The sequence below is a fragment of the Nycticebus coucang genome, chromosome 6 (genome assembly GCF_027406575.1).
Source record: "Nycticebus coucang isolate mNycCou1 chromosome 6, mNycCou1.pri, whole genome shotgun sequence".
In the NCBI taxonomy this organism is placed as follows: Eukaryota; Metazoa; Chordata; class Mammalia; order Primates; family Lorisidae; genus Nycticebus; species Nycticebus coucang.
In genome coordinates this window covers 78,839,317-79,326,903 of record NC_069785.1, presented here as the reverse complement: position 1 = coordinate 79,326,903, position 487,587 = coordinate 78,839,317, and the positions used below count along the sequence as shown (strand labels likewise).

At 38.1% G+C, this 487,587-nt stretch overlaps 3 protein-coding genes, 1 non-coding gene and 1 pseudogene across 10 annotated transcripts; 3 read left to right on the top strand and 2 right to left on the bottom strand.

The window, feature by feature from the left end:
• Positions 1-1,291: 1,291 nt before the first annotated feature.
• Positions 1,292-385,974, bottom strand: PEAK1 (pseudopodium enriched atypical kinase 1). 6 transcript variants are annotated; one of them, XM_053593373.1, is made up of 8 exons: positions 385,810-385,974; positions 240,566-240,647; positions 221,420-221,487; positions 220,756-220,904; positions 85,963-89,232; positions 51,226-51,419; positions 36,055-36,800; positions 1,292-8,100 (listed from the first exon to the last, which is right to left on the bottom strand). In XM_053593373.1, the coding sequence occupies exons 5-8, from the start codon at positions 89,109-89,111 to the stop codon at positions 6,937-6,939; spliced, it is 5,253 nt and encodes a 1,750-aa protein (XP_053449348.1). In that variant the 5' UTR covers positions 89,112-89,232; positions 220,756-220,904; positions 221,420-221,487; positions 240,566-240,647; positions 385,810-385,974; the 3' UTR covers positions 1,292-6,936. The 6 variants fall into 6 exon arrangements, with proteins under 6 accessions (XP_053449348.1, XP_053449345.1, XP_053449346.1 ...); XM_053593370.1 differs by lacking the exon at positions 221,420-221,487; XM_053593371.1 differs by lacking the exons at positions 221,420-221,487; positions 385,810-385,974 and adding an exon at positions 385,329-385,481.
• On the bottom strand, positions 260,361-261,730 carry LOC128588727 (ubiquinone biosynthesis monooxygenase COQ6, mitochondrial-like; annotated as a pseudogene).
• Positions 359,163-359,675, top strand: LOC128587339 (60S ribosomal protein L23a-like). The gene has a single exon (XM_053593376.1). It carries the CDS (start codon positions 359,173-359,175, stop codon positions 359,641-359,643), a length of 471 nt encoding a protein of 156 aa, XP_053449351.1. The 5' UTR covers positions 359,163-359,172; the 3' UTR covers positions 359,644-359,675.
• On the top strand, positions 368,070-368,176 carry LOC128589385 (U6 spliceosomal RNA). Its single transcript, XR_008380977.1, has one exon. It is a non-coding gene; the product is annotated as a U6 spliceosomal RNA (small nuclear RNA).
• A 304-nt stretch (positions 385,975-386,278) lies between the features above and the next one.
• On the top strand, positions 386,279-469,812 carry HMG20A (high mobility group 20A). Of its 2 annotated transcripts, XM_053593368.1 has the most exons (11): positions 386,279-386,807; positions 422,461-422,526; positions 427,948-428,040; positions 447,597-447,744; positions 449,255-449,467; positions 452,323-452,455; positions 453,875-453,906; positions 461,142-461,217; positions 462,180-462,395; positions 463,345-463,487; positions 466,945-469,812. In XM_053593368.1, exons 3-10 carry the CDS (start codon positions 427,952-427,954, stop codon positions 463,479-463,481), a joined length of 1,044 nt encoding a protein of 347 aa, XP_053449343.1. In that variant the 5' UTR covers positions 386,279-386,807; positions 422,461-422,526; positions 427,948-427,951; the 3' UTR covers positions 463,482-463,487; positions 466,945-469,812. The 2 variants fall into 2 exon arrangements, with proteins under 2 accessions (XP_053449343.1, XP_053449344.1); XM_053593369.1 differs by lacking the exon at positions 422,461-422,526.
• Positions 469,813-487,587: the final 17,775 nt, after the last annotated feature.

The following is a 487,587-nucleotide window of genomic DNA, read 5'->3' as shown; positions in this document are numbered from 1 at the left end:
AGCATGGGCTCACTGAGGACCCGCTAATGGAATTCTCAGGAATGGGTCCCATGCTGGGTGAAGCAATAGAGGTGGGAACTGCAGGCTCTCCCCTTATACCAAAGGACAAAATGACCCCACTGAAAAACAAAAACTCTTCCACCTCCCCTGGAGTCTGGCCCTCCAAAACTGAACTAGTCCTACTATCCACTTGCCCATATCCTCTTAGGGTTCTGGAGTGGCCACTCATGCTAGTTGAACTTTAGATAGTAACTCAGCCCTAGCGCACCTCTCAGCCCTAACTGCTTACTTCTTTCTTTGGTTCCTTTCCTCCAGAAGTGCTCTGTTGACAACTAGCCTGTTCCCTAGGCTTTTCTGCAGCAAATGGAGAAAGCTGCAGCAGGCAGAGCTGTGTCCCTGAGGATCGTCTAGTTGGTTGTGGCTGACCCTTCCTCCTGGGCCCAGTCAATATACAGAGACCTTCTAGGTCCACACTAACATGGGAATTCCTCCTCAGCAACATAAAACTCGAGTCTGGCAACCACTTTTCTGGCATATGCCTTAAAAATGATGTTTGTAAATTTCAGGGTGTTTGCTAACAAAGAAGAGAAGAAACACTGCCTTAAAGACCGTGTCCACGGGAAGGGTTTGGAGCTGTAAAATCTGCTCTAAATTTAGAATCTACATTTGCTCTTTCATCCATTCCCCTATTGTAACATGGCAGCTATTGTTAGCACTGCTGACTCGTCCAGCTTAAGCTAGGGAGCCTCCTTTCTCCTTTGCTGAAGTGTCCACACATCAGCTTATCTGCTTTGTCAGGACCCTGTGTGTGACCACATGCCTAAGGAACACTGAAGGCATGTGAATTCTGCAGATTGTGCAGTACAAGGCCCTGTCCCTGCTCACATATGCACAGCTCTGTGATTTCCACTGAGAGGGTCAGCCAGAGCCAGCTAACTAAACTTCTCAAATATGCAGTACACGTTCAGGAAGCCTGAAGGGAACTGGACACCAGGGGGCGATCTCACACAGCAAACTTGCAGCCTTCCGAAGTATGGGGAAAGCTGACCGCCTCCACTCTCTTTTTGGGTCCTAGATTTCTCAGATAAGAGAGGAAATAAAGAGACAATATGGTTCATGTTAACAAGGGATGAGGACCCAGAGTGCAGAGGGCAGAGTGGCTGAAAGCCATCATTTCCTTTCTTACGGAAGGGCACCCAGCTGGGGGACAAGAATAACCAGGTCTGCAACCAAACCCTCCACAGCACGTCTGTGTGTAAAAGTCGCTGAAAGGACAAGCATTTGTCTGGTTTTTAGTATATATTAAAATGAATTTATTTACACAGTAAATGATGCCACAGAATACACAGCAAAGTACCACAGCAAACCATAGGGTGGTGCCACTGGTGACAGAAGGGATCTTTCATTGATAAGATTTATATATACTTTATAATATGTAAGTAGAGAAGTGATGCTACTGAAAAGCAAGAAAAACAAGATTTTCAAATACAGAGAGTGTGGGTACACCCAAGGAGGATTAAGGAGAGATTGGAATGACGACTGTTAACAATTCAAATCACTGAGTAGGATGACACCTTGCTTTTGCCTTGATCTCACTACAAAATAGAGGACCTCAACCTAGTGTATTCACCTACAACACTCTTTAAAAACTGGTAAGGAAAGGGAAAACTAAGTAGTGCTTGGAGTCAGTTTTGAAGCAGTGTAGTTTAACCTTTCAAAAATGCTACCCTAAGGCCATAGGGCTGGTTGAACATTTAAGCTGTGAGTGCAGACACACACATCCTATCCACATGCTAATAGGCAAAGTGGATTTTCTATACTATAATAATATTCATAGCAAAATATATGACTCTGTACTTCTGCTAGGTTAAAAAATTTCCAACCTCTTTTGATTCCCTGAAAACATTCTTGATTAAAAAAAAAATGGGATGGAGATGAGCTGCTGGGCTAAAGTCAGAGGCTCACTGGAGTGGAAACGTGTAATGGGACGTTCAGAATGCAGGCCCCTGCAGCCTATATGGGTGGGGAAAGCTTCCAGCAGTGGCTTATGCAAAAACCTATTATAATTTTAAACAGCTGTGTGGAGTGTTTTAACAGCTGTATAGCACCTTACATATTCTGGGCACTTCCAAATATTAAGTGATGATGATGCTGAAGAATGGTAAACAACTCTGTAGGAAGGTTTATAGAACAAGTGCAATTTGTTAAGAAATTTCCCAAGAATTCTTTAAACAAACCTATTAAAACTACCTTATCTCTTTTTAAAAATCCCCTGCTTTCATTATCATATGGATATGGTGTTCCCAAGCTGAGGTTTGAGCAACAGCCACAGTCATGTCAAGGGGAGACAGAAGAGTTTCTTCTCCTTAAATATTGGGAAGCTTTGTATCTGTCCAGGGCTTTCATCATCATTACCATCTTCTTTTTTTCTTCTAATATACAAAATGGACTTCTTAAGAAAAAAACAAACAGGTGCTTTTTGAGATGGGATTTATTAGCCAAATACCTTGAAATGGAATGTATGTGAATTTCCTTCCCATAGTATCTGTCATGACTCACCTTTGCCATCTTAGAAGCATAGGGATAAAAAGGCTTGATTTCTTTGGTATAATGTCCTAGGATCTTGCATTCAGGTCTTCTGGCTTCCTTTATGGCATCACTTTTGGTCCATAGAATCTTCCCTTTTGGTGCTGCTGTTAAGCCTGGACAGCTGGACTTCATCACAAACTTTAGCAAGAGCAGCATTTGGATTTGCCTCGGCACAGCACTTTGGGCCTTTGAGAATGTGAGCTTCATCAATGAGGTAAAACTAATACCCTGGTTTCATGGGTAGCCATCCTGTTCTCTCATTAGGCTGGCAGAATTTTTAATCTTTATGACTAGTGAGGGGAATGAAAAGCACGCCAGAGTAGGCCCAGGGAGTCAAGTTCCTTAATTTACACATCTAGTGTCACTTGAAATATAATGCAGAATCCTGAAGCTATCCCTATTTTTGGGACTAGTTTTTCAGACCACTGCTGGTAAAACCTAGAGAAAAATCCTAACTGCAAGTTACCAGTAAACTAAGTATCAGGTTACTTCTCAGCACAAAATTATTCATAACTCAAATTTGAGAAATTGGGTGCAATCTTCCTATGCCCTACTATTTAGTAGACCCCAAAGATCTTTCATGCAAATTTTATAATACTAGAAATTTTAAAATGTAATTTTAAGTAGTTATACTCCTAGAAATGTCAATATTTCTAGAGGTTTAAAACTCTTAAAGTTTTCCATGTTCACAAGTTTTATTCTGAGTTTGGAAGCAAAATTGGACCTCATTTTATTTGACAATGGGTGGCCACTTCAACTGTTAACATCTGAACATTTTACTTTTAGCCATTTACATGAGTAGGAGGGTGCTTGTGTCTCTCTCAGCCCCGCTAAGACCTCACCCAGTTCATCTAAGGGCAAATCTTGAAACTCTTTGCCATATTCCTGACTTCTAATTCTAACTTAGCCTAGGGGTTGGTGGATCTCATTCATGTTATGTGGCTGTTCCACAGGTTACAGTTGTTCTTTTTCTCACCCTATTGTTATTTTCATGAATTTGCTTCTGAGCATCACATTAGGGTACATATGCTAAAAGGGCTTTCCTCAGCCAGCAAGGGGGGCTTCCTGAAGTCCTAGTCCTCTTTGTAGAATCTCCACTGACTCTCTTCTTTCCAAGACTGGGTCACCATTCTGACAAGGCACTCTGCTACACATTCAGTTTTGCTCTTGGGTACTCTAGCCACAGTCTTGTTTCTTCAGTACTCAAAATGTCAAAGAGATTGCTCAGGTGGCTTAAGGAAAAGTTCCAGTAGGAGCTTAATTGTTCAGATTCTCAATATACATGCAAGAATCTATAATAAAAACTTCAATAGAAAAGAAAAAAATTCCAATCAATATTGAAGGCAATAAGTTGCTGTTACTCGAGAAAATTAAAGTGCTATACTAGTCACAATCAAAACTCATATATATATATACACACACACACACACAAAATGGGTGTATGTGGGTGTATGTATCCGTGTCTACAGAGGGTAGGAGTTCTTTCCAGTTGATGAATAAATTCAAAGTTCCTACTATAAATAAAATAAAAATGTAAAATATTTGTGGTAATGTTTGACTGAATTTCATTATTATGGAAAAATATTCTGAGGACCATTTGATATAGTCCTTCTTGCCTAGAAAAACATTTCTCTATTCTGCTCTAACCTTTAATACCCTCTTTCCTCCCCACCTCACATTCTTTGGCCATCACCCAGAGAAAAATTTAGCCACCTGTCTCTGGGAAGCTTGAGGACCTTCTCCGACTAGTTGGCATTCATCTTTTGCCCTTAACATCTTAGAATATAAAAACAGTACTAAACACATCCAATGTGAAGAGGTGCTTGGTTTACCAGTGCTATAAGACAGTGGTAGTGGAGGTGTCCATGCTTATCATAGAGTTAAATGGAGACTGGATCCAAGTCATAATAGAACAGAGTAAAGGGAAAGATACCTAGAGATGTAACAAAGAGAAAAACCAAGGGACATTTTGCATCGAATATGTACCCTCGTTAAATTTAGTCAACATTCAAATTTACATGGGCAAGGCACCACAAGAGTGGCCTTGAGAAGGTATGTCTCAATATGCAAACCATTAGTTTAAGGGAGGAATTTAAGTATCATGCTGGCTGACATGGTCAGTGGTCTGCGTGCTGCCACTTCAGTGCATAATCAGGCAAGGAATATGTGCACATTGGTTATGCTATGATGAAGCAAACACCAACTTGCCAGGTGAGGGGCAGCCATGCCACAGGACACCAAAAAGTAGACTGCTATCTGGCAGCAGCATGCCCACTTCATGGCCATTCCCAAGGGCAGAGCCCTGTACGCTGGTTAGAGGAGGCAAGACTCCTTGTGGGCCAACCTGCCCCTTTTCCTGGGAGTTCTATACTGCTCTAGGGAGATGAGGATATCTCCCATGCATAGCCTCCCATATCCCATTCTCTTAAAAAAAATAATAAGAACACAATAAAATACATTCTTCGCCTTTCTTGATCTTCTTTGATATAGGTGAATCACATGAAAGGCTGGTAAAAATGTTAAAAGTTAAAAAATTTCCAAGGCCACTAATGTGCTATCTAAGTAATACTGCACAATCAGTCTTGGCTTTCAGAAAACTCTGTGCTGGCAGATGAAGGGCCCCAGGGCTCCCTCACTGACTAGGTGCAGAGAACACATTGTCAACCCTGCCATAGGTTGTTCCCTCAGAGGCCCGGCCCCTACTTCAGCATGCATGTGCACGCACACATGGAGACACAAGTGTACACACATTCACACTGTTTGAGTGACTCTTGGGATTTCAAGATTGAAGTAAATAGAGACTCACAGTTTTGAATAAAATAAGCATGAGCACATATACACACAAATGCCAGTGGGAGGAACACTCATCTCTTAGCCCAAGTACGTGGCCAAGGGAAGAAGGGGAGGGTTTCTATAGATCTTGCTTCAGGTGAAGTTGTAACACAAACACTGTAATATACAGCTAAAAAAAAATACATACAAAAATTGCACATATATCCCTAGGAGAGGAGCACAGGCTCCACACACAGTGAACAGCTCTTAGTTACCCACCTTAAGCAAACAAAATTCCCATGAGCTGTCCTCGAGAGCCATTTTAGAAAGTCATAGGAGCAATGTGCCACTACTGGAGGCAGTTACTCCAGAAGAGGTCAACATTCTGAGGCGGTAAGCAGTCACATCAGCAGTCTCTTCCCCTCCCCTGCTTTATTGGCCATCCTAACAGTCCACTCTGCTGTGCTCTGTAAGGAGATCTTAGAGCTGAACTGACAGCTATTTCATCCAGGGCTGTTGTTTACACCATTTGGTAGACTAGTTAACACTGGCTACTAATAGGAGGGAGCTGGCCAATTACTGCTCAGGGTAAAACTATAATCTGGGCACTGCCAGCCCTGGCTGCCAATGACAGTTTTGACAATAATCAAAGAATGGTAATTTAAACTCTGTTCCCCGATGGTCCCTAGAGAATTGCACGTGTGAGAAAATCACCTCTTCATGTCCTGTCAGCTATTTATATGATCTGAACTGCACTCCACTCTGCTGAGGCATTGGTGACACCACCTTGGGTCAGCTCTGTAATGGGCCACAAGTGGCTGATAAATCCAAACTTCAATGGCAAGTGAGGACGGAGTAGAGGTAAAAGAGAATCAGGCAGTGGCAGCAGAAGGGAGATTATTAGGGCTGTCTTCCATGCCGTGCACACACTGACAGATAACAGAAATGAAGACAGGTCTATGAGCAAGGGATGGGATCTCTCCTTTTCTTTCTACTACCTGCTGGAACAAAGGATATAGGGCCCAGTAACCAAAACTGGGCTTATGCTAAGGATGGCAGTTCTGCCTGATAAGAGAGTCAGTTTATTGATACCTTAAAGGAAGAGTGTGTGAGAGCTTATTGGATGATGGCAGAAATTGGTTAAGTCTGTCTATTGCTAGTGAGAATAAATACTTGGTGCTGAAAAGACAGAGAATAAAGACTTGGTGCTGATAATCAGAATTGCAGAGGAACTAGACAAAGCTCACTGGCTTACTGAGTTCATACCAAAGGAGCTGTATCTTCAAAGATGTACATTCTCATTTTTCACCTGTATTTGTGGTACTATTAGGATGGAAGGTATTTAAGGAGATGGCAGCTGCACATTGGTGCAGTTTAATTTCTATAAAATTAAGACAGACTCAGCTTCTCACTTGATTTGGAGCTGTGAATAACCATTCTTAATGGACCTTGTTGTTCATGGTCAGGGACGGAAGGTTTGTCTTTCTTCTTTCCTTGAATCTGCACCTAGAAAGGGGAAGTGCATGGGTGACAAGAAGGTGGTGAACATGTAGTAAAAGCAGCATCCAGAATACATTAACGATGTTGCAGGATTTTCACAATACAACTGAGGGAGTCTGTGGTGGTAAAAGCCAAATACTGAGCACAAAGCCAGTCTTCAAGGCTCACCCCGCCCTCCCTGTCCAAGGACTTTTCAGCAAACTTGATCATCAGCAGTGTTCGCTTGATGTCTAACCAGTTTTGGAGCAGGCTGTTCCTTTGCACCAGGCTAGCGGAGGCTGCGAAAATCTGGAAAAGATCTTCCCGGGGGCCCCAAAGCAGACACTGGAGGATGCCTTTGGCGTCTGAAATGAGGATCCGCTCAGAAGGGTTAGGATTCAGGAGGCAACTGGCCAGCTGCTGCAGGCCCTGGGAGTAGGGGGAACGGAGTGGGATGCGTGGCAAGTCTGCTCGCGAGTATTCCTTTTCCTTCAGCTCTGGGTTCTCATCAAAAGGGTTGGGCAGATGCAGCATCTCATAGATGAGGATGCCTGTCTGGAACTCATCGCACTTTTTATATTGGGTAGCAGTTATGATTTCTGGGGCAAGGCGGGACTGGTCCCGGAGGATCTCAGGGTCCACCAGGTGGCTCTTTTGCTTGGCCTGAGAGAAGTTGCTCACTATAAGCCTTGTGGGACAAGATGAGGTGGAGCTGGGCTCTGCAGGCCCAAGACCTTGGGCAGTTCCCCCTAGCTGGTAGTGGACAAGTAACAGGTTCTCTAGGCGGAGATCGCAATGAGTAACATGATAGGGTTTGAGGTGTTCAAGGCCAGAGCACAGCTGTAAGAGCAGCAAACATACTTGCCTTTCATACACATCAGGGCTTTTCCCATGTTGGGTCAGAGAGTCTCGCACAAAATCAGCCACAGTGAGATAGGGAACCTCTCTGGTAATGACCACAACGTGGCTTCTCTGTTTCTTGCTCATGGCTCCCTGGCTCTCTTTCCGGGATGACTCTGCTTCAGAACAGGGCTCTGGGTTTTTCCCATCAGTTTCTCCTTTTGCTTCTTCTTCACTCTCTTCCATTTCATCCTCTTCTTTTTCAGGGGCATCAGGAGCTGCCCAGGGAAGCAGACGATTGGGGACTTCAGCAAGAAAATGACCACAGTCCTGCTGGATGTTAAAATGGACAGCTAGACTCTGACGGACAGCCAAGCTATGATAATACTGTTGAGATTCTTTAGCTTTGCTCTTACAGATCTGAAAGAAGAAAGCAAATAACCCAATTTAAAACTCACACTTTCATAACTAAGCATATGGAGTATCAAGAAGGAGTAACTAGAAGGTGATTGGTTAGGAATAAATGATCACACAGTAGGGGGCAGAGCAAGATGATGGATCACAAGGATTGTTCAGCTGAGCTCTCCTAGAATAACTGGGGAAAAACAGAGAACCCAGCCATGCCTGGCCCGAGGACCCTGCACACAGTCATAGACTGGAGAGTACAGCAAGGAGGTGGTGAACTGGATACACTGTATGATCTGGACTGGTAGAAATCTGATGAATTGGGCAGGTGATTGCCACTGGCTGGGATTGGCTGGCCCCTCATGGAGGTCAGGAAGGGAGGAAGCCTTTCTGAAGTTTTCAGTTGTTGGGGGAAGCTGCTTGTTGAATGGAAAGCTTGGAAGAGTGGGCGGACGTGAACAGTACATAGCAACCAGATTTGAATGCTGATTGGAGTGGATTTGCCATGGATTTGGTAGCTGGTGAAGCAGCCATAAGGGGAAGGTCTTGGTGGCCAGGGGGCTGCCATTGTGGGAAGGTCATGAGAAGGTCTTACCAGGGCACTAAAGCATGAGGTCTTAATTCCACATTCTGGGATCAGAATTCCACTCTTGGGACAGGCTGAGGGGCTTTAATCAGGGGGCATTGTGAGACTTGCCCCTGAAAGATTCTTGTGAGCTTTTAGATCCCAACCAGGCAGGGTCTGAATGCTAAGGAAACAATTGGGTGATCAATGAAGGCAACTAAGGAATAAGGACCATAGAGACTGGGGGCAGTGCTTTCTGTCTCCTAAAAAACCCCACAGTGCCACCTGGTGTCCTGGCGACATATTGGAACATATTGTCATCAAGAGCAAAGATCTCTATTTATTTGGCTTTGCTCAGGCTGAGGCCACTTCAAGACCTAAGCTCCAAGACAAGGTAATTTGAAGCAAAGTAGGCAGTGAGAGGCAAAAGGAGGACAAGGAGTTGAACAAGAAGAAAGAACACATAAGGAGGAACCAATACAAAAAATTTGGGCAACATGAAAAGCCAAAACAGAGGAACTCCCCCAAGGGACCATGAGGCAGCTACTGCAGAAGACTCCACCTATAAAGAATTAATGGACTTGAGAGAAAGGAAATTTGAAATATGGATGATAAAGACAATAAAAGGAGTGGATGAGAAAATGAAAAAATCAGATGAGAGATATGTAGAATATAGAAAGAATACGGTAGAGCTTAAGGAAATGAAGGAGACAATCAGGGAATGTAAAGATGCAGTAGAAAGTATCAAAAATAGATTAGACCATGGAGAAGAAAGAACCTCAGAGCTAGGGGATAACGTTTTTGAGTTAACCATGTAGGTAAGAGGTAGAAAAGAAGAGAGAGAAAGCAGAACAGGCACTTAGAGAACTACAAGACTCCATGAAGCATTCAAACATACAAATAATAGGGATTCCTCAAACATACAAATAATAGGGATTCCTGAGGGCAAGAAGATTGTCCCAAAGGAATGGAAGCTCTTTGGAGACTGTCATAAATGCAAACTTCCCGAATTTTACTAACGACCCTGAAACACTCCTTTCAGATGGATATCGTACCCCAGGTCATCTCAACTCAAACAGAGTCTCTCCAGAACATGTTGTAATGAATGTGTCCAAAGTCAAGATGAAAGAAAAAATTCTGCAAGCATCCAGGAGTTAAGTACCAACTGGTCTACAGAGGTAGAGCCATTAGTATGACAGCAGACTTTTCAACGGAAACCTTCCAAGCCAGAAGAGCATGGTCATCAAACTTCAACGTTCTTAAACAAAACAATTTTCAGCCCAGAATTCTGTATCCTCCTAAACCAAGATTCAAAATGGATGGAGAAATCAAATCTTTTGTGCATATACAAGCACTGAGGAAATTTGCCACAACAAGACCAGTTCTACAGGAAATAATTAGACCTATTCTCAACACTGACAATCACAATGGACTACCACCAAAGTAAACACCAAGAAGCTAAAGGTCAAAACTTATCTTCCACAATGGTGCAAAGGATAAAACTACACAACTGACTCTCACAAAATGAGATGAACAGAACTCCACCATGCTTACCAATTCTCTCAATAAATGTCAATGGACTGAATTCACCACTGAAGAGGCACAGGCTAGCTGACTGGCCATACATATGCCATCTCCAGGAGACATACCTAGCCTTGAAGGACAAATCAAAACTCAGGGTTAAGGGATGGAAAATAGTATTCTAAGCAAATGGAAATCAGAAGAAAGGAGGGGTTGCAATCTTATTTTCAGATACAAGTGGATTTAAAGCAACTAAAGTTAAGAAAGACAAAGCTGATCACCTTATACTGGTCAAAGGAATAATACAATAAGAATACATTTGAATTTTAAATATTTATGTATTCAACTTAAATGCTCCCAGATTTATGAAACAGATTTAGAAGGGGTCTGAGCAATATGATATCCTGTAACACGATAATAATCGGGGACATTAAGACCCCTCTGACAGAACTGGACAGATCCTCTCAACAGAAACTAAATAAAGATACAAAAGACTTAAATGTGACCTTGGAACAAATGGGATTAATAGACATACACAGAACACACCATCCCAAAGCTAAAGAACATACATTTTTCTCATTAGCCCACAGTATGTACTCCAAAATTGACCACATCTTAGGATACAAATCAAACCTCAGCAAAACTAAAAGAATAGAAATTATACCCATAGAATATGACTTATACCTGTCATCTATGACAAAGCCACAAATAATATTATGCTGAATGGAGTAAAACGGAAAGCTTTTCCACTTAGAAACAGAACCAGACAAGGTTGTCCTCCATCGCCACTGCTATTCAATATAGTGCTGGAAATTCTAGCCAATATGATCAAGGCAGGAGAAGGAAATAAAGGGCATCCAAATGGGGGCAGAGGAGGCTGAACTCTCACTATCTGCCAAAGATATGATCTTATACTTAGAGGACCCCGAAGACTCAACCACAATACTCCTGTTGGCTTGACACCTGTAGCTCAGCAGCTAGGGCATTGGCCACATACACCAGGGCTGGCGGGTTCGAACCCAGCCCAGGCCTGCCAAACAACAATAGTAACAACTACAACAACAACAGAAAAATAATCAGGCTTGTGGCAGGTGCCTGTAGTCTCAGCTACTTGGGAGGATGAGGGAAGAGAATCACTTAAGCCAAAGAGTTGGAGGTTTCTGTGAGCTATGATGCCATGGCACTCTACCAAGGGCAACGTAATGAGACTCTGTCTTAAAAAAAACACACACTGGGAGGAGAGAGCAAGATGGCAGCCGAGTAACAGCTTCCTTGCATCTGAGCACTGTGAGTCTCGGGAGATAGGACTCCAGGCATCTCTGGCTGGTGGGATCTGCCTATCATAACCCCTGTGAGGATACAGGGAGTCAGCGAGAGACTTCTGGACCCTAAGAGGAGTACTAAAACAGTGGAAAAACAAAAAGTGGTTGTGTATGTTCAATCGGTCTAAACCCACCCGCAACTGTAAGTTCAGTAGCAGCGAGATTGCAAACTGGAAAGGCCTTACCTGTGAACTGTTTTGGTGTCTTTGGACTTGGCACTCAGTTGAACTGCCTTGGGGAGAGCCTGAGCGGGAGTGCGGAGAACTTTGGCCATTGTCTAGGGCCCCAGTCTCAGCTGCTGAGCCAGACGGAGCTAATAGTGTTTGGCTCTGGGCCACAGGGAGCCACTGTGAGTGATCTTCCCCGGCAAGTTCCACCCTCAGGGTTGCAGAGCTAGAATCCGGGTGGGAGCTGGTAACCTAGTGACTGAGTAGCCTAAGGGTGGGGTCTGAGCCACCTTGCAGCCCTAACCCTCAGGGGCAGAGTGAGACCGGTTTTGGCACACTGGGTAAGTGGATAGTCACTTCAGCAGTGATTCCAGCGACAAGCACTTTCCTGGGAAAGCTTCTGCTCAGCAAGTTTACAAGTTCAAAGTGCCTTTTAAGTGGGCTGAAGAGAGATTTAGGGTGTCTACCTGCTGGGGTTTGAGAAATCAGCAGCCTCCAGTCGTATTAGAACTGTGATTAACATCTCATACCCCAGAAGACCACGTGTTGCCCAGACAATATTCAACAACATATACATACTGCTTTGTTTTTAGTTGTGTGTTTTCTTTTTTTTTTGGTTTGGTTGTTATTTTATTTTCATGTTATTGATGTTGTTTTGTTTTTTAATTTTAGCCTTTTCTGTACAGATCTTTTTTCTTTCTCAATTTTACTAGTTTAATTATAATTTCCCATTGCTGCCTTTTTCAATAACTAGAACTTCATTTTTGCTAGTGTTTCTACCGCTATTATTTGGTTTTTCACCCAATTTTATCCCGTAAAGTTTTCTGTTTGCTTGTTTTGGTTTGATTTATAGCATTTTTGTCCTTCCTCTCTACTTGGTGGAGGTGGGGTACTGTGTCTGATCAGGTTAGCAAAGAGCTGCTGACCTCAAGGGAACCACCCAACTGGGCACCCCCAGAAGGTGGTTTTTTTTTTTTTTTTTTAAGGTTGTGTCAAAGTACCCTACTGTACACCTATATTGCTCTGTCTCCCTCTTTCTGTGCCTCTCTTCTTTTTGTCAATATTCCTTTTACCCACCCCCTCTCCTTTCTCTATATATTTTTTTCTTTTCACTCGGTCCTCCTTTCTTTCATCCCTTTCTTCCTCTTCAACCTTCTCACCTTTCTGGTCCTGTACCAAAAGGACTCACTGAACCCTTAGTCCACAGGCACGAGAACTTAAAGAGCAAAACGAAGTGAAAGGAAAATTAGGGCAAGGAAACAGATAAAAGAAATCACTCATGAGGAAGAATCAGCAGAAAACTCCAGGCAACATGAAGAACCAGTCCAGAACAACCCCGCCAAGGGACCATGAGGTAGCTACTGCAGAGGATTCCACCTATACAGAAATGTTAGGAATGACAGAAAGGGAATTTACAACACACATGATGAAAACAATGAAAGAAATGATGGAAACAATGAAGGAAACTGCTAATAAAGTGGAAAATAACCAAAAGGAAATCCAAAAACAGAATCAAATAAGAGATGCACAATATGAAGAATATAAAAAGGATATAGCAGAGCTGAAGGAACTGAAACAGTCAATCAGGGAATTTAAAGATGCAATGGAAAGTATCAGCAACAGGTTAGACTATGCAGAAGAAAGAATTTCAGAGGTAGAAGACAAAGTTCTTGAGATAACTCACATAGTAAAAGAGGCAGAAAAGAAGGGAGAGAAATCAGAACGTTCACTGTCAGAATTATGGGACTTTATGAAGTGTTCCAACATACGAGTTATAGGAATTCCAGAAGGGGAAGAAGAATGCCCCAGAGGAATGGAAGCCACACTAGAGAATATTATAAAAGAAAAATTCCCAAATATCACCAAAGATTCTGACACACTCCTTTCAGAGGGGTTATCGGATCCCAGGTTGCCTCAACTCTAACCGAGCTTCTCCAAGACACATTGTGATGAACCTGTCCAAAGTCAAGACAAAAGAAACAATTCTGCAAGCTGCCAGGAGTAAGCGCCAGTAGACCTACAGGGGCAAATCCATCAGAGTGACCGCAGACGTCTCTAATGAAACTTTCCAAGAAAGAAGACAATGGTCATCTACCTTTAATCTACTTAAACAGAACAATTTCCAGCCTAGAATTCTGTACCCTGCTAAGCTAAGCTTAAAAATTGACGGAGATTTCAAGTCATTTACAGATATACAAACATTGAGGAAATTCGCCACAACAAGACCAGCTCTACAGGAAATACTTCAACCTGTTCTGCACGCTGACCATCACAATGGATCAGCAGCAAAGTAAGAACTCAGATATTAAAGGACAGAACCTAACCTCCACACTGATGCAAAAGACAAAACTAAGCAATGGACTCTCACAAAATAAGACGAATAGAATACTACCACACTTATCAATTATCTCAATAAATGTTAATGGCTTGAATTCCCCACTGAAGAGGCATAGATTGGCTGACTGGATTAAAAAACACAAGCCATCCACCTGCTGTCTGCAAGAAACACACCTGGCTTCAAAAGACAAATTAAAACTCCGAGTCAAGGGTTGTAAGACAATTTTTCAGGCAAATGGAATTCAGAAGAAAAGAGGAGTTGCAATCTTATTTTCAGATACATGTGGATTTAAAGCAACTAAAGTCAAAAAAGACAAAGATGGTCACTTTATATTGGTCAAGGGAAAAATACAACAAGAAGACGTTTCAATTCTAAATATTTATGCACCCAATTTAAATGCTCCCAGATTCTTGAAACAGACCTTACTCAGTCTGAGCAATATGATATCTGATAATACCATAATAACAGGGGACTTTAACACTCCTCTTACACAGCTGGACAGATCCTCTAAACAGAAATTAAACAAAGATATAAGAGATTTAAATGAGACCCTAGAACAACTGTGCTTGATAGACGCATACAGAACACTCCATCCCAAAGATAAAGAATATACATTCTTCTCATCACCCCATGGAACATTCTCCAAAATTGATCATATCCTGGGACACAAAACAAATATCAACAGAATCAAAAGAATTGAAATTTTACCTTGTATCTTCTCAGACCATAAGGCACTAAAGGTGGAACTCAACTCTAACGAAAACGCTCGACCCCACACAAAGGCATGGAAATTAAACAATCTTCTGTTGAATAACAGATGGGTGCAGGAAGAAATAAAACAGGAAATCATCAACTTCCTTGAGCATAACAATAACGAAGACACAAGCTACCAAAACCTATGGGATACTGCAAAAGCAGTTTTGAGAGGAAAATTCATCGCTTTAGATGCCTACATTCGAAAAACAGAAAGACAGCACATCAACAATCTCACAAGCCATCTTATGGAATTGGAAAAAGAAGAACAATCTAAGCCTAAACTCAGTAGAAGAAAAGAAATATCCAAAATCAAATCAGAGATCAATGAAATTGAAAACAAAAGAATCATTCAGAAAATTAATGAATCAAGGAGTTGGTTTTTTTGAAAAATAAATAAAATAGATAAACCATTGGCCAGAGTAACGAGAAATAGAAAAGTAAAAACTCTAGCAACCTCAATCAGAAATGATAAAGGGGAAATAACAACTGATCCCACAGAGATACAAGAGATCATCTCTGAATACTACTGGAAACTCTATGCCCGGAAATTTGACAATGTGAAGGAAATGGATCAATATTGGAATCACACCCTCTCCTTAGAGTAACCCAGGAAGAAATAGAGCTCCTGAACAGACCAATTTCAAGCACTGAGATCAAAGAAACAATAAAAAATCTTCCAACTAAAAAATGCCCTGGTCCAGATGGCTTCACTCCAGAATTCTATCAAACCTTCAAGGAAGAGCTTATTCCTGTACTGCAGAAATTATTCCAAAAAATTGAGGAAGAAGGAATCTTCCCCAACACGTTCTATGAAGCAAACATCACCCTGATACCAAAACTAGGAAAAGACCCAAACAAAAAGGAGAATTTCAGACCAATCTCACTCATGAATATAGATGTAAAAATTCTCAACAAAATCCTAGCCAATAGATTACAGCTTATCATCAAAAAAGTCATTCATCATGATCAAGTAGGCTTCATCCCAGGGATGCAAGGCTGTTTTAACATACGCAAGTCCATAAATGTTATCCACCATATTAACAGAGGCAAATATAAAGGTCATATGATCCTCTCAATAGATGCAGAGAAAGCATTTGATAAAATCCAGCATCCTTTTCTAATTAGAACACTGAAGAGTATAGGCATAGGTGGCACATTCTAAAACTGATTGAAGCTATCTATGACAAACCCACAGCCAATATTTTACTGAATCGAGTAAAACTGAAAGCTTTTCCTCTCAGAACTGGAACCAGACAAGGTTGTCCTCTGTCACCTTTACTATTCAACATAGTGCTGGAAGTTCTAGCCAATACAATTAGGCAAGACAAGGAAATAAAGGGAATCCAAATGGGAGCAGAGGAGCTCAAACTCTCCCTCTTTGTTGACGACATGATCTTATACTTAGAGAACCCCAAAGACTCAACCACAAGACTCCTACAAGTCATCAAAAAATACAGTAATGTTTCAGGATATAAAATCAATGTCCACAAGTCAGTAGCCTTTGTGTACACCAATAACAGTCAAGATGAGAAGCTAATTAAGGACACAACTCCCTTCACCATAGTTTCAAAGAAAATGAAATACCTAGGAATATACCTAACGAAGGAGGTGAAGGACCTCTATAAAGAAAACTATGAAATCCTCAGAAAGGAAATAGCAGAGGATATTAACAAATGGAAGAATATACCATGCTCATGGACGGGAAGAATCAACATTGTTAAAATGTCTATACTTCCCAAAACAATCTACCTATTCAATGCCATTCCTATCAAAATACCAACATCGTACTTTCAAGATTTGGAAAAAATGATTCTGCGTTTTGTATGGAACTGGAAAAAACCCCGTATAGCTAAGGCAGTTCTTAGTAATAAAAATAAAGCTGGGAGCATCAGCATACCAGATTTTAGTCTGTACTACAAAGCCACAGTGCTCAAGACAGCATGGTACTGGCAGAAAAACAGAGACATAGACACTTGGAATCGAACTGAAAACCAAGAAATGAAACTAACATCTTACAACCACCTAATCTTCGATAAACCAAACAAGAACATACCTTGGGGAAAAGACTCCCTATTCCATAAATGGTGTTGGGAGAACTGGATGTCTACATGTAAAAGACTGAAACTGGACCCACATCTTTCCCCACTCACAAAAATTGATTCAAGATGGATAAAGGACTTAAATTTAAGGCATGAAACAATAAAAATCCTCAAAGAAAGCACAGGAAAAACACTGCAAGATATTGGCCTGGGGAAAGACTTCATGAAGAAGACTGCCATGGCAACTGCAACAACAACAAAAATAAACAAATGGGACTTCATTAAACTGAAAAGCTTCTGTACAGCTAAGGAGACAATAACCAAAGCAAAGAGACAACCTACACAATGGGAAAGGATATTTGCATATTTTCAATCAGACAAAAGCTTGATAACTAGGATCTATAGAGAACTCAAATTAATCCACATAAAAAAAGCCAACAATCCCATATATCAATGGGCAAGAGACATGAATAGAACCTTCTCTAAAGATGACAGACGAATGGCTAACAAACACATGAAAAAATGTTCATCATTTCTTTATATTAGAGAAGTGCAAATGAAAACAACCCTGAAATATCATCTAACCCCGGTGAGAATGGCCCGCATCACAAAATCTCAAAACTGCAGATGCTGGCGTGGATGTGGAGAGAAGGGAACACTTTTCCACTGCTGGTGGAACTGCAAACTAGTACAACCTTTCTGGAAGGAAGTATGGAGAAACCTCAAAGCACTCAAGCTAGACCTCCCATTTGATCCTGCAATCCCATTACTGGGCATCTACCCAGAAGGAAAAAAATCCTTTTATCATAAGGGCACTTGTACTAGACTGTTTATTGCAGCTCAATTTATAATCGCCAAAATGTGGAAACAGCCTAAATGCCCACCAACCCAGGAATGGATTAACAAGCTGTGGTATATGTATACCGTGGAATACTATTTAGCTATTAAAAAAAATGGAGACTTTACATCCTTTGTATTAACCTGGATGGAAGTGGAACACATTATTCTTAGTAAAGCATCACAAGAATGGAGAAGCATGAATCCTATGTACTCAATTTTGATATGAGGATAATTAATGACAATTAAAGTTATGGGGGGGGAGAAAAGCTGAAAGAGGGATGGAGGGAGGCGGTTGGGGCCTTGGTGTGTTTCATACTTTATGGGGGCAAGACATGATTGCAAGAGGGACTTTACCTAACAATTGCAATCAGTGTAACCTGGCTTATTGTACCCTCAATGAATCCCCAACAATAAAAAAAAAAAAACACACAGCCATGTCTCAGGATATAAAATCAATGTCCACAAATCAGTAGCCTTTGTATATGCCAGTAACAGCCAAGATGAGAAGCTAATTAAGGATACACACAATTCCCTTCATAGTAGCTTCCAAAAAATAAAAAACGAAATACCTAGGCATATACATAACAAAAGAGGTTAAAGACCTCTACAACAAAAATTGTGAAACCCTAAGAAAATAGCAGAGGATACTAACAAATGGAAGAACATACCATGCTCATGGCTGGGAGAATCAACGTTGTGAAAATGTCTATACTACCCAAAGCAATCGATAGATTCAGTGCAATCACCATTAAAATACTATCATCATACATTCAATAATTGGAAAAAATAATTCTTCATTTTGTATGGAACCCAAAGAAACCCTGCATAGCGAAGGCAATTCTTAGTAATAAAAGCAAAGCTGGGGGTATCACCCTATCAGACTTTTTGCCATCCTACCAGGCCATAGTGATCAAAACAGCATGGTATTGGCACAAAAACAGAGACAATGACATTTGGAACCAAATAGAAAACCATGAGATGAAACTAGTATCTTACAGCCATATGATCTTTGATAAACCAAACAAGAACATACATTGGTGAAAAGAATTCCTATTCAATACGTGTTGTTGGGAGAACTGGGTAACCACATGTAAAAGACTGAAATTGGACTCGCACCTCACCACTTACAAAAATGGATTCAAAATGGATAAAGATTTAAACCTAAGGCTTGAAATGATAAAGATCCTCAAAGAAAGTGTGGGAAAAACATTTGAAGATATCAGCCTGGGGCAAGAGTTTATGAAGAAGACTTCTGTGGCAATTACAACAACAAAAATAAACAAATGGGACTAATTAAACTTAAAAGCGCCTGTACAGCTAAGGACGACAACCAAAGCAAAAAGACAACCTTCAGAATGGGAAAAGATATTTGCATATTATGAATCAGACAAAAGCTTGATAATGAGGATCTACAGAGAACTCAAAATAGTCAGCAAAAACAGACCCAACAATCCCATGTATCACCTGGCAAGAGGCATGAATAGAACATTCTTTAAAGAGGACAGATGAATGGCTAAAAAACATGAAAAAATACTCATTGTCCTTAATCATCAGAGAAACGCAAATCAAAACTACCCTGAGATATCACCTAACTCCAGTGAGAACCGCCCACATTACAAAATCTCAAAGCTGCAGATGCTGGCATAGAAGTGGAGAGAAGGGAACACTTTTACACTGCTGGTGGAACTGCAAACTAATACAACCTTTTTGGAAGGAAGTATGGAGAATTCTTAAAGAACTCAAATTAGACCTCCCATTTGATCCTGCAATCCCATTACTAGGCATCTACCCAGAAGAAAAAAATCCTTTTATCATAAGGACATTTGCATTAGACTGTTTATGCAGCTCAATTTACAATCACCAAAATGTGGAAATAGCCTAAATGTCCACCAACCCAGGAATGGATTAACAAGCTGTGGTATATGTACACTATGGAATACTATTTAGACACTAAAAAGGATGGAGACTTTACATCTTTTGTATTAACCTAGATGGAGGTGGAACACATTCTTCTTAGCAAAGCATCACAAGAATGGAGAAACAAGAATCCAATGTGCTCAATTTTAACATGAAGGCAGTAGATGAGCTAATACAAGGGCAGAGTGGAGGAGAGAGGGGGATGAGGGTCACAATGTATGGCACACCTCTTTGGGGTGAGACTCAATTATAAGAGGAACTTCCTATAACAAATGCAATCAGTGTAACCTAATTCTTTGAACACTCAATGAATTCCAAATAATAAAAATGAATTAAAAAAAATGATCGCACAGTGAAGTCTTCAGAAAGAGTGTTGGTAGATCCATGCTACCAGTAGTAATGTTAGTTATTATCTCTCATGGCCATCTCTTGTCACATGTGCTGAGCACTTTATGTGTACCATCTCCAGGGTTACCAGTTTGCAAGCCTCAGTCTGTTTAAGGCCAAAGCCTGCTCTTTCCACTATACTCTGCAACTCATCTAGAAAACACAAAACCACCAAAATAAGCTTTTACCTATTTTTATAGAGGTTTGCAATCAAGATAGACACAACAGGCTAATAAATGGCTCACACAGTGGACTAGGATATCTTATCTCATCACCTATCACCCTTTGGGTCAACTTCTCATTGTTCAAAAGAGTGACATACAATTGGCCTGGTTTTCTAACTTTAATGTCCTTGTGATGGGCAAAATTCTGGCACTCACAGTTTACTAGGGTGGTAGAGGACAAAGGGTTGAAAGAATCATTGGTCTGACCTAGTCAGAGCAAAACCAATATTTCTTTTTTTTTTTTGAGACAGCATCTCACTTATTAATCCTCGGTAGAGTGTCATGGTGTCACAGCTCACAGCAACCTCCAAATCCTTGGGCTTAGGCGATTCTCTTGCCTCAGCCTCCAGAGTAGCTGGGACTGGCTATTTTTTTGTTGCAGTTTGGCCAGGGCTGGGTTTGAACCCACCACCCTCAGTATATGGGGCCAGCGCCTTACCCACTGAACCACAGGTGCCACCCCAAACCCAATATTTCAATGGCAGAATTCAGGTTTTATGTTTTGTCTTAGTAGGTCTCATTTAATGAGGCCTTAATTAGCCTTATTGCCCAATGTTCAGGCAATAAGACCTTTTAAAAAGCACTTTATGGATCAAAGAAGAGTTTTTTGATCAAAACCATGAGCAAAGTGTTTTGTATATGTAATAACTCTTATATTTCTAGTCTTAAAGGGTTATAAAAGCAAAAAGTAAGCAAAATCCTCATGCTATGGAGAGACTGACAATGGAAGACTCTGTCTGGAGAGAATGACAATGGAAGACTCTGTCTCTACCACTAGTTCATAGATTTTAATAGCCTGGTCTGGAGTCCCTTCCATGGCCTGTTAGCTGAGGAACACATGCTTTACTCTTTCCATGTAGGAACAGACTGCTTTAATTTACAGATATCAAAGCCTCCTGACAACTAGCACTCTCTGTAGTATTTACACTGCCTGTTTATTACAGTAGTACAGAAAAGAAGCAAATTTTAGAAAAGTATTTTCTAGTTATTTTATTCAAAAAGAGAAATGTGGGTGGTGCCTGTGGCTCAGTGAGTAGGTTGCCGGCCCCATATACCGAGGGTGGCGGGTTCAAACCCAGCCCTGTTGAACTGCAACCAAAAAATAGCCGGGCATTGTGGCGGGTGCCTGTAGTCCCAGCTGCTCGGGAGGCTGAGGCAGGAGAATCGGCGGAAGCCCAAGAGCTAGAGGTTGCTGTGAGTCCTGTGACATCATGGCACTCTACTGAAGGCGGTAAAGTGAGACTCTGTCTCTACAAAAAAAAAAAAGAGAAATGTACATTTTCTTAGGAGAATGCAGATGGGTCTCCAGTTCTGAGTAACAGCATGTTCTGATTTCCATTCAAATAGATATTCAGGAAAAAAATAAAAAAAGCAAGGGAGTTTCAAGGGAGAACATATCTCTCTCCCTCATTTATTGTATTATTTATAATTAAAGAGACCTGAGCAGCGATCAATGCCATGTAAATCTCTCTCTGTCCATCTACCTATCTGTTTATATCTGAACAAATCCTTCAAGTCTTCTACCAACTACCTAATTAGTTCCAGAGTACAGCGTCAGAATGTTGGGATCCAAGATAGGAAAACCTAGGAGATAGAACTGTTTGGAAAACTCTAGTTTTCACCATGCTGAGTCAGGCTGAAAAAAACTTGCTACCTTATACTTTTAACAGTATTGCTACCTTATACTTTTAACAGTAGAGGCAGATAAGATAGTCTAATTGTGACTATGACTCTAATGGTGATGTTCTAAGTGTATCTAGACAAACACATATATGCATTTTTATAAGATCTCTAGAGCTTAGTGAGAAGATAAGAAACTGGATACTACAAGGAGAATTTATGTTTGGCTTCACAGACCAACTTGAGATAAAGGATCAAAGTGATTTACGAAGAAGAATTGATAAATTGTCCCACCCTTTTGGATGCTCTGAAGGAAGAAGGTCTGCCAGGCAGAGTGGGTGGCTCTTCCTTATCTCTTCATTTTATAAGACATGGATAGGCTGAAGAATAATGGATTACTTTAGTTTTAAGGGCAAAGGCAAAAGGGAGAAGACCGGAGTGCAGAAGAGGAGAAAGAGAGACAGGATTTTAATTGGTTCATAACTACGAAAACAGTTACAACCCGAACACAGACCTATGGAGATTTCTATATAGGATTCCACAGCACGGGTATCTCGTAAATCTTTATTATGGAGCCTGCAATGATGTTAGTTTAGGTAGAGGTGTTATATTATTCTACGCACCACATAGTAGCCATTTTTCAAATATTAATAACTTGACTTCTTTAGTTTTAAAAAAACTCAAAATGACCTGACTTCAGATGGTAAATTTCTAGTCTGAAAGTTATTTCAGGAAACAAGCCACCCTTTTCAGAAAAAAGGAACATGGTCTTCCTGCCAGTTTTTTCCTCGCCCTCCTTCTCCCCTTCCCTAGAATTTTCTCTGTGAGGGATCAAAGTAATTTTTTCTTGGCCTCTCATTTTCATTTCTTTCTTAAAAGGAATTCACATTCCTTCTTAAAAAAAATTTTTTTTTTTCAGAGACAGAGTCTTACTTTGTCACCCTTGGTAGAGTGCTGTAGCGTCACAGCTCACAGCAACCTCCAGCTTTTGGGCTTAGGCGATTCTCTTGCCTCAGCCTCCCGAGTAGCTGGGATTACAGGCGCCCGCCACAACGCCCAGCTATTTTTTGTTGCAGTTTGGCCGGGGCTGGGTTTGAACCCACCACACTCGGTATATGGGGCCGGCGCCCTACTCACTGAGCCACAGGCACCGCCAACATTCCTTCTTTATAAAAGGTAGCTGGCATGAACCAGAAGAATCTCAAGAAAGATTCACTACCCCAAACGAATGACTTCTGCAGGACTCCTCAAAACCTTAAGATAGGAGCAAGACTGGAGTGGAATGATCCCATATTATCATGTAAGATTCCTTTTCCTGATGGGAAAAAAGTCACCTGACATTTGTTTTGGCTATGTTTGGGGAAATGTACTTAAAATAATGCCAATTTTGGCAGATTTGTGCTGTCTGCATTTTTCTCAAAGGAAAAGAAAAATGTTACAAGAGTCTGAGCCACAGTGACACTAGAGGGAGCTGCAATATAGATATTCAGGAATCAAACAACCAGGTAGGTGAAGGTTGAGTCTTCTTGTAAAGTACACACGGGGTCTCCTTCTGCACAAATTTTTGGTTTTACGACGATGGCAATGCCAAATTCAGGTGAAGGGAACTCTTCACATGATGAGTACAAGAAGGAAAATAAGTCTCTTCTGGGCACAGCAACCCTCACTTACCCACCCACTCGCAGGGCAAGCCTGCTTGAGCTACTCTGCCAAAGGAGTCACAGGGACATTAAAAGGGACAGCCAGTCACCTGGTAGGTACATTCCAACATGAATAACATACTGTTGCAAAAACAGAGGCTTGAGGGGAAATTGGAGACTTGTCTAGGTTAATAAAGATAGGTGAAGACTAGAGGGTAGAAAAGAGAAGTACTGATTCATATCAACTGAACATTCAAACAAGTACCTGATGGTTCCTCAGCACTTTCCATCTGTGATACATAGCATCCTACGGCAATCTGACCAGATTCTCAAATACAGGAAGTGAGACCCCTTTAACCACTGGCAAATCATCCATAGGAAACGGAAAAAAACAAAAAATAAACAAACAAAAACAACCCAACAACTATGCCTTCCAGCCTCAGAACCAAATTACCTTGTTGGGAGACCTCCTCAGACCCAGGTCAAAGCACACAACACTTACACAAGCCTAAACTTCGCAGGGAAACAGAGTTCAACAATGGTTCCTCAAGCACACTGGAAAAGTTTAATTCCAAACATTCAGTTCAGGGGCTCATTTTCTGTGTTGCTCATGGCAACCGCTCTGCATACCTTTGAGGCAAATTTGCCATTATAAAGCATTTGTTTGTAATAACCCCGACTTAGCTAACTTCTAAAAAGCAGACTGTGGGGGGTCTTTAACTGTAAAGCCCCATTAATAGCAGCTGGGAGAAGACAGAGCAATATGTCTAGCGCTACTCACCCTTTCAGAGTACCCATAAGGCCTGGGACATGTGAAGAGGATGTACATCTTGCTGCCTTCCAACAATTCATATTCAATTTAAGACAACAAAGTAGACTGTAGTGGAAAGGCAAACGTTTGGCAAAATTAAATGGCATGACTATAGCTTGGTTGTTGAATGGTAGGGTATTACCCATTCTTTTTCACTTGACCCTTCTACCCAAAGATTCCTTCAAGTGCTGGTGTTTAAAGGGCCTGCTCACTGTCTGAATTTTATATTGATACATTCTTTTAGCAAGCTTGTTCATGCTTTCACATATCTTGCATATATTGCTGACTTCCACATGTAATTTACAGTCCACACTTGTCTCTGAGCTTTAGACTCATATATACAGCAGCCCATTTGATTCCTTAAACTCATAACCAAACCTGAACTCTTCTTCCCACTAAACATTCATTCTTAGTGAATGAATGTTCTCTGTCTCAACATCTAGATGAGAAACCTATTTCATTCTGGATTCCTCTTACATCTTGACTACCAATATCCAATCAATTACCAACCCCTATTGATTACGTTCCTAAATAACCTTCAAATTATCCTCTTTCCTGTATCTCTGTTGCTATCATCACCACATTGCTAGACTACCACAAAAGCTTTCCTAGTGGTTTTCCTGCCTCATCAAATGTGATTCCCTTCAAATATATCTTCCACATGGCCATAGAGCCATCTTTCAAAAATAAAAAAAAAAAAAAAACCCTCTGGGTTGGCACCTGTAGCTCAGTGGGTAGGGCACTGGCCATATACACCAAGGCTGGTGGGTTCGAACCCAGCCTGGGCCAGCTAAACAACAATGACAACTGCAAAAACAACAACAAAAAAAATAGCTGGGCATTCTGGTGTATGCCTGTAGTCCCAGCCACTTGGGAGGCTGAGGCAAGAGAATTGCTAAAGCCCAAGAGTTGGAAAGCTCCACGGCACCCTGCCGAGTGAGACTCTTGTCTCCAAACAAACAAACAAAACAAAACTCTGCTATATCTTGGCAATTTAAACTTCCTAGTGGCTCCCCCTTATCCTCACAGGATAAAGTGCTGGCCTCATCTTCCTTTCAAGTCTTACTTCTCATCTCTTTTCTACTTTCTCTTACCAGATTGAACTATCTGCAGCCAGCCTCACCCATTCCAGGTATTATGTTTGGAGTCCCTCTTCAACCCTCATCTGCCTGAGGGATCTTTCAAAGCCCTTCTCAGGTGTTACTTATGTCCAAAAGAGCATCTGCTAAAGAGCCCAAATCTTCTTTCTGTGTTACTTCCATATTTTATACATGCCTATTATTGCAGTTACCACATTTTTTGTCAACGTTAAGAGTATATACTAGTAATATCTTTAGGGCCTAACACAGAGCAAGGCACACAGTACATGTTCAATGTGTCTGTAAAAACTCTGACAAAAAAGGCTACATCTGATCCAGTGTGTCCATAGGGTTTATTTACTCAGGCCAGGCAGAATATACTAACAGCTTTTATTAAACAGAGGGAAGTTGGCAAGGTGATAGGGAGGGGGCAATGGCAGACAAATCTGAATAATAAATCCTCATGAATGACCTGACTATGCAGATGAGTAAAATCAGACCAATAAGGGCTGTCTGCTGAGTCCAGGCTGACCCAGAGCTCACTGATTTTGCACAGCGCAAAACTACCCACAATGACATGGCTCTTCATCACTCTATTCAATTTTCTCTCCTTTTCCCTAAAGAAAGCAATAATTACAAAACACAGGACTCTTCAAAATTATCCCTCATTAGCTTTTATTTTCCCATTTAAAGGCCCAGTGTGCCTTCAGCCTACTTCCAGTTTATCAGCAGGGAATCTCATTTCCATCTCACACTATGCATTTTACAGTGCCTCAGTGAACCTTAAGTGAGATGGATATCTTATGAAAGGAATTGTAGACGGACAAAAATGAGAAACATCAAAGATCACACACATTATACCATATGTACTGCTTTGTTACATTACACAAAAGCACAATTGCAAACGGGAGTGGTCCTGCAGAATGAAAACCTGCAGCTTCTAAATTGATACCCTGTACTTGGTACATCTCACTCTAAGAATTCCCTAAGAGTACAGGCTAGTCAATGATTGACCTCACTTCCTTGATCTGCCTAGGAATATTGCTTTACTTGCTGCTACAGAGTTAAGACCCACATACATTCAATGCTGTTACAACTATATTCAAAACAGACTGTTTAATATATAAAGTGCTATCTGGGCTCAAAGTACTCAGGACTCCTACTTTGTAGGCATCTGCTATGAGACCTGTCAGGTAGCTCAGGTAATTTACAGCTTGAATTGCTGCAAAAATGTTCATGTGCCCAAGAAACCCATTTTGGAGCCTAGAAGAGAAATTCAAGAAGGCGACTGTGTAAAATTTTGTCATTTTATTTGTGACTTAAAATCACCAAATCTTTTCATTCTCCTATTCAGCATTGTGCATCAGAAGCAAATCACTTGTGATCCTGAGCCAGTAATAGAGGCTGACAGAATGTTGCCCTGGATGTTCACACTATAGAAACTGAGGCACAGAGAAGTTCAATAACCAGTCAGGGCTCAGATTAAGAATTCATTTAATTTGAATTCCAACTTGTGAATCCCAGCTATAGCCTCTCACCTCATTAATTAAAGCCATAGCTCTCTTCCCACTAGGAAATCTATTTTGATTCCAGGTTTACATCAGGGCCCCAAACCTTTCTCTTTTAAACCAATTCCCAGTTGAGACTCTTAGGTACTTCTGTATGGATTGAGCCCTGAAACTAACTGTGGGGACATTAACCTAGGATGGCTATGAATATGTATAGCTGGATGCTGATCAATCCTTCCTGTAAGGTTTCAATGTTAGAATTATTTATGTGGAATTATGAAAGTGGAAGTGGTTTCTCCTCTAATTTTTTCCTTACCACTAAGCCAGCAATTAATTACCTGTGTATATAGTCTGAACTAGTTGTAAATTCATACTAATCACAGTGGTTCTTCTAATGCTTTTTCATTTAGTGTCTTGCTTTCTCAGCACCCACCCAAAGGAGATAAATGAACATTCTAGAGTCAAAATGTAATAAAAGATGCTGGTCCCCAAAGTTCAACTCTACTTTATTACAAGCATTTTTTTTTTTTTTTTTTTTTGTAGAGACAGAGTCTCACTGTACCGCCCTCGGGTAGAGAGCCGTGGCGTCACACGGCTCACAGCAACCTCTAACTCTTGGGCTTACGCGATTCTCTTGCCTCAGCCTCCCGAGCAGCTGGGACTACAGGCGCCCGCCACAACGCCCGGCTATTTTTTTTTTTTTTTTTTTTTTGTTGCAGTTTGGCCGGGGCTGGGTTTGAACCCGCCACCCTCGGCATATGGGGCCGGCGCCCTACTCACTGAGCCACAGGCGCCGCCCCTATTACAAGCATTTTTTTAAATTGAGATAGAATTTTGCTCTGTCACCCTGGCTGGAGTGCAGTGGCATTATCATAGTTCACTATAACCTCAAACTCCTGGGCTCAAGTGATCCTCCTGCCAAAGCCATTGGACTAGCCAGGACTACAGGTGTGAGCAATGATACTGGTGAAGTTTTCTATTTTTAGTAGAGACAGGGTCTTGTTCTTGCTCAGGCTAGTCTGGCTTCAAGCAATGCTCCTGCCTCAGCCTCCCAGAGTGCCAGGATTACAGGCATGACCCACTGTGCCTCTGTTACAAGCTTTTAACAAGGTTCTGGCACAGATAGTAGAAAGCAACAGCCTTGTAGTAGTAATAAGCAAGTGTGTATCTTCACTGAGTTTTGTGTGCTCTCCTCTTAAAAGCAAGGACTCGGACTACTTTAGAAGGAGAAGATGCCTACCATCCCAATTTTGGAACTGTTAGAAAAGTAGCTCAGAAATTTGTACTTTTTGCCTATGTAAAAATTTTAGCGTTTTTTGGCTCGGTGCCTGTGGCTCAAGTGGCTAAGGCACCAGCCACATATACCTAAGCTGGCGGGTTCAAATCTAGCCCGGGCCCACCAAACAACAATGATGGGTGCAACCAAAAAATAGCTGGGCGTTATGGCAGGCACCTGTAGTCCCAGCTACTTGGGAGGCGGAGGCAGGAGAATTGCTTGAGCCCAGGAGTTGGAGGTTGCTGTGAGCTATGATGCCTCGGCACTCTACCCAGGGCGACAGCTTGAGGCTCTGTCTCAAAAAACAAACAAACAAAAATTTAGTGTTTTCTTCAATGTTATTACATCCAAATATTTATATGTAGTCTCACATGGCAGCATTTATTATAAAATGATCTCGTGAGAGCAGTGAAAAAAAAAATGCCAGTCAGACTGAGCCATAATATTACCCACCTGTCCATCTTGCTGCTCCTAGTTAAACCTGAGGCACAGTAGGGCCAGCTGACTGATTTGGGCATGATATAGTAGGAAAGGTTTTATTTAGGAGTCAGGAGGCAGCCTGCCATGAAGCTGATGTTCCTATGAAAAAGTGATTATTGGCTAGGCATAGTGGCTCACGTCTATAATGCTAGCAGTATAGGAGGCTGAGGAAAGAGGATCCCTTGAGCTCAGGAGTTCAAGACTGGCCTGACCAAGAGCAAGACCCCATCTCCACTAAAAATAGAAAAATTAGCCAGGAGTTGTGGTGCATACCTGTAGTCCCAGCTACTTGGCAGGCTGAGGCAGGAGGATCACTTGAGGCCAGGAGTATGAGGTTACTGTGAGCTATGATAATGCCATGGTACTGAACTTGGGGTGACAGAATGAAACTCTGTCTCAAAAAATAAATAAATAAGTAAAAAGTGGTGGTTCCTGTCTAGCTCTGTTTCCTTCTATGTAGAATAGTGGAGGCCCTTCTAAAATTGACTTTAGTCTACTGTGAAGATTATGTGTTTGGTTAGTGGCTAAGCTTATTCTTTGAAAGGAAGAAAAAGTAAGGAAGACTTTATTTAGAGACCAGGAAAGTTAAGTTCATGTTTAAGTTTATATTAAGTTCTATTTAAAGAGCAGGGAAGTTAAGTTAAGGTCTGGAGGCCAACCAATATGCAGCCCACAGAGACAGACGGTCCAATCTGCTGGGTGATAAATTGCCAAATGGAGATAAGAGGATAAAAGAAGACATGGAGCTGGGTGAGGTGACTTACAACTATAATCCTAGCACCCTGCGAGGCCAAGGTGGGAGGACCACTTGAGCTCATGAGCTATGATGATGCCACGGCACTCTACCCAGGGTAAGAGAGTGAGACTCTGTCTCAAAAAAAAAAAAAGAAGCCTAATGATATAGGAACTATTTTGGGTGCTGCTATAAATGATCTTTCCAAGGTCTTACTGCCAGTGATTCTGATTCTGTAGGTATGGAATGGGGCTAAGAAAATGACATTTTGAGGATCCCTTAGGTGATTTTGAAATAGGTCACCAGTAAATCACAATGCAGAAATTCTTTGTTGCATAACATTGCCTCCCAGGAAAAGAGCAGTCCAGACAGAGGAACCAGTGTGTGCAGAAAGCCAGGTATCAGGAAACAAGAGCTATTTATAATCTATGCTAGCGGATGGGACAACAGCAATGAATTACTAAGGATACCTGCTTTCAAGAAGCTCTAATTCTTCAGTTTTTTCACTGAAAAGACATTATGACATCATTTTTTAAAACAAATCATAATCACCTGTAATTACAACACCACTCTAACATAAAAATTATTTGAATGTTACCATTTTGTAGGTCAATTTTTAAAAAGTAATGATCATATTATTTGGTATTCTGGTATTTTCATGCGACATTTTACAAAAATTGTTTCTCATAATTTTATAGTCTTCATAATTGCCATTTTAATGGCTACAAACATTCTAGTGGGTTGATGTGCCATAACCATTAAATTGTTTCCTTAAAATCAGGCACTTAGTTTGTTTCCAATTTTTGACAGTACTTACATTCTTAAGGCTGTTAGCATTTTGTAGCTTTCTATCATAACTTTACAGGGAACAAAGATGTTTACATCTTTGAAGTAATGAAAAAGAAATTATCTAAATGCACAATTTATCTAAATATGCTCAGGCTAATGACTAGTATTAAAGAACAATAGTGAATAATCTATAGAATGTTGAGCAGTAATTTTTGATCATTGTTAATAATAATAATGCATTATTTTACGAAGGTTTACATGTACTTTTTAGTTTATAAAAGTAGCTTTACTACATGAACACATGCATTATAACAATCTTATGAGGTAGGTAGGGCAGTTAGTATCCACTGATGTAAAAACCAAGAAGGTTGTGTGACTTGCTTAAAAATACACAGTGACAGATTCAGAAATTGCATCCAGGTTAGCTGACTCTAAAGCTCTTTATTTTGTACTGTGATATCTTTTAGTTAAGGAGCAACACAAATCATAAAGCTATTTGTGTTGGATCAAGTTCAGAAGAAATATGAGAGAGAAAAACACTCAAATCCAGGCAAAGTCCTGGCTTTATAACATACGGACCAAATTGTGTTCCTTTCCCACTTCAACTAGAGGTTGAAGCCCTAACCTCTAGTATTTCTGTATTTGGAGATGAAGCCAATAAGGAGGCGATTTAAGGTTAAATGAGCTCATAAGAGTGGGGCCTCGATATAACAGGATACGTGCCCTTATATGAAGAGATGTATATACATTCTCTCTCTCTCTCTGCACCATGTGAGGACACAGTGAGGAGGCAGCTACCTTTAAGACAGGAAGAGCCCTTCCCAGAAACCGAATCAGCCAGACCTTGATCTCAGGCTTCCCAGCCTCCAGAACCATGAGGACATAAACGTATGAATGTATATATACATATTTTCCTTTTTTTTTTTTAAAGACAGAGTCTCACTCTGTTGCCCAGGCTAGAGTGCCATGGCATCAGCCTAGTTTACAACAACCTTAAACTCCTTTGGTTCAAGTTCAAGCAATCCTCCTGCCTCAGCGTCCCAATAGCTGGGACTATAGGCGCCTGCCACAATGCCCAGCTATTTTATTTTTAGTTTATTTATTTATTTATTTTTTTGAGACAAAGTCTCATCGTGTCATCCAGGCTACAGTGCAGTGGCACCACAGCTCACAGCAACCTGTAACTCCTGGACTCAAGCGATCCTCATGCCTCAGCATCCTGAGTAGCTGGGACTACAGGCACCTGCCACCCATGCCAGGCTAATGCTTCTAGTTTTAGTGGAGATGGGGTCTCACTCTTGCTCAGACTGGTCATGTACTCTTAAGCCTAGGATATCCTCCTGTCTTTGCCTCCTAGAATGCTAGGATCATAGGTGTAAGCCACTGCACCCAGCCAACGTATACTGTTTAAGCTATTCAACCTACAGTATTTTGTTACAGCAGTTAAACAGACTAAGAATGAGATTTTGATATTGAGAAGTGGATGCCATTGTAAAAATACTTCACAATGTAGAACCCTCTTTGTAACTGGGTAGAGGCTGGATGAGTTTTGAGATGCAGGTTAGAAAAAGCCTAGATAACTATAATCAGAAAGTTCCTAGAAATATGCATGTCAAGGGCAATTCTGATGAAGTCTCTGAAGGGAATGAGCAACATGTTATTTGATATTGGACAAAAGGTAATCCTTGTCATAAAGTGATAAAGAACTTGGCTGGACTGTGTTCTATTGTTTTGTGGAAGACAGAACTTGAAATGATAAAATGGGATTTCCAGCTGAGAAAGTTTCTAAGCAAAGTGTTGAAGGAGTGGCTTGGTTTCTCCTGACTGCTTATAATGAAATGCAAAAGGAGAGAGATGAATTGAAGAAGCAATTGTTCAGTAAAGGGGAACCAGAACTTGGAGATTTGTAAAATTCTCAGTCTATTCTACCCATACTGTAAGAAGTGTGAAAGCTTTTTCTGAAGAGAACACCAAGGGTGTGGCTAAAGAATCATTTGATTAAGAGAAAATGGGCGGGGGATGGTGGATCACATATTCCTTGCACTCAATCAAGGCAGGAAGATTGCTTGAGACCAGGAGTTCCAGACCAGCTGGGGCAACAAAGTGACAAAACAAACCAACTAATCGAAAAAGGGAAAATGGTGTGACTCATGGATTTAATCAGCCATCTCAGCAGAAGCTAGGAATAGGGATGGGATTATACCCGCAAAGTCACTGTGAGTCTACACTAAATGGGACAAAGTGAGAAAGAATGAAGGGAGGCTGCTGAACTTCTTAGATCCAATAGGGCTAGACCACAGAGCTTTGGTTGCTAACATGTACTGATCTGCAAGGGAAGAACAACTCTGAAGGTGACACACAGACAGGGCTGTTGTTCCTACTGTAAGCCCAGAGAGCTAGGCTACTCCATCCTTGGTTTTAAATGGTGAAGCTGTCTTTCTAGATTTGGATGGTCAGGATGGCTACAATCAGTGCCTCAGTGGTGGGGCTATCTGCAGAACTATGATGGTGATGCTGCCCCCCAAGGAACCTGGAGAGCAGAGTATCCAACCCAAGAGGATTATTCTTGGGCCTTAAAATTTAATAAAATTTGACTTGCTAGGTTTTGAAATTGCTTGGGAGCTATCACACCTTCCTTCTTTCCTTCTGACTTCTCGATTTTGAAATGGAAATGTCTACCCTAAGCCTAGTCACAGTTACAAGCATATTTTGGAAGCACATAATTTGTTGGTTTTACACATTCATAGCTGGAGAGGAATTTCCCTCAGGACGAATCATACTTTGAATCTCATCCATATCTGACTTGGGTGATATTTAGATGAGACTCTGACCTCAGACTTTAGAGTTGATGCTGAAATGAGTGACACTTTTGGAGCTCTTGGGATTGTGTTTTGCATGTGATAAGGACATGAATTTGGAGGGGTGGGGGTGGCTAACAGCAGAATGCTTTGGACTAAATTATATCTATCTCCCACAAAATTCTTATGCTAAAGTCCTAACTCCAAATTCGAATGTATTTGAAGATAGGGGTTACAAAGAAACAATTATGGTTAAATGAAGTCATCAGGTAGGGCCCTGATGCAAGAGGATTGGTGTCTGTATAAGAAGATATACCACAGCATGCTCCCTTTTTCTCTCTCTCCCCACCTTACCAGAAACCAAATAAGCTACAACCATGATCTGGGACTTTTCAGCCTCCAGAAACATGAGAAAAGAAACAAGCATATGTTGTTTAAGCCATACAGTCTATGGTATTTTGTTATAGCAGCCTGAGCAAACTAAGATAACACACAAAGTAAATAGGACTGCAATAGATTTGGTATTTAAGGACTAGAAGTAGTATCCTTTGGCTTTTAAATCACTAAATTCTACCACCAATTTCCTTTTGCAACATTTTAAAGACCTTTTAGTCTCTTTAAGAGACAGTCTACCCTATTAAAATACTCAAAATTCAATTAACATGGGAAGGGATATTTTAAGAACACAAACAGAAAAAAATTTTTGTGCTCACCCCTGTGAAGGTAGGGTTCACAGAGCCTTGGCAGTTCAGTATGTGTTCCTCTAAGGTTGTACAATCAACTGGGTACTTTTAGAAACACAAGAAGGTCTTTAAAAAGACATTTATATTCAGTATTTAGTGTAAAACATCCTTTCCCAAACCTGCCAACAAGCCCCAGTATATAACCACTGGCCACCTGTTCTTTGGAGATTGCTTTTGCATCATTACAAGCAAAGAAATCAATAGTAGACCATTGATTTGGGGAAGAGACAAGACTGCATGGCAATAATACATAAAGTTAGTCGAGCACTACTTCTTAATTGTTCTGAAAGAACAGATAGTTCAATGGCCCTTTCTAAAATAGGCACTCATCCTGCATTGGTGATCTTGTAGCAATAAAGGCCCAAGATAGATAAGGCACCTAACTCCAATTGATGTAACAGCTCTCAAGTGGTATACAGAATCTCAAAATGCCTTGTTAGTCTCAATAGTAATGTATTAACTCAAATCCAGATGCCCACTCTGAAGTTTACCCTCAGCGTAATTTTAAAAGTGTGGGCTGGAGCACAGGGTCACTCTGCCAGGGCCACCGTACCGTCAAGTAGTATAGATGCTGTAACTGCAGAGAACAGCTAGTTGAAGGTCTGTTCCAAACATATATTCTGTCTTGACAGACAGGTAACGTCAATCTTTTACCTTAGCCATTAATTTACTAAGATACCATCTGGTCCTTCTAAGCCAAATTAACATGTAAAAGTCATTTAGATATATTAATTGGTTTTGAACCAATGAATAGAATCAGTAAAAAGGGACTTTGGGAACAGAGAATGTTAGTTCTTCAGAGCTTCGTATTTTTTAAAACTCTTTCACATGCATTATCTCACTTGATCCTCATCTCAATCCCATAAAGTAGATGGATTATCACTGTAAACATCTGAAAGTGGAGGAAATTGAGGCTCAAATGTTGTTGTTACTCTCTTAAAGTAACCTAGAGAAGAAGTAGTGGATAGTGAAAGAAATGAACACTTATCAGAGACATTTTGTTCTTTTTTACTCAAACAATAGCCTAATGTCTCACTCACTATTATTGACAAAGCTACTGAGTGGCAGAGCTAGGATTGGAACCTCAATCTTTTGGACTTAAAAGTCCATACTTAAGGGGGCTGGGAGTAGTGGCTCACACCTGTAATCCTAGCACACTGGGAGGCCAAGACAGGTGAAGTTGCTTGAGCTCAGGAATTCGAGACCAGCCAGCTCAAGGGTGAGACCCCATCTCCATGAAAAATAGAAAAATTAGCCAGGCATTATAAAATGTGTTTGTAGTCTCAGCCACTCAGAAGGCTGAAGCAGGAAGATCATTTGAACCCAGAAGATTGTTTGCTTGGGCAATAGAGTGAGATTGCCTCAAAAAGGAAAAAAAAAAATCTGTATCTTATTAATAACACTGATGAAACGTATGGCTTATTGTTATAGTAAATATAACTGGGCAAGAATTCTTTTTTTTTTTTTTTATTTTTTTTGTAGAGACAGAGTCTCACTTTATGGCCCTCGGTAGAGTGCCGTGGCCTCACACAGCTCATAGCAACCTCCAACTCCTGGGCTTAAGCGAGTCTCTTGCCTCAGCCTCCCGAGTAGCTGGGACTACAGGCGCCAGCTACAACGCCCGGCTATTTTTTGGTTGCAGTTCGGCCAGGGCCGGCTTTGAACCTGCCACCTTCGGCATATGGGGCTGGCGCCCTACCGACTGAGCCACAGGCGCCGCCCTGGGCAAGAATTCTTGATGTAGAGTTTTAGCTGTCTTGAAGTAGTGGGTTGTCTAGAATGAGCAATACACATGTAAGAAGTTAATAAGTGACATAATGGACAAAGTGCAACTATGAAGTCAGAGATATCTATTTTTAACACTACTGCTTGTGATTTGTGTGGTCCTAAACAAGTTAGTTTACCTCTCTGAGCCTTCATTTTCCTCATCTATCAAATGGAGAAAAAGATATTAACCTCATAAAATTGATGTGAAGATCAAATTATGTAACAAAGTTCCTGGCATATCAAAAAATATTAATTATCTCTAGAAATCTGAGGACGGATAGGTAGATTAAGAGCCTCTTACTTGGTAGAAGATAAAGATGTAAACACGGTTACAGGTAGCCCTTGGAAATAGCTGCTGTTCGAGGTTTACCTACTTAAGATGACTTCTTTGACTTCTAGAAGTCCAAACTCCCAAAGGATTTTTGTTTACCTATACCTCAGCATGCAGTATGCTGTTGTAACTGTCTCTTTACCTGTGTTTCCTCCTCTAAATAATAAATAAGCCTCTTGCTTATAATAGTAAGTAGGGGTAGGGTGGATGCTCAGTAACTTGCTGAGTGGAGGAAAGAAAGGAGGAAAGGAGAATGGATCCATCCTCTTAATATTAAAATGTGTTAAGATTAAAATGAGATTTACATTAATTTCTTACCTTGACTGCATAGTTATTAAGTGGATCTTTTGCATATGAAGCAGTATAGTAAACTGCATCACCTGCCTCACAACATGGTTTGTCGCTGGTTAGCCTGAAGTCTGACCAACTGTCCACTCCAAAACGGAGCTGGTCCTTCTGCCCTGCCATGAAGAGGTCTTCGCATTTAATGGCCAGTTTCTTCAAGGCATCTGTATGAAGGCTTCGGATTTTACCCACCACTTCCTCCCGATTCTCGAGTCCTCGATAAAGTGCTTGTCTTTGTGGCTTCTGAATGCCTCGGCCTTGCCTACAAGAGGGACCACGCCGGCTGGACAAGGATTCCATGCTGTTGGAAAATCTATCCTTAATACTGAGAGTGGTTAAGCTGGAGATGCTATTTGCTGCTGACGGGACATGTCTCTCTTTGTGCAAAGGTCTCTCCAAGGAGTCGTAAGACTCAATGTCCAGTCCCTTGAGTTCATAGCTGATGGAAGAGCCAGCACTGCTGGCATCCCAGTTGGGGTCGATATCATAGGTGGGATTAGCCATGACACATAGACTACTTTCCATGGATTTTTGGAGGTCTTTGGAGATTGGTTCTGTATTGGCTCTTATGATCATCTTCTTTGGCAGTGGGGGTGGTGTGGGTTGGGAAGCATTAGGTGGTTCTGGGTCTGTTTTTCCCCCAAAGGCAACTGTATCATCCAAAGCTCCCTTGGGCTGCCGTGGATGCTTGGGAGGTATCATGGCTGCTCTAGATTGCCCTGTATTATTTAAAAGGAAAACAAAAAGAGAATAAGTAAACTTTTCAATAGCATTTCATAATTGAAACTTGAATAGAAATGAGTGAAGAAATGAGTCATGAAAATATAAGAATTAGTCAATGCCTTAATTCAAAATGGAAAAAGAAAACAATCAAAGAACAAATACCTAAAAAATGAAGATATGAATCTAAGATTTGGTGAGACCAACAAAAATGCATAACGTCTCACTCAGCATTTCTTTGCCAGAGGAACAGGGCAGGGTTTGGGCAATGGGCTTTGTTTTCAAAAAGGAATCCAGACTTTCCAGTCCTGCCCCCAAGAGTACTGTATTCACAACACCAGAATACTAAGGAATGACAGACACTCGAATATATTTGCATTGTGACAGAGTAGAGATGATAACATTATAGATAAAGAAAATACTTGGAAGCATTATTAAAAACAGAATTGAAAATAGCAATGGGTCTATTAAAGGCTCAGAAGATACTATTCTGTTCTTAGCACTTGTCATTTAGATATATGTACATATATATGAATAAATGTATCACTTGTCATGTATATAGCATTTTCTAACACATGAATACAATTTCATAAGCCATGTTATTTTAATTCACTATGAACTCTGACATTGCTTAAACTAGTCATGTATAAGATTCCCATTACTGTGGCAAGAGAACAGTATATGTGAGCAATCAACTGCTGTTCCAAATACTCATTCACAAACTCTTACATGATTCAATTTTATCTTGGGGGGTATATACACTATGGTTTGAGAGATGGGAGGTTTGAATATCTTTTACAGGCCCTAGTTAGAGAACTACTCATCTATGCTTAGTTTTCAGCATTTATACTTAGAAGAAGTTTAAATGCATACGTGAGTGTTCAATTACATCTTCAGGGCTTATAATATAATAGGGAAGGGACAGAGTCTCATTTTGTCGCCCTCGGTGGAGTACCATAGTGTCACAGCTCACAGCAACCTCCAGCTTCTGGGATTAAGCGATTCTCTTGTCTCAGCCTCCTGAGTAGCTGGGACTACAGGTGCCCGCCACAATGCCCGGCTATTTTTTTTGGTTGTTGGAGTTTGGCCAGGGCCGGTTTTGAACCCGCCACCCTCAGTATATGGGGCTGGTGCCCTACTCACTGAGCCACAGGCACCACCTGGGGACATTACTTTTTAAAGACAGAGAACTATAACACGAAACTTGCATAAAAGTTACTAAAATTAGTCATTTTATTTTTAAGATGAGGCTTCTACTCTGTGATCTCAAAGTTAGAGCATAATGCTCTGTTACGGGTTGAATTATATCCCCCCAAAACGTATACAGAAGTCCTAACTCCTGTACCTGTGAATGTGACCTTATTTGGAAATAAAGTCTGTAAATGTGATCAAGTTAAGATGAAGGTATTAGGGTAGACCCTAATCCAATGACTGGTGTCTTTCTTTATTTTTTTTTGAGACAGAGTCTCAAGCTGTCACCCTGGGTGCAGTGCTGTGGCATCACAACTTACAGCAACCTAAAACTCTTGGGCTTAAGTGATTCTCTTGCATCAGCCTCCCAAGTAGCTGGGAACATAGGCGCCTGCCACAACACTTGGTTATTTTTTTGGTTACAGTTGTCATTGTTGTTTGGCAGGCCCGGGCTGGGTTTGAACCCACCAGCTGTGGATGGCACCCTAGCCTCTGAGCTACAGGTGCCAAGCCAACAGGTATCTTTGTAAGAAGGAAAAACACCACGTGAAGACAGAGACATACAGGGAGAATACCATGTGATGACACAGGCAGAGATTAGAATGATCTAGCTGTAGACCAAGGAATGCCAAGGATTGATGGCCATCACCAGATGCCAAGCAGCAAAAAGAAAGAATTCTATCCAATGTCTCAGAGCTGTCCCTATTAATACCTTTCAGATTCCTAGTCCCCATAGCAGTGAGAGAATATATTGTTGTTGTTTTAAGATACCTGTTTGGGAAACTAACGCATACTCCTACTGATGATCATACAGAGTAGAAGCTACTTGATGGTTGGGTGGATAATGAATAGAGTGTTAAAATCATGTGCTTGAAGCAATGCCAACAGTAAATAACGATATAAATTGTGATTGTAATAATAACATACAGTCATGAATCACATAACTATGGGATAAGTTCTGGGAAATGCATCGTCATGCAAACATCATAGAGTATACTTATATAAACCCTGATGGTACAGCCCACTACACACACAAACTCTATTGGCATATTCTATTGCTCCTATGCTACATTTTACAGTTAAATCCTACAGCATGCTGCTGTACCAAATAGTGTAGGTAGTCATAACACTATACTATTTGTATATCTAAACATAGAAAAGGTATAGTAAAAATACAGTATGAAAGATAAAATATGGTAAACCTGTGTAGGGCACCACTTAACCATGAATGGAGTTTGCAGGACTAAGAAGTACCTCTGGGTGTGTCAGTGAGTGGTCATGGTGAATGAATGTGAGGGCCCAGGACATTATTGTACACTACTGCAGTTTTTATAAACAACGGATACTTAGGCTACACTAAATTTATATAAAATTTTTTCTTTTCTCAACAGTAAATTAATCTCAGCTTACTATAACTTTTTGGCTCTTTTGCAATAACACTTAAAACACAAAAACATTGTACAGCTGTGGAAAAATATTTTCTTTCTTTATATCTTTATTCTATAATATTCTATAACCTTTTTTTCTACTTAAAAATTTTAATTTTACTTAAAAAATTTTTTTTCATTAAAAACTAAGATACAAACATACATATTAGTCTATGTCAGGACCATCAGTATCACTGTCTTCTAGCCTTCACAGCTTGTTCCACTGAAAGGTCTTCAGGAGCAGTAACACACATTGAGCCTTCATCTTTTATGGTAACAATGCCTTCTTCTAGAATACCTCCTGAAGGATCTGCCTGAGGCTGTTTTACAATTAACTCTTAAATAAGTATATGAAGTACACTCTAAAATAGCGATAAACCCAAAGCTGCAGATGCTGGCATGGATGTGGAGAGAGGGGAACACTTTTACACTGTTGGTGGAACTGCAAACTAATACAGTCTCGATGGTAAGAAGTATGGAGAATCCTCAAGAACTCAAATTAGACCTGTTTGATCCTACAATTCCATTACTAGGCATCTACCCAGAAGAAGAAAGTCATTTTATCATAAAGACATCTGCACTAGATTGTTTACTGCAGCTCAATTTATAATCGCCAAGATGTAGAAACAACCTAAATGCCCATTAATCCAGGAATGGATTAACAAACTTTGGTATATGTATATCATGGAATACTATTCAGCCATAAAAAGATGGAAACTTTACATCTTTTGTATTAACCTGGATGGAGTTGAAATACAGTCTTCTTAGTAAAGTATCACAAGAATGGAAAAGCAAATATCCAATGTACTCAATGCTCATATGAAGACAGTAGCTGATCTAATAACACGCCCACATTAGAGAAAAACTCAATTCAAGTTGGGGGGAGAGGAACAAGGGAAAGGAGAGGGGGAAAAAGGGAGGAGATTAGTGTGCTACCATTTAATGGGTACAATGTAAGGGTATATGGCATACTTCTTGAGGGCAGGACACAACTCTAAGAGGGACTCTACCTTACAAATCAAATACTGTAACCTAATTGTACTCTCAAATTAACCTGAAATTAAAAAAAAACAGTAAAAATAAAACAATAAAAAGTCTAGTATAATAAATACATTAAACCAGTAACACAGTCTATTTTTATTTCTATCAAATACTGTGTACTACACATAATTACATGTGCTACACTTTGATACAACTGGCAGTACAGTAGATTTGTTTACACCAGCATCACCACAAACAGCCAAGTGTTGCAACATCATAATGCCTACATCACTAGGCAACGAAATTTTTTAGCTTCATTATAATCCTATGGTACCACTGTCATATATTCAGTCTGTTGTTGACTAAAACATCGTTATATGGCACATGACTTTATTTTTCAGTTGATGACCCAGACCTGTCAGAGATGAAGTGCCGTGGAGATGGCTGGAAGCAATGAACTGCACCACCTCAGATCCTTGTCATCTTTGCCTGACTACTGTGATGGTCTTCTGTTATCACTGGCTCCAGTTTTGTTTCCTACACCACACTTGACACTAGAGATATATTTCCCCCCCCAAACACCAAAGCTGATTATGGCACTTCTCATTTAAATAGAATCCTGGCCTAAAAATCAAATCCAAATCTTCAAGCGGAACAAATAAGTCTTTCACATCCTGGCCCTGGTACACTTGTTATAGCATTTTTCAATGGCATCCTAAGTCACAGCAACCAAACTGCTTGTAGTTTCTACAGCACTCTTGGCTACTTCATGCTTCCTTTGTCCTTTAAGTCTTTGCTCATACTGATCTTTTTCCATGAATAGTTTCCCACTCCTCTCATCTTTAAACATTCTGTCTCTGGAAATCGTTCCTTATTACCCTCCCCCAAACTAACCTCTCTTTCCTTGAGATCTCAGAAATATTCCTGTGAACATTTCTAAAAACTTAACATTTGAGTTGTACCCCTCTCTCTGAATTCCCTACTGGTTTGCTCATTGAGGGCATGGCCTGTGTCTCATTTGTATACCCAGGGCCAGTAAAGACTCTGGCTGAGAGTTGAACAAAGTAAATAAAAATCTAGAAACATGAACCTATTCTTGCCTATTCCAATATGGGCCCTTGAAGAGAGGCTTTCTGGGCTGCTGTTTTCTACCCAGTTCTCCAAATTAGAACAAACAAGAAAAATTACGAACACAGGAGAAATAGAGAATTGTTAAAGTACTTTTTTTTCCTTTTATTATCTCAGAACTGGCAAGTGAGGTCTTACATTAGCAGCTCCTTACTGCTTATCAGAGGAGGTAAAAGATGGCTGATCATGCTATATATTACCAACTACAGAACAAAGTTCAAACTCCTCAGCAAGTTGATCAAGGCTCCCTATCTTATCTACCACTATTTCTCAGCAACACTCCACATGAATCATTCACTTCCTGTTCCTTTAATATGATTCATTAAAAAATTTTTTCCTTTTTACCTTAGTAAAGGTATTCTGTCCTTGGCCCATCTCAAATGGTCCTTCTCTACTGAAGTCTTCCCTACTCTTTTCTCCTCTACCTCAAGTTGTAAGCCATTACTTTTTCCACTGTGTTCCTTCTGTGTTCTCTCAGAACTTTCTGTTCTTTTTTTTTTTTTTTTTGTAGAGACAGAGTCTCACTTTATGGCCCTCGGTAGAGTGCCGTGGCATCACACAGCTCACAGCAACCTCCAACTCCTGGGCTGAGGCGATTCTCTTGCCTCAGCCTCCCGAGTAGCTGGGACTACAGGCGCCCGCCACAACGCCCAGCTATTTTTTGGTTTGCAGTTCATCCGGGGCCGGGTTTGAACCCGCCACCCTTGGTACATGGGACCGGCACCCTACCGACTGAGCCATAGGCGCCGCCCAGAACTTTCTGTTCTTAATAGAAGAACAGAACCTTCCTAATGCTGTGGCCCTTTAATACAGTTCTCAGGTTGAGAACCGCTGTATTAGAGCATTGTTAGCCTTTTATAATGTGTGTATGTTTATTACATTCCCCTCTGAAGCTGGTGTGTTGTGCAGCAAACAGCAGATGTACAGTGGCTGCCACACTGAGGGACAGAGAGTCAACAGAGTTGGTCATCATTCCAAAATGGAAATGGACATTCAGTGAAGGAAATAAAGATAAGTAACAAAGCTTCTCTTCCCAAATAGCAGGATAGGATCTCCTGGGAGTTAAGGAGATTTCCACATGAGAATCAGAAACTTATGCATTCCAAATGAAACCACAAACATTCCACAGCCCAAGCAAGTAGGTCAAGCCATTCTCCTAAGTTTGAAAGTGTTTTGTGTTTTTAAATTTTTTTCCTCCAAGAAAGACAAATTCTCCTAACTGAATTCCAATCATTTGGGTCAATTTTTTAAAAGCTTGGTATCTTAGCTGATTTTATTTTAAACTTTTAATCCTGAACATTCCTCTCAAGCCTCTGGGGCCAGACACCAAGCTCAGCTTTCAGCAGGCCTGATATAGCATCACATACTCTACATTTTTGTGGCATAGCAGCTCTCTTAACAAAGGGAAAAAGAAAGTATGTTTTAAATCTTGCCTTCCTATATGCTAAAAAAGTTCCTTTGGACAGATAATGTTTGGCTAAACCAAACTCAAAACTTAACTTTCTTTTCTCTATATATTTTTTTGCGGGGGGGAGGGGGAAAGGGGTAGAGTGTCACTGTTTTGCCCTGGGTTAGGTGATTCCCTTGCCTCAGCCTCCAGGCACCCACCACAAGGCCCTGCTAGTTTTTCTATTTTTAGTAGAGACAGGGTCTTGCTTTTGCTCAGGCTGGTCATAAACTCCTGAGCTCAAGTGATCAGCCTGCCAGAGTACTAGGATTACAGGCGTGAGACACTGTGCTGGTCCACTTTCCTCTCTTTTTGAGCTTCCCTGCTCTACCTCTTTACTTTGTCCCCACTTAAAAACGTTTCCGGATTGAAAGACAAGGAAGGCTCTGTATCAGGTTCTGAATATGCCTTGGTAATCATCATAATCTTAGGGTGCTAGGGATTAAAGGCACTCAAGAATAATCCACTTAGACAAAACTAGCATGCTAATGACTATAATTAACTCCTTATTCCAACAAGACATGAATGGCATCATTTTCTGGTTCATCTCTCTTCTGTCAACTCACAGGAAGCTACCAGAATGACCTTTTTAAAAATCCTAATTGTGCCTCTATTCAAAAAGTGGTTCTTCATTTCCTCCAGGTGAATGTTATACTCTTTGTGATCCTCTCCCAGACTCCTCTAGGCAGAAGCTTTCATTCAACCTTTAAATATCTGTATTTATCACACAGCCTCCTAAGACTCCAGCCCTAAGTCTCTCTCTCCCAAAGACCAGGAGTCCTTGAAGACCAGATTAGTATTCCTAGCATCTAGCCTGGTACTGGGGAGATAGTTGGTTTTCAATAAATGTTTGCTGAATTAAAGTATTAAAGCCCAAATAAATAGAACACATCTTCCTTATTTAAATTGTAATTTCAATCTTTGTCCCTAACCCCCTGTGCCCTCCCCCTTGACTCAAAACAAGCAATATAGATGAGAATGGAAAGGGAGAGGACAAAAGAAGAGATGATCATCTCCAAACTGGGAGACGTGCACTAGAGTTTATAGATAGGGATGCCACACACCACTACTGCACATCAGCTTTGTCAAGTGGCTTCGCAGTGGCTGAAGCTGGTACTTGCCGGCAAGCATCAGCGGTTTAGGAGGAAGGGTCTTAAGCTACCTTGCCATTATTATTGTGCTGGGGCCCATCATAGTCATATATAAGCAATAACTGGGAAACCACAGGGGATATCAACTTCATACCAAGCAATAAAACAAACCTAACCTCCAAAGACTTCTGGAGCCTAAAATAAATGGATACACAGACCATTTTAAAGTATGTCAGTGATAAAGCAGCTGAATCAATTTTAGTTAAGTCCTCATTAGTGGAAACCTCTCCAAAAATAAAGATAATTTATATGGGATAAGTTATCTATGTAAGTTGAATATTGTACTCTGTCAAGTAATTTTAGTACATGTAAACTATTTTTAAATGTAAATGTAGCTAACTTAGGGACACAGTTTATGATTTCTTTTAAAATAGAAATAACTACAATTTTAGGAAGTATAACAACTGTTCAAACAAATGTTCAAAACTGTTGTCAACCTCAGTTTTTAAAAAAACTTCCAGGGTGGTGCCTGTGGCTCAAAGGAGTAGTGTGCAGGCCCCATATATGCCAGAGGTGGCAGGTTCAAACCCGGCCCTGGCCAAAAACTGCAAAAAAAAAAAAAAAAAAATCCAGATAACCTAAAATTGTGCAACTCTTTAATCTCTGCTTCAAATCATTAACTTTGTAGTGTGTAGAATGATGTCTGCACAATAATTATTTGTTGAGTAAGTGAATAAACAATAATGTAAAGATTTTTTTAAAAGGTGGCATTTATAATGACATCATTCCATAATTACATCATCAGGCCAGCAATGCAATGAGATTCCTTTAAGTATATTCACTTCTTAAAATTTAACACTGACAATCAATATACTGCCAAAGGAAGTTCTGGAGACAGGAGACTTTTAAGTGTTTTCTTTCCCGGTGTGAGGTTGTAGCTTTAAGGAGATGCTCAAAGTAAATTAAAAATGTGACAGCATCTTATGGGGACATAAAAAAAGGGAACACAGGCATGGTTTATATAATTTCTTTCTTTTTTTTTTTTTTTGTAGAGACAGAATCTCACTGTACTGCCCTCGGGTAGAGTGCCGTGGCGTCACATGGCTCACAGCAACCTCTAACTCTTGGGCTTACGCGATTCTCTTGCCTCAGCCTCCCGAGCAGCTGGGACTACAGGCACGTGCCACAACGCCCGGCTATTTTTCTGTTGCAGTTTGTCTGGGGCTGGGTCCGAACCCGCCACCCTCGGCATATGGGGCCGGCACCCTACTCACTGAGCCACAGGCTCAACATTATTCTTACACAACACACATTAGGAAACCTGTGGATTAAGTCCCATATTAGAAAAAGAAAAGCCAGCTAGTTAATGGAGCACATAAACTGTGACTTGTGATTTTCCTCTATGAACTTTCCTGAGCAGAGCCAGATTTCAATAATCTGGTGATCTTCTAAAGAAAAACCCAAAAGTCATTTTTAGCTCATTAATTCAAACACATTCTTAACACCTACTGTGTGTTTTAGATAATGTGTTAGGTTGTTGGGACACAGAAAGAGGAGCAAGCCAAAAATCTGTTGGGTAAAAAGGAGACTTGATAGACCTTTCTAAAATGCAACGTACAGAGTACCTGGTTACAAAGTGAATGAAGGAGAGCTAAAGTCATCAGCTCATTTCTACCAGAGTAGAACTCATGATGAAGAGCCTAGCACTGAATCCCCGGGGAGGGTGGGGAATGTGGCATACTATGGAAGACCTACTCCATGGTGAAACCCTGGGATGTTTTCCAGGGGGCGCCTCCCCTCAGAGGGACCACAGCCTGTCCCCCCTCCTAGAGGCCACCAGAGCATCAGCAGAATACATGCCAACCTGAGTAATGCCAAGTGGCTGCAGTTTAAAGAGGACCATTTTTTTTTCTTTAGTTCTAAATGAGTAATTTGAAGTTGGGTCTTTTGCTGAATGCCAGCACCTCATCTCAAGACTATTTGTAACATAGCAACCACAGGTTTTTTTGGCAGCCAAAAAGAATAGTTTTTAACAAACTCTGTAGTAACTCTTTAATTGCTGGAAAGAGAGGGTTTTAACTGCAAGTGGGTTATTTACACTACAGTGTTAACTAACTCCCACCCAGAAAGCAGAGACATAGGGGATATAAGAAAAGAGAGAAGGTAAAAAGGCTAGTTAGCAGGGTGAGGCAGAGGGACAGAGTCGGTCTTTCACCAGGGGCTGAGAAATTCTCAGCGGCCACCCCCTTGGCTGAAAATTGGCTCTTGTGCCCCAGCCACAACCAGTGAGGGCCAGTTCCGGGTAGGGCCAGCCAATCCTGAACCTCCTAAGTTACCTCAGTCCCTGTGTCGACCAACCCCAACTCGGCCCTGGTTTATCTTGGGAAAGTTACTTCCGCGTTTTAAACCAAAATGCATCACACCAAAGAATATAAAACCTACTTTCTTTTCCACCTTGTGGTCATCCTCTGTGCAAAGCACTGCCGGAGGCACGGCCCGAGCATTTGCTTCAATAAAGTCACTCCTTTGTTTTTTGCATGTGTGTCTGGTGATCTCTCAGTGGCAGAATTTGGTCATAACATTGACATGCTCCTTTTATTATTAAGCTGATAATATAGTCAGATATGCCTCATTAAAAAAAAAATGAGTGATCTTTCTTCTAGACATTTTGAGATAGACATAAGACACACAGGGAAAATATTGAAGGTCTGATTAAAAAAAATTCTATCATTCTTTGGGAAATCATTGTGGATCAGTGGTCTCATACGGCCATCAACCAGAATAAAACTATCACTATTCTGGAGGTAACCTTATTAAGGACTTGCATAAAGAATAATGTGATTTTTGCACAACATATAAGATAACATAAATTCCCTAAGCAGTGTTGTCTTATAGAATTTTGTGTGAAAATGGTAATGTTCTATATCTGCACTGCCCTTTATAGAAGCTACACCAGCCCCATGTGACTATTGGGTACCTTAAGAAGACTGAGGAATTGGATTTTATTTTAATAAATTGATATTTAAATAGCCACATATGGTTAGTAGTTATCCTATGTGCACTGGATAGTGCAGCCCTAAGATCTAATAATTAACTCAATTATGAACAAAATAAAGTTTGCTTTATTTAAAGGACAAGAAAAATGACATATGGATTAACCCTAGAGAGTGACATGCTAAGGTAAAAAAAAAAAAAAAAAGGAAAGGCTTAAATCAGTAGCTTTTTGTAGGAATGGTTCTATCACAACAACTTTTGTTACATCAGACAGAGTACAGTAATGAAACTGCCTGGAGGGTAGAGGTCTAAAGGAGATTCAGAAGGAGGGTAATCAATGCCAATTCCAGTTAAGTTATTTTTTTAAATGTAGCTTTCAGAAATATGAAAGAAATGTAGGAATTACAAAACAAATCCAAACCACACCTTTTTGACTTGCTATAATTGGCAGATCTTGAGGAATTGGATCTGCACAGTCACATTACTTCTATTTGTCATCTCTCTGGTCCCTCTTAGCCACCTTGGGGTCCTGTAGGTCATTTTGTGTTTCACACCTAGGGGTCACTAGTTGTGCAGATAGCCCTCATTTCACCAGATATACATTTTGTTGTTTTGATTATTCAATGCCATTTCAAAAACATTTTTTTTTTTTTTTTTGTAGTTTTTGGCCAGAGCTGGGTTTGAACCCACCACCTCTGGTATATGGGGCTGGAGCCCTACTCCTTGAGCGACAGGTACTGCCCTAAAAAACATTTTTAATCCTTTTCACTTTTTTCTACATTTTCTAGTTAGCACATTGAGCATATTTGAAGGAGAAAGAAGAATATACTTTTAGGGAGAAATAAAAGCATTTCACAACTATTAAGCACTTCTATGTCCCAAGTACTACTTCTCCCACCAGCTCTATTTCCTCATTTTAGATGTAGAAATTGAAGTTCAGAGATGTTAAGTAGCCAGTTCACAATCTTGCAGGTGGGCAGTGACACAGCTATAAGAAGAGCTTAAATTTTTCTGAGCTCGCCACACCAATCTCTTTTCTTGCTAGATCATGCAGTTTCCTAGGCCCACTTTACAATGCAATTTTCAGAAATAATTCCACAGTAAAAATGTGGGTAACTCTGAACTTTCTTCCCTTAGTTTCTTCCATATCTGTCCATCTATCCTCTGCATTATTTAGAAGGAATGGAGGGAGGGAGGGATGGAAGGAAGGAAGGAGAGATAATGCAAGCAAACAGGTAGGCAGAAGGTTCTTATGGAATGGTTCTGGAATATTTAAAAGGATCTACAGCTATTGCATAAGAATTTTTCTTGCTTTTTACTTTGAAACACCATTTAAAAAAAGTTACTGAGGATTTAAATTATGAAAAATTACTCAAAGGGTAGTTTAAAACTGCGTGCAAATGATTTATTAAAAGTATTAATAAAGGGAAAGTTCCAAATGGCACCTAAAATACTTGTTCCATTAGCAACAACAACAAAACAAAAATTAGAATAAAACAAAAAAACCTCAGCTTAGAACTGACCAAGTCAACCCTATCTATTACATTTCAAAAAAAAGCAACTAACCATGTATCATACCCTATGGAGTCAAATGCATAGGTACTTAAACACTGAAGGAAAACTGGCCAACATTTTATGGGCATAACATACTTTTGAATGTAAAGGAAGTAGGTAAAAAGAAAGCTATTTTTCTGATAGGACATCTATAATGTAGTGTTTTTGTACACTAAGTAACCATAATGTTTTTAAAAGTCTTAAATTTTGTGTCTGAAAGTAGATGACTTAAAAAGGGGAGAGTAGGAGGCTTTCCGTAGTTTACAACAATTTAGTGATTAAGAGCATTCTAGTCTACTGGCTAAGACCGACCAGGTTCCAATATTGGTTCAACTCTTACTGATTCTGTGACTTTGGGTAAGGTAATTTGTCTCACTTTCCTCATCTGAAAAATGGGAATAATAATTCCTAAGGAATAAATGAACTAATATATGTAAAGCACTTAGGATATTCATGGAGGCAATGCTTTATTTTTCCTACCAATCTTCTAATAGAGAAGACAGATAAATTAATTCTAATTTTGGCCAGAGAATTTTTAAAGAAGAGATGTCATAAAATACTATACAATTAGTAAAAGTTATTATATATTTTCCTGAGGATGTAATGAAAGAAATTTTGGTATAGTAAAAACATCTGATTATAATTCCTGTTATATTATGCTGTCCAAAAGAATACAATAAGTAGACTAAAATTTTCATCTTCTAATGTGCTTCATAAAATATATGAATGGAAAAAGTCCAACAAGCTGTTTGAATATGAAATCTATTTCAACTGGAAAATGATATTCAAAATAGTTGCTTGGATAAAGTATAGCATGCTTCCTCTACTTGTGAATCATATAAGGCTTCTAGAACTTTAAACAGAAGTCTTTTTCCCTACAGAATTTATTTTCAACTGCATGTGGGTTGTTACTATTGAATTTTCTGAAAGGAGACATTAAAGTATTTCTCCTACAATGTTACCTCAACCTTTTGGCCTTTTTAAGGACTCTTTTAATCCCAAGTACACTAGCTGATCTTAGCATGATTTTTCTTTTTTTTTTTTTTTTTTGTGGTTTTTGGCCGGGGCTGGGTTTGAACCCGCCACCTCCGGCATAAGGGACCAGCGCCCTACCCCTTTGAGCCACAGGCACTGCCCAGCATGATTTTTCTTTACAATAACCTGATGGAAGAAAAAGACAAAGAAGAAAGGAGTTGAGAAATTAGATAGAAGAAAGCTTCAATGACATATGCCACTGGTTTCCAAACAGAGTCTAAGGAATGGTCAGTAGTTCACAAGAATCTTGCTTATGCTCTGCATGTAGTAGTCCATGTTATTCATCTCTTTCCTGATTCTGAGAAACTTTATCCTGCCCCAGGCTTTGCTTTGCGGAAGGAAGGAAACTGTGTGACACTCAAGGAAGGGAAACAGATCAGAAGTCATGAAGTATTCAAGGAAGAGGGAAGATGATCGGAGAATTGAAGAATCTTTGCACTGGCAGGAATTCAGCTCAACTCTATTTGCAGTGCAGCACTGTCCTTCACAGCATCTCTGAGAGAGCTTGTCAACCTCTGCCTAAATACTTCCAAAGATGAAATCTAGGATACATCATAGATTCTTCGCATTATCCAACCTTGTTTATTTTCCCTCTTAAATATCTATCAAATTTGTTTCTACAGTCCCCTCTCCCATTATTTTAGTTGAGGCCTCCCCTTCCCATCCCTTTATTGCAGCCCTGCAATAGTATTCCACCTACCAATTTCTTGCCACCAAATAGTCCATCCTCACATGTATTTTATTTAGCACAAAATGCATGATATTGGCTAACTTTCTACAGTTGGGCAACAGTAAACACTTAGGGTACCCACATCTACCAGGCTGTTTCACATCTCCACAGTTTTGCTCATATCATTGCCTCAGATTAGAATACTTTCTTCCCTCCGTCAACCAGATAAATCAGTTCAGAAATTATCTCCAGGGATGCATCTTTTGATGCACCCCCCGCCCCCGCAAGTAACATCAAGACTATTCCATGTATGTTTCCATCATTGCATTTACCATATTATACTGAAATCATTAAAAAGTTTACCTTTTTCTCCCAAAGTGAGTCCTTCAAGGCAGGAACCATGTCAGCACTCTTAACACACGGCAAGGGCTCGTGGTAGAAAGTACTTAATACATGCTGGATAAACATCAGAACTTTTTTCTTACATGAGTTAAAATTTGTAACTCCAGGTCAAGTGCAGTGACTCATGCCTATAATCTTAGCACTTTGGGAAGTTGATATGGGGGGATTGCTTTAGCCCAGGAGTTTGAGAGACCAGCCTGAGTAACATTCTCTATAAAATTTATAAAATTAGCTAGGTGCAGTGGTGCACACCTATAGTCCCAACTACTCGGGAGGCTGAGGCAGGAGGCTTGCTTGAGCCTAGGAGTTTGAGGTTGTAGTGAGTGATGATGATTGGCCCTTGCACTCCAGCTCCAGCAACAGAGCAAGATTCAGTGTTTTTTTTTAAAGGAAATGTTTAACTCCAACAGCTGAATAAAAACCATTTCTCCAGGAAAATAAAACATTTGGCTAGTACATAAAAAGGTGAAGTTTAAATGCTGTTTATTTGACATTTGCACTTACCTAGGTTGCTGTATGTTGCACTACAGGGATTCAGGTTCAGAGGATCTGAAATATCGTCTTCTTTTTCCTCTTCCCTTTCCAGTTCAGGCAGAGGCAATGCTGGTGTGATTGAAGGGCAGCCCCCACCATCTTGCTTCACAACAGATTTTGGATCCCGAGGAGAAAAATCCTCTGTCACTTCATGAGTCACGTGACTGAAACAAATCAGATCACTTGTCACCTAGGCATTCAAAGGTTCTGCTAAAATTTAGATTCATGGAAGGCATATACTTCCTATAAATATAAATATCTGGTTCTATAATCACAGTAATGGGTCATAGACCCAACATACTTGTCTAAACATAAAGCAGTACTTCATCCAGGCTGGTACTTCTATTTACCTTGACTCATACATATTGAAAATCCAATTTGGTAAAGGAGGTATGGTAGGCTTGAGAATAACAGGCAAGAAGTAAAACAATATTCTTAGGTGATGATGGTGGTGGTAGAGGGAACGGAATGCTTAAGTGATTAAAGGTAAATATACTCAATTATTTAGCACATTGACTATGATATAGTACAATACTCTACTACTATACTATCTACTTTACTATATAGTATTTACTTAGTATGTAGTATTTAGAAAATACTAGAGTGTTCACTGAAGTATTTAGTAAAGGATCAAAAATAAAGTTGAGATTAGACTAAACACGGAAGTTAAACAACTCTTTTAATAGGTAAACTGAGGCCTGGAAGGTCTTGTTGCCAGGAGAATAGAAGCATTGACCTTTGCCTATGTGCATGTAGCAAGGGAGGCAAATGGAAAAGGAAGTTCCACTTTCTAGTTAATTTCATCTATTAAAATCAGTCTGAAGCATCCTGCTGGCCACATATCAGTGTAGGATCAATCTTACTTGTTTATAACTACCTCTGCCCATCTTCTCCACTCCTCAACCTCTGAACTATGCCCATTCTGTTGCTATAAAGCACAAAGGGATGGAACGCTTATTAAATGCTGGTGGAGTAACCTAGTTAGAAAAATCTCAGTGGGCTGGTCAATGAAATAAATTCAAAATCTGGCATCTTTAAAGGTTTCTAGGTCTCCTGAAAAGTGTTCCTACACTATCACACAACTCATCAGCTCTTCTTCCTAGTTTCTTTATGAAAAAAAGAAGAAAAGGAAACATTTATATACTATTACATGTTACTTCTGATTTTCAATTGACAGTGAGTCATGATGATGTAAGTTTCTTTAAAAGAGGTACTTTGTTTGATCGTGTATCATCAGAACATACATTATCTGTGGATTTAAGAGAGCACATCTAAAGGAAAGTGCCTTCTTATCAATCCTTCATTACAGAAATTGTGCATGTGCCTGGATAGAAAAATAAGCCTGCTGGATACACAACTTCAAAAATATTCTTTCAAAGTTGTCAGAGCCAGAGAGAGGTCTCTCTGTAATGGGAATAAGCAATGAGCTAGAAGTTCCATTAGGGGCTCTGGTGTTTAGGGACAGTGGTGAGGTGGGGGAGGAATCACTCCTTTGGCAGTCAAGAAGGTAGTCTATGTGAGGGAGGCTTCATATAGGAAAGTATACTGTGCCTTCTCAACGGGCTGCTGTTGGTCATCAACCCCAAAGAGAAACTCCATACAAAGCTGGTTTCTCATAACATGCAGCATCATAAAATGAAGGTAACAAGAGGGCTCTACTTCCATGCACTAGCAAAGACAAAGCAAAGCGACACTTCTAAAACACACTCTCAGATATCACGTAGTGTTTGCTTTAGATTTGTGTATCACTGAGCAGTTATCAGCATGATTTAGGAAAATGTTCTTTTCTGGGAAAAAGTCAATTTAACCATTTCTAATTTCAAAGCAATAAATATAAAGTCATTTTAAAATATCAACCCCCAAAAGACCCAAGAGAGAAAAATCATAAAGCTCCAGACATTTCTTATTCTAAAGTCAGCTTTAGAGGTTTTCTAAAAAATTGTTTCTGGGCTACTTATCTCTGCAACCTCAACTCTTGCTTTTTTTCTTTTTCCTTTCAATCTCCTGGATATTACTATAATAAAATAAAACTCTCCTTCCTATTTGTCCAAAAGGGTGGCAAAGGAAGTCATGATTCCACCAACACGTGTCTGTTTTCCTCCCAGGCAATGGGCTATTTACAACAAAGCTCAGCTACTGTGGAAACCAGAGAAAGAGCTGCTGCTACTAACCTGTGAGTAATGGTAAGGGCCTGTTCCACACACATACATATAACACAGCTCTGCCCTCTGAAGGGCTTCATAAAACAAAACATGGAATGCTAAAAACCAAGAAATATTAAAGACTCACCCACCGGTACTCACTAACACAATTCCCCATTAAAGGATACTTTCACAGGGCCTCCTTGAGCTGTTAATTATGTCCTGAAACTCTGATAAACCACAGATTCCAATGAGTTCTGGAGAGCTACAAGTTGGGCAAACCATGAGAAGAGACTTGAATTATGTACTTTAATACCACCCACTGCATCTTGACCTTTACTTTAGGGGTTTGGTCTGGGAAATATGCCAGATTACCTTTGGGGAGCTAGGCAAAGTGAAAGCTAGTTTAATTAACTCCTTGAGGATCAAGGCAGCACAGCCTATATTCCAGATGAAGATCCATTTTCATAAGCACATTTTAAATAAGTACACTGATACATTAAATCAACAATTAAAATAATTGTCAAATGTAAAGAATTATGCAAATAGAGTTGGTAAAAGTAAAATCACATGTATTTGCAAATAATACTAAAATATTTAATCTGCATTTAATGTGATAGTAGCTTCTAAAAAGAGTAAGAATTTTTAAAATGCATCAATGATATGTCATGTTTTAATAATTGAGGGAAGAACAGCTCTTTGTATGATTAAAATGGTGAAAAAGAGATGAGAGAGAGAGAAAAAGAGAAGCTTTGAGAGTTCAAGCTTAGATATGGTAACATGCTATGACTAAAAAATAAAGAATTGAGAAAAGCATCAGAGAGGGTTGACTCACTCACTATGCATAAACAACACACACAAATCATTCAAGAAGAAAAAAGAAAGTCTTATGGTTAGTTTATCATTAGATGTATTAATTTAATAAGGGAATTTAATTTTTGACCATTGACTTGTTTCATATTTAGATATAAAATCAGAAAACCCTCCCAAATACTAAAATGACATTTTATAAATATGGGATTTATTTCCAAACACAGAGTTTCACCACCATTTCATTGGGAAATGTTTAATGTAACACAAAAAACACTAAGATGGGAATCAGAACCTAGATTGTTTCCCTATTACTTTGATCTTCTGAACACACTTGATGGCAGCAGCATCAGAAGGAAGTTAACGGAGAAAATGAAAATGTCTCCCGTTTCACCCATGAGACAGATGATAACAAATTCTTTAAAATGAAAATTACAAGAAATACGTGAAAACTTCTTATATACTGTATGTTATCACATCTTGAAATCACGAACAATGACCAGGGTATTTAGACTGTTTTTTCCAGTTTATTCAATGAATTTCATTTTCATTACTATAAAAACAGAACTATAAAGTGATAAAGTGATAAATGGCTTACTAAGAGGAAGTTATGCCTTTTATATTTCTGCTATTTTTAAGTTCACATCGAAACAATCCCTAGATTTGTAATATGATGTGGAAAGTCCATAACAACTATGGTATTGGTATCTGGGTCCCCTGATCTTCAGGTTGGGTCAAATCCTGAGTTAGCCTACTCTTTGTTCTGAACCCTCAGCATTCCTTCTGCTGTCATAAAAGAAGGACAACATATATTTGACTGCACTTTAAATTTTTCAACAAATTTTTCATTAATGACCAGTTTTGTTTTGTTTTTTTGTAGAGACAGAGTCTCACTTTACCGCCCTCGGTAGAGTGCCATGACGTCACAGGACTCACAGCAACCTCTAGCTCTTGGGCTTCCGTGATTCTCCTGCCTCAGCCTCCCGAGCAGCTGGGACTACAGGCACCCGCAACAACGCCCGGCTATTTTTTTTTGGTTGCAGTTCAGCCGTTCAGCCGGGCGGGGTTTGAACCCACCCCCCTCAGTATATGGGGCTGGCGCCCTACTGACTGAGCCACAGGCGCCGCCCAATGGCCAGTTTTTAATTGAGATTTGGTCAGGTTTATGGTCTGACCTGACTCTGTGGCTCAGTCAGTGAGGCCCGGCCCCATATACCGAGGGTGGCGGGTTCAAACCCGGCCCCGGCCAAACTGCAACCAAAAAATAGCCGGGCGTTGTGGCGGGCGCCTGTAGTCCCAGCTACTCGGAAGGCTGAGGCAAGAGAATTGCTTACGCCCAGGAGTTGGAGGTTGCTGTGAGCTGTGTGAGGCCATGGCCCTCTACCAAGGGCCATAAAGTGAGACTCTGTCTCTACAAAAAAAAAAACAAAACAAAAAAGCAACCATGCCATCATCTCCACAAAGACAATTCATTTTCTAAACATGTAGGTGTTTAAAGGAAATAGTAACATTGTTATAGATTTGTCTGTTATATAAATGAATCCCTTGGAAGATTATATCTATCTCATCAGTCTGCAATATTCATACATAATTCAAAGCTGCAGAAACAATCTCCTATGGGAAGCTCACTTGGCTTACCCAGGTGGTAGGATTAATCATTACACCATTAAATAAAATAATCTTTTAAAATTTTTCCTGGAAAATTTGTTCAAGACAGATTTTTATAAAAATTCTGTAAATGTGTGAAAGTACTTTTTAAAAAGGCAGATCAAATTCTATATTAAAACAGATTAAAGGCCCTTATATATGTATCCAAGTATTTCCACAATTTCAGTTTAACTCTACCTTCAAATTCAACCACCTTCATTCAGCTTCAAAAGGGACAGTAAATGAAATCAGACTTCTAGAGACCATCTGCCTCTTGAGGCAAATGATATTCTAATTTGCCAGCTCTCTTCAGCAGGTACATCTGTCTTTAGTTGCCCAAGACAGCCAATAAAAAAAAGTGTGATTTTACCCCTAAAAATCAGACCAAGTCACATTAGAAACAAAATTGTCCAGTTTTGTTACTGGTTTCCAGAGCTACGTATTTCTGAGGTTTGGGGATGATGGACCTTTGCAGAAATGCAATCTACAACAGCATATAAGAAGAGTTCAAAATTATTAAATCCCACACCTTTGTAAGCTATTGGAAGAAGAGAAAAAATGAAAAACTGTTTCTTTTTGTCTCTCTACCTCTAGGACCCCCTACCAATGTGACATTTCTTAATCCTATCTTAGTTTCCAGATCATCAACTTGATTTTGCTACACTTTCCAATTACTGACATTCTCAGGCAGAAAGTGTTATGTCCACTGATCACTATCTAATGTCTTCAATTTTCCACTAAGCCTTCTGTAGTCTTTAACTGAAAACGTCAAACTTCTTATCCTGAACTGAGATTAACCTTTAACTGAGATCTAATGAGTTTCTAATAGGTCTAATATAAGGGAGTTTTTATGGGCATGAATGAAGTGGCTAGGTCTTGGGATGGGGAAAACTGACACCCATGTGCAAGGTCTTGAATAGAATCTAATTTTCTGACACTGCACAGATCTACTTTTTGCATTTTTCAGCAGACATGAATGGCAAATTAAAAGTGTCTTCAAGACACCAGACTAAAAGACAGCAAAGCAGATAAAAACACAGGCCTATGTAAATCACTGTCACCTTCATAATACTAAGAAAAATTACAGTTTTAAAATCCGATGAAATACAAAGTCAGAATGCCATCTGTGCAAACTAATAGAAAAGATAAATTAATTTTGGAAAAGAGCAATAATATATGGTTGCCATTCTCAATAACAGAGATATAGGAGTAGCTCCTCAGCATCGTCATTTGGGTCTTGGTTCACGTCTAAAAAATGGAGTGAGATATTAATGTACATGTCCCGAAGAGACAAGGTATTAGAAGAAAACACCCATAGCCCTCTTTGAGGGGACTAACCCAGGGAAGATGTGGAACAGGCTTTCCAGGGTTCTGGAATTTTTTCTGCATGCCTAGAAGCACTGGAGAAACAAGTCAGTACATCTTTTTCCACTTTCCTCTTATCTCCCTCTGCCTTTGAGTCAGAGTAGGGAGATGCTGAGAAATGAATGTACGGTTTGCTCTCCAAAAAATGTAGGCTCACTGAGGAAATGGATGTAGGGCGGGAACGAGATCTTAAAGTGCTCAAAACATACTCCTACTCAACACTGCACAAGCTGTGCACTTTTCCATTTAATTCACAAAAACATTTCAGGAGGTAGATGCAATTATTCTCATTTTACAGATGAGAAAACTGAGATTGAAAGAAATTAAGTCAACTACTTAAAACTGCTTGGGCACTTAGGTGGTAGAGTTGGGATCGGAACCAATACTGTCTAACTTTAACATCTGGGTTCTTTCTACAGCACTAGAAACATCAGGAAAGCTCAGGATGAGACTCATCAATAAATGCTTGATTACGAAGATGAGGATATAAAAATGCTTTGAAAAGGAGATAGCTACATTCTACTTTAGAAAAATCCCAAACAAATCTACCAAATAAGTCATTATTTACATCACAAAAACTCCTTAAATGGGAGCTATTATAGAATGATTGTGTTTATAGATATCTGGCTTGCTAATACTAATCGTCACTGTCACTAACTCTACATTTACTGCGTGCTAACTAGTGTGCTTAAATATTTACCTTTTAACAATAATGCTCCAAGTAAGGTTTATTATTCCCATAGTAGCAAATAACAACAGTTTCCAAAACTTATATAGTGCTTATTATGTGCCTGTTCTAAGCTATGTTTCTCAAAAGAGACACTATCAATATTTTGGGTCAGATAATTCTTTGCTGTGAAGGGGTGTCCACACAGTTAGGAACCACCTCTTGCTTCCTCAGTTAATAACAACCAAAAATGTCTCCAGACATTGCCAATTGTGCCCTGGGGTGGGGTGGGGGATCTTGTCTCCCTTTCTATTTTTTTTTTTAATTTATTTATTTTTATTGTCTCCCTTTCTAATCCCTTAATTATATAAACTTATTTAAGTCTCACAACAACCTATTAGGCAGGATATTATCTGTGTTTTGCAAATGAAGAAAACTGGCTCAGAAAGGTTACTCACCTCAGATAACACAGCTAGTAACTAGTGGAGCTGAGATTTGAACCCTGCAGTTTAGCTTTGAGTCTGTCCTTTGTATCTGTTTAGCTACAATTATTTTACTCTCTCTTAAAGATGAGACAACTGGGTAAGCAGAACTCAAGTAGCCTGTGCTAGGTGACACAGCTAGTAAGTGGCAAAAGCAGGATACAAACCCAATTCCCAGGGAACTTCAAAGTCAATGTTTTAAAATATGCCAATGGCTACCAAACCAAACTTTAATATACCCAAGAATTTCCTGGGGAGCTTGTTAAAGCAGCAGCTTTTCAGCGCCTAGCTGCAAGGGTTGATATACTGCTTTGGGGTATGCCTAGGAGTCCTGCTTTTATTCACTCCTGGTGATTCTGATACAGTTGGTCCTAGAACTATACTTTGAGAAACTATTTTTCATTGCCTTTCTCTCCCAGAAAGAATAGGGCAATGAGTATAGGAGCAAGATGAGAAAAGTGAGTAGGAAAATTTTAAATAAAGGACCATCATTCCTTAGAAGTGACATAAGCAGAAAAGAGAAAATAAAATAATTTAGTCACAGATGAGAAATTCATAATAGTCTATTTAAAAAGGTGGAAGGGGGTAACACTTTGGGACCATTCTTAAGCTTCTGAGGTACATTTTTAGAATACAATTATATATATTCCCCAAATGGTAGAAAATGAGGATTTGGACAAGTATGACATTTATGATTTTTGTTAGAAACCTGGAATGGCGGGGCGGCGCCTGTGGCTCAGTGAGTAAGGCGCCGGCCCCATATGCCGAGGGTGGCGGGTTCAAACCCAGCCCCGGCCAAACTAACAAAAAAAAAAAAAAATAGCCCGGCGTTGTGGCAGACGCCTGTAGTCCCAGCTGCTCGGGAGGCTGAAGCAAGAGAATCGCATAAGCCCAAGAGTTAGAGGTTGCTGTGAGCCGTGTGACGCCACGGCACTCTACCCGAGGGCGGTACAGTGAGACTCTGTCTCTACCAAAAAAAAAAAAGAAACCTGGAATGGCTGAAGGCCACTCTGAAAGTATGAAACATCTGTGACACAGCTTAAGTCATGTCTTACCATATGTGGTAATATTTTAGTTATCTTATCAAAAGGCAGGCCCTGGGGGAAAGAATCCCTATTCAATAAATGGTGCTGGGAGAACTGGATATCTACATGTAAAAGAATGAAACTGGACCCACACCTTTCTCCACTCACAAAAATTGATTCAAGGTGGATAAAGGACTTAAATTTAAGGCATGAAACAGGAAAAATCTTCAAAGAAAGCATAGGAAAAACACTTGAAGATATGAAGTGTTTCTGGGGAAAGACTTTATGAAGAAGACTTCCATGGCAATTGCAACAACAAAAATAAACAAATGAAACTTAATTAGACTGAAAAGCTTCTGTACAGCTAAGGAGACAACAACCAAAGCAAACAGCCAACCTATACAATGGGAAAGGACATTTGCATATTTTGAATTGGACAAAAGCTTGATAACTAGGATCTATAGAGAACTCAAATTAATCAACATAAAAAGAACTAACAATCCCTTATATCAATGGGCAAGAGAGATGAAAAGAACATTCTCAAAAAGGTCAGATGGCTAACAAACATGAAACACTGCTCATCATCCCTATTAGAGAAACGCAAATCAAAACCACCCTGAGATATCATCTAACACCAGTGAGTCACGGTTTGTGATACAGGGGTCTTTTGGGGGCAGGACACAATCATAAGAGGGACTTTACCTAACAAATGTAATCAATGTACCCTGGTGCTTTGTACCCTCAATGAATCCCCAAAAATAAAAAAAGAAACATTCAAAAAGTAAATTTGATTAAAAAAAATTAATAGTATACAGAAAAACATGAGAAAAAAAAAAAAAGGCCATGGGGACTGAAGAAGCTGCTACAAGAGGAACCACAGTGCCTGCACTTTCTAACCACCTTTCCAGGGGACTCTTCCTGAAATGCCACTTTTGTTCTGCCTTTCCTTTGTTCCCCATCATCTGTAGATCCTTGTGGCCTTCCAGATTCTACCTGCAGGTCTATAAAGCCCCTTATGAGGAGGCTACCACATATGTTTCCATCCTTTTCCCAAACTTTCTGAGATACAGTACTTCAGATAAACCCATTTATTCCAAACTCAGCCAGTCTTCAAAGATTGGGGGTAGGGGGCTGATCAGCATGTCATAGCTATCATCACTTTGTTGCTTTTAGGTAAACCTTTCGTTTTGCTATTAATAAATCATCATTATAGAGGTACTATATGAAGATAAACTGCAGGTCTTGGAATTATACCTTTAAATATCACCTGATAACTTTAATCAATACTCTATTGCAGTTATGTTAAATAATCACTGACTGAAATTGTGGCCTAGAAGTCTGAAGGCAGGCCTAGAAATTAGAAAGTCAAATTTAATTTCAACTCTGCCACCAATGCTACTCTGCTATCTCTATCATTATTCATCTGTAAAATGGGTGTAGTGACATTTATAGGAGTATGCATTAATTAGGACATTCACATAAAGTGCTTTTAAGAGAGTGAGTAACTATGCCCGTGCTTTGTACTTTAAGGCTATTTGACAGGTCAGTGAATCAGAACACCTTACTGCAGCCCTTATTGGTTATAAGCATGCCTTTCTGTGCTCAGGCTGGCAGACACCAGAAGACTCAGCAATCATCACCAATAGTGCAACAAAAATCATTTATGGAGACTAATGGTCTTCTGAAGTCAGAGTCTGGGCTCTGCCATCTTCCTGTAGAGTGGCCCTGAGAAGTCAGTGAACCTCTGCGTCTTGATTTCCTACAACACAGGAAGAATGTAAAGTGCCAGACTTCAGAAATAGCTGAGATAATGGGAATGAGTGTATTGTTAAGAATTACATGATAAGCACTGGCATTTAACTCAGAACACCAAACAAAGCTAACACAAATGGGGAATTATCAGTTTGAATCTTCCCTTTGAAACTTTTTCATTATGAGACTCTAAGCAAGTCAATTTACTTCTCTGGAGTTATATCATCTCCCAAAAAGAAAAGAAACATAAAGCTGTCTGAAGACCACCCCCATCATGGTGCATATACACTTGACCATTCTGCATCATTCTGTGATTAGGATGAAGGAAGGTATTTATCAGTTTTCTCTAAAACACGATTATTTAAATATTCAACAGAAAGGACTTCATGAACTCATCGAAACTTTAGGAACAATATGTCAGCAAATGTAGATGTGATCTTTATAAATGCTGATAGTCCAGAAGTTTTTTTTACAGCAAAAATCTATGTGATCAGGAGAGCAAGCAGCTATTTTCAGCTTCTGTCTCCAATTATTTTTCTCTTTATGAGAAGTAGGAATTTGATCTTCAGAGGCTAGTTTGATCCAAAGAATAAAAAGAAGACTTTGGGAGGCGGAGCAAGATAGCAGCCAAGTAACAGCTTCCTTGCATCTGGGCACGTGAGTCTGGGGAGACAAGACTCCAGGCATCTCTGGCTGGTGGGATCTGCCTATCATCACCCCTGAGAGGATACAGGGAGTCAGCGAGAGACTTCTGGACCCCAAGAGGAGGACTAAAACAGTGGAAAACCGGCAAGTGGTCGCGTGTGTTCAATCCGTCTAAACCCGCCCGCAACTGTAAGTTCAGTAGCAGCGAGACTGCAAACCAGAAAGGCCTTACCTGTGAACTGTTTTGGTGTCTTTGGACTTGGCACTCAGCTGAACTGCCTTGGGGAGAGCCTGAGCGGGAGTGCGGAGAACTTTGGCCTTTGTCTAGGGCCCCAGTCTGAGCTGCTGACCAGACAGAGCTAATAGTGTTTGGCTCTGGGTCACAGGCAGCCATTGTGAGCGATCTGCCTTGGCAAGCTCCGCCCTCAGGGTCGCAGAGCTGGAATTGGGTGGGAGCTGGTAACCCAGCGACCAAGTAGCCTAAGGGTGGGGTCTGAGCTGCCTTGCAGCCCTAACCCTCGGGGGCAGAGGGAGACCAGTTTTGGCACACAGGGTAAGTGGATAGCCACTTCAGCAGTGATTCTAGCGACAAGCACTTCCCTGGGAAAGCTTCTGCTCAGCAAGTGAACAAGCTCAAAGTGCCTTTTAAGTGGGCTGAAGAGAGATTTAGGGTGTCTACCTGCTGGGGTTTGAGAAACTAGCAGCCTTCAGTCGTATCAGAACTGTGATTAACATCTCATACCCCAGAAGACCATGTGTTGCTCAGACAATATTCAATAACATATACATACTGCTTTGTTTTTGGTTGTGTTTTGTTTATTTTTTTTTGGGTTTGGTTGTATTTTGTTTATTTTGATGTTGTTGATTGTTGTTTTGTTTTTTAAGTTCAACCTTTCCCATACAGATCCTTTTTCTTTCTCAATTTTTCTAGTTTAATTATAATTTCCCATTGCTGCCTTTTTCAATAATTAGAACTTCATTTTTGTTAGTGTTTCTACCACTATTATTTGGTTTTTCCAGCCAATTTTATCCTGTAAAGTTTTCTGTTTGCTTGTTTTGGTTTGATTTATAGCATTTTTGTCTTTCCACTCTACTTGGTGGAGGTGGGGTACTGTGTCTGATCAGGTTAGCAAAGAGCTGCTGACCTCAAGGGAACCACCCAACTAGGCACCCCCAGAAGGTGGTTTTTTTTTAAGGTTGTATCAAAGTACCCTACTGTACACCTATATTGCTCTGTCTCCCTCTTTCTGTGGCTCTCTTCTTTTTGTCAATATTCCTTTTACCCACCCCCTCTCCTTTCTCTATTTTTCTTATCACTCGGTCCTCCTTTCTTTCATCCCTTTTTTGCTCTTCAACCTTCTCACCCTTCTGGTCCTGTAACCCTTAGTCCACAGGCATGAGAACTTAAAGCAAGAGGAAGTGAAAGGAAAATTAGGGCAAGGAAACAGATAAAAGAAATCACCCATGAGGAAGAATCAGCAGAAAACTCCAGGCAACATGAAGAACCAGTCCAGAACAACCCCACCAAGGGACCATGAGGTAACTACTGCAGAGGATTCCACCTATACAGAAATGTTAGGAATGACAGAAAGGGAATTTAGAATACACATGTTGAAAACAATGAAAGAAATGATGGAAACAATGAAGGAAACTGCTAATAAAGTGGAAAATAACCAAAAGGAAATCCAAAAACAGAATCAAATAAGAGATGAACGATATGAAGAATATAAAAAGGATATAGCAGAGCTGAAGGAAATGAAACAGTCAATCAGGGAACTTAAAGATGCAATGGAAAGTATCAGCAACAGGTTAGACCATGCAGAAGAAAGAATTTCAGAGGTAGAAGACAAAGTTTTTGAGATAACTCAGATAGTAAAAGAGGCAGAAAAGAAGAGAGAGAAAGCAGAACGTTCACTGTCAGAATTATGGGACTTTATGAAGCGTTCCAAGATACGAGTTATAGGAATTCCAGAAGGGGAAGAAGAATGCCCCAGAGGAATGGAAGCCATACTAGAGAATATTATAAAAGAAAATTTCCAAAATATCACCAAAGATTCTGACACACTGCTTTCAGAGGGCTATCGGACCCGAGGTCGCCTCAACTCTAACCGAGCTTCTCCAAGACACATTGTGATGAACCTGTCCAAAGTCAAGACAAAAGAAAAGATTCTGCAAGCTGACAGGAGTAAGCACCAGTTGACCTATAGGGGCAAATCCATCAGAGTGACCGCAGACTTCTCTAATGAAACTTTCCAAGAAAGAAGACAATGGTCATCTACCTTTAATCTACTTGAACAGAACAATTTCAAGCCCAGAATTCTGTACCCTGCTAAGCAAAGCTTCAAAATTGACGGAGAAATCAAATCATTTACGGATATACAAACATTGAGGAAATTGGCCACAACAAGACCAGCTCTACAGGAAATACTTCACCCTGTTCTGCACACTGACCACCACAATGGATCAGCAGCAAAGTAAGAACTCAGAAATCAAAGGACAGAACCTAACCTCCACACTGTTGCAAAAGATAAAACGAAGCAAAGGACTCTCACAAAATAAGACGAATAGAATACTACCACACTTATCAATTATCTCAATAAATGTTAATGGCTTGAATTCCCCACTGAAGAGACATAGATTGGTTGACTGGATTAAAAAACACAAGCCATCCATTTGCTGTCTGCAAGAAACACACCTGGCTTCAAAAGACAAATTAAAGCTCCGAGTCAAGGGTTGTAAGACAATTTTTCAGGCAAATGGAATTCAGAAGAAAAGAGGAGTTGCAATCTTATTTTCAGATACATGTGGATTTAAAGCAACTAAAGTCAAAAAAGACAAAGATGGTCACTTTATATTGGTCAAGGGAAAAATACAACAAGAAGACATTTCAATTCTAAATACCTATGCACCCAATTTAAATGCTCCCAGATTCTTGAAACAGACCTTACTCAGTCTGAGCAATATGATATCTGATAATACCATAATAACAGAGGACCTTAACACTCCTCTTACAGAGCTGGACAGATCCTCTAAACAGAAATTAAACAAGGATATAAGAGATTTAAATGAGACCCTACAACAACTGTGCTTGATAGACGCATATGGAACACTCCATCCCAAAGATAAAGTGTATACATTCTTCTCATCACCCCATGGAACATTCTCCAAAATTGATCATATCCTGGGACACAAAACAAATATCAACAGAATCAAAAGAATTGAAATTCTACCTTGTATCTTCTCAGACCATAAGGCACTAAAGGTGGAACTCAACTCTAATAAAAATGCTCGACCCCACCCAAAGGCATGGAAATTAAACAATCTTCTATTGAATAACAGATGGGTGCAGGAAGAAATAAAACAGGAAATCATTAACTTCCTTGAGCATAACAACAATGAAGACACAAGCTACCAAAACCTGTGGGATACTGCAAAAGCAGTTTTGAGAGGAAAATTCATCGCTTTAGATGCCTACATTCGAAAAACAGAAAGAGAGCACATCAACAATCTCACAAGAGATCTTATGGAATTGGAAAAAGAAGAACAATCTAAGCCTAAACTCAGTAGAAGAAAAGAAATATCCAAAATCAAATCAGAGATGAATGAAATTGAAAACAAAAGAATCATTCAGAAAATTAACGAAACAAGGAGTTGGTTTTTTGAAAAAATAAATAAAATAGATAAACCATTGGCCAGAATAACGAGGAATAGAAAAGTAAAATCTCTAGTAACCTCAATCAGAAATGATAAAGGGGAAATAACAACTGATCCCACAGAGATACAAGAGATCATCTCTGAATACTACCAGAAACTCTATGCCCAGAAATTTGACAATGTGAAAGAAATGGATCAATATTTGGAATCGCACCCTCTCCCTAGACTCAGCCAGGAAGAAATAGAGCTCCTGAACAGACCAATTTCAAGCACTGAGATCAAAGAAACAATAAAAAAGCTTCCAACCAAAAAATGCCCTGGTCCAGATGGCTTCACTCCAGAATTCTATCAAACCTTCAAGGAAGAGCTTATTCCTGTACTGCAGAAATTATTCCAAAAAATTGAGGAAGAAGGAATCTTCCCCAACACATTCTATGAAGCAAACATCACCCTGATACCAAAACCAGGAAAAGACCCAAACAAAAAGGAGAATTTCAGACCAATCTCACTCATGAACATAGATGCAAAAATTCTCAACAAAATCCTAGCCAATAGATTACAGCTTATCATCAAAAAAGTCATTCATCATGATCAAGTAGGCTTCATCCCAGGGATGCAAGGCTGTTTTAACATACGCAAGTGTATAAAAGTTATCCACCATATTAACAGAGGCAAAAATAAAGATCATATGATCCTCTCAATAGATGCAGAAAAAGCATTTGATAAAATCCAGCATCCTTTTCTAATTAGAACACTGAAGACTATAGGCATAGGTGGCACATTTCTAAAACTGATTGAAGCTATCTATGTTAAACCCACAGCCAATATTTTACTGAATCGAGTAAAACTGAAAGCTTTTCCTCTTAGAACTGGAACCAGACAAGGTTGTCCTCTGTCACCTTCACTATTCAACGTAGTGCTGGAAGTTCTAGCCAATACAATTAGGCAAGACAAGGAAATAAAAGGGAATCCAAATGGGAGCAGAGGAGGTCAAAGTCTCCCTCTTTGCTGACGACATGATCTCATACTTAGAGAACCCCAAAGACTCAACCACAAGACTCCTAGAAGTCATCAAAAAATACAATAATGTTTCAGGACATAAAATCAATGTCCACAAGTCAGTAGCCTTTGTGTACATCAGTAACAGTCAAGATGAGCAGCTAATTAAGGACACAACTCCCTTCACCATAGTCTCAAAGAAAATGAAATACCTAGGAATATACCTAACGAAGGAGGTGAAGGACCTCTATAAAGAAAACTACGAAATCCTCAGAAAGGAAATAGCAGAGGATATTAACAAATGGAAGAACATACCATGCTCATGGATGGGAAGAATCAACATTGTTAAAATGTCTATACTTCCCAAAGCAATCTACCTATTCAATGCCATTCCTATCAAAATATCAACATCGTACTTTCAAGATTTGGAAAAAATGATTCTGCGTTTTGTATGGAACCAGAAAAAACCCCGTATAGCTAAGGCAGTTCTCTGTAACAAAAATAAAGCTGGGGGCATCAGCATACCAGATTTTAGTCTGTACTACAAAGCCACAGTGCTCAAGACAGCATGGTACTGGCAGAAAAACAGAGACATAGACACTTGGAATCGAATTGAAAACCAAGAAATGAAACTAACATTTTACAACCACCTAATCTTTGATAAACCAAACAAGAACATACCTTGGGGGAAAGACTCCCTATTCCATAAATGGTGTTGGGAGAACTGGATGTCTACATGTAAAAGACTGAAACTGGACCCACACCTTTCCCCACTCACAAAAATTGATTCAAGATGGATAAAGGACTTAAACTTAAGGCATGAAACAATAAAAATCCTCCAAGAAAGCATAGGAAAAACACTGGAAGATATTGGCCTGGGGAAAGACTTCATGAAGAAGACTGCCATGGCAATTGCAACAACAACAAAAATAAACAAATGGGACTTCATTAAACTGAAAAGCTTCTGTACAGCTAAGGAGACAATAACCAAAGCAAAGAGACAACCTACACAATGGGAAAGGATATTTGCATATTTTCAATCAGACAAAAGCTTGATAACTAGGATCTATAGAGAACTCAAATTAATCCACATGAAAAAAGCCAACAATCCCTTATATCAATGGGCAAGAGACATGAATAGAACTTTCTCTAAAGATGACAGACGAATGGCTAACAAACACATGAAAAAGTGTTCATCATCTCTATATATTAGAGAAATGCAAATCAAAACAACCCTGAGATATCATCTAACCCCAGTGAGAATGGCCCACATCACAAAATCTCAAAACTGCAGATGCTGGCGTGGATGTGGAGAGAAGGGATCACTTTTACACTGCTGGTGGGACTGCAAACTAGTACAACCTTTCTGGAAGGAAGTATGGAGAAACCTCAAAGCACTCAAGCTAGACCTCCCATTTGATCCTGCAATCCCATTACTGGGCATCTACCCAGAAGGAAAGAAATCCTTTTATCATAAGGACACTTGTACTAGACTGTTTATTGCAGCTCAATTTACAATCGCCAAAATGTGGAAACAGCCTAAATGCCCACCAACCCAGGAATGGATTAACAAGCTGTGGTATATGTATACCGTGGAATACTATTCAGCTATTAAAAAAAATGGAGACTTTACATCCTTCGTATTAACCTGGATGGAAGTGGAACACATTATTCTTAGTAAAGCATCACAAGAATGGAGAAGCATGAATCCTATGTACTCAATTTTGATATGAGGACAATTAATGACAATTAAGGTTATGGGGGGGGAAGCAGAAAAAGAACGGAGGGAGTGGGTGGGGCCTTGGTGTGTGTCACACTTTACGGGGGCAAGACATGATTGCAAGAGGGACTTTACCTAACAATTGCAATCAGTGTAACCTGGCTTATTGTACCCTCAATGAATCCCCAACAATAAAAAAAAAAAAAAAAGAAGACTTTGATAGGATTCTCTTAGTAAATGCAGAGATAATCTAAGTTTAGATATAACTGAAACACAGGCATTAAAATAATTCAAGCCTCCAGATGAATTTTCCAGAGAAAGACATGACATTTTACCATAGTCTAAGAAGTGTTGAGATTTTAATTTTTCATACTATTTGTACATACATACATGTACATTAGGACATGCAGACTCTGGTTACTTTAGTGAGTGCCAAACCTTTCTAGTGTTTAGCTGGAATTAGGATAAAGGTCACTATAGATAAATCTGATATTAAACATAGTCCAGTGGTTAACAATTTTTTTCTGTAAAAGGGCAGAGAGTAAATATTTTATTTAGCATTTGTAGGCCCTATGGTTTCTACTGTTCAACCCTATTGTTGCAGCTCAAAAGCAGCTACAGACAACATGTAAAAGATGAGAGTGTCCATTTTCCAGTACTACTTTCCAATTTATAAAAACAGGTGACAGGTTGGATTTGAACCACAGACTATATAGTTTGCCAACTCTTGAACCTGGAATGTATTAGAGGGCTACCAGGACTGATTCCTGGGTTGTTGAGGAGTATAGTTTAGCTACCAGGTCTCTGAAAAGATCAAAAAGGACTTGGAGGGCAAAAGTTGATACAGATGAATAGCATTCCTAAGGGAACAAAGGTATGCCAAATCTAATCTGCTTGTCCAAACCAGAAGTTGGCTGGGGTTTGCACAAAATCCTAGTTGTACTAGACACAACTAGATTCCTGAGATGGTTCTGGGAGTCCTAAAGAAACTAGACTTACATGGCACTCTAGAATACATGTGGGGGGTCTTTGTTAATTGGGAGCATGATGTCCAGGGTTGTTAAGTAATAGAAATTTTCAGAGTCCATTCAAGCAGCAAATGATATTCTCAACTTTGCCTGGAGAATTATAGTTATTTTCTTTTTTTTTTTTTGTAGAGACAGAGTCTCACTGTACCGCCCTCGGGTAGAGTGCCGTGGCGTCACACGGCTCACAGCAACCTCTTAACTCTTGGGCTTACGCGATTCTCTTGCCTCAGCCTCCCGAGCAGCTGGGACTACAGGCGCCCGCCACAACGCCTGGCTATTTTTTGGTTGCAGTTTGGCCGGGGCTGGGTTTGAACCCACCACCCTCGGCATATGGGGCTGGCGCCCTACTCACTGAGCCACAGGCGCCGCCCTATAGTTATTTTCTTAATCACTAGATTAGATTTTTCTCATTAGAAAAAATAATCTTAAATAAATTTATTCTTTATTTTTTTGTAGAGACAGAGTCTCACTTTACCGCCTTAAGTAGAGTGCCATGATGTCACAGGACTCAAAGCAACCTCTAGCTCTTGGGCTTCAGCGATTCTTCTGCCTCAGCCTCCCAAGCAGCTGGGACTACAGGCGCCTGTTATTTTTATTTTTTTAAGAGATGAAGTTTTTCTATGTTGCCTAGTCTAGACTCAAACTCCTAGGCTCTAGCAATCCTCCTGCCTCAGCCTCTTGGGTAGCTATGACCTCCAGTCATAGTTCCAGTCGTAGCTACCTGCCTCAGCCTCTTGGGTAGCTACACACTGCTGCACACAGCTGTACTAAAATTTAAGGACTAGTATATGATTGGCAATAGAGCTTGTTAACTAATTACGAAAAAATTATTTATACAAGGGTGGGACTAAGTGCCTAAACTGGGCAATTTGTATTTGGTGGCATTCTTACATTCAGGGACATAATTTGGACATGGAACTTAAGTCTGACAATGAAACATGAAAACAAATATAATTTTTGTGAATAACAGGAGTTTACCACCACTGTTTATTGAAAAGACTCCTAAAAGGGTATATATATCAGGAAGAAGGAAACTGAACCCTGAAGGCAGGAGAAGAAAAAGTTATAAACATGGATATATCTAAAATAAAGAATGATATGATGGAGAGTGACCGGGCTTAGAGAGTTTCTTTAGATTGGGAGGTCAGTGAAGAATTTTCTGAGAAGATGACATTTAAATTGAGAGCTGAATGACAAGCAACCAGCCATGCAAAGATCTGATGGAAGCATTCTAGAGAGTAGCTGATAAAAAGGGCTTAAAGGAGGACTACGTTTGGCTTGTTTGAAGGACAGAAAGAAAGCTAATATGTTGAGTAGTTTATGAGCAAGGGAGTGAGGAGGAGATAGGTTAGACAGGTAGGCAGAGGTCAAATTGTGTAGGAACTCCCTTCACTGTAGTGAAACAATGGGATTTAGATTTTAAAGAGTATTTGACTATTCCCAAGAGACTCCATTACAAGAGGCAAGAGATTAGGCAGAGAAATCAGTAAGGAAAATACTTTGGTAAATAGATGAGAAGTGATGGTAGTTTGGACAAGGGTTGTATAGAAGTGGAGATGGAGAAAAGTAGATACATTTGTACTGTATTAATATTTTGGATGTTGAATAAACAGGGCTTGATATTTTCTAAGTAGGGGGTTAGGGGAAGAGAAGAATCGAGGATGACTCTAAGTTTTCTAGCTTCAGTCATGGCATGGATCGTGCGGCTGTTTACCAAAAAGGGAATACATATGATGGAATGAATTTGCAGAGAAAAATTAAAAGTTCTGTTTTGGATATGTTCATTTGAAATGTTTATTTGAAGTGGAGTTATCAAGTGGAAAGTTCATGTGAATCATGATGGAGAGGTCCAGGATGAAGACACTGGAGTCATCAGAATATTTATAGTATTTAAAATTTTGATACCATATGATGCTTAGCCAGGGATTAACCATTAAGGGCTTTAAAGAACACTTTTTGGTATACTTTTATGATGGGGGGGAGGAGGGAGACAGCTTATCTTTTGAAGATAATGAAATATTTGTCAATGAAATATCTGGAATTTGCCTCAAAACAATGGGGGAAGTGGAAAAGGTTATAGACCAAACAAGATCAGTAATAAATTGACAATTGTTAAAGTATGGTAAATGGTGGATTCTGATGTCTAATCTGCTTTTATATACATTCACATTTTTCTATAATAAAAACAAAAAACAAAATGAAAAGAAAAGGGACCGATTTTAAGATAGTTTCAATTAAAAAGTAATCCTGTAGTACTGATTAAAGGTCAACATTATAAACAAGGCACTCAGAAGGAAATGAAGCCAGAATAACTGGAGGTTCATGAACAAGATGGGAAGATTAAACCCAAGAGGGTACGATTAAAAGGTAGACAGATGCCACACATATAGGGCCTCCTTCTGTGTGGAAGTGTGAATAAATTTACATTTAAGAAAGAGCATGTGGTCTATTCTCAGAATATTAAGACTAATATCCCTTAATATTCTCAGATATTAAGCAGGGGCAAGATAGTAAGCAAGGATAATCTTAAATTTTTGTCCCCCGAGAATAATTTTGTATAGGTCAACTCCTATTGCTAAATATTATGCTAAGTTCTCTTCAAATATTATCTTGGTAGTCCTCGAAATATCTCTATAAGGTATTATTATTCCTATTGTATAGGTAGGAAAACTTTGGCTCAGAGAGATTAAGTCAAAAGTTACAACTCCTCAGTGGTAAAATCAGAATTCAAACCTTTGCCTCCAGTGCTGGCATTTTTCTCACTATGCAGTGTTATTCCCCATGTCACGGACACCAAAGAGTTATTACAGAGATGGTAGGTAGGTATCATTCTAAAATGACAGCTGAGAAATCCCAACTGGTCACAGACAAGACTATCAAATTAATTTCTCTCTCTTTTTATTTTTTTTTGAGACAGAATCTTCTGTTATCAGGGCTAGATTAGTGGCATCATTACATTGCACCTCAATCTCCTGGGCTCAAGCAATACTTCTGCCTCAATCTCCCAACTAGTTGGTCTACAGGTATGAGTCACCATGCTTGACTAATTTTCCTATTATTTTGTACAGATGGGGGGTGGTGTCTCACTCTTGCTAGAGGCTGGTCTTTAACTCCTGGCCTCAAGTGACCCTCCCGCCTTGGCCTCCCAGAGTTCTAGGATTACAAGTGTAAGCCATACATTATGCTTGGTTCCAAATTAATTTTTCTTTTTTTTTTTTTTTTTGTAGAGACAGAGTCTCAATTTATGGCCCTTGGTAGAGTGCCATGGCATCACACAGCTCACAGCAACCTCCAACTCCTGGGCTTAAGCGATTCTCTTGCCTCAGCCTCCCGAGTAGCTGGGACTACAGGCGTCCGCCACAATGCCCAGCTATTTTTTGGTTGCAGTTTAGCCGGGGCCGGGTTTGAACCCGCCACCATCGGTATATGGGGCCGGCGCCCTACCAAATTAATTTTTCTTAATCCAAACTAGCCAGATAGAAATGATGCCTACATACATATTCCTGAACTAAAATTTGACCCTCTGGTATCTCATCTTCTTTTAAATACTACTGCCAGAAAAGGTCTTATGAAAACAAATAAAAAAAATCAGCCAGGAGCGATGGCTCATATCTGTAATCCCAGCCTGAGCACGAGTGAGACCCCATCTTTACTAAAAATAGAAAAACTAGCTGGGTGTCATGGCAGGTGCAGTAGTCCCAGCTACTCAGGAGGCTTGAGGTAAGAGGATTCACTTAAATCCGAGTCTGAGGTGACAGAGTGAGATTCTGCCCCCCAAAACCAAAAATCATGTTATTTTCCTGTTTAAAAACAGTTTCTTCTACAAAATTTATAAGAAAAGGCCAAATATTTCAAAATATCGTTCAAGGCTCTACACAGTCTATTTCAGTGCTTCTGAAAATTTTGGTCAACAATTAGTTGTTCTTTAGAGGTGGCCTATGAAAGAGAGAAATTAGACATTGAGAACTACAAGGGCTCTTGTTTGTGTGGCTTTTATCTATTTCCATATATAATTACCAGTTCTTTTAGAAAAACCCCCACCTTTTTCTTGGCAACATTTATGGAACTAGAAGACATTATAGTAAGTGAAGTACAATGGGACTAGAAAGTTGAACACCATCATGTCCTCACTCCTATATGGAAGCTAAAAAAAGTTGATCTCAAAGAAGTAAAAAGTCAAACACAAGAAACTATAGAGGCAGGGGAGGATAGCAGGAAAGAGGTAGAGATTTATTAAAGAATATAAAATTACAGCTAGATAGGAGGAATACATTTTAGGGTGCTGTAGCACACTAGAATGACTACAGTTAACAATAATACATAGTTTCAAATAGCTAGAAGAAGGATATTGAATGTTCTCAATATAAAGAAAAGACAAATGTTTGAGATGGATATGCTAATTACACTTATCTGATCACTATATATATCACATTACTGTGTACCTGATATAAACATATATCTATCACTATGTACCCCATAATATGTACAATTATATGTGTCAATTAAAATTTTTTAATTTAAAAAACAAAAACCCTTTAAATATTAACCTAAATATTTTTTTCAAATCTCTGATATCTGTCTGAGAACATCTGAAGTCTTATATTTGCTTCTGTATTCAATCTGCTGTGATATGTTGCTTTGATTAAAGAATATGAAAATCTAGTCTTATCCAGATTTATAGGTAAAAAGGGGAGAGTATTTTAATGGCTTTTTAGATAACTGTGGATATTCTTCTGTGGCACTTTATCAGAAATTGCTAAGTGGTGGTTTCTTAAAGGTTAGTTGCACGTGGAATCTGAAACCATTACCAACAAATATTTTATATTGAGTTACATTAAAATCTGTTGGTCTAACTATAAATGGACCTCATTCATAATTCTGTCCCTGCATCAGGTTATTTGGAAATGACTGAGGTATGCAGATTCTCCAAATATTGACATATTTCATTATATAATATTTTTTTCATGTTAATTCCATCAACAATCTCATTAGAAAAGTGTTTAAGTGTTTAGGAAGCTGTCAAGGTCCTGGTGGCAAACACAAGTTTTAAAAAATTCTTATTTTTGCTCAAAAGCATGAACTTTATCACTGACAACAAATACAGTCAGTTGTTTTCCTTGAACTAATAGGTTTGCTACGTTCATTCTTAGGAAATTATCTGCCAAACACTCAAATTTGAAAAACCCTGACTGGTCTGTCAGTTGTTCTTTGGAGGTAGCCTATGAAAGAGAGGGCTAGCTCAAACTTTGCAACTCAAACTATTTCACAAGTGTTTTTCTTTGAGACAACCATCATACTTTGGCATGCAGCAGAAGTACTCTATGTGTACTTCTCATTTTATCACAGAGAATTAAAAAAAAACACACACAAGCACTCAAGGATTGAGATTTAATAAAAATTCCAAGGACATACTTAAGTGAATTGGATTTAAAAAAAAATTCCTACTATAATATGGTACCAGGGTTTTGATTTGTGCTAAGTTTCACCCACTACCAATTCTGTACCATCAGTGCAAAACACAGTAAAAAAAGACAAATCTCTTACTATTATTATGAAAACAGTGACCTTTGTATGATCACTATTTGACCTTACATGGTCCATACTTTAAGAGCCATTTGTCTATTTTTAAAAATTAAATTAAAAAAAATTTAAATGACAAGTAATTGTATTTATTTATGGGGTACAAGGTGATATTTTCACATATGTATATGTTGTAGAAAGAATAAAAAAAGCGAACATGTCCATCACCTCATCTACTTATTGAGAAATTTAAAATCTACTCTTTTAGCAATTTTGAAATATGTAATGTATTACTTTTAATTATAGTCACATGCTGTACATTAGATCACTAAAAGTTACTTCTCCTTTCTAATTGAAACTTTGTACCCTTTGACCAACATGTCCTCATTCTATGCCCACCCCATTCCTAGCCTCCAGTAACTAGCATTCTAGTCTCCCGCCCCACATGCAAAATTGCACGCACTGAACAATCATCCTTTCAGTCTAGCCACATGTCCTGTTTCTATTCTCCATCATTCTCATCTCTGTGACTCTGCATATATTGTTCTTTTTGCCTGTAATGTCTTTTCCAACCAGCTGGCAAAATCCTTTTTTTTTTTTTTTTTTTTTGTAGAGACAGAGTCTCACTTTATGGCCCTCGGTAGAGTGCTGTGGCCTCGCCCAGCTCACAGCAACCTCCAACTCCTGGGCTTAAGCGATTCTCTTAAGTAGCTGGGACTACAGGCGCCCGCCACAATGCCCGGCTATTTTTTGTTTGCGGTTTGGCCGGGGCCGGGTTTGAACCCGCCACCCTCGGGATATGGGGCTGGCGCCCTACGACTGAGCCACAGGCGCCGCCCCGGCAAAATCCTTTTTATCTTTTAAGATCTGGTTTTAACTTTTAAGAGGGAGAGGGATTGGTGTGCTCCCACTTAGTGGGCATAATGTAAGGGTATATGGCAATCTCTTGGGTGAGGGACCCAACTACAAGAGGGACTCTATCTAACAAATGCAAACATTGTAATCTAGTTGTTTGTACCCTCACATCAATCTGAGATAAAAAAAAAAAATAGTAAAATCTACTTTGGATTTCATTCTTGAGAAGTTTGTATTAAGCTGACTTATTTAATCACTCTTGTCTTTTGTGCTTCTGTATCATTCTGCATTGTTTTAAAATCTATCACACTGAGGGAAGAGGAGCTACTAACAATACCCAACAGTACCCTGTGCTAAGTTTTTTGTATGTTTTGTAATTTAATTTTCAAATTAATTCCATGTGATAGGTATCATTACAGCACTGAAAGCCAAAACTGAAGTCAAACCAAGGCCCTTTATTATTTCAGTATAATCTTTCCTCCTATTTGTTCTAGGGCCTATGGCACAGTTAAAATATTCAATTTGTATCTCCTGAATAGCCAAATAAATGAACTTAGTAACTATCTAATCCTATAATAAAAGGCTTTATAAAGTCCTTCACTTTTCAGAGCCTGAGGTCTGGGCTTCAGAATAGTATTTTTTCTATCTTCATTCTTTATATACAGCTTAGGTTTGAAATCTTCATTTGCTTATAGAAAAACTATTTTCATTTCTTTCAGCATGTGTTCCCAGCCGTGGGATGGTAATTTAATGATCACACTGCTATGAAGCCAGAAACACAAATGTTGACATTTGATAGTAATGTTTTTCCTCTTAAAGTTGTTCCAAGTAAATACCAATGGGATATCCAAGTAAATGAGGTAATTATTAAAAATGCAAATGGTATGTATGTGTATTCATGTTTTAAAGTTTAAAATGTAAACTTTTCAAATAGTTAAAACAATTATTGAATACCTCTTTTTCTACTAAGTCCTAATGTGCTTCAAAGAAAAACTTAATACTTCAATCACGGCTTTCTTAGACAACAGCATGGATTTTTGGTGAGACCAGTTGTGCTAAAGTGTAGCCTGAGGATCAGCAGCATCAGCCCCTCTGGGAACTTGTTGGAAGTGTGAATTATCAGGCCCTACCTCAAACTTCCTGAATCAGAAAGTCTGGGGTGGGGTCTAGCAATTTGTATTTTAACAGTCTCCTGATGATCATGAAATTGGTCAAATGTGAGAACCAACTGAGCAAATCAACTGTGTTGTTTGGATACATAGATCTCAGATATAAAAAAATTAATAACTTTTAAAAGATATGACTTGGCCTAGGAATAACCAAATGTGTGAAAATATAAGCAGTATAGTAAGGGGTGTGCCATGCCCAGGAATGGGCTTCCCTTAAGGGCTCCATAGTGGCATGCAACCAAAGGGAGAATTTCATTCCACAGAAAAGAGGCTGAATAATTTCTTGGTTCTACCTTCCAGCATGTGGATAAATACACCACAGCCATACTTAATTAGGAGTAAAGGCATTTATTGAACTATAAAAACTGTCTGCCATTCCCTCCTAGGTAACTCCAACCAAGTGCCATTTAAATTGCCTGTTTTCTAAATAAAACAGTAATCTGCAGTACATGCATTTTATTACTACTGGAGTACAACATTCTGTCACTGAGTACATTACCATGGAATATAACATTCAACTACCGATGACTAGCCTACTCTTTTTCTAAGAATACATTGCCACTCTTCTACTGCTTTATTACATGGATTTAAGGAAAACAGGGACTTGCTTACGTTTTGACAATTATTTGGAGGTACGTAAAAAGCTTATTTTAGTAAATAATACATATGTAAAACTTCCTAGCATTTTTTTCTAGGAAAAGGGATGGCAGTAAGTGTTCACTTTGTTTTTTATTATACTTTTCTGAAGGAAAACTGGTGAGAGAATTTGGCCCATCAGAATTGCCATGTTCTTGAGAGAGGTGGCCAGGCCAGGTAGAGAAGGTTTATTGTAAATCAGGAGGGAGAAGGACTCAGAATTGAATAAATAGAGTTCTCAGGTCATGCCCTTATTTAAAAATAAAAAAGACAGGAAGTATAAGGACATCATCCTATTTGTCACAAACTTTGACAAGTAAAGATCCTAGTTTTAGTGGTAGTTAATTAATTTTATTTATAATACAAATGAGAAAGAACTTAGCCTTCCTAAACATAAATGCTTACATGAATGATTACAAGTGAAATTATAGCAATTTTGTTTGATCTAGTATTCATTAACAATGCAACATTATAGGAAGAATTCAAATTTTAGAGTGATATTGATAAAGGTTTGAATTCTAGCTCTGAAAAATACTAGCTTGGTGGCTCAGGCCAATTGTTAACGTCTCTAATTTTCAGTTTCCTCATCTGAAGAATACAGCCAATGTATAAGGTTTTATAAGGATCTGAGATAAATATTTATCATATGCTTTACCCAGAGGAAGTGATCAGTAAATACTTACTAAGGTATTAAAGAAAACTAATGTCTAGAGAACTAATGTGGGTATATAATCTCCCTAGCTGAACTGAGGATTAGAATGCTGGATCTCAATCTCAACAACCAACTTCTCCTATTTCACTTACATGTTAAGTAACTATAAACTGTGTGCTCCTTGCTCATTTTTTTCAGAACACTTGGAAGGAGGACAGAAAAAGACAGCAATAAAAAACTGAATATTCCTTTAAATTAAGTAATACATATAGACATAAACATCTTAATAAAAGCCAAGAGGCAATGCTTGAAGAGTTTCATTTCATTTACAGAGAAGAAGTGTTATTGCATTTATAATGAGGGAAAGAGAGGGAGGAGTAAGATGGTGGCTGAGTAATAGCTTCCTTGCAACTGGGCATAGTGAATCTGGGGAGAGAAGACTCCAGGCATCTCTGGCTGGTGGGATCAGCCCAGAAACATCCCTTTGGTGACACAGGGAGTCAGAGTGAGACTTCTGGACCCCATGGGAGGACAAAAGCAGTGGAGACCTGATAAGTGTTTGTGTGTGTTCGTTCCATCTAATCTCACCAGCAGCTCTAAGTACAGTAGCAGTGAGACTACAGACTGTAAAGGCCTTACCTATAAGCTGTTTTGGTTTTTTTGGACTTGGCACTCAACCTTGGGAGAGTTGTTCTTGGCTCTCAACAACCTTGGGAGAGTTGTTCAGAGACCTGCGGAGGTCTCTGAGAGTTGTCTAGGGCCCCAAGACTGAGCCGCTGAGCTGGACGGAGCTAATAGTGTTCAGCTATGGGCCGCATGGAGCCATTGTGGGAGAACTGCCACAGCAAGCTCTGACTTCAGGGTCGCAGAGTTAAGGATCGGGTGGGAGTGAGTAATCTAGTGACTGAGCAGCCCAGCCTAATGGCAGGGACTGAAATGCCTTACAGCCTTAGCCCTGAGGGGCATAAAGTAAGACAGGTTTTGGCACACTGGGTAAGTGGATAGCTACTTCAGGAGTGATCCCAGCAACAAGTGCTTTCCTGGGAAAGCTTAGCCAAGGTTAGCAGTTTAAAGTGCCTTTTAAGCGGGCTGAGGAGATTTAGGCTGAGGAGAGATTTAGGCTCTCCACCCTGTAGGGTCTGAGAAATCAGCAGAGGCCTCCAGTCTCCATCTTGTACAGCTGTACCAGCATTGTGATTAACATCTCATACCCCAGAAGACCTCCTGTTGCCCAGACAATATCCAGCAAGATATATATACTGCTTTTTTTTTTTTTTTTTTGTGGCTAGGGCTGGGTTTCATCCCGCCATCTCTGACATATGGGGCTGGCATCCTGCTCCTTTGAGTCACAGGTGCCGCCCTTGGTTTTATTATTTATTTATTTTTTTAAAATTTAATTTCAACGTTTTTCCCTATAGATCTTTCTTTTCTTTTTTTTTCTTTTTATTTCTTCATTTTTCTAGTTTAAATATAATTTTCCATTATTGCCTTTTACAACAATTAGAATTTCATTTTTGCTAGTTTTTCTACCCCTATTATTCGGTTTCCCCCCAATTTTATCCCGTAAAGCTTTCTGTTTGCTTATTTTGGTTTGATTTATATGATATTTGCCTTTCCTCTCTACTTGGTGGAGGTGGGGTACTGTGTCCAAACAGGCTAGCAAAGGGAGCTGCTGACTTCATGGCAACCACCCAAGCCGGCACCCCCAGAGGCTGGGAGTTTTTAAGGTTAGGTCAAAGTACCCTACTCTATATCTATATTGCTGCTGTCTCCCTCTTTCTCTGCCTCTCTTCTTTTAGTCAATATTCCCTTTTACCCACCCTCTCTCCTTTCTCTTTTTTCTTTCCGTTTCTTTCCATTTTTTCCCCCTTCTCACTGGTCAATTTTATCATCCTGTATCAAAAGGACTCATCGAAACCCTAGTCCAGAGGCACAGCAATGTAAAGATCAAGAGGAAGTGAAAGGAAAATTAGGGCAAGGAAACAGATAAAAGAAATCACTCATGAGGAAGAATTAGCAGAAAACTCATGGCAACATGCAAAACCAGTCCAGAGCAAAGCCCCCCAAGGGACTGTGAGGTAGCTACTGCAGAGGATTCTACTATACAGAAATGTTAGAAATGTCAGAAAGGGAGTTTAGAATATAGATGATGAAAACAATGAAGAAAATGATGGGAAAAAATGAAGGAAAGAGCTGATAAAGTGGAAAATAACCAAAAGGAAATCCAAAAACAAAATCAAATAAGAGATGAATGATACGAACAACATAGAAAGGATATAGCAGAGCTGAAGGAACTGAAGCAGTCAATTAGGGAACTTAAAGAAGCAACAAAAAACACACAATGACAGATTAGACCATGCAGAAGAAAGGATCTCAGAGGTAGAGGACAAACCTCTTGATATAATTCTGATAGTTAAAGAGGCAGAAAAGAAGAGAGAGAAAGCAGAACGTTCACTGTCAGAATTATGGGACTCTATGAAGCGTTCAAACATATGAGTGATAGGTATCCCAGAAGGGGAAGAAGAATGCCCCAGGGGAATGGAAGCCATACTAGAGAATATTATAAATGAAAATTTCCCAAATATCACCAAAGATTCTGACATACTTCTTTCAAAGGGATATTGGACACCAGGTCACCTCAACTCTAACCGAATTTCTCCAAGACACATTGTGATGAACCTGTCCAAAGTCAAGACAAAATAAAAGATTCTTCAAGCTGCCAGTAGTAAGTGCCAGTTGACCTACAGGGGCAAATCCATCAGGGTGACCGCAAACTTCTCTAATGAAACTTTCCAAGCAAGAAGACAATGGACATCTACCTTTAATCTACTTAAACAGAACAATTTCCAGCCCAGAATTCTATATTCTGCTAAGCTAAGCTTTAAAATTGACCGAGAAATCAAATCATTTACTGATATACAAACACTGAGAAAATTCGCCACAAGACCACCTATAGGAAATACTTCAATCTGTTCTACACACTGACCATCACAATGGATCAACAGCAAAATAAGAACTCAGAAATTAAAGGACAGAACCTAACTTCCACACTGATGCAAAAGATAAAACTAAGCAATGGACTCTGACAAAATAAGATGAATAGAACACTATCACACTTATCAATTATCTCAATAAATGTTAATGGCTTGAATTCCCCACTGAAGAAGACATAGATTGGATAGGATTAAAAAACACAAGCCATGGGCAGCACCTGTGGCTCAGTGGGTGGTGTGCCAGCCCCATATACTGAGGGTGGTGGGTTCAAACCCGGCCCAGGCAAACTGCAACAAAAAAATAGCCCGGGGCAGTGCCTATGGCTCAAAGGAGTAGGGCGCCAGCCCCATATGCCGGAAGTGGCAGGTTCAAACCCAGCCCTGGCCAAAAACTGTAAAAAAGAAAAAACAGCTGGGCGTTGTGGTGGGCACCTGTAGTCCCAGCTACTTGGGAGGCTGAGGCAAGAGAATTGCCTGAGCCCAGGAGTTGGAGGTTGCTGTGAGCTGTGTGATGCCATGGCACTCTACTGAGGGTGCTACAAAAAACAACACAAAACAAAACAAAAAAAACACAAGCCATCCATTTGCTGTCTGCAGGAAACACACCTAGTTTCAAAAGTCAAATTAAAACTCCGAGTTAAGGGTTGGAAGTCAATTTTTCAGGCAAATGGAATTCAGAAGCAAAAAGGACTTGCAATCTTATTTTCAAATTCATGTGGATTTAAAGCAACTAAAGTCAAAAAAGTCAATGATGGTCACTTTACATTGGTCTAGGGAAAAATGCAACAAGAAGACGTTTCAATTCTAAATATTTATGCATCCAATTTAAATGCTCCCAGATTCTTGAAACACACCTTACTCAGTCTGAGGAATATGATATCCTATAGTACCATAATAACAGGGGACTTTAATACTCTTCTATAGTACCATAATAACAGGGGACTTTAATACTCCTCTTAAGAGCTGGACAGATCCTCTAAACAGAAATTAAACAAAGATATAAGGGACTTAAATGAGATCTTACAACAACTGTGCTTGATGGACACATATAGAACACTCTATCTCAAAGATAAAGAATATACATTCTTCCAATCACCCCATGGAACATTCTCCAAAATTGATCATATCCTAGGACACAAAACAAACCTCAACAGAATCAAAAGAATTGAAAATTTACCTTGTATTTCTCAGACCACAACCCATGAAAGGTGGAACTCAACTCCAACAGAAACTTTCAACCCCACACAAAGGCATGGAAATTAAACAATCTTCTGTTGCATGACAGTTGGGTGCAGGAAGAAATAAAAGAGCAAATCATTAACTTCCTTGAGCATAACAACAATAAAAACACAAGCTACCAATACTGCAAAAGCAGTTTTGAGAGGAAAATTTATTGCTTTAGATGCCTACATTCGAAAAACAGAAAGAGAGCGCATCAACAAACTCACACGTCATCTTATGGAATTGGAAAAAGAAGAACAATCTAAGCCTAAACTTAGCAGAAGAAAAGAAATATACACAATTAAATCAGAGATCAATGAAACTGAAAATAAAAGAATCATTCAGAAAATTAATAAAACAAAGAGTTAGTGTTTTGAAAAAAAAAAAATAAATCTTTGGCCACAATTACTAGAAATAGAAAAGTAAAATCTCTAGTAACCTCACTCAGAAATGATAAAGGGGAAATAACAGCTGATGCCACAGGGATACAAGAGATCATCCCTGAATACCATCAGAAACTCTATGCCCAGAAATTTGACAATGTGAAGGAAATGGATCAATATTTGGAATTACACCCTCTCCCTAGACTTAGCCAGGAAGAAATAGAACTCCTGAAGGGACTAATTTCAAGCACTGAGATTAAAGAAACAATAAAAACGCTTCCAACAAAAAAATGCCCTGGTCTGGATGTCTTTACACCAGAATTCTATCAAAACTTCAAGGAAGAGCTTATTCCCATACTGCAGAAATTATTCCAAAAAATTGAAGAGGAAGGAATCTTCCCCAACATGTTCTATGAAGCAAACATCACTCCGGTACTGAAACCAGAAAAAGATGCCTCTAAAAAGGAGAATTTCAGACCAATTTCACTGATGAATATAGATGCAAAAATTCTCAACAAAATCCTAGCCAACAAATTACAGCTTATCAAAAAAGTCATATACCATGATCAAGTAGGTTTCATCCCAGGGATGCAAGGCTGGTTTAACATACGCAAGTCCATAAACATTATCCACCATATTAACAGTGGCAAAAATAAAGATCACATGATCCTCTCAATAGATGCAGAAAAAGCATTTGATAAAATCCAGCATCCTTTTCTAATTAGAACACTGAAGAGTATAGGCATAGGTGGCACATTTCTGAAACTGATTGAAGCTATCTATGACAAACTCACAGCTAATATTTTACTGAATGGAGTAAAACTGAAAGCTTTTCCTCTTAGAACTGGAACCAGACAAGGTTGTCCTGTGTCACCATTATTATTCAATGTAGTGCTGGAAGTTCTAGCCAATACAATTAGGCAAGACAAGGAAATAAAGGGCATCCAAATGGGAGCAGAGGAGGTCCAACTCTCCCTCTTTGCTGACGATATTATCTTATACTTAGAGAACCCCAAAGACTCAACTGCAAGACTCCTGGAAGTCACCAAAAAATATAGTAATGTCTCAGGATATAAAATCAATGTCCACAAGTTAGTAGCTTTTGTATACACCAGTAACAGTCAAGATGAGAGGCTAATTAAGGACCCAACGCCCTTCACCATAGCTTCAAAGAAAATGCAATACCTAGGAATACACCTAACAAAGGAGGTGAAGGACCTTTACAAAGAAAATTGTGAAATCCTAAGAAAGGAAATAGCAGAGGATATCAACAAATGGAAGAACATACCATGCTCATGGCTGGGAAGAATCAACATTGTTAAGATCTATTACTTCCCAAAGTAATCTACCTATTCAATGCCATGCCTATTAAAATACCAACATTGTACTTTCAAGATTTGGAAAAAATAATTCTGCATTTTGTATGGAACCAGAAAAAACCCTGTATAGCTAAGGCAGTTCTTAGTAATAAAAACAAAGCTGGGGGTATCACCATACAGGAATTTAGGCTGTACTACAAAGCCATAGTGGTCAAGACAGTGTGGTACTGGCACAAAAATAGAGACATAGACATTTGGAATTGAATACAAAACCAGGAAATGAAACTAACATCTTACAACCACTTAATCGTTGATAAACCAAACAAGAACATACTTTGGGGGAAAAACTCCCTATTCAATGAATGGTGCTGGGAGAACTGGATATCCACATGTAAAAGACTGAAACTGGACCCACACCTTTCTCCACTCACAAAAATTGATTCAAGATGGATAAAGGAGTTAAATTTAAGGCAAGAAACAACAAAAGTTCTCAAAGATAGCATAGGAAAAACACTGGAAGATATTGGTCTGGGGAAAGACTTCATGAAGATGACTGCCATGGCAATTGCAAAAACAAAAATAAGCAAATGGGACTTAATTAAACTGAAAAGCTTCTGTACAGCTAAGGAGACAACAACCAAAGCAAAGAGACAACCTACACAATGGGAAAGGATATTTGCATATTTTGAATCAGACAAAAGCTTGATAACTAGGATCTATAGAGAGCTCAAATTAATCCACATGAAAAAAGCCAACAATCTCATATATCGATGGTCAAGAGAGATGAATAGAACCTTCTCTAAAGAAGACAGACAAATGGCTAACAAACATGAAAAAATGCTCCTCATCCCTAATTACTAGAGAAATGCAAATCAAAACCTCCCTGAGATACCATCTAACCCCAGTGAGAATGGTCCACATCACAAAATCTCAAAACTGCAGATGCTGGCGTGGATGTGGAGAGAAGGGAACACTTTTACACTGCTGGTGGGACTGCAAACTAATACAACCTTTTTGGAAGGAAGTATGGAGAACCCTCAAAGAATTCAGGGTAGACCTCATATTTGATCCTGCAATCCCATTACCGGGTATCTACCCAGAAGGAAAAAAATTCTTTTATCATAAGGACACTTGCACTAGACTATTTATTGCAGCTTAATTTACAATCGCCAAAATTCTGAAACAGCCTAAATGCCCACCAACCCAGGAATGGATTAACAAGCTGTGGTATATGTACACTATGGAATACTATTCAGCCATTTAAAAAAATGGAGACTTTATAGCCTTTGTATTAACATGGATGGAAGTGGAACACATTATTTTTAGTAAAGCATAACAAGAATGGAGAAGCATGAATCCTATGTACTCAATTTTGATTTGAGGACAATTAATGAAAATTAAGGTCACGGTGGGGGTGGGGGAAGGGGAGAGCAGAGAGAGAAAGAAGGAGGGAGGGGTAGGGAAAGGAAGAGCAGAGAGAGGGAAGGAGCCAGTGGGTGGGGTCTTGGTGTGTGCCACATCTTTTGGGAGCAAGACATGATTGTAAGAGGGTCTTTACCTAACAAATTCAATCAGTGTAACCTGATTTTTTGTAACCTCAATGAATCCCTAACAATAAATTTAAAAAAAAAGTAAAAAAATACAAATAAAACAAAAAACAAATGAGGGAAAGAACATTTATTCATTTGGTCCTGTTTCTTCCTCATGTTACCATAGCATTTCAGAACAACATATTATTTATTACTATTAACGTGTTACAGATTTGCTTTTCTAAGTGAAAGCCCCTCTACATTCACCAGAGGCTACTTTAGCCAAAGATCCAGGGGTATAAACCTTGTTTAGTGCAATATGATCACTTTAATACTATTCTAATCTTGGAATGCAGTTATAAAGATAGACGATAGCCACAGAGTGCTACTTACAAACAGAAATGGCTCTTATGTAATCCTTAAATATATAAAAAACTTAACACCTGAAAATATATTTTAAACAATTTCTATATTCTGACAGTCTATTTTACATACCTGAGAATATTTTTAGATATCTGTGATGGAGAAGAATGACTCCTTTTCTTCTTCTCTGAATCCTGCAGTAATGCACCCTCTGTTCTATCCTTCTCCATGACTGTTGCCTGGTCTGCTACAGCCTTGCTCTGATCCACATTGAGCTGGCTTTGGGCAGGGTCACACCTGTACATGAAGACAATGGCTGGTTTCTCACTGGACTCTCCTTTTGCCTCTGTGAACCAGTGATGCCGCTGAACTGGAGGAGGAGGCAGCATGTGGATGACTGTGCCATCTAGGCCCACCAGTTTCCCTTTCTCCCGCTCTTTCTCTTTGTCATCCTCTTCATCTGTTTTCCGACGGCGGAAGAAGCTTTTAAATGATATCCATCGCTTAGGTTTAGCATCAGCTGCACGCCTGCTACCTTCAGAATGCAAAACTGCTTCAGCTTCCGTTGATCTGGCAGGGCTGGTTGGCTTGGTCCAGTTGGTGAAATGCTTCTGCAAAAGGTTACTTGCATGGTAAGGGGAGGAGGTAGAGCGTGGTGGAGGAAAGGGAGGTGGTGTCTCACTTTGGAGGCTAGTCACCAATTTGGAGGGAGGGGATGTAACTGGCTTTGTGAATGGATCTTTCTGTACTTTGGGAGTGGGACTTTCGGTGGTCTGAGGTACTTCTGCCTCACCACTAGACTGAGATGTGAAGAGCGATTTGGGCCGGGCTGGTGTACTCTTCGGTGTAATTTTAGCAGCATCGGCATCTGGAGGAACAGCATAAAGCTCTTCCATGCTGCAAACTTTAGGGCCAGACAGAGGTGTTTCTGGAGGAGATGGTGGGGGCTGAATGGAAGCCACAATCTGAGAAAGCACTGTGCTTGCTTTCTCCCTGGTGCTGCTGCCGCCACCACTGCCCACCATCTGAGACTCCTGACTGCTATCTGTTTTAGCTATAGGCTCTTGAGTGGTTTTCTGCATCTTTGCTGGGGAGCTGTGGCTGGAACTATAGCTTCTCTGTGGGGAAGACTGACCTCTGTTGAGACAGTTGTTAAACTCTTGAACTTTCTGTGCCACTGAGCCCCTTTTACGCTCTGTGCTATTTGAAACCCCTTTAGGTTGGTGACATTCAATGGGTTTGCTAGGGGTGTTATCAGACACTTTGCTTTCAGTTTCTATTTCTTCGTAAGTATGGCTTATTATACTCGTGGTTTTTTCCTTCACCGAGAGTTCTCCACTTGTTCCCAGGAAACTTTTGTAGATGGCTAGATTGTCATATGCATTTGGATTGATAACAATGGGAACTTTAACAGCATTTTTGGAACTCCGAGCATAAGTCGGCTCATCGTGAATGATAATTGGAAAAGGTGGCATACCAGCATTGTTGTAACTATTAAATTTTATTTCAGACAAATTAGGTGACTTAACAGGAATGGTTTTGGAGGAAATATTTGTAGCTGTGGGTGAAGTAGGTGCTGATTTGTGACAGTTTTTTCTTGGAGGGACATTTGGTCCAGTTTTACCAGTAATTAATTCCACTTTAGGTATTTTTTGTCGTGGACTGGTGCTGGAAGTCCATACTTCCTGGTATCGGATTGCACTAGATTTTTGGAAATGGGCACTTATTTGTCCTGGTGTCAATGCAGGTGATGTCACTGGAGAGTTTGGAGTAGAAGATGAGCTTTTTGTTCTGAGGCTATTAACAGGGCCCTCAAGATGCTCACTGGCCATGGCTGCTGACACATCCACGACAGTATACGGTTTGCACAATGGCTGTTCCAGATTCACAACTCGGTAGGGTTTTGCTTGCTCTTCTACAGGGATGAGGTTTATGGTTACTGCTTGCCCAGCAATATCTGTAGACGTTTTACTTTCCTGCTTCTCAGTTTGTACAGCAATCTTGCCATCCTTTTCTTCTAACCGGAGAGCAAGGACTGCTTTGTGCGTCTCTGGAACTTTTACTGAGTTTTTGGATGCTTGTGATGAGTCCTTCTCCTGATTACTAGAGAGACTTTCATAATTGGGCTCAACCTCCTTCTTGTTCTTAGAATCTCCTGGGTTGCCAGGAGGCATCCCCCCATTGCAAATCTTCTGGGATAAACTACTGGCTGTCTCAGAACGTGACTCTTCTGTTAAAGAAGAGTCTGGTGATGTAGAGTCAGATGATACCATGCTCTGAATGCTTCCTTGTCCATAAGAGACCACAGAATTGTCCTCATAACCATTTAGGATTTCATCATAGCTGTCATCGTAGTCTACAGCACAGATTCTCTGCAGAGACTTATTTCTCAAGGGGACGGTATTCCATTTTTTGTCCACAAAGAATCGAACAGGAGACAAAGTGTTTGCCCTAAAGTTGGCAAAGCGAGGTTGTCCTCTCATGCGAATCTCCATGGCCAACAGCTCTTCATCACTCTCATCCCAGCTCTCATGCTCCTCCTCCATGTTACCGAAAAGTACATCCTCCTCACTCTCCTCCCCACTAGAAAATTCTGGGTAACAGAACCTGCCCCCTTCATTGCTGATCACTTCTGCGCTCCCACTGAGAATAACATGTTTGCCCTGAGTATCTTTTATCCCACCTATCATGCAACTTGGTGGAAGCTTTCTTTCCAGTGATCGTTTATAGCAATCATTTATTCTTCCTAAGAATATTTCCCTGGAGTTTGTTTCATTTTCTCTTATCTGAGGGCTGGTATCCAAGCCTGCTATCTCCTTTAACACTTCAGTTAGTCCATTATTGTTATTTGATACCTTCTTTGCACTATCATTATTGCCATAAGGCTTAGGAACATGGCTAAATCCTTCAATATCATCTTCATTATTATTATTGAGTGGTTTCTGATTCAAAGCAGTTCTGTTTCGGTTCCACCCTATGATGACAGGTTTGTTCTCACACTGTTCTTGGATGCTAAGCTCACCACATACACTTTGTCCATCTGCCACCATCATAGTGGGTTTCACAGCTATAGTGGGTTTTTTAGCCACAGGAGGCCGGAAATTTCCGGTGTTCCTGATGCGGTGATTGTTACTGTGATTGGCATTAGTTTTCACATTGCCATGGGTGATGGGTGCCTTCTCAGGATCTGGGGGAAGCTGGTGCAAGCTTTTAGGTTTAAAGCAATTCTTGCATTCACCAGGTTTCCAAACGTGTTCAGTAAAGGTGTTACACGCAGACATTTTTAAAAATAGAACTTCACAGACAATGCTTTTCTTTCAGTGCATGACAAAATTTCTATCCATTAGTTTTCACCTCCCCTATGTGTGAAAGCTCATAGTAACTCTTCCAAGTATGATCAATCTGTAGGGGGAAAAGAAAAGAAAAAAATCTGAATGAAAAAGGCACTATGAAGCTTACCATTATGAGTGACTTGAAAAAACTAGCTCTATTCCCAAACTTTTCTTTAAATTAAAAGATTGAGAGATAACCTAATTTGGATACTTCATAATTTCCCTTTAGCTAATCAGCATCTTGGAAAGTTAGCCCTTTAACCTTAATTTTATGTACTCTTATCAAACCATATATAATCCTCAGCTTGATTATCTCTAAGGCAATGATACTGTGACCTTCCCTTCCTGGAAATGCCTTTGATATTGCTCTATTTGTTATCAACCAATCTCTCCAATGCTTCTTAGGTCACTATAAGTTCCTCTTCTTCCACCTACCCTTGAAATTTTAGATATCTCATAGACTCCTTAAACCCAATGCATTCAAAATGAATCCTCTGACTAGCCCCCTTTTAACTCCAAGAAACGTATCTCCTCTAGCCAGCTCTCTTCCACGCCACAGGCCACCTTCTTATTTTTCCTTATCCTATATTTTAATGTCATCACCATCTACCTAGACGGCTAAGCTTCAATCTACAGATCATTCTTGACACCTCTCCCCCTACGTCTAACTCCAAATCTTACTGACTCCCTAAGTTAGTCTTGTCAATTTTATATCATTACATTTCATTGGAACCCATTTTTGCCATTACTAGATATTGCTAGTAGTTCAAATACTATCTCTTACTTAGATTACTTACTGCAATGGCTGAATAGTGATATCTATGCCTAAGGTCTCAACCCCATTCCAATCCATCCTCTATACCCTTGCTACTCAAAGTGTGTTTCTCAGATAAAGAGTACTAGATTCACCTGAGAACTTGTTAGAAACTGCACTTATCTTAGGTCCAACCCCAGACTTATTACATCAGAATTTGTATTTTAATGAGATTCTTAGGTGATTCCATTGTTCTATACCGCTACCAGATTTAACTTTTTTTTGAGACAGAGTCTTACTCTGTTACCCTCAGTAGAGTACGCGGCATCACAGCTCACAGCAACCTCCAACTCTTGGGCTTAAGCGATTCTCTTGCCTCAGCCCCCTGAGTAGCTGGGACTACAGGTGTCCGCCACAATGCCTGGCTATTTTTTGTTGCAGTTGCCACTGCTGTTTTAGCTGTCTGGGGCTGGACTCGAACCCGCCACCCTTGGTATACGGGGCCTACTCACTGAACCACAGGCGCTGCCCCAGATTTAACTTTTTAACATGTTAATATGATTTCTTATTAATGAGGTTAAAAACTATTCGTTCGCTCTATCTTACCTAATGTATTGGTTTTTAAATGTCAATGTGCAGCCTGGGGATTGCTAGCTAAGTAAGAGCCACCTGGGGAACCACTTTAGACCTGCCTAGTCAATCTTTGGGGGAAGAATCTAGGAATCTGAATTTTTAACAAGTTATCTGGAGGACGTGTAATAAGGTGTTAGAGCCTCTAAGGATGGAATCCAAGGCCCTTCACCTTTCATAATATGGTTCTTGCTTCCTTTCTAGTCTTGAGTCTTAAAAATCAACTAGTCTCATCATACTTTAAATCCTCTGGTACTCATTCCTCCTTGGTATTATCAAATCCTTTAGACATAACTCCATGAACAAGTGCTTTAATTTTTAATTATCTGTTTCCCCACTAGTTTTTGAGCTCCTTTAGAGCAAGAGGTATATCTTATGCATGTCTATATGTCTAGCACAAGGAGCTGAATAAACGTTAGTTCATCAAATATGTTGGTTGTAAGGTTTGTTAAAAACAATGGATCTTGTGGCACTCTCCCTTATCTTAGGCACATAGCTGCAGACCTTCCCACAGAACACCACTATAGTCCTATGTTTCTACTTTGTGTATTATAATAAAGTTGGCAATAGGCTTGTAAGAACTATTTTAATAGCTGGAAAGTTTAACTTTATTCATGTACAAGAACACTGACAGAATCCTTACTTTGGTCAGAAATCCAGACTTTTGGCCAACTTCTAGTATGTTTCTATGGAATGAAAATATTTTCTTTATCTAATATATACAAAGTGAAGTCCCTCATAAATAATACTTACATAGCACTCTGCCTTAGTGGAAGAAATACAGACTTTAAGGACCACAGAAGTTCACAGAGAGAGGCCATTGACCCAATAAGGTTAAAATATTCTTTGAAGGCTGGTGTGGTGGCTCACCCCTGTAATCCCAGCACTCTGGGCAGGTGAAGTGAGTGGATTGCTTAAGCTCAAGAGTTCAAGATCAGCTTGAGCAAGAGCAAGACCCCATGTCTACCAAAAATAGAAAAAATAGCCAGGCATTATGGCAGGTGCCTGTAGTCCTACCTGAGGCTAGAGGATTGCTTGAACTCAAGAGTTTGAGGTTGCTGTGAGCTATGAGGCTACAGCACTCTACAGAGGGCAACAAAGTGAGACTGTGTCTCAAAAAGAAAAAAAAGTTCTTTGAGTGAAAACATTTATTTATTCTTTCAGATATTCTAAAAGTTATATGCCTTAGTTGATAAAACCATTTCCTACTGGTCTTAGACTTGAACCTTACGAGGTAGAGGGGAAGAATAGCATAAAATTAAGCTGAAAAGGAGAGCAGAGGCCAGATCACCCAGGGCCTTTTAGTCTTTTAAAGATTATACAGTTTATCCTAAGAGCAGTGGGAAACCACTGAAGGGTTTTGAACATGGGAAACAACATAATCCAATTTGCATTTTAAAGAGACAGCTCTGACCAAAACACATGAAATACCTAGCTATATAAATCTAATCAAATATGTGTAAAATCTAAATTCTAGGAAAAACTACAAAACACTGATGGATGAGAAGAAGCAGAAGAGAGGAGAGAGATAAGCAAATTATAGCCTATAGGACCAATCTAGCTTATACTTGTTTTTGTATCTAAAGCTAAGGATGCTTTTTATGTTTTTAAATGAAAAAAAAAAAAAAAAACCCATCAAAAGCAGAATATTTTGTGACAAGTGAAAATTATATGAAATTCAAATTTCAGTGACCACAAATAATGCTCTATTGCAACACAGGTCATACTCATTTGTTTACATATTGCCTAAGGTGTCTTTTGTGCCATAACAAGAGACATAAGCAGCTATGACAGAGATGGTATGTGGCCACTGTTACTGCTCTACAGTGATTTTTGGCACTTTATAAAGTGCAGGGTTTCCATTGGTACATGTATCACCTATGTGAAAAGACATTTCTCAAAGATAAAATATGTACAATTTAATTACAGATATGAACTTGTAGATGAATACTTACAATTGATTTTACTGAGAGGAAACACTAACTTTGAACACGAATTAAGCAAAATGTTACTCTTTTCCCTAAGAAAGAATTCCATTCTTCTTATTAGTAGATGACCTGTGTAATACAAATATTGTATAATACTTAATTGTATTTTGAATTTTATAAAAAATTATAAAAATTTGTATTTTCTTTTATTATATAAATACCTAAATAATATCTTTTACTTTGTCTTTTGCCTAAAAAACATAAAATATTTCCTATTTGTTCCTTTACAGAAAAAGTTTGCTGACCTCCGACATAGATCAAAACAAAAGTGAGACTAGATTCCAGAAAAAGACCCACATAAGTATAGTCAGCTGTTTTGACAAAAGCGAAAAAGACAGTCTTTTCAACAAATGGTGTTGGAACAATTGTATATCCACAGGCAACAAATGAGACTTAATCTAGTCCTCACACTATACACAAAAGTTTATGCAAAACAGATCATAGATCTAAGTATAAAATATAAAGCCATAGAACTTTTAGACAAAACCACCGAAGAAAATTTTTGCAATCTTGGCTCAGTGCTTATAGCTCAAGTGGTTAGGCTCCAGCCATATATACCCGGAGCTGGTGGGTTAGAATCCAGCTCAGGCCTGCCAAACAATGACAACTACAACCAAAAAATAGCCGGTGTTGTGGTAGGTACCTGTAGTCCCAGCTACTTGGGACTGAGAATCGCTTGGCAAGAGAATCGCTTAAGCTCAAGAGTTGGAGGTTGCTGTGAGCTGTGACGCCACAGCACTTTACTGAGGGTGACAGCTTGAGATTCTGTCTTAAAAAAAAAAAAAAGAAAAGAAAATCTTCACAATCTTAAGTTAGGCAAAGAGTTCTGAGATACAATACCAAAAGCATGATTTATAAAAAAACAAAATAAATTTGGAGTTCATCAAAATTAAAAATATTTGCTTTGCCAAAGATACAATCAGAAAATGAAGATAAGCCACAGAAGAGAAATGTTTTGCAAAGTACATACATCAGAATCTCTATAGCTGACCACCACCCTACATTGACCACCTCTTTAAGGTGACCTAATTTTCACAGACCATACATGCACCACATGTATGTATCAGTACAGTAGCCTAGTTCCTTATGTTGCTCACATTCATATATTGACCAGATGACATAAAAAAAACCCTTCAGAACTCAAAAAAAAGAAAAAGAAAAAACAAGTAAAATTTTTGAGCAGACATTACAAAGATATACAGATTATATATAAATACATATGAAAGACTCTAAATACCATTAGTCACACAGAATTGCAAATTAATATTATAAGCTATCACTACATGCTTAAAATAAAATTAAAATACAAACAAAAACTGGTGTTAGTGAAGATTTTGAGCAACTGGAACTCTCATATATGACTGGTGGCAAGGCAATGGTTCATGCACTTTAGAATACACTTTGGTAGTTTCTTATAAAGTTAATCATAAACTTAACCTTGGAACCCAGCAATCCCACTCTTAGGTATTTACCCAAGATAAATGAAAACTTTTGTTTATAGTAAAACTGACATATGAAGATTTATAGTCAAAAACTAGAAACAATCAGTTGTGTGGTGGCTACCTAACTGCATGCATTTTTCAAAACTCACTGAGCTGTACACTAAAAAAGGTGAATTTTACTGTATGTAAATTAGACCCATAAACCTGACTTAAAAAACAGAAGACAGCTCTGGGTGCTGCGTAGACAATGGGGAGCACATGACAGGAGGCAAGGAGGCTGTTGCCTACAGGGCCGATTTGGGCAAAGACAGACCTGAGGAAGATCTGCATTAGGATGTGATGTCAGAGAAGGGAGAGAAAGATAGAAGCAAGAAGGACAGATTTTGGAGACAGTAAGAGGTACTGAGGTTTTGGGTTTATGTGTTCAAATGATTTGCTGGTCCTATTACTGACATGACAACATTGGAGGAAGTACAACTTTAGGAGAGAAAACTAGGAATCCACATTTTTTCAGCCTGCATATAAGAGAGTAGAAAGTTGATTTTAGGAGTCTGGAGCACAGATGAAGATTCTGTGCTTCTAATTTGTTTGGGATTACTAGTATAAGAATATCTAGGCCAAAAAGAAACAGACAGTGAGCTGAGGAGTGGCCTTGGTGGGTGAACCAGAGAGAAGAGGATAACTCCTCTCCTCAAAAAGTAACAGCCAAGGTGTAATGACATAAAAGCCAGATGAGGAAATGTCATGAAAGAGGGAAAAGACAACTATTTCAAACACTGCTGAGAGGTAATGGAAAATGAAGACTTAAATGTACTCATTGGACTTGGCAATGTAAACTCATCAGTGACCTTAGCACACACTATTAAATATTTTGGTGCAGCAGTGAGGGAGGAAACCAGACTGCAGCAAGTAAAAGAGTGAGGTGATAGAGCAACGGCAGATAATTCTTGGAGAAGTTTAGGTAATCAGTGGAAGAGAGAAAGAGCTCGGAGGATGTGGGTCCAGAAAGAATTTCGTTATTTTAAGACAGGAGAAACAGATAATGTTGAATGATAATATTAAGGAAAGACACAGGAGAGTGAGAGAGGCTGAAAATAAAGGAAAAAGAGTAGATAGTCTTTAGAATGTTAAAAACTAAGCAGGTTCCAGCCGGGTACAGTTAGCTCACTCCTGTAATCCTAACACTCTAGGAAGCCAAGGCAGGAGAATCACTTGAGGTCAGTAGTTTGAGACATGTCTAAACTAAGCAAGATCTTGTCTCTACTAAAAATAGAAAAATTAGCCAGGTGTGGTGGTGGGAGCCTATAGTCCCAACTACTCAGCAGGCTGAGGCAAGAGGATTACTTGAACCCAGGAGTTTGAGGTTTCTGTGAGCTAGGTTGAGGCCATGGCACTCTAGTCTGGGTGACAGAGTGAGAGTCTGTCTCAAAAACAAACAAACAAAATGAAAACTGAGCAGGTTCCTAGCTCAATTCTTCTGTTTTATGGACAAGGGAACTAAAGCTCAGAAGAGAAAGTGACTTTCTTAAGGCCACATAGTGCATGAAGGAGACCTGGAACCCAGACTCTAGGCTATAGCTAAAAATAATTTCCTTTTAGATTTTGTGTGTGTGTGTGTGTGTGTGTTAGACAGCTGTTTCTTTTGTTGTGTATGCTCACTGTGGAAATTGACAAAAGCATAAAGAAAATAGAAACCATGTGTAATCCTGTTAGAAGTAACTTCTATTAACAGTTTGGGGCAGGTCTTGTCATCACCAAGAAATTTCTTTAAAAAGCATTCCCCGTGTACTTAGCATTATGAAGCACTGAATATGAGAAAGAATAAGGCATCTTGGCCTAACATCTTGTTAACCAAGTTAAATGCACCCCTGATAAGAAAGGGTCTACATTTTAACTTTGTTAAGTAGCATAATGTATATATTTTTTTACTAGACTAGTAGAAAACTAGTAAAATCAATTCCCTACTTTGAGTAAGTTAATTGTTAAAAGGTATCTGTTGAGTAGATTAGCAGCTATCATGTTATCAACAGAATAGTCAGTGAAATCCACAAGGAATATAATTAGCTTATTTTATCAGTGCTGGGTGCAACAGAAACCCACCTTAGATTTAAAATTGGTTTGCAAGTTCTGTCAAGTTCTGTGTATGTCTGTATTTTTGATGCTGTAAAACCGAGATGAACCAAGCAAACACCTTTAGCAAGCACCAGATGGAGCTGCTGTCTAAGCCACAAAACCTTAAATATGAGGGCTTCATTTTAAACACTAATTATGTATGGAGACAAAAATGTATACTTTAAAGACAATTTAAAGTCATATGAAAAGTCCAAATTAGTTAACTGATAGCAGGCATATAGGGAGAGAAGCTTTGCCAGATACAGGCCTAGCGAAAGAACAATCCTTGGGTTTTAGTGCCTTTACGAAATGACTTCAATGGCAATCAATACTAACTGGCAGCTTTCCCCGCACAACACTGTCACTCCCTCAAAATGGGAAACTCTAGTCACCAAAGTTATGCTTGACAAATAAGAAATGTGTCTCCTGAGGCACTTAAACAAGGAAATACAACTGTGTATGCTGGTGTCTTCTATTTATTTGCCAAAACAGGTCTGATACAGAATACCCAGATACAATATTTGATAAGAAAAGCTCATTTGCCTCCACATTCCCTATAATCACAAAGCAAATCTTTCAGATGAAATGGTCTATGGGAGAGTTCAATGGCTAAATCTGCCCTTAGAAGCCAGCCAGGATTCCATGATCTAAAATCCTATTTCATATTTGACAGTTTTCAGGACCAAAGCCCTTCAGGCTACAGATGAAGCTATTCAAGAGTAGCCTGTTTCACTCCAAGTCATGACAGCTTTTTAAGAACCAATAACTGTTTTTTTGTTTTTCTCTCTTTCTGTTGCTACACAGGGACAATAATTAGTTTGCTTCTACTCCAACAGTATCAAGCAGATTTGATACAAAAAACAAAAACAATGTGTGGGTAGATGCCACACCCCCTGGGTGAGGGGTTCTTTTAAAACTGGAACTTTACCTTGGAAGTGAGAACATGTAATCTAAAAATTTATACCCTCATTTTAATTTGAAATAAAAACCAAACAAATCTACACAGGATTTCAATCTTTTTTTTTTTGAGACAGAGTCTCACTTTGTTGCCCTAGGTGGAGTGCCGTGGCATCACAGCTCACAGCAACCTCAAACTCTTGGGCTTAAGTGATTCTCTTAAGCGAGTCTCTTTTCTTAGACCACCAAGTAGCTGGAACTATAGGCGCCCACTACAATGCCTGGCTATTTTTTTGTTGCAGTTGTTTAGCTGACCCAGGCCGGGTTTGAACACGCCACCTTCGGTGTATGTGGCTGGCACCATAATCACTGTGCTACAAGTGCCGAGCCAGGATTTCAATCTTGAAATAAACTGGCTGGCAGAAAGAGCTTAAGCTCCTCAAGATGGACACAAGTTCCCTCAGTAAAGATGAGTGTATAGGTGGTATGTTAAACATCATATATAGAGCATTTCCTTAAGGCACCCAAGGAGAATCTGTTCATAATAAAGGAAGATGGGGAATGAACTGCTAAGGTTCTTACCCAATCCTGTGACCCCCAAAGGCCATTTTCTCATTCAATAAAATCTGTCACATTGCCATGGAGGCAGTCAAGAATTCTCACTGCTGTACTTGAGTTTTTAGGACATTCTCAGTGAGGAACTGTTGCCTGTATGTCACCTCACACATTAGTCCATCTCTAGGTTGTTAAGGTAAAATTTATGAGCCAATGTTCTCATTAGGGCTTTGTAATGTAAAGTGTGGGTCACTTATATAAGAAAAGGAAAATGTGACAAGTATCTCCACATCACTATTCCTGACCTTTCCTTCTTCCAGAATGAAAAATGCTGACCAATACCTTGACAGCTGCCAAAGCCTTCAATATATATGACTAAAAGGGTGGGGAGAGGAAGCGAAAGCAAAACTACAGGAAGAGGTTTTGCAGAAGATAAAATACAGCTTTAACTTAGCTGTGGAAATGGAAATTCTGAGAGTAACAGAAACCTTTTTAATTTGAGATCTCATACACACACACAAAATCACAGTCCTTGTTATCACAAGGACAGACAGGATCTTAAGACAGGAAGTTCTCTCATCTAAAGAAGAAACCAGAGGGAGGAGCAAGATGGCGGCTGAGTAACAGCTTCCCTGCAACTGGGCCTGGTGAGTCTGGGGAGATAAGATTCCAGGCATCTATGGCTGGTGGGATCTGCCTATAATCACCCCTTTGAGGATACAGGGAGTCAACAAGGGACTTCTGGACCCCAAGAGGAGGAAAAAAACAGTGGAAAACTGGCAAGTGGTTGCGTGTGTTCGATTGACCTAATCACGCCGGCAGACGTAAGTACAGGCAGCAGTGAAACTGTAAACCGGAAAGGCCTTACCTGTGAACTGTTTTGGTGTCTTCGGACTTGGCACTCAGTTGAACTGCCTAGGGGACAGCTTGAGCAGGAGTGCGGAGAAATTTGGGCACTGTCTAGGGCCCCAGACTGAGCCACTGAGCTGGACGGAGCTAACAGTGTTCAGCTGTGGGCCACAGGGAGCCATTGTGAGAGAACTGCCCCAGCAAGCTCTGCCTCAGGGTCGCAGAGCAAGGATCGGGCGGGAGCTAGTAACCTAGTAACTGAGCAGCCTAAAGGTGGGGACTGAGCTGCCTTACAGCCTTAACCCTCAGGGGCAGAGTGAGACCGGTTTTGGTACACTGGAGCCTTGGGCTGTTTCCCTGGGTAGAGTGCTGTGGCATCACAGCTCATAGCAACCTCAAACTCCTGGGCTTGGCGCCGCCTGGGCCTCGATAAGAGCTGTGCTGTGACCCCCGACCCACGATGCGTGCCCGCTGGGTCTCTGCGTGCCCTGACCAGGACCTGTGGGAGCTGCGCAACCCTGCGTCCTCCCTCCTGTATCCTCCCTGCCTCTACACCGGCCCACTTGTCTGGCCAGGGACTCTGGTAGCCGTGTGCCCTTCAGAGCCCTCCCTGCCTCTGCACAGAGCTCTTCTCCTGGCCAGAGACTGCTGGAGCCTTGGGCTCTCTGTGCCAAAGTCACTGGGCGTGAGGCACTCCCAGAACCGTGCGCACCACCTCCCACCCTGTTGCTGGATCTGGGTGTGTCACACTCCAGAGCTGCTTCCACAACCAGAACTCCCTGGCTGGGGCAGCCCCAGAGGAACTACACAGGGTCACTCCCTACAAAGATCCAGCAACAATAGAGTGATCCCACTGGGGTCTAATCTTGGAGAGACACCTCCCCAACTCTGAGGACAACCAGAGGCAACGGTGAAAAAAAATCATGAGGCGAAATCAACAGAAAAACTCTGGCAATATGAATAATCAGAGTAGATCAACTCCCCCAAGGATCAATGGGGCAGACACAGCACAAGATCCCATGCACAAACAAATAGATGAGATGTCAGAAATCGAATTCAGAATCTGGATAGCAAATAAGATCGAATTAGAATTCCAAGCAGTAACCCAAAACATATCTCAAGAATTCAACGAATTGAAAGACCAAATGACCAAAGATTTTGACACATTGAGACAAGAAGTTGCAGCCCTCAAAGATCTGAGAAACACAGTAGAATCCCTCAGTAACAGAATGGAGCAAACAGAAGGAAGGATTTCTGACACTGAAGATAAAGCTTTTGAATGCTCCCAAACTCTCAAAGAGGAAGAGAAATGGAGGGCAAAAACAGATCACTCTGTCATAGAGCTCTGGGATAATTAGAAGAAAACCAATACTCATCTTATAGGGATCCCCGAAAGCGACGACGTGGCTTCACAAGGCACAGAATCTCTTCTCCATGAGATTATGAAGGAGAACTTTCCAGAAATGCCAAGAGATTCCGAAATTCAGATAGCAGTTTCAGAACTCCAGCACAACTCAACCCAAATAAGACATTCCCCAGACACATCATAATCAATTTCAGTAAAGTTAATATGAAGGAGAAAATTCTGAAAGCAGCCAGATGAAAGAAAACTATCACTTACAAGGGCAAGAATATTAGAATAACTGCAGATCTTTCTGCTGAAACCTTTCAAGCTAGAAGAGGATGGTCATTGACTTTTAATCTCCTAAAACAAAATAACTTTCTTCTTCTTTTTTTTTTTTTTTGTGGTTTTTGGCCGGGGCTGGGTTTGAACCCACCACCTCTGGCATACGGGACCGGCGCCCTACTCCTTGAGCCACAGGCGCCGCCCAAAACAAAATAACTTTCAACCCAGGATCATGTAGCCAGCTAAAATGAGTTTCATTTATGACGGATAAATTAAATACTTCAATGACATTCACATGTTGAAGAAATTTGCCTTAACTAAACCAGCTCTCCAGGATATTCTCAGACCTATCCTCCATAAAGACCAGCATAATCCTCCACCACAAAAATAAACCGACCCAGAAAATTCTGATCAAATTCCAACTTCCACAGTCGCAAAAGAATTAAAAATGTCCACCGGACTCTCGAATTCTCAATATTCTCAATTAATGTGAATGGTTTAAATTGTCCTCTAAAGAGCACAGGTTGGCTGACTGGATACAAAAACTCAAGTCAGATATCTGCTGCATACAAGAATCGCATCTTACATAAAAAGACAAATTTAGACTCAAGGTGAAGGGATGGACATCTATAATCCAAGCGAATGGAAAGCAGAAAAAAGCAGGCGTTTCAATCCTATTCTCAGACGCAATAGGCTTTAAACCAACCGAAATAAGGAAGGATAAGGATGGACACTTCATATTTGTTAAAGGTAATACTCAATATGATGAGATTCCAATTATTAATATTTATGCACCCAACCAGAACACACCTCAATTTATAGAAGAAATGCTAACAGACATGAGCAACTTGATTTCCTCCAGTTCCATAGTAGTTGGAGATTTTAACAGCCCTTTAGCAGTGCTGGATAGATCCTCCAAAAAGAAGCTAAGCAAAGAAATCTTAGATTTAAACTTAACCATTCAACATCTGGACTTAACAGACATCTACAGAACATTTCATCCCAACAAAAGTGAATACACATTCTTCTCATCAGCCCACGGAACATACTCCAAAATCGACCACATCCTAGGCCACAAATCTAACCTCAGCAAATTTACAAAAATTGAAATTATTCCTTGCATCTTTTCAGACCATCAAGGAATAAAAGTCCATGAAGCAGAAAATTCTGAAAGCAGAACCTGCATACCCATACAAAAACATGGAAGCTAAACAACCTTATGCTGAAGGATAGATGGGTTATAGACAAGATTAATAAGGAAATCACCAAATTTTTGGAACAAAACAACAATCAAGACACGAATTACCAGAAACTCTGGGATACTGCAAAGGCAGTCCTAAGAGGGAAATTTATAGCACTGCAAGCCTTCCTCAACAAAACGGAAAGAGAGGACGCTAATAACTTAATGGGACATCTCAAGCAACTGGAGAAGGAAGAACAATCCAACCCCAAACCCAGCAGAAGAAAAGAAATAACCAAAATCAGAGCAGAATTAAATGAAATTGAAAACAAAAGAATTATACAACAGATCAATAAATCCAAAAGTTGGTTTTTTGAAAAGATCAATAAAACAGATAAACCTTTGGCCAACCTAGGCAGGAAAAGAAGAGTAAAATCTCTAATTTCATCAATCACAAATGGTAATGATGAAATAACAACACACTCCTCAGAAATTCAAAAAATCCTTAATGAATACTACAAGAAACTCTACTCAGAAATATGAAAACCTGAAAGAAATCCACCAATACCTGGAAGTACGCCCCCTACCAAGACTTAGCCAGAACGAAGTGAAAATGTTGAATAGGCCTATATCAAGTTCTGAAATAGCATCAACTATACCAAATCTCCCTAAAAAGAAAAGCCCAGGACCAGATGGCTTTATATCAGAATTCTACCAAACATTTAAAGAAGAACTAGTACCTATATTACTAAACCTCTTCCAAAATATACAAAAAGAAGGAATATTACCCAACACATTCTACGAAGCAAACATCACCTCGATCCACAAACCAGGAAAAGACACAACAAGAAAAGAAAATTATAGACCAATATCACTAATGAATATTGATGCAAAAATACTCAATAAGATCCTAACAAACAGAACCCAACAACACATCAAAAAAATTATACACCACGACCAAGTGGGATTTATCCCAGATTCTCAAGTCTGGTTCGATATACGTAAATCTACAAATGTAATTCAGCACATAAATAAACTAAAACATAAGGACCATATGATTCTTTCAATTGATGAAGAAAAAGCTTTTGATAATATCCAGCATCCCTCATGATCAGAACACTTAAGAAAATTGGTATAGAAGGAACATTTCTTAAACTAATAGAGGCCATCTACAGCAAACTCACAGCCAACATCGTATTGAATGGAGTTAAATTGAAATCATTTCCACTTAGATCAGGAACCAGGCAAGGTTGCCCATTGTCTCCATTGCTCTTTAACATTGTAATGGAAGTTTTAGCCATTGCAATTAGGGAAGAAAAGGAGATCAAGGGTATCCACATAGGGTCAGAAGAGATCAAACTTTCACTCTTCGCAGATGATATGATCGTATATCTAGAAAACACTAGGGATTCTACTACAAGACTTTTAGAAGTGATCAAGGAATACAGCAATGTCTCAGGCTACAAAATCAACAGCCATAAATCTGTAGCGTTTATATATACCAACAATAACCAAGCCGAAAAAACAGTCAAGGACTCTATTCCTTTCACAGTAGTGCCAAAGAAGATGAAATATTTGGGAGTATACCTAACAAAGGAAGTGAAAGATCTCTACAAAGAGAACTATGAAACTTTAAGAAAAGAAATAGCTGAAGATATTAACAGATGGAAAAACATACCATGCTCATGGCTGGGAAGAATCAACATTGTTAAAATGTCTATACTACCCAAAGCAATATATAATTTTAATGTGCAATTCCTATTAAAGCTCCATTGTCATATTTTAAAGATCTTGAAAAAACAATACTTCGTTTTCTATGGAATCAGAAAAAACCTCAAATAGCCAAAACATTACTCAGAAATAAAAACAAAGCAGGAGGAATCACGCTACGAGACCTGAGACTATAAATCAATAGTGATCAAAACAGCATGGTACTGGCACAAAAACAGAGAAGTAGATGTCTGGAACAGAATAGACAACCAAGAGATGAATCCAGCTACTTACTGTTATTTGATCTTTGACAAGCCAATTAAAAACATTCAGTGGAGAAAAGATTCCCTATTTAACAAATGGTGCTGGGTGAACTGGCTGGCAACCTGTAGAAATTGAAACTGGACCCACACCTTTCACCATTAACTAAGATAGACTCTCACCAGATAAGAGATTTAAACTTAAGACATGAAACTATAAAAAATACTTGAAGAAAGTGCAGGGAAAACTTTTGAAGGAATCGGCCTGGGTGAATATTGTATGAACAGGACTCCCCAGGCAATTGAAGCAGTATCAAAAATACACTACTGGGACCTAATCAAACTAAAAAGCTTCTGCATAGCCAAGAACATAGTAAGTAAAGCAAGCAGACAGCCCTCAGAATGGGAGGAAATATTTGCAGGTTATACCTCCGATAAAGGTTTAATAACCAGAATCCACAGAGAACTCAAACCTATTAGCAAGAAAAGAACAAGTGATCCCATCTCAGGGTGGGCAAGAGACTTGAAGAGAAACTTCTCTAAAGAAGACAGACGCACGATCTACAAACACATGAAAAAAAAGCTCATCATCCTTAATCATTAGAGAAATGCAAATCAAAACTACTTTGAGATATCACCTTACCCCAGTAACAGTAGCCTACATAACAAAATCCCAAAACCAGAGATGTTGGCATGGATGTGGAGAAAAGGGCACACTTCTACACTGCTCGTGGGAATGCACACTAATATGTTCCTTCTGGAAGGATGTTTGGAGAATACTTAGAAAACTAAAAATAGACCTGCCATTTGATCCTATAATTCCTGTACTAGGTTTATACCCAGAAGACCAAAAATCACACTATAACAAAGACATTTATACCAGAATGTTTATTGCAGCCCAATTCATAATTGCTAAGTCATGGAAGAAGCCCAAGTGCTCATCGACCCACGAATGGACTAGCAAATTGTGGTACATGTATACCATGGAATATTATGCAGCCTTAAAGAAAGATGGAGATTTTACCTCTTTCACGTTTACATGGATGGAGCTGGAGTCTCACTTTGTTACCTTTGGTAGAGTGCCATGGTGTCATAGCTTATAGCAACCTCAAACTCCTGGCCTCTAGCATTTCTTTTGCTTCCTAAAGGCACCCGCCATAATGCCTGGCTCTTTTTAGAGATGAGGTCTCACTCTGGCTCAGGCCGGTCTCTAACCTGTGAGCTCAGGCAATCCACCTGCCTCGGCCTCCCAAGTGCTGGGATTACAGGTGTGAAATGCCCGGCCATGAAAACACTTAATTCTAACAAAAACCCTAATAACAGTATGGTACATATACTATTATTTGCCTTACTTTACAGAAGAAATGGAGACTTGCCAAAGGTCACACAGCTAGTAAATGGCAGGACCAGAATGGATGAATGCATGCATGTATGGAAAAGTGGTGTAGCTCAGCCACGCATGGCTTGTGAAGGCAAAGGTGGTCTGCTCAGCCGAGCACTGCCCACTGTAGCAGAATTCCACTGTGAATGAACAAGTGTTGGAAGTAGGTACACCCAGGCCTTCCTTCCCTCAGCTCTGAGAGGGACAGGTCCATGAGCTCACTGAAGAAAAGAGCCAGAAATAAACCAAAGACATACATTTAGCAAGCGGGCTGCCCCAAAGCTTGTGATTTTTGTTCTTCAGAAGCAAGTAGTATTGTGAGGCAAATTAAGCACAATCTTCCATTCAGTTCAGCCTGAGTTAGGAGCTACCCTTGTTTGGAGGGTCTCTGAACTGGCTGGCTGTGAGTGAGTTCGTGAGATGCTGTTAGAAGTTGCCTTGCTGTGTTCCTCCTTTCCACTGTCCCCAACACTTCATAGCCAGCTGAAAAGTGGAGAAAACTGGCCTGTAGGCTCATTTAGGAAGTCACAGCTGACTGATATGTGAGAAGATAGGTCATCTCTGGTTTAAAAGAAAGGAGATAAGAAAGAGGGGAAATAAGGGTAGTGTAAGAATCAAAGGGAAGAAATAAGGGTGGGGGTGAGAAAATTGGGAAGGAAAGAGAAATACGAAAATAGTCAATTACTCTGAGAAAAATCCCACTCCAATGTTTCCACAGAAAAGAGTGATCAATACGTAGAGTAAATGTTTATAATTTAGACTTTGAAAGGGAAAAATACTTGCAAATTAATGAAAGCCTGAATTATGTAATACTTTGAAGAAACATAGATGTATTGCTTTCAAGGAAATACCATAGTAAACTAGTCTTTCTTGGTAGAGATAAGAGACATTTGGAGGCAGGTGGCTCTGAGAGGTCAAGGCAGGTGGATTGCCTGAGCTCACTGGTTTGAGCCTGAGCCAGAGAGAGACTTCGTCTCTAAAAATAGCCAGGTATTGTGGCCAGCGCCTATAGGTCCAGCCACTCAGGGGACTGAGGGAAGAGAATTGCTTGAGTCCATGAGTTTGAGGATGCTGTGAGCTGTGACGCCACAGCACTCTACCGAGGGTGACAAATTGAGACTCTGTCTCAATTAAAAAAGAAAAAAAAAGACTTTTGGAAAACTTGTTATATTAAATAAATGAGAATTATTTTTACAATGGCTGTAAATACATAACAGCTTAAAAATGCATCAAAAGTGTATTTCTCAAACTGGGATCCAAGATGTATTTTTAAGGGTCTATGAGTCTCCAAAAGAGCTTAATATTGAACTGAAAGCAAAGTTTACATCATTATATAATAACATTAACATATTAAAATAATATATGTATAAAATGAACTAATATAAACATATACTGGTTCATTGCAGTGACCACTTATTAACTAAGCACAGCAATGTGATTTCTAAGTCTACAAATAACTTTGTTTCTAATTTGAGCTGGCAATAAGCACACTATTTTTTAATTATAAGGAATAATTTAAGTAGGAGGAGGATCACTTAATATGTAAACGATATGGTCCCACCATGTGAAGACCAAAATGACATCACAATATAATCACTGTGTGGCATAAGAAGAGAGCCAATGGTAATGAAAGCTACAAAGGAAACTGTGTGGTGGCAGGCAGCTTCTTACTCACCTTCCAAACAGCAATTTAGTTTCAGCAAAACATCATCTATCGTATTAAATTGTTGTTAATTTGCATTTCATTAAGTTTGCAGAGTTTTTTTGTACTTAACTTTTAAATTTGTTTTGGTTTATAGCTAAGTGAGAAATACAAGCATAAAGAATTTATACCTAATTTTATGTTTGTTCATATTTAAGTAAAATTATAATTATGCATGTCAACACTGAGAGACTGAAGTTACTATTTTTTTTTTTTCAATTAGAACGGGTCTATAAATTACTAAAGTTTGTAAAGTTATGCTTAAAAACAGTATTCTCTGTGTCAGGTAAGCATGCCTCTTATGATCCTATTTACATTACTAATTTGCCAAGCATCTGTTAAAGGAACATTATAACTTATCTACCTTCACAGAGCTGCTGTGAAAATGAATTAAGATAAAATAAAGTGTCTAACTCAGAGGCTGATTCACAGTAAGCATTTAATAAATATTAGTTTTTTTCCTTATTTATTAAATCTCTATATCCAGTGGAGGACAACAAGGGAATGAGCCTCTAATCCAGTGGTTCTCAACCTTCCTAATGCCGTGGCCCTTTAATACAGTTCCTGTGGGTTGAGAACCGCTGCTCTCAATCCCACGGATGTAATCCCTCCGCGCGTACATCCGTATTCCACCTTGACATACCAACTGGGCACTTGGGAAGCTACTTCTGTGGAAACACTGTTAACTATACTGGTCAGTCTTCAATTATCATGGATAGTTTAACTGAAAGTTTTAGCTGCCTTGTAAGCCTATTTACCACTCACTGCTTCTACAGGGAAAATATACTTCAAATTCTAAACAAGTGAAAGTGACTTGCAAAGGAACATTAGCATTCCATTTTAGACTTGGATTTTTTTTTTTTTTTTTGTAGAGACAGAGTCTCACTTTATGGCCCTCGGGTAGAGTGCCGTGGCCTCACACAGCTCACAGCAACCTCCAACTCCTAGGCTTAGGCGATTCTCCTGCCTCAGCCTCCCGAGTAGCTGGGACTACAGGCGCCCACCACAACGCCCGGCTATTTTTTGGTTGCAGTTTGGCCAGGGCCGGGTTTGAACCCGCCACCCTCGGCATATGGGGCCGGCGCCTTACTGACTGAGCCACAGGCGCCGCCCTAGACTTGGATTTTGTACCAGTTGCAAGAGATGCTATTGGATTCATCAGGAAGGAGTTGCTGAGCAATAAGGTAATGTGATACTACTTTGACTTTAAAAATTGAGGTGGGATTGCTTGAGGCCATAAGTTTGAGACTAGCATGAACAAAAGCAAGACCTCCATCTGTACAAAAAATAGAAAAATTAGCCAGATGTGGTACAGCATATCTGTAGTCCCAGCTACTTGGGAGGCTGAGGGTAAGAGAATCACTTGAGCTTGTGAGTTTGAGACTGCAGTGAGCTATGATGGGGCCACTACACTCCAGTCTGGGTGACAAGAGACCCTGTCTCAAAAAAATTCAGGTGGAAATGGAAAGAGTACATAGACAGGAGGCATAGTGAGAAACAATGTGGTTGGTTCAGCTATGACAACAGTAGGCCAGATAAAGTCGTGAACTAATGCAGTGACAGTGGGAATTAATAGGTAAGGGCTAATTTGAGAGGCCAAATGGATAACATTTAACAACCAGTGAGACACTGGGAAAGAGTCACCAAGATGACCCTGTGGTCTCTACATCAAAACCCAGGACGTTGTTCCGAGAAGCATGCTGAAGTGTGGACAATCAAGCTAGTACCAACTATATTACTTCAACTGTAAAGGTCTGAATGGAAATAGTAAAAATATTCTAAAACCATGTACGTGATTAAAAAGTGTTCCTATTTAAAAATATCCATATATTTAAGCTGCTATAATATTTCCTTACATAAACCTCACTCTAACCCTTAAGTGCAAAATGTTTAGTGAGAAGAACATAAAAGATGAAAGACGTTGAAGGGCATGGGAGAGAAAACGCAAAAGGTATAGTGACAATTCTCTAGTTAGCTTTATTTTACTACAGAACAAAGGCAGAAAAAACTTGGGCTGTGAACTAATGTGATAGGGCTAGTGCTGGACCATGAAGGATAAAAGATAGTAACTATAGTAGTTACTATAGCCAGAGGATTCAAGCACTCCAGATGGGCATCAACACAAGCCAACACATATCCACAGGCTATTCTTAGGAAACAAAAGCAGCTTGGACTGTGGGGAGTTACTGGATATTAATATACCAGGAGATTGTCTTGGTGCCTGTAGCTTAGCACCTAGGGTGCCACTCAAATACACTGGAACTGGTGGGCTTGAACTCAGCCCGGGCCTGCCAAACAACAATGAAAACCACAACCAAAAAATAGCCAGGTGTTGTGGTGGGCATCTGTAGTCCCAGCTACTTGGGAGGTTGAGGCAAGAGAATCACTTGAGCCCAAGAGTTTGAAGTTGCTGTGAGCTGTGACGCCATTGCACTCTATGAAGGGTGACATAGTGAGATTCTGTCTCAAAAAAGAAAAAATTAATATACAAGGAGACCAACAACCTGATAGGAAAAACTAAATTACCCCCAACAAAAGTACGCTGGGTCTTCATGCTCTTCTTTAGCGAACATATCTGCCTATGGTCTGTATCATTGGACTGCTAAAGTGAGACAAGGCCTCTTAATGGAAAGCGAGAGGTAGGAGGCCAGCTATTCCTGAAGCAGTGCTGGGCCCTGGCCCTGGTGGTTGCCAGATTACTAGGTAACATTTCCACCTCTATCCTAAAAACCCATCTCTTAGGAGACCCCCTCCCTTAGTAGAACCAGAGGCACAAATGAGGAACACTCAAGGCCATTACTAATTTAATATATAAATTTACACAGGGGAGGCGGAGCAAGATGGCAGCCGAGTAACAGCTTCCTTGCATCTGGGCACCGTGAGTCTGGGGATATAGGACTCCAGGCATCTCTGGCTGGTGGGATCTGCCTATCATCACCCCTGAGAGGATACAGGGAGTCAGCGAAAGACTTCTGGACCCCAAGAGGAGGACTAAAACAGTGGAAAACCGGCAAGTGGTCGCGTGTGTTCAACCCGTCTAAACCCGCCCGCAACTGTAAGTTCAGTAGCAGTGAGACTGCAAACCAGAAAGGCCTTACCTGTGAACTGTTTTGGTGTCTTTGGACTTGGCACTCAGCTGAACTGCCTTGGGGAGAGCCTGAGCGGGAGTGCGGAGATCTTTGGCCTTTGTCTAGGGCCCCAGTCTGAGCCACTGAGCCAGACGGAGCTAATAGTGTTTGGCTCTGGGTCACAGGCAGCCATTGTGAGTGATCTGCCCCGGCAAGCTCCGCTCTCAGGGTCGCAGAGCTGGAATTGGGTGGGAGCTGGTAACCCAGCGGCCAAGTAGCCGAAGCGCGGGGTCTGAGCCGCCTTGCAGCCCTAACCCTTGGGGACAGAGGGAGACCAGTTTTGACACACAGGGTAAGTGGATAGCCACTTCAGCAGTGATTCCAGCGACAAGCACTTCCCTGAGAAAGCTTCTGCTCAGTAAGTGAACAAGTTCGAAGTGCCTTTTAAGTGGGCTGAAGAGAGATTTAGGGTGTCTACCTGCTGGGGTTTGAGAAACTAGCAGCCTCCAATCGTATCAGAACTGTGATTAACATCTCATACCCCAGAAGACCACGTGTTGCCCAGACAATATTCAATAACATATACATACTGCTTTGTTTTTGGTTGTGGTTTTTTTTTTTTTTTTTTTTTGGTTTGGTTGGGTTTTTTTTTGCTTATTTTGATGTTGTGGATTGTTGGTTTGTTTTTTAAGTTCAACCTTTTCCATACAGATCCTTTTTCTTTCTCAATTTTTCTAGTTTAATTATAATTTCCCATTGCTGCCTATTTCAATAGTTAGAACTTCATTTTTGTTAGTGTTTCTACCACTATTATTTGTTTTTTCCAGCCAATTTTATCCCGTAAAGTTTTCTGTTTGCTTGTTTTGGTTTGATTTATACCATTTTTGTCTTTCCTCTCTACTTGGTGGAGGTGGGGTACTGTGTCTGATCAGGTTAGCAAAGAGCTGCTGACCTCAAGGGAACCACCCAACTGGGCACCCCCAGAAGGTGGTTTTTTTTTTAAGGTTGTATCAAAGTACCCTACTGTACACCTATATTGCTCTGTCTCCCTCTTTCTGTGCCTCTCTTCTTTTTGTCAATATTCCTTTTACCCACCCCCTCTCCTTTCTCTATTTTTCTTTTTTTTTCCTTATCACTCGGTCCTCCTGTCTCTCATCCCTTTTTTGCTCTTAAACCTTCTCACCCTTCTGGTCCTGTAACCCTTAGTCCACAGGCACGAGAACTTAAAGAGCAAGAGGAAGTGAAAGGAAAATTAGGGCAAAGAAACAGATAAAAGAAATCACTCATGAGGAAGAATCAGCAGAAAACTCCACACAACATGAAGAACCAGTCCAGAACAACCCCGCCAAGGGACCATGAGGTAACTACTGCAGAGGATTCCACCTATACAGAAATGTTAGGAATGACAGAAAGGGAATTTAAAATACACATGTTGAAAACAATGAAAGAAACGATGGAAACAATGAAGGAAACTGCTAATAAAGTGGAAAATAACCAAAAGGAAATCCAAAAACAGAATCAAATCAGAGATGAACGATAAGAAGAATATAAAAAGGATATAGCAGAGCTGAAGGAAATGAAACAGTCAATCAGGGAACTTAAAGATGCAATGGAAAGTATCAGCAACAGGTTAGACCATGCAGAAGAAAGAATTTCAGAGGTAGAAAACAAAGTTTTTGAGATAACTCAGATAGTAAAAGAGGCAGAAAAGAAGAGAGAGAAAGCAGAACGTTCACTGTCAGAATTATGGGACTTTATGAAGCATTCCAACATATGAGTTATAGGAATTCCAGAAGGGGAAGAAGAATGCCCCAGAGGAATGGAAGCCATACTAGAGAATATTATAAAAGAAAATTTCCAAAATATCACCAAAGATTCTGACACACTGCTTTCAGAGGGATATCGGACCCCAGGTCGCCTCAACTCTAACCGAGCTTCTCCAAGACACATTGTGATGAACCTGTCCAAAGTCAAGACAAAAGAAAAGATTCTGCAAGCTGCCAGGAGTAAGCGCCAGTTGAACTACAGGGGCAAATCCATCAGAGTGACCGCAGACTTCTCTAATGAAACTTTCCAAGCAAGAAGACAATGGTCATCTACCTTTAATCCACTTAAACAGAACAATTTCCAGCCCAGAATTCTGTACCCTGCTAAGCTAAGCTTCAAAATTGATGGAGAAATCAAATCATTTACGGATATACAAACATTGAGGAAATTGGCCACAACAAGACCAGCTCTACAGGAAATACTTCAACCTGTTCTGCACACTGACCACCACAATGGATCAGCAGCAAAGTAAGAACTCAGAAATTAAAGGACAGAACCAAACTCCACACTGATGCAAAAGATAAAACTAAGCAATGGACTCTCAAAAAATAAGACGAATAGAATACTACCACACTTATCAATTATCTCAATAAATGTTAATGGCTTGAATTCCCCACTGAAGAGACATAGATTGGTTGACTGGATTAAAAAACACAAGCCATCCATTTGCTGTCTGAAAGAAACACACCTGGCTTCAAAAGAGAAATTAAAGCTCCGAGTCAAGGATTGGAAGACAATTTTTCAGGCAAATGGAATTCAGAAGAAAAGAGGAGTTGCAATCTTATTTTCAGACACATGTGGATTTAAAGCAACTAAAGTCAAAAAAGACAAAGATGGTCACTTTATATTGGTCAAGGGAAAAATACAACAAGAAGACATTTCAATTCTAAATATCTATGCACCCAATTTAAATGCTCCCAGATTCTTGAAACAGACCTTACTCAGTCTGAGCAATATGATATCTGATAATACCATAATAACAGGGGACCTTAACACTCCTCTTACAGAGCTGGACAAATCCTCTAAACAGAAATTAAACAAGGATATAACAGACTTAAATGAGACCCTACAACAACTGTGCTTGATAGACGCATATAGAACACTCCATCCCAAAGATAAAGAATATACATTCTTCTCATCACCCCATGGAACATTCTCCAAAATTGATCATATCCTGGGACACAAAACAAATATCAACAGAATCAAAAGAATTGAAATTCTACCTTGTATCTTCTCAGACCATAAGGCCCTAAAGGTGGAACTCAACTCTAACAAAAATGCTTGACCCCACCCAAAGGCATGGAAACTAAACAATCTTCTGTTGAGTAACAGATGGGTGAAGGAAGAAATAAAACAGGAAATCATTAACTTCCTTGAGCATAACAACAATGAAGACACAAGCTACCAAAACCTGTGGGATACTGCAAAAGCAGTTTTGAGAGGAAAATTCATCGCTTTACATGCCTACATTCGAAAAACAGAAAGACAGCACATCAACAATCTCACAAGAGATCTTATGGAATTGGAAAAAGAAGAACAATCTAAGCCTAAACTCAGTAGAAGAAAAGAAATATCCAAAATCAAATCAGAGATCAATAAAATTGAAAACAAAAGAATCATTCAGAAAATTAACGAAACAAGGAGTTGGTTTTTTGAAAAAATAAATAAAATAGATAAACCATTGGCCAGAATAACGAGGAATAGAAAAGTAAAATCTGTAGTAACCTCAATCAGAAATGATAAAGGGGAAATAACAACTGATCCCACAGAGATACAAGAGATCATCTCTGAATACTACCAGAAACTCTATGCCCAGAAATTTGACAATGTGAAAGAAATGGATCAATATTTGGAATCACACCCTCTCCCTAGACTCAGCCAGGAAGAAATAGAGCTCCTGAACAGACCAATTTCAAGCACTGAGATCAAAGAAACAATAAAAAAGCTTCCAACCAAAAAATGCCCTGGTCCAGATGGCTTCACTCCAGAATTCTATCAAACCTTCAAGGAAGAGCTTATTCCTGTACTGCAGAAATTATTCCAAAATTGAGGAAGAAGGAATCTTCCCCAACACATTCTATGAAGCAAACATCACCCTGATACCAAAACCAGGAAAAGACCCAACCAAAAGGGAGAATTTCAGACGAATCTCACTCATGAACATAGACGCAAAAATTCTCAACAAAATCCTAGCCAATAGATAACAGCTTATCATCGAAAAAGTCATTCATCATGATCAAGTAGGCTTCATCCCAGGGATGCAAGGCTGGTTTAACATACGCAAGTCTATAAACGTTATCCACCATATGAACAGAGGCAAAAATAAAGATCACATGATCCTCTCAATAGATGCAGAAAAAGCATTTGATAAAATCCAGCATCCTTTTCTAATTAGAACACTGAAGACTATAGGCATAGGTGGCACATTTCTAAAACTGACTGAAGCTATCTATGACAAACCCACAGCCAATATTTTATTGAATGGAGTAAAACTGAAAGCTTTTCCTCTTAGAACTGGAACCAGACATGGTTGTCCTCTGTCACCTTTACTATTCAACGTAGTGCTGGAAGTTCTAGCCAATACAATTAGGCAAGACAAGGAAATAAAGGGAATCCAAATGGGAGCAGAGGAGGTCAAACTCTCCCTCTTTGCTGACGACATGATCTTATATTTAGAGAACCCCAAAGACTCAACCACAAGACTCCTACAAGTCATCAAAAAATACAGTAATGTTTCAGGACATAAAATCAATGTCCACAAGTCAGTAGCCTTTGTGTACATCAGTAACAGTCAAGATGAGAAGCTAATTAAGGACACAACTCCCTTCACCATAGTCTCAAAGAAAATGAAATACCTAGGAATATACCTAACGAAGGAGGTGAAGGACCTCTATAAAGAAAACTATGAAATCCTCAGAAAGGAAATAGCAGAGGATATTAACAAATGGAAGAACATACCATGCTCATGGATGGGAAGAATCAACATTGTTAAAATGTCTATACTTCCCAAAGCAATCTACCTATTCAATGCCATTCCTATCAAAATACCAACATCGTACTTTCAAGATTTGGAAAAAATGATTCTGCGTTTTGTATGGAACCAGAAAAAAACCCCGTATAGCTAAGGCAGTTCTCTGTAACAAAAATAAAGCTGGGGGCATCAGCATACCAGATTTTAGTCTGTACTACAAAGCCATAGTGCTCAAGACAGCATGGTACTGGCACAAAAACAGAGACATAGATACTTGGAATCGAATTGAAAACCAGGAAATGAAACTAACATTTTACAACCACCTAATCTTTGATAAACCAAACAAGAACATACCTTGGGGGAAAGACTCCCTATTCCATAAATGGTGTTGGGAGAACTGGATGTCTACATGTAAAAGACTGAAACTGGACCCACACCTTTCCCCACTCACAAAAATTGATTCAAGATGGATAAAGGACTTAAACTTAAGGCATGAAACAATAAAAATCCTCCAAGAAAGCATAGGAAAAACACTGGAAGATATTGGCCTGGGGAAAGACTTCATGAAGAAGACTGCCATGGCAATTGCAACAACAACAAAAATAAACAAATGGGACTTCATTAAACTGAAAAGCTTCTGTACAGCTAAGGAGACAATAACCAAAGCAAAGAGACAACCTACACAATGGGAAAGGATATTTGCATATTTTCAATCAGACAAAAGCTTGATAACTAGGATCTATAGAGAACTCAAATTAATCCACATGAAAAAAGCCAACAATCCCTTATATCAATGGGCAAGAGACATGAATAGAACTTTCTCTAAAGATGACAGACGAATGGCTAACAAACACATGAAAAAGTGTTCATCATCTCTATATATTAGAGAAATGCAAATCAAAACAACCCTGAGATATCATCTAACCCCAGTGAGAATGGCCCACATCACAAAATCTCAAAACTGCAGATGTTGGCGTGGATGTGGAGAGAAGGGATCACTTTTACACTGCTGGTGGGACTGCAAACTAGTACAACCTTTCTGGAAGGAAGTATGGAGAAACCTCAAAGCACTCAAGCTAGACCTCCCATTTGATCCTGCAATCCCATTACTGGGCATCTACCCAGAAGGAAAGAAATCCTTTTATCATAAGGACACTTGTACTAGACTGTTTACTGCAGCTCAATTTACAATCGCCAAAATGTGGAAACAGCCTAAATGCCCACCAACCCAGGAATGGATTATTAACAAGCTGTGGTATATGTATACCATGGAATACTATTCAGCCATTAAAAAAAATAGAGACTTTACATCCTTCATATTAACCTGGATGGATGTGGAAGACATTATTCTTAGTAAAGCATCACAAGAATGGAGAAGCATGAATCCTATGTACTCAATTTTGATATGAGGACAATTAATGACAATTATGGTTATCGGGGGGGAAACAGAAAGAGGGAAGGAGGGAGGTGGGTGGGGCCTTGGTGTGTGTCACACTTTATGGGGGCAAGACATGATTGCAAGAGGGACTTTACCTAACAATTGCAATCAGTGTAACCTGGCTTATTGTACCCTCAATGAATCCCCAACAATAAAAAAAAAATAAAGAAAGAAAGAAAATAAATTTACATAAGTTTCTCAAATTTTGTAAGTTTCATGATCCTTATTTTCTTTTAAATGGAAAATAATTTAATTCTTTATATTATAAAAATAACCAGACAAGAATGATATGCAAACCTCAAAATATTACTATATACTCTTCTGAATCTTTTTTGTGTACACAGATCAAGTTGTACAGACATATGCAACATGCTATTGGTAACAAGAATACCTTACTTTCCCAAAAGTTATAATCTATTCAAAACATTATATAAATGCAAATTTGGGTTAAAACACTCCTTTGAGGCTTGACACCTGTAGCTTAGCGGCTAGGGTGCCAGCCACATACACTGGAGTTGGTGAGTTGGAATGCAGCCTGCCAAACAACGACAACTACAACCAAAAGAAATAGCCAGGTGTTGTGGTTGGCACCTATGGTCCCAGCTACTTGGGAGGCTGAGGCAAGAGAATCGCTTAAGCCCAAGAGTTTGAAGTTGCTGTGAGCTGTGATGCCATTGCACTCCACCCAGGACAACAGCTCGAGACTATGTCTCAACCAAGCAACCAAACAAACAAACCCCACTCCTTTGAATTATTAAAACGAATTTAATGAGACAAATGAAGTTTCAGTCAGAATCCTTTAATAACAAACAAAAATATTTCTCACATATAATAAACAACTCTTCTCTATAGAAATAATTATCTGGGAAGAGTACCTGTTCAGGGTACAGCTGAAACTAGAAAAAAGTAGTAAAGTACTTTTTAGGTAAGGTCCAAAGAACAAGATGTAATTGTGTCCTTTACCCAGGATTTGTGCCATATACCCCTATTATTGTACCATGCCCTCTCCCCAGTCTCCCCTACTTGAATTTAATGGTGCTTTTCTCTTGTGTGGGCCTGTAGTTGTTAATCTACCAAGTTTCAGATTAGAACTGAGCAAATGGGATATTTGTTTTTCCATTCTTGAGATACTTAGGAGAATGTTCTTCAAAACCATCCAGGTAAATACAAAAGATATAAAAGTCTCTATCTTTTTATGGCTGAACAGTATTCCAAGGTACACATATTGATCCTTTCAAGGGTTGATGGGCACTTGGGTTGTTTTCACATCTTTGCAATTGTGAACTGAGCTGTTCTAGACATTGGAGTGCAAATGTCCTTATGGTAAAATGATTTTTTTCTTCTGGGGAGATACCTAATAATGGGATTATGGGATCAAATGGGAAGTCTAATTTGTAGCTCTTTGAGAATCTCTATACTTCTTTCCAAAAAGTCTGTACTACTTGCAATCCCACGAAGAGTCCACAAGTGTACCTTTCTCCCCACACCTCTGCCAGCACCTGCAGCTTGGGACCTTGTGATACGGGTAGCTTGTGAAATAGGTTGTCTATTTGCTTTGTTGACTGTGTCCTTAGCTAGGGAGAGATTTTTAATTTGATTAGGTCCCATTTACTTATTTTTGTTGTTGCTGGGGTCTTCTTCATGAATTCTTTCCCAAGGCTGATATTGTTAAGAGTTTTTCCCACACTTTCCTCTAGGGTTTTTATCATTCATGTCTTAGATTTAAATCTTTCATCCAGCATGGGTTAAAATTTGTAAGTGGTGAAAGATGTGGTTCCAGTTTCATGTAGCTATTCTGTTCTCCTAGCATCATTTATTAAATAGGGATTCTTTTCCCCAGTGTATGATTTTGTCTGGTTTGTTGGAGAGTGGATGGTGATAAGAGGCTGATTTCATCTCTTAAGTTTTCGATTCTGTTCTACAGATCTATGTCTCTATTTTTATGCCAGTACCATGCTGTTTTGATCACCATAGCCTTGTAATATATAACCTGAAGTCTGGTAATATGATGCTTTCTGATTTGTTTTCATTTCATAGAATTGCATTGGCTATCTGGTTCCATAAGAATCGAAGAACTATTGTTTCCAGGTCTTCAAAGTATGACAGTGGTGTTCTAAAGGGAAATGCATTAAATCTGTAGATCACTTTGGGTAATATAAACATTTTAACGATATTGATTTTTCCCAGCCATGATGAGCATAGTATGCTCTTCTATTTGTTAACATCTTATGCTATTTCTTTTATTTCTTTTCTCAGGGTTTCATAGTCCTCTCTGCAGAGATCCTTTGTAAGGTATATTCCCAGATATTTCATTTTCTTTGAAGCTACTGAGAAGGGTATTGCATCTATGATTTGCAGCTTGACTTGTTGGCATACATGAAGGCTGCTGATTACTCTTTTTTAAAAATTCTCTAACCATCTCTTCTGTGATCTTGCCTATTCCCAAATATCTCAGGCTGGGCAAGGGACTTGAAGAGAAACTTGTCCGAAGAAGACAGGCGCATGGCCTACAGACATATGAAAAAATGCTCATCATCCTTAATCATCAGAGAAATGCAAATCGAAACTACTTTGAGATATCATCTAACTGCAGTACGATTAGCCCATATCACAAAATTCCAAGACCAGAGATGTTGGCGTGGATGTGGAGAAAAGGGAACACTTCTACACTGCTGGTGGGAATGCAAATTAATACATTCCTTTTGGAAAGATGTTTGGAGAACACCTGACATTCAATCCTATAATTCCTCTACAAGGTATATACCCAGAAGACCAAAAATCACATCATAACAAAGATATTTGTATCAGAATGTTTACTGCAGCCCAATTCATAATTGCTAAGTCATGGAAAAGCCCAAGTGCCCATCGATCCACAAATGGATTAATAAATTGTGGTATATGTACACCATGGAATATTATGCAGCCTTAAAGAAAGATGGAGACTTTACCTCTTTCATGTTTACATGGATGGAGCTGGAACATATTCTTCTTAGTAAAGTATCTCAAGAATGGAAGAAAAAGTATCCAATGTACTCAGCCCTACTATGAAACTAATGTATGGCTTTCATATGAAAGCTATAACCCAGCTATAACCTAAGAATATGGGGAAGAGGAGAGGGAGGGGAGGGGAGGGGGGAGGATGGGTGGAGGGAGGGTGATTGGTGCATCTTACAAGGGTACATGTGAAACTTAGTAAATGTAGAATATAAATGTCTTAACACAATAATAAGAAAATGCCAGGAAGACTATGTTAACCAGTGTGATGAAAATATGTCAAATGGTATATAAAACCAGTGTATGGTGCCCCATGATTGCATTAATGTACACAGCTATGATTTAATTAAAAAAAAAAAAAAAAAACTTCCCAGAGTCTATACTTCTTGCTCTCTTCTGAAGCTGCAGACTTGAGCTTTAAGTTACTTACTAGACCTTTCCAAATAGAACTACTTATATCTTTCCTCCAAAATATAGTATGCTCAACCTTTTTCTGGGTACCATAAGAGTGAATGGTATCACAACATTGGTAGGCATTCCGGCTAGGTCACTTTGATAACTCTGGGTCCTTATGCTATTCCATCAATTGCTAGGTTCTGTCCTCGCTTTTCAAACTCCACTAGCCACAACTTGAGTCCTAAATTTCATTGCTTTTTGTCTGAAATACAAGCATTTTGTTGTCTTCTAATTCTTCTAAAATATGGCTCTTTACTACTTCTTCATAAAACCATTAGTAGTTCTTAGTTGCTTATAAAATACATTTGAACTCCTTTGAATAAAGTATAATGCTCTTTATGATCTGCTACTGTCTTACTGGTTTTTTTTTAATTTTTTTTTTTTTATTGTTGCAGTTTGGCCAGTGTTGGGTTCAAACTCACCACCCTCAGTATATGGGGCCAGCACCCCACTCACTGAGCCATAGGCACCACCCCTGTTTGTTTTTTTTTTTTTAATTAAAGCATCCATTTCCTACACATCTACTAATAAACACCTGTTCAAAATTCTATAGATCTTTGGCCACTACAGTCAAGCACTGAATCCCCTATAAAGTCTCATCTCCTAGAATTAACTGCTTCCCTCTCCAAATTCCCATCACATGGCATATATAGTTATTTGTACATTCCCCTTCCCCTCTCCCTAGTCTTAGATTCTCAAATGCAGACGACATTTCTTATTTAGATTTGGCACTGTATGTATCTTGAACAGATGAATTAATGATGCTTTGCTATCTGGTTTCACATACCAAAATAACTTAGAATGAGACAGCAGCATTCAGACAGAAGTGGCAAGTGACAAGTGAACCTGACAGCAAAGAGGGAGGGAAAAAATGACAAAAACCAAACTTAAAAATTCAAAAAGCATTTACATATGGGAAAATAGTCTTATATCCCTTAAGGGCATCACCACATTTTAGAATAGCACTGTGATTGATGTTGACACCAAATTATAGTAAGAAATCAAGAAAATGTTAAATGATATTCAGTGTTCTGTATTTAAGAAGGGAAGAAAACAACCAAAGTGTGAAATGTATCTTGGAAAGATTTTCATATAACTGGTTTTATTTTTTAAAATTTAATTATAGCAAATTTTAAAAACAAATACAGATGGGAAAAAAGCATCCTAAATTTTAGTGTGCATTTAAAAAACAATTTAGGTCACATAAGCACCAAATGATTATTCTAAATAAAATATTTTAATGCTTAAAGAGCTCAAACCCACAGTTATCTAGAAATTGGGCCAATTCACTCTTTAAAAGGACATAGACAGCTAAAACTTTACGTGTTGTTACATAAAGTTTTTCACTCAACTCTCCTGTCTTGATGTGTGACTGGAAAATGATGGGGTGAGGAGGAGAGGAGGAAGTGGGGAAAGGTATCAAAAAGATAAAAGTCGAGAGTGGAAGAAAAAGAAAGGAACCCACAGTAAACAAAAGGTGGGAGGATAATTAAGACAAGTAAGAGGAAGAACAGAAAAACAAAAAGAGAGAAAGCCTACTAACGTGAGCAGACACATTAAGGAAAAAAAAGTTCTTTCATTTTCCTCTCTCTTGACTTCCTTTGTTCTAATTGACTTCAGGCTGATGTGTGTACCCTTAGATGCATGCTGAATTCCAATGAAATCCTCCTACATGTATACTTTATACCAACACAATCCTGTTAAAAGGATTTTAATTGGTGTGCACCATTCCCTGCAATTTCAACATTTTAAAAATGAATAGTCTCAGTAAGTACCAGATGGTGACATGTACTAATTAATCAAGACTATTCAATGAATGAGCATATTAAAATGAATGCACCTATTAGACATGTGTTGCCGATGTTCCATCCTGAGGACGCCTCCCCTTAAATGAGTGCCCACGGAAGGTGCAGATTTACTGTATAATACTCATAAATGTCTATTGCAATTACTTGCAGTAGCAACACCATCACTCCTGTGTCTCCTTTTGGATCACTCAATTTTTCATGCTAAGCAGCCTGTGAGCACTGCTATCCCTGTATTATCTTTTTAACCTTTGTAAGCAAGAGTCAGCTAAATATTGGGTCTATAATGTTTCTACTAAAGAGAAGATCTTATGAACTTATCAAGGTCATGTTTTAAAAGTACAATGAATGAGGAACAATCAAATGAGGCTCTTGATCTAACTTCCTTCCTCTCCAATTTGTCAGTCAGTGAAAGCCTGAGCTTTGCTAGGAGAAGGAATAAAACAGTACAAATGGAATCCTCCGTGACAAACTGCCACGCTCTTATTTTCCTCAAATATTATTAACATAGGAGAGAAAGGTATGAGCATGACTTATTGGTAGGTCTCAAAATACTATTAGGAGCTCTTTTTTGAAAGTGAAAGAAATCCTAGCAGTCACTAGTTTTTAAGCTCCTCATACTCATCACTCTTCTGTTAATACTGTATCTTGGATCACCACAATTTTAAGTGTGTTCCAATAGAAAATTTCCTAACTCTTTCTAGATTTACTGAGAAACACTGGTCTCTGATTTGTTGAAAGCAATCAGAACTCAGCATCTAATTAGGTAAGTAGACAGCAAGGCATAAACAAAACATGGACTCCTGTGAAAAAAGGGCTGTTTTGAGGCATGTACGTTATCTGGTACACAGTAAACACCAACAAATGTTAGTTCTCTCTCCCTGGTGATAACAAAGGGCAAAGAAAATTTTTGTTTGCTCCTTAAAAAGAACTGATGTGAAGAGAAGCCTAAATATGAGAATTTAGATATTATAGTAGAAAATTATATTTTAAAGATTAAAAACAATACCTTCTCATATGGCTAACAAGACAGAATTTTGAGAAATTTGTGCTTATTTATGATAATGTGACAATGGTTATTGCTTAAATCAAAGTATTGCCTAAAAGAATCCTTAGGGGAAGGTAAACCAACAACACAATTTGTAATTACAGACCAGAAAACCCTCCTTAATGGCAAAGGCTATTTTTATTTTATTTCTTTCCCTGGACTCTTGCCTAAAAACAAAAGGTAGAATTTATGCATTATTCAAACAGAATTTATTTAATTTGGACATAATTGAAAGTCCAAAATAGCATGAACATTCAAGAGGTTTCTATGTAGTGACTGAGTAATCTTTTGAAAATTTCTATTACTTTGGTGTAATAATGTCTGGTCAATTTCTATTATTTTCAAAATTTTGGTTCTACCTTAAATAAAAGAATATTTTGATACAGTGTTCAGCATACAAGTAGGTTTTGATAAGAGTTTTGTGTTTTAAGACAAGACAAAACACAAGAAGATATTAAAACCAACTGTAATTCATAGCCCAAACACTTAAAAGGTACCAAGATAGAAAAGTAAGAACCCTGACTGAAGGGAAAGCAGTGATTTATATCAACTGAAGTAATCCACGACTTAATCAGGTTACAAAAGACCCTTGAACAACACAGATTTGAACTGCACAGGTCCACTTATCCATGAACTGTCTTCAATAAAATTATTGGAAATTTGGGGAGAAATTTTCAATAATCTGAAAAAACTCACAAATTACATATCCTAGAAATGTAAAAAAAAAAAAAATTTAGAAAACATCAAGTATGTTACGAATGCATAAAATATGTAAACATTAATTTATTTTGTAATTTACTACCATAAAAATATATACAAATCTATTGTAAAAAGTTAAAATGCATAAAAACTTACACAAACACAGACTGTATGTGGTGCCCTTCCCAATTGAGAGAAATGTAAACATTAAGATAGTGTTAAATCGGGGGAGGAGGGAAGATGGCCGACCGGAGCCAGCTTTCCACAGAGGCTCTTGTCCAGAAAAAGAGATGAAGGACAGAAGGTTCTCAAGAAAGCTAATGGTTAGGAGCTAAGCTAAGAGAAAAGATTGAGGAGTGCACATCACACCTGCTAAGGTGAGCTACAACCCCAAGGAAACAAACTATAGGTACAAAACCCATCACCAAGGGTGGCACCTGTGACTCAAAGGAGTAGGGCACTGGCCCCATATACCGGAGGTGGTGGGTTCAGACCCAGCCCCAGCCAAAAAACAAAACAAAACAAAACAAAACAAAAATCATCACCAAGCAGAAGAAGAGTTCCCCCCAACCCCAAGAGCAGCTCACTGTGTGCTTTCTACAAATAAGTGAGTAGAGTTCAGATCTCCTCTTATTTCATCCCATGGGAGAGAGCTGCTAAAAACTAGAACTCCTTCTCCAGAGAGATCCCACATGTGAGCCTAGGCATTTGCCTGCCCAGCATAAAATTGAACAAATATTCTACCCACAATTCTGAACTCCCAGTCCATTACCTCCACCCCTAACCTGAGGTCTAGAAGCCTGTTCCCTTCGGAATCTAGAGTGTTTGGCAATTCCTTGAGGTAGGGGCATGGTGTGGGCTGCTGCAAGTCTGTGCTAAAGAGCAGCACGGTTATAAAGCAGGGCTTGCAGAGCAAGGGAATCAAGTGGGAGAGAGTGTAAAGGCCCATGGCAGAGCACGGCTGTGGCAGGGCTCACACCCCAGGTTGGATTTTGGAGAAACACTTCCCATTTCTCTTGGCAACTAGAGGGAGCCAGGCTCAGGGGCAGCTGCGAGTGCAGCAGAACTGGGATAGAAACACAGACTCCATGAGCAGGGGGTATGCCTGTGGTGGTAGCTGCCCAGGCAGGGCACAGCTGGGACTGAGATGCAGACTCCCTGAGATTGCACACAGCTGCAGCACCCACCTGCAGTGGGACAGAGGCTTAGCCTCTGTAAGCTCAAAATACGGCTCACTACAGAGCATAGCTAGGACAGAGATACAAACTCCTCTAGCTACGGCAGCACCCACCTGCAGCATGGCGGGGCTGGGACTGAGTCACAACAGCTATGAGCGGAAAATACGCCCAGTGGTGGTATCCGCCCTGGCAGGTCGGGGTTGAGATAGAGACACTGACTTGGTGAGCACAAAATATGCCCTATATAGCAGTGCCCACCCGTGGACAGCAGAGAACACACCCAGAGTCTGTTGTTGCTGCTGCACTCCCCAGAAGCCATTGAGCACTAGAGGGAGCCGGGCTTCAGACCAATGAGGTTGCCCTTGTGGCAGGAGGAGGCACTGAACCCCTTGTCTCAGGCAGGCCAATATCCCTTTCACCTACTGAAGGGAGCCAGGCCACAGCTTGGGTGTGGCGAGGCTGTGGCAGGGAAGGAGGCACCAATTCCTCTGGCCTGACTCTTTGCCTGGGTGTGCCTTCCTGACCCCTTGACCACCAGAGAGAGCCAAACTCCAGTATCTTGGGTTTCTAGGTCCGAGCTGCCTGTGGAACACTACCATCAGGTTGCTGGTTACAGATAGAGCTCTCGCAGTTGAGCAGTGATTTGTACTTCCGGGGATAATTGGTTTTGGAACTATCAACTTGGGCTGTCCACCTGGGAACTCTCCAAGGTTGAACCGAGGTTGTGTTGAACTAGGAGGGACTGACTCCTCCTGAAACAGTTACAGGGCTGGGGGGGGGGAACTCAGTTACCTGTATCTCCCCCAAGCTGATACTTTAGTCTAATTTTGTGACTCAGTAGGATCAGATAGAGGCTGGCTGACTACAAGTCAGAGCCAGATAGCCCTATCACAACAATTTGGTCCTCAGATTCTCTAGCTGTAGGTCTGAAAGGGACCTTTCTAAGACCGTAAGGAAAAAGCCATAATCACTAATCCCAGCTCTTTGGTAAAGGGCTAGTTAACCACAATTCTTGGAACCCCCAATTCAATCACACCTTACCAGTTTTTATATCAAAACTACGGAAAATAACCATGGGGCGGAACCAGAGGAAGAACTCTCGAAACTTGAATAATCAGGGTAAATCAGCACCCCCAAGGAATGACAAAAGGGATACGTCAGAAGATGTCATTAAAAAACAAATGGCTGGGTGGCACCTGTAGCTCAAAGGAGTAGGGCACCAGCCCCATATGTCAGAGGTGGTGGGTTCAAACCCAGCCCTGGCCAAAAACTGCAAAAAAAAAAAAGAAATGGCCAAAAAGTCAGAAATAGAATTCATAATATGGATGGCAAATAAGATGAATAAATTAGAGGAAAAGATGAATATTGAAATCCAAAAAGTTGTGCGAAAGTTGTCTCAAGAAATAAACAAATTCAAAGACAAATTCACCAAGGATATGGATATAATGAGAAAGGAGATAGCAGAGCTCAAAGAAATGAAAAAATTATTTGAGGAGCTCTGAAATACAGTAGAATCCCTCAGTAATAGAGTGCAGTAGGCAGAAGAAAGGATCTCTGAAATCGAAGACAAAGCTTTTTAACATGGCCAAATGCTCAAAGACGCAGACAAATGGACAGCAAAAACTGATATTTCCCTGAGAAAGTTGTGAGACCACTCCAAAAGATCAAACATTCATCTTATAGGAATTCCTGAAGGAGAAGAGGATGGTCCTAAAGGCACAGATGCTCTACTCCAAGAGATTATGGAGAATTTCCAGATATTGCAAGGGATACTGAAATTCATCAGTTTCAGAACCCCAGCATGACTCAATCCAAATAAAGCATCTCCTAGACACATTGTAATTAACTTTGCCAAAGTTAAGACAATGGAGAAAATTCTGCAAGTAAGAAAAGCATTATATACAAAGGGAGAAATATCAGAACGACTGCAGATTTCTCAACTGAAACCTTCCAAGCCAGAAGAGGTTGGTCATCAACCTTCAATCTCCTAGAACAAAACAATTTCCAGCCCAGGATCTTGTATCTAGCTAAACTAAGCTTCATTATGATGGAGAAATCAAATACTTTCCTGACATACACATGTTGAAGAAATGTGCCCTAACTAAACCAGCTCTCCAGGATATTCTCAGTCCCATCCTTCACAATGATCAGCAGAATGGTCCATGGCCAAAGTAAACTCACCTAGAAACTTTTGAACAAAACCTAACTTCCACAGTAGGGAAAGGACTAAAAATATACACTAGATATTTCAAAAACATGACACCCAAAACACTATCATGCTTATCAATCCTCTCAATTAATGTGAATGGCTTAAACTGTCCTCTAAATATATAGATTGGCTGACTGGATATATAAACTCAAACCAGATATCCATTGCATACAAGAGTCTCACCTTACCTTAAAGGATAAAAATAGAATCAAGGTGAAGGGATGGATATCTATAATTCAGGAACATGGAAATCAGAAAAAAGCAGGTGTTGCAATTTTATTCACAGATACAATAGGCTTTAAAACAATAAAAGTAAGGAAAGATAAGATGTTCATTTCATATTTGTCAAGGGAAACACTCAACATGAAGAGACTTCAATTATTAACATTTAAGCACCCAACCAGAATGCTCCTCAATTTAGAAAAGAAATCTTAACAGAAATGAATAATTTGATATCTTTCATCACTAAAATAGTCAGAGATTTTAACACCTCCTTGGCAGTTTTGGATAGATCCTCCAAGAACAAACTAAACAAAGAAATATTGGACTTAAACTTGACCCTACAACAAATGGACTTAACAGACATCTACAGAACATTTCATCCTAATAAAACTGAATACACATTCTTCTCATCAGCCCATGGATCATTCTCCAAAACTGATCATAGCTTAGGACACAAGTCTAACCTCAGAAAATTTAAAGGAATAGAAACTGTTTCTTGTATCTTCTCAGACCATCATAGTATAAAAGTTGAACTCAACAGCAACAGTGATCTTCATACTCAAACAAAGACATGGAAACTAAGTAACTTTATGCTGAATGATAGCTGGGTCAAGGACAAGATTAAAAAGGAAATCACCACATTTTTGGAACAAAATGATATTGAAGACACAAATTATCAAAATGTGTTGGTACTGCAAAGGCAGTCCTAAGAGGGAAATTTATAGCATTGGAAGCCTTCCTTAAGAAAGAATCAACAACTTAATGGGATATTTCAAGTAACTGGAAAAGGAAGACCATTCCAAACCCAATCCCAGCAGAAGAAAGGAAATAACCAAAATTAGGGCAGCATTAGATGAAATCAACAAAACAAAAAGTTGGTTTTTTGAAAAGATCAATAGAATTGATAAACCTTTGGCTAATCTAACCAGAAATAGAAAAGTAAAATCTCTAATATCATCAATCTGAAATGATAAAGGAGAAATAACAACAGACACCTCAGAAATAAGAAGAAATCCATATCACTGTCCTTCTTCAGTAGGAAGCAGTTTAGAGTAGTCAGCGCCCCTTTTCCCTAACAGCAGTTAGAGCTTTATTCAGAGAGGGAGGACTGCCATAGGATTCCACCACTCAGGGCTAGAGAGGGAGCCCCCCTTTCTCTAGGACCAGATGAGCTCAGAGGTCAGACCCCCCCATTTCCAGGCACAAGCAGACTGCCTTCTTCGGGACACACCCTCTGGGCTCTGATAAGATCATGAACAAAGCAGCCTGTGATTTTTTTGGGTGGTTCTGCCTTGGGTAGGAGCACACCCCTGAGTCCCTTCTCAGGGACAAAGACTGTAAAGGACCAACTGCCAGCCACATGTAATCCTCTAGACTTAAGACCCCTAGATAAAAGAGCCCACGTGGAGACTCTTGAGGGAGTTCTTCCCCAAGTTCTTTCCCCATTCCAGAAGCTCTGATGCTTTTTACATCTTCTATATTAATTTCTAACTTCTAATAAAAGTCCTATCATACCACTGGGGGGAGGGGGAAGAAATAAAATCCTCAATGATTACTACAAAATATTCTCAGAAATATGAAAATCTGGTGGAAATGGACCAATAATTAGAAGCATGCCACCTTCCTAGACTCAGTCAGAAAGAATTAGAAATGCTGAATAGACCTATATCAAGCCCTGAAATAGTATCAACAATATGAAATCTCCCAAAAAAGTCCAGGACCAGATGGTTTCACATCAGAATTCTACCAAACCTTCAAAGGGGAACTAGTATCTATATTACATAACTTTTTCCAAAACATAGAAAAAGAAGGAATACTCCCCAACACATTCTATGAATCAAATATCACCGTGATCCCCAAGCCAGGAAAAGATACAACAAAAAAAGAAAACTATACACCAATATCATTAATGAATATTGATGAAAAAATATTCAATAAGATCCTAGCAAACAGAATTCAACAACACATCAAAACAATTATACACCATGATCAAGTTGGTTTTACCTGAAGGTTACAAGGCTGGTTCAACATATGTAAATCCATAAATATAATACATCACATAAATAAAATAAAAAACAAAGACCACATGATTCTCTCAATTGATGCAGAAAAAGCTTTTAATAATATCTAGCACCCTTCATGATGAGAACTCTAAAGAAAATAGGCTTAGAAGGGTCATTTCTGAAACTGAGAGGCCATACACATTAAACCCACAACCAATATCATACTGAATGGAGTAAAATTGAGAACATTTCCACTCAGATCTGGAACTAGGCAAGGATGTCCATTGTCTCCACTGCTATTCAACATAGTAATGGAAGTTCTAGCCATTCAATCCAGCAAGAGAAGGGGATTAAAGGTATCCAAATAGGGTCAGAGGAGATCAAACTCTCACTTTTTGTGAATGATATGATCTTCTACCTAGAAAACCCCAGGGACTCAACTACAAAACTCTTACAAGTGATCAAGGAATATAGCAGCATCTCAGGATACAAGATCAATACTTACAAATCAGTAGCTTTTGTATATGCCAACAATAATCAAGCTGAAAATATAGTCAAGGACTCTATTCCTTTTATAGTAGTGCCAAAGAAGATGAAATATCTGGGAATTTATCTAACGAAGGATGTGAAAGATCTCTATAAAGAGAGTTATGAAACTCTGAGGAAAGAAATAGCTGAAGATGTTAACAAATGGAAGAACATACCATGCACATGGTTGGGAGAAATCAACATTGTTAAAATGTCTATACTATCCAAAGCAATCCCTATTAAGGCAACATTGTTAAAATGTCTATACTATCCAAACAGATTTAATGCAATCCCTATTAAGGCAACATCATCATACTTTAAAGAGCTTGAAAAAATAGTGCTTCGTTTTATATGGAATCACATTGGCTAGTCTTCCAGCACTATGTTAAATAGTAATGGTGACAAAGGACAACCTTGTCTGTTTCCAGTTCTAGGAGGAAAAGCTTTCAGTTTGACACCATTCAGTAAAATATTAGCTGTGAGTTTGTCATAGATAGGTTCGATCAGTTTCAAAAATGTACCACATATGCCTATACTCTTCAGTGTTCTAATTAGAAAAGGATGCTGGATTTTATCGAATGCTTTTTCTGCATCAGTTAAGAGGATCATATGGTCTTTGTTTTGCTTCTGTTAATTCGGTAGATAACATTTATGGACTTGCATGTGTTAAACAAGCCTTGCATCCCTGGGATGAAACCTACTCGATCATGGTGTATGACTTTTTAAATGATAAGCTGTAATCTATTGGATTTTGTTGAGAATTTTTGCATCTGTATCATTAGTGAAATTGGTCTGAAATTCTCCTTTTTAGTTGGGTCTTTTTCTGGTTTCGGTATCAGAGTGATGTTTGCTTCACAAAACGTCTTGGGGAAGATTCCTTCCTCCTCAAAAAATTGGCTTAGAAGGGTCATTTCTGAAACTGAGAAAAAATTGAGGAGGAAGGAATTTTAAGAGCTTATTACTACAGAAATTATTTCTGTAGTATGAGAATAAGCTCTTCCTTGAAGGTTTGATAAAATTCTGGTGTGAAGCCATTTGGACCAGGGCATTTCTTTGTTGGAAGATTTTTATTGTTTCTTTAATCTCAGGTGCTTGAAATTGGTCTTTTCAGGAGATCTATTTCTTCTTGGCTAAGTCTAGAGAGAGGGTGTGATTCCAAATATTGATCCATTTCCTTCACTTGGTCAAATTTCTGGGCATAGAGTTTCTGGTAGTATTCAGAGATTCTTGTATCGCAGTGGCATCACTTGTTATTTCCCCTCTATCACTTCTGAGTGAGGTTACTAGAGATTTTACTTTTTTATTTCTAGTTAGTCTGGCCAAAGGTTTACTTTATTTATTTTTTCAAAAAACTAACTCTTTGTTTCATTAATTTTCTGAATGATTCTTTTGTTTTCAATTTCGTTGATCTCCAATTTAATTGTGGATATTTCCTTTCTTCTACTGGGTTTAGGCATAGATTGTTCTTCTTTTTCCAATTCCATAAGATGACTTGTGAGTTTATTAATGCACTCTCTTTCTGTTTTTCAAAGGTAGGCATCTAAAGTGACAAATTTTCCTCTCAGAACTCCTTTTGAATTATCCCACCATACTCCAAAATTGAAACAGAACTTACTGAGTCTGAGCAATATGATATTCTATAATACCATAATAACAGGGGACTTTAACACTTCTTTTACAGAGTTGGACAAATCCTCTATAAAGAAATTAAACAAAGATATAAGGGACTTAAATGAGACCCTACAACAACTGTGTTTAATCCCACACAAAGGCATGGAAATTAAACAACCTTCTGTTGAATGACAGTTGGGTGCAGGAAGAAATAAAACAAGAAATCATTAACTTCTTTTAGCATACAACTGTGTTCTAGGGTCTCATTTAAGTCCCTTATATTTTTGTTTAATTTCTGTTTAAGAGGATCTGTCCAGCTCTTTAAGAGGAATGTTAAAGTCCCCTGTTGTTACAGTATTATATGATATCATATGCTCAAGGAAATTAATGATTTCCTGTTTTATTTCTTCCTACACCCAACTGTCATTCAACAGAAGGTTGTTTAATTTCCATACCTTCATGTAGAGTTAAACATTTTTGTTGGAGTTGAGTTCCACCTTTCGTGGCTTGTGGTCTGAGAAAATACAAGGTAAAATTTCAATTCTTTTGATTCTGTTGAGGTTTGTGTTGTGTCCTAGGATACGATCAATTTTGGAGAATGCTCCATGGGGCGATTAGAAGAATGTACATTCTTTATCTTTGGGATGGAGTGTTCTATATCTGTCTATCAAGCACAGTTGTTGCAGGGTCTCATTTAAGTCCCTTCTATCCTTGTTTAATTTCTGTTTAGAGGATCTGTCCAGCTATGTAACAGGAGTATTAAAAAGTCCTCTGTTATTATGGTATTATAGGATATTATATTGCTCAGATTGAGTAAGGACTGTTTCAAGAATCTGGAAGCATTTAAACTGGGTGCATAAATATTTAGAAGTGAAACATCTTCTTTCTGTATTTTTCCCTTGACCAATATGAAGTGACCATGTTTGTGTTTCCTGCAGATAGCAAATGGATAGCTTGTGTTTTTTAATCCAGTCATCCAATCTATGCCTCTTCAGTGGGGAATTCAAGCCATTAACATTTATTGAGATAATTGATAAGTATGGTAGTGTTCTGTTCATCTTATTTTGTGAGAGTCCATTGCTTAGTTTTATCTTTTGCATCAGTGTGGAAGTTAGGTTCTGTCCTTTAATTTCTGAGTTCTTACTTTGCTGTTGATCCATTGTGATGGTCAGTTTGTAGAACAGATTGAAGTATTTCCTGTAGAGCTGGTCTTGTGCGAATTTTCTCAATGTTTGTATATCAGTAAATGATTTCTTGGTCAACTTTAAAGCTTACCTTAGCAGAATATAGAATTCTGGGCTGGAAACTGTTCTGTTTAAGTAGATTACAGGTAGATGTCCATTGTCTTTGTGCTTGGAAACTTTTATTAGAGAAGTCTGCAGTCACCCTGATGGATTTGCCCCTGTGGGTCAACTGGCACTTACTCCTGGCAGCTTAAAGAATCTTTTCTTTTGTCTTGACTTTGGATAGGTTCATCACAATGTGTCTTGGAGAAGCTTGGTTAAAGTTGAGGCGACCTGGGGCCCAATATCCCTCTGAAAGGAGTATGTCAGAATCTTTGGTGATACTTGGGAATTTTTCATTTATAATATTCTCTAGTATGGCTTCCATGCCCTGGGGCATTCTTCTTCCCCTTCTGGGATACCTATCACTCATATGTTTGAACGCTTCATAAAGTTCCATAGTTCTGGTAGTGAATGTTCTGTTTTATCTCTCTTCTTTTCTGCCTCTTTAACTATCAGTTATCTCAACAGTTTTGTCCTCTACCTCTGAGATTCTTTCTTCTGCATGGTCTAATCTGTTATTGTTTTTTTTTTTTTTTTATTGCATCTTTAAGTTCCCCAATTGACTGCTTCAGTTCCTTCAGCTCTGCTATATCCTTTCTATATTCTTCATATCATTCATCTCTTATTTGATTCTGTTTTTGGATTTCCTTTTGGTTATTTTCCACTTTATCAGCAGTTTCCTTCATTGTTTTCATCATCTGTATTCTAAATTCCTTTTCTGTCATTTCTAAGATTTCTTTATAGGTGGAATCCTCTGCAGTAGCTATCTCACAGTCCCCTGGGGGGGGTTACTTTGGACTGGTTTTGCATGTTGCCAGGAGTTTTCTGCTGATTCTTCCTAATGAGTGATTTCTTTTATCTGTTTCCTTGCCCTAATTTTCCTTTCACTTCCTCTTGCTCTGGACTAGGGTTTCGATGAGTCCTTTTGGTACAGGACCAGAAGGACAAGAAGATTCCAGAGCAAAAAGTGAAAAAAGAAAGAAAAGAAAGGAAAAACAGTAAGGAGAGGGGTGAGTAAAAGGGAATATTGAGAAAAAGAAGAGAGGCACAGAATGAGGGAGACCAAGCAATATAGGTGTATAGTAGGGTACTTTGATCCAACCTTAAAAACTCCCCCAACCTCTGGGGGTGCCGGGTTGGGAGGTTCCCTTGAGGTCAGAAACTCTTTGCCAGCCTATGTGGACACAGTACCCCACCTCCACCAAGTAGAGAGGAAAGACAAAAATGCTATAAATCAAACCAAAACAAGCAAACAGAAAGCTTTATCGAATAAAATTGGAGGAAAAACCAAATAATAGGGGTAGAAACACTAGCAAAAATGAAATTCTAATTGTTGAAAAAGGCAACAATGGAAAATTATATTTAAACTAGAAAAATGAAGAAAGAAAAAATGGAAAAGAAATCTATAGGGAAAATGTTGAAATAAAAAAAAAACAAAACAAAAAACATAAACCAAAAACAAAGCAGTATATATATCTTGCTGAATATTGTCTAGGCAAAAGGTGACCTTTTGGGGTATGAGATATTAATCACAATTGTGATACGGCTGTAGGAGATGGAGATCTCTGCTGATTTCTCAAACCCCGCAGGGTGAAGAACCTAAATCTCGCCTCAGCTCGCTTTAAAGGCATTTTAAACTAACCTTGGCTAAGCTGAAGTTTTTTCATAAAAGCACTTGTCACTGAGATCACTCCTAAAGTGCTGAAGTAGCTATCCACTTACCCAGTGTGCCAAAACCGGTCTCACTCTACCCCCCTGAGGGCTACGTATGTAAGGCATCTCAGTCCCCGCCTTTAGGGTGCTGAGTCACTAGATTACTCGCTCCTGCTGGATCGTTGCTCTGTGATTCTGAGGGCAGAGCTTGCTGGGATAGTTCTCCCACAATGGCTCCGCATGGCCCACAGCCAAACAGTATTAGCTCCATCCAGCTCAGCGGCTCAGTCTGGGGACCTAAACAACACTTAAAGTCCTCTGCATTCTTGCCCAAGTTCTCCCAAGGTAGTTCAACTGACTGCCAAGTCCAAAAAAACCCAAACAGCTCACATGTAAGGCCTTTCCAGTTTGCAATCTCACTGCTGCTATATTTATAGCTGCTGGCGGGATTAGATGGAATGAACACACGCAAACACTTGCTAGTTCTCCACTGCTTTTGTCCTCCTCATGGTATCCAGAAGTCTCATGCTGACTCCCTGTGTCTCCAAAGGGATATTTCTGGGAAGATCCCACCAGCCAGAGATGCCTGGAGTCTTCTCTCTCCAGAGTCACTGTGCCCAGTTGCAGGGAAGCTGTTACTCGGCCGCCATCTTTTTCCAGATCAGCTTCTTTTTTTTTTAACATCTATAAAGCTACTAATCCCTGTGTCTTAAAGTGAAAACGTAAACACCCAGCTACCATTCTTCTGGTTGTACAACAAGAAGGCCTAGAAAAAAAGAACCCTTTTTTGGATTAGTTCCATCAATTCTTTGTCACTGAAGTCAGGAAGTACCTTGCCAGTAAGTGACTGCTTTTTAAAGTTCATCTGATATTGGATAATACCCTGGGCCACCCAGAACCCCATGAGTTCAATACCACAGGACTACTTGCCCCTAAACATGTCTCTAGTCTCTGGGATAGAGGGCTGGAAGGCTCATTATATGAAGTACTCCATGCAAAGAATTGTCAATATTGTGGCAGATATCGGCAATAGAGAGAATATCGTGAAAACCTGGAAGAATCATATCACTGAAAGATGCCATTATTGTTACAGAAAAAGCCATGTAATCCTCCAACTCCAAAATGATAAATTCCTGCTGGATAAAACCGTCCAGACATTGTACATTACTTCATAGGATTTACTACAATGTCCATAAAGGAAATCATGAAAGAGATCATAAATAGATAAAAGAAGGTAGAGGCTAAAGAATGTCAAAATATGGAACTTGGACAAAATCCAACAGATAACAGACACTACACTAGAGAAATTAACAGATGACTTGATGAAAATGGGTGTTTCTTGACCAAGTGCCAGACGATGAGGAAGAAGACATTGAAGCAGTGCCAGAAAACAAACTGATATTAGACAATCTGGAGAAAGGGTTCTGATTTTTTAAGATTGCTTTTGATTTCTTTTATGAGATGGACCCCTCCATACAGGCACTGATACAGCAAATGGTAAAAGAAGGATTGGTACTGTATGGAACATTTTTAGGGAAATAAAACAGCAAAAAAGTCAGACAGAAATTACAGTATACTTTCATACAGTAATTTATGTGTGCCTGCCTCTCCTGCCTCCCCTTGTACCTTCTCTACCTCTTCTGCCTCTGCCACCCGAGACAGTAGCACAGACATTAACATGAAGATTACAAAGAATAAAGACCTTTACATAGTGATCCACCTTCACTTACTTAATGGTAAATATATTTTCTCTTCCTTATGATTTTCTTAAAAACATTTTTTCTCTAGTTTACTTTATTGTAAGAATACAACAATACATATACAAAATATGTGTTAATTGACTTTATGTTATTGATAGAGCTTCTGGTCAACTGTAGGCTATTAGTACTTAAGTTTGGGGAGGTCAAAAGTTAAACATGACGTTTTGACTATGTTGCAGGGATCAGTGCCCTAATGACTGTGTTCAAGGGTTAACTATATACTTACTTTTTTTTTTTTGAGACAGAGTCCTACTCTATTGCCCCAGGCAAGAGTGCTATGGTATCAGCCTAGCTCACAGCCACCTCAAAATCTTGGGTTTAAGCAATGTTCCTGCCTCAGCCTCCCAAGTAGGTGGAGCTATAGGCATGTACAACATCACCCAGCTAATTTTTCTATTTTTAGTAGAGGTGGGTCTGACTGTTACTCAGGCTGGTCTCAAACACCTGAACTCACGCGATCCTCCTGTGTTGGCCTCCTAGAGTGCTAGGGTTATAGGTGTGAGCCACCAGGCACGGCCTAATTCTATATCCTAAAATTTGCTACTCAAAGTATGGTCTGTGGCCTCAGACCTACTGAATCAGAAATACCAGGTATTTTACAAGCAAATTAAAGTTTAAGAAGTCATCTATTTAAAAACCGTAAGTTTTATCTGTGAATATGGCACAGTAGCTTCACTTTTTACAACTTAAATAAAAGTTTAAATTGACTTAAAAAAGTCCCCTCACAGCCAGATGCAATGGTTCATGCCCCTAATCCTAGGCTTTTGGGAGGACAGGAGTTTGAGACCTGACTGAACCAAAGCAAGAGCCCATCACTATAAAATAAAAACCAGAAAAAATTAGCCAGGCATGGTGATACATACCTCCCAGCTACTTGTGAGGCTGAGGCAGGAATATTGCTCAAGATCAGGAGTTTGAGACTGCAGTGAGGCATGAAGATACCATTGCCCAGGAGACAGAACTGTCTCAAAGGAAAAAAAAAATGCGTGCTCATTTCATAACTACTGGTCAGAAGATTAGAGGGCAGTAGATACATAACTGAATGAAAGGCATAATCAATAGAATCTTCAGTGTTAAGAGTTAATTGTTTCATGTTTAAAAGGTCTTCCAGTATGGTTAAATGTGTTTTGTGTCATTCTGCTTAGTACAGAAATGGTTCAATTTCTTCTTTTTATACTTTTCTGTCTAACTGACTTACGATATGTGTAGAATCATACTTTACTGTTACTTACTGCTGAGGTAAAATATATTTTACAAATTCCATTACAAATACCATTAATTGTGAAGAGGTACAGGATTTGGAGTTAGACAGGTCTGAGTTCTCATAGTAACTCCCCTACTTTCTAACTCTATACGCTTGGGCCTTTGCTTCCTCATCTATAAATTGGAGAAGATGGTGCCTACCTTATAGGGTTGCTAAGAGAATTAGATTAGGTTACAAACACAATGTTTCCAGCCCAGTGACTGTACTGCTTTAACTATCTAGATACTAACAAATGTCAGCATTTTCCCTCAGGTTTACATGTCTTAAACTAAATGTGTCAAGTTCAGTATAAGCAATTCAAGATTACTGTTACTGATTTCAGGGAACAGATTTTTTTTTTTTTTTTTTTAAGAGACAAAGTCTCACTTTATTGCCCTGGGTAGAGTGCCGTGGCATCACAGCTTACAGCAACCTCTAACTCCTGGGTTTAGGCAATTCTCTTGCCTCAGCCTCCCAAGCAGCTGGGACTACAGGTGCCTGCCACAATGCCTGGCTATTTTTTGTTGCAGTTTGGCCACGACCAGGTTTGAACCCGCCACCCTCGACATATGGGGCTGGCACCCTACCCTCTGAGCCACAGGCGCCGCCCTGGGGAACAGAGTTTTAAAGAGAGGTCATACCACTATTCTTTCAAAGCTTAATACCCATATACTACTTATTAACCTCAGATTATTATAGAAATTGATAAGCCTTTGTGTCTTAATACCACAATTTCTCCATTTTCAGACTTCACCTTTTTTCAAAAAGAAATAATCATTTCATTCTCTCTTTGATAAAGCTCTTTCTAATGCTGAAAATACTGCATGGAATCTTGCATATTCCAAATCTTATCTTTTCATCTTTTTGGTGTATAATTTAGAAAAAGCTAATTCAGAGTCTGTTTTTATATTAATATATTCATGGCCACATTCCAAGGAATTTCAGTTACCTTGGATATAGCCTGCCACTTAGCTAGAGGCATAAATGACTAATTCAGAATTGTATCTTTAAGACAGAAGCAGAAGTAGAATCTCTAACACTGTGTTAGATGTCATACTTAGACCACACTGGTTTCCTTTGTGATCTGACTCATTCGCTTTTTGTGAAATTTCGTATCTATTTTAGACTATAATATTGTTTCAAATCAAGCTAAGTTTTAATATCAGTGCAGTCTTCTGGTTAAAGCTGCCTATAATTGAAGAGTGAGCGCTGTGACCTTTTTCATACAGTTTCACATTTAGCTATTTACATCTTCCATGTTTAAAAAGCACCATGTTTTCTGTTTTTCTGCCTGGATTGATAGGTTATTGATTGTATTCTTTACAATTTAGCATCAGGTTATTTTTCAGGCCCCTAAACAACATGGGGGTTTGGGGCATCAGTCCACCATGAAGGTGAAAATCCATATATAACTTTTGAGTCCCCTAAAACTTAACTACTAATAGCCTACTGTTGACTGTAAGCCTTACTAGTAACATTAACAACATGAACATATTTTGTATATGTATCATATACCACATTCTCCTAGCAAAGTAACAGAGAAAAGAAAATGTTATGAAGAAAATCATAAGAAAAAAAAGAAAATCATAAGGAAGAAAAAATACATTACTATTTAGTGTTCATTAAGTGAAAGTGGATCATCCTAAGGGTTTCATGTTCGTTGTCTTCTGGCTGAGAAGGCTGAGAAGAAGGCAGAGGAGGGATTGGTCCTGCTGTGTTGGGAGGGGCAGAGGTAGAAGAGGGAGAGAAGGGGAGGCAGGAAAGGCAGACATACTCAGCATAACTTTTATTGAAACAATCTCTTGTTCAGGTTTCAACTGTATACAATACATGGGATTGATGAAAATCTGGGAAACAGTCGCTGTAAAAATTAAGTAATCATTTAAACTGTTCCTCGGATGTGTTGCTAAAGCAGAATATAATGATAAAGTTTTATTCTCATACTAATAGCATAATCTATGGAATTAAAGTCAAGAGCATGACTCAGAAAAATGAATACAATTTTGACAAAGAAAAAAAGCTTCAAAAGACTTAGTATACAGTTACAGTAATCAAGACACCGTGGTATCAGCATGAGAGCAGACAAATAGATCAATGGGACAGAACAGAAAGCCCAGAAACAGACCCATACAAATTCAGTCAAATGATCTTTAATACAGGAGCAAAGGCAGTTCAGTGCAGAAAGGATAGTCTTTTTCGTTAATGTACTGGAAAAAAATATATACATAAACTATGTGTACGTGTGTGTGTACACCCGGAAATTATACCCTTCGCAAAAATTAACTTACAATGAGCCAAACACCTTAATGTAAAACACAAAACAATAAAATTCCTAAAAGATAACATAAGAAAAAAATCTAGATGACATTGGGTTTGGCAATTACTTTTTAGTTTGACACCAAAGGCATAATCCATGACAGAAAAAACTGGTAAGTTGAACTTCAAAACTTCTGCTGTGCAAAATACACGTGCAAGAATTAGAACACAAACTGCAAAGTGATAGAAAATGTTTGCAAAAGACATATCTGAAAAAAGACTGTAATCCAATATATTCGAAGAACTCTCGACAATAAGAAAACAAACAATTGGATTAAAAGATATGCACAAGAGCTGGGCATGGGTGGGGAAAGGGAGGGACGGGGAGGGGAGAGGATGGGCAGAGGGAAGGTAATTGGTGGGACTACACCTAAGGTGCCTCTTACAAGGGTACATGTGAAACTTACTAAATGTAGAATATAAATGTCTTAACACAATAACTAAGAAAATGCCAGGAAGGCTATGTTAACCAGTGTGATGAAAATATTTCAAAGTGTATATAAAACCAGCACATGGTACCCCATGATTGCATTAATGTACACAGCTATGTTTTAATAAAAAATAAAATAAAAAAATAAAACAAATATGTAAAAGAGCTGGGTATGGGTGGCTCACACCTGTAATCCTAGCACAGTGGAAGGCTGAGGTGGGAGAAGCCCTTGAGCTCAGGAGGTTGAGACCAGCAAGAGCAAGATCCTGTCTCTACTAAAATAGAAAAATTAGATGGGTGTTGTAGCAAGTGCTTATAGTCCCAGCTACTCAGAAGGCTGTGGCAGGAGGATTAATTGAGCCCAGGAGTTTGAGGTTGCTGTGAGTTATGCTGATGACATGGCACTCTAGCCTGGGGCAACAGAGAAAAAAAAATATGCAAAAGATATGAAGAAACAGATAAAGAAGATATACAGCTAGAAAATAAGAAGATGCTCCCTATCATGTCATTAGGAAATTAGAAATTAAAACAGTCACTACATACCTATTAGAATGGATAAAATCCAAAGTATCGACAAAACCAAATGCCGGCAAGGATGTGAAACAACAAAAATTCTGATTCATTGTTTCTGGGAATGCAAAACAGTATAGAAGACAGTTTGGCAGTTTCTTGAAAAGTTTGGAAGATAGTTTGGCAGTTTCTTGAAAAATTAAACATAATTCTTAATATAAAATCCAGTAATTGTGATACTTGGTGTTACCTCAAGGGAGCTGAAAACTTATGTCTAAACAAAACTAGCACAAATATTTACACTAGTTTTATTCATAATTGCCCAAACTTGAAGCAACCAAAGTGAATAGATAAACAAACTGTGGTATGCCCATAATACAATGGAGTGTCACCCAATGAAAAACATGGATTAATAAGGCAAGAAAAGACATAGAAGAACCTTAGATGCACATTATTAAGTGAAAGAAGCCAATCAATCTGAAAGGGCTACAATTTGGGGGGGAGTGTGTCCAAAGCTTTTTTTCTTTTCTGCCACACATTGGATATACAGATAGTAAATAAGAAGATGCTACCTATCATATGTCATTAGGGAATTACAAATTAAAACTGTTGGCAGTGCTAACAGTTGTCTTGGGCCTCATAGTAAATACACAAACACTAAGGAAAGCTCATTAGCAAAGAAAAGGTTCATGCATAGTGTTTTGTGATATGTGACACCAGAGAGAAGCAAAAAAGTCCTCACAAAATCATCATGCAGCCCACAGCCGTAGGTTGGATACCTTGGGATACACATTGTATAATTCTAACTACATTACATTAGTTAGAACAGAATTTGTAGACAATAAAAAGACCAGTGTTTGCCAGGGTTTAGGGGACAAGGGTGAATAAAGAAGAGGGAATAGATGGAGATAGAAAATTTTTAAGGCAGTGAAAGTATTTTGTATGATACTATGATGGTGGATACATTACACATCTGTCATAACTCATAGAATGTACAAAGAGTAAACCCTAATGTAAATTACTGATTGACTAAATGCTGAGATCAGAAATTAGAGAAGGAAGATGGTGGTTAACAAAAAGTACAGAAATTGTCTGATTTAATAAAGTTGAGTGGGATTTTGTAATGAGTCAGACTTGGGTTTAAATCCCAGATTACCACTTAAAAGCTGTATAGGATTGGACAAAGAGTAATATCTTTAATCCCCAATCTTGTCATTTATGACAATGATGATACCTCCTGCCCCTCAAGGTTGTTGTATGAATTAGAGATGTGACTTACATAATAGTATTAGAAGCACAGTAAATAGTGGCTATTGGAATAAAAGTAGTAGATTAAAGTTGATGGGCAGATGCACACAGCAGAGCTTGCTTGCTTCACATTGAATTTTCTCACCAACTCTGTTTAAAGTTGAGGGCACTGTTCTTAACTTTTTTTTTTTTGTAGAGGCAGAGTCTCACTTTATGGCCCTCGGTAGAGTGCCGTGGCCTCACACAGCTCACAGCAACCTCCAACTCCTGGGCCTAAGCGATTCTCTTGCCTCAGCCTCCCAAGTAGCTGGGACTACAGGCGGTTTTTAACCTTTTTATTTCACAGCACACTTGAACTTATAATAAATGTCCTCAGCACATTTAAATTATGTTGATTAAAAAAAAGAGTAAAAAAAAAAAGAATACACTAAGTGTGCTTTCAACATTTTTTGAAAATAACTTAATTAATGGTCTTTAACAAGATCCTCTCACGGCACACCATTGTGCTCAACTATTGAGTCTAAACATTAGTCAAGAGATTTTTCAAAAGTACCTGAAGTCAAGACACTGTATCTATTGTATCCTGGGTTTATTTCTTTATCCTTCAGGGGAAAAAATGTCTTTTATACTAGAAACTATCAAACAAGCTAACAGATGGCAAGGGCATTAAATCAAGTCTAATTTGGGTTGAATTAAAGTTTGATTATCTGGAGACATGAAAGCAATATTAGCTTCAAATGTCTAAAACTGATAAAAAAAAGGTATGGTAGCCTGATCCAGGACAAAGCTTTATGGGAATTACGATCCCTCCAGACTAACTAGTTACAAAACTCTAGCAAAAGTCACAGATTCTTCCTGTCTCAGAATTTTCATGTGTTAGATTCTGCAATTCCTCTACTAGGAGTATATCCAATAGACCAAAAAATCACTTTGCAAAAAAGATATCTGTGCCAGATTATTCATTGCAGCTCAATTCGTAATAGCCAAGTCATAGAAGAAGCCTAAGTGCCCATCGACCCATGAATGGATTAATAAATTATGGTATATGTATACCATGGAATACTATGCAGCCTTAAAAAATGATGGAGACTTCACCTCTTCTATGTTTACATGGAGGGACCTGGAACATATTCTCCTGAGTAAAGTATCTCAAGAATGGAGGAAAAAGTATCCAATGTACTCAGTACTTCTATGAAACCAACTTACATTTACTCATACTTTCTTATGAAAGATAGAACACAACTATAGCCCAGGATGAAGGAGAGAAATGGAGTGGGAAAGGAGGGGATGGGGGAGGTTTGATAGAGGGAGGGTAAATGATGGGACCACACCTATGGAGCATATTGCAAGGGTACAAGTCAAATCTGTCAAGTGTAGAACATAAATTTCTTAACACAATCATCAAATAAATGAGGCAAAAACTGTGTTGATTGGTTTGATGTAAGCACAGCAGATTGTATAAAAAAATCAACAAATTGTACCCCACATATGCATAAATGTATTCATGATCTATGTGTATATGGCTTAATAAAAAAATGTAAAAATAAAAACATTAAGTTTATGGCCATTTGTTATAAGACCAATAGGAAATTAATACCTGAATTCAGTATTAGCTTGGATACTTTCCCTCAGGCATTAACAATAGTAACTACCAGATCAAATAGGATAGTTAAGTGCTGTTATTTTTTTTCTTAGGTTATATTAAGGCAATTTAATGCAATTGTTTTTACAAAACCTACATTCCACTTGTAGTTTTCATAGACTCAACACATGAACATTAAAACATCTATCACTAAAGTTACTGGTAACATATCTATGCATAAGTCATCGGTTTGTTCTCTTAGATTATAAAAGTTGAAGTTTTTTAGATCTGAAAGTTCTGAAAGGGAAGAAGCAGTATGTTTTTTTTCCCTTACCAAAAATTTAATTTTGGTTTTAAACTCAAGTCATACCCAGTATAAAGTCAAGATTCTGCCCTGATTTTGATCTTAGATTATTTCTTTATCCTTTAGTAAAAAGTTTCATTTAAACCAGGCAGCTTGATGAGTAAAGACATAATTTAAAATAGAAAGACAGATTACTATAGTCTCACCTCTTTATTTTACAAATAAAGAGTAATTCAACAGGAAGATAAATGATTTCATTAGTTACCAATATTTAGCTAGTTCATGTCAGGGATGGATTATTTCCAGGGTTTTCTACTTCTAGATCTGTGCTACTTTGCTACAGCAGGGGTTAGCAAACTATAGGCCATGGGTAAAATCTGGTTTGTCACCTGCTTTTGGAAATAAAGTTTTATTAGAACAAAAGCACACCTATCCATCTACATATTGTCTACTGCTGTTTCATGGCATAAAGGCAGAGCTAAGCAGTTGCAACAGAGACTATGGCCTACAAAGCTTCAAGTATTTATGACTGACCCTTACACAGGAAGTTTGCTGTCTCTACTGTTACAGTATATTACTTCTCATGGCATACAGCGGTTTTCCTGTCGCGACCCACAGGAACTGTATTAAAGGGCCTCGACATTAGGAAGGTTGAGAACCACCAACAGAAGATTAATTTATCTTAAAAAAAAGTTTCAAAACAATAGTTTTTTTGTTCTTTTTTTTTTTTGTTGAGAGACAGTATCACTCTGTTGCCCGAAGCTAGAATGCTGTGCCTTCAGCTTAGCTCACAGCAATCTCAAACTCATGTGTTCAAGTGACCCACCTGCCTTAGCCTTCTAAGTAGCTGGGACTATAAGCACCTGCCACAATGCCTGGCTATTTTTTTCTATTTTTAATAGAGATGGGGGTCTCCTTCTTGCTCAGGCTGGTCTTGAATTCCTGAGCTCAAGCAATTCTCCTTCCTTACCCTTCCAGAGAGCTCCCATTAGAGTCATGAGCCACTGTGTACAGCCTCAAGACAACAGATTTTTATTTTATTTATTTTATTATTAAATCCTAGCTGTGTACATTAATGCGATCATGGGGCACCATACACTGGTTTTATAGACCGTTTGACACATTTTCATCACACTGGTTAACATAGCCTTCCTGGCATTTTCTTAGTAATTGTGTTAAGACATTTATATTTACGTTTACTAAGTTTCACATGTACCCATGTAAGATGCACCATAGGTGTGATCCCACCAACCACCCTCCCTCCGCCCATCCTCCCCCCTCCCTCCCCTCCCTCTCCCCCTTCACCATATTCTTAGGTTATAACTGGGTTATAGCTTTCATGTGAAAGCCATAAATTAGTTTCATAGTAGGGCTGAGTACACTGGATACTTTTTCTTCCATTCTTGAGATACTTTACTAAGAAGAATATGTTCCAGCTCCATCCATGTAAACATGAAAGAGGTAAAGTCTCCATCTTTCTTTAAGGCTGCATAATATTCCATGGTGTACATATACCACAATTTATTGATCCATTCGCGGATCGATGGGCACTGGGCTTTTTCCATGACTTAGCAATTATGAATTGGGCTGCAATAAAAATTCTGTTACAAATATCTTTGTTATAATGTGATTTTTGGTATTCTGGGTATATACCTAGTAGAGGAATTACAGGATTGAATGGCAGATCTATTTTTGGATCTCTAAGTGTTCTCCAAATATCTTTCCAAAAGGAATGTATTAATTTGCATTCCCACCAGCAGTGTAGAAGTGTTCCCTTTCCTCCACATCCACGCCAACATCTCTGGTGTTGGGATTTTGTGATATGGGCTAATCTTACTGGAGTTACATGATATCTCAAGGTAGTTTTGATTTGCATTTCTCTGATGATTAAGGATGATGAGCTATTTTTCATTTGTCTGTAGGCTGTGCGCCTGTCTTCTTCAGAGAAGTTTCTCTTTAAGTCCCTTGCCTAGCCTGTGATGGGATCACTTGTTCTTTTCTTGCTTATATGTTTGAGTTCTCTGTGGATTCTGGTTATTAAACCTTTGTCGGACACATAACCTGCAAATACCTTCTCCCATTCTGAGAGCTGTTTGCTTGTTTTACTTACTGTGTTCTTGGCAGTGCAGAAGCTTTTTAGTTTGATCAGATCCCAGTAGTGTATTTTTGAAGCTGCTTCAATTGCACAGGGAGTTCTCCTCATAAAATACTCACCCACACCAATTTCTTCAAGGGTTTTCCCTGCACTCTCTTCTAGTATTTTTATAGTTTCATGTCTTAAGTTTAAATCTTTAATCCAGTGAGAATCTATCTTAGTTAATGGTGAAAGGTGTGGGTCCAGTTTCAGTCTTCTACAGGTTGCCAGCCAGTTCACCCAGCACCATTTGTTAAATAGGAAATCTTTTCCCCACTGAATGTTTTTCATTGGCTTGTTAAAGATCAAATAACAGTAAGTAGCTGGATTCATCTCTTGGTTCTCTATTCTGTTCCAGACATCATCTACTTCTCTGTTTTTGTGCCAGTACCATGCTGTTTTGATCACTATCGATTTATAGTACAGTCTCAGGTCTGGTAGCGTGATTCCTCCTGCTTTGTTTTTATTTCTGAATAATGTCTTGGCTATTCGAGGTTTTTTCTGATTCCATATAAAATGAAGTATTATTTTTTCAAGATCTTTAAAGTATGACAGTGGAGCTTTAATAGGGATTGCATTAAAATTGTATATTGCTTTGGGTAGTATGGACATTTTAATAATGTTGATTCTTCCCAGCCATGAGCATGGTATGTTTTTCCATTTGTTAATATTTTCAGCTATTTCTTTTCTTAGAGTTTCATAGTTCTCTTTACAGAGATCTTTCACATCCTTTGTTAGATAAACTCCCAAATATTTCACCTTCTTTGGCACTATTGTGAATGGAATAGGGTCCTTAACTGTTTTTCAGCTTGACTATTGTTGGTATATATAAAGGCTACCGATTTATGAGTGTTGATTTTGTAACCTGAGATGCTGCTATATTCCTTGATCACTTCTAAGAGTTTTGTAGTAGAATCCCTAGTGTTCTCCAGATATACAATCATATCATCTGCGAGGAGCGAACGTTTGATCTCTTCTGACCCTATATGGATACCCTTGATAGCCATTTCTTCCCTAATTGCGATGGCTAAAACTTCCATTACAATGTTAAGGAGCAGTGGAAACAATGGGCAGCCTTGTCTGGTTCCTGATCTGAGTGGAAATGATTTCAATTTAACTCCATTCAATACGATATTGGCTGTGGGTTTGCTGTAGATGGCCTCTATCAGTTTAAGAAATGTCCGTTCTATACCAATTTTCTTAAGTGTTCTGATCATGAAGCGATGCTGGATATTATCAAAAGCTTTTTCTGCATCAATTGAGAGAATCATATGGTCTTTGTTTTTTAATTTGTTTATGTGCTGAATTATACTTATAGATTTATGTATATTGAACCAGCCTTGAGACCCTGGGATAAAACCAACTTGGTCATGGTGTATAATTTGTTTGATGTGTTGCTGGATTCTGTTTGTTAGGATCTTGTTGAATATTTTTGCATCTACATTCTTTAGTGATATTGGTCTATAATTTTCTTTTCTTGTTGGGTCTTTTCCTGGCTTGGGGATAAGGGTGATGTTTACTTCATAGATAGAACGTGTTGGGTAGTCTTCTTTCTTTTTCTACATTTTGGAACAGGTTGAGTAACATAGGCACTAGTTCCTCTTTAAAGGTTTGGTAGAATTCTGACGTGAAGCCATCTGGTCCCGGGCTTTTCTTTTTAGGGAGATTTTGTATGGTTGATGCTATTTCAGAACTTGATATGGGCCTGTTCAACATGTTCACTTGATTCTGTCTAAGTCTTGGAAGGTGACGTGCTTCCAAGTATTGGTCAATTTCCTTCAGATTTTCATATTTCTGAGAATAAAGTTTCTTGTAATATTCATTAAGGATTTTTTTGAATTTCTGAGGAGTCTGTTGTTATTTCGCCTTTGTCATTTCTGATTGATGAGATTAGAGATTTTACTCTTTTTTTCCTGGTTAGGTTAGCCAAAAGCTTATCTGTTTTATTGACATTTTCAAAAAACCAACTTTTTGATTTATTGATCTGTTGTATAATTCTTTTGTTTTCAATTTCATTTAATTCTGCTCTAATTTTGGTTATTTTTCTTCTATTGGGTTTGGGGTTGGAATGTTCTTCCTTTTCCAGTTGCTTGAGATGTCCCATTAAATTGTTAACTTCCTCTCTTTCTGTTCTCTTGAGGAAGGCTTGCAGTGCTATAAATTTCCCTCTTAGGACTGCCTTTGCAGTATCCCAGAAGTTCTGATAATTCGTGTCTTCATTGTCGTTTTGTTCCAAAAATTTGGCAATTTCCTTCTTAATCTCATCTCTGACCCAGCTATCATTCAGCATAAGGTTATTTAACTGCACTCTGCCTCTATCCAGCACGGGGAGGTGAGACCTGACAACCTCAGGCACTTGATGGAGGCTGGGGGGTGTTCATTTAGTTCCAGCCCTGACCCTGATTGATGTTACCGACAGAACAGAACAACTTTGCGGGAATTTGTTTCTGTCCCTGCTAAATTCCCTTGCAGAAGAGAAGCTATTTCGAGTTCCCAGAGCCTGCGCCTCAGGCCCTGTCTTTGCTCCTGTAGGTGCTTCGCAGCACAGTTAGCTGTCAGTTCTAGCCTCCTGCCTTCCTTTGTCTATAGGCTGACAATCCACTGAGGGCTGGGTGCGGTAAAGCGGTCCTCTGGGTTAGCAGTGCCCTGGGAATTTCCCAGCTCTGCGCATGCATAGTCCCCGCACTCCACCCAGGCCGGTACCACCTCAGGCAAACCCTTTACTCACGGGGCCTGCATTTCTGTCCCATATCTGTTCTGTGGTGGTTGCCACCTGAGAAGATGCCCGGCCTCCTCTGGTTGCCCAGGGAGACAGTAGGTGTGGCTTCAGAATATCTGGAAGTGAGCCCTATTGTTGCCAAAAACGGCTGCCACGTTGTGCCTTAGGGCACCACCACTCCATTGTGGCTCCCTCTCAGCCAACCGTTCACTCCTCACTCCCGTGCTGCAGAATCAGCACTGACCAGCTGCAGTCTAGGCCCTGTCCACATCCCTCGAGAAATCACCCAAGAATCTGGGCTCCTGGGGGACAGGTCTCCAGACCTCAGAGTGAGAGTGGAGGGGAGTGCTGGGAGCTCAGAATTGCAGGTAGAGAATATATACAGTTTTATGCCTGGTAGGAGAACGCTGTGGCACCCTAGTAGGGGAGGTAGGTCCAGTTTTTAGAGGGTCTCTCCTGTGGAGTGTAGTGGGAGGACCTTTGAACTCTGCTCGTTTGTTTGTGGGGTACTCCGAGCCGTTCTCCTGGGGGAGGGGACTCCCGTCCGCTTGGTGATGGATTTTCTACCTTTTGTTTGTATCCTTGGTGTCGCAGGTTGCCTCAGTGGGGTTGATGTGTGTTCTTCAACCTTCTCTCTTGGTGCAGCTCTAATCCACCAGGTTACTTGCTAAATTTCTGTCCTTTAACTCTCCTTCTGGACAGGAGCCTCTGGAGATGCCCACGACTGGCCGCTAGTTGCGTTCAGGTGGGAAACTCGCTCATCGACACCATCAACAACAGATTTTTAAAATAAACTTTCAGGCAGCGCCCATAGCTCAGTGGGTAGGGCGCCAGCCACATACACCAAGGCTGGTGGGTTTGAATCTAGCCCAAGCCAGCTAAAACAACAATGACAACTGCAACAACAAAAAAAATAGCCAGGTGTTGTGGCGGGCATCTGTAATCCGAGCTACTTAGGAGGCTGAGGCAAGAGAATGACTTAAGCCCAGGAGTTTGAGGTTGCTGTGAGCTGTGATGCTACAGCACTCTACCTAGGGCAACAACTTGAGACTCTGTCTCAAAAAAATAAATAAAATAAAATTTCAGCTAAGTTTTAAGAATGCTACACAAATAAAGGAGACCATGGCTTTATGTACTATATAATATTGAATGTGGATGAAATTCTGGGTAGTGTAGGGTCTATGGCTCCATTGAGACACCATGGAGGTGAGTTCAATTCTGAATAAATAATGTTGATTTAATAACAGCAAAATTACTAACCTTAGCATACAATTCCGAAGGCAAAATAAAATAATGACTATTTCTATAATAATTCAGTAGAAATTACTTAAACATGTTTGACTATAACTTATATTCAAATAATGGTATTAAAAACAATGCAAGGCTGAGACAGGAGGATCCCTTGAATTCAGGAGTTTGAGATGAGCCTGAGCAAGAGCGAGACTCCATTTCTATTAAAAATAGAAAAAATTAGCTAGGCATGGTGGTGCATGTGTATAGTCCCAGCTACTTGGGAGGCTGAGGCAGGAGGATTGCTTGAACCCAGGAGGTGGAGGTTGTAGTAAGTGACAATAACATCACTGCACTCTAGTGGGAGTGACAGAGTGAGATTTTGTCTCAAAAAAATCACCCAGACCAATCAACCAACAACAACAAAAAAATCGATTGTTTTCATTATTTTTGTAATTTTTTTCTTCTCTAGTATTATCAGGAAACATTTATTTATTAATATTTATTGAGTTCTTCATCCTAGCAGATTATATACCTTTTTATAAGGTTTGTACCTATGTATTCTTATTTTTTTTTTTCTTTTGTAGAGACAGAGTCTCACTTTATGGCCCTCGGTAGAGTGCCGTGGCCTCACACAGCTCACAGCAACCTCCAACTCCTGGGCTTAAGCAATTCTCTTGCCTCAGCCTCCCGAGTAGCTGGGACTACAGGCGCCCGCCACAACGCCCGGCTATTTTTTGGTTGCAGTTTGGCCGGGGCCGGGTTTGAACCTGCCACCCTCGGTATATGGGGCTGGCGCCTTACCAACTGAGCCACAGGCGCCGCCCAAGAAATAGTGTACCTATGTATTCTTATGATCAAGTGTGGGAAAGAATGAATAATTATTAAGTGTGAAGATGATCCAGGAACAGAAATGGACAATCACTCAATTTTCAAAATGAGCTTATGAAGAAGATTTCTCGTTCTCATTTTTACAGATAAAGAAACGGATTTGGGGTAAATGAGCATTTCCTCCATGCTTACACTATTAGAGCCATTATGTGGCTGAGCTGGGACTTCAGCCCAGGATTTTCAGTCTCCAACATTCTCTTTTCATTACTTTTCCTACTTTATAATATTTCCAGATTCAATAATCTTATTAGTGTATTTGGTAAAGGACTGTCGATCTTGGCTATTTGTTCAAGTCCTTTGGATTTAAAATTCCTTTTGAGAAAATAAAAAACTAGCTTTTCTTACAGACCTTTTCCATGGGGAAGTAGAATAGCCCTAATGTTGGGCAAAATGATATATCAGGTTCCTTAAATTTTTTTATAAATGTCAATTCTGTTATTTATAAAATTCTAACATCTATCTAAAGCATACAGACCTTCTCTGGACTCAACAATACAGACATTATCAGAGATTCCTAAGAGAATTTAATTAAAAAATATTCAATTCATTTTTTTTTCTGTAAGTTTGCTTGTTCCTATTCAACGGAGTCCGAACAAGGGACATCTTATTTATCTGCTCCCTTCACAAAACTCTACACTTGTTTGTAGATTATCTGTAAGCCATGAACTAGGACAATGTTATCTCAAGAGTCCTATGAAAAGTTCAATAACGAATTCAGATTTAATATTATGAACCTGGCTTTTTATAAAAAATGGTATGAGAAACATATAATCAGAGAACATTTCTAACTCTTTTTGCAAAACTCCAGCCCGAGTTATTTGAATTATTATATCCAATGCCCCTTATATAAAGATCAGTGTGGTACCTCCTAGGGTTCAGTCTTAGTAAAAATTAATTTTTCATTTATCAGTAATGAGAAACTTTTTAAAGGAACACACAAGCTTGGAATCTGAAAAATAAATTTTGTGTGTGCATAAAGAAAATTCTGAAAGATCACAATTACCCATGTAGAATGTATTTCTAAAACAGTGCATTTGAAGTCAGAAAAGACTGAAATCCAATTAAGTTGAACCCTTCATTAAGAGGAATGATGTTCTATCTAATGTTTCCAGAAAAGAAAATAAATAAGACATGCAAAAAAAAAAAAAAAAGAGGCCTAAGGGATAAGGGAACCAAGGAAAAGTAAAAAATAGTCCCTACCCTCAAAAGAAATCAGGCTAGTTGGGGAGCAGAAATATACAAATAAAATAATAAAACAGAAAAGGAGAAGTAGCACCCTAAGATTTACAGGTAAAGAGTTCTGAGAGTCAGAGAAATAAAACACAGCTCTCAGCCCAGAGAATAAAGAAAAGTTTTATAAATAGGTGTCATAAACCTGGGCTTTAATGATGGGCAGGGTTTATTTATTTTCCCTTTTATCTATTAAGGTATTATTTCCATACAATAAAAATTCATCAATGTTAAGCATGCGGTTTGAAAATTTTTGTCTGATTGCTATTTTAATTTTTGAATCTTCTGATCCATAAACACAGTATACTGCTCTATTTATTTATGTCTCCTTTAAATTCCCTTTGCAATGATTTGTATTTATTAGTATGTAAGTCTTTAATATGAACATTTTTTGTTATATTTATCCTAAATACTTTCTTCTGAATTCATTTTTTAATTGTGTTGCTGATATATACAGATAAATAAATTTTATATATTTACTGTGTGTGTATGTATACCTTACTAAGTTTAGTATTATATCTTTAAAAAAATTCCTCAGGATTTTCTACATACATGATATGTCATCTGCAAAGGCTTGTTTTATTCTTCCTTTCCAATGTTTATGCCTTTATATTTTGTCTTATTGTACTAGCCAAGACTTCCAGAACAAAGTTTAGTGAAAGTGGTGACAGTGAACATCCTTGCCTTATATTCCTGACCATAGATATAAAGCTTTGAGCCATTTCTCATCAATTATAATGTTATTGTAGGTTTTTTATGGGGTAGATAACTTCAACTAGGTTGAGAAAGTTTCCTTATGATACTGCTTTGATAAAATTTTTTTTATGATAGGATGCTAGATTTTGTCAATGTTTTATCTTCATTTATTGGAATAATTGTATTTTTTTTGTCTCCTATATTCTATTAAAATGGTGAATTATCAGATGATAGATGGTCAGATCTTAAACTCTGCATCCCTGGGATTACTGTATTTATTTATTTATTGTTGGGTTTAATTAGCTAACATATTGTTAAGAAATTACACATCTACTTTAATGAGAAATACTGGTCTGCAGATCTCTTTTCTTTATCTGGTTTTAAAATCAAGATTTTTTTTAAAGAGATGGAGTTTTGCTATATTGCCAAATATAGAGAAATATATTGCCATTTCTCTATTCTCACATTTGCTATTTACTTGTGAGATCCTAGGGCACTAAAGCCTTAAACTCTTAGGCTCAAGCTATCCTCCTAGATAGCTGGGACTACAAGTACATGCCACCCATGCCCAACCATATATTGCCTTGTTTTCATGGAAATTTTTGGAATAATTGTATTTTTTTAGTCTCCTATATTCTATTAAAATGGTGAATTATCAGATGATAGATGGTCAGATCTTAAACTCTGCATCCCTGGGATTACTGTATTTATTTATTTATTGTTGGGTTTAATTAGCTAACATATTGTTAAGAAATTACACATCTACTTTAATGAGAAATACTGGTCTGCAGATCTCTTTTCTTTATCTGGTTTTAAAATCAAGATTTTTTTTAAAGAGATGGAGTTTTGCTATATTGCCAAATATAGAAATATATTGCCATTTCTCTATTCTCACATTTGCTATTTACTTGTGAGATCCTAGGGCACTAAAGCCTTAAACTCTTAGGCTCAAGCTATCCTCCTAGATAGCTGGGACTACAAGTACATGCCACCCATGCCCAACCATATATTGCCTTGTTTTCATGGAAATTTTTCATAGGAATTACAATACATATTTCACAGTCCACTTGTAGTTAATATTGGACTATTTCATATAATATGTAGGCTTGAAATCTAATAGGCCCATATGCTGTATGTCACATCATAAACCCCACAAGACAATGTGGTAATTTTTACTTAAAATGGTCATACCATCTATCAAGGAATTAAAAAGCAAAGGGGTGTGTGTGCGTGCGTGTGTGTGTGTGTGTGTGTGTTCTTTACATCTGCCCTGATACTTAGCATTTCTGATGTTTTTCATTGTTTACTAAGATTTAAATTTCTAAAGAAAATTAATTCATCTTCAGCCTAAAGAACTTCCTTTAACATTTCTTTGCTGCAGGTACACTGGAGGCAAATTTTCTTGGTTTTCTTGTATCTGAAAATGTCTATTTTGCCATCATTCTTGAATAATACTTTCACTGGATTTATAATTCTATGTTAATTTTCTTTCATTTACTATCCTATTCTCTTCTGTCTTCAATAACTTCTGATGAGAAGTTAACCATTAATTAGATTGGTGTTCATTTGTACATAACATGTCATTTACGTACAAAAAGTTGCTACTTTTTAAAGATATTCCATTTTTCAGCTACCTTGACACTTCTGAATAAAAGTTACAATTTCCAAATCAATCAAATCTCAATGTATAGTACATTTTTGTTAATTCTCTTAAACAAAAGAACTTTACCAAGATCACCACCATCTTTCACCAAATTTCTCATGAATTGCAATGGACAGTCTTTTCACTGAAGAGCACTACTTTTACCCTTTTATGTACAAGTTAATGATGGCCATCTTTTCTTCCTCTCTCACCTCAACCTTTGAAAAACAAAAATCCATTGTATTTTGCTTTTGTTATACTTAAATTGTTAACATCTGTGATGTTACTTATTCTTTTAGTGGAGGCGGAACAGAATGTTGATATTTATGCTCTCCTCATTATAAGGAGAAAAAATACTTGCATGAGTCAAAAAAAAAAAAAATTTTTTTTTTTTTTTTTTTTTTTTTTTGAGACAGTCTTACTCTGTTGCTCTCAGTAGAATGCCACTGCATCATAGCTCACAGCAACCTCAAACTCTTGGGCTTAAATGATTCTCTTGCCTCAGCCTTTCCAGTAGCTGGGAGTACAGCAGTCCACCACGATGTCTGGCTATTTTTTCTTTTTTAGAGCCGGGGTCTTGTTCTTGCTCAGGCTGATCTCCTGAGCACCCCACCTGCCTTGGCCTTCCACAGTGTTAGGATTAACAGGCATGAGCCACCATGCCTGGCTCTACAAAAAGAAAATTATTAAACACTTGTAATAATATTCAACTAAAGTACTGCCTATCAATAAATGAATATCAGTAATAAAATTACGGTAGTATAAAATTACAGTATAACCACAGAATTTAGAGTCTTAGTTAATAAGTATAAAGTACTTTGAAGATAATACTTTTTGTTTATAAATCTCTTTATTTTATTTATTTATTATTTTTTTTTTGAAGTTTTTGGCTGGGCCGGGTTTGAACATGCCATCTCTGATATATGGGGCCAGCGCCCTACTCCTTGAGCCACAGGTGCTACCCTGAAAATAATACTTTTTAAGTGCTATATATCATTTTCAATGAAATTTTATTCTTTGTGGTAATGATAGCTTGAAACTTATTTTTGTTTTTGTCATATCTCAGTCAAAAGAGCTTTTAGTTATTTCCTACTTTCCATAGTCTTAACTCTGCTGTATAAGAGTATGGATGGGTCTATAGCATGGACGACCACAAACTTAAGTTTGTGCTAATGACAGCTTTAAATTCTACTCAGGAATAAGTTTGAGAAGTAAGCTTGATTTTAATTTCAACGCACACAGTGATATCCTGAGTAAAGAGCACCTACTATACTACAAACCTTATAACAGCAGTCTGTAATGATCCACTGCTCACCAAATGAACCAGGCTCACACATATAAAGACATAATTTTACACTGATTTGCTTTTATAATAGTCCTTACTATTAAATAAATGGGTACACTTTCTGCCTATTAACAGTAAAATTTCATTCTTTTGTGATAATTCAGATTATTGAAGAATTTCAGGGTTATCAATCGTTTGCTGAATCATCTCATTTCTATTCCTTCCTTTTTATTCCCTCTGCCACAAGCCTAGTGAAGAAATCATTACCTCCCACCTGCACTTCTGGAAAAGCATCTTTATTAATCTCCCTATCACTAGTCATTGTCCATCTTACAGTTTATTTTATATTGCGCATGTAGATTAATCTTCATTTAAAAATAAATATGATTATATTATTTTTCTGCCTAAAACATGTATTTCATTGGCCATACTCCTAGATCTGATGGGTATTCAACAATTTACATGATTTAATCCTAACTTCAAATTGAGGTTGTTGTGAGCTATATAAGACACCATGATACTCTATCCTGGGTGACAGAGTAAGATTCTGTCTCAAAAAAAAAATAAATAAATAAAAAATATATATATAGCGTTTTTCCCACTTCACTGCACCTCACTATTCACATGATGCTTATCTTTATACATTCCCTTGAATAGCCTTGTATACCCTGTACTTCTCTCCATATATTACCCCTACACTCTCATGGAGTCAGGGACTAAGTGTAGTCTGTACAGTGTAAAATAGGTGGCAATGAACCACACATGTAAAAACCTCTAATTGCCTTTCTAGTTTTATAAACCAGAACTGGGAAACTGGGAATTCTAGACTGTGGCCTCCAAGGGGAAGAGCCAGATAGGAGATAATCAGATTTTTGCCTACCTACATCTCTGACTAACTTTTGAACCATATACAAAGTTGGACAATGAAGTCTGCATACTCAGACTAGAAAAAGTGCTACGTCCCTCATTGCTAAATACCACTATGGTCATCAGATGGCCAAGGAGAATACTTCAAAGGATACAGTTAGACCAGTCCAGCTAAAAACAAAACATCTGCTACCTGACAAAAAAATCTGCAGTTAAAACCTAGCCCAGAAAACTATCTGCTAAAACAAACAAACATTCCCCCCACTATTTATTAGAGAAAAATAATAGAATTCATAATCCAAAAAATTCAGGATACAATCCAAATTTACTTGATTTACAAAGAATTAAGAAATGAAGGGAATCTTCCCCAATGCATTCTATAAAGCCAGTAACACCTAGTTATCAAAGCCACGAAAGGACTCAACAACAAAAGAAAACTACAGACAAATATCCCTTACAAATATAGATGCAAAAGTACTCTACAAAATACTAACAAACCAAATTCAACAGCACATCAAAAAAATAATCCATCCTGACAAAGTGGGTTTCATCCCAGGGATCCAAGGATTGCTCAACAAACATAAATCAAGAAATGTGATTCACCACATAAACAGAAGCAAAAACAGAGACCATGATGATCCTCTCAATAGATGCCAAAAATGTTCAATAAGAACTACGAAAAGGGAAAACATGCTCAGTTGAAAGATAACCATCTGATTCCAACTCTAAGGTGAAACAGGTGTTGGAATTAATAAACAAGAGTTTTTAAAATAAGTATTATAAACCATTGTCAATGAAGTAAAACAAAACATATCGTCAATGCACAGAAATATCAGTAGAGAAATGGTAAGTCCTAGCAGGGATATAGAAATAAAAAAAAAAGAGAAAGAACCAAATGGAAATTCTAGAATTGAAGAATTCTTTGTGAACTAAAAAATTCAGTGGATAAACTTAGCTGAGTGGCATTACAAAGTGATCTCAAAAAAAACAACACTAATTATCTATGATGCAAACACTAAGTAAAAGATTAGAGACAGGAGAAAATGCACAAACCCTCAAAGATCTGATAGATGGTGCTATGGTTTGATGTTTTTCACCTCTAAAATTCATGTTGAAACTTAATCTCCAATGTAACAGTATTGAGAGGTAAGGCCTTGAAGAGGTGTTTGGGTTATGAGGGCTGTGCCCTCTTGAATGTATTCATCTCTTCATGTACTGCTGGACGAATAGGTTAGGGTAATCAATGGAATGAGTTAATTACTATGGGAGTAGGTCTGTTATAAAAGCCAGTTTGGCAGGCTCTTGCCCTCTTGCCATATGATGCCCTCCGCCATGTTATGACACAGCACTAATAAAACCCTCATTAGAAACCAGTACCATGCACTTGAACTTTCCAGCCTCCATAACTGAAGAAATAAAGTTTCTTTTCTCTATAACTTACCCAATTTAAGCCAGGCTTGGTAGGCATGGTGGCTCATACCAAGCACTGTAGGAGGCCAAGGTGGGAGGATTGCTTGAGGCCAGGCATTTGAAATCAGCCTGAGGAAAAGCAAGACCCTGTCTCTACAAAAAGTATAAAAAACAGCTGGACATGTTGGCATGTGGCTGTAGTTGCAGCTATGTGTGAGGGGGAGGCAGGAGGACTGCTTGAGCACAGCAGTCCAAGGTTGCAGTGAGCTAATGATGATGCCACTGTACTCCAGCCAGGGCAAGAGTGAGACCCTGACACCAAGTAATAAATGAATGAAACAAATTACCCAGTTTGCGGTATTTTGTTATACCAACAGAATAGGAAAGATAATATTTAATGATCAACTGTATGTGTAATTGGAAAGAGGAAGAATGGAAGAGAAAAATATTTGAAAAAACTAATGGTTGAAAATTTTCCAAATTACCCAAATTACAAAATGCTAGACAAAACCAAGCCACAGAGACACATGGAGGCTCTTGCTGAACAATACTGGAGTCCAGGTATGAAAACCACAAGGAGAGCACATCTTGAGAGGAACAAGAGAAAACCATGCAGAGTAAGTAGGGAATACATCCTGTTAATTAAGATAGGACTGGACCTGATAGGTATATGAGAAATTTACCTGAGATACCTTAGTAAAAATAATTATGGTGTGGCTAATATACTACCTCACTATAGCTCATAGAAATTAAAATTAAAACAACAATGAAGAACCAGTTAATAATCTGTCAAAGTTGGGGAGGAGGGAAGGGGATGGGGGGTTATGATGTATGGCATACTTCTCAGGGGCAGGAAACAATTATAAGAGGGACTTTACCTAACAAATGGAAACAGTGTATCTAATTCTTTGTACCCTCAATGAACCCGAAATAATAAAAAATAAATAAAAATCTACCAAAGTGCTCTAAAATGGAAAGAGAAGTCCATGCTAAATGATGGGTAGGCTGTGGAATATTCTATACACTACTAAGGAGAGTACAAAAAAAAGTGCGAGTCTTCTCAAGAGTGATAAGAAACAGGGTGGCACCTGTGGCTCAACAGAGTAGGGCGCTGGCCCCATATGCCAGAGGTGGCGAGTTCAAACCCAGCCCCAGCCAAAAACTGCAAAAAGAAAAGAAAAAAAAAGAGCGATAAGAAACAAAACATCCTCCTCAAAATACAAAAACAAAAATAAAAGCAAATAAAGCCCATTGAAAATTCACATGCTGACCAGGGCAGAGACAAAATGGCTGACTGAAGCCAGCTTTCCACAGAGGCTCCCATCTAGAATGAGAGTTAAAGGACAGAAATTTAGGAAGTAACCTGGCGTATTAGAACTGCGCCAAGTGAGAAGGTTGAAGAATGCACATTAACCTTGCTGAGGCGAGTTGCGACCCCAAGGAACAAAAGGTACAAAATCCATCACTGAGTGGACAGGAGTCCCTTCCCCAATGAGAACAGCTAGGAGTACCCCATAAACAAATGAGCAGAGGGCGGCGCCTGTGGCTCAGTGAGTAGGGCGCCGGCCCCATATGCCAAGGGTGGCGGGTTCAAACCCAGCCCCGGCCAAACTGCAACAAAAAAATAGCCGGGTGTTGTGGCAGGGCCTGTAGTCCCAGCTGCTCAGGAGGCTGAGGCAAGAGAATCGCGTAAGCCCAAGAGTTAGAGGTTGCTGTGAGCCGTGTGACGCCACGGCACTCTACCCGAGGGTGGTACAGTGAGACTCTATCTCTACAAAAAACAAACAAACAAACAAACAAACAAAAAAACAAATGAGCAGAGTTCAAAAGTCCTCCCATTATATCCCATGGAAGAGACCCTCTAAAAACTGGACCTACTTCCCCTACTAGGGTACCATGGCACTCTCCTGCCAGGCATAAAACTGTATAAAACTGTATATATTCTCCAGCTGCAATTCTGAGGTCCCAGCACTCCCCTCCACTCTCACCTAAGGTCTGGAGGCCTATCCCCCAGGAGTCCAGATTCTTGGGTATTGTCTCGAGAGGTGCAGACAGGGCATGGACTGCTGCTGGCCAGTGCTGATTCTGTGGCACAGGAGTGAGGAGAGGATGGTCAGCAGAGAGGGAATCACAGCGGAGCGGCAGTGCCCCGAGGCACAAAACAGCAGCCGTTTTTGGCAACAATAGTGCTCACCATTGGATATTCCGGAGTCACACTACCCTGTCTCTCTGGGCAACGAGAGGAGGCAAGGCATCTTCTCCGGTGGCAACCACTGGCAAAAAAGATATGAGATGGAAACGCAGGCCCTGTGAATAAAGGGTCTGCCTGAGGCAGTACTGGCCTGGGTGGAGCGCGGTGACTAGAAAACGCACATGCAGAGACCGCAGATTCCCAGGGTGGGGTTGACCCAGAGGACGGCTTTACTGAGCCTAAGACATACCCAGCCCCCAGGGGATCATCAACCTGGACAAAAAGGGGCAGGAGTCTAGAACTGACAGCTAACTGTGCTACAAATACAAACTACCAGGCAGTAGCAACGACAGGGCCTAAGGTGCAGGTTCTGTGAATGCAAAACAGCTTCTCTTCTGCAGGGTAATTTAGCCGGGACAGAAACAAATCCCGCAAAGTTGTTCTGTTCTGTCAGTAACATCAATCAGGGGTGGGACTGGAACTGAGTAAACAGCCCCAGCCTCCATTAAGTGCCTGAGCTTGTCAGGCCTCACCTCCCCCTGCTGGACAGTGGCAGAGAGCAGTGGCCTGGCTGAGGAGACATAGATCTCCCTGTGATTCAGGCAGGTGCAACCCCCTAGAGTATATGCTCATTGGAGGCAACTGGGTCACAGCCCTGAAGGGTTATCAGTGACTGGGTGTGACAGAGATACAAGGTGGGGAAGGAGGCATCAACCCATCTATTCACTGGGTGGGTACTCCTGACCTCACAGAGCACCGGAGCAACTCATATCTGAGTTGAGTTGTCAGCAGACCCCTGAGATCTAGTTGCCAGAGACCTTTTAAACTCTCCCACCCAAGACAGGTGCTGACTGAGACAATTGATTTGGACCTCTTGAACTGGGCCAATTGCCCGAGGACTATCCAAGTGGTACCCTGGGTATGTGGTTGTAGGAAGGTTGGATTTTCCTTTTCCAATTGTTGCCTGTAGGGGACGGGGTGTCTTAATTGCTACTATCTCTCCACAGCAGAGACTTCAACTCAGAGTAACTGTTTTCACTAGGGTTGGACATAGACCAGCTGAAAACAAGACAGAGCCACTTAGGCCCACAACACCAAGCAGGTTCCCAGTTTCTCAGGCCATAGCACTGTACAGATCCTTGGCAAAGCTCCAGGGAAAAAGGTACAGACACCAGTCCCACCTTTTGGGCAAAGGGCTAGTTAATCACTACTCCTGGAGCCCCGAACCAAACTTTACTTTATCCACTCATCTAGTCAAACAGTGTAAAATAATAATGTGGCAAAATTAGCGGAAAAAGTCTGGTAACATGAATAACCAGAGTAGATCAACCCCCACAAGGAAAGATATGGCACACGTAACTGAAGATCCCATTCATAAACAGATGGCTGAGATGTCAGAAATCGACTTCAGAGTTTGGATTGCAAACAAGATTATGAGAATGGGGGAGAAGTGGGAATTGGAAATTCAAGGAGAAATTCACAAGTTGTCTCAAGAATTCAATGAATTTAAAGACAAGATCACCAAAGATTTTGACACATTGAAGCAAGAATTTGCAGCCCTCAAAGATCTGAAAAATACAGTAGAATCCCTCAGCAACAGAGTGGAGCAAGCAGAAGAAAGGATTTATGACATTGAAGAAAAAGCTTTTGAATGCTCCCAAACTCTCAAAGAGGAAGAGAAATGAACAGCAAAAACGGATCATTCTCTCAGAGAGCTCTGGGATAATTCGAAGAAGGCTAATATCCACCTCATTGCAATCCCTGACAGTGATGAAGTGGCTTCTCAAGGCACAGAGGCTCTACTTGAAATTATGAAAGAGAAGTTTCCAGACACGCCAAGAGATTCTGAAATTCAGATAGCAGACAGTTTCAGAACCCCAGCACAAGTCAACCCAAATAAGACATCAGGCACATCATAATTAACTTCACTAAAGTTAATATGAAGGAGAAAATTCTCAAAGCAGCCAGACGAAAGAAAACCAAAACCTACAAAGGGGAAGAATATTAGAATGACTGCAGATCTCTCTGCTGAAAACTTTCAAGCCAGAAGACGGTGGTCTTTGACTTTTAATCTCCTAAAACAAAATAACTTTCAAACCAGGATCCTGTATCCAGCAAAACTGAGTTTCATTTATGATGGAGAAATTAAATACTTTAATGACATTCACATGTTGAAGAAATTTGCTATAAACAAACCAGCTCTTCAGGATATTCTCAGACCTATCCTCCATAATGACCAGCACAATCCTCTACCACAAAAGTAAACTCACTCAGAAACTTTTGATCAAACTCCAACTTCCACAGTGTCAAAACGATTAAAAATGTCCACTGGACTTTCAAAAAACTCGATATCCAAAATTTTACCAGCCTTATCAATATTCTCCATTAATGTGAATGCCTTAAACTGTCCTCTAAAGAGGCACAGGTTAGCTGATTGGATACAAAACTCAGGCCAAATATCTCCTGGATACAAGAATCTCATCTTACCTTAAAAGATAAATATAGACTCAGGGTGAAAGGATGGTTGTCCATATTTCAGGCAAATGGAAATCAGAGAAAACCAGGTGTTGCAATTCTATTTGCAGATACAATAGGGTGTAAACCAACAAAAGTAAGGAAAGATAAGAATGGTCACTTCATATTTGTTAAGGGTAATAATCAATATGATGAGATTTCAATTATTAATATTTATGCACCCAACCAAAATGCGCCTCAATTTATAAGAGAATCTGACATGAGCAACTTGATTTCCTCCAGCTCCATAATAGTCAGAGATTTTAACACTACTTTGGCAGTGTGGGATAAATCCTCCAATAAGAAACTCAGGAAAGAAATTTTAGATTTAAACCTAACCATCCAACATTTGGATTTAGGAGACATCTACAGAACATTTCATCCCAACAAAACTGAATACACATATTTCTCATCAGCCCACGGAACATACTCCAAAATCGATCACATCTTCGGTCACAAGTCTAAACTCAGTAAATTTAAAGGAAAAGAAATTATTCTTTGCATCTTCTCGGACCACCATGGAATAAAAGTCGAACTCAGTAACAACAGGAATCTGCCTACTCATACAAAAACATGGAAGTTAAATAACCTTATGCTGAATGAAAGCTGGGTCATAGATGAGATTAAGAAGGAAACTGCCAAATATTTGGAACAAAACAACAATGAAGACACGAATTATCAGAACCTCTGGGATACCTCAAAGGCAGTCCTAAGAGGGAAATTTATAGCACTGCAAGCCTTCCTCAAGAGAACGGACAGAGAGAAAGTTAACAACTTAATGGGACATCTCAAGCAACTGGAAAAGGAAGAACATTCCAACCATAACCCAGTAGAAGAAAAGAAATAACCAAAACTAGAGCAGAATTAAATGAAATTGAAAACAAAAGGATTATACAACAGATAAATAAATCAAATAGTTGGTTTTTTGAAAAGGTGAATAAAAGAGATAAACCTTTGGCTAACCTAACCAGGAAAAAAAACAGTAAAATCTCTAATTTCATCAATCAGAAATGACAAAGACAAAATAACAAACTCCTCAGAAATTAAAAAAATCCTTAATAAATAATACAAGAAACTTTATTCTCAGAAATATGAAAATCTGAAGGAAATTGACCAATACTTGGAAGCACGTCACCTTCCAAGACTTAGACAGAATCAAGTGAACATGTTGAATAGGCCCATATCAAGTTCTGAAATAGCATCAACCATACAAAATCTCCCTAAAAAGAAAAGCCCGGGACCAGATGGCTTCACGTCAGAATTCTACCAAACCTTTAAAGAGGAACTAGTACCTATATTACTCAACTTATTCCAAAATATAGAAAAAGAAGGAATACTACCAAACACGTTGTATGAAGCAAATATCACCCTGATCTCTAAACCAGGAATAGACCCAACAAGAAAACTATAGACCAATACCACTAATGAATATAGATGTAAAAATATTCAACAAGATTCTAACAAACAGAATCCAGCAACACGTCAAACAAATTATACATCATGACCAAGTCGGTTTTATCCCAGGGTCTCAAGGCTGGTTCAATATACGTAAATCTAGAAATATAGTTCAGCACATAAACAAATTAAAAAACAAAGACCACATGATTCTCTCAATTGATGCAGAAAAAGCTTTTCATAATATCCAGCATGTCTTCATGATCAGAACACTTACGAAAATTGATATGGAAGGGACATTTCTTAAACCGATAGAGGCCATTTATAGCAAACCCACAGCCAATATCGTATTGAATGGAGTTAAATTGAAATCATTTCCACTCAGATGAGGAACCAGGCAAGGTTGCCCAAGGTCTCCACTGCTCTTTAACATTGTAATGAAAGTTTTAGCCATTGTTATTAGGGAAGAAAAGGCGATCAAGGGTATCCAAATAGGGTCAGAAGAGATCAAACTTTCACTCCTCGCAGATGATATGATTGTGTATCTGGAAAACACCAGGGATTCTACTACAAAACTCTTAGAAGTGACCAAGGAATACAGCAGCGTCTCAGGTTACAAAATCAACATTCATAAATCGGTAGCCTTTATATACACCAACAATAGTCAAGCTGAAAAAACAGTTAAGGTCTCTATTCCGTTCACAGTAGTGCCAAAGAAGATGAAATGTTTGGGAGTTTATCTAACAAAGGACGTGAAAGATCTCTATAAAGAGAACTATGCAACTCTAAGAAAAGAAATAGCTGAAAATGTTAACAAATGGAAAAACATACCATGCTCATGTCTGGGAAGAATCAACATTGTTAAAATGTCCATACTACCCAAAGCAATATACAATTTTAATGCAATCCCTATTAAAGCTCCACTGTCATACTTTAAAGATCTTCAAAAAATAATACTTCGTTTTATACGGAATCAGAAAAAAACTCAGATAGCCAAGACATTATTCAGAAATAAAAACAAAGCAGGAGGAATCACGCTACCAGACCTGAGACTGTACTATAAATCGACAGTGATCAAAACAGCATGGTGCTGGCACAAAAACAGAGAGGTAGATGTATGGAACAAAATAGAGAACCAAGAGATGAACCCAGCTACTTACCATTATTTGATCTTTGACAAGCCAATTAAAAACATTCAGTGGGGAAAAGAGTCCCTATTTAACAAATGGTTCTGGGTGAACTGGCTGGCAACGTGTAGAAGACTGCAACTGGACTCACACCTTTCACCATTAACTAAGATAGATTCTCACTGGATTAAAGATTTAAACTTAAGACATGAAACTATAAAAATACTAGAAGAAAGTGCAGGGAAAACTCTTGGAGAAATCGGTCTGGGCGAATATTTTATGAGGAGGACCCCCCCGGGCAATTGAAGCAGCTTCAAAAATACACTACTGGGACCTGATCAAACTAAAAGTCTCCTGCACAGCCAAGAACACAGTAAGTAAAGCAAACAGCCCTCCAAATGGGAGCAGATATTTGCAGGTTATGTGTCCGACAAAGGTTTAATAACCAGAATCCACAGAGAACTCAAACGTATTACCAAGAAAAGAACAAGTGATCCCATCTCAGGCTGGGCAAGGGACTTAAAGAGAAACTTCTCTGAAGAAGACAGGCGCATGGCCTACAGACATATGAAAAAATGTTCCTCATCCTTAATCATCAGAGAAATGCAAATCAAAACTACTTTGAGATATCATGTAACTCCAGTAAGATTAGCCCATATCACAAAATCCTAACACCAGAGATGTTGGCGTGGATGTGGAGAAAAGCGAACACTTCTACACTGCTGGTGGAAATGCAAATTAATACATTCCTTTTGGAAAGATGTTTGGAGAACACTTAGAGATCTAAAAATAGACCTGCTATTCAATCCTATAATTCCTCTACTGGGTGTATAACCAGAAGACAAAAAATCACATTATAAGAAAGATATTTGTACCAGAATGTTTATTGCAGCCCAATTCATAATTGCTAAGTCATGGAAAAAGCCCAAGTGTCCACTGATCCACGAATGGATTAATAAATTGTGGTGTATGTACACCATGGAATATTATGCAGCCTTAAAGAAAGATGGAGACTTTACCTCTTTCATGGATGGAGCTGGAACATATTCTTCTTAGTAAAGTATCTCAAGAATGGAAGAAAAAGTATCCAGTGTACTCAGCCCTACTATGAAACTAATTTATGGCTTTCATATGAAAGCTATAACCCAGTTATAAACTAAGAATATGGGGGAAGAAAGGGGGGAGGATGCGTGGAGGGAGGGTGATTGGTGGGATCACACATACGGTGCATCTTACAAGGGTACATGTGAAACTTACTAAATGCAGAATATAAATGTCTTAACACAATAACTAAGAAAATGCCAGGAAGGCCATGTTAACCAGTGTGATGAAAATATGTCCAATGGTATATAAAACCAGTGTATGGTGCCCCATGATTGCATTAATGTACATAGCTATGATTTAATAATTAAGAAAAAAAGAAAGACAAAATTCACATGCCGTTTGAACTTCCAAGTAATTTCTAGAAATTGTTTTTTCTTTCTTGGAGATAGAGTCTAGCTTTGTCACCCAGGATAGAGTGCCATGGCCTTAACTCACGGCAACCTCCGACTCCTGGGCTCAACCAATACTACTCCTTCTGCCTCCCAAATAGCTGGGACCACAGGCACTGCCATTAACATCTTGCTAATTTTTCTACTTTTGGTAGGGCTGAGGTATTACTCTTGCTCAGGCTGGTCTCAAACTCTTCACCTCAAGAGATCCTCCCACTTGAGGATTATAGATATGAGTGTTAGGATTATAGGAATGAGCCACTGCACTCAGACTCTTGGAATTTATCTCAAAGGAAGGTAATGATATACTCAATGATTATTCTATATGAATAAGTTTCTATAGATGTTTCTTACAGTATTATTTATGACAACAAAATGAGATAACCTAAATGTCTCATATCAGGATTGTTAACTTAAGACAATACAGCAATAGGAGAGAATACTATACAGTTATTGAAATGCAGATGATTATCTAATTGAAAAATATTTATACAATATTAGTAGGTTTAAAAATATTAAAAATTACATATAGAATAATCCTAGTTTTGCTAAAAACAATGCACATAAACATAAAAAAGACTAAAAGAGTAGTAAATAAAATGTTAAGGGAAAACATATACTTTCCAAATTTTCTACTAAAAGTATATATTGAATATTTATTGCTTTCACAGTCAGAAAAAAAATAACATTGAGTTACTAAAGAACAGTAGTATATGCCATTTACCCACATGCAGTGTACTCTACCTATTTTAGATCTGATGGTTACATAAACCTTTTGTTATACCATTGCAGTTCTGAATGAGTCCAGCAAAGATCATTCTCAATATCATGGGGTCAGTCACTTGGGAAGGATTATAACAAACTGTTATGAGTTTGGGGACCCAAATAACTGCCCTGATGCAAACTGATACTAAAGTAAGACTATATATGTCCTAGGCAAAATTTGTTCTCTAGAGGTGAGAGGGTAGTGCATTAACAAGGTTTTATATTAAATGTCTTCATCATTTGTGAGCAGCCAGATGGTTGGTAATATGTGTGGATATTTTGAAACATAGGCTGGCTGATTTCAATTAGCTTTGAAGTGAGACAAATAAGTGTGAGGATCTCTATTGCTAAGCCCAAGGGTATTGAGAAAATATTTTCTTACAGATGAATACCCCATCAGCCAGAGTTCCCATTTATATAATATAGCTAATAGGTTATCCTGGAACACATGTGCTGTTGGAAAGAATCTCTATTATGAAGCAACTAACTGGGCAAACATTTTACGCTTAGTATAAGAAAACGAGCTAATGTGAAAGTGAAAAGAATAAAGAAAACATTATAGCCTATATGCTTGTATTTTAGAATGCACTAAGAAGTTTTGTGAAAGATTTTGGCTGCAAATAAAAATTCATTCACTTGATTTGGAAGTCTTGATTTGGAAGATTTTGGTTATCCTGTATGATAACCTGCAGGAGTTTGGGGTCAAATCAAAGGCGCTGTCTAAAAAGATTAGTAACTGAACAAATGTTGGCTTTCCCAGGCCTACCAAGCAATGCCAATTTTATGTCATGTTCCTCAAGGTGCCAGCTGTGTTGTCCCTGATGATTGTCCTCTACACGATGGTTAGAAAAAGAATATCACAAAAATTCACTACTGGGGCACAGGGTGGCCTCAAAAATGCAGTTGAGTTAGAACAGAATAGAAATAATTTCCTTTTTCAAAATAAAGTTGAGAATCTACATTTTAATCTTTTCTGCATCACAGGGGTTCTAACAGACATTCAGAAAAGCGATCTGACTTTAAGACTTCCAAATCAAGTGAATGAATTTTTAAAAAACATGAAGGAAAGCAGAAACATCAAAAAGTAAAAATAAAAACATAATATTAACCCTTAATTTTCACAGAAAATAATTTCAAGCACAGAATAGGGAGACAGGTGATACATGTAACAAGGACAACAATTTAGACCAGTGTTTTTCAACCTTTTTTATTTCACAGCACCCTTGCACCTATGGTTTAACTCAGGCGTCCTCAAACTGCAGCCTCAAGATCATTTTTTCACATGAAGGTGTGAATTGTATTTGTTCCCGTTTTGTTTTTTACTTCAAAATAAGATATGTGCAGTGTGCATAGGAATTTGTTCATAGTTGTTTTTTTTTTAAACTATAGTCCGGCCCTCCAACGGTCTGAGGGACAGTGAATTGGCCCCCTGTTTAAAAAGTTTGAGGACACCTGGTTTAACTTCTGTGGCACATTAAGATTATGCTAATCCAAATAGAGTAATAAAAGAACATATTTACTGTGCTTTTAACTTCTTTCAAAAATAATTTAATTAATGATCTTTAAAAATGTTTGCAGCCCACCTAATGTGTGCCTCTTCTCATGCCACAGCAGTTAAAAGTCACTGATTTAGACTTTTGCTACTCAAAATGCAGTGCACTAACCAGCAGCACTGTTATGTTAGCTTGTAAGAACTGCAGTGTCTCCGGGCCTCTCTCCAACCTATGAATCAGTCCACATTTTAGTATGGATGTGAAAGTTTGAGAAGAAATAATTTTAATTATAATTAAGCCAGCAGTCACTATACATGCTGGACAAAACTAGTCTAAAGAGGTAAAAATTAGTATATAGCCAATAAAGGCTCCAATAACAACAGATATTTTTATGCTTTTCCATCATTTGATTAATACATTAATTGCCACGTTAAGAAAAAAAAACTTTTTTCCTTGAGGCCACAATGTTTTATTAGGTCAAGATAGGTCCGGAGATGTGTGAGTTATATATGCTTCACGAGGCCCCAGGCTCAAAACTAGCATAAGTTAAATACAACCCACATGGTAAAAATCCATCCCTTTGGTTATATTTTAAGGGAATTCTCTCAAACCAATTTTAGTCAGGATTGACTTTTTGTCAGGATTATTCTCTATCATTCATTATCATTAAAATTATCTGAATCAAAATTCTCAAAAATATCTTTCCATGACCAGCCTGGGCAACACAGTAAGTCTCTACAAAACTGGAAAAAAAAAAAATTATCTGGGCACAGCGGCACTCACCTGCCTGTAGTCCTTGGTTCAGGGCAGTGGTTAGATTATAGCTCAATGCAGCCTCAAATTCCTGGGGTCAAGCAATCCTGCCTCAGCCTCCTGAGTCACTAGAACTACAGGTATGTACCACAGCACCCAACTAATGTTTTTTATTTTTATAGAGATGCAGGTCTCACTAGTTGCCCAAGCTGGTCTCAAATTCTAGCCTCAAGTGATTCTCCTACTTCAGCCTCCCAAAGTACTCATATTACAGGTATGAGCCACCACTAGTCTTTTTTTCTATTTTAACTTTAAGAATCTAACCAAAGGAAAATAAATTCAGACCAACAGGCTGAGACACCATCTGGTTTCTAATTCTAGACTCTTCTAATTTATAATCTTGTAATCTTAACATTCCTTTTCTTCTGAGACAAAGTCTCGCTCTGTCACCCAGGCCAGGCTAGAGTACCATGCCCTCAGTCTAGTTCATAGCAACCTCAAATTCCTTGGTTCAGGCAATCCTCCTGCCTCAGCTTCTGAGTAGCTAAGACTATGGGCATCTGCCACAATGTCCAGCTAACTTTTCTATTTTTAGTGGAGACAGGATCTTACTCTCTTGCTCAGGCTGCTGTCAAATTCCTGAACTCAAGGAATTCTCACACCCAGCCTAAACTTAACATTCCTAGATCCACAAAACATACTGAGAAAACATTGGTTCACGCAAACAGTATAACAGTGCAGGAAAAGGATTAGTGACAGAATTCAATGTTCAAATTATAACAGAGTTTTTCTAATATTTACTAATACACTGTTCTTTTCTCTGCTGGTGCCTTCCTTCTGTGCTTTCTTTTCTCCAACATGACTGTTGACCTTGCTTAAAAGAGGACTGATTTGTTTCTGACTTATCAGATGGTTAAAATCTGCCTAATTTGAGTAAGCTCTACAAAACTGCTGTTTTAGAAAGGTCAATTTGTTCTAAACAAAGGCATTCAAATATTAAGTATATCCTATAAAGACACTTCCTACAGAGATAAGCCAATACTTCCTATCATGCTCTAGTGTACAAAGGGGTAAAGGAAGCTATCAGTGAATGCACACATTATCAGTTGGAGTTCCCAGAGTTTATAATTCCTAACAGCCTTCATGGGAGATTTCCTCTGAGCTGCTACACCAGCATTTTCTAGGATTTTGCTGAATTATGCCATTTGTAGGGACAAAGGTGTTTAAAAACATATCCAATCTATCATGAAATCTGGACAGTTTTTTTTTTTTTTTGCTGGTTTTGCCAATCTAACTTTCCACTTCCATAGCTGCACCTTTCACATCTAGATTGCTTTGGAGTTTCCCAGCTAGTATCTTTGCCTCTAGGCCCTCCTACTTCATCCATACACAGTCACTAAAACAATATTTCTCAATTCATCATGTAATTTGCCTGTTCAACAATTTTAACTAGCTCCCTATTTCTCAGCATATCAAACCTAAATTTCATAGCTTGGTTTTAAAAATCCTCCATACTTCAAATTAATGATAACCTGTACTTCACTATATGAAAAAATAGAAGTGCTTTGAAATAAGTTGTCCAAGGTCATACTCCTTAGTTAGAGGAGTTGGGATCTCAGCTCCAAGCAATCTGATTCCAGAGTTTCTGCTCTCAGGCATCACACTACTTTGTCCCTGCTAAGAGTCTGACAGACCACTTTTACCTTGAAATTGCATTGTATGTGTCTCCAGATACGTCCCCAACTACATTATTCTGAGACAGTCCATTTCTTTTGTATGTTCACATAGAACTTGTATATAACAGATGTTTAATAATATATTTCGTTGACTGATGCTATACCAGAATGAATTTTCAGATAAACCATAATGCTAAGATTCTAACTGGCTGTAGTCAAAGATCTCTGAAGTTACTGATGGTTAAAATTGTTTTCATCTATTTATATCTTCATTTGCTGCAGTTTCTTCTTATAAATAGTTGTGGCAATAAATATTCCCACAGGTGCTCTACTCTAGAAAAATGCAATGGTAGAGGGATGGAGGGAGGGGGATGGGGCCTTGGTGTGTGTCACACTTTATGGGGGCAAGACATGATTGCAAGAGGGACTTTACCTAACAATTGCAATCAGTGTAACCTGGCTTATTGTACCCTCAATGAATCCCCAACAATAAAAAAAAAAAAAAAAAAGAAAGAAAAAAAAAGAAAAATGCAATGGTGCAATCTGAGCAGAGGCTTATAAAAATATATGATGTGTGTGTATAATTTATATCCATATGGGAATCCTGGAAATAAAAGAAGTAGAAAGACTACATCAAGTATGATGTTATATAATCTCTAGCACTCACAGTGCTTAAATTTAAAATACTCGTTGTTAAAAATAAAATGAAATAAAATAAAATACTGTTTTCTATAGACTCTGATAAAACTAAGGAAGTAAATAAGAGGAGAGCCCCTTCACTAAGAAAACACTATGAATATACATTTCATGAGGAAATGCAGCCAGCCGTATAGCCTTGTTAAATGGTAGGGGAAATTCATGTAAATTAAATATTTATGCTTAGCATTATACTCAAAGTACTTATTCCATCTTTAACCAAGAAAAAAAGAGAAATCAATACTTTCTTTTTAATTCCACCAAGTTAGTGGCAACTGAAAATAAAAGAATATGTAGGTAATCTTATACAGACAGGAAAAACCATTACCATGAAACAGAACAGTAGCTCTCTTTCTTCTTTTGTGTTTTATTGCATTATATCACCAGTTAAATATTCTGAAGATATTTCAAGAAAGAAAAACTTATCCTTGATCTGAGATGTTGCAAAAGCAAATTTCAAACATTATCATTTAAGTCCATAGTGACTGATCATTTAAGCATATGATGATGTAGTCACTACTATAAAGAATTAGAATCTTATGTTTCTTCAGCAAAAAACCCTGTTCTATGGTTTTGCAACTAGTAAGTTTATGCCCCAAATTTGTGATATATCAATATATCTTTTCCTAAAATAAGACAAGGAATAACTTTGGAACTGTATCCAGAAATAATTAGCTACCCCCGAGGATTCTAGAAAAATCAAAAACCAAGATACCACCTAATTTCTCTGCCACCATATTCCAAATATAAACTTGGAAGAAACTTCAAAGCCCTCCCCCCCAAATCTGCCTAATGAAAAGATAGCTTGAGGAAATTCTGCATAAATATTCTTTTGGATGCAGAAAAGAGTTATTGTGACAAATACCTCACTCTTTATAAGTCAAGATGAATATTGCAGATAACTCCACGTTACTGGAACAATAGCTACCTCTTATTGTATGTCAAGCAGTTTTCATTTACTCTCTCCTTTAACCTCCCCCCCCCACCTTACAAAGTATTACCATCCCTATTTTATGGACATGGAAATGGAAGTTCAGAGAGATTATGTAATTTGGTCAGAGACCTAGGTCTGGAATTATATACAGTGTGGTACATCTGTACTTAGGAGTTAGAGCTATCAAACTCTACAGTCCATGTTTCTTTCTATTTTACTATACTGTAGTAATTCTCAACCTTTAGAGCCTGTCACAGTCATCTGAGATTGTTTTCAAAATACAGATGCAAGGCTTACATCTTTATAGATAATAAACCAGAATGTATAAGAGGGGCTCAAACATCTTTATTTTTAAGTCGCTCGGGTGCCTCTGATGTACAGTAAAAGAAGAGAACTTGTACTTACTACCTTTTTTGTTTTAGTTATGGACACTGTTGTCCAGGCTAGAGTGCCATAGCTTCAGCCTAGCTCACAGCAAACTCAAACTTCTGGGCTCAAGCACTCCTCCTGCCTCAGCCTCACAAGTAGACTATGGGTGCCTGCCAGAACACTTGGCTAATTTTTTTTTTTTCTTTTTTAATAGCAGAGAAAGTAGTATGGTTTTTGTTTAATGGAAAGCAGATAGATAAGCACAGGCTTTTTTCCAGGAGAAAGGAAAAGGGTCCCCCTCACAAGGGAGAGGAGACCATAATTTTTCGATTATACTTTTAGTAGAGATGAGGTCTTGCTCTTGCTCTTGCTCAGGCTGGTCTCAAACTCTAGAACTCAACTGATCCTCCCACCTCAGCCTCCTAGAATACTAGAATTACAGGAGTGAGCCCTTGGAAAACAAAAACATGACAATCTAGAAGTAATTTCTTTGTTATTTTGAAATACTTGTTTTTTAGCAATTATTAGACAAATACTTGTCTAATTAGCAAGTTAAAACAAATCACTCTAACCAGCTAATTTTAACAAATTAGCATCCGTTAAAACATCTCATTGTTTTCAATAGTATAATATCCCTAAACAGACAAGGAGATTTGAGTAGTATAAGCGATACAGAGGCACACTGACAATAGAAGGACCATCACATAGAGGTTGACCATTTTTTACCAGTAATATGAAAAATGGACAACATACAGACATGAGAAGTAGAAGTAAAAAAAAATTTCTCTAATATCTAATATGGGACATATTTTAGATTAGACAAAGAAGAATAAAACCACATAAATAAACAAAACAATTTATAAGAGCTCTGGGTTAATCTTCAGAATTCTCCAATTTGTAGAAATGAAATTTAAACACTTTAGGTATGTATTTACAACCATCTCCGAAATGTTTTATGCTATTTTGCTGCAGAGAATAAAACAACCCTATAATTTAATACTTTTTCTAGTAAATATATTTTTCTCTTGATTAAGAAAATAAACTAATAGTCTATATACATAAGCTAATAGTCTATGCACATAATTTTATCCATTTCATAAATGTTTATTGGGGACCTAAAACATACAACGCATTTCATGACTTCTAATCTTTTACTAGTTATAATACCACAATCCTCACGTTGTTGCATTTCCAAACTTGCACTCCCAGCAGAGCACACAAAAAATGTAGGGTGGCAGACATGAGTTGACAATAAGATCATGTTAGATAATTTGTTTTGTCCTGGAACTAGTGCAAAGCTTCATTTAAAAGTTTGACCTACAAGGGTTCTTACATTTTGCCTGGTCCAAACTGCTCATCATACAGATAAAGAAACTAAGGTCCAGAAAGGGAAAACAAATGGATTAAAATATTATCCATCTTTCCATAATTTGCCCTTTTCACAAACACCAACCCTGAAAGGATGGGTAGGTCTCAGGCAAGGCCCCATTATAACTTTTGTGGGCTCTCGATACTTTTGTCTTTTTGGCCCTTTCTCTGTAAAACTTTTTAAAATTTCTTTTTATCTTTTGTATAAAGACAAATGTTAAGATCATATATTAAAACCTTTTGCTTAACACTAAAAGGCATTTTTTTTCCCCTGATTTCAAAAAACATTAAGGTATTTTCATGAACCCCTTAAAGGTATTTCAAGCTCTAAACTGTAGAAATGGATACGATGGCCCTGGTTTCAGTTTTCATTTGACGGTATTAAGACTTTCCTGTAGCTGACTTGGTTTTGCCACAGGGACTCTACATGCAGCACCTCTATGACTCAGAATGTACTAGTCCTAAAAAGCTTAGCATTTTATTCTTAGACTACTATGGAGATTCTCATCCAGCAGTCAGTCAGAATTTACTCCATCATTCTGAACCAGGCAGTTCCTTAGAAAAGGATGCGAAAAGTGTGTGGAGTACTCATTAGTGATCAGTTGCCAAGCATCTGGTAAAGAAAAGATCTCCAGGGTCCCAAATAAGATACCTTTCTTAAGTCCTTTATACTACATTTAAAAGGAAAATTAGGCAGAACACTTAATTGAAATGTACTACCTTTGGCAATGTGGCTAGTTATCAGATATAGACAGTCTTACTCTAAGAATACATGTAAGGCTTTTCTGGACTAGATACAGATATGATTTTGTTTCTAGTACATTCACTGTACGAAAAGCCTATGTCATTCATAAAATGAAGAAAAGTGTAACTACTGAAAACAAAGGAAAAAAATAAAAGGATGTTAAATCTCCTCTGATATTTATCTACTTTAAGAAAACTGTCATTTCAAAGCAAAATTTACTATTCTTACAGTACCCATCTGACTAATTTTACTTTAGGGTCCCCATATGTGAGGTTCACCTAAGTCCTATTCTCTCTAGTAACTCGAAATTGATTATATCACTTATTTTCAGAGGTGTCTGACCCCTGACCATTTTTGTCGCATTCTTTTTCTTTAGCTGCTTCTGTTCTTTAATTCAACAAATACTATTTTGTGACTACTATATGTCAAGTAGTATTTCTATATGTATAGGGTATAGATGAAGATTAGTAAAACAAAATACTGTTCTCAAAGAGCTAATTTTAAGTGAGGGAGAGAATAATATAAAATATACCAATATTTAAAACAGAGTAAAACATTATAAACAGCATATAGGGTGCTTATTGGGTGAAGAAGATATCTGGAAAGACATCCTGGAGATGATAGCATTTGAGATGACTCTTTATTGAGGAAAGATTACTTAGAATTGGAAAGAAGGTGGAAAAGAAAAGGCATAAAAAAGATAGAGAAAGTATGACTATATTTACAAAACAGCCAAATGCATAATTTGGTTTATAGAATGGAATTATTAGTATGAAGAAGTGAAAGGAAAATTAAGGGCATACTATAAACATTTGAAAGAAAAAGTAAGACCTGAGACTTCATTTTGTATTTTGTTTGCATTCCTTATAGGCCTCACCCAGTGTTGCTCATACATAATATTTGGCAATTGATTTAAGCTGTCAGAAAAAGTGTCAATAAAGTATACAGTTAACTCAAGGCATCTGTCCAAAGGCATATAATTATAATAAATCTATAATGATATAAGTTACTTGAAAAAGTCTCCAATCAAATTCATTATAAAATAGCTATAGTTAATTGAAAATAGATTTGGGGGACATCACTCTAACTTTTATAAATTCAGTAGTTTGAAAATGTTTCATGATGTTTCTTCAGTGAAGCTCAGAAATAAAGTATGTGAGGAGTTACATATAAGTGAGTTTTAATTAAAAAAAAAGAAAAGAATCTCTAATGGTTTAATCTGCTCGGTCTATTTTTTTTTTTTTTTAAATCAGGTCTTTCAAGACAGGTACAAATTTAATAAAGGAAAACTGCAATGGTTTCCGGACTAAAACAGAAAACAGCTAAAATTGAAGAGAATGTTTTATTGAGAATAAGTTGCAATAATATAATTGGATATATTTCAACTATAATTAAAGACATTATCTTCAGTTTAATAAACTGCCTAAATTAAACTAAAAGATAAAAAATTTGAGAGTATAATTTTCTTTTCAGATATAGGCAAAATATTCAGAATTAAAAATATATAGATTCAATTTGCCAGAAATAAACAGATAGTTTTATTTATTCATTTAATGGCATGGAAAATTGTAATGCATGCAGGTAAAAAGCAATAGCTATTCACTTAATAATACACATATATTTTAAGGGGTGGGGGCGGAGGCAAAATGGCCGACTAGAGCCAGCTTTCCACAGAGGCTCCCATCCAGAAGGAGAGTTAAAGGACAGAAGTTTAGCAAGTAAGCTGATGGTTTTGGAGCTGAGCCAAGAGAGAAGGTTGAAGAATGCAGATCAACCCTGCTGAGGTGAGCTGCGACCTCAAGGAAACAAACTATAGGTACAAAACCCATCGCCAAATGGATGGGAGTCCCCTCCCCCATGAAAACAGCTTACAGTGTACTTTCTACAAACAAGTGAGCATGGTTCAGATCTCCTCCTATTTTATCCCATGGGAGACAAACCCTCTAAAAACCAGAACTCCTTCCCCAGAGAGAACCCACTAGTGTGCCATGGCACTCTCCTGCCAGGCATAAAACTGTATATATTCTCTACCTGCAATTCTGAACACCCAGCACTACCCTCCACTCTCACCCTGAGGTCTGGAGGCCTGTCCCCATGGGGTCCAGATTCTTGGGCATTTTCTCAAGAGGTATGGATAAGGCATGGGCTGTTGCAGGTCTGGGGATTCTGTGGCAAGGGTGTAAAGAGAGGACTGTGGACCAAGGGAGCCATATGGGAGATGCAGAAGTGGTGCCCTGTGGCACAGAGCAGCAGCGACAGCAGTGGGAACAATAGGGCTCACACTCCTGGGGATATTCTGGAGAGACACTCTCCACCTCTCTTGGCAACCAGTGAAAGTTAGGCTTCTACTCCGCTGGCAGCCACTGGAGGAACAGATCTGGGATGGAAACGCAGGCCCTGTGAGTAAGGGTATGCCTGAGGCAGTACCTGTCTGGGTGGGGCGCTAGGGATGAAGACTAGAATACGTGTGCAGAGAAGGCATACTCCCAGGGTGGGGCTAAGTCAGAAGTGCTGCTTTAGTGAGCCTAAGATGCACCCGGTCCCCAGGGGAACATTGCCGGGACAAAAGCAGCTGCGGCAACAGCACCAGCCCAGGGAGTGGCAGGAACTGAGAGCTGAATGTGAGCTCTAACCATGACCACCCCAACACAGAGTGCATCAGAGACAGAGATGCCAGCTTCGTGAGAACTAGTGCAAAAGCAGCGGCACAGGGTGGGGCTGAGTTGCAGTTTATGTGAACACAGAGCCTGGCCTGCAGGGGAATATAGCTGGGACAGAAATGCAAATTCTGTGAGAATATAACCAGCAGCAACATCAATCTGGGGCAGGGCTGGAACTGAGTGAACTACCCTAGCTTCCATTAAGCACCCGAAGTTTCCAGGCTTCAGCTCCCCCTGCCGGCTGATGGCAGAGCATGGCGATCTGGCCAAGGAGACATAGATCTCACTGTGACTTAGGCAGGTGCAAATCCCTGGAACATCTGTTCATTGGAAGGAAATGGCTCACAGCCCTATGGGGTTACCAGTGACTGGCTATGACAGAGGGGCAAGGAGGAGAAGGAGACATCAACCTTCCCGGACTAATTCATTTGCTAGGTGGGTCCTTCTGACTCCATGGAGCACCAGAGTGAGTCATAATGAAGCTGCCAGCAGACCCCTGCTATCTAGTTGCTAGAAACCTTCTGAACTCTCCCACGTGAGACTGGGTGCTGACTGGGAAAATTGATTTGGAACTCTTGACCTGGGCCAATCACCCGAGGACTATCCAAAGTGGTACCCTGGGTGTGTGGTTGTGGGAAGGTTTGATTTTCCTTTTCCAGTTGTTGCCCAAAGGGAGCAGGATGACTTAGTTGCTGATATTTCTCCAAAGCTGAGACGTCAACCCAGAGTTACTGATTTACTAGGATTGGACAGAGACTAGCTGAAAACAAGACAGAGCCATTTAGCCCCACCACACCAAGCAGGTCCCCAGTGTCTCAGGCTGTAGCAATGTACGGATCCTTTGCAAACCTCTAGAGGAAAAGGTACAGACACCAGTCCCAGCTCATGGGCAAAGGGCTTGTTAATCCCTACTCCAGGATCCCCCAACCCAACTTTACCTTATCTGCTCATCTAGCCAAATGCTGTAAAATAATCATGGGGTGGAATCAGCAGAAAAAATCCAGGAACATGAATACTCAGAATAGATCCACTCCCTCAAGGAACGACATGGCAGACACACCAGAAGATCCCATTCATAAACAAATGGCTGAGATGTCAGGAATCCAATTCAGAATTTGGATTGGAAATAAGTTTAATAGAATGGAGGTAAAGATGGAATTAGAAATTCAAGGAGCATTTCAAAAGTTGTCTCAAGAATTCAATGAATTCAAAGACAAAATCCCCAAAGATTTTGAGACATTAAGACACAAACTTGCAGCCCTCAAAGATCTGAGAAAAAAGTAGAATCCTTCATTAACAGAATGATGCAGGCAGAAAAAAGGATTTCTGACATTGAAGACAAAGCTTTTGAACACTCCCAAATGCAGAAAGAGGAAGAGAAGTGAAGAGCAAAAATGGATCATTCTCTCAGAGAGCTCTGGGATAATTCGAAAAAAACTAATATTCAACTAATAGGAATTTCTGAAGGGGACGAGGTTGCTTCAAAAGGCCCAGATGCTCTACTCCATGAGATAAACAAAGAGAACTTCCCAGACATGCCAAGAGCTTCTGAAATTCATATGGCAGACAGTTTCAGGATCCCAGCATGACTCAATCCAAATAAGGCATCTCCCAGACACACTGTAATTAACTCGGCCAAAAGTAAAATGAAGAAGAAAATTCTGTAAGCAGCCAGACGTAAGAAAACCATAACCTACAAGGGGAAGAATATTAGAATGACTGTAGATCTCTTTGCTGAAACCTTTCAAGCTAGAAGAAGGTGGTCATTGAGTTTTAATCTCCTTAAGCGAAATCACTTTCAACCCAGGATCCTATATCCAGCTAAACTCTGTTTCATTTATAATGGAGAAATTAAATACTTTAATGACATTCACATGTTGGAGAAATCTGCCATAACTAAAGCAGCTCTTCAGGATATTCTCAGACCTATCCTCCATAATGACCAGCACAATCCTCTACCACAAAAGTAAACTCACTCAGAAACTTTTGATCAAATTCCAACTTCCACAGTGGTGAAAGGATTAAAATGTCCACTGGATTTTCGAAAAACTAAATACCAAAAATTCTACCATGATTATCAATAGTCTCAATTAATATGAAAGGTTTAAATTGTCTTCTAAAGAAGCACAGGTTGGCTGACTGGATTCAAAAACTCAGGCCAGTTATCTGCTGCATACAAGAATCTCATCTTACCTTAAAAGATAAATATGGACTCAGGGTAAAGGGACTGTCATCTATATTTCAGGCAAATGAAAATCAGATAAAAGCAGGTGTTGCAATTTTATTCGCAGATACAATAGGCTTTAAACCAACAAAAGTAAGCAAAGATAAGATGGTCACTTCTTATTTGTCAAGGGTAACACTCAACATGATGAAATTTCAATTATTAACATTTATGCACCCAACCAGAATGCACCTCAATTTATAAGAGAGTCTCTAACAGGTATGAGCAACTTGATTTCCTCCAGCACCATAACAGTCAGAGATTTTAACACTGCTTTGGCAGTGTTAGACAGATCCTCCAATAAGAAACTCAGGAAAGAAATTTTAGACTTAAACTTAAGCATTCAACAAGTGGATTCAACAGACATCTGTACAACACTTCATCCTAACAAAACTGAATAAACATTCTTCTTATCAGCCCATGGAACATCCTCCAAAATTGATCACATCTTAGGTCACAAGTCTAACCTCAGCAAATTTAAAAGAACAGAAATTATTCCTTGCATCTTCTCAGACCATCATGGAATAAAAATTGAACTCAGTAACAACAGGAATCTGCATACTCATACACAAACATGGAAACTGAGTGGTGGCTGTGGCTCAAAGGAGTAGGGCATCAGCTCCATATGCCGGAGGTGGTGGGTTCAAGCCCAGCCCTGGCCAAAAACTGGAAAAAGAAAAAAAAAAAAACATGGAAATAAAATAACATTATGCTGGATGATACCTGGGTCATAGACAAGATTAAGAAGGAAATTATCAAATTTTTGGAACAAAAATGAAGACGTGAATAATCAGAACCTTTGGGATACCACAAAGGGAGTCCTAAGAGGGAAATTTATAGCACTGCAAGCCTTCCTCAAGAGGAAAGAAAGAGAAGAAGGTAACAACTTAATGGGACATCTCAAGAAACTGGAAAAGGAAGAACATTTCAATCCCAAACCCAGCAGAGGAAAATAAATTACCAAAATCAGAGAATTAAATGAAATTAAAAACAAAAGGATTATACAATAGATTAATAAATCAAAAAGTTGTTTCTTTGAAAAGGTCAATAAAATAGATAAACCTTTGCTAACTTAACCAGGAAAAAAAAGAGTAAAATCTCTAATTTCATCAATCAGAAATGGTAAAGACGAAATAACAGTAGACTCCTCAGAAATCCAAAAATCCTTAATAAATATTACAAAAAACTCTATTCTCAGAAATACTAAAATTTGGAGGAAATAGACCAATATGTGGAAGCACATCGCCTTCCAAGACTTACCCTTAATGAAGTGGTAATGTTGAACAGGCCTATCACAATTTATGAAATAGCATCAACTATACAAAATTTCCCTAAAAAGAAAAGCGTGGGACCAGACGGCTTCACCTCAGAATTCTACCAAACCTTTAAAGAGGAACTAGTACCTATATTACATAACCTTTTCCAAAATACAGAAACAGAAGGAATACTACCCAACACGTTGTATGGAGCAAACATCACCCTAATCCCCAAACCAGGAAAAGACCCAACAAGAAAAGAAAATTATAGACCAATATCACCAATGAATATAGATGCAAAAATATTCAACAAGATCCTAACAAACAGAATCCAGCAACACATCAAACAAATTATTCATCATGACCAAGTCGGTTTTATCCCAGGGTCTCAAGGCTGGTTCAATATACGTAAATCTGTAAGTATAATCCAGCACATAAACAAATTAAAAAACAAAGACCATATGATTCTCTCAATTGATGCAGAAAAAGCTTTTGATAATATCCAGCATCCCTTCATGATCAGAACATTTAAGAAAATTGGTATAGAAGGGACATTTCTTAAAACTGATAGAGGCCATCCACAGCCAATATCGTATTGAATGGAGTTAAATTGAAATCATTTCTACTCAGATCAGGAACCAGGCAAGGTTTCCCATTGTCTCCATTGCTCTTTAACATTGTAAAGGAAGTTTTAGCCATTGCAATTAGGCAAGAAATGGCGATCAAGGGTATCATATAGGGTCAGAGGAGATCAAACTTTCACTCTTTGCAGATGTTATGATTGTACATCTGGAAAACACCAGGGATTCTACTACAAAATTCGTGGAAGTGATCAAGGAACACAGCAGCGTCTCGGGTTACAAAATCAACACTCATAAATCTGTAGCCTTTATATATACCAATAATAGTCAAGCTGAAAGAACAGTCAAGGACTTTACTCCTTTCACAATAGTGCCAAATAAGATGAAATACTTGGAAGTTTACCTAACAAAGGACCTGAAAAATCTCTATAAAGAGAACTATGAAACTCTAAGGAAAGAAATAGCTGAAGATGTTAACAAATGGAAAAACATACCATGCTCACAGCTGGGAAGAATCAACATTGTTAAAATGTCCATATTACCCAAAGCAATATACAATTTTAATGCAATCCCTATTAAAGCTCTACTGTCAAACTTTAAAAATCTCGAAAAAATACTTCATTTTATATGGAATCAGAAAAAACCTCAAATAGCCAAGACATTACTCAGAAATAAAAACAAAGCAGGAGGAATCACGCTACCAGACCTCAGACTATACTGTAAATCGATAGTGATCAAAACAGCATGGTACTGGCACAAAAACAGAGAGGTAGATGTATGGAACAGAATAGAGAACTAAGAGATGAACCCAGCTACTTACCGTTATTTGATCTCCGATAAGCCAATTAAAAACATTCAGTGGGGAAAAGAGTCCCTATTTAACAAATGGTGCTGGGTGAACTGGCTGGTGACCTGTAGAAGACTGAAACTGAACCCATACCTTTTACCATAAACTAAAATAGACTCTCACTGGATTAAAGATTTAAACTTAAGACAAGACATGAAACTATAAAAATACTAGAAGAAAGTGCAGGGAAAACACTTGAAGAAGTTGGCCAGGGTGAATATTTTATGAGACAGAACCCCTGGGCAATTGAAGCAACACCAAAAATACATTACTGGGATCTGATCAAACTAAGAAGTTTCTGCACAGCCAAAACATAGTAAGTAAAGCAAGCAGACAGCCCTCAGAATAGGAGAAGATATTTGCAGGTTATGTCTCCGACAAAGGTTTAATAACCAGAATCCACAGAGAACTCAAACGCATTCGCAAGAAAAGAACAAGTGATCCCATGTCAGGGTGGGCAAGGGACTTGAAGAGAAACTTCTCTGAAGAAGACAGGTACATGGCCTACACACATGAAAAAATGCTCATCATCCTTAATCATCAGAGAAATGCAAATCAAAACCACTCTGAGATATCATCTATCCCCAGTAAGATTAGCCCACATCACAAAATCCCCAAACCAGAGATGTTGGCGTTGATGTGAAGAAAAGGGAACACTTCTGCACTGCTGGTGAGAATGCAAACTAATATGTTCCTTTTGGAAAGATGTTTGGAGATCACTTAGGGACCTAAAAATAGACCTGCCATTCATTCCTTCAATTTCTTTACTAGGTATATATCCACACGACCAAAAATCTCTTTATAACAAAGATATTTGCACCAGAATGTTTATTGCAGCCCAATTCATAATTGCTAAATCATAGAAGAAGCCCAAGTGCTCATCAACCCATGATTGGATTAATGAATTGTGGTATATGTACACCATGGAATATTATGCAGCCTTAAAAAAAGATGGAGACTTAACCTCTTTCATGTTTACACAATGGAGCTGGAACATATTCTTCTTAGCAAAGTATCTCAAGAATGGAAGAAAACATATCTAATGTACTCAGCTCTACTATGAAACCATATGAAAACTATAACCCAACTATAGCCCAAAAAGAAGAGGAAAGAGGAGAAGACGGGGAGGGGAGAGGAGGAGGGAAGATGGGTGGAGGGAGAGTAATTGTTGGGATCACACCTACAGTGCATTTTACAAGGGTACATGTTAAATTTACTAAGTGTAGAATATAAATGTCTTAACACAATAAAAAATAATACACATATATTTTAAAAGATAAATTTATGAAAGAACAATTGTTATACTCATTTCCTCTGACCAGTAATCTATTCACTACTAAAGTCTTCATTTTTTTTTTTTCTTTTGGAGACAAAGTCTTGCTCTTTTGCCCAGGCTAGAGTGCTATGGGCTCAGCTTAGCTCACAGCAATCCCAAACTCCTAGGTTGAAGATATTCTCTTTGCCTAAGCAATCTGAGTGCCAGTACACACAGCTAACTTTTCCTTTTTTTTTTTTGTTAAACAGAGTCCAACTATGTTGCCCTTAGTAGAGTGCAGTGGCGTCACAGCTCACAGCAACCTCCAACTCCTGGGCTTAGGCGAGTCTCTTGCCTCAGCCTCCTGAGTAGCTGGGACTACAGGTGCCCGCCACAATGCCCGGCTATTTGTTGTTGCAGTTTGGCCGGGTTCAAACCCCCCAACCTCAGTATATGGGGCCAGTGCTCTACCCATTGAGCCACAAATGCCACCCTAACTTTTCCATTTTTAGTAGAGACAGTGTCTCGCTCTGCCTAAGCTGGTCTTGAACTGTTAACGTCAAGTGATCCTCCCACTTCGGCCTCCAAGAATGAAGGATTACAGCCATGAACCACTGCACCCAGTCTCATTACTAAAGTCTCGATGATCATTATCCTCCTATACAGTCGTACAAATTCACTTTCTTACAAGTATTTTTGCCTGTGTTTAAGCAGATAATACTGAGATTTGAACAAAAACAGGTATTTGCTAACACTACCATTATGACCCAAAGCCATTATAAATGTTACTTTTAAAGTGGCCTAAAGGGCCCTGTGTGGTTGCTAATGCCTGTAATCCTAGTACTCTCAAAACAGAAAAATTAGCCAGGTTTGTGGTGGATGCCTGTAGTCCCACCTACTTGGGAGGGTGAAGCAGGGGGATTGATTGAACTCAGGAGTATGAGGTTTCTGTGATCTATGCTGAGGGCATGGCACTCTAGCCTGAGCAACAGAGTGAGACTCCACCTCAAAAAAAAAAAAGAAAGAAAAAAAGAGTGGCCTACAGACCAGTAGACTCATACTCACTTTGGATGCTTGTTTAAAATGCAGGTTCTTACTCTTGGGATGTTTGTTTAAAATGTAGGTTCTTACTCTAACAATTCCTGGATCTCACCAAGATATAAAATGATTGCCAATTGCCCTTATCATTTTAATCAGTATTCTCGTTTACCTCGTTATCCAGATTAATGTCCATCAACAATCATGTTTTCGATTTTGCAACCTTTTCTTGCCTCTCCTTCCCCGCCTACTAGAAAAATGCCATGCCAACCATCAGCCTACTCTAAGCCTGCATCTGAGCACGTGAACAGTGCCAAAGTAAAACCACACAACTGTGCCAACTGCGCTGACTTAAAATTTATTGCCACAAATCTCAAATGGGGACTTAATATTGTGAAACACAAAATTCAATCAGTTCTTTCTGTATAGTTACTTTGCCATTTTACGATAGCTATTACCAAATCTTCTTGTCTCTTCAAATCTCCAACATCCCTTCCCCAGGTTACTGAAAACCTTGCCTCATACTTCAATAGGAAAATAGATGAACTAGATGAATTTTATCTCATCTTCCCACAAATTCTATCAACCTCAGTGTCTACTCTCACATACTTTGCTCTTTCTACCCTTTACAACGAGGAAGTATTCATGTTCCTCTTTAAGGCTAACCCTTCTACTTGTGGACAGGATCTTATTCACTTTGTGACTTCTCTTGTGTTCTTGCAATATTTCTTTTATCTTCTGCACCATCAATTCTTCCATTCCAGATGATTCTTACTGTCATATAAATGTGCCATAAACCCATTCATCTTAACAAAAAAACTTTACCTTGTACTTATGTTTCCCTGTAAGTACCATTGCATTTGTCCATTACCTCCAAAGCCAAACTCCCTAAAAAAGGTATCCTTCAATTTCTCCCCATCCATTTTCTCTTCAAACCACTCAATTCAGGTTTTTGTTCCCAACAACTCACTGAAACTCCGCTAATTAAGGTCACTAAGGACTACATTTCCCGCAAGACGGATGACCAATTCTCTGTAGTCACCTGGTCAAACCTTGTATTAGCCGTTCATACTGTTGACCACTTCATCCTTCCTGGAATACTTCCTTCTCTAGCTTCTGGGTTACCCCACTTTTCTGGTTTTCTTCCTACCTCATTGGCCAGCTCCTTCTTTGCTTGTTTCTCTGGCTACTTCAATACTAGATCTCTTGATGTTAGAGTGACCAAGAATATATATCCATTAATCTTCTTTCTTCTCTCCCCCTAAATGATTTTATCCAGTCTCATGGTTTTGTAAATCACCTAATTTATAATATATGCTTATCATCCTCAATCCAGTTCTCATTTTTAAACTCTAGTCTCCTTTGTACACCTGCCTTCTTGATACCCCTACTTGGATTTCTAAGAGGCATCTCACACTTAACAAGGTCAAAACAAAACTATCAGTATCAAGTCTCTTCACTTGCAAAATTCTCTCATTTCAGTTGATGATACCATTATCCAACCACTTCCTCAAACAAAAAGTAAAAGTCATTTTTTAAATTCTTTTTTCTGAGTCTGAGACCTCTCTCTTCCAATACTATCTATTAGTTAAACCTTGCCACTCTATCTCCAAAGTATCTGGCAAATCTAACCAGGTTGAGCCGAGAGTCCCTTAAATGTTGGGTCAACTGCATTTCCATGCCTCTGTCCCTACCTTCCCTTTGACAACCTACATTGAGTTACTTAGTTCTCACTTTCTCATTTATACAACTACCTCAGTCATCTAACCTCAGTGTTTAAATCTCTCCCTTTCAAAGTCACTCCACATACCTAACAATCACTGCTCAGAAGTAATCAAGAAGAAGTGATTGGGAGTTGTGGCGGGCGCCTATAGTTCCAACTACTCGAGAGGCTGAGGCAAGAGAATTGCCTAAGCCCAAGAGGTGGAGGTTGCTGTGAGGTGTGACACCATGCACTCTACTGAAGGTGACAAAGTGAGACTCTACAAAACAAACGAACAAAAAACTTACGAAAAAAAAAGAAGAAAAAGAAACCTTTGGAGAAGCCTCAACATTCATGGAAGAAAATCTGACTCCTTCATTAGGGTATAAAGCATCTTCTGTGGTGGCACCTGTGGCTCAAAGAAGTAGGGTGCTGGCACCATATACTGGAGTTGATGGGTTCAAAACCAGCCCCGGCCAAAAAATAAAAAAAATCTTCTGTGAGGCCAGGTGCGGTGGCTTATGCCTGTAATCCTAGCACTCTGGGAGGCTGAGTGGGTGGATTGTCTGAGCTCATGAGTTCAAGAGTGACCTTGTGTCAAAAAATAGCTAGGTGCTATGGCAGGCACCTGTAGTCTCAGCGACCTAGGAGGCTGAGGCAAGTGAATCACTTAAGCCCAAGAGTTTGATGTTGCTGTGAGCTGTGACACCACAGCACTCTACTGAGGGCAGTAAAGTGAGACTGTCTCCAGAAAAAAAAAACTTCTGTGATTTTTAACTCAACTTAACCTTTTTAGTTTCCTCTTTCAGCATATTCTCTTCAATCACCCACTGATAATGGAAGTCTACTTAACCAGTGCCCAAGTATGACATGTATTAATGTGCCTCTAAGTTTTGGCTCTTGTTACTTTCCCTAAGACAATCATAGAGTACAAAGAACACCACAGTGGTAATGGGTTTCAACTCCACCATCTCACCTCCCTAATTTATAATCCTTATAGGTAAAAATAAATAAATAAATAAATAAATAAAAATAAAAGGCAAACTACTAGCCTCAGGATTAAATAAACATGTATTTGAGAGTACTTTGTAAATGCTAAAGGGTATATAAAACACTGCCAAATTCTTTTCTATAATGGCTCTACAATTTAAAAACTCCACAACAGAGTAACCACTTCTCCACCAACCTTGCTACCACTGAGCATACCAATTTAAAAAACTTCTCTGCCAATTTGGCAGATTGAAACAATTGTCCTTAAAAATAGCATTTCACCATTAGTGAAGTTGAGCCTCTTTCCCAATGTTTATTGGCTATTTTCTTTTCTATGAATTCCTTTTTCATATATTGTCCATTTTCCCATTTCCTCCTCTACTCTCCCCTTACTTTTCTTATTATGAATATAAATGGTTTACTTTCCCCTATGAAAATATTTTTTAAAGTTTGGCACTTATCTTTTGAACTTGTTTCAGATGTCTTGTCATTAAGTTCCTACTTTGATCTATCTAAACTTATCCTCTTTTACTTTTTTACCTTTTCAGCTTCATATCTCTTTTAAGGTGGCCATCCCTACCTCATGATCGTAATAGTTTTCTCCTAACATTTACTAAGTGTTTATTATATTTATTTATTTATTATTAAATCATTACACATAGATCATGTATACATTAATGCATTTATGGGGTACAATGTGCTGATTTTATATAGAATTAGGAACACTTACATCACACTGGTTAATATATACTTTATCTCATTTAATTACTGTGTTAAGACATTTACACTCTATACTTAATAGACCAGACGTGTACCCTTGCATTATGCACCACAGGTGTGATCCCATCATTCACCCTGCCTCAATCTGACCTCCCCCTCCCCTCCCATTTACCACTCCTCCCTCCTTTATCCTGAGTCGTGGTTATAATCTATTCTTCTTATGAAAGTGTGAGTGATTATAAATTGGTTTCATAATAATACTGGTACACTGGATATTTTTTTCTTCCATTCTTGAGATACTTTACTAAGTAGGATATGTTCCAGCTCCATCCATGTAAATGTAAAAGAGGTAAAGTCTCCATCTTTTTTAAGGCTGCATAATATTCCATGGTATACATATACCACAAGTCATTAATCCATTCATGGGTTGATGGGCACTTAGGCTTCTTCCATGACTTGGCTACCATGAATTGAGCTGCAATGAACAATCTGGTGCAAATATCTTTGTTATAAAGTGATTTTTGGTCTTTTGGATATACACCTAGTAGAGGAATTGCAGGATCAAACAGCAGGTCTACTTTTAGATGCCTGAGTATTCTCCATACTTCTTTCCAAAAGGGATGTACTAGCTTGCACTCCTACCAGCAGTGCAGAAGTGTTCCCTTTTCTCCATATCCACACCAACATCTGTAGTTTTGGGATTTTATTATGTGAGCCACACTTACTGGAGTTATATGATATCTCAAAGTGGTTTTGATTTGCATTTCTTGTTTCTTATATTTAGATTTTTATTATTGCATTATCTCCAGATGCATTTTTGTGAAAGGTGTTGAGATTTAATATATTTTTCTAAATGCACGCCATATTTGAATAATCCACTCTGTAAATATTAATATTAAATATCACATTTCTTGTACACTTAAATGTGAGATATACACAGGTCTGTCTCAGAATGTGTTTTTGGTTCTATTGACCTGGTTGTTTCTGTCTATGCCAAAACCACATCACTGCATTTTTAGAATACTTTTGGGGTACAATATTGAGATGACTGTATAGTGTTTTCCTTTAATAACTAAAAAGTAAATTACACAAACAGATTTTATAATACTAAACCACCCTTTCATTCATTTTTTTAGTCCTATTTTCATAAATTGGAAAGACTTATAGGTTTCTTCTTTTTATTTTTACTATGTTCTTCTTTGGTTTTGGTATTACTATTACCCTAGCATCATAAAACCAGTTGGGTAGGGTAATCTTTTTATACATTATGCAAATTTACATAATTTTTTTAAATTTCAGGTAATGTGAGGGTACAAACAACTAGGTTACAATGTTTGCACTTGTAAGGTAGAGTCCCTCTTATAGTTGTGAAGTTTAGATAAGTTTAAAAAATTTTTTTCCTAGAACTCACCTGCAAAACCTGGGCCATTGTAGAAATAGAATTTTAAAGTTCACCAGGCAAAGTGGCTCATGCCTGTAAACCTGGTACTTTTAGGAGCTGAGACAGATGGATTGTTTGAGCTTAGGAGTTCAAAACCAGCCTGAGCAAAACCCTGTGTTTCCTAAAAAAGAGAAAAACTAGCCGGGTGTGGTGGCAGGCACCTGCAGTCCCAGCTACTTGGGAGACTGGGGAGGCAAGATCATCACTTGAGCTTAAGAGTTTGGGGAAAAAAAAAAAAAAATTCTTTTCTGTTCCTTCTCATAATTGTAATTTAATTCAGAGATTTTACCTTTCCTTATTATTTGAATAATTATTTTTCCGAAAATTGCCCATTATGTTCAGACTTTCATTTATTATATAATTTTATAAATCTCTATATTTTAGCTATGTTTTTTAATTTCTAATATTAATGTATCTTTTCAGACTTGCTGAGATATATTAGATATATCTATTTTATTATCTTTTATGAATGAACATTGATATAGGGTTTCTGCTTTTATCCTTATATTTGGTTTTTTATTTTCTTTGCATTATTCTTTCATTCTTTTTAAAATCTTCAATGCAAGTATTCACTTTTTCTATTTAATAAAAACTTAATTTTTATAAAATGAAATTTGCTTCCATAAAAAATTTAAGTACACAAAAAAGTACAAATTAGCAAAAGACACCAGTAATTCCAATATCCAGAAAAAAATGTTAATACAATTTAAGAATCATTCCACACATTTCTCTAAGCATACATAGAGATGAACGGATGAACAGATGGAATTAAAGAGATACTGAGATTACAGAAAATAATTTTTTTTGAGACAGAGTCTCATTTGGTCGCCCTGGGTAGAGTGCTGTGGTTATCATTATAGCCTACATACAGCAACCTTGAACTCCAGGGCTCAAGCCATCCTCCTGCCTCAATTTTTCTATTTTTAGTGGAGATGGGACCTCACTCTTGCTCAGGCTGATCTCAAACTCCTGAGCTCAAACTATCTTCCTTCCTCAGCCTCTCAGAGTACTAGGATTATAGGTGTGAACCACTGTGCCTGACCAGAAAATAATTTTTTAGAAATGGAATTACACTATGAATACGATTATAAATATAAACATTTACTTTTATACGAGTTAACAACAGAAACAGAAGAAACAAGTAACACTAAAGATACCACTTTTGAATAAATTCTTTGCAGAAAATATTATAAATCTTAAAATATTTCTCTAAGACAAAATACAAAAGGTTATAAAAGTGACTAAAAATTACATTTCTCTAATATTCTAAGAAATGCTTTAAAAAGTATAAGCTTCCACTGAGTAAATTTTGACAACATCCCACAGAGTTTGCATATGTATAAAAACTCAAAAACTTGACATCACTCATTTCTAAAATGTTTGTTAATTCCCATTTTCACTTTATTTTATTCCTAGAATTTAGAAGTGTTTTGTTTTGTTTTTAGACAGAGTCTCGTTCTGGCACCCTAGCTACTAGAGAGCAGGGCATCATCATAGCTCACTGCAACCTCAAACTCCTGGGCTGAAGTAGTCCTCCTGCCTAAGCCTCCCAAGTAGCTGGGCCTATAGGCATGTGCCACCATGCCCTGCTAATTTTTCCATTAATACTTTTTGTAGACATGAGGTCTTGCTCTTGATCAGGCTAGTCTCAAACTCCTGACCTCAAGCAAGCTTCCTGCCTTGGCCTCCTAAAGTGCTAAGATTACAGGCAGAAGCCACCTTACCTGGCCTGTATTGATTTTTAAATCTTCCGCTTTACTTTCTGTGGTCTGTGAACATGGTTTGTTTAATTTCATTTCTTTTTAAATTTGTTTAGATTTTCTTGTGCATTAATATATGTTCAATTTTTGTGAATGTTTACTGTATATCTGAAATAAATCTTTATATATCTATTACGTCAAGCTTGTTAACTATTCAAATTTCTACAAATACTTATTTTGTTCCACTTTTTTTCTGTCAATTTTTGAAAGATGTGTGCTAAAATCTCCAACTATGATCTTGGCCTTTTCAGTTTAAAAACAAATTCTATTAGCCTTCTGTTCTTTATATCACAGCTATGAAGTATCTTTTCATCTAATAATTTTTTTTTTTTTTTGCTTTGGATTCTATTATGACATGTACTACTTTTTGTTATTCTTTTCTCCAACTTTCTAGATGAAAGTTTTTTTGTGAACTTTTAATTGGTGGGGGGGGAAATGAATCATAAAAAAAATTAGGGTGATTTTACATATTCCTTAATGCCATTCCACACAGTTGAGGCTAGGAGGTGGGTCCCTACTAGAAGCCCAGGTGTGTTAGAACCCCACATCATCAGCACTTTTCTCCAACTTTCTAGTCTATGTTTTATGTGTCTCTTATAAATAGCAAACATTTTTCAAATTATGATTTGAAATTTTACCTTATAGTTAAGTTTTGAATTTGGGAAGCATAAGTCCAACTTTTTCTTTTTTTATGATTGGTTATTCAGGGTCCCTTGAGATTCTGTATGAATTTTACAATCAGCTGGTCACTTTCTGCATAAAGGGCAACTGGAATAGGTGAGTGTGACTATGCTACATTATGTTTCTATTTCTCCCTCCTTCTTGTAGCTTCTACATTTTCTTTTTCTGCTATATGTTAGATTGACTGAGTTTCCTATGCTGCATTTTTCTTTCTCCCTAATGTTTTAAAGTAAAACTTTCTGTTTCTTTATGGCAGTAATTATGCTTACCATGGAAGTCTGAAAATTGTCAGTTTTATAATCAGGGCAGGTATAGAACTCTAGATACAACATTATTTTCCCTGAGAATTTTGAAGATACTATTTCATTGTCTTTTTGCATCCAGTATTCTTAATGAAAAGTATGTTAACAACATACTAGAATTATTTCTGGTATGACTATCCTCAGTGTCTTTCAACTTACCTTTTTCTTCCTAATTCTTTGTCTTCCCTTTTAAAATGTTAACATGAAAAAGCTCTAAACATTTTCTTTTTTAACGAATGCAATGTCATTTCTACATGTCTCTGAAGAAAGGAATATTTATTCTAAAGTCCTGTTTTGTTTTATTAGCTGTGATCCCTTGGATGTTAGTTCTTCCCTTTGTACAGTTTGGTGCTCTCCTTCATGATATTAGTTTTTCTTATTTTGTGATTCTGTGTTGTGGGCTTATCTCTGGATATTAGAGATATCCTGCTAATCTGTGACTGATGTATGTGATTACAGCAGCATGGTAGGGAGCAGGGACAAAATGTGCCACTGGATAGTTAAAATAGATAGTACTCTGGGGGCTCCTTATCCTTTCTAGATTTTAAAGCACTCGCACTGTCTGTTTTTGCATCAAGGAGGAATAAAGGTAGCAAGTGTCAGATTCACATGTCTGCTTGTCCAGCAGGCTAGACATAAAGCACTCCTACAGCAACTCATATCTTTTTCAATATTCTATTCCCATGCATATTCTAGAATACAATTTTTATTCTACATTCCAATGCCATTTTTCAGGGGCTCTTGATGATTTTTGGCCCATTTTGCTTTTTGTTTCCTATCATAGTTATTTTAATTGGTACTATATATTCTTGGATGTGGAGAGGAGGATTATTTTTAGGAAAGTGAAGTAGCAAAGGGAAGCTGCATGTTCTCAATGTACCATCTTGAACTTGAAGTTCCAAATAGATAAGTTCTGGCAGAGATAAATGGACAATATTGTACATACTATTAAAAGAAAATGTGTTCTTTTGCCATACTTTCCCTTCTATTGAGTAGGATCCCATAATAGTAAACAGTATTTATCCAGTGCTTTCTAACTAGATGCATATTACTGACCTGAGTAGCTACTCAAACATCATGATCTAACCCCAGAAATTCCATTTTTAATTGGACTAGCGTGGGAAACACAGGTGTAGCAGCAGAAAAGTTGCAAGTTTTGAAATCAGACAAATCTGGGTTCAAGTCATTGCTTACTAAGATCTGACTTAAGGCAAGAAACAACTTTCTGAGCCTTCGTTTCTTCATCTATAAATTGGATTTGCAAAATTGTGGAGAAGAAAAAAACTCGAGAATAATATAAGAAGAGAGAATAATAGTACACAAGACAAACAGCAAATGCTTTATAAATGTTCGCTTTTCTAAAGTCACTTTATAAGAGGACAAAAATTGTGACATCAAAAAAGAGATCAAGTAAAACAGGACATCCCTTCATATGTCAAAATCTTGCAAACAATGACCAAAATTTAATTCCAAAAGTCACAAGAGTAGAACACAAATGTCCTAATGCTATAATTGGATAAATGAGATGAAAGCTATGCCGATTAGTATGATGTAAGCACTCCAATTTGTACAAATAATCAACACACTGAAATGCGCATAAATATATTTATGATCTATGTACAAAAGACTTAATTAAAAAACAAGTCACAAGAGTTGACAATCAATACCAGATATTCCAAACTGAGCAGGACTAAGGTGTTTACCAAGTGTTTCTGTCACATTTTACTGTACTCCTGGGCTCTTTTAACATTCTTATGTTCCTGCATTTTCGAAGACCATTAGGCTATCATAGGATTTCAATTCTGAGCCATTCGTCAATTCTACATTTCCTATCATGAGAGTAAAAACAGTTAATGATGGCAACTTGATTATATGTCCCTGTTTGCAGTTGTTCAACTATTTTGTGAGAAACAGATGGACATTTTTAAGTTATGGGAAATAAGCAGAATAGCAAGAAAGCTGTGGATCCCAGGAATTAAAGAAACTTCAGCGTCTCCCCTGTAGGAAACAATCCAACCCTAATTGCCACAAGCTGGAGAAAGCTCCATTTTCAGGGATGCTTAAATCACCAACAAAACACATGATGCCCATTTGCTGAAAAGTAAATGCTCCTAACTTTATCATTGGTTATCATTCACAGGCATTTAGATGCCACTTGGCAAAACACAACTTGATAAATAAGATCAACTGAATTCTTTAAAGTTTTAATTCATTTCCAAATACAACTAAAATACTTCACATTTCAACACTAGATAAAAATTTTCTCTTATTTTTTTAAAAGCTTGTGTTCATAAATTATAAATCATATTCATTACTTAATAGGGCTTCACTTTTCAAAATTTATTACAAAAGCAAATCTACAGGTGAAATCATAGTAAAATTGATGGTAACAACATAATTTAGAGGCCTAAATTAAAGATTAAGAGAATCCACTTCCTGCTGAATCTTAATATACATATATGTACTTATATGGTAAATTATCTGGCATTAATTTTCAGTGTAAAGAACCCCTTCAAAACAAATTCTTAGGCCAATAAACATATTCAAAATTAAACTACAAAGCTATAATAATCAAAACAGTGTGGTACTAGAATAAAGACAGACATCTGAGATCAAATTGAACTCCACAAATAAATCTACACATCTATGGTAAACTAAGTTCAACAAAGATGCAAAACCATTCAATGGAAGAGAAAATAGTTTCTTAAACAAATAGTGGTGAAGAACCAAAGAGTCACAAAGAAGAGAATGAAGTTAGACTTTTTCCTCACATGATATATAAAAATCCACTCAAAATGGATCAAATCCCTAAATATAAGCACTAAAAGTATAAAATTTTTAGAAGAAAACATAGGAGAAATCTTCATGACTTGGATTTGGCAACAAATGCTTACATATGACGCTAAAATACAAGCAACAAAAGAAAAAAAAAGATATATGGAGTCCATCAAAATTAAAACTTTGATGGCCCAAAGGATACTATCAAGAAAGTGACAAGACAACTTAAAGAATGAAAGAAATATGTGCAAATCATATATCTGAAAACAAATTAATATACAGACTATATAAAGAACCCCCATGACTCAGTAACAAAAAGACAAGCAAAGAGGGAGATAATAAACCTAAAGGCAGAAACAACTAAAATAAAAAAGACAGAAATCAATAAAACCTAAAGCATTTTTTAAGAAGATTAATAGAATTGAAGATCCCTAGCAAGACTGGTAAGAAAAAAAGACACAAATTATCAATATCAGAAATAAAAGATAAGGTATCACTATAGATCCTGAAAACATTAAGAAAAATAAATAAAAGAGAAAAACTGGGAAAAACTCTACCTACTAAAATTTGGCAAGGTAGGTAAAAGATCAGTTCACTATAGATCACAAACTACCAGAACATGCACAAGATAGAATAGATAACATAGATAGCACTGCAGTTAAATAAGAGATAGATTTTGTAGTTAAAAACTTTCCAAGAGGGGCCATGCCTGTGGCTCAGTGGGTAGGGCGCCGGCCCCATATATCAAGAGTGGTGAGTTGGAACCCAGCCCCGGACAAACTGCAACAACAAAAATAGCCAGGCGTTGTGGTGGGTGCCTGTAGTCCCAGCTACTTAGGAGGCTGAGGCAAGAGAATCGCCTAAGCCCAGGAGTTGGAGTTTGCTCTGAGCTGTGACGCCACAGCACTCTACCAAGAGCAATAAAGTGAGACTCTGTCTCTATAAAAAAAAAAAAAACCTTCCAAGAGGTTCCAGTTTCTAATTCCAAAAGAGCTTGGAAGTTGCCACTCCTTCCCAACAACTGGTAATACCAAGAACTTTCCTTAGATGCATAATAGAAGTGAGGTCACAGGGCAAAATGCTATGCCAAAAATTCGGGCAGAAACATAGAATCACAGCTCTTTATACTGACCCCTCCAAAAATGAAAAACTTAGGGATACAGCTAACAAAATATGTATAACATCTATATGAGGAGAATCACAAAACTCTGATGAAAGAAATCAAAAAATATAATAGATGGAAGGATATTTCATATTCATGGATAGAAAGATACAATACTTTCAGATATGAATTCTTTCCAACTTGATCTAAAGATTTAAAGCAATCACAATTAAAATCTTAGTAAGCTATGTTGTGGATATTGACAAACTGTTTATATAGAAAGGTAAAAGATCCAAAATTGCCAATGAAACACAGGAGAGAGAATAACATAGAGGACTGCTATTATCAGACTTTAAGACTTACTATAAAGCTACAGAAATCAAGACATTGTAATACTGGCAAAAGAACAGACAAATGGAAACCAATTTATAGCTTTCATATAACCCAACTATAGCCCAAGAAGAAGAGGAAAGAGGAGAGGGAGGGGAGGGGGTAGGGTGGGTGGAAGGACGGTAATTGGTGGGACTACACCTACGGTGCATTTTATAAGGGTACATGTTAAATTTACTAAGTGTAGAATGTAAATGTCTTAACACAATAACCAAGAAAATGCAGTGAAGGCTATGTTAATCAGTTTGATGAAAATATTTCAAATGGTATATACAACCAGTATATTGTACCCCATGATTGCAATAATGTATACAGCTATGATTTAATACAAAAAAAGAAAAGGAATAGACAAATGGATTATAGAACAATACAGAAATCCCAGAAATAGATTCAGAAGTATAGTCAACTGATCTTTGAGAAAGAAGCAAAGGCAATACAATGGAGAAAATACAGTTTTCAACAAATGGTGCTGGAAGAACTATATATGGACATGGAAGAAAAATAAAAAAGAAACAGAATCTAGACATAGACCTCACACCTCTTACAAAAATTAACTCAAAATGAGTCCCAGACCTCAATGTAAAATGTACAACTATACGGCACTTAAAAGAGAACATAGGAGAAAATCTAGTTAACTATGAGTTTGGTGATGACTTACATATGACACCAAATGCATGATCCATGAAAGAACGAACTAAGGAGGACAAGCGCAGTGGTTCACGCCTATAATCCTAGCATTCTGGGAAGCTGAGGTGGAACCACTGCTTGAGCCCAGAAGTTCCAGACCAGCCTAAGCAAGAGTGAGACTCCGTCTCTACTAAAAATAGAAAAATTAGCCAGGCATTATGGTGGGTGCCTGAAATCACAGTTACTCAGGAGGCTGACACCGGAGGATCTCTTGAGCCCAGGAGTTTGAGGCTGCAGGAGCTGGGCTGAGGCTCTGGTACTCTAGCTTAGGGCAACAGAGTTTCTTCAAAAAAGAAAAAAAAGAGAGGGAGAAAAGAAAGAACTAAGTAGGACTTCATAAAAATTGAAAACTTCTACTTCACAAAACATAAGTGAAGAGAATGAGAACACAACCTACGTAATGGAAGAAAATATTTGCAAAAGATATATCTGAAAAAGGACTATTATCCAAATTATATAAAGAACTATTCTTTTTTTATTCTTTTTCTTAGAGACAGAGTCTAATTCTGTTGCCCTGGGTAGAGTGCCATGGCATCTTCATAGCTCACAGTCAATCTCTTTGGCTCAAGTGATCCTCTTGCCTCAGCCTCCCAAGTAGCTGGGACTATAGGCATCCCATCATGCCAGTTTAGTTTTTTTCTATTTTTAGTAGAGATGGAGTCTCTCTCATTCTTGCTCAGGCTAATGTCAAACTCCTGAGCTCAAGCAATCCACCCTCCTCAGTCTCCCAGAGTGCTGAGATTACAGGTATGAGCCACCATGCCTAGGGCTCTGGGCAGTCAGAAAACAACCTGACTAAAAAAATGAATCAAAGACCTGAACACGTACCTCACCAAAGACAATATATAAATGGCAAATAAACAAGGAAGAGATGTCCCACATCATATACCATCAGGAAAATGACAATTAAAACAATAAGCTAATACTGCACACATATTAGAATGGCCCAAATGAGAACACTGTGAACACCAAGTGCTAGTGAAGATGTGGAGCAAAGGGCAATACAAAAGGGAACAGTTTGGAAGACAGTTTGGCAGTTTCTTAAGAAATTAAACATACTCTTACCACATGGTTCAGAAATCATATCCACTGGTAGTTACCCAAAGGAGCTGAAAACTTACATCCACACAAAAACCTGAACATGGATATTTATAGCAGCTTTATCCATAATGGCTAAAAACTGGAAGCAAATAAGATGTAGCTGAAAGGATAAATAACTGTGGTACATCCAGACAATGAAATATTATTCAGCATGCAAAAGAAATGAGATTATCAAGTCATGAAAAGATGTAGAGGAAACTTAAATCCACAATACTAAGATTTAAAAAGGCCAATCTGAAAAAGTACATACTGTGTGATTTCAACTATATACTATTTTGGGAAAGATGAAACTATGGAGATAGTAAAAAGATCAGTAGTTGCCAGGAACCAGGGGTAGAGGAAAATGAATAGGAGGAATATAGAGGATGTTTAGGGCAGTGAAAATACTCTATATGATATAATAGTGAATACATGTCATTAGACATTTGTCCAAAACCAAAGAACATACAACATCAAGACCAAGCCTCTAATATAAACTATAGACTTTGAGTGATTATGATGTGTCAACGTAAGTTCATCAACTGTAACAAACATATAATTCTGGCAGGGATGTTGATAATGGAGGAGGCTATGCATGTGTGGAGAGATAGGGTATATGGGAAATCTCTGTATTTCTGATTTTGCTATGAAGCTGAAACTGTTCTAAAATAAAAAATGATGTCTTTATTAAAAAATTAAAAACCAACCAAAGAAATCAAGAAACCTTTCACATACACTCCCTAAAAATCTCGAACTAGATGGCAAATTCTACCAAATATTTAAAGAAAAAATTACACCAATTCTAGACAATTTATTCCAGAAAATAGAAGAGGAGGAAATACTTCCCATTCATTTTATGATATCTGCTTTACCTTGATGACAAAACCAAGCAAAACAGTCCCCCCCCCCAAAAGTATAGACCAATATCCTTCATAAACATAAACACAAAATCACCCCCCCCAAATGCTTCAGTCACATATAAAAAGACTACAGAATCACATAACCAAGTGGAATTCATTAAGGAATATAAGTAAAGCTCAATATTAAAAAAAAAAAATCAATGTAATACACTGTATTACTGGCTCAAAAAAGAAAATTCATATGATCATGTCAATTGATTTGGAAAATTTATTTGATGAAAATCCAACATCCATTCATAATGAAAACTCTCAACAAACTAGGAATAGAAGGGGGAACTTCAATATGATTAAGGGCATCTACAAAACCCCTATGGCTAACATCATACTTAACAGTGAAAGCCTGTCACCACAAAAAAGGGAGCAAGACAAGGATGCCTAAAAACTCATCATTTCTATTCTACATATCCTGAAATTCTCAGAGCAATAAGAAGAAGAAATAAAAGGCATATATATTAGAAAGGAAGAAATGAAACCGTGCCAATTTGCACGACATGATTTTTTATGTAGAAAATCCCAGGAAATCAATGAAAACCTCCTAGAATGAGTATCTTAAGATTGTAGGATACAAGGTCAACATACAAAAATCAGCTGCATTCCTATCTATTAGCAATAAACTAGTTGAAATTCAAACTTAAAAATATAAAAATATCTTTCAGATCAGCTCCAAATTTTAAAAAATATATAAAAAAATCATTAGGCACAAATAAATCTAAGAACAAAGGTATAAATAGCTAACAAAAGAAATGAAGGACCTAAATACATGGAGAGACACATTACATTCACTGATTGGAAGACCCAACATAGTAAAATGTTAATCTTGTTCGAACTCATCTACATATTTAATACAATTCCAATCAAATTCCTGCGTTCTTTCAAAGAATAATTTATCACAAATATTTTTCCATATCAATAAATATTCCTCTATAACATCAGTTCAAATAGTTATACAATATTTCTTTTTCTGGATTTATCTACTACACTCAATTTATTTATCCATTCCTTTGTACGTGATGTTTAAGTTCTAATATTTCCAGTATTTCTTTGTTATAAACAGGATTTAGTTAACATTCTCCTAATTCAATCTTAGTACATATCTTTATTCTTTCAGATAAATTGTTGGAGGTACAAGTTTTGGATCAATGATTTTATTGTCAAAATGACCTCTCGAAAGGTCTTTTTCCTTTAAATTTTGACTTAAAACTTATTAGCTTTTTCCCACTATTTAATCTGTTTAGCTATTTGGTCTCATTAAATTACTTTTACATTATTGGACTATACAAGCAATTACTGCTTTATTAAAACAATAAGCAAGAACCCAAAGTACGTGTCTTTGAGTGAATCTAAGAGAATATGCACAGGATAAACTGATAGTCTATGAAATGATTAAAACAGTTGGCATGGAAAAAAAAGTTGGTATGATGGGATAAGGTATTGAAGTTAAAAGGGTAAAACCTTCATTTCCATGAAAGAAACCTATTCTAATTGTTCTTTGATTACCCTATTGTTTAGTTTGTGTGTTCATTTGAAGGCAGTAGCTGAAATAAGATTTGCATTTTCTATATTATCTTAGCACTCAGTTACTGAAAAAAGTCCAAGCTATGGAAAACTTTGTTCAAGTTCTCAATATCCTCAAAATCCATGTATGCCTTCTCTAGATTTCTAATATACCTCATTTACAAAGGATGAAATTTGCAGACAACTGACATTTTCCAATAAAAAAATATACCGTTTCCCCGAAAATAAGACAGTGTCTTATTTTAAGGTGTGCTCCCAAAGATGCGCTTGGTCTTATTTTCAGGGGACTTCTTATCTTTCCTGTAAGTAGGTCTTATTTTTGGAGGATGACTTATTTTTGAGGAAACAGGATAATATTCAGAAACGCTGCCTGTCGTGCTTTATTCTACTTGAGAAATAAAATCATATATATTAAGCAAGAACTGTCAAAAGAAAAGAAGCCATACTCTGTAAAATAATTAAAGGAATAAGTTTTACTCTGTGCCAAATTTGAGGACCATGACCTAGAGTCATACCCAAGAAGCCTTGAGAAAGTGCACTTGCTGTGTTGGGGTTACTGTTTGGTTTTATACATTTCAGAAGACAGGAATTACAGGTGAAGTCTTAAGTCAATACATGGAAGGCATACTTTGGTTTGGTACAAAAAGGTGGGATATCTCAAAGGGGAGTGGGCAGGTTATAGGTGGGTTTAAAGATTCTTTAGTTGACAACTGGCTGAAAAGAGTTAGGCTCTAACAGATCAGGAGTCCATGCCTGAGTTAAGATAAGGGTCAGTTAATCAGAAACAACTAGATGCCCACACACAAGTGGTTTGTTGTGTATATTGAGGACCTCTAGGTATATCTTATATAGCCTTAGGCCTGTTGATGAGTCACAGAGGACATCTCCAAGAAGGCAGGGGGACATGATGAGGCATGTCTGATCAACTTTCTCATGGCTAGCAACTCAGTTTTAGGTTGTCCCTTTGGCCAAGCAGGGGGGTCCAACCACTCAGCTGAGGGGGAGAGGGGCTTTAAGAGTTTTAGTTCACAGAATGTACTATTGAACTATGCATTTTCAGCATTTGACATGACTCACACTTAGCTAGGTCCAACATTGTGAATATATTTCAAGTAAGAAAAATTAATTAGCTCTGTTAATTATGAAAGCCACACTATGGTTGTGCTATTTTTTAGTAATTATTTGCTGAAAGCTGCTCTCAATAGTTTTATTTCTATACCTCAAGTATATAATTTTAAAATATGGCAGCCTGTGTATTGCCAGATTCTTGCAAATATTAAGCAAATATGCTAAAACAGGAGCACATTTTACATAACCATATGTGTCAGACTAAATTTGGGCCAATAAAGAGATTGAATGCAACTCAAATCTAATTTAGATTCGACAAATACAGAGATATCAGAAGCTCCTGTTTTGAATGCATACATGTTGTTTCCGTGGCAACTGCATAAACATTTTCCTCATAACATACAGCCATCTTCATTCTTTACATCTTGTTATTTATTTCTTTTCATTCTCATGGGAAGGCCTAATTTATTTTCCAGGAAAAAAATCAATCAATGATTTTCTTAATCAGTAGCATTTGAAGCGTGGGTGGCACAGTTCTTTTTACAGAAAAGCAATTTCCACCAACGCTCTTGCTGTGCAATGAAGACTGGTGGAGAATAAAAGTAGTACTTGCTTTAAGGAAAGTGTTGAGTACAAGTTGCAATGAATAATTCTTCAGAGAGATGAGAATGTGCATTAGAAACCCACAGAAGGTTGGCAAAAGTGATCACATGCAACTCCTACTTTTATTTTCCATGTGTGGAGTATGATGAAGACGCCTTTCTGAAAGAAAAATCTTTCAATTACTACAGAGTTTTTGTAGTCTTTGAAAAAACTCCTTTGCCCATTTCCTCGTGTATAGATGTTTAGAATGGCTAGCAATTAAAGGCAAGAGAACTATTACTCTGCTTTAAAGTACCTCAAATGGCAGCAAAAAGAAAGGATAAAAGGAAACCACACCAGGTCCCTTTCACTTTATTATTTGAGTTTGGATAATTATCACAGATTCAAATGGCAGCAGATGGACAAGATCTCATATTGAATTTTAGCTATAAAATTAACAATTTCTCAATGTCCTCAAAGGGACAGTACATCCATTAACATTCTTCAGTGCTCAGAATACTCCAGCATTTAGTTCCCTTTTGCACTCATAGCTTACTGGGCTAGCCTGGGGAGCCCATTCAGGATGTGTGTAGGTATTTGGTATTCCCTTCTCTGCGCTCACTTATGAATGATGTTTTGTTATTGCATATTGTTATTACATATGTTCCTTCAAGGGACCTTTATAACACGCCTCCAATCTAACACAGTGCTCCAGGAATTATAGTTGTTATTCTTTCTCTACCTCTGGGAATAAACACTCATTAAGTCTCTACCTGGGGGATGGGTAGCAGGGGTTAAACATTGATTAAGTAAAGAATAGAAAAGGACTTGTTAGTCTTCCTCTACCTCCAATGGGTCTAACTATTCTTAAGCAAATAGGACTTATTAGTCTTTCTCTACCTCCCATGGGTAGCTAGACATTCACTCTGGTTCTGTGAAACATTCCTTCCAGATTGTAGAAGATTTACAGCAGACAACCCTCTGATCAATAAGGCCTCCAGCAGATGACCTTTGGTCTTTTACCCCACATCCAGCAGTTACTGAGTTATGGCCAGTACATCACCTCCTGAATGGCACCAAAATGTTCATCAAACAGGACTCACAACTCCATATAAAAGTGGCCCCTTACCCTAACTTGGAGCTATTGCCATTTTCTATTTTTAGTGGCAGTCCATATATTTGCAGATGTTCTTAATAAATCTCTGCTATTAACTCTACTAGGCCTGGTTCTATGCAGCATCTTTTCACATCTAACAGTAGTGTACTTAATAAGCTGGTGGAATAAGTGAGTCTTTATCCATTCATAACATACAAACATCCCTGCAATACATAATGCTCCTCAAAGACTTAGTTAAACTGTCTTCTAGTAATTTCCTCTACCATCTTGATGTTTCATTTCTCTCCAGAGTTTTATTTCTTCCTCTACAAAGTGAATCTCTTAACCATCTACTTTTGTTTATTTATCTCCAGGACTTATACAGGCCAAGTATCTTTCGTTTCTTTTTGTTTGGGGTTTTAAATGACTATCTTACTGTTCTTGTATTAGGAACAATTAGATTTGTTGGAACACTAATCTTTTTTCATTGGATTACTTCTGCACCTTTGTCAAAAATCAACTGAGTGTGTGTGTATTTCTGGATTGCTTATTCTTTTCCACATATCAATGTATCTACTCTTTAACCAGAGGTCCTCAAACTGCGGCCTGCAGGCCACATGAGGCGGTGTGATTGTATTTGTTCTCATTTTGTTTTTTTACCTCAAAATAAGATATGTGCAGTGTGCATAGGAATTTGTTCATAGTTTTTTTTTTTTTTTAAACTATAGTCTGGCCCTCCAACAGTCTGAGGGACAGTGAATTGGCCCCCTGTTTAAAAAGTTTGAGGACGCCTGAAACAGTAAAATCCTATTTGATTACTACAGGTTTTTAGAAAGTCATGAATCCAGTAGTCTGAATCCTCCAATTTTTTGTTCCCATTCAATATTGTTTTGGCTTTTCTATTGCTTATATCTTTCCAAAAATTTTTTAGATATGGCCTGTTAACTGCTACCAAAAAAAAACTCTTGCTAGAAAAAAAATTTTTTTTTTTTTTTTGCAGTTTTTGGCCGGGGCCGGGTTTGAACCTGCCACCCCCGGTATATGGGGCTGGCACCCTACTCCTTGAGCCATAGGCGCCACCCCCTGCTAGAATTTTAATAGGAATTTCATTTCACCTACAGAACAGTTTGAGAGAGTTGACATCTTAACAATATTGACTCTTTCAACAGTTGAACAAGTATCTCTATTCGTTGGGAACTTCTTTGATTTCTACCATCCGTGTTTCTGGTTTTCAACACAGACTTATTTTTTTATTTCTGTTTGAGTATTAGGGATTGGGAGTCGGTCCCTTTCTCTAAACTCAGTTGACTTGGTTTGATTACTTGGCTGAGCTAGAAAGTTCAACCAAGGAACAGCAGTAATTGAAACCAAAAATGAATGGTAACTGAAAATACAACCAGAGCAAAACAGCCAGAGTGAATAGAGAGGAAAAGTAATTTGCACAAGTTTCAGTGTAACAAAGAAATTTTATTTAAGAAGAACAAAGAGAAAGTTTAGAGCATTTCCAATGAGAGTTGGAAGTGGGTCCCTCTCATGACCGAGAAGAACTAAGACAGATGGAGACACAAAGGCTATTATAAATGTATACCACTTTCAACCAATGAAACTGGCTGCAACTCTTTCATGGCCTGCCTCCTCTGTGCCTCTAGGCATTATTTCCCTTTTCTATTGGTCATTGATTACTGTCTTTTTCTTTTGGTCTTTGGTTACCTAGATTACCTCATACCCACATTCTCTTCTCCTTTTTTTGAGAAGAGTTACTGAATGCAGAATGTTCCTATGGGCCCCCAGACTTCCTAGTTCCACAGCCTAAGCTTTCCCCCCATGCCCTTTGATGCCCCTTTCTTAGTGTCCCTTCTCATTTAGTATCTCATGTTTCGTGGTGCTACTGTAAATAGTAATGTCTTACAATTTCAGTGTCCACTTACTAGTATCTTACAGAAATATGACTGATTTTTATAAAATGACTTTGAATCCTGTGACTTTGCTAATTCACTTCTTAATAGTTCAACCAGAATTTTTTAGTAGATTCACTGGTTTTTCTACATAGGGAATTATTTCATTTGCATATACAGAGAGCTATTTCTTCCTCTTTAATCTGCATTCATTTATTTCTTTTTTCTTGCCTTACTGACTGGCTTCTGACATCCTTGCCTTGTTCCCAATCTTAGGAAGAAAGCAATCAGTTTTTCGTTTATTTATTTGAGACAGGATCTTGCTCTGCTACCCAGGCTAGAGTACAGTGTTGTCATCACAGCTCATTGCAACCTCATACTCCTAGGCTCAAGTGGTCTGCCTACCTCAGCTTCTCAAGTTAAATGGGACTACACACCCGACCAATTTTTTTATTTTTGGTAGAGATGGGCTCTCACTTATGCTCAGGCTGATTTCAAACTTCTGTTTTCAAGAAATCCTCCTGCCTTGGCCTTCCAAAGTGCTAAGATTACAGGTGTGAGCTACTGTACCCGGTCAGTTTTTTATTTTTAAGTACAATAGTTGTAAGAATATTTATATTTGCCCTTTACTAGGCTAAGGAAATACCTTCTATTCCTAGTTTCTTGGTAGCTTTTATTATGAACTGATGCAGTGTCTAAATCATATGGCACATCTGTTGCTATGGCAAATTGTGCAGATTCATTCGGGGCAGTGACTGTGGCTCAGTGAATAGGGTACTGGCCCCATATACCGAGGGTGGTGGGTTCAAACCTGATCCCGGCCAAACTCCAACAAAAAAATAGCCGGGCGTTGTGGTGGGCGCCTGTGGTCCCAGCTACTCTGGAGGCTGAGGCAAGATAATCGCCTAAGCCCAAAAGCTGGAGATTGCTGTGAACTGTGATGCCACAGCACTCTATTGAGGGTGACAAAGTGAGATTCTGTCTCAAAAAAAAAAAAAGATTAAAACCTTATATTCTTTGGATAAAAACCTACTTAATCACAATACATTATCATTTTACATAATGTTGGTTTTGATTTGCTAATATTTTCATCAGGATTTTTTGTTTATGTCTGTAGTTTTCTTTCTTGTTATCAATTTAACTTGCTTTGATGTCATGGTAATACTCCATAAAATGAGTTGGCAAGAGTCCCATCTTTATTTCCTGGCAGAGTTTGTACAGAATTGATATTATATCTTTATATAAATATTTCTGTGGTTGTACCTGCCAGTAAAGGCATCTGGGCATGGAGTTTTCTTTAGTGGGAAGTCTTCAACCCCAAATTCAATGTTTTTAATACAGATGGGACTATTCAGGCTATTATTATTTTCTTGAGTGAGCTTTAGGTCTGTTGCAAAATTTTTCCATTTAAGGTTCTGAATTTATGAATGCAATGTTTTGTTCATGTCATTCCTTACTATTCTTTTAACATATATAAGATCTGTAATAATGTTCCTCCATTCATTCCTGACATTATAATTTATGTCTTTCCCTGTTTTTCTGATCAGTCTGTTTACTTTTTGTATTGTTTTCTGTTTTCCATTTCTATTCCTAATCCCTTTCCTAAGTTTGCTTTGGCTTTAATTTGCTCAACTTTTTCTACTTTCTTCTGTAAAAGCTTAGGTCTCTGATTTGAAAGCTTTCCTCTTATCTAATTGAGCATTTAAAATATTAGAAATTTCCTAGTGCTTCAGCAGAATCCCATAAACTATGATACGTTGAAATTTCATTTTCATCCAACCAAAAATATTTTATAATTTCCCTCTGGAATTCTCCTTTGATGCAAACATCATTCGTAAAATAGTTGCTTATTTTAGAAATATTTAAGGATTTTTTTCAGATACTGTTTGGTTACTGTTTTACCACAACTGGCTTGTCCAACTATTGATAGACATTTAGGTTGTTTCTATCTTTAGTTTACTATGACTAGTGCTGCTATGAATACTTGTATATAAATATTTGAGACTCTGCTTTTAGTTCTTTTGAGGATATACCTAGGAGTGGGACTGTTGGGTCATATAGTAATTCTATGTTTAACTTTTTGAGGAACCACCAAACTTTTTCACAGTGGCTGAAATATTTTACAATTCCACCAGCAATGTATAAAGGTTCTAATTTCTCTACATTCTTGCTAGGATTTGTTTTGTTTTGTTTTTTTAGAGCCATCTTCATAAGTCTTAAATGGTATCTCACTGTAGCTGGCACTTTTTTTTTTTTTTTGAGACAGAGTCTCATTTTTTTGCCCTCGGTGGAGTACCCTGGTGTCATAGCTCACAGCAACCTCAAACTCTTGGGCTCAAGCAATTCTCTTGTCTCAGCCTCCCAAGTAGCTGGGACTATAGGCGCCCACCATAATGTTCAGCTATTTTTTGAGATGAGGTCTCACACTGGCTCAGGCTGGTCTCGAACCCCTGAACTCAGGCAATCCACCCACCTCTGCCTCCCAAGTGCTAGGATTACAGGTGTGAGCCACCACTCCTGGACCCCGGTACTTTTTTTAATATCTGCCAGATGATTTTGAAAGTGAAAGGTGGCCTACTTAACACAGAAAATTTAAACTATCAAACAGAAAGTAAGAGAAATAAACTCATAACACAACTGTTCTTTTGTTTTAATTAAAACACCTGCGGCCTAACTCATTATCTCTAAGAGTTTTACTTTTTCAGCCTTGAAGAGCCAGCCCCAAGTGGACAGTAGGGGGTGTGAGCTCCCTGTTCCAGTCCTCTGTCTCAGTTCCTGCTAAAAACCAGATTCTAAGGACTCAAGACAAGCCTCATAGAGAGGAAAAAAGAAGAAAAAAAAAAAAAATACCTGCAACAACTTCATACCTGCTTCTGCTGTCAGTGTGCTAAAAGAGACAAGGAAAAGCCAAGCAACTTCTCCTTAGGGCCTGGCCCTTTCACTCCTTCATTCTGTACTTTGGCACTCCCTCTCTTTTCTATCCCTCTTTCCCTATCTCTCTCTTTCTTTCTTGTAAAAAATAAAATAAACTTTTTACTACTTGCTATTCTATTTCTGGTGTGAGAAATCTTTCTCCAACCCAAGCCATGAGCACCTCCTGCATCCCCACCCCAACAGGGAGGATGTGCATGAGTGTCCAGAAGTCTAAACACTTTTCTAATCTTAGTAGATGTGTAGTAGGGTAGAGGAGAAATACTAGTTAAGAAATTCTATCTGGAAATAAAAATTATGAATTTGCATTTCCCCCTCTGAATCTAAAAAAAGGATCTGTGTCTTCTCTCCCTTTACATAGTTCTCACATGAAACATACCTATGCTTAAGCAGAAGGTATACAATGACCCATAATATCCATAATACAACTGAGTGTGTTACAGTACCAGAACGTTTCGTTTTCCTTGCCTGTGATATGCCAAATCAATGAAAAGAAACAAATGTTGTGACCAACTCTTAAAAGAATGAGTTTCTTAGGGAACGAGTTTTTTTTTTCCATTTTGATAATTTTGGATTTTTAGGTAAATTTTCCTATAACCATGGACCAGAATTGTTTGTCTTCAAAAGGGGCAAGTCAGAATGATAATGCTAACTTTTTTCTACATAACTCCACCACTAGCACATAAGAGATATTTACTTCAGAATTAAAGTACTAATGAGGTTGGAAATAACTAGTCTATTATAAGAATTTTTGCATGCTTCCAGTTTTTCACTGTTATAAGAACATGGTGAGTGAATTTCCCTTCTAGTAATAGAAGCAAGGATGTTATCTTGTTATCTTTCCCTTCTAGTAACAGAAGCAAGGATATTACACTATTTGATCACCTCATATGTTTCAACTGATTATAATTAACTTAAAACATTTACTGCTAATTACAGTTGGCACAATGACTCAATGGGTAATAAAGTGTTCTCTCCACCCACATGAATCTTCTCCTTCACAATTGCTCCAGTTTTGTGTGTTGACTTTGCATCCTGCTACCTTGTTAAATTCATTTGTGAAATTTTTAGGGTTTTCTCCATCTGAAATTATATTATCTGTGAACAAGAAGTAATTTTGTCTCTCCCTTCCTAATTTGGCTACCTTTTATTTCTATTTCTTGTCTAATTTCTTTTGTGTACATTCTATAGCTATTTTCTTTGTGGTAATCATAGGCACTGCATTTAACATCCTTAAAGTCATAACACTCTAATTTGAATTTATACAATCTTAAGTTCAATAACATCCAAAAACTCTGCTCCTTTATAGTTCAGTACCTACCCCTCATTTGTTGATGTCACAAAACTGTATCTTTATATACTGTGTGCCTAGAAACACATTTTAAATGCATTAGTATTTTAAATATATTAGTATTTTAAATACTTTTAAAATATATTAGTCTCTTAAATTATGCATAAAAGAAAATGGGGGTTACAAATCAAAGGTACTATAATGCTAATTTTTAGATTAACAAAAATCTTAAATCATACAGAAAACAAAGAGTAACAGATCTTTGTTACAATAATACTAGCTTTTACAATTGCCACTCTACCTTTATTGAGATCTTTATTTCTTTTCCTTTTTTTTTTCTTTCTTTCTTTTCAGACAGGGGCTTGCTCTGTTGCATAGTCTATAGTACAGTGGTATCATCATAGCTCACTGCAAACTCAAACTCCTGGGCTCAAGTGATCCTCCTGCTTCAGGCTCCTGAGTAGCTGGGACTATAGGCATACAAAACTACTCCTGGATAATTTTTCTATTTTTTTGTAGAGAATGATCTTGCTTTTGCTCAGGCTGGTCTTGAACTCCTGGCCTCAAGCAATTCTCATGCATCAGCCTCCCAAAGTGCTAGGATTATAGGTGTGAGCCACCATACCCGGCTGAATCTAAAAAAAGGATCTGTGTCTTCTTTCCCTTTTTTCCCTGAGATCTTTATGTCTTTACGTGGCTTTGAGTCACTTTCTAATGTCCTTCATTCTGCCCTGTAGGACTCCCTGAGCATTAGGTCTATGGCAGCTCTAGTTATAATTAACTCCCTTAGGTTTTGTTCATCTGGGAATGACTTAATTTCTCCATCACTTTTGAAGAACAGTTTTAACAGATAGAAGGTTCTTGGATGACAGTTTTTTCTTTTAGCACATTGCCTATATGAACTTTCTACCTTTCGGCCTTCAAAATTTCTGATGATAGGCTTTGCAGCAAGATGGCGGCCGAGTGACAGCTTCCTTGCATCTGGGCACCATGAGTCTAGGGAGATAGGACTCCAGGCATCTCTGGCTGGTGGGATCTGCCTATAATCATCCTTGTGAGGATACAGGGAGTCAGCGAGAGACTTCTGGACCCCAAAAGGAGGACTAAAACAGTGGAAAACCGGCAAGTGGTCGCATGTGTTCAATCTGTCTACACCCACCAGCAACTGTAAGTAAGTACAGTAGCAGCGAGACTGCAAACCGGAAAGGCCTTACCTGTGAACTGTTTTGGTGTCTTTGGACTTGGCACTCAGTTGAACTGCCTTGGGGAGAGCCTGAGCAGGAGTGCAGAGAACTTTGGCCGTTGTCTAGGGCCCCAGTCTGAGCCGCTGAGCCAGACGGAGCTAATAGTGTTTGCTGTGGGCCACAGGGAGCCATTGTGAAAGATTTGCCCTGGCAAGCTCCGCCCTCAGTGTTGCAGAGCAAGAATCGGGCAGGAGCTGGTAACCCAGTGACTGAGTAGCCTAAAGGAGGGGTCTGAGCCGTCTTACAGCCCTAACCCTCAGGGGCAGAGTGAGACCGCTTATGGCACACTGGGTAAGTGGATAGCCACTTCAACAGTGATTCCAGCGACAAGCACTTTCCTGGGAAAGCTTCTACTCAGCAAGTTTACAAGTTCGAAGTGCCTTTTAAGAGGGCTGAAGAGAGATTTAGGGTGTCTACCTGCTGGGGTTTGAGAAATCTGCAGCCTCCAGTCGTATCAGCACTGTGATTAACATCTCATACCCCAGAAGACCACATGTTGCCCAGACAATATTCAATAACATATACATACTGCTTTGTTTTCAGTTCTTTTTTTTTTTTTTTATGTTTTTTTGGTTTGGTTGTTTTCCTGTTTATTTTGATATTGTTGATGTTCTTTTGTTTTTTAATTTCAACCTTTTCCGTACAGATTTTTTTCTTTCCCAATTTTTCTAGTTTAATTATAATTTCCCATTGCTGCCTTTTTCAATAACTAGAACTTCATTTTTGCTAGTGTGTCTACTGCTATTATTTGGTTTTTCACCCAATTTTATCCTCTAAAGTTTTCTGTTTGCTTGTTTTGGTTTGATTTATAGCATTTTTGTCTTTCCTCTCTACTTGGTGGAGGTGGGGTACTGCGTCTGACCAGGTAACCAAAGACCTTCTAACCTCAAGGGAACCACCGAACGGGGCACCCCCAGAAGGTGGGGATTTTTTAAGGTTGTGTCAAAGTATCCTACTGTACACCTATATTGCTCTGTCTCCCTCTTTCTGTGTTTCTCTTCTTTTTGTCAATATTCGTTTTACCCAGCCCCTCTCCTTTCTCTATTTTTCTTTTTCTTTTCACTCGTTCCTCCTTTCTTCCATCCCTTTCTTGTTCTTCAGCCTTCTCATCCTTCTGGTCCTGTACCAAAAGGACGCCTTGAAACCTTAGTCCACACGCATGAGAACTTAAAGAGCAAGAGGAAGTGAAAGGAAAATTAGGGCAAGGAAACAGATACAAGAAATCACTCATGAGGAAGAATCAGCAGAAAACTCAAGGCAACATGAAGAACCAGTCCAGAACAACCCCGCCAAGGGACCATGAGGTAGCTACTGCAGAGAATTCCACCTATAAAGAAATGTTAGGAATGACAGAAAGAGAATTTAGAATACACATGATGAAAACAATGAAAGAAATGATGGAAACAATGAAGGAAACTGCTAATAAAGTGGAAAATAACCAAAAGGAAATCCAAAAACAGAATCAAATCAGAGATGAACGATATGAAGAATATAAAAAGGATATAGCAGAGCTGAAGGAACTGAAACAGTCAATTAGGGAACTTAAAGATGCAATGGAAAGTATCAGCAACAGGTTAGACCATGAAGAAGAAAGAATTTCAGAGGTAGAAGACAAAGTTCTTGAGATACCTCAGATAGTAAAAGAGGCAGAAAAGAAGAGAGAGAAAGCAGAATGTTCACTATCAGAATTATGGGACTTTATGAAGCGTTCCAACATACGAGTTATAGGAATTCCAGAAGGGGAAGAAGAATACCCCAGAGGAATGGAAGCCATACTAGAGAATATTACAAAAGAAAATTTCCAAAATATCACCAAACATTCTGACACACTGCTTTCAGAGGGCTATCGGACCCCAGGTCGCCTCAACTCTAACCGAGCTTCTCCAAGACACATTGTGATGAACCTGTCCAAAGTCAAGACAAAAGAAAAGATTCTGCAAGCTGCCAGGAGTAAGCGCCAGTTGACCTACAGGGCGAAATCCAACAGAGTGACGGCAGACTTCTCTAATGAAACTTTCCAAGCAAGAAGACAATGGTCATCTACCTTTAATCTACTTAAACAGAACAATTTCCAGCCTAGAATTCTGTACCCTGCTAAGCTAAGCTTTAAAATTGACGAAGAAATCAAATCATTTATGGATATACAAGCATTGAGGAAATTCGCCACAGCAAGACCAGGTCTACAGGAAACACTTCAACCTGTTCTACACACTGACGATCACAATGGATCAGCAGCAAAGTAAGAACTCAGAAATTAAAGGAAACAACCTAATCTCCACACTGATGTAAAAGACAAAACTAAGCAATGGACTCACACAAAATAAGACGAATAGAATACTAGCACACTTACCAATTATTTCAATAAACGTTAATAGCTTGAATTCCCCACTGAAGAGACATAGATTGGCTGACTGGGTTAAAAAACACAAGCCATCCATCTGCTGTCTCCAACAAACACACCTGGCTTCAAAAGACAAATTAAAACTCCGAGTCAAGGGTTGGAAGACAATTTTTCAGGCAAATGGAATTCGGAAGAAAAGAGAACTCAAGTTGCAATCTTATTTTCAGATACATGTGGATTTAAAGCAACTAAAGTCAAAAAAGACAAAGATGGTCACTTTATATTGGTCAAGGGAAAAATACAACAAGAAGACGTTTCAATACTAAATATTTATGCACCCAATTTAAATGCTCCCAGATTCTTGAAACAGACCTTACTCAGTCTGAGCAATATGATATCTGATAATACCATAATAACAGGGGACTTTAACACTCCTCTTACACAGCTGGACAGATCCTCTAAACAGAAATTAAACAAGATATAAGAGATTTAAATGAGACCCTAGAACAACTGTGCTTGATAGACGCATACAGAACACTCCATCCCAAAGATAAAGAATATACATTCTTCTCAACACCCCATGGAACATTCTCCAAAATTGATCATATCCTGGGACACAAAACAAATATCAACAGAATCAAAAGAATTGAAATTTTACCTTGTATCTTCTCATATCATAAGGCACTAAAGGTGGAACTCAACTCTAACAAATAAACGCTTGACTCCACACAAAGGCATGGAAATTAAACAATCTTCTGTTGAATAACAGATGGGCGCAGGAAGAAATAAAACAGGAAATCATCAACTTCCTTGAGCATAACAATAATGAAGACACAAGCTACCAAAACCTGTGGGATACTGCAAAAGCAGTTTTGAGAGGAAAATTTATCGCTTTAGATGTCTACATTTGAAAAACAGAAAGAGAGCACATCAACAATCTCACAATCCATCTTATGGAATTGGAAAAAGAAGAACAATCTAAGCCTAAACTCAGTAGAAGAAAAGAAATATCCAAAATCAAATCAGAGATTAATGAAATTGAAAACAAAAGAATCATTCAGAAAATTAATGAATCAAGGAGTTGGTTTTCTGGAAAAATAAATAAAATAGATAAACCATTGGCCAGAGTAACGAGAAATAGAAAAGTAAAATCTCTAGTAACCTCAATCAGAAATGATAAAGGGGAAATAACAACTGATGCCACAGAGATACAAGAGATCATCTCTGAATACTACCAGAAACTCTATGCCCAGAAATTTGACAATGTGAAGGAAATGGATCAATATTTGGAATCACACCCTCTCCCTAGACTTAGCCAGGAAGAAACAGACCTCCTGAACAGACCAATTTTAAGCACTGAGATTAAAGAAACAATAAAAAATCTTCCAACCAAAAAATGCCCTGGTCCAGATGGCTTCACTCCAGAATTCTATCAAACCTTCAAGGAAGAGCTTATTCCTGTACTGCAGAAATTATTCCAAAAAATTGAGGAAGAAGGAATCTTCCCCAACACATTCTATGAAGCAAACATCACCCTGATACCAAAACCAGGAAAAGACCCAACCAAAAGGGAGAATTTCAGACCCATCTCACTCATGAATATAGATGCAAAAATTCTCAACAAAATCCTAGCCAATAGATTACAGTTTATCATCAAAAACGTCATTCATCATGATCAAGTAGGCTTCATCCCAGGGACGCAAGTCTGGTTTAACATATGCAAGTCCATAAACATTATCCACCATATTAACAGAGGCAAAAATAAAGATCATATGATCCTCTCAATAGATGCAGAAAAAGCATTTGATAAAATCCAGCATCCTTTTCTAATTAGAACACTGAAGAGCATAGGCATAGGTGGCATATTTCTGAAACTGATTGAAGCTATCTATGGCAAACCCACAGCCAATATTTTACTGAATTGAGTAAAACTGAAAGCTTTTCCTCTTAGAACTGGAACCAGACAAGGTTGTCCTCTGTCACCTTTACTATTCAACATAGTGCTGGAAGTTCTAGCCAATACATTAGGCAAGACAAGGAAATAAAGGGAATCCAAATGGGAGCAGAGGAGCTCAAACTCTCCCTCTTTGCTGACGACATGATCTTATACTTAGAGAACCCCAAAGACTCAACCACAAGACTCCTACAAGTCATCAAAAAATACAGTAATGTTTCAGGATATAAAATCAATGTCCACAAGTCAGTAGCCTTTGTATACGCCAATAACAGTCAAGATGAGAAGCTAATTAAGGACACAATTCCCTTCACCATGGTTTCAAAGAAAATGAAATACCTAGGAACATACCTAACGAAGGAGGTGAAGGACCTCTATAAAGAAAATTATGAAATCCTCAGAAAGGAAATAGCAGAGGATATTAACAAATGGAAGAACATGCCATGCTCATGGACGGGAAGAATCAACACTGTTAAAATGTCTATACTTCCCAAAGCAATCTACCTATTCAATGCCATTCCTATCAAAATACCAACATCGTACTTTCAAGATTTGGAAAAAATGATTCTGTGTTTTGTATGGAACCAGAAAAAACCCCATATAGCTAAGGCAGTTCTTAGTAATAAAAAGAAAGCTGGGGGCATCAGCATACCAGATTTTAGTCTATACTACAAAGCCATAGTGGTCAAGACAGCATGGTACTGGCACAAAAACAGAGACATAGACACTTGGAATCGAATTGAAAACCAAGAAATGAAACTAACATCTTACAACCACCTAATCTTTGATAAACCAAACAAGAACATACCTTGGGGGAAAGACTCCCTATTCCATAAATGGTGTTGGGAGAACTGGATGTCTACATGTAAAAGACTGAAACTGGACCCACACCTTTCCCCACTCACAAAAATTGATTCAAGATGGATAAAGGTCTTAAATTTAAGGCATGAAACAATAAAAATCCTCAAAGAAAGCACAGGAAAAACACTGGAAGATATTGGCCTGGGGAAAGACTTTATGAAGAAGACTGCCATGGCAACTGTAACAACAACAAAAATAAACAAATGGGACTTCATTAAACTGAAAAGCTTCTGTACAGCTAAGGAGAGAACAACCAAAGCAAAGAGACAACCTACACAATGGGAAAGGATATTTGCATATTTTCAATCAGGCAAAAGCTTGATTACTAGGATCTATAGAGAACTCAAATTAATCCACATGAAAAAAGCCAACAATCCCTTATATCAATGGGCAAGAGACATGAATAGAACTTTCTCTAAAGATGACAGACGAATGGCTAACAAACACATGAAAAAATGTTCATCATCTCTATATATTAGAGAAATGCAAATCAAAACAAGCCTTAGATATCATCTAACCCCGGTGAGAATGGCCCACATCACAAAATCTCAAAACTGCAGATGCTGGCGTGGATGTGGAGAGAAGGGAACACTTTTACACTGCTGGTGGGACTGCAAACTAGTACAACCTTTCTGGAAGGAAGTATGGAGAAACCTCAAAGCACTCAAGCTAGACCTCCCATTTGATCCTGCAATCCCATTACTGGGCATCTACTCAGAAGGAAAAAAATCCTTTTATCGTAAGGACACTTGTACTAGACTGTTTATTGCAGCTCAATTTACAATCGCCAAAATGTGGAAACAGCCTAAATGCCCATCAACCCAGGAATGGATTAACAAGCTGTGGTATATGTATACTGTGGAATACTATTCAGCTATTAAAAAAAATGGAGACTTTACATCCTTCGTATTAACCTGGATGGAAGTGGAACACATTATTCTTAGTAAAGCATCACAAGAATGGAGAAGCATGAATCCTATGTACTCAATTTTGATATGAGGACAATTAATGACAATTAAGGTTATCGGGAGGGGAGGAAAAGCAGAAAGAGGGACGGAGGGAGGGGGGTTGGGGCCTTGGTGTGTGTCACACTTTATGGGGGCAAGACCTGATTGCAAGAGGGACTTTACCTAACAATTGCTATCAGTGTAACCTGGCTTATTGTACCCTCAATGAATACCCAACAATAAAAAAAAAAAAAAATTTCTGATGATACATCTGTTGAGTGGAGAGCTTAATTTTGTTATTTTTTCCCCCTCATATCTCCTATCCTTCTCTGACTCCTATGTCTCAGATAATATGTGGGGTCTACTACTATTACCATCTTCAAGTAACTTTACTTAGTAGTAGATTAAGTTATTGTTTTAAAAAGCCAAGCTACAGTTTTATAAATATATCTTTCTTTTACATTATATAATAACACTTTAGGAACATAATCAGAACACTCATAGATTGCCAAAATAAAATTAATGCTTCAAAAATAAACCATAATATGTACCTCAAAGAAGCATAATTTTACAGAGTTGCCATGAAAATTGTGTTAATGATAAGATCTCCTTTATATACAAATAGATAATGAAGAAGCAACTTCAAAAGATTGGATGTAAGTGTTTGTAAACTAGAATAAACTCCTGGTTAGGAGCCCCGCGGGCTTTAACTAGCCACTTGATGTTGGGCAATTTACTTAACTTGAGAATGAGTTTCATTGTATGTAAAATGGAAATATTTAATGATAGAACCTATGTGAAAACAGAGTTGAGGGGCTTAAGGATAGCGCATAGACCATACCAGTGAATGTTTGTGTCAGTCCAACATTCTTAGCTTAAAACCTAATCCCCACTGTGTTGTTATTTGGAGGTGGGGGATTTGGCGTGAAGACATAGCCCTCCTGCATGGGATTAGTGCCCTTATTAAACAGACTCCATAGAGCTAACTTGCTTCTTCTGCTATGTGAGGACACAGTGAAAAGATATTGTCTATGACCCAGAAAGCTGATCCACCCCAGACGCTGCATATGCTGACACCTTGCTCTAGGATTGTCAAGCCTCCAAAACTGTGAGAAATATATTTCTGATGTTTATAAGCCACCCAGTTTAAAGAAGTTTTAATATAGCCATACTAATGGACTAAGCACATTAAAAGCTAATCTCAATGCTTGGCATATGGTAAGGATTCTCTATATATTAATTACTATTATCTAAAATTAATTTTTGTCTGGGAAAGCTGCACATAGTTCTTTCCTACACAAGGGGAGTTTCCCTAAATTAAGGTATTATAAAGAATTGTTTAAAGGCCTGTCAATCTTTAAGAATTTAAGATTGTAGACAGATACCAAAATATTCAGAGTGGCCTTCCTGTCTATAAGAATTTACCATAATTTTCAGCTAGTGAATTGAACTGTGATAAAACCAGGTGTTTGACTTAACCTTGACATTATATAGCAAGAAACTCATCCTTTAAATTTTAGTTTCTTAATGTGGGCATGACAGCTTACGCCATTTTAACTCTAAATTTCTAGTTGCACAAATTAGAAATTCTATGTATTACACAACTAGAAATCTGATTTCATTCCCTCTTCAAAGGTCACAGTTGATTTTGGATTTTAGTGATAAATAGCTTGGATGGGGCAAAAAAAATACGTAAATGTTGAGAGTCTTTTTTATGTACCTCATGAATGTGTTATAGACATCTCAACTGGGAGACCTTGGAGAATCAATCCAGTTCTCTTATTTTGTAGGGAGGTGAAGTTCTTATCTAATCTGTTCTGATATTATCATTGCCCTGAAAATAAATTCAGTAGTAAAACAAGTAGAAATTAATGATTAGCTGACTATTGTGATACTACCTGTGGATTGCAATGATCCTATTCACAGTGACTAAAAATCACTGGGATGAATTTAAATGAAAGTAGGCGTGTAATAAGTTATGGTAAACGTCACAGTAAAGATTTTGACAGTGCTGTTTGTTTTTAGTTCTGTAATGTAAATTGTGTTTATAAATGTTTATAATTGTGTTTATAAATGTGTTTATAGAGGCAGATATGTAGTATAAGTAAATAAGTAAACTTAGCTTATTAACAGAGAAGACATGGAAATTTGGTGATTTTCTATATATTCTCTCACTTGCTTAAGTAAACATTCTGTACTTCGATTTCTGCTGTTTCAGAAGCTGCTTTAACTTTTAAATTTTTTTAAATGGTTGAGGACTAGAAAGAATTTATTGGGCATTTAAAAGGAGATGAATATGGCTACATGGCTATCAGTGACAAGGTCACAGAAAAGCTCCAATAATGCCATTAAGTACAGGTTTAACCCACAATTGGAGGGCTTTTTCCTTCAATCACTGTTAAGATTTTTTTCTTATAAAGGATAATATTAGAACAGAGAAGAATAATCAGAATATTCTTTGGTATACGATTTATCCTGGGTTATACTTATCAACTTGAATCATTTCCTTAAAATAGGATTTGTGTTCCTTGGAATAATTAGGACTAATACATGATACTGTATTTGACTGAAGTTTCATATCTCTTCCATTTCACAGCAAGGGCCTAGTTTTAGTCATTTATACCCATTCACTACCAAAACATACTAACTTAAACTAACAAATAATTATCCCTCAAAACCAAGTTAGTAGATACCCAATAAATACAAATTATAATTATTCACTAGAATGACAAAAAATTGTAGATATTTGAATCTTTACAAATCATGCATTGAAATAATTTTGGCCTAAGATCAAGATTTAAGAACACTGATAAAGAATCTTAAGTCCTTAAGACATGAAACTATAAAAATACTAGAGGAGAATGCAGGGAAAACCCTTGAAGAAATTGGTCTGGGTGAGTATTTCATGAGGAGAACCCCCCGGGCAATTGAAGCAGCTTCAAAAATACACTACTGGGACTTGATCAAACTAAAAAGCTTCTGCACAGCTAAGAACACAGTAAGCAGAGCAAGCAGACAGCCCTCAGAATGGGAGAAGATATTTGCAGGGCATAACTCTGACAAAGGTTTAATAACCAGAATCCACAGAGAACTCAAACGCATCAGCAAGAAAAAAACAAGGGATCCCATCGCAGGCTGGGCAAGGGATTTGAAGAGAAACTTCTCTGAAGAAGACAGGCGCACGGCCTTCAGACATATGAAAAAATGCTCATCATCTTTAATCATCAGAGAAATGCAAATCAAAACTACTTTGAGATATCATCTAACTCCAATGAGACTAGCCTATATCACAAAATCTCAAGACCAGAGATGTTGGCGTGGATGCGGAGAAAAGGGAACACTTCTGCACTGCTGGTGGGAATGCAAATTAATACATTCCTTTTGGAAAGATATATGGAGAACACTCAGAGATCTAAAAATAGATCTGCCATTCAATCCTGTAATTCCTCTGCTGGGCATATACCCAGAAGACCAAAAATCACAACATAACAAAGATATTTGTACCAGAATGTTTATTGCAGCCCAATTCATAATAGCTAAGTCATGGAAAAAGCCCAAGTGCCCATCGATCCATGAATGGATTAATAAATTGTGGTATATGTATACCATGGAATACTATGCAGCCTTAAAGAAAGATGGAGACTTTACCTCTTTCATGTTTACATGGATGGAGCTGGAACACATTCTTCTTAGTAAAGTATCTCAAGAATGGAAGAAAAAATACCCAATGTACACAGCCCTACTATGAAACTAATTTGGGACTCTCACATGAAAGCTATAACCCAGCTACAACTTAACAATAGGGGGAAGTGAGAAAGGGGGGGGGTGGGTAGAGGGAGGGGAATCGGTGGGATCACACCTGTGGTGCATATTACAGGGGTATTTGCGAAACTTGGTAAATGTAGAATATAAATGTTTTGGCACAGTAACTGAGATAACGCCGGAAAGGCTATGTTAACCACTGTGATAAAAATGTGTCAAATGGTTTATGAAGTGAGTGTATGATGCCCCATAATCATATCATTGTATACAGTTATGATTTAATAAAAAAATTAAAAAAAAAAAAAAAGAATCTTAAGTCTTTGCTTTCCACTGTACGTAAAACCTGATAGCCCATGAAATTACACAAAAAGAAAAATTTTATTAATATTATCTTTTCAAATTTCTCTCTCCTTTTCTATTCTGTATCCTTGTGAAAAACTTATAATTTCTGCAAGATAATTATGCTAAAAAACTTATAAAATTATCAGCTTTACCTACAGTGAAGCGTTTGTAAGGTAAACATTCAAACTTAAAAAGAAATCCTTTCATCTAAAATTCTTGAGGGGAATGTAGTATAATAGAATTCTGATTACCATTTAAAAATGAAGAATTCCATCCATTCTGGTTTTAGCAATTAGCATTATATTCCTTTAAAACTTCAAAGTGCTTTGGGTCTTTCTAAGATGAATGTCCTTTCTTCCTGGCTTATCATTCCTTAACTTCTCCAAGACAGCAATGTTTACTGCAAGAGAAAAAAAAAAATAGAGCTAAACTGGAGAGTTATTTATCATCAAATATATTGGATATTTTTATTTTTCGGGGTATTTCTGATACTGCCATTATTCAACAATTATAATTTATCTACTTTATTTAAGGAATACCTTCCTTACTTAGGAGGAGACACAGATAGAACCGCATACATTCAAGAACTCCCCAAGGCCCACCTAAATATCAAATAAACACTGAAGTACTTGAGATTTCCTAAGTCTTCATTTCATTGCCCTTGATGACTTATTTTACTAGAAGCATATGGATATTAATTGAATGAGAAATCATTACCCTCTACTTTACCTCTGTTAAAATACAATTCTAAAAGTCACAATATCTAACTTTGGTATAACCTCTGTGAAATATTAAAAACAGTATCTCCAAATACAAATATTTTATCAGCCACTTACAATTTTACCTTAGGTTCGAGCATGAGATATATTTATTATTTGTTTTTAAAAATATCATCCAAAGATAAATAAATTTTACCTATTTCTGTCTTTTGGGCACCGATTACATGTATGTTCAAAACTGGCCCATTCTCCAATTTATTTTCTCTATAATACAAGGACTACAATGAGAAAAGTTGAAATTCATGATTGTGTTTACATATTATAAAAATCAAACCTTTCAACAGATTTTAAGACAGTAGAAAAGCATTTTTAAAAGGAAAATTTTATAAGTGTACCATCAAACATTATCTAAATTCAACATAGCTAGGTTATTCATGATGAAAACAACATTTAATGTTCTTACAGTGCTCACTGCCATCACTTCACATAGCACACAAGAATGTTAAGTAGGCTTGGCACCTGTAGCTTAGTGGTTAGGGTGCCAGCTACATACACTCAGGCAAGAGGGTTCAAATCCAGCCCAGGCCTGCTAACAATAATGACAATTGTAACAAAAAAAAAAAAAAAATAGCTGGGCGTTGTGGTGGGCGCCTGTTGTCCCAGCTGCTTTAGAGATTGAGGCAAGAGAATTGCTTAAGCCCAAGAGTTTGAGGCTGCTGTAAGCTGTGACACCCCAGCATTCTACCAAGGGCGACACAGTGAGACTCGATCTCAGAAAAAAAAAAAAAGAATATTAAGCAGTATGTAGGAATATGCCAAGAAATACAGGTATCACCAATATACATTTGAAGAAATGATAATGCCCAAGATCATATCTTCTAGTCAATGACATTATTCTTCTATCCATTACAAGAATCCTTAGAAAAGAAATATAATTTATGCCAATTTTATTTTTATATTTGAATGTGAAAAAAATTGAACATGGTGGGTATAGAAATATCAGTAAAAGTATACGGGAACAGAAGGAGTGATTTTCCAAGGGTACTGGTAAAACTGAAATAAGAACCCAGATCTCCTTTGTCTCCTCTATTCCAGTATTTTATTATTCTCTTATAATCTCTCCTGCAGTACTTTTTCTAAGCCACCAAAACTATTTTTTCTGAATACCCAATCATATAACCTTTAAAACACACACCAATATAAGAGATAAACTGTGTTTAATTAAACCTCCACATTTTAAATGTGCAATAGGTAGACAAGATATATTTGGGTCTTGTATTTTTATCCAATCTAAAAATCTTTGGCTCTTTAATTGGATAGTTTAGTCCAGGGGTCCTCAAACTGTGGCCCGCGGGCCACATGAAGCGGTGTGATTGTATTTGTTCCCGTTTTGTTTTTTTACTTCAAAATAAGATATGTGCAGTGTGCACAGGAATTTGTTAATAGTTTTGTTTTTTTTTTTAAACTATAGTCCGGCCCTCCAACGGTCTGAGGGACAGTGAATTGGCCCCCTGTTTAAAAAGTTTGAGGACGCCTGGTTTAGTCCTTTATTTTTAATGTAATTACTGAAATGACTGGGTCTAAAACGACAATTTTGTTGTTTGTTTTCTATTTCTGTTGTTGTCTGCTGCTTTTTCCCCCTCCTGTTCCACACTTTACTCCCTTAATTTCAGTAAAATATTTTTCAATGTTTTATTTTAATTGTTCTGTAGCTCTTTGTAGGGGGAGAGGGTAATACTCTAAAGATATGGTCCTCAAATTACTACAGTCTATTTAAAGTTAACATTAAGCATCATGGAAAGCATAATAGCTCCGCAATGATATACAGTTGGCCCTCCATATCTGTCGGTTCTGCATCCAGGGGTTCCACATATGTAGGGTCAAACAAAATTGTGTATAAAAACTGTTCAAAGCTGGGTGTGGTGGCTCACGCCTGTAAGCCCAGCACTCTGGGAGGCTGAGGTGGGTGTATCACTTGAGCTCATGAGTTTGAGACCAGCTTAAGCAAGAGCAAGACCCTGTCTCTAAAAAAAAGTAGCCGAGTATTGTGGTGGGAACCTGTGGGAGGCTGAGGCAAGAGGATTGCTTGAGCTCAAGAGTTTGAGGTTGCTGTGAGTCATGATGCCACGGCATCCTACTGGGGGCAAGAAAGTGAGACTTTGTCTCCAAAAAAAAAAAAAGTGTTCAAAACATAACACAAATTTAAAAATAATATAACAATTATTTACATAGAATTTACATTGCATTAGGTACTGTAACTAATCTAAAGATGATTTAAAGTATCACATATAGGAAGAAATACATAGGTTGTAAGTGAATATTATGCCATGCTATTATATATAAGAACTTGAGCATCCATTAGTATATATGAGGGTCCTGGAACCAATTCCCCATGGACACTGAGGGATGACTGTAATCTCATTTACTCTAATGTACTTTTTGCTAATGTGATCATGTATTATACCTCTACATATGTTATAAAATCTCAGGAAAAAAATGATTTGACATTTGCTTTTAAAAGCCAGCTTTCTTTTAAATAAAGCAACAGAAGGAAAATCTGTGGGTGGTTTTCATTTCTTCCTGTAGAGTTTCTGATATCATTGCCCTTCAGATTAAAAACTTTTAGTAATTCTTATATTTGTTAACAATGAATTATCTAAGTTTTTAGCTCAAATTATCTTTATTTTATTTTTGAATGATATTTTTGCTAGATAAGGAATTGACTTGAATGTTGTTTTGTTTTTTTTCTTTCTTACAACTCTTTAAAGATGTCATTCCATAGTAGGGTTGTTTTTTTTCTCTCTCTCTCTTTTTCTGAGACAGAGTCTCACTCTGTCACCCTGGGTAGAGTGCCCTGTTGTCACAGCTTATAGGAGCCTCAAACTCTTGGGCTTCAACAATCCTCTTACCTCGGCCTCCTGAGTAGCTATGTTAACCAGTGTGATGAAAATGTGTCAAACTGTTTATAAAACCAGTGTATGGTGCCCCATATCACATTGATGTACACAGCTATGATTTAATATTAATTTAAAAAAAAAAAAGAAGAAACACATTGCCCGGTCTACCAAGTCACCAGAGGTGGAGGAACCTTGTGCCTGCAGTTGGGAAAAACAATATATTAAATATTATTTGAATATATTATATATATATATATAAGACTTACTATGTGAAAGGTAATATTCTAAGTAAGTGGAAAGATCTCTCCTCTCATAAGAGTTTACCTTCTAGCACAGAAAAACAGACAAATAAGTAAATAAACTAATTTCAGATGAAGATAAATGCTTTGAAGAAAATAAAATTGGATGTTAGAATGGGAAGGTGAAAATACTGTTTTAGATAGTGTATCAATGAAAACCCTCTGAGGAGATGATGTTCAAATTGAAACCGAATCAGCCAGACATGGAACCATTTAGGAGAAGAGTTTTCCAGACGTAGGGCACACATGCAATAAGAAAGGAATGAGCTAAATGTTCATGGAAAAAAGCTTCCAAATGATCAGAACAATGAAATAGCAATTTGTGAAAAAAAATTTATTGAGTTATCACACTACCTCCTCCCTCCCCCAAATTTGAAAATGGGCATGACTTTAAACCTATTTATTAATTATTCTAATAAAATAGCAATAATGAAATAATTATCTGAAAATTTTAACTTCTTTACTAACAATATAAATGGGGGGGGTCTGACTTTCTACTAATTTACAGCATCTGCCAAAACCAATCCCTATTTTTACTTTATATTTGAAAACAAAGATTCTTCCCTCTCTGTATTGAAAAAGAAATAAGTTGATTTTCTGGACTATGTCCCAATGCATTGAGAAAATACCATGAAGACATACAACCACAAAAAGTATTCCCTGAGGTATGACTATGTGCAACGACATTACTACTCACCCATGATGCAACAATAACATTCATCTAAATCCAGGTCCTTATTCCCAAAACTTGCAAGGCACTGAATTTTGGATGCTGGCAAAAAATAACTTCAATTATATGGGGGCGGGCTATTTAAAATAATTTAAATATAAAAGAAATATAGTTTTATATTTCCACTCTGTAGTTGTGAAGCTATTGCTTAGAAATATTACCTATCTCTATGCCAGTGATCTTACTGTAGTACAGAACAACAGGGTCTGTCATGTGCACTAGAGTGTGCTTGCAACCTCAAACTTCTGGGTTCAGGCAATCCTCCTGCCTACACCTTTCTAACACCCACCACCAGTCCTGGCTAATTTTTTCTGTTTTTTGTAGACAGTCTCACCTATGCTCAGGCTGATCTCAAACTACTGAGCTGAAGCAATACTGTCTAGGCCTCCCAGGGTGCTAGGAGTAAGCTCATTGTACCTGGGCAATATTTTCTTTCAATTGCAAAGAAAATTATCTTAAAACTAGTATGTAGTGTATGGAGCCAAGAGCAATGGATCATGTCTATAATCTCAGCATTTTGGGAGGCCGAGGTGAGAGGAGACTAGGAGTCTTGAGACTAGTTTGAGCAACATAACAAAACCCTATCTCTATAAAACTTTTTTTGAAAAACTACCTCGGTTTAAAAAAAAAAAAAACCAGAAAATTACCTGGGCATGGTGATAGGTATCTATACTCTCAGCTACTAGGCAGGCTGAGGCAGGAGGATTACTTGAGCCCAGGAGTTTAAGGTTGCAGTGAGCTGTTGATGATGCCACTGCACTCTAGCCTAGGCAACAGAGTGAGACTGTCTGCTTCCCCTGAAAAGCCTAATAGGTGGATGTGAGCAGTTCTTTTTACAGTATTGATCACCCAATTGCCCCTCTTGAAAAGGAACTGATTTTCTAGATGGCACTTTCTCTGCAGATATAAAAATTTGATTATTAATAAAATCTTTTTTTATTCTATAATAAAATTTCACTAAGGTGAAACTACTTTATAGATCCAATAAATGGAAGGAGAATCTCCCAGATGGTTTTAAACAAATAAGGAAAACAGTAAAGGATGGAGTTGGTATAGAACAAAATTTGAAAGCAACAAGAATTGACTTAGAGAAGAAAAATTTATTATTTCCTTTAGGAAATCTAAATTTCTTAGGAGTCTTTTGTAAAATTCTCTTGCCCAGCTGCTATGTTCTTCATATGCCCTGACCTACAGAAGGCTCTGCCTCTCGGCCCATACCCATTCTCACACCATCACAGATCCATGGCATTCAGGGAAATGGCATTTGATGTAGAGTTGAATACAGCTAGTTTTTAATTCTCATCTTCATATCTGACATCAAACCATGTGCAAGGACTTTTTAAAGGAAAAGTTAGGCTGGGTGCAGTCACTTACGCCTGTCATCCTAGCACTCTGGGAGGCTTAGGCTGGTGAATTGCCTGAGCTCAGGAGTTTGAGACCTACCTGAGCGAGAGTGAGACCCTGTCTCTAAAACTAGCCAGGTGTTGTGGTGGGTGCCTGTATTCCCAACTACTCAGGAGGCTGAGGCAAGAGGATCACTGGAGCCCAAGAGTTTGGGGTTGTTATGAGCTGTGATGCTATGGCACTCTACCAAGGGTGACAAAGTGAGACTCTGTATCAAAAAAGGAAAAAATAAAAAGTATACTCCACAGTAGTTAATTTTTAGTTTTGTTGACATAATTCAGGAGCTAATTTCCAGAAATATCAAACACCTGGCATAAGCAGGTTCATTAAATTGTACCTGTTATAAGGTGATTGTGTCTTGCTTTACCCAGACTTTGGTCAGTTGTAAGGAGTACTGTAGCTGTGGCTAGCTATGATTCAGTGGTCATAATAAAGTTATGATATTTAAATAAAGTTGTGATATTTAGCTGAGGGCTTAGAGTTTTGAAGGTGGCTGGCCTTTTTCCTGTGATTTATAAGTTTCCCTTGTGTGGCTTTATGGTTAAAAAATTCCTGTTCTGGAGTCAACTGCAAGCCAGCCAGGCTTTCAGGCTAGTGTCCCAATCATATTAAAACATCCCTTTGTATGCATGTATGGCCTCGTGATTCAGAAGGCATGGTTTTAATACATATAAGCATGATTTTAATATATACAGACTTTTCAATTTTTTAAGTATTTATTTCAAGAAAGAAGTTGTTAAAACATTGCCTTCCCCTCCTACCCCCCAATTTTATTGACAAATCTGGGAGCATTAAGCAAAGTACTTTGTCTAGAGATTGATGCAGAAATAACATAGATTTTTTTTCCCCCTTGTAACTACGTAATCTGGTTTCTGTGCTAGGGTACTTTCTAAAAATTAGATCAGTTCTTAGATATATGAAAGTTTGAAAAAGCCTCAGATCCTTTTTGATACAATTTTCAGTAAATCTGAGGATGGCAAAGGAAAATACGGAGCTGTTGATTTATATGTGTATGTTTGCATTTATGATCTAAACATCCAAGTAAGGAAATATTTTATTTGATTTACAGCTTCCTTGTTCAACTTTTTTTTTCAGATGAGGGTTCAAACAATTAGGTTACATTGTTTGTTTTATGAGACAGAGTCTTACTCTGTTGCCCAGGGCAGAGTGCCATGGCCTCAGCCTAGCTCACCTCAAACTCAAACTGGGTTTAAATGATCTTCCTGCTTCATCCTCCTGAGTAGCTGGTACTAAGGACCCACCACAATGTCCAGAAAACACTTTTTTTCTTTTTTTTGAGACAGAGTCTCACTATGTTGCTCTCAGTAGAGTGTCCTGGCATCACAGCTCACAGCCACCTCCAATTCTTGGGCTTAAGCAATTCTCTTGCCTCAGCCTCACATGTAGCAGGGACTATAGGCGCCTGCCACAACATCTGGCTTTTTTTGTTGTTGTTTACCTGGCCCAGGCCAGGTTTGAACTTGCCAGCCTGGGTGTTATGTGGCTGGCGCCCTATCCACTGAACTATGGGTGCCACCCAATTTTTCTATTTTTAAGTAGAGACAGGGTCTTGGTCTTGCTTAGTCTGGTCTCAAACTCCTGAGCTCACGTGATGTTCCTGCCTCAGTTTCCCAGAGTGCTACCTGCTTCCTTCTTAGAGAAGTTTTTAAAATTTAACATGGTGATGGAGTTATAAGAAAACATTGGAAAGTTTTCACCTGTACTGCTGCTTAACAATTAACAAAGTTTCATTTGTATCTCTTTTTTTTTTTTTTTTTTTTGTAGAGACAGAGTCTCACTTTATGGCCCTCGGTAGAGTGCCGTGGCCTCACACAGCTCACAGCAACCTCCAACTTCTGGGCTTAAGTGATTCTCTTGCCTCAGCCTCCCGAGTAGCTGGGACTACAGGCGCCTGCCACAACGCCCGGCTATTTTTTGGTTGCAGTTTGGCCGGGGCCGGGTTTGAACCCGCCACCCTCGGTATATGGGGCTAGCACCCTACCAACTGAGCCACAGGCGCCACCCCTCATTTGTATCTCTTAGTATTACATTCGAAATAATTAAATAGGATGATTCATATTTTTAAAAAATAGAAATATAAATAATAAAGGAAAATTATAGGATCTGTTGGTCTGCGTTTCTACAATTAGTACATCTCCATTTTTTTTTCTTCTTCTTTTTGAGACAGGTTTTCGCTCTATTATGCAATCTAGAATATAGTGGTATCATCATAGCCTCACCTCAAACTCCTGGCCTCTAGAAGTCCTCCTGCCTCAGCTTCCTGAGTAGCTGGGACTATAGGCACATGCCATCACACTTGGCTAATTTTTCTATTTTTCTGTAGAGATGGGGTATTGCTCTTGCTTAGGCTGGTCTTGAACTCCTGGCATCAGGCAATCCCACCTCAGTCCCCTAAAGTATTAGAAGCTACCACACCTGGCTTAGTTGCTCATTTATTTGTATTTATTAGAGAGAAATAGTATAAACAAGTATACATATTCCAAATATTTATTGAATGTTTTGTTAGCTTATATATGAGATCTGTCTGGAAAATGCCCAGCCATGAAATAGGAAATAATAGACATTTATTGAAGAAAATAAAAGAAACATTGTACATAGGACAATGATGCCTCAGTCCCCTTCAAATTGAGGACTCAAACACCCCGGGTCCTCACGTAATTCTCCCAGTGTCTTTTGTGCTATTCAAAACACTGCAAAATCCTTTGTTGGTATCTCTATCAGCTGCTTCATCGTATTTTCTTAAATCTCATCGCCAGTCTGAAATCTTTTCCCTTTCAAAGGTAATTTTAGTTTGGTGAAAAGCCAGATGTCTCAGGACACCAAATTTGGGCTGGGGATGAGGGACTGTGTTAATTGGGTGATTTGATGTTTCACAAAAAAACTGCGTAAGATGTGCTGCCTAGGAGGGTGTGTTGTCATGATGAGGCTGCTATTTTCCAGTTGCCCCCATAGCTGCAGCTGTTTTTATCACATTGGCTCTCTGAGCTGATGAAGAACACTGAGGTAGTACTCCTTATTGTTTGGCCTGGAGGAGCGTACTCATAATGAACAACACCTTCCCAATCAGAAAACACAGTTAACATGGTTTTGGTCTTGTTGCATCTTTGCTGCACCTTATTAGAGAACTAGGTGGCTTCCACTGGTCCTTTTCTGGATCATAGCCCTAGACCCACGATTTATTTCTATCTGTGAACTTTTAGAGGAAATCTGGCTTGTTGGTAGCGGTTTGAAGCAAGTCATTATCAAATGCAGTCTGATGTTCCTTCTCCTCTGGTGGCAGAAGTCACAGAATGCATCTTGCCATGACATGTTTTTATGCCAAGATTCTGTGTCAAAATCTCAGCCACAGTTTGTTTTGGGATCTCCAGATCAGCTTCCAGTTCTTGCACTGTTAGTTGCAGATCTTTGTTGATTGCAGCCCGTACACTTTCAACAAATTCTCCACCATCTTAAAACTTTGTGCCACACTTTTGTTTACACTAAACACATTATATCATCCCCAAAGGCTTTCTAAATCATCTGAATGGTTTCCTGGAGGAATGTTTAAGCTTAATGCAAAATTTGATGCAGATCTGTTGCTCTCCTCACTCAGTCATTTTGAATGTGAAGGCCACACAGTACACACGCTCTCTCAACAGGACCTAGCACCCCACTGACTAGTTCAGTGAAGTCATTGTTGTTCACACATGTGTGTCCTAGTCCACTCTCCTTGGATGCCAGGTTACATCCATATTGCACAGACTGTTCAAGTATATATTAACAGTAGGCCAGGTATGGTGGCTCATGCCTATGATCTCAGTAATCTGGGAGGCTGAGGTGGGCAGATCGCCTGAGCTCACAAGTTCCAGACCAGCCTGAGTTAGAGTAAGAACCCGGCTCTAAAAATAGCCAGGGATTGTGGCAGGCATCTGCAGTCCCAGCTTGAAAGGCTGAGGAAGAGAATAGCTTGAGCCCAAGAATCTGAGGTTGCTGTGAGCTGTGATCCACAGCACTCTACCGAAGCAACAAAGTGAGACTGTCTCAAAAAAAAAAATAATAACAATAATAAATAAATAATAATAATTAACAATGACTTGGTACTTTCTAAACAGACCTCCTTTTTGCTACCTTTATTTTCCTTATTTCTCAAAGTGAAAAAATTGAGTGATTTTCATAATAATATGAAAAATTATTCTGCTTGATAAAATTAAGCGGTGAAGATTAGTACATGAAATTGACAAAATCATTTCCTCTTAAGTCTTTTTATTTCTTTTATGAAAACCTATTTCAAAAAAAGTTTGAACCAAAAGTCATTAATTGTAATGAGGGTTTTCTGTGAAGATTAAATTTCAGTTGAAAATTATATGAACTTCCTTGCTAGCTTTGCTCATTCTGTAATGTAAGATTTGGTAGTCTAGAAAGGAAAACAAACACACACACCCCCCAAAATGGTAAAAATTTTGGTAGTCTGAAATGTTGCTTCATCTCTTCTATAAGAGTAGTGAAAGATTATCAAGAACTTGTGGACTCCAGATTTCCATACAGTGTAAAAAAACTGTACTTGATCATATTGAGTGAATGCAGTAAAATTGACTTGCTTTCTCTTCGATAGTAATGCAAATACTACATGTCTTATAAAAACTAATAATGACATTTATCATTTTGCTAGGAGAAATAGTATAGAGAAGGTCTGGTGTAATGAAGGCAATAGAAAACTAAAAACAAAGAAATAATTTGTTTTTTAAACAGTCTCACTTTGTTGCTCTTGGTAAAGTGCTGTGGTGTCATAGCTCACAGCAACCTCAAACTCCTGGGCTCAAGCTATTCTCCTCCCTCAGCCTCTCAAGTTGGGACTACAGGTGCCCGCCAAAATTCCCTGGCTATTTTTAGAGATGAGGTCTTGCTGTTTCTCAGGCTGTTCTTCAACTTCTGAGCTCAGGCAATCTATCCGTCTCAACCTACAAGAGTGCAGGATTACAAGTGTGAGCCACTGTGCTGAGCCCAAGGAAATAATCTGAAAAGCAGCCATAAAAAGGGAGACTTCACATCTTTTATGTTTACCTGGGTGGAACTAGAATGTATTCTTCTTAGTAAAGTATCTTAAGAATGGGGAAAAAAGTATCCAATGTACTCAATACTATTATAAAACCAATATATAAACACTTGACACATTCATACCAATGATAAAATACAATGATAGTCCAGAAAGAAAGAGGGGAGGGGAGGGAGAAGGGTTGAGTGGGGGGAGGGTATTTGGGCGGATCTCACCTAATGTACAAAATGCAAGGGTACATTTCAAAACAACTAAGAGTATATCATAAATGTCGTACCACAAAAATAAGTGAGGTGATGGTTATGTTAATTAGTTTGATTTCAGCATTCCACTTAGTAGGTCATGACATTTTAAATCTTCTGTTTTGATACTCCCCAGGCAGAGGCAAGGTGCACTGCCTCATTACTATCAGGTAGGGGTACAAGTGCAGGTTTCCATTCAGCTTCCATTGACACCTGACAGGAGTCTCCTCTTAATTCTGAAAAGAAGTGGGAGTGCTGGCTCCCTAATGAGCCTCTGATGACACCAACTCAGCTAAGTAAACACCTAGGAGTGGAATTATTTGGTTGTTTGGTAATTTTTTTTTGGCTCATTATTGTTAACTTCCAAAGAAGCTACCAAACTTCTAAAAGGTATTGATGAAATTTTTCATTCCTACCAGCAATTTATGAGTCTTTCAGATGCTCACCATCAGGGTCATCTTAAAGAACATTCTGCAATGATGAAAATGTTCTGTGTCTGTACCATCCAATACAGTAGCTACAGAAAGGCGCACCACACCTCTGCATAACTGCCAATGTTTGAAATTGTTAGTCTTTTAAATTTTTTCCTTTCTGTGTGTATAAAGTGGCTTCTTATTATTAGTTTTATCCTTTTGACTGCCAGTGACACATTTAAGCATCGAATACATTTCTTTGGTGCAAACAATGCCTATAGGCATGTTTAGTTTCTGAACTCTCCACAAAGAATTGTTTCATGTACTTATTGCTCACTTAATTTATATAATGATATTTTTAAAACAGCAGTTTTTAATTTGGGTAAAATATAGTTGATCAGGCAGGTTTTGTTTTTTAATGGTTTCTCCTTATCCCAAGTCATAATTTTTTTTCCTGTTTATTTCCTGAAGTTTTATAGTTTACCTGTTAGTCTTAGGTTTATGATGCATATGGAATTAGTTTCTGTGTATGGTATGAGGTAAAGGGAACGTGCATTTTTATTCCAAACACATTCACTGTTTGTTGAAGATATTTTTTCCTATATCCAATTACCTTAACACCTTCATTGAAAATCAATTGACCATGTATCCGTAGGTTTCATTTTAGATTCTTTATTATATTCCATTTATTAGGTTTCATTTTAGATTCTTAATTATATTCCATTTATATGTTTATCTGTGGACCATAATCAAACCATCTCAATTGTTCTACCTTAGTTATAAAATGGAAAAGTTGGGTATTGTAAGTATTCGAATTTTTTTTTTTTTTTTTTTTTTTTGAGATAAGAGTCTCACTATGTCACCCTTGGTAGAGTACTGTTACGTCACAGCTCACGGCAACCTCTAATTCTTGGGCTTAAGTGATTCTCTTGCCTCAGCCTCTCAAGTAGCCGGGACTACAGGTGCCCAGCACAACGCTCAGCTATTTTTTTTGTTATGGTTGTCATTGTTTGGCAGGCCCAGGCTGGGTTCAAACCAGCCCACTATGGTGTATGTGGCTGGCACCCTAGCTACTGAGCTACAGGTACTGAGCCTCAAATTTTGTTCATTATTTTCAAAATTATTTTAATTATTTCATTCATTTGGATTTATTTTCAAATTTAAAAATTTTTTGTAGATACATAATAGTGCATATTTACAGGGTACATGTGATATTTTGATACAGGCATATGCAGTGTAATGATCAAATCAAGGCAATCCGGATATCAGTCATCTCAAATGTTGATTGTTTCTCTATGTTAGGAGCATTCCAAATCTCCTTGTCTAGTTATTTTGTAATATGCAATAAATAATTGTTAACTGTGGTATCTTGTGCTACTTAGATAGAAATCTAACTGTATTTTTGTACCCATTAACTAATCCCTCATAATCTCTGTCCCCTATTACCCTTCTGAGCCTTTTGAGCCTCTGGTATTCCTACTCTACCTCCATGAGGTCAATTTTTTTTAGCTTCTACATAGGAAAGAGAACAAACATGCGGAATTTGTCTTTGTGTGCCTGGCTTATTTCACTTAAAAATCAGTGTCCATTAGCAGATGAATAGATAAAGTAAATGTGGTATAGTTTATCTTACTAGTTATTTTTAAGCTTGTGTTTTATAGATCTTACACATTTTGTGAGACATACTTTATTGGATATATTTTCTACAACTCAAGTATTTCATGTTTCTAATGCTATTATAAACAATATTTATAATTTTTAAAATGTCTATTTATTAGTTGCTGGATAAAGAAATACAATGGATACTTGTATATTGACTTTCTGTTTTGTATTCTTGCTAACATCACATAATAGTTATAGTATTTGTTTTGTAGATTTCCTTCTGCATGTTCTCTCCAAATGAAGACATTTCAACTTCTTTCCCATCTATATGCCTTTATTTCTTTTTCTTGCCTCATTATACTAGCTAGGAGCTCCAGTGTAATACTGAATAAAGAGGTGAGGGTATACATCTTTGCTTTATTTCCAGTTTTAGGGGAATATCATTTGGCTTTCACTGCTAAATATGATGTTAGATGTCAAAGTTTTTTACAGATAAGGAAGTTCTTGTCTGTATTTTCTGAAGCTGTTGTTACACATGACTGTTAAAAATTTCCCCCTTTATTAAGATGAGATTTTTTCCATTATTTCATTTATTTTAATATGGTTAACTACACTGATTTAAAATCTGTGAGATCGGGCTATTAAGTTCATGAACTCATCCTAGAAAAAGTGGTATGCACTCATTGCTGAATATCATTATGGTCACCTTCCAAGTATTCCCCTTGGCTGTTTGATGACTGTAGTGATATTCAACAATGAGGTATATAGCACTTTTCCTAGGATGAGTTTATGAACTTAAAGGTCAGATCTCGTCTGAGGATAGCACTAATGGCCATTCCAGAAAAAGAAGTCCAGAATTGTTTTGAAGAGTGGACTAGGCACTGGGGTTGGTGCACGGCTTCCTAAGAAGAGTACTTTGAAGGTGACCATAGTGATACTCAACAGTGAGGCATGTAGCACTTATTCTAGGATGAATTCACAAACTTAGTTGTCCAACCTCATATAATCAAACTTGCATTCCTGTGCACACCCACATACACACACACATATATATATGGCTGTATTTGACTTGCTATGTTGGTAAGGACTTTTTGCTTTTATGTTTATGAGAGATATTAGCGTATGGTTGGTTCTGTATGTGTGTACCTTCTTTGTTCTTGCATTTTCTTTTTCTGGTTTCAAAATCAAACCAGAAAACTGTTATTTTTCTGGCCTTTAAAATGGGTTGGGAAATATTTTCTTCTCTACTATCTGAAAGAATTATATAAGATTGCTGTTCTTCCATAACATGTTTGATAGACTTCACCAGTGAAGCCTTTGAGAACAGAAATTTTCTTTGTGGGAAGGTTTTTAGTTACAAACTCTATTTCTTTGATAGATGTAGTGCTTTTCAGGCTGTCCCTTAATTCTTGAGTACTGGTAATCAGTATATTCTAAGGAATTTGCTCATTTTATTTTAGATGTCGGATTTATTAGCATAAAATCATTCATTATAGTTTCTTACTTTTTTGCTGTCTGTAGAATCTTTAGTGATGTCTTCCCTTTTATTTCCAATAGTAGTGATTTCTGTCTCTTCAGTATAGCTAATTAATCAATTTTATTAATTTTGTTTCAAAGAACCAGTTTTTGTTTTCATTGATTTTTCTTTGTTTTTTAGGTGTCTTATTTTACTGATTTTTGTTCTTTGTTATATTGTTACTGGTTACTTACTATGGCTTAATTTGCTCCTTTTATCTAGCTTCCTCTGGTGGAAACTTAGATAATAGGAGTTTGGGCCTTTTCTCCCCTAATAAATAGATAGAAAATGATAAATTCCCTCAAAGTGCCCTTTTGGCAGCATCTCACAAATTTTGTTATGTTAGGTTTTCATTTTCATTCAGCTCAAAATATTTTCTAATTTCCCTTGTGATTTCTTATTTGCTTAATATTTTATTTTAGAAGTATATTACTTGATTACTAAATATTTGAGAATTTTTCAGTTATCATTTCTGTTATTTTTTTCCAATATCATTTCATTGTCATGGAAGTATGTTGTGTGTATAGTTTCAGTTCTTTACTTTTCTAAGACTTATTCCTGGCTAAGGAGATTGACTGTTTTGGTAAATGTTTCACAGGCATTGTAAAAGTTTATGTTTTGCTGTTGTGGGTTGGCATCTATAAATCACAATTCAGTTGAGGGTGCTGCTTTACCCTTCCTCTATTTTTGTTGTATCTGTTCTGTCCATTACTGTGAGAAGAATGTTCATGTCTCCAATTGTTACTGTGCTTCTTTTGGCTTTCATCTCTTGTCAGGTTCTGCTTCATGAATTTTGTAGGTCTGTATTATATACATACACACTTATAATTGTTCTTTTAAATGAATTAATAACTTAGATCATAATGAAATGACCCTCATTAGCTCTGATAATATTCTTTGTTTTGTCTTCTACCTTGTCTGATATAAATATAACTCTTCCAGCTTCCTTAAGATTTTAGTTTGCAGGAGATATTTTCTATCCTTTTAAACCATTTCCTTTTTAGTGTAGGATTCTTTATGTTCAAAATACCTTCTTGATTTTTTTTTTTTTTTTTTTTTTTTGAGACAAGTTCTCACACTCTGTTGCCTGGGCTAGAGTGCAGATCATCATAGCTTACTGTAACTTCGAACTCCACAGCTCAGGCAGTGCCTAGAGTAGCTGGGAATAAATGCATATGCCACCAACCCCAGCTAATTAAAAAAAGATTTTTTCTTTTTTGTAGAGACAGGATCTCACTATTGCATACGCTCCTGGCCTCAGGTGATCTTCCCACCTCAACCTCTTGAAGTGCTAGGATTATAAGCATGAGCCACTGCACTCTAGGGTGGTTATTGTTTTTTTTTTTTTTTAATCTGTCTTTTAATTAAAATATTTATGAGGTTTACATTTAATATATTATTAGGATGCTTGTGTTTGTATGTACGGTCTTGCTACTTGTTTTCTGTTAACCCTTCCTTTGAATTAATTATGCTTTTGGATTCTATTTAATCTCCTCTAGGGACTCAATTATTTTTTCATTGACTTATTCTTTGTTCTACTTGCTTATTTTAGCGATTGCTGCAGGATTTACAATATAATATTGTATCACTTCTTATATAATTTAAGACCTTTATAATTGTGTTCTTCCATTGTTTCACAGTCACTTTTTTTCTCTCTGAGTTTGATTTTGGATAAATTACATTGACTGCGTCTTCTAGTTCACGTTTAGCTTTTTTTTCCTTCCATGTATAAAAGGCTTATCTAGCTAGTGAAATTTTCATTTCTGTATATATATTTTATCTGTAGAAGTTATTGATGCTTTTTGAAAATCATAAATTTCTCTCACCACTATATTCCTGTTTTCATTTATATCCTTGAATGTAGATTATCATTATTATAGTCCTTTTAACATCCTGATCTGCTAATTCCATCACTACTATCATTTCCAGGGTTATTTTAAATCAACCAATATTTTTCTGGTTATGGGTCACATTTTCTGTTTCTTAGTATACCCAGTAATTTTTTTTACATGACAAATATTTTCGAATTTTACATTCTTGAGTTTTAATTTTGTTGTATCCCTTTAAAGAGTATTAGACTTTCACCTTAAGGCTTTTTTTTTTAATTAAATTTAATTTATTTTCGAGATAAAATTCTTTTAGAGATTGCACTCTTGTATTGGTGTCAGCATAGCTCACTGTAGCCTCCCAACTCCTAGGCTCAAGTGATCTTCTCACTTCAGTCTCCTGAGTAGCTGCGACTACAGGCATGCACTACCGTGCCTAGCTAATTTTGCAATTATTTTGTAGAAATAGGGTCTGGCAGTATTGCCCAGGCTGGTCTTAAATTCCTGGACTAAGGTGATCTTCTAGCTGTGGCCTGCCAAAGAGGTGGGATTACAGATGTGAGCCCGTGTTAGGCCCTGAAAGGCATTTTTATTAATTGCATACTAATTTGCTTATTCCTAGGCTGACAGCTCCTTTCAGGCATATCTGGAGTAGCTTTTAGTCTAGGGTTACTTTCCCCCTCCAGTGGTGTGACCCTTTTGGGGCCTTGTATATTCAGTAATGTTTTTCCCTTCCATGAGCAGGAACTTGTTGAATTCTTGGCCCTCTGTCAACTCTGAGAATCTTTGTGTTACAACTCTCTGGGAACATTCTCTCGTTAGAAGTTCTTCCCTGGTCTCAAGAAATTTTACTTTTCTCATGTATGTAATACAAGTTTTTATTTATTTAAACACTCGAGGGAACTCTAGTTAGATTAATGTAACTTGTTAGCTCCTCTCTGGAATTCTGCCCTGCAAATTCTAGCCCCTGGGCCTCCTTTCACTTTCTTTTCTGTCTACTCAAGTCAACAAGATTTCCAGGCTCTGTTTTGGATTCTTCACCCCTATACTGAAGTGGTACATTTCCTCCTGGCTGAAAGATGAATGATAGTAGGGCTCACCTGTTTATTTTGCTTTTCTTGGGGATCATAGTCCTACACTGCCTGAGTCTGAAAATAGTTCTTTCTTATATTTTATACTTGTGTTCTAGTTGTTTGCAGCAGGGGGATCACTGCAGATCTGTTTACTCCCCCATGGTCAGAAATAGAAGGTTTATCATTCTAAAATGAATTTTAACACTAACACCTTGCCAAAACTTAGATACTCTTAAGAAATTATTTTCTTCCTAATGCCTAACCATTGATTCACTTGTCCCAGTATTATTATAAATGAGCTTGTGTCCACTGTGAGATCACTTGTTTATTTTTCAATTTAGAGAGCCCATTACAAACTTTAAATTAGAAACTAAACAGAAGAAAATGCTATATTCATACCTAGAAATATAAAGAAATATAAAAATAATTAAATAATTTCATGTAAAGCTTTAGCTTCTCATGCTTATTCTTTGCTTTTTTAGGGTATCCTTTTGCATTAACTTTTTAAGTTCTCCTTAGGTCATCTATAATATATAAATTCTTATTACAAAGTATGGTTTTCCTCGAATTATTTAGTAATAAGGACAAAGCAAAGCAAATAGTACGCTCTTGATAAACACAAGAATCCCCAAAGTCAATGATGCTTACTCCTAATCAGGAAAAAGTGGAAACCAAAGTTAAACCAATTTATATACCCTACTTTTTGCCACTACCTTGCTTCTTTGTTTCTGCTATTTATATAGCTGAAGTTTATTACTTTTATACTAGGAAATATGTTTCTTCTGCTTAGATCTGTTGCATAAATCACTAAATTCTCACTTTCTTCCCCAACAGAACTTTATCCAAGGATGTATTTAATCCTACTAAAGCAAGAAAACATAGTAAACTTAAGGTTAAGAGTCACAGAGTCACTTAGTCTCTAGGCCCAGCTATGTGACCTTGGACCAATTCAGTTTGGTCATGTGTACACTAAAGATGACAGTATTTAATCCACAGGATTGTGGTGAGGTTTGTGTGAGATTAATGTGAAATATTTAAAGTGACATACAAAAGTAAGGATCTCAATTTCTTAATCTGTCATATGGAAGGATTCAATTAAATGATCTCTAAAGATTTTTCATCTCTAAATATTGATATTTACATTTGAAACACATATAAAAATCTACTGATAGTGTTATTTTATAATTGTAAGATCTTTAGGGAAACTTCTCATCTTACAAAATGAGTCCAAAAGCAGAGTAAGAGCCTTAGACAGCACACAAGTCGGTACGGAAGTTGGGAGTTGGAAGGACCCAGATCTAACTCCCACCTCAACTTCCTTTCTATTGTATGTTGCTGTTCATTAATCTGTAAATTTAAAATTTCTCTTCAACAGGATCAAGCAGCTTAAACAATTACCTTTTCAAACTGCTTACAATGAAAAGCATACTTAAAAGATCTAAATTTCATTTTAGTGAGATGATTCAACTGCTAACATTTGAATTAACAATGCTTACAAATGACACTAATAGGAAAAGGAGCTCAGATCAAACTGTTCAGCTATGTGCTTGATTTATGTGATATTAAATTTTAAGTAAATAGGCATGATACAAACTCCATTTAACTTTTCTCAATAAAGGGTTTTGATTCTGCTTTTGTTTCTAACTATGTGATCTTGGGCAATTTCTTTCTTTCTTATTCTAAGGATGAGGGATAATACCAAGTATGTCACCTGGCTATTGTAAATGGAATGAGTTAGCTCACATTCAATCATTATAATAATGTCTAGCATATAGTAAGTGCTTACAAGTATTAGTTCCCTTCTCAATATGTAAACTTTCAGAGAATAGAGAATGCTTTCCCTCATTTTTACTTCATCAGAAAGCTTCCTTAAATGAAATACACATGGGTCCTAGACCTCAGCTTCAGTGATCAGCAGCTATACAACAACTAAACCTAAATCAAATGGGGGAAATTGTGACATAATGGAAGACAAATGAGGTATGGAGTCAACAAATCTGAGATTGAAACAGCCTGACTCTCTAAGAGCTTTTTGACTTTAAACAAACCTCGCAAAACTCCTCATCTTAAAGTAAGAGTATCATCGAGCTTTTTATCATTTTTCTTTCATATTTGTAATTAGGTTGCAAATATTTAGAAAAGGGAAAGTCATATTCATCTTTCACTCCTCTAGACCATTATGTCAAGGTTAAACATTATATCTGCTGGTGGAATAAGGCAGTAGGTTGATATAACAGATTCAAAACGGGAATAAACATGTTACATTAAGTAAAGAAAAAGAACAAACCTGGTTTAACTGGCTCCAGCTCTAGGCGTTATGTTGTTGCTTCCTTTTCCTTCCTTACAGATGGACCTCAAATATTCTTTTCCTGTAGGGAGACGCAAAGTGGGGAATATATGTTAGTGAAGGGCATTTGAATCACTCTCTAGAACTGAGCATTCTTTAATTCACCATAAGGTAGAGTCAAACTTTTACTTATTCTATTTGATGGATTTGTTTTTAAGCAATAAAATAAGAAGTGTTTTACCTGGTTAATAAAACAGAAAACATTATAGGCTTAATAACCTGAAAATAAACTTATCCCTTAATATAAATAAATTTGTTCCTTACTTCAAAAAACTACTTTCAAGGAATAGTTACACTCATGTTAAAGACAAACAACTCAGGGATTCATGAAGCACGTTTATCACATTATGTAAAAATACTTCTGGTTCTTACACTTCTTAACCTTCTCAAGGTGGAGGGTTAATGGGAGTTATATGAAACTGTGACAAAAGCTATGAATTGCATCTCCATAAAAATGTATATACATGCATTGTATCTTGCACATTTTATCTTGCGATTTTAGTTGAGTCATGAAGCCCAATCACTTACCTTGTGAATCTCTAAAACCTGTTAGTAGACTCCAGGTAACCCTTGTTCTTGAGTTTTTAAAAATAAATAAATTTCTAGAATTTTCAATTAAGCAAGTTAGGAATCATCTAATGCAAACTGTTAATTAAAAAATAAAGAAACTGTGACCTAGTGAGATGAAAAGGATTAAGTAAGGTCACACGGTACTCAGGAACAGAGAGGTGCCCAACTGCTATGCTAACCCACATGAGACTGACCATGCAAATTTTAGTGTAAATCAGTGCATTGGAGTTAGTGTAATTCTCACAATGGAACCAGAATAGGAGACTTAAAATTTTTTTTTAATCTCAACATATACAAGATCATCAGTAGTTAAGAGAATGAATTTTGGAGATGTGTGAAAACACTGATCAAGTCACTTCATCTTTCTTATCCTCAGGTTCTTCAAACATAAAATGGAAATAATAAAACCTATCTTTGCAGGATTATTTAAAGGATAAGAGGAGACAACATAAATACAGTATTTAACATAGTCCCTAGTACACAGTAGGTGTTTATGGAATGATATGAATTAAAAAATATTTCTTGTCAACTAATAAAATTGGATTAAATATGAAATAGAATCTCAGAGAAAATGAAACATTTTCCAACTAAACAAAATGTGGCAAACTAAAATATTATCTAGTACATAATGCTATATAGCATACTATCTGAGGTATTACACAGTGTACAAAAAAGGAAAAAGTTGTCCTTTTAAGATTAAGGCAGTTGTCCTTAATCTTAAGGTTAAGTTGTCCTTAAACTTAAAAGTTGTCCTCTTAAGATTAATTAAGCAGGCACAGAGCTTTTTCCTTCTCAGTTTCCTTTCTGGGTTCCTTTTTTCCCTTTCCTCTTAGAGTTCAGTATTTTGTCCACTTAGACCAGGGGTCCTCAAACTGTGGCCTGCGGGCCACATGAGGCGGTGTGATTGTATTTGTTCCCGTTTTGTTTTTTTACTTCAAAATAAGATATGTGCAGTGTGCATAGGAATTTGTTCAGAGTTTTTTTTTTTTTTTTAAACTATAGTCCAGCCCTCCAACGGTCTGAGGGACAGTGAACTGGCCCCCTGTTTAAAAAGTTTGAGGACCCCTGACTTAGACTCTATCCACATTCTCTGTGTTCCCACCAGGATGGAGAGGACCTTTAAACCTGACCTTTCATTTGAGCCTCAGACTCCAACATCCAGTCATAGGCTGAATGTTTAAAATGGAAGATTCCATGACAAAAGCTCAGTATGTTCAAAACTGAGCTGGTCGTCTTTTCCTAAAATCTGGTTCTTTTTATTTTTTTTATAATTTTTTTATTAAGTCTTTTGTACATAGATCATAAATACATTTATGCCCATTTCAGTGTGTTGATTATTTATACAAATTGGAGTGCTTACGTTTCATTGTGGGCAAGAGACATGAACAGAAACTTCTCTGAAGAAATCTGGTTCTTTTTAAAAGTTCCTGCCACTGTTAACACCATAGATACTCAAAAACTTTTTCCATGATAATCTCACATTTAAATAATCATCGTCAAGTCTAACTGATTACAACTCTAGACATTTTTCAAGTTTCCTCAACTCCATCCTTATTAATAGTATCAAAATTGAGATTATCTCTAAATATGAACCAATTCAGTAATAACTCATCTGCCTATCTCTACCCTTATTCTACCTCAAATTTATGTACATACTGCTGCCAGAATGATTGGTCTAAAATAAGTCTTGCCACATCAAGCACTATCATACATCAAATCCTCATATGTCAAACTCTTCAATACCAACCTATCAATCACATCCAAGTTCACTCACAGAATAAATGTCCACATGACATAAAGTCCTCAAAGACCTGGCTAATGCCTATCTTTTCAGCTTCATTGCCTATGCATTTTATCACATCACAGACACCCTAAACTATCTGTCAATCACACGTATTCTCACACTGTTCTCTTTGCCAACATATCCTCACCTGCCTTCTATATCACATGGGAAACTCTTACTTACTCTTTAAGATTCAGGTCCAGAATCACCTCTGGAAATCCTGACCAAAGCATACTTCTCTACCCCACCAAGCGTATACATCAGCAAAATAAGCACTCAGAACATTTTTAATTGAATAAAATGAAACTAAACAAAATAATGACAAAGCAGCATACAATTTATTCATATAAAGCTAGAAGGAAAAACTAGATTGATTTCAGTACACTTCTTTGGAGAAAAAGACTTAACCTGAGGGATCCAAGGCATAATTGTTCACAGATTGTTGAAGAGAAAAAATAAAAGTATTTGAGTAAGTAAAACAGACATGGAAATGAACACACTGAGAGGAAGCTAAGGAGACATATATATGGTGAGCCTTGGAGGAGTAAACAGTAAGTATAAGCTCACAAATGAAGCTATCCCTCTGAAAAGGTTTAGGTACTACAACCAATGATTCATCAAAGATTTTCAGTTTTTCTGAAACCAGATGACACAGTTGCCATTTAGATACTATCCTGCAGTTCCATTAGAGCTAAATTAAGTCAGAGAAATATTTTCATCTTCTAATCAATTCCCAAAATACTTAGAAGTATTTTACTTACTTCTTACTTAAGAAGGTATCCCAACTTAATTAGCATTTACTAAAAGAACTTTACCTAAAATTCTCAAATTATATCTCTATATTGCATAATATTTTATTAACTATTTTTATTAACTATAGTTTATTAACTATATTAGGTAACTGACTCCCTTTCAGTTAGGTCAAGGGCTAATCAATCTTACAAAATAATCTATAATATTAGAACACGTGATTGTGCCAAATCAGCAGGGAAAATGAAAATACTGTAAGCTTGATGTTCAATTCACAGAAACTTAAGATATAAATGGTTTGCTTTCTGGATGCAGTATAATAAATGAGCATCAATCCTTAAATACATTAATCAACAATGCAGAAGGATAGATCGAAGAGGTTATTCCATATGAAGAGTGAAGATTAAGGCCATTTACCAAAAATAAGGTGGAAAAGGTGCTGTCATAACTACTCTTACCACACAAAATCTACTGGCTGCAGTAAAGACAGAAGTTACAGAAGACCAAATCGGTCAGAAGAGAATAATGTCAGAAGCACAAACGGCAGAAATAAATCACTATCCCAAACTAGAGCATCTCTAAATGTACGTATACACCATTTTTAAACTTTTAACTGAATAGTCATATAACACCCAAGGCACATTTTCTATACCAAAAAGAACATGATTAGAAAACAGATACATGCTAACAAGCACAGAATCACTTTGGAATGTAAAAGCATTCCATGGGGTTGCGTGTCTTCCTGTCCTTCACTCTGTAAATGCCAATTCCCTGCTTTCGGGTTTGGAGACAGTAAATAAACAGTGAGCTACAAAGATGTTAATTTTTAACATAACACTGCTGGTATGTCCGAAGATACAGTTAATTCTCATTCTTGTATTTTATCTGTCATTTTAAAGTACCCCTACTGATATAAACCAACATGCATGAAGTTTAAAAATGCTTTTGACCTACTATATTCAAGCAAACTGACAGATCTGAATGCATGCACACTAGTCTTTAATTATGAAACCTCTCACACATAAACGCCATTATAAAATAAATTTCTCTAAGAGAAGAAGGACTGATAATGTTGCAAGATTGCTAGAGAAAATAATGTCAAGCATAAAAGAAACTGTGGCCTACCAATGTGACCCTGATGATCATGTTATGCTCAAGAATGCTGTAGATGACCATTTGTATCCTGCTGGTCAATATCACTGATATTTCAATATCCTATTTTATGAAAAAACCTCTGACTTAGGGAATATGGAGTCATCCATCTGGTCTAAAACAACAAACTATTTTCATCTTGTATACATTTATTTTTATTAAAAGAGTTATGTATTTCTTATGACCATAACCTCAAGTATAAATGAAAACTAATGCCTACACTGTACAAATGTAAGGATTACTTATAAAAGAGTAGCAGAATACATGCACATATACAAACATACATTCGATTCTTGTTATTTGAGGTAGTTATGTTCAACTAAAATGCTATGAACACTGAATTAGTGAATAGTGAGCCATTACTTCTAAGGGAAATGTAAAAGAGTGTTAGGTTTCTAGGAGCCTCCAGTCACAACATTTTCATCAGCTGATCAACATACAACCTTGTTTTGAGCCTATTTCTGTTTAAAAATACCATGTTTACTATATATCACTGATTCTTTAACACTGAACTCACAGCCAACAGTGTAATTCGTGACTTAGAGAAACTAAGTCATGCCTGTAAACCTAACACTCTGGGAAGCCGAGGTGGGAGGATTACTTGAGCTCAAGAGTTCAACACCAGCCTGAGCAAAAGTGAGATTCCCATCTCTACTAAAACTAGAAAAAAATTAGCTGGGCATTGTGGTACATGCGTATAGACCCAGCTACTCAGAAGGCTGAGGCAGAAGAAACCAGGAGTTTGAGGTTGCTGTGAGCAAGGCTGATGCCACAGCATTCTAGCCCGGGCCTCAAAAAAGAAAAAAGAAAAAAAAAAAAAAAAAAACAGAAGAAGGAGAAGAAAATATAAGAACATATAAGGTTGATGAAATACTGATTGATTACTCTTGTAGCAGAGTGATATAGATTATACCACTGTCTAGTGTAGATTGTTTCCATTGTAAGAAAGAAAAAAAATTCAAGAGAGAGCATATATTATTTGTCTACAATTAACTGAAATCTCATTTATGTGTGACTTAAACAAATAGGACATTACTTTTTCTCTCCACACAAGATGTCTAGAGGTGGTTAGTCTAGGATTGATACACAGGCTCAAGAATATCATAAAGTCCAAGGTTCTTTCTCTTTATGTGTTGAATCATTGCTTCAAAGGTGCTTGCTGTAGATGCAAGCATTACCTCTGTATTCATGGCAGGAAAAGGATAATTCCAATCATACATTTACCCCTTAACAGTAAAAACAAAAGGCTTTTCTACTCTGCTCAGAAAACTTGGCTTATATCACATTGTCTTGGGTAAGCCAACAGTGTCTTGATATACTGATCTCCTTGAGGGTTGAAACTGTTCTTGTATTGATACTTTAGCAACATATAGGTTTGCATCTACTGAATATAGAAGGAATAAATGAAACCATATTAAGTATAACAACACAAGAATTCTGTTTTCCTGTATTTTTTTCTTTGAAATAATACAGAGTGCTTAAAAAAATGTCAGGGCTATGCATGTAAAAAATTACTCATATTATTGCTTGACATCTAATATCATGAAATAACGTACCATTGCTGCTCACTACCAGATAGAGCATTAACAAGGAATCCAGACACTTGAATTTTTGTCTAGGTAAAATATTCAATCTAGTTGAACCTCTGGTTTACCTAAAACACAGATAACAATTTCAGGGTTGTTCTAAGGATAAAAGAAAATACAAACTATATGAATACACTCTGGCACCAAACCATCTTATTAGACTGTTATAAAAAGGTATATAATCATAATAGCCTTGTTAAGTCCTGAAAGGAAACTTACAGTCTTATGTAGCATGCACAGAACATCTGGCACATCAATAATATAAATGAAAAATTAAATACCATCAATACCTAGTATGGGGGCTAGACATTAGTCTACGGTTGAGTTTTTAGACTTGGTCTTATATCTATACCTCATTAAGGAAAAAATGCTTTAAAAAGATTAGTGTTTCATTACAATTCTAATATGATCCATACAATTTGAAAAGCAAGATATAAAAAATGAAAAGATGGGTTGACAGCAAACAGTTGACATCAAATCCCACTTTATCAATTAACAATTATTACCAATAAATGAACAGTACTGAAGTAGGCCTAAAGTACTTCTAAGTTAAATCAAATGATAAATAAAGCAGCAGAAGCATTGAATATTAGTTTTCCTCTGGCTTTAATAACCTTGATCAAGCTTATAAAGAAGACTTCTCAGGGTGACTGATGGCTCACACGTGCAGGCCATATTGGTAGTCAGAACTATTTCTGTAAATGACAACCTCAATGGTCTGTTCTCCAAGTTTTCTTTTAAGCCATGTATTTCTTCATCTAGAAGAGTGTTACATTAAAATAAGCGTGGTATATACAACACAGAAGAGTAGCCAATACTAAGGAAAAGAAAAAAGACATTTTTAAAAAAATTTTAACCCTAACCCTAACCCTAGAAAAAAGACATTTCTAAAATAAAAATATCCGTATAGAATATTATAATGAGAACTGATGCATCTTCACTTTTACTGGGTTTGGAGACAATAGATACTTTCAAAATTATGTTTTGTCAAGTCCATTTAATTAACTCTCCTTTTCAAACATTCAACTATCTTAACCTTAATAAGAAAGCATCATATTCTTATTCATTTAAGCAGAAACTCTCCGTGTGGGTTACCATGTAATTATTTAAATACTGAAAACTGACTCATCTTAAGATATTGTCTCAAGATTGTAAGCTGGTAAATTCGAGCACAGCACTACATAAAGTATGATGAGGTCATAAACAGAACTGAAAATTCCAATCAATGGGTTAGACTTCTTATCTTGTAGTTAAGTCAACAGGAAAATATCTATTTCAACGAGAAATCAAAATGTCCAAATGCTAAAAATAAGATTATGTTATATAGTTATATCCACCCAGTTTCATCTATATGAATTATTGTTTTGGGGCAGCTGGTAAAAGAAAGAATGGTTTTCTTCCTGTTTTATCTGCATACATAGCTTTATCAGCTAAAACTCAAACAGTGAATACTTCTCGCACAAAGAAAATCTGAGGTACCTGGAATAGGCAATAAATTATTTGTGTTTTTTTTGTAAAATTTAAAGTGATATTTTACCATAAGGAGTTATTTTAAATATTTAACTTGCAGATAGAAGAGGAAGTATAGTAACTTGAAGATCCACTGTTCTTTAAAACATTATTTTCTGTCATTAAAAACTAAAGAGGGGACTGAACAGAGAGACTAAGAAAGCAAGCTAAAGTTGAATGAAAAGTAAATGGGCCACTAGGGAATAAGAATGAATGAAGGGGCGGAGCCTGTGGCTCAAAGGAATAGGGCGCTGGCCCCATATGCCGGAGGTGGCGGGTTCAAACCCAGCCCAGGCCAAAACTGCAAAAAAAAAAAAAAAAAAGAATGAAGGATGCCTTATTTTGTTTGGCAAATGAGTTATCTGTACCTAAAACAGTAGTGGATAACTTTATTCTATAGCAGATTATTGTTAACTATGATCTATGATAGCTTTTAGGAGGCTTCGCCTTCAAAGGGGCCTATATTTTTTTTAAATGAAAAATGAAAAAACATAAAGAATGAAGAAAGGGAAGGAGGAAGGGACAAGGCTGCACAAAACTTTGGCCAAAAGCACCAAATACTACAGCATAGAAGACAAGAATACCCTAGGAGATCAATCACTGTCACATTAGGACATCAAAAGATCAAAATTACAGTTTAGTCTAAAATAACCACAGTTGGACTTAATCAGAAGTAATCAGTTACATGTAGATCTGAAAGGTCCAGACTATGGTCGACTCTTATGTCTGGTTAGGATATCTAACTGAATTTGGCAGAGTTTAGGTGATTTGTATTTGCTAAAATTAGGTCTCAAGATACACAAGGAGTACGAAATGTTCCCTGAAGCAGCAGATTTCATGAATGACAACTGTCATTCACATAACAAAGTAAATGTTTCACAGCTATTTAAAACCAACATTTTCACTGTTTCTAATAAGAAAATTAAATATTCTAATTTCAAACTTATTCCAAGCTGAAAATAAAAAATATTTCTTCGTATAAGCCTGTGTTAGCAGTAATATAAAGTATGTATTACTAACACCTGTGACTGCCTCTTCCCTAAAGCATGTGCCACTTAATAGCTTGTCCTCCTTGGAGGAATTCAGTCACCCTATCAACAGTGCTGGTCAAACACGTGGAAAACATTTTTCATGGGGCAATTTCTCTTAGTGCAATAAGATGTTTCCATTTAAAATCTATAGGCAACCTCGTCTGTTTCCAGTTCTAAGTGGAAAAGCTTTCACTTTCACTCCATTAAACATAATGCTGGAAGTTTTAGCCAATACAGTCAGTCAAGAGAAGGAAATAAAGAGCATCCAAATAGGGGCAGAAGAGGTGAACTGTCCCTCTTTGCCAATGATATGGTCTTATGCTTAGAGAATTCCAAAGACTCAACCACAAGACTCCTCAAAGTAAGCAAAAAATACAGTAAGGTCTCACTCAGGATATGAAATAAATGTCCAAAAATCAGGAGGCTTTGTATATGCCCAAGATGAGAAGCTAATCAAGGACACAATTCCCTTCACAATAACTTCAAAGAAAATGCAATACCTAGGAATATACCTAACGAAAGAGGTGAAGGATCTCTATTAAAAAAAAATTACAAAACCCTAAGAAAAGAAATAGCAGAGGATATTAACAAATGGAAGAACATAGCGTGCTCATGGCTGGGAAGAATCAACATTGTGAAAATGTCTATACTTCCCAAAGCTATCTACAGATTCAAAGCAAACCCCATTAAAATCTCAACATCATACTTTCAAGATTTGGAAAAAAAAAATTCTTTGTTTTATGGAACCAGAAAAAATGCCGTATAGATAAGGCAATTCTTAGTAATAAAAACAAAGCCAGGGGCATCAACTTACCAGACTTTAGACTGTACTACACGGCCACAGTGATCAAAACAGCATGGTATTGGCACAAAAATAGAGACACAGACATTTGGAACTGAATAGAAAACCATGAGATAAAGCTAACATCTTTCAGACACCTAATCTTTGATAAATCAAACAAGAATATGCACTGGGGGAAAGAATCCCTATTCAGTAACTGGTGCTGGGAGAACTGGATAACCACGTGTAAAAAGACTGGAATTGGACCTGCACCTTTCTCTACTCACTAAAATCGATTCAAGATGGACAAGAGATCTGAATCCAAGACATGAAACAATAAAAATCCTTGAAGAACACACCTGGGGGTGGGGGGCACTTGAAGGTATTGGCCTGGGAAAAGACGAAATTTATGAAGAAGACTTCAGTGGCAATTGAAACAGCAGCAAAAATAAACAAATGGGAAGTAATTAAACTGAATAGTTTGTATAGCTAAGGAGAGAACAAAAGCAAATAGTCATCAGAATGGGAAATATGATTAATTGGACACAAGATTGATAACTAGGATCTACAGAGAACACAAATTAAGCACCATAAAAAGAACCAACAATTACTTGTATCAATGGGCAAGAGAGATGAATAGAACCTTCTCTAAAGAAGACAGACGAATGGCTAACAAACATATGAAAAAATGCTCATCGTCCCTAATTATTAGAGAAACGCAAATCAAAACCACCCTGAGATATCACCTAACCCCAGTGAGAATGGCCCAAAGTCTCAAAACTGAAGATGCTGGCATAGAAGTGGAGAGAAGGAAACACTTTCATACTGCTGGTGGGACTGCAAACTAATACAACCTTTTGGGAAGGAAGTATGGACAACGCTCAAAGAACTCAACCTAGACCTCCCATTTGATCCTGCAGTCCCATTACCGGGCATCTACTTAGAAGAAAAAAATCCTTTTACCTTAAGGACATTTGTACTACACTGTTTATCACAGCTCAATTTACAATTGCCAAAATGTGGAAACACCCTAAATGCCCACCATCCAGGAATGGATTAACAAGCTGTGGTATATGTATACCATCGAATATTATTCAGTCACTAAAAAAGATGGAGACTTTACATCTTTTGTACTAACTTGATTGGAGGTGGAATACATTCTTCTTAGTAAAGCATTACAAGAATGGAGAAGCAAGAATCCAATGTACTCAATATACTGACATGCAGACAACTGATGACCTAGTACATGGTGGGGGGTGGGGAAATGGGGTAGCGGAGAGAGGGAAGGAGGAAATGGGGGGGGGCGTGGTGTTTGGCACACCTCCTGGAGGAGGGACACAATTGTAAGAGGGATTTTGCCTGACAAATACAATTAGTGTAACCTGGATCTTTGTACCCTCAATGAATCCCCAACAATAAAAAATAAAAAGGACAAAAAAAAAAAAAGGTCTGTAGGCATGTGATATCTGAGGATAGGATGGTATCTCTAAGTTTATACCTCAAAGGTCCCAATGATACCTCTTTACAAACTACAAAATTCAATAGCTTCTAAAAAACCATGCTTTATAAGTTGAAATCTCATCAATTATTATTAGTGAATATTGCTTGAGCCCAAGAATTTGAGGTTGTTTTGAGCTATGATGCCATGGCACTCTCCCCAGGGTGACAGAGTGAGACTGTCTCAAAAGAAAAAAAAAAAGAAAGAAAGAAAAGAAAAATGCATTTTAATTATGAAAATGAGTAAATGATATTTATTCATTTGCATTAATAAAACAGGTATACCAAACATTTCAATTACTCCTGGCCCTCATTTTTCTGTCTGTACAAAGTTTCAGATTTCCTCTTTTTTTGAGACAGTCTCACTGTGTCGCCCAGGCTCGAGTGCAATAGCAACAACCATAGCTCGCTGCAACCTCAAGCTCCTGGGCTCAACTGATCCTCCTGCCTCTGCCTGCCAAGTAGCTGGGACTAAAGACATGTACCACTACACCTGGCTAATTTTTCTTTTTTCTTTTTTTGTTTCAGGTTAATGTGAGAGTACAAACAACTAGGTCAAAATATTTGAATTTTTTAGGTAGAGTCCCTCTTGTTATGTCCCACACTTAAAAGGTATACCAATCATCCCCACCCTCTTCCCCCAACTTGAATTGAAATGAGATTTTCTCCTTTGTGGGCATGCATTAGATCAGTGGTTCTCAACCTTCCTAATGCCATGGCCCTTTAATACAGTTCCTGTGGGTCGTGACCCACAGGCTGAGAACTGCTCATTAGATCATCTATTGGCTTCATTATTAGTATTGAGTACACCGGATAAATGCTTTTCCATTATTGTGATACTTTACTAAAAAGAACGTGTTTCAACCCCATCCAGGTTAATACAAAAGATGTGAAATCATTGTCTTTTCTTATGGCTGAATTGTATTCCAAGGTATGCATATACCACAATTTGTTAATCCATTCCTGAGTTGATGGGTATTTAGGCTGTTTCCACATCTTGGCGATTGTAAATTGAGCTGTGATAAACAAACTAGTGCAAATTTCCTTATAATAAAATAGACATTTTTCTTTTGGGTAGATGCCTAGTAGTGGGATGGTGGGGTCACATGGGAGGTCTGATTTGAGTTCTTTGAGGATTCTCCATACTTCCTTCCAAAGAGGTTGTATTAGTTTGCAGTCCCACCAGCAATGTAAAAAGTATACCCCTCTTTCCACACCCATGCCAGCATCTGCAACTTTGGGACCTTGTGATGTGGGCTAACCCTATTGGGATTAGGTGGTATCTCAGGGTGGTTTTGATTTGCATTTGTCTGATGAGTAGGGATGATGAGCAATTTTTCATATGTTTGTTAGCCATTCACCTGTCTTCCTCAGAGAAGGTTCTGTTCATGTCTCTTGCCCAATGATAAATGGGACTGTTAGCTTTTTTTTATTGATCAGAGTTCTCTGTAGATCCTGTTCTCTGTTATCAAGCCTTTGTCAGATTCATAATATGCAACTGAGTCTCACTCCCGGTCAGGCTGTTCTCAAACTCCTGACCTCAAGAGATTCTCCTGTCTTGGCCTTCCAGAGTGCTAGGATTTTAGTCATGAGCCACCACCTGTACCAAATAATTTGAAAAGGAAAAGAAATGGTGTGAATTTAGATTATTAAAGAAAAAAAGTAGGCTGGGTGCAGGGACTCATACCTGTAATCCTAGAACTGTGGGAGGCCGAGGTGGGTGGATTGCTTGAACTCAGAGGAGTTTGAGACCAGCCTCAGCAAAAGTGAGACCCTGTCTCTACTACAAAAAAATGGAAAAGTTAGCCAATGTTGTGGTACACACCTATAGTCCAGCTACTTGGGAGGCTGAGGCAAGAAGCCCATTTAAGCCCAAGAGTTTGAGCTATGATGCCTTGGCTATACCAGGGTGACAGAGTGAGATTGTCTCCCTCCCTCCAGCCCCCCACAAAAAAAAAAGAAGAAAAAAAAAAAAGAACAGAAAAAAGAAAAAAAATGGCTACTTGGTTCATATTTTTTTTTTAAGAATCCTGTAATTGCTGATTTATTAGGAAACATCCAATGATTAAAGGTTACCACCATTTCCTTATTTGTGCCTTTATATAGAATCAAAATTTATGACAGGTTATGGATTTCCTTTGGACTTTTCATAAAATTCTGCTTACCAATATCCTAATCACAACCCTGGACATTTGCAGATTATTTAAAACAGATACTCTAGCTGAAAATCACAAAGAATCCCTAGCAGAAAATTCAGCAAAGAAATACTTGCTTCCTCTTCTCCTTTGGACATTTAAACAACTGACCTCTTAGAATAAATAAGCCTTTCTCTTGGAAAACAGAAAAACTTCTTTGCCATGCCCTATTCCACATTTTACATTGTACTATTTTGCTATATATCTGCTCCTATAAGCAAGTATTACAGGACTTAAAACTCATTTCTTGTAACCAAGGTATTTGTCCTGAATGAGCATACTGAAGAAAAGATTCTAGATATTCTAGGCTCAGATGTAGCAATCTTCTCATAATATTGGCTTGGGTGGGGAGGAGAAGATAACTTGAGCAAAAAGAAAATTGGGTGCAAGGGAGAATTGTGCTATAAATAGAATTTTTCTGGCAGCTACAGGGAATCTAACAATATAAAAAAAAACACTATGAGCTATAAAGGATTTCTCCTATGAATTAAAAAAGTAAATGATAAAATACACCACGTCAATCATTCTCATACTTTGCAACCAGCTACTCACTCAAAGCATAACAGATCTAGTAAGTGTTTTCCAACTGGCAATAGATTTTGAGCAGTTATCTCTGCAGCTATGATCTATGCTACATTTTGAAAATTGAGGCAAAGATTAATGAAATTGATCCTACAGTTTAAAGACTGGGTTCCCTCTCCTCTATGTGATTTTGATTTGACATTAATATAGGTATATCCCATTTATATCATATCCCAAATTCCCTACTGAGTAGATAATGGGAAATAATACTTCTCTGTCAACGAGAAATTGATATCAGTCTTTTCAGATTTTTCAACATTTCATGGCAAATATTTAATATTCCATGCACTTTAAATGATTCTCCAATCATTCAAAACACTATATTGTTAAATTTTAAGGTACTGTTAAACACAGGGTTTCTGAAGAGGTAGTTCTTATTTTTATTATGTTTTAGGCTTGCAACTTTTAAATGAAGAAAACTGAGCTATTTTAAAATAGTTTAACAATTGTACTGTTATTATTTGTCAGAAATTCTACCTATCTTTAATTTTAGCTGAACAGACTAATATGGAGCCAAGATATATATTCTTGGTTTAATAGTGATTCCACATAGAACTAAAAACACAGAACATTTTTAACAGGTTTCCTAGAATGAAAATAAAATCATAGTATTTTAAGTTAAGTCACAGCAAATAACTTACCCTCTTATTATAAATGAAAAATATCCTATAGCTTCTTTTGTTTGGTATTCTTAACTTTAACAATGAGGAGACCCAATTACTTATCATTATTTCTTATCTAGGCTCTGATTGCTGGATAGAGTATCATGGATTAAATGGTTCTTTAAAAAGCATCCTTTCTAGTTTTTTATTCAGACTGCATAAAGAACCCACATGCCTTGAGATGCTAAGGATCATATCAAATTTACAGAAAAGTACAAGGATTTTTTTCCTAAATCATGTGAGAGTAAGTTTGCTCACATTATGCCCCATCACCCCTAAAAACTTAGGTTTGTATAATGCCTCCAATAAAAACGTTCTCCCAAATAACCATGCTGCAACATCAAAATCAACAAATTAATGATGATATATTATTACCCTGTAATCTAGATATTTGTATTTACAGATATTTACAGAAGTCTCATCAATTATCCCATGGACGTCTTTGGTAGCAGAGGGATCCAGCAGAGTGTCATGGGTTGTCCTTAATCATCATATTTGTGTAATCTCTTTAAATTGGAACAATTCTAATGTTTTTCCCTGACTTTGATAATATTTACAGGTTTGAAAGTTATAGGTTAGGTAATTTCCAGAAAGTCCCTCAATTTGGAATTCTCTGATGTTTCTTCAAAATTAGATTTCAGTTATGTATTTTTGGCAGGAGTATCACAGAAATACTACTATGTTCCTCACATTGTATACTATTAACTAGTGTGTAACTGCATTTTCTCATTACTATTACTAATAACTTTCACTACCTGATTAGGGTGGTATTTACCAGGTCCCTACCCCTGTAAAATCTTTCTGTCCTTGATAATTGGTAGATAATTTGTGAACAGATTCCTTGAGACTACTCAGTCCATTGCTCATCAAACTTTTACCCACACCCATTAATTTCAGCATCTACTACCCTGTTTCCCCAAAAATAAGACAGTGTCTTATTTTAAAGTGTGCTACCAAAGATGCGCTAGGTCTTATTTTCAGGGGACGTCTTATTTTTCCTGTAAGTAGGTCTTATTTTTGGAGGATGTCTTATTTTCGGGGAAACAGGGTAACATTTCGTGGATAAAATGATTGTACTACAATGGTTCTCAAATGGTGATTTTCTTCTAATTCTGTTATTCCTTTTCTTTCCCCCATTAATTTATGATATTGCTATGGACTCAAGCTTATTTTATTTAATGAGATATAATTTGACAATATGACTAGTGTGATGACTGTTCAAGAATTGGTCAATGAGTGCTCTTTTTCAGGTGGATTCTGTATGCTTTAGATGTAAGTCCCTCATTCTCTTAGCTCTTCCCTACGAATTTCTGGTACAGGGAGATGTGTGTAGCACATCTTGTCCTATTCTTTCACTGCCAGCGTTAGCAGAGACACCTACCTTCGTGGGCTCTATCTCATGATTTACTTTATTTTTGAGATAGGGTATCAATCTGTCAACCAGTCTGGGTGCAGTGGCACGACTATAATTTACTGCAGCCTCAAACTCCTACGCTCAAGTGATACTTCTGCCTCGGCATTCTGAGCAGCTAGGACTACAGACTGGCTTTAAATTTTTTTTTTTTTTTTTTTTTTTAGAGACAGGGTCTCTAAAATGTTGACCAGATCTCAAACTCCTGGCCTCAAGTGATCCTTCCATCACAGCTTCCCAAAGTGCTAAAATTAAAGGTATGCCCAGCTATCACCACTATCATGACTTTCAGACTAAATTATTTAGGAAGAAAGGAAGAGAGTAATAAAGCCAAAGTGCTACTTTGTTTAGAATGGGTATCTAGCACTCATTTCCTCTGTAGTTGACTAAATGTTTTTCCCCAATGGTCCCATCTGCCTTGAATGGCAAGGCTGACTATAGGTTCTGTTGAAGGAAGAGAGGAGAACAGACAATAAGCAGACTTCTTCCAACACATAAATACCAAAGCAAGAAAACTTTTGCTTTCTGGGGATGGAATTTTCTGGATTCATTTTATTCCCAAGAAACGTACCTTTTCCTTTTCCTAAAAAGGAAACCTTTTATTTTAGAACAGTTTTAGATGTATACTATGGCTGCTATAACAACATCCACAAATTTGATGGCTTAAAAAGCAGAAACTTATTCTCATACTGTTCTAGAGGTCAGAAATGTAAAATCAATTTATCAGCAGGGCTACACTCCCTCAGAAATCTCAAGAGGAAAATAATCCATTGACTCTTCTAGCTTCTAGTGGCTACAGGTGTCCCTTGACTTGTGGCTCCATCATTCCAATCTTTGCCTCTGTCATCACATGGCCTTTGCTATAACTGTGTCTTCTGTGTCTTATAAAGGTACTTCTCATGGGATTTAGAGACCACCTAAATAATCCAGCATGAGTGCATCTCAAGATCCTTAACTCAAATATATCTGCAAAGACCCTTTCCTCAAAGAAGATCACATTCACCAGTTCTGGAGGTTAGGACATGGATGTATCTTTGCAGGGGGGTGTCATTCAGCTCACTATATCGACCCTGACAGTTTTGAGGATTACTAGCCATATATTTTATAGAACTGTGATGTATTGATAATGTATTATAGACAGGAAGATCACAGGTAATGAACAGGTAAAGTTCATTTTCATCATATCATATCATATCAAGGGTACATGACTTATCACTGTAGATGTTGACCTTGACTGCTTTCTGTATTTCCTTCAGTAAGTTTTACAGTTTTGTGTTTTACACTTAGTGATATGATCTATTTTAAGTTAATTATTGTATAAGTTTTAAGTTCTACGTCTAGGTTCACTATTTGCATATGGACATCTAATTGTTCTAGAACCACTTATTTTAAAGCCCTTTTTTCCTCCAATTTATTGTTCTGTTAAAGATCTGTTGACTATATTCATGTGGATTTATTTTAGACACCCTATTCTATTCTGTATTTATTCTTTCACCAATACTGTAGTATCTGGATTACTTGAAATTAGGTAGTGTGAATACTCCAACATTGTCCACTCTCTTCAGTATTCTACTGGCTTACTTACAGCTTTAGAATCAGTTTGGTGACATCTACAAAATAGGGTTTTTTTTTATTTTGATAGGGACTATATTAAATCTGGAAAGAATAGATATCACAACAATACTGAGTCTTTCAATCCATGAATACAGACTATTTCTTCATTTATTTACATCTTCTTTAATTAGTACTTTGTACTTTTCTACCTATAGTATTGTATATATTTTCTTAGATTTATATGTGGATCTTTATAAAGGTTTTGAGATAAAAAGAAATAAAGAAACGTAAGATCCACACAGATGGAAAAAAAATGAAGCCCTCCCAGCAACACTGATATACCAAGCAAGTTGAAAACTTGGCTGGGTGAATCAGAAAAGATGTTGTGGACTGTGTTTCTTGGAAGAGAAATAATGTCCCACAACACAAACTGTCTCAAAACTTTTATAGTGGTCTACATACCTAAATATTTCATTTTGGGAGGTACTATTGTAAACTGTACAAGATTAAAAATTTGAGGACTTACATATATAGATCACCTAACCTACTTGGACTTGAGTTTCTTATCTGTACAATGTATAATATAGGTAATCTCTGTACTCACTACTATAAATAGTTAAAAGATGAAACTTATATATAAATTTGAAATCAGTAAATATAAGGATCATTAAATGCATTATCCTCCCTATAAGGGTGAGGAAACTAAACTCCAGAGAAATTAAGTCCCTTGACAAAATTTTATTAGGAGCATAGAAAGAACAGAAGTACACATAGCAGAGGTGAAGGATATTAAAGAATCAAAATTGGTCATAAGGGACAGTCCGTAAAGAGAGTTAGAAAAGTAGTTAGAAACAGAGTTTGGACTAAATTATACATATAATGAGGAGACAATAAAAGTTCCTGACCAAGACAAAGGATAAGATAATTACTATGGAGTTTTCTGGAAATTAATCTGACTGGTAGATAAAGTGGAATAAAAGAGAGAATGAGAAAAACAGTACAGTGTCTCTGTACACAGCTGTTCCTCAGTATCTGTGGGGAACTGCTTCCAGGATCCCTGAAAATACCAAGATATACAGATGCTCAAGTCTCTTACATCAAATGGCACTGTATTTGCATATAACCTATGCACATCCTCCCGTATACTTTAAATCATCTCTAGATTACTTATACTATCTATAATAACATGAATGCTATGTAAGTAGTTGTGATACTAAATTTTTACTTCTGTTTTTTTTAAAAATATTTTTAATCCATAGTTGGCTGAATCCACAGATGCAGAACCCATAGATACTGAGAGCCAACTATAATAGATTAGGGTCTTGGAAAGAATTTTAGAACAAGAAGGGAACTTAAATAATCTAATCTAATGCCCTCATTTTTGTGTGTGTGTGTGTGTGTGTGTGTGTGTATACATATATATATTCACACACACACACACACTGTAGGTTATTCTTACTAGCAAAGATTGGTACACAGGGCACCACCTGCTTTGCTGTAATGGTAGTTAACATGTGCACTTTTCCTTAGTCATTTCTCGTTTTGGTCCTGAAATTTATTTGAGTATTTTAAGAAAAGTATAGATGAAGAGTAACTAGTTAGTAAGAGCTTAAAGGAGTCAAACAAAGAATCAGTAAGATCTTTTAAACAGTTCAAGTCTAAACTCTCCCTATAGAAATTCTGAGGACACCATTTGTTCTTTTGCTCTTATAACCTCTGCACTGTTTTTCAAAAATTATTTGATTTATCTGTATACATTCTATTTTCTGGTTAAGGCAACTAGAAGAAGGCTGACAGCAGACACAGAAAACTTTCCTATGTCATTCAGACTTGATGATGAAAAAAGACAGTCATGATCATTTAAAATCCCAGGAAATGGCTGTGTGATAGAATTTGCCATTTACTGCTTAACTATTCCTTTATATGATGGCTGAAGGTTACGTTGTCTCTCCAGCATTTTCTTGTCTTGGCTGCTTTTCTCTTTCATCCAGGGCTCAGTTTCAAGGCTGAAATACATTATGATAATCACAGTAAACCAAAGGCATGCCAATTCCAAACTCTCCATAACTTCAGGCTTTTCCCATCAATTTTGCTTCAGTTATAGGCCAGTTGAAGGAAAAATGTATGAATAAACCTGAGCTTACAAATTCTATTGCCACCATTACCTCAGAGGAGAACTCTTTTTATTAAATTTGTCATCTTCACGTTACATTATATATTATAAATATGGCATGTATAAAAACATCTTCAGAAATTAAGTGACTCCACATTAGAGAGCTAAAATTCCTGAAGTAAAGGTTCCACATGCTTTACATAAATGATTACTGTCCAATTCTAATATTTTTATTACTTCATATTTCTTCAATTACTTCTCTAAGTCAGTGAATAAAAATAACAAATATAAATTATTTTTATTATTAAACTACATCTCACAACTATCCTTCATGCATTTTTCAACTAGAGCCTGAGGACAAAAACCATGACTAATAGCTAAGCCAAGTCCCAGGTCTGATGCTTACCATAACTGACATTAAGCATATCACAGCTTATTTGGGTTTTATTTTTTTTCTAGTAAAAAATTAATTTATTAAACTAAATCTTGAAAATGTGTGAGATGGTCTTGGGGCAGGATGTTCTTTTTTTCATCAACAAAATCCCTAGAAAAGAAGCACTCATTTTCTTGCAAAAGCCATTATCTGTTCTTTGAGTGGAGACACTGCATTTGTGCCTACAAGCCCCATGTACTAAGCAACAGAGTAGAACTGGTGGAGTATAGCCTTTTTAGAAAGTCTGTGGCAGCCAGAAGAGTAGTACTGTGACCTGTTTCATACCCTGTGGGGTCTTCTCTCTTTGAAGGCTGCAGTACTAAGGTGATGGATCAAACTGAAGTTAACTCGAAAGCACATGATGACACCTTGTCCTGTCAGTGGCTGGACTCTTACAGGCTGGGGTCCCACTGAGCACCACCTGAGGCTGGACATACTCAGCAATGTGTCCCAACCCAAGAGGAAACAGTTTTCAGGTTTTGGCAGCTATCCTGGCTACCCATGGAGGTAGCTAGTGAGCTGTGATTTTAGTGAATTTCAGAAGGGCAACAGCATGATACCAGCTGAGCTGATGAAGTCTATGTGATTAGCATCCCTCCAGAAGGCAGTTAATGGTATTTACAAAACTTTTCCCCTCCCTGTGAACCAGCTCTGCTGCATGTTCATGGGATGTGGACCAAACCAAGGAACACAAGGTGTCTGAGAGTAGGAACAGAGCAACAGCAACAGAGGGAAGAAATCTCTGCCCAGCTACGTTGTTTTTTGTGGCCTCTGATAAATGCAGAGTAGCCACAACAGCGGACTGGTCACCGTTCAAGCTAACATTCTGGATTCCAGCAGCCTGCCATACTCCTGAACTATAACTGTAACAATTTGGTCTGGAGGGTGCTGCCATCACCTAAGAGGAACCCAGGGGCTGGAGTCTATCATAGGAAATGGACAAGGGCAGGTATAGCCAACAGCTTTGCTGCCATAAAGAACTGTCACTCCATTACTGAGAAGCATTGCAGAACCAGTGGAAATAGAGCTGATTCTGTCACTGACAATTTCTCCCTTACTTTCTTTAGAACTGCTTCTAGGAACAGGATTTTCTTATCATTAAAGTGAGTATCATGTTCCAAGGCATAGGCTGTGGCAACACTTAACCAGGACTCCACCTGACACCACCACATCATACATGGTGTCTGCTGAGGCACCAGACCACTTCTGGCAGGACACCAGTGGACCTCCGTGGACAACTGCAGGCACAGCTCCCACCAGCTCGAAGCAAGCTGGGCTGCGATGGTGCTAACCTGAGCTGCTGCACTGGGAGCCCCGCAGGCTTGGTAGTGCTTCGAGCTCGAAGAGGCTTCCAATCCCCTACATGCTTTACTTTCTTCACGTGTAAAATGAAAAGACTGAACGATAAATTGCCAGGAATAAGCATCAACTACCCAAACTTTTAAACTTCTAATGCTGTCATTTTCATAAAGAACATACGGTCTTTTTGAAAACATTACTAGAATAAAGAATCTATAGAGTGGCTCGGCGCCCGTAGCACAATGGTTACAGCACCAGCGACATACACAGAGGCTGGTGGGTTCAAACCTGGCCCAGGCCAGCTACACAACAATGGCAACTGCAGCAAAAAAGAGCCAGGCATTATGGCAGGTGCCTGTAGTTCCAGCTACTTGGGAGAGAGAGGCAAGAGAATTGCTTAAAGCCTAAGAGTTGGAGGTTGCTGTGAGCTGTGATGCCAGAGTACTCTACTGAGGGTGACATAGTTCCTCTGTTTCAAAAAAATAAAAAAAGAATCTATAGAATTAAAGTCATGAAGGAAAGACTAGTATAAGCAATTAATAAATACAAACGTTTGGCTTCATAAAATGTTAGAATCATAACAAAAGCCTTCCCTTAGAGTTTATACTAACCAGTTTTCCTTTGCCTTGGCTAAACAAACATTGTCTGTAAAAACCATCCCTGCTTCAGGAGGTCTTATGCTAACTATGACTTCTAAGTTCCCATGGCATGAAACTTCCTCTCTATCAAAGCATTTCAACCAGACTATGCACTCCTTCCTTATTTTGACTTGAAAGATGGGTCACAGAGATGTCAATTGGATTGTGCATTTTAGCTTTTACATGTCCAACTCAACAGAAGGGGGAAAATTTAGTGAAAATGCTGAAAAAGGGAACCTTAGTGTCTATGTTCCTACTCTTAAGTTCTGAGTAGATAAGCCTGGAATATTTAGTTTTTAGACTTTGCGGGGAAAACTAACTATTCTTATTTTGTCCCACCCCTTATGATACTTAACAAGTACTAGGAATACACTCACAACTTAAAAAATATTGAATAAGGAATGAATAAAAGGTTAAAAATTTAAGAATTTTAGGGGCACCACCTGTGGCTCAGTGAGTAGGACGCCGGCCCCATATGCCAAGAGTGGCGGGTTCAAACCCAGCCCCGGCCAAACTGCAACAAAAAAATAGCTGGGCGTTGTGGCGGGCACCTGTAGTCCCAGCTGCTCGGGAGGCTGAGGCAAGAGAATCGCGGAAGCCCAAGAGTTAGAGGTTGCTGTGAGCCGTGTGATGCCACGGCACTCTACCCGAGGGCGGTACAGTGAGACTCCGTCTCTACAAAAAAAAAAAAAAAAAATTTAAGAATTTTAAATTTTTTTGATTTAATTTTAAAAATTTAAGGATTAACACTGCACACACTTTTTAGATATATAATATTAACAGTGATTTGGCAGAAGGAAAATACTTAAATGACTACTGTAATGTAAGCTTTCATCTGACAGTTTAAAGTACTGGAAAGAGCACAGGAATAATCACACACACCTGCACTTGTAACTTACGTCACCTTCACCTTCACGTCCTCATTTGTATTTTTTTTTCTTAATTTCTTTTTTTTATTGGTGGGGATTCATTGAGGGTACAATAAGCCAGGTTACACTGATTGCAATTGTTCAGCAAAGTCCCTCTTGCAATCATGTCTTGCCCCCATAAAGTGTGACACACACCAAGGCCCCACCCCCCTCCCACCGTCCCTCTTTCGGCTTCCCCCCTCATAAACTTAATTGTCATTAATTGTCCTCATATCAAAATTGAGTACATAGGATTCATGCTTCTCCATTCTTATGATTCTTTACTAAGAATAATGTCTTCCACTTCCATCCAGGTTAATATGAAGAATGTAAAGTCTCATTTTTTTTAATGGCTGAATAGTATTCCATGGTATACATATACCACAGCTCGTTAATCCATTCCTGGGTTGGTGGGCATCTAGGCTGTTTCCACATTTTGGCGATTGTAAATTGAGCTGCAATAAACAGTCTAGTACAAGTGTCCTTATGATAAAAGGATTTCTTTCCTTCTGGGTAGATGCCCAGTAATGGGATTGCAGGATCAAATGGGAGGTCTAGCTTGAGTGCTTTGAGGTTTCTCCATAATTCCTTCCAGAAAGGTTGTACTAGTTTGCAGTCCCACCAGCAGTGTAAAAGTGTTCCCTTCTCTCCACATCCACGCCAGCATCTGCAGTTTTGAGATTTTGTGATGTGGGCCATTCTCACTGGGGTTAGATGATATCTCAGGGTTGTTTTGATTTGCATTTCTCTAATATAAAGAGATGGTGAACATTTTTTCATGTGTTTGTTAGCCATTCGTCTGTCATCTTTAGAAAAAGTTCTATTCATGTCTCTTGCCCAATGATGTATGGGATTGTTGGCTTTTTTCATGTGGATTAATTTGAGTTCTCTATAGATCCTAGTAATAAGCTTTTGTCTGATTGAAAATATGCAAATATCCTTTCCCATTGTGTAGGTTGTCTCTTTGCTTTGGTTATTGTCTCCTTAGCTGTACAGAAGCTTTTCAGTTTAATGAAGTCCCATTTGTTTATTTTTGTTGTTGTTGTAATTGCCACGAGAGTCTTCTTCATGAAGTCTTTCCCCACGCCAATATCTTCCAGGGTTTTTCCTATGCTTTCTTGGAGGATGTTTATTGTTTCATGCCTTAAATTTAAGTCCTTTATCCATCTTGAATCAATTTTTGTGAGTGGGGAAAGGTGTGGGTCCAGTTTCAGTCTTTTACATGTAGACATCCAGTTTTCCCAACACCATTTATTGAATAGGGAGTCTTTCCCCAAAGGTATGTTCTTGTTTGGTTTATAGAAGATTAGGTGGTTGTAAGATGTTAGTTTCATTTCTTGGTGTTCAATTCGATTCCAAGTGTCTATGTCTCTGTTTTTCTGCCAGTACCATGCTGTCTTGAGCACTGTGGCTTTGTAGTACAGACTAAAATCTGGTATGCTGATGCCCCCAGCTTTATTTTTATTACTAAGAACTGCCTTAGCTATATGGGGTTTTTTCCGGTTCCATACAAAACGCAGAATCATTTTTTTCAAATCTTGAAAGTACGATGTTGGTATTTTGATAGGAATGACATTGAATAGATAGATTGCTTTGGGAAGTATAGACATTTTAACAATGTTGATTCTTCCCGTCCATCAGCATGGTATGTTCTTCCATTTGTTAATATCCTCTGCTATTTCCTTTCTGAGGATTTCATAGTTTTCTTTATAGAGGTCCTTCACCTCCTTCGTTAGGTATATTCCTAGGTATTTCATTTTCTTTGAGACTATGGTGAAGGGAGTTGTGTCCTTAATTAGCTTCTCATCTTGACTGTTATTGGCGTATAAGAAGGCTACTGACTTGTGGACATTGATTTTATATCCTGAAACATTACTGTATTTTTTGATGACTTCTAGGAGTCTTGTGGTTGAGTCTTTGGGGTTCTCTAAGTATAAGATCATGTCATCAGCAAAGAGGGAGAGTTTGACCTCCTCTGCTCCCATTTGGATTCCCTTTATTTCCTTGTCTTGCCTAATTGTATTGGCTAGAACTTCCAGCACTATGTTGAATAGTAAAGGTGACAGAGGACAACTTTGTCTGGTTCCAGTTCTAAGAGGAAAAGCTTTCAGTTTTACTCGATTCAGTAAAATATTGGCTGTGGGTTTGTCATAGTTAGCTTCAATCAGTTTTAGAAATGTGCCACCTATGCCCATAGTCTTCAGTGTTCTAATTAGAAAAGGATGCTGGATTTTATCAAATGCTTTTTCTGCATCTATTGAGAGGATCACGTGATCTTTATTTTTGCCTCTGTTAATATGGTGGATAATGTTTATGGACTTGCGTATGTTAAACCAGCCTTGCATCCCTGGGATGAAGCCTACTTGATCATGATGAATGACTTTTTTGATGATAAGCTGTAATCTATTGGCTAGGATTTTGTTGAGAATTTTTCCATCTATATTCATGAGTGAGATGGGTCTGAAATTCTCCTTTTTGTTTGGATCTTTTCCTGGTTTTGGTATCAGGTTGATGTTTGCTTCATAGAATGTGTTGGGGAAGATTCCTTCTTCCTCAATTTTTTGGAATAATTTCTATAGTACAGGAATAAGCTCTTCCTTGAAGGTTTGATAGAATTCTGGAGTGAAGCCTCTGGACCAGGGCATTTTTTGGTTGGAAGATTTTTTATTGTTTCTTTGATCTCAGTGCTTGAAATTGGTCTGTTCAGGAGCTCTATTTCTTCCTGGCTGAGTCTAGGGAGAGGGTGTGATTCCAAATATTGATCCATTTCCTTCACATTGTCAAATTTCTGGGCATAGAGTTTCTGGTAGTATTCAGAGATGATCTCTTGTATCTCTGTGGGATCAGTTGTTATTTCCCCTTTATCATTTCTGATTGAGGTTACTAGAGATTTTACTTTTCTATTCCTCATTAGTCTGGCCAAAGGTTTATCTATTTTATTTATTTTTTTAAAAAACCAACTTCTTGTTTCATTAATTTTCTGAATGATTCTTTTGTTTTCAATTTCATTGATCTCTGATTTGATTTTGGATATTTCTTTTCTTCTACTGAGTTTAGGCTTAGATTGTTCTTCTTTTTCCAATTCCGTAAGATCTCTTGTGAGATTGTTGATGCGCTCTCTTTCTGTTTTTCGAATGTAGGCATCTAAAGCGATGAATTTTCCTCTCAAAATTGCTTTTGCAGTATCCCACAGGTTTTGGTAGCTTGTGTCTTCATTGTTGTTATGCTCAAGGAAGTTAATGATTTTCTGTTTTATTTCTTCCTGCACCCATCTGTTATTCAACAGAAGATTGTTTAATTTCCATGCCTTTGGGTGGGGTCGAGCATTTTTGTTAGAGTTGAGTTCCACCTTTAGTGCCTTATGGTCTGAGAAGGTACAAGGTAAAATTTCAATTCTTTTGATTCTGTTGATATTTGTTTTGTGTCCCAGGATATGATCAATTTTGGAGAATGTTCCATGGGGTGATGAGAAGAATGTATATTCTTTATCTTTGGGGTGGAGTGTTCTATATGCGTCTGTCAAGCACAGTTGTTCTAGGGTCTCATTTAAATCTCTTATATCTTTGTTTAATTTCTGTTTAGAGGATCTGTCCAGCTGTGTAAGAGGAGTGTTAAAGTCCCCTGTTATTATGGTATTATCAGATATCATATTGCTCAGACTGAGTAAGGTCTGTTTCAAGAATCTGGGAGCATTTAAATTGGGTGCATAGATATTTAGAATTGAAACGTCTTCTTGTTGTATTTTTCCCTTGACCAATATAAAGTGACCATCTTTGTCTTTTTTGACTTTAGTTGCTTTAAATCCACATGAATCTGAAAATAAGATTGCAACTCCTCTTTTCTTCTGAATTCCATTTGCCTGAAAAATTGTCTTACAACCCTTGACCCGGAGCTTTAATTTGTCTTTTGAAGCCAGGTGTGTTTCTTGCAGACAGCAAATGGATGGCTTGTGTTTTTTAATCCAGTCAGCCAATCTATGTCTCTTCAGTGGGGAATTCAAGCCATTAACATTTATTGAGATAATTGATAAGTGTGGTAGTATTCTATTCGTCTTATTTTGTGAGAGTCCATTGCTTAGTTTTGTCTTTTGCATCAGTCGGAGGTTAGGTTCTGTCCTTTAATTTCTGAGTTCTTACTTTGCTGCTGATCCATTGTGGTGGTCAGTGTGCAGAACAGGTTGAAGTATTTCCTGTAGAGCTGGTCTTGTTGTGGCCAATTTCCTCAATGTTTGTATATCCGTAAATGATTTGATTTCTCCGTCAATTTTGAAGCTTAGCTTAGCAGGGTACAGAATTCTGGGCTGGAAATTGTTCTGTTTAAGTAGATTAAAGGTAGATCACCATTTTCTTCTTGCTTGGAAAGTTTCATTAGAGAAGTCTGCGGTCACTCTGATGGATTTGCCCCTGTAGGTCAACTGGTGCTTACTCCTGTCAGCTTGCAGAATCTTTTCTTTTGTCTTGACTTTGGACAGGTTCATCACAATGTGTCTTGGAGAAGCTCGGTTAGAGTTGAGGCAACCTGGGGTCCGACATCCCTCTGAAAGCAGTGTGTCAGAATGTTTGGTGATATTTTGGAAATTTTCTTTTGTAATATTCTCTAGTATGGCTTCCATTCCTCTGGGGCATTCTTCTTCCCCTTCTGGAATTCCTATAACTCGTATGTTGGAACGCTTCATAAAGTCCCATAATTTTGACAGTGAACGTTCTGCTTTCTCTCTCTTCTTTTCTGCCTCTTTTACTATCTGAGTTATCTCAAGAACTTTGGCTTCTACCTCTGAAATTCTTTCTTCTGCATGGTCTAACCTGTTGCTGATACTTTCCATTGCATCTTTAAGTTTCCTAATTGACTGTTTCAGTTCCTTCAGCTCTGCTATATCCTTTTTATATTCTTCATATCGTTCATCTCTCATCTGATTCTGTTTTTTGGGTATCCTTTTGGTTATTTTCCACTTTATTAGCAGTTTCCTTCATTGTTTCCGTCATTTCTTTCATTGTTTTCAACATGTGTATTCTAAATTCCCTTTCTGTCATTCCTAACATTTCTTTATAGGTGGAATCCTCTGCAGTAGTTACCTCATGGTCCCTTGGCGGGGTTGTTCTGGACTGGTTCTTCATGTTGCCTGGAGTTTTCTGCTGATTCTTCCTCATGAGTGATTTCTTTTATCTGTTTCCTTGCCCTAATTTTCCTTTCACTTCCTCTTGCTCTTTAAGTTCTCATGCCTGTGGAAGTTGCGGGTGGGTTTAGACAGATTGAACACACGTGACCACTTGCCGTTTTTCCACTGTTTTAGTCCTCCTCTTGGGGTCCAGAAGTCTCTCCCTGACTCCCTGTATCCTCACAGGGGTGATGATAGGCAGATCCCACCAACCAGAAATGCCTGGAGTCCTATCTCCCCAGACTCACAGTGCCCAGATGCAAGGAAGCTGTTATTCGGCCTCCATCTTGCTCCGCCTCCCCACGTCCTCATTTGTAAAGCTGACACCAACTTAGTTTACAGAGTTGCTCTAAAAATTAACCCTAATGTATAGAAAGCATCTATTAGCTCCTACTCTATAGTTGGTAGTTGATAACTATATGGCAATATTATGTAACTTACTCCCCACTGCAACTTCAGACTTAATAGAGATAAAACCTTTTCCTTCTTACTTTATTTTGACATACCCTTCATTTATATTTAAGTCCCTTCTGATCACATTGCCATTAATAAATTTCAGTTATGTATTATTCTCTTAAATGTCAGCTTCACTACAAGTTCTATTAGGAGGAAAACATTCCATACTTTAAGAGTAGAGAAAAATCAATTTTGATATTTCTTTGCTTTTCTGAAGTCCTAGAACAATAATAACATTTATGACACTGAGTGCTGAGTTTATGAAGTAGTAAATAGCTTTTGTGGCTGATTAAGCATCTTTGTTTCACTTCATAGACTCTGGTACCATAGGCATTACCCCTTAATTAAATGCTTATTTATGTTACACAAGGACCTTTCCTGGTCCTGCACCTTTTAACAAATGTTACAGTGAGAGGGAAGAAAAAGCAAGCTAAGTTATTGAAGGAGATAACTGTTAATACTGAAACTTCTGCTCAAAGTTGGGTCAAAAAGATGACATCATACATAATCAAATCTAAAAAGAAGAAAAAAATCCAGAGAAAGATGTCCTTTGGAAAGGAATTGATTTCATTTGAAATGTCTGAGTTTTAGGGGTATAAATAATACCACAAACATCATGTAAGAGGAGAATATTCCTTCTCCAATTTTTTTCTGGAAATAAAATAGTCACTAATAAAGTCATTTTATTGACTTGAATAGCAGTTGAATAGGTAAAGATCAGCAAAGTGCAGTTTATGTCATCACCAAAGACGAATGTGTCTTCTTTCACAAGGGTTTTATCTCAGAATAAGATCAAGGAAAAGTTGAGAAACCTTAAAACCCCTGACAAATTATCCTCAGGTTTTTGAGGTTACAAAAAGTTAAGCTACTACCACTACTTTTAACTCTCAATTCAAGCATCAAGTGGTAAATCTGCACTTCTGCACAAACAGGAGGATGACATCATAAGGCTACCACAAGTTATAATTCACGACAGACATGCATTTTCCAGCAAGGAAAAAAACTCATCTTTACAGCTCCAGAAAAACAACAATCTACATATTGCAGTGGTAAAATACTGAATATACTGTATTTATAAAATTGAGCAGCTGATCACAGATTGAAAATGACAGTAATATGCAAATGTAATGGTTAATAAAGTGAAGAAAGTGGTCGCACGTTAGATAAACCATCAATTATACCAGTTTCTATTACCTACCTGTCCTCTATCCCCACCTCCTATTTAATCCACAATAAAAAGCTTGGATGAACAGCTTTTTCTGATCTGTAAGTTCATCACCAAATAATATTTCATTGATTCTCAACTAATTAGCTCCTGTATATTTTTGATTTGCATTAAAAATATGTAAAGTTGTTTTACATACAATCAATAATGGAAAAGAACATAGTGATGAGTAGTCCAAAGCTTTCAGTCAAAATTTTATGTATTCAGGCCAAGAATAATAGCTTAGGCCTGCAATCCCAGCCTTTTGGGAGGCAGAGATGAGAGGATTGCTTGAGGCCAAGAGTTTGAGACGAGCCTGGACAACACTGTGAGATCCCATCTCCACAAAAAATTAAAAAAAAAAATTAGTTAGGTATTGTGGTGTGTGCCTGTAGTACCAGCTACTTGGGAAGCTGAGGCAGGAGGATCACTTGAGTCTAGGAATTCAAAGTTACAATGAGCTATGAATGGGCCATTGCACTCCAGCTGGATGACAGAAGGAGACTCTCTTAAAAGAAAAATCCTTTATATATTCAAATAGGATGATAAAAGAACTTAAGCCATAATATATGAGGAACTGGAACTATTCTTTCTGGAGAAAAACTACTTAGGGAAGATGTAGCCATAGTAGCTGTCTTAAATACATGAGTGGTCACTCCACAAAAAGTGCTAAGAACTAAAACCAGTGGACAAAAGTTGTAAGGATGCAGGGTGCAGTCCACTATATGAATGACAATCTCTTACATATGTGGTAGAGACCACACTGAAACTAAGTAACACTGAATGAGGTAGCTAGACTAAAACTCAATGACTCTAAAGCCTCTTTCAACCCTTAAGTCTATGACTTCATAATATATGTTAAACTTATGACAAATTTGGATATTTTTGAGGAATTCATGAAGTCATATAAAAGTTCTAGCTGTGAGATTTAGGTTTAGGGTCACTGAATCATTCCGTTTACAAATCTCTCATGGTCCTATTATTATAATAGCACCACATAAGCAAAACTTAGATTACTCAGATTTTTTTCTGAACAAAGTAAAATGTTGCTTTGTCTGTTTCTTACCAAAAAACCCTAAGAAATGAAAACTAAAACTTGGAGGAAAATGACTTGGATTGTAGAGAAGGTTTTGAGCAAAGGAATCTAGGTTACTAAGAACCATATATAAGGAACTGACCACAAAGTCCAGATAGGATAGGAATCTAATGGGTTGAAAAGAAATGAGCAGTTATATACAAGCGAAGGTTTTTTGACGGGTGGAAGCAGAAAAGCTACTTTTTTTTTTTTTTTTTTTTGTAGAGACAGAGTCTCACTATACTGCCCTTGGTAGAGTGCCGTGGCGTCACACGGCTCACAGCAACCTCCAGCTCTTGGGCTTACGTGATTCTCTTGCCTCAGCCTCCCGAGCAGCTGGGACTACAGGAGCCCACCACACGCCCGGCTATTTTTTTGTTGCAGTTTGGCCGGGGCCGGGTTTGAACCCGCCACCCTTGGCATATGGGGCCAGCGCCCTACTCACTGAGCCACAGGCACCGCCAGAAAAGCTACTTTTAAAGGTAAAGGATATAGTCCGTGTTAAAATTAATGCAAGTATCTGCTCTTCAACTTGTTCAATTATACCAGTTTATACAAAAAACAAGGTAAGTAAAACTTATATAACAAAGGCTTCTTACCTCAACCTAGCTTGGAGATTGCTTGAAAAAGTGCTGAGATCTGAAAGGTGAAACCTAAATGATGAATACTTTAGACAGGAAAATAACAATGTGCAAAGACCCTGAGATGAGAGGGAGCATGGTATGCTTAAATAAAATAAAACAAATGAAGCTTGAGAACTAAGCAGGATCAACCCCATGCAGAATATTTTAGGTTTCACTCCGTAGTCTAAGATCCTTAGGAAACCAGACACCACTTTTTTAGACACAGGGCCACAATGATCAGATCTGGAATTTGAAAATATCACTGGATACTGGGTAAAAAATAGATTTTACAAGTTCTTAAAGTAGGTTCAGAAGAGACCATTTAAATAGGTTATTAGGAAAAAGTGATAGCAATGAAATGGAAAGTGGATAAAATAAAGAAGTATTTCCAATATGATTACGGCCAGAATTATTATGTGATAATGGAGGTTGAGTACAGGAACCTTTGAGATGGAGAATTCAGGAAAGTCTTCTGAAAGACCAGGTTTGAGTCTTAAAGGACTAAAAGGTACTGGGAATATAGTAAGAATTTAGGGCTTGAAGTAATGTTCTGAGATAAAGGAGGTCATACACAGAAAACTGAAGACAGAATTTGTAAAATGTCTAGAATGAAATCAGGAGTGTGTCTGGTGATATGGGGTATATGTGGGGACACTGTCATAAGACAGAGCTGGGTCACATCCTTCAGGATCTTTACACTGGAGACTATGCAGGGCCAATACATAATTTTACTGAAGAAACAAGATTTTACTCTGTCTTTTAGAAAGACTACTTAGACGGTGTTGTGGGGTGGGATGAATGGCAGGTATGAAGGGTTGTATGATCTATATGAGAGAAATTAATGACTGTCAAAACCAGTGGAGGAAGAAAGGAAATAAAATGGGACAAAAATATTTACAAAGTAGGAAAAATAGAGTGTGGTAATCAAATGTATCTGGGGAATTAGAGAAAAGGGACTATAACTGTTCGCAGGTTTCTGTTCTGGAATGAGGTAAACAGTGAAACCTTTTGAGGATACAGACAATACAATAAGAAAACAGATGACCGGTGACGCTGACCAAGTAAATGACAAATATTACTACATTTCATTTTTAATTATAATTACTCATATAATTATCCTATTCTGTACATCATTATCAAACCTGAGTTCAGGAGAAATAGGGGTAAAACTGATACTGCACTATTCTTGGTCTTCCACTTTATTGAGCCTTAACACGTGGCAGGTCCTCAACAAATATTTTGTAAATAAGTTAAAAATAATTCTGCCAACGAGGATGACATCTGAATTGACTAAGGCTACACAGAAGTAACAACAGTTTAAACATACAAGAACTTACTTTATTTTAGGCAAAGTCTAGAATTGGGCAGACCAAGCATGGTTCCAGATTCCACTACAACCAGATTCCTTCTATTCCCTCAAATTTGTTCTCATACTCATGCTGAACCTGTCTATAGGCATCAATTCTAAATTTCTGGCAAGAAGAAGGCTAAAGGCCCCAAGATATATCCTCCCTTTAGTTTTGACTTTTGAGTATAGAAAGAAAGCCCTCCCAGCAGACTTATACTTACATCTCCCTGGCAAGCATTATATCACAGGCCAACCCTGACTGAAAGATCTATCTAAGAGAGAAGGAAGGGAGCGACGAAGTAGTTAGAAATAGATACATAATGAGTCAACATACATTCAACACACCAAAATTTATGTTGGTTTATCAGAAGTCTTAAAAAAAAATGGAGGAAAAATCAGAATCAGAAAAAGAATACTAAGAAAAAAATAGTATCTTTTAGATCTTAGTTTCTAACACCATTTTCCAGTAAACTTAACAATTTGAAGCTTTTCTACTTTTTTAATGTAGACATTTATTGCTGCCAGTTTTCCTCTTGGCACTGATTTTTGTATCCCACAGATTTGGGGCTGTTGTGTTTTCACTTGTTTCAACAAACTTTTAAATTTAACTTTGTTAATCTCTTCATTGACCCACTGGTCATTCTGGAACCTACTATTTAATTTCCATGTGTTTGTATAGTTTCTAGTGTTTCTCTTGCAACTGATTTCTAGTTTTATTCCATTGTGGTTAGAAAAAATACTTGATATGGTTTCAGTTTTTTTTTTTTTGTTTGTTGGTTTGTTTTTTAATTATTAAAGACTTGGTTCTGTGGCCTAACATATGGGCTATCCTTGAAAATGAATGATCCATGAGCTAAGAAGAAGAATGTATATTTTGCAGCTGCTGGATGAAACATTCTGGAAATATCTATTGTTAATTTTCTGTCCGAATGGTCTGTCTGATGCAGAAAGTGGGGCACTGAGGTCTCCAACTATTGTTGTATTGGTATTTATCTCTTTCTTTAACTCTGATATTTCCTTTATATACTTGGGTGCTCCAGTTTTGGGTTCATATGTAATTAGTACTGTCATATGCTCTTGACCCCCTTATCATTATATAATGATCTTCTCTATCTTTTTCAGTTTTTGTCCTGAAATCTATTTTACCTAGGAGAAGTATAGCTACTCCTGCTCTTTTTTGGCTTCCATTTGCATAGAACTTCTTTTTCTATCTCTTTATATTTACAGTATGTTTTTGTCTTTATAGGTGAAGTGTTTTTTGCAGACAATATATAGATGGGTCTTATCTTTTAATCATTTCAGCCACTTTGTCTTTTGATTGCAGAGTTTAGTCAGTCCATTTACATTCTTTTTCTTTTTAATTAAATCATAGCTGTGTACCTCAATGCAATCATGGGGCACCAAACACTGGTTTTATATACCACTTGACATATTTTCATCACACTGCACTGGTTAACATACCCTTCCTGGCATTTTCTCAGTTATTGTGTTAAGACATTTATATTCTACATTTAGTAAGTTTCACATGTACCCTTGTGAGATGCACCGTAGGTGTGATCTCACCAATCACCCTTCCTCTGCCCATCCTCCACTCTTCCCTCCCCTCCTTCTCCCCCTTCCCCATATTCTTAGGTTATAGCTGGGTTATAGCTTTCATATGAAAGCCATAAATTAGTTTCATAGATGAGCTAAGTACACTGGATACTTTTTCTTCCATTCTTGAGATACTAAGAAGAATATGTTCCAGCTCCATCCATGTAAACATGAAAGAGGTAAAGTCTCCACCTTTCTTTAAGGCTGCATAATATTCCATGGTGTGCATACACCACAATTGATTAATCCATTCATGGATCGATGGGCACTTGGGCTTTCTCCATGACTTAGCAATTATGAATTGGGCTGTAATTAACATTCCGGTACAAATATCTTTGTTATAATGTGATTTTTGGTCTTCTGGGTATATACCCAGTAGAGGAATTATAGGATTGAATGGCAGGTCTATTTTTAGATCTCTAAGTGTTCTCCAAACATCAAAACATAGAGAAAACTAAAATAAATTACACTTTAACTCCATCACATACCCCCGTATTTTGACTATTTATTGTTCTATTTGTATCTTCTTATATTATCTAAAAAGCTAAAAAGTTGTTGCAGCTATTACTTTTGATTTGTTTGTATTTTAGTCTCCCTACTCCAGATATATAAGTGGTTTATATACCACAATTATAGTGGTGTAATAATTATTTTGAGTAAACTTGCAGGATATAAAAATCAACATACAAAAATAAACAGCATTTCTATATCCCAAAAGCAAATAATCTGACAAGGAAATTAAGAAAGCAATCCCATTTACAATTACTACCAAAAAATCTAGAAATAAACTTAACCAAAGAAGTGAAAGATCTATACAATGAAAACTATAAATCGTGGATGAAAGAAATTGAAGAGGACACAAAAAATGTAAAGATATTCCATGCTCATGGATTACAAAACCCAATATTGTTAAAATGTACATACTATCCAAAATAATCTATAGATTCAATGCAATCCCCTACCGAAATACCAGTGACATTCTTCACAGAAATAAAAAAAAAAGTTCTAAAATTTGTATGGAAAACACAAAAAGCCCAGAAAAACCAAACCTAATACAGTCAATGTGAGATTTCATTACAATAACAAAATGCCTTCTTTGTAATGAAAATATTCTTGTGCTTAAAATACTTGGTTTTTCTCTTGATAATCATCATTGAAATTGCTAACATATGATGTAAAACTAAAGAGCTTTTCAATGATTTTCCTAAGCAGGATTGGCTGTCTCCCTCAGTCATCCATGGCCTCATGACCTTAGTTTTCTCTTTATTTTCTAGCAGCCCCATTATCAAGAGAAATCTTGACCTTAGTCTCTCTTTATTCTCTAATATCCTTGCTACCAAAAGAAAGCCCAACCTTTATCTTCTTATACCCTAGGGTCACTGCTACCAAGAGAAATCGCCTTTGGTACAGAATCCCATTATAAAATGCCTACCCTTACCAGACTGTAAATGTTTGTATATATAGCTGTCTACTCCACTGACCCCCTCAATAATAAAAGAATAAAAGACTGGATCTCATGCATTTTATACATATACCTGCACATAGTACGTTCTGGAGAAATTAGAATAATTACTGCAAAACTCTCCAAAGAGGAACAATTCCACTATTGGAGAATTTTATTTTGAAGTTTTTTTAGACAGAATAAAATATAATAGCTATACTAACAATCGTGCGTTGCCTCGGCAGTTCACTGTTTTTTAATACCTGAAAGTAACTGACTTTATCTAGACCAGGTAGTTAAGCTTCTTATTTCTTTGTGCCAAAGTTTAAGACTTTAGAGGCAGACAATAAGATTCTTGGGGCAGAAATTGTGTCTTATTTATCTCTGTACATCTAGTACTTAGTTATGGAATATAGGTTCAATAAAGATTTGCTGAATAAATGCATTGTTAAATTGATCCACACTGTGTTGTTCATACTGATGAAAAATAGTTACTAGTATTAGACCCATAATCCATGTAGAAAGATTCTGAAATATCTGTTCCACTAGTGTTTATACAGTAATTTGATATGGAACAGTGATGTATCAAATAGAACTCAGTTCTTAGATCCCATCTAGAATGAAATCTGGATAAGACATTCTCTGAAAACCCTTCCCTTGGTGTGTCCATGGCAAATCGATGGTGCTGAGCTGTTAAGCACTTTTATACTATAAAGAAGATAAATAAGCAGTGATAGTACCGCTGAAAAGCCAGAAACATTTAACCTTCTTGTAAAGTCTGTATTTTCTTGGCAAATTAAAGTTCCCAAGATGAAGTGTTACCTTTCTGTTTTAGAAATGATTTTAAAGATGATTGTGAGGTCTCTGGATATACTTTCCCTCACTAATGAACAAAACCGAATTTTCTTAGCTTGCACATTAAATGATGATTTTTCAAACTGGGATCTGAAAATCCATCTGTCCCCTACTGCTTTCTTCTGCCTGTCCCTCTCAATGACTAAGATTCTTTGATACGAATTTAGGTCATCCTGAAATATAATCAACATATACTGTAGTTATATGTTCAATTTAAGGAATTAATTAAGATTTTTTTAAAAATAGCTATAAGGCAACTATATTCCAAAGGACTGTTGGCATAAATTGTAATTTTTTAAAAATAAACTATAACCATAGACTAATCTAACTTTTACAGTTTTTAATCTAACACTACATAGTTTGAATTTGTTTACTAAACATTCTAAATTGTAAAAGAAATCTGAATTCAAAATATTCTCTTATAGACTATAGACAACAAAATCTCCCCATTTGCTAAGCCATTTTAACCATTTGTTTTGAACACTGTTAAGTCCCACTCCCACAACACACAGATTCATGTTGGATTTTAGAGAATGACATAATGAACTCTAACATTAGGAGTCTATTAACTTTGATAGAGGAGACCCTCAAAACAATCAATAACACACATTTTTAACTATTTTTTTGTAAGGATAAACCATAATACCCCAGGTCTTAATAATCTTTCATATAAATAAGTAAACAGAAATTTTAAATTATGAAAAATAAAAGAAAGGACACAAACTATCTCCGGGGAAACAAATGCAAAATCATTTTGAAACAAAATCATACCATTTCTTATGAAAGAAAATCTACATTTTTCTCCTGCCATAAATGAAACCAAGAGCTAGAAAGCTCTGTTCTAAGACTCCCTTCTTGTTTAAATATGCACTTTCCATCCAATGACAGTATTCTTTAAATACAGGGGATATTTTTCTCAAACTTCTAAGAGAAAAAGAAAGAATTCTTGGCTCTTGGACCTAATAAACCACCAATGTTGAAAGGACAACTCCCTAAGATGTTAAGATGATTATGAAATTGATAGTCTCTCATTTTCCCCCAACACAGATCTATAGACACTGGGTCTATATTCTTGATAACAATTTTATTATAGATACTGGGTCTATAATATATAGACCATATAATATATAGACTATATATAGACACTGGGTCTATATTCTTGATAACGATTTTATTAAGGGAGTAGCTTGACCTGGAGAATATATATTAAAAAAGATATTATTGTGATAAATGAGTTCATGCAACAGGCAGACAGGTAGTTAAAAGAAAAGATATTTCATGTATCATACTTTACAAATCTTCAGAAATTCAGTTTAGTAAGGCAATATAATCCCAATAGGACCCACTATTATGGCCTTTAAGTAAACATCTTTAGCAACAAACTACCTCCAAAAATACTTATTAGAATATAGTAAGATCAGGAGTTTGGGACAAGCCTGAGCAAGAGCAAGACCCCATCTCTACTAAAAATGGAAAAATTAGCTGGGAATTGTGGCAGGAGCATATAGCCCCATCTACTTGGGAGACTAAGGCAAAAGGATCACTTGTGTCCAAGAGTTTGAGGTTGCTATGAGCTATGATGTCACAGGACTCTACTCGGGCAACAGAGTAAGACTCTGTCCCAACAAAAAAAAAGAAAAAAAGAAAGAAAGGTTGCCTTCAGAATATACAAAGAAAATCTAAACATTTTTGATATGGCTCTTTATTTTCCATAGCAATTAATACTACCATCAGACAAATTATACTTTGAAAAGACTATAAATAGGTAACGCAGATTTTAGAAATAATAAAATTCAAAGATTTTTAAACTAAAAAGTGTTCCCAGGTGATTACTAAAATGCTGTAAATAGTATATTGACATTTCAATAACTACAGAATCAATCATTTGGATGTTAGGTTAAACTGGTCCTGCATTCATCACATTATAGTCCTAAATTAAGTAATCATTGTTGGGGCAAGGGTATATTTAAAATGAAATCAGCCAGTTAAATGAAGAATTAACCCAATGAATCATTGTAAATTCCTACGCCAATAAGATAAAAACCCAAACTTGGCTCTAATGTATTTTTTTTAACTGTTGGGGATTCATTGAGGGTACAAAGAACCAGGTTACACTGATTGCATTTGTTAGGTAAAGTCCCTCTTATAATTGTGTCCCACTCCCAAAAGATGTGTCACACACCATGACTCGCCACTCTCTCCCTCCTTCCCTCTCACTGCTCTCCCCTTTGATGATTTAGGAATTAATTGATAAGCACACTGTAGAAGAAGGAGGGGGAAAAACTGTTGCTGTTCTCAAGGCACTCTCAAACGGCAACAGAGCACACTGACTCAAGGATGCTTCAACATCACTAACAACAATAGCTCAACTCCCTCACAGCTTTGTGATGACCACTCCTCTTGCAGTCCCAATAGACTAATCTGATTATGGAGCCTTTACTCTCCAAAAACATGGCAAAAGATAACTTCACAATATATCACATGGATTCTAATCCATTGATTGGCTCATCAGCACAAAAACATTTTTTAAAGGCTTTCCTGGTATGATCCTCAATTTCCTCTTCAATGAACAAAAAGTATATGTAACTTATACAAGTTGTTGAGTTTAGAGACAACGTATACAAAGCTGCTAACAGACAGGGACTGTATTTTGCAGGATATCTGGCACAATTATACATTTTGAATATACTAAAAGACTGTACAATAGTAAATATCTTTAAAAAGAATGAAAAATGAGACCTCAATTAAAGATCTAATATCATATAGACCAAATTTAGTAACTGAGTGTGCCCCTTATAAAAATTACCTAAAAACTGTAACAACATTAACAAAAGTTCTATTCAATAAAGACAAATTTAAAATGTAAAATAAGGGAAATAGAAGAAAATAATATTTACTGGCTGCTTACCATACACAAGGTGTAATGCTTGAGGCATATCATAAGAAATCTACAATGTAGGTAGCTTTACTGATGTGGAAACTAAGGCTCTGACAGCTATTCATGCAGCTACTCAGATAGTGTTGATATTCAAGCCAGTTTGTATGATGGCAAAGCCTATTTTCTTTCCACAGTGCCACACACAATTCATAGAAAAGTAATTAAAAAATTCAGAAAGCATAAACGTTACAGACAAAACAGTTGTTTTTGAAACAAGGGAATTATTTTCACTGAAACATTCAGGAAGAAACAATAAAAACATCAGTTCTGGATCACTGGAAATTTGCACTGAAAATCTACATGTCAAACAGAGCAACAAGTCAAACATAGTGAAACATTTATTCACCATGCAAGTGGTTTAGTAGGTACAGAAAGATACAGAAGGTAAAGAAAGTTTTAGACTATAAAGTTCTTCAGAATCTAAAAATGTAAGATATTCCTCTAGTTTCATGAAAGAGAATCAAATCACATTTATTTTTAATTAACAGAATAAAGTACAACCAACAAGCCATGGTATAATTTTGCTGTTTATAGAACAAGTACCACTACAAATTTACAATTTACTTGTAAAGCATAATTTGGAAAAAAAAATTCAAAGCAAAATAAAATTTTACCTTGTCCTCTCCTCGAACCACCTGGAGATTGTCCTCAGTACAAAAAACCAGAAACTCTATTTTCTAGCATCTAATATTAGAGGACTAAACAATGCCAATAAACGCAAGGTTTATTATTCTTGACTAACAGAACGTTCAAGTTACGCATAATAAAGATAATAAAGGATTTTGTTTTGTTGTTTAGGAATTCAGTCAATTCCACACTGTCTATAGCCAAGTCTGAACTCCAGTCTCACTTTCTTTTTTCCCCTCTCTGCCAACTAGCATGCTCTAAGTTAGAGTGAGTTGGTTTATAAGTGTCCTAATATTTGCTGTAATAAATCAGAAAAATAAGTCGGAGGAGGAAAAGCACAATTCATTCTAATGATACATACAAATGATTTTCAGGAAACGAATGCAACATTCAAGGACAATGGGACATGACCATTCTGTTGAACCATATATTGCACAGTGTCTCATAGGAATAGCAGAATGTGTAAGTCAAAAATGTGACCTTACAGCACTGAATTTATCAATGATATAGTACAGTAGGTTTCTACAGATTACTTCACAAAGGAAAAGAAGGATGATAGGGAAAATGCTGAATATAATCTTCTTTAGCTCAGGAAAAAATGTGTAATTTCCTTCCTCAACCAATTTCACCAGTAAGCTAACTAAAATCTTGGTTCAATTTAAAGGTTAGGCCTACTTACCCTCAGAATCACAAGACAGAAGGAATGCCTAACAATAAAATATATACATATATATATACGCACACACACATATATATATTTAAAATTTTAAATGCATATAATACTTTGAAATCAGGAAAAATATACTATAAAAGCAGAAGAGAATTTTGTTTTTTGGGGTTTTTTTATTTTTACATATACATGTGTTAATTAGGTTTCCTTTTTTTTTACCTTCACAAAATTAAAAAGACTTAAAATTTAATAACAGTAACAACGTTTAAGATAAGGATTAGGAACAAAAACCTTGTAAAGAACGAAGGAACATAAATACATTCAGAAAAGGAATCAATTGCTTCATCAAAATATTGAGCAATAATAATAATAATAATGCAAAGAAAGTAACATTCACATTGTCAAATAAGAGTATGTCTATAATAGAATGCTTTGACTCTGAGATTCAGTATAGAGTCATCAGTTAACTTATTATTTTTTTTAAGTATCAAAAAATAGACAACTAATATTTATAAATAAAAGTAAAAAATAATTTCAAAAAACAGATCATGCTAAATCTTATAGACAATAGAAAAAGAAGAAATACATCAAAATCATTCTACTTGATATAGGTACACTTGATATTAAACTTGGAGAAAATATATTATTATAAAGGAGAAATTACAAACATGTCACTTATAAATGAGGATACAATATCCTAAACAACATATTAACAAGTTGAGTTAAGAATTAATGTTTAAGTAATATACTTTGATCAAAATTAAAACCAATTTATGTGAAAATTAATCACTATTTTCTTTTTCCTTGTTCTTTTTTTTTTCTTTTCCTCTCCCTCAGCCCTTCCCTCCTTCTCTGTCTGTTCTCCCCTTCCCCCATACCCCACCATGTCATTAATTGTCATTAACTGTCTTCAAATCAAAATTGAGTACATAGGATTCATACTTCTCCACTCCTGTGATGCTTCACTAAGAATAATGTGTTCCACCTCCATCCAGGTTAGTACAAATGCTGAAAAATCTCCATTTTTTATGGCTAAATAATATTGCATTGTATACATATACCACAGCTTACCGATCCATTCCTGAATTGAAGGACATTTAGGTTGTTTCCACATTTTGACGATTGTACCTTGGACTGCGATAAACAGCCCAGTACAAGTGTCTTTATAATAAAAGTTTTTTTTTTCCTTCTGGATAGATGCCCAGTAATGGGATTGCAGGATCAAACAGGAGGTCTAGGTTGAGTTCTTTGAAGTTTCTCCATACATCCTTCCAAAAAGGTTGTATTAGTTTGCAGTCCCACCAGCAGTGTAAAAGTGTTGCTTTCTCTTCGCAACTGTGCCAGCATCTGCAGTTTTGAGATTTTGTGATATAGGCCATTCTCGCTGGGGTTAGGTGATATCTCAGGGCGGTTTTAATCTGCATTTTTCTAATAATTAGGGATGATGAACATTTTTTCATATGATTGCTGGCCATTCGTCTGTCATCTTTGGAGAAGATTCTATTCATCTCTCTTGCCCATTGATGTATGGGATTGTTGGGTTTTTTTCTTGTGAATTAATTGAAGTTCTATATAGATCCTGGTTATTAAATGTTTGTCTGATTCAAAATATGCAAATATCCTTTCCCATTGGGTAGGTTGTCTGTTTGCTTTGGTTGTTGTCTCCTTGCCTGTACAGAAACTTTTCAATTTAATTAAATCCCATATATTATTGCAGTTGTTGCTATTGGCATGGCAGTCATCCTCATAAAATCTTTCCCCAGGTCGATTATCTTCCAGTGTTTTTCCTATTCTTTCTTTGAGGATTTTTATTGTTACATGCCTTAAATTTAAGTCCTTTATCCATCTTGAGTCAATTTTTGTGAGTGGAGAAAGGTGTGGGTCCAAGTTTCAGTCTTTTACATGTGAATATCCAATTCTCCCAGCACCATTTATTGAATAGGGAATCTTTCTCCCAGGGGACGCTCTTCTTGGGTTTATCGAAGATTAGGTGGCTGTAAGTTATTGATTTCATTTCCCGGTTTTCTATTTGATTCCAAATGTCTATGTCTCTATTTTTGTGCCAGCACCAAGTTATCTTGACCACTATGGCCTTGTAATTCAGCCTAAAATCTGGTATGGTGATACCCCTGGCTTTGTTTTTATTACTAAGAACTGCCTTAGCTATACAGGGTTTTTTATGGTTCCATACAAAACGAAGAATCATTTTTTGCAAGTCTTGAAAATAGGATGTTGGTATTTTAATAGGGATGGCGTTGAATCAGTAAATTGCTCTGGGAAGTATAGACATTTTAACAATGTTGATTCTTCCCAGCCATGAGCATGGTGTGTTCTTCCATTTGTTAAGGTCCTCTGCTATTTCCTTTCTTAAGGTTGCATAATTTTCTTTACAGAGGTCCTTCACCTCTTTTGCTAGGTATAATCCTAAGTATTTCATTTTCTTTGGGGCTATGTTGAAGGGAGTTGTGTCTTTAATTAATGTCTCATCTAGGCTGTTGTTGGCATATACAAAACCAACTGACTTGTGGACATTGACTTTATATCCTGAAACATTACTTCATTTTTTTATTTTTTATTTTTATTTTTTTATTTTTTTTTGTGGCCGGGGCTGGGTTTGAACCCGCCACCTCCGGCATATGGGACTGGTACCCTACTCCTTGAGCCACAGGCGCTGCCCCATTACTGTATTTTTTAATGACTTCCAAGAGTCCTGTGGTTGAGTCTTTAGGGTTCTCTAAGTATAAGATCATATCATCAGCAAAGAGGGAAAGTTTTACCTCCTCTGCTCCGATTTGCATGCCCTTTATTTTCTTATCTTGAATAATGGTATTGGCTAGAACTTCAAGGACTATGTTTAATAGTAAAGGTGACAGAAGACAACCTTGTCTGGTTCCAGTTCTAAGAGGAAAAGCTTTCAGTTTGACTCCATTCAGTAAAATATTCGCTGTGGGTTTGTCATAGATAGCTTCAATCAGTTTCAGAAATGTGCCACTTATGCCTATACTCCTTAGTGTATTAATTAGAAAAGGATGCTGGATTTTGTCGAATGCTTTTTCTGCATCTATTGACAGGATCATATAGTTTTTAGTTTTACTTCTGTTGATATGGAGAATAACATTTATAGACTTGTGTATATTAAACCAGCCTTGCATCCCTGGGATGAAACCTACTTCATCAGGATGTACGGCTTTTTTGATGATAAGCTGTAGTCTGTTAGCTAAGATTTTGTTGAGAATTTTTGCATCTATATTCATTAGTTAAATTGGTTTGAAATTCTCCTTTTCAGTTGGGTCTTTTCCTGATTTTGGTATCAGAGTGATGTTTGCTTCATAGAACATGTTGGGGAAGATTCCTTCCTTCTCAAGTTTTTGGAATAATTTCTACAATACAGGAATAAGCTCTTTTTTGAAGGTTTGATAAAATTCTGGTGTGAAACCATCCAAACGGGGCATTTTTTTGTTGGAAGATTTTTTGTTTCTTTGATCTCAGTGCTTGAAATTGGTCTGTTCAGACGATCTATTTCATCTGGGGTAAGTCTAGAGAGAGGGTGTGATTCCAAATATTGATCCATTTCGTCACATTGTCGAATTTCTGCACATAAAATTTCTGGTAGTATTCAGAAATAATCTCTAATTTTAAATCCTAATTTTAAAATAATACAGAAAATTTGAAAAACACAGGTCTGTATTAAACAAATCATCAGCAATTCCACCAAAGAGAGATAACTATTGACATGTTGAAGTATGTATTTAATTATGTCCTCAAATAACAGTTTATGGGTATAAGCTGCGAATCTACAGTCAAACCACTTATCAGTGGTTCAAGCTACCATCATGTCTTGACAAGGTTACTATATATAACAGCCTCTTATCTCCAAGCTTCTACCCCTGTTCCTCTCTAGTCTATTTTACACCAGATATCCAAAAAGATCTTTTTAAATATTAGTCATATGTCATTCCTCCACTCAAAATCCTACAGTGGCTTCTCACCACAGACTAAAGGCCAAAGTACTTCAATCGTCCTCCATTTTCATCCCTAATCCCTGCTTCTCTCACCCCATTTCCCATGCACTCTCCCCACTGATTTACCTATGCCAGCTCAGCTGACCTCCATGCTGTTGATGAAACAAACACAGTTCCTTCCACTATTCAGTTATATTTTTCTCTAAAGCACTAATCGACAAATTATATTTATTATTCTGTCTCTACTAACTAGAGTGAAAGTTCCATGAAGGCAAAGAAAGGGCCTGTTTTCTTCCCTCTCAGTGCTCTCTTGGTCTCAGAATAATGCCTCGGTACAGTAACCACTAAGCATTTGTGAGTGAATGGCTGAATAATTACACAAGTAATTCGGATCAGAGTATATCCAAAATTCATACTCAGCTTTTGAAATGTACCCTAATCTGGCAAAGTATTCCTATTACATACATTCCTATGTATGTAATCTCTAATTCCTATACTATAGGTTGTTTCTAAATTCACAATATCATATATTATTATATATACTACATACACTTTATATCCTTGAATATATGTCTTCTTACATTGCTCTGATAATTTCTATAGGATAAAGTATTTTTAAAAAAATTGTTGAATACACCCTGATACCAAAACCAGGAAAAGACCGAAACAAAAAGGAGAATTTCAGACCCATCTCACTCATGAATATAGATGCAAAAATTCTCAACAAAATCCTAGCCAATAGATTACAGCTTATCATCAAAAAAGTCATTCATCATGATCAAGTAGGCTTCATCCCAGGGATGCAAGGCTGGTTTAACATACGCAAGTCCATAAACATTATCCACCATATTAACAGAGGCAAAAATAAAGATCACATGATCCTCTCAATAGATGCAGAAAAAGCATTTGATAAAATCCAGCATCCTTTTCCAATTAGAACACTGAAGACTATAGGCATAGGTGGCACATTTCTAAAACTGATTGAAGCTATCTATGACAAACCCACAGCCAATATTGTACTGAATCGAGTAAAACTGAAAGCTTTTCCTCTCAGAACTGGAACCAGACAAGGTTGTCCTCTGTCACCTTTACTATTCAACATAGTGCTGGAAGTTCTAGCCAATACAATTAGGCAAGACAAGGAAATAAAGGGAATCCAAATGGGAGCAGAGGAGCTCAAACTCTCCCTCTTTGCTGACGACATGATCTTATACTTAGAGAACCCCAAAGACTCAACCACAAGACTCCTACAAGTCATCAAAAAATACAGTAATGTTTCAGGATATAAAATCAATGTCCACAAGTCAGTAGCCTTTGTATACACCAATAACAGTCAAGATGAGAAGCTAATTAAGGACACAACTCCCTTCACCATAGTCTCAAAGAAAATGAAATACCTAGGAATATACCTAACGAAGGAGGTGAAGGACCTCTATAAAGAAAACTATGAAATCCTCAGAAAGGAAATAGCAGAGGATATTAACAAATGGAAGAACATACCATGCTAATGGACGGGAAGAATCAACATTGTTAAAATGTCTATACTTCCCAAAGCAATCTACCTATTCAATGCCATTCCTATCAAAATACCAACATCATACTTTCAAGATTTGGAAAAAATGATTCTGCATTTTGTATGGAACCGGAAAAAACCCCATATAGCTAAGGCAGTTCTTAGTAATAAAAATAAAGCTGGGGGCATCAGCATACCAGATTTTAGTCTGTACTACAAAGCCACAGTGCTCAAGACAGCATGGTACTGGCACAAAAACAGAGACATAGACACTTGGAATCGAATTGAAAACCAAGAAATGAAACTAACATCTTACAACCACCTAATCTTCTATAAACCAAACAAGAACATACCTTGGGGGAAAGACTCCCTATTCAATAAATGGTGTTGGGAAAACTGGATGTCTACATGTAAAAGACTGAAACTGGACCCAACCTTTCCCCACTCACAAAAATTGATTCAAGATGGATAAAGGACTTAAATTTAAGGCATGAAACAATAAAACCCCTCAAAGAAAGCACAGGAAAAACACTGGAAGATATTGGCCTGGGGAAACACTTCATGAACAAGACTGCCATGGCAATTGCAACAACAAAAATAAACAAATGGGACTTCATTAAACTGAAAAGGTTCTGTACAGCTAAGGAGACAATAAACAAAGCAAAGAGACAACCTACACAATGGGAAAGGATATTTGCATATTTTCAATCAGACAAAAGCTTGATAACTAGGATCTATAGAGAACTCAAATTAATCCACATGAAAAAAGCCAACAATCCCTTATATCAATGGGCAAGAGACATGAATAGAACTTTCTCTAAAGATGACAGACGAATGGCTAACAAACACATGAAAAAATGTTCGTCATCTCTACATATTAGAGAAATGCAAATCAAAACAACCCTGAGATATCATCTAACCCCAGTAGAATGGCCCACATCACAAAATCTCTAAACTGCAGATGCTGGCGTGGATGTGGAGAGAAGGGAACACTTTTACACTGCTGGTGGGACTGCAAACTAGTACAACCTTTCTGGAAGGAATTATGGAGAAACCTCAAAGCACTCAAGCTAGACCTCCCATTTGATCCTGCAATCCCATTACTGGGCATCTACCCAGAAGGAAAAAAATCCTCTTATCATAAGGACACTTGTACTACACTGTTTATTGCAGCTCAATTTACAATCGCCAAAATGTGGAAACAGCCTAGATGCCCACCAACCCAGGAATGGATTAACGAGCTGTGGTATATGTATACCATGGAATACTATTCAGCCATTAAAAAAAATGGAGACTACATTCTTCGTATTAACCTGGATGTAAGTGGAAGACATTATTCTTAGTAAAGCATCACAAGAATGGAGAAGCATGAATCCTATGTACTCAATTTTGATATGAGGACAGCTAATGACAATTAAGGTTATGGTGGGGGAAGCAGAAAGAGGGACGGAGGGAGGTGGGTGGGGCCTTGGTGTGTGTCACACTTTATGGGGGCAAGACATGATTGCAAGAGGGACTTTACCTAACAATTGCAATCAAGTGTAACCTGGCTTATAGTACCCTCAATGAATCCCCAACAATAAAAAAAAAAATTGTTGAATCAACAGTATTTAGATCATAAATGTTTTTAAATACATTTTCTAAACTGCTCTAGAGAATAGCTTTACCAATTCTACCACTTTTTTCGTTTCATTTGGTTTCCTATATTTTTTTAAATAGAAAAGTTACAGGTGGAGACAAGATGGCTGACTGAAGCCAGCTTTCCACAGAGGCACCCATCCAGAAGGAGAGTTAAAGAACAGAAATTTAGCAAGTAACCTGGCAGATTAGAGCTGCACCAAGAGAGAAGGTTGAAGAATGCACATCAACCATACTGAGACAAACTGCAACCCCAAGGATACATACAAAAGGTAGAAAATCCATCACCAAGCAAACAGGAGTCTCCTACCCCATGAGAATGGCTTGGAGTACCCCATAAAAAAACAAGCAGAATTCAAAAGTCCTCCCATTATATTACACAAGAGAGACCCTCCACCCTCCAAAAATTGGACCTACTTCCCCTACTAGGGTACCATGGCACTCTCCTGCCAGGCATAAAACTGTATAAAACTATACATATTTTTTACCTACAATTCTGAGCTTCCATCACTCCCCTCCACTCTCACTCTGAGGTCTGGAAGCCTGTCCCCCAGGAGTCTAGATTCTTGGGTATTTTCTCGAGAGGTGTGGACAGGGCATGGACTGCTTCAGGTCAATGCTGATTCTGCAGCATGGGAGTGAGGAGAGGACAGTTAGCTGAGAGGGAACCACACAGGAGTGGCGGTGCCGTGAGGCGCAGAGAAACAGCCGTTTTTTGGCAATAATAGGCCTCAGCCCTGAATATTCCAGAGTCACACCCCCTATCTCTCTGGGCAACCAGAGGAGGCCGGGTATCTTCTAAGGCAGCAACCACTGGCGGAACAGATCTGGGACAGAAACACAGGCCATGTGAGTAAAGGGTTTGCCTGAGGTGGTACTGGCCTAGGTGGAGCGCAGGGACTAGAAAACGCACACACAGAACCAGCAGATTCCCAGTTCGGGGCTGACCCAGAGGACCGCTTACTGAGCCTAAGATATACCTGGCCCCCAGGGGATCATCAACCTAGACAAAAGAGGGCAGGCAGAGGCTGGAACTGACAGGTAACCTTGCTGTGAATACAAACTACAGCTGAGACCAGGCAACAGCACAGACAGGGCCTGAGGCACAAGTTCTGTGAACTCAAAACAGTTTCTCTTCTGCAGGGGAATTTAGCCAGGACAGAAACAAATTCCACAAAGTTGTTCTGTTCTGTCAGTAACATCAATCAGGGGTGGGGCTGGAACTGAGTAACAGCTCCAGCCTCCATTAAGCACCCGAGGTTGTCATTCGCCTCCGCCTGCCGGATAGTGGTAGACAGCAGCAGCCTGGCTGAGGAGACACAGATCTCCTTGTGATTCAGGCAGATGCAAACCCCTGAAGTATCTGCTCATTGTAGGCAACTGGGTCACAGCCCTGTGGGGTTATCAGTGACTGCGTGTGACAGAGGTGCAAGGTGGAGAAGGCGGCATCAACCTTCCAAGACAAATCCATTTGCTTGGTGGGTCTTCCTGACTTCACGGAGCACCGGAGCATGTCATATTTGAGTTGTCAGCAGATCCCTGTGATCTAGTTGCCAGAGACCTTTTGAACTCTCCCACCTGCGACAGGTGCTGACTGAGACAATTGATTTGGATCTCTTGAACTGAGCCAATCGCCCGAGGACTATCCAAGTGGTACCCTGGGTGTGTGGTTGTAGGAAGGTTGGATTTTCCTTTTCCAATACAAGCTTGTGGGGGCGCGGGATGACTTAATTGCCGGTATTTCTCCACAGCTGAGACTTCAACCCAGAGCAACTGAGTCACTAGGGTCGGACAGAGACTAGCTGAAAATAAGACAGAGCCACTTAGCCCCACCACACCAAGCAGGTCCCCAGTTTTTCAGGCCGTAGCACTGTACAGGTCCTCAGCAAAGCTCCAGAGGAAAAGGTAGAGACACCAGTCCCAGATTTTGGACAAAGGGCTAGTTAATCACTACTCCTGGAGCCCCGAACTCAACTTTTCTTTATCCACTCATCTAGTCAAATGGTGTAAAATAATCATGGGGCAGAATCAGCGGAAGAACTCTACTAATATGAATAACCACAGTAGATCAACCTCCCCAAGGAAAGATATGGCAGATGTAACTGAAAATACCATTCATAAACATATGGCCAAGATGTCAGAAATCAAATTCAGAATTTGGATTGCAAACAAGATTAACAGAATGGAGAAAAAGTTGGAATTAGAAATTCGAGGAGCAATTCAAAAGTTGTCTGAAGAATTCAACCAATTTAAAGACAAAATCACTAAAGATTTTGACACATTGAAGCAAGCATTTGTAGCCCTCAAAGATCTGAAAAATACAGTAGAATCCCTCAGTAAGAGAGTGAAGAAAGCAGAAGAAAGGATTTCTGACATTGAAGACAAAGCTTTTGAATGCTCCCAAACTCTCAAAGAGGAAGAGAAATGGAGAGCAAAAACGGATCATTCTCTCAGAGAGCTATGGGATAATTCAAAGAAGTCTAATGTCCGCCCTATAGGAATCCCTGAAAGCGATAAAGTGGCTTTGCAAGGCACAGAGGCTTTTCTCCTTGAAATTATGAAAGAGAAGTTTCCAGATACACCAAGAGATTCTGAAATTCAGATAGCAGACAGTTTCAGAACCCCAGCATGACTCAACCCAAATTAGACATTCCCAGGCACATCATAATTAACTTCACTAAAGTTAATATGAAGGAGAAAATTCTGAAAGCAGCCAGACATAAGAAAACCATAACATACAAAGGGAAGAATATTAGAATGTCTGCAAATCTCTCTGCTAAAATCTTTCAAGCCAGAAGAGGGTAGTCATCAACTTTTAATCTCCTAAAATAAAATAACTTTCAACCCAGGATCCTGTATCCAGCTAAACTGAGATTCATTTATCATGGAGAAATTAAATACTTTAATGACATTCACATGTTGAAGAAATTTACCAGAACCAAACCAGCTCTTCAGGATATTCTCAGACCTATCCTCCGTAAAGACCAGCACAATTCTCTACCACAAAAGTAAACTCACTCAGAAACTTTTGATCAAACTCCAACTTCCACAGTGGCGAAAGGATTAAAAATGTCCACTAGACTTTCAAAAAACTCAATACCAAAAATTTTACTAGGCATATCAATATTCTCCATTAATGTTAACGGCTTAAAATATCCTATAAAGAGGCACAGGTTGGCTGACTGGATACAAAAACCCAGCCCAGATATCTGCTGCATATAAGAATCTCATCTTACCTTAAAAGATAATAAAGACTCAGGGTATAAGGATAGTCATCAATATTTCAGGCAAATGGAAATCAGAAAAAAGCAGGTGCTGCAATTCTATTTGCAGATACAATAGGCTTTAAACCAACAAAAGTAAGGAAGGATGAGAATGGTCACTTCATATTTGTTAAGAGTAATACTCAATATGATAAGATTTCTATTATTAATATTTATGCACCCAACCAAAATGCACCTCAATTTATAAGAGAAACTCTAACAGACATGAGCAACTTGATTTCCTCTAGCTCCATAATAGTCGGAGATTTTAACACTCCTTTGGCAGTGTTGGATAGATCCTCTAATAAGAAGCAGAGCAAAGAACTTTAGATTTAAACCTAACCATCCAACATTTGGATTTAACAGACATCTACAGAACATTTCATCCCAACAAAACTGAATACACATACTTCTCATCAGCCCACGGAACATACTCCAAAATCAATCACATCTTAGGTCACAAGTCTAACCTCAGTAAATTTAAACGAATAGAAAATATTCCTTCCATCTTCTCAGACCACCATGGAATAAAAATTGAACTCGGTAACAACAGGAATCTGCATACCCATACAAAAACATGGAAGTTAAATAACCTTATGCTGAATGATAGCTGGGTCAGAGATGAGATTAAGAAGGAAACTGCCAAATTTTTGGAACAAAACGACAATGAAGACACGAATTATCAGAACCTCTGGGATACCGCAAAGGCAGTCCTAAGAGGGAAATTTATAGCACTGCAAGTCTTCCTCAAAAGAATGGAAAAAGAGGAAGTTAACAACTTAATAGGACATCTCAAGCAACTGGAGAAGGAAGAACATTCCAACCCCAAACCCACTAGAAGAAAAGAAATAATCAACATTAGAGCAGAATTAAATGAAGTTGAAAACAAAAGGATTATACAACAGATCAATAAATCAAAAAGTTAGTTTTTTGAAAAGGTCAATAAAGTAGGTAAACCTTTGGCTAATCTAAGCAAGAAAAAAAGAGTAAAATCTCTAATTTCATCAATCAGAAATGATAAAGACGAAATAACAACAGACTCCTCAGAAATTCAAAAAATCCTTAATGAATATTACAAGAAACTTTATTCTCAGAAATAAAAAAATCTGAAGGAAATTGACCAATACTTGGAAGCACGTCATCTTCCAAGACTTAGCCAGAATCAAGTGGAAATGTTCAACAGGCCTATATCAAGTTCTGAAACAGCATCAACCATACAAAATCTCCCTAAAAAGAAAAGCCCGGGACCAGATGCCTTCATGTCAGAATTCTACCAAACCTTTAAAGAGGAACTAGTACCTATATTACTCAACCTGTTCCAAAATATAGAAAAAGAAGGAAGACTACCCAACACGTTCTATGAAGCAAACATCACCCTGATCCCCAAACCAGGAAAAGACCCCACAAGAAAAGAAAATTATAGACCAATATCACTAGTGAATATCGATGCAAAAATATTCAACAAGATCCTAACAAACAGAATCCAGCAACACATCAAACAAATTATACACCATGACCAAGTTGGTTTTATCCCACAGTCTCAACGCTGGTTGGACTATACATAAATCTATAAATATAATTCAGCACATAAACAAATTAAAAAACAAAGACCATATGATTTTCTCAATTGATGCAGAAAAAGCTTTTGATAATATCCAGCATCCCTTCATGATCAGACACTTAAGAAAATTGGTATAGAAGGAACATTTCTTAAACTGATAGAGGCTATCTACAGCAAACCCACAGCCCATATCGTATTGAATGGAGTTAAATTGAAATCATTTCCACTCAGATCAGGAACCAGGCAAGGTTGCCCATTGTCTCCACTGCTCTTTAACGTTGTAATGAAAGTTTTAGCCATAGCAATTAGGGAAGAAAAGGTGATCAAGGGTATCCAAATAGGGTCAGAAGAGATCAAACTTTCACTCCTCGCAGGTGATATGATTGTATATCTGGAAAACACCAGGGATTCTACTACAAAACTCTTAGAAGTGATCAAGGAATACAGTAGAATTTCAGGTTACAAAATCAACATTCATAAATCGGTAGCCTTTATATATACCAACAATAGTCAAGCTGAAAAAACAGTTAAGGACTCTATTCCGTTCACAGTAGTACCAAAGAAGATGAAATGTTTCGGAGTTTATCTAACAAAGGATGTGAAAGATCTCTATAAAGACAACTATGAAACTCTAAGAGCTGAAAATGTTAACAAATGGAAATACATACCATGTTCATGGCTGGGAAGAATAAACATTGTTAAAATGTCCATACTATCCAAAGCAATATACAATTTTAATGCAATCCCTATTAAGGCTCCACTGTCCTACTTTAAAGATCTTGAAAAAATAATACTTTGTTTTATATAGAATCAGAAAAAACCTCCAATAGCCAAGACATTACTCAGAAATAAAAACAAAGCAGGAGGAATCACGCTATGAGACCTCAGACTGTACTATAAATCGATAGTGATCAAAACAGCATGGTACTGGCACAAAAACAGAGAGGTAGATGTATGGAGCAAAATAGAGAACCAAGAGATGAACCCAGCTACTTACCATTATTTGATCTTTGACAAGCCATTTAAAAACATTCAGTGGGGAAAAGTACTATTTAACAAATGGTGCTGGGTGAACTGGCTGGCAACCTGTAGAAGACTGAAACTGGACCCGCATCTTTCACCATTAACTAAGACAGACTCTCACTGGATTAAAGATTTAAACTTAAGACATGAAACTATAAAAATACTAGAAGAAAGTGCAGGGAAAACTCTTGGAGAAATCGGTCTGGGCGAATATTTTATGAGGAGGGCCCCCGGGGCAATTGAAGCAGCTTCAAAAATACACTACTGGGACCCGATCAAACTAAAAAGCTTCTGCACAGCTAAGAACACAGTAAGTAAAGCAAGTAGACAGCCCTCAGAATGGGAGAAGATATTTGTAGGTTATGTCTCTGACAAAGGTTTAATAACCAGAATCCACAGAGAACTCAAACACATTAGCAAGAAAAAAGCAAGTGATCCCATCGCAGGCTGGGCAAGGGACTTAAGAAGCTTCTTTGAAGAAGACAGGCACACAGCCTACAGACATATAAAAATATGTTCCTCATCTTTTATCATCAGAGAAATGCAAATCAACACTACTTTGAGATTTCATCTAACTCCAGTAAGATTAGCCCATATCACAAAATCCCAAGACCAGAGATGTTGGCGTGGATGTGGAGGAAAGGGAACACTTCTACACTGCTGGTGGGAATGCAAATTAATACATTCCTTTTGGAAAGATGTTTGGAGAACACTTAGAGATCTAAAAATAGACCTGCCATTCAATCCTATAATTCCTCTACTAGGTATATACCCAGAAGACCAAAAATCACATTATAACAAAGATATTTGTACCAGAATGTTAATTACAGCCCAATTCATAATTGGTAAGTCATGGAGAAAGCCCAAGTGCCCATCAATCCACGAATAGATTAATCAATTGTGGTGTATGTACACCAAAGAATATTACGCAGCCTTAAAGAAAGATGGAGACTTTACCTTTTCATGTTTACATGGATGGAGCTGGAACACATTCTTCTTAGTAAAGTATCTCAAGAATGGAAGAAAAAGTATCCAGTGTACTCAGCTCGACTATGAAACTAATTTATGGCTTTCATATGAAAGCTATAACCCAGCTATAACCTAAGAATATGGGGAAGGGGGAGAAGGAAGGGAGGGAAGGGGGGAGGATGGGCAGAGGGAGGGTGATTGGTGGGATTACACCTATGGTGCAGCTTACAAGGGTACATGTGAAATTCACTAAATGTAGAATATAAATGTCTTAACACAATAACTAAGAAAATGCCAGGAAGGATATGTTAACCAGTGTGATGAAAATATGTCAAATGGTATATAAAACCAGTGTATGGTGCCCCATGATTGCATTAATGTACATAGCTATGATTTAATAATAAAAAAAGTATGAATAAAATTATAATATCACTAAAAAGAAAAAGAAAAGTTAGAGAGAAATATAAATTTTATTAGTTACTGAGAGTATTTCCAACCACTCTCTCTCACACTGGCATTATCATTTTAAAATAGATTTACCAATCTGGTAGATTTTAAAATAGATGGTGTCTTTTTTTAAAGGTACCTCATTGCTGTTTTATTTTCAGTTTCTTTATATACTCATGATATTGGTAATGTTTTCCTACGTTTATTGGTTGTTCTATGTTTCCCTATTCATAAGTGCCCATTTTCCTATTCAGGTATCATTTTTGTATTGATTCAGAAAAACTCTTCATGTATTAAAGCTATTGAATTTTTACCATGTGGAATAAATATCTTTCTCATTTGATATGTGCCTTTTAATACTTTTTAGAGTATTTGACATATTTTTATCCATCCAAATAACTTTTTGTACATTATTTGTTTAATTTTACATTTAAAAGAGACCTCCTCGGGCGGCGCCTGTGGCTCAATGAGTAGGGCCCCGGCCCCATATACCGAGGGTGGCGGGTTCAAACCCAGCCCCGGCCAAACTGCAACAAAAAAAATACCTGGGCATTGTGACAGACACCTGTAGTCCCAGCTGCTCGGGAGGCTGAGGCAAGAGAATTGCGTAAGCCCAAGAACTAGAGGTTGCTGTGAGCTGTGTGATGTCATGACATCACGGCACTCTACACGAGGGCAGTACAGTGAGACTCTGTCTCTACCAAAAAAAAAAAGAGACCTCCTGTATAAAACCAACACGCGATCAATGGTGGTACCTGACTGGATAGAACTCTGGGTATTGTTGTTATTGTTTGCTTATATATTTCTTTTCTATAATAATTACAGATGCTTGTGTAAGAAAAAGGTTTTTCTTAAATGTTAAAAATAAGAAAGTGTTTCTCCACTACTCGATTATACCATATATTTGTAATACATTTCCTCAAATTTTTTATTCCATTTTAAAAATATTTCAGTTATTTTATCCATCTGAAATATTGGCTTACTAAATAAAACTCTAGTTTTATATTCTTGCAATTTCTAAACAAATTCTCCTAGTACTGGTGATTAATTCCTTGTTTTTCCCAATGAATTGAAATGACATCACTATCAAACACTAATATGTCTTTTTTTCAAGACTATAGCTTATTCTATTCTTAATCATTATCATATGGTTTTAATTATTGCAAGCTTATAAAAATTTCCTAATATTTGATAGTACAATTCCAACTTCATAAATCTACTCTTCCACAAATTTTCTTTTAAACTTTTTCTAGATCAATTTCAGACAAATTTGTTAAATTCCCCTATTCTACCTCACCTCTAATCAAAAAGTTCATTAGGATGTTTATTTGAACTGCATTAAATTCATAAAGTTGGGAAAAAGCCATAGAGTAGTTTTCTTTATCAGAAGTACATTTAATCTATTTATTCAAGTCTCTTTGTATTCTGCTGTAAAGCTAAGTTTTAAAAAAAATAAATTCTGCCTCATTTTGTTGTGGCTTTCTAAATATTATAGGGTTTTTTACCATTATCCCTTCTAACTAGATATTGCTTGAATACTGAAAAAGTACTGATTTCAGTATATTTAGATCATAATAACTGTATAACTTAACATTAGATCCAATAGGCTTTTAAGGTAATTTTCTTAGACTTTCTTTTTTTTTTTTTTGAGACTGAGTCTCAAGCTGTCGCCCTGGGTAGAGTGCCATGGCCTCACTACTCATAGTAATCTCTAAGTCTTGGGCTTAAATGATCCTCACTTGCCTCAGCCTCCCAAGTAGCTGGGACATAGGCGCCTGCCACAATGCCCGGCTATTTTTTGTTGCAGTTGTCACTGTTTCAGCTGTTTTAGCTGCTGGCGGCTGGGTTCGAACCCACCACCCTTGGTATGTGGGGCCAGCACCCTACCCACTGAGCCACAGATAATCTGTAAATAATGGTAATTCTGTCTTCTCTTTTGTAATGACTATGTCTCACCATGTAATCTTTCTGGTCCTGGCATCCTTTGTTCCAAGAACAAGTTCTCCGATTTTGCTGACTTTCTACTTGTACCTGCTTATGCTTGTTTCTCAAAAGTGGGTATTTAGTGGGATTTACTCAGCATCTCTTCCACTCACAACTCAGGCAGTCTGCTTTTTCATGGGAAGATAATTTATGTGTTGGTTCTGCATATCTTCATCAATTCCTTTCTTTTCATGTTATCTCTAGCAAAAATGCCTCTAATTTTGAAAAGCCCAACAGGAAATGTTTTCATATTTCTGTCTGTATTAATTTTGGATCAGCAATGTTTTCTTCTCTTTTTTATTTTTTTGAACAATGCATATACTTCATCTCTCTCTGATATTCCTGCTATTTGTACATTTTATCTCCTGGCTTATCTTCTTTGATCTTATTTTCTCATCATTTTCATCCCGCCATCTCTTGACTTAACATTTGGAAAAGCTTTTACAAGTTTATCTATCTGCGGTGTCTAATTTGCTATTCACCACATCCACAGTAGATTTTAATTTGGCAACTGTATTTTTTGTGTCTTCAGAATCCAGTCAGATTGCTCCCTTCTCATTACAGTTATCCAGCTTTAGTGACTAAAACTTTTTGAGAACAAAAACCTTAACTGACTGCTAGTTAAGAGATCCAGCAACCTGAACAGGATTTGAAGAAGGAGTGGAAACTAAGGCTCTGGCAACTATTCATGCAGCTACTTAGTGACAGTGTTGGGATTCAACTCAGCCCCTACTGGTGGGAATTTAGTGAATAGGCTACCTTCTATGACAGTTTCCTTCTACGGAGGTACTGTGAATGAACTCCAGATTGATGAGCACTGTTTTACAAAGTCCATATGCACCTGGTCTGAGAGGCAACAGAAATTTAAGTGCTGTGTAAAAACATGCATTGAGATTTTTCGCCCTTCCCATGTTAAGGGTTCTCAGAAAGGTTTTCCTAAGCAGTTCCCACAATTACGTCTTTCACTTCAGTCCCATAAGCAATGCTTCCTAACAAAAATTATCCTGGGTTTTCTGGCATGAGTGCCACTAAGCTCCAGTTTCTAACACACATGCAGGGTTTTTCCCATTCATTTATTTATGTACTAGCCTTTTTTAATGGGAATTTAGATAGGTAAAGATTGAAAACTTTTCTCTGTTATTTTGTCCAACACTATTATCTGTATTCTTATTGCCATATGTCACGTTGTCTTTTACTACCCTGTTTCCCCGAAAATAAGACAGTGTCTTATTTTAAGGTCTGCTCCCAAAGATGCGCTAGGTCTTATTTTCAGGGGACGTCTTATCTTTCCTGTAAGTAGGTCTTATTTTCGGGGAAACAGGGTACTTTAATCAATCCATGCTTTTACGTAATACTTTCCAATTTTCATTTTACCTATTCAAAGGGACTCATCAATATGCCATCTCTCCCACCCCAGCCATCACATTTCAGGAAACAAACATCACACCAAGAACATCTCTTCCTGGGAAATGTTTTACCAAGTGAGGTATAAGATAGACTGGTAGGATCCTGAATGGATATAGTTAATAGGCTAAGGTACCTGTGTATTTTAATTTTAGAAAGCAAGATGGGAAGAATAACAGAATAACATGGAGAAGCCTGCCAAAGAAGATTGCAGTGAATCCCAACTTCTCAGAAATAAAGCAAAGAGGTCTCCCCAAGCGATATATGAGCACAAGTTCTAACTCATATGTCCTACACTTACACAGCCTCAGGGGCAGAGAGTCAGCCTCCGCCTCATTCATGTTTGCAGTCCAAGAACCAAGATTGGCACAAAAAAATCTAACCATTCATTCACAGTGTCCACAGCTAAAATCTCCACGTGGCTGGAGGGCAGAGTTATTAATAATTGGCAGCAAGGGCTCACCTTCATCTGACCAAAATGCTCTTTATAGGAACCTATACTAGGAACCAAGGCAGCTTTTACATTTGTAAGTCCTTTCTGAATGAAGAGCTGATAATAACCTACTTTGATTTTATATTATTCATAAACAAATAATTTGGTGGTTTGCTAATCGTGTCCATAAAAGTAACTCTTCAGTTCAATTTATTTGTCCAGGTGCTTACACGAAAAATAGTCTATATCCTCATGCACTGCTCAAAGGAGTATAAATTGTCTAGTTATTTTACAGAGCAATGTGGCATAATTTAGTAAACTTAATAAAGGACACTCAGCAACCCACCAATCACATTCTTGAATAATTATCATTGCAGCACTATAATGGTATATAGACTTGAATACAGCCAAGTTCCATCAGTAGGAGAGTATATAAACAAGATGGATACTACTATACATGGATAAGAATATGCACATGACAGAACATTTCCCAGCAATCAGAAGTAATGAACCAGAATTGAATATAGCAACAAAGATAGATTTTCTAAATATAGTGCTGGATATAAAAAAGGCTGGGTACGGTGGCTCACACTATAATCCTAGCACTCTCAGAGGCTGAGGCAGGTAGATCGCTTGAGCTCAGGAATTCAAGACCAGCCTGAGGCAAGAGCAAGACCCCCATCTCTACCAAAAATACAAAAACTAGCTGTGAGTTGTGGCAGGCACCTTGTTGCCCCAGCTACTCAGGAGGCTGAGACAAGAAGTCACGTGAGCCCAAGAGTTTGAGGCTGCTCAGAGCTATGATGCCACAGCACTCTATCCAGGATGACATAGTAAGACTGTCTCACACACACAAAAAAAGAAATAAAAAAGAAAATGAGATGTACTACCCAAAGCTATCTGTAAAAATTACAAATATACAAGAAACACTAGATATTTTTCAAAGACACACAAATATCCAAAGACGTATATTAACTAGATTAGAGCAGGTGCTTCCAGGAGGAAGCACGATGACTAGTAATAGGGAGATGAGTAGGAAAAAGATAATCAACCAAGAGGTGGGCTTAGCCCTCAGGGTGCCAACAGTAAGAAGTATGATTATATTCTGCCTGTGCCCCAAAAGTTTGGGAAACAGAACATGTAGAGGAGTAAAAGAAGACCAAACAAATTCAACTGGAACAACTCAATATAGTCATGAAAGCTCTACTTGAAAAGAAAGTGTTCTAAGTATGCTAAGACAAAATTAATATAGTTTATTTTGGGCTCAGCGCCTGTAGCCCAATGATTAGGTCGTCAGCCACATACACCAGGGCTAGTGGGTTTGAACCCAGCCCGGACCTACTAAAACAACTATGACAACTACAACAACAACAAAAAAAATCAGCCGAGCGTTCTGGCAGGTGTCTGTAGTCTCAGCTACTTGGGAGGCTGAGGCAAGAGAATCACTTAAGCTCAAGAGTTTGCAGTTGTGAGCTGTGACGCCACAGCACTCTACCGAGGGCAACATGGAGAGACTCTGTCTCAAAAAAAAAAAAAAAAACCTATCTATCTATCTAGTTTTTTTTGAAAGGAGACAGGAAAGATATTTATTGAGAAAAGAAACCTTTAGTGAGTATTTATTTAAAAATCAAAGAAGAAGAATCATTGAAGATTATAATCAATAATGTAAAGTAACTCTATGTCTGAAGTGAAGACTCTGATGACTAATCTGAAATTGATAGGTCTGTCACATTGTCCTGAGATTAATGTGAATACGTCATCCAAGCATACAGAGATCCTGAACATAAAATCCCAAACAGTATTTAAAATACAGTCTGGCATGCTACACCAAGTCAATTTTTAATTTATACACTTATGTTAGATAGCATGTTTTTTGTTTGTTTGGCTGGTTGGTTGGTTGGGGTTTTTTTTGAGACAGAGTCTCAAGCTGTTGCCCTGGGTAGAGTGCTATAGCATCATAGCTTATAGCAACCTCAAACTCTTGGGCTCAAGCGATCCTCTTGCTTCAGTTTTTCTATTTTTATAGAGATGGGGTCTTGCTTTTGCTCAGGCTGATCTTGAACTCCTGAGCTCAAGCAATCCACTCGCCTCGGCCTCCCAGAGGGCTAAGATTACAGGTATGAGCCATTGCATCCAGCCTTTTAGATATCATATTATAAAACCTGTACCATAGACTAATTCCTGTTAATAAGATGACAGCTAAAACACAGCGTCACACAAAAAAATGGGCTCTAGAAAATTCAGTAGGAAAATATCCATTTATCAGTAACCTTTTATTATTATAGCACAGTTCAGTCTCACTAGAAAGGGTGGTTAGACAAAATCTGGAACATGTTTTATCCTTGAGGAGGACACAAGGAGGGGAATCTACTTTAGCATTTTATGCAACAGAGCTGAGCAAGAAAAGCAAGGACTTCAAAATTAATTCCCTTGGCATATTAGTCTGTTTTCATTACATTACAACTGAATCTGTCAAAGACGCTTTATAATATAATAGATTTGGGGGTGTTGGTAGGAAAATAGATTGGACGTACCATTACACAGCTAGAACCTATAATAAGTGAACTTGAGGGAAGAGGAAAACCATTACTTTTCAAATGTATAAAACAGTAAAAATCCAAGCTCTTTTTATGGCTATTGGACTTGAACTATATACCAATCAAAAGATATACAATAAGCAATGATAATCAAATCAGCAGTGAGAAGTCAGCATGCACAATTAACACAGCAGACAACGGCAGTAGCCTTATCTAAAGATTACCATCCTACATGGATTAATTTAGGCCACAGAAAATTCTGACAGCTTCTGTTTTTACTAGATAAAACTTGCTGCATTCATCAGCATAAATAATTAGGTTCAACTCTCCCCATCCCAAACAAAATCAAGTCACTTTCCTCTTGCTGAGGCAGGATGCTACAGCTTACCCTCACCTTGAATTTTACAGATCTTTTGACTTAATTTATAAATGGTGTGCTCTTTTGCAATTAATGCTTATAGTAAAGAAAATCTACAACTTTAAAAGAACCCCAGAAAGAAATTTATAAAAGGTACATTCTCCAACTAGAAGCATACTTTCAAAAATTAAGTCTTTCTAGCTTGAGTATCTAATTTCAATTGTGTGTACATTCTAAAAACGCCCACTTACCAAAAAAAATTCTAAAATAAAAAATAATTCTTTAGAACCAATTTAGTAAACCTCTAAAAAACACAACAACTAATAAAATTTGAAGATATAACTTGTTATTTCTGGTTGAGGGATACAATTAGGAAAAATTCAAAGAAGTCTCAACTACATTGATTTTATGATCCATAGATTAATTTGGCAAAATGTTAAGGTCTGATAAAGCCATTTGGTCAATGATCTTGAGGGAAGTCATTACTTTTCAAATGTAATGTACTTACATTGAAATGAAATGTACTTTTCACCCATACTTTATATATGGGTCATTATCTTAGTCTCCGTACCAATTTGTATGTTCCAAGTATTTTATAATCTTAAAAAATCAAAAACAAAATTTATGAGAAATTAAATTAACTCATAAAAGTTAATATACCTAAATATAAAACACAAAATTAAAAAACAAGATAAAAGAAAAGAATCTAGGTGACTTGGGTTTAGTGATGATGTTTTAGTTATAACACTAAAAGCACTACCCCAGAAAGAAACTCATAAATAGGATTTTGTTAAAATTAAAACTTCTATTCTGCAAAAGACATGTTAGTGAAAAGACAAACCACACCCCAGGGGTAAATATTTGCAAAAGACATATCTGAAAAAGGGCTGTTATCCAAAATAAACATAGTACTCATAAACCATAAAACAAACAACCTGATTTAAAAATGGGAAAAAGATCTTAACAGACACCTCACCAAAGAAGATATATGTATGGAAAATAAGCATATATTAAGAGGCTCAACACCATATGTCATTAGGGAACTGCAAATTAAAATAAGATACCATACCATATACCTAACAGAATGCCTAAAATTCAAAACAATACCAAATGCTAGCGAAGAGATGGCGCAAAGGGAACTCTCCTTCACTGCTGCTAGGAATACAAAATGCTACAGTATCTCTGAAAGATAATTTGCTATTTCTTATACAATTAAATTTAGTCTTACTGTATGTCCCAGCAAGTGCATTTGAGAATCAATATCCACACAAAAACCTGAATATAAATATTTATAACAGCTTTATTCATAATTGTCAAAACTTGGAAAAAAACAAGATATCCCTCACTAGGTATGGCTAAACTGTGAAAAGTCCACACACTGGAATGTTATTCACAGATAAGAATAAATGAATTCTCAAGCCATAGAAAGACATAGAGAAAGCTTAAATGCACATGTCTGAGTAAAAGAAGCCCATCAGAAGAGACTACATACTGTACAATTCCAACTACAGTAGAACTTTTGTAAGCTGACCACCCAAGGTACTGTAACAAACTGGTCAACATACAGACATGGTCATCATAAGGAACTAGGCCTACTGTACTGTCCAGGATATGAAAATTAGGCCAACTTAAGAAGGTGATCGCTGTATGGAGGTGGTCAACTATAGGGGTCCTATAGCAATCTGAAAAAGGCAAACCTAAATAGACAGTAAAAAGAGTAGGTTGCCATGGCTTCAGGAATGAGGTGGGAGAGATGAATAGGTAGAGTACAGGGGAATTTTCCAACAGTGAAAATATTCTCCATGACACTGTAATGATAGATAAATGACATTTATAAAACCCCATAAAACTATACAACATAAAGAGTGAACCCTAACACAACATGACTTTAGTTTAAAATATGTACAATACCCATTCATTAACTGAAACAGAGGTACCATATTCTGTTTTAACCACAACTGGTATACTGCAATTCAATTCTGGCACTAAGCACCCAAATTTAATGTAGACCCCACAGGTTAAAAAACATGATACCAAACAAGACTACACTTAATGCAGATACTTCTGGGACCTCCTGCACTTCCAACCAACTGGCCATAAATTAAAATGTGTACATCCCTACAGGCTCAATAATTTGCTAGAATGGCTTGGCACCCATAGCACAGTGGTTACAGTGCCAGCCACATGCACCAACGCTGGCGGGTTTGAACCTGGCCCAGGCCAGCTAAACAATGACAACTGCAACAAAAAAATAAGCGGGTGTTGTGACAGGCACCTGTAGTCCCAGCTACTTGGGAGGCTGAGGCAAGAGAATTGCTTAAGCCCAAGAGTTTGAGGTTGCTGTGAGCTGTGATGCCTTAGCACTCTACTGATGGCAACATAGTAACACTCTGTGTGTGGGGGGGGATATATATATTTGCTAGAAGGACTCACATAATTTAAGAAAGCACTAGATTAATTTAATTAATTAATTTAATAATTAATTTAATTAATTATACAATTACAGATTTATTATAAAGAATATATTGAGGGCAAGGTCTCAGAGGGTCCCTGTACTCATCTTCCCAACAAATCAGTGTATTCAGTTCACCATCCAAAAGCTCCACTAACTTGGTGTCCAGAGATTTTATTGGGGTTTCATTACATAAACAAAACTACTTAAAAAATCATTAGCCACATGACTAAACTCAATCTCCAACTCCCTACCCCCAGACTGGCCCAAAGTCCCAAACTTCTAGTCACTTCTGGTATTCTCTGTAGTCACCAGCCCTGTCCTAAAGCTATATCCATAGTTATATGAGTCACCAGATTAATGTAACAAATGTAACAAGGTACACCTATCACTGCAGAAATCCCAAAGATTTTATAGTCTCGGGGCGGCGCCTGTGGCCCAGCGGGTAGGGCGCCGGCCCCATATGCCGAGGGTGGCAGGTTCAAACCCAGCCCCGGCCAAACTGCAACAAAAAAATAGCCAGGCGTTGTGGCGGGCGCCTGTAGTCCCAGCTACTCGGGGGGCTGAGGCAAGAGAATCGCCTAAGCCCAAGGATTTGGAGGTTGCTGTGAGCTGTGTGATGCCACGGCACTCTACCGAGGGCAATAAGGTGAGACTCTGTCTCTAAAAAAAAAAAAAAGATTTTATAGTCTCCATGTCAAGTACCCAAATTCTTTTTTATACTACAACTATACTAATACAAGATATTAATAATAGGGCAAACTGTGATTGGGGGATGGGGAGGCCCCTCTGTACTTTCTATAGTTTTTCTAAAAATCTAAAACTGTTCTAAAAAAAAAAAGAGTCTATTAATTTAAAAAATAGTAACACCTCAAAGCAGCTACATTGATTAAGTCACATTGATTTTAGTCACATTGATTTAATGCCCTTAAGGGCTTTTATTAATCTTTATATCTCCTCAGCCAGCAATCTAGAGAACACACGAACAGCCATTTAATAAACAGTTACTGAATGACTGGCATAATTTGGGGTAAGAAAACACAACATAAAATCTTAATCATTTTTAAGTATACAGTTCAGTAGTGTATATTCAAATCATTGTGAAACACATCTCCAGACCTTTTCCCTCATGCAAATCTGAAACTATACCTGCTAAATAAACAATTTCCCCTTTCCTCCTCCAGTCCCCATAACTACTTTCTACTTCTAAGAATTTGACTGCTTTAGATAACATATATAAATGGAATCATATACTTTGTTTTTTTTTCTGGTTGTTTGTCATTCAGCAGAATATCCTCAAGGTTCATCCATGTTGTAGCACACAATAGGATTAAGATCTTTCTTTATTCAGGTCAAATATTTCATTGTCTGTATATACATATATATACACATTTGTTTTTTATTTTTATTTTTTTAGACACAGTCTCATTTTGTCACCCTTGGTAGAGTGCCATGGCGTCACAGCTCACAGCAACCTCAAATTCTTGGACACAAGCGATCTTCTTGCTTCAGCCTCTCGAGTACCTGGGACTATAGACACCCACCACAACGCTTGGCTATTTTTAGAGAAGGGGTCTTTCACTGACTCAGGTTGGCCTTGAACTCCTGAGCTCAAACAATTCACCTGCTTCAGCCTCCTGGAGGGCTAGGATTACAGGCATGAGCCACCATGCCTGGCTTCATTGTCCGTATACAATCCCTTTTTTTTTAATCCACTCATCTGCTGAACATCTGGGTAGCTTTTACCTCTTGGCTATTGTAAATAATGCTGCTATGAACATGGATGTGTACATATATCTCTGGGTATCTGCTTTTAACACTGTTGACTCCAGAAATGGGATCTGTCGAATCATATGGTAATTTTATTTTTACTTTTTTGAAAAAAATGCCATACTGTTTTCCAAAGCAGCCACAACATTTTATATTCCCATCAGCAACGTACAAAAGGTTTCATATTCACTATATGTGTGCTAATACTTAATTTGTTTTCTTTCTATTTTCTTAAAAACCATTATAATGGGTGTAAGGTAGTATCTCAGTGTGGTTTGATTTGGATTTCCCTAATGATTAGTGATATTAAACATCTTTTCAAGTGTTAGAGCCATTTGTATCTTTGGAGAAACATCTGTTCAAATCTTTTGGCCACCTTTTAATTGAGTTATCAGGGTTTTTATACTTGAGTTATAAGAATTCTTTAAATATTCTCTAGAATATATCAATCCCTTATCAGATACATGATTTGCAAATATATTCTCCCACTCCATAGGTTGCCTTTCACTCTGTTAATAGTGTCCTTTGATGCATAAAAGATTTTAATTTAAACTTTTTCTTTTGTTGACTGTGCTTTGAGTATAATATTTAAGAATCATGACCAAATTCAATGTCATGCAGCTTTTCTCCTATGTCTTCTTGTAAGAGTTTTACAGTTTTAGCTCTTATTAGTCCTTAATACATTTTGAGTGAAATTTGGATATAGTATAATGTAAGACCCCAATTTCATTTTTATGCATACGAATATCTAGTTTTCCTAACACCAATTATTGAAAACACTGTCCTTTATCCACTGAATGGTCTTGCCACCCTTGTTGACAATCATTTGACCATATATATGAGGCTTTATTCTGGGTTTTCTATTTTATTCCATTGATTGTTATCACTGTCTTCATGCCAGTATCACACTGTTTTGATTAACACAGCTTTGCAGTAAGTTTGGAAATTGGGAAGTGTGAGACCTCAAACTTTTGTTTCTTTTTTCAAGATTGTTTTGGCTATTTGCAATCTCTTGAGATTCTATATAAATTTTAGAATAAGCTTAGTGTGGTGGCTCACTCCTATAATCCTAGCAATCTGTAAGGCTGAAGAGGAAGAATCACTTGAGCTCAGGAATTCAAGACCAGCCTGAGAAAGAGTGAAACCCCATCTTTACAAAAAATAGAAAAAATGAGCCAGGCATTTCAGTGTGCATCTGTAGTCCCAGTTGAGGCAGGAGGATCACCTGAACTGAAGAGTTTAAGGTTGCTGTGTGATACACTGAGACCATAGCATTTTAGCCTGGGCAACAGAGCAAGACTCTTTCTCAGATAAATAAATAAGTAAATTATAGAATAAATGCTTCTATTTCTAGAAAGCAGTCATTGGGATTTGGGTAAGAATTGCAATGAATCTGTAAATTGCTTTGGATAGTATTGACATGGTAACAAATGTTATGTCCTCTAATCCAGGAATATGGGATATGTTTCCACTTATTTATGTCTTTAATTTCTTTCAGCAGTGTTTTGTAGTTTCCAGTGTTTGAGTCTTTCACCTCCTTGGTTAATTTATTCCTGAGTATTTTCTTCTTTTTGATAAAATTATTTTCTCAATTTCCTTTTTGAATTGTTCGCTGTTAGTATATAAAAACACAACCAATTTTGTACCAAATAATTTTGCTTAAATTGTTTAGTAAGACTAACTTTTTTTTTTGTGGAATCTATAGGGTTTTCTACATATAAGATCATGTCACCTGAAACACAAATAGTATTATTTCTTCTTTTCCAGTTTAGATACGTTTTATTTTCTTTTTCTAACCGCTCTAGCTAGGACTTCCAATCCTATGGTGAATAGAAGTGGGAAGAGCATGGATCCTTGCCTTGTTCCAGATCTTAGAGGAAAAGTTTGCAGTTTCACACCAGAGTAAGTTGTTAGCTGTGGTCATTCATACATGGCCTATGTTATGCTGAAGCAGTTTTCTTTCACTTCTAGGTTGTTCAGCATTTTTACCATGAAAGGGTATTAAATCTTGCCAAATGCTTTTTCTGCATCAATTGAGATGATCATCTGATTTTTGTCCTCATTTGACAACTAGGTAGCTTTATAAGGCACATCTCATTCATTCAAAACCTAGATTAAAGCCCTTATTTTACATGTAGCTACTCTTAATTTTTCTAACAAAATACTTAAGGCAGAATTTAATGACACAAACTCTTTGAGTTTTGTGAAAGACCAAGGGTTCCAAAGGGATAAAAAGGGGTATTAATCAGAAGGCAATTTTCAAAGAGAGCACATTTCACAACTAGCTCAGATTGGAATCACATAAAATAACACACACCAACGGGAATCAAGGCAGACCACCACCATATCTGATATTATTGAGATATGCATCAGAACTGGCATTCTGTCAATATAAAGTACAGTGGAGAAATTATAGTTAATAATAATTTACTATATATTTTAAAGTGGAAGAGAATTATAATGTTCTTAACACAAAGAAAGTGATGAATATTCCAATTACCCTGATCTGATCATTACAGATTATATACAGGTATCAAAGTATTACATGTACCCCAAAAATACATAAATAAATTTTATATATCAATTAAAAAAATTTTAATCCATTTAAACCCATCTTTTAAAGCCTGAATTTATACATTAATTATGACACATAAAAATGCTTATGTGCTATCATGGTAAAAGGAATCCATATTGAATGAATTAACATGGATTCAATGTGGGGGAATGCAACGGAAAAGAAATCAAGTAGCATTCATTCAAATATGTATGCTCCTTTCCATAGAGTTAATTGAAGGCATAAGGTCTCAAAGACTATGCCATAAATCAAACCTCTGAGGGTCAAAATTATATTTACAGAATTGTCACCTTCCTCAACAATACAGATAAATAAATAACCAATCTACCCTTTTGGCATAATAAAGTCATTCTGATGGAACTAAAAGTGCCACAGTTTCAATGTCATCTCTTCTGAAAATTAACGTTGCTGCCTTGACTCTGAATTCAAACTGCAGCAGCAGGTCATTATTCTATTCTACCCTGTTGACACATTTTAATTCATTTTATAAACCTAGAATTTGTTTCTGTTCTATACTTCTGGGAAAAATGTTTATGAGAAGCAATTTCTTTTTTGCTAGGTTGACAGTGACAGTCCCTTGGTGGAGAGGCCAACTCAAGCAGGGCTGACACAGCTGTTAGGAGCCAATTTTCCTACCCTGATAATTGCTTTTGTGACTAGGTTACACCAGCTCGGACACCCCATCTGACTAGCAGAAGATAGATGGAAATAGTCACATCTTAAGAATTTGAGAATTAGAAGGTTTATCCTTTCCTTTGAAAGAATTTGACCAGGAGACAGAACAGCAAAGAAAAAGGAAAATATCAAAAAGTGCATAAATGTTAATTATAAAAATATTAATTATACCTTCCTGGCCACAAAAACAAAAGGAAAAAGAATGAAAAACATCTTTATAAATATCCAGTAGAAAAAATATTCATTTGTTCACTCAACAAATATTTACTGGAATGCTTACTGTGGAAGACACTGTTCTAGGTGATGAGAACACAGCAATGAACAAGACAGAATGTTTCTTGTGCCCAACAGAGATGAGAAGAAATAAATGCTATCATTTAGCGATTAGGTGCTAAGATTACAACAAAATACAGCCATGCAATAAAGAATGATTGGGGAGCATTAATTTATAGTGAGTTGTCATCAAAGCAGGGACATTTCAGCTGAGACTTAAATGACAAAAGAAATCCAGCAAAATGGTCTGGAAGAATACCATTCTTTGCAGAGGAACAAGGAGAAGATGCTGAAGTTGGAAACTCGGTATATTCATAGGACAGAAAAGAAGGCAATGTGGATGGAGTTTTGCGAATAAGATCAAGAATGCAATAGGTGGTATCTCCTCAAAGTGCCACAGTCATTTTAAAGTCATACGCTGAGAAGATAAAAAACCAAACTACGACCAAAGAACTATTCATGAGAATTCACGTTTAGACTAGTAATGACCACCAGGAAACTTTCAATAGAAAAAAGGAAAACATGGTTTAAGAAATGCTACAAGGATTACACCAGCGGTGCATCTTACAAGGGTATATGTGAAACTTAGTAAATGTGGAATGTAAATGTCTTAGCACAATAACTAAGAAAATGCCAGGAAGGCTATGTTAACCAGTGTGATGAAAATCTGTCAAACGGTCTATGAAACTAGTATATGGTGCCCCATGATCACACTAATGTACACAGCTATGATTTAATAAAAAGAAAAAAGAAATGCTACAAGGAAAGGCAGGCCAGGTACAGGGGCTCATGCCTTGATCCTAGCATGCTGGGAGGCCAAGGCAGGTGGATTGATAGAGTAAGAGACCCAATCTCTACAAAAAATAGAAAATCTAGCTGAAGTTGTACTACTTCGGAGGCTGAGGCAAGAGGACTGCTCAACCCCAAGAGATTGAGGTTGCTGTGAGCTATGATGCCATGGTACTCAACCCAGGGTAACAGTGAGACTCTATCTCATGGGGGAAAGGAGGAATAAAACAACACCAGAAGTTTCTGAATCTGAATCCTGACATCAGTGAAGTCAGTCACCTCAAAAACAATAGTGTTGTAAGAAAAATGATTATCTAGGGCTGGTATGCCTGGGCAAGGGGATATCTGAGGCTTATAATAGGAAACGTCAAACTAAAGCACTCATAAATGAACTCTAGATAGAAAATGTTTCCAGATGTATGTGTTCTAATCCTTCTTCACCTACACATTTCAGATAGCCCAGAGACTCTTTTTGAAAAATTTTGGTGCGAACAATGGACACTACGATACAGCACTTTCCTATAATAGAAATTTCTAGAAATTACAGAAAATTTTTCAGTTCTTTGTTTTTTTGTGTTATTTTTTTTTTTATTAAATCATAGCTGTGTACATTAGTATGATAATGGGGCACCATACACTTGGTTCATAGACCGTTTAACACATTTTCATCCCACTAGTTAACATAGCTTTTGTGGCATTTTCTTAGTTATTTTGCTAAGAACTTTACATTCCACATTTACTAGGATTCACATATACCCTTGTAAGATGCACTGCAGGTGTAATCCCATTAATCCCCCTCCCTCCACCTACCTCCCCCCTCCCTCCCCTGCCTTTCCTAAAAATTCTTTCCAGAATTGAAGATGGCGGCCAAGTAACAGCTTCCTTGCATCTGGGCACCGTGAGTCTGGGGAGATAGGACTCCAGGCAAGTCTGGCTGCTGGGATCTGCCTATCATCACCCCTGTGAGGATACAGGGAGTCAGCGAGAGACTTCTGGACCCCAAGAGGAGGACTAAAACAGTGGAAAAACGGCAAGTGGTTGCATGTGTTCAATTTGTCTAAACCCGCCCGCAACTTCCACAGGCACGAGAACTTAAAGAGCAAGAGGAAGTGAAAGGAAAATTAGGGCAAGGAAACAGATAAAAGAAATCACCCATGAGGAAGAATCAGCAGAAAACTACAGGCAACATGGAGAACCAGTCCAGAACAACCCTGCTAAGGGACGATGAGGTAGCTACTGCAGATGATTCCACCTATAAAGAAATGTTAGGAATGACAGAAAGGGAATTTAGAATACACATGTTGAAAACAATGAAAGAAATGATGGAAACAATGAAGGAAACTGCTAATAAAGTGGAAAATAACCAAAAGGAAATCCAAAAACAGAATCAAATAAGAGATTAACGATATGAAGAATATAAAAAGGATATAGCAGAGCTGAAGGAACCGAAACAGTCAATTAGGGAACTTAAAGATGCAATGGAAAGTATCAGCAACAGGTTAGACCATGAAGAAGAAAGAATTTCAGAGGTAGAAGACAAAGTTCTTGAGATAACTCAGATAGTAAAAGAGGCAGAAAAGAAGAGAGAGAAAGCAGAACGTTCACTGTCAGAATTATGGGACTTTATGAAGCGTTCCGACATACGAGTTATAAGAATTCCAGAAGGGGAAGAAGAATGCCCCAGAGGAATGGAAGTCATACTAGAGAATATTATAAATAAATATTTCCCAAATATCACCAAAGATTATGAAACACTGCTTTCAGAGGGATATCGGACCCCAGGTCGCCTCAACTCTAACCGAGCTTCTCCAAGACACACTGTGATGAACCTGTCCAAAGTCAAGACAAAAGAAAAGATTCTGCAAGCTGACAGGAGTAAGCGCCAGTTGACCTACAGGGGCAAATCCATCAGAGTGACCGCAGACTTCTCTAATGAAACTTTCCAAGCAAGAAGAAAATGGTGATCTACCTTTAATCTACTTAAACAGAACAATTTCCAGCACAGAATTCTGTACCCTGCTAAGCTAAGCTTCAAAATTGATGGAGAAATCAAATCATTTACAGATATACAAACATTGAGGAAATTCGCCACAACAAGACCAGCTCTACAGGAAATACTTCAACCTGTTCTGCACACCACCACAATGGATCAGCAGGAAAGTAAGAACTCAGAAATTAAAGGACAGAACCTAACCTCCACACTGATGCAAAAGACAAAACTAAGCAATGGACTCTCACAAAATAAGACGAATAGAATACTACCACACTTATCAATTATCTCAATAAATGTTAATGGCTTGAATTCCCCACTGAAGAGACATAGATTGGCTGACTGGATTAAAAAACACAAGCCGTCCATTTGCTGTGTGCAAGAAACATACCTGGCTTCAAAAGACAAATTAAAGCTCCGAGTCAAGAGTTGGAAGACAATTTTTCAGGCAAATGGAATTCAGAAGAAAAGAGGAGTTGCAATCTTATTTTCAAATACATGTGGATTTAAAGCAACTAAAGTCAAAAAAGACAAAGATGGTCACTTTATATTGGTCAAGGGAAAAATACAACAAGAAGACGTTTCAATTCTAAATATTTATGCACCCAATTTAAGTGCTCCCAGATTCTTGAAACAGACCTTACTGAGTCTGAGCAATATGATATCTGATAATACCATAATAACAGGGGACTTTAACACTCCTCTTACACAGCTGGACAGATCCTCTAAACAGAAATTAAACAAAGATATAAGAGATTTAAATGAGACCCTAGAACAACTGTGCTTGACAGACGCATATAGAACACTCCACCCTAAAGATAAAGAATATACATTCTTCTCATCACCCCATGGAACATTCTCCAAAATTGATCATATCCTGGGACACAAAACAAATATCAACAGAATCAAAAGAAGTGAAATTTTACCTTGTATCTTCTCAGACCATAAGGCACTAAAGGTGGAACTCAACTCTAACAAAAATGCTCGACCCCATCCAAAGGCATGGAAATTAAACAATCTTCTGTTGAATAACAGATGGGCGCAGGAAGAAATAAAACAGGAAATCATTAACTTCCTTGAGCATAACAACAATGAAGACACAAGCTACCAAAACCTGTGGGATACTGCAAAAGCAGTTTTGAGAGGAAAATTCATCACTTTAGATGCCTACATTCGAAAAACAGAGAGTGCATCAACAATCTCACAAGAGATCTTACGGAATTGGAAAAAGAAGAACAATCTAAGCCTAAACTCAGTAGAAGAAAAGAAATATCCAAAATCAAATCAGAGATCAATGAAATTGAAAACAAAAGAATCATTCAGAAAATTAATGAAACAAGGAGTTGGTTTTTTGAAAAAATAAAATAAAATAGATAAACCATTGGCCAGACTAACGAGGAATAGAAAAGTAAAATCTCTAGTAACCTCAATCAGAAATGATAAAGGGGAAATAACAACTGATCCCACAGAGATACAAGAGATCATCTCTGAATACTACCAGAAACTCTATGCCCAGAAATTTGACAATGTGAAGGAAATGGATCAATATTTGGAATCACACCCTCTCCCTAGACTCAGCCAGGAAGAAATAGAGCTCCTGAACAGACCAATTGCAAGCACCGAGATCAAAGAAACAAAAATCTTCCAACCAAAAAATGCCCTGGTCCAGATGGCTTCACTCCAGAATTCTATCAAACCTTCAAGGAAGAGCTTATTCCTGTACTGCAGAAATTATTCCAAAAAATTGAGGAAGAAGGAATCTTCCCCAACACATTCTATGAAGCAAACATCAACCTGATACCAAAACCAGGAAAAGATCCAAACAAAAAGGAGAATTCCAGACCCATCTCACTCATGAATATAGATGGAAAAATTCTCAACAAAATCCTAGCCAATAGATTACAGCTTATCATCAAAAAAGTCATTCATCATGATCAAGTAGGCTTCATCCCAGGGATGCAAGGCTGGTTTAACATACGCAAGTCCATAAACGTTATCCACCATATTAACAGAGGCAAAAATAAAGATCACATGATCCTCTCAATAGATGCAGAAAAAGCATTTGATAAAATCCAGCATCCTTTTCTAATTAGAACACTGAAGAGTATAGGCATAGGTGGCACATTTCTAAAACTGATTGAAGCTAACTATGACAAACCCACAGCCAATATTTTACTGAATCGAGTAAAACTGAAAGCTTTTCCTCTTAGAACTGGAACCAGACAAGGTTGTCCTCTGTCGCCTTTACTATTCAACATAGTGCTGGAAGTTCTAGCCAATACAATTAGGCAAGACAAGGAAATAAAGGGAATCCAAATGGGAGCAGAGGAGCTCAAACTCTCCCTCTTTGCTGACGACATGATCTTATACTTAGAGAACCCCAAAGACTCAACCACAAGACTCTTCAAAAAATACAGTAATGTTTCAGGATATAAAATCAATGTCCACAAGTCAGTAGCCTTTGTATACACCAATAACAGTCAAGATGAGAAGCTAATTAAGGACACAATTCCCTTCACCATAGTTTCAAAGAAAATGAAATACCTAGGAATATACCTAACGAAGGAGGTGAAGGACCTCTATAAAGAAAACTATGAAATCCTCAGAAAGGAAATAGCAGAGGATATTAACAAATGGAAGAACATACCATGCTCATGGACGGGAAGAATCAACATTGTTAAAATGTCTATACTTCCCAAAGCAATCTACCTATTCAATGCCATTCCTATCAAAATACCAACATCGTACTTTCAAGATTTGGAAAAAATGATTCTGCGTTTTGTATGGAACTGGAAAAAACCCCGTATAGCTAAGGCAGTTCTTAGTAATAAAAATAAAGCTGGGGGCATCAGCATACCAGATTTTAGTCTGTACTACAAAGCCACAGTGCTCAAGACAGCATGGTACTGGCACAAAAACAGAGACATAGACTTGGAATCGAATTGAAACCCAAGAAATGAAACTAACATCTTACAACCACCTAATCTTCTATAAACCAAACAAGAACATACCTTGGGGGAAAGACCCCCCTATTCAATAAATGGTGTTGGGAAAACTGGATGTCTACATGTAAAAGACTGAAACTGGACCCACACCTTTCCCCACTCACAAAAATTGATTCAAGATGGATAAGGATTTAAATTTAAGGCATGAAACAATAAAAATCCTCCAAGAAAGCATAGGAAAAACACTGCAAGATATTGGCCTGGGGAAAGACTTCATGAAGAAGACTGCCATGGCAATTGCAACAACAACAAAAATAAACAAATGGGACTTCATTAAACTGAAAAGCTTCTGTACAGCTAAGGAGACAATAACCAAAGCAAAGAGACAACCTACACAATGGGAAAGGATATTTGCATATTTTCAATCAGACAAAAGCTTGATAACTAGGATCTATAGAGAACTCAAATTAATCCACATGAAAAAAGCCAACAATCCCTTATATCAATGGGCAAGAGACATGAATAGAACTTTCTCTAAAGATGACAGACGAATGGCTAACAAACACATGAAAAAATGTTCATCATCTCTATATATTAGAGAAATGCAAATCAAAACAACCCTGAGATATCATCTAACCCCAGTGAGAATGGCCCACATCACAAAATCTCAAAACTGCAGATGCTGGCGTGGATGTGGAAAGAAGGGAACACTTTTACACTGCTGGTGGGACTGCAAACTAGTACAACCTTTCTGGAAGGAAGTATGGAGAAACCTCAAAGCACTCAAGCTAGACCTCCCATTTGATCCTGCAATCCCATTACTGGGCATCTACCCAGAAGGAAAAAAATCTTTTTATTGTAAGGACACTTGCACTAGACTGTTTATTGTAGCTCAATTTACAGTCACCAAAATGTGGAAACAGCCTAAATGCCCACCAACCCAGGAATGGATTAACAAGCTGTGGTATATGTATACCATGGAATACTATTCAGCCATTAAAAAAAATGGAGACTTTACATCCTTCGTATTAACCTGGATGGACGTGGACGACATTATTCTTAGGAAAGCATCACAAGAATGGAGAATCATGAATCCTATGTACTCAATTTTGATATGAGGACAATTAATGACAATTAAGGTTATGGTGGGGGAAGCAGAAAGAGGGACGGGGGGTGGGGCCTTGGTGTGTGTCACACTTTATCCGGGCAAGACATGATTTTAAGAGGGACTTTACCTAACAATTGCAATCAGTGCAACCTGGCTTATTGTACCTTCAATGAATCCCCAACAATAAAAAAATAAAAATAATAATAATAATTCTGTCCAGAATTACAAAAGAAATTAGGAATTCTCAAAGGAGAAAAAGTAGGTGGTACATAGATCATGTTTTCCTTTGACAGCAAGCAGAAAACAACCTTTAAGTTTAAAAGCATCTGTAACATTGTTACATTTGAAAAATATGTCTATTAAGGCTGAGCACCTGTAGCTCAGCAGCTAGGGTGCCAGCCACATACACGGGAGCTTGTGGGTTCGAATCCAGCCCGGGCTTGCCAAACAATAATGACAACTACAACCAAGAAAAAAAAAAAAAGAAATAGCCGAGCATTTGTGGCGGGTGCCTATAGTTCCAGCTACTAGGGAGGCTGAGGCAAGAGAATCACTTAAGCCCAGGAGTTTGAGGTTGCTGTGAACTGTGACGCCACAGTACTCTACCCAGAGCAACACAGTGAGCCTCTGCCTGCCTCTATCTATCTATCTATCTAATTAGCTCATTTATTTGAAGGAAAAATACATTCCTCAATATTGAATGATATCTGGATATACTATGCATGTTATATGATGCTAACAAGACATTTTATAATAATGCTATCATGTTAAAATTCCCAAATATGGGCCGGGAACAGTAACTCATGCCTGTAATCCTAGTACTTTAGGGGGCCACTGAGGGAGGATCCCCTGAGCTCAGGAGTTCGAGACCAGCCTGAGCAAGAGCAAGACCCCATCTCTACTAAAAATAGAAAAATTAGCCAGGCATTGTGGTAGGTACCTGTAGTCTCAGCTGCTCAGGAAACGGAGGCAGAAGGATCCCTTGAACACAAGAGTTTGAGGTTGCTGTGAGCTAGGCTAAGGCCATAGCACTCTAGGCTGGGCAGAAGAGAGAGACTCAGTCTCAAAAAAAAACAAAATTTGAAATATGCTTAAAGCTACCAAATATATGCATTTTTCTACAAAAACATTATGGTAAGACTATTCATTTTCAGAAAGAAGTAAGGGGGAAGAAATGAAGATCAAAAGTTTGCTTTAAGACCAGGTGCAGTGGCTCAAGCCTGTAATCCTAGAACTCTGGGAGGCCAAGACAGGTAGATAACCTGAGATCATAAGCTCGAGACCAGCCTGAGCCAGAGTAAGACCCCCATCTCTAAAAATAGCCAGGCATTGTGGTGGGTACCTGTAGTCCCAACTACTTGGGAGGCTGAGGCAAAGGGATCACTTGAGTCCAAGAGTTTGTGGCTGCTGTGAGCTATGATGCCATGGGCAATAAAGTGAGACTAAAGACTTTAGATGAGATACCTCATCTAAAGTTTGCTTTAGATGAGGTATACAGCAATGCGTCTTCACTTAAGCCACATGCTTTTTTTGGAAAAAAATATTGGCATCACAGATCTCTACTGGATACCCATTTCTAATACTAATTAGTTCCACAACTTCCCTGGAGCCTCCGTTTTCTTTATCAATAACATGAAACCAATACCACCTACCCTTACAAGATTGATAGGAATATTAAATAAAATAAAATAGGTTAAGATTAAAGGAATATTATTTGGTAATCACAATATAAGCAATGGGAATTGGATAAGTGTATGAGGATTTTTTAGTTTTTTTTTTTTTTTAATTGTTGGGGATGCATTGAGAGTACAAAGAACCAGGTTACATTGATTGCATTTGTTAGGTAAAGTCTCTCTTACAATTCTGTCCTGCCCCCAAAAGGTATGCCACACACTGTGACCCCCACGACCTCCTCCCTCCTTCCTTCTCTCTATCCCTTTCCCCCACCAACCATCATGTACTAGTCATTAATTGTCCTCATATCAGAATTTAGTACATGGGATTCTTGTCCTCATATCAGAATTTAGTACATGGGTATGGGTATCTCCATTCTTATGATGCTTTACTAAGAATAATGTGTTCCACTTCCATCCCAGTTAATACAAAAGATGTAAAGTCTCCATATTTTCTAATGACTGACTAGTATTCCATGGTAAACATATAACACAGTTTGTTAATCCATTCCTAGGTTGTTGAGCATTTTGACTGTTTCCACATTTTGGCAATTGTAAATTGAGCTGCAATAAACAGTCTAGTGCAAGTACCCGTGAGGTAAAAGGATTCTTTTTCTTCTGGGTAGATGCCCAGTAATGGGATTGCAGAATCAAATGGGAGGTCTAGATTCAGTTCTTTGACAGTTCTCCATACTTTCTTCCAAAAAGGTTGTATGGGTTTGCAGTCCCACCAGCAGTGTAAAAGTGTTCCCTTCTCCACACATTCACACCAGCATCTGAAGTTTTGAGATTTTGTAATGTGGGTCATTCTCGCTGGGGTTAGATGATATCTCAGGGTGGTTTTGATTTGCATTTCTCTAATAATTAGAGACAATGAGCATTTTTTCATATGTTTGTTAACCATTCTCCTGTCTTCTTTAGAGAAGGTTCTAGTCATCTCTCTTGCCCATTGATATTTTTATGTTGATTAACTTGAGTTATTTTTTATGTTGATTAACTTGAGTTCTCTGTAGATCCTAGTTATCAAGCTTTTGTCCAATTTAAAATATGCAAATATATGGGCGGCGCCTGTGGCTCAGTGGGTAGGGCACTAGCCCCACATACAGAGGGTGGCAGATTCGAACCCGGCCCCGGCCAAACTGCACCAAAAAAATAGCTGGACATTGTGGCAGGCACCTGTAGTCTCAGCTACTTGGGAGGCTCAGGCAAGAAAATCACTTAAGCCCAGGAGTTGGAGATTACTGTGAGCTGTGATGTCACAGCACTCTACTGAGGGCGATAAAGTGAGACTTTGTCTCTATAAATAAATAAGCAAATATCCTTTCCTATTGAGTAGGTTGGCTATTTGCTTTGGTTGTTGTTTCCTTACTGTACAGAAACTATTCAGTTTAATTAAATCCCATTTGTTTATTCTTGTTCTTGTTGTAATTGCCACAGAAGTCTTCTTCATAAAGTCTTTCCCCAGGCCGATTATCTTCACATGTTTCTCCCATGCTTTCTTCGAGCATTTTTATCATTTCATGACTTAAATTTAGGTCTTTTATCCATCATGAATCAATTTTTACAAGTGGAGAAAGCTATGGGTCCAGTTTCAGTCTTTTACATGTGTATATCCAGTTCTCCCAGCACCATTTATTGAATAGGGATTCTTTCCCCCAGTGTTGTTCTTGGTTGGTTTATCAAAGATTAGGTGGCTATAAAATGTTAGTTTCATCTCATGGTTTTCTATTAGATTCCAGATGTCTATGTGTCTATTTTTATGCCAAAACTATGCTGTTTTGATCACTATGGCCTTATAGTACAGCTGGAAGGCTGTACTGTACCAGTACAGTACAGTCTGGTAGGCTGAGGTCCGGCTATGTTTTTATGACTAAGAATTGCCTTAGCTATATGGGACATTTTTTGGTTCCATAAAATGAAGAACTATTTTCTTCAAATCTTGAAAGCATGATGTTGGTATTTTAATAGGGATGGCATTGAATCTGTAGATTGCTTTGGAAAGTATAGACATTTTCACTATGTACAGCCATGAGTAAGGTATGTTCTTCCATTTGTTAATATCTTCTGCTATTTCTTTTCTTAGGATTTCATAATTTTCTTTATAGAGGTCCTTCACCTCTCTTGTTAGGTATATTCCTAGGTATTTCATTTTCTTTGAAGCTACTGTGAAGCGGACTGTGTCCTTAATTAGCTTTTCATTTTGGATGTTTATTGGCATATACAAAGGCTACTGATTTGGGGACACTGACTTTATATCCTAAGACAGTGCTGTATTTTTTGATCACTTCAAGGAGTCTTGTGGTTGAGTCTTTGGGGTTCTCCGAGTATAAGATCATATCGTCAGCAAAGAGGGAGAGTTTGGCCTCCTCTGCTCCCATTTGGATGCCCTTTATCTTCTTCTTTTGGCTGGCTATATTGGCTAGAACTTTCAGCACTCTGTTGAACAGTAGTGGCAATAGAGGATAATCTTGTCTAGTTCCAGAAGTAGAAAAGCTTTCAGTTTTACTCCATCCAGTAAAATATTAGCTGTGAGTTTGTTGTTGATGGCTTCAATCAGTTTAAGAAATGTAACGCCTATGCCTATATTCTTCAGTGTTCTAATTAGAAAAGGATGCTAGATTTTATAGAATACTTCTTCTGCATCTATTGAGAGGATCATATGGTATTTGTTTTTGATTCTGTTGATATGGTGAATTATGTTTATGAACTTGTGTATGTTAAACCAGCCTTGCATCCCTGAGATGAAACCTGCTTAATCGTGATGTATGACTTTTTGATGAAAAGCTGTATTCTATTAGGTAGGATTTTGTTGAGAATTTTTGCATCTATATTCATTACTGAAATTGGTCTGAAGTTCTCCTTTTTAGTTGAGTCTTTTCCTTGTTTCAGTATCAGGGTGATGTTTGCTTCGTAGAACCTGTTGAGGGAAGATTCCTTCTTCTTCAATTTTTTGGAATAATTTCTGCAAGATGGGATATATGCTCTTCTTTGAAGGTATGATAGAATTCTGGTGTGAAGCTACGTAGACCAGGGCATTTTTTTGTTGGGAGATTACTTTATTGTTTCTTTGATCTCGGCGCTTGAAATTCGTCTGTTCCAGAGATCTATTTCTTCCAGGCTAAGTCTAGGGAGAGGATGTGATTTGAAATATTTCTTTCACATTGTAAATTTTCTGGGCATAGAGTTTCTTGTACTATTCAGAGATAATCTCTTGTATCTCTGTAGCATCTGTTGTTCTTTCCCCTTTATCATTTCTGATTGAGGTTACCAGAGATTTTACTTTTCTATTTCTAATTAGTCTAGCCAAAGGTTTATCTATTTTATTTACTTTTTTCAAAAAACCAACTTCTTGTTTTGTTAGATGCCTACATCCGAAAAACAGAAAGAGATTGCATCAACAAACTCAGAAACCAAATTATGGAATTGGAAAAAGAATAATCTAAGCCTAAAACCAGAAGAAAAGAAATATCCAAAATTAAAGGAGAGATTAATGAAATTAAAAACAAAAGAAGCATGAGTTTTTTTTAAATGAAAAATAAGAAATCATAGGTTTTAAGAGTGGAACACTGAAATGTAAATGATATTCCTTGAGTTGATTACATAAGCCAATTCCTTTGTTTTACCTATGAAGAAAGAGAAGCTTAGAGAGTGTAAAGTGACCCACCCAGAGTTAAAAAGCAGGCAGAAAAAGGGCTAAAATCTTGCTTCATTCTTAAATGTTTCTATACATTTAATACATTTTATAGAAGATGTTCACATATAGGATACATTTGATCTTCATGATCAGACAGTTAATTTGACTCATGAGAAAATCCATGGCACCAAAGTGAGTCAGCTACTTAGTGACAGAACCATGTGCCTGTTTTTAGAGGCACTAAATATTGTGCCTCTTAAAACAGACATTGAAAGCCTTTGTTATTTATACCTTGACTAACACATCCAAAAAAATGCCTCAGCAAATAATCATTCTCTTTTTAATTAATAATTATATAAGTCATACTATAAAGACATGAATATTTCCATGATGTACTTAACAGAATCAATCAGCTTAACATAAAAATGTTCATATTAAGAGTAAATTAAGTTTCCAAAGATGAGTTCTTTGAGATATTTCCAAATCTCAATTGATACTGGCTTAGTGCAAAGTAGCAAAAATTACTTTTATTCTGTCCATAGATTGTTTCTCCTGGACAGCTGGGTTAGTGAATTGCTGAGTATTTTATCACATTCAAGCAGTCCATTGTTTCTATCATAATAACTCTAAAATGGACATACTTAAAAATTACTTAATCCTTTAAATTGTCCTTTCTTTCAGATAGGATTTTCAAGCTAACCCTTCTGTAAATAGATCAATCAGCTCTTGTACTTAAGTCAGATGATTCACTTTTACCAAATAATTATGTTGCAAATATTGTGTTATTATACAGTTAAATGGACAGCCAGACAGGGAAACTGAAAAGAAAGATTGAAGTGAAGTGAAATAGCCGGGCGTTGTGGCGCGCTCCTGTAGTCCCAGTTGCTCAGGAGGCTGAGGCAAGAGAATCGCATAAGCCCAAGAGTTAGAGGTTGCTGTGAGCCGTGTGACGCCATGGCACTCTACCCGAGGGCGGTACAGTGACACTCCGTCTCAACAAAAAAAAGGAAAGATTGAAGTGAAGATAAGGCAATTGAACAATACAGCATCTAAAAGATAGACACGTTTACAATACATATGTCTGAATGTCAATAAGAAAACATACATCTGCTTGGCATCTCAAATTCTTCCTTTAAAAAGAATCAAGCATCACAGTAAGATTTTTAAGTTTCACAACAGAACATGAAACAGCAATGTGAAGTCAGAGCTCAGCCACTATGATGGTTCTCAGACCCTTCAGACAAATGTAGTAAGAGCCTGCTCTCAAACAGACAGCTCTGCCCAAAGTTATTTTCAGAGATGTTAAAATGCAGGCCCAGATGCATAAAAGTAATCTCTGAGTTTTGCAATTAATACTCGACAACACTTTTGTTGGGCAAGTGAGAAGACAAAAGAACCATAAATCTACACACAAATAAGCAACAACCACTCACACTAATTTCATATGAATGAGAGAAGAATCAAAAGCTGTCAGTGTCCAGCTTTTGACAAAGCATTACTACAGATGCTCTATAGCTCAATACCCTACAGGTCCAGAATGATCACACTAAAGCATCTTAGGGATTAATGAAGACAGACCAATTCTGTACAGCCTAGTTTGTCTTTATTCAAATTAACTAAAATTGATAATTTCTAATTTTCTGTTAAGCAGCATAATTACTAGACTATTCTATTCCTCAATCGGCTTGGATATGCAGTTTATTGCTAACATAATCCTCTTTTTTAGAACAATTCACACTTAAAGCATTCTATTAATTACACTCATTCAACACACATCCATTAAGCATTTACTGTGTACCAGGCAGTATTGGTATTTGAAGTACCATGCTGAATGATATCAGTTCTTGCCTTTGGAGGCAGAAGCTATGGCATACAAACATGACATAACAACACAAGTACCAGAACAGAGATCTGTAAAAATCGTAATGGAGATACACAAGGGAAGGCTTTAATTTTTCCTGGGGAGGTGAAGAAAGACTTGTCATACACTTATATTTTAACTGAGTGTTAAAGGGTCAGTAAGAGTTTGGTGGACAAAGGTTGTTTATGAAGAGAGAGGATATGACATCCCCACAGCCTGTGCAAAGTTGTGAAAGTAGAAAATATTTGCATGGTATGATAACAGAGCTTTATAATAAGTAAAGATGAAAAATAATGATAATCAGAACAGAGCACAAAGGATCTTCAACAGGCCACACTAGGAAGTTTGGACTTTATCTCCATGAAAATGTAAAGCACTGAAAGATTTTCAGCAGAGGTGCGAGATAACAATTTGAATTTTAGAGAAATCTTTATGGCCAAATAACAAAAGGATAGCCTGGAAAGAATAAAATCTGTAGGCAATCGAGTCTGGCATACCTAAGAGATTTTTAAAATTACTACTTACTACCCATAGATCAATGCAATAAGATTTGGCCCTCCTATGGCCAAACCTCTCCCCTAAGATGTGAGCAGTACAGAGGGCCAAACAGAAGCGCTTACTAGGTCACACCTCCAGAAACCACTTTTCACCTATCTGAAAATCCCAGAACATCCGATTCAAATGGCTCATTTTCAGGACAGGACGTCATGCAGAAGTACACCACTAAGCCAAAGGGCAGATAAGGGGCAGCTGTTGAGGGAACCTGGGGGATTATGGAGAGATCTTCAACATTTTGCCAAAATTAAACATTTATAATTGACAATACAATACAACCTCTGTAAGTTGACCACCCAAGGGACTGAAACAGGTCAACATACAAAGTGGCCAACATAAGGAACTACTGTACTGATACTTATATGTGATGCAGGTCAACTTAGGGAGGTGATCAATGTAGGAAGGTGGTCAACAATGAAGTTTCTACTGTATAAATATTTTTTAAATACCTGTATATACATAATTATAAATTAAACATTAGCAACTTCACACCATAACTAAGTAGAAATTCTCTTCTTTTGGCCCCCCAAAGTGCTAAGATTACAGGCCCAAACCACACCACCAAGTATGAAGTAATTCTTTGACAGAAAAAATATTTTGCCTGTAACACAAACGTACAAAAGTCAGGAGCTACTGCCCAGAAAGTCAAAGCAATTTGAAAATAGATATGCCAACCAGATGTTAATTATGGCTTGGTTAAAAAATACATTATTAGGCAGTGCCTGTAGCTCAAGGAATAGGGCGCCAGCCCCATATACCTGAGGTGGTGGGTTCAAACAAAGTCCTGGCCAAAAAAAAAAAAAAAAAAAAAATATATATATATATATAGACATTATTATTTAGTGAATGATCAATGTGTGGACAAAAGGTAAAAATTAGTTATACACAAATGAGCTATGGTATTGTATTGCTCTTCTCATTAGCACATAGGAGAGGCATTGCCCTCACATTAAATAAAGACTCGGTGAGCAAAACACTATAGCAAGCATCTGTTGGCTAATGACAAAGAAAACCATAGACTCTCTGAGTCCAATTTCCACCTAATTGTAAGCATGGAAGCAGCAAACACATGCACTGTTTTTCAATATCAACCCCAAATAACCATGAAAAACAAGCTCCTCAGCTATTTTGTGGCAAAGACATTCCAATTATCAGTCATCTATCAGTCATTTCTAAACCAACACATTTAGAAAAAGTTAACTCCTTCAATCCAGGCTAGGGTTTAACTTGCTTATAACAGAAAGTGGTGGAAGTGACACTGATTTCCAAGGTGAGCTCAAGAAAAGCCGTTGCAGGTTCTAGGACTAGGTTTGGAGTGACTGCTACATATACGTACCAATAGTTGGTAGACAGAACTTGGTACCTGAAAATGGGATGCTGACTTAACAAAAACCTAAGGCATATGACATTGGTTTCAAGACTGGGTACTAGGCACAGGCTGGAAGGGCCTGGAGGCTCACTACCAAAAACCTGTTGAGCATTGCAGAGGCTATTGAAAGGCATTAAAACAGAGTGAGTAAAATGTTATCAGAAGCTGGCAGAAAGAAGATCCTTGTTACTAAGTGCCAGAAAATTTACCAAAACTGTTGCCTGTGGTAAAATAAAAAACAGAAATGTTAGTAATGAACTAACATTTTAGTTATTATTTAGTTATTATTATTATTTATTAATCTACCTAAATTACCTTAGGTAGAACTAATTATTTCTACCTAAGGTAATTTCCAAGCAAAATGTTCAAAGTATCAATTGGTTTCTTTTAAACATACACTATAAGGTGCAGAAAGAGATGAGCTAAAGAAAAAAGTACTTGTTTTTAAACAGAATTTAGAGGAAATATAAAGAAGCTAGAAATTGCTGGGTTCAAAAATAAAACTATTTCTCATCTGTAACTTTTCCCAGCAGAAAAGGTTCAAAGTAGGAAAAGTCTGACAACCATGATCAAATATGGGATACTGGAGAGGAAAATCTGGTTTCAAGGTAAAGATAAAGCCACAGGTATTACTGTGAAATCTTTTGTTGAGTTTTTCTCCTGGTTTCTCCTTCTTTATCTTCTTCTCAGCACCTTTTTTTGCACTTGTCATGTAAATCCCCATTGATTTCATCCTCAATCCTGAGTAACCGCTTCTTTAGCCATTCCCTAAAACCTATTAACTTCAAAATCTCTCTCAAGCTCCCACCACTCTAAGAACTGCAAACAGATCTGTCCATGGCAGAGGTACTTAAGTAAATAATATCAAAATTTTATCTACCACCCCATAAGTTCCTTCTACACCTGAACATGCAGTGGAAATAAATTATACTACTACCCATTTAATTGCCCAATCTGAGAGTATTCCTGATTTCTCCAACTCTCACTCACTAAACCAGTATCTAATCAGTCATCAAATACTACAGATTGTACCTGCTAAACATCCCTAGACTATACCCCTCTTGAAGTTATCTACTACCCAGACTACACAGCCTTCAAAGTGCCTCTACTCCAAAATATCTTTCATACCCCTCTCAAAACAATCTTCTTAAAATATTAGCCATGTTAATCCCTCTCACCTAAAATCATCCATCAAAATCTTTTGCCTATCAAAATCTTCTGCCTATCAAAATCTTTTGACACAGCTTACAATAGGTATTTTGTGATCTAGTCCTTCTCTACTGTCCCCACCTACCGTTTATCCCAATTGTACCAAAAAACATAGGACTTACACATGTCGCATCTTGTCCACAGATAACTGTGCAAGAAGCTTTGAGTACATACCTTTCTCTCTGCCTAGAATGCCCTATCTCTTGTTACTAAGTGCTTTTTAAGTGCATTAATTTAATTCAAAAATTATAGAACACCTATTCTGTGGCAAATCTGGCAGGCCCTATGTCAGGACAAGGCATACAAAAAAAAAAGAAAAAAGACATACAACCTGCCTCTCCTCTGAAAGCACACAGACTAAAAAGAAAAAAATAATAAGTATAACACAGGGATTGATAATGGAAGATAGCTTGGTGTGGCAGACTGATCCTTCAAGGGGGCAGAGAGGTATGACAGGAAGTAAGCAAACAGCAGAATAAAAATGCAGTATATTCTGTTACAGAAAGTTTCCTTGATGTAAAAATTTGAAAACATTTTAATACTAATATATGTATTAGTGTAAGTGGATACAAATTTACATGAAAGATGAAATAAAACATTCTTAAAAATTCATAGGCCATTTTGGGAAAGAATGATTGTTCAGTGTTATAATTTAAAATAACATTACTAAACAGAAGAGGAGCCACTTTAAGTGAGAGATTCTCTTATAATTGAGCAAATCACACTAAAGGACCTTTGGGTCTCTACCTAACCAAAAAGCCAGTACTGGTTCAGTTCGGTGAAGTGCCACTAAACAATCAGAAAGATTCTGTAAGACCCTTTGCTACAGACCATCACACCTCTATATAAAGGACACTATAAAAGTTCTAAGATACACAAAAAATTAAGAAACATAACATCACTTTGATTAGTGTATTTTCTCAAAATAATCACAACATGCTATGTACTTTTTTTTTTTTCCTAAGAGACAGAGTCTTACTTTTTCGCCCTCAGTAGAGTGCTATGGCATCACAGCTCACAGCAACCTCCAACTCCTGGGCTTAGGCGATACTCTTGCCTCAGCCTCCCGAGTAGCTGGGACTATAGGCACCCACCACAATTCTTGAAACCATCAAAAACTTGTCACATGGGAAGGAGAAAGGTCCTGAAAGGTCCAAATGCTCAAGGCTTTGTGCCTCCTTTAATCCACTTTTAAAATCATGTTGCAGTTTGGCCAGAGCCGGGTTCGAACCCACCACACTCGGTATGTGGGGCCAGCCCCCTACTCACTGAGCCAGAGGCGCTGCCCCATTCTATGTACTTTTCCATTCTTTTTTTTTTTAAGTCAAGTGAAGCAATGGGAGTGGAGAAGGAACACTTTTGCATTCTTATAAACCATTTTTGAAAATATCTTTCCACTCTTTTGTTCAAGTGCTATAAGCTCACTTTTCGTAGGCATGAACGGCTGCTTCAGGGCTGGAGAACCTTCTGCACATGTAATTTTTTATCCTAGGGAACAGGAAATAATCACATGGGGCCAGGTCAGGACTGTAGGATGAATGAGTCATAAGTTTAACCACAGTGCACTCCAGGAAGTGAATGATGATGTAGGCTGTGTGGGAAGATACATTGCCATAATGCAGGATGGTCCTGCACAGTCCTGTCCTTGGCTGCCTTTCTTCAAGCTTCCTGAAAACTTATGGTATACGTGCTACTGTATGCAGTAATAGTCCTTTGTTCCTCCAGAGAAACAGCTGCAACATAACCACTTAGGAGAAGAAAGTGCCACCATTTTGTTTCCAATATTTTGGGGCCGCTTCACTTCTGTTGATGGATTTTCATCAGGAAAAAAAATCAACAGTGTTAACTAACCCTTATTCTCAGGATCAAACTGGTAAATCCAGATTTCATCACCAGTAACAATGTCAGAAATGCATCTAGACTTGCCTTCATCAGATCTGACTGGCACTTCTTCTTATCATTCAACACAGATGTGCTTTTGCTCATTGGCAAAGTGTGAGGCACCCATCGGGATGAAATTTGACTCAAAGGTAATCGTGCAGGATTTTGGACACTGCCCGTGATCCAATCTGTAGTGCTGCTTTAATGTCCTTAAATGTTATTTGATTGCTTTCGCAAACCACTTTTCCACAGCAGCAACGTTTTCTTCAGTCACTGCAGTCACTGTACACCCTCCTCATCTTTCAGTTAAGTTGATCCTCTTTTAAATTCTTGAAACCATCAAAAACTTGTCACGTGGGAAGGAGAAAGGTCCTGAAAGCCTGTTCCAAATGCTCAAGGCTTTGTGCCTCCTTTAATCCACTTCTAAAATCATAGAAAATCATCATGTTGAAAGTGCTCCTTTTCCAAGCTCCAAAGCTGACACCAACTCAGTGCCATGTGGATAAAACAAAGGAAGCAACACCAGTAAGCTGAGCAAGTTGAAACTTGCATGGGTCAATCAGAGAGGATGCCACTGTCAACTTTATTTCTTAGAAGCAAAATAATGAACCATAACACAATCTGTCTCAAAACTTTCATAGTGATCTTCATACAATCTCTATAGTGGTTGTGAGACCTGGCATGGAATTAAGTCTTACTGATAACAGGGGCATCTTGTTTTTTGTCTTGTTGGTTTTTTGTTGTTTTGTTTGAGACAGATTCTCACTATGTCGCCCTCAGTAGAGTGCTGTGACATCACAGCTCACAGCAACCTCCAACTCCTGGGCTTAAATGATTCTCTTGCCTCAGCCTCCCAAGTAGCTGGGACTACAGGCACCTGCCACAACATCCAGCTATTTTTTGTTGCAGTTGTCATTGTTGTTTGGCAGGCCCCGGCTGGATTCGAACCTGCCAGCTCTGGTATATGTGGCTAGCACCCTAGCCACTGAGCTACAGGTGCCCAGCCATGACCGAGGCATCTTGAACTCAATCCATTTTTAGGGGAGAAGAGTAAAGTTACTTATAATTATGTACAGGAAGTCTAAGAAGGGTGAGGGAAAGTCTTACACCAGTTCTAATTCTGCTGCTCTTCTCCCAGAATAACATCCCTAGAGAAGATACACAGGGAAAAATGGAGAGAACTGTGACAAACCCCTGGGGTGCCTAGGACCTATTTTGAACCGGTATGGGTGGAATGGTGGCTTTGTCTTGGGACAAGAGGCAGCCCAGCAAAACTGTGGGATAACAAACCAGAAAAAGAACTACTGAAATTGTTTTGCTTCTCCTGTATCCTAGCATCCACCTGGCCCCAAATATGTATTTCTCAGACATCTGATCTCCATCCTCAGGAAAATAATTAGGAGCTAAGAAAAATAGTTGGAAACACAATAACCTTCCCTGGCAGCTGCTTCACATCCCCTTCTTCTCCAACACAAACCCTAGAACTGAGCAACTGTAATCTGAAGAGTGCCTTCGCCTAAGGCAGATACTTTCCTTAAGAAAAACAGTTTAAAAAAAAAGTGACCTGAGCTTACACTATGGCTGTGTTTATGTGTACTGAGGAGTGGACTACTAAGTCAGGACTCAACCTAATGCTCAGGGCTCTCCATTGTTTGTCTCTAATACCAATGGAATTGATACAAACCCAATCCTCCCCACACAAGCAGTATCTGGCAGAACAAATAGCCAAGTACAAACTAAGGGTTAAATGTAAAACAACATACATTTGTCTGCTCAGGCTACCATAACAAAATACCATAGACTGGATAGCTTAAGGAAAAAAATTCGTATTTTCCACAGTTGTAAAGGATGAAAAGTCTAAGATCAGCTGACAGCATGGTCAGTTCTGGTAAGGGCTGTCTTTTTGGTTTGCAGACAAACCTTCTCCCTGTATCCTCACATGGCAGGGAGTGAGAAAGAGTAAGTTTGGTATCTCTTCTTACAAAGACACTAATCTGGAATAAGGCCCTACTTTCATGACCTCATCAAACCTCAATTCATTCCCAAAGCCCCATCTGTAAATGCCCCGATTACACTGGGGTTAAGGATGCCAACACATGGATTTGGGTGGGACAGCAATATTCAATCCATAACAAAATAAAAAAGTGAAATTTGATCCTAACATCATATCATTTGAAAAGCACCAGATGGATTAAGAACTTTACAATGGCATGACAATTTCAAAATACTGTAATGGAGGCTGGGTGCAGTGGCTCACTCCTGTAATCCTAGCATTCTGGGAGGCCAAGACAAGAGGATTGCTTTAGCTCAAGAGTTGGAGACCAGCCTGAACAAGAGGGAGACTCCATCTCTACAAAATACAGAAAACTTAGCCAGGTGTGGTGTCATACCTATAGTCCCAACTACTCAAGAGGATGAAGCAGGAAGATGGCTTGGGCCCAGGAAATTGATGTTCCAGTAAGCTATGATGTTACCACTGCACTCTAGCCAGGGGGACAGAGTGCGACTGTCTCAAAAAACAAAAACAAAATGAAAAATACTTAACGCAAACGATGAGTATCTTTTGACCTTAGAGTAAGGAAATAATTTTTAGGATAAATTTGACTATATTACAACTAAAAATCACTGTTATTAAAAAATATTTAAGTGAAAATACAAGTTATAAACTGGGAAAAGGTACTCAAAACAAATAAAAACTTAGAATGCATTATTACTAAGAGCATATAAAATATATACCTTAAGGGGGAAAAAAAAGGCCAGAAAAAGAGTCAAAAGACAATCAAAAGGCAGCTCAGAGAATGCAAACATAAAAAATAAATTCAACATCAGTAAGGATCAGGGAAATTCAAAGCAAGACCACACCTACCAGGAAAAAGGTTAAAAGTGGACAAAATATAGTGACTACATCTATTATCTCCATCTTTCCATTTTCAATTCTTTTCACTATAGAAAACTGATAATAATGTAAGTTATTCTTACCTATAGAACAGTAAACTAGTTTTGTCCAGTGGAATGAAAATAATAGATAACTGACCAGTAGTCAAACCAGTTTTACATTTACATATTTAAAACATTCATTTCAACATTTCTGCACTACATATAAATAACTCATTGAATTTTCCTTTGAAACAATGATTTTAAAGTCTTACCAGTTTTCTCATTAATTAACAAGAACTTAGTTGAAAATGTTCATTTTAATCTGTAAAAGAGTCGTAAGTCATAATTACACTATGAAAAATGATCCTTTAATATCACAATTACAATTCAACATTACCCATTTCTGCAGAAAAAACTCTCAGGAAACAAGCTATATATATACTTTTTTTTTTTTTTTTAGACATAGGCAGGTCTCAAATTCCTGGGTTCAAGTGATTCTCTTGCCTCAGCCTCCCAAGTATCTAGGACTAAGGTAACATCATTCTTAATGGTAAAAAACTGATTTTCCCCCTAAAATCAGGAACAACCCATTGGGTATCTGCTTTTATCACTTCTGTTCAATATTGTACTGGAGGTTCTAGTCAGTTAAATAAGGAATAGAAATTATCCATAAAGATTAATAGAAGTAAAATTATCTTAACTTATACACATAGGTACATAGGGAAAAATAATCACTAGAACTCTATGACTAATAAAAGCCAATATGCAATGATTTTTCACATACTCATTAAGAACTAGAAAAGAAACATTTTTAAAATGCCATTATAGTAGCATCAAAAAAGCATAGTACAGGATCTGTACAGTAAAAGCTAAAAATATGCAACTCTGAGAAATTACAGATAATCTAAAAAAATGGAGAGAGATACTAATTAATATATTGTTTTAAGATGTCTACTTTCTACAATCAATCTATGGAGTGAACACATTACCAAATAAAATTATAAGAAGCTTTTTATACAAAATGAAAAGTTTATCCTAAAATTTATATGGAAAAGTTGATTTAAAATTTACAAAAATGTTGATTTAAAATTTACACTTTTATAAATTTTAAATCAACTTTTAAATTTTATATGAAAAAACAAAGCAATAACCAAAACAAATCTTTTTAAAAAATAAAATTAGAAACATTATATTACCCAACTTAAAAATTTATTTCAAAGGTTGGCCAGGCACAGTGGCTTATACCTGTAATCCGTGCACTCTGAGAAGCTGAGGCAGGTGGATTCCTTGAACTTAAGAGTTCGAGACCAGCCTAAGCAAGACCTGTCTCTACTAGCTATAGTCCCAGCTGTTCAGGAGGCTGAGACAGGAGAATTACTCAAGCTCAAGAGTTTAAGGTTTCTGTGAGTTCTGATCCATGGCACTCTACTCAGGGTGACAGAGTTACACTTTGTCTTAAAAAAAAAAAAAAATTAGAAAGCTACCATCATCAGGATAGTGTGGTGCTGTCAAAAAGAAAACAATAAATCAGTGAAACAGAAGACAGAACTCAAGATTTAAGCAAATACAGTCAACTGATTTTTGACAGTCATCAAAGCAATTTAATGAGGAAAAGGAAGCTTAACAAATGGCACAGTAGCAACTAGATATGCATAGGAAAAATATGAGCCCTGACTCGAACTTCACATCATACACCCAAACTTAAAAGCTAAAACAATGAACTGTCTAGAAAATGACCTAAGAGATTATGTTTGCAAGCTGAGGCAAAAGATATCTTCAATAGGACTCAAAAATAAAAAGGAAAAAAGAAAAACACTAATTATAATTTTGTAATTCATGAAAATTTAAAATTTCTGTTCATCAAAAGACACCAATAACAAAATGATGGGTGGCGCCTGTGGCTCAAGAAGTAGAGCGCCGGTCCCATATGCCGGAGGTGGCAGGTTCAAACCTAGCCCCAGCCAAAAACCACAAAAAAAAAAAAAAAAAATGATAGGCACGGCTCAGGCCTGCAGCTCAGCAGCCTGTCCTGGCGACTTTGAACCCAGCCTGGGCCTGCTAACCAACAATGACAACTACAACAAAGAAATAGCCAGGCGTTGTGGCAGGTGTCTGTAGTTCCAGCTACTTGGGAGGCTGAGGCAAGAGAATCGCTTAAGCCCAAGAATTGGAGGTTGCTATGAGATGTGACACTATGGCACTCTACCAAGAGCGACTTAGGGAGATTATGTTTAAAAAAAAAAAAAAAGATCATAATAGATAGATCATAATAGATAATTCAACCAACTTAAAAAGTCTGAAAATATCAAGTATTAGAGAGACTATAAAACAATAGGATCCCTTAGGTTTCCATCTTTTAGGAGGGTAAAGTTGTAAAATCCTTATAGAAATAAACTGTGTTATTATCTCTTCAATTTTAACATTTATTACCCTATGACCCAATAATTACACTCATAGGTATATACCCAGAAGAATCTCTTGCATGTAGATAAGAGATTAACAAGAGTCACACATAAGAATAGTTTTTGCAACACTGTTAAAAATAGCAAACACCTGAAAACAAAAGTCATATCACTGAATCTCAAAAATAAATTGACTATGATAATGAGATAACATTTTCAAATATTTAAGTTGTCTTTTGTTTTAAAAATAACCCAATATTGGTAAATTGCATACATATTATAGTTTGTTCAATATGTGTGCAAATAGAATAAATCCAAAATTCAGGCGCAGAATTCACATACATATAATGATTTTATATTTTTTAAAAGTATAATTATTAGTATTTATTCAACATTACTTTATGGGAGTAAGATGGAAATCACATGTTGGCTATATAAGGCATACTATATCCATACACAAAATAGCCTGCAACTGTAAACATGAATAAGGTAGATCTATGTATATGGAAAGATCACCAAGACGAAGATAGAAAAGCAAAAATATCTCAAAGATCAAAACAAATTCTATATATATTTATGTATATACATACTTGGAAAAAATAGTTTGAAAGTAAATAAACTGCTAATGTTAGTTTCTTCTGAAAATAGGGGTGGAGGATCTAAGGTAAAAGAAGACAGTAAATACTTTTATACTGTCTGAATTTCTGACCACATACATATTCTATGTTTTTTAATTTACACAGAGGGAGAGGAAAAAGAGGCTCTCAAAAACTATATTTCTGGTAAGCAAGCTCTCCCACACCCCACAGTAGTTATTCCAAATCTCTTATCATTCCTCTCAAATCCCATAGATCAGCTGTAGTGCCTCTTGCCACAACACCATCAACCACAACATTGCCAAGCCAAGGACCTTGCTTTCTACTTCAGAGGAAAGGGAAACTCCCTCTATTTCCTAATTCACACCCATAAATTCATCTCTAGCTGATCCATGGGCACCTCCTTCCCTCAGAGGAAAGAAGCCACTCCAGGCAAATCTTGTGTTCTACATGCAATCTACCACTCCTACAAGGAGTCTGTTATCTCTCGCATTCCTTCTTTATTTCCACGGTCTTGCTCTTACCTGTTTCCTTCTCCCACCACACCTCTGTACCTATACATGTTCAACCCTCTCTTATATTAAGAAGTATCCCTCTAGCAACCTAAACTCTTTCTTTCAGTTCACAGCTAAACTTTTCATAGAATAGTCTACACTCCTTGACAGTACCTTCTTCATCTCACTTTCATTACTCAACTACCAGAATCTGGCCTCTATCTCCACTGCTACTTAAAAAACAAAACACAAAAACCTCACTCTTGCTAAGGTAACTTAAAGGCCAAGTGAAAAATCATTTTTTAAACCTTATTTTAAGCACCAGGATTCAAAACTGAATATGACTTCAAAAAGCACATATTATAAAAAGAAATAAATACACAAAATAATTACAAAACAGTGAAAAAATACAAATTGTCATGCTAACTTTGTGATCAATTCTGTATAGGGAAAGGGAGAACAATGTAGGAGGAAGAAACTTGCATATACAAAGGCACATACACAGGGTGGACATAAAGTTTGTGTACAATTTAAAACAGTTTAACATAGTAAATTACACATGAACTTTATGTCCACCCTGTATAAACCAGCATGGTTTGTACAGAGATTTTAATGAATAAAGGCTGAGTACACAACTTCTGAAATCAAACAATCTGATTCTATCTATTCTATCTATTGATAAAATAACAGTATTTACCTCATAGGACTGTTGTAAAGATTAAACAAAATGCTAAATCTGAAACACTTAGCGTAAGGCCTGGCATATAAAGAATGATCTCAATAAATGTTAGCTTACACACTTTCATGACAAAAACACTCTACAAGCTAGGAATAAAAAACTTCCTCAACCTAATAAAAGGCAGTTATCAAAAACCCACAGCTAAAATCACAGTTAATGTTGAGTGCTTTCCTTCCAAGATCAGAAACAAGACAAGGATGTCTACACTCACCACTTTTTTCTTTGAGACAGGAGTCTCACTCTGTTGCCCAAGCTAAAGTGCCACGGTGTCAGCCTAGCTCACAGCAAACTCAAACTCCTGAGTTCAAGCGATCCTCCTGCTTCACCTCCTGAGTAGCTGGGACTACAGGAACCTATTTTCCTATTTTTAGTAGAGACAGTGTGTCACTCTTATCCAGGCTGGTCTCCATCTTCTGGGCTCAAGCAATCTTCCCACCTTGGCTTCTTCCCAGAGTGCTAACATTACAGGTGTGAGCCACCAAGCCCAGCCTGCACTCACCACTTCTGCTCAACATTGTGCTAAAGGCTTTAGCCAAGAACAATTAGACAAGAAAGACATAAAAGGCATCCAGATTAAAAAGAAATAAAACTATGACTATTCATAGATGACATGACTGATCTTATACATAGTTTTAAAAACCCTAAGTAATCTATTAATAATGATTAGAATTCAGTAAGGTTACACGATGAAACAATCAATTCTATTTCTCTATACCAAAAATGAACAATCCAATAATTAAAGTAGACATACACTCTAACTGATAATACTATAAAAAAAAAAAGAATAGTATACTTAGGAATAAATTCAGCAAAAGAACTATAAAACATGCTGAAAATGACAAAACATCACTGAAAGAAATTTTAAAAGACCTAAATAAATAGAAATATATCCAGTGTTCATGAATTGGAAGATAAAGGTTTATGATTGCTTCAACACACTCAAAATCCAGCTGGATCTTTTGTACAAACTGACAAGCTGATCCGAAAATTCATATGGAAAGGCAGGGGACCCAGCAGAGCCAAAACAATCTGAATAAAGTTGGGAGAACTCACACTTCCCAATTTCAAAACATACTACAGATCCATAGTAATCAAGAAATGTAGTATCAGCATATAAATCAATAAAATAGAACTAAAAGTCCAAAAATAAAACCTTATATATATGGTCTACTGGTATTCTTCAAGGGTGCCAAGAAAATTCAATGGCCTGAGACAAATGGATATACACACACATATGAATGAAGTTGAATTACTATATCATACCATTTATAAAAACTGACTCCAAACACTAGACCTAGATTTAAGAGCTAAAACAATAAAACTCTTAGCACAAAATATGAGTAATTGAGTAATTGTTCATGACTTTGAATTAGGCAAAATTAGATAACAGTAATAAAAACAAAACCAACCAGAAAAAAAGATAAAATTAAAAACTGTTCTGCTTCAAAGGACATTATCAAGAAAGTGAAAAGACTTTCTTTTCAGAAAAGAGAAAACATTTGCAAATCTTTTATCTTGTGAGAGTTATACTTAAAATATATATGCATTTATATATACAGTTGACTCTTGAAATGGGTTTGAACTGCACATGTCCACTTAACATGTGGATTCTCTTCAATCAAATGCAAATCAAAATTAAAGTATTCACAGAACGTAATACCACCTATACAGAGGGCTTACTTTTCATATACTGTATAGTCTGGCAGAACTGACTGGGGGACTTGTGTATGGATAAATTCTGGTATAAGCAGGAGGTTCTGAAACCAATCCCTTGCTTATACTGAAGGACAACTGTATTTATATTTAATGTAAATATGTATTTGTATTTATATATTTATTATATGTAACATAAATAAATATATTAAATATATATGGAAAAATAACCTAATTTTAAAATTGGCAAAATATTTGATTATTTCTCCAAAAAAAAGTTCAACATAATCAATAGGAAAATACAAATCAAATGCATAATATACCACTTTACATCCCACTGCGATGATGGCTATAATAAACAAAACAAACTCAGACAATAAGAAGTACTAGTGCAGATGTGGAGAAATTAGAACCCTAAGACATTGCTGGTGAGAATATAAAATAGTGCAATCTCTTTGGAAAATAGTTTGGCAGTTCCACAAAATTTTAAATGTAGAGTTAACTAAAGGACCCAGCAATTCCACTCTTTGATATATATCCAAGAGAAATAAAAACATTTCCATGCAAAAACCTATTTATAAGTAAATGTTCTCAGTAGATTATTCCTATTAGCCAAAAAAATGGAAACAACTCAAATAGCCAAAAACTGATCTATGCATAAATAAAATATACCATATAGACATTGAGAAGTCCAGTTGCGGGCCAAAATAATCTATGTGTGATTTTAGCTTTACCTGGCAGGCCTCAAGGGGAAAGCTCCCCTCCTCACAGCACACCTGGAGCACAGCCAATGCACTGAGTCTCTAAGGGAAGTGCATTCAATACTCAGCCACCGAACCCCCACATCTCCTAAGCATATTTGCCTTCCTACCCCAAACTCCCTCATTCAGAAGTCTCTGTAGCATTCAGCGGAGGCCTTTTCTCAGGTACCTCTGTGGAGGGAGTCTTCCTAAACAGGTGAAAAAACCCTGAAAACACTTCCTTCTACTCTTGACTCAGTGCTCTTCCACTCTTGGCCCTTGCACCTTACCCTCCAACTAACCCAAGATCCATAAATCTGCAAGGACCTTTGGCTGGGGGGACTCTGTCAACAATAACATAATCCTCACCTCTGTGCTGATCCATCTGACAGAGGGGAACTTGCATTTTTCTCAGATTTAGCCTCTTACTAATCCTAATTTGATAAGTGATTAAATGGCTTGACTGTTACTTTTGGGCTATTGTTTTTAATTGGCCACCCTGACACCTGGAATCTCAGCAATCTCTCTCCTGCTCAAGCTCCTGATACAGACATTAAAACACTGTTATAGCCTTAAAAGAGAATAAAGTACTGATACATGCTACAACATGGATGAGCCATAAAAACCTTACGCTAAGTGAAAGAAATTAGTTACAGAAGATACATATTACATGATTCTATTAACATGAAATGTCCAGAATACATAGATCTACAGAGACAGAAAGTAAATAAGAGTTGACAGAGACCAAGGGGAAGAAGGAATGAGGAGTGATTTGCCAGGAGTACTTTTAAGAGTAATGAAAATATTCCAAAATTAGATTGTGGTGTTGGTTGCACATCTACGTAAAATAATAAAAACCACACTTGAAATGGGTGAATTTTAAGATACATAATTATTTCTCAGTAAAAATATGATATGAATACATAGGCATGGTGGCTCATGCCGGTAATCCTATCATTCTGGCAGGCCAAGGCAGGTGGACTGTCTGAGCTCATGAGTTCAAGACCAGCCCGAGCCAAAGCCAGACCTCTCTAAAAACTGCCAAGTACTGTGGTGGGCACCTGTAGTCCCAACTACTTGGGAGGCTGAGGCAAGAGAATCGCTTAACCCCAAGAGTTTGAGGTTGCTGTGAGCTGTGACACCACAGCACTCTACTGAGGGCGACAAAGTGAGACTCTGGCTCAAAAAAAAAAAAAAAGAAGGAAAGAAAACAGGTAAAGAACAGATATTACTACTATGTAAAATCTTTTGTAAAATATCCTTAAGCAATGTAGAGATACTGAAGGATTCAGAGTAGCAGACTGATATGCTAACATGTAACTTTTAGAAAAAAATACCCCGTTGACAATGACAAAATGGCTTAAAGAGCAGCTAGAGCAGTGGTTCTCACCTGTGGGTTGTGACCCACAGGAACCGTACTAAAAGGCCGCAGCATTAGGAAGGCTGAGAACCACTGAGCTAGAGTCAAGGTGGAAAGACCAGATGAAAAACTTACGAGGGTACATTTAGAAAATTTAAAAATTAAGAGGGCTTGAGTCAAGAAAGTAAAGAAAAGAGAAAGGGGTATGATCTTACTTTTTCAGTGGAACACTATAAAAGCTTTCTATAAAATGGAAGCTTTCTATAGAAGCCATCTATTAACATATGGGATATATCCCGCTCCCTTACTAAACAGAAGGAACTACAGAAAGTAATTAAGTTCAAGAGAATAAAGTGATAGAAAACTCTTAATAACTGGCCTACTATAACAGCCAGTAGGCAGCACCCGTAGCTCAGTGGGTAGGACACCAGCCACATACACCTGGGCTGGCAGGTTCGAACCCACCCAGGCCAGCTAAACAACAATGACAACAACAAAAAATAGCCAGGCATTGTGGTGGTAGCCAGTAGTCCCAGCTACTTGCGAAGCTGAGGCAAGAGAATCGATTAAGCCCAAAAGTATGAGGTTGCTGTGAGCTGTGATGCCACAGCACTCTACCAAGGGTGACATAGTGAGACTCTGTCTCTAAATAAATAAATACAAAGAAAACAGCTGGCAGTCAGTCTGCCCTTGGTAGAGTGTCATGACGTCACAGCTCATAGCAATCTCAAATTCTTGGGCTTAAGCAATTCTCTTGCCTCAGCCTCCCAAGTAGCTGGGACTACAGGCACCTGCCACAACAACTGGCTATTTTTTGGTTGCAATTGTCATTATTGTTTAGCAAGCCTGGGCCGGGTTTGAACCTGCCTGTCTTAGGGTATGTGGCCAGTGCCCTAACCACTGAGTACAGGTGTCGAGCCTGGCAATCATTTTAATACACAGTAGAAACTCCACAGTTGACTTCCCTACATTGATCACTTCCTTAAGATGACCTAATTTTCATGGACCAGAGATGCACCACATGTACATATCAGTACAGTAGGCCTAGTTTTTTATGTTATAGTAGGTCTGGTTCCTTATGTTGACCACCTATGTATGTTGACCAGTTTGTTACAGTCCCTTGAGTGGTCAACTTACAGAGGTTCTACTGCATTATTTAACCAATCAAGAATTTGTCTTCAATAACATGTGATTATAATGCCAATATGATTCCCAAGTGTGTATCAAAAACACTAATGTGAGTTCCATTTTTGAGTGTAAAAGATAATGGAAAACTTCACTCAAAAGTATTTTATTGCTAGAACCAGTTTCATTTCTTTCAAAAGTCCTACGAACTAAAAAAGTAAGTATACTAAATATATGTAGCTTTATAATAGATATTTGCTTCCTATTAAAACACTAAAAGGAAAAGACATTTGGTTTTACCCTAAGTTTTTCAGAAACAATTCTTGCTCATTATAAAATATATTTGAAAGGCAAATGCATTCATAAAATACCTCATCTTAGGCTTTCAGGTAAACCACAAAGAAAAACATCTATAGCATAATTCCCAGTTTAGGTGGATACCTGAATTATATAAAAAGAAAAAGAAAAGGATATGGTCAATCTGACTGAATCTTAGTAGGAATTTAATTCTTTCAGCAAGAAAACCATAACTTGATCATTTACCCCTCAAACTTTTGTGTTAAAGTTGTTCTTTAGAAATCTATAGAATGTCAAGAATTAAGAACTTCCCTTGGGTTTTCTATTTTCTTTGATTAATGTTGATGGCAATTCTTGAAATTAAAAATTTATCAAAACTTATACCATATTAACAAGAGAAAAAAATCGATTTCCTTTACCAACTCAATTCTTCAAAAGAAAGGCATTTTCTCAAAGTTTACATTTCCCAAAATACCACCATCATGACTGCCTATCTTCTTAAAAAGACAGAATTAAAAAATCTAGAAACATAAAAGTAAATAAATAGCACATTTATAAAGCCTAAATAAAAATCAAAAAAATCAATTGTTTAAATATGAAAAATAGTTATTAATGCCATCCCTGTTCTTCTCCTTACCAGACTCATGATAAGATTGTAACTCACTACCCTCTTTCAATCTAAGTGTGGCCACATAACTTGCTTTAGCCATTGAAATGTACACAGATGTGATATGAAACATTCCAGGCATGAACTTCAAGAACCAACATACAACTGAAGGATCTACATACTGCTGCAGTCATTATGGAAGCAAGTGACCAGATGGAACTTCTGGTCAGGCTGGTTCACTAAATGGTTCTGATGAGGAAAAAAGAAAAATGCTGCTCATATGTACCAAACATGTAGCACATGCAAGAAATAATCTTTCTTCTATTAAACCCCTGATATTTTTTGATTATTATAATAGCATAATGTAAGTTATAATGACAGTGTTAATATATATTATTATAGCATAATGTAAGTTATACTGATAGTGTTAATATATATTATTATAGCATAATGTAAGTTATACTGACAGTGTTAATATATATTATTATAACATACTATAAGTTATACTGACAATGTTAATATAACAACATATTATTACAATAATGCAATATAACTTGCATATTTGCACACTATGGGAGTATAAATTGGTAAAGTCATTTCAGAAAGTATATTGTAATGTGCAACAAGAGCCTTAAAAAGTTCAAATCCTTTAACCCAGAAACTCCAAGCAACCTGACCTAAATTACCGAAGTTCAAACAGATTTATATCCTAACCCGCTTATAACTGTAAAGAGCTACAAACTAAATGTACAAATGATTTGTTAAATAAGTTAGAATACTAAACAATCATTAAAATGATCAGAAGTACTTAATGACTAATGGGGGAAATTATATAAAGTTCTCATACATGAGAACTCTATACTATCTGCTACCAATACTATCAATTTTTTCATGAATAGACTTCTAGAGTAGGTAAATCTAATCTATATTGACAGAAAGCAGATCAGTCATGGAGGAGCCAAAGGCTGAATAGAAGAACTGACCATATAGGGGCTTAAAAGAAGCTTTTAAGAATGATTAAAATGTTCTATATCTTGATTATGGTGATTGCCAACAGATATAGACATTAGTCAAAACTTTCCAAACTATACTGCACACAAATCACATCTTACTAAAGTTGATTTTAAAACTAAACAAAAATGCTTAATGGCCAGAAAATATCCACTACTGAGTAATTTGAATTATGTAAAATACATACATTTGCATAGATAACAATAAAAATACAATGTCAATAGTACTTTGCATAATGATTATATAGAAAATTTTAATTTTTTCATCAATTCTATACTTTCAAATGTTCTAAATAAGTATGCATTTTTACATTTATTTGCAATTACAAGAGGTGCTCCAAGAGATTACCATCAGCAAACTACAAGTTGAGAATGCTGACTGAAGAAACCACTTGCATCACTGCACATGCCATTTCAGTTTCTTCCCAAAGCACCACCTGTGTAGCTGGTTTTCTACCATATACCCTATCCTTTAAGGTCCCCCATGGGTAGAAGTCAAGGGGTATTAAGTAAGGAGAATGTGGGGGAAACTCAACCATGTCTCTTTGTCCTGGCAAATTCTGGAGGTAAGCTCTCCCTCGGTGTATGTACTAACCTAAGGATGAAAATGTTCCATTTTGCTGTTTTAAAAATGTGCTGTATGCTCATTCTGCTAGCTCCTATCTCACATGCACATTGTTTGGTAGACTTCTGTGTAGCAAACAGATCTTGTAAACTGTTCCAACACCATAGCAAAAGGAGGATTTGTTGCTGTGTGAGGCCTCCAGGACCGACCTTTCCTTGTGTCTCAAACTTATCAAACATCTCAAACTTCTGTGTAGCAAACAGATCTTGTAAACTGTTCCAACACCATAGCAAAAGGAGGATTTGTTGCTGTGTGAGGCCTCCAGGACCAACCTTTCCTTGTGTCTCAAACTTATCAAACTTAACGTGCAATTGTTAAGTGTGTTGGAGGTTCTGCTGCATACGCACACCTCATTGTCTCTGTACTTCCACAACATTCTGAATTTCAAATACCACTTCAAAAAATGATCCTGGCTCCTCAAACAATACCATGCTTCACCATTTTCTCTGTCCTGCCTGTCGCATGGTGATGCTAGCATTCATTTTATTAACACCATCGTTTGAGAGAACATAATACTACATATCACCATAGTAATTCAATTCAACTTAAAAAAGTATCATACATAGATAACATCTCTTAAAATATGCATATATTTTTTGATACTGCTATTATAATATGTTGCTATCTCAGGTACGACATATGTTTCTTGAGTTTGACGTTTGGACCTATTATATGATGTACTTTAAAAGTATAAAATTATTCATAATTTATAATAAATTTGTATTTTAAAAGTATAAAATTATTCATAATTTATAATAAAACACAGGATGTCAATAAAGTGTGTGTGAACTGCATACAAACTTTGTGGATACCCTGTTAAATTAAGAATTCTAAAACAAATGTGCTAATCAGGGTAGAGTTAATAAACATGAGAGAAATAGTCTCACCTCAGAGAGTTTTTAAGGCACTTAGAAATGGAGGATAAAATCGGAAACAAAATTACCAATATTGTAGGAAGGAGAAGGGAAAATTCTTAATAAATGTTAGCTTCTCAACCCTTAAAAGATATAACCTGGCCAGGTGCAGTGGCTCATCCCTAGCACCCTGGGAGGTCAAAATGAGATTGCTTACTCAGGAGTCAGGAAACCACCCTAAGCAAAAGCAAGACCCCCGTCTCTACCAAAAAAACAGAGAAATTTAGTCAGGCATTGTGGTCAGGCTCCTGAACCTGGGGCAAAAGAGTGAGACTGTCTCAAAAACAACAACAATAACAACAAGGAAGGGGCTAGGGTGGTGACTCACGCCTGTAATCCTAGTACTCTGGGACACTGAGGCAGGTGGATTGCCTGAGCTCAGGAGTTCAAGACAAGCCTGACCAAAGCAAGACCCTGTCTCTACTAAAAATAGAAAAACTAGCTGGGCACCAGTAGTCCCAGATGCTCGTGAGACTGAGAGGCAAGAGGATCACTTGCACCCAGGAGTTTGAGGTTGTTGTGAGCTATGACACCACAGGACTTTACAGAGGGTGACAAAGTGAGTCTCTGTCCCAAACAAAACAAAACACCACCAAAAAAAAAAAAAAAAAAAAAAAAAAACCTCTACGTAATCAATGAAAAAAGTGAAAAAGGAGGGTATTCTAGGCAGTGGAGAGGGAATGAGCAAAGGTACAAAAGGGACAATTTGTTAAAGGAGGGATTGTCATCCTCTTTTTTTTTTTTTTTTTTTTTTTTAATAGAGACAGAGTCTCACTGTACCGCCCTTGGGTAGAGTGCCGTGGTGTCACATGGCTCACAGCAACGTCTAACTCTTGGGCTTACGCAATTCTCTTGCCTCAGCCTCCCGAGCAGCTGGGACTACAGGCGTCCGCCACAATGCCCGGCTATTTTTTTGTTAGTTTGGCCGGGGCTGGGTTTGAACCCACCACCCTCAGCATATGGGGCCGGCGCCCTACTCACTGAGCCACAGGCGCCGCCCGTCATCCTCTTTTTGTTTCCCTAGATTTGGCTCACCTAAAGAATGCTCTGAATTTCTCAAGTATTTGCCTACTGATGAGATTGCATAAGAAGTTACAAAAACTCATAGATTTAATATGCTAATCAAATAATCAATATTTTAAGTATAGATAGTCTACTCCTATATAAGTTTGAAGATAGCCTTTGTGAACATAAAAATAAAACATGCCTGCTAAATCAAATATAAATTCTGAGCATTTGGGGCTTTATTCTGTTATTTTCATAACATTAAGCATACCAAAAGGGCTGAAAGTTTTTACTTATTGATTATTTTGCTTTCCTTTTATTGTGTATTTTATTCTTACGGATAGCAACCTTTGATATCCTGTTCGTTCCACATGTAATGTGTAATAGAGGCTATCTAAATACTTGTTGAATTAATACTGGAATACGATATACGTTTCACTGAAAATATTTTTCATTTCTAATTATTCCAAGTAGTAGCAAGTAGAAAGAAGTAACATTACTTGAAAGTGTTACAAAAATGAAACCATCAAAAAACTTAATTGGGCAGTGCCTGTGGCTCAAAAGGAGTAGGGTGCTGGCCCCATATGCCAGAGGTAGCGGGTTCAAACCCAACCCCGGCCAAAAAACTGCAAAAAAAAAAAAAACTTAATTATTTCAAAACCATCTTTGAAACAAATCTGTTCACAATTCAAATCTTTCTTATAGTCTGTGTTATAACACTACATACACCCAACCACCACTAAGATGATCATTTTTACAAATGTGGCCTGAAAAAGAAAATCATATAATTTGATACCCAGAAAAGTGCCACTTGTTCATGTTTATATTCTATAGAAGTCCTAGCACATACTGGCAATTTTTTTTTTTCAAATCATTCACTGAATTCAGTAGTCATAAAGAAAATGTTTTCTCTGCTCTCCACATGACTTCACTACACTTCAAAGGTGTGAGTCATCAATTCTGGCAATAAAAACAGAACTTACACCACTACAAAAGCTTGACATATTTCAAGGGCTTTATGAAATGAGAAAAGATACATGAAGTATCCATAGAAGTGTTCCCTAATTACACAAGCACAAGAAGATGCATTGTTTCACTGTTATCAATTTGCTATATTTAGATGGCTCTGAATTGCTCTGAATTGATTTATTCGAGCGTGTACAAACATAACCTTGAAGGCATCCACATACTTGTTCCTGACAGTGTGGATACAAAAGCTGCTATTCAGATAAGACATGATAGGCAACAGGAATCTGACAGGCCAGTAATTTACTGCATTTTCTGCACATTTGAATTTGTAGGCCTCCATGGCCATTAAGCAAAATTAGTTTCATGATGTCAGCCAAGAGGCCACATGGGCAACAGTTTTATGTCATTAAAAAAACTAGCATCTTCAATCTGTTTGAATCTATGTTTGCTCATTAGAAGCCTCTCCATGAATCAGGAGCAAGGTTTTAATTGCACTCTTGCTCTATCAATGTTTAGTATAGTCCTGAACTACAACAAATTCCTATACCCGCTTCTTTCCTCATGTCTAAAATAATTTACATATAGTTGAAGAAAATAAGTATCAGATAGTATAGCAGTTCTCCACCAACAAAGGAGCAATTTCAAAATTACAAATATGATCTTAATGTATCTTTACCCAAATTCATTTCCTGCTATTCCTGTTTTATAATCTCTGAATCCACTATGCTCTCTCATGCTCCTATACCATTGTAAATGTCATTTTCTCCTCTGCTTATTTAGAATCTCCTCCTCAAACCTGTCCGGCAAATTTCTACTCATTATATGTAAGTCTTCCTTGGTTTTCCCAAAAGATTCAAGCAATCCTTCCCACATGCATCTTACATATTTACCTTAAGTACTTCGCAAACTAGGTTGTAATTCTGTCTCTTAGGTCTCTGTAGATATGACTGATGTTGGTAGAGCTAATATTCATCTGATACAGATTCACCAGCACAGCCTGAAAAGTTGTACCAAAGTACAAAATACTTCTTAATGTAGTTTGGTAAAGTGTCACTGCCCTGAATTCCACTAACCCTAAAGTGGCTGCTGATGGTCCAATCTCTCCACCATCACTGTAACCCAGCAGCAAAACGAGGAAAGTCTGACACAGCAAAAAGGATGGAGGATTCTTCAAAACCCTGATCCAGTGCTATGGCCATCTTGATTGATTGGTGTCTTTGTTGTACTGACTGGTAAATACTTTGAATATCACTCCTGCTTCTCTGTATCCAAAACATAGGATACTGCCTAGCTTATAACAGAACTTTAATTCTTTGTCAAAATAATGAATGATAATGTACCAGCCCTATCAATGACTCAAGGTCAACGGGCATGCTGTCAAAACTATGCAGTGATCAGATTGACAAGAAAAATCCTAGTCCTTAGGTACTAAGAGGAAAAATGGTCTAGTCTGCCTATTTTCTATGTTTGCCTTCAGCCACTTACAAACATTTAATTTGATAATGTAGGGGAAAACTTTAATGTGTTACAGAGCATATGATCTAAGTATTTTTAATGTTTTTTTAAACAATGTTTAAAAACAAAGTTCCTATAAAACAAGTTCACTAACAATACTACAAACAGTGATCATTAAACTCTAGTCAGTGTCTTGAACAAGAAGACAGGTATCTCTAAAGGACAAACAAAAGTGATTAATTCAAATGGAGAGGAAAAGGTAAGAATGTGAAGAGTCAGTTAATTAAAAATGGCATCCCTAATTACAGATTTTGCTAGGGGCTTCAGATGCTTAATTATAAATAGAACACCATAAGAGAATTTTCTAACCACAGAAATTTACTGAGAATATAAAATCAGAGCTTATTATCTTTATAATTTAATAATTAAATGTTCAATAATGTATGAGAATTACTTTGAAAGACATCAATAAAATATAAAATATATATCATACTAAAATTGAGTTATTCAGTATATTACCAAGGTAATGACAGAATCTTTTTAAAAATCCACAAGATCCTAGCACTCTGGGAGGCGGAGGTGGGTAAATTGCCTGAGTTCAGGAGTTAGAGATCAGCCTGAGCTGAAGCAAGACCCCATCTCTAAAAATAGCCAGGCCTTGTAGAGGGAGCCTATAATCCCAGCTACTTGGGAGGCTGAGGCAAGAGGATCACTTGTGCCCAAGAGTTTGAGGTTACTGAGAGCTATGTTGTGCCCAAGAGTTTGAGGTTACTGTGAGCTATGACCCCATAGCACTCAACTAAGGGTGATAAAGTGAGTCTCTGTCTCAAAAATAAATAAATAATCCACAAGAGAGCCAGTGTGTAGCTGAAAGAAGGTTGAATATGTAACTTCAAAAACAAGAATTCTGAACTTAAAAACAGTAACCTAATAATCTTTTTAGGCTACTAACTTTCTGTTTAAAAAAACAGGAAAACATCGGGTGGCTCCTGTGGCTCAGTGAGTATGCCGAGGGTGGTGGGTTCAAGCCCAGCCCCGGCCAAACTGCAGCAAAAAAATAGCCAGGCCTCGTGACGGGTGCCTGTAGTCCTGGCTACTCGGGAGGCTGAGGCAAGAGAATCGCCTAAGCCCAAGGATTTGGAGGTTGCTATGAGCTGTGACACCAACGCACTCTACCGAGGGTTAATAAGTGAAACTTTGTCTCAAAAAAAAAAAAAAAAAAAAAACTGAGAGCCATAGATTCAGAAAGCTGTAAATTAAGGTATTAAAAATAATGATGGGGGGCGGCACCTGTGGCTCAGTCGGTAAGGCGCCGGCCCCATATACTGAGGGTGGTGGGTTCAAACCTGGCCCCGGCCAAATTGCAACCAAAAAATAGCCGGGTGTTGTGGCGGGCGCCTGTAGTCCCAGCTACTCGGGAGGCTGAGGCAAGAGAATCGCTTAAGCCCAGGAGTTGGAGGTTGCTGTGAGCTGTGTGAGGCCACGGCACTCTACCGAGGGCCATAAAGTGAGACTCTGTCTCTACAAAAAAAAAAAAAAAAAAATAATGATGGGGGTGGCCCCTGTAGCTCACTCAGCAAGGTGCCAGCAACATACACCAAGAGTCTCGGGTTCGAACGCAGCCCAGACATGCTAAACAACAATGACAACTACAACCAAAAAAATAAAAAAACTAGCTGGGCATTGTGTCAGGCACCTGTAGTCCCAACTACTTGGGAGGCTGAGGCAAGAGAATCGCTTAAGCCCAAGAGTTTGAGGTTGCTGTGAGCTATGACACCAGGGCACTCTATCCAGGGCGACAGCTTGAGACTTAGTCTCAAAATAATAATGATGATGATGATGATGGGAAGGGAGCAATTTACCTAATTTTAACACTGTCCCATCAACTTACATCGGTCTTTAGTAAAACAGTGTTGTACGATATACTATGCTAATAAAGTTTCTAGAAGTTGACAAAATCTCAAAAAAGAAGCATAATGAGTTTATTTAAGACAAATTAAGAAAGACCATTCTGGTTTTTTGTATGTATTAAATTAGAGTAGAACAGAGGAGAAAAATAAAGACCATAATGTATTTTAATTTTTATATAAGTTTTTAAACTCTTACTAATCATTATTTAAAACACCTATATAAATTATTTTGGGTATTAGCACTAACATATGAATATAAACAGAAAATGTATGCAAAGAAAAGGTAAATAACAGTAACAGCAGCTACCATTTATTGAATAACTATATACTACACCAAACAGAATGCATGATGCTTTACGTACATTCACAACCACCTCACTGGGCAGATAATACCATCCCTACCTTACTGATGAAGAAGTGATACTAGAAATAATCTTGTAAAGGTCAGCTAGTAAGTGGAGCTGAGGGCCATGGTGTCATAACTCACAGCAACCTCAAACTCTTGGGCTCGGGTGATTCTCTCACTTCAGCCTCCCAAGTAGCTGGGACTACAAGAGCCTGCTACAACACCTGGCTAGTTTTAGAGACAGTGTCTTCCTTTTGCTCAGGCTGGTCTCAAACTCCTGAGTTTAGGCAATCCACCTGCCTCAGCAGGATTAGGATTAATCCTAGCAGAGTGCTAGGATTACAGGTGAGCCACCGCGCGAGCCCATTGTATTTGAATGTTTATAGCAGCACAATTCACAATTGCAAAGACGTGGAAACAACCCAAGTACCCACCAATACATGAATAGATTAATAAAATGTGGCATTGCATTCTACTCAGCCATAAAGAAAAAAAATGGCAAGCTAGTTATCTTTTAGGACAACCTAGAAGAAATGGGAAACTATTAAGTGAAACATCACAAGAATGGAGAAATAAACACAAGTATTCAATGCCAAACTGGAACTAATCAATCACCACTTAAGTGCACATACGGAAGTAAATCTCAATGAAAATCAAGCTGGGAGGAAGGGGTACACACCCACACCTACTGGGTACAGTGCGCACCATCTGGGTCAAGAATGCACTTGCACGTATAACTTTGACTCAACCAGCACAAAAACAAAGTATGTAAACAGAACATTTGTACCTCCTAACATTCTCACATTTTTAAAAAGGGGTTAAAAAATTAAAAAGAGAAAGTTAAGCATCTTGAATCTCTCTCTTCCAAATAAATGAGCATAAATAAATTGTATGTGAAAAATTACTACACACCTATCAAAAACACACAACAAATGCATCACAAACAAGTTAATGACTTGGCTAATTGAAGATGAAAAGTGAAATATGGAGAAGAAAGGGAAAACAAGGGAAGAGGAATTGGCCTTTCTCTAAGCTCCTTCTCACATAAATATTACCTGCTCTCACATTTCTAGGAAGTAGGTTTAAAAAAAAAAAAAAGTACCTGCCCGCTTTATTAAAAACAAAGTGTTCTTCAGAAATATACCTAACCTGTGAGAAATCTCCCCTCTCCAAAGAAAAACCACCTCTCCCCTAAGAGAAGGTCTTATATCCAAAATAACATACTCCCTTGTCCTGAATAGCCTCTTTCTGGAAATATTTTCATACTCTCTACATCTCATAGCATACCTTGAAGAGCAACCTTTCTTTTTCTACTGGTTTTCTAAATTGAATATTTTATCATTTAATCAGCATAATGAAAAATTTTCAGAGTTTAGAGAAACCCTGACATAATAAGGATACCTTATGGAACAAATATAATTCTCATTTTAAAAGCAATGGCATCACTCACAAAGATGGAGCCATATGAAAAGAATTTTTTAAAAGGTTTTTTTACATAAGTGTTATCTGTTTTTTTAAGTAAAACATACTTTTAACCTTATAAATGCAAATGATGTAACCAAATTATGTGTACCCTCAATGGTCTGAAAAAAAGAAAAAAAGCCATACCTTTAATAAAAACTACACTACCAGTTTCACGTCACTTAAAACAGGGATACATTTTGAGAAATGCATTGTTAGGCACTTTCATCCCTGTGTGACCATAATAGAAACCTATAAGGCAGAAGTGTCCAACCTGAAGCTACTGATTTTGTAAGGACTTTTTTTTGCTTATCTGTGGTGTTCAAGATCACAAAAAGTATGCACGAACCTTTTTTTTTTCCACTTAATCAGCTTTCATTAGCGTTTGTGTTGTTAACGTATGGACCAAGACAACTCTATTCTTCTGATGTGTGGCAGAGGGAAAAAAAGGTTGGACACCCCCGTTATAAGGTACAATCTCCTACACACCCATATGTTAGCCTATTGTTCACAGATCGCAAACCTGTACAGTATTCTACCTATATAGAATACTGTAGATGATTATAACATAGTAAGTATTTATCTAAACATAGAAAAGATACCTTAAAGATAAGGTATCATAATCTTATAGGACCACTGTCATATATGTGGCCCTTGTTGATCAAAACTTTGGTAAGCGGCACATGACTATATTTACAACTTTTACCTTGTTTATGAATGCCTGGAATAAACCTTCCACATCTCATCTACTATATCACCTGCTGATTCAAAAGTCCTCTTACAGCCCAACTCCTTTACTTGATCTAAGAAAACACAGTGACCTTCAACACACAAAGACCTTATGTGGAATATTTTCCTCTAGCACAACAATGCTTACAAGACTGGACAAGTAGAGACCAAAGGTAACCTCCTTTCTCCATTACACCAAGCAATTCTTCTATAATTTAAATATACTATTATTTTACACATAAGTTTAAGAAAAACTTGCCTGCATATTATATTTCCTAAAATTATAAGCTTTTAAGGATTGCATTGATTCTGTACAGCAACACTATGTATATCCCATAAAAATAAAGCAAGAAGTGATCTGTAATTTTTATTTCATTTGTGAAAAGGCCAGCCACGTAACCGTTTTATGAAGAATTTCATTTCTTTAGCAAAGTATTAAAAGATGATCTCATATACAGTATAGTTATAAACAAAGGCTAACAAAGTTATCCTCAGAAATTCTTGTTTCTTACAGGGTATGAAATTCCATAGTTCAGCTGCCAGGAATCTTGCTATTTGAAGCTACTATTTACACATAAAGAATCACATTTAATTAGAAGTTATTATTTGTTACACTTTAAAATTATTGGAAAATAACAAAACCTTTCCCTCTGCTGACGTTCTAACACATTTTTAATTTACTACGCACTAAAAAATAACATTTTATGTCTTGGTGGCTTTTTGAATGCCAATACCATTGCATATTTACTTGTTGAAATAAATAAATCCTTTTAAAAATCACAATACCAATTCTCTTTGTTCCCAGAAAATAGGCTTGTCAAAAACTCAACTGAAAAGTAAATCAAGATACATTTGAAATGCCATTAAATGAAGACCGAATCTGGGCCAAATTATAAAAAGACCTTCAATCTTGGCTACCAAGGAGATTTAATGATTCATTCACATATCATTTACAGAAAAGAGGCAATCACTGTGTCCTTAGCCAAGGACAAAGACATTTGCTGAGATGAACTCCTAAGTCCAAGGATTTTACCCTGACCCCACCCCCAACCTTTCCCTGGTCTGCGAGAATCTGTAGCTCAGCTGAGAGTACCTTTTAACTGAATTTGTTAATAAAGAGCTGTATTTGCTTAAATGGAACTTGCCTAAAAGCACTGCAGTCCTCTCCAGTGGGATTAGAAGTTATATTAAGAAATATGCTCAGGTAACAAGAAAGAAGAAAATGACAACCTACAATAGTGCTGAAAATCCAAGGTAATACAACCATTTTCTCCAATGAAACAAAAGTAGTTTCGTGCCATGTATTTTAAAAGGAAACTCAAAGATTTGGGTGTGTCCTCAGCAAGATCTTCCCATAAGGAGCAAAATTATCTAGCAGTTCTTCCAAGAGGTCCCTGAATTCAGCATTCTCCATGGAACTGAAAGTTGTAAGGGACTATGAGTCACTTCGGAAGAGCTTATTTAAGAATAAAACTGAAAAAGACTTCAAGTAATAAAGAGAAATTACCTCTAAAGAAACTATCTAGAAATACATACATATCCCAAGTTGTATATAACTTAACAAAAATAATACTTATGAAACACTCTCATAATTCTGTATTTTCTGGAATGAATGGCATATGTGGAAGGAAGCCATATTCTAACCGGACATACTAGGATGGAGTTCCCAATAATCCACCACAGAGATCCCAGAGTTTACTGTGAATATTCTAGGAGCGTATATATCTAGAATCAGAATGGGTTACTGCCAACCCAGGGCAGTAACATCAGATCACATCCACAGGGACCCTTGAGAAAGTTGGTGAGGTCCAGGACTTTCATAAGAGATTTAATCAGCTTTGGAAAGGGGGCTAGAAATGCTCAGAAATACAAACTTTTCTATGACAGCAGTGCTTGCCTACAAAATATAATAACTAAATGCTGCTTCACTATAATGGGACATATTTAACCAATCATATACAGATCTGTGAACTCATGCATTCTATTCAAAATGCTAGTTTTTTTTTTTTTTTTTTTTTTGGTTTTTGGCCGGGGCTGGGTTTGAACCCACCACCTCTGGCATATGGGACCGGTGCCCTACTCCTTGAGCCACAGGCACCGCCCCAAAATGCTAGTTTTTAATTCTTAATTAGGATAATCACAATTTAGACCTCTGAGTCCAATCCATGCTTTTTCTAGTATTTTAGCTCTAATTAATTATTGAGGACTTTTCTTCCTCAATAATTAGTGATTTTCTTTACTATATCTTCTTGCCTGCAAACAGCTTTGTTTTGTCTTTGTTGTTGTTGTTATTCTGCTTTGGGTTTTGTTGTTTTGGAGACAAGAGTCTCACTCTGTTGCCCAGGCTACAGTGTCATGGTCTCAATCTAGCTAACAGCAACCTCAAACTCCCGGGTTCAAGCAACTGCTTCAGCCTGCCAAGTAGCTCAAACTACAGGTACTCACCACACACAACACCTAGATAACTTTTCTATTTTTAGTAGAGATGGGGTCTCGCTCTTGCTCAGGCTGTTCTTGAACTCCTGAGCTCAAGTGATCTTCCTGTCTTGGCCTTCTACAGCGCTAGGATTACATACAGGTGTGAGCTACTGTGCCTATCTGGTTTTGTCTTGTTTTTTTCATTCCACTGGTCTTTATTACGTTCTTTGAAATAGTGATTTTTCAAGAATACTTTCATCCCCTTTCCTCCACCAAAAGCAAATCAATACTGGCCTGGGAGTTACTATTGGTCAATAGCACAATCTGGTATATAATATGTAAGGTCCTTATTAACTGAAACCCAACGATCCTTTCAACCTTCACCAAACTACCTTCCTCTTCCTCTTTTATCAATCATGCCTACTGAATGTCCATAGATCCCCAGTATTTAACATCCTCTCATACCTCCATACTTTGGTTTATTCCATTTTTCTTCATAGAACACTCTTTCCCTGTGTCTGTGTGACTTACTACATTTAGCTCAAGTTCTTCTCTTAGAAATATCTCCTGATATCCTTCTTTAACTTAGACCCTGCAATACATCCCTCCCTAACCCACACCAAGTGTAAATTAGGCTCCCTTCTTTATGTACACCTTTATCAAACTTCTTTAGAAAGTGTTGCTACTTCCATAATTAGTAAGTGCCTGCCACATTATAGGTACCAAAATGATCCCTGGTTCCCAGTTCTGGGTTATTCATATAGCACAGCTGTTTCTTTCTCGTTTCTTTTTCTATTGTGTCTAAGAATCCTCAGTTCTCTTCCTATTAACTTGACAGTTTTAAGCATATTTGGAATACAGTTAATACTAGCTTCTTAAAGAGAACTCCAAATGAGATTAAATACACAAGGAAGTTTTTCCATAGAGGGCTCAGCTGGTCAATCTGAGCCAAAAAATGAACTATCATTCATAATTCTGCTAAAATAAGGGGGGGGGGAAAGAACTCGAATGTTCACTCTATCTATCTGGAAAATGTATTCACACAGAAGCTTCTGAATGATCAAGATGGTGAAATATGAAATCATTTTATAGTTATTTCAATAGAGAATCTTATCCATACTGCAGTAGAAAATCTGCCTTGGAAATTTCAGAGTGAAAACTTCCAGCATATTATTTCATGTTTCCTAGATCTTTTTAGGTAGGATAACTGTTAAAGGATACATAAAAATCTGTTCAAAACCTTCCTAGTAGGGACTCAGATTGGGGGTTGCATGACATCCTCATGCCATTAGAGTAAAAAACAAAATGGAAGCTTTGAGCAAACACCATCCAAGACTACAGCCTCAAACTGGCTGCAATACCATACGTGCACAACACAATCTTTATAATAACACTTACTGGATTGAGGGATTCCTCCAAATCCCTCTAATAAAAGCACATAAATGCGATCTAATATAAAACACTCATGGGTCTTGCTTTGCTTTTTAGAGTGACTTTGGTCAACTAACCTCTTCTTGTTTATTTCTTAAGTTCTAAGATGTAGCAATTTAAAAAAATGTTTTCGAAGCCACTTGGGGCACGTTGGCTCAGTTACTCCAGCTCTAAAATCAAACTACCCATTGACAAGAACATACTTAGAATCAAACATTGTAAAATGTAAATTACAAATAAAAACACCAGTCAATTTGAATCAGAGGGTTAAATTCTAACAAAATTATGTACAATTATACCTGAATAATAAAAGTGTGTCACTGAATTCAATACTAATTGTAATACAATGGGATTTCCCTATTTAGTTGAGGGTATGGAATGTAGAAAATAGATTATTATAAGATCAGAATGGAAGAAAACAACCTATCAGGATTTGAAATTTAGTACAAAAAAAAATACAAACTATTATACTTTTATCCTGTACCTTCAGTCTTCCCCTGCTGCCAGCCACCTGTTTTAGATGTTCTCATGCAGAGAAAATAACAATGCCATTTTCCTTCCAAATCCAATCAGGTTTTGGCAAACTTAAGTCAGTATGTCAGTTAAAAATAGAAGTTCAACCATAAATGTGATTTGGCAAATAATGATTTAAGTTTTGGGTATTCTGGGTATTTTTTTTTTGCAGTTTTTGGCCAGGGCCGGGCTTGAACCCACCACCTCCAATATATGGGCCCAGCGCCCTACTCCTTTGAGCCACAGGTGCCACCCACGATTTAAGTACTGCATTTGCCATTTATCATCTTTAAGTTGTAGGAAGAAAACTAAAATCTGCAATGTAGCTGAACAAATAATAGCTTCCGAATTAATAAGACATTATGTAAGACACTTTTAAGCATACACTGAGATCAAAATTATGCCACTTTGGAAACAGAACTCCTGGTGAGAGCAGTCCTTAGTAGTTATATTTCCAACCACTGCTTTTTGTTATTTTTTTATATAACCACTATCACAAGTCCTTTACAGGTTAGCATCCAACTCTGCCAGAACCAAAAACAACTATTATCATCAACATGTGCACCAACTGCCTTCAATGGACCCTCCAACAGATCTATTTAGAATTCTCAAAGTAGGCCTGCATAAATAAAGTTTTATTTAAACAGCCACAACCATTTGGTTATAAGTTGTCTACAGATGCTTTTGCTCTCTGCCCACAGAGTTGAGTAGTCGTGACAGAGAATATCTGGTTCTTTAAAGAAAAAGTCTGCCAATCCCAGGAGTTTTTCAAAATAAACTGGATAACATTACCACACTGTTGTCTTTACTGTTAATCTATTAAATGAAGGTGATCAAATTCTTACAGAACTTCTTAGAGCTTCTTTTATGATACTATCTTTTTAATATTTATACTACATAGGACATATGTATATGATACTTTCCTAAAATACTGAACACAGTTGACTCAGCAACTCAGGTAAAGCTAAACTCATCTCAGACTCAAAATGTAGTACGTCTACATCCAGCTCTACCCTAATTACTGTTACTCGGCAGTAAGTATAGTATTATCATAAGGAGGCTAAGTAATGATAGAAGCCTATTTGTTTACCATTGTTTTTGCTAAAGAATTTTCCAGTGAAAAACAAAAATGGCTAGAAGCGGTAAAAACAATTACAGTTTAAAATTTTGTAAATAGAAAATGATTGGTGTTATATTCTCAATGATGCTGTTTCACTGCAAAGCTATTTTTAAATTTTTTAAGTAAAAAGATTCAAGGACTCAAACTCCAGAATAAAATGTCAGATACCTAGATATTCAATAAATATCAAATGAATAAAGGAGTTACATGGATGTCAGGTTGTTATCTTCATTGCAATTATTTTGTAAGGATATAGATCTAGCAAAGGAGTCTTTTGTCTAACACAGCCCAATACACCTCTCAAGCCACTGCCATGAGGAAGGCTATCTGAGGACTGGGTGCCAAGCCTGCCCAATTCTGCAGAGAATGGACCAAAATACATCACATTGTTTAAAAATAATTTATGAAAAACCTGAAGACCTGAAAGGCACATCTATAAGAAAAGCGTCATATCATTTTATTGTGGTGATAGCAGAGGCATTTATTTAAATGCTGAGCCCTTTCACCTTCTAACTCTAACTGCCCCTGCCTAAGTTATGTATATATGAAAAAGAAAAGAGCCTAGGTTTTGAAATGAGTCAGACAGACCTAGTGTGAATCATGACTCTAGCACCCATTTCATATATGATCTTGGGTCAATTATTTAACTTAAGTCTCAGACTCTTCACAAGGATAAAAATGAGCATTATTATGAGCATTAAGAGTTATCGCAGGGCCAGGCACAGTGGTTCATGCATGTAATCCTAGCACTGTAGGAGGCTGAGATGGATAGACTAAGCTCACCAGGTCGAGACCAGCCTGAGCAAGAGCGAGACCCCGCCTCTAAAAGCAGCCAGGCCTTGTGGTGGGTACCTGTAGTCCCAGCTACTCAGGAGGCTGAGGCAAGAGAATCACTTGAGCCCAAGAGTTTGAGGCTCTGAGCTATGATGTCACAGCACTCTACCAAGAGCGACACAGTGAGACTCTGTCTCCAAAAAAAAAAAAAAAAAAAAAAAGAGCTATCGTAGGAAGATGTGACTCCTAGAATGTAAAACTAATTAAAAATAGCAGCTAAACATACATACAACTATAGGCCATGAATATATTCTTAGCATTTATTCCTCAGATAACTTATTTAGCAGGTACTATTATTGTAACCAGCCCAAGGTCACAATATTAGCCAGTGGCAGAGCCAGATGGGGATTCAGGTAGTCCAGCTTCAGCATTCATGCTCCTAACTACCTCATTATACTGCAGTTGTCCTTAGTCCCAGCATACCAGGTATTTCTAAGGACCATGCTGTATAAAACAAACTGTTTAAAGCCTTCTTCATCAACATTTGAATCTTCATAGGTTACTACTTTGAAAACAATCATGCTATTGTTAAAATGATGTTGGCAGCACAAAGTGAATAACGCTGTGGTAATAAGTTCAATACCTGTTTAGGTCACTTAAATTTCGATCAGAGGGCTCTTTTCACAAGATGGCGCCGAAAGCGAAGAAGGAAGCTCCTGCCCCTCCCAAAGCGGAAGCCAAAGCAAAGGCATTGAAGGCCAAGAAGGCAGTGCTAAAAGGCATCCACAGCCACAAAAAAAAGAAGATCCGTACATCACCCACCTTCCAGCGGCCAAAGACTCTGAGACTCCGGAGGCAGCCCAAATATCCTCGGAAGAGCGCCCCCAGGAGAAACAAGCTTGACCACTATGCCATCATCACGTTCCCCCTGACCACAGAGTCTGCCATGAATAAGATAGAAGACAACAACACACTTGTGTTCATTGTGGATGTCAAAACTAACAAGCACCAGATCAAACAGGCTGTGAAGAAGCTTTATGACATTGATGTGGCCAAGGTCAACACCCTGATCAGGCCTGATGGTGAGAAGAAGGCATATGTTCGACTGGCTCCTGATTATGATGCTTTGGATGTTGCCAACAAAATTGGGATCATCTAAACCAAGTCCAGCTGGCCAATTCTAAATATATAACTTTTCATCATAAAAAAAAAAAAAAAAAAATTTCGATCAGAGGAAAAATTTTTCCAAACCCCCCAAAATTTAGGCTGGTTTTGTCCACAACCATCACAAGACAGACTAGGAAAACAGAAAGCTCTAGGGAGGAAACATCTCCTCTTCAAAAAAACAGCTCAGAAAGGATTTTTGGTGGCGTCAAATTAGAGACTCAGATCTGGAAGGGTCCTCAGTTTAACTCTCTTATTTTAAAGAATGGGCAATGAAGCCGAGAGAAAAGTATGGCTTTCCCCTTGTCCCACAGCTAGTCATTGATCATGTCAGACCAAGTCAAAGGGGACCTTTCCACAAATTTGTGCCTCATTAACATATGCTTCAATTGAAAGGCATGTACAGCCTGTTGCACAAAATATTGGAAATCAGCAGAGGGAGAGCAGTGATCCTCTTACCAAAGATCTCTAAAGAATGTATTTAAATAAGACATAGTAAACTTGTTAACACTAAACCAAATGCAGACATACAAATTTGTAAACATTCCTTACGCTCTTCTGAACTGTTTATGTATTCTCAACATAGAACAAGTTTCCAATAGAAATTATCTCCCTCTTCCTAGTATCCTCCACTAGAAGAGGAAAAAAAAAAAAACTAAATTTATCAAAACACTTCTTTTTTTTTTTTGAGTAAGAGTCTCACTCCCATACCCTTGGTCGAGTACCATGGCATCATATAGCTCAAGCAACCTCAAACTCTTGGGCTCAAGTGATTCTCTTGCCTCAGCTTCCCAAATAGCTGGGACAATAGGCACCAGCCACAACACCCAGCTATTTTTACAGATGGGGTCTCACTCTTGCTCAGCTGGTCTCAAGCTTGTGAACTCAGGCAATCCACCCACCTCAGCCTTCCAGATTGTTAGAATTACAGATGTGAGCCACCATTCCCAGCCCAACACAGTTTTAAGACAGTAAATTATCAGATGGTTTATCTACATTCCCAAAAGACTGAATGTTCATTGCCCAGGTTTGAACATAATTAGCTTGCTCCTAAAATAATTTTATAGGGTAAGAATTCCCTCATAGTAGATTACAGACATTTGTCTTTGAACATATAGTACCTTTTGTTTAAAGCAAAACAGATGAATCTGTTGTTCAAATTCAAAACAATCACATAAGGAAAGTGATTTTATTACCTGTTAACAGCTGATATTTTCAACTCCTTTTATACTAACTGTGACTAATACACATGATCTCTTCTCTTAGCCAAACTGAGACTTACGGTTCCAATAGAGAGGTAGCTCTCCAGTGATATGACCAGCAGCAAAACTAAAGTTAAATAACTAAGCAAAAATAAAAAGGCACTATTCAGGAAAATGTCTTCAAAAAATTACTTAGGGAGGCTTACAGAAATTCCCCCCAAATAAGCAACAATTATCTTTTCCTCTATAGCAAAAAAAAAAAGTAAAATAAAAAATAAAATAGTGGTAATGAAGAAAAGAAACTTTACATTCCAAAGGAAAAACTACCTTGAAGGAGTCAATGAATTAGAAGTGACTTCAGCATTTTGTTATCTGGGCAGCTATGTGGATAATGGCCTCCCTGACAAAGCAGAAGTTAAGAGGAGGGCTAGTTGATGGGGAAGGGAGGCAAGGTCAATTTTACCCTGTTGAAGTGAATGTTAGCAAGTAGGTATATTTAGCATGTATTAAGTACATGAAGCTGGATTATTGGTAATCCACCTGGTAAACTGAAGGGGCAGCATTTGAAACTCTTGTGGTGGTTTAAATATGTAAAGAGAAAGCCTCAGAGTGACAGATACGACATGCTAACACACAGTTCAGGAAATTTATTTATATCTGAACTGTCAGCGTATTACAAACACTACCTCAGATAGTTACTCAGTGGTTGCCTCCTTGCCCCAGACTTACACATTCCAAATAAAAGACAGAAGCTTCACATTGGGATCTCATTTCTAGAAAGATATAATTTAATACTATGGCAACAAACTCCAGAAATCTGAATCTTCTCTCCCTGCATCAAAGAATACTTATAATTAACTTTCTCTGAACCATATCTACATTAAACTACCACTTAGCACCTATATTTTTAACACTTCATCTTGATCAGTTTTCTGTTAAATACACATTTCTATTGCTACATTTTCCTTTCCACTGCTCATATTCTCTTTACCCTTTCTTCTAGTTTCAGGTTTGAATGCTGTCTCCAAGTTAAAACGTCACACTAAAAAAAAAAAAAAAAATTCCTCCATCAGATAGGCCTTCTAGGAATTCTTTCAATACCAGAAGTGTCAATATTTTCTGCAGTTTCCATCCATCTTTTCTAGTGGGTCCACATTTATCAACTAAACTTTCTGCACACTTCTTTCTATCTGTTTATCTTCTTTCGCCTATTCTCTTTATTTAGTTATATCATTTATAACTTTTTCCAGGAAAAATTTTGACCCTAACTTTTTCATTCAACTTTCTAATTTTGAGTAAAAAGGAAAAAACTAAGAAGTGAATTGTTTGCCACTAAAGAGGTAGGCAACCTTAGGCAAATTATTTAACCTTTCTGAGCCTTAATTTCCTCATTTATAAAATGGGAGGTAAAACCACCTATCACGCAGAGATGTTTTTCAAATTAAAGGGAAAAAAGTAACAAATCTAGAAGGATAACTGAAAAATAGTATTTCATAATTACATAAATTTTCCATGTCATATTATGAAAGTAATTATCTCATAAATTGTTTCAGAACTTTGCTACCGAAAGTACTGAATGTACTTTCTAATTCTGCCCTCAATTCAAGGACTGCCATTACATTACTGCAATTTTATTGGAGGAGGCACCAGGGGAGTATACAAAGGGAATCTGGACTAGAACGTTTGGGCAGAGAGGCTGGAATACAAGGCCAAGAAAGCCCAATCTCAAGATTTACCATGTTCCGGCATCCCTATATACCAATGATTTTCAACTAGTGTGCCATGAGAGGATCTTAGGGGTACCGCAAAAATTTTTAAAGATTATTAATCAAATTATTTTCAAAAGAAGTTCAAAGCACAGTAAGTATATACCTTTTTTAACTTTTTTTTTTTTTTTTGGATCAACATAATTTAAGTATGCTGTGGAAGTTTAACTATAGGTTCAAGTACGCCCTGAGATTTAAAAAAAGGTTGAAAAACAAAAAACACTGCTGTATACCCTAGAAGGTAGTAAAATCTTGAACACAAGAGGCAGGTTTCCAGTACGTTTTACGTTTCAAGTAGGCAGTTGCTACATTCTCTTTTGATTCACAGTTCCAAGCAGAAATGAGGATTAGTATAGTTTGTATTTCATCGCTGATTTGAAACATAATATGACAAACATGATGATGACAACAACAGCTATATTAATTTTAAAAACTAATATTTGAGACTTATTACATACAAGACACTATGGTGAGTGTTTTGTTCTCATTATTAATCCTCATAGCAACCCTATGAAGTGGATACTTTTTTACCATTTGACAAATGAAAAAAACTAAAGCTTGGAAAAACTGGGAATCAAATTCAGATAACAGTGTAAATTTCAAACAAGGTGTATGCTGACAGTACATAAGATACCTCATATTTCAGCAGTCAAGTTATTTGGGTATCTATGTGGGAAGTGGAGCATTATATTCACTAAACTGTGTAAGTAAAAGCAAAAAGTAGGTAGAAGAAGAAAGGGTTACATCCCACAGTAGCAATTCTGGAATTTTTAAATATTAAATATCATGACACTGTCAAATAGAGCATGGCCTGCTTTGGGGATAATTAGAGCTCTCCAGAGCAAAGGTTCTCCACCTGTTTTCTACCTGACACATGGTGATGGATGAGAGCATTAAAAGCTGATGCTATGTGCCATCATACACTCAACACACCCTCACCAGCACAGCAGGTCTATATGAAATTCCCAGAACATTAGCTGCACTTCTGTGCTGTTTTGCCTTTCTCGGAGAAGCATATTAGAATGTGTAGAAGTTATGAATTTTCTCTGTACTGAATATGTAAATGTTTTAACATTTATTGAACACTTGCACTATACACACACACACACACACACACACACAAACCCCGGGGATATTTTCTAAGCCCTTTGCCTAAATTAATCCACAAATGACACTATAAATTAGGTACTATTTTATTTTCATTTTAAAGATGAGGCAATTGAGAAACAAAATAAGTAATCTGCCAAAGACCACACATAAGGGAAACAGCAGTGCCAAGATTCCAACAAAGACACCTGGTTGCAGATTCCAGGTCTTAAACAAGACAATAAACTGACTACTGGCTTTCCCCAGGGCATGACCTGAGTAGACTAGTGCCCTAAGAATTGTAGGAACTCCTTGCAAGATGCCACAACCAAAAAGATTAGAATTTTTGTCTCTGTAGGATATGTTGAAAAGGCTCTGTAGGACTGCAAAGGTTTACTGTCCTCACCGGGATTTTAGTTTAATCTCACGACCCTAAAGGCCCAGAAGACTTCAGTTATAACACTCCTCATCCCTGGGTAAGCTCAGCAGTAGAAATCCTCTCATTAACTCCAGCAAATGATACTGGTTATGAGGCAGCCCAGACCTGTAGTTCTAATGCTGGGCTACATAAAACAAACACAATTCACATAATGCATAGGAATGTAATCCCTTGCTCTAAAACAAGATCCATGTATTAAAGATTATCTCAGTCTTCTGGGTAGGGCTGTTCATTCAACACTATTCTAAGTGCTAGAATGCACTTGTGAACAAGAATTGCCACACTCATGAAGCTTAAATTTTAGTGGAACAGAAATATAAGGTCAGCTTCCAATGTAAGACGAGAGAGTGTTGGCACCATTCGAAATTTAGGACCAAAAAAGAAGAAGATATGAGGAAAAGGGGGCAATATTTACTCTGTATAGCGTAAATGCTAAACCTTTTTAACTACGACTTGAGAATATCAGGCCAAACTATTGCACCTCTGCCAAAGCTGCTACCAACCTGAAATGAAAAGCAACATAGCTGTATGGCACTGTTTCTGGCTCACACTAAGAGAACAAAGCCCACCTGTGAGTACACAAAAGCAGAGTATAAAAATTCAGAAGCTTCAGGCGGCGCCTGTGGCTCAAAGGAGTAGGGCGCCGGCCCTATATGCCGGAGGCGGCGGGTTCAAACCCAGCCCCGGCCAAGAACAGCAAAAAAAATAATAATAATAATCAGAACTTTGGATCACTTACCTTTTTATATGTAGTAGTATCCCCTTCCAAAATAGAGAAAAGAATTCACAGAGGACCCTAAATGCTGCCATCTCTTGAAATTGCTAGTATCCATGTTCAAACTAATTATGAGAAAATAACAAACACAAAAAAAGGTTAATGATTATGGGAAGACAGTTTTCTTTCCAGTAGCATTTGGACGGTGAGGCCAAAGATGGTTCACAGTCCTTTGCACTAAAAGAGCAGTCCATGGGCCAAGAAACTGAACGAGGGAGGGAAGAATACCACACACATACTAAAATCTGGTTATTCACCTACAGGTTCTCCATAAATGGTAATACCAGAATGTGAAGCATGATAATGAACTAGAGATACCTTAAACTCCTGGCCTACAAGCTGTCTCAGTCCCAGAATGGCCAAACTGATACCAAAATACAAAATTATAGTCCTGCATATAACCTACAATTGTGCTCGGCATGAACACTGACTTTTTCTTAACATACTCCTGTATTCCTCTCTCAGCACTGAGATGGAGGAAGGCTCAGACTGCAATTCGTTCATTTTTGTAACCCTGGCATTAGCTTTAGGCTTATCACAAAGTAGGCACTCCAAAAATGTTTCCTAAGCTAAAAAAAAAAAAAAAAAGCCAAGTATCCTCAGTATGGAAATAATAAAGATAGGAACCACTGGTGGGAGACACACTAAAATACAATCATCACAGTTGTTCATTTTGAATAGCCTGGACAAAGTTATCTAAGTAGCTCAGATAATAATTTAGACAATGTTAATCTACATGAAAAGATAACATCGCTTATAAAAGAAAGTAAAACGTAATGAACAAAACAATTTTCTGATAATTTATCAAAGAATTTAACTGCTCAAAATTACAGATTTATTGATCTCAGTGCAAGTCAAGACAATCTCTGCAGCCTTAAGTAATGAGTTATTTTCAACTCAAAGATGAACCTGCCTCATATATATCATATGGCATTTATGTACTCACTCATACATCTTCATGTCTATGTCACACCGGACACAATGGGAGGTAAAGGGGATCTAACTTTGAACAGGAAAACTGATCCTCCGGAGACCTCCTACCCTCATGGATGGTTTTCCTTTCTGATCTCATTCATCAAAGAGAATCCACACAGCCTAACTACAAGGTGCTTTTAGCTATTATGTTTCACTGCAAAAATACTGGAATCATTCTTGTTCTTCCCAAAGTGGGAACTCAGTAATGCAACCATCAGTCGGTTTCAATTGTACTAAATCATGTACCTAGAATAGTACAACACAATCAGGTACTTTTAAAAGACACTAGAATAATCCAACTATGGATTAACTGATTTTTGCTTCTTCCCACACAGTTTTGATAAAGAATTTAATGTGTTCTATCTACTTAGAAAACAAAACTGAAACCAAATATTTTCTTTTTTTTTTTGTAGAGACAGTCTCACTTTATGGCCCTCAGTAGAGTGCCGTGGCATCACACAGCTCACAGCAACCTCCAACTCCTGGGCTTAAGCGATTCTCTTGCCTCAGCCTCCTGAGTAGCTGGGACTACAGGCGCCCGCCACAATGCCCAGCTATTTTTTGGTTGCAGTTCAGCCGGGGCCAGGTTTAAACCCGCCACCCTCGGTATATGGGGCCACCCTTGGTATATGGGGCCGGCGCCTTACCGACTGAGCCACAGGCACCGCCCGAAACCAAATATTTTCAATTTCCAAATTAAAACACCACTAAACTTATGCACAATGGGTCAACTGCTATAGCACTATTTAAAATTCTTTTATAAAACTGTAATAAATAACCAAGATACAGTGTAATCCTAGCACTTTCGGAGGACAATGCAGGAGGAATGCTTGAGGCCAGGAGTTTGAGACTAGCCTGAAAAATCTTGTGAGACCCCATCTCTACAAAAAATGAAAAAATTAACCAGGTATGCTGGCGTGCACCTATATCTTGGCTATTCAGGAAGCTGAGGCAGGAGAATCATTTAAGCCCCTGAGTTTGAAGTTGCAGTCAGCTGTGAGCCACTGCATTCTAGCCAAGTAACAGAGTGAGACATACACTACCATAATTGTATACTGTGGAATACTATGTAACAGTTAAAGAATGAGTTTAGAACTATGTAAGTACTGATAGAAAGACATAAAGTCCGCAATGGTTCAACTTACTATTATTTTACTTTACAATGGTCTGAACGCGATACATATCCAATAGAAATCATACTTTTGAATTTTAATCTTTTCCCAGGCTAGCGACATGCCGTACCACAGTCTCTCACAATGCTAGGCAGTGACAGGAGCCACTGCTCTCGGTACACCAGGGTCTGTACACCTACAGTATATTGTGTTGCCAGATGATTTTTTATAAGTGTGGGCTAATGTAAATGTTCTGAGCACATTTATAAAGAAGTCAGACTAAGCTACGATGTTTGGTAGATTAGGTGTACTAAATGCATTTTCAACTTACAATACTTTTAACTTACAATGGTTTTATCAGAACATAACCCCCTTGTAAGTTGAGAAGTATCTGTATTTCATATGGGGTAAGTAGAATGTAGAAAAACATAGGCAATATGTTAAAAATACAGATCCAAAACAAAACTATACACACACAAAAACCACAAGGGTTGGAAAGATATCAAGCTGACTACAATGATTACTGCTAAGAGGTAAATGGAGAGATATTAAAGGAAGAATTTGTCTTTTTCTATATAGTGGTAAATTCTTCTGCGATATTATCCATCTATCACTTGTTTAATTAAGGACATTCTTAAACAAACTCTCTCTAAAACCAGATAAACAATCAAGATTTAGCATTTGGTCCTTAATACTCCAAATACTACAGAATAATTTTGTTTATTGTTTATGTCAGAAGAACTAACATAGCATTTAGCACCAACAATACAATACAATAAATGGAATGAACTTAGGAATTTTAAATTCAAAAAATGTAAGTCAGAAGAAAAGAATATTACACTTTCAAAACTCACATTCTAAGTCACTATAACTAGGCTGGCTACTATATAAACTGCTTTCATTAATACCCTGTAACTCACTTATAATAAATGTGTTTTACAGATTAATAAGCCCTGCAAACTGCAAGCTGCTAGCTCCGAAATAATCATCTTATAAATGAGCAACTTTTTTTCTTCCCTTGTTTTGCCATGCACACCCTTTCCGTTCCTTCTAAAAGTTCAATTTGGTGTTTGTTTCAGCAGCACATACACTAAAACTGGAATGATACAGAGAAGACCAGCACAACCCCTGTGCAAGGATGACATGCAAAGTAGTGAAGCATGCCATATTTTTTACACACTCACACGAATGATAAAACACAAATACTGTCTACCAAGGGGAAGGGGACATGAGAGGGGGGTGGGAAGGGAAAGAGTAATTGGCGGGAGAAGGGAGGGCATTTGGTGGGATCTCGCCTAATGTGCACGATGCCAGGGTATATTTCAAAATAACTAAGAATAAATATTAAATGTCTTACCACAAAAAATAAGTGAGGTGATGGTTATGTTAAACAGTTTAAGGATTCCACATTGTATATCAAATCATCACATTGTACCCTGTACGTGTATACAGTTACTATTTTAATTAAAAATTAAATAAAAATAAATAAATAAAAGTTCAATTTGCTGACAATTCAAGTAGTGGTTCAATTTTACACTAAAATTAAGAGTATACTTCCTCTGGCTCTCTCAGTGTTTTCCTAGAAATGATACCCATGATAATCAACCTACACTAATCATAATATAGTCATAGTATAATAGTTACAGTATGAGAAGTACAGTACCTATGTCAATAAAATCATGTTTCTTCTGTTTCTAAAAATCTCAATATAAAAAGTGTAGCTCATCTCAAGTAAATTCCCAAATTAAAAAATCTGCAACGATTAAAAAATTAAAAAAAATCTTTGTATTTCCCACAGATTATTATTCATTATTCAAGTCAGATACTGAATTGAAAGAACCAAATATCAATGCAGAGCATACTGTCAAATGCATGAACTACAATTACCAAGTTGTATGTTTATATTAAAGGTGCTAATTATACTTTTCTAGGGAGCTTTTGCTGATTTGGATTAGAATTTTAAAGGCCTAATAATAAAAATTATTTAGAACTAGATTGCAAAAAGTAGTCAATTGCAAAAAGGAATATCTTGCTTTAACCAATTACTTTTAGTATTTTCTATGAGTAGATAAAAGATACATAAGCTGTAGAATCAAAGAAAAAAGACAAGATTTCAATCCTTTTTCCTTGCACCTGAGCACAAGAGTAAAGTACAGAACAGGACAAAAACAAGCAAAGGATTATCAGTAACAGAATTGCTTAATGCATAACTAGCCATCCTGGAGAAAGGAGATCAATTAGGGAAGAAATCAACAAGGGAGGAAAAGAAGCAAGTTCCCTCTTCTCTGCCTTTAAATGAAGCCATTCATTCAATCAATAAGTCACTTATTTTTCATTTGACCAAATAGTCTACATAATCACTGCACATGGCTTTTAATAACGTGCTGTATTTTCCCATACTAACAATTTTAATATTTATCGTCATGAGGAAAAAAAAAATCAAGTTTAATCTGGTTATCTTTCAGTCACCAAATATTGAAAGATACAGGTTTAGGTATCTTTACCTAAAGGTAAAGGTAGAAAATAGGAGAATATAATAAAAAACAGAAAACAGTACCAACTACTTCCACAGTGTATCATTTAGTTAATGGTGTCCCATTATACTGACATCATTCAACTGCTTCCTAAAGTTCCTTATTTACTCCCAGAAAACAATAAAGCAAGCTTTCATTCTGCACGCACTATGTTATGTGTGTGCTTCATTCAGGAAAGATAAAAGGTAACCACTTTATTGAAAAAAAAAAAAAAAAAAACCTTACTACTGGGAAACATCCAAATAGTCAATTTACTGATGATTCAGTGAGCAGGCAGTTACAGAAATTCACAGCCAATGCTAGAAAAGCTATACTTTCATGAAGATCATGTCAAAATACTATTCTGGGTGGACAGTATTTGCACTTGCATTATGAATTTGTTTTACTTTCACTTAAGCATTTATGTAGTGTTGCATCTTTGCAAAAGAAAAAGATGAAGTTTCTTTCATCATTATAGATATAAGAAAGCCTTTCTTTATTAAGGGCCTTTTCTGGTTACTAGACCCACATTCCAGTAAATACTGCTACTCTGCCTCTACAATTTTAGCCTCCGACGAGCTTTTTCTTCCTCTCAAATACTCCTGATTTTTGAGCTGATAAAGACTGGGTACACTGAGAGCAGCCAAGTCTATCTCCCTATGCCAACAAAAAAATTTTAACTATTTATTCTAAACAGAAGTAGAGATATATAAGTGTTATCTTTTAAATATAACACACTTTCAGAAATATATTTTTACAGCCACAATCTAATGAATGAAATATTAATGGTAAATAAAATTATAATCACTATAGGATATCCTACTTATTGTTGTATGGGCAGATAATTATTGTTGAGTTCTCATATTCTAGTAAAGAATTTAAATAAGAAACAGTATACAATTCAAGTACAGTAAAATAATAGCTTTCACTGGCATACTTAGTTTCGAAAGTTCTTACATATATTCAGTCTTTGAATTCAGTATTTATTGGGTTTCCACATGTCAGACCCTATACTAAGTTCTGAGGACATAAAGATGAATAAAACATATCCCTAAAGTTTCCATTATCTCATTTGATAATCAGAACCATATTAAGAAAAAGACAGGATTATTTCTATCTTACAGCACAAAATAAAGCTTAGAGACACTAAGAAAATTTTTTCACATGACTACAGACTATATTAAAAGTAAAGCTGGATCAATATTCTTCTATTATATTCAGTTTATATCACTAATCACTAATCCTTATGATCCATGAAACATATTTCTTATAATGCCACAAATTCATTTTAAAGAAAATAATTTTAATTGCTACTGTTTAAGTGTAATGACAAGGATTATAATAAATGTGTGCATGTGTATATGTAATTTATATATGTATATATAATACTCGCATATGCATGTGTTTGTTACTTATTCCATACAGGTATTCTCTCCAAGGAATGTACTGTATTTATCCTCAGATCTTAAAACACAAGGTATACTTGCAAACCCATATCAAAAGCCATGGAATATGGCATTAATCTTACTATTCTGAGAGTTACTACAAGCAGTATACCCATAGGCCTTTAGACAACTACAAATTTAACACTGTTAAATTTGAATGCTATGAAGGTCCATAAATATGGAAATATGTAATTTTATTGAGATAAGGTTTAAAATATCATGAGACACCAAAATGAGTGCTTAGCATCCACAGTGTAACTTGGCTTTCCTATTTTCTTCTCCTATACTCCTTCAAAGTACCTGCAAAGTGATACTTTATTGCATGTTATGAGAAAAACTATATTCTGGGACTATGCTAATAGTAAGCCACAGGTGGCTCCTAAGCACTTGAAATGGAACTAGTCTCAAATGAGATATGCTTTCAGTGGAAAATACACATTGGATTTAGAAAACTTAGTAAGAAAAAAATGTAGGGGGGCACCTGTGGCTCAGGGAGTAGGGCACCGGTCCCATATACTGAGGGTGGCAGGTTCGAACCCGGCCCCTGCCAAAAAACTGCAACAACAAAAAATAAATAAAATTTTAAAAATAACAATAAAAAAAGGTAAAACATCTCAAAAAATGATTATATTGATTACATGTTACAAGAACATTGCTCCTTTGTACTTTTGAAAATACAGCTCCTAGAAATTTTTAAATCGTATATGTGACTTACATAATTTCTATTGGAAAGGACTGAGGTAAAATATGCCCAAAAGATTTGATCATACTCTTTGAGACTATCAAGGGTCTATTTTAATAATATATCCTTTATGGTTGCCAGTTTTCAATATATCAGAAAGTGATTGTGGAGCAGGGAGGATTATTTAATGATATGAGAAAAGTTCATGATATATTATCAGAAAAAAAAAAGGCTATCAGATTACTAAAAGGTAGAGCTGTTTCAAATATGCATTCAACTTATCAAATGTAGTTTAGGAATATGGGGGGGGGGAAAAATTCCTCTAAATGAAAAGGATCTCCTGCAGCAAGCACGAATCTGCTCTCTTCTCAGCCAGTCTCAGCTCCTGGAAGTTTCTTACATGTGACCAGTTTACTGCACTGATTGTTACTGATATATACACTGCATCCCTGTTACATTATACATATTATGAGGTTAGATATTTTAAGATGTACATATACACAAAAAGTCTAAGGAAAGGGAAACTAAATTATTTTTGGATGGTAGAACAGCAGATATTCTCCTTTATACTTACTCTATATTTTTCCAATTTTTCTACAATAAAAATGGCCTTTTTCCTATTATAAAAGCTAGTAAGTTTTTAAAGATGTGTGGTATAATACATAATAAACTCCGCTTCAGGGGTGGCGCCTGTGGCTCAAAGGAGTAGGGCGCTGGCCTCATATACCAGAGGTGGTGGGTTCAGGCCCAGCCCCATCCAAAAACTGCAAAAAAATAAAAATAAACTCCACTTTAGAGTTTTATCCAAAAAAGATAAAGATGTCATTTGGTACAACAGAACTCAGTTTCCTAGTCAGACAGCAAGCTCATACAAACCCAGCTCATGCAGAGCCATAGGAGATAAAAAAGGATCAGTAGTCACACATTTGTAAAGCCTTGTGGTTGCCTTTTACAAAAGAATACAAAACATATCCTTTTCTAGATGACAAGATTTTTTTGATAGATATTTGGAATGCAAAATTGACAATAAAACCACAAGTTGCATTTGTAACAAGATATAAATTTTATTTGGTTTTTTCCCTTTGTTTTTGAGATAGAGTCTCACTTTGTCATCCTTGGTAGAGTACATGGCATCATAGCTCATAGTAACCTCAAACTCTCGGGATCAAGTGATTCTCGTGCCTCAGCCTCCTGAGTATAACTGGGACTACAGGCACAGTACTCTATTTTTATTTTGTTGTTGTTTTTTTTTTTTCTTAAAGACAGGGTCTCACTCTTGCTCAGGCTGGTCTCGAATTCCTGAGCTCAGGCAATTCACCTGGCCTCAGAGTCCCAGAGTGCTAGGCTTACAGGCGTGAGCCACTGCACTCAGCCTATTTGTATAATTTTAATTTAAAAGAGTGAAATAAAATCTTCAATAATTAAAGAACTCAGTTCAACTCCCTAACTCAGAAACTACTATATCTGTAAATTATTTCTATGCTGCTGATAGTGGGATTTACATACTCACTAATACTATAATTCCACACCATTTAAATTTGCTTTTAACACTGTATAGGACAAAAAAGGTTATCAAACTACAGGTTTCTCCTCTCTCCCTCTCATCATTCTTCGAATATACTTTCTTATTGAATCTAGGAACCAACAAGCTCTTTTAATTTTAGAACCAATAGTTTCATTAAGATCTGGCAGTTAACTTGAAATATTTAGTTGAGAGGTTTAGAATTGTGTATTATGCAGGGGGTCTGCTGCAAAATAATTTTTCTTCTTTTTTGGGTTTTTTTTTTTTTTTTTTTTGTAGAGACAGAGTTTCACTTTATCACCCTTGGTAGAGTGCCGTGGCATCACACAGCTCACAGCAACCTCCAACTCCTGGGCTTAGGTGATTCTCTTGCCTCAGCCTCCCAAGTAGCTGGGACTAAACTAATTCTTCAAATCAAGGAGAGAAATGGCATTAGGAACACACTTTCAACTGCTTCTCCAATCACTTAAATCATCTTTCACAGAAACTCCCACAATTATACCTACTTCATATCCAAACAGAATTCATAAATACTGTTGCACACCGGAAAGAAGGCAGCATTTGAATATTTCACCTTTTGAAATATTCAACTCATTTTTCCAAACTCTTTTTTTTTTTTTTTTTGCAGTTTCTGGCCAGGGCCGGGTTTGAACCTGCCACTTCTGGTATATGGGGCTGGTGCCCTACTCTGAGTCACAGGTGCTGTGCTCCAAAATATTTAATAGTTATACCACGGCATCTTCCCTTGTAATAACAAAAGTAACTAATGGATTCAAGGGGGGGGGGATCCTAACTCTAAACAATGAAAAGATAGTCCTATCACCCTAATATGTATTAAAGTGAACATATACTAAAGAACTAAATTTTCATTTTTTTAAATGATACTATGCCTCAGGAATTATTCTAAGTACTTTTCAAAGATTAGCTCATTAAAAACCTTCTGAGATAGGTGCTATCTTTATCCTTATTTAACAGATGAGAAAACTGAGACACAGATAAAGTAATTTTCCCAAGGTCAAACAGTAAGTGGCACAGATGTTATTTAACTTCTCTGGGTCCAGAATCCATTCTTAATCACCACATTATGCTCATCCTCAGAAAGTAATATGCTCATGAAACAAAGTATGTGACTTATAATTAAGCATTTAATAAAAATATGCTAAACAAATTAGAAAAAAAAGTGGAGATGGCAGAAAATAGAAAACCATTACATAGTCCCAACATGTGACTATGAGTACTGGCATACCTTCTGCCAGTGCCTTTTTCTCTTGTTCACAAAGGGATTGCTAGTCCTTTAACACTCAGCATACAGAACTGTTTTAGAAAATAAAAAACTTGTTTTTTTTTTTTGAGACCAAGTCTCACCATGTCGCCCTCAGTAGAGTACCATAGTCACAGCTCACAGCAACCTCCAACTCTTGGGCTTAAGCAATTCTCTTGCCTCAGCCAAGTAGCTGGGACTACTGGTACCCGCCACAACGCCCAGTTATTTTTTGTTACAGTTGTCATTGTTGTTTAGCTGGCCCAGGCCAGGCTCAAACCCACCAGCTTCAGTGTATGTGGCTGGTGCCGTAACCACTGTGCTACAGGCGCCAAGCCAGAAAATAAAAAACTTCAATGTTAAGATAGTAGTCTCTCAGAGTAGTACTCTTTTCAGAGTAACAGTTAAAATTAATCATATACATGTATGTCAAACACTACGTACATGACACATAGTCTAATTTCACCTCACAACCCTGTAAAGTAGGTACAAGTATTATCTCATTTTATAAATGACAAAATTGAAGCATAGTCAAGAAACTAACTTAAAGTCTCATGGCTAGTAAGTAGCTAAGCCATTCAAATCCAGGCACTTTGACTTCTGTACTAGAAGTCTTGCCTATTCCTACAGTTTATGAGTTACTTAAAAGACAGTGATCATGTTTTCACAGAGCAGTAATATTAGTTTGGCTTACCCTAAAAGGAGGATGTTACCATATACATTTTACTTAATTTTGCCCTAACTTTGACTTAGACAATCTGAAGTTCTTAATATCTTAAGTTTTCTTGAACAAGCTAAATCTTCATGTTTTATTTTAAAAGGATCAAATATCGTATGTAATTCCTTCATTCAACAAACATTTGAGAATCCACTATTCGTAGGGACAATGCGAATTAGACAGTCTTTGCATTATTCTTTTCACTCAGCATATACATAAGCTACACTTCTCACAATTAATATATACAACACACTGGTAACATAAAAATGGGCAACAGCTTTACCAACCATTCAGTGGTATGCCTAAGAATGGAATCCTGCAATTATCTGCCTCTATCCTACAAAGTAGATAAACCCCTTATTTTTCCTACAGTTTCTAAAGGGTGACTGACACCTAAATAATTACTAGACAGGTGCTCTTTGCCTGCCTCATGCTATATCACCACCTCTTATTACCTGGCAATGAAAGCCTACTCATTTTTAGTGCAAACAAGCTGAAATTATAATGTTTACCAAAAGCATGGTTTCTAGGCTACATGTTTAAATTACTTTTAAAAGTCTAAAATTGTATTTTGGGCTTAACTTTAATAACCAAATGATAAATGTGAATGTCTAGGACTACCTGTGAAAAAAGCAGTTAAAAAAACATGTGTATACACACACACACACACACACTGTGTCCATAAAGTTCACGTACAAAATAGTAAACTATTTTAAATTGCACGTGAACTTTATGAACACCCTGTGTGTTTATGTGTATGTATAAACATGCACATTCATGGAAGATAATAAAGCCACCTATGCTTGATTTTACATGGAAACATCTGAATTATATGCAGTCTTAAGTCAAATCCTACTGACTGTGAAAAGGTGGGATGGAGTCAAAAGTTAAAAAGTGAAGTGCAGCATAAATACTCCCAACCAGTTCACTGAGTGGCTTAATTGATGGCCAGTGACTACAGGTACAATTAGCAACGCAAGATCTCATAATGAAAGGGGACAAGAACAGAAATAACCTAAAAATCAAGGTCAATGAATGTATGGAGAAACTTCTGCTGGTTGATAATTACTAGTTTGTACATGAAACCTTGACAAAGTTCTTGACTGACACATGCTTACAGTAATGTTAAATGTAGCTGGCACATATTTGAGTTCATTGCTTATGTCCACATCCTCTAACAAATGTGCCTAGTACTTTATAGCTTTACCATTATCTACTATTTGCCTTCTACTACTATTCTTCTTTTAAATCTGTAATTTGTCTCATCCTACATTAGAAATTTGTGGAGACAGGGAGCAATGTTAACTTCAAACAGAGGTTGGTGTCTTACAAACCACAGGTATTAAACGTTTACTAATGATAGATATGAAACCCACCCTATAAGCATATCACAGTTCTTACCATTATGCAGAACTACTCCACCTTATCTCTGCCTAGAATGCCCCATGAGTCAGTCCCTGAACCTCACTTCTTAGGCGATCCAACATATACTGACAACTCCCAAATGTACCTAGTCTGGACCATTCTTCTGTGAACTCTAGATTCATGTGTCCAATTGCTGACTTGACATCTCTATTAGCATGTCTATTAGAAATCTCAAAAATTTATTCTGAAACTGAACTTCTAAACTCTCCCCAGAACCCTACTCTGCTCTGTCCTGAAGTCTTCCCCACATCTGTTAACGAAAACTCCATCCTTCCAATTGTTCAAGCCAAAAACCCTAAAAACTTGAGACTCCTCTCTTTTCATATTCTATATCCAATCTACTGGCAAACTCATTGGATCGAAGCATATCCAATAGGTCATAGGTATCAGTACGAGAGCACTTCCATTTTTATATACAGAAATACATAATCATACATGGATACATGGATTATACACAAATATATTTCCTAGCTTTGTCCACTGAGAGCACCTAGGAGCAGTGACACTCCAGTAGCAATTCACACACCTAGCATCCAGATCTTGGCTTCAAAATTCCATTCCCCAGTAAAAGGAACCAGTGTTCCTTCAGAAATGATTGATTCTAGGGTTAGGGCAGGAGAATTATAAAATCAACCTGAAGCACCCAGAAGGACCAGAAAGTAAAGAATTATGCATGCCCATGCACACACACAAAAAGCATAGGAGCAGGTCAAAAGGACATACAAAGTAAATCCAAAAGAGTTCACTATGCCCAAAGTTGGAATAATTTGAGCAAGAAATGATAGCATTGAGTCATAACTCCAATAAGAATAAAATAAATATCTATGGATTTGAACTAATATAAATGAGTAGATAGATGAGAGGTGATAAACTTTCCTTACAGAAGATTTCCAGTTAATAAATGTAGAAAGAATGTAGAACATATTATTAAAAAGTACCATCAGAACACTATTGCAATAATTGCTGCAAACAAGATCTACTAATGAATGCTAAAATTTGTAGGGAGAAACAGAATACCAACAAAGTCTTAAAATATTTACTAATTTCTGTGCCCTTTTCTTTGTTTCTTTGCTTTTGTTTTTTTTTTTTTATTAAATCATAGCTGTGTACATTGATATGATCATGGGGCATCATTCACTAGCTTTACAGACCGTTTACCAAGTTTCACATCTTTGCTTTTGTTTTTTGAGATAAGAGTCTCACTTTGTCGCCCTTGGTAGAGTGCGGTGGCATCACAGCTCACAGCAACCTCAAACCCTTGGGCTTAAGTGATTCTCTTGCCTCAGCCTCACAAATAGCTGGGACTACAGGCACCTGCCACAACACCTGGCTTTTTTTTAGAGAAGAGGTCTCACTCTTGCTCAGGCTGATCTTGAACTCCTGAGCTCAGGCAATCCACACACCTCAGCTTCCCAGAGTGTTCTGTGCTGATTTTAACACATGTCTACAAATTCCTTGATACTCCCCTCTCCAGGAAGTGAAATTTATGTCTCCCCTCACCTTGAGTATGGTTTATAGTCAGTAACTTGCTTCTAGTGAATGTAGAATGGAAGGAGTAAAATAGAAATTTCACAGTGGTGGGCGGCACCTGTGGCTCAGTCGGTAAGGCGCCGGCCCCATATACCGAGGGTGGCGGGTTCAAACCCTGCCCCGGCCGAACTGCAACAAAAAAAAAAATAGCCGGGCGTTGTGGCAGGCGCCTGTAGTCCCAGCTGCCCGGGAGGCTGAGGCAAGAGAATCGCTTAAGCCCAGGAGTTGGAGGTTGCTGTGAGCTGTGTGAGGCCACGGCACTCTACCGAGGGCCATAGAGCGAGACTCTGTCTCTACAAAAAAAAAAAAAAAGAAATTTCACAGTGGAGAAATCTGGCAGAAACTAACTTTTAATAAGGTGATCACAAGTGATAAGTTATTTGATATCACATCCCTACTGTGTATGTGATATTTTCTCTAAATTGCATAACCCCAGTCTAATCATGAAAAAAATGACAGAGAAACCTAAATGATAAAGAAACCTAAATTGAGGAACACTACCTATAAAAGTGTCAAAGTCTTTAAAGGTAAGTAAAGACCAAGAAACTGTCATGCCATATGAAAAAAACAAAGGAAACCTGACAACTAAAACAACACTGTATTCTGGTTTGGGGAATACAATGGTAAAGGATATTATTAGAAAAACAGGTAAAATACAAATGAAGTCTGAAGTTTGGTTGAAGCATGATATGAATATTAATCTCTTAGCTTTATAAATCCAACAGGGTTATGTAAGATTAACATTAGAGAACGCTAGGTGAAGGGTATATAGCTGGAGTTAATGGGAGCAATTTTGCCTCCAGGGGGTGTTTGGTAATGTCTGGAGACATTTCTGATTGTCACGACTGGGGGTGAGGTGGGGCATGGTACTGGCATCTAGTGGATAGAGACCAGGGACACTGCTTTACATCCTATAATGTAGAAGACAACCTCCACAACAAAGGATTATCCAGTCCAAAATGTTAATAGCCCTGAGGTTGAGAAAAACTAGTATAAAGGAACTCTATGTACAATCTGTTCAACTCCTCTATAAATCTAAAATTATTTCAAAATAAAAAGTTTAAAAATATCCAGATCCAATCACTTCTTACCAATACCCTGGTCTAAGACACCACCATCTCTCAACTGGATTTTTTAAGAAAGCCTCATAAATGGTCTTCTAACATCTATTTTTAACCTTCTTAGGCTACTTTCAATCCAATAGCCATAGTGAAGTTTTTAGAAACATAAATGTCATCAAGTCATTCCTTTACTCAAAACCCTGTAATGGTTCCCATCTCACAAAGTAAAAACTCAAGTCCTTGCAATGGCCTACAGGTTCTACAGGATCTGAACCAGTTATCCCTCTGACTTAACCTTGTTCTACTCTTTTCCTATTCACTCCAGTCCAGATACACTGGCCTCTTTTAATTCTGGGAATACCAAGCACAATTCTGCTTCAGGGCCTATGCAAAATATTTCTTCTACTTAGTGTGCTCCCTTACCTCCTTCAAGTCTTTATTCTCACCAAGTCTGCCCCAGACACCATCTTTAAAAATGTATATAGCACTTGGCATTCCTGTCTTGTGCTGCTTTATTTTTCTCTACAGTACTATTACCTTCTATCAAATAATGCTCTATAATAACAGATTTTTGTTTGTTTGGATCACCACTCTCCATCTGCAACAATGTCTGGCACATACCTGATGCTGAATAAATATTTGTTGAATAAATGATGTATTTCTGAAATCCTAAATTAACTACATCAGTGCAGTGTCTTTCTACCACTTCCCATCACTACCGTATTTTCCTTTTTTTTTTTTGAGACAGAGTCTCACTATTTCACCCTTGGTAGAGTGCCCTGGTGTCACAACTCACAGCAACCTCAAACTCTAGGGCTTAAACAATTCTCTTGCCTCAGCCTCCCAAGTAACTGGGACTACAGGCACCTGCCACAATGCCTGGCTATTTTTTTGTTGTAGTTGGCATTGTTGTTTGGCAGGCTCAGGCTGGATTCAAACTCGCCAGTGGCGCCCTAGCCACTGAGCTACGGGTGCTGAGCCCAGTACTGTATTTTCTATCATATTCCCTGACTTAAGAAGAATATGTTTTTTGGGGAACAAAGAATGGACTCTGAATCCCCGTTCCATCACTTGATAATATGTGTCTCTAGACATGTTATTTAACCTCTCTAATCCTCAGTGTCTTCACCTAAGGACAATATAAAGGGAAAAAAACAAGGACAATAACAGATTATAGAGTTAGTGTTAGAACTGGAATAAGATATTAAAATGTCTGGCTCGGTGGTTAGCGTGCCGGCCACATATACCAAGGCTGGCAGGTTCAGGCTGAACAACGAAAACTGCAACAACAACAACAAAAAAAATAGCCAGGTGTTGTGGCGGGCACCTGTAGTCCCAGCTACTTGGGAGGCTTGAGGCAAGAGAACGCTTAAACCCACGAGTTGGAGATTGCTGTGAATTGTGATGCCACGGCACTTCCACCAAAGGTAACATAGAGAGACAGTCTCAAAAAAAAAAAAAAAATTAAAATGTCTAGCACGCAGTAGATACTCCATAAATAGGAGCTATTATTTTTACTCCATTCTTACTAGCTAGCTCTTCAGCTTCACACTGACCTCTATCTACCCTTTCATGTTCTCCATTTATTCCTAATTATTAGATCACCCCTTTGAGGCTTTCTGCTCATGATCCAGCCTAGACTCTTCCACAGTTCTTCAGTTAGAGTCACAATTCTCAATGTCATTAATTCTCCCAACTGTCCTTCAGGTACCTTTACCAGACATCTGCAAACAGGTGGGCTATGGAATTCAACCACCTGAATTTAAACCCCCAGCTGTTCATCTTACAAACAAGGAATGTAACAGTAACAGTATATATCTTTTTTTTTTTCCAGCTACAGAGTCTCACTTTGTCACCCTCCGTAGAGTACCATTATGTTACAGCTCACAGCAACCTCCAGCTCTTGGGCTTAGACGAGTCTCTTGCCTCAGCCTCCCAAGTAGCTGGGACTACAGGCACCCACCACAATGCCTGGCTATATTTTTGTTGTTGTTGTTGCAATTTGGCTGGGGCAGGGTTCAAACCCGCCACCCTGGGTATATGGGGCCAGCGCCCTACTCACTAAGCCACAGGCACTGCCCAACAGTATATATCTTATAGGGTTCTTAGTTCACTGCTTGAGAAAAATCAAATTGGTACCACTACATATCCAAAGTCTGCAACCTTAAATAAATAAGTGCTCAACACTGCCTAACAATTCTCCTCCTTTCCTAGTCATGTGTGTTTGTCTTTCTGTCTCTCGTGTTCCCCTGGAAGCTGTTATAAACTCCCATTCTTTTTAAGAATCCCCATTCCACCCCCTTCGCTCTTAGTAGATGATCAAAAATGACCAAAGATAGTCATCAACTTCCTTCCTGCCCTTGTCAAGAAAGAGACACTTACTTACACTGCCACCCATCTTTATCTGCTTCCTTTCCGCTCCCTTCTACTCAAGGCCAACTGCTCTACCTCGGCCTAGGATCCTATCCCTAATATGTGTTATCTCCAAATCCTTGCCTCTGCCCAGCATCCACCATCCCCCAGCTCCGTCACACACACATATACTCTTCTTCAATTTCTCCTCTCCCTGGTTCTTTCCAATCTTACATAAGCATGCTCAAGATTTCTTTTTTTTTTTTTAAGGTAAACTTCTCTAATTCCCCTTCATCTTCTTCTGCTTACACTCTTCCCTTCAGAGTCATTTGTTGAAAACACTGTATCCCTCTTAATTAGCTACACTTCTGTCTTTCCCTCTTCAGAGCACTCCATGAATTATGACTTAGCTAACTGCTCTAGCTGAAGTTTAGGAAAGACATTTCAAACACCAAGTTTCAGGGATTTTATTCAGTCTTATTCAGTTATCTTATTTGTCCTTTCCATGGCAGGATCCAGTGCTGACCACTCCTCGTCCTTGAAATATTCTCCCTCAGTTTCTGTGACAAATCTCTCATAGTTTCTTTCTTTCTTTCTTTCTTTTTTTTTTTTTTTTTGCAGTTTTTGGCCAGGGCCGGGTTTGAACCCACCACCTCCAGTATATGGGGCCAGTGCCCTACTCCTTTGAGCTACAGGTGTTGCCCTCATAGTTTCCTTTTTTCATCCTTAGTCTGCCTGGCATCCTTAGTCTGAAGATGGTTGTCTTCTTTTCAACTGCCTGCCCAAACTACCTACCAGCTCACAACAGATAAAATGGGAATCATCCTAAATCTTCAATCTTGTGCAATTCTATAATCTAATTATTTACCCGATCCTGTTGGCAATACTTACAAATCTCTTAAATAGCTACTACCCCCTGTTCCATATACCTCATATTTCTCACCAGGATAACTTCCTAACTGGTCCTTGCTTCCAATTTTGCCCCTCTCTAATCCAACATTCACTTTACTGTCAAAACGATAGGTCTAAAACACAAATCTGATTCTATCACAGCATAGCTTACATTTTTTTCTACCTTAGCTTGGTTTACAACAGTGATTTGGCTTCTTTTCACTTCATCTTCCCCTGTTCTAAAGATGAGCTGTTTACTTGTGGATACTGGGTATATAAATGAGGATAGCTGAAAACAAAATGTGCTGTAGATGTCAATTACCAGATTCTGAAGACAGTATCAAAAAAAGAATGTCAAGGGTGGTGCCTGTGGCTCAAAGGAGTAGGGCACCAGCCCCATATACCAGAGGTGGCAGGTTCAAACCGAGCCCTGGTTAAAAAAAAAAATAAAAAAAAAACTTCAAAAAAAAAAATAGACTGTCAAACACTTCAATATTACTTTTTATATTGATTGCATGTTGAAATAATTACTTTGAATATACTAGAATCATTACATTATTAAAATTAATTTCACATTTTATATTTTAAAATGAGATTACTAGAAAATTTTACATTATATGTGTGACATTTATTAGCTGTGGTAGTATAAAATATACTTTCCCTCTTTCTGAACCTAGTTAACTCACAGTTATTATTCAAGATTAGCTCAGGTAACCCACTAAGATGCATTCCAAGACACCTTCTCCCTAAATCTGAGTTAGCAACCCCTCCTCCACTTCCACCCATAGGAACCTGTGCACACACCTGTCATACATACTATAGTGGTTACTGGTAATCCACTGTCTTCTCTCAAATTAAGTTCCTGGCAAAAAGATCTCATTCTATATATAGTCACATCCTACCACCACTTGTGGCACTCAGAAGGCACTCAAATATTGGCCATACAAATGCAAATCACCTATACCTGAAGGTTACTAGAATTTCTAGTTCTCCAAGGAAAACCAACCAGTCTAGACTTAAGATGGAGAGTGGAGGTAGGAATCATAGTAAAGAGACCAGCAAAGAAGAAAATAAAGCTCATACACACTTGCCCTTACAGTGAAAACAGGGATTTGCAACACTGATATGGATCCTTGAACTCACCCTTGGCATGCCAGGGGCCACAGTTTGGAAGGAGTATCATTTGGCAGTTTTCACCACAAACAGCTAGAGCCCAGCACCTGTTCCACTTAAACAGCACATCAGTACAGTTAAAAACAACAAATCTCTCTGATGAAGCAAATGCTAACCTCAAGACGCTTCACCATGGAGCAATTCAGAAGAGTTATTACATGAAATATACCAAAGCATGAATTTATGGCTGATGCTTATTTGGGAAATATGGTTGGCACTGTTAGATGTTAAAAAACATGTGTGCAAACAAGCAAATAAAAGTTTTTAAGCTCTCAGACATAAATATTTGTATTACCATGAATGTACAAAGATAAACGTTTACATGCATACATATATAACACATTCCAGGAACACAGTTTTTAATGTGACTGTGAGAAAACAGTTATGAAGTGGCACTATTTCTTTGCGGAACTCAGCATAGCCTCTTAAAAATGAATTCTGGCAGAATGTTAATGGGGTACAAACATTATCATGGAAATTTCTCTGTACTATCACTGGATAAAATGAATAGTCGCTGTACCATAATAGTTCAAAGCAATCTTATCTGTTCCTTTCACCAAAGCACTTCTCTTCCAACCCTAGAACCTAGCGAAAATGTAAATTTCAGGCCCTAAACAAAAAGTCAGGAAGAGGAGGACCACACATTAAAGCCTTGAAGAAAACCATTTGATGTTTTTTCCCACATAATATAGTCATGTTAGTCTCCAAAATAAAGATGATAAAATATTTCCCCTTCTTCCTCCTGACATCTATGGAAAGAGGATGTTTGTTTTTTCACATAGTTTGTGAGTTGGTCATAGCCAAAACTCACCAGCAATGGTATGAATTCTGCTTCCATTGTTAACTGTTAATCTCTGAGGCTGTAACTCTCTCTCATCTCTGAACGCAAGAAAATATTCCATACTTGCCATTACAGTTTACTTAACAAGTCACCAAAGAGAAATGCCAGGTACCTTAGAAAGTAATTAAGGTAGTCAATGAATTGAGCTATCTAGAAATTCTCTTAGATTAGAGAAGTCATCATGAAGTGAATATCCAAGATTACTCATGCAAAGTTTTACCCCTGTGGATAATTCACATTTTTCACTTCCACACTGCAGAAAGCAATATGGGTTCTCTGAGTACACGTATATTACTATATCATTTATTGGAAGGAAAAGGACGCTGTGGCTGAATAAAAATCAGTAGGTAGGCCCCAAAATAGAATCTTCAAGGCAATCCCAATTCAGGTGAAAAGCTGTTCATGTACATCATCCAATGACCTAAAAATAGCATTGTATGTAAGTCTCCAAGTATTTAATTCGATGTACAATCTTACCACATTCAACAAAGACATTAGAGAAATAGGTTTTCTATAGCAAGGCCAATAGAGATGAAATCATAGTTTTCCTCTAACTCATCACTACCCTCTAAACGCCAGCCTTCCAATAACTCCATTCCACAGCTCTCAAATTCCTGAACTCGATCTTTAAAACACCGATTGCAAAAAAGTAACATTTAAAGGGCGGAAGGCTCTTTCCTGTTGCTCTCAACAGTCTTTAACAAAGTCAAGGAAGAAAAACCGAAATCAAGCTCTCAGACAGAGGGTGCATGCCATGGGGGTGGGGACGAGGTTCAGACGGCAAGTCCCCATCGGGGGAGGAAAGAAAAGTTCGAAGAACGGACGGGTCAAAGGGCAAATAAGAAACAAACTGACCAACTCAACCACTCAAAACCAAGCCACTAAGCAAACCCGCACGTTAGGAGGCTCACCAGCCGCAGCGCGAAATGAGCAGGCAGAGAGCCACCAGACTCCGTCCTGGAACTGGTGGAGAGGCTGCACCGGATCCGCCCAGGTTTGGGAACGGGATGACCGTGTAGACTCCACAAGAGCGAGCGAAGCCCTTCCCGCCCCAGCCTCCGAGCGTCCAGGTCCTTCAGGCTTCACTTTTCCCTGCAGCCTCCCAGCCGCGCCCGGGGGCGTCCCTCGCCGCCAGATCCCAACTTTCCTTCCTCTGGGGGGCGCCGTGCTACCGGGGCCGCCGTAGCCACCGAGGGAGGGAGCAGGGGCGCGAGTGGGAGCGCGGCACCGGCGGGGCGCGGGGGTGGCCGGGGCACGAGAGCCCGCGCCGAGCAGGACTCACCGGCCGCCCTAGCCCCGCCGGGATTTCCCCGTGTCCGCGACCCTGGTCCCACAACCCCGCGCGTGAGGCGAAGAAAACGGAGAGGACGCGAGCAGCCCTGTTCCTGTTACCTGAGGGGCGCACACGCCGCCGCAGTGACCACCATCGCCGCCTGTCCAGTCTTTTTCCCGATGATCTCAGCCTCCGCCGCCGAGCAACTGACACTGACTAACAACTAACTAACTACTCGCCCGCCGCCGCCGCCGAGTCCGCCGCGCGCTCCCGGCCGCTCGCTGCCCGCCCAGCCCACCAGCCTGCCCGCCTCCTTCCAGCCCCGCGCGCCGCCCCTCCGCGCGCGCACTCGGCCGCCGCGCTCCTTGAGGTGTGAGCACGCGCGCGCGCGCGGTTCGGGCCTGGGCCCTCTCCCAGACCTCCTTCAACCACGCGGGAGGAGTCGCCTCGAGGCCCCTCCTCTCTGCGCTGCAACCTCCCTAAAAACGAGACCTGAGGGAGCCTAACTGGCTGAGGAGGGAGGGACCAGCGCAAGTGGGCGGGGCGACCTTGGCCACTCGTGAGGGGAAATGCGGGCTCTATTAAACGCCAGAGGAAAAGGCAAAGGAAGTCTGGTCCCTTTTCAGTGCCAATCCTTCTGTGTCAGCCGTCGTCAAATACGGAATATGTATTTTCAAAGACGCCAATATATAGTAATTTACCAATTTAAGTCCTACCACTTTTTGCGGGCCTTAGCAATAAAAAGAGAACTACATCTCCCAGAAACCTCGATGAAAATATGTCTCAACTTGCGTAATCACGTAGTCCTTCACCGCATTGGGGCAAAAATAATCCCTTCATTTTACTGAAGGCACTGCGAATATTATTTCGTTTTTCGCCACGCCGGAACAGTTTTAAATGTTACTGCGATAAGAGAAGTTACCTGTGGTAAAGTGACTAAGCAACTGGGTAAAGAGAAAGGAAGAACATCAAAATAAAGTGCTGCGGAGGAATTTTTGTCAAGCTGTGAGACGACGAGTGCGAAGAGTGAAGGCGATTGAGAGGGGCTGAGGGAATTGTCCTCTGTGCAAGGGACTTTCTTTAGGCCCAGGGACCTGCCTGCCCCTATCGTCAGCAGGTCAGTAAGCAAGGCGAGCTTGGGGGTGGCCACAGGCGAGATGCCCTTCACCCCTTTAAGATCACCCCTCTTTTGCCGCTGTTGTTAACTGGTTTGTCTCGGTTTGAGGCCGACTGAATGGGGGCGCCTCACTTCCGGTTGGGGGTAGAAAGGCAGTCATGGGGGAGGGGGAAACATTCACTTCCTGTGGAGGTAGGTGGTGATTTGTGGGGGTGTCTAAACCGTGTCCAGTGCTGATGAGGCGTGGAAAAGGTAGTACTTGGTTCCATTCGCAGAGAGCACATCTTTAAGTTCTGGGATTGTGTTTTAGGTGAAAAGTTAGCTTATTCCACCAAATTGGGCTAATCACTAGCCTCCAGTCTACTTATGAGTTTTGTCTCCACGTATGAGATAGAAAATTTTCTCCCCCCACAAACTTTTCTTTAATACCTCTTCAAAGAATTCGAACCCATTTGTTAAAATTCTCTTCACGTAAGACGACGCATTTTCTTTTGACTCACAAAGTGTCTGCCCTTGCTCCCCTTCTCAAGTCCAGCCTTGACTGAGTGAGGTACAGTGCTCTCTGCTTTGACATGCAACAGGAACTCTGTTAAGGAAGTGGTTTATTAGAGGACTGAATATTTTACATAAATTATGGGGCATCTTCATCTTAGAGTGAAAGTCATACTGAAGTACTCAAATTTGGCTTACCTGATGATATTGATAATTGATATCTTCAATTCTTAGACCCGTTGATTTGGGGGCTATGGATTTTGCCCTGGACCTAGGAACAACTTCATCAACCCTTTAAAATTCTCATGAGTAGATTATGTGTAGCATTTGTGAAAATTGTATTTTAGTACACTTTCCCCTTTTTATAATTAAATTCAGCACTGATTTAAAAATTAATGTCTGTTCTTTGTGGTTTTAAGTATGGTGCAAGGGGTATGAGATTCAGCTCAGAATTTGAGTAAAAAAATTGGCTCAGAGAGGACAGAAAATCAACAAAAAAGAACTTTCTGTTGTCCTGTGTTCTCGATCTTTTATAAGAAACTATGTGTGAGGTGGTAGTAAACAGTCAACAACAAAAAAAAAAATTTTTTTTTTTTGAGACAGAGCCTCACTATGTCACCCTCTGTAGAGTGCTGTAGCATCACAGCTCACAACAACCTCCAACTCTTGGGCTTAAACAGTTCTCTTGCCTCATTCTCCCAAGTAGATGGGACTACAGGTGCCTGCCACAACCCCTGGCTATTTTTTGTTGAGAGTGTCCTTGTTTAGCTGTCCCGAGCCAGGTTCGAACCCGCCAGCCTCGATGTTATGTGCCAGCTCCTGTAACCACTGTGCTATGGCGGAGCCAACAGTCAACAATTTTTATTCCTTAGCTTTTGTTGTCAAGTAACATAATAACTTGGGGTAAGAGGTCTGTGTACTGAAGGACTCACTCTATTTGGACTTTATTTTGTGAAATCGCAACAGTTTTAGTAATTTTGTCGTATCTGTCCAGTGAATCTAAAATTACTGTCTTTCAAAAAGAATTTTAAAAAAAGGGCGGCGCCTGTGGCTCAGTGAGTAGGGCGCCGGCCCCATATGCCGAGGGTGGTGGGTTCAAGCCCAGCCCCGGCCAAACTGCAACAACAAAAAAATAGCCGGGCGTTGTGGCGGGCGCCTGTAGTCCCAGCTGCTCGGGAGGCTGAGGCAAGAGAATCACATAAGCCCAAAAGCTGCAGGTTGCTGTAAGCCGTGTGACGCCACGGCACTCTACCAAGGGCAGTAAAGTGAGACTCTTGTCTCTCCAAAAAAAAAAAAAAAAAGAATTTAAAAAAAAATAAGGCCTATGTATTTTTTTAATTTTGGATTATTAATCTGGTCTCCATATTGGCACTTATTTAATTCTAGTTCTATTAAGAAGCTATTTGGTCTAGAGTTCATTAGAAATCTGTTTTAAACCAAATGCTTAGGTAAAAAAAAAAAAATGTAGATTTTTTTTTTTTTAGAAATAAGTCTAAAACCCTAAAATTAATTATGAATTTTCTTTTGAAAGATCACAAAATTGCTACGATAGTTGTCTGAAAAGGCAAGACAAGATAATAATGTCTATGTTGTTACTAATAGAAGGTTAGGGATGTGTAGACTGCCCCAAGGATTAATTAATTGGCTAAAGAAAAAATATTCACTATCTTCTATTTTAATGTAATACAGAAGAAAATAGGATATGGTCACCTGACAAATTAAACTACAGTATTAGGAATTATTGAAGTATGGAAAGATTATAGAATCTAAAAGAAACAAAAAAGGAAATGTTATGATATTGATTGAGATACAGTTGCACTGCCTTTTGGAAATTGTCTTTGGAAAGCAAAGGAGTTTATTAAATTAGTCTTTATGATATTTCATGGCAGAAATGCAGTATAATAGAAATGACAAAAATTGATGTAGCTGAAAGAATTGAGTGGCTTGAAGAGAAGCAATATATAAAGTACATATCTGAAAGATATTTTGTGATAAGTGGCAGTTATTCATTGGGCCTATCAAAAAAGAAATGTTAGAAAAGCTTGTGAAAACTAGGCAGAGAAAGTCCATGGAACCTGCTTCCATTATTTTTAAAAATGTTTCTGTAAAACTGGCTTGCTGTCTTCCAGAGGGCTTTTCTTTAACTTAATGTTCTTTGTGCAGTTGTCTTTGCTCCTTCAAATAGAAGCATAGTATCAAAATTAGAAAAATAAAGACTTTGTAAGTATACTTTGTTACTTCTTTGAGCTAACGAATTTGAGGTTTTCACTCCATTACTAATCAACTATAATAAAAAAAATTTGTTGCTTTTTTTACTTGAATTAGGTAAACATTTGCTTTTCCAAAAGCAGTCATTGGATACACTGCTCACTGCAGTTTGAAATATTAGAACACTAGGTTAAAATTCTGGATTCCATCTCACTGAAATTTGATTATCCACAGAGGTTATAAATAATGCAAAAATGTCTTTTCATTCTTTTATCTACTTTTGTAAAGTCATGTGAATGTTTTGCTATTATTTTGTTTGTTGTTTTGATGGTGGTGGGTTTTTGTTGTTTTTGCTTTGGGTTGCAGGTTAAAGAAGTATCCTAACTGCTTGAATGGTTTTTAAACATTTTGCTTTACTATCTTTATTTCAGACCTTCAATAGTATCCAAACGTGAATACCTCTTACATGACTTTTCATTATTTCAACAAAAGTTTAGAGTGCTACTATGTGCCAGTCACTGTCATCAGGACTTCAGATACAGTGAATACAAACAAAGTTCACATTCTCTTGGCGTTTACTCTGTAGTTTACAAATTAAAACTGCAGTTTTGCTGCCTTGGTATTCCTAAACTAGACCTATGCTATAACCATTGTTCAAATTGAATGAAAAAGCAGCCCTAGAGTAGGCACAAATATGGGTTTAGAGGCTCACTCAGAGAAGCTGAGGTAGATGGATTGCCTGAGCTCAGGAGTTCAAGACTAGCCTGAGCTAGAGTGAGACCCTGTCTCTAAAAATAGCCAAGCGCTGTAGCAGGTGCCTGCAGTCCCAGCTATTGGGAGGCTGAGGCAGGAGGGTCACTTCAGCCCAAAAGTATGAGATTGTTGTGAGCTTTGATGGTGCCATGGCATTCTACCCAAGGCAAGTGAGTGAGACTCTGTCTCAAAAAATAAACAAAGAAGCAGCCCTAGGGCCAGGTGCAGTGACTCAGGCTTGTAATCTCAGCATTATGGAAGGCCAAGAATCACACTTGAGGCCAGGAGTTCAAGACCAGCCTGGGCAATGTAGCAAGCACCCATCTCTACAAAAAATAGAAAAATTAGCAAGGCATGGTAGTTTGCACTTTGATTCCAGCTACTTGACAGCTTGAGGCAGGAAGATCACTTGAAGCCCCGGCATTTGAGGCTACTGTGAGCTATAATCTCACCACTGTACTCCAGCCTGGGTGGCAGAGTGACACCTGTCTCTTAAAAAAAGAAGAAGCAGCATCCCTAAACTTGATATTCTTAATCTCTAAACCCATATTTGAATGTTTCAACTTAATTTTTTTTCCAGCCCATAGCAAGCCCTTTTAAATATTCAACTCCTTTCATTGACACATGCATCATGATCCTACCCATTCTAGCTTCCTTTGATTATAAAAACAAGTAAAAATAATAAAAATAAGCAAAAGTAAACAATAGGAAAAATAGATCAGACGGTCTGGATTCAAAACTGGTCTGTACATTTATTTTACTGGCTAAGCTTACTAGCCTGTTAATCTTGAGCAATTTACTTGACCTTTCTAAGTCTCAGTTTACCTGATTGTAAATGGGGCTGATTGGTGGGAAACAAATATTACTTTATATAAATCTCCTGGCGCAGTGCCTGGTGCTAGGAGCTAAATAGATATTATTTTACCCCTAATCTTACTTTGACTATTCTCACTATTGTGATTTGGTGCCCATGAATCTGTTTTAAGCCTTCTATTTTCCCCAAAGTATGGTATACAGTGCTGGGCTTATTGAGAGTTTTGCCTTCTCCCCCTTTCAGCATGCTTACATAGTACTCAAGATATTTTTATGTTCTTCATAGGAATGAGAAATCACTAATTTCCGTGATTACTTTAAAAAATACACATCCAACAAGGCATGATCTGAGCAAGAGCAAGACCCTGTCTCTGATAAAAATAGAAAAACTAGCCAAGCAATGTGGCAGGCGCCTGTAGTCCCAGCTACTGAGGAGGCTAAAGCAAGGGGATCACTTGAGCCCAAGAGTTTGAGGTTGCTATTAGCTATGATGACATCACATCATTCTACCCAGGGCACAGATTGAGGCTCTATCTCTAAAAAATCAATAAATAATACACATGATAGAAGTTTCAAGAAAAGATTAAGGAATCACTGAAGTAATTTGAATTGTTATGAGAAGACTCTGAACTCACACTACTAAACCTATTCAAATATTAAACCTAATGTTGAAGACCCTTCACGCTATGATCTTACCTCTCATTACACATTCCAAATGCAATGAACTCTGAAAATGTTCTGTGCTGTACCCAAGCTTTCTATCTTTGCTGACCCTAAAACACTTTATCTTTTCCTAAGAATTCTCATCTATCAAAGTGGCACTTACTTTTTTTTTTTAGAACAAAGTCTCACTCTGTCACCCCAGGTAAAGTGCAAGGAGGTAAAGAGCTATGGCCTCAAGTGCATAGCTCACTGCAACCTCAAACTTGTAGATTCAAGTAATCCTCCTGCCCCCTCCCTCAGCCACCTGAGTAGTTAGGATAACAGGTGCACCACCACACCTGGCTATTTTTTTCCCTTTTTGGTAGAGATGGTATCTCACTCTTACTCAGGCTGTTCCTGAACTCCTGACCTCAAGCGATCCTCCCATCTTGACCTCCCAGAATGCTAGAGTTACAGGCATATGCCACTGTACTTAGCCAAAATGCCACCTACTTTGAGGTCACTTCTCAAGTACCATGCTCAGGAAGTACAATAGAACTTCCATAGTTGACCACCTCCCTATGTTGACCATCTACTTAAGTTGACCTAATTTTCATAGACTGGACATGCACCACTGTATACATTAGTACAGTAGGCTTTGTTCCTTACGTTGACTACCTCCATATGTTGACCAGTTTGATAGTCCTTTGGATGGTCAGCTTACAGAGGTTCTACTGTATTTTCTGATGTCTTTCTTCTTCATCAACAGTATGCTCTGTCCATTAAATCTCTGAGGCATTTGCACCTTTCTTAATGGCATTTAATATCCAGGGGGGTTCTATTGTTTGTTATTGTTGTGTGCAGCATTTAAGTCCTCCCATAAAAGGCCACAGACTATATCTTAATCGTCTCTGTGTCTGTTGTCATACCTGGCACAGTGCCATTTACATCATAGGTATTCAGCAAATACTGTATTTGTGAAGTTGAAATATGATGAAACTGATCAAATTGTCCACTATTTATGCCCAGAATCAAGCGCGGTGGCCAGCATACAATAGATAACTCAAATATCTCTAGAATGAAAAAGCAAATAAGTCATCATTCCCTCATTTGAGAGTCTTAAGATATCAGAGAAGCATATATTAAACACCTACTGTATGACCAGAGCTATGAGAACTGATCCCTGCCCTCAATTCAGTTGGAAAAATAATAAATTGTAACATGTGTAGGCTGAAGACTGTAGGTTTTTGAGTGGGAGTAAGATGGGGAGGTCAGTATAGAGTTGTATGCATTACAAGGAGAGCTGTCACCTGCTGCCTGAGCTCAGAAACCAAATATGTTTGATATCAAATATTAGGACACTTAACTTGTATTTCCAGTCTTAGTTACATATTGAAGGAAGTGATTCACCCAAAAACTTGTATACAGAAATGTGTATAGCAATATTATTCATAATAGGCAAAAATAGAAACAAACTGATGAATAAAGATAATATAACACAGCCATACAATAGAATATTATTTTATATTTTAAAAAGAATAAAGATACATGCAATAACATTGGTGGACTTCAAAAACAGTACACTAAAGTGAAAGAAACCAGACACAAAAGGCTAGATACTATATTATTTCACTTATATGAGATGTCTAGAATAGGCAAGTCCATAGAGACAGTACATTAGTGGATGGGCATGGAGAGTGATGCTAATGAGTGTAGAGTTTTTTTGGAAGTGATGAAAATATTCTAGAATTGTATAGTGGTGATGGTTATAGTACCTTGATTCCTAAAATTCTTTATTTCCTAGTAAAAAGTTGACCTCTGAACAGTGTAGGGGTTAAGGGCACAGAACCCATGTAATTGAAAATCCACCTATCACATTTGATTCCCCCCATAACTTAGATGCTAATAGCCTACTGTTCACTGGAGCCCTTACCAATAACATACAGTTAATTAACACGTACTTTTTATGTTATATGTACTATATACTCTATTCTTGCAGTAAAGTAAGCCAGAGAAAAGAAAACGTTCTTAAGAAAATCATAAGGGCATGGTGGCTCACACCTATAATGAGAGGCCGAGGTGAGAGAATTGCTCGAGCTCAGGAGTTCCGAGACTAGCCTGAGCAAGAGTGAGACCCTGTCTCTACTAACAATAGGAAAATTAGCCAGGCATTGTGGCGGACACCTGTAGTCCCACCTACTGGGGGAGGCTGAGATAGGAGGTTCTCCCAAACCCAGTAGTTTGAGGTTTCTGTGAGCCAAGCTAAAGCCCACCACTCTCTAGACTGGGCAACAAAGTGAGACTCTGTCCCCCCCAAAAAGTAAAGAAAATCATAAGGAAGAGAAAATGTATTTACTATACATGAAATGAAGTGAACCATCATAAAGGTTTTCATCCCTGTCTTCACATCAAGTAGCCTGAGAAGAAGGCAGAAAAAAATCTACCTATAATTGGGCCTATGTGATTCAAACCCATGTTGTTCAAGGGGTCAGCTATGCCCGAAACCCTTGAATTGCATTCTAAAGTGGTAAATTTTATGTTATGTGAATTATATCTAAAAAGAGAGGGAAAAAATACTTAGACTTGAAGAATGGAGCATTTTAGATGAGACTAGAAGAGTGAAGCAAGAGATGTGAAAGCAAGGAAGTGATAATTCTTTCTCAGGTCCAGAAGGGAAATGTAAGCTGGTAGGTATAGAGCTAAAGGTACATTAAGGATCGGGTGAGTACGGGTGGGAGGATAACTCTGGTTATCTTTTGTCTTTATATAGTGGGCAGTGAGGTGAATGGTTAGATTGCAGAGATGTTAACAAAGGAGAAACACATCTTAGGATCTTGAAGAAAGCTTCAGATTTCTTAGGTTAGGATGTGGTATATGGTCAATCCTTTCCTAGGTAAAAATCAACTGAGTTAGGTGAAAGTATCTTGAGGAAGGGAGGAAGGGAATCTGTTATCAGTCAACATAAAGTTACCAGAGAAGGTGAGAGAACACAGACTAGACAAAGACATTAGAATTTGATTCTAAAACTATCCCCAAATAATCAAAATAGGTAAATCCTAATGGGAACAAATTAAGGGCCGTCATCTGAAGAAATCAGTAGAAATAAAGGTATTTGTTTAAAAATTTTTTGAGTACCTTTTATGTGCCCAGCCACTATTAAATAGAACAACAGTTATTAGCTGTTTTCCTTATTTGAGTTATTTTCTTAGGACAGAGTCTTATGAGTGGGTTTAATGGTAGTAGGAGTCTGGACATTTTGCAATACAATGCAATAGCTGTATTTCCCTAAAAGGCTGTACTGATTTTTAGGGCCAGGCACAGTGGCTCACATCTGTAATCCCAGCACTCTGGGAGGCTAAGGCAGGTGGATTGCCTAAGCTCAGGAGTTTGAGACCAGCCTGAGCAAGACTAAGACCCCTTCTCTAAAAAATAGCTGGGCATTGTGGTAGGCGCCTGTAGTCCCAGCTACTCGGGATGCTGATGCAGAAGGATCGATTGAGCCCAAGAGTTTGAGGTTACTGTGAGCTATGCCATGGCATTCAACTCCAGGGCGACTGATTGAGACTCTGTCTCCCAAAAAAAGTTTTTTAAAGGTTGTACTAATTTTTTTTTTTTAATGGTGTTTTTTGTTTTTTTTTTTTTTTTTTGGTAGAGACAGAGTCTCACTTTATGGCCCTCAGTAGAGTGCCGTGGCCTCACACAGCTCACAGCAACCTCCAACTCCTGGGCTTAAGCGATTCTCTTGCCTCGGCCTCCCCAGCAGCTGGGACTACAGGCGCCCGCCACAACGCCCGGCTATTTTTTGGTTGCAGTTTGGCCGGGGCCGGGTTTGAACCCGCCACCCTCGGTATATGGGGCCGGCGCCTTACCGACTGAGCCACAGGCACCTCCCAGGTTGTACTAATTTTTGATGATACCAGCAATACATAAATGTTTTCAACCACAATTTGATGAGGAAGATCTTTTGGCTACCTCAATAGGCATAAAATTATTCTTCACTTTGGTTCCTGCTTTATTTTAAAATAGTGTTTCTGTAACATGAAGTGTGCATCTATTGAAACATGAAGGAATACAGAACCTCTTTTTTTGTTCCCCGTCTGAAATGGCTTCTTTAAAGGATAGGGATTTTAAGGACCTTAGAAATAAAACCCTTCTCAAATTTCAATCAGCTCAAAAAATGCTTGTATTTAGTGGTGCTTAAATGATATTTACTTTGAAACCACACTCTGTCTCCAAAATAAAATAAAATAAAATAGTTACTTCAAGTCTGACATGATAGCAAGATTCCTAACAAGATATGAATATTCATAACAAGATCAGGTATTCAAAACATAGCATGCTATAGCAAGAGAAGGGAGATTCCTTCATTTTTATTCAAATGTGAGCAATATACTCACATAACAAATTTAATATCAGGAATATAAAACAAAAGATGTCATGTTCTTAATTTGACTTTAGTCAAATAAAATACAATGCTAATTTATAGATAAGGCAATCAAGACCCAAGATTACACACCAAATAAGTGATAGAATGGACACTAGAACACGTGCTTTCCAATGCATTTTACTAAATTAACTGAACTAAATGAAAATAACAATCTGGTTTTATAATTTATATGTATAATTTTTATAATTTAATATCTTGTTACTAAAAGAGATCATTTCTCTGTGTTTGTTAAAACAATAACGATGGTCCACAAACCACATTACTAAATGTTTGGTCATAGATTAGAATAACAAGTGGTACCGAAGATCATGTTGACCCCTGATGTGCCAGATAGACTATCTGTAACCTACACCTAAATAATATTTTATCTGTATGCAAGATTGCAATGATGGAGGTAGGGGAGATGTAAATGTTTGAAAACTGTCATAGAAACACTTTTCTTGAAAGAAAGTGAGGTAGACTTGTGTATGTATTTGTATTTAAGCATTTAAATTTTCAACACACCCAATCCTTTTCCACACCTTCCCCTTTAAGTGAAACTAATACCCCTGCTTCATAAGAAATAGTATCCAACTACTCAGCATTTTTCTTTTCTAGCCTCAAAATTCATATCTCCTTTCTCTTTCCCACCTCCATATATCCTTTATTCTTATACTCCGTATCTTTAATTCCTGTTCCCTTGACACAAACCTTTCATGGTTGTTGCTGGTAGTGTCATAGTTACTAGAACTGTTTGGGGGAAACAACATAACTGTTGTATCAACAGGGATAAAATGTTGATGCTCTTGAGCCAATAATTCTACTTATAAGACTTTATTCTAAGAAAAGACTTCAAATAAGAAAAATAGTTAAAGGCCCAAAATGCTAATAGCACTGATATCTGTACTTTCTAAATAATTGAAACCCTCTAAATATTCATTAGTGGAATAATGCTTAAGCAAATTAATCTCTCTGTCTAGTAGGCTATTGGAGATCAGTTTTTCACAATAGCTTCCTTTGTTATACATTGAAAGATATTATAAAAAATGTTTTGCAAAAATGAAAAGGAAAAACATAGAGGAAGACAAAATTAGAAAACCTGATATGATTAGTGTATATTTTTGAAGAATTTATATTTGACATTTTAATTAATTGACCTTTATTAACCACTTAGTTGTGACAGAAACAATACTAAAGCAATGTTATAAAAACAGTATTGAGTAGTTATTTTTAAAAGTGCTTCAAAGTCAAATCCTAGCTTTATCACTCACTAGTATGTGATCTTGAAATGGGGGATAATAATTATATCTAATTAAATTATCAAATCTATATAAAGTGCTTAGCACCTAGTAAATCCTCAATAAGTGTTTTTATTAGATGTCTTATGATGTATCTCATTTAATCTTCACATCCTCACAGTAACCTCATGAGATAGTATTATTTTCATTTTACGTAAGAGAAAATTAAATCTCAGAATGTTCAAATTCCTAGGTTAAATAACTTGCGAGGCTCACTCAGCTAATAAGCAGTAATTTTGATTCAGAACCTAAACTGTGACTTCAACTTCTGACTCTCAGAGACTAGGTTACTGCAAACTAATTCTTTTGCTCGAGAACATGAAAGTCCATATTTCAAAATAAAAGAATAGAAAAGTAAAGGCATCAGAGACCTGCTTAGGCAGCCAGGACTTAAACCAAAATTATATAACTAAAGGAACTTCAAAAAAGTGGACTTATAGTCTGTGCTTCTTTTTTTCCCTCTAGGAATTTGTTAATTCTTAGAGCAGGACAAAAGGCAAGGAAACTTAGCAGAGTTTCTGCTGGAAGCAAAGACACTATTACTTTCATGGAGCTCGGCAGACACAAATTGGAGTTTAGGGATCCACAAGTAACTAGCGGTTAAGGGCCAAGATCCTGGAGGGAAGGATGACACCAAGAAACCATTTTTTTAAACTTATTTTCACTTCAAGATATTTACTACACAGAGTTCCATACAATAAGAAAATTAATTTGTATTGCTTTAAGCCAACAGTTTTAGATAATTTGTTATAGCAGCAATATTACACTATTACAAAGACATAAAGGAAAATAATGAAAAAGTCTAACATACATGTAATTGGAAGAGAGAAAATTAGGAGACAAAATACTTGAAGAGATAGTGATTTAGAATTTTCTGAAACTGATAGACAATATCAAGTCGTGGATCTGAAAAGTGCAAGAAACCTCAAGCAAAATAAACACAAGGAGTACCACCTCATAGTAAAACTGCTGAAAGTAGCTAAAGGAAAAACAACACATTATCTTCAAAGGAGCAATAATAAGACTGGCATCTGACTTCTTAACAAAATAATGGGGGCCCAGGAAATAATAGAATGCAAAATTTTTTTCTTTTACCTACTTGGAGGTAATTAACAAAAACTGTTATGTATTTATCTTATACAGCATTATATTTTGAAATATGTTTAAATTGTGGAATGACTAAGCTGATTATGTGTGTATTACCTCACATACTTGGTTTTTGTCTTGAGAATACTCAGCATCTACTTTCTTAGCAATTTTCAAGAACACAACATATTATTATTAACTGTCACCACCGTTAGGTACAATAGGTCTCTTGGACTTATTCCTTCTCTATAAATGAAATTTTGCAACCTTTGATGAACATGTCTTCAACCCCAGCCGAGCCCCTGGTAACCACCATTCTCCTCCGTACTTCTATGAGTTCATCTTTTTTAAATTCCATATATAAGTGGGATTATGCAGTATTTTTCTCTCTGTGCCTTCCTTATTTAACATAATTCCCTCCATTTTCATTCATTTTGTTGCAGATGACAGAATTTCCTTTTCCAAAAGCTGTATAATATTCCATTGTGTATATATATCACATTTTCTATATTCATTAATCCATTGATGGACACAGAAGTTGGGTCCATATCTTGGCTATTTTTAATAATGCAGTGAACACAGGAGTACTGATAGCTCTCTCACATACTGATTTTATTTCCTTTGGTTATATTTTCAGGGAATACAACCTTTAAAGCACTTAAAGAAAATAAACTGCAACCTAAGCAAGAGCAAGACTCCTTCTCTACAAAAAATAGAAAAATTAGCTGAACATTGTGGCTCACACCTGTAGTCCTAGCTAGTCAGAAGGCTGAGCAGGAAGATAGCTTGAACCCAGGAGTTTGAGGTTAATGTGAGCTGTGGTGATGCCACTATAGTCTAGCCCAGGTGACAGAACAAGACTCTGTCTCAAAAAAAAAACAGCAGAAGACCAGGCATAGTGGCTCACGCCTGTAATCCAAATACTCTAGAAGGCTGAGGCGGGTAGATTGCCTGAGCTTAGGAGTTCAAGACCCTATTTCTAAATATATCCAGGCATTGTGGCAGGTGCTTATAGTCCCAGCTACTAAGGAGGCTGAAGTAAGAGGATTGCTTGAGCTCAGGAGTTTGAGGTTGCTGTGAGCTATGACACTATGGCACTCTACCAGGGCAATAGAGTAAGACTGTCTCAAAAAAAAAAAAAAAAAGGGCAGAAAACAACTGCTATGAAACAACAATGGACATTAGAGCACATTTGCAATGTAATGATAAGGAAAATATACCTTATACTTGGTGGGAAATTTAAGGGTTAAATGCATATATTAGAAAAGAAAAAAGTCAAAAATCAGTGATCTGAATACCTATCTCAAGTTAGGAAAAGAACAGCTAATTAAACCCAAAATAAGTAGAAGAAAGGAAATAATAAAAAGTAGAAATTAATAGAAAACAAACATACAGTAGACAATATTTAAAAGGCCAAAAATTGGTTCTTTGAAAAAATCAGTTAAATGCTAGACCTCTAGCAATATTGATCAAGAAAAAAACACAGCGTAAACGATCAATATCAGGAATGAAAAGGGTACATTTCTTTACAGATTCTATTAATGTTAAAAAAAGTGGGATGACATTATGAACAACCTTATGCAAATTTGATATTTTAGATGAAATGGACAAATTGTTAACATACTTTACCACAACTGGCATGTGAAAAAATAGAATATCTGAATACTGTTTTTGTTTCTTATTAAATTGAATTCATTATTCAAAATTTTTCTACAAAGAAAACCAAACCAAGCATCCATGACTTCACCAGTAAATTCTTACAAATGCTAAAAAAATAACCCCAGTCTTACTCAGTTACATAGAATACAACATGTTTTATGAGATCAGCTAAACCTTGTAGTCAAAACCTGGCATAATGTTTTGGGAGAGGATATTTACAAATCAGTCCCCTTCATAAACCTGAATGTATTAACATGGGAATGTAGGAACTCTAAAACTACAGTCCTGAAGCCCTGGGCCACAGCCTGGTACTGGTCCATGGCCTCTTGGGAACTGGCTCACACAGCAGGAGGCAGCAGGCTAGCAGGTAGAGCTTCATCTGTATTTATAGCCACTCTCCATTGCTCAGCTGAGCTCCACCTCCTGTCAAATCACCGGTGGCATTTGAGTCTCACAGGAGTGCAAACCCTACTGTAAACTCCACATGCGAGGGGTCTAGGTTACGGCTCCTTATGAAAATCTAACACCTGATGATCTGAGGTGGTGATGGAAATACTAGAGAGTGCCTGCAAATACAGATTATCGTTAGCAGAGGGGTTTGAATGGACAGAGGCCATAAATCAGTTGCTTGCAGACTCATATCAAAACCTTAACAGTGAGTGGCAGGTGACAGTTAAGCTGCATCTATGGCAGTCTTTATAGAGGCAAGTGAGCATCTTACTTCAATTGTAATGTGGATAGTGGCAAGTGAGTTGATACAGTTGCATCTGGTGGCAGGCTTTAACCAGAATCTGACATTTATTTTTGTCTTCATGTGACCCACCCATTACTTGATCACTTCCATCCACACCTCCTTCCCACATTGCACACATATCAGTCACAGTTTTGCTAAGCCCACAACTAACTCTACCAAGAACAAGTAAAGAACAAATGTCACTGGAAAGTGTCTTCTGAAAGGGGGGAAACACCCAGTGGTGAGACAGCAGAAGACTCTGACTGACAACAAAATGAAAGCTGCATTTAAAAGAAAATAACCAAGAGTCCTACTTAAATTACAGGTTCATTGCAACAGGTGATTCATATTCTCCGAGCCCACTTTGTGTAATATGTGGCAACCGGTTATCCAGCAAAACTATGAAACCTTCAAAACTGCTTTGCCACATGGAGACCAAGCATCCTGCCTTAAAAGACAAGGCTTTGGAGTTTTTCAAAGGAAAAAAATTAGGAACACAAAGAACAGAAGCAGTTATTGCAGGCCACCACTTCATCAAATGTGTCTGCACTGAGAGCATCATTCTCAGTGGCTAACCCCTCTGTTAAAGCTAAGAAGCTCTTTACTGGTGAAAAGTTGATCCCACCTGCTGCTAAGGACGTTTGCCATGAATTTTTAGGAGAGGCTGCAGTTCAAAGGCACACGTTCCTCTTTTGTCTAGCACTATAACGAGATGAATTGACAAAATAGAGGATATCGAGGCATTCTTAGGATTAATGAGTTACCATGGCACACCATCCAGGTTAATGAGTGTACTAACATTGACAACAAAGCAACATACTTGTTTTTGTGCAATATATTTTCAGGAATATGTGTAGGACGATATGGTATGTGCGCTTCTGTTGCCAACTAACACAACAGCTGCAGAACTTTTCAAGTCTTTGAATGATTACATGTCAGGAAAACAGGACTGGTCATTTTGGGTTGACATATGCACAGTGGAGAAGCTGCCATGACTGGACGGCTTTCTGGTTTCACTACGCAGGTCAATGAAGTTGCTTCTAAATGTAAGTCTGCACACTCTGTCATCCATGGAGAAATGCTGTGTAGCCAAAAAATGTCACCTAAACTTAACATTTTACAGGATGTGATTAAAATTATCAACCCCATTAAAGTACATATCATTGACTTATGTCTGTTCGTGCAGCTCTGTAAGGAGATAGACACAGAGTGCACACATCTTCTCAAACACAGAAATGAGGTGTCTTTCTAAAGGTGGATCACCAGCCAGAGTTTCTGAGTTATGAGAGCTGCTCCAGAAATTGCTATTAGAAAAACAGTCACCACTGGCAGCACATTTCAGTGATACACAGAATGAATGGGTCGCAAAACTTGCTTACATGTGTAGCATATTCAACCTACTTAATGAATTCAGTCACTTTCTGGAGAGAATGACAACTGTGTTCAAGTTAGCAGATAAAATGGCTACATTTGAAAGTCAAAGTGGACTTATGGGGGCAACAAGTGAACATTGAGGTTTTTGATATTTTAAACAGCAGAGATTTTGAAAGAGACTGAGCCAGGGTCTTCACTCTCCCAGCTGGTGTGTGATCACTTATCTCAGATTTCAGAGTTTGAGCATTACTCCCCAACCACAGAAGACCCCAGAATCGAGAAGGAATGGATCCGTGACCCATTTGTGAATAAGCCAGGTGAATCGACTATGTCCATGGTAGAAGAGAATCACAAATGATGGTGGCCTTAAAAGTATGTTTGAGACAACTTCACATCTCCACAGGTTCTGGGTTAAAGTCAAGGCAGAATATCCTGAGATTGCACAAAACTACTGAAAAGCCTCTTGCATTTCCAACATCCTGTCTTTGTGAACCAGGCTTTTCTGCAGTGACCAGCAACCCAAACCAGCTCACAGAGTATACTGGACATAAGCAACACACTTCCCATATCACTGTCTCCCATCATCCCCAGATACAACCATCTAATTACAGGAAAAGAAGCTCATGGCTCCCACTGATTCTGCATTATGGAGGGTTGCATAATTATTTCATGATATATTATGTCATAATAACAGAATAAAGTGGACAATAAATGCAGTGCACCTGAATCATCCCAAAACCACCCTTGTTCCCAGTCTGTGGAGAAATTGTCATCCACAAAACTAGTTTGGGGACTACTGCTCTGAAAGAATCTATAAATAAACCATTATAATTAATAAATGAACTTAGCAAGACCACTTGATATAGGATCAATATCCAAAATGAATTATATAAATACAGGCACGCAACAAAAAATTAGAAAGTGAAATTTATAAAACAATGACAATTACAATAGAATCAAAAATATCAATTTAAGTCTTGTAAGTCCTTTACAAATTAAGTCTTGTAAATCCTTATAGAAAACTGTAAGACACTGAGAGGAATAAGATCTGATAATCTATAGTTATAGACTCAATATTATAAAGAAGTCACTTCTCCCCAAATTGATCTATAGATGAAATGCTAATAAAAATTCTGGATGATTTGTAGATATAGTGGAAGGAAAGACTAACAAGTTGATTCTAAAATTCACATGCATGTGAAAAGGTGGTTAAGACAATCTCAAAGAAGACTATAGTTCAAAGACTTACCAGAAAACAAGATTCATCGTAAAGCTACATTAATTTCAGTGTGGGGCCAGGCGCAGAGGTTCATGCCTACTAGACTTTGGGAGGACAAGGCAGGAGGATCACTTAAGGTCAGGAGTTTGAGACCAACCTGAGCAAGACCCTATCTCTATAAAAAATAGAAAAAGCTGGGCAGGCTCAGCGCCTGTAGCTCAGTGAGTAGGGTTCCCACCACATACACCGAGGCTGGTGGGTTCAAGCCTGGCCTGGGCCTGGTAAACAGCAATGAGAACCACAACAAAAAAATAGCTGGGCATTGTGGCAAGCACCTGTAATCTATAGTTATAGACTATATGTATGCCCAGCTACTTGGGAGGCTGAGGCAAGAGAATTGCTCAAGCCCAAGAGTTTGACATTGCTGTGAGCTGTGACGCGACAGCACTCTACCAAAAGCAACATAGTGAGACTCTGTCTCAAAAAAAAGAAAGAAAAATTATCTGAGCATAGTGGTGTGCACCTATAGTCCCATTTACTCAGGAGGCTGAGGCAGGAAGATTGCTTGAACCCAGGAATTTGAGGTTACAGTGAGCTTCAACCCTGGGTGACAGAGTAAGACCCTGTCTCAAGAAAAAGAGAGAAAGAAAAAAATTCACGTGGTATTGGCACAAAGATAGAGAGCTGCATGGAACAGAATTGAGAGCCCAGAAACAGTCCTATATATAGGTAATTACCTACCAAAATAGTAGCACACACTACAGTAGGAGGATAGATTTTTAATTAAATGATGTTGGCTCACATAGGAAAGGAGGGGAATGAATCTTGACCCCACCTCACAATATTACAAAAATCAGTTCCATCTGGGTTGTAGATCTAAATGTGAAAGATAAAATTTAGTGGGGAACTGGAGAAGATCTTCATAATCATGATATAGGTAGAAATTCAAAAAGGAAGGAAAAGATTGATAAATTAGACTTTATTCAATTAAAAAGTCTTACTCATCAAAACAACATCAGGGCGGCACTTGTGGCTCAAAGGAGTAGGGCACCCGCCCCATATGCCGGAGGTGGCAGGTTCAAACCCAGTCCTGGCCAAAAACTGGAACTAAAAAAAACCATAACATCATTACGAGAATGAAAAGACCTGTCACAGAATGAGAGGACATATTTACAAGTCCTCCAACAAAGGACTTGTAAAATTCTTAGAAATCAATAGGGGGGAAATGACCATCAAATTTCATAAAGAACAAAATACCTGAACAAGCAATTCACAAAAGAAACTATCCAAAGGTCATTATGTATCTAGTGATGATATTTATATCAGATAAATATAAATTAAAACCACAGTCAGATACCATTACATATCCACTGAAATGGCCAAAATTAAAAAGACAGATAATGCCAAGTATTGATGGTGTGGAACATCTGAAACTTGTATGTTTCTGGTAGGTGTGTAAATTATTATAACCATTTTGGAAAGCATTTTGACTGTATATTTTAAAAGATGACCAGATAACCTCTAACTCAGCTGTTCCTAGGTATACACCAAACAGAAATCTGTACATATGTTCACCAAAAGACAAAAATGAACAAGAGTGTTCCTAGTAGCATTATTCTTAATAGTCTAAAAGTCCATCAAAGTAGAATGGTTAAATAAATGCTTATTTATTTAACATAAATGATTCAACATGGTTGATCATTAAGCATAATACTGATCAGAGATGCCAGATACAAATAAATACATAGTATATGAGTAAAGTTCAAAGGCAAGCAAAACAATTCTATAGTGTTTGAAGTCAGTCTTTGTTTATATGGGGATGGTGAGGAGGGGGTATAAGGGGGGGGGACTTCGGGCATGTATTAATGTTCTGTTTATCCTGATGGGGCTGCAGGTGATACAAATGGGTAATCTTTATGAAGAGTCATCAAGCTATATACTTACAATTTGTATAATTTTTTGTTTTATATTTAAATGTATTTAGGCCGCTCACTCACCAACTGACTAAAGATTATATTTTTTGGCGGGTGGAGGTGGTAAGCTCTCACCTAACAGGTACAATGTAGTGGTTTAGGGTATACCTCCTGGGTGAAATGCCCAGCTGTGACTAACACAAACAATGTAACTTAATTGTATGTACCCTTATACTAACCTAAAATATTATTTCTCTAAACATCCAGACACACAACCACCAAAAGGGCTCTTGCTAGATCACTAATAAATTCTATATTGTCAAAAAACACTTGGGCATCTTTCACATTCCAATGTAATGTATCAGCAACATACAAGTGTATCTCTACCCCGTCTCCTTAGGTTACTCCTTACATTCATAATTTAAAATACTATCTACCATACTTGTTATAAACTCCTATCTCCATCTCAGATTTCTGAGTTCCTGTATATTCATCCACCTTGATATTTTGTCTCAAAAGGATCTTAAACATGTCTAATCTTAAAATGGATCTTTTCCCTAATTCTGTAGCTCCAGTCTTCCTTATCCCTATAAATAGGATGTCAATCTAGCTAATTGCTCCCCAGTTAGAAAACTTAATCATCCCTTGAGACCTCTCACTGTCCCTCCACACACCCACCCATCCTGGCTGCTGCAAGATTCTATTGATTGTACCTCCTAAATAATTCTCACATCTACCGTCTTTGCTACATCTTCACTGTTGTTACTATTTTCTAAGCCACTACCTTTGTTGTTGTGGTTGTTGTTGTTTGGGGGGGTTGTTTGTTTTTGGAGACAGAGTCTCACACTGTTGCCCAGGCTGGAGTGCTATGACATCATAGCTCACAGCAACCTCAAAACTCCTGGGCTCAAGTGATCCTCCTGCCTCAGCCTCCCAAGTAGCTGGGATTACAAATACCCACCATGCCAGGTGGGTTTTTGGCAGAGACAGGATTTCACTTTGCTCAGATTGGTCTTGAACTCCTGAGCTCAAGAGATCCTCCTGCCTCAGCCTCCCAGAGTGCTAGAATTACAGGCATGAGCCATTGCACCCAACCTAAGCCACCTTCATTCTATGGTGGGCTAGTACAGCATCTTCCCTAATGCTTTTTCATGATCTATCCTTACACATTCTTACACAATCACACAGAATTTACAGTGATCCTTTAAAAATATAAATGTCACATCATGTTCCTCTTTAAAATTTCTCCCTGAAATTGCTCAGAGTTTTACTCTCATAATTTGGGGAAAACCTAAATTTGTAATATAGCCCCACATCTGTGCAGGATTAGGTACTAGACCGTCTTTGTTGCTCTCCTCCCTGCTCATTGTTCTCCAACTCACCAGCCTTGGTTCTTTCCACCTCAGGGCCTAGTAACCAAGCTCCTCAGCATGCAATGCACCTGTGTAACATTCAGCTCTCAGTTTCTGTGTTACTTCTACAGGGATTTCCCCTGTCTAAATGACATCTCCCACTGTTCTGTGGCTTCATAGCATTTTTCACAGTGGTAAAGGTTATTTATTGGTATATTTGCTCAATGTCTTTCACCTCAGACTAATTTTTCATGAGGGCAAAGACTGTTTGTTCACCCTGTATGCTGATGTCTTAACCGTATGCCTGGTATATGCTGTATTCAGCAAATATATGATGAATAAGAAAATCTATCACGCCACCCTAAGCAAACTGTCAGTAGGAGCCATTTCATAGATGTGTCCTGTACCTTCAGAGCTTGAAGGGGTTGCTTGTTTCCTCTGCTTCAGTCCTTTATTTCTTCAAAATTGATCTCTGAGAAAGGCACCAAGTAATCATTGTAATGCCTAGAGGCAGTTTTTGATGGTTAGCTGGTCTTCTCAGTGCTAAGCTAAATTGGCAGTGTGGGGAAATTTTATTTAAGCCTCCACCGAGGAAAACACCTGCCTACATTTCTTACACTGGAACTCTTGAAAGGTAGAAGCAAAGAATTTTCAGGATCAACTTTTCTTCTTCTCTACAACTGCAATTTAAAAACAAAAACAGGCAGCGCCTGTGGCTCAAGGAGTAGGGTGCTGGCCCCATATACTGGAGGTGGCGGGTTCAAACCTGGCCCTGGCCAAAAACTGCAACAACAACAAAAAAAGATAGAGCCTTACAAAGGAGAAGTATTCTAATTGCATTTGCTTGCTACTGAGATTGACAGACAGTATTGTTTGTGTAGATATTATTAGCTATTTTAGTGACATATTCCATAATACTACCATAGTAAGTATATGACATGTCTTTTAATGTATTCATACATATTTTATAAGATATACAGATCTATTATAATTTGATATTAGAAGATATTCTGCATTTTGTTAGCTTATGTTTGCTTTCTTCATCTTAAACCTACTTCTTAATTAAATTATTATTTTATAAAGGTGATTTTAGTCACCTTTATAATGCTTAAATTGTATGTCTGATAGAAAATTATAACTCCAGGGCAGCACCTGCAGCTCAGTGGGTAGGGCGCCAGACCCATATATTAAGGGTGGCGGGTTCGAACCTGGCCCCGGCTAAACTGCAACAAAAAAAATAGCTGGGCATTGTGGTGGGCGCCTGTAGTCCCAGCTACTCGGGAGGCTGAGGCAAGAGAATTGCCTAAGTCCAGGAATTGGAGGTTGCTGTTAGCTGTGATGCCACGGCACTCTACCAAGGGCAATAAAGTGAGACTCTGTCTCTAAAAAAAAAAAAGAAAATTATAACTCCAACAATTTGAAACGGGTTTTAGGCTACTAGCATTTTTCAAAAGCCATGAAAAAAATGCGTGTTTACTACTCATTTTATATAACATAAATTTCAAGGGAAGATGTTTTAGAGATTTATCATATTTCTTAATGTATGGTAAATGAGGTATTCTTGTTTATTCCTAAAGTCTAAATATTATTACTTAGAAACTTCCTACAAACTGGAAAAGCTTATGAATATTTATATGCGTATTAGCAAGCTCGGGGCCCCTGATGGGAAGGGGGTGGAACAAGAAGAATGAAAATTTTGCATGCTTAGAAAAGGCCAAGTTTCTAACTTTAGTATTATTTATTCTACCTTTAGCAAAATTGTTATTCTCTCGGAGTGAAATAAGTTTTAAATCTTCATTTATTTATTGATATTTGCAAATTTCCCAGAGTATCGTAACTATTCTCAGGTCAATAAAACTGAGAGCTCGTAAGAGTTTATAAATGTCTGCTTCTGAGTATGACTAAATAAGTTCCTAAATTTCATAATCCTCTGGTTGCTGCTGCAGGCTCTTTTATGAATTTTTGAAATGTAGATCACTGACTGTAGAGCTAGCAAAATAAGGAATATTGAAATTATTTGTACAGTACTGGTACATTTTGGTTATAGAGAGAGTAGGGTAAATTTAAGCACAGAGAACTCTACCACATGTAAAAAGTCTTCTCAATTTAATTGCCAATTTAGGGACATTGTTAAATAAATGTGATGAAGTGGTTTTTATGTTTATTCCTTAAAAGGGGAAAGAGCAACTTTATTTCATCAGAAGGACAATGTCAGCTGCTAGCCATTTATTTTCTAGTGAAACAAACTACTTGCAAAATTCTAATTGACAGATTTCTTCTCCCTGGTGTTTAATTAAAATCTTTTTGTAGCAGAACATGATAGTGAGGGTAGTATATGGATTCATTTATTATACCAAGAAAGACTTGGGTCAACTATATCTTTCTAACTTTCAGTCTTATTAAGAATTATGTGTCTTCTATTATTTGTTTCCCCAGTTTTATCATAACAGCAACATCATTGACAAGGAGTAGATGTTATTTTTTTTAAATCTCTCTATATTTAAATCTATATATTTATAGATAGAAACGTATACAGTCTCATTAGCAAGCCAGCTGGATCTTACTCCCCTGAGCAGTAAATTTATAAGTTATTTCATGCAAGAACAAACAGTATCAAAAATGTGAATGCAATGTGAAAAAAATAAATAAAACATTTAGTTGTCTTCAGTATATGGTTCCTAGGTATATACCCATCAGAAACTTTTAATGTTCTATTTTATTTAAACATATTAAGATTCCTTTTTATGATCAGAATTAAAGAGTGGTCATTCACTATTATGAGACTGAGTTTTAGTGTTTATTCTAACGATAAAAATATGTTAATGTTAAAATAATATTCTTGTTGTAAAACATTTAAAGTTTAAATATGCAAAACAAGCATAATGTTTATGCTTTTAACCAGAGAAGTTTATAAAGAAAAATCACCTAACACCAGTGGGTAACCCTCTGAATGATTTTAAACAAGGAATGACATAAATAATTAGATTTGTATTTTAGGAAGATTGCTGACAGCTGTGTGGAAGCAGATTGGGACCAGAAAGGAATGGGTAGGGGCTGTTAAAGTAATCCAGGCAAAAAAAAAAAAAAGAAAAAGGCTTTAACTGATACAGTAATTATGAGATCTTAGAAGAAGGGACAGAATCGCTGGGCTTGGTAAGGGATTGAATGTAATGGGTAGGGTGGGGAAGTACTGAAAAGGACTCCTAAGTTTTTAGCCTGAGTGACAGTGTAGCAGCATACCCTCAGCTGACATAAAGAACATGGGAAATGAAATCAATTTTGAGGAAAAGATTATGGATCCATTTTTATAGGTGTTAAGTGTGAGTTGCCTATGGCACACCAGAAAAAAATATCCTCCTAGCCATTTGAGATACAGGCCTAGAATTCTAAAGAGGTGGATTTAGATGTCAGGATAATGTTGAAACATTAAACGTTAGATCACTAGGAAAACATGTAGAGCAAGAAGAGAACCAAAGGCTTAAGGAATGACTAAATAGATGAGAGAAAAATAAGAGTGTGTTATCAGGAAGCACTGGGAAGAGTGGTTTACAACATTAGAGGCCAATTAGAAACCAAATATGAAGGCTGATTAACAAGTGCCCCTTGAAATTAGCACTGTAGATTACTGGTATCTGAGAACAGTCAATAGAGTAAGTTAGAGATAGAAACCAAATTACACTAGGTTTCAGATTAGTGGCAGCAATGACTTGAATAATCTTTCAAGTAGCTTGATTATAAAGAAAGGGTAAGTGAACAAGCCTTTGCTAGAAGGAAGATATGAATCAGTGGAGGGTTTTTAAATAAGTTTTGTTTGGCTTTTTCTCTCTCTTATGAAAGAAAATGGAATAGGCATTGATGCAAAAGAGGTTAAAGTGATAGCAAGAGGACCAAAGTTCCTTAAAGAAGCTAGACGGGTATTCAGAGCATGATGTCCTGTGGAGAAGAAAGTTAAGTACACAGAAATTATAGCACAAAGTGGTAAGATTTCCTGATACTAGAGTTTAAATGCCAAATGTTAAATGACTAACCAAGAAGGCCAATTGGAATTGGCCTGAGGGAATTGGAAAAAGTTTGGTAGTTGGATGTCAAATACTGTATTATAAAATGAGTTTCTCATATTTAGTCTCTACTTTGTACATCAGTGTACCACTGAACAGTGTGCAATATGAGCTTTCAGTGTAGTATTGCAGGTGAGACTCTATAGTTGAATACAGTATTATCCTGGTTTGGTTGGATATGTGACTTTCATTGTTTTCAGGAATTTATCAGTCCATGTATGTATGCCAACTCCATAGAACAATAAGCTGCAAACTCCTCTAATGGTGCTTTTTCTGGAAAGGAGAGTGAAGAGAAACTAATCAAAGGGAATTTTAGTTCTTTGAGAGTTATATTTTTAAAAAAGAAAGTATATTCATTTATTTTAATTTTAACTTTAAAACATCTGTGATGGTACTTCCCTGTTTCTTTAAAGTGTTACTAAAGTTGGAGTTAAAGATTAGAAAGTACTCATAATCTTACTACTCAAATATAACCTCATTGAACATTTTGGTGTGTTTCCTTCCAATCTTTTTTCTTGTGTATCTGTTTTTTTAATGTACTTATAATCTGTATAATACGCTTTTTCATAAATATGTCATTGAACATTTTGTAGCATAATTAATAAAAATACCTTTCAAATTTCTTTATTGTTTGCATAGCATTAAAGAAATATATTATTTGATCCTCACAATATCCTTTTGATATAAACAGAATATGTATCAGCCCCATTTTACATATGAGTTTATTGAAAGTAGATAATCCCGGTTCGGATTCTGTGGCTCAAGTAGCTAAGGCGCTGGCCACATACACCCAAGCTGGCAGGTTCGAATCAGTTGATTAAAATGAAAAACACTTTATTGGGATTCAGTTCCTTTTATTACACTATAGGTTTTATAAACATTCTTAGATTTTCCTTCTCAAATATGTCATCCTTTACTTGCTTTGGCTTTGAAGAGACTAAAAGATTTAGGATTTATTGCCTATAAAAGAAAGAGACAAGCCAGACGTGGTGCCTTATGCCTATAATCCTAGCACTCTAGGAGGCAGAGGTGGGAGGATTGCTTGAGCTTAGGAGTTGGAGACCAGCCTGAACAAGAGTGAAACCCCATCTGTATTAAAAATAGAGTAAGTAGCTGGGGTTGGCACGCATCCGTAGTCCCAGCTACTTAGGAGGCTGAGGGGGGAGGATCACTTGAACCCAGGACTTTGAGTTTGCTGTAAACTAACTAGGCTGATGCCATGGCACTGTAGCCTGGGCAACAGTGAGATTCTGTCTCAAAAAAAAAAAAAAAAATAGAGAGGGAGGGAGGGAGGGAGCGCGGAAGGAAGGAACATTCTTTCCATCTCTTCTGTTCAGAGTTGTTCCACAACTATAGGTTGGGGCTGAAGAAAATAGAGGAATGAGTATTCCTTGAACCAATGAAGACCCTTGCCCTAGAATTAAATACTGATTTTTTGTTTTGGTCCAAATACTAGAGACCTTTGTTGCTTCTGCTTTCTCCTGTAGTCATCCCTTACCTGTAAGGGATATGTTCCAAGACCACTGTGGATGCCTGAAACAATAGACAGTACTGAACTCTGTATAAACTACGCAGAAGTTCCTTGTTCGTTCTTCACAGTTTCACGGATAGAAGATTAATTCTTTTTTTTTTTTTAAGCACATTTCTTTTTTATTTATTTATTTAGTGTGTGTGTGTGTGTGTGTGTGTGTGGTTTTTGGCCGGGGCTGGGTTTGAACCCACCACCTCTGGCATATGGGACCGGTGCCCTTCCCCTTTGAGCCACAGGCGCCACCCAGAAGATTAATTCTTACCATAGATGTTAGCATTCTCAGCATATGATTGCTTCCCTTAATTTGAGAACTTTCACCTTTTCACTTAAGAAAGCACTTTACACCTTCTCTTCGAAATATCTGAATCACCAGCATCTTGGGCACTGGGGCCATTAGGAAGTAAAATAAAGGTAACCTGAACATAAGCACTGAGACTCTGTGATAACCCAGATGGCTACTAAATAACTAATGGGTGGGTAACATATCCAGTATGGATACGCTAGATGATGGAAAGATTCATATCCTGGATGGATTGAAGTAGGACAGCACGAGACTTCATCACGCTACTCAGAATGGTATTCAGTTTAAAACCGAAGTATTGTTTAGAAATTTTTCATTTAATATTCTTGGACTGCTGTTGACCTTCTATAACTGAAACCTCAAAAAGTAAAAGCAGAGATCAGGGACATACTGTATGTTGCTTTCCTCAGGCTCCACCCTTGAATCTTGTTGTTTTCAAGCTCTCTACCTTGGTGTGTGTGTGGATTTCCAAACATGGAAGCTACCCTGAGCTAAGTGATCCTTCTCAGGTGTTTGTTCAGCTGGTGTTTTCTGTTTCCCTCGGATCTCCAAAACATCTTTGAATTTATTATGATAATTAGCAGTTATCTTAGCCAGTTACCCCACCCATTCAATTCATCTGTATCAGGCGTCCTCAAACTTTTTAAACAGGGGGCCAATTCACTGTCCCTCAGATGGCTGGAGGGCCAGAATATAGTTTAAAAAAAAAAAAACTATGAACAAATTCCTATGCACACTGCACATATCTTATTTTGAAGTAAAAAACAAAACGGGAACAAATACAATTCACACCACTTCATGTGGCCCACGGGCCGCAGTTTGAGGACGCCTGATCTGTATCTCTTCTGTTTTTCTCATATATTTAAATAAATAAATACCTTTATGCACATCAGTTGCTACCTCCTTTCCATATACTTTTTTAACTGTTTGCCATCTGTCCCCTACTAGATTATGAATTGTACAAAGACAAGGGTGCAGTGGGGGAGGGTTATCTTGTTTACATCCGTATCATATGCCCAACAGTGACATATAATAAACTGTGAAGCTTTTAAAAACTCATGTTCCCTCTTGATAAAATAAATTTCTCTATTCTGATGTACTCTCCATGTGAATCACTAAGAAGTGAGTGAAAAATACACACACACATCCTTACCAGACAAGAACATTAATGTTTATACTTTGTATAACTAAAACCAGTGTGCCTTTTTTTTCCAAAAAGGAAAAAGTCATATGTTGTCAGTACAGCCCACCCTTTATCACTAAACTGGTTATAAGTCAACAATTAAAGTACATGCAGGCCACAGTTGAGAGCAGCAGTTCTCAACCTGTGGGTTGAACGGCCACGGCATTAGGAAGGTTGAGAACCACTGTTTTAGAGATTCTATTCCTAATATTTTTCATTTATTTTGAACTTAAAAATTAGCTCTATATTCAAAATATGTTAAGAACCTGACCACTTCTCACCACCTCTACCACTACCACTCTGATACAAGCCACCACCGTTTAGCTGGTTTATTGCAGTAGTTTCCCAGATGATTTCATTACTTTCCCCTTTTCCCTCTCCACTCTTCAATCTATTCTCAAAACAGTAGCCACAGTGATCTTATAAAAATCTTATTTCCATGCCTTGTATACCCAAAACTGTCTAATAGCTTCCTATCTCAGACTAAAAGCCCAAATCATACAAGCTTCAAAGCCCTATATGGTTTGGTTCCCTAAATAGCTCTCAGACCTGATCTGCTACTTTGTCAGTAGGTAGTCCACCGCATTTGCACCTGACACAGTCACACCAAAACTCCTTTGCACTAGTGGTTTCTTCCCTTGGACTACTATTTCCCCACATATATACATAGTTCTCTGCTTCTTCTCCTTCAGGTCTTTATCCAAAGATGATTTCTCAGTGAAGTCTTTCCTGGCCTCAGTATATAAAATTGCAGACATCTCCTTCCCTTGAACTCTTCTCTTCCTAACCTCTTTTCTCTGCTCTATTTTTACTTAGTACTTATCTATATGTTTCCTTATTCATTTTATGTTATCTTATTTTTTGTCTCTGTTTTCTAGTACCATATGAATTCCATGAAGGATTTTTGCCTACTGTAACTCCAGTGCATTAAAAATGGTTAGGATGTTGGATGATAAATGTTTGTTGAATGAATGAATATGAGTTGGTTTCCCTATAGTTTGGTTCCTAACTAGCTTGCCAGTATTTAAAAACAATCAATTCCAGGTTGGGCATGGTGGTTTGTGCCTAAAATCTTAACACTTTGGGAGGGCAAGGCAGGAGGATCACTTGAGGCCAGGAGTGTAAGGCCAGCCTGAACAACGTAGCAAGACCCATCTCTGCAAATGTAGAAACAATAGCTCAGCATGGTGGCACACACCTGTAATCAGTCCCAACTACTCAGCAGGCTGAGGCAAGAGGATCACTTGAGCCAAGGAGTTTGTGGTTGCAATGAGCTATGATGACACCACTGCACTCTAGTCCAGACCACAGAGCAAGACCCTGTTTCCAAATAAATAATTTTTTTTTTTTTGGTTTTTGGCCGGGGCTGGGTTTGAACCCGCCACCTCCAGCATATGGGACCAGTGCCCTACTCCTTGAGCCACAGGCACCGCCCCCAAATAAATAATTTTTTAAATAAAAAAATCAATAATAGTCATAGGTACAGGAGCCTAGACTAAAGATTCTAAGAATAGAGCTGTATTTTCTGCCCACCTCACCTAACTCCCAGCCAAACACGTACCTCCTTATGCCCTTCTCTTGGAGCAGCCTTATGCCCAAAGTGTCTGCCCCTTCCCATCCCCCCCAATCTTAAGTACTTAATTACTCCCAAATTACCTCTTCTCTCTCCTCATCTTTTCCCCTCTCATCTCCCATATAGAAAACCTCTGGTGAAAGATTTCTTAACTGAATTTCACTTAACTAAAACCCAGTAAAATGCCTAGTGGAATTAGCCAGTGTTCTGATTCCTGCTGCAAAACATATTGATTATGTCCATAGTCTACTGATTGTTCTTAGGAAAAAAGTTCACAGCTGGTAGCCTACTCTCTAGTAAGCCTTTGTGCTTTTACTCCCTCCCATAAAATTGAATGCATATCAAAGTCAATTGTATTTATTCCCAAACCTGTTTATGCCAGTTCTGTGGCACAATAAATTATGTAATTATAATGTAGTAAATATATAATATAATACAGCATTTTTTTAAATGAGTAAATGTTGTTTTTAAGAGCACTTTTGAATTTATAGCAAAAATAAGTAGAAAGTACAGAGATTTCCCATATACCTCCTGGCCCTACACGTGCACAGTCTCCCCTACTGTCAACATTCAGCATCAGAATGGTGTGTTTGTTGACTGGTTATAGTCAGCAAACCTACACTGGCACATCATCACCATAGTTTGCACATTAGGGTTCACTCTTGGTTGTGGACATTCTCTGGGTTTTGACAAATGCATAATGACATGACTCCACCATTTTAACATACAGTATAGTTTCACTGCCCTAAAAATCCTCTGTGTTCTAACTATCTACTCTCCACCCTGCAAACCCTGGCAATCACTAATCTATTTACTATTTTCAGTTTTGCCTTATCTAGATGGATTCACAGTGTATGGATTGAGTGTTCCTTATTTAAAATACTTAGGATCAGATGTGTTGAGAGTTTCAGATTTCTTTTTGGAATTTTAAATATTTACACATACATTATGAGGTATCATGGGATCCAAGTCTAGACTTGAAATTCATTTATATTTTGTATATACCTGATATACATACTTTTAATAATATTTTTAATATTTTAAATAATAATTTTAATAATTAATAATATTTTTAAGAATTATGTATGTAAAACAAAAGTGGTGTACATTGAACCATCAGAAAGCAGAAGTATCACTTATCTCAGCCACACATGTGTATGTTTGGTTTTTTGGCATCACCAGTATTCCTGACTGAATTTATGTACTACTGATAAGTAATCATTTTCTTACACTTATTCACACATAAATATTTAACAGTAGAAAGTACAATATACCATTAATACAGTGAGAAACCAATGTGTTCAGAATAAGCAGCTCAGATGTTAGTATCAGAATACCTATTACATATTAGTTGTGAACAACAGCCATAGTAAACACTGATGGGCTCAGTAAACTCCCTCCAGTTAAATTATATTCATATCAAACTGTGTTATCCTCTGTTTTGACTGTAAACGATTATTTGAGATCAAGTATGGAATTTTCTACTTGTGCCATCAAGTTGGTGCTCCAACTGGAGCTCTAAATGCTCCAGATTTTGGAGCATTTTAGCTTTTCAGATTAGGTATGCTCAACCTACATAACCTTTTCTTTTTTCTTTTTTTTTTTTTTTAATTTCAGTTTGCTTGTTCATTCTTCTTTGTTTGAAGTACTCCTTTTTTGTTGATTTTCTTCTTCCTCTAGCGGTGCTGGCTGTTTTTGATGTTGTTAGTAGAGACGGGGTCTTACCCTGGCTCACTGCTGCTCATACTGGTCTTGAACCTCTGAGCTCAGACAGTCTACCCGCCTCGACCTCCCACAGTGCTGGGACTACAGGCATGAGCCACCATGCCCGGCCAACCTTTTCAAACTAGCTTCTTTCACATAGTAATATGTATTTAAGTTTCCTCCATGTCTTTCATAGTTTGATAACTTGTTTCCATTAGGTACTGGATAACGTTCTGTTATCTTGAAATATCACAGTTTATCTATTCACCTTCTGAATGATATCCAGTATTGGCAGGTTTTCTTGTAGACATAAGTTTTTGTTTTTCTTTCTTTATTTTATTTATTTATTTATTTATTTATTATTTTGAGACAGACTCTCAAGCTGTCACCCTCAGTAGAGTGCTGTGGCATCACAACTCACAACAACCTCAAACTTTTGGGCTTAAGTGATTCTCTTGCCTCAGCCTCCCAAGTAGCTGGGACTACAGGCACCTGCCACAATGCCCAGCTATTTTTTTGTTGTTGTTGCAGTTGTCATTGTTGTTTTAGCTGGCCCAGGCTGGGTTCCAACCCACCAGCCTCAGTGTATGTGGCCAGTGCCCTACCTACTGAACTACAGGCGCCACCCTAGACATAAGTTTTTCATTCATTTGGGTAAATACTAAGAAGTGCATTTGCTGGATAGTATGGCAAGAGTATGTTTAGTTTTATAAGAAACTACCACACTGCCTTTGTAAAGTATCTATAACATTTTGCATTCCCACCAACAATGAAGGAGAGTTCCAGTTGCTCCATGTTTTTGCCAGCATTTGGTAGTATCAGTGTTTTGGATTTTGGCCACTCCAATATGTGGATAGTGGCAGCCCCTTATTATTTTAATTTGCAGTTAAAGTTGGCCTACTGTGTCCTTGGGTTTTGTATCTGTTCATTCAATTAATGCGGGGTCAAAAATACAGAAGTTAGTGACTATGGGGCCAAATTTCTTATCCATGAGTTCTGCAAGGCCACTTTAGGACTTAAGCATCTTTGGATTCTGGTATCCTTAGGGATCCTAGAAACAATCCCCTATGCATACCAAGGAACAACTGTCCCAGGAAATGATGTTGAGCATCTTTTTATATGCATAATTGCTATTTAGTAAAGTATCTGTTCCTGTACAGTAAAGTATCTGACCCATTCTTAAGTTGAGTTATTCATTTTCTTATTATTGAGTTTTGTTTTGTTTTTTTATTATTATTGTTAAATCATAGCTGTGTACATTAGTGCGATCAAGGGGTACAATGTGCTGGTTTCATATACAATCTGAAATATTCTCGTCAAACTGTTCAACATAGCCTTCATGGCATTTTCTTAGTTATTGTATGTAGGCATTTGTATTCTGCCTTTAGTAAGTTTCGCCTGTACCCATTCTAAAATGCACCGTAGGTGTGGCCCCACCAATTACCCTCCTTCCACCCCAACCTCCGCCCTCCTTTCCCCTCCCTTAGCCCTTTCCCCACATTCTTGTGCTATAGTTGGGTTACAGCCTTCATGTGAAAGCTATAAATTAGCTTCACAGTAGGGCTGAGTACATTGGATACTTTTTCTTCCATTCCTGAGATACTTTGCTAAGAAGAATATGTTCCAGCTCCATCCATATAAACATGAAAGAGGTAAAGTCTCCATCTTTCTTTAAGGCTGCATAATATTCCATGGTATACATGTACCACAATTTGTTAATCCATTCGTGGGTCGATGGGCACTTGGGCTTCTTCCATGACTTAGCAATTATGAATTGGGCTGCAATAAACATTCTGGTACAGATGTCTTTGTTATTTTGTGATTTTTAGTCTTCTGGGTATATACCTAGTAAAGGAATTATAGGATTGGATGGCAGGTCTATTTTCAGATCTCTAAGTATTCTCCAAACATTCTTCCAGAAGGAATGTATTAGTGTGCATTCCCACCAACAGTGTAGAAATGTGCCCTTTTCTCCACATCCACGCCAACATCTCTGGTTTTGGGATTTTGTTATGTGGGCTACTCTTACTGGAGTTAGGTGATATCTCAAAGTAGTTTTGATTTGCATTTCTCTGATGATTAAGGATGATGAGCTTTTTTTCATGTGTCTGTAGATCGTGCATCTGTCTTCTTTAGGGAAGTTTCTCTTCAAGTCCCTTGCCCACCCTGAGATGGGATCACGTGTTCTTTTCTTGCTAATACGTTTGAGTTCTCTGTGGATTCTGGTTATTAAACCTTTATTGAAGGTATAACCTGCAAATATTTTCTCCCATTCTGAGGGCTGTTTGCTTGCTACACTTACTATGTTCTTGGCTGTGCAGAAGCTTTTTTAGTTTGATCAGGTCCCAGTAATGTATTTTTGATACTGCTTCAGTTGCCTGGGGAGTCCTCCTCAGACAATATTCACCCAGGCCGATTCCTTCAAGAGTTTTCTCTGCACTTTCTTTAAGTATTTGTATGGTTTCATGTCTTAAGTTTAAATCTTTTATTCAGTGAGAGTCTATCTTAGTTAATGGTGAAAGGTGTGGGCCCAGTTTCAGTCTTCTACAGGTCACCTGCCAGTTCACCCAGCACCATTTGTTAAATAGGGAATCTTTTCCCCACTAAATGTTTTTAATTGGCTTGTCAAAGATCAAATAACAGTAAGTAGCTGGATTGATCTCTTGGTTCTCTCTTCTGTTCCAGACATCTACTTCTTTGTTTTTGTGCCAGTACCATGCTGTTTTGATCACTATCAATTTATAGTACAGTCTGAGGGCTGGTAGCGTGATTCCTCCTGCTTTGTTTTTATTGCTGAGTAATGTCTTGGCTATTCGAGGTTTTTTCTGATTCCATATAAAACAAAGTATTATTTTGTCAAGATCTTTAAAATATGACAATGGAGCTTTAATAGGAATTGCATTAAAATTATATATTGCTTTGGGTAGTATAGGCATTTTAACAATGTTGATTCTTCCCAGCCATGAGCATGGTATGTTTTTCCATTTGTTAACATCTTCAGCTATTTCTTTTCTTAAAGTTTCATAGTTCTCTTTGTAGAGATCTTTCACATCCTTTGTTAGGTATACTCCCAAATATTTCATCTGTGAAAGGAATAGAGTCCTTGATTGTTTTGGGGGCTTGGTTATTGTTGGTATATATAAAGGCTACAGATTTATGGGTGTTGATTTTGTAGCCTGAGACACTGCTGTATTCCTTGATCACTTCTAAAAGTTTTGTAGTAGAATCCCTGGTGTTTTCCAGATATACGATCATATCATCTGCGAAGAGTGAAAGTTTGATCTCTTCTGACCCTATGTGGATACCCTTGATCACCTTTTTTTCCCTAGTTACAATGGCTGAAACTTTCATTACAATGTAAAGAGCAATGGAGACAATGGGCAACTTTGCCTGGTTCCTGATCTAAGTGGAAATGATTTCAATTTAACTTCATTCAATACGATACTGGCTGTGGGTTTGCTGTAGATGGCCTCTATTAGTTTAAGAAATGTCCCTTCTATACCCTTCTTAAGTGTTCTGATCATGAAGGGATGCTGGATGTTATCAAAAGCTTTTTCTGCATCAATTGAAGGAATCATATGGACTTTATTTTTCAGTTTGTTTATGTGCTGAATTACATTTATAGATTTACGTATATTGAACCAGTGTTGAGACCCTGGGATAAATCCCACTTGGTCATAGTGTATAATTTTTTTGATGTGTTGTTGTATTCTGTTAGTTAAGATCATATTGAGTATTTTCGCGTCAATATTCATTAGTGATATCGGTCTATAATTTTCTTTTCTTTTTGGGTCTTTCCCTGGTTTAGGGATCAAGGTGATGTTTGCTTCATAGAATGTGTTGGGTAGTATTCCTTCTTTTTCTATACTTTGGAAGAGGTTTAGTAATATAGGTACTACTTCTTCTTTAAAGGTTTGGTAGAATTCTGATGTAAAGCCATCTGGTCCTGGGCGAGACCAGAGGAGATTTTGCATAGTTGATGCTATTTCAGAACTTCATATAGGCCTGTCCAACATTTCCACTTCATTCTGGCTAAGTCTTGGTAGGTGGCGTGCTTGCAAGTATTGGTCGATTTCCTTCAGATTTTCATATTTCTGAGAGTAAAGTTTCTTGTAATATTCGTTAAGGATTTTTTTAATTTCTGAGGGGTCTGTTGTTATTTCATCTTTACCATTTTTGATTGATGAAATTAGAGATTTTACTCTGTTTTTTCTTGTTAGGTTAGCCAAAGGTTTGTCTATTTTATTGATCTTTTCAAAAAACCAACTTTTGGATTTATTGATCTGTTGTATAATTCTTTTGTTTTCAATTTCATTTAATTCTGCTCTGATTTTTGGTTATTTCTTTTCTTCTGCTGAGTTTGGGGTTGGAATGTTCTTCCTTCTCCAGTTGCTTGAGATGTCCCATTAAGTTATTAACTTCTTCTCTCTTTCCGTTTTCTTGAGGAAGGCTCGCAATGCTATAAATTTTCCTCTTAGGACTGCCTTTGAAGTATCCCAGAGGTTCTGATAATTCGTGTCTTCATTGTCATTTTGTTCCAAGAATTTGGTAATTTCCTTCTTAATCTCGTCTATAACCCATCTATCCTTCACCATAAGGTTATTTCACTTATATGTTTTTGTATGGGTATGCAGATTCGTGTTGTTATTGAGCTCAACTTTTATTCCATGATGGTCCGAGAAGATGCAAGGAATAATTTCTATTATTTTTAATTTGCTGAGGTTAGATTTGTGGCCTAGGTTGTGGTCGATTTTGGAGTATGTTTGGTGGGCTGATGAGAAGAATGTGTATTCAGTTTTGTTGGGATGAAATGTTCTGTAGATGACTGTTAAATCCAGATGTTGAATGGATAAGTTTAGATCTAAAATTTCTTTGCTTAGCTTCCTTTTGAAGATCTATCCAGCACTGCTAATGGGGTGTTAAAATCTCCACCTACTATGGAATGGAGGAAATCAAGTTGCTCATGTCTGTTAGAGTTTCTCTTATAAATTGAGGTGCATTCTGTTTGGGTGCATAAATATTAATAATTGAAATCTCATCATATTGAGTATTACCTTTAACACATATGAAGTGTCCAGTCTTATTTTGGTTGGTTTAAAGCCTGTTGTACTGCAAATAGGATTGCAGTGTCTGCTTTTTTCTGCTTTCCATTTGCCTGGAATATAGATGACCATCCCTTCACCTTAAGTCTAAATTTGTCTTTTAATGTAAGATGTGATTCTTGTATGCAGCAGATATCTGGCTTGAGTTTTTGTATCCAGTCAGCCAACTTGTGTCTCTTTAGAGGACAATTTAAACCATTCACATTAATTGAGAATATTGATATGTCTTTCAGGAGTCCGGTGGACATTTTTAATCCTTTTGCGACTGTGGAAGTTGGAATTTGATCAAAAGTTTCTGGGTGAGTTTACTTTTGTGGTGGGGATTGTGCTGGTCTTTATGGAGGATAGGTCTGAGAATATCCTGGAGAGCTGGTTTAGTTATGGCAAATTTCTTTTTTTTGTGTGGTTTTTGGCCGGTGCTGGGTTTGAACCCGCCACCTCCGGCATATGGGACCGGCGCCCTACTCCTTGAGCAACAGGCGCCGCCCGGCAAATTTCTTCAACATGTGAATGTCATTGAAGTATTTAATTTCTCCATCATAAATGAAACTCACTTTAGCTGTGTACAGGATCCTGGGTTGAAAGTTATTTTGTTTTGGGAGATTAAAAGTCAATGACCATCCTCTTCTAGCTTGAAAGGTTTCAGCAGAGAGATCTGTAGTTATTCTAATATTCTTCCCCTTGTAGGTAATGGTTTTCTTTCGTCTGGCTGCCCTCAGAATTTTCTCCTTCATATTAACTTTAGTGAAATTGATTATGATGTGTCTGGGGGATGTCTTATTTGGGTTGAGTTGTGCTAGAGTTCTGAAACTGTCTGCTGTCTGAATTTCAGAATCTCTTGGCATGTCTGGAAAGTTCTCTTTCATAATCTCATGAAGAAGAGACTCTGTGCCTTGTGAAGCCACTTCATCGCTTTCGGGGATCCGTATAAGACAAATATTGGTTTTCTTAAAATTATCCCAGAGCTCTGTGAGAGAGTGATCTGTTTTTGCTCTCCATTTCTCTTCCTCTTTGAGAGTTTGGGAGCGTTCGAAAGCTTTGTCTTCAATATCAGAAATCCTGTCTTCTGCTTGCTCCATTTTGTTACTGAGGGATTCTACTATGTTTCTCAGATCTTTGAGGGCTGTAACTTCTTGACTCAACGTGTCAAAATCTTTGGTCATTTGGTCTTTGAATTCGTTGAATTCTTGAGACATCTTTTGGATTACTGCTTGGAATTCTAATTCGATCTTATTTGCTATCCAGATTCTGAATTCAATTTCTGACACCTCAGCTATTTGTTTGTGCATGGGATCTTGTGCTGTGTCTGCCTTATTGTTTCTTGGGGGAGTGGACTACTCTGATTATTCATATTGCCAGAGTTTTTCTGTTGATTTCGCCTCATGATTGTTTTTCACCATTGCCTTTGGCTGTCCTCAAGTTGGCGAGGTGTCTCTCCCAGATTAGACACCAGTGGGATCACTCTATTGTTGCTGGATCTTTGTAGGGAGTAACCCTGTATAGCTCCTAATTTCCTTTATTCTGGACTTATATTGACCAAAGCAATGTTCTGATTATGATTTGACTCCCCATATTACTACAGAGAGAGAATGTGTTCATTGGTTAATAAGCATCTAGTATGCTTAAGATATTTTAAACTGGCACTCTGTTTTATGCATCAATATTTTTGTTTTTCTTTTTGTTTTTTCAGGGAGTGGGTAGTGTTAGAGGGAATATGAGGATTTCTAAAACCAAGGTCCCAACTCTGGTTCAAAGTGTAAGGCCAAGATATTACCATTATTTGTGAGGCCTCCAGGTAGAATCCATCACTGGGTTAAGTCCCCTCTACTAGGAGCCATCTGCATGATGAACCTATTTATGTAAACTGCAGTGGTAAACCAAACTTTTATATAGCTTTGCCTTTGTACAAATTTCTCTTCTTTCCCTTTACAGAGAAGCATTCATTACATTTTTTTTAAGTGCTTTGCATAGAATTTCAAAGTTCATTGTGACCTCTGTATTAAGACATCAGGCACAGATGATACATGTGAAGGGCTCTTGGCAAATAGTGGCTTGGTAGCCATGATTCATCTTGAATCACTCCCTCACAAACCATATGAAAAACACTCTTGCAGGATCACAACTGTGTTCTTAGGAATCATTTTATTTTCTAACTTATTGGACTAGTTTAGAGGCCTTTGGGCTTCACTGGACTTTTCTTCATTTCCTTCTTTTGTTGATCTTGGCCCCTTAACCTTCCACCCACTTTATTACTCATTGCTTAGGGACCTGACTACTCTGTAACACTGTGAAAATACATCTGAAGCCATATGGGTTGAGTAAAATAAACTTAAGATAGAAAGGACAAAAAGGAATAAATGTGTGTTCTCTGAACTTCCTTTGTTTATATGATCTGTTTATATGTTGTTAAGGTTGTGTTATCCAGCTGCCTCCCCACACAGGGTAATGTTGGCGTAGTAAATGAAGACACTTCATTTGTCCCCCCACCAGATAATATATCCTCTTTCGAGGTTATGGGACCAATGCCAAGAGCTTCAAATGCTGAATCTTGAGGTTCTTCAAAGGGTGTTGATTTCTAGGGACACTCTTAGGAAAAAGCCAGTTAAATGAGTCCTTGTAAAGTCTGGGAGTATATAACTGGCCATTTGATTGCTTGCTCATTACAATTGTCTGTATGATGTCTAGTAGTTTTCTTTTGGTAAAATGAACATTAGCACTGGTGTAAGGTGATGTTAGCAGCCTTTAAAGCCCAGGTTCTACTGGTCTTTTTATAATGTGAATTAAAACTTATTGGGCAGGTCATGGTGTTTTATACCTGTAATCCTAGCACTGTGGGAGACCAAGGTGGTAGGATCACTTGAGATCAGGAGTTTGAGGCAAGCTTAAGCAAAAGCAAACCTGTGTCTCTACTAAAAATAAAAAAACTAGCCAAGCACCTGTAGTCCCAGCCACCTGTACAGGCTGAGGCAGGAGGATCTCGTAGTCCCAGGAATATGAGATTCCTGTGAGCTAGGCTGATACCACAGTACTCTAGCCTGGGGCGCTAGAGTGAGAGTCTGTCTGAAAAAAATAAATAAATACTTAAAGGCTAGGCCACAGAGGTTCACACCTATAATTCTAGAGCTCCAGGAAGCCAAGGCAGCTCCTGGAAGTCAAGGAGGATTACTTGAGGCCAGGCGTTTGAGACCAGCCTGAGCGAGAGTGAGACCCTAGTTTCTACAAAAAATAGAAAACTTAGCCAGATATGCTGGCCTGTGCCTGTTGTCCTAGCTACTCAGGAGGCTGAAACAGGAAGAGAATTGCTGGAGCCTCCAGAGTTTGAGGTTGCAGTGACTTATGATGATGCCACTGTACTTTAGCCTATGCCAGGCGTCCTCAAACTGCGGCCCACGGGCCACATGAAGCAGTGTGAATTGTATTTGTTCCTGTTTTGTTTTTTACTTCAAAATAAGATATGCAAGGCGTGCATAGGAATTTGTTCTTTTTTTATGTAGAGACAGAGTCTCACTGTACCGCCCTCGGGTAGAGTGCCGTGGCATCACACGGCTCACAGCAACCTCTTAACTCTTGGGCTTACGCGATTCTCTTGCCTCAGCCTCCCGAGCAGCTGGGACTACAGGCGCCCGCCACAACGCCCGGCTATTTTTTGGTTGCAGTTTGGCCGGGGCTGGGTTTGAACCCGCCACCCTCGGCATATGGGGCTGGCGCCCTACTCACTGAGCCACAGGCGCCACCCTCTTTTTTTTTTTTTTTTTAACTATAGTCCAGCCCTCCAACGGTCTGAGGGACAGTGAATTGGCCCCATTTAAAAAGTTTGAGGATGCCTGGCCTAGGCAATAGATAGAGACCCTATCTCAATAAAAAGTTTTTTTTAAGTACACTTGAGCCGGGCATGGTAGTTCACACCTGTAATCCCTGCACTCTAGGAGGCCAAGGTGGGTGGATTCCCTGAGCTCACAGGTTTGAGACCAGCCTGAGCAAAAGCAAGACCTCCTCTCTAAAAACAGCCGGACATTGTGGCAGGCTCCTGTAGTCCCACCTACTGGGGCAGCTGAGTCGAAAGGATCACTTGGGTCCAAGAGTTTGAGGTTGCTGTGGGCTATGACGCCATGGCACTTTCGAGGGCAACAAAATGAAACTCTGTCTCAAAAAGAAAATAATAATAAGTACACTGAGTCAAGATGATTCTACATTTAGAATGGAATTTTGTGGCATTTATTAGAGCCATTCCATTTGCAAACACCTTCTCTTGAAGGAACTGAAAAAAGTTAGCAAGTATCCCTGCAGTGGAATAAACTTACTCTATGGTTGAGTGGGAAGTTCCTCTCTCTACCTTTCTTGCTTTCCCCAGTAAAATGGGCAATATATGTATAGAGATTGATTTTTTTAATATTAAGCTATTTGTGATACTTAGTCTGCTAACTAATAAATTTAGAGTGAAAATAAGTAAGACTAAGAAAGAAAACATTAGTGTTATCTTTGGAAATAAATTATTCTGTTGAACATTGAGAACATGGTTGTGTCATCTGCATTTTCTTCATATTTCCACGTCAATGGAATGAATCCTAGAACTGCATTAGCTGCTGTGCTTTCCTTTTAAATGTGTTTCACTAGGTCTCCGCAGCAGCAGCATCTGAAATAACTGCTGAGGAAGTTCCTAAGTGAATTCATAATTTGCTTCTCAATTCTTCTGGTTTATTGAGGCACTCTTTTTCTTGAATGCTTTGTAATTCCACTTAAGTGGCTGATGTTTGGGGTCACTATTGAATGTTTTATTTGAATATCACTTTCATGATGATTGGAAAGCTGCTGCTTTTATCTATATGGGGTTAAGCCCTTTAGTGGTAAGCCTTGAAAAGGAAAAATATTTCTTTGTAGTGACATGCTAAATGAAACTATTCTCTTTATCACGTTGTCCTTTTATCCTTTCAGTCTAATAACCTCAATTTCTTGTGATTTGTTTTCTTCAGTTAAGCTTACTTGTTTCCTGTGCCCAGGTGCATGCTATTTCTGCTCTTGGTTAGGATGGTGATGTGGAACATATTTCTGACCTGGAAGTGTGTTTTCTTTGACTCAGAGCCGCATCAGTATGCCTTCCATCCTCAACTTCCTTTGCATTATTTCCTTTTGGAGGGCTCACTTTGTCACCATTTAATCTAAGGATGATTCATCTGGGACTGAAAACTGGTAGTGCCGTAATAACAATACCTTTCTTTATATAGTAGTAGTCAAAGAACTTACTATCTTAGCCTTTCTCTGTTTATGAAGCACTTTCAATTTAATCCCTTACGATAACCCCATGGGTTAAGTCAGCAATTTTGTCTGTGTCTAAGATGGTAAAATTGTAGCTCAGAGAGATTAAATAACTTGCTCAGGGTTGCAGTTGTTTCTGAGTTGCTCTCTTTAACAATTGCTACAGGAAATGAAGAATACTTTTGAAGATATTCTGGGCGAATAAAAAGGAATTTTCCAAACTGTGTCCCAGTTCTTAAAATGTAACTTGTTTTTATTCTGGTCAATTGATAAGACCAGGCTTTAAAAGCACATTGACTATAGAGTTTAAATTGATGTGTCCAAGTCAGGAAAATAAATATTTAGGTCAGGGTCTATTCTGTTGCTGATGTGATAATAAAGTAAAGGAAAGCTGGCTATTAAATTAGTGGAACTCAAACTGAAAGTAATTAAGCCATTAACTTTTTTTTATTCTCTCTTCCTTTCAGAGAGATGGAAAGCTTGATGACTAGTTCTACCCTGCCACCCCTTTTTGCAGATGAAGATGGCTCCAAGGAGAGTAATGACCTAGCTACAACTGGGTAAGCAGCTGCTTTGGGACATTGGGCCTCTCTGCATTGGCTTCAAAACAAAGCTGCTAACAAAGTATGAATTGCTAAAGAAGCAGTTTTACATCAGAAGAATAGAAGCTACATTTATTGCACTTTGCAAAGAGAGTAAGAGCCATCCCAAGCCACTTTTTAATCTGCATTTGGCAGTGCTCTGGTTCCTATGAACTGGTACAGGAATGTGTGGGATCTCATGACTCCAGTTAAGAAAATTATATAGTCACCTTTTTAAGGAAATACCTGCCACAGAGCTAGCTGTTTAGAAAAGAAAAAAAAACGCCTGTAGTCCCAGCTACACGGGAGGCTGAGGCAAGAGAATCGCTTAAGCCCAGGAGTTGGAGGTTGCTGTGAGCTGTGTGATGCCATGGCACTCTACCGCGGGCCATAAAGTGAGACTCTGTCTCTACAAAAAAAAAAAAAGAAAGAAAAGAAAAAAAAATGCATTTTCTGTTCACATTGCCACAGATACTAAAATAGTTCTTTTCCCAAAGATCACATTTTTTAATAGCATTCTTTATTCAAATGTTTGGGAGCTTTAGCTGATTTTTGTTCCTTTTATTCCTCCCCATTTCCTTTCTATGCAATCTTTGGACAAATGTGTACAGGAGTATAGAAAAGGATTAATAGCAATAGTCTCCCTCTTCCCTTGAAAACCTCTGTTACTTTTGAATTTTTTCTTTTCCAGAGATTTAGAAGTTTTTGCCAAAGAAGAAATATACTCATTAATAGATTGAAGTGCTAGCTAATCCCTAAAATGAATTATTTTAATATTCTTCAGAGCACTTTAGTTTCATAATTCTGTTTCCTTCTCTCACACTCATTTCTCACCTCATTATTTCTGCTTTGACTTCACTACTCAGATAAAACTGTTCTCTAAGACTTTTCTAAAGGCTACCTAGTTAATAAATGCCATTCGTTCAGTAAAAATTTTCTGAGTGTCTACCCTATGCCAATGTTTCAGGCATTCGATATAAAGCAATGATCAAAAGAAAAATCCTAGCCCCTTTAGAGTTCAAATTCTACTGTGCAAGTCAGACAATAAACAGGATAAATAAGTAAAATACATCCTACGTTAATGAGAACTATGGATAAAAAAAATAAAGGGGAAAAGGCATAGGTAGAGTTTAGCAGAACAGTTTTAGACAGGCTGGTCCAGAAAGTGTTTCATGAGTAAGTGACTTGAATGAAGACCTGAAAGAAGTAAGGTAACTAACACGCAGTTCTCTGGGAAAGAACTAATGACAGGGAGAGGAGTGGGTGCAGAAGCCCTGCGGTAGAAGTGTTTCCACATTACAGAAATAGCCAGAATGAGGGGGTGAGGGTTGAAAAATTTATTTATGGGATACAATGTACACTATTAGGGTGATGAGCGCGTAAACCCAGACTTCACCATCATACAATATATACAGGTACCAGAATCAGTTTGTACCCCTTATCCTATTAAAAAATTATAAAGAGGCAGGGGAGAAATAACCAGGAAGCCCTTGTGACTGGAGCCACAGTAGAGAAGGGGCAGTAAAGGGCTCACATCAGTGCTTCTTAGGCTTTATTGTACATAGGAATTGCCTACAGAGTTTATTGAAATGCAGTTCTTACTTAGAAAGTCTGACTTAGAGACACACGTCTAACAGGCAGGATTCCAGATAATGCCAGTGCTGCTGGTATGAGGCCCATACTTTGAGTAATAAGGGATTAGATTCTGCAGAACTTGAGAGGTCAGAATAAATACCTTGACTTTTCCTCTGAGTGAAGGGGGAAAGCACCAGTGGGACTCAAACAGAATGATATAATCTGACTTGTTTTTAATAAGATCCCTCTGACTCTTGTGTTCAGTAGAAAGTGAAGGGAGCAGGGGCTAGAGCAAGGAGACCAATTAGGAGTCTCTTGGAATAATTGAGGAGAAAGATGACCTAAAGAACATCACTGGTGACTTTGACAGCAGTATGCCTGCTGGGGTAGTAGGGGCAAAAAACCTCACTAAAGTATGTTTTAAACATAATGAGAATTGGGGGTGGGGGTGAGGGGTAGTGAGTATAGAACTCTTGATACATTTTGAAGGTATACCAAATAAGATTTGCCTGAACAACCAGATAACCAATGTGAGAAGGGAGAATAAAAGCAGTCAAGGACAACTCCAGAGTTTTAGCCTAACTACATGAAGGGCTGGAGTTGCCACTAAGTAAATGAGGAAAATTGAACAGGAAGGGGAGGGAATTAATTTTAGGAGCTGAGTTTTGGAAATTTAAATTGGAATTGCTTATTAGATATCTAAGTGAGATGTCAAATAGGCAGTTTGATGCAGGTTCTGAAGTTAAAGGAGATTTAGGCTAAAAAGAGAAAGTTGGGAGTCAGCAGCATATGACTAATACTTGTAGCCCTGAGACTGGATGAGATCACCAAAGAAATGCAGACTGTGTAGTGGAAGAAAGAAGAAATCTAAAGCCTGAGCTCTGGGCTATCCCAGCATTTAGAAGTCAGGCAGAAGAGGAAGAGTCAACAGAAAAGTGAGTAGCTAAAAAGGTACCAGAAACAGAGAGAAGTGAAGAGTCTGGAAACCAAGAAAGAAAAACTATTTCAAGGGAGAGGAAGAGATGTGCTATGTCAGATGCTTCTGATAGGTAACTTGAGGGCTGAGAAATGACATTGGATTTAGCATGGATGTCATCGGTGACCTTGACAAGAGTTGTAAACATGTATCTCTTTTGAAAGGGGTTTAAGAGAGAATGGGAGGAGAAAAATTAGAAGTATAAACAAGTTCTTTTGAGGAGTTTTGCTATAAAAGAAAAGAGAAAATGAGTGCCTTAACTAGAAGTAGGATTCAAAGAGTATTTTGTTCTTCATTTTGTTTTAAGAGGACTAATATCAAACACATTTGCTTGTATATGCATATATGCTTGTTTCCCTGTAGAGGGAAAAGAATTGGTATTACCAGAAAGGGCAAAGTTGCTAAAAACTTGTCCTTGAGAAGGCAGGAGAATCTGGAACCCAGTGCATAAATGGAAGGGTTGTTGGCTTTAGTTAGGAGCATGGACAACTCATTCATGGTAACAAAAGAGCCTTGTTTTTTTTTTCAGTTTTCATTCACTTTTCAGAAGGGCATTTGACAAATTAGATCACTCCCTTCTGACTCCTGTCCACATCAGTCGGGGATTCATGGTATTAGTACTCTTTCCCAAACCCAGTTCTCATATTTTACTGAAATAAGAATGTACAAGAGTTGGTAACTTCAGAATTGATGGCACAATTGAAATGAGAATGACAGTGAAAGAACAAGTTGCCTAATACATCTAAAATGATTAAAGTATTTGAAAAATAACACTGCCAAAATCAAACCGTATTTCTGATGGTACCTCTTTTCAAAGAACGTGGTTGGCATTGATTTCATAGCTTCTTTTACTTAACCTTTTTTTTTTTTTAATTTATTGTTGGGGATTCATTGAGGGTACAAGAAACCAGTTGCACTTCTTGCATTTCTTCGGTAAATTCCCTCTTACAATTGTGTCTTGCCCCCAAAATGTGTGGCACACGCCCCTCCCTTCTTCCGTCTCTCTGCTCTTCCTTTCCCCACTCCCAGCATGTCCTTAATTGTCCTCATATCAAAATTGAGTACATAGGAGTCATGCTTCTCCATTCTTGTGATGCTTTACTAAGAATAATGTGTTCCACTTCTATCCAGGTTAATACAAAGGATGTAAAGTCTTCATTTTTTTAATGGCTGAATAGTATTCCATGGTGTAAATATATCACAGCTTGTTAATCCATTCCTGGGTTGGTGGCCATTTAAGCTGTTTCCACATTTTGGGGATTGTAAATTGAGCTGCAATAAACAGTCTAGTGCAAGTGTCCTTATGATAAAAGGATTTTTTTTCCTTCTGGGTAGATGCCCAGTAATGGGATTGCAGGATCAAATGGGAGGTCTAGCTTGAGTGCTTTGAGGTTTCTTCATACTTCCTTCCAGAAAGGTTGTACTAGTTTGCAGTCCCACCAGCAGTGTAAAAGTGTTCCCTTCTCTCCACGTCCACGCCACCATCTGTAGTTTTGAGATTTTGTGATGTGGGCCATTCTCACTGGGGCTAGATGCTATCTCACGGTGGTTTTGATTTGCATTTCTCTAATATAAAGCGATGATGAACATTTTTTCATATGTTTGTTAACCATTCGTCTGTCTTCTTTAGAGAAGATTCTATTCGTGTCTCTTGCCCATTGATATATGGGATTGTTGACTTTTTTCATGTGGATTAATTTGAGTTCTCTATAGATCCTACTTATCAAGCTTTTGTCTGATTCAAGATATGCAAATATCCTTCCCCATAGTGTAGGTTCTCTGTTTGCTTTGGTTGTTGTCTCCTTAGCTGAACAGAAGCTTTTCAGTTTAATGAAGTCCCATTTGTTTATTTTTGTTGTTGTTGCAATTGCCATGGCAGTCTTCTTCATCAAGTCTTTCCCCAGGGCAATATCTTCTAGTGTTTTTCCTATACTTTCTTTGAGGATTTTTATTGTTTTATGCCTTAAATTTAAGTCCTTCATCCATCAGTTTTGAGATTTTGTGATGTGGGCCATTCTCGCTGGGGTTAGATGGAATCTCAGGGTGGTTTGGATTTGCATTTCTTTAAAAATTAGGGATGACGAGTACATCCTATAACTAGGATATCCAGTTCTCACTTTTTGTGGAGAAAGGTGTGGGTCCAGTTTCAGTCTTTTACATGTGGATATCCAGTTCTCCCAGCATTATTTATTGAATAGGGAGTCTTTCCCCCAAGGTATGTTCTTGTTTGGTTTATCGAAGATTAGGTGGTTATAAGATGTTAGTTTCATTTTCTGGTTTTCTATTCGATTCCAAATGTCTATGTCTCTATTTTTGTGCCAGTACCGTGCTGTCTTGACCACTAGTGTTGTACTATGGCTTTGTAGTACAGCTTAAAATCTGGTATGGTGATTCCCCCAGCTTTGTTTTTTTACTAAGAACTGCCTTAGCTATCCAGGGGGTTTTCTGGTTCCATACAAAATGCAAGATTTTTTCCAAATCTTGAAAGTATAATGTTGGTATTTTAATAGGGATGGCATTGAATAGGTAGATTACTTTGGGAAGTATAGACATTTTAACAATGTTGATTCTTCCCAGCCTTGAGCATGGTATATTCCATTTGTTAATATTCTCTGCTATTTCCTTTCTTAGGATTTTATAATTTTCTTTACAGAGGTCCTTCACCTCCTTTGTTAGGTATATTCCTAGATATTTCCTTTTCTTTGAAGCTATGGTGAAGGACGTTGTGTCCTTAATTAGCCTCTCATCTTGACTGTTATTAGCGTATACAAAGGCTACTGATTTGTGGACATTGATTTTATATCCTGAGACATAACTGTATTTTTTGATGACTTCCAGGAGTCTTGTGGTTGAATCTTTGGGATTCTCTAAGTATAAGATCATATCGTCAACAAAGAGGGAGAGTTTGACCTCCTCTGCTCCAATTTAGATGCCCTTTATTTCCTTGTCTTGCCTAATTGTATTCTCTACAACTTCAGCACTATGTTGAATAGTAATGGTGACAGACGACCACTTTGTTTCCAGTTCTAAGAGGAAAACTTTCGGTTTTACTCCATTCAGTACCATATTAGCTGTGAATTTGTCATAGATAGCTTCTATCAGTTTAAGAAATGTGCCACCTATGCCTATACTCTTCAGTGTTCTAATTAGAAAACAATGCTGGATTTTATCGAATGCTTTTTCTGCTTCAGTTGAAAGGATCACATGGTCTTTGTTTTTGCTTCTATTAATACAGTGGATAATGTTTATGGACCTGCGTATGTTAAACCAGGCTTGCATCCCGGAGATGATACCTACTTGATCATGATGTATGACTTTTTTGATGATAAGCTGTAATCTATTGGCTAGGATTTTGTTGAGAATTTTTGCATCCATATTCATTAGTGAAATTGGTTTGAAATTCTCCTTTTTAGTGGGGTCTTTTCCTGCTTTTTGGTATCAGGGTGATGTTTGGTTCATAGAATGTGTTGGGGAAGATTCCTTCCTCCTCAATTTTTTGGAATAATTTCTTTTTTTTTTTTTTTATTATTATTTTTGATTGTTGGGGATTCATTGAGGGTACAATAAGCCAGGTTACACTGATTGCAATTCTCAGGTAAAGTACCTCTTGCAATCATGTCTTACCCCCATAAAGTGTGACACACACCAAGGCCCCACCCCCCTCCCTCCTTCTGCTTCCCCCCCATAACCTTGTCATTAATTGTCCTCATATCAAAATTGAGTACATAGGATTCATGCTTCTCCATTCTTGTGATGCTTTACTAAGAATTATGTCTTCCACTTCCATCCAGGTTAATACCAAGGATGTAAAGTCTCCATTTTTTTTTAATGGCTGAATAGTATTCCATGGTATACATATACCACAGCTTGTTAATCCATTCCTGGATTGGTGGGCATTTAGGCTGTTTCCACATTTTGGCGATTGTAAATTGAGCTGCAATAAACAGTCTAGTACAAGTGTCCTTATGATAAAAGGATTTTTTTCCTTCAGGGTAGACGCCCAGTAATGGGATTGCAGGATCAAATGGGAGGTCTAGCTTGAGTGCTTTGAGGTTTCTCCATACTTCCTTCCAGAAAGGTTGTACTAGTTTGCAGTCCCACCAGCAGTGTAAAAGTGTTCCCTTCTCTCCACATCCACGCCAGCATCTGCAGTTTTGAGATTTGTGATGTAGGCCGTTCTCATTGGGGTTAGATAATATCTCAGGGTTGTTTTGATTTGCATTTCTCTAATATAAAGCGATGATGAACATTTTTTCATATGTTTGTTAGCCATTCGTCTGTCATCTTTAGAGAAAGTTCTATTCATGTCTCCTGCCCATTGATATATGGGATTGTTGGCTTTTTTCATGTGGATTAATTTGAGTTCTCTATAGATCCTAGTTATCAAGCTTTTGTCTGATTGAAAATATGCAAATATCCTTTCCCATTGTGTAGGTTGTCTCTTTGCTTTGGTTATTGTCTCCTTAGCTGTACAGAACCTTTTCAGTTTAATGAAGTCCCATTTGTTTATTTTTGTTGTTGTTGCAATTGCCATGGCAGTCTTCTTCATCAAGTCTTTCCCCAGGCCAATATCTTCCAGTGTTTTTCCTATGCTTTCTTTGAGGATTTTTATTGTTTCATGCCTTAACTTTAAGTCCTTTGTCCATGTTGAATCAATTTTTGTGAGTGGGGAAAGGTGTGGGTCCAGTTTCAGTCTTTTACATGTAGACATCCAGTTCTCCCAACACCATTTATGGAATAGGGAGTCTTTCCCCAAAGGTATGTTCTTGTTTGGTTTATCGAAGATTAGGTGGTTGTAAGATGTTAGTTTCATTTCTTGTTTTTCAGTTCGATTCCAAGTGTCTATGTCTCTGTTTTTGTGCCAGTACTATGCTGTCTTGAGCACTATGGCTTTGTAGTACAGACTAAAATCTGGTATGCTGATGCCCCCAGCTTTATTTTTATTACTAAGAACTGCCTTAGCTATACGGGGTTTTTTCCAGTTCCGTACAAAACGCAGAATCATTTTTTCCAAATCTTGAAAGTATGATGTTGGTATTTTGATAGGAATGGCATTGAATAGGTAGATTGCTTTGGGAAGTATAGACATTTTAACAATGTTGATTCTTCCCGTCCATCAGCATGGTATGTTCTTCCATTTGTTAATATCCTCTGCTATTTCCTTTCTGAGGATTTCATAGTTTTCTTTATAGAGGTCCATCACCTCATTCGTTAGGTATATTCCTAGGTATTTCATTTTCTTTGAAACTATGGTGAAGGGAGTTGTGTCCTTAATTAGCTTCTCATCTTGACTGTTATTGGTGTATACAAAGGCTACTGACTTGTGGACATTCATTTTATATCCTGAAACATTACTGTATTTTTTGATGACTTCTAGGAGTCTTGTGGTTGAGTCTTCGGGGTTCTCTAAGTATAAGATCAGGTCGTCAGCAAAGAGGGAGAGTTTGAGCTCCTCTGCTCCCATTTGGATTCCCTTTATTTCCTTGTCTCGCCTAATTGTATTGGCTAGAACTTCCAGCACTATGTTGAATAGTAAAGGTGACAGAGGATAACCTTGTCTGGTTCCAGTTCTAAGAGGAAAAGCTTTCAGTTCTACTCGATTCAGTAAAATATTGGCTGTGGGTTTGTCATAGATAGCTTCCATCAGTTTTAGAAATGTGCCACCTATGCCTATACTCTTCAGTGTTCTAATTAGAAAAGGATGCTGGATTTTATCAAATGCTTTTTCTGCATCTATTGAGAGGATCATGTGATCTTTATTTTTGCCACTGTTAATATGGTGGATAACGTTTATGGACTTGCATATGTTAAACCAGCCTTGCATCCCTGGGATGAAGCCTACTTGATCATGATGAATGACTTTTTTGATGATAAGCTGTAATCTATTGGCTAGGATTTTGTTGTGAATTTTTGCATCTATATTCATGTGTGAGATTGGTCTAAACTTCTCCTTTTTGTTTGGGTCTTTTCCTGGTTTTGGTATCCGGGTGATGTTTGCTACATAGAATGTGTTGGGGAAGATTCCTTCTTCCTCAATTTTTTGGAATAATTTCTGCAGTACAGGAATAAGCTCTTCCTTGAAAGTTTTATAGAATCCTGGAGTGAAGCCATCTGGACCAGGGCATTTTTTGGTTGGAAGATTTTTTATTGTTTCTTTGATCTCGGTGCTTAAAATTGGTCTGTTCAGGAGCTCTATTTCTTCCTGGCTGAGTCTAGGGAGATGGTGTGATTCCAAGTATTTATCCATTTCCTTCACATTGTCAAATTTCTGGGCATAGAGTTTCTGGTAGTATTCAGAGATGATCTCTTGTATCTCTGTGGGATCAGTTGTTATTTCCCCTTTATCATTTCTGATTGAGGTTACTAGAGATTTTACTTTTCTATTCCTCGTTAGTCTGGCCAATGGTTTATCTATTTTATTTATTTTTTCAAAAACCAACTCCTTGATTCATTAATTTTCTGAATGATTCTTTTGTTTTCAATTTCATTGATCTCTGATTTGATTTTGCATATTTCTTTTCTTCTACTGAGTTTAGGCTTAGATTGTTCTTCTTTTTCCAATTCCATAAGATCTCTTGTGAGATTGTTGATGTGCTCTCTTTCTGTTTTTCGAATGTAGGCATCTAAAGCGATGAATTTTCCTCTCAAAACTGCTTTTGCAGTATCCCACAGGTTTTGGTAGCTTGTGTCTTCATTGTTGTTATGCTCAAGGAAGTTAATGATTTCCTGTTTTATTTCTTCCTGCACCCATCTGTTATTCAACAGAAGATTGTTTAATTTCCATGCCTTTGGGTGGGGTCAAGCGTTTATTTGTTAGAGTTGAGTTCCACCTTTAGTGCCTTATGGTCTGAGAAGATACAAGGTAAAATTTCAATTCTATTGATTCTGTTGAAGTTTGTTTTGTGTCCCAGGATACGATCAGTTTTGGAGAATGTTCCATGGGGTGATGAGAAGAATGCATATTCTTTATCTTTGGGGTGGAGTGTTCTATATGCGTCTATCAAGCACAGTTGTTCTAGGGACTCATTTAAATCTCTTATATCTTTGTTCAATTTCTGTTTAGAGGATCTGTCCAGCTCTGTAAGAGGAGTGTTAAAGTCCCCTGTTATTATGGTATTATCAGATATCATATTACTCAGACTAAGTAAGGTCTGTTTCAAGAATCTGGGAGCATTTAAATTGGGTGCATAAATATTTAGAATTGAAATGTCTTCTTGTTGTATTTTTCCCTTGACCAATATAAAGTGACCATCTTTGTCTTTTTTGACACTAGTTGCTTTAAATCCACATGTATCTGAAAATAAGATTGCAACTCCTCTTTTCTTCTGAATTCCATTTGCCTGAAAAATTGTCTTTTGGTTTGACTTGGAGCTTTAATTTGTCTTTTGAAGCCAGGTGTATTTCTTGCACACAGGAAATGGATGGCTTGTGTTTTTTAATCCAGTCAGGCAATCTATGTCCCTTCAGTGGGGAATTCAAGCCATTAACATTTATTGAGATAATTGATAAGTGTGGTAGTATTCTATTCATCTTATTTTGTGAGAGTCCATTGCTTAGTTTTATCTTTGGCTCAGTGTGGAGGTTAGGTTCTGTCCTTTAATTTCTGAGTTCTTACTTTGCTGCTGATCCATTGTGGTGGTCAGTGTGCAGAACAGGTTGAAGTATTTCCTGTAGAGCTGGTCTTATTGTGGCGAATTTCCTCAATGTTTGTATATCCGTAAATGATTTGATTTCTCCGTCAATTTTGAAGCTTAGCTTAGCAGGGTTACTGAATTCTGTGGTGGAAATTGTTCTGTTTAAGTAGATTAAAGGTAGATGACCATTGTCTTCTTGCTTGGAAAGTTTCATTAGAGAAGTCTGCGGTCACTCTGATGGATTTGCCCCTGTAGGTCTACTGGCGCTTACTCCTGGCAGCTTGCAGAATCTTTTCTTTTGTCTTGACTTTGGACAGATTCATCACAATGTGTCTTGGAGAAGCTTGGTTAGAGTTGAGGCGACCTGGGGTCCGATATCCCTCTGAAAGTAGTGTGTCAGAATCTTTGGTGATATTTGGGAAATTTTTATTTATAATGTTCTCTAGTATGGCTTCCATTCCTCTGGGGCATTCTTCTTCCCCTTCTGGAATTCCTATAACTCGTATGTTGGAACGCTTCATAAAGTCCCATAATTCTGACAGTGAACGTTCTGCTTTCTCTCTCTTCTTTTCTGCCTCTTTTACTATCTGAGTTATCTCAAGAACTTTGTCTTCTACCTCTGAAATTCTTTCTTCTTCATGGTCTAACCTGTTGCTGATACTTTCCATTGCATCTTTAAGTTCCCTAATTGACTGTTTCAGTTCCTTCAACTCTGCTATATCCTTTTTATATTCTTCATATCATTCATCTCTTATTTGATTCTGTTTTTGGATTTCCTTTTGGTTATTTTCCACTTTATTAGCAGTTTCCTTCATTTTTTCCATCATTTCTTTCATTGTTTTCAACATGTGTATTCTAAATTCCCTTTCTGTCATTCCTAACATTTCTTTATAGGTGGAATCCTCTGCAGTAGCTACCTCATGGTCCCTTGGCGGGGTTGTTCTGGACTGGTTCTTCATGTTGCCTGGAGTTTTCTGCTGATTCTTCCTCATGAGTGATTTCTTTTATCTGTTTCCTTGCCCTAATTTTCCTTTCACTTCCTCTTGCTCTTTAAGTTCTCGTGCCTGTGGATTAAGGGTTACAGGACCAGAACGGTGAGAAGGTTGAAGAGCAAAAAAGGGATGAAAGAAAGGAGGACCAAGTGATAAGAAAAAAAAAGAAAAATAGAGAAAGGAGAGGGTGTGGGTAAAAGGAATATTGACAGAAGGAGGAGAGGCACAGGAAGAGGGAGACAGAGCAATATAGGTGTACAGTAGGGTACTTTGACACAACCTTAAAAAAACCCTACCTTCTGGGGGTGCCCAGTTGGGTGGTTCCCTTGAGGTCAGCAGCTCTTTGCTAACCTGATCAGACACAGTACCCCACCTCCACCAAGTAGAGAGGAAAGACAAAAATGCTATAAATCGAACCAAAACAAGCAAACAGAAAACTTTACGGGATAAAATTGGGTGAAAAACCAAATAATAGTGGTAGAAACACTAGCAAAAATCAAGTTCTAGTTATTGAAAAAGGCAGCAATGGGAAATTATAATTAAACTAGAAAAATTGAGAAAGAAAAAGGATCTGTATGGAAAAGGTTGAAATTAAAATACGAAACAACATCAAAATAAACCAAAAAAAAACAACCAAGCCCCCCCCAAAAAAACAAAAATAACACAACCAAAAACAATGCAGTATTATATATGTTATTGAATATTGTCTGGGCAACACGTGGTCTTCTGGGGTATGAGATGTTAATCACAGTTCTGATATGACTGGAGGCTGCTGATTTCTCAAACCCCAGCAGGTAGACACCCTAAATCTCTCTTCAGCCCACTTGAAAGGCACTTTGGACTTGTAAACTTGCTGAGCAGAAGCTTTCCCCGGAAAGTGCTTGTCGCTGGAATCACTGCTGAAGTGGCTATCCACTTACCCAGTGTGCCAAAACCGGTCTCACTCTGCCCCTGAGGGTTAGGGCTGCAAGGCGGCTCAGACCCCACCCTTAGGCTACTTGGTTGCTGGGTTACCAGCTCCCACCCGATTCTAGCTCTGCGACCCTGAGGGCGGAGCTTGCCGGGGCAGATCGCTCACAATGGCTCTCTGTGACCCGCAGCCAAACACTTAGCTCCGTCTGGCTCAGCGGCTCAGACTGGGGCCCTAGACAATGGCCAAAGTTCTCCGCACTCCCGCTCAGGCTCTCCCCAAGGTAGTTCAACTGAGTGCCAAGTCCAAAGACACCATAACAGTTTACAGGTAAGGCCTTTCTGGTTTGCAGTCTTGCTGCTACTGAACTTACAGTTGCGGGCGGGTTTAGACAGATTGAACACACTCGACCACTTCCATTTTTCCACTGTTTTAGTCCTCCTCTTGGGGTCCAGAAGTCTCTCGCTGACTCCCTGTATCCTCACAGGGGTGATGATAGGCAGATCCCACCAGTCAGAGATTCCTGGAGTCCTACCTCCTCGTGGAATAATTTCTGCAGTATGGGAATAAGCTCTTCCTTGAAGGTTTGATAGAATTCTGGTGTGAAGACTTCCGGACCAGGGCATTTTTTTGTTGGAAGCTTTTTTATTGTTTCTTTAATCTCAGTGCTTGAAATTGGTCTGTTCAGGAGCTCTATTTCTTCCGGCTAAGTCTAGGGAGAGGGTGTGATTCCAAATACTGATCCTTCACTTTGTCAAATTTCTGAGCATATGGTTTCTGGTAGTATTCAGAGATGATCTCTTGTATCTCTGTGGCATTAGTTGTTATTTCCCCTTTATCATTTCTGATTGAGGTTACTAGAGATTTTACTTTTTTATTTCTTCTTAGTCTGGCCAAAGGTTTATCTATTTTATTTATTTAAAAAAAAAAACCAACTCCTTGTTTCATTAATTTTCTGAATGATTTTTTTGTTTTCAATTTCATTGATCTCTTATTTAATTGTGGATACTTCTTTTCTTCTGCTGGGTTTAGGCTTAGATTGTTCTCCTTTTTCCAATTCCATAAGATGGCTTGTGAGTTTATTGATGCACTCTCTTTCTGTTTTTCGAATGTAGGCATCTAAAGCGATAAATTTTCCTCTTAAAACTGCTTTTGCATTATCTCAGTATTTAGTAGTTTATATCTTCATTGTTGCCATGCTCAAGGAAGTTAATGATTTCCCCTTTTATTTCTTCCTGCACCCAACTGTCATGCAGCAGAAGGTTGTTTAATTTCCATGCCTTTGTGTGGGGTTGTACATTTTTGTTGGAGTAGAGTTCTACCTTTAGTGCCTTTTGGTCTGAGAAGATACAAGGTAAAATTTCAATTCTTTTGATTCTGTTGAAGTTTGTTTTGTGGCCTAGGATATGATCAATTTTGGAGAATGTTCCATGGGACGATGAGAAGAATGTATACTCTTTATCTTTGGGATGGAGTGTACTATATGCGTCTATCAAGCACAGTTGTTCTAGGGTCTCATTTAAGTCCTTTATATCTTTTGTTTAATTTCTGTTTAGAGGATCTGTCCAGCTCTGTAAGAGGAGTGTTAAAGTCCCCTGTTATTATGCTATTATAGGATATCATATTGCTCAGACTGAATAAGGTCTGTTTCAAGAATCTGGGAGCATTTAAATTGGGTGCATAAATATTTAGAATTGAAATGTCTTCTTATTGTATTTTTCCCCTTGACTAATGTAAAGTGACCATCTTTGTCTGTTTTGACTTTAGTTGCCTAAATCCACATGTATTTGAAAATAAAATTGCAAGTCCTCTTTTCTTCTAAATTCCATTTGCCTGCAGAATTGTCTTCCAACCCTTAACTCAGAGTTTTAATTTGTCTTTTGAAGCTAGGTGTGTTTCCTGCAGATAGCAAATGGATGGCTTGTGTTTTTTAATCCAGTCAGCCAATCTATGCCTCTTCAGTGGGGAATTCAAGCCATTAACACTTATTGAGATAATTGATAAGCATGGTAGTGTTCTATTCATCTTATTTTGTGAGAGTCCATTGCTTAGTTTTATCTTTTTCATCAGTGTGGAAGTTAGGTTCTGTCCTTTAATTTCTGAGTTCTTATTTTGCTGTTGATCCATTGCGATGGTCAGTGTGTAGAACACGTTAACATATTTCCTGTAGAGCTGTTCTTGTTGTGGAGAATTTCCTCAATGTTTGTATATCTGTAAATGATTTGATTTCTCCATCAATTAGAAAGCTTAGCTTAGCAAGATATAGAATTCTGGGCTGGAAATTGTTCTGTTTAAGTGTATTAAAGGTATATGACCATTGTCTTCTTGCTTGGAAAGTTTCATTAGAGAAGTCTGCAGTCACCCTGATGGATTTGCCCTGTAGGTCAACTAGCGCTTACTCCTGGCAGCTTGCAGAATCTTTTCTTTTGTCTTGACTTTGGACAGGTTCATCACAGTGTGTCTTGGAGAAGCTTGGTTAGAGTTGAAGCAACCTGGGGTCCGATATCCCTCTGAAAGGAGTGTGTCAGAATCTTTGGTGATATTTGGGAAATTTTTATTTATAATATTCTCTAGTATGGCTTCTGTCCCCCTGGGGCATTCTTTTCCCTTCTGGGATACCTATGACTCATATGTTTGAACGCTTCATAAAGTCCCATAATTCTGTCAGTGAACGTTCGCTTTCTCTCTCTTCTTTTCTGCCTCTTTAACTATCTGAGTTATCTCAAGAGCTTTGTCCTCTGCCTCTGAGATTCTTTTTCTGCATGGTCTAATCTGTTGTTAATACTTTCTGTTGCATCTTTAATTTCCCTAATTGGCTGCTTCAGTTCCGTCAGCTCTGCTATATCCTTTCTATATTCTTCGTATCATTCATCTCTCATTTGATTCTGTTTCTGGTGTTCCTTTTGGTTATTTTCCACTTTATCAGCCATTTCCTTCATTGTTTTCATCATTTCTTTCATTGTTTTTATCATCTGTATTCTAAATTCCCTTTCTGTCATTTCTAACATTTCTTTATAGGTGTAATGCTCAGCAGTAGCTATCTCACGGTCTTTGGGGGGGCGGCGTGCTCCTCATGAGTGATTTCTTTTATCTGTTTCCTTCCCCTAATTTTCCTTTCACTTCCTCTTGCTCTTTAATTTACTGTGCCTCTGGACCAGAATTTGGATGATTCCTTTTGTTACAGAACCAGAAGGATGAGAAGATTGAAGAGTGAGAAGGGTGAAAAGAATGGCAAAAAAAGAGAGAGAGAGAGAGAAAGAAGAGGGGTTGGTTAAAAGGGAATATTGACAAAAAGAAGAGAGGCACAGAAAGAGGGAGACAGGAGCAATATAGATGTACAGTAGGATACTTTGACCCAACCTTAAAAACCCCCAACCTCTGGGGGTGCCTTGTTGGGTGGTTCCCTTGAGGTCAGCAGCTCTTTGGTAGCCTGTTTGGACACAGTACCCTACCCCACCTCACCAAGTAGAGAGGAAAGAGAGGAATGCTGTAAATCAAACCAAAACAAGCAAATAGAAAACTTTACAGGATAAAATTGAGCAAAAAAACAAATAATACGGGTAGAAACACTAGCAAAAATGAAGTTCTAATTGTTAAAAAGTGCAAAAATGGAAAATTATATCTCAACTAGAAAAATAAAGAAAGAAAAGTACAAAAAAAGGAAAATCTATAGGGAAAATGTTGAAATTAAAAAAAAAAAGCAGTATATATATCTTCCTGTCTTTCTATTGTCTGGGCAACAGGTGATCTTCTGGGGTATGAGATGTTAATCACAATGCTGATATGGCTTACAAGATGGAGACTGGACACCTCTGCTAATCTCTCAAACCTCACAGGGTGGAACCTAAATCTTTCCTCAGCCCGCTTAAAAGGCACTTTAAACTGCTAACCTTGGCTAAGCAGAAGCTTTCCTAGGAAAGCACATGTCCCTGGGATCACTACTGAAGTGGCTGTCCACTTAACCCAGTGTGCGATAACCGGTCTCACTCTATGCCCCTGAGGGCCAAGGCTGTAAGGTGTCTCCATCCCTGCCTTTAGTCTGTTCAGTCACTAGATTACTTGCTCCCTCCTGATCCTTGCTCTGCGATCCTGAGGGCGGAGCTTACCAGGGCAGTTCTCCCACAGTGGCTCCCCACAGCCCACAGCTGAACTCTATTAGCACCGTCTGGCTCAGCAGCTCAGTCTGGGGCACTAGACAACACTTAAAGTCCTCTGCTCTCTTGCTCAAATTCTCCCAAGGTAGTTCAACTGAGTGCCAAGTTCAACAAAAAACCCAAAACAGCTAAGGCCTTTCCAGTTAGCGATCTCACTGCTGCTGTACTTACAGCTGCCGGCAGGATTAGACCAAACGAACACACGCAAACACTTTCCAGTTCGCCACTGCTTTTGTCCTCCTCATAGGGTCCAGAAGCCCCTCACTGACTCCCTGTGTCCCCAAAGGGATGTTTCTGGGCAGATGCCACCAACCAGAGATGCCTGGAGTCTTCTCTTCCCACTCACCATGCCCAGTTTCAAGGAAGCTGTTACTCAGCTGCCATCTTGCTCCTCCTCCCAACTTACCATTTTTTAAAGGACTTCAAAAATGTAGGAATTTTCTGCTTAAAGTCATCTATTTCCTATGAAGGGTCAAATAAGTTTAATTTATTTAATTCCCAAGACGGTGTACATTTGTTTTCTGGAAAATACTTAGCACTGCCCATTATTTTCATGGACCAATGGCTCTCAAATCTATCCCATGCCTTTTCTTCACCTGTATTCTCTCAGTACATGTATTTAGTTGTCTCTAAGACATTTCCACGTACTGTGTTACAGGCATTTCAAACTTAACATTTGCTCATCTGTCATGTCACACATATATGCAGTTCTAACTGTGGTTAATATTAAGTTCATAATCACCAATTTAGAAGCTTTAGACTTACTGATGACTCTTTTTCTTTCACTATTTATATTCAATCATTCTACCTCTTAAGTATCTCTTAGATTTCCCTCCTCTACTCTCCATCCTGCCTGTCCTTGCCCATTGCAGGAGTTTCATGGTAGCTCTCCCTTTTTCCTTTATACCTAGTTCTTTCTGCTGGAATGATGCTTGCTACCCTGATGAATACATATTCATCTTTTAAAACCTCCTCTGTAAACTTTTTTTTTTTACACCACCTAGGGAGGTAGGGTGTGCTGAGGACAGACCTGAAATCTTTCTTACATCCTCTCTATACATACAAAATTCATTGTACCCTGTACTATGCCTCTTTGGCAATTTTTACAAACCTCTATTTTAGTACTTACATTTCATTGTAATTATTGCCTATAACCCTGTGGAGGATACACATTCTTTCAGAATAATGACTAAAGATTACTTTTATTATCCATCTTCCTGCTGCCTTACCTTCCCAACTCCTACACACACACACACACACACACACACACACACACACACATAAAACAATACAAACTTTCTAGTACATGATGTTGCCTTCTATTCTCATATCCACATGTGATAGGGAAGTCAATCTCAGATCCTACCATCATCTGTACCTTCTGTGTTCATTTTTCAGAGGATGAGATCTTGTTTGCTAACTCATTGGGAACAGAATAGTGGGAGCAAGGAAGAAGTCCATCTGAATTATTAACATTTACAGTAAACTCCCCATTATCCAGAACTCATGCAACCAGGCCAAAAAAAAAAAAGAAAAATCAGAGTTTAAAGTCAGTGCACTGCACTGTCAGTCAGCTGATGCTTCGTGCATCACTCCCCCGGTGCCCATGTGTTCTCTGTAGCAGTTTTAGTGTTAATATGAGTAACTTGAAGTTTAAAAAAGTACGGTAGTGAAGTTGAAAAGTGTATTAACTGCCATTTAACTAAAATTGTACACTGCATTTACAAAGCTGTTTTATAATACAGTGAAACTGTTAAAGTAAGTGAAGTTTGTCTTTATTTGTCTTAATTTGCTTTTTATCAGTGTATTTCAATAATAATACTAAATCAATACAAAGTTTATAGTATAGTATGGGAAAAAGAATTAATTAGGCCTATTTTTAATGGTAACACTCAAGAAACCAGAAACTACGTTTATCCAGAATCTACTAATCCCCATGGGTGCTGGATAACAGGGAGATTGCTATATACATAAACATACTCATCTTGATAATGTTGCTCTGAAATGATCTGATTGTCAAGAAATGCTATAATCCAAGAATAAATAGCCCATGGAATGTACCACAACAGATATATTCTTAGAATGCCTCCACAAGTCTCATTCCTATTTACCTTTTCCATTAATGCTGTTTTCCCTTTACATTGGACATACTTGAAAAGTAGCATATAAAAGTCAGACTCGCCAAGTGCAGTGGCTCACACCTGTAATCCCAGCACTCTGGGAGGCCAAGGTAGGTGGATTGCCTGAGCTCAGCAGTTTGACACCACCCTGAACAAATGTAAGACCTATCTCTAAAAATAGCCAGACATTGTGGCGGATGCCTGTAGTCCCAGCTACTCAGGAGGCTAGGGCAAGAGGATCACTTGAGTCCAAGAATTTGAGGTTCCTGTGAGCTATCATGCCATTGCACTCTACTGAAGGCCATACAGTAAAAGTTCATCTCAAAAAAAAAGTAAACAAATAAAAGTCAGACTCTAGTGCCTGCTCAGAGATAAAATATGAGGTCTGTGTTGAAGGGAGAGGTCATTTTTTTGGAAAAGATTATAGTTGTTCTTGGTAGGAGACTTCTTCATGGAACTGACCGGGTTCGAGCAAGCTCTGAAACCATTTTTTAAAAATACTCTGGGGCAGCACCTGTGGCTCAGTGAGTAGGGCGCCAGCCCCATATACCAAGGGTGGCAGGTTCAAACCCGGCCCCGGCCAAACTGCAACAAAAAAATAGCCGGGTGTTGTGGCGGGCACCTGTAGTCCCAGCTACTCGGGAGGCTGAGGCAAGAGAATCACCTAAGCCCAAGAGTTGGAGGTTGCTGTGAGCTGTGAGCTGTGATGCCACGGCACTCTACCAAGGGCAACAAAGTTCTCTCTGTCTCTAAAATATAAATGTAAATAAATAGGGCTGCGCCTGTGGCTCAAAGGAGTAGGGCGCCAGCCCCATATTCTGGAGGTGGCAGGTTCAAACCCAGCCCCGGCCAAAAAACTGCAAAAAAAAAAAAAAAAAAATATATATATATATATATATATAAATTTTTTTTTTAAAAAATTTTTTTTTAAATTACAGAGTATTTTTATTTTATATAAATATATGTTTAAGTAAGTGACATATATTTATATAAAATAAAAATACTCTGTAATTTCCCTGGAGACATTATTTATATTTTCACAGATTGTAGTTAGGGAATTAATTCAAGGAATAACATGTGCTTTTGCTGGCAGGGAAATTTGTCTTGAACCTTGGTAAACAGGAGTTTTTGATGCTGTTAATACTGAACTTCTGCACTTCTGCCTGTTGATCAGGTTAACCCACCCAGAGGTTCCATACAGTAGTGGCACTACATCATCCACCAACAATCCAGAGTTTGTGGAGGATCTGTCCCAAGGTCACTTGCTTCAGAATGAGTCTTCAAATACAGCAGAAAGCAGTGAACAGAGGCACGAAGATGAGGTAAGCTGAAGTATCTCTTGTTATTGTCCTCTGAAGCTTCTGAAATAGCAGTTAAGGAAGGTGTTGCCTGAGGTGTTCATCCTCTGGCCTTCTTACCTTCTTGGACTGATAACTGTAAGATTTTCTGTTTTATGTTTCTTGTTAGCCATATTAATGCTTTTAATAACAAAAACAGGTAGAATTCCCCCACACACACACCAAAGAAATCTACCTACCTCATATTAGATGCACAGCAAATGCTTGCTGGGTGAGTGCATGATTTAATCATTAATAAGTAAGTGACAAGAGCTGTATATGCCCTTGTTGGGGTCACACCCTGCTCACCAAGCCCTGTAGAATGGAGCCATATGTGCCCAAAGAATTCATACCACTTACCAGGTCCTTCTCCCACGGGGAGCACTTTCTTTAACAGAAGTTCCACATGAGACTAGAAAATCATGCCCTTGTACTTTTCAGTGTTTCTCACAAATGACTGATTACATTGTATACATTTTAAAGCACTCTTTTTTTAAGCAAGGAAAGAGTACCACCATTGATTTTTGGTTTTTTAGATGTGATTTAACCTTCTGATGTAACTGATAATTCAACATATAAAGACCCTTGACCATAAAATATACATTTTAAGGAACACATTATCAAGCCAAAAGAGCTAGTCTTCCTTGTGGTTATATTGTATTTACTGAAATTTTTCTGAGATTTAGATACTAACTTAAAAATATGCTGGACACAGTGGCTCATGTCTGAAATCTCAACACTTTAGGAAGCCAAGGTGGGAGGATCACTTGAGCCCAGGAGCTCAAGATCAGCCTGGGCAACATAGCAGGACCCTCTCTCTACAAAACATTAGCCAGGTATGGACCTATAGCCCTAGTTACTTAGGAGTCTGAACCTGTACGTTTTTAGGTTACAATGAGATATAATAGTACCCCAACCCAGGAAACACAGTAAGACGTTGTCTGAAATAAATACATAAATAAAAATCTATATGCTGTCTGTTACAGAAAATAAACTGGGCTTTGAATGTTATTCATATTAATGAGAAATACCCCCCATGAATTATTTTTAATCCTTATTCTACTTATCCCTTCTTTTACCCAGTGCATGTAACATCTTACTCTGCTCTTGTGACAGTGTCTGCTTCCCTGGCACAGTGCCATGTGTAATACTGCATTTCTTGTTTAAGGTATTTCCCTGTCAGGAATCAGGACCTATCAAGTACATATAAAGGTCAAAGCTTGAGTGATAAGGTACCCCTTATTCTTATGTTAAGATTACTATAAAAGTAGCCCTTTAGTGAAACCGTTTGTAGTGAGATAGTCCCTTCTTAAAAACTGCATTGCAATTATTTGTACCTATGACAGATTAGGAAACCTTTGAGTATCTAGAGTCTTATTCATAGGAAAATTCAACTCTTACCCTGTTTTGTTTGGTATTTATTCTTGTTTTTGAGTTATTGGAGGGGAATTGCAGTTGTTTGGTTTTAGGTTTTTTATTTTGTTTCATTTTGTAGCAAAGAAGTAAACGAGGAGGTTGGTCCAAAGGAAGAAAAAGAAAGAAACCTCTTCGAGACAGCAATGCACCCAAATCCCCCCTTACAGGATACGTTCGGTTTATGAATGAGCGTCGTGAACAGCTTCGTGCGAAGAGACCAGAAGTACCATTTCCAGAAATCACAAGGATGTTAGGCAATGAATGGAGTAAACTGCCTCCTGAGGAAAAACAAGTAATTATTCTTATTCCTGATCTTTTGTTCAGTTTTGATTATATCTCAATAACTTCTGTAAGAAAAGCAGAGAGGAGGGACAGTTGATTCTTCAATTTTGTCACAGTGCTTAGGAAACCAGAATAGCCCTGCCCTTCATGGTCTTTTCTCCAGCCCATTAATTTTTAAACTATTTCAGGGTATGCTACAGGGATATAAGCAGGAGGACTCCCCTCAACCAAAGCTGCTCCATTTTTATTTTGTATATATAGTGAGAGTTCATATAAGATTTTAAGTGGTTCAGTATTGAGAAATGAAGAAATCTATTAACATAATTATTCCACCAAGTTAGATGAAAAGTCATGAATTAAATGACAAAAGTTCATTTGATAAAATTCTGCAGTTCACATAAGATTTTTAAGAAAAAGATTTTACTGCTTTAATAAATATTTTTAACTAGAGCTCTGGCAAATTAACCTGCTGTGGAAAATAAAGCAAGAACTACTTGCATTGTTTCTCCTCTAAGACATAAATTAACTCTATTGCCAAATTGAAGTGAATCCATTTGTTAGACAGATTTGAGGGGAATTAAGGACAAGATAGCCATGAGCTGATTGCAGTGCCACTAAAGCAAAGTGATGATAATTATCATGGGAGCTGCTCCAGGTTAAAAGTTCCCAGCATTTCCAGCATCTGAAAGATATCTATATTTCTTTTTATGTCTTAAACTCTTTTATGACTTAACTCTCTTTAAAAAGGATTCCAGGCAGACTAAAACCAAATCGAAAAATAATCCCCTGAGAATTAATTGAATTCAAAAATTTTCAAAGAGGTCAAATTAAATTGCAATGGAAAGCTCTGTGTTTATGGCAGCAAGCTAGCAGAAAGTGTGTGTCATTGGCTGTACTGTGTAAAGGAATAGTGAGCGGTACATACTAGGTTACTCTTTGCTTCTGTATTTTTCTTTAAATTTAATATATGTTCATTTTCAGATTTTTTTCAGAAAATACAAAAGTATATTAACAAAAAAAGCAAAATTAACAACTAATTATCTTTAAGGGTAACCACAGTTGGTTATGTAGGAAAAGGTTATGTTTGTTTTTATTCTTTTTAACCTTTTATTTGAAAATATTTTGAATGTACAAAAAGTTACAAATGTACAAAGAACATGCAAACACCCTTTACCCAGATTTGCAGATGGTTAATACATTTTACCCTATGTCTTTGTTTGCATATGCACTTATACATTTGTACACTTGTATTTTCTGAGAATAGAGATATTCTTTTACATAACCATTATCAACTTCATCATTGTATATTAATACTGGGCTTTTATTTAACCTACCACCCATATAATGACCTAACATCATCCTTACAACATTTTTCCCCTCTAGTATAGATTCTAGTCTCGGGTCAGGTTTTATGTTTAATAGTCAAATCTCTCTTTAGCTTCTGTTATGCTGGGATATTTCCATAGCGTTTCTTTGTCTTTTATAGCATTGTTGTTTTTTAAGAATACAATCCACCTCTTCCACCCTTCTTTTACTTTTAACAGAACATTCCTCATTGTGTATCTGTCTATCATTTTTTCTTATGATTAGATGCATTCTTGGTCAGAGTACTACATAGGTGATGGTATGTCCTTCTCAGGGTATCACATATGTAGACACATAATGTCCTTTTGTTCTTCATTAGTAATATTAATTTTGTTCACCCAGTAAATGTTTTTTATTTTCCTCTATAATGAATAAGCAGTCTTTAGGGAGATCACTTAAGAACATAAAAATAGTTTATTCCACATCAAAAATTTTTACTAGATTTAGCATTCATTGGTGATTTTTGCCTGATCTAATCTTTATCATTATGGATGTAAGATGATGATTTTTCCAGGTTCAGCAGCCCTTCCACATTTACTAGTTAGCCCTCAGTATTCTAATCTAAGCAAGAGTCCTCCCTTTCCCCCTCATTTGTTTATTACCTATTTATTATTGGTATGACAAATAATTGTTGGTATTTCTGTTATATAACTGTTATGAATTCCCTTTTTTCCCAATGGTTTATAATTTATCCCTGTACTTAATTATTTTGGTGCTAAAATTGTCCCAAATTTGGCCAAGTAAGTACCCCTATATCTGGGCTGTTGTGTGGAACAAGGTTTTTAACATAATTTCTGACTCTGATTTCTGTTCATTTATAAGTAGTATTTTTGTAGTTTCTTACGCCTAATTTGATGAATGAAAAAGGCAAAGCATTAAACAAAAGTGTGGTAAATCAATGAACTTTGTTTAAATAATTAATAGCACAAAGCAATCAAAGCTTGTAGATAGATGTAGGCTCTCTCAAAAGTAGTCCATTTTTAGCTTCATAGGATTAGGTCATTCTCTTTACGTTCTTTGTGTCTCCCAGCTTTAGTGCTGCATTCTTTCTTAAATGGGCAATTGATGTATGAGATCATTCCTTCAAAATGGGCTGGGGATTGAGAAACAAAGTAATATTCTGTTCCTTCCCCTGGGAAGACTTAAGTGTGCCTGTGGGATGTGCAGACCTCATAAGGCCATGTGGAGTTCTATCTGTAGAGTTAGAGAAATAATTATAATCATCTTCATGAATTTATTATAAGAATAATCTCTATAGAACTTGTCTTCATTAAATAAGAAAAGGCAGTAAGTCTAAAAAGTCAAAATAACCTACTTTGTAACTGAGAGATTGTATTTGATTCTATTTATATGACTGTTTTTCTGATTCTTCCTTAAAACATATTTTCTATGCTCTATTTTTCCATATTCTAATTGTTCTCTGCTTTCTTCAAAGAGGTAATTGATATTTTACCTAAATAAGATCTCAGTTTCCTGAGTAATTCTACATTCCTTTCCTAGCGCTATCTTGATGAAGCAGACAGAGATAAGGAGCGTTACATGAAGGAACTGGAGCAGTATCAGAAGACTGAGGCCTATAAGGTCTTCAGTAGGAAAACCCAGGACCGCCAAAAAGGCAAATCTCACAGGCAAGGTATCAGAATCAGAACCAAATGTATTTGTAGTTTGTCGTGCATGATGGAATGTCAGACCTGTTAGGGTGATAACTGTAAAAGATGTGTTTGCTATCACCTCTCTACCACCCAGTATTCACTTACAAGCATCACATTGGAATTTTATTAAAATCACATTTTCTCATTTAGAAATTTCAGTTGAGTTTTCATATTCATTATCAACAATTTGGCTTATGCTCCAAGACCCTTTTTAATTAGTTGCCCTTATTTTCCTAATTCTCAGTTTAGGCATTTCTCTGTCTACTAAACTATATAATTGGCTTGCTTTTAACACTTCTAAACATTTCCTGTGCTCTTCCAGCCTCCAGTGGTCCTTCTTTTCATTCATTAATTCACATATACATGCATTCAAAATACACTTATTGAACAATTTATATTACCCTGTTTCCCCAAAAATAAGACAGTGTCTTATTTTAAGGTGTGCTCCCAAAGATGCGCTAGGTCTTATTTTCAGGGGACGTCTTATCTTTCCTGTAAGTACGTCTTATTTTCAGAGGATGTCTTATTTTCGGGGAAACAGAGTAGTTATCAGGCTCTCTTCTAGGCATTAAGAATGCAACAGTGAACAAGATAGGCAAGATCTCTGCCTTCACGGATCTTTTATTCTCTGTAAAAATCTTTCAGCACACTCTCACAAGTCCAACTTCACATTCTCCATCCCCAGGAAACACTGCCGAAGAAGCACCACCCACAACTAATCTTTTGTTCTTTCACCATTGCTTCTTCTCCACATTTGAGCATCTTTGTTGCTAAAACTATAATGTTGTACAAACAGCCTTTGGTATGTGTTTCCTGTTCACCTTCTACTTGAATCTCCTCAAAGGTAAAAACTATGTGGCTTGGTACAGTGTCTGATGCCTGGTAATCCTAGCACTTCTGAGAAGCTGAGGCAAAAGGATCCCTGAAACCAGGAGCTCCAGACTAGCCTCGGCAACATAGCAAGAATCCATCTCTAAAAATTAAACAAATGAGCCAGGCACAGTGGTACATGCTTGTAGTCCCAACTACTCAGAAGGCTGAGGCAAGGGGATTCACTTGAGCCCAGGAGTTCAAGATTATAGTGAGTTATGATCATGCTACTGCACTCCAGCCTCAATGTCAGAGCAAGACCCTATGACCCAAATGAAAATTTTTTTAAATAAAAAAGATAAGAACTGTGTCTGCTGTTTCTTTTATGCCTAATCATGTACACTGTAGGTATGGGGTTACCTTTAACTTTTGTTGACTGATTAATAAAGCCTTAAGGAAAAATATCACATGTTGTTGAGAGTCTACATATGCCAACAGACTTTATAGTTTGGCATAATCATATATGTACTTGGATTTTGTTATTGTTTTGTTTTTCAGTTTAATGTTCTCTTATTCTTTCATATTTTTAGATGCAGCCCGGCAGGCCACTCATGATCACGAGGTAATTAGCCATCTGTCTACTTATCATATATGTACTCTGTTTGTTTATAATAATATTGCTGTTTGAAGTGCTATTTTTGTATGAATGGCAGAATATTTTCTACTTCATAATTCAAACTAAATGAGTTACTTTAGCTTAGGGCTTCTCAACATATGGCAGATGCTTACATTGTGTTTCTGTCCTTGAACTGTAGCCTCTAGTCCCAATCTTTTCCTATGGTCTAGGAATTTAATTGGCTTTAAATGCCAAAGATGGCTGGAATTTGGAATGAAGTATAGAAATGAGGGCCAGCTGAAAGCTATAACTTGACCATAGTTTATCATCACCACATACCTTAGTGTGACTCTCAAAAAGTTATTTAAAGAATATAGCATTTGGTTAAAATCTGTTCAACAACAGTGTCAATAGAGTGCAAGTAACTATACCTCCTCTCCTGATCCTTCATCTCGCAAGCATATGTTTGTATAGTGGCCTTTCCTCCCATTTAGTTTTGTGTTTCTGTGTGTATATAGGATTTAGGCCTATGTGTATTAGCTGTGCTTATAGAGAGCTTTAAATATATGAAGGCTGTGGTTAATATATGGTCATAAAAAGATAAAATCTAGTAATTTCATGCTTTAAAATACTAAATGAGTCCTCATTCCCTACCATGTCACATTCAAACTAAGCAGTCAGGTTCTTCTATAATTAAATCCTAACTCCCATTTTCTCCTTATGTGTGTGTCTTACATACTTAAAATCTTTGCTACTCACCGTCTTCCAGGTACCCCATTCTTCTCTGCTTCCTGCCTATGCTCGTATTATTCCTTTCATAAGAGTACTTCTTCTCCCTTACACTTTTTTTTCCACTTCCCCCATCATACTATTTCTGCTTTTCAATTCTACTTGTCAAATGACTATTTCAAGTTCTGTTTCCTCCTTTAAACTTTTCTTGTTTCCTCCAACTTCCTTTAACCCCCATGGCTCTCTGTGCTTCTCTTATGCACTTGGCTGATCTGCCCAATGTTGAAGTTATTCAAGTACTTCTGTTATGGCAGCCAAAGAGTGTGAATCCAACCCCATGCCACCTAGCATGATGCTCTTCCATGGAGAAGGTATTCCTTTTTTTTTTTCTTTTTTTTTTTTTTTAGAGACAGGGTCTCACTCTATCACCCTCGGTAGAGTGCCATGGCATCACACAGCTCACAGCAACCTCCAACTCCTGGGCTTAGGCAATTCTCTTGCCTCAGCCTCACAAGTAGCTGGGACTACAGGCATCGGCCACAACGCCCAGCTATTCTTTGTTGTTGTTGTTGTTGTTGTTGCAGTTTGGCTGGGGCAAGGTTTGAACCCGCCATCCTCGGATATGGGGCCAGCACCCTACCCACTAAGCCACAGAGTCTCATTCTGTTGCCCTAGGTAGGGTACTGTGGCATCAGAGCTCGTAGCACCTAAACTCTTAGGTTCAAGCAATCCTCTTGCCTCAGCCTCCCAAGTAGCTGGGACTATAGGCACCTGCCACAACACCTGGCTGATTTTTCTACTTTTAGTAGAGACGGGGTCTCATTCTTGCTCAGGCTGGTCTCCAAACTTCTGAGCTCAAGCAATCCTCCCACCTCAGCCTCTCAGAGTACTAGGGTTACAGGTGTGAGCCACCACGCCTGGCTCCATGAATAATTATTTTTATACAAGAATCCATTCAAAGTTGACTTGAAATAATAGGAATTTGAACAAAAAGAATTTTCCTTAAAAAAAATTCTGATTTACTCTTTTACATGTATTTGGTTTTTTACTAAATCAAGGAAATCATTTCTTCAGAATATTAACTTATTTATCTTACAGTTGTAGTTAAAACCTCATTTGGTTGTAGTCTACTACAGGAAAAAAAAAAAAAAACCTCATTTGATGTTGGTGACCTTCAAAATGTAGAGAAGAGATTCAAATTCACAGATTAAATAGGTGTAGTACCATCTATGAATTGTAAAGTGAGAAGCATAGTAAATGCTAGTGTTTTATTCATTAGATAAATCCTATATAAATGTAGTTATATATGACATCTCTGTGCTATAATTAGGATAAAATATTATAAATACTTTTTGCTGGAGAAACTGTGTATGCTTTCCATTTTAAATCATAACTGAATAACGTTTCAAGCTTTCCATATTACCAAATACTTGTATAATTACTTCTTTCTCTCATCCTTTATCTGTGTACCCCGTACAACAATACACCAATATCATGAATGGTTACAAAAGAGAATTTGAACAGTAATTAGTAATAGTAGGTCTCACATTTTATAGTCAGTTACTCATTTTACCACTATGGATTTTGCCAGCCAAGCTGTATGTAGCGTTTTTGTCTTCAAAAATAAAGTTTATAGGCCCAGTGCAGTGGCTCATGCCTGTAATCCTAGCACTCTGGGAGGCCAAGGTGGGTGGATTGCCTGAGCTCACAGGTTCGAGACCAACATCAGCAAGGGCAAGACCCCTGTCTCTAAAAAATAGCCGGGCATTGGGCCGGCACCTGTGGCTCAATAAGTTGGGCACCAGCCCCATATACCAAGGGTGGTGGGTTCAAACCCAGCCCCAGCCAAACTGCAACAAAAAGAATAGCCGGGTGTTGTGGCAGGCACCTGTAGTCCCAGCTACTTGGGAGGCTGAGACAAGAGAATCGCCTAAACCCAGGAGTTGGAGGTTGCTGTGAGCTATGATGTCACAGCACTCTACCAAGGATGATAAAGTGAGACTCTGTCTCTAAAAAATATATATATACATATATCTGGGCATTGTGGCAGGCACCTGCAGTCCCAACTACTTAGGAGGCTGAGACAAGAGAATTCACTTGAGCCCAAGAGTTTGAGGTTGCTGTGAGCTATGATACCACAGCACTCTACCCAGGACAACAAATTGAGACTCTGTCTCAAAAAAAAATAAATAATAAAAAAATAGTGTTGATAGTTGCAGTAAGTAAAGATACAGTAGATTTAGTGAATCATAGTGGCTGCTACTAATTTAAGAAATGAAGTTTTTATTAAAATACGTACATAAGTGTGATAGGAATTTCTATAATTTCAGTAATTTATGAAAATGAATGAATCTCCATGTGATTTTCCTGTTTCAAGATTCAGACTAGTGGCCATGTGTGGTGGCTCACACTTGTAGTCCTAGCACTTTGAGAGGTCAAGTAGGGTGGACTGCTTGAGGACAGGAGTTTGAGGCCAGCCTGAGCAAGAGTGAGACTCCATCTCTACAAAAAATAGAAAATTATCTGGGTGTGGTGGTATGCACCTGTAATCCCAGCCTACTTGGGAGGCTTAGGCAGGGGGATTGCTTACACCAGGAGTTTGAGCTATGATGCATTCTAGCCTGAGCAACAGAGTGAGTCTCTGTCTCCCAAAAAATTAATAAAATAAACAAACATTTACACATGTTAAATAAAACAGCAACAAAAAAGTAGTGGGTAGGTGAAGAGCCAGCAGTAGTTGCTCAAGTGTGAAGATTCTGTAATTTTGTCGGTATGTACACGTCAGGATAAAGCTCTCCGAGTAACGTTGTTGACCCCGTGTCCCTTGCTGTATCAATGTGTATTTTTCTCTGAATAATATATTTACTAAATTAGGTAATTGCAGAACAACTGCAGGATAAAAACTGGTTTGAAAGTTTTAGAATTGTTTTTAAACTGTTATACACAACAATTTTCTTACATATAATCTCTTAATACAATAAGAGTTCAAAAAAATGGAAAGCACCAGGGGTGAAAAGCAGCCACAGAAGGAGCCCATGGAAAGGAGGAACAGAATCAGGCATCAAAAGATGACCCAGGTTTTTGTAGAGGTACCTCACCATAGATAAAATGACTTGAGCATAGGTCTTGGTTAATAATAAAAAACAAGTGTCTTGCAAAGTATCTAAACATTATATATAAGAATAAAATTAGAAATGTGATAGAATATTCTAAGATAAATCTTATCTTAGAATACTGAGACCTCCGAGATCCTCTCAACGGACCACCTCTTTTGGCCAGAGAAGAAAGTGATTGCCTAAGACATGAAAGAATTTACCCACAATCACTTACTGAATTAAGTTAGAGGCAAAAGTGTGACTGAAACCCAGTCCTTCTGTGTCACAATCTAGCATTCCTGGCAGCACAATGTCATGCTATGCTACAGAGAATAAATGAAACAGCGTTGAAAGTTAAAACTGGCCTGGATGCCATAGATGGCAGCAAAATTTGTTGCCAGTTAAGACAGAAATCATTTGGTTTATGTATAATAAAGAAGCCTATTGTATTCCTAAATGGAATTTGAATCCCTAAGACATTGTTACCAGGGCAGGTACTCAAGAATACATATTAGAGCTGAAGAAATGCTGACCCGAAAGCCATTCTGCATAGCAGTGGGGCACTTCAATCTGGTACACACTATTAAGAGCGTTCCCCAAAGTAAAGAGCTCTTGAGAGAAGCATATCACACTCTGAAAATTCTGGCCCTGAGCCTAGAAAACAGTAAAATAGGTTCAGTTCAAAAAGGCCTCTGGTCTCTTAACCTCTACTCAGTATATGGAATGAAAAACCAAAGTGAAGAGTATTCTTGCTCCTCTCAAACAAAAGCCAGCCCACTAGACCCAGGCTTCAGCTGTCTGCATCTCATGTGAGAACTAAGATAGAAACAATAATTTTGTTTCTCCTTTAATTTATGAGAAATGACAAAATGACACTCAGCCTGAACAAATTAGACCCTTTCAATGAAGAGGTAATCAAATCCTTATGATTTTAATCCCTTGAGCGATCCTTGGAGCAGCTTAAGTATATCCGAGCCCCCAGGAGGATCCTCTCCATGCCGAATAATGTACTCAGTAATGGAAGAGTGCTGATGGTTTTTATTACCACTCTTCGGTTAAGTAGAATTTCTCTGTTGCCTTTCAGAGACTGAACAGTTTCATTTAATTGCTTTAATGTTTCTTATTTTGTGCTCTGAGAATCTGTACCAAGGGGCAGTGTGTTAATGCACCTATGTGGTGTCTCTGCCCTTACTTAATTAGCTTGGTTTGGACTACGCTGGCAGAGAAGAGAACAGAATTACCAGTCTGAAGAAAGTCAAGACCTCATAGGGGGTTCTTTGTACCATGGTAATGGGAGCCAGTCATCTCCATTTACCACCTAACTGGCAGATAACTGGGACCTATAGCTAGGTAACTGATCTCCTACAACTATGAAGTTAAGCAGGAGACTGAACAAGATAGGGTGATAAAGTCATTAAGACTTTATCCTAAGTCATTTGTGGGCTTATGCTTATATCTGTTGTGCTTTGTATATATTAGGATTGTATATCATAAAGTTTCTGTTTTCCTTCAGTAACCCAGTAAGAGAGTTAAACCATATGTTAAGTCAGCAGAGTTGAGAAAAGCCACTGAAAAATGTGTCTGAAATCCCTTCTGGGAGCAGCCTCTCTTGCACATACATTAGTTCTCATTGAAATCCACAAGGAACTGGCTCACGTTAGAGCTTCAGCTCTTGAATTGGGGATTGCTGTTGATAATTTTGTTTATTTTTTAATTGTTCTGGGAAACTTTGCTTGCTTGCTTTAGGAGGGAAAAGATAGGGTGAAAATAAGAGCTTTGACATTTTCCTCGGGTAAATACATAGCTTTCCAGACTTCCACTTTAAATGTCCTTTTTTGTTGTTGTTGTTGTTGTTGCAGTTTGGCCAGGGCCAGGTTTGAACCTGCCACCCTCAGTATATGGGGCCAGCGCCCTACTTACTGAGCCACAGGTGCCACTCCTTTTTTTTTTTTTTTTTTGAGACAGACTCTCACTTTGTCACCCTCTGTAGAATGAGCGCTCTGGCATCACAGCTCACAGCAACCTCAAACTCTTGGGCTAAAGCAATTCTCTTATCTCAGCCTCCCCAGTAGCTGGGACTATAGGCGCCTGCCACAAGTATGGCTATTTTTAGAGATGAGGTCTCACTCTGGCTCAGGCTGGTCTTAAACCTGTGAGCTCAGGCAATCCACCCACCTTGGCCCCCCAGAGTGCTAGGATTACAGGTGTGAGCCACCACACCCAGCTATTTTTAAATGTTCTTGATCATCTGCATTGGCAGGCAGTTCACATAGCCCAGCCCCCTTAAAGGCCAAAACCAGTATGAAGACAGGAGCTAGGCTGTCGGAATTTCCTTATAGGCTATTGGCTGCTTAGCTTTTCTACTGGGCCCCAAGTCATTTTTGTGTTCAAAGGTAAAAAGCTAGTAATGACAGAAGTAGGAAAAATATATTCTATCTCTGGCTTTACACATTTTTATGGGAATGATTTCTAGGTATTTTGTTTACTGTTTCTTACATTATAAAGGTTTTAGAATCTTTGGATTTCACCAGCAATTTCTTTAGTTCTCACTTTGTGACATTCTCTTTACCATCTTATGTAAGGTTTTCAACACTATGCCAAGATACTTGTAATTAATATTCATAATGCTTTCAACTTCAAATTCATTGTAGAGGCAGCAGCCAAAGCATCTTGAATTATTAACTTTATTCTTAAGGATCATTGTGGAATATATTTTGCAGTGGTTTTGTGAGACTTCATTTTTAATGGCTTATTGATAAATTAATTGTAGGCTTTATTATTTCCTATCTCACATAATCCTTAGCATTCTCATGTTTAGAGCCTCGTTATTTCTAATTTCTTAGTTTTATATATTTGTTTGTTTTTCCTATATCTGAAGAAAAGATCCACAAAGATAGGCTGCCTCTCATAAATAAATAAAGTATCAATGGAATATTATGATTATTGCTCATGGTTGGCAATTTTTGCTTAAAATTCTTGTCCACTCTGCAAATTTAGATTTCATAATTCTATCTAAGCGTTCTAATGTATAACAGCAAAAGTGACTTAAAAAAACACTTGTTCTCAATTCCCACCTCAAATCACTTTTACAACTTTACATTGTTGACTGTTCAAAACATGAAGCTAAGAAATGGCTTCAAATTCTCCATTAGGGAAATTTACAGAGGTTTGTATTAAGGCTTCTCATTGCACAGCAGTTGTGCACCTGAGAGAACTGAATCCTTCACCTGCTTAAGCTTTATGAAAGTTTGATTCCAGTAAAAAGGTGAATAACATTTCTCACAGCCTCACCTTGACTGATTCCTGCTTTCCCTACCATTTCTTTAAGAAAGATATGATTATTTTGTGCCTTTGGGCGCTATTATTTAATTTAGCTTCTGTGTCAGAATTAACTATTTTGTTACTCTTGATTCACAGAAAGAAACAGAAGTAAAGGAACGATCTGTTTTTGACATCCCTATATTTACAGAAGAATTCCTGAACCACAGCAAAGGTGAGTACTGAAGTTTCTTTTTGTGTTCCTTAGGTTTCTGCCAGGGGATTTAGTTCTTAAATCATTGCTCAAAAGCAATGACATTGATACCCTACATTACGACTGGCCTAGAAGAATAACTGCTTGTATTTCTCTCTGTGGTAGAAGTACCTACTCAAAGACCAGTCAAGGGCAGCTAGGCTAGTGTTGTGAAAGCGTCTATGATCTCTGGATCAAAGAACATAAATGTAAACCACTAATTCACTTGCTTTCAGACTCTTAGCCTGGAACCTTTTGTACAAATGAAAGCTTACATGGAGGTGCAAAATATGAAATAAGTAAGAACTAAGCTGATCCTGTTTTCATAAAGATGGGTACAAACAGCTGTGCTTGGCCATTGTCCCAGGATCCTCCTATGAAACCCCTCAGGCTTTTCACTGTACAATTTTAAAAAGCAGTGCGGCACCTGTGGCTTAGTGAGTAGGGCGCCGGCCCCATATACAGAGGGTGGCGGGTTCAAACCCAGCCCCGGCTAAACTGCAACAAAAAAAATAGCCGGGCGTTGTGGCGGGCGCCTGTAGTCCCAGTTGCTCGGGAGGCTGAGGCAAGAGAATCGCGTAAGCCCAAGAGTTAGAGGTTGCTGTGAGCCGTGTGACGTCATGGCACTCTATCTAGGGCGGTAAAGTGAGACTCTGTCTCTACAAAAAAAAAGGCAAAACTAACAAAAAAAAACAAACTAGGAATTGCAACTGCTTGTTGCAGTCTTATGTATAGAATATGACTAGTTTTAAGAATTAAAGTAGCTCTGGGGAGCCAGCCGTTTCATTGCTGAAAATGCTATCTGGAATGCCATAATGGGAATAGGGAGATGAGGTGGGATAGCTAAACTGGAAGCAGCTGAACAGAACTTCCCTAGAAGAGTCGCTGGGACCCTCAGGACTCCGTCTAGTGCTGCATGTATTTTTTGGCATGTGCGTCCTCAGCTCGTGAAGCAGAGCTCCGCCAGCTCCGCAAGTCCAACATGGAGTTTGAGGAGAGGAACGCGGCCCTGCAGAAGCACGTGGAGAGCATGCGGACGGCGGTGGAGAAGCTGGAGGTGGACGTGATCCAGGAGCGGAGCCGCAACACAGTCCTGCAGCAGCACCTGGAGACCCTGCGGCAGGTGCTGGCCAGCAGCTTCGCCGGCATGCCCCTGCCCGGTAACACTCCTGACACTTCCTGGGGGAGGCCAGGGTGTCTTGGGGAGAGGGGTGTGCTGTTCATAGTGTGGGGGGAGGGGGTGTGTGATCTCCCCCTGAGGAAAATTATTGAAATAAGTGGTGTTTTCCCCTCAGAGTTTTCTGTAGGTCTTGTAATAGAATATCAGTATTGGCTAAAATCATCCAAAATTTCAGGTTCTCTGATCACTTAAATTTTTGTCTACTTACATTTTAATCTGATCTATTTTCCTTTCTGTTAAGCTTGGTTTGATATTCTGAGTAAGAAATCTTTAGGAGAACACTTTCTCTTATGTATGTTTGCTTGTTTTGTTTTTGTTTTGATGGGAAGGAAGAGAAAATAAACACTAGTATTTCTTATATACTCTCATTTTGAGGATAGTCACAGCAGAAAGCTGGGAGAACTCTGACCTTCTGTTATATGCAGCTACTCATGTATTCTGCACAGCTAGTATTGAGCCCATATGTTTATTAAGAGTATGTGGATTAATTTCATTTTTTTGAGGCCTAAAAGCCTTTGTATCTTATTTGTAGAGTAGGCCACATTAGAGTCACAAATTCTTTTGCTGGGTATTCATTTAAGTGTTTTATAGTTAAACTGAATGGGGAGGATTTTCTTTCTTTTTTTTTTTTCTTAGAGACTGTCACCTGGGTAGAGTACCATGGTGTTATAGCTCACAGCAACCTCAAATTCTTGGGCTCAAGTGATCCCCTTGCCTCAGCCTCCCAAGTAGCTGGGACTACAGGTGCCTGCCATGACACCCAGCTAGTTTTTCTATTTTTAATAGAGACAGATCTCACTCTTCCTCTCTCTTGAACTCCTGAGCTCAAGCCATCCACCCACCTTGGCCTCCCAGAATACTAGGATTACAGGTATCAACCACTGCGACCAGTTGATTTTCTTACTCTTTCTCATCTTATCTCCCTTCAGGAAGTGGAGAGACACCTACAGTGGACACCATTGACTCATATATGAACAGACTGCACAGTATCATTTTAGCTAATCCCCAAGACAATGAAAACTTCATAGCTACAGTTCGAGAAGTTGTGAACAGGCTTGATCGTTAGTGAATGGTGAGTGCTTACTGACAGTACATCATTCAAAATAAGATGTCATCAAACTGTATCAATACTACTAAAGCCCTGGAATTATAATACATTGAATGAACAAATTGGGGACTTGATTAAGATTGCTGTTGCATGGCTGCTAAATATAGTAAATAATGTTAGAAAACAGAATCACTGTAGTCCCAGCTACTCAGGATGCTAAAGTAGCAGAATCACCTGAGCCCAGGAATTTGGTCTAGCCTGGGCAATGTAGTGAGATCCTGTCAGTAAAAATGGAAGGAAGGAAGGAGGGAGAAAAGAAGGAGAGACAGTTTTTCCCATGCATACATGCCTTAGACTGGTTTAATGGAAAAAGCATGATTTCTCTGATTAGACTTTAATTCTTGCTTTGTCACTTATTTAAGGCTGTCTTCTCAGGTATTAGGTTCCTAAGGATTTTGAAGAGTGGAAACTTAGAGAAAATCACCCCCAAAACAGTACTCAGAACAAAATAAATATCACTAAATTGTTAATCTTCTTTTTCCCTGGAAAATATTAATGATAATTTAGAAATAGTCAAAAAGACATTGTGTATATATGATCCCATATATGTGGTAAGGAGGAAGCATTTTCATTCACCACTTGGTAGCAGAGTGACCCTTGTATGTTAAATTGATGTGGACTGACTTAACAGTAAAATAGTTAACGCCCTGGTTTTAATAGATTAGAAACAAACTTTCAAGCAAAAGATGAGAGAGAAAATAAGCTTTTAAAAAAATATATTTAACAATTGTATAGTAGTATGTATTACATCCTTTTAGAGGGGGAAAACATACATTTCTAGAAGAGATCTACCCTTACAGACTCTTTGGTATTAACAGTCATTCATCAGATACCATTTCTTAAATGAAATTGTTATTTGTTCACTCAAATTCCTAGAGATAGGATGCCCTTTTAGTATGCTGTCCATAAAATTGGCAGTTCTTTGGTCTATCAATTAAATTATTCCATATCTATAGACATATAAACTGTGTGGAAATTTTAGGATTGGACCATATAATGAGCTGGCCACATGTGCATACTAAAGCAAGAGTCAACAGCAGGATATGTTCCTTAGAATGGCTGGTCATGGGTTTGAATCTTTATTTGTCCTATAGGTACAGTGCACACTCATGTACATAATTCACATTCTGGCTCGATTTGGACTTTGAGCAACATGTATCAGGATAAATAAAATCCATGATTCTTTAATGAGGCAACATCTGCTAGCAGAGACAAAGGCAGAAGTCTTTATCCTTCTTGCTCATGCCCTTGGATGGTAACTGTACAAGGCAATTTATTATATTTTAGCCTTAGCCATGCTTTAATGGGGGAAGGATTACTGTCCTTATAGTGAGTAGCCAGATGGAACGGACTGTGCTTCTAAAAGATGACTGGACTCCCTGCAGAATAAAGAAGTGGCATTACTGCTGCTGCTTATGAAGGGAACAGCTTGTAAATCTAGGTCTGGGATTTTCAGGAGCTCATCATCCTTCTCATTTTCACACAGTGTTTTCAATTAGCACTCTTACAGGCTTGAAGAGAGAGTGCTGAGAAAATGGTGTGGAGGATTGTGAAAGAAAACAGTAATTGATAAGATGGTATCTCATCACATAGGTATGGGGCAGTTAATTCAAGTATTGAGCCAAGAGTGGTTTTCCATTTTGAGCATTTTGCCAATAAGACTCTTCTAAAGCTTTCTCCATGTTAACGATATAAACTATAATATCTGCTCTATCTTTGAAAACCAAATATTACCATTATCCTTGATTTTAACCTGTAGACAGTTTGCCTGTGAAAATGTGAACTGTTATATTACTACAGATTCTTAAAATCTAGCCATGCAAACATAACTAAGAATAGATAGTTCTCTATACCCCCCGAAACTGTCAAATGAAACAATTACAAAGGCTGTGATTAATACTATGTTGGCTTCATTATACAAATATGTACAGACAGCTAGGCCTGATGTCCCCAGCACTCGTGGTGCAATAAATTACTCTGACATGAATTTGGCAAAGGTTTCATCTATTGTCAGGAGCCAAGGAGTAAAGGGAAACTAATGGTTCGCAAGTGTAGAGTAATGTATTAAAGCTGGAAGGTACCTTTACAAATCCTAAATTTTACATATGAAGAAGGTAAATCCAAGGAGATAAACCATCTCGCCTAAAAATACCTTTTTTTTTTTTTTTTGTCACCCTGGGTAGAGTGCTATGGTGTCACAGTTCACAGCAAGCTCAAACTCTCAGGCCTAAGCAATTCTCTTGCCTCACCCTCCTAAGTAGCTGGGACTACAGGTGCCCACCACAACGCCTAGCTATTTTTTTGTTTTTAGAGACGAAGTCTTGCTCTGGCTCAGGCTGGTCTCAAACTGGTGAGGTCAGGCAATCCACTGGCCTCAGCCTCCCAGAGTGCTAGGATTGCAGGCATGAGCCACTGCACCCAGCCTTTTCTAAAACATTTCTCTACAGAGGCATGGTGATGGTGGAAGGGTTGGAGGTTGGAGGAGGGGAAGAGCACTAAAAAAATCTTGAAATAGAGCATTAACATAAATAGGAAATAAATAGAAAAAAGTTACCTTCAGTAATTATAATGTTACCAAATTTTAAAATTATTTTTAACTATGCATGGTGGTGCGCACCCATACTCCCAGTTACTTTAGAAGCTGAGGCAGAAGATTGCTTGAGCCCAGGAGTTTGAGACCAACCTTGGTGATATAACAAGATCTTGTCTCAAAAAATACATATATTTATTTATTTTTATTTATTTTTTTTAATAGATACACCAGAAAAGAGTTACTCCAAGTGTTTTCTTTCTTGTGGCTAAGTAGTACCTAGAGACAAGTGGAGCTGTGAGAAAGCTATAGGGTTGATTTTAGGGTGAGAGGGGACCACTTTATCTGAGCTATTAAAATCTATATATTACCTGATTTTAGTTGAACCAATAGTAAATATTTTGGCTATTTGAGGATTAGAAAAAAAATCTTTCTTATGTGATTATATTTTATCAATACAAGAAAATTTCTTGATCATATGCACACATTGTATTCATTCCTACACATGCACATATCCTTAGAGTAATACTTGAAGAAAATCAGTTTTGATGGACCATACAATCTCTGGACCAATGTAGAGTACTGATTTTCACTCATCAGATTTGTCCCTGAAGTGTTGCTTTTTTGTGTTCAGCTGATGATTTTCCTGCCTCCCAGTGTTGCTGAACTGGAGCCGGGCCATGTTTCTCACTGAAATGCTGTCTGAAACACCTCAATGAGGTTGCCTGCCTGCAGCTTTATGAGCTCTTTAGTTTACACACGCCCACTCCTCACCTTAACCCTTATGAAAACAAAACACAGCCTTTTTTGTTAATTGATAGCCCTAACACCTTCTGATCACTATTTACCTTTTTGATGTTATCTTCTTTTATTTCCTCCCTAATTCTACAGATCTCAGAGCTAGCTCCAAGATGTTCTGCAAGTGTTTTTATTTGTGAGGAATGAGAAGCCATCCATGGAAATTTGAACTGAGTGGGGGCAGAGAAAGAGTACAGATCCCTTTGCTTGTGAAAGAATTATCAGTGAGTGAAATGCCTTCACCCTGGGAAGCCAAATGAGAGAGCAAAAAAAGGAACAAGTATATGGTGTATGAACTTGCTATGGAATTGTCCTTGTGAAAGGCTTTGAAAGCGTACCACCACTCCCCCAGTCTTCAGTTTGCTGTCATTTCCATGTCTCCTAAAGTGGATCTGCACATATTCAGCTGACTGGGTGATCCTGAGGCTAACACCTTCTGCTGCAGAAAGGAAGACTTCTCATTGTTACAGTTGCCATTGGACCCTTTTCTCAGTGGAGCTCCAGTTTTCTTACCTAGCTGTCATTTTCTTAAATGCCTTTGGGGAGTATTTTTTTGTGAGCTCCCACCAAGTACATCATTTTCTGACCTCTGGGCTTTGTTGCTCAGCAGAGTTCTGAAGGAGAGCTTCTCTCATTGGCCAGGCCCAATCTTCTCTCATCATTGCCCCGCTGTGACTCCAAAGAAAGGAGCTTCTTGTTGACAGTGCCCTGTGGAGTGAGGCTGTGTTTCCTACCCCACACAGTGCTCAGTGGGTGCCAGCCCTCAGAGTGGCTTTGTGATGGCTGCCCTGGAGAATGCTCTTTCCTTCCTCCCTGGTACCACCTGCTATTTTCCAAGCATTGCTTCAACATAGACATGGAGCCCCAGTCCCAGCAAGGCTCTTCTGTTCCCATCTGTTGACAATGTCTTATGGAGCATTTTTGCTACGGAAAAGGTCATTGGTAAACAGAGGAGAAAAGGAAGGAGTGTTTTCTCATTTGGTATTTTTAAAAAGCCCAAAGTTTAATGTAAGTGAAAACAGGGAATCCCTGCCTTCTTTCAGGTGTGAAGATTCTTGGATATGTAGGAACATCACCCAAATAGTCTCTCAAGCTCACAGAAAGGGTGCAGGAAATTCTCACATCCTTTTTCTTAAAGCTTTTGTAGCCATTAACTCCTGAATTTATGTGAAAAAGTCAGACATCCCTTCCTTCTCTCAGTATGTGATTTTTTTTTAACACTGAAAGTGAAGAGGGAGTTTCTGGTTCTTTTTGTTTGTTTTGTTTTGGTTTTTTCTGTTTTGTTTAGAGATGGGCTCTGTCTGTGTTGCCCAGGCTAGAGTGCAGTGGCTACTCAAACAGGCGCGATTATAGCACACCTCAGCCTTTAACTGGGCTCCTGCGATTCTCCTGCCTCCTCAGCCTCTTGAGTAACAACACTCAGCAGTTTCTGGTTCTTTCAACACCAAAAGGGAAGAGGGTCCTGATTCTCACTTCAGGATTGTTGGGGGGGGAGGGGGAGTTGGGTTTGGGAATTGGTTTTTGTTTTTGTTTTCATGGCCCTAGAGCACAAGACTGAAGATTGCAGGAGATCTTTGGAACCAAAGTAGAGCATGTTGAGTCCATTGCTTGCCACCACAGGCAGGCAGATAAAAGTGTGACCCTTCTCCCAGCATGCCCAAAAGTCAGGATGTAAGGCAGAAATTCCCTGTCATGTTGCTGCCCAATCCTGTCTTCTTTTTTTTTTTTTTTGTAGAGACAGAGTCTCACTGTACCGCCCTCGGGTAGAGTGCCGTGGCGTCACACGGCTCACAGCAACCTCTAACTATTGGGCTTACGTGATTCTCTTGCCTCAGCCTCCCGAGCAGCTGGGACTACAGGCCCAATCCTGTCTTCTTAGCATCTCCTTACCTATTTTCTTTATTAGTCCAAAGGGGAAAATATACATCTTTTCTTAAATGTCTATGTGAACACACATCAGTTTTCCATGCCCTGAAGCCCATATATCACCAGTTGACAGTTTTTTAGAATAAACCCCACTATTACCTATTGCCATAAACCTAGTCCACACTCCTACTTTTCTGTATTTTCCTGCCCTTGTCTACTATTTTGCCACTTATTTTAGAGTCCTTGCCTGTTAAATCCCAGTTGGAACTCATTGTCTATGGCAGAAGGACATTCAAAGGCAACTCTGGAAGCTTGTGACTGCCAGATGCTTCCTATCCTGTCTTCCTTCTTAATGCTTCCTCTCTGTTTCTCCTTTGTGTTCAGTTTTGTGCAGCTTTATTAGCTCTGCTTTTATGACTAGGAAAGGTTGTCACTTGGTCCAAGATCATCATTCTCCTGTCTCTGGATAGGACACCTGACAATGACTTGAAATATTTGCATATTCGGGAAAGCAGGAGATCTCAAGAGAGCATATAATATGAAATCATTGTCACAAAATAGCAGCTTGCTGTGGAAGTGCCTGCTCTCCGGGTAGCTACATACCTGACTCTCTGGTGGCTGAGATTCAGCTGCCACAAAACTGTCAGGTTCTGTAGAGCAGGTCTGTGCCACCTCCTCCATCCTCTGTGCTCACTGAGGAGGTGGCAAATGAGGTTACAGGCTGGCACAGCACCTAATTCATGTTTCCCAGTATACTTGTAGATACCGCTGCACTTATGTGGGCTTTTCCAGAAAATCAGCTGTTGCCTATTCAGTGTTACAGATTTCTTTCTTTCTTTCTTTCCTTCCTTCCTTCCTTCCTCCCTCCCTCCCTTCCTTCCTTCCTTCCATAAGAAGCAGCTGAGGAAAGGAAGATATGGTATTTTATTTCTGACAAATTTTAGAAAAAACTTGTGTATATGTGTTTGGAACTGTTGAAATGCCAAGTTTTCTGTACAAGTGTTTCTGTAATTAAACTTTTAGATTTTCTTTGTTTTTTTAAGGAATTGATAAGCTTGCTTGACATTTGTCCCATTAAAACTTTTCTATGTTGAATCCACCTGATCAGTTTTACTTGCATTGTAATGATAAAAAGTCCTACCTCTGCTTTTTCCTCTTAAAGACTCTCAACTCTACATTAATCAAGTCAGTTACGCTTTTAAAACACATCCATTTTACTAATTGCGTCTTCAAAATGGATCATCTGTTGAGAGTTCAGCTCTTTTAATATATGTTACAACAATGCAGTGAGTTCTATTCATTTCAATGTAGCACTCATATTCTAGAAGCAACTTGAAGGACTTTTTTAAGTCAGTGACTCTGAAGTCCCCTTGATAGGAGTCATTTAACAAAAGAAGTAAGTTGTGCCTAAATTCTTGCTTTTTAAAGATAATCATTGACCAATCAAAATCTTTTAAAGGAAATTTGTCACTTATTTCCACTATACTTTGGAGCCTGCTGCTCTCCGAGTAGCCAGTTGTATGGTATTAGGCAGGTCTTACTTTGTTTCAATTCTATTTTTCTCTTCTGACATAATTATATGCCTCAGCTCTCCAGTACTGTTGTGAGAAGGGTAGAATCAGGAAACACATTAGACTGCACTTTGAAGGATGGGAGGATAGGAAGTGTCTTGTTACATGCTTGCCAATAAGTAATGCTGGCTTTGACTACATTTAACAAACCCAAGTCAGCAATGGCTTAAATAACAAGTATGTCTCTTTCATTGAGAAATACAGGCTGAAGTTCAAGACTAGTATGGAGGCATCTGTCCACACATCACTGTTCCTTTCTCAAGGTCACCTTAAGATACAAAATAGCCACTGGACCATCAGCCATCACTTTGAAATTCCTGGCAGCATGAAGGGAAGAGGATTAAGGTCAAAAATGGCAAAGCTAGCTGAGTCAACACCCTGATGAGTCTTTCTGCAAATCATACTCAACACTTCCATTTGGCTAGAATTCAGTCATGTAACTATAGGGAGGCTGAGAAATGCCATCTTGTGTGGACCTTATTGCCCCCAATAAATACAGGTTTTAATAAGGAAAAAAGAGAAAATGAATATTGAGAGGCCACTGACATTAATTTCATAACGCATATGTTTGGCTCCACATAAGCACTAAGCCCAGCCCTGCTATAGTAATGAGGGAGGTGCATTATCTTGCCTTGCCATTTGGCCATTTAAGAATGACTGTACTTCCTGGGCACTTTTTTTTCCTCCAAAGAGCCAGAAAAGTAAAAACCATATCTTCAATTGAATTGGCATTTCCTATTCCCATCTTAGCTCCTCCTCTACCCCTTGACATCTGGTGGCCAATCTTGTTTGGTAAAAGTCAACATAAACAGGTGGTTATGCTTCCCCCAGTTGTTTGTTCCCTTTCTCAAACAGCTCAGCATCTGCTGGATTAAAACAACACCAGGATAATCTTTCCCTAAGGGTGGGAAATTGAAGCATGGCTTAGCAGAAATGCTCATAGCTACTTCCTGCCCACTGAAAGAATTTCCTGCCTTGCAACTGAAAGTTCTAAGTCAGGGGCTTTTTCTTTGTTTTATTTGTTTACCTTGGACACATAGCCTGCATGCAGATACATGCTTTATAATATCTATAAACACTAGCTCATATGCCAGCCCATAAAAGAGATCAAGACTGAGATTCAGATCAGGTGAAAATGTTAATGTACATCCACTCATCCAGAAACCATTTCAGTTTAGTTTTTACGGGAATATGTGTCTATAGGGACATACTTGTATCAGAGGTAGAAATGTGAATTCTCTTAGCCTAGAGAAAAGCAGAAAGGAGAAGTAGCCACAAGGATCTAGGAATGGCATTGGGAAATTAAGGGCAATGCAAATTTTTCAGATAAAAGGGCTTTTTTTTTTCTGCAATTTTTGGCCAGGGCTGGGTTTGAACCTGCCACCTCTGGCATATGCGGCCGGCGCCCTACTCCTTTGAGCCACAGGCGCCACCCATAAAAGGGCTTTTAAAAACCACCTACAACACTCATCAGTGGGAAGATGCCTTAGATGTTCCTGTGGGAATAGAGAGAGAGGACTGAGTATGCGGGCGGTTCTCCTGGTTACAAAGAACCCACACCACCCAACACAGGAGAGCCAGGTTCTTTGTAGCCAGCTCCTCTCTATCTCACTCCGTTCACTATTTGGGACCACAAAGGTGTTTATAAGACATTGTTTCTGCCTTCCATGGTTTTTCATAGTCTAGTGGGAAACAGACATACACATAAATAGTTCTAACATAGGGCAGCTTCTATTAAGAATTTTAATAGTTTGGCAGCGCCTATGGCTCCAGAAGTAGGGCACTGGCCTCATATACCGGGGGAGGCAGGTTCGAGTCTAGTCCCGGCAAAAACTGCAAAAAAAAAAAAAAGAATTTTAATAGTTATAAATAATTTTTGATGAGTGAAACAATTACCTAACAAGAGATGGCTTTTCTTTAAGTACAAAGGAGGTTGCAATGGGATTTAGATCTAAGTCTCCAGGGATCAATATCTTAACTAATAAGAACTTTATCTGAAATATAAATTAAATATAGAAATTTTAATTGATAGGGGGTCTGACTGGTAGAGATTAAAGTAGCTGGAAGGTAAGAGCAAGTGGATTACTTGTAATTTACACAAGCCGTTTTTCACTTGTTAATGTGTAGGTCACTACAAAAGTCTTGAGACAGACTGTGTTGTGGTCCATTATTTCACTTCTAAGAAACAAAGTCCTTTCGATTAACTGAGGCAAGTTTCAACTTGCTCAGCTCATAGGGTTTCATTTGTTTCTGTTTATGGGTGTTTTACTTTCTTGATTTTTATGAATCGCAAAACTTTTATAATGACCCACGTACAGAAATATTTTTAAAAATTAAAATGAATAGCCTGGCTTTATGACAGGAGCCTGTAGTCCTAGCTACTCGGGAGGCTGAGGCAAAAGAATCGCTTAAGCCCAAAAGTTTGAGGTTGCTGTGACCTGTGATGCCACAGCACTCTACTGAGGGCGACATAATGAGACTCTGTCTCAAAAAAAAAAAAAAAAAAAAAATGAAAATGAAGAGGCAGTTTTAGTTACCACCTTAAAAAAAATTAAAATAGCCGGGCATGATTGTTTCACGTCTGTAATCGTAGTACTTTCGAAGGCTGAGATGGGTAGATTGCTTGAGCTTCGGAGTTCAAGACCAGCCTAAGCAAGAGTGAGACCCTGTCTCTACTAAAAATAGAAAAACTAGCCCAGCATTATGGCAGGTGCCTATAATCACAGGTACTTAGGAGGCTGAGGCAAGAGAATCACTTGAGCCCAGGAGTCTGAGGTTACTGTGAGCTATGATGCCATAGCACTCTATCCAGGGTGCCAGAGTGAGACTCTGGGGGGAAAAAAATTAAAATTAAGAGGAACTTTTAGAATGTACTTTTTTTTTTTTAAAGACAGAGCCTCAAGCTGTCACCCTGGGCAGAGTGCTGTGGCATCACAGCTCACAGCAACCTCAAACTCCTGGGCTCAAGCAATTCTCCTGCCTCCTCCTTCCAAGTAGCTGGGACTACAGGCGCCTGCCACAACACCCGGATGTTTTTTGGTTGCAGCGCTGGATTTGAACCTGATAGCTGGCGCCTTAGCCGCTTGAGCCACAGGCACCGAGCCTAGAATGTACTTTTATTGTAAGGGCATTTTGTGAAACTTATTTATACTTTAGATATATTCATATGTATACATACACATATGTGGTTGTGATGTAAAATATGTTTCTTAACCTAGGATCACCAAAAAAAAGACAGTCAACTATTTCACTGCCTCTGAAATCAGAGAAGGAACTGCAGGCTCAGGTCTGCTTCTTTCCACTTGTGTGGCCTTAGGCAAGTTATAAAACACTTAGAATAGTGCCTGTCACAGAGTAGAACATACTTAATATAAATTTAAAATTTACAGAAGACTCCAGGGAAAAGAGAAATAACAATTAGACACAGAGCACAGGCCAAGCAAGCACTCTATTCTTTTTGTATAATTATGTCATTTAATTCCTACCACAACTTTAGAGAGCAAAACTACTGCACCCATTTTACAGGTTAAGACTCAGGATGAAAAGTAACTTGCACAGCTACACAACTAGTAATGGTAGAGAAAGGCTTTATGCCCAGATAGATCTGGCTCTGCATCCCACTGCAGCCACACTGTGTTAGAGAGAGTCTTAAGAAATTTGTGATGAGACTGACATGAGTTCAGTATGGTGGGTCTGAGAACTCGAGCTGAACCTGTTCATTGAGCAGTCTTCGTTGAGTGTCTTTCTTATGTCAGGACCTGTTCTGGGTACCAGTCCCCGTGGAGCTTATGTCCTGCTGGGAGAACAGAGACTCAAGTGGCTAAGGCGCCAGCCACATACACCTGAGCTGGCGGGTTCAAATCCAGCCCGAGCCCGCCAAACAACAATGACAGCTGCAACCAAAAAATAGCCAGGCGTTGTGGAGGGCGCCTGTAGTCCCAGCTACTTGGGAGGCTGAGGCAAGAGAATTGCTTGGGAGGCTGAGGCAAGAGAATTGCTTAAAGCCCAGGAGTTGGAGGTTGCTGTGAGCTGTGATGCCATAGCACTCTACTCAGGGCGACAGCTTGAGGTGCTGTCTCAAAAAAAAGAGAGAGAGAACAGAGACTATACACAAGTGACCTAACAAATTCATCTCAGCTAGTTGCCAAGACAAAGCAAATGATATAAAGTAGGAGAAAGTATCTTTTGAAGAAAGACCAGATTAAGTTGAAGGAATCAGCCCTGCGAAGGGCTGAGGGAATAGAAAGGCCAAAGTCCAGAGGAAAGAATGAGCTCTGGAATTTCAAGGAATAGGAATAAGCGGGTGAGGCTGGAGCAGAATGGCTTTGAAGTTGCAAGGCAAGCAATTAGAGACATCACAAGAGATCACATAGCACTCTATAAGGGGTGGTAAAGAGTTTACACTCTATTACATTATAGTGTGGAGAGAGTACTATATAAGTGACAAGAGCAGATTCAGTTTTGCAGATCACTGTGGCTGCATGGGGAGAACTGTGGGGAGGCGAGAGAGATGAGTTAGAAGGCCAGTATGGGCGTCCAGGTAAGAGTGACAGTACCTTGGCCTAGAATGAGGGCAATGGGGGTGGGAAAGGGCAGATGAATTCAGCATACAGTTTGGAAGTACCACTGACAGAAGCTGCTAAAGAACTGGATGTGGAGAGTGAAGGAAGGAGAATTAAGAGTGACTGCTAGGGGTTTTTGGCTTGAGCACTTGGGTAGTAGATAGAGATGTCATTGCCTGAGATGACACAGACATAAGGATAAAAGGTCACAGAGGAAAATCAAGAAGTCTGCTTGAGACTGGCTAAATTTGAGATTCCACCAGCAGATTGGCCCCTGGGCAAGATACTTACATCCCTCTGCTATAGGTTAAAATGTCCTTTTCAGGCTGGATGTGGTGCTTCACACCTATACTCTTAGCACTCCGGTAGGCTGAGCCGGGAGGACTGCCTGAACTCAAGGAATTCCAGAGCAGCCTGAGGAAGATTGAGACCCTGTCTCTGAAAAAACTAGCCAGGGCACTGTGGTGGGCGCTTGTAATCCCAGGTAATCGGGAGGGAGGCTGAGGCAAGAGGATCATTCGAGCCCAAGAGTTTGAGATTGCTGTGAGCTATGATGTCACAGCACTCTACTCAGGGACTCTGTCTCAAAAAAAAAAAAAAAGTCCTTTCACTTGTTAAGTTTGTGGCCCTGTGAGATTGATTCAGATCAGTGTTGGCTAACATTTCTTCCATCCTCAGCCCCTGTGCACATACGTAGATCCAGTAACTCTTAACTGTTCATTGAACTATGAAATTAAGGAATGGTCTTTTTAATTCTTCAAGCTCCTTAGGAAAAGAATTTTTAAAATCTTGCATCTGAAAAAAAAAAAAAACAAAAGCCTTGCATCTATATTTGTTTAAGATGGGCATAAAGCAGCTGAAATTTCTAGGATATAAAAGTCATGCCATAACCTGATGTTTAGAATAATCCTGGGGCAAGTAATAGAAAGCGTCTGCTTAAAGAGACCGACCAAAAATATATTTGGCATTATTCAAAGAAGGGTAATGTGAGAAAACATCAATGATACACTCAGAAGGTTTATAGACTCAGCAAATGGGTTCCTGTGAGGGGTGCTTTGCTCTCTTCAAGGATAGAAATCAACTAAAGGCAGCTGGGTCCAGACAGTGGAATGTAAGATGATAATCTTCTATTTTTCTTGGGGCTGGCAGATTTTCGAAATGGACTTGGGTTATATTTATCAAAAGGTTTCCTTTAAGGACAAACTAATGTGGTCATTATGGATTTTACTCATCCCTCAGGAGAATGAATATTTTAGGTATATTCATTTATTCAGACATTTCTAAGGATGTACTGTGTGTTTTGGGTGTAAAGTTGAGGCAGTCCCTCTCAGGAAGCTCACAAATAACAAAAAATAGATATAAAAGCCAACTACAATAGTATCTGATAAGTAATCAAACAGCTGTGAGAAAAGTATTCTGGAAATACAAAGGAAGAATTCAGGGGTTGTATTTGGGGGAGGTCAAAAGAGGGCTTCACTAGGATAATGTTTTGAGCTGATCCTCAGAAAAAGAATAGTTCTTTAAGAGAAGCTAGAAATAGCTTGTGAGTGCATTTTTGGTATACTCAAGTAATTCAGTGTGACTGGAGCACAGGTTATATCCAGAGTTTTGATTTAAAAAAATATACTGAGGTGTTTTGAAAATGGATTATAAATGGGACTTGACTGTCATGCCAAGGAATTTAGCTTTTTTTTTTTTTTTTTTTTTGAGACAGAGTCTCACTCTGTCACCCTTGGTAGACACCTCATAGCAACCTCAAATTCTTGGACTCAAGTGATCCTCTTGCCTCAGCTTACCTAGTAGCTGGGACTATAGGTGCCCGCCATGTGCTGGCTATTTTTAGAGATGGGGTCTCATTCTTGCTCAGGTTGGTCTCAAACTCCTAAGCTCAAGCAATCTGCCCACCTCTGCCTCCCAGAATCCTAGGATTTCAGATGTAAGCCACAGTGCCCATCCATAAGAATAATGTCTTTAAGTACATGAAATACAAATAAAATTACCAAGGAAATCCACTATATTGAAATACAGCTATCAAAATATTTAAAATGTGCTATATAAGAATATTTGTGTTCCTTAATAAAGCATTAAATAACATGACCTAACTCTAATAACAACCATAATTTTAAAGTAGTAATGATCATCAATAATATTTCAGCGTCTGCAACAGCTATAATGTGCTGTGAAGATTATATGTGATCCCGTTGGTGGCAAAGTTACAGGTTCTGCCAATACTACTGGGGTTGGTAGCCAAATTTAAAATAAAGGGAAATGCAAATTTGCAGTTAGAGGTTTGTGAAAATCAAGATGTAACTTTTCCCTCAACCATGTTGGTAGACCTGCAGGGGTCCTCAAACTTTTTAAACAGAGGGCCAGTTCACTGTCCCTCAGACCGTTGGAGGGCCGGACTATAGTTTAAAAAAAAAAAAAAAGAACAAATTCCTATGCACACTGCATATATCTTATTTTGAAGTAAAAAAACAAAACAAGAACAAATACAATCATACCGCCTCATGTGGCCCACAGGCCATAGTTTGAGGACCCCTTCAAGGGGAAACTACTCCTGAACTCAAGGCAGTGTGAAGATAGACAGGTTAGGAGACTATTAAAATAGCCAGGACAAGATCCTACAGTGGGGATGGAGTAAAGAAGCAGATTAGAGAAACATTTGGGAGTTTGACTTGGTTTCTACCAACGCTCAATAAAAAATTTCTTTTTTTTTTATTTTTTTTTATTTATTTTTTTATTTTATTTTTTTAATTGTTGGGGATTCATTGAGGGTACAATAAGCCAGGTTACACTGATTGAAATTGTTAGGTAAAGTAATAAAAAATTTCTTAAGGAAGAATTCTGGGTTAATGTGATCTGGCCAGGTGGGTTCACCAGGATTGCAGCATAAATCCTTTTGGCAGCTCTCCATATTCAGTGCAGTCTAGTTTCACTGATTTCTTCAGCTAATATTTATTACCCTCTGTGGCAGGCATTAGGAATACAAGGAAGCAAACATAGTTCTTGCCCACATGGACCTTACTATCCAGTGGAAGAAACATAATTACAAAGTCTTGGTTGATGTAATATTACCATCCAGTATCAAATGCAGGAAGAGGGGCAGTATGTGAGAGGGTATTGGCAGGGAAGAGGGAACTAGTTTTTTTTTTAGATGTGACATCAGGGAGGGCCCCTCCAAGGAAGTGACACTTAAAATGAGACTTGAAAAATCAGTGGAAATATGTAAAGGGTCAGGAACAGAACAGAAGGCCCACTTTTATTGGTGCTTTAGAGAGGAGCTAGAGCACAGGAAAGTAGGGGAAAAGTGGCAAGGGGTAGACGGGACAGAAGCTATGTGTGGTCTCACCGCCTACCTAGACTAAGGATCTGGGATATTCTCTAAGTACAGGAGAAAGTCATTGAAAGTATCAGAGAGGGACATGATATAATCCAATCTGTGGCTTTACAAAACTCCTCTGCCTATTCTGTGAAGAGTGGAGTGTAGGAAGCACACAATGACAGGGAGCTAAGCTGCAGCTGTGGCTACAGGCTCCACTGCAGTGGCAGGAGCAGTGCAGAACGAAGGGGAGAAGAGAGTGGAATAAAGCTCTGGGGAGAGAATGAACAAGACGAGCGATGGGCTAGCGGTGGCAGGGAGGAGATAGTAGCTGCAGTGGGTATCAGGCTTCATGGGGTGGTAGATAAGCACCATTTACTGAGCTGGGGCGCCGAGAGGGGCAGAATGGGGTAGGGAGTGGGCTGGAAGTCAGAGCACCTATGGGCATATTTGTATGAGATGCAAGTGTTAAGAAAACAGTTGTAGGGCGGCGCCTGTGGCTCAGTCAGTAAGGCGCCAGCCCCATATACTGAGGGTGGCAGGTTCACACCTGGCCCTGCCAAACTGCAACAAAAAAAAAGTAGCTGGGCGTTGTGGCGGGCGCCTGTAGTCCCAGCTACTCCAGAGGCTGAGGCAAGAGAATCACCTAAGCCCAGGAGTTGGAGGTTGCTATGAGCTGTGTGATACCACGGCACTCTACCGAGGGCGATAAAGTAAGACTCTGTTTCTACAAAAAAAAAAAAGAAAACAGTTGTAGGTGTTAAGTAAACATTTGTGTCCAAAAGTCTAGAGCTTAAAAGATGGGTCTGGACTTGGGATGATATTTATCAAAGCCTTCCTAGTCTCTATCAAAGGAGACTTTTTTGTTAGCCCTTTCCTCCCCAATCTTGGCACTGCTCTGAAGGTAAAAAGTGGGACCCCATCAACCTCTACCACCCCTCACTAAAGATTTCACTGTTTTATCATTTGCCCTACTGCCAACTTTGACTATTCTTTTGTCCTGACCTTAACACCAGAATAATATTCTGACCCAGGTGCAACTATTCTGTTGATTTAAATGAAACAGTATTTCTAAACATATTCAGAGTATTTAGCTTAGATTTCTTGCATGAGATTTCTGCAGGGGGAGCTTTGCATCTGTAAAGAAGATGCTGAACAGCTTACAGTGAAATAGTGTCTGTTTATCTTGGCTGATTTTATAGCAAATGTGATTGGGATATTTACAGATTGTTTCTTAGAACTGGATGAAAAGAACAGGACAAACCAAATGAATTGCAGCAACTAAACATGCTAACAACTTGGAGGAAAGAGGTACAGATTATAGAACATTATAAATTGTGATCATGCAAAGAAGGGTTTCACTATAGCCTGAAGACTTGACCGACAGCTACGTGGGGCCAAAATTAATCATGACTTGATCTTATACATAAGCTAAAGGATCTTTTCTAAAGATCATGCCTATTAAATCAGTAAAGATTTTCGTGCAGGATACACCATAATGAGCTCCAGGCATTTAATGAGAAACAAGTGCTGCTGTTGAAAGTGGTAACCTTCAGCATGGAATGTGAAAGTGAAGTGAGCCTGCTTGCTTTGCAAAATGAGGCCCCAGTGCAGCCCACCAGATGACCAGGAGTCTCTCATTTTTAGAGGCTATGATATAGGCAAACCTTAAGCCTTCTGGGAAAGGGGGAAAGGTTTTTGTTTGTTTTTATTTTTGTAATTAGGTAAGGATTCTGCATGCAAGGACCAAGCAGCTGACTCCAGGTTGCAGGCCCTGTAGCTTCTAAAGGCAGTAAAATAAAAAATCAGTATCAAGGAACAAACCAGCCTAATGAGGTTGATAGAATTTCCCAAAAGCCTCTTGAAGGACATACAGCATTCTAAGGCGAGGAGACCTCAGCTTCTATCAATTTCACAGTGGCTGCCTCAGATGAGGGTAACTATCTGGCTAAAAAAAACACCAGCATAAAAGAAAAGTGTCACCTCACCCTATTCCTTGTTTTTCAGCCCCCAGAAGTTCCTCATCCAAGGATAGTGTAAAGTTGTGTCAGCACCTTCTTAGACATGTGATAGGAAATGCTGGGACACAACCCATGTGATAGGAAATGCTGGGACACAACCCTGACCCTCCTTCCACTGCAGCCCTCACTGATGGAGGTGGCTGTCCTGCAGGCAGGATGCCAGTCCCATCCTGGACCTGGCCACAGATTCCTGCCCCACTTGCTGCTTCTGGTTTCCGCTTGCAATCCCAAGAGACAGAGGACTGCAGAGGCAGGAAGAAAACCAAGCATGGTCTCTCAGGCAGAAACCTATCTGGATGCCTGTGCCTCTGCTGGTTTGCCATTGGTCTGCCTTTCTGGGTGGGAGGGGGAACCTCCTAACTCCCTCCAAATGTCCCTGTCTTAAATCCATGCAGCACAAAACAAGCCAGTTGACTGTGTTCTTGGATATAAATATTGATTCTAGGTGATGTTAACATTCTGTTCATAAAAGAATGTAACATATTTCTCCCACACCATATTAGACTGATGTGTTGTTTGGCCAAGAGAAGTGCTTATTGCTGGCTTCTAAGGGAAAATGTGGACATTTAAATGCATGCAGCTTTCAGAAGTCTAGGGAGCAGTTTCAGAATAGCAACCAGGCCCCTTGTTTGGCTTCAGCTCTGCCCTTCTCCATCCAATTTCTCCTCTTCCATCTCCATTGTTTGCATACAGCTTTGCCATTTCTAATCACTTGGAATTTAGAAAGATGCCTTCTTGGAATTATATCTTGTTTCTCAGGACCTGGAACTGTGGGATATTTGCCCTCTTCAGGAGGGCCAGGAAGGTCAGGGCCAAACATTTTAGTTTTCTTCGCCTGGGGAAAAGATCTGGGAGGTCCCGCTCTCCTGCTTTCATTCTCGCCCTCCACGTGGGAGGGGAAGGCAGGGCAAAGGCTTCAGACTAGAGGTGGTCTCCCCAAGCGTTCCTTCCACCCAGGCCTGGCCAAGCCCAAGACTCAGATGTGTTGGCCGCCTTGGCAAGGCAGATTCCCCACATTCCGCAAGTGCTCTTGAGGGGGAACTATAACTAATGGGAAAGTGGAATTCTTGATGTGTATGCGTGCTCACTCGGGTGCCAGTTCATCTGACACAGACAGATCCTGGGCGGTATTTCGTAAGAGAGTGATAGAGCCGGTTTCCAGATGTGCGGGCGCGCGGCCCGGGCCGGCCTGCTGTCCGGAGAGCCAGCGCCCCCTGCTGCCCAGGCCCGGAAGCGCCAGGCGGTGGGGGAAGAACCTGGGGGGCGCGGGAAGGCTGCCAGCTCTGCCAGAACCCAGAGCCAGCCCGCGCGGGGATGGAGGGAGCCTGCAGCTTCTCGCTGTTCGAATGGCGAACTGCAAGGGACTGCAAGAGCTAACCTTGGTCTAGCTAGCTCTCTTTATGTTCTGTGGCTGTGAATTGAGCCAGAAATGATGAGGATTTACAATAAAACCCCAGCCCCCCCCACAGCATCTGCTGGGCCTGTTGCGGAGAAGGTGAGGAACAGCGGCGCTGTCTCCTGCCTGCGAACCCGGCCCGCAGGCCAAGGCAAAGCGAGACAATGAGGGCAGCTTGCCCAAAAGGAGGCCTCCACTGATGAGTAGCCCTCGGGCCGCACCCTTACCCGGGAATGCGGCTTCTGGAGGTCTGGCTGGCTCCGAGGCTTCCAGCCGAGTGGAAGCGGCAACTGCTCCCACTCAGGCGTACTGACATCGCCAAGGGGCCTCGGAGCTGGCTCAGCTCACACGCTTAGACCGTGCTGCCGCCCCTCTGCCCTGCTTCCTGCCAAGACAGCAGCACCAATGGGGCCGGAGCCAGGGCCAGGCTTGCTGTGGCAGGAGAGGGAGAGGGTGCCTGCCGGTGAGAGGTGAGGTGGAAATGTGGGGGGAGAGAAAGCGGAGAGACTGGTGAACCAAACTTCTTGGACAACCTTTCAGTTTTGCAAAAAAAGGCACAAAACAATCAATCTTTGGGTTTTGGAAGATTTTATTTATTAATTAATTTATTTTTGTAAACCCATCTCTTCCCCGGCTGGGAGAAGAAAAACCCAACCCACCAAACAACCCCCTAACAACAATGCCCTTCTCTCTCTGGGACCAATTTCCTGACTGCACAGCAGTCCTGACAAGGTTAACAAGCCGGAGCTGTAAGCAGAAGATCTTTATCTATGTGGGAAATAGGAAAATCATTTGACTGATAAAAGGAAATACAATAAATAGCATCTAAATTCCTGGCTGCATTCCCTGGGGCTCCTCCTCTGCTGGAGAAAGTGCAGGGCAGGAATACATGTGCTGCTCCAGCATGTTTAAAAATAGCATACAGCACACAGCCCTTTCTTACCTTCCAGAAAGACTTCATCACCGGATCCTCAGCTCCTGAGCCTGCAGAGCTGCTGCCGGCGCTTTCTTCTCCCTGTGCCGGATTTTTCTTTTTGGAAGCATTAAAGGCAGTGCGTGTGATAGATTTTACTCACTGGCTAGCTCCTGCTCACACAGTTTCAATCTAGGCACGTCTGAAGCTCACATTGAAAGTCCATTGTATTTAATGGGGTGTTAATTCTGTTTATTCTCTGAGACTTGTGCAGTAATTTACACTCTGCAAAACTAGCAACTTGAACCTGAAGTAGTGTTCCTCTTCCTAGTCCCCTCCCCAGGGGCCCCAGTCCCTGTGTACCCCTGGCCCTGCCTTTCCTCTGTGTCGTCCAGCTCCCATAGCCTGAGTAGGCCTGTGTGTGGTGGGGGCTGGAAGCACTGCTGCTGGCTAGCACTGGTGTGACCTGAAACAGTTCTCTTCATTTCTCAGAGACTCCTTTTACTCATTTCTTTCTCTTTTTTTGAGACAGAGTCTCACTATGTCACCCTTAGTAGAGTGCTGTAGCATCACAGCTCACAGCAACTTCAAACTCTTGGGCTTAAGCAATTCTCTTACCTCAGCCTCCCAAGTATCTGGGATTACAGGCACCCACCACAATGCCCAGCTAGTTTTTGTTGTTGTTGTTGCAGTTGTCATTGTTGTTTAGCTTGCCTGGGCTGAGTTTGAACCCTCCAGCCTGGGTATATGTGGCAGGTGCCCTAACCACTGAGCTACAGGTACTGCCCTTCTTCTCATTTCTTAAATGAGGATTTTTAATCTGCCCTATGTACCTCAAAAGGCTCTTGACATACAACAGTCTCATAGGGGAAAAACCTGCCGGGTTCTACAAAGACATCATTCTGTTATTGCTAAGTGAGCTGCTTCTACATCAACTAGGCAGCCATTTAACCTCTCCAGACCCCCATCTGTCACTAAAACTTGGAGGATTTAGAGAGGACAGTCAAGTCAAGTCCCACTAAAAAGGCTGTGTCTTAAGCCCAGGCACAGTGGCTCACACCTATAATCCTAGCACTCTGGGAAGCTGAGGCAGGTGGATTGCCTGAGCTCAGGAGTTGGAGACCAGCCTAAGCAAGAGTGAGACCCCAATTCTAAAAATAGCCAGCACTGTGGCAGGCACCTGTAGTCCCAGCTACTCAGGAGGCTGAGGCAAGATAACTGCTTGAGCCCAAGAGTTTGAGGTTGCTGTGAGCTATGACACCATGGCACTCTACCAAGGGTGGCAAAGTGAGACTCAGACTCAAAAATGAATGAATGAATGAATGAATGAGTAAATAAAATAAAATAAAAACACTGTGTTTTCCCTGTCTTCTGATGCCATTATTCCCTCTACATGTATTAGTTAGCATTCTATTCTCTGGAAGACTTGCTTATCTCTCCACTTACTCACAGGGCCTGGCCCTAAAAAGGTGCTGTATACTACATAAAAGATGAGATGACCCCTTCTATCTCTGAAGCTTTAAGTCTCAATTGAAAGAAATAAAGCATGTCCTGTTCCAGTAAATTATACCACTCTGTGTGAACTATGCTTTCTGTTATTCCCTCCTGACCTAAAAACCTGCCTCTTAGGGGCCTTCCAGGGCCCCTACTGCTCAAACATCATCTGGACCTTGGCATTTGTTATCTGGAGCCAGGCTTTCCCTCCTGCCTACAACAGCTTAGGTCTGAATCTCCCCCCTCTGGAGTTCCTGATCTCTCTTTCCAGCTCCCTCAGGCCTTCTCCATATGGCAACCTGCAGAATCTTCAACTCAATTTGTCAGAAATTAAATACATATTTTCTCCAAACCCACATTTTCTCCACTACCCTCCGGTTCACATAAGAACTCTGCTGCCTGCAGGTGCTGGAGAATCTGGAGCCCTTCCCCATCTGCACACCTCTCCTTTGCTCTTCAGCCAGCTCCAGGCCCCCCACATCCCTCATTTACAGAACCACCTGGAATCCCCCTGGCAGCCAGCCAGCCTCACCATTCCCAGGACAGGCCTTTGTGAGGTCCTCAACATTCAGCTCTCCCCCATCCCCTCGGAGCCCATTGTTCTGCTTTTCTTCTTCTAAATTAGCTAGTTTGTAATGGGTTCTTAGCTGGTCTTAGTACCCCCAGTCTCTCATCTGTCCCCTCCTCAGCTCACCTCCATCAATTCGTCCTGTTCACTACTCACTATGAGAGAAATCTTTCTAAAATCCAACACTAGTTTTGCAAATATCACTCTGTTTTAAATGAGATAATAGTTGTGGTAGTTGCTTTTATTTTTATTATATGATAAATAGCCACACAGCTATTATACCTTGCAGAACCAGAATTTGAACTCAGGTCTGCCTTATACTACAAAACCCATGTTCAAAAGTACCTAAGGTAGCTAGCTCAGTACTTGGCACATAGCATATTATTACAATCTCCAATCTCATCAGCAAGGTGCAAAGGGCTACTACACAGAGGGTGGTTTATCTCTCCAAATGCATGTCCTGTCACCTCCTGTGGCCGTTCATCACCACTACCCATTAAGCCACATCAGACTACTCACTATTCCCAAAACCCTCTCTGTTCTTTTTTTTTTTTTTTTTGAGACAGAGTCTCACTATGTCACCCTCAGTAGAGTGCTGTGACATCACAGCTCACAGCAACCTCAAACTTTTGGGCTTAAGCAATTCTCTTGCCTCAGCCTTTCAAGTAGCTGGAACTACAGGTGCCCACTCCTCTCTGTTATTTTCTTTTCTTTTTTTTTTTTTTGTAGAAAAGTGTCTCACTTTATCACCCTTGGTAGAGTTGAGTGAGCTATGATGACACAACAGGACTTTACTCAGGGTGACAGACTGAGACTCTGTCTCAAAAATAATAATAAAATAAAATAATATCTTCTGGGCGTTGTCTGTGGCTCAGTGAGTGGGGCACCAGCCCCATATATCAAGGGGGGCAGGTTCGAACCCGGCCCTGGCCAAACTGCAACAAAAAGTAGCTGGGCGTTGTGGTGGGCGCCTGTAGTCCCAGCTACTCGGAAGGCTGAGGCAAGAGAATCAGCTAAACCCAAGAGCTGAAGGTTGCTGTGAGCTGTGAAGCCACAGCACTCTACCGAGGGCAACTAAAAAAAACAAAACAAGGCTCGGCGCCTGTGGCTCAAGCAGCTAAGGCGCCAGCCACATACACCTGAGCTGGCAGGTTTGAATCCAGCCCGGGGGCCCGCCAAACAATAATGACGGCTACAACCAAAAAAAAAAAAACAAACCAAACAAACAAATAACAACAAAAAACTCTATCTCCATCTTCAGCACTCAGCTCTAGATGCAAATATTTAATGACCTATCTCACTGACATAATTCTCAGGTACTTCAGGCCTGAAAGCCTAATACTTAGTTAACTGTTTTATCCCCCACACTTTTCTTCCCTCAGGCCTTTTCCCTTTCAGTAAAAGGCACAATAATAAAGGACCCCCATCGTAGGATCTTGGAAACCATTCTGGGAGATGGTGCCTCAGAAGAGGGGTCCAGTCAAGGGATATCTGAATGTCATGGATTCCTATGTCTGACTTAGGTTTGGAAAAGAACCGGCCTCTCTAACGTGGCATTCAATACCCAGCATGATGTGGCCCCAACCTACCTTTCCAGCCCTAGCTTTCATCTTGCCTATAGATCACAAATGGGCAAACTCTGGTCTATTAGCTAAATCTGGTAATCCACATGTTTTTATACAGTCTATAAGCAAGGAATGATTTTTATATGTTTGAAATGTTGAAAAAAAATCAAAAGAATAGTAATTTTTTTTTTTTTTTTTTTTGAGACAGAGTCTCACTTTGTTGCCCTCGGTAGAGTACTGTGGCATCACAGCCCACAGCAACCTCAAACTCTTGGGTTTAAGGGATTCTCTTGCTTCAGCCTCCCAAGTAGCTGGGACTACAGGTGCTTGCCACAATGCCCAGCTATTTTTAGAGATGGGGTCTCACTCTTGCTCAGACTGGTCTCAAACTCTTGAGCTCAGGCAATCCACCCACCTCAGCCTCCCAGAGTGCTGGGATTATAGGCGTCAACCACCATGCCCAGCAGGAATAATATTTTGACACATGAAAATTATATAAAATTCAAATTTTGGCATCTATAAGTAAAGTTGTATGAAACACTGGCATGTTAATTTATTTATTTATTATCTGTCTCTGCTTACTAACTACAAAAGCAGGGTTTAGGAGTTGGAACAGGGAACATACAGCCTGCAAAGCCTAAAATATTTACTATCTGGCCTTCTACCAAAAGACTCTCCTAAGCCCTGCTCTAAGGGTCTTGCACACATTAATCTCTGTTCCTCTATCTAAATCCTACCTCCCTCTAGCGGTTATCAATCCAGTGTCTTCTAGTATCTTCTCTGTCTTCTTTTTTTTTTTTTTTCCCCAGGGCTGGGTTTGAACCCACCACCTCTGGTATATGGGGCCAGCATCCTACTCCTTGAGCCACAGGAGCTGCCCCATCTTCTCTGTCTTCTCCACGGAACAGTATCTTATCCTTCTCTAAACCCCTCTGGTAATGTGTAAAGCTGGCAGACTTACCACCCAGAGCCTTATACTGCTTGTTAGCATTTCTGGTGTACATGTCATGTGTCCTTTCCAGCTTAGGAGCCACCTGAAGACAGAGACAGTGTCTTGTCTTCAGTGTTCATCTTGTACCCCAGGGCAGGGCACAATGCCTAGCAACATCATAGTGCATAGAAAGTAGGTGTTAGCTGGGCACGGTAGCTAGTGTAACCCTAGCACTCCGGGAGGCCAAGGCAGGTGGATTGCTTGAGTTAGAAAGTGTGAGACCAGCCTGAGCAAGATGAGACACCCCCTCCCATATCTACTAAAAAAAAACAGAAAAAAACTAGCCAGGTGTCATGGTGGGCACCTGTAGTCCCAGCTACTTGGGAGACTGAAGCAAGAGGATCACTTGAGCCCAGGAGTTTGAGGTTGCTGTGAGCTGTGACAGCACAGCACTCCAGTCTGGGCAACAGAGTGAGACTCTGTTTCAAAAGAAAGAAAAGAAAGTAGCTATTAATATACTCCTTTCT

What these genes read in the sequence shown, in the direction of transcription:
- HMG20A (XM_053593369.1), top strand. Translation starts at nt 427,952, where the DNA reads ATGGAAAGCTTGATGACTAGTTCTACCCTGCCACCCCTTTTTGCAGAT. An exon ending in AGGCAAATCTCACAGGCAAG is followed by an intron (nt 452,456 to 453,874) that starts GTATCAGAATCA and finishes TCATATTTTTAG; the next exon opens with ATGCAGCCCGGCAGGCCACT. An exon ending in CGCCGGCATGCCCCTGCCCG is followed by an intron (nt 462,396 to 463,344) that starts GTAACACTCCTG and finishes ATCTCCCTTCAG; the next exon opens with GAAGTGGAGAGACACCTACA.
- PEAK1 (XM_053593373.1), bottom strand. Translation starts at nt 89,111, where the DNA reads ATGTCTGCGTGTAACACCTTTACTGAACACGTTTGGAAACCTGGTGAA. An exon ending in ATATCTAAAAATATTCTCAG is followed by an intron (nt 51,420 to 85,962) that starts GTATGTAAAATA and finishes GATTTGTTTCAG; the next exon opens with TCACGTGACTCATGAAGTGA. An exon ending in TTAATAACTATGCAGTCAAG is followed by an intron (nt 8,101 to 36,054) that starts GTAAGAAATTAA and finishes TTCTTCTTTCAG; the next exon opens with ATCTGTAAGAGCAAAGCTAA.
- LOC128587339 (XM_053593376.1), top strand. Translation starts at nt 359,173, where the DNA reads ATGGCGCCGAAAGCGAAGAAGGAAGCTCCTGCCCCTCCCAAAGCGGAA.